The following is a 576716-nucleotide window of genomic DNA, read 5'->3' on the forward strand; positions in this document are numbered from 1 at the left end:
ATAAACTCTGTAATCGTTCCAATAAACTTAGTTAACATCCGATATCGAAACATCTCTCGTTTTGCTGGAATTATAATGTATGAAAATGCTTGGTTCTCTTCGAACCTCACTTGCTGGGATCCATCATTTAAATCACATTAACTTGTAAACAGAATAATTAAAGCAGGAATGTTCCATATATACGGAATTATGTAGGCTATTACATTACTAGCCCGAGGCTGCTAAAGAGATTGTAATTACCGTAGCTGCGGCAGCAAATGTATACACATAGATTACGTTGGCATATAGGCTAAACTGTTATACTTAGGCTACACGTATTGGCCTAACATGTTATAATTACATCACACATTACGACCTAAGTTAAAGCCAACCTATATATGACGCCTGCAGGACTTGCCATTGATCATAATGAAAACTGATTATGATTCTGCTGGTATTAAATATTTTAGTTTAGCTACATTTGTCATTTAAGTGTTGTATAAGCGGCTACGAAAAACCTGGTATATATAGTAACAGCGCATCAGAGCACTGGATGTGAAAAATCGCAAACTTGATGCTTCAAACGCCAGCATTGTGCAGTAGTTAACCTTCAAATACATTAAGCGTACCTGGCAAAGATATATATTTACTTTTGCACCTTAGATGCAGACAGCGATATTTACTTCCATAAAATGTTGCACGCAGAACAAACTATTTCACCGTACTCTATCACCCTTTAAGAGGAAACGCTACAACGTATAGGCTAAGTCACACTCAGAGCTAAATGCAAACGTCAGACACGGACACTGGTCAACTGGTAGGCCTTTATTAACCTTTATTCATAAAAATACGATATTTTTGACTGGCTGCAAGCACTTATATCTATGGATATATATTTCACCTTGGACTGTTTCATTTCTTGTTTCATTATGATTTGTTACCGTCTACTGGGAATCTGTGAGTGTTAAGCGATCTATCAAAGGCAAGTTTTGTTTTATTGCAATTTGAGGCCATAAGTTCATGATTAACGTATGTGATATCATGCAACGCGACCATCATTTAGTGAACAGGCCTACGTATATAGATGTTAAGGCGCGCCTGCTAACTCTATAGGCTATACAAATGCTTAATAAGTAGATTACTCCTACACACAATAACCATTACGTACTGAGCTTTATTTGTCACTCGTTTAGACTTACATATACATGCATATAAAAGTGTGATAGGCTTATATAAAGGCTAGCTTGTCCTCTTTATGCAGTTGAACAGATTTTTTTTTTTGAAGTTACGGAATGCCTAGATGCAAAATGGTGCTATATTTCTCAATTTTGGTTACAATTTTAGGTTACAATAATCCTTTAAAAAAGACCCATAATAATTTTCCAGAAGCAAAACTTGATTAAACTGAGAAAAGTTAAAAACTGTTAAACTGGATTTTATTTAGTTTTTCAACCATTTTGTGACAACTCGCTTAAAAAAAAATGGAAAAAAAACCTAACTAAAATCCACTAAAACATGCATGTTCAATAACACGAGCACATGTCATGTCTACGAGAGTAGGAGCCTACGCAGTTCGCTGCTTCTGGCAGCCACACCATCAGTGATATTTTTAGTGTCAAGTTTGGCCGAGATCCTTTTTGCCACAGACATCAACAGGAACGCCTCAAGATGTTTTTGTGTCATTGAACAAACAACCTACTGTATGTGGGTCATTTTTGTTCATACATAATCTCTCAGGACTTAGCTTCTGAGTGATATCCAAATAATCTAATAATATTTCATCTTTTTTTACTTCGTTTTCTGGAGGACGAGGTGCAGATTAATAATATCTGTATTCCAGCGACGTAGCCAGGAATTTGAAAGGGGGGGGGGCACTTTTTGCGATTGATATGGATTTTCAAAGTTGTAGGCACGACTATCTGAGCGGAGCGCCACCATCAGTTGGCGCGGAGCGTACAAGAAAATTTTTGGTTTTACAAACCCCTCAGATGGCCGGAAACGGCCCTTCCCGAGTGTTCACTCTGGTTCCCTGGCCTCTTGCTAACTTGAGACACCTCATTCAATATCACTTTTAAACCCAAAAAACAAATGAGTTAAAATAGTACGTAATTCAATACTACATAATATATTAAAAATTAGCAAGGTACATGTACAGAGTAGTCTTACGTTTCAACTTCTGATACTTATAGATACAAAGATAGGCCTGAAATGTCTTTGATATAACTATAGCCAGTAATTGTCTTTGATACAACTGTAGCTATTAAATGTTTAAGTTAGCCTAATAAGAGAAGGCGAGAGGTATCCGACGATTGCAATCTGATGCAAATTTCTCAACGGTTTTCTCAACTGAAATATTATCTGCGTAAACGGGTTCTTAACTACATGTTAAAAAACTGACAAGATCGGATCCTAGTCTTTTTTCGGCGGGTAGAGTGTTGAATGAAACGGCACGCGATAGAAATGACAGCCTAGATGACAGAAGAATAGGTCACCTAATTTAGCCATATTCTTGCTACGTTCATTTCGATAGTTTTTCCTGTATATAGACTCTTAAACTCGTCCAGCAAGCTTATCGATTTGAATTATGGGTGTTTAAAAAAAAAAGATAACTTGGCTAAAAAAATGTAGGCCCGGGCTTACAGTGCTACATACTGGCTACGCCCCTGATCATATGATATCATAATCAGCAGATTTTGTTTTCTTTTACATGTTCTTTTACATAATATATCAGAAAGACAAACATAGTGCTCTTTTACAATTTTTCCAGTAGGATGATTCTTGTTTATTGTCCAATGTCTGGACTTTAATACATTTGACGAACTTAACTGATGGACAATATAAACTTTCATATTTTGCCAGATATGCAGTGGCCCCTAAAAACAAATATCGTTATCGCAGTGTATTAGCAGTGTAATAATTATTACAGGAAGTGCGTATCACGTATACGATTGCTAGCTTAGCTTCATAACATGCTGTTCGTGCAACACCTTAGGACGACTCATAGAACGAACGTTGTCGACGTTGTTGTGCATACAGTTCGTGACATTCCATAGAGTGCGGTTAGGTAGGCAATATGTATTTTATTACACAGTGGCCAACTGTAGGCTTGTAATTGGCTATAAGCTAAAGTTAGCTAATTGCATCTGCCAAACTAAGTAAGTAGTTGAATCAGTAGGCGTAAATGTTACTACGATTACAATCGAGTTAACGGAGCTGACGAGTATTCAAGATCAAAAGAGCACTGACAAAATACCATGCTAAAAAACGACAGTTTAAAGAAAAATCGACACTGAAAGGGGGGAGCGGTCGCTCCCCCTGCTCCCACCCCCCCCCCCCCCGCCTGGCTACGTCCCTGCTGTATTCTCTGCCATGCATGCAATGCTATGTATATTTCAGAATGCATTGGTCACCGTACTTGTATATCTTGTCGTAACAATTTTAGGACGGACGGGTTGTCAATAGCACGTTCTTTTGCGTTTCTTACGAGCTAACAGACTATCTAACATGGTGATTCATGAGCTGAGTCCCACAGTTTATATCTGTACTCTATTAACTACTGTCAAAATGGGCTGTAATGTTTACCAGGCTCCCAGCCCACCGGCCCACCGGCCCACCGGCCACCGGGCATTGCCCAAATGCCCGTGTGGCCAGTTCGCCACTGCCTACGATAGACTATAAGTTAGGCCTTCATCTAGTAATTATAAAAGTATGGTAGGTTTACACACTGTCGTCTTCGCTTAAACATTGCCACGCGTGCACGTACAGGACCCTTCGTCTTTGAACTGTCATACTGGCATATTAGAGTGTTAGTTAGTTCACATCTAATGTAGGTGTGGTAGGCTTATACATGGTGTCATTTTCATTAGAACATTAATAATTAAGAGACCACGTAATGATAATAATAATAATAATCAGCAGTTATTTTTACGACGCTTAATCTACCACAAATGTGGGAGAAACCCGCAATTGCTTATGTATTAAAACTGACACGTCGGGTGGTTTCCAATTCAACATTTAAACTCAAATTTGGAATCTTTTTCAAGTTAGAAAGTCATTTCAGATGGGAAAACCGTAGATTGCTCTGGGATGAAAACCTCACCTCACTATGATCCGGCCTACTGCTTAAGGGGTACTACAAATCATGATGTGAAATCCACTAATCGCACCCTTAGCATTTGAAAACAACATTTGTACCGCTTTTATTAGCTGTGGATCAAATTAATCTTTCAGAAGTAAATTTTGTGTTTATGCCTATATAGCTTCGCCCCCCCCCCCCCGTGCAGTCCTTCCTTCCGTCAGCAAGGGTTGAGACACGTTATGGGCTTTCTCTTCTCTTAGCCTTAAAATTGACCTTCATTTTCAATCAAAATAAGTTTTCTTTTCAATCACCAAATGCACATGTCTTTTGTTTTGAGAGCAGAATCAATTATTCCATTAGATTGTTTAGGAGCCAAATGTCAACAAAAGAAGCAAAGATGTTTTTTCCGTATATTGTGTATTAATTAATATTTCTTGCGAAAAGGAAACAAGATGTGTTTTCTTTTTTGTTCTAACCTGTTTGCAAGTTTGTTTCCTTCATTTTCCATTTTTTGTTTTTAAAATATATTTTCCATAAAAGTGTAATAATAATAAAGTTAACAAACCACTTAATTTGTTGAATTATTGACATTGAATAAATAAACAAAGAAAGTCACCAAGAAAAACAAACAAAGAGAAAAGCAGAAAAACACAATGATGCTGTAGTACTGTGTTGGAATGTTTCTATCCTACACTTTATATAGCCTAGCCTATATATCGTTATTATGTGATATTTTCCACGCCACTATATGAACTAGAGATGAAGAAGAATCCCTTTCAGAAGTGATGATGTTTTGAAGCATCGTCATGATGAAAGAACATTTCAATAATTCTATAGAACTATTTATATTTGTAGTTTAATATATTATTTATTGCTTGATTGTATACGCCTTGGGGAAATAAGCAATTAAAGATTGATCGACGGAATAAGCAGCGTAAAGTGGCATCAGTTGGGAATTTTATTTTTCTTAAATACAAACGACCATTTAACAAGTCATCCATCAATTCGCACATTTTATATATTTTTTTAAGGAAATCTTATATACGTAAAGTCGGTCGTAAGGAAAGGGTTACCAGTGTTTCTGACAAGGGACTGAAAGAATGGAATACAGGCTTTAATTACTTAGTATAAATGCACGCACACACACGGACCGACACACACGCACACACACACACACATTTATATATATATATATATATATATATATATATACATATGTATATATATATATATTTATATATATATACACAATGGTAAAACGTCAGGCACTCTTACTTCTATTACTTTTACACATATCTTCAATGCTGCTAGGCAAACGATGGAAAGGATGTCAAAATTGTTTTGCCTAACATGTTTGGGGAAAAGGGTCTTAGTTTGTGACTGGAGGGTTGTACCTATATAGGTTAGTTAATTCAAAGTTGCAGAAGCGTTTAATATGGTTAATGGTAGATCATTTATAGCAATGAAATATAGACTTGTCGGGTTATTACATGAAAGTGAGAACTGCAGGTATACGTAGTATCTTCGTAGCATATAAAAACCCAGTTTGGACAATCTTCTATATATAAAGTATAGTTTCATGTCATGCTTCAATGCAATTGTATACTAACAGTATATATATGCATACGAGCAGTATGAATATCCGTGTACGGTGAAGTATAATATGAGAGGAGGAGTATTTTACATTGGAAAATTTTCCCAACTAGCTGGCAGATTTACTCAGCCTATACCCACTTTGCATATAACAACCGGGGCTAATGTTTTCTAGTTCACCGGCATGTATAGTAATTGTTACTACACGGCATGTATACGCCCACATATGGGGTTTATTTACGAGTTATTGTGAATAACGGGCTATAGATTTGAATGACGCTGCTGCATGACTAACAACAGTAAAATGAATGTTAATGTTTAAACTATGGGACGCCGAAAGAGTTCGCAACATGATGGTGCTAAGAAAATGAAAACTAAAAGCTGCATATATATGTCATGTACAAGTCAGTTTGCATGAATACACCACGTATCATGTATGGCTTCAGTAAAAGAAGTTTCTATATAGGCCTAGTTATTATATTCGTTTGCCTATTTTCCTTAATTGCTCTAATTATGGGCCACAAGTTTTCTCGGTTAACCATTCTTAGTAGTCTCCTCAATCTTTTAATTATCTTTCCACTGTATGTTCTACTCTCTTTGAATTAATATCTATCTCATATCAGTATTAATGTTCTCAATATATTATGTTTTAATCTTTGTAGTGCTTGATTGTAACGATTATGTTGATTGCTCGAAATTGACTTATAAGTCAATTTCGAGCAATCAAAATTATAATTCAATTGAAACTGAAAATAAATTGAACTGAATTGAATTAAATTAAATGGTCACGGTCTGGAGTGTTATAAATATAAATATATATTTATATATATATATATATATATATATATAAATATATATAATTAAAATTTATATATACATATATATATATATATATATATATATATATATATAATTGAACATATATAAATATATATGTTCAATTATATATATATATATATATATATGTATATATATATATATAGTTGAACATATATAATATATATAAATATATATATATATACATACATATATATATATATATATATATACACATTTCCTATACCTGAGAAAGATTAACGCGTAAAATAAGTTTGAAATCGAGAATGTTTGACAGGAAATACGCGCTATAGGTTCCGTGAACTATATATGTGGCTGTTCTTTAAAAAGGTTGCGAGAAAAATGATCAAATGCGGTTTTTCTTTTCTTCCAATTTTATTTCGAGAAACATTCGTATCGTTTCTGCTTATTAATGTGATCGATAGTAGTTAGTTTGCTCACTGTGAGAAGGCAGCGAATAATGTGACTGTATCAGGTAACGAGAGGGTGTCATCAGTTTATGGATTGCGGCAGATTATACGTGAATCAACTCATTTTGTGAGATCCGAAATTTGGTTATACGAATTAGAGTTCAATTTCAGATCGAAATGAAACTGATCTGACTATATACCCTACGGATAAAAAAAGACAAAAGAGCATTCGTATTTGCCAAAGAAGAAAAGGGGGATAAATATTGCCAATGCTGATAAATAAATTTAAATTTCCTTCTTAAAGCAATTGGTTGACTTTGGTGCATATTTATTTAGACGGTAAAATGTCAGGCTGTTGAGGTATGCTTAATATGGAAACCCGTATTTTTAAAACGGTGAGATATAGTTGCCTTACTTGAAAAAGCTGACTTTTTATTAGATAGGCTTGGCTAACTTCTTTGATCACTGAGTCTAGCCTAGTTGACATATACGAAACGGGACTAAATAACTAGTAGTTAACTATATTATTAACACCGTTGCATTAATACTTTAACTGAACATTAATCGAATGACACGACACAATCTATGCTGTTTTACTAGATGTATTTGGGTTACTATAGTTTGAAAGAAGTGATATTTGCAAGACTGAGGGAGCATCCACGTGCAGGATTCGATTTTTTTGTTTTTTTCAGTATCCATGATATTTATCATTTTTTTTTGTATTATTTTGTTTGTATCATGATATTGAATTCGGATGTATACTTAAAAAAATATGTCCGTTTGTATTTGTAAACTTAAAAGGTACTAAGCTGGTAAAGTTTGAAATAGAAAAACGCCACTAACGACTTCCACAGGATAAACCGAAACAGACCACACAAGATATAAAAGCCACTACAACATATGTCTTCAAGACAATATAAATATTGACTCTATTTGGTTTAATTGTCGACTAATCTCCGGCCGATTGATAAAGTTGTTTTTAAAAATTCTATCTGTGTTTGTTTCAATATAGAATAAGAGTCGCAATTGATTACAAGTACAGATTAAACAGATAGAAACCAAGTAGCCATATAGAGACTAATGAAACAAAGAAAACAGATCTGAAATACAGATTACTGAATGTAGATTACAAATACTTGTTATTGATTAAAAATAGAAAAATTGCCTACAAATAGTGATTATAAAAAGGTTTCTTTTGTTTTAAGTATACACCCGAATTCAGTATGATGCACGAATAACAACTATAAAATAAAATATAAATACATATCCTGGATACTGAAAAATTCAACTTATTACAAATGCTAAACTGGACTGATAAAAAAAAATTAAATGAAGCTTGATGATTCGAAGTTAATGTGCATCGTATGTAGACTGACATGGTTAATCGCAAAAGTACTTTTAATCATCAGTTATCTGCTCACTAGGCCTATGTAAGTAATGTAGTCCTGTATTCCCTGCATTATATATATATATATATATATATATATATATATATATATATATATATATATATACATGCAATAATGAACTCATATTTTAAAATATAAGTTATGGCTCATCAGAGACAATCGGTACTACAAATGTGAGCGTTGACTCAGAACTAACGAAGTTCTGTTATTGACAGGATGGATAATAGATTATAATATTAACAAAACTCTCTTATATCTCCTGTTTTATCAACTGTGGATCCAGTTTCACTTTTGGTTTTCTCATATCATATACATACATGTATTTCTACACTATACAGTAAGGTGAATATATACGTTGCGAGACAAAACTCGCATTGCCTCTCTTTTAGGCTGGTTTCGAGCTACACACGATTATGACCTATAGTGCTGGCTGGTGAAATATCGCTGGTTGTCTCATCCGCAGGTTCGCGTGTTGAAACAATAGAGTCATTGCCTTTGATGATTGTGTTGTGTAAGACTGTTCGCTTGTAAGCTGTGTACGAAATCTATGTAAAAATATCATTTTTCGGAAAACGTTCATTTTTGGGGGGAATGTGGACATTAATGACGGGTACATATGCCATGAACTATATGTATTCATGGTTTCTTTAGGATATGTAAACCTTTTCGCCAGCTTCAGGATAACATTTTACCAGCGATTGCAGATTTTATTTTCGCGATGGATGTTGTCTTACGCACAGATCAGGAAGATACAGCTTGAGTGGTTACATTGATACGTATTTTCTCATCGAGGTAATATATATATATATAGATATATTTTTCTGATATGTATTTAACATTTTATTACCCTTCAATGTATGAAATTATCAATTCTTTTGTTACATTGAATGTCATTGAGCTCAACAAAATCAACGTCAAGAGGAACGAGGCTATAAGACTAATAAAAAAAAAATTAAAAAAGAGAAAAAATGGATGGTGTATTAAATCGTTTTCTAAATCGTACGATCGTTTTATAAATCGTAAGACATGGGGTAAAAATAGTGTTCTATCACAACCCCGTCAAGTTAGGTACATGATGGGGGTAAGTATATGATACTTCTCAAGCATATATGGTGGAAGCAGTAGTGATTTTACAATAGCTTTAATCTTATCAGAACACTCCTATACAACATTTTCTTTCTGATACTTGAGCAAAATTTTACACGAATTTGAAGATATATACGTCAAATGCTCTACTCATGATTTGAACGGTGAACTGATTGTTTTACAAATATTGAAGCATGTCTATCATATTTTTTATTAATCAGAAGGTTGTATAAGATGACGTGCAATGATGCATTTTGAGGCATATTTAGGCCATATTTAGGCCGTATTTAATATAGGTCTACGCGCAAGCGTCTGCTTAAATAACTTTACTGTTACCCGTTGCTGCTTGATTAGTGCTGTTGAAAAAGGAAGATTTGTAACATTGATTTTGTTCTCACCGCTGCCTTGTATAAACTCAAACAAATGCTTATTAACACTTGCTATTTAATATGCTTTTTTTTTTGGAACAGTCTCAAAAAAAATCATGTTGTTCTTTTTCATACAAAATGTACACACATACACATAGGAGGATACACATCAAGATGAATCATTAAAAGCTATTTTACAAAACGAAATGTGAAATATTTCATTATTTTTCTTTCTTTATTTCTTTCTTCAGTATAAATGTGACTGTTACAGATAAACATCAATTATGACACATATGATATATGATTTGTGATATATGATTTATGATATATGATATATGATATATATATATATATATATATATATATATATATATATATATATATATGTACATATTTAGATGTAAGATTAGTATGTGCTTGCTCAAAACATGTTTATGTCATGTAGTCATTATTTTTATTTTTTTTTTTTTTACTGTCGTTACCACTGGCCTAACCTTACGAAATAAATCAAACGTACGTGCCTCCGCCAAAGAGAAGACATGACACAGAACAGCATCAAGGGATCAGTATATAGTCAATGTGAAACATGTGACCGTGAATGATGTTATCATTAGTAGCATGACTGCGTCAGAAAGCCATACTATCATTCTCACAATCAACTTGAAATGATTCGTGACGATTTGGGGGAATTAACTTGGGAAAATCAAAGTTTTTTTTTAAGCTCTTTAAAATCAATCCCTCAAGCTTTCACGATAAGTTGAACAATTCATATTTGATTAATCTGTCGCTCGTGGACAATGAACAGAAGTTTCGTAATTTACATGACGCGCTTGGTGTGCTCTGTCCGATATTTATATATATATATATATATATATATATATATATATATATATATATATATATACATGTATATCGGACATAGCAAATCACGTTGCGTGACTAAATGGTCTATAAAAGCCAATCATCGATGGATGAGTTGTCAAATATAAGGAACACGTATTGGGATGGATGAAGTATCGAATGACTGGAAATGTTTGTTTTCTATTTCGCCATCGTTTATTTGCTTTTGCTTTTAATGTGTCTGGTTTGAGAGAAAGCTGTTTGGTCATTGGATATCGATTTTGGGGTAAGACTACTATACAGTTTGAAGCCAAATCATCTCCGTAATAGCCCTATTTATTACTCCTGTTATTCTAATTTAAGTAAGTTTATATACAATTGTACATATAGTTTACATTGTCATATGTTTCATGAATCAAAGGATTGTATTTTTCTCGTATCAATCATGAAACGCCAAAGTTGTGATTTGTTGGGGATGGAAGGTTGTTGTATTATTTATTGTGCTTTTGCTTCTTTTTCTTGTATGTTTTTTGCTCAGTGAGTATTGTGCTTGTTAAGCCATCAAGGTTTCTTAGTTTACTTCTGTCCACTTTTATGTATAACTTATACTCTTGCTTACACTTTGTACTCTGCATATGATAAAACAAATGAATGTATGTATGTATATATGAATGTATGAATGTATGAATGTGTGAATGTATGAATGTGTGAATGTATGAATGTATGAATGTTTGAATCTATGAATGCATGAGTGTATGATGCATGAATGCATGAATGTATGAATATATGTATGAATGTATGTATGAATGTATGCATGTATGAATCTATGAATCTATGAATGTATGAATGTACGAATGCATAGATGTATGAACGCATGAATGTATGAATGTATGCATGTATGCATGTATGAATGTACGAATGCATGAATGCGTGAATGTATGAATGCATGAATGAACGAATGAACCCGCAAAATTTGCACCATGAGTGATGGAATGAGAATAATTTTCAAACCTTTGTAAATGATACCATACGTCACATCATAAGTATAACAGGATGTAAAACATCAGTGGATTAAGGAGTTACTATACCATGTACGCTAATACTCACCATTCACTCGATTTTAAACATCAAATATCTTAGGTAAGTTGATCGATATCAAATGATATCTTATTTTCACAGGCCTTGGTCACAATACATTGCCTCGGTCTAAAATTTATATGGTATACAAGTTGATGAAACCAATGGCTCAACCATCATTGTATTCGGGGAGGGGGAGGGGAGCGTTAGGCAACGATGCCATGTTGTCTGGGGAGGGGAGGGGTGGCCGCTTCCCTTTTAGAAATTTTGGTAGACTTTAAGGTGCTTGGATTCAAAATGGTGCTATAATTTGCAACTTCTTTGAAACAATGTTGAAAACTTGTCGACTGTGTTATGTTGTGCCTCATTAATATGTTATATTTTTAAGTACTGGGCTACGCTAGAATTGGTTTTGGTAATATTCTGTCTGCCAGTGGGGGCGGGTAAACCCTCTGACTTAATAGGGGGAGGGAGGGCTATTTTGCCCCCACCCCTCCACCCGCCACGTCTTTACATGGTTGCGCCTCCCACGAAGACACACATCACGAAGGGCTTAATTATCTTGTTCACTTATTCTGTTATTTCACTTCAGCAAGGAGAGTACCCAAAAAAAGCTGAAGTTTTGAAGGAAAAGTGTGTTTTTTCCCCCTCGCTATATTAATGTTTATCACTCCGAATCTCACATCAAGAGTGTTTCTACAATTTGTATATCTTCTTTCAAATTCCAGACTTTTAATCTACAATTGTAACTATATACGCCATTGGAGAATCGATGAAGACTGCGTAGCTTGATTTTCTTTTAGGTTTTATCTTACACGTGAATACTGTACCTGCAAGAGGCCGACGGATAACAAACGTCAGGTTCGCAGATATGCAATGCAAAGAAAGTATAATATTAGAACCCGAGGCAGCAATATTAAAATAAAACTGCAGAGGTATAAGATCAATTTGCAACTATCTAAAATATTCCTCCTTGGTGAGAAATATCGCCGACAGCAAACTTCAGAATGTAACATGACTGTTATTTTTTTTTTAAGTACTATAAGCAGAATACTTCAAAACGGATCCGCAAAAATATGTAACTGTGTTATGATGTAGGCCTATATACTGATTACTAAAATAATTACTGAATCTTATTACAATATATGTTTAAATGCATGAAACGACCGTGCCGAAAGAATAGTACCTCCAGTGCACAAAATCAGCATATATATAGGCCTATAAACCAGCAAAATATATAAAAGCAGCATGTAGAAGAAGTCAATGGCATATATTTGTCTCCATTTAAAATGTCAGAGAATTATTTGGTCATTGCATACGACTTTGCCGTCCCCGTTTCGTACCTACCCCCCCCCCACCCCCTGGCTACGTCACCGTCTTAATCCATCGGTAATAAAACACGTACATTATATTCTAAGCGAGACACTGATGGCAGGCGCGTAGCCAAGGGGGGGGGGGCGAAGGGGGCAGCCGCCCCCCCCCTTGAGCATATTTTTAAATTTTTTTTTTAATGTTTTTATGATATCGCTAGTATTTTCAAAAGAGAAAATGCTAAGATGCAACTTACAAGGCCTGGGAATTGCTATTTCCAGAGATCCGGGAGGCATTTTCAGCCAAAATTTTCTTATACGCTTCGCGCCAATCATGGTGGCGCTACGCTTAGATAGTTTGCAATGCCGAATCTACACTTTCGCCCCTCCCTTGGCAAATTCCTGGCTACGCGCCTGACTGATGGTATGTTTGTGTGGTACGAATCCATTGGTATAACGTTGCCCGCGCGTGAAGTTTTCAAATAGCTTTTAATTCAACGCGGCCCCGCAAGAAGATTTCCATTTTGAAGCAATAATTTTTCGCCAACCATAACTCAACAGAACACTGTAATATTTTGTAGGGGTGGGGTAATCGGGGGGGGGGACGACCCAATAAGAGTTTTTTTTTTTTGGTAAAAAGGGTCTATTTGTAAAACGGATGCACAACCAAACCTAACGGAGCAGAGGTTTTGCTATGTAACTTTGCAGTGCAAAATATCTGTAAAATGGTGCACAGGGAGGGACGAAGCGGTCGGGGTGAGGAAGGGAAGGGGATCATCACAGCAAACCATACATGCGCTGCGGTTAAAACTGTCTCTTGTGTGTGATGGTTTATAATTATATGCTTCCTTACTTGTGGTGGTGTGGGGGGGGGGGAGGGTATCCCTTCTACCAATCAAGAAAAGAAACTCATTTTGTAATGAGGTGAGCAACTCTTTAGTTTACCCCCCTGTCATATCAATGGCCTTCTATATCGAAGTATTACTGTCAAATGTTAAATGTCAGACGAAAAACAAACAAAAAACAAAATTGTCATGATATTTAACTTATTACGGCTCTTTTGCATATTACATTGGGTAAAATATCGGTAATTGTAGCTTCAATTATGATTATTTTCCTCATATGGACCTCAACATATAGCCGTAAACGTTACCACGTGCAGTGTGAAGTTAATCACTATACATTACCACATCGAACAATATCGTGAACCTTTACCTATATTTCCAACCTGTGTCTATGTATTTCTGTGTATTCGTGACCATACAGTTGTCAAAATATAGGTTTTGGAGACTGTTCGGAAATGCTCCAACCAAGATAAACAGTTTGCAGGCAATTTGCAAATGTCACCCCTATAGGCGGTTCTTTCATCTTATGGTGTAAATTCAGAGGCGTTGCGTGGGGGAAAGACTTGCAGATGTCATCCCCATAGTGTGTGCCTTTAATTGTAGGGTTTTAACTGACAGTAATTCTATAAGTATGAGCGCGAAATGTTCTCATATAACGGACAAAAAAAACTTCTAGTAGATTCCTTCATTATGATCTTTCTCCCCCTCTCCCTCCGCCCCTGTGATGACGTCACGTGAGAGACAAGCAGATTCTTTTTTAAAAGATTCCGAATATGTATACTTGTCATTATTTCTTAAGGAGTGGATCGCAGTAGGTGTTCTGTGATGTCATCACTGCAGGTGTTCTTCAAACGCTTTACTTCCCTGTAAAAAGATTCCTTTGAAATGTTTGTTTACATACATCATCATCGTCGTCATCGTCATCGTCGTCATCGTCATTGTCGTCGTCGGCGTCGTCGTCGTCGTCATCATCATCATCATCATCATCATCATCATCACCATCATCACCATCATCATCATCATCATCATCATCATCATCATCATCATCATCATCATCATCATCATCATCATCATCATCATCATCATCATCATCATCATCATCATCATCATCATCACCATCATCACCATCAGCACCATCATCATCATCATCATCATCATCATCATCATCATCATCATCATCACCATCATCACCATCATCATCATCATCATCATCATCATCATCATCATCATCATCATCATCATCATCATCATCATCATCATCATCATCATCATCATCATCATCATCATCATCATCATCATCATCATCACCATCATCACCATCAGCACCATCATCATCATCATCATCATCATCATCATCATCATCATCATCATCATCATCATCATCATCATCATCATCATCATCAGCGTCATCGTCATCGTCATCGTCATCATCGTCGTCGTCGTCGTCATCATCAAATAAAACATTAGCAGCAACATCTACATCTAACATCAGCAATAATAGCATGGTAACTTCAACATCGAAATTTAGCATAACCATAACCATCAACATTAGCAACATCACGATCAACCGTAGCAACATCATTATGAAACATTAACAACATCAACGTCAACATGAACCTTTTTCTGGATAGGAAAGATCTGTCACTGTAATACGTTTCATGTATCACTGCACCCTGATAATATCGCAATCGTTGACTGCCTTAGTTAATTACCATGTTTATCTACCGTGGTAACCTGTCGTGATTACCAAATTTCTATATACAAGTTTTTTTTAAAAGCAATGTTCCGTTCGAACACAATTATTTCTTCCCACGCAAAACTGTGCAATTTGCTGGTATATTTCCTCGCCTGAATATCAACTGACCTCGAGTCTTGAAACATAAATGAAAGTTCGCTAAAAATATATGGTTCTCTCCTGCGTAGTAATATGTGTTGATCGATAAGGTATATGAGTATTGCCATGTGATTAGAAAGGTAACGTGACTATTAAAGAAACGTCCCGCTGTGATGCATTAAAGTAACGAACTTATACCTTTTTTGTAGTTTTTTTTCATCATGCTCTTGCGTCACAAGAAACGGCATAATACCAACAATACAACTGGTTTAATTAGTAACAGACGGATGCAACATTTCCGATATCTCTGTTCCTTTCTTGTTAGACACGATTAATGACAGCAAACGAAAGGGCTTGAACAAGTTCAATGGCTCTTGTAAACATGCCTAAGTGTGCACTCAACTAATGGATCTAGCGAACATGTGAGATGACACAAATGGGTTATACATGCTCGAGATGGATTCTGCGTTAACCTTGTACTTAAATGACACATTAATCTGTATCAAGCAGGCATAACACGTATATGAAGCTTTGCTATTTCTATAAATTAAAAACTTAACAAAATACCGTTGGTCAATGACCCACTTTTTCGTAAATTAAGGATATTTTTACTCCTATTCTAAAGAGGCCTGGCGAGAGGGCGGGGATGGGGTAGTGGGGAATGGAAGCTCAGTCACTGCGATACAGTAGTAAGGACCGGGATCAAATAGAAAGCTCGGGAAAATACGGCGAGGGCCAGGGGGAATTATGGAATAGATAATAGTACAGTGTCATCGTTAACTAACTCATGAAGCAATGAAGATTATATAAAGAGGTCCAGATGACATAATTCTCCCCTGGTCCTGATCTTGCCTCTCGACGACTCTGATTCTACTCGATAAGTGAACCGATTAGCTAAATATCATATATGTATAGGGGCTTAGATGCTCCTCTCAGATTCTCTAAACGACGTGAAGGTATAACATTGTCAGAATCATTAAAGGCATTGAAGACTCTCCCCAAACCGCCTGCTGCCCTCTGAATAAAGTTAACTTTCCGTTGCTAACAAGTGAAGTTTTCTTCTTGTCGCTACAAAATGCAGACAGTAATGAAACGTGATACCTTGTTATCTTTATCTGGACCTGAGATCCAGCGCTGCTATGTACACTGTGTTGTGGGCATTGACCATATAGCTGCATGTATTGACTGTACACTAGTGTTTTACCGACGGTAGCAAGCTGTGTGTGTATTTTCTGGGCATTGATGGTGGTGTCTAACACTTCTGTCACACCTCATTCGGAACTAGGTCAGATTACCCGCATCAGACGTTACTTTGTGCGCGAGTCTTCATTCCCTTTAACGTGGTAACTTCAGTTCTGTCAAGGGATGGGGATTGATACAGCGGTCATTGTTGATATTTCATGTGTGGTATTTTTGTTATTTTCAACAGGGTATTTGTAAAAGTAAGTTACGTGCTTCGGGGGGGGGGGGTGGGGGAGGGGAGTAGCTGCGTTCCATTGAATACTGAATAATTCATATTAAGAAAGTATATGGATATATTTTTATCACCCTATATTACAGTATAAAACGTTTTCCGAACGTTCTAAAGAAGAAAACGTTGCTGTGACGTTGATGACGTAACTTATATTTGCGACGTTCTTCACATTGCAACACGTAATCTCGTGCTAAGAATATGTTAACTCGTTTTTTTTTCTCGAAAGATTGTGTATAGTTGTTTGCAAAATCGAAGAAAGTCGCATAAAACACGGGAAATATAACAACTTTCATTGATATTATGTGATCAGTTTTTAGATATCCTAAAAAAAACTTAAGAACCCACGTTTTTATTCTTCTTCCTTTTATCTGTCATTTGTAGAGCCAAAAGAAGACATCAAATTGCCTCATCTTCTTCCCTCATCTCCTTCCCCGGTGATGTAAACGGATTACAACTATTCTCTTGACGTACCTCAAGCAGCTCTCGCATCAATTTTGAGAAGAAATTGAAACTTGAATATGAGTCACGTACATCGATCAACTTACATTTTGATCAACTGCCAATACAGAAACAAGTCCAATGAACCACACCAACCACTGAGTGCAAGTCAGCTGGAAACTTAATACAAACCCTCGAAAACGATTCTTGAAAATAGAAAAAAAAATTGTTATAAGGCAATGTATCTCTCTTTAGTTTTTATTTTGGGTTTTGGTTTTGGAGGATTTTAGTCGGTAAATAACTTGATCTCTGGGAACGTTGTTCATCGCTGCGAAATAATTGACGACACCGAACATACGGAGAAGTTAGAGAATAGTTTCGTGGTACGATCTTAAGCTGACATGATACGTGGTGAAATCATTTTGATTTAGCAACTGTCTGATGTGGATGTTACAAGAAACGGATGATAGCAGACTATATTGCGGATTAAAATAGTAGCCTAAGCAAATATAGACAAGAAAATTACAACGATCTGACGGAAAAATTTTGACCACTACTATTTATCACCATCTTCATTTCTTCATGCGTGCTTGCGCGCTTTGTGTGCGTGTGTGATCATAGTCAAAATTTGGAAAAATGGAAAAGTGGAACCGCATTTCCTGAACTCAAGTTTGATGATAGTTGTTAGAATCGTATACGACCAAATGTTAGGAGAGATCAAAAGTTTTTTTAAGGAATCAACCTGAGGTTTTCTTTATAAGGAGGGTGCTTTTGACTAGAGGAATATAGCTGTATAGTTAAATATGTCTTCAAGTAGTTATGAGGAGGAGGACGAGACCATCTACGCACCGCTATGGACTGTAGTCTCGGTCAATGTGGTCCTCTGCGTTGTGACTGTCGTTGGCAATGCCATGGTGATAGCTGCATACATCAGAGACGAAAAGATACGGAAAACGGTAGCTTACACGCTGATTTTAAATCTGTCTATAACAGATCTTTTGGTAGGCTTATTTATTTTCCCTATAAACACTGTATGGTGGATACAAGATTCATGGATGTTGGGAGCGATCGTATGTAAACTATGGCTCGTTTTGGATTACTCCGTCCTGATGATGTCGACTTTTACTATCGTCTTCATCAGCTTGGATAGGTATTGGCTACTGACCAAAGGACTGGATTATCAGAGATTTCAGACATTTCGACAAGTCCTCGTGATTCTCTCGTTGGCATGGGTTACCACTTTACTGCTTTATCTTTCAATAGCGTTCTTATATCCAACCATCATCGGTAAAGTGAATTCTAAACCCGAGGAGTGCGAGCTGGAAGTGGTCGCATCGACATGGTTTAACTTCTTCGAATTGATTGTCCAATTTATCATTCCGTTTGCTGCCCTGCTTTTCCTGAATTATCAAGTTTATAGTAATATCCGAGAGCGAGCTAGAGGGATGGTGACCGTGAGATATGAAAGCTCAGTTTCTGATGCTTCGAATAACGTCTTGAAAGAGAGATGTCGCACCGTGAACGGAGATTCGAGTAACGGATCACAATCATACGCCTATGTAAACGAGAACATCGAACTGAAAGAGAAGGAACCAGAGTCGTCCAATTCCATCAGCTTTACTTCTGTGGAAAATGAAAACGTCAACAGTGTGACAACCAGCGACCATAGCGATGAAAAGGAGGAACATACCCATCCTCCTCCACCTCCTCCTCCACCTTCTCCTCCTCCGCCCAAGAGCGTGACCTATGCAGCTGTAGTGACCAATATTGATGGACCAAATGAAGTGGATTGCGCTCCGCCGGGCGTAAAAAGACAACCACCGGTAGTCATAGAGAGACGAAAATCACTATTAAAAAGAGAAAAGAGCGAATTTAGACGTCACCGTAAAGCAGCGATCACATTGGGTGTGCTTGTGGCTGTGTTTTGTGTATGTTGGTTGCCATATTACATATGTGCCGTTATCAGATCCTTCGATGAAGACTTAATGAATGACCGTGTTTGGGAAATCGTGTCTTACTTCCAGTGGTGTAATTCCACCATCAATCCATTCATATACGGATTTACAAATCTGCTCTTTCGAAGAAACTTCGTCAAATTTATGCACATCGACAAGTGCATTAATAGATCTCAATTGACTTTGGGGGGATCTTCGAATAATTAAATGTATACAGAACCAAAATCAAACAAAGAAAACCAAAAACAAAGAAAGAAAGAAACAAGAGGAAAGAAGGGGTGGGGGGGGGGCAAGACGCGAGATGTAATAAGATATGAGGGCGTTCCACATTTGGCATGGTATATGGATATCCTATAGAATGAATGCAACGGAATACAGAAGAAGAAGACGCCACCCCTACAAAACACCTTTGACCATTCTCTGGTTTATAACATTTATTCTCGGATAACATTATTTCTTTGTACTTCGGATATCGACTGTGGTTAAGGTTTCTTTGTTTCTTGGTCCGATCAGAGAAATATAGAACTCTAATTTGATGTTAACCGATGCGGAACGCTGGCGCTCGTAATGTATACGCGGAATATTGATTATGCCTTATTATGGAACTTTTATTTTTAGCAGGGAAGCAGGGGGGCACAGATGACGCCTTCTGCCCACACTTTTGTGGAATTGTTGAAACGTATACCACTTTCCATAACTTTGGAGTGCAGTTAGTGTTTTGCTTTTCAAAGCACACTTCTCAAGTACACTTTTGTTAATCACGAAAGGAATTCACTATTGTGGGAAGGTTTGGTTTGCCAGTTCAAATCAAAAGTCATTCGCCCCACTGTCCGTCGAAGTTCGTCACCTTCCACATCCCCCTTATTCGCCCCTCCCTCCGACCGTGCAAGTTACTGAGTTCTTTGCCTATATCCACGAATGGCTTAAACAAGCGATAAAAAAGTTACTTTCTTTACTTTTACTATGTATATTTTTCTACCTTTTCCCTCCTTTTCGGGTTAGTCCGCCATGCATCGAAGAAGATATAACAAAAACACTTTTGGGGATCTAAATAAACACTTGATGTTCTTTCTGGTGAATGTAATTTTTCAGTTAATGAAGTTATTAAAAAAATAAATATCTAGAATAATTAATTACGTAGTACGTTATCTGAACGATTGCAAGTCAAGGCCTGTAACAAGTCCTGATTGTATACCCGTCTGGGTTCCTCTCTTTTGAGCAGATGAAAACTCTAAGCTTAATTGGTATTCACTTTTAACGGTTGCATTATCATCGCCAGAAAAAAAATAATAATGGTATCTCATATTTAAACTAGAAAGAGATATCGAAGAGCACCATATTTCGTTCTGCCCTAGTTGAAATCTGAACTCAATCCCTTTGTCCCTAACTCGAAGTATATTCGATGAAATGTAACCAAGTTTGAAAGATTAAACAATCTTTTATTCCAGGAATTCGTCTGAAAAGTGCAGCATATTTCTTTCAAGAATCCACACTTCAAGTTCGTAGATAAGTCGAATCGTCTCGGGGGAACTGATCTCTCAAATCCTCAGCCATACTATCAAATTTAAAGATAAAAAATACTTCCATTAAAACGAAGTGCGTATAACATACAATAACAACTTTAGAGCAGTTGTTTATAAAAACGACTTGTAGTAAACAAGTTTACCAATGTCTACCGATTATTACTCCAAACATGATTCGAATTAATCGAGATTCCCTCCTAGTTGTATTACGCCACGAGTGGAAATTGTTATTGTTTTCGCAACATTTCGTGGCCCAGACAATTTTCATGTCACGTGGGGTGGGCGGGTGGGGGGTGGTACAAAAACCTTTGACAATTTAAGATGTTCGACGTATATTTCATTGAAAATACAATGAAACGAATAAAAGTGGATATTCGTCATGCATGTTCATATTGGCAGTACAAGTGTTTTAAGGCTTGACATGCAAGTAAAGTATTTAAAAGAAAAGCATATTCTAATTGGACGGAAGCTTGATGGTACCTCTACACTAAAAGATAATATAACGAAAAATTGAACGCATACATTGTATCTCGCAAATGGCGACAATTTCCATACTGTAATACACTCGATAACGTTTCATATATTTGTATAAAAGAGCTATTCTATATAATTTTACAGGTCGTACATTAATGTGCAAATATTAAATTTGAATTCTTTTGGGGACAAACATGAGTTCACACATGTTTGATGACATTTAATGAATGGTTGGATAATGTATATAGAACACGTTTTTATATTGAATATATAGAAGGCATTTTCCTTCCAGGTGGTTAGAGTGAGAGAAAAAAAATGCGAAGTTTAAATATTTTTTCACAATGATTTTATTACAAAGTTTTTTGACTTTTTATTATTTAAGTATATAGCCTAAGTTTTTACATTTTTATTTGTTTCGGGAGCTGAATAAATTTATCTTCAAATCTTTCATACATCAGAAAGGAATCGTTTTGTCTGTCGTTTTCTTTAAATCTGTTTGGATATTCTTTAAGATCTTCATCTTTAAAAAAATATATATGAATGGTTACCGGCTTTCCTCAATGTGCTACTTCATATGATGAAAAAATAATAATGTTAAAACAATGTAAGTACGCATCCATGGAATTAATTGCACATCTCATCCCAAACTTTGGTTGTGTCACCGCTGTAATGTTTTCTTCACTCCAACCGGCAGATTGCCTTACACACACACATCAAGTACAGCAGCCTCACGTTTTAGGTGCTGTTTGCGACACACCATTTTGAATCTTTGAATTTTATTGACTTCGTATGATATTTTTGATATTTTACTTTGCTATAATATGTCTGATAAGGTTTAAAATGGGTGGGATGTGCTTATAAATAACCAAGAATGTTTTTAATTACAATATGTGACCCTAAGACGTCGTCATTCAGGAACTTCAACGGACCATTTTCACGCATCCGGAAACAACCAATTCATGTTTGTAGTCTACCGGTCTAAAGTTCGGGTTAGAAGTACAGTATACTGTTCTGCATTGTAATGTACTGTGTTGTACTGCACTGCAATGGTATGCACTCTGCTATACTATAGCCTACTGCACTAACCTGCACTGCAATTTACTGCAATGTCTACTGTACTGTAATTTACGTACTACAATGTACTACAGCTTACTGTGCTGTAGGCCTATACTGATGTATGTGTACTGTACCGTACTGTGCCGTGCTTTGCCGTGATGAACTGTATTTTACTGTACTGTGTTGTATTGTACCGTGCTTTGCGTTGTATTGTATTGTGCTATGCTATATTGTATTGAACTACACTGCACTGTATTACATTACACTACATTGTATTGTATGGTATTTTAGTGTACCGTACGTTACTGTATTATGTTGTACTGTACTGTGTGGTGATGTGGTGTGCTGTCCCGTCACGCCCGTGCCGTATGCTGTGCTGTATGCTGTAATGTATTCTGTATTTTGTTCCGTATTTTATTCTGTATTTTGTCTGTGTTGTATTTTGTATTCTGTATTTTTTCTGCATTGTATTCTGTATTATATTCTGTATTGTATTCTGTATTGCATTACATTGTACAGTAACTGGACTGACCCATGCGCGGTTGTTGGTGGCACATGAAGTATACACGTATATATATATATATACCTAATGTTATACCCTTTTAAGATTGAAGCACCCATGTTGATTTGATGGCAAACCTCTTCGTCTCTGCTTCGGGAATGGTACTTCAGTCACCGCCACCCACACACTGGGAGCTTTTACCTGGCATTACTGAGGACAATTGAAGAGGTTGCATGGATGTTTTTCCCATCCCTTTACCGTTGCGTTCACAATTTTAACGCAGTTATCGGCAATTTCGTTTCGGCTAATATATTCTGAAGGGTTTCGCTATTGGCATATCTTATGGTTTAATTGGCCCCGCACAATATGAAACGCAGATGCGCAAGGCCAAGAAAGGTGTCGGGTGCCTCGGGGTAAACGTTAAACTGTATTATTTTCAATCCACTTCCTGAGAGAACCGATTATTTCTTCACAAGTGATTCTAACTCTTTTTAGCTACATTTGAATACCCAAAACGGTCAATTTTTGTAAATTGCGTTAACACGATGGTTTATTTACATCATAAAATTAATGAGATTATTCTTGTATTTACCATTCGTTACTTCGACGAAGATCATGATATGTAAATTTTGCAACCCCACGACCACCACTTTCAACATAGCGATATCGATTTGTTTTTATGAGAGGGACAACGGAACGTGCGACTATATTTGTGTCTATTGATTGGCTATTGTGCATATGAATATACATTTCCAGACAATCACCAACAAGTTTCGATCCCAAATATCAATAAGGAATTGTTCTTTTTTGTGACTTTAAGATTATATGCGAAGGAAGTGTGTTGTTTTGTTCATGGAAATGCACTTTCCATTGGATATACCCTTAAAATTTATGCCCAACGTCTAACGTCATTACCTAATGTTGGAAAATGCATATTCATAGTTGCAAAATAAAACGTCAGCCAGTTGGGACAATTTCCTAATGCTAAAACCTCTCCAAACTGTCATCCCATATCATGTTTCAAAGCACTCGTATTGACAGTACAAACAGTTCACTAACCTTTATTTGATAGAAACATGATATTCATACTGCTCATATACTGGCAATACAAGTGCTTTTGGGAAGCGGGTCATGAAAGTTCAATTTCGAGAAAAAAAATGTCCACACTGGGTGAAAAAGTTGCTGCAATCCTTCATGCTCTGGCTGCTGTTTTCTCGGCGCGTTTGTATTTGGTGGTGGGGACGATTGTGGGACTGTGGTGTGGACCGATCTCGTGGTTTAACGAAGCTTGATTGGTTTGATTGGTGGGGCTGGCGGACATACGCATATTTTGTTGAAGTACTATACCGTTAGGGAACTTCTGTAGGGATCAGCTTGAGATTACCATGCCATTTTGCCTTGAAGTGTTGGTTTTCGCTGCGCGCGTCAAAAAAAAAACAAAAAAAAAACACAAATACGTTGTGAGGAAAACACGTTTCTGTTACTATGAAACAGTTACAACGAATGGTGACGGCTCGAATAAAGAGCTGTACTACCCATGGTAAACTGAAGCCACCCCTCCCCCCTCCCCCCCCCCCCCCATCATGATGACGTACCGAGCCGCTCAGCAACGCTATAACTGTAACTATATCACAGCATGGTAAAATACGTTTATGAATAAACCAAAGCAACAGTTAAAACAAAAGACATAACCTGCTCAATTAAATCTACGGTGGTGTCCTTTTATAATTTATTGTAGCACAATTTACATTTGCATAGGTACATACGGGAGCACACGTTACTACAGTTAGAACATTATTACAAAATAAAAATAAAAGATATTAACAATTTTACATTCTGAACATATTTTTTTATCAGTCAAGTTAAAAATTACTGTTACTGAAACATTGGCTTCTAACAATTATTCTTAACAATAAAGAGCGAGAGAATAACAAGTAACCGGAAGTTAAAACGTAACCGGAAGTTAGAAACACATAAACGTTGGTCTGAATTTGGCATGTTAAAATATATACACTAAAGGAATTAACATAATGATAAATACAATTCCAAAAACTTCTCTGCCTAAAAAACGAATCTGAATCCGTTCAGGACGGTAAATAAAAATAATAACAAAACTATATCGTAAATGAGGCACGATTGTGTATTTGAAGATTGAGCACGGGTTCGGTGGGGTAGCCGGGGGTTGGGGGTGTTGGTGGTGCGGATTGTCCAGAGGGAACCTGCCCCCTCCACTCTATAAATCTTGGTTGTTCCCAATAACTCTCTCTTCCTCCTCTTCCTCCTCCTCCTCCTCCTCCTCCTCCTCCTCCTCCTCCTCCTCCTCCATTTATGCACCAAAACATTAAGACAGCCAATTGTAAGAAATCTTGTCTTTGCCCTTTGGGGTAGTTTTGTACATGCCATACATCGCATGCTCCCATTTGTGTTATTTCGCTCAACTGGTCTTTCAACAGTATATTCATGTCCCAACTTGTTGAGGAAGGCCTTTCAAACCATTATTTATTATGAAGTTTAGACTAAAACATGGGAACCAATGTGACTTGATAGGTGATGTCATAGCCTATCGTCACTGAAATCATATTTGTCATGCAGTCCCCGGCCCCGTACACAGGATTTTCTTATGGTACGTTGAGTTTATTGAAGATGTGCACGTTTGTTGTTGAACGCCGTTTACCCAAAGAATTACGACAGAAATTTAAGGAAGCAAAATATACGTTAACACGAACGCAATAGAAACGAAATCCATGCAAGTTCTTAATATAATACCTAACACGCAACCCTAGCTTTCTGTATTTTTCCTTTAATATGCAAGATGAAAACAACAAAGTTACCAAACCTTCTTTTTGACGTCTGAACCCAAATATTGAAAGTAAATCATCCAATTTCTTTTTGAAGTTACCCATCGAGATCCCCCTAATTTTGCTTGCGTGGCCAAAACGGAGAACTCCCTGAAGACCATGGTGATAATCCGACCAACAGAAAGCATGGGAAAGGGGTGAATAAATATAACATAGACGTGTACATTTCAATACTTGACTGTACTGTTTTGTGGGAAGAAAAAAATAAAATTATTTCCCTCTTTTCATGTTTTTGGTTTCCATGATCAAAGTTGGTTATTTCTCTAAACTTTTGGGGCATTCCTACAGCTAACTGACACCTTGGCACTGGGGGTCGTTTTTTGTTCCTGGAGGACGAATTTAAATTATAACCATAATCAAAACTGGGCACGAATGTCTGTTGGTTTACACCATTTGCTAGAAAATAAAACTTAAAATAAATATATATATATATATATTATATAATTGATATTGTAGTGAGTTGGAAAATCAAGAATAGTAAAAAAAACTTCCAGCCTCCACCGGGATTCGAACCCGGGCCTCCCGCTTTACATGCGGACACCCTAACCACTATGCTATGGACGCTGATTGTACGTCCAGAGGTTCGAAACCGGTCAGGAAGGTCGTAATTCCACTGTGGGCACCTAGAGAGTCCTTTAAGTCCTAGTTAGGAGATGTCCTATATCAAGTTACCCGGGACTATCATTGAGATATGTTCACTATAAGTCCATAGCTTGACATCTTATACTTCAGTCAGCATCGATTGCAAGACTAAAATAACAACAATATTCAAAATAACTTTCATGTGGTCAATGTATGTATGCGTGTATGTGTGTATGGATGTAATGTATTTTATATCCTCCTGCAAGCAGGAACTCGCGAAGAAGCCTCATTGGCTTATCAAAGCCGCAAGCTGACCGAAGTCAGTCTCTTAGATTCATATTTTGAACGTCCATGATTATGAATTGTCAATTGTCAACAGCTCTGTAACTGAGCGACATACATTAATCTTGGAAGTGACTCGAACTGGGGACCTTATGATTGGAAGGCACCGGCGTTAACCACTGAGCTAACACTCCTTGTATCCTAATTTGCATGCGGTAAATAATTTAAATATCGATTATTTTAAAAGTCAACAGCAACATGCTTATATTAGCAATAGTTTAAAACCGTTAGATATACCTTGAAATGTTTGGGTGTGCGTGTGTTGTATGCGTGCATTTGTATTGTATTCTGACTGAGGACTTGAACAATGGACTTCCAAGTCCTCAGACGTCGTTTCAAAAGAATCACCACGTCCTCGATAGATTTTTATTGTTCAGGGGTATTGTTCAGTCTGTGTGCGTGCGTGCGGGTGCGTGCATTCAAGATGGCGGCGGATGGGTGGATAGCAAGAAATGATCTTGAACTATAGCGACACTGCGGTTGGCATTAGTTACATCTATCAAATGACAGTTTGACAACGAGGAAGAGAAATGATTTAGCTTTCGGTTTCACACACAAAAGAAGGCGAAGAAGAAGACTATCGCAATACTTATCATCGACTTTGTAACCAAACACCTAAATAAGGGCCAGATATCATGTCTAGGCCATCGTCGGTCAAACTCAGTTCATATGATATGATATGTTTATGATTTTGTTTTCTGTAGTTGGCCTTGAAATCGATCTGACATCTTTGGTTATAGGGTTTACAGAGGTTAGACACGTGTCGTTTGCAAACAATTCAAATAATAACAGAACTTTTTTTTTCTTATTTTACTGATCACGTTTAGAAGGTTTTTTTTTTACATAATATCGATTCAACAAACTGTAATAACATTATTATATTGTTTTCACTTAATGAGATATATTATATCACACAATGGTTATGTACTCCATGCATCTGATATGTTCATGATTTGTTTTGTCGGTTTTGCGTTGAAATCGATCCAACATCTTTTTGATTATGGGTTTTATATGCAAGACACGTCATAATGGTTATTTAGTATCATCTCGTTTTATAAACCATTAAAGTAATAACATAAATGTTAGGAATTATTTAAAAAACATATCGATTTAACAAAATGTAATAATAATATTAATCATATATATCACATACCGTACACATTTTGTATAGAATGATTTTAACCGTAGGCCTTTACGGTAATATAAGCGTTTATGCATCACCACACAGTCCTAAAAAAAAACAGAAATTATTTAGCGTGTAGGAACTTTTTCGAGATATTCAATTCGAAAAAGGCCTTTGGCGGACTTTATCAAATGTGTCTCAAATTTGATAATGTCGTCGTCTGGGCCTCTGTGCGGGCCTATAGCTGTTGATGTGAGTCCGATATTTTATCATTTGCAAGAACTCCATTGAAGTTTAACTTGAGGCCTGTGTAATTAAAGTTTTATCATATGATCTTTCGCGTTATGTTATATGTAGGTTAGTATATATGATAACAGTATAAACTGTTCCTTCTTTATTATACTTTCTGCGCATGTTCAGTTAAGGGTGTACCGATCTACCAAATGTTCTCTTTCTTCTTGATATAATTACTGTTTACTAATTTGATTACTACTGAGTCATTACAGTGCTAATAAGCACTTGAAAGTTGCGAAATGAAAATTGTATGATAGAGAATAATATATGCTACATGAAATTGCACTGTGTTTAAGCCCTGAAGTACTTACATCATATAGTTCAGTAGAAGATTTACAATATAACGTCATCTGCGAAAAACTTCTCACATATTCAAGAACATGAAACAGGACAAATTACTCCACCATTTCACATATCAGCTCCTTAATCTCATACACGTATTATACCAATGAAATAATGTGGGTAAATATTACGATTTACTCATTTATATACCGAAGTACACAATTAGTGGCATCGAATGTCAGTGCTACCTCGCCATTTCTCTTAGAGAGTTTTTAGTTTTTAATATAGAGCTCTAATGAGGCTTTCAATACGCTTTACGTTTTAAATGTTACACAGGAGGGGGAGGGAGGGTGGAGGGGAGGGGAGGGCTAATTAGAGGGTGTGTATGGGAGGGACGAATATGAAAGGATCTGCATGTCTATAACTTAACAACGTTCATCCATATTCTTAAATGGAAATTAAATTTTTACTCAGTGGCGTCGACGACTGATTTGGGTGGGGAGGAGGGGGGGGGGGAAGGGAGTTAATTGGTGCTGACATATTTGCCTGACAAACCTAGTTGATTGTTTGAAGTATGAGGAGAGTGAACTCTTTTAGGCAATCCAAACTGGGTTATTTGTATTCTTGAAAACACTTGGTATTAATTACAACACCAATACGTCACATATGGATGTTATATCTTCCCCTGTGGTACGGTAAGGTTCTTGTATTCTGTTGGAAACATGATTATCGTCTTCGCTTTTCTCATCTCACTATATCTGGTCAGGTCATAACAGTTTTATTTCCAAGACAAGGTTTTCCACCAACTGAAACGGTAAATCGTCACGAAAACTTCAGAAGTGACATCCCCTGCGGCATAGTTACGAGTTGATTTATAACATTGTCGTGTCCACCCACCCCCCCCCCCCATCCCCCACCCTTCTCATCAAAATCAGATGAGAAAAAAAGCTGGATCTGTAATCGCATCTTTAAGTGTAATGTCATCTCGCTATAGCTTCTATAACGTCCTCCGAACTTGAATCATCTCACCTGGAAGTTGGTGCTAATTTGGCCACAGAAAGCGCCCGATGTCTTCGGTTTCAGACTGAAAATGGCTTTGAAAATAAGCCAGACGATATTTTACAGTTCGGACAACCTTTGGAACGGAACGCGCTGTTTTCGACACATCTATAGAGGGCAGCACAAAAATAAAAAGAAGAAGAAGAAGAAGAAGGAACATGATAATTGAATGAAATGTAATGAAAGCCACAAAAATTACTAATTTGAGTATTTGCTGTCGCTGTGGTAATACGCGAAAAAGGAGATTGCATTGTCAAGTAGAAGATTTTGCTCTATTTCCAATCGACATTGGGTGCTATGTGTAACGTGTGAGGAGATGAATGATAGGAATATAAACCCATCACAAATCGGTTGTGTTTCGCTTCTCGTATAGGTGCCTCTGTGGTGAATACGGTAAAAACAAATATAATGTCTGTGAGAAACCTGAAAATCTCGATAAGTTGTACCACGCGGTTGTGATCTTCGAAATATGTTGAGAGCAATAACGTCAGGTAGGGGTGGGGAGGGGACGAGGAGGGGAGAGGATGCGTATGTCACATCTCATTAACATCAAACATTTCAATACGAACCAGAATGACATTATATACCCCCTATAATAGTAAATGTTTAACAGCTAAAAGGGTCGCCGTCTCAAAATGTGTTTCAACTCAAATGTGCGATCGGTTCAAACAAGTTTCGTTCATACGTTGTGGGTCTGGAATATTTCGTGTTTGGCACTAAGTGGTGGCGCGCTTTACAAACTGATTCCGAATCTTCCAGATATTACGCTCATTAAAGCCGTTACACGACAAGCTTTACTAATTGTTCATTTTCAATGTTTCCCTCTTTTTCTTCGCTGTGCGTTTTGGTCTGTCTTGTTAATATTTCAATATTTCGGTATGATTGGTATAAATACACAAGTAATTTTGTGTGCAGGTGGAAAAGTTCCTCAATATCATATTCATTGCGTCGCCGAAAAACTGGAGAAAGATATTTAGAGTTGATATCCTTCCAGTAGAAACTAGAGAATTTTAATGGCGCTATAAGGATAATTAAAATCAAAGGTAGCACACAACTAACACTGACAAATACTTACTTGGAATGATAGATATGGCAGCACTCCATGACGTAAACATTATCTTTCTGTTTACCGATGACGTCATGACAGACACCACAGTATAGCTGCAGTTCACGGAGAAGTCCGTCAAACTTTTTGGCGTGATCTTGAGATAGAGTGCGCTCTTCAGAATTCATGTACAACTGGTAAAGAAACCAATGACATCTTAACACATGGATCTGTGTAAAAAGGAAAAGAAATATATTTAGCGCATGGATACCAATTAAACTTAACGGACCACGTAGGTAAACTCTTTTGAAGCTATGTTTTAAAAACAAAATGTTTTTGTTCAAATACGGTTAAAACATGTAGCCATTTCTTTGCTTTAAGTACCGGTCAGAAGCCACAGTACATTGCATACCGTTGTAACCAATGAGTCAAACCCCGATGGCTATGCGTAGGAATAGCCACCAACTAAAGGGCTGGATAGTTCAGTTGGAGTAGAGCACAATGGTTGTTATCCCGAGGTTCGAAACCCGAGGTTCGAAGCCCGAGGTTCGAATCACGTTCTGATCAAACATTTCTTTGCTCTTTTATATTTTGCAATTATTTTCACTTTTTTTTTTTTATCAATGCCCAGACCGAGTCAGCCTAAGTTTTTATCAATATTATTCTTTTATGAAGTTTGTTTATTTAAGTTATCATATGTTGCATTTAAAATGGGATGAAGTAGAAACCTATTTACCGGAGAATAGGCTAAACATATTCCAAACAGTCTTTGAGAACTGACACCAATATATAAAACACCAAACGTATTCCATGTGAAATGAGGCCATAAAAACGGTGACCTTCATTGACCTTCGTTTTATATTCATTTTCAAGTTTTCTTTTTTTCTTTTTTATCAGTCCTCTGATAAATTCATCAATATCTAACAATTTCATCGTAAACATGTAAAGACTTACCGACAGAAACAATTTTTTAAATATTTTCTCAGAATTTTCAGTTCGGGAGTTTGTAAATAATTTAAACAGCGTGATTGGTTGTTGCCATTGTGTTGAATAGGAAGCAAAATGACTAAAATGATTAAAAATTACTTTTTTCACCCGGCCTCCTCTTCATCTGACAATATTTTCAGAAAAAGAAGGTTTACAGAAATGAAATCCCGATCGGAACTTCAGTACTGCGAGGCAGATTGTTTCGTGAAGTAGATGGCGCTAGACTACTTTGATCCTGTCATTGAAACGACTTTACTCATTATTTATTTAATATGGTTTGATGCAATGACTACTAGTTGGGACAATGTTGTTTTCCTATACTGTACTTTCATATCCCGCTTCAAAGCACTGGGTACTGACAGTCTGGGCAGTATGAATTAATACGCTATTACATTTACATAACGGGTGCCGAACTGTTACTATACAGGTGCTTTGAACCAAGATATCAGAGGACAGTACATAGAGAGGTTATCAGCATTTGAAAATTATCACAACTGATGGGTACTGAAGTGAAATTGTTGTGTTAACGAGAGTCAGACGTATCTAAAACATAATATCTTCCTACAGTACACGGTAGATCGCTCATCAAACATTTAACCGAGATCATGCGCAGTATATATTCTCTTTCCAATGGACTCGTGATATCTCACGTGTCATGATCACATGGTTACAGTCTCCATGTAAGGACACTATAGGGGTGAGGGTGGAACAAGTTGTTTGGTTTTCTGGCATATGTTCTACCTTGGTTAAATGTTCTTTAAAACCCAATGTACAATATCTCACATTACTAGTATAGGCTCAGTTTGAGGGGAGCTGATATTTAGAAAGCTCATTAACTATGCATGCTTAGATAAATAGAAATACTTCTCGTCAGACAGTGGCAAAAGTCTTGTGCGATTCAATCGGGTCAAATTGCTACACGAAAACCCACAAATTTGTTGCTGCTCGTTTGATGTAAGGAACCGTATTTCTGTTTTTTTTTTCACTTTATAATAAATAAACAAAATCAAATAAAAAATCAACTTCTTGTTCTGCAAAACTGACCAAATTGACGGAAGATACTTTTTTTAACCAAATTATTATTTTTTCTTTAGGTTTTTAATCGATACTTAACCATAATGATACTAACTTTACTTCCGATACCAGAACCGACTTCCAATCCTCTTGCAGCTGCTTCGTTGGCCTGCGTGTAAAAGGGAATAATTAGGTTAAACTTCATTGGTATCATAAAACGGATGAGAAAAAGACTATACGGCCAACAGAATATCACTCTTCACTGAAAGGAAGAGACACTATAGAGGCTACCATACAGACAGCTGAATAGACAAACATGAATATGAAAATTCGAACCAACGAAAAATGAAACGGAAAATATGGGACTGGGAATATGGAACCCAATCTAGCATTCGTGGAATTTGGTCAATACTCTGACATGGTAATGACTTTTCATACTGAATGAGAATTAATAAAATATTTAACAAGATTTTTGTGTTCGATACGTAGATCGAAACCACATGACGCAGCATTTTAATCGTGAATATACAATTATTTATTTTTTTTGCTGAAAATTTCTGATGTATTTGGCAACAGCATACTTGGTGATTTCATCATCGCCATGGAGATTAAAAAACAATTATCGTGGAAATAGAACTATTGCATTTTGGAGAAATTTTATAATGTATCTGGCAACAGCATATTTCTTAATGTGAAGACCACCGACGCGACAGCGAACCTTGCGAATGTATCATTATTTGAAAGATATATTAGCAAGATTTATATAATCAATTAAATGTAAAAGATATAGAGATAGTCAAGTAGCTTTCAACTAACAGTTTGTAACATTTGTCTCTTCCATATAAATGTCACGAGAACTGCCACCGGAATAACATTCAAGGATACCATTCTCCTGCAGTGGCCCCGAGCAATCCCTTCTATATATATTAATCCGACGTCTTTTGGGAAGACAACTAGTTGTATCATTACAAACTTCGAATGATGACGATATCAGTTAAAAAGAGTGAACATATTTATACCTTTTCAAATTCACGTGAAGACATGAATATCTTGATCAATCCCATTAGGATATACAGCTGACACACGTGGTCTCCAATCTCTCCGGCTTGACTCCATGAGGCTTCGTACTTTGAATGCGCCTTCTGTATTAAAAAATGGAGGGTAGAACCCGGTAATAGAGAATGTGTAGTATGAAACAGATAATGTAACGTGACGCGACGTGAAAGGTTTACGTCTAAAAGCAATTGTTGTTTCACTTAAAGAGAACAGCCTACGCGTAAGACACTCAATACCTGTCATTATTCTTACACTAAGAGACAAGCCATTGAACGCACGGTAGGAGAGAAACCAAACCCTCGAAACGTTATTAAAGAAAATTAATTATATTCACCTAAAGATGTTTCATTATTCGGTTGCACGTACATAAAACTCTTTCATCTTAGCACATGGCGGGGGAGGTGTTTGGGGGGGGGGGGAGGTTCTTCATATGTAAAGATTTGGGCTCTTACTGAAGCCGCAATGATAAAAACTTGCTACGTTATTTTGTTTCACGTATACGAGATTTTTGTTGAACGGCCAACATGTAGAAGACAATATGTCTCTCGAGACCGTTAAACGTTAAATGCCGTGACGTTACGTGACAGAGAGCCTGTTCAGGTAGTCTGCTGACACTGACGTCTGTGCTAGATGTTTTAGTGCTTTCCCTTTTGTGATCACCCCCTCTACTTTGTGGCAGCCTAAGGAAATCGTATGCAGATGAAAATCCTAAAAGTGAAAGGGCGCTACTTCATCCAACCTGATTCGCTATGAATGTCGAACACATGATGATACTCTTTTTAAGAGAAGTTATAGTACGACAATTTTGGTCAAGAAGAAATATTATCACTTTACATTTGGGAGGGGGGGGGGGGGGTCGGAGGATTAATTTGTGAGTGTGAAGGGATATGGCAGGGTATGGTCGGCCTGGGTAGTCTCGGCAAGATTCTTTAGTAATGGCACGCAGTTTCCATGGTAATGGTAGTTTATAGATTCTCTAATTAGCCTGACGGACAGATCATTGACTCTTGACAGCAGAGCAGTACGGCTACGTTTGACAATATCGATGAGCGCCCCCACATTGCCAACGTCGCAGATTTCGTCACATAGAAGTACGGCATATTCATGCGCAGGTGGAAATCGGAACGTATATAATTATATAAATTATGTAAACCGTTCACGGCACATAGCAAAACATATATGTATATTGCCGAGCATGATGACATCAATAACTTCGTGGGAATAAAAAGGCGAAGTTTCTTGATGTTTGCAAATGAGAATTCATCATGTATTAATTAATAAATAAAAATATCTTGGGAGTCATTTGAACCCACCTCGACGTCTTTCCGGGAGCGATGAATATCTCCTAACGAGGCTAGACACCTAGCTTGCATTGCATAGTCCCTTTCCTCCATGGCTAATTTCATGGCGTCCTGAAAAAATATAAGTAAATGAAAATATAAGTTAAAAAAAAGATATAAAATATTTACAATTTTCTCAGTAAAGTCCCAGTAGGATTTAAATTACATAATATACATGCAGCTGGTTTCTGAAGAGAAACATGTTTGTATAACTCTTCACAAACATAAACATTTTATACGAAACGCACGTCGCAACATACGTTAGCGGTTTTGTGATCAAAACACTGACAAAGTTTAGTTTGCAACTGTAAAACACAAATCCGCGTATATCTAGTTCTCGAAGTTTGGAACTGTTGAATGGTGTACCCCAATGCGTATTTGTTGAATTCCGAATAGCGCCACCTAAACCATATTGGATTTCTGTACCTAAGCCATTTCACAGTCTGACAGTCGACATATTAAGTATATATATAAATGAAAATCGTAATGAGTTGGAAAATCAAGAACAGTGAAAAAACTTTCAGCCTCCACCGGGATTCGAACCACGGGTCTCCCGCTCTGTACGCGGACACCCTAACCACTAGGCTATGGACGCTGATTGTATGTCCAGAGGTTCGAAACCGGTAAGGAAGATCGTAATTCCACTGTAGGCGTTTGTCACCTATATCGAACAATACTAGTTCTGTTCAATACTATATATATATATATATATATATATATGTACGAATGTACGAATATATGTACGAATATATGTACGTATGTATGTGAATGTATGTATTTATTGGGTCTTGGGATGACGCATAGATTGCTAAAAGAGAGAAGATCGGTATAAGTCGGAAGTTATGTCAATTGAGTCAAGGTCAAATCAGGTCAAATAGGCCTTAGCGTGAAACTACCGAGTTATAGTATGTCTGTTTATATATATATATATATATATATATATATATATATATATATATATATATATATATATATATATATATATATATATATATATATATATATATAAACATATATATATATATATATATAAACATATATATATATATATATATATATATAAACATATATATATATATATAGCTAAATCCACGTCATGTTGCTTTAACACGTTAACATTAACAGCAGACAAGTAGATAACACAGACGTAAATCTGTCACGACAAGCACTTGGCTCAGTTAATGGAAAATGTCAATTTCCTTTCAAAGTAAACTACCTCTATGCAGTCGCTTTGGTTTTTCTTCCTCGAAATCGTGATTAATAATTGGAATCGTTAACAAGAGAGCGTTTATTGCAATAATAAAGAATCTTAAATTAACTAAACACCATGTATGTTGTCACGGTGGCTGGATCCACTGGCATATTGACATGAAATTGCGCAGACGATCACTCGAAACATTCACACGATCTCAAAACACATAAACGAGATTTAACATACCGGTAACACATACAAATACATTTGGTTACCATAGTGATTTCTCTACGTGTGTTACGCATGTTACCACGTCAACGCGCTTCCTGTAATTTCCGGATGGCTCGCAGCAAAGTATCAATTTTGTAGGTTAGACAGGGGTGGGGAAGGATGAAGGGGTAAGGAAGGATGAGGGGTGGGGAAGGTAGTAGGAAGGGATTAGAATGAGGTGAAAGAGGAGTAGAGTAGAAGGGGAGGGGTAGTGTGGGTGTATAGAGGTGGGTGAGATAATGGTGGGAAAATTGTGTTGCCCTGTAGAAGACCGTTTTGATCGCACAAGTTGCTTGCAAAATGTCAACTGGCCTTAATTAACATAGAAGTTACTTTTGTACAATTACACGTGACGAGCGATTCATTCCTATTGTTTCATTCATGGGGAAGGGGCCGGGTGGTGGGCGGGGTTCATCGAGGGGGAAGGTGGCTGCAGGGGACAACGCGTTTGGACGGAGGGTCAGCAGTAGCCTATTACATATCACGTGGTTCTTTAGGCTACTCTAAATTGGAGATGTTACTCTATAATGCCCTCCAGTATCTGCTCTTTTCCAATTCGCGCTAATATCGACAAATTACTACACATACAGCTCTGTTTTATTCATTGGGCGATTCATTTGGGAGTTCAGTAGGTTGCTTGATTCTTTCCAATGCTTGTGTATAGGCCTAGGCCTTTTTGTTTTTAAGGAAATTTCATTAAACCTCTTCGCGAAAAATGGGTATATTTCAATTTCCTATCTCAATTGTGAGGAGCTAGGGTAGAGGCCCAAGGGAGTGGGGGGGGGGGAGTTGGGAGAAAACGGGCGGGCTATGTATAGCTTCGAAATGAGACGGTTATACTCCACCAGCCGATCGTTCGTTACGTCACTGGTGTAACTGTATTTACAGGTGTAGAATCCTAAACAGACATCCGGGATGAATTTGTCCTAACGAAAAAGTTGTCTCTACGTCAATTTTGATAAACGTTCAGTTGTAGGATGCAACGCCACTAGAAAATGAGAGTAATTTGTTTTTAATAAAAAATGACGTAAAATATCACCTCATAAATTTCTCAGATTTATGAAGCTATTGAATTTGTGAGTTTAGTATATAGTTTACCCTTCATGGCTTCATGCGGTAATAAATACCTAACGTATTAGTTTCCATTACAAGGTTGTTCTCGATGCCGCAAACAGCAACATTAGAAGGGCTAATAAAAGTCAAACGCCTGCAGTTGGGGAAAAAGGCCAGCCCACGTTCAAGTTTCTATTTAATGCGATAGAATACAATTATTTACCTTATTTGAAAATTATCTCTCAACATGTGATCAATTATACACATTAAATGACCTTTAAAGCGGATTTTCGTAAGACTGATAGGACAGGTATATAGAACGTTTTTTTTTTACAGTGAACTAGTTATAATAGGCTATATAATAATATTAAATGATTATTGATCAAATAAATCATTAAGTTTATTATTATTATGATTATTGCAATTACCAATTATCCAATAACTCTGGTGTCAGCATTATGAATAATTGCATAGGGATTGTGTTTTTTACTAATATAGTTGGTTAGCATCATGTTTGATCTCTAGAGTATAAGGCAAATATGTCACCAAAACAGAACTAGTAGTATTGTTTGATACAGGTGACAAACGCCGACAGTGGAATTACGACCTTCCTTACCGGTTTCGAACCTCTGGACATACAATCAGCGTCAATAGCCTATAGTGGTTATAGGGTGTCCGCATATAAAGCGGGAGGCCCGTGTTCGAATCCTGTGGAGGCTGAAAGTTGCACTGTTCTGGATTTTCCAACTCACTACAATTTCAATTATATATATATTTATATAATTATGTAATTATATATATATATATTTATTCAATATTATTACTGTCATTATTATCATTTAAACTTACGCATTAGAATGATTCTTCAAGAAACTACGTCACGAATTATAAATGACCATAATTTGACGTTCTAGCACATTTTCTGGCTATATATCGATGACATCTAAGCACTTACATGTCATTAATATTGCTTAAAACTTAGCATGTTATAATTGTTTTAAAGTGCATGTTGGCATATGAGCATCACTGACCATTATTATACTTTCTAGCATATTTAAGGGGGCAGGGGTGTGGGGCAGTACTGATGACCTAAGGTTATCAACTGCGCATGACCGATGCGGATTCTAAACTTATTCATAGGCCTATAGTGTAAACGTTTTTTTCAGATTGGAAATGCAAAACTCAATCAGCGAATTTGAGGCTGGTTCGACAAAGGTAATATACTCGAGAGAGATATAACGTCCCGTCAGCGAATGATTTACCAAAAAAACCCGCTAAAACTACAAAGAGTAATCCTGATAGATAAAAAGTTTGGATTGCAAAGTGCTAAAATCGTGCTCCCCCGGCCAGAGGTGTTGATCAATCAAAAGGTAAGCCGACATTGTAGGAAATTTCAATATACACGAGTGACCTATGCAGTAGCCTAAAGCTATATTATATAGCCAGATTTAACCTGTAATTGACAGGGCAACTTGGATCAACAATGTAAGCCTAAGTTATAGCACAATGATTGTGTTTTTCTTGCTATCAAATATTGAAGCTGTGAAGTGCATGACCTCTGCTATAAGTATTAAACCAAACCAAACCAAATTATCATCTTTCCCTTATAGAGATCAGAGTGAAACCCAGGTCTGTTCAATACGGTGCATATGTTGTCCGCGCCATAAACAATGGGTCCTATAGAATTGTATGCAGAAAGGAGGGGAGGAGACGAGGGATGGGACAAGGGCAGGGGAGGGCAGGGGGAAGGGAGTGCAGGGGTGGGGAACAATAGCCTATACACAGCAGTGTGAAGTTCTCGGTGTAGAATTGAACGTGGTATCAAACGTGCGTAGAGATTTGCGAATCAGAATAAAAACAAGGAATGTCTATTTTGAGTCTAACATGCAACTTTATGTTTATTTCTTAGGTCTGTGCACTCTCCTAAAAGTATTGGTTGTAAGTGTAACTCAAAAAGTGAAAAAAAAAGGGGGGGGAGGCAAGCCCTTACGGTGGGTCTCAATCAGAGTAGCGGGAAAAGATCGATAAACAACGTTTTTCATGGAATCTGAAAGTAAATTTCATCATTGGCGCGAAGTGATATACGTATTCCAAGAATTCACAATTTGATGTGTGTGTGCTGTTGTTTAATTGCTAACATTCAATCAACGTGAAATCCATTGCGAGCAAATCTTCAGGGTACAGTTTAACCATCAAACCACCAGGGAGTATATATGGAATGATTGTTACGCCTTAGAAAGTTACGGGTCGTGGCTTGCCTGGGGAAATCACAATATAGTTCGCCAAGGAGAAAGCTTTAGAGACATTCGGGTGTTAGTTCATACGCTGCAGCTGTTCGGTTTAGGTCGCGGGATTTTTCCAGACGTCGGAAAATGTATCTACAGTTTTTGGGAGCTTGCCGACATCCATATATGTTCAAGCTAGCCTTCACGCGGCCTTTCTGAGAATCGATTCTGAAGGGTACATGAAAGGGGGGGGGGGGTCCTGTTAGTTCTCGAGTCATTCCTATTGGAATATCGTCGGGAGTTGTCCTAAAAGAATGCGGACCGCTGCTTTAATGTAGTCTCTTGTAAGAATATTAAATGCATCCGTCTAGAATTTGACTTTGAACCTCTAGCAAAGATTCGTCTCTGTATGAACGCATCTTCTTATTTATTGACAGCCACCATGGGCGGCGATCCGTATTTCCGAGTGGGGGGGATATGGCCTTGTTGACTATCTAATCTAATGTTGACTATCTAAGCGTAGCGCCACCATGGGTTGGCGCGAAGCGTACAAGAAAATTTTGGGATTAACAAACCCTCTAGATGGCCGGAAACGGCACTTCCCGAGGTTTCCAAGCGGCATATACCCAACTTTAAAATAGGGTCGTCCGAAATATCTCAAAATCAGGATCCAAAACACTTTTTTTTTAATTTCGGGTGTTATTTTGGGAAATTGCCCCTGTCAATCCTGTTTCAGGCGCTACGTTAGAATGTTCGAGAGCTCTTTTATATTATTCGATGAAGAAAATGGCCTCATGCAGGCTATTATAGGCCTATACACATGCAATACACAATTACACATAGTTACATTCTTAGGTACCGATTGCTAGGGCATCCAGGTGAAACGTGTATTAAGCATTACCCTGGTTACATGAGATTCTCAGCTGTTCGAGGGAACATGTATATGTGGGCCTACTATAGGGCCTAAATGAATACTATGAGGGTGCATATATGTACTATATCAATACCGTGGGCGCAATAATACATTTTGTTGTTATGGGGCCAATGAAGCCTACAGTCAACTATTCTTGCTTTATAAAGACGGTTAATTTGAAAAGATCGCACTGCGTTTATCGTAGGCGAGAAATGAAGCTAAAAAAAAGCCGTACATTCACGATGATGCATAATGTAGGCATGAAAATATTGGGGGGGATATGGTGTATTACATCCCCTCCACCCATTTTCATGGGGGGATATATCCCCCCTTCCCCCCCAGGATCGCCGCCCATGACAGCCACCTATATAGACATCAATCCCCCCACCCCATGCCACCCTCCCCACCCCATGCCACCTCCTCCCACAGACTTGGCCGTTCAAATAACACTACAAACCGATTACATGACAACTTGCCAAATTTGTCTCGCTCTCTTATTTTAGCATTAACCCTATTGTAATTCCATCCTTTCGTTTAAAACACACACTGATCATGTACCGTACACAAACGTTGAGATAAACCAACAGGTGCAATGTAGTCTATATACTATTATACACCCCAAAAGATCCAACTTCTTTCAAAAATTTGAAATCCACCAAAACCGGTATTCAATTTCATAAAAGCTGCAAAGAATTTAGTCTTCCTCAATATTTCCCCCAATTTTGATGATTATATTTCTTTCTTTCGATGCTGTCTGTGATCGTTAAAGTCTGTTGTAACTGAGTTTGTTTGTTCGCGGATACGTTGTGTCACTACTCCGATCTTTTTTTCAGTCTTTTAGTCTACCTGTGAGGATTTTCAATTTTCCGCTTCGACCGATAAAAATGAATGCAATTTAACGCCAAATTTATCGTCCAATTAAGAACAACTGCTGCTATAGGCTGGGAATAATCCTAATCGCACGTATACGACAGTTTCGGGCAGTGACAAAACCCCCTCGCGAATTTTAAAGCGGTGTATAAGAACTGACTATATTTTCCATTTAGCGTATAAAAAAAAAAACCGTAATGGGGATGGATAGTAACAGTCCCGTAATGAACACGTATATTACAAGCTAACTTTAATGTTTGAACGTTCTACCGTATGATGATGTGAAATCATGACGTAATCACCACGTATATGCAATCATGTACGTGGAAGCTGTTCATCTCTATCATACTACTTGCTCTAAGTACTACGTTTCCACATACATACAAGTCTAAACATCTTGCAACGTTTTACGATATCATGAGAAGGGGGAGGTTGGGGGGGGGGTCCCAATCTTCCCCACCACAAATAACTTCCACAGTACCGTAACTAGGATTTTCACGAAGGGGGATGGTGCCTCCACATGCGGCATTTTCAACCACCGTTTCATGGTTATACAAAGAGCAGTACCAAGTGGAAATGAATTTTGGCATCATTTGGCATCATTAACATATCAAAAGTCTTCTTTTCACTTCATAGTCTCCCTTTAAGAGACAAATTTGTCACTATATACGCAGCAAATTGGTTATGTACAAACGACTTGCTTTAACCATGGAGCTATTGCCGAAATATCGGTAATAGCTCCATGCTTTAACCCAAGGAGCTGGTGCTGGATGGATCGTGGTCGCCACTTTACGTTGTGGTTATTTTCTTCGCTTGATTACTTACAATTAAGACTGTAAGGGCACTTAATAGTCATATACTGGCAACAGAGGACGCCGTGTCATTATCGAGTCCGCACTGATGACGTCATACTAATCATCCGGGATGAATTTCAAAAATCCAACGATCATTGCATCTCTCGTTATCATTTGTCCTTTAAGTTTTAAAACGTAAGACGAAAATACTATCAGAAAATTAGTTAAATGGAGTGCTTTCTTTGAAAGGACCTTCCGGTAACCCCTCCCCCCCCCCCTTCCCACCGTCCACTACTTCTCCTCTGCTTCCGTTTGTTTGGGTTGGGGTTCCTTGGGCATATACATTAACATTAGTGTACCATGGGTATAAGGTCCCATCAGTTTATTATAATCTGTTTCCTCTCCATATTGGGTTACCGGTTGTGCTTGACTATCTTCGAAATGACAATTTACTATAGTCAAGCCAGTGATCAGGCTATTTCTGTGGGATTTCAAGTTCAGATCAGCATTGACTAATTTACCCAACTTAAAAAGTTTTTCTGGTGACAAACAATTTGAACATTATATTAAAGAGAAACATAGTTCCACACTGCTAGTTTGGAAATCTCATTTCCATAAGTTACCCCTTACTCGAAACGTATAACCTACTTTAACTGGCTAAACCTTCTTCAACTTCTCCAGGAAGTTGGATCACAGTAGAGGGTATGTGATGTCGTCTGAGCGAATGTTTCTTTATAAGCTTTAATTAGACTATTATAATCTTTTGTTGATTTATGCTCGAAAAATGATACATTTGGAATGTTTGCGCTTTCGTCAATATTTCCTTTGTAGTTAGTATTCATCAAAATGTACATATTTTGTAGAAATATTCTTTTACTGTCTGAATAAATCATTCACAAATTATTTAAAAAAAAAAAATCAGCTGAATTGTGCTGATAAAAATGATCCATTCCTCTGTTGCCAGATGCATTTAACAAAATATCACTAAATTCGATAAATTAATACATTCGCGATACAGAATGCTATGACGGTGCAGTCTTCGCCTAAAGTTTCAGAAAAAAATCTCAGCAATTTTGCTAAGCAATCCGTTTCGGCTACCAGAAAATCCTTTTAAGTCAACATAAATCAACTCATGAGCTGATCTATGAATAGACATGTACCTGTTCTTCTGCATAAGAGAGGAATTTCGCGTAACTAAATCCCTCGCCGTATACAACACGTCATATTTTTGACATCACGATATATGATATCATACTCCAAAAATATCTTTCTTTTTTCCTATAAAATTCTGTCGTCAGACATTTTACGTTACAAACAGCCTTTGTACTAGAAAATAACAGTATCGACAGCACAGTATGGGGCTGTACAGTCATCTAATTAAGTTACCAACAGCGAGCGGCGCAGCACGGAGGGGGAATATCTTTGTGTAAGCGAGGCAAGCTACGTCAGCGGTATAACTCGACGGGGGGTAAGTCCGACAAATAGAAGGTCTAAACCGCGATTACTAAGCCCGCCAAAAAAAAAAAAAAACCTCACATGGGTGCGATACGTTTACCGTGGTGACGAAAAATCCTCTAAGGATATTAGGTAAATCCCCAAATACACCGGGGAGACCCACCATGTCAAAATAACAAGGCAGAGCCAAATTTTCAGGGGAATTATGGACATTTCTTTTTCAAAAAGCGGGGTTCATCGTTTCTCTGAGTTTGTCGACTATTTATGCAGTTTATTGTTCAATGATACCTGAAAGTGACCTCATTTCTTTGGCGCGCTAGCTCACAAGTTGCCATGGTAACTAATAGCTAGAGCATGCTATACTGTATACTAGGTAAATATGGACAGCTCGGATGTTTTTCAACAAAGATGCTTTTAGGGGATATTAGTACTGTTTACTAGTCGCTTAAATTTCAGGTGTGACTCACTCACTTTTGAAGTGAAATTTCATTTTTTGTTTTACAGACAGGTGATCCTATTTCAGTTTTGTCGGTCAATGTAGGGTACTTTTCACATAAGGAAAATCAGCCTTACGGAAAAATAAAACCTAACAAACAAGGTTTTTGACTGCCCTCCCGGCCTAAAATTGACCTCATTCTCAGCCAAATCCTCATCGGTGTATTAGGGACTGTCTGAGTGAGATTATTATTAGAGCGTGGCTTTTCTATGGAACGCTGAAAGAAACTCACCAAATATTGATAAGACTACTATTTTTTTTCTCCAGAAATGTTCATACTGTAAACCTGATCATTGAGTGATGTATCACTGAATGTCATTGTTATTCAGTACATCAACGTTTTACAGCAAATTCAAACAACGGACAGATTTTTCAGAACATAAAAATATTTGATTACATCCCGTTGGCCGTTGGCCAAGAATCACGTGAATACGACTATTTACTGAATACAAATTATATTTTTTTATATTATTGAAGGTATCTTCAAGTACATCTACTTTCCTTAACAGAGGTTATGATTCCAACAGCCAGTGCCATACCTGTTCGATTGTATACAGGTATGGGTCATATTGCGAAACCAAGGCGACTAGTGCAGACGCAAACGCAGGTGTTGTACTTTAGAATGATGACCATTGACCCGGAAGTAGGTCAACGGGAGAAATTTTAGCAGATGAGACAGCGGTAGATGGGGTAGTGCATGATTTGCGAGGAGACATGTAAGTGTAGGGTGGAGTATATGAACGTATCATTATGTTTACATATATACGTGACGTACTATTGTTACAATGCAGGTCATACCTTTAGAGCTCTTAGACGTAATAAATTTCAAAACAGATCCATATTTCTGTCGAGCGTTTTTTTTGGGGGGGGGGGGTGGGGGTGGGGTGGGGCGTTCCATAATTTACAGGTTTAATGCTGGCGGAACGAATACTGCCAACATCATGTGCAGTCGTATGTGGCTACAAAAACTCGATCGAAATAAGGGGTAGGTATAGCGTATTATAGCGTTAAGGACAAAAGGGGAATAAAAGCCACGACCAGACATGTATCCTAGTATACTGTATACAAATATTGCATGTGCAAGTCTTTTACGAGTAATGCAGAAAGATCTTCCCCTGTTGGTCCACCCACCCCACCCACTCCACCCCACGTAAATTAGTGTGGCGATGATGGCGGAGAGAGGGTCGGAGCGACGGTTCCAAAACTTATTTGTCACACCTCCCCTGCAACGGCGGCCCCTCTACAACTCTACTGTATTGAAGGTATAATACCAAATCGAACATAACACATAGACCTATAAAATGCACCATTAGTCCTCGAAAAAAGGCGATACCACCTTTGGTTCGCCCCCCCACCCCCACCCCGCCCAAGCTAATTTTCAATTTGCCCTCGATAGGCACCTCGCTCTCCGTTAAGCCTTCGCATACCGCTGTGATGTTATATCAACATCAATTTGGGATAGACCACAACGGATCAACGGACTTCGACAAATAATATGTTCCTATATGTTTTCATTTTTTTTTTCCGTGACAAATCTCCCGTGGTTCTCGGATGACGTAAATTGCTTACGTACACTGATGACGTCATGATATAACACATAGTTTATGTCATATTTGTATTAATATCATTACAATTCGTTAAGTTGAAGAGGAAGACAGGTGCATGGTACGTATTGGTTCATAATTTGGACTACTATGAAATAAATATACATTCGATACGTATAAGGAGAATATTTTTTCCTCTTTTTTTTGTCCAATTCTTAGTATTCTTAAATGACATGTGGGAGAATAATATATAAATTTACATCAATAAGATCGAATTCCACACCCCTTTCGACAACTTTTCAATATTATTTCTTAAGGCTATATATATAATATACCTACTGCCAAAAGAACCGAACTACATATTATATTATGATGCATTACATCGCCTCTGGTGATGTGTTGAACGGATCCCGCCAGGATGGCAACATTTTATTGAAACCCATCTCGTCAACTGCTTCACGGGGACTTGCTTGAAGTACATATCAAGCAATCAAACCGAAATGTGAGATTGCAAAATCCTTAAGAGATTTGTAATATTTCAAGTTTAACAACTACTTACGAAATGTAAAAAACATAAACCGTAGACAAAACAAAAGGTTCGGAATACGAGGCCTTCGAGTACAGAATAAATAAATCATTGTCTCCAATCAATGTAACTTGGGAACACTTCTCACTTATTTACAATGTCGGCGTTCTCTTCATACTTATATATATAGGCCATAGGCTAACCTCAACTTGGAAGTCTTCCCCCAAGAAATTATTCACATTCTTTTAATGAAATATTTCCGCATTCCTTGATTCTCTTGAGTGGAAACCGATCGAAATTAAGGCTCCAACATACAACCTTTTTCTGTTCCTTTAGTTAAGTTTTCTCGCGGCAAGTTCGTACACAAGGGATATACCTTGCAAAAGAGACGTATATATAATTTAGGGAAACACGGGGGGGGGGGGGGGGGGAGTTAACTCCCATGAGGAGAAGAAAAACAAAACGCCTCCAGTTTTACAAACCAATGTGTGTTGTCCTCGGCGCAGTGGAAATTAATTTTAACATTTAACACCGCAGGTTACGTCCAATTACTAAATTTATTCAATTAGTCTGTCAGCCCCTTTCCAGGTTTCCTTTTTTTAAAAACTTTGTACGAGCTGCCTTTGTGATTGTATATGTATGTACTATACGTACAGTCTATAGCTTCTTTTGTGGGAGGGGGAGGGAGGGGGAAGGGCGGGGAGGTCCAGAAAATTTATAGAGGGTGCAGGCAGAGTACTTCTCGATGGTCGAACCGATTTTCTATTAAAAAAATATTTTCCTGACATTGTTTTTTGGGGAGAGAGGAGTGGCGTTGCGCCATTCATTCACATCACTTCAACTAAGGACAATATGGTGCTGTGGCCGAGTGGATAAAGGCAGTGGCATTTGAAGCAATGAGGCTTAGCAATCGGGGAGGTTCGGGGTTCAACCCCTGGCCGGATCATACTAAGGTGGGTTTTTTAATCCAAGAGCAATCTATGGTTTTCCCATCTGAAACGACTTTCTAAATTGAAGAAAAGATTCCAAATTTGAGTTAAAATGTTTATTTGGAAGCCACCTGACGTGAAAGTTGTAATCCATAAGCTCTTGAGGGCTTCTCTCACATTCGTAGTCCCATAAGCGTCGTAAAAAATAACTGCCTGATTATTGTTTGCTGTCAAAGTGTAGAATTACATGAAGACGCTAATATGTCGATATTTGTGTTGAAAAAGTAGAAACTAAATTAAATGTGTTGCTCTGGGAAGTTCATAACGCACTTAACTATCCCAGTCTGTATATATACGTGTTGTGCTCACAATATACAGTTGCCTTACAGGATACATTGGATATATATATGCCAATTTGAAATTTTATACGTATCCATCTGCTATAAGAATTGTTTAATTAATCACTGTTATAAGAATTTTTTAATTTGCACTGATGCACGGGCTTGCAATTTTTTTTATGGTTCAAAGACTCACACAGAAGCTTGCCAATTTCATGCCTACAACAGCATAGAGACTTTAATTCATATTAGGTTTCATTTTGATTCATAGGGAAAGATTTTCCGTAAGCGGTACAAAGACGTTGGCCTAGTTACGCGAAATTATGATACGACTTGTACCGTCCAGATACCATAATATTTTACCTGTCAAAATTTATTAAATAATGTTTGTGTTACGTTTCAATTGACGATGTTCTAATTAAGAAATCCTGATCGACGATTCTCGGTTACAAGTTTTTTTTCCTCGACTGACATTTTTCTTTAATTAATAAATCTGCATTATTTGAAATAAGCATGACAAAGTTTCTCCGAAATATTTTGTGAATGTTTTGCCCTCGTTGTTGCATTAATATGCATGACCTTTCAAGGAGAAGATGGACCCATTGCGACTGATTGATCCTTCATGGCTGGTGAGGAATTACTTAATTTTAATTTTTCCTAACTGGAATTTTCTTTTACCTGTCTCCTATCAATTCACGCACTATCCCATTTACCGCTATCTGGGGCGCCTCAACCATGCATGGCTGTATGACCCCAGCTGTTGACAACGTGCAAATTTTCTATAGAGTAACATTGCATTGAAGCTGTATATTTGCAAGCTGATAGCTACGGTGCATTCAATCACTTTATATTTTAAATGAATATATGTACAGTGTGAGAGGGGTGGACTTTGCAAATCCTCCTACAGATGAATGAGGTTTATCCGGTATATATAGGCTTATAACAAACGGGCGTTTACTTAGATACATGCTACCCCCCCCCCCCCCCCACACACACACACACCCTCACTCCTCCTCCTCTAGCATTGCCACAACAACTGTAGGTCCTCAGTTCCGATGACGGTATGTATTCGCCCAGCTGACTCGCTCAGAGTCTATCATATAGTATGTATGTATTTTAGATCCTACTGCAAGCAGGAACTCGCGAAGAAGCCTCATTGGCTTATCAAAGCCGTAAGCTGACCGAAGTCAGTCTCTTACATTGATATTTAACGTCCGTGAATTGTCAATTGTCAACAACTCTGTAACTGGACGACACACATTAATCTTGGAGTGACTCCAAGTAGGAAAAGTAGTAGGAAAGTATAATAGGAAAGACCTAGGCTTATATCTTACAGAGCAGCGGAGTACGTGCTTTCAGTGTATAGAAGGTATCAGAATATGCATAATTTACCCACTGACAAAGTCGACTGATCACCAGTAGAGGAGGGAGGAAGCCATACCATATGGAACAGTTGCGAGTTCTCGTCGTATGAAGATATAACAAAGTAGTGCAGTTCACCTAACGAACCCGGCATAAGTCTAACACAGTAGGGAGGAAGCGATACCTGATGGAACAGCGTAGTTTTCTCAGCGAAGGAACTTGGTCGCTAGGATTCACCGGGTTGACTAATTAGAAGATACCGTAATACGAATTGGGAGAGTGAAGAGGAAGGAGCTATACCATAAAGACCTGCGGAGTGTTGACATCTTAGAGAGGTCACAAAAGGTCACAAAAGAAGTAGGACTGGCAGCGCAGACTCGGAAGAATGTACAGTGTCCTCGTGACTACATAGGATTGTAATTCATGTTGTCCATTATCATATACTTGCATGCAGCTATATATGCAGCTATGCGCCAACGCAAGGCCAACAATTCTGCTGGTACGGAAGCGGCAGACGTCCACTGATAACGTAGCTGATACATCTACGGTGGCTCAGTAGTGTTTTTTATCCCATTGTATACGAAGCGTATACGTCATACGTGTACAGAGCTTATGGTATAAAAGTCATTTTTGTAAATAAGTAGCGTCACAATACCACCAGGAAGTCAGTTCTTCTCTGTGTTTACTTTTTGTTTAGTTGCCAGACACTACCACCAGCAAGGTAACTAAACGAAATAATGAATGTTACGTACGGTTGTGCTGTAGGGACAGGTGAGTTGTGAGCTTAGCGCGACACATCTTGACAAATTTGTATTTTTGTGTCAAGTAGACGACTTACGCAAACGTTACACCTTGGCGGCGAAAGCTATGAAATTATCGAGTTGCTGCCTTGTACAAAACTTGACAACACGTCCAAAATATTATTTTTGTCGAGTTGGCAAGTCAAATATCTTATTGTTGACGTATGGTCGTGTTACACTAACACAGTAATACGTCTGCAGCACGCAGGACTACCGTAGAATGACAAAAACAAAGAACACTATTATTCAAGCATTATGGGCACTGTGACTCAATTTCAAACTTCCTTATAGTTCGCGTTTACTAGTAATATCTATACCCATTTATCCCCGAAACATAATAAAATAGTTCTCTGCTGTTTTTTTTGGGGGGGGGGGGTGGGTGGGGCGTAGGGGTTTGGGTTGGAGCTATTAAATCAATCATCATAGGACAATGCTCTCTATCAGGTAGAAATGATGATGGTTTGAGTTTGATCCTCCTTTATTAAACATAAAATAATAAGACCAGCCATACCTCACAGTACTGTAAAGCCCTATCGAGCACCCGTTGTTTTCTGTTACCGTTGGCGAGCTTCAGGAGGACCGTGGCCCGTAATTGAGGGGACCACGGTTGGCCGAGACATCGAATCATCTCACTTGATCTGATGTAGAACTTCATCGCCTTATCGTAGTCCTTCAGCGTCAAGTAGACATCGCCATATATGACGTACGTCTCACATTCAAGGACTAAATTATCTGTCCCAGTGGCTTGCCGGAGAGCTCTTTCGGCCTGTTCTAGAGCGCCCTGAATTACAAAGGAAGATAAAATAATGAATTGGCATACATAACAGGAAGAGGAGGGGGAGGGAAAAAAATCATTCATCTAAGTATTAATTTTATGTTAGTATAAGTATTCATCGAATGTTCAATAACATTATCGTTTGTGATTTCACCCATTGTAAATATTTGCCATTCTGGCGTTCCATAGAAGCCTATACCATTGTATACAATGAAGTGATATTGGAAACGCAATCAATGGAACGTGAATGAGATGATATCTTGTAATCATCGCGAGTAATTTTGCGGTAAACCAACCTGCTCTCATCTCCGACCACAATCCATATACCCACGAGCTATTTTCTGAAAATTTCATCCTTTACAACTTTTGATTTATTACAACCACATTTTGTCAATCCAGGGAGGGTAGCTCCGGCTTTCGTCCAATTTCATAAAAAATAAAATAAAATAGTAATAATATTGGGGGGAAACTCGCAGATAGACTAAATGAAGAAAGTGCATGCGTCAACGATCGATTTGAAGTCTTCCGATTCCGGTTAAGCGATTGCAAGTTCAAGAAACTTTCAGGAATGATCTCTGAATGTCTTTGCTGAGCCGTATGGCGCTCGATATATTACAAAATCATCAACAACACACTGTCGCCAATATGCACTTCGATAAATGAAATATAACATCCACGAATGATGTTTACAATACACAAAACCATTCATATAGCTAAAAGTGTCATATGTGGTCACTCCTGTGCACTAGATTCTGGTAACCCCTCCCTCTCTCCCCCACATCCGACCATCTGCAAACTCTAAACGGGTGCCTGCAAATAAAACAATGGACCAGTTGGCAGTTATGTATACTTATGGACGCCTCGCCCGGTATGGTGGTAGTCCCATTGTCAGCACTAAACTTGAAAGCTGCCTGTTTTCCTCACTACATATAAGTCTGTATATAGTTAATAGTTTTTGATAGCTTTGACGTATACTGCAAAAAAAAGCTGGTTGGTAAACAAATCGTTTGTTGCGGTACTAAAATAAACGATATAAAGAAATTTAAATCATTGTAAAATTGTATTGTCATTTGTTGTGGTTATCGCATTTTGTTGTCAAAACAGATGCTTAAGATTCTTCTGAGAGCCCTGTAAACTTAGACCAATTACTACTCTAGGATGCCTTCAAAACAAACAATACCAAATCCTAGTGGCAAGTAAAACAATGGATCTTCCATAATCGATAGAAGCCACAATCAGCTGCTTTAACATGTTTAAGGCATTACCAAATTTGGTGAGCCTTTTTGGCACTTTTGGCGTTCTATGTGCGTGCCAAGATTCTCATCACGAATGCTCATAAGTTTACGTACATGACTGTACTGACTGACAATGCGATACTAGTAGAAAGGTGTTGAAAGTTGAGGTTCAAACTATTATTTCTAGAATATCGAACGGAATCTGTCAACTTGAGTTGATTTACATTCACAAAATTTATATTCGGTGGGGTGGATGTTTTACGACTTCCATCGCAAGAACACATTATTTTCCGCGCAACACACACTCCCAATACACATCATGGGCTGGTTGCTGTTGAAATTGCATTCGTAACACTAGCTGACTCCGGTAGCCAGCACCAATACATGCTATATTGAAATAAATGAAAACACCCACGTACTAGACGGATACTTAATCTTGGTTTATGGTGATAATTGTATGGTTCTTTCAACGGCTGGAAAGTGTGATACAATATTACAAAAGGTGGTTTGACTAAATTTGATTTCAACCGATCTATAACATCTGTACTGCCGGGGAGTGTATATGTTATCGTATAACGTAGGAGGTACTATACGATCATATTTCAGTTTGACATGAGCCCTTTGGCGCTAAGCACTATCAGGGAGCAGTAACCGACCTACATGTTCCCTGATACAGAATTACTTCTGGCGTTCCATAGTTCATTGCCATTACTATACGGTTGAGCCTGAGTTTTGGTGTAGGGGTCAAATAAGGGTTATCCATTAGAATCGATATGTAAGGGGGGGGGGGGAGTAGATGTTAGTATCACTGACAAGAATTAGACCTATAGTTATGTACGACAGACTATGATTAATGTTGAACTTACTCTTATACATATCACATAATGATGTAACTTCGAGATTGGTGTGATTGGTTCTTGGTTTTCCCGTCTTCATATCGAAAGATGAAGTAATATTCTGACATTTTTTATAATTTCTTGATAGAAATAGCAGCGTACTATATAGCTTAATTTAAGAAGCTAGTGGTTAGTTGTTTGCATTTACTCTGAGAATTATATTAGGTGCACACTTTTGTTTCCCCCTAAAATGACGTACACTTCTGAATTTCCATCATGGAATAAATTCAACTTAACAAACTTGTTGGAAAATCTCCTACGGTCTAGCATGCGACGCTTGACCGCCACATGGAGGGTTAACGCGCGTCTCTGCCTCTTTTCACTTAGTAAACGACTTTAGCAAGCAGCTCTGGCGTCACCATTTTAACTCCGCGTCGGGACGGCTGCTCACCGCTGTGAAGAAACCCATTTTACTCTGCGAACGGAAACTGAAATTGCCCATTTTCGCTGTCACGGGTTATTTCTGTGCCCTCTCACGCGATGTTATTTATAATTAAGTATTCCAAGTTTTGATACCCATATTATCGCTTCGATTCTCCTTATCTGTAGAGGCAACTTCTTTCTGATATCAAAGCGAAAGTGATTTTAACCGAAAAGTATAATAATTTAAAACCCATTACGTATTATCTCCATGATGTTTCGTTAGGGTAATTTGTATATACATTACCCGAAACTTGAAGTTTTGAAATATGTGCTCTTCTTTTATTAATCATACTTTCAATTTTGGTTGGGGTTGAGGTGGAGGGGAGGGGGGGGGGGTGTAACTTTATCAACGTAATCTCCCTTTAGATAAATACCGACACGAAACACAAATCAAATTTGGACAGGAGAAATGAGCCATCCCTTTATAACGCATATAAAAAAGAAATTGGTTTTAAGTGAAAATATGAACATGTTCAAGATGTACGGTGACATTTCAATGACATGTCCTAAGGAAGCATAAAGACAAGTTAAGAGTGTGACATAATCGTAGCAACAGGGCTAATCACAATTTTTCATTTTTTTTCATTTTTCATCCGGAATATATTATTACTTGGTTCTCTAATATAGGTCCATCAACATCAAGGACTTTAGATCTACAGGCACGAACAAGATACTGAGATGGGCTTCTTTTTTTTCTTTTTTCTTTTTATTATTGTCATGTTTAATGAGGGTAGTCCTGCTCAGTGCAGAAGCACTGCTTTCCAGAGGCGCCCTCAATATAGTGAAGACTAACAGTGTGGAGTATTTATAGCCTTGGCTACATGTGTCCGTTACTGGCATACACCTCGGTCCTTTACTGTAATTGGTTGGGAGTATAGTTGAGACCAGTATAGATCGCTGTTGTCCAACAGACTAAACATTTAGACATGAGTTATGATGTTAATCTAGTATAAGAGATAAAGTCAAGAGGGTTTCGTAACTATTTGTACGTCTAAGTAAAACAAAAAGGTTAACAAAAATCAAAGGTTACTGCCGAGGGCTTTAAAGATATACAACCGAAAAAGGAAACCCAATTCATATATATTGTAAATGCCTTTACGTGGGGAAATAGTTTATTTCACAGAGAATTCAAATTGGCCTCAAACTCGCAGGTACAAGCAGTGAGGGACACCAGATGGTTCTTCCCATCTCTTGTATTGTCTTCGGGATCACACTCCCCCTCCCTCCACCCCCCCCCGATCCCTCCACCGCATCAGACCGGTGTCAATCTCTTCAAGTCACTTATCCCAGTCTTAAATACAAACATCATCAATCAAAGTATTGCGAAAGTTTAAAATAAAATTCCGTTATACTGGAAAAAGAACGCAACATATATTTTTTTTTGGCGCACCACCGTTGCGCCATACAGTTTGCGACCCCGTCTGAATATTCATAGTTGGGGAGGGGAGTTCACCAAAAGTACAGAAGCTCACCTACCCTCACGGGTATAAGTTTAGAATCCCCCCCCCCCCCTTGGATATAATACCCATATCATGACGACATATATACACACACACACACGTACTGTCTCACCGATATGCGTGCTATGAGTATAACTCGATACACAGATACTTCAGACTTCAGTATTTCGAATCTCAAAATTCCTAATATTTTTTTCACCTGTAATGAGCACAAGAGGGACACTTCGGTACCCCAACATCTTGTCAATCCTCCACCCCCCCCCAAGTGAAAAATGTTAGAATTTACGTAGCCTATTTCGGAGAGGAGTGAGTATGCAGAAGAGGCAGGTACTAGAGGTCAGAAGTACATTCATGCACATTTTAAATAAGATAAGGATATTTGCATTTATTAACACCACTAAAAGGTCAATTAGAATCAGAGAGAAGTTAAGACATCTTACCTGGAAGTCACTAAACCCAAGGTGAGATTCGGCAAGCGCCAGGTGTATCCAGCCCAACAATTGTCCATCGTTGTCCTTTTGTGAAGTGTTCGATAATGCATGCTTGCCAAACGACAACGCCTTCTGAAACTCACCGCTGCGCGCATTTGATCGCGCAAGGTTCCAGTATGCTTCAGCCTTGTAGTCTTTACGGTCCAACATGTTTGCTGACGTCAATTGTTCGATGGCCAAGGTCGCGCAGTCCCTATACCTCCCCATACCAAATAATGCGCTGATTATATGTCTTATCATTATGAAGCGTATATTCCTGTCTTTAGTTCTATCTAACGTTTGTTTCCATAATTTGTTAGCTTTCTCCTCTTTGCACGCTTTGAATAACCTCAATCCTTCCTCAATATCCCTCTTTCCATTCGCTTGGCCCATCTTCGTCTTTTGTTATCCTGATTACGTCACAACTTGAATCTATAATACATGCATGCACACACAACAATTCACCCCCGTTTGTTTCTTTTTCCGAAAACAAAAAAACAACACTAATATCAGATTGCAACAGTTATAAACAATAGGACGGCTTGTGAGTCTTCCAACTTCCAACGAAGCACAGATCTTGACTTCGAAGTTATCAACAGTGTAAAAATATATTATAGGCTCAGCTACAGTAGTGATCTCACTATAAATCGAACTTTTTACCACACAAAAACGATGCTGTGGTATATATTGGTAGGTCATTTGTAATTCCTGTTTTTGTAGCCTTCAATATTTCAGTTTTTGGATCAGACCTCATTAGCTCTACCTCAAACTGTGAAAACCAACCCTCAAATAAATATTTCACCAAACGTCCCAGCAGTTTCTTCCGTGATTCCAGCCATTTAACGATGGAAAGTTATCAAGCCATGCTGCACGCATACAGGCTAATAAATCCTCATTCCAATGCAAATGTAGCTATTGTCACCAATGGAAGTTTCCCTACTTGCCTGGCAGATTTAGCGCAACTGGTATAGTCAATATTAAAACAAAACTTACGTCCACTACAGGTAACCGTTCTTGCACTTAAAGTAACATATCTTCTTCTTTCCTTCTACAAATTGAATGAAATCAATTCTCAACTACTGAGAAAATACACGGTCGCTAATAAAATCTCATTGCAGTATGATCATCCGAAATTATAAACGCTCAACCAAACAACATCGTCCGAGCTGGCCTTTCAATGCCGTCCACTAATATACATATACATATATCACCCGACGAGAGTCCCTGCGAAATTAGAAAGAAGATATACAAAGGGAGATGAATATTGATGACAGAAAAATTCTCTACAGCTTCTTACAACAATAATCGATGATTTGTAAATCGCCACTCGTTATATTTTAAGGACTATATACGGGGATACAATTAGCGCAATCCATCTATAGTTTCGGTAATGATCGAATGGATTTAGACAAAATAAAATCGACCATTAATCATTTCTTTACCATGCATGGTCTATACGATGAGAAGTGTAACGCTCAATCAATAAGACAGGAACGTAATTGCTGTATATATGTTCTGATTATTCCAAATTGACAGAGAAGGGGGGCAAAACCAGTGGTGATGGATGAAAGCCCTGACGAGTTTGAATCCGTTCTTCGAGAAATTCTTGTGGCTTCGTGATTGATGATGTCTGATTAAAATGAAACATTTGTGTTGTTTCTCAATCATCCTCGTGCGCGTCAAGTAATATAGTTCCTCTATAACTAAACACTTACATGGAAGCAAGAGTTATAGGCCTACGTATCGCAAGGAGCTGCCATTAAATCGGTAGCTCACAGCATTTAGTTCCGTGGCAGAAGTAATTGATGAAACCAGAATGCAAAAATGCATTGTGGTTTCGATGATGTAACATGAGCAGTTTTCTTCATGAATCTGACAAAATGTTTAGTGAGGGTGTACATGTTTACAAGGGTTCAAGATTTGAACTCTCATGACCCCTAATGCCTTTGCCCTCCACCAAACACAGTAGACTTCTTTATACAATGTGGAGGTCTGCCCATGATTCCCTTCTTGAGATATCGTGTTTACAAGGTTTTCACAATTCTACCCCTGGTGAGCCCAAATGACATTTGACCTCCACCAAAAACAATAGCCTTCTTGTACTTAATGTGGTACTTCTACACACTAACGATGAAGTTGGTCTGACTTCTTGAGATATCGCGTTTACAAGGTTTTCAAAATTTCACACCTGGTGACACCAAATGACGAAACCTAAAACATGAGTATATATATATATATATGTATATAGACATATATGTATAGATATATAGACATATATATATAGATATATATATATATTTATATATATATATATATATATATATATATATATATATATATATATATATATATATATATATATATATATATATGTATATATATATACTTCATTAAATTTACCATAACTTTATCTACATAGAAATGCCATCATGCTAGAAGGACCCGCCCAGTTTTGATAGAACTGGTTTGGCTTGAGAATGGCTACCCCCCCCCCCCTATTTTGGAATATTTCTGTTTTGTTTACTTCCTAGTTTCATCTCCCATCAAGTTTCATCATCCTTGAGACTTGAGTTTGTTGCTACTGGACATACAGGCAGGAGAAATACCTGTTTTATGACTCAGTCACACACAGCGAAGGACACACATAACCACTGACCCTCTGCATTTCACCTTCAACCAGGCTTTGGGTGACCCCGAATTCCACGAAATTTAGTCCTTATACAGAGAAAGTAACGAGCAAATGACGTAGTTTACTGTTATTGTAACTCGATGGGAATGAAGCCAGGGAGCGATTTCTCTTGTCTGACAAATTGCCAAGCCACAGATCCTGTTTGGCAATCGAAGTTACCCATCGGAAGTTCCACCCCTATAGCTATACCACCATGGATACCTTTTAAGAGAAGTCACATCATCTTAGCCAAAAGGCTGAGTAAACCAAGATGGATTTACATCAGCAGGCCATATGTACTATACTATATATATAGACCAGTTGCACATCGTGGCCTCTATAACCAATCAATCAATCATAATGTACTTGTGCAAGAAAAGTCGAAGAGTCTGGACACGAAATACCACCACTCTGAACCCCTCCCCCACTCCCTCCCCACCCCCACCAAATGAGATTGGTCATATGGTAGTGACTGTGTGGTTTTAGGTCAGGTGGAATATCGCGAAACCCTTCAAAAGGGAAAATATAGATACTGCTCGTGATTTTGCGTTAAAGAGTTTAATGAGCGATCAACAATGCGTTCGGTATATTCTGAAAAAGACTATATACTGCGCATGATATTACCAAAGGCTAAAATAATTTCTCTTCAATAACATATCAAAGTATCTAGGCCCTATATATATAGTTATACAAACACATTGGCACAATTGAGGCGTAATTAGCGTGTTAAAGCTTATAAATGTCATGATCATAAGAACGAAGAGAATACCACATTGTTCACTTACCTCTTGTCGTGTAAAAAATAATCATGCACGCTGCACTACATAATTACACCGTATTACACAGACTATAACCAATTGTACTATATACCCAGCTGGACATATCCAATAGCGAAAACTTACCTTATTTTTTGTTTTGCTCAACACTCCACTAAAATAAACAACGCACTAAAATATCCAAGAAATATCGGATTGGATTTCGTCGTCAGGTTAGACTTAGAACTTGTGTAACGAGCTTAATGATGTTATCTAGAAAATCTCCGCTTCAACTCCCTCCTCTTAACGAACCTGAAATTAGCGCCAATTAGCGGGTAAGTTGACAACCTCTCTCAAAATAAATAGCAGGAGTCTTTCGCGTTTTGAGATCATAACATAAGAAACTGGCCCAACGACACATGTGATGTAAATACTGATTTGAAATGGCTTTTCATTCCATGCTCGAAAAGTGTATGTATCGTGCATTTTTACTCCGAAAGCTATAGGAGTGTATATCCTTACACAAAGCAAATGGGAAGTCTACATAACTCGAGAGCAACTGAGCGTGAAAAGGGGAGAGGAATTGATGGGCTTTAGTCCAGTGAAGTGTTAGTCATCCTCAAAAGCTTGATTTGGTCACCCAAGACATTTTAGCTCTATCAACAAACTCGATGCATGATTCGAAAGCACAAAGCAAGACGATGACGCGGATGGCTCTTCTCAAACACAGGTAAAACCCGAAAAAGGGGTTTCTTGGTCGACTGATCACGCGAGCCGGTGTATCCTATGGAGTACAGCACAAGGACTGTATATGAGTAATTACCGAGCTCAGCTTGAATTAATTCATGGTTATCATCGCCTCCGCGATTTATCTGTCCGTTAAAAGCTCGAAGCTCAGTCTATACAGCGAGACGGTCTGCTAATTCCGCCGTTTGCTCAAAAGTGACCATCGGTACTGTACGGATTGACCATGCATAAATGCGCAATATATCAATCACCTGTGACTGAACTCACTGGCGACTTTATACGCAGACCTGTACAACACGAATCGTAATACGACTGAACCAGTTTCGGCGACTCTTGACAATGAATGGTTTGGGGGGACACATCATCGCTACCTACCGTCAATGAAATGAATGATCACTGTTATCATTACTAGCAAATGTTCAACGTCTATAAAAACGTGTTTTCAAACTTGACTGTCAAGTTCTCCAAATTCCAATAACTTTTTTTTTTAATTCCGCGCCATTTGAGATGCCCGGGGTGTTTTGATAGCAGTCATTTCAACGATATATAGGAATACCATCTGCAAACGCCATTGAATGCTGCGTTTAATCGTACTTTGACCTAAACTGATCCTTCTAATGATTAAGTTGACACATTTTTACGATGTCGTTTTCCAATCGTGCAAAAGCCAGGAGGTGCTACGGAGCAATGGATGCTCTCTGATATTAAGTATTGAAGCAGAGTCCCGTGTCCTATACCCTCAGTGTCTGACATCAAAGTGGCATATATTATAGATACGAGGCCCAGAACAAAGAAACTGTGATAAGGAGCCCATAAGAACTTTGACGAGTTTCTCTATAAGGCTCTAACGTAGTCAACGTATAGATAGATAGCGTAACAATTTAAATTCTATCCATATGTCTTCGCGAGTTCCTGCTTGCGGGAAGATCACATATACATACATACATACATACATACATGTCTTCTGTCACCTTTTTAGATGGTTTCGTTAACTTTATCCAATTGTATCATATTGTCTTATGTATCCTTAGCCTGTGCTAACGTTTCGACCGGTCTTTAGGAGTTTCATTGAATATATCTTTGTTTCCCTTTGGAAAGCCATTTGCTTTCAGTTGGCACTGTTTTCATTCAAACATCTTAGTAATAGCCCCCTCCCCCCTATCCAGCAAACAACATATAACCATAATAAGAATAAGGCGCGGGTCCAAGGGTGTGGGGGTACACACCCCCACGTTTTAGTCCCACCCCTCACAAAAAGGTTTTTATTTTCGGCTCAACGACCTAATGGCCACAGACCTCCTCTTTAAAGTTCTGGATAGCTCCCCCACCCCCACCCCGATTATTAACAAATATAGCTATACAACGTATTTTGGTGAATTACAGTCAGAATCGGGTTAAATGATATTTGAGCAAAATATGCATTCTTATACTTTAAATAACGAACATTTTATAACTGGTGGAAAATTTGGCCTCCTCCCCCACACCCCCCCCAAAAAAAAATATATAAATAAAATTAAAGACAAGGTGAAGAAAAGAGGACGAAGAAAGGGGAGACATTTCCTTAATCGCCTTAATCCTCCACACTCTTTCCCTCTTATTAATCCCCACCCTATGATATGGCGATACATATACCGCGAAACCTAACCTATATCATAATCTTGTTAACTCACGTCTTCATAAATTGTCGGAAGACATATTTCCATGTCGTTGAAAGCTCTTTGTAAACTGATCAACATTCTTCAAGCCATGTTCATGTTCGTATATGCATGTATATACATGTATAGATAAAATATTAACGTACCCGACATTCTTTCTCGATAAAGAAGTGTAATAGGCCATCTGTCATATTTATCAGTGAGTAATATGTATGATAAAATCCGATCCCGTCACCGACGCGAACGAAGGAGCGATTGGCCGCCCGAAGAACCTTTTTGAGATCCTCGCTTCCCTAAAATGGGAAATGGCTTGTTGCCGATCGACGGGGACAAACTATACACGATTTTCCAATGGAAGGATTATCAATATATGTTTTTTATGACAAGATAGGCGGTGCTTATGGCTCGCTAATGGGTATTCAATGAGAGGATACAATACTACTTACATATGATAGTGTAAAGAAGGGCTTAGTATACAGCTTCATTAGAAAGATTGTATTAGTTTGTCTATTAGGGGCTTGCATAAACAAGGGATTGGACTTCGGACTGATATTAATGACGATAACACTATATGAGTTATGACCGGCTTGTGAACAATATATAATCGTAAACGTTTATTTTCTTTGACTGCAGTTAGAACGGTACTAGCTAGTACACTAGTATTAGTGACGCTATAAGTGAAAGTAAATGACCACCCTCACCCCCCCCCCCCCCCTCCAAAGGGACAATGGCCTGGACTACATTGTCTTAGAAATGGATTTTACCACACTTCCCATGTCGTTGACGGTAGGGGCGGCAAGGTTTAGGTCCGAAACGTAATGTACCTTTGAACTATCGAACCTGACCTTCCCTGAGCGTGTACCTGGGGTTAGCACATCTCAATTGATCAATGCGTTGTTTTACTTCCAATTTTAAGAGAAACCTGTACCATGGCGGTGGGGGGGTTGAAGGCAGAAGGGAACGTTGGGGTGCCGTCAGAGGTATCGAGTCCTAGGTCGGGCCTCGAAATAATATATCCACCGTCCTCGGCATAGTTTTCGAAAACGTTCTCTGAACAGATGGACGACTATAACAGTATATATGCTCTGGTATTCAAACATTTTGCTTGGTGGTTCGTAGTTTCACTTTCTTCATCATGGCGACCCTCCCGTGGCGGATGTTGAGGCTTGGAGAGGGAGTTTGCACAGAGGAGCTATCCCCCCCTCCCCTTTGAGAAATTTTTTTATGAATAAGGATGTTAAGTTACGGGTGTAATGTTTTGCAACTTTTAATGCAATTTATCTGTTCAAGATTTTTCTAATATTTTTTCTATAATTATAGGCAATTTGTTTCGTTTGATTTCCTTGATTTTTTTGGCAACCTCTAATCCCCCCCAAAAAGAGGGGGAAGGGGGGGGGCTCGCGAGTATCGTGACCTCCACTTTCAATACCAGGGAACTAGGGCAACATTTACATTAACTCGCATATTCACCCACAGGGCTTGCACATCTGTGAATCATAAGCCGTCAGCTTGATTGACGGTCGGTTTCCATGGATACCACTCAAGAAACGTTCCACAACATCATTTACACAATGCTAATATGGATAATACCAATGTTGAGATTAGAGACTATACAAAGACCGACCCACGAAGGAGAAAGACCTTGGCCGTCTGGGAATTTCATACTTTTGGCGAGGAAATCAAAATAGTCTTCTAGAAGTTTCATTTCTTTCCATCACGAAACCCGATTAAATGAAGAATTGCTGGAATGATTAATGTTTCGATAGAGACAATTTTTTTATCATTTTTTTATATAAATATGTCAAACGATACTAGGGGGGGGGGGGTAGAGGGGGGATCCGTTGCTATCTTTTGTGTTTGAATGCGACTTAAAGTGCGACAGGGGTTATATGTGAAGGCGTATAACTCAACTTTGGTAAAGATATAGCTCTTTGTAGAACTCTTTTACGAAGCTCTTTCGGCGATGATTTTGGTGTCGTGAAGGCAAGTATATGGACATCATGTTTCAGTACACAATCGTGTAAGCGAACAGTTGCCGTGCTTAATTATTATATCACTTTTTTTTCTGGATTGGACTTAAAACTGAAGATATTTAGAGGAGACAGATATACGAGGGGAGTGAATCGTCCATATCTGACATTCATGACAGACGTACTAATAATGAATAACGCCCCCAATGGTATTCATATTCATAACATTTATGAAAACAATATATGTACGTCATAGGGTGGTAATTGCAAACGTCGCTGTTGAACTACACACGTTTTGAAAATTAGCTAGCATTGACCTGACCTCCGGTACAAGGCCCTCCGACACTGAGACGGGGAGGGGGTGGGGGAGGGAGGGCAGGTGACGTGGACCTTTCCCAAAAATTTCCACAGCAATGGTATTCACGTGGGAATGGCGCCGCCACAAGAGGTGATTGCACCAGCACTGGTCACAGGTCTGATTCCACCCCCTCCCCCTCCCCCGAACCCACCTGTACAGGCTGGTCACATGTCTGATTTCACCCCCTCCCCCTCCCGCCAACCCACATGTGCATGGTCACGGCAGATTTAACTACAAAGAGACATCCAACGACAGGAAATCTTATTTGATAATATACAACCCCACCCCCATCCAACCTCCTCCACCCCCTAACCATATATATGTATATATATTCATGAGAATTTTGGTGCTGATTCTGCTGGCATTAAAGCTACAATGGCAACTTACGCTAACGCCAGCATTCACTTGTATATGTTTACGGTACTTTACAAACGACCAAGTAGCAAACCAACAGTAAGGCCGAAAAGAGATTCCAATGTTAGTTAAGTCACAATATTCACATTCCCCCATATCAATGTATGCAGACACATTATTGTAAATTGTAACTACCGTAATACCATTATATTTCACTATAATGTTCCTCAAGGAGTTGGGACAACCAATATATGTTACACTGACCACTGATCAATATAAATAGATTTACCTTACTGACTGCACTTCTTTCTTACATCTTACACCTACCTGTAATATCGCTATCCGGTCGTCTGATATATAGGATCAAAAATAAGAATCCATAAATGTCTTCCCAAGAAAACTCACTGACTTCCGTCATTTCTCGAATGCTCTGTTGGGTACCATGCCAACTTTTAACCTCAACGTAATATGGAACAACTGGTTCTTTATATCACAATTCCGCCGGCAGAAAAAGATTGTTTTAATACCCCGAAGAATCCTTTTATGTCACTGTAAAACTAGGTTTAGAAGCTCATGTTTCCTGAACGAGAAAGGACCTCAAAATGTGCCGAGGACAGAGTGGCGAATATGTTTATAATATTTTCACACTATTCAGGCTTTCCCCCAAAAAAGAGGTTTAGTTAAACAAAACCCGATAGAAACTTGTCAACGTCATTTACTTCTCGCAAAACAAGAAACAAACTGTGATTAACCTGTCACGGTACGGGAGCCTACTTTATATACACTAGACCGGTTTCACAACACGGTCGGGCTCAGGTTTTTGTACAGAAGCCTTTAAGTACCTTCTATACAAAAAACCATGAAACGGAAGTGATAGAATTTTCTGTCTGTACCTTGTCGATTTTATTTATGAAATCCAGTGGCGTCGCCAGACATTTCAATCTTGGGGGCCACAGCACTTATTTAGGGGGCAAAATGTTTATAAGTGAATGCCGTCCTAGGGGAGTGGCCTAAGGGCAGGGGATTGTTTTGATGACTTAGGGTCCCTACATGCAATCTGGTGCTATATTTTGCAAATTGACGTAACTTTATGTTCAAGAATTTGTGGAAAGAAGTTTAACTGATGAACATGAAAAAGTGTTTGTTTGAATATTAACACTACAACTCTTATTTGTGGGTAGGGGGCACATTGAGGCACGATCTTTTGGGAGGGCACCCCCCTCCTCAGGCCCCCTGGCGACGCCACTGATGAAATCAAACATTGAAATCACTAGATTTTGTCATATTTGAAATATTTGGCACATTGTGCGAAACACAAAACGAACGTACAAATATATGTATTTCCCTTATGACAATTACAGAAGCAACAACAATATTTTTCGTTCGTTTCATCAGGGATGTGAGCACAAGTCCCTATCAGACTCTTTCGTGAAATAGGCGGCACATAGGTCACATTTCATTCATTGACAAAAAAAAAGTACCATTCAGCAGAGAAATTTTGAAATTTACCTTGTTAGATAAGATCCAACTTCACACTTTTTTGTAATAAACCTATTTAAGAGACGATCGGTGAAGAATATCATCAAAATATACAAATTTATAATTATTTTTTCACCTATTCAACTATGCTCAAGTCCAATACAGTTCTCATGCATTTTTTACCTATATAACCTTCGTAAGATCTATATAGAACGCTGTTAGTATGGTATTTCTTTATGCAACGTCTGGTACGATTTACCGAATTTGCTTCACTACGATAGTTTCTTCATCTATTTTATGGTTGTTATGATTATAAATTTATTCCCCACCTGTGTTACGCTACGTAATAGTGCGGAACTAAATTCAGTCAAATAGGCCACGCTACACTGGATTTTACAGTACGGTACCACCGTGTTATTAGTTGATATCTGACAGAATAGCAATTTCTTGTATGATAACCTATGAGAGCACTTTTGTATATATTTATAGTACACACATACATTATATATATATATATATATATACATACAGATATATATATATATATATATTATATGTATATATATATATATTTATAAATGTATAAATATATATATATATATTATATATTTATACATATAAAAATATATATATATATTTATTTATATATGTATAAATATTTATATATATATATATATATATATATATATATATATATGTATATATATATAGATATATATATATACATATATATATATATATATACATACAGATATATATATATATATATTATATGTATATATATATATATATTTATAAATGTATAAATATATATATATATATTATATTTATACATATAAAAATATATATATATATTTATTTATATATGTATAAATATTTATATATATATATATACATATATATATATATATATATATATATATATATATATGTATATATATATATATCTATATATATATACATATATATATATATATATATATATGTATCCGGTCTAATTTCTATACCGTCACCGCCATGATAACTAACCTATGAGAGTACTTATACGGTATTAATATAAGGTTTATAAATATAAATATATATATATATATTATATATATATATATTTATATATGTATAAATATGTAATATATATATATCCGGTCTGATTTCTATAACGTCACCGCCACGCCCCCCCCCCTCCCGATTTGTGCCACCATCATTTGCAACAATATAGTCACAGGACACCAATATTGTATCCCTCCTTGAGTTGCCCTTTCCCCTCCCCCTCCCCTCCACACAAGTTTTCAACTTAAAATTCTAAGTTACAGATCTTGGGTGGTTTTGGTGAGGGCTACAGATAATAGATGTCACTTACCTCGATCCGTAGGTTTGTAAAATCGACCGTTTCCCCGGACAAACGAAACTCTCTGGCGTATTCGTCAACTGACCTATTGACCTCTTATTCGATTGTGAGACGTTCTCGTTTGAGCACCGGCGGGCTCCGAACTTGGCATCATCCAATTAGTCACTGGAGGTCTCAGAGGCGAAGGTCGACTTTCGTCACTGACGTCACTAACTATAAATGTCTCAGTGACATAATTTGGACTGAGATGACAACGCCAATAAACTGTCACCTACTTTCGGCCCTGCTCGCTATTCTACGATCTTTGCTGCGCAAGCTATTTACTATCTCTAATGATGATCTAATGACTGGATCTTTACGACGGCTTGAAAATGTCACTTCGCCATACGTCTGTCGTTACAAGTGGACTGTGAAAGATTACATCTCCGCAACATACCAACATGTCAGTTTTGGTTTCAGATACGTAAGCATTCTCTGTTCTTTATGTATGACCCGTTAAAAGTGACGAAACTTTAGTACCTCACATGCTGCCAGAGGGACCAGCTCACATATAAGTCAGTTTTCGGTTGCACAATCACAAGGAAAGGCTGCCGACGTTGTTTATAATCAATGAGTGACGCGGAGACGACAGGATGGTGCGACGGAAAAAAGGGACGGGGTCGAGGGGGGGGGGGTTGGAAAGAGAGTGAGGATAGGGCGGAGAGAAGGGAGGGAATGGGAGCAGAAATTGGAATGAGATGACAGGGCAGAAATCGAAGATAGGGGAATAAAATTGCGAGAGGGGTAAACAAGGGGGCGATATGGGCTACAGGAAGCCAAAGGAAAGATTGAAAGAGAAGGAGAACAGAGGAGAGGGTGGAGATTAGGGACCAGCGACAGATGGAAAAGTAGGAGAAGAAAGGGAAGGAGAAAGGAGTTTGTGTGCAGGAAAGAGAAGCAGAAGAAGAGATGCTGGCACATGTTTGATTTGGGTGAGGGGGGGGGGGGTATCTGAGAGAAAGCAATGGCCAGCGGTGATGTCCCATGTCGCCAACACACCCCCCTCGGTGTTGGGGACACCGGGAAAAATAAAGCGAGAGGTGGTGAAGATGAGTAACGATGACGAAGAAGCGATACGGAAACACATGCAGAGTAAACGTGAACATGATAGAAGGCCTCGGATGGAGATGAACTGAAAAGATAGCAGGGTCAGAGGTCAGCGTTCTATAGAAAGTGGTGGCTCGCAGGTGTCCATCCGGTTTTCAACTGCGTGATGACTCGATCGGTAAAGCGATTGGTGGTCAGTATAACACGGCGGTAATCGTTACATCTGACTCAGTAACAGTTTGACTAGTGATGCAAAATTATGTCAAGTTAAACTTTGATTATTGTAGTTCGCGCATCGGAGACCCCTATCTGGTAAATAGGTAGAGTTAGCCTATCAGAGTTTGGACAGAATTTAAATGTTGGTATCCAAGTTAACAACAACAACAACATGGGTAGAAGGGGGTGGGGGGGGGGCTGAGTACAGATCATATTTGTGTCCTGGTTATAGATTGTCACCTTTGAAATATGATAAATATCTTGGTTGAACGTGCCTTTAACGTGAAATCAATGAACGAGTACCTCCTCGGTCCAAACCTTAGTATTGATGTTAATACAATTCGTAGACTTCTCTTACATGTATTACATATATGTCATGCACTTGTCAAATTTGCATTGTTTTGCCAAAAATACGTTAATTACAATAATATAATGCTACAGCCATCCTTTAACAGAAGCCATTTTTACGCTGCTTAATTGTAACGCCAAAACAAACAAACTCGAGTTCACAAGTTTTCCAGTTATGGATGGTTGATTGCGAGTTACTGTTCATCAAATTTAGGATGTCTTGTGAAAGTATTTCCTACAAGTTATAGGCCTATACATGTACCTTCAGCGCAGCTTGTACAGAGATAGTTATTTTCAACTGACAAATTGGCAAAGGGATATTAAGGAATCAACACAGTACCTTCGATGTCATTGACTTTGGCATAGTTAAGTTTAAGCTGTTGAGTACTCTTCATATTATAGAATTACACGCATGTCCTGAATGATGACGCTATGATTCTCATTGCACGTTTCCCTTTCATAACAAAGATGGAGGATTCGAAACAGAAAACTGCGTATATTGCCGAGTAAAGTTTCACTCTGTTGACGGATGTATATATACACGTGAGTCAATTCAGTTAACAATTTGGGCACGTTACAAGGGACAAGAACCGAACGATCATCTTTGCCTATTGAAGGTCCATATTGCAATTATTTGGTTTTGTTTAAGCATTCCATCGTCACTTATATTTATTTACATATCAGCAACTTGCGATTTGATGAAAGAGAGATTACTGTGATAGAATTATTGTTTATTCGGCGAACCTTTATTAACGAGTAATTAACCTTTTCGTAAAGTCGACAATTTTATAGGCATAAACATGTATTATTATGCATGTTAGTTCTGACCTGACTTATTTCCCCAAAGATCTGTTTTCAATTCATGTATGAAATATGGATTTTCCCCAAAAAAATATATGGGTCATGGTTCAAACAAGTGTTATATATATATATATATATATATATATATATATATATATATATATATATATATATATATCTTAGTATATTAGTATCTAGTATAGGCCTATACTGCTTTATTACACACGAATTCGGCTATCCGCTTACTATATGTATAAATAAACAACCCGCTATAGTGCCTTGCACACTGAATCATAATACATGGCTCTCATCGTAAGTCGGAAAGAAAGTGTCATTGCAACGAGTTATTGTTTAATTAAATCTATAATTACGCCGAAGAGTTTTAGGTTTACCTTCGTTAGTGCAAGTTATTCTTTCGAGTGCATCCTCTCTTTCGCTTTCAAAACACATCCTCCTTACCGCACAGTTTTAGAATTGAATTCAAACTTCTTTGTATATCGTGTTTTCCTCTTAAGTTCTGAGCCGAAAGCAAGCCGCACAAATTGCTCAAACTCAGATCTCTATTCTTTCAAGCACCAAGTGCTTAATGGAGTAGCTACATCTAAAAAAGACTCCTCGGGCAAACATTTTACTCATTCACGTCGTTTTAGTCGTAAAATTCAAGCAAACAAAAGAATCAGTCAGCGGAACCTCCTCTTCATCTCATGAGAGTCAATCATTTTCTTACAAGTAGTTTCCTTTTATCCAAATCGCTTGTGTTAGTGGGACCCTAAACTGTGGCCTCATATGATAGGAAATTAAGAGAAAAAAATCCAAAAAACTCCCCCAAAATCCCCATCAACAACAACAAAGAAACGAACAAAACAAAAAACAAACAAATACTAATTAGCAACCTTCATTATACGGATTTACTAATCACATTTAACCTACAAATCATCACAGGAAGGAAAACAAGGAAGAAAAAAAACTAGTTACATTACTACTGGCAAACCCACTGAGCTATTTTTATCATATGGTGGGCCTACCTACGGAATTATGGTGGGAAGTTAGATACGGCTTGAATCTTTAACAGTGGCGTAGACAGCCCTTTTCATCTGGGGCGGAGGTGAGTAGGTGCATGACCAGGTCAGGGAGATTTAATGTGAAATGTCCACTGTTGCTCTTGTGAGTGATATTCCCGGTCTAATTTTTTGGGAGGTGCAAGTGAGTGGGTTCTAACCCCTTTTCCCCACCCTTGCTGGTTACCCCATTGAATTTTTTATATGGATAGCCAACCACCAGCTGATCAATATTCGTACGGTACGGCTAAAGCATAAGGAAATGAATGGTAATCAGTTGCTTGGAAATGTATAGCCTATATCTCATCAACACACACACACACAACGAATGCTCGCTACGTAGGCTATGGTTCTGACGTTTCATAGTCTATCACGGTATGTACCGTTATATACAATTTAGCCTAATACAAGTTGTATGAGGTTAGAGCGGAAGCATATCGGTCAGCATATCGAAACTGCTAAATTACTAACTTGACTGAATCAAAGTAGTTGGAACAATGGGTGATGCAAGTAATGGTGAGATAAATGTTTCGGTTGTTTAGTCATATAATTCTGAAAGTGTCATATACGGATATTTGTGTTAGTTTTATTTCTAGTAAAACCCTTTTGTTATTGACTAAGTTAGTGTACTTACCAGTTGTGCGAAATATAATCTTTCCTCGTATTAGGCTTACTGTATTCTTTATTAAATTGAATTATGCGCGTTATGCTCGTAATGACATAACATTTTCGACTCAAAGTTGCCTGCTTCCTGCATTTAGGCCTATTTAACTGAGCTACAGACAAAGGTCATTTTGTCAGTGTTGGTCATTCCTTTTTAACAGTGTTATAGAGGACAAGCCTAACTTAGTGTACATACATAGGCCTATGACATTGTTAAATCTAAGCCTATACCAAACTGAATGCGAAAAGTTAATGTTGCCCTAGGCCTACAATACATATCCAGTAGCTGAGTAGTGTTTTTTCCTGAAATTTCCTAAACCACAAGTGGAATGTATGGACTGCAATGTAAAAAGTAAAAATGAATAGCTTACTGCAGAGTTTTAAACAATGTGGTCAACTACTTGTACTTAAACATTTGCAATCAGAAACGAGCTGCTTGTTTGTTGTAACCTTCATACGAAATGTAGATAAAATTGAATTTGTTTTGTGGGAAATACTTGTATAACATGTGTATGCCATTGTGTTCTGAAGCACTAATGTTAGTGTGATACTTGGCAGTACCTTAGGCCCTTAATTATTGCTGAGATGATGTGTAAATCCCACAAATTACTTTAATTCTTTATGTTTCTTATTTTATTTGGATTTTCCTTCTTTCGACTAATCTCTCAATGTTTGGGAAGGGGAACTGTTCATTGTCCAATTTGTTTGAAAGACACCTTGGCAAGGTTGTTCACATTTAATTTCAGTTTCCTTTCTGTAATACTTGGTGCCAATAGTTATGGAATTTTTCTTATATTTTGCTGGATGGTGGATATATCAATACTGTATTATGTAATTTTCTCACTCATAGAAGACTCATTATCTAGTGCATCCCTATTTTCCTTATTAAATGTATTTGTCATGAAGAAACTAATAAAGGAAATGGATTGTTAATTTCAAGTTTCTTGTCCATCAGTTTTACTTCAATGCTTAAAATTTTGGAAATTATCAAACTGCTCAAGTTTTCGTTTTTTGTGTGTCTTACCTACCAAATGATTCCCAGGCATTTACGAGTCACCAATTTAGACAGGGAATAGTTTATCCATCAGTGCATTGCAAAACAATACCTAGACCAAATGGTTAAATTGCTGTCCAATGATAAACAGTAGCAATTTCTTTTATACAGGATCTACAGTATATAACAAAGTTCACAAAATTACTAACTAAATAAAATAAAACTGTTAGCAAACTGCTTATCCACTAGAGAGCCTGTGTAATAGAATGTGTAAAACTCCAACTTACTTTTACACATAAAATCATTACCTGTTAAATAGACAATCAAATATAGTGAAGCAGTGAAGAAACCTGTTTTGGTCTTTGACAGTGAAAGAGGTATAAAAAGTTTGTTCATTTGCTATTTCGTTTAATTTTCCATATTTTTTTCCAGATTTGCCAACCCCTGAAAGCAATGCTTCTGGTGACATAATCAGTAATTCTGATGGCAGTTTGCAGAATAGCCCAAATAAATTACCTCCAGTAGGAGGAGGCATAGCGAACAGTGATACTGATGCTACTGATGGTGCGAATAAAGTACCTAGAGGAGAAGCAGACCATCCCGGTATGGATGATCACTATGAAGACATAGCCAAGCACAATGTGGTTGAGGTAGCAGGTAAGGTTATGTCCTGATAGGTGGGTACTAGGAAAGGTTATGTTCTGAAAAGTGGGAACTAGGTAAGGTTATGTTATGAAAAGTGGATTCTAGGTAAGGATGTTATGAAAAGTGGTGAGGTTATGTTCTGAAAAGTGGGTACTACTGTAGGTGGATTCTAGGTAAGGTTATGGTATGAAGAACTTGTGGGTACTAGGTAAGGACATTATGAAAAGTGGGTACTAGGTAAGGTTATGATATGAAGAGTGGGTACTAGATAAGGTTATGTTATGAAATGAAAAGTGGGTAATAGGTAAGGTTATGTTATGAAAAGTGGATACTAGGTAAGGTTATGTTATGAAAAGTGGGTACTAGATAAGGTTATTTCCTGAATAGTGGGTACCAGGTAAGGTTATGTTCTGAATAGTGGGTACTAGTTAAGGTTGTTCTGAAGTGGTTACTAAGTAAGGTTATGCTATGAAAAGTGGTTACTAGGTGAGGTTATGGTATGAAGAATGGGTACTAGGTAAGGATGTAATGAATTGAAAAGTGGGTACTAGGTAAGGTTATGTTATGAAAAGTGGATACTAGGTAAGGTTATGTTCTGAAAAGTGGGTACTAGGAAGGGTAATATGTTCTGAAAAGTGGGTACCAGGTAAGGTTATGCTCTGAAAAGTGGGTGCTAGGTTCCTTTGGTTGGTTGGTGTCTATCTTGGCGCAGACTGCTCTATATCCAGTTGACAGAGCGAAGTATAGGTGAGAATTAGTTGAGACTAGTGGAACACAAGTAGTTGCTACTCAGAGTTTCACGCGTTTGATCGATCATCAGACAACTCTGATGGAGTTGAATCGATAAAACACAAATATAAAAAAGATAAAACACAAATAGAAATACAATGAATCGAGTCTGTTGATATAATTATGGAAGGTTGTAAATTTAAATTCATAGAAATATTGGTCATTAAAATCTTGTAAATGCCTTCTTGTAGAAACAGAAAGTGACAAAGGAAAAATGAAACTCGGTCACTTCATCCTGTTTGTCAATTCGAGAAGCCCGAAGTTGACCACACCTTCATTAGAGATATTGACCATTATACAGTAAACTGTACAACTTCACTGAATCGACACAAGCATGAAGAGAAATAGAATGACTGAATCTGTCAGTATTACAAAAGGTTGTAAATTTGAATTGATTGAAATAAGCTTAGTTTTATATTGGTCATTAATTTCTTGAAAAATGCCATTTTGAAGAAATAGAGAGTCACATTGAAGGAAAAATGAAACTCGGTTACTTCATCCTGTTTGTCAATTCCAGTTAAGCAGGAAGTTGACTTTAATTCGATTAGTGAGGTAACGAATTATTGACGGCTGTGCAATGAACTGCAAATAAATTTCGGTGGTTTGTAAGATTCAGTAGAATACATGAAGGCAAAATGATGCAAACTGGTTGAAAATTTCACAACTTTGGTTACAAGTAAAGACAGACTAATAACTTCATAGTCTGCACTATTGAAAGCTGAGTTGACACTACAGTACTCACTTGAGTGGGAACTCATCTATCATTATTAATGAATTTTCACTCTTTTTGGAGGGAACTGTTTCATTGCACAGTGCGCTAATATTTGATTCACGTTTAGTCGAAGATGCCGGCAACAGGGTTTACCCGACACCGTGAAGGAAAAGACGTATTGACACAATGTTTGGTTAAAATACTACAAAGAGATCAAGCACATAATCTTTGGTGACACAGCTCCGAGGAGACAAGAACTAGACAGCATGTAAAAATTTAACAAGGGCTCTGAATGTGCAATACAGTAGATGCGTTTATGCATCGAAATGTACCACTCCATGTACACCACCAAACTTACCAGACCTAAATTTACGGCCTTCTCTTCCTAGAGGAGCCACCCAACGTAGCCTAAATTATTATGCAAATTATGTTATTAATATTCACTCTTATTGTATTGTTACTCTAGGTGTGGATACTTGTCTTTCCGCTAATGTCGTTTGCCTCTATTAAGGAACATGAATTAGTTTCATATTTTTGTTCTTACAGGTGATGACAGTGTTGGTAGGAAACTGGTCGTGTTCTACTGCTGCCGATTACCACCGAGTAACACTTACAGCCAAGAGAGACTCCTGGGGTATGAAGATTTAAAATCTAGGTTATGGGATCCATTGATAAAATAAAAACGACAGTATGAAATGTTTCCCCGAGATCATGGGAGCGGTATGCAAGAACTTAGAATACATAGACTCCTGATGTGCGACCTGATTAATTCACTTTGTCTTCGGCTTTGAGTACCACGTTGCTGTATGCCGCCATGTTGGAACGAAGCTAGCAGTAAAAGTAGATATAGTCATTGCCAACTTTGCAATCCGCGGTCCCCCTCACAATTTTGCAAGGTCGGTAAGAGTGACTCCATAGTTTTCGCTTTCGAGAAAACCAAAATATAAACAAACTTATACTGAGTTCTTGTCTAGCCAAGGTGTCTCTTTGAATACTGATCATGGACAACAGCCTGCAAATTGCTAACTTAAGGCTGATATGTTTTATAAACATGATAATCTACACTCATTAACCATCTTGTCTTCTTTTGGGAAGGGAAGTAGAGGTTCATAAATGTTGAATGATCCAAGAATGTGTACTGACTGTACATCTGTACTCAGGGGGGGTTGGAAGCTTCCAACAAGTGGGGGGATGTGGGGCACAACAACAGAGGGGCACTTTCTCATTCCACAACCACCATTCGTTATGCTATAAACCGATACACACCAGCCATATCACTTAAATATATGTGTTAGTATGCTATCAATACTATTATGGTGTGCTGCATGATTGAGTTTTTATTCATTGAAATTGTTAATTGTTAACCGTGCTACAAAAAGATATGGGAGGCCATTTTAAAATAGCATGTACAGACTAAAATAATTAAAATAAAATATTAAAATTAACAAAGGCTTAAGATATCCAAAAGACAGTTCTTCATCAAAGGGGCACATTTTATTTGCAGTACGACACATTTGCTATTTTGGAAAAAAGTGGGGGGCACATGCCCCCCCGTGTCCCCTGGCTCCTAACCCCCTGTCTGTACTGTCTTTCAAGTCTCAAATATATACTATACTACTAAAAATACCGTCAGAGTATCCCCTGCGATTATTTATGTTCCCTGGTACGAAAGGCTCACAAAAGTGTTACCACTGTGCAGACTTAGGCTTAATAATCATAATAATAATTTTGAGGATTTATAAAGTGCAGACATAACCACCGATAACAGTGCTCAAGGCACATCACAATATTACCCTGGTCGACGATAACCTGTCAAACACAGAGACAATCCCTCCACATGGCAGCAGCTAAACAGCGTCCAGCTGACAGTTTATCTCACAGGTCCCCTATAAACACCTGGGTGAAGGTAGGCAATGGAGATAAAGTGCCTTGCCCAAGGACACAACGCAATGTTCTGGCCAGGAATCGAACCTGCAATCCTTAGATCACAAGTCCACTGCCTTAACCACTTGACCACAGCACTCTCATATTGAGTGGGCAGTATAATTTTGCGGGTTTAAAAAGTTAGAAGTTTGGGTTTGCTGCTGTTCGTTTCATCACAGTACACAATGAAACTGCAGCTACAGAAGATTAAAAGAAGATGTTGGAGGGAGGACGGGGGAAGGGGGGAGGGGGGAGGCCGCCCTCTTCCTTCACATGTTTTGGATGTTTCTTTACCTGCATCAGATTTTACCAACTGAAGATGATCATATTTTGATCAGGCACTGAACAAACTATCTTTGATCCCTTTTTGCCGTCAGGTTTATGAAGTTCACTCTGGACCAGTACGTGGAGTCTGATTATTCCCTCGTGGTTTTCTGGTACGGTTTGACCAAACAAAACCGACCGTCTTTCAAATGGCTTGGTCAAGCTTACAATGAATTGGAGAGAAAGTAAGGTTACAATCGGTTTTCTTTAACTGTTTTTTCTATTTTTTTAGTAGTAAACCTTGCAGACACAGCGCAACTCTCAAGGAAAGTTTTGATTTACTTTATACTTGGTTATGTAAATCGATCTTAGAAGTAGTAGTAGTAAGTTTAGTCTGGTCTATCCGACATGCTCAGTGATTAACCTCCGCCACGTATCACGATCTTGCGCAAGGTTTATTGCTTCCTCAAAATTGTTGATGTCGAAATCGAAATCGATCTTACTGAGTAAAAAAACCTTCTACCACTTCAATTTTGATGTCGACAAAGGTCACAGTCTGAACAACTTGTAAACATGATAACTCCAAACCAGGATGAACTGTATATAAATTATCGGTTAGATCAACCTGGGGTGAGTGCAAATAACTCTGGTTTTCTGTGGAGGTCAAAAGGTCATTTGAGGTCATGAGAGTTCAAAGTAACAAAAACCTTGAAAACAAAGCTAAACTTTCTAAAATATAAAGTAAATAAATTTAATTTACCCAATTTGCTTTCTCTCCTAGGTACAAGAAGAATTTGAAGGCTCTGTATCTGGTTCATCCTTCAAACACAGTCAAAGTTCTTTGGGGTATCTTCAAACACATCGTGAGCGCAAAGTTTAGCCGTAAAGTCCATTACATCAGTTTCCTGGAAGAACTGAAGAGAGAGTTGAAGACGGACAGGATCGAGATCCCCACACCGGTGAAAGAGTGAGTCGGAGCACACACGATGGTTCACAAAGTGAGGGCGGGGAGGGGGCGGGGGTGATTGGTAGGTGAATTGGTAAGACGGAGGGGTAATACGGATGATGTGCTCATGAATATTTGAGTGCCGGGCAGATTGTGCGGTAGTGTGATCCATACCCTGGGAGAGAGATCTCATGGGTGGGGTACCCCCTCCCCACTGGACAAATTTTGCACATGAAGTATGCTTAGGTGGTGCTATTTTTCCTATTCTGTGCCATGTATTCTCCCAGATTTTGGTTATGGTAGCATTTGTTAAATTATCATCAAAAAAGTGCCGGGCGGAAATGTTTAAAATACTGTTTGTGCTGGGCGGCATTCAGAACTGCTGGGTGCAGCCTCCCAGTGTGAGCACATCCCTTGATGTGGGTACCTTTTAGAGCAGAGATGGGTGTCACAAGGAATATTTTCATGTTCTTTATAAGGGTTTCCTTGAATTAAATGTTTTGTAATGCTGCAATGAGTGAGTAAATATCTATTTGGAGTTAAGGTGTCGCAACAGAACTCAGAGGAGTTATTCCTGTAGGAAACATTGCCTGGCTAAAGAGTACTGAGATAGAAATTGATGGATTATTTTAATTGATGGGAGCAGATATTTGGTGACATGATGTTACTTTAGCAGAATTTGTAGGAAGAAGGTTAGTCGAAAAATACATCGATCGGATTTTCTTCACTGCAAAAAACCCTGATTTCATCACATTAGGGAGATAACTTCTGATTGGTTTATCGATGTTGCACCTCCATGCTAATTGGACGGTTCAGTCTGCTCGTGTGTTCAAAAGATACATAAAAGAAAATGAAGTTGTCTCCATTTCCTTGCAGTCATGATGACAGAGAACTACAAAGAAAGAACCAGACGTTTGAACCCAGTTCAACATTTTACACATCAGTAGTCCAAAGCAAGCCAACTCAGCAATTTGGAGTCTCTTTACAGTTGTAAGTAATGACATCTTGATTTAAACTTTTAACGCAAAGAAATGTTTCAGCAAGCTGTGTTATAATTTAGAAATTAACACCTTAGCAAATGTTTGCTGAAAATTGGTGAAAACTGATAGATTTATTGCTTTCTCTTTTGGTCTGGAAAAGTTACAATTTTTCAAACACATGACATTGGACTCAATGCCCATGTACTTTTGCAGTTCCACGATTCCTTTTGTGAAGTGACCAGATTGATTTCTCAGAACTCATTCGACAAAATTCATATAAACCTAAAAATTGGAAAAATACAAAATTAGATGAACTTGATCTCATTTTACATAATAAAGGTAACGACTTGGTATTGCTTAATTTTCATTTAAGACTGGACCGAAGTTGTTCTCGTTACGTTTGGTCAATCTGATTTTTAACGTAATTATGATGATAAAGCTCACAAACAATTTTTATTTATATCAGGCTATGAGCTTACACTAATCCCATATGAAGTCAAATTATAGTCAGTGAAATAAGTTGTACATTGGTACAAACCTTTCTGCTAATTGCAGAGTTATTACATAATTGTGGGAGATAAAAAACACTTTAAGTTGTTGGGGAACATTAATTGCTAGTCACATTGACTGAAAAAAACAAGACGTGATCTGTTTTATCTTCAAGGGATATTTTGATGAAATTTGAATTTATTGCAACACATATATACCATGCTGACATCCTCGGCCACTTACCGGCCGTCGACTTCCTGGAGAGAGGACGGGGTCTATCTAGTTAAAATAGTTTGAATCAATCCATATAAACCATGCTGACATCCCGGCCACTTGCTGGCCGTCGACTTCCTGGAGAAAAGGAAAGGGTCTATCTGGTCAAAATAGTTTGAATCAATCAATGATATCTAAAGGTTAATAGGAAAAAGATATTGTGATGGGGGTTTTCTACGAAACTGTAGAATATTTTTCTCTTACATAATTTTGTATCACATTTTCTGCCACTAAAATATTCCTTTTAGTAGTTGTACAGTTATTGTACCCCATACACCCCTTTACCTTGAACTTTCCGATCTCGTCTTTCTGTTCTCAAGTTTGAAAGACAACAACAACGGCGATCCCATTCCACGGGTAGTTCGAGAGACTGTGGACTTCTTGAAGAAAAATGGTGAGTGTGACTTGAGTCCTTGTATAGCCAGTGACACTTTAACACCCCCTCTGGTACCGTAAGGCAATGTGGTTTACTTTCTGGAATTGTTAGCTGCCCCAGTGTGGAAGTAACCAGAAATTTTTGGGATTCCTGAATTAAGTACTGATCATGACACTGTGAAATTTGGATAAAGCTCCAATAGTCAGCCTAAAAATGAAATGGGAGTTTTCTAGTCAGAGGTCAGCAGGTTTTTGAAGCAGACAGATTCATTCATGGTAGTGCCTTGAATAAAGTATCTCCAAGTATGTATTATGCAGTATGGAATATATATATATATATCAGCGTCCATAGCCTAGTGGTTAGTGTGTCCGCATATAAAGCGGGAGGCCCGGGTTCGAATCCCGGTGGAGGCTGGAAGTTTTTCACTGTTCTGGAATTTACAACTCTTTACGATCTCAATTCTATATATATATATATATATATATATATATATCACATATAATGGTGGCCAATATTCACAAAGAGTGCTCTATGCCAAGGCAGAGCTAGAATATCACATAATATACTTAACTAAAATACCACCATACTGCTACTCTGAGTTTCACAGGTACGGCTCGCGTACGGATCATCATCCAACTGAACTGATTGAATGGAACATATTGAAGCAATCCGACACACACCAACGCAAATCAGGATCATGCAATCTATGCATGGAAGAGAAGCTGGTTATAATACAACCGAAGGACAGATGCATCAACAAAAGAACAGAGCTGTTATCGCGCTGTCGCCATGGCAACCGTAAACACACGCCTGAAACCGAGATAGCCTGTGTTGATCAGTTCAGTTGCCTGATGATCGGTACGCGAGCCGTACCCGTGAAACTCCGAGTAGCAGGATGATGGTATTTTAGTTAAGTATATTATGTGATATATATATATATATATAGATATATATTTAGATTTAGATATATATACCTGAAACTTGCAGCAGCTGCAAAATCCCCTGCAACAAAGCTGAATCAATATCAAACAAATAGATGGGTTTTTTTTTTTGCCATAGACCAGCAGTGCCTAATGTGTGAAACTGAAGAACATTAACAAGTATTTCTGTATGCCCTATGCAGCATCCTTCTCTTCACACAGTTCCTAAGTCCCTTTTTTGATTTCCCTGATTCCAGTGATTTTAAGAACAATTTCCATTTTGATTATTTCTGATTTTTGTTCTTTGTAGCTTTGGATAAAGAGGGCATCTTCCGAAGGTGTCCGAAGGCGGAGACTGTGAAACAAGTACAAGATCTCTACAATTCAGGTAAAGTGGAGGTCCACTAAAATACCTGATGAAGTGTGCCTGGGTGGGATGTGGGCAGCAGGACTGATGTTAAAATCAGTCCTGCTACCCACATCCCACCAAGCACACTTCACCAGGGAACCTCAGACCAGGGAACAACCCTTAACATCAGTCCTGCTACCCACATCCCACCCAGGCACACTTCACCAGGGAACCTCAGACCAGGGAACAACCCTTAAAATCAGTCCTGTTGCCAACATCCCACCCAGGCACACTTCACCAGTGGCTTTAATTTGTTCTTTTTCTGATCGAGGTGCAATTCTTATGCCGTTTAATGATGTCGCTTCCATTTCTATTACTTATTATACATCTCTTTGTATCTCTCTCCAGGGAAAGAATTTGACTACAGTTTATATCCAGATATGCATATTCATGCTCTTATCCTCAAGACATTCTTCAGAGAACTTCCTGAACCTATCATGACCTATGACCTGTATGACATCATCATAAACATTCAAGGTAGGTAGAGTTTGAGATCCGTTTTGTGACTCCTCTCAGAAAACATTTTCTCTCTTCTGTTTTCTACTTTTTTCTACTTATTTATTGCTTTAGATCATTATTAAAGTCAGAATGGCGTGGGGTGTGGTGGGGGGAGTGTGTATCAGGGGGAGGGGTAAGGAGGGGGAATCTACCTACCATATCTTTATTAGGAGACCTGTTCATATTAGCATCTAACATGTAATAAAAGTACTTTGCTAGAATGTTTCACACAACTTTCATTTCAAATAATGAAGACCAAATTTTTTTTTTTTTTAAATGCTGACTTGAAATTTGCATGTGATAAGTAGCATAAATAAGTATCATAATAAAGAAAAAAAAGGTGAGGTGTTTAGCTACTTATCATTTAATGTTCCTCTGTTGATAAAACAGTTGAGACATATTCATCTTTAATCTCATAGGTTTGTTATATGATTAGCTTAAACTGTCACCCATCTACAAAACCCTTGCAGAAGAAGTGGTGTTTTATGGATAAACTTTGAAATCTTTTTTTTTTTCGTCTTCCAGAGTTGAAGGAACAACCTGATAGAGTACAAGCATGCAAGGAACTAGTGTGTCATAAGCTGCCAGTAGATAACTATTTGGTCTTACAACACGCAATGGAGCTGCTGTATCAAGTGAGCATGGATGGGGTTTTTATTTAAAGCTTTTTGCTGTTCTTTTAGAATTAAGTATCTGGCAACACAAATTTTGAATTGATATGTTGTTACGATCCGTCAGGACATGATCAATACTCTGTCAAATTATTTATATATATATATATATATATATATACATATATATGTATATATATATATATATATATATATATATATATATATATTTATATCCTGAAAACTCATACTTGGTATATAGATACATATAATGATCTCCAAGCTAGTGGAAAAGGTTGTTTTTTTTTTTTTTTGTGTGGGGGGGGGGGGATTCTCAACCGTAAATTCAGTGAATAATCAACAAACTTACCTGCAATAGTTTACATCCAAAAAAGGGTTGTTATTTTTGCATTCTGTGGAATTTTTTTCCTTTACAAGTAAATCCAACGACAAATATGATATCTTTATTTGCAAGGTCTCAGAAAACAGCGATGTGAACATGATGACATCCAAGAATCTAGCTATCGTCTTTGGTCCCAATCTGGTCTGGTCTCACGACACCACCGCCCTCCACACGTTGGCTTCGTTAGGCTCGGTGAACGCTTTCGCCGATACGCTGATCTCCGGCTACAAGGAGATCTTCACCAGAGAAGACCTCCACGAGCAGACCAGCCCAGAGGATGGAGTTAAGAAACCAGAGGCGGAATCCAGCGAACGGTTCAACCGAGACGGGCAAGGTGAGAACGGAGAGGAACGACCGGGAGACTACGAGAGGCAAGACGTGAGTGAAGAGGCAGTAGTGGCAGCAAATGGCGACAACTTGGTAGACTTTGGCAGTTAAAGGTACATCTGTAGAGGAAATTGTCATGCTTGATTTTACCCAGCAAACCTAGGTATGTGCCACCACACCTTCAAACAGACACCTATATCCAAAATGTATGTATGCTATATAAAAGTTTTTTTGTTTTTTTTGTGTGTCAAAAGACATTTTCATATACTCAAAAACAAACTCTACAGTTTTGGATATTATTCAGAAACTCACTCTTTTCATTAAAACTGATCTATACCTCAAAGTGTCAGTTGTGAATTGTCACTGAGCCATAGGCTGTCTGTTTAATTCTCAGGTACCAGAGGATGACAAAATGCCCAATTAGGTCGTGTGAGGGGGTTTGACGGGAGGGGTGGGGGGGTAAGGAGTACCCCAAGGGGTATGTCTTCTCTCTTGCAAATGAAGAAAAAACAATGTAATCTCATATAAAAGCAAAAAAAAAAGTGAGTTGTAACTGTTCATTGAAGATGTTCGCTTAGAAGCGGGTGGGCAGTCTTGATTCTCCTTGAGCGTGAGCCGTTACAAAGTGGTGCATACAAGATTTTGTTGGATTTACATTGGTACGATAATTTTTCTTTTTTTTTATGCGATAATTTGCACTCTGTATTCATTTTCTTCTCATTTTTTCTCTCTCTTATTTCCTTCCTTCTTTTTTCTACTTGAATTTTGAACTTGCAATAGTAAACTACATGTAGAGTATATTTGTTATATCTTAAAATCAAATTTAAATTTTAGGTGAGAATCAAACTAGATGCTGTCAACTCCACGTTGCCATAGCTTGCCAGAATTACTTCTTAGTGTTGTAAACAAATTTAGGAAAAAAAGAAAGAACTTCTGGTGAAAAGGTTTGTGAGGCATTTGTGGTGGGTTAAGGAGTTAACATTTACAAGTTCTTTAGATTTGTGTTTCAGCAATCGCATTAATAGTGCTTAGTCAATGTAAAAGAATGCCAATCACAATATGAAATTGCAGTCAATAATATTGACATTGCATGTACCCCTCCCCCACCCCTCCCCACCCCTCACCCCTCCCTCCGTTACAATCACCACCCTGTTGAATAGCCATGAAATATGATAATATAACTGTGGTTTTTGATGATATCTGTGGTTAGCTTATTCGCAGTCCTGATAAATTGTCGTGATATAGTCATTAATTTGTCAACATTCATACACAATAAGAAGAATCAACCCACAGTTTGGAAACTCAAATTACTTCAAAAAACAGCCATTGGTGAAAGAGAAACTGCTCGTTTTTTTTTAGAATTTACGCAAAGAGGGAAAACAAATTGTTACAAAATAGAGATCTGGCAATAACAAAAGTAGTGTTCAGGATTTGAAAATGCTATGTAAGTACGATATTGGAGGAACGTTACTGCGGGGTTAGGATTAAAGATTAAGGATATTATAGGGACTAGATTTATATTACATGCTAGAAACTGAAGAGTACTTGTAAAAGGAGATTGTTGAAATTATTATCAGAATCAGTTAATAGTGAATCAATAATTTTATCAGAAATGTAATATTTTTTGTTCTGGAGACAAGTTGTGGTAGGGTGGTATTAATGTTTTCTATATGTTTGCATTGCCAAATATTACAAAAGGATATAACAAAGGATATGACAAAAGAATATAACAAAAGAATATAACAAAAGAAAAATAAATAAGACCACTGAATGGTGGACTGTAATTATTGAAACAAATGATGATATCAACAAACCAAAGTTAAAGAAAACAAATTTAAATTTCGCTTCAAAAGCTACCCTGCTGGATCAGGTGGTCGTTAATTAAAAAATTTAGTCTATTTGTAGTTATTTATTATCTTTATCAAGTCTTTTTGTTGAATTTTTCTTGATTACTTTACATTTCATTTTCCCTGAGATTCAATTTCAAAAATTTAGTTCTCGTAAATTGTTCGAAAAGAAGAAGTGAAAAAGTAAAAAAAAGACTTTGAATTTAGAAATACTTTACATGTTTATGAAATGTTTTAATTTAATTACATAGGTTGATTACATTTCATGTAATTAGTTACAATTAGTTATCTTATTCTGTGGTCTCCATTCAAATGACGTCTGCATGCTTGCTTTGTTGTAATTCAGACTACAATTTTTTTTTAATTAAATCTCTCTTACTATACTTTCCTTTTTATTCTCAAATTCCTGTTATCCTCTGCTCTTTAAAAATTTTCCAAAATATTATTTTCATTCAGATTTTGGACATACTGAAACACAATGATGTAACTTCCTGATAACTTTCTGGAAAAACAAAAAACATGTGTTCAGATCACCATACACAGGGTGAGGGGGGGGAGGGGTGTCAACATAAGAGACACTAATATCACTAGGAGGTTTCCAAAGTTAAACACAATACTTTCATATCTATATATCTATGGCATATATAATGAATCTTATGGCACAGCTATTGTGTCATTCCACTCATTCAATACCAAATCAAGATATTTCTTGGCAGGTCATCTCTTGAATTTGGCTCATTTTTGGCATCATTTGTAGATATTAGTGAGGTAGGAAGGTCTGCACAAATTTGACCATCCTCTGGCTTTGTACTTTTTGAGGTACAGCTGTTCAAAGTTGAGCTGCTAGGCTTAAGCGTGACCACATCACAAATGTACCAACTTTGAGTCCACATAAAATTCTTGATAAAACATGCTACAGTCATAAAAAATGGCTCCCTAGGACAATGTTTAGGCCATAAATTTCACAAATGGAATCTACCAGATGGATTAGATTAGATTAGATAGATTAGAGGTACCGTTGTGGAGATAAATGTCCTCGAAAAATGGAACATTTCACACTGCCAGTTTTGCTGGGCCATTTTTGGTTGCATCTGACCAGTAAATGAAGACTGCTATAGGGACCAACCGTTCAGGTTCCTTATGGCCTACAGGGGTTATAAAGCAAGTGTCCTGCCAAGATATTCTGAAAATTGATTGATTCTGTAAGGAATGACTCTATTATCTCTCTTAGATGTTGGATGATTAGGGAGATGTGACTAGGCACTTCAGTTGGTAATAATCTACTTTTCTTGATGAATCAAGTTAGTATGTTTTATTTCAATTCCTTGAAGTTTAGTCACATGTGCACTGTGGCTCATCCTTAGTTAATATCTTCTCCTTTTCAGAGGATATTAATATTTACACTAGGTATATAGTTATTACATTAGTTTCAAACAAAAATCGTAACCATAATTGGCAATATACGTTTCCTAATGACACCTATATTTACGTAAACAAATTGGTATGAACGGAAGAAAACCCATATTGATTCCGTTCAAATTCCCATGACGTTTTGTATTAAACGTGTGCGTTATTTAATTCAGATATATATGACATTCATTGGGTATCATCATTCATTGTTAATAACGTCTCTTTTTCAGATAAATATGACACGCAGAGGTCATTATTATTATTACACTAGTTTAAAGAATATTCGACGCCATAATTGGCAATATACTTTTCTAATGACAGCTATATTTACGTAATAAATTGCTATGAACGGTAGAAAAACCTATATTGATTCAGTTCAGTTCCATGACGTTTATTAACGTGTGCGTTATTTTATTCAGTTAGATGTGACATTCAGTGGTTATCATCATTAAAGTATTTAAGTTTTTATCGATTTGATCAATTTAGCGTTTCTCGTTGATACTAAAATCACCCTTGCCCCCCCCCCCCTTCCCCCTAAAAAAATAATAATAGAAAAATCTAAGCTATTACTTTGATCAGTCAAGGTTCTTTCTCCAGTAGAGAAGAAAAAGTTGAAAGTGTTTGATAGTTTCCGAATTGCTCTTGACATGTGTTTAATGTTAAGTGTATGAACATTTAAGAATCGAATCAAATGATTCCACTTCTTGCAATCTCAATAACCTTTTTTGAAAATAAAAAAAAGTTTGGAGTGTTTCTTAATGTGATCACCCCCTCCCCCTCCCCCCTATATCAATCTAGATTTAATACAAGTTTTAATTTGGATTTATTGATGTCAAAAAATTCCCATATTATATTGTCCACAATAATGTATGTGTGTGTATGTATACATGATATTATTATCTATATTATATTATGATGTATTTGTGATTTCTTTTTCATTCATGTACTACCTTGAAATGATGCAAATTTTGGTCAGTTTACGAAATATTTTATGACGTGAAAGAGACTGAAAATGGAAATTGTAACCTTTCATAATATACCTAAAGAAGTTCCAAAATGTCATGATGGGGATAATGTCTGCGTGTGTGGTAAAATAGCAGTTATTTACTAAGTTTTGGCTTTTCCCATAGCTGATGTGGAATATAGCATAAAGTCCTACTTTGCATAAAAGAATCGGGCTTGATGGTTATAATAATTTATCATTGTGTGGTAGAAACGACGTACCAATTCGTATCGCCTACTTTGTAGGTAGCATACCACAATGAAAGGAGCATATACGTCCGCATGAAGGGGCTAGCCCGTGATGATTGTCAAGAAATAGCCTTAACTAGACCTAGTGAATTGACGTTCCTGTTATTTTGAATGTATAAACGTTATTTTGTTATGGTTGGATGTTGAAGAGGATAATGTAACTGCCGATGGATTAATGTGGTTTGATGGGGATTAAAGGAATTTAATTTAATTGAAATTTTAGACGTTTTTTTTGTGGCTGAAACAAGAAGCTTTCGCAACTAGAGCTGGTGCATTGGTCGTGAAGTACTGTGCTAAACTTTGTCATTCTTGTACATGAAAATCTTAAAGGTCACAGTTGGTAACTTTTGCGTGCATGATGGTCCAAGCTACCATGCGGTGGCGGGCATGCTATGCGATTTGAAAAACGTCTTTCTACGCTTAAGTGACATTGTAAAGCAACTAATTTAAGTGGGTAAGTTAATGGAGCAATTTAACTGTTCTAAGACACATAGATTCTTCTATGGAGTATATGCTATGTTCAGTAGGCCTACTTTCGTTTCCCAGCCATCTATGGAACGCCAATCGTGTCATATTGAGGCATTCGTGTGTATATATATATCTATATATACATAAGACTAAGCTTGGTTCTCCGCATGGTGATGGTTGGACTAGTAACTTTGGTCTAGGGAAAATTCGAACACGCTTAATATATATTTTTTTTTCGGTAATCGAAAAGTAAGAAGTTCCTTTAGTTGGTCGTAGAGTGATAATAAGTTCCTGTATTTTGCTGTGATGTGTGGTTTCTGAAATCGTCAGTATAAACTATTTCAATATGATAGACATGATTTGAAAGAAGAAAAAATGAAACGAAAATGACCAAACTCGAGAGAGTACTCGGAATTAAAATTTTCATTTGTGCCACATAATCTATATCAGTATTTGTTAACAAAATTCAGTGAATCAGGTATTTTACGTACGTATATATGTCTATATTCTAAACAGAAACATTTAACGGGATAATAGTACGTACAAAATTATTAAAGAATAACTTTAGGCACAACATGAACTTTGACATGTAGAATGTTTTCAAACATCCAGATCTTTTGTCCAGACTGTATTTCTCTACCACTTTCGATTTCTGAGAAATTACTCTTTAAACATCATCTGAGGTTCACCAGTACAAGTGGCTGGACTACTGAGTCTAACACAGACCCCATCAAGTCAGTTCCTCATACAGATGCAGCACTAAACTAAATATGAATAATATATATATATATATATATATATATATATATATATATATATCTATATATATATATATATATATCTACTATTAGTACTATTGTGTATTGATTACCGCCACACCATATTGTATTTAGAAAATAAAGTTAACAATAAAAGATATACACTATAGACCAAGAGTGATAACGTCTCCATCTCTTTTTTTTCCTGTTTTGTCTGAGACATTTTGTTGAAGTCTACAACGGTCTCGAAGGAGTCAAACATTTAATATCTACTTGCGGCCAACCCCTCCCCAGTCCCAATCACCCACCCCCCCCCCCCCTCTTCTAGAATTACGGTACTCGAGTTTGTCCGTGTGCTCGCTTTCTTTTCATCTGGGATGGGCAACCTACGGGCCACATGCCAGTGATTTTTTGCGGCATGTGAGATGTCTTAAGAAAAAAGTCTTCGGAATCAAAGATTTGAAATCCACAGCAGGTCGTTGGTTAGGTGCGGCCCAGTCAATTTTTCACTCCTTATATCTGACCCATTCATTCAAAGAGGTTTCCCACCCCTGTAACCCCTGTAATTTAGATGTTAACGCTAGAAGCTGTTAACCTAGCGTACTCTCTCGACGTGCGAAAGTGAATTACAGTTTTGGCTGACTCTTGAATTTGGACGTGAACAAGCGTGAAAGATGAAGGCAAGTACTTCAGATTTCGCACTTTCATCAATGATTCTATCGTTGCTAGGGACTTGTGATTGGGAAGGGTTGGGGGTGTAGAATCATAATTTTCCAATTAGGTGGATTCGTAAGCCGTATCGCAAGTTAGTAGAATTTAAGGTGCTAAGTCGAACACCGATTGGTCGTGTCCAGACAAGTTTGAAGTTAGTTTGTCAGCATATTCTACTTTATTATGGGTTGTACAAGGAGTTAGGAACAAGATTTCGGCTCATTTGTTAATTAGAATTCGAAAGCCTAGAATTAGAAATATTGGAAATAGCCTTATATTATTGACTCCGAAATCAGAAGTATCCTGTCAAGATTACGATCAGTTTAGTAAATTTTGTAATTTTTGTTGCATAGATCAAATTTTCGAAATGGTTTTGACCACCGATTTTCGAACTATAGAAGATTCGAGCCAATTATTGTGGTGAGACACCACCCCCCCCCCCCCCCCTCGTAGTTAGGTCCTTGAAATAATATACAGGCTACAACTATTTATGACTGCTGTAATTAGTGGCAGCAAACTGAAGTGACGTCATAAGTAAAACATTACGTAATTATATTTGTCATGAGTTATTGCAAAAGTTGATTTTCTTATCGAATGATAATAAACTGTAGAATTTTCGATGCTGATTGCAGAAAAAGTGACTATTCCCTATCGATGGCAGCAGACATAAATGACGTCACTTTCCTTTGTAAGAAAAACATTACTATTCATTTTTTGATTGAATGAGGATAAACTGTAGAAGGTTCGATACTGACGTCAGAAATTGTAGATTTCCTATCGGGGGCAGCAGACTGGCCAGCACTGGCAGTAGCTTCTGGCGAAGTAGCTTCCCGGTAATCCTTTATTTGAACTTCTCGAATTCTGGTTCCATGAATTCGATCTTGTATTGTATTCTGTGGAAACCAAATAAAAACTTATCGTTATGTAGGATTTAAAATATGAGCAAATCACATAACATCTCCCAGCAACTTAAAAGAATAGTCCAGGCCAATTTTTTTTGTAAGTTAAAGAGGAAAATAATCTAAGCATTCTGGTGAAATTTGTATACAATTCCTATGTACCGTTTTTGAGATATTGACAGTTGAAATTATCTGATATTCTACCAAACGTGAACTTGAAGCAAACAGGTGTGATGTCATAGTTGCACACTGACAAATAATGTTTTTTATTTTTCTTTATTTTTCAGTCTACTTATTTGACCTTGGATTGGATAGGGTTACTAGTTTGTCTAATAGGACGTTTATAAAATACCAATACCTATGGTACATTCACATCATGGATGCATCCAATTTTGGAGTATAAAATTAGACGTACATTTTCAAGGAAAACAAAACAAAACAAAACATCAGTTTGCAACAACGTCACACCTGTTTGCTCCAAGTCCACTATTGGTATGAAAGGTGGCAACTCCAACTGTCAACTTCTCAAAAAACGATGCGGGCGGGGGGGGGGGGGGGAGTGGGGGATGAGTAGTCTTGTGCGAAGATTTAGTAACTATAAGTCTGTTACTGTTTTCTCTGAAGTATACCTTCTGAGAATGTTGTGAGTGGAGATACACAGAAGTTTGATTAGGATGGTGAAGAGTAGGGGCTCAACAACTAGTTCGTATTGAAGTGGAGGAGGGGGGGGGCGGGTAAATGTTTGATCGTCCGGGTGGTGTGTTAGAGGAGAGAGTTGTCTAAATTCAGGTACTGTGCGCTATCCTCTTTGGAGAAGGGGGGGGGGGCTGAAGCCCCTCCCGTAGTGTACGTGGTACCCCCTGGTGAAGAGTGCCTTAGTTTCTTCAATTGCAGTCTGGTTTCATTAAGACAGAATTTAAAAGGTTTGGCAAGGGTTCTTTTATAGCCAAACTCAAAAAGCTGTTTTACACCTAAATATGCTAGAAAATCAGAGAAATGGTCACTTCTATACTGACAAACTTCAACGAGTTGGCCATTTTTTGGGGCCTCCATCCCCAAAACACATATTTCACTAAGACATGTCGTTGTCCATGTTAATCCTTCTCAATGTCTTGTGGTAATCGAAAGGATCAAACTCCTCAAGAATTTAAGTTTGGTATGTCTTTTCCAGTTATAGTCATGCATACTACGTTTGGAACTATTTACTTAATTCTTAGCATTTTTTTATTTATTTTTTATTTTATGTATATTTTTTTTCTACGTTTAGGGTTCTATTTATTATCGATTAATATTTAGGTTTTTTGTTACTACCTGTTTTTAGGTTTTACATTTGTAAAGCGCTTTGAGCAGCTTTGGTGATTATTCGCTCTCCACATATTACTTATTATTATTATTAGTCCATACAGGCTAAACTAAGACGTTTAAATACCGATGACTTTGAATTAAAAAAAAATAGAGCGTAAAATCACTACATTTGAATATAATAAGTGTCAATCTTCGCGTTGAAAATAGTGTAGCCTCGTATAAAACGATTTCAGATTCCACGATATTCTTACCTTGATATTAAGCCAGTGTAGGTCTTTTCGTGTCTCTGGGTCCAACACATAGACAATGGCAAACAGGGTCCCCCAGAGTGGGACAGAGACGATATGAAATACAGCCAAAATAAAAGGAGGCTCGCGGAAAGGTTTGCGAAATGTCAGAGCCCTGTAAACGAAAATACAAACAAACAAATATAGGAAAAATGAAAACAGAGATTCGAATGTCCCGAGTCTTATATTCAAATAGCATGACATGAATCTGGATCATTCATAAAAACAAATCTAATGTGATCTGATTCGGTGTTATTTCGTATAATGTCTGAATTTCTCAGAGAAAGCCCACCCCCCCAAAAAAAAGGGGGCAATGAAAGACGAAGTCGCAAAATGTCTTACAAAATATTACAAAATTTAAAATTAAAAGATGTTCTGTTCGATACAAACTACTAGGAGGATGTGGTTTTCCCCTAAAGATTCCGAAAAATTATCATCAACTTTAGCCACCAGGAAAATCCTTTATAAGTAATTATGTTTCATGTTTGAGGTGATTAAAATGCCATTGTTCTTCGTAATTTTTTGTTATTGGAGTGAGAAAGGAGACAATAAGTTGAAGACAAATCTTTCTGGAATAAAAACATTAGCAATTTATGTCATTCTTAGCTCAACCTTCATCTTACCTGAGGGTATAAGACTTCTTTTCCATACCTTTAACCGAGGCCTTAGTCCCATCCAGTAACATTAACAATAGATTATATAAATGACATAGCAAGTTATGTAATTACAGGGTCGTTGTATCCTACAAGTCGTAATTTTGACCGAAAAAAACTAGCGGAAGGGAAGCGGACCCTGAGGGGAGGGATGGGGGGGGGGGCGGTGGATGAAAACCCATACCTGTAGACAATCGGAAAGATGGAAACTAATAGTATTGCCAATGGATACAACATCATCGGTCGTACAAGCCTCTTGTACACCTCATATCGATGGTTCTCCGTCGGACGTTCCCGCCATATTGGTTTTAGAGTCAAGACAGTATAGACGACTTTCGCGTATAGTGCAAAGATAACCAGTATTATCACCAAATACTCGACGTAAAAACTAGATTGAAAATTTAAAATGACAGAATTGGTATAAACAAAGTCATAATTAACATAAAATATGTCATTCTCAAAAAAAGAGAAGAAAAAAAAGAAGGATTTTTAACTTACGGACAAAGAAATAACCCCGAAATCCTTTATAAGGACGGAAAATGGGTACGGGTGGGGTGTGAGGACGGTAAATGGGTACGGGTGGGGTGGGGTGTGAGGACGGTAAATGGGCACGAGTGGGTTGTGAGGACGGGAAATGGGCACGGGTGGGGTGTGAGGACGGGAAATGGGTACGGGTGGGGTGTGAGGACGGGATATGGGTACGAGTGGGGTGGGGTGTGATGGGGTGGTCCAGGTATCGGAAGTTTCAATAAACACTCATTTTGGACCTCTTTCAGTATGATTTAAAACGACTGAACCACTTAACCGGAAATGTTGTTGGTTTCTAGCTGGGGGACCGTAACGCTGTCGCAGGTATACGGTATCTGTTAACATCCATCACTGCTATACTATAGAGACCTATCATTTGAAGCTGAGTTGTTGAATGATCACAGGCGAACGCCTTCTAATAACATGTTAGACATTCAGGTGTTGGAAATAATCGGAAGGCGTCCTCACACCCTTCCAACCCACCTCAACTCCCCTCACTACTCCCTCGATTCCTGACCGTATAGTCACTGAATAGTAAACTGTGTGCTTGCAAGTTCTGGACAGGTCAAACAGTAATAAAAATGATAACTGTGGATTGCCATCACCGCGTACAACGTTGTCTGTTTTCATCAGTTAAATATAACCGTTACGAAAAATTAAATATAAAATGGAATATTTTAAACTGTTTTACTTACGCCCAAACTTTCCAGCGATGATCATTTATCCAACTGTACAATAGTAAAGACACAAATTGGTTATGAGAGAGAGACAGACAGACAGACAGACAGACAGACAGACAGACAGACAGACAGACAGACAGCAATAAAAATCACCGAATAATAAAAAAATCCCTACTGTAAATGTGCGTATAACGTAGTTTCTCATATTAAAATATCTCCAATAACATTACGTGTCAGATATCGCCACCCCCCCCACCCGAACCCCCCCCCCCCAAACAAAACAACAAGAGCAACGATAGCAAACAACATACAAAAAACAAGAACCAACTGTTTGAATCCCGGCTGTCAAGCATGAGGGGTCCCGATAGGAATGTGCTGGTATAGCTGTACCAAAAATGTACCAAAATCTATATATTTCATGTACTATATAAATTAACGAAGCGGTTATAATTTCTTACCACCACGTGATAGCTGGTCCGTATTTACCAAATACAAGAGGTATCATTGTCGCAACGGTTGACACTCCCCAACAGAGTACGTGATAAACGCTGGAACAGGAGTAGAAAGAAAAACTGGAAAGTAATTACAATTCTATCCGGGAAATTGTCCCGCCCTTATCTTCACCTGTATTCTTTCCTTTAGTCCTCCGCCTTCAAATCTGGACTTCCGTTTGGATAATTCCACCTTTGTTTCTATGGCTGTTGGTCATATTTTAATATCATACTTTTCAAGGACGAGATAATAGACATATCATGACGACCGATCATTAAACTCAACCAAACATCCTGAACGAAAAGTCTTGGAAATCGAGAAGATGAAGAAAAATTTCACTCTCCCCTTCCCCCCCTCTTTTTTCTTGATAAGTTGCAAATCCACTAAGCAAGCCAAGTCCTGTCTTCTTGGCTAATATAGCTAAATATATGCATTACACCATGAATGTAACATCAGTGGTCGACCGAGTACAAGGTAACAATATGGCGGGCCATCAGTCTCAAATCGTGGGGAATCGACATATCCTGATTAAAATCGACATATACTAATTTCCTTCGACTTATACCAGTTTGTAGCAGCTTAAATTGACTTCTACCGATTTAAATTGTCATATCATCGATTTAAACTGGTATATTTAAGACCGATGGCCGATAGGTACAATATACACATAGCTTACATCGGATGTAATTACCAACATATCGGGTACAATGAAGCAATAGTTCACATAAATTGTCGTACAGAGATCATATGTGGTAGCGCTACAATATGGTAGACATGTTGTGGAACGTATATCAGCAGCTGAAGGTTTTCATATCAAATAAGCGTTACAATTGATGAAAACAAGGATAAAATGCTGGGTTTTTATGGATATGCATTTACAGGAAAAGGAGCAGAGTACTCTCTCAGTTCTCTTAGAAGAAAGTAACTGTTTACCCTTCGATTTTCCGACTTGAATTCGGCCGGCGTAATGACATGACGTTTAGAAACAAGTTGACGGTCAAGCACAGCTGCCACATTAAGATTGTCCAAGCTGAATCAACAGCAACAAAAAATACATTAAATAAATAATAATGATAATAATATTAATCATAATCATAATCATCATAATCATAATAAAAAAGGAAGACATTAATACTGATAGTATAATTTAGAATGTCAAGAGTACAAATAGTGGAAGGTTTATATATCCTTTCAAACGTTGCCTTTGTCTTGATCTCTAAAGCCATGGACGTCGCCAGATATTTTGAAATTGGTGGAGAGGGCCCAGCAAAATGAGAGCAACATTTGGGGATGGGGCACACATTGTGGGTAGACCTATATATTGCAAGCGTGAATCGTAGGGTCATAGGGCCTCTGGTCGGAGGTCAAGAGGGGGGGGGGGAGAAACCACATGAAGCTTTGCGGCTTTTATCGTTTCCAGAACTTATATCAGCATCAAATCAGCAGAATTTGGAGATAGACGTACGTAATCTTTTTAATTTTAATTTTTTCAAAATATAGTCAACAGAAATCAACAAATTTTTGGGTGTGGGGGGGGGGGTGTTATGGCAAATTTCAAATGGCACCCAACATACTACTTGACAACGTTACAGACTAAAAGCAGAAATTCGCGCGGTTAACTTACAACATTGTTTAACTGGTTGCGGTTGTAGAATATAATTTCTCGCCATAAAATAAACACACAGAAAAAAAAAATAAAAAACCAGTGCTCCTTTGTTGCAAAGATGTTTCGTAAATGCTTACACTCTCAGTTAAGTTCTAAAAATGTTAGAATTCACTCTTGGAGAGTAACCATTGCGATAACTCTTTCAATCTAAGAGTGAATTTCACTCGTATTAATATAATGACTTCATGTCAAGGAAACTGTAAAACATCGTGATTGAGCAGTGGTGGTCAAACTTAAAAGACAAAGTGAATCTGACCGGAAGTGAATTATAGCTGGACATGTGCAACCATGCCATGCATTGAGCTGTATATGAAAGATACATACAATTGAACTGTAGGGACATCCCTTTCAATATGCACCATGTACCGTTGACACCGTCGCGGTCCTCCTGCAAAAATGAAATTAAGAATGCAAAATGTCCCTACCTTCTATAGTCTCTTAACATACACAATAATATCATGATATTGATTTTGTTTCAGAGTAAACATTGTTGGTTTTGCAGTGATTGAAGAAAAGAGTCCCCACCCCCTCCCTCCGCGCCCCCACATCCCCGTTTCTGCTCAGCACTCCCCTCTCCTGAAAGCTTTCTGCGCCACCAAGACCTTAGCTTGCCTCAAAAACTCGTTAATTATCACCGAGAGAACAAAACTAAGTCTTGCACACGATATTATAGAATCACGATGGCTAAATGGGAACATAGGGAAAAAGGTGTTCCCAAATCTCAAAAGTTTGACTTTATATCTCAAAATGTTGACTTTTTAATCTCATAATTTTGACTTTTTATCTCAACTGTTTTTCTTTCCTATGTCACCATTAAGCCACCGTAGAGAATACCTCAATATGACCAGATATTTGGGTTTTGTTTGTGTGAGTGTGTGTGAAATGAACTTCCATGAGCTGGAAAGTAAACGTCCGCCTGGGATTATGTTGACAAAGTCGAAACTATATGCCTATACTTTATAAATATCTTTTGGCTACAATCTCATTTAGGAACCCCGACACAGGTTTGAGATTAGAGGGTGTAGGGGAGGGGTGGGGGCAGGAGTCGAATCATTGGTCATCACTATTAAAAGTACACGGCATCAAGCCCGCCTGGAAATCATTGCTCTGAAAACTCTGAAAATTTGGCATCTAACCGCGGGCTTATGGGCTTAACATGTGTGACGAATAGACTACATGCTGAGCTCGATGTCGGGGCCTTGATCGTTAAACTGCTACTTAGAAATATAGTGCTTTGTACTTTATCAAATTTACAGCTTTCTTAAGTTATCTGACTATTCATCAAGTTTTCGTCAAAACTAATATCAATTTCTTATAATATAGTGAAGAATTGCCGAAATGCCAAATAATACATTATATATTAATTTATTTGAGATAGAGGGGTGGAGGGGGTGTAGTGGGATGGGGAGTGGTAGGTGGAGAGAGGGGGAATACTCCTATATACTAAGACACTTCAGTTTCACTGAATAACGTTGAACAGAGAAGGTAACAATTTTTGGGCAAATACACTATAAACTCTCTTATATATACGTATGGTTCATAATTACATATTTACCACAAGTAATATCGTTAGACTGTTGAAGAAACTACATATTGATATGTAGAGCAGTATCCGGTAATGTAGTCGCTTATATTTACGAAACAGACAAATCACCGTGATCAGGAAAATGCTGTAAAAATCAAAAGACAAAATATATAGTTTTAGCCTTTCTGGTTTATGTTCCGTTTACAGGCCCTTAGCCAGAGTTTGAAGTATTGGGGGGAACTAACGGTTGATTATGCCCGTCCTGTGGATGGGACTAAGATGAGTGGTCTAAGGTTGGGGTGGGAGTGGGGTGGGAGTGGGAGGTGGGTTATCCAATCCTCTTTAAGATTTTGTTTACATATGTGGGTTATAGCTGCAAATGTTTCTTCCGTTTCCATCATGTAATCATTTATTATAAAATATAAGCCATTGGGAATTCAGCAATATAATAAAAATGGGGTGAAGGGGATGGGGTTCAGTGGGGGTGGGGAGGCGTGTTGGTAAGGCACATGCCCTACTTCATCCCAATAAATGTTAATGACCTACAAAATGGCAGCTTACCTTCCGAGAAAGGAAGCAGCAGCACAAAGGATTCTTGCAATCAAAATGATGGTCTGGATAAAACAAAAACGTGCAAAAGCAAGAAGAAAATATTTGATGGGTCCTTCTTGAAAAGCTTCTCGATCATTTGATAAACTCATTTCAAAAAGGATATATTGAATACAATATTCTGGATTAATATGTATGGAAGAAAAAGGTAAGTATTGAGCTAACCCTTTTTCCTGGAAGTAGAGCACAGTGGATGGTCTTTGATATCATCATGAAAGAGAAGTTCTTCTAATTTAAAGCTTTATCTATCCTATTTTACCTTCTTTTTTTCTAAACTGATAAATTTTAGGTGAAATATTATTTTTCGCTCTATGAGTAAACCATGAAAAAAGAGAAAACCCTTGCAGCTCAATTACCCTGATGACGTCATTCACCAGATGCAAACCCCCTAAAATATCGTTTCGAATAGTCCATATCTTCACCATATAGAATGCTATAAGCGGAGTTGGTCTTGATATAACGACCATTAATGTTTGTTAATCTACCAAGTCCAGCCACCGGAATATCCCATAATGATATATATATATATATATATATATATATATGCATGATTTCTGACTTACGCATTCCTCTGGGCTATAAAACGATAGACAAGTCGCCTCAGCGGATGAATTCATCTGTATGCCCATGATTCAACTTCTGCGACTGTTACTGGTGAAGAGCATCACACTTGAATGAATGATAGTTTAACCCGAGGAAGATTAAAAGATGTTGTTGAATTATACAGTCAATGTGTACTCTCGACAATTACATGGGAAATATAATCCAGGGGCTTTCCCCAGGATCCACTCGGAATTACATACGGCTGAAATATACAGTGGGATGACCCAGCTGGACTCCCATCTCTCCCCTCCCCCACCCCCATGGGCTTATAGAGACCACCCGTATATCTGTCTCACTATTTTCTGTTCCCCCCACTCTTTTGAAATGGGGGACCGGGGTGGGGGAGGGGTATTTGACGCAACGATATTTTGTTGCCCCCGTTATCATAATAATAATAATATTTGATTTTTATATACCGCTTTACACCAGCGATAGGTTTCAAAGCGCTTTACAGACGTTATATTACCCCTGGTCAATGATAACCTGTCCCAGAGACAATCCATCCAGTCGGCAGCAGATATATACTGCGCCCAATGACAAGTTACCTTACAGGTACCCATTTAACCCCTGGGTGGAGAGGGGCAAGTGAGATAAAGCATCTTGCCCAAGGACACAACGTAATGAACTAGGCAGGAATCGAACCAGCAATCCTTGGATCACGAGTCCGACGCCTTAGCCAATTGGCCACCACGCTCTCGGTATCTCAAGCGGTCAGGTATTGGAACTGAATGAGGTATTGGGGAATTAATATCAATACATATATACTCGCTACGTGATGAAAGTCATAGGGAAGAAAACAGTTGCCGGAAATCTATCCGTGAATAGTATCCGTTGTGTGGTTTGCACGGTAGTGTTATTCCACTTACCTCGACAAAAATATCTGCACTGGTGTTTCCTTATTTAACAATTATATATCTCCCTCTGTATAGAATGTATATATGCACGTTACTTACATAGCCATGGAATGTGGTCAGGTGCATGTTACTACTATAAGAATGGCTTAATTTTGTCATCTTGCTCAAAGGCTATCGTAGTACATGGTATGTGTAGCCTATATAAGGAGGGGGTGTGGGAGGGGAAATGTCAATGTATCCGTCGAAGACGGCTGAAGTCGGGACCTACGAGGTGGTGAAATCCAACCCTCCCCTGCACCTCCTTCTTCTACATAGCAATATATTTTTCTCATTGTATCCTATTGTATATGAAGCCTGTTGCATAAATTGTTTATAGCCTGTTATATATATATATATATATATATATATATATATATATATATATATATATATATATATATATCTATATATATATCTATCTTTATATATATATATATTTATATATATATATATATATATATATATATATATATATATATATATAAATGAAAATCGTAATGAGTTGGAAAATCAAGAACAGTGAAAAAACTTTCAGCCTCCACCGGGATTCGAACCACGGGCCTATATATATTTATATATATATATATAAATATATGTATATATATATATATATATATATATATATATATTTATATATATATATATTTATATATATATATATATATATATATATATTTATATATATCCAGTTATCTATCTATCTATATATTCTGTATATGATATAATCTGTATAATGCTAGTTTAATCCCAGTTATTTCTATACATGTCGTACAGTCATGTCACTATAGCTTGCAAGCTGGTACAATCTTGTAAGTGACATCAGTAAAAAAATAAAATTCAAATAAGAAGACTACTGATATTCTACTTACCTGTACTTCTAAAACTTTTTGTAACTGGACCACGGTCTCAAAATCATGCACGTAGTATATGCCTATATCATTAAAATTCCGACGAACGTGAAAGATGTTTCACATATACGAAAGAAAATAATGCACGTAAACGAAGTGATCGGAAATGACTGTTGCTTTATATGCAAGGATTTCCATACACTATTATGACCAGCTAAGCCATTGCCTATCGTGCACAAGGATACCAATGAGAGCATCCGGGTTATTTCAAGTTAATCAGGTAGATAGTTCCGTCCTTTAACGCAGGAATCAAGAACTCTGCCCGGGGTAGCAATTCCTGCTTGCTAATGCTGACTTGTCAAAAAGCTGAGAACAACGGTTTTCAGCAAAAATTCATTATATATATACATATAAATTTATATCTGTTTTACCTCCATTATTTAATTATTGTATCTCACTCGAGATCCAGCCTTTCTCTAAATACAGCATAGTTGTTTTACAGTTTTCTGTTATTCCTATCTATTTTTCACCGTTTGTATCTAATTGATCCAGCTATATATGCTTCAAAATGGAGAGCAACTTTGAAACTTTGAAAACGCCTCGACGCCTTTCAGCTAAACTGGTTAGGTATAGGCATCACCTTTCCAACTAAAATAGTTTTAATTCCTGCTTCTCCTTGTCACTTTAAGTGATCATGCACTGAAGAAGAGCTAGTTTTGCTCGAAAGCTCTGCAAAATCCAAACATTGGCTGTTTTGCCTCCAATCATTTACTTAATTTAATTATTGTATCTCACTCGAGATCCAGCCTTTCTCTAATTCTACATAAATCTTATATATACATCTACATATAATATAACATATAAAACATTCACAGAATACAGACAAGATAATGAGCATGGTGAACACAAAGAGATAGATGTAAGGGATTAGTAGACAAGGGATGGAGAGAAGAAAGAAAGAAACAAACAGGGGAAGAGGAGAGGTAGGAGGTAAACAGTGGAGGGACAAAGACAGGATTAAGGGAAGGGGGTAGGGAATAAACTAGAGAAGGACAAAGACATAAAGGTGTGGAGAAAAAAGGGTGGAAGAGAGCTATGAGAAGAGGAGTGATAGGGGGGAGGGGGAAACAAGGGGAGATGGAGGGGGAAACAGAAGAAAATTTAGTCCTGTCCTTCCTGAATGTTGAGCCCATGGGGTTGAATGGTGCGAAGGCAAGCATCCACAGCCTCTCTCTGCTGATTCGTACTAGGTAAGGGCTGTTACCTAAGCATTCAATCCCCTGTAGAGACATGTCATTAATGGTATGGTTGGGAAGGTTAACGTGTTCCCCAACTGGGGTCACAGTCTTCATGGTGTTGACTGTGGATCTGTGACCATAGAATCGCTTCTTGAGGGTGGTTTTGGTTTCGCCAACATACTGGATGCCACAAACTCTACAAGAGATCAGGTATATGATATTAGTGGTTGTGCAAGTGATGTGACTCTTGGTCTTGTGTGTGAGTTGCATGCTGTGGTTATGGAATTGGATTCAACAAAGTGGAGGCTGCAGACGATGCATCTCGAAGTACGATCACATTTGAAAGCACCATGCTGAATGGGTGTAGGTCAAAGAAAACAGATTGAAGCACCGCGAAGAGTAAGTATAGGAAGGTGAGAGCTGATAGTCCTACTGTTTCAAATGCAGACTTAACATGTGTTACTTGTGGGAAGCATTGCGAGTCAAGGATTGGACTATTTAGTCATAAAAAAACTCATTAATCTCTGGTACTTAATCTGTGATTGGTGTTTTATTCAGAGGCATCATCGCCTCGATGGCCATATATATCTAATTATATAATTAAGTAATGATGTATAGATATATTTTTTGTTAAATAAACTATGATTTATATAAAATATAATTATTGGACTCTCAGTAGAATATACGAAACAAAAATAGAACAACGCATTTAGTAACGCCAAGATGGACAATCAATCGAAATTGAGGGCGGTGTAGGGATTGTGAATTAAGATATCTGAAATGCATATGCATATCCTGCTTTCTACCTGATACGCTCAACAACATGGCCGCCTCACTTCCTTTATTAATACATTCACGGAGCAGCTATAAACTATTTCCATTTGGCTGCAGTATGAAATTTAAAGTATAGAAAAATAATGAATGACTGAATCAAGTCTTTGACCACTACGAACGTTGGAAGGTGAGAAAGCGCTTGAGTGAATTTTTTTTTAATGAACTACGATGGCCTTTTAAGGGCAAAACTTGGCAAACTCACACCACCATCCTATGACAGTGGACGAACTCATCCGGTGGTATCGAAGTACAAAAATAAACAAATTTTAATTTCGGGCTAATAACTTGTCGATAAAAACCCTAATTTCGAGAAAAAAAATATCATACAAAGTGATAAAATTTGCATACGGATATAGATAATAAAATTGAATTGTGGTAACGAAGTAACGGGTAAAGAGGAAGAACTTTGATTAGCTTATCTAATGACATTTTTTTTTTGGAACATAACTTCACTTCAATTGTTTTTCTTAATAACTTAACTCTAAATAACTTTTCCTTTAACATAGTCGAAAAAGAGAAGGAAGACGAAATTTCGCAGGTGAACGTTTGAGATGCAAAATAGGAGAAGTGGAGGGCGCTATTCATTTGGATAGTAAATATGAACATTTTAGCAAGTGTGACTACCATTCTTCCCATATTCCATCTCTCACCCCATCAGGTCATACAATATGTTCTTGGTATAGTAGCGTAAAGGATGTTATTTTTGTACAGCTGTTTAATATTTATGATTTACCGTTCTCTAGTTTTTAACATAATAATTATGTAGTCTCTCTGTATATCTACATTCATAATAACACGATTCTCTGAGAGCAAAATATGTCTTCCTCTTTTGGGCAACGAACAATTTTGAAGTTACTTTATCTCTAGTAATCGATATCGGGATAGCCGCTATCGCGATGACCTATCCCGTAAGAGTGTCCGGATTCTATGCTACTTGCTGTCTCCCGCCGATAACCGCTGAAATTCGGTGATCCTGTGCTATTTGCCCCTCTGTTGTTTCGATTAAACCCTCGAAACGGTTCGGAAGGTAAAACCTGCACAAACCCTGTTACTTGAGGCTGCTCGTCGCTGGCGCCTCGTTCATGCGAGTAGCTCGCGTTAGAACGCGTTTCATGTTCCGATAGCGGAGCGGGATCGGACGCCCTGGAACTCGGCCGTATTTGTGATTCTTCTTCGTGTTGGAGGATATCGGGATAAAGTAGAGGGCGCCTGGCTCTACCTGTAGTCGTATCCGCTGAATAGACTGTACTTTCCTCTCTTCTTCCGTAGGGTTCCTTGGATTTTGCGTCAACTTTCCTTTTTTCATACGAACCCAAGCCCGAATCCTTGTTATTCTGAGCGGGACTGCCGTGTCGGTTGTCTTCCGGTCTGTATCCATTTTCTGAGTAAAACCATTCCCGATCAAACACCGCCCTCGGTATCGTCTGCGCGGCCTCGGTATTTTTGTCAACATCGGCTGCCATCGAAGGTGAACGATCTTCTTCGACAGGCTTTTTATCTGGACTTTTCCCCTTGCTGCTTTTTTTACTTTTTGAAGATTTCTTGGAACTTTTGGAACTCTTGGAACTCTTGTGACCATGTTTCTGTTTTTGCTTTGGTGATGGCGCTGTTGGGGAAACAGTCGTGTGGTAGTTTGGTATATTGCTCTTGGCTTGGTCGTACAAATGTGTTTGATAAGTCGGTTCTTGGTTTTCATATTCCCGCTCAGGTAACTGGTTACTGTAAAGATGTGGTGTGTTACCATTGGGAACGTTCGGTAAAGGTTGCTGTTGCAAAGGTGTAGGTTGATGTGGTTGTGCGAATTGTGTAGGCTGATGTGGTGTTGAAGCGGGTTGTTGCCATGGGATTGCTGTAGTGTATTCCGATTCATCCGGTGGAGTACCACTATTCGGTTTCTCTTCATCCTCCGTTGGTTCGTTTACTTCCCACGCATTTTTGGAAGATTTTCCTCCCATGATCAGTATGTTTTCTTTCAGGGCTCGTTGAAGGTCAACTGTAGATTATGTTTTCTGTTTTATTCCGCTGTTTCTGAGTCCAAGATATGAATTAAAATGACAAAACGTTGCTGAAGTTACAATGACGCAGACCGTTAGAAATTCCTGCTCATTGACTTTTAAATTTGCAGAATACCACTTGTAATTTTCTTTTTTACTTCTGTTGTAACCCTCTCTGTTCGTGTGGCTACTTCTTGCTCACTTCCTTTGAGAATATATCCATCAGTTATATATAAAGACTTTCTACGACTGTTGCACTCCTCATACCCAATAAGGTCAAAGTTCAATTTCTGGAGACGAAAGAAAGAAGGAATACCAAAATAACAATAAACATAATGAAAATAGGAGAATGACATGAAGCAAACATTGAATAAGTTTATGGTGGAGGGGGAGGGGTAGGGGAGGGGGAGGGGAGGAGGCTGGTGCTTTTCGCAACAGGGGGGAATGACTCTAAATACCTTCCCGCGGGCTAATGCCGCCACTGTCGGCTACGAAAATAGCACCACTGAACACTAGACTGGCTCCTGCCTGTTTATGTTGTGTAGTTCCTCTGATTTTAAAGACTACCTTTCGTCGTTTAATTGGGTGGGGAGGGGGGGGGTGGGGCAGAGGGCATCAGTTTATCAATGGAAAATAATAACAGACAAAGAATGTTCCATCGACTTCCAATTTGCGATACAACATGCTATTGCACAATGCACTTATCCAGATATATATATAGATATATATGTATGTATACATATATATGATATATATATTTATATCAATTATATATATATATATATATATATATATATAGATATATATATATATATAAATATAAATATACATTTGTATATACATATATATAAATATATATATATATATATATATAGGGCCTATATATATATAGGGCCTATATATATAGGGCCTATATATAGGGCCTATATATATAGGGCCTATATATATATATATATATATATATATATATAGGCAACCAGGATATTGACACAGTGTAGAGTGCTCTTAACATTTCCTTACGACACTATACATATTTGGACGTCTTGTTATCTCGATAATCTAACACAGACGTAAATATACTTCACATGAGCACTTAACATATGCTTACGAATCGACGCCCTATCAGTCTATCAAAACAACATAACATTGAACATTAAATATGGCATTTATGAAGTTGAAGTGGGGGGGGGGATGGTTTGAAGTTCCTACAATCTGGTTTAATCATCCTCGGCGTGTCCATTAAATACCAGGTATACTTGACAACAGTACTTGTGGTACGACTACAACAGACTTGTGGTACGGGGGTCCACAGAATAAAATTCCCGTTGGCATTAATGAGTGCGAGCATATTGCTGTATATTAGCTACTTAAAGCGAGTAAGATTCATCTTGTACTGTTATTTATATGATATCCAAAATGCGCAAAGTACGTGTACTAGATTCACGATGGTGAGTAAGCGTACAATGTAAATATGCTAGAATGTGAGTTATAGTATAGGGGAGGGGCGGGTAATTACGTTGCTGTCCAGGAGCAGGAACAGTTGTGGTAATTACAAGACTGCTTCGTTATTGTCTGAACTTTTCGAACAGAAGTTTAATTATACAAGCCAAGATCATCATCACATGAAGATAGGGTGTGGGTGGGGGACACAAATCAGCTACCGTGTGACAATAAAGATCGTACCTTATTTCCTACTTTGTCACGTTTCTGGTGTCACAATACCCCTCGAGGTACACTTTTGCATGGAAATTACCTTGTAATTAATGTTAATTGTGTCTACTTCTCGAAATCTATTGATTTATTTCTGATTCATTCCACTGTAGAAATAGTCCCATTGGGGTCGGGGGAGGTTGGGTGGGGGTGGGAGGAGGACTGCAGCCCCCAACAAATTTTTTTTGTTGTGAAAATTCGGGCAATATGCTGAGATTTTTTCGGGCTACTACTGAAAGAAATATAAATTGCAATGATTTAGCTAAAGGAAATCAATAATTTACAAAAAAACCCTTCTTGTCCGACTAATTCGCCATATCGTTAATAACACGGCAAATGATTGTATGTTATTGGCATGCGATGTAATAACCGATGAATGCTTATATATGATATGTACATTAACATGTGGGACGCGCGCGGAGCACGCGAACAATTTTGGTTCTATTTTTCGGGCAAGTCGTTACAGCCCCCCCCCCCCTCCAAATCATATTGGGCTCTTACACCTATGCTTGTACTTGCTACATTGTAATCTCGATTGTACTTGCGATATTGTACTCGTCACTAAAAATCTATACATAAAGACAGTCTCTGCAAATCTGCAACTGTTCTTTAATGTTGCTTCTATGCTGAATGAGAGAATTCTGAGCGATAAACTTGTTTAACCATCAGATGATTCATTAATGACCTCATTTCTTGCTCAAGTATCTTCTTTTCGAAATGTTTTTTGAGTTATCAATCGCCAGGTTTCTGCTTATGAAAATGGAGGTCAAACCTCACGTGGAATTAGAACCAATAAATTATACCATGCTGATAGTGACTTAACGAAGAAATATTAAAACGTGAACCTTTCAAAAGAATATGATAGCTCTTTTCCTGGTTCAAATTGCTTAAAGGCATTGAAGACTCGCCCCAACCCGCGTGCCGCCCTCTGAAAAAGTTAACTTTCCTTTGCGTGCAAGTGAAGTTTTTTTTCTTGCCGATACAAAATGAAGACATTAATGAAACGATACCTTGTTATCTTTTACCTAGACTTGAGATTTCTATCGTTGCTATGTACACTGTGTTGTGGGTATTGACCGTATTGACTGTACACTAGTGTCTAATTACCGACGGTAGCAAGCTTTGTGTGTATTTTCTGGGATCGATGGTGGTGTCTAACACTTCTGTTACACCTCATTCGAAACTAGGTCAGATTACCGGCATCAGACGTTTCTTAGTGCGCGAGTCTTCACTCCCTTTAACGACAAAGCAAACGTATTTTTTTTTTATCTGTAATCCTGTATATGCCATTATTAAATTATATATTTATCTACGGTTCAATGTGCATAGACCATTGTAGGGATTTGCAGAACGCTAACTCGTTATGCTTTTTTCTTCCCCCCTTGAAAATGACCATTGGTGTTGAACGTCACTGTAAGGGTGATGTAATGTTCAAATGACATTAAAAGAATATGTTTTGGCTGAGCTATAAGAATTTATAAGACAATGGATGAACATTAATTAATATTTCGCCGCCCTCCACCGAGGAGTCGACGTCATCATGAATTTAGAGAAATAAAGAGGCATTCCAGAAATTTAGGACAGTTTTAAAGGTGGGTTTCTTGGAAACGCAGCAAAGCTTTAGAAAGAAGACCGGCACCCTTTTGACCTTTGACCTATATCAAGACTAGAATTCTGCCTAAAGCTAAATCTGCTTCTTGTCATTAATGACTCACGCAGTACATATATTCGTTTATTTAAAGGATAACGGCCACGCGGCAGTTACCCGGATTACAAAAAAAAGCAGCTCTTCATGATAAAGTTGTTAGGTTAAATACTTTAGTTTGTAATCATAATCTTCTATCTCTATATAAATAGTACCGGTACTTTGTTCAGTAAAGTGAAATGCAATATTTGGATGAACTTTCAAGACTGTGTTCGTATTTGACATGACTCAGAAGTATACATTTGTTGATCTAACTAATAACTGGAGAGTATACTGGACTGTTAGAAAGAAAAATGGCAAATTACTGTAATTATAAGGAGCAGAATTTTTTAATTTATTTGTTTGTTCGTTCTTGTTTTGCTTTTGTCAAGCTTAATTGGCTGTCGTTAATTAATTAACGCCGAGAATACCCCCGGAGAGGACGTGACGTGACGTGACGTAAATATATATATATATATATATATATATATACATACATACATATATATATATATATATGCCAACGGCACAGGATGTTAACAAAATATGCTCTATATCACATAAATATTAAATGAAATCATGTTTCTCTAACTGAGAGAGTATAACACACCAATCGAGGCCCATTGCCATACAAATACCCCATATATACCCCCCCCCCCCCCCGCCCCCTTCTCTTCAGTCCCATAAATAAGTGAGGCGCCAGACAGCCTCTATACATATCAACAATGTTAAAAAAGTTCCTTATTTCCTTTAATGTATGCCTATACATATATATAGTATAATACAAAAGTAGTATAAATTAGAATAATACAAAGTAGTATAAAAGTACATATAAAGTAGTATAAAAAAAAATAATACAAATACAAATAGTATAATATAGTATAATACAAATAGTATAATACCCACAAAAAACCCCCCAAAAGCACAAGTATCATAATACTTTGACTACGTACCGTAACATACCGTTTCAATTTAACGAATCCTGTATGTAGTTTTGTGAACAGTAACAAATAAGTCAACCAGACTCTTTTTGCGGTAGTATATTTCGTCCGTGTATATAGGACGTTTCCTGTTCTGCCGTGTAATATGATTTCCTCAGATTATTGCTATCATTTATGTATGTAGGCCTGTATATCTTTTATATATGCATTCTATGCATGAAGTAATATGGACTTTGGACGCTTTTCTGAGCAAGTCTTCCCATAAAGTAAGCAGTATGTAGATAACACTCTTTGTTTTGAAGAGATACAATAAGAATAGTGATCAAAGGGATATCCCCCTATCGGCCTATCATCTATGACGTTGATACGTTGATACCTCCATACGTACGTATGCATATTAGGCGATAATGAGTCATGCACATCAAAACATTTTAATGATGCATTTATATATTCATACTATTTAAAATTCACTTTATAATTTGAAAAACAACTTAGTTATAGTTTTTGCTATAACAAAGTAAAATTGCGTTACTTTATTGCAAACTTTTAAGGGCTTCAATGCACAAAGGAAATTCTGTGTAAGCGATGAAATATTCAACGAACTCAAGTCAGTCAGTCGTCAACCTGAAAAGGGGAAGATGAGAGGGGGTGGCATTGATGTTCGGACGTACCCCCATCACCCCCCCCCCTCACCCCAAAGAAAAATATCACCAACATATTTCCATATTTATAGATTGTGATCGTAGTACAAATCACTTTAGATTTACTATAGGCCCTATATGTCGTGATCTTAGCCAAATGAAAGCCGAGGAGAGCAAAATATTTATAGTCACATGTCTGAATGAAATTTCTAATTATCAATAAATAAACATTCCCAGTGACATTGAGCAATAATAATCGTGCTTTACAGTATAGTTTCTCTCCTAGGACTATGAAAGACTGGAATACGCAATCCTTGGCCGTTAAGGAGAGCCCTAGTCTTGAGGTGTTTAAGACAAGATTGCTCACGCATTGTTACTAGCACTGCTGCGCTGAGTACCAACATCCTCGTTTTGATACCCGAGAGGGTTTTTAACGAGTACCTAACAGAAACAGAATATTGCTCTAATAAATTGGTTTAGTTCTAAAGTGAGAAATAACAATAATTAAGACAACACAACGTTTGTTTATTTGTTTGTTTTTGAAGTTAGATTCATAGTCATTGAACTGTTACACTGCAGCGTTATGAGGGGGGGGGGGCGCATAGAAAAAAAGATCGGTTGTACAATCTTTACCAGATGATGTTCAATGCTTCCAGTTGCGTTGTTGTTGCCCGTTATAATAGACCATGATCCTAATTAGGAAGAACATCTTGCGAGTAAATGAACAGGAACATTTAGTCTAACATCGCCGTTAATTCCTATAATAATTTAATTTGTCTTATGTTGTGTTATGACGTCACTATGACGTAGAATGTTGATATTTTCTTTCCATTCGGTGATTAGTTACTTTTTGCCGTCGCTGGAGATCGGAAACCGTCCGGCAAATTGAAGATCCACAAATAAGTTTAAGCAGTAGAACCCTGCCGTTGGAATATTAATCGTAATGTGTACCAGTTCTGTACCCGGCAGTGGGCCTTCATCCGTTGTAACGATGACCCAATCCCTGTACTTTTGAGCAGCAGTATCCGACATGTTGACGATATTCACTAAAATGTCACCACCGCGTGAGGTCAAAGGTCGTTGAAGGGTCATCAGGCCGTTACCATTCTTCAGCCGTATTGTATATCCTGCCATGTCGACGATGCTCAATTTGTAATCCTCGAATATTTGCCGTTTACCCCAATCATTATGATTTGCGAATGGTGAAGTAATCAATGGAACTTTTCCTTTGAATACTAACAGAAATGCCGCGTTTCTATGGTATCCGTCCTTCCCTCGTTCCTTGACGATTAAATGTTCCAGTAAATATTTCCCCGGTTTCGGCAGGAAGATATAACACGCGCGTTTTCCTGGGTACGTATCCTGATAAATACAATTTTTGATCTCTTTGGATTGCGACGAATAACTTGTTAATCTATACATGACATTTCCCCAAGTAGGACAAGCAAATTGCATCAAAAGACGGTTTTCGGTTGTTTCAATAGTCGGTTCGGAGTGACTTATGCATTGATACCCTAACGTAAAACTCTGTGGACTGTTTCCAAATGAGAACCCGTCTGGTATTAAGTTCGGAGAATTATTCTGTGTTCCCTTCCCGTGTATACAATAGGTGACCAATACACCGTAATCACCGTCACTCTCCTTGTCTGCTGGTAATGCAAACCCTGCCAATACTGAAAAGAGATATTTCCCTGGACCAGGGAGTTCATACCGAAACACCGCGGTAGTTCCCTCCCAAGATATCAAGACATGGCTAGCCGTTAGGACTTTCTTTTCGGGTAACTTTGAAACAATGACGTTAATCTTGACCAACCGCGGTATATCGATTCGTATTTCCCCGGTGTTATCAGGCGATGTAATGGTACCTTTATGATGAGATGAAAGTGTTGCGTCCGTCAACTGCATCATGAAGCCTTCATAGGGTTCATCTTCCCAGGCCTTTAAAGAGGTGAAGGGCTTCTCCAGAAGTTGATCCACGTGACCAATTTCTCCACTATGGCTGACAGGAAGGTGTGTATTAGTGAACGATTTCGGCTCACTGAGAAAGTCGTGTTCTTTCCAACGTTTCGAGAATTTAAGATCAGGACCTGTAGAAATTGTTTAACAAGAGAGAGAGAGAGAGGAGAAATTGTAGAGCATTATATAAACTATTTTCCGATTTCTATTTTCTTTGATGGGAGTACTCTATACGATTAAGCCCAAAAGGGTTTCTTAGTTTTACTTCCTTTCACATTTTTTACTTATTTGCAGTTATATTGTCTTGTTCACCTTGTTATACTGTGATATAACAAATAATAATCATAAACAAACCGGTTTGATACGAGTGTATCATGTCCTCTGCTTATTCCATCAGGAAGATTTTCCAAACTAGTGTAAAATCTTCAGGAGAAGGGTGGGGAGAGGGTGGGGGAGGGGGAGGGGAGCTTCACCACAAGTGTAGAGCTGTTATAGCACCGAATGTTAACTAAGTTAGCTAAAAGCAGTGCTTGCCTATACCGCCGTTCTCAGATAAGATCTGCCTTTGGAAAGGATTCAATGCTACTTTTGTACCAAATACAGATATATCACCAACACCGCGGTATAAATGGAGTATATCGTGTTGCTGTGACGGTGTTAGCAAACAAAAATGCGTCTTCTTCCATGTCACCGTGGTCGAAAACGTCATGTGTGACACGCACACATGTGTAGACTGATGGGGAGGAAATGTTAGCAATTTTAGCACCGTTTATTTTCTTCCAAGTCCGGATCAACTATTCTGACAGTGTGTTCAATCTTATCGCAAAGGATTAACTCTAGCTTATAGAGTATATTTCTGATAAAATATTAAGGAGGAAAGGGGTGGGGGGGGGGTTATTCTGTCACACCCGTATATATAGGAATGTGAATAATGTGATGCCGTGCGTTTGGTTGAAAACCCTTCAAATACTGGAATTTGTAGTGCAGCATGCAGAAAAGGTCTATTTTGTCGGGTATTTTGAAGTGATTTTTGTTATTTGCCCAGTCAAATGAAAGTCGCATGTCCCACTGCCGTTCGAAGTTGCCCCCCCCCCCCGCCTCAGAGTGAACCCTCTTCTGACGCTCTTTATTTCCTGTTTTATCTTACCTATGCCTCCAGATCCCCAGGTTGTGTCACATAAGAACGGCTTGCCTTCTATTGTTATCTTGTTCCACGCGTGTCCTGCATACTTATCAGTCCCGGCCACATATCCGTAACCTTTCGCCTTCCCGTGCATGACGTCACACGGAAGGTTTGCCTCCCTATGATAAATAAAAGAGGCTTATTTATATGAAAATGACTAACACTAGACTATTACGCATATATTCCTTAGAATGACAGTAATGTGACGAAGCGAAGAGAAATATCGTATAAAGCCCTTAAGCCACACCTTGTACACAGGTGGTCCGCAAATTAGAAACTCACTTCCTCCAGATTCCCTCACTCAGTTTTCACCTCCGCAGGCAATTTCCATTGCGGTAAACCTCGATGCCAAATATGCCCCCATACTACCCCAGGCACCGTGGTCAAGATTCCCAATGTTGACTATAGTCTAAGACCCCCTTCCCTCTCTTGTGATTCTATTAATGTTATTTACATTTTCTACTGTACTTTGCAAAGAGGGCAATTATGTTGGTGAAACAGGCTCCCGGTTCCGCTTACGTTTGAATAATCACAAAACATCTATTCGTGATCATTTTGAAGGATTCCCCGTTTCCGAACATTTCAATCTTTTCAAAATTCTTCTCAAAATTCACTTCAAAATTCTCTCAAAACCTAAAATGCATTTTAATTGCCTCGAACTTCAAATCCGCCACTGAACGTAAACGTAAAGAAATCGAGTGGATCTTTCGTATTAAGTCTCACATCACCGGCCTCAACAAAGACTCAACAAAGACCGGCCTCGACAAAGACCCCTTAACAACTTTCAGTTCTACAAACATATGTAATCCGTTCTTTGCTCCTTAATCCGCTTCTTGTATAGTCATGGTTTATTTGGTTCTAATTCCATCTATGCAACTTACACTTATCTAGCGTCATTCCTTCATTGTGTTACATTTTGTACTTTTCATTCCACTGCAAAGTATTACTGACGGAGGTCCCAGGGGACTGAAAATTCCAATATATTTTCTAAAACTTTACTCCTTATTTGTCAATTATATGTCATATATTATTTCTCAAAAGAAATTTCTTCAAAACGTCGTCTTTTATTTTATCAATGCCGAAATTTCATCCGTCTTTAGACTTACTTGCACATGAGTTGAAAAAGTGAGCTGTATCCTGCACATACTGCGGCTCCCTTTTTCAGGGCTTCCATAGGATCTGAACTCAGAGGAGTATTCCGATTAAAGAACACATCCACGTCATAAGCTATATTATCGCTGATCCATCGAACGATGGCTCTGTATTTCTGTAGGTCATTCGACGCTGGCTTGATAAGATATGTTACTAACTTGGATAAATCTGTCTTAATGTTCTTTGGTGCCTGGTGTGATAAAGAAATAAATGAATCAGATATTATGACAGGTTCTATTATACCGTTTATAGGGACTTACAGTCGGTCAGAAGACAGGTCGGGCCCGGGACGATTATATAAACCACCCCTCTCCCCTTTGTTTTCAGCTGGAGGAATAATTGATCCATCATCGCAACGCAAAATGCTATACAAAATGATCAAATTGATATACAAGTTCAAAGACGCGTCGTAGTAGTTTTCATTACGCAGGAACCATATTTAGGCCAATTTATGAAAGAACAGCGCCCTGACATATATGCTACGCTAAATAAGAACATTTAATTAGGCCTATGCTTATAAGTGAAGAGGGAGTTAGGAATTGACGGGCATGATATATGTGACATTTGATATAATAATTGTTACGGGTAGGCAGGACTCAAAGGTAATGATCTGAGAGCGTATAAAAGTTACGGTATTTAATAAAAGCGCTTATCATATGGGTGACATGTGTTAAAACCAGACGCCTTATAGAATTAGCAGTGACATTTTGTTTAAAAGAAGAACGCTGGGTTTGATAATCGACAGGGGAGGAGGGTGGGGAGGAGGGGAGGGGAGGAGGTCGGGGAGGGAGGGGAACGGACTTCTAATTATCTTATAGCTCAGCTAAGGCCACGATTAACGAACGATAAATTTCACACTGTACCTTTAGAGCGTGGTTGTCTATTTTTCGCATTACTCCCATGTCCGGGATAAGTTTCTTTTTGCCACTCCAAAACGTATCCTCAATTTTGATTGGTCGATCGAGACCCTCATAGATATGTGGTAATCCTTCCATTAATCCTTCAGTTGGATTTACAGCTGGTATGTCATAGTCGTGCCGCCATTTTGGTTGTGGAATGGAACACGTGAATGTGTTCTGGTTACTCCTGTTTCCCGGGGTGTTACTTTTGACATTACTCGGCTGGTTACTCCTGTTTCCCGGGGTGTTACTTTTGACATTACTCGGCTTAATTTGTTTCTGTTTCTGCGATACATTCTTTGAGGGCGATACTGAGAGTTTTTTAATATTTACTTTGTTTCCATCTGTTTGTTTCTTCTTTGCTTTCCTTTTCTCCTTTTCGGTCGTTTTATTTCTCTCATTTTCAATAAATTTAGACCTCTTTTTCTTCTCATCTGTCGCTTTTGTATTTCCTTGAAGATTGTTATTCTCGTCCAACTTTTTTTCTTCTGTGAATTTCAACAATTCGTCAGAGGATGGCGTTTCTCCTCTAAGATCGTCGATTAATATTATATCGCCCTCTATTTTAGAATGTTTCGAAATCCCATGAAGGGATGTGTCATTAACTTTTGTGCCATTCTTCGATAAACCGTCTTCGTAAATATCGCGATTATCATATTCTTTGATTCCTTGAATATTTCTCTGGAGCGATATATCGTGACGGTTACCGGTCTTATGGCCTTCATCATGAAGATTATCTGCCCACGCCTGTCGATGTTGGTTAGGTACTGTCGATGCATCCGAGACTGAAGAACTGCCACAACCCATTTTGGTAATGGTGGGATAATCTCCAGACTATAACTGTTGATGATAAAAATTTTGATAATAAGAGAAATAAAGTGAAGCCACGAAGGTATTACGGATGAATCTAAGCGTATATGATGTCTTTAAAGGCACAAAATTAATTTTGAAATGTTGTAGACCACTCTTATCAGTCCAGTTTGGTTTTCAATGACACTTTTAATTTATGAGAAATGAAGCTTTTGTTATCAGCTGAGGTTCGTCAGTTAAAACGACTGGACTATGTAGTATAATAATATACGGAACAGTAAAGGTCAGTTCCTTAGATGCAACACAAAACTCAATGTAAAAAATCACAAATTTTAAGGCCTGTTTATAATCTGTTTACAAATTTTTCAACGTTAGAAAATGGCATTTTCTACATGTTGACGTTATTTTATCTCAGTTCCACGACGGCGTTCGAAATTAATTTATATATCATGGCTTCCTGTTTCATTACTAGAATGAATAATTAATTATAAAAGACGTTAATTGCTTGTTGACGGAGTCACTGAAGTAACTTTGTCATGTTTCTAACAAACCCAAATTGATATGAAAAGTTATGACTCAGAATATCATCTTGCTAAAATATTATTTAGAATATATAAAAAAATTAAAAAAATAATTAGGTGATTTAGGCCATTGGAGTTACCAGTAAATGTCGTGAACGAGTTCGGCCATGCCATGCAATTGTTATATGAAAAATAAATATCGTATATAGCCTACGTGTATGGATTCGTTGGATAGGAACATAATTTAACAGTATATGGGCTGGTATCATTCGTTTTGAGTACGTGCGGAAATCTCGTTATTCAACGAGACGTTCAATCAGCGGGTGTGTTAACTCAAACTAGGCACTATTCAAATACAGCAAACTTGGCGGAAACACTCAGAGACTTGCAAATAGGAGTTGATAAATACGCGTTCTCCCCTAATTGTTTAGACTTGCGTACCCTGGAACTGTCGATAATCGGGAAGGGGTCGGTGATGGGAAGGAAGGGAGATGGAGAGGGAGAGGAAGGCGAAGGGGAGGGTACACTTGACGATAACATCGACTATATTACTTGACGATAACATCGACGAAGTTAATGGTACATGTCCATGTCTAAATTCCGTGTATATTGCAATCTAATTAAATTTTAGATATATTTTTATTTTTACTCCCTGTAATGACAGCCCCAGGCGATCAATACTAGTGAGATTTGAAATTAAAATTGACTATAGTGCCGTACGTGTTTTCCGTAAGTTATGGTTATAATTACCGACAGTCTAACAATTTTTGGGTGAGGAAAATCTACCAATGTTTGTCTGGGGAAGATTTGTAAGAAATAAGCCATATTTGCGAAATTTTTTTGTAGAATAATTCTTTCGGGCTGATACTGTATACGTATATGTAGAATTGTCGGGATTGCTCTCTCTGTATGATGTCAATTTGTGTATATATTAGCTTTGTTAACAACACCAATAATATATAACCACAGTCATACCAACCATCCAACAATCTTGTCAGCATGTCACCATGAAGGTTTAAGTTCAGTATCTCCGGGATACTCCAATATATATCGCGGTAAAGTTCATGAAGAGTTTATTTACACAAAACATACTTTGCTTCAAGTGTCGTTTACGACAAACAAAATCATATATGATGACCACGGATATAGGAAGTGTATTCTGCATGTATATATAAGAATGCATAACAAATTAGTTATGGATCGGCAGTAGAAAAACAAATACCCGAGTATTCCCCCCCCCCCCTCCTTCCCCAGCAACGAAGCACCCATGTTTGGTTCACAGCGTAAGTAACTTCCGTTTAGTGCATTAGTTTATAGGGTACATGGATTATACAGACAACATTGGGAAGGGAGATTGTTAGTTTCTTATATTTCGTTGAAATTTGTCATTGAAATTTTCCACAGGGGGGCAAGCAACTATATACTTCGGTGGAGGGGGATTTATCCCCCCAAACTAACTCCCGCCCCCTCCTCCACCTGGCACTGGCACACAGAATATTACAGAAAAAACCTAGTGTAGGCCCACAGTATAACGTGTACATGCATGTGCCGTACAACCTAAACAGTAGAAAATTCTTCAACATTATTTCAAAAGTTGCAAAATATTGTACAATTTAACATCTAAGCAACCCACCATTTTGCCAAAACTTTTCAAAGGGAGAGGGGTCCACCCATCTCCTCGCAACATTACATATTATTACACCCCCCCCCCCCACAACACCCCCCACCAGCCCTCTCTCTCGCGCCCATTGTAGTACAAATATGGTGCTTGCGCCCCTGGTTGTCCATATACATAAAACACTATGAAAAACACAGTGTATAGATACTTTATAATATTCGTATAGTATAGTGGTATATATTATTATATGCAATTATAAACAAAATAATTGTTAGATTCCGAAACGGGATAATCCAGGATGCGGATAACATAGATCCGGGTAATGCATATTTATGGGAGAGTATAATATACGATCAGATAAGACGAAGGCTTAGGAGATGCAGTCACTCATGCAACAGGGAAATGGATATTTTAAAAAACGGCACAATGTAATGCAAAATGACGTGGCGGTTGTGGACCGTTTTGGTGAGCGGCATGTGTCCGACAAGTAAATAAATTGAGATATTGGTTTAAGTGAAATGTCCTATCAATCTAATTTCACTGAAAATAATGACGCCAAAAAGAGAGTCTTCTAAATAGCCTATACCTTCTTTTCATCTTCCTTTTTGTCATTTCACATAGGCTATATACTAATGTGCACAAATGTCTGGGCGACGAAATGTTGAGATCTGAATATAGAAGCATCAATAATATACATCCTCCTTTCAAATTCATTCGATTTTCTTATTGTCCTATTTCGACCAATTATAATCTTATTTTTGACAAATGCTCCTAGATGTAAATTGGTACCATCGCCTATAAAACGACAAATGCTGCTTATATAAGTATACAAGTTAATGTTTATGTAGCAGTACTAGAGTAACTGTTCTGGACTGTCCAACAGCCTAATATACTTAATCAATCTGCGTGACCACAATTCAAGGAATAAATTAACACAATTAACAAACGGGATAATTTGTCTCGTATCGCATACATTAATGCTATGCAAAATCCTATGATACGTTTACAAGTGCTAAGATGAAGCATATAGCAGTTTTCACAGACAGATACGTTAGTAGTATTTTATAAGAGACAGAGTTCAGAGCCTTCAAATTTATGTAGAAAATTTGAACACCAATTTATTCCCTGAATTACATCACCTTCATAACGACAGAGATTTTGCTCTTTCCTCCACAAGCGGTTATCTCAGTTGATGATTTACCCCATAACAGGTACATATATGAGCGTCCCACACTGAGTGTATTGATTGTACGTGTCTTTGGTACAGTAATTTGCTGTTTCATTGTTGCGTTATAACCATTACTGTTTTCACTGGAAAAAAATAGAAACAATCATAGACAAACCTTAAGTATTCCAGTCAGAATACACAGACTATCCAGAAAAATAAAGCAGGGGTTGTAGCGTCATGATGGAATAAGTCCAGAAATAAGATCGACCGAGTTTCTGTTTGGTGAGTCCGCGATGCCTATTTGACAACTGGTATATAGCAGTAGTAGTTCCGCGACAATGGTTTTTGTATTGTCCTTGTGCACTGCGGTATAAGTCAATAGAATTATCGACTTTCTTTCAACATTTGTTCAGCGCATTGTCAGTACTTATAATTGTTTGCTGTAACTATGGTGACAACACGGAAGAGTGCGCGATGGGGATCACTTCATGGGTCTTTGGTCCCGGGACAAGCAAGTTATCGACGGATTATATTCACAGGATGGTGGTGTGAAAGGGCAAAGCTAAATTTGTCTCCCCATTTTAAGATTAGGCCTATGAGATAACCGTCCATGACACTATATAGGTTCTATACCTTATGCCTTACGCTGTAGTAAGCAATGAAAATGACAAGTAAAATGCACCACGCGTACGATACACATTCTACCGGGCCCAGGAATCAGGGCCGGTCGTTAATAGTTATAATATTAGATAGTCTTTCGTGACCTCTCCCCCCCCCCCAAAAAAAAAGTGATTTTTAATCTACAACTTGGAGATCTTTTTTTGCAGTCTAGAAAATGTTAAAGTATACACAACTAAAACCGCCAGTAAATACACCCCTCTATTAGGAGAGGGGCATGCACAACATTTGGCCGGCGACTGTACTGGTGGGACCCAAGGGATCTCAGGGGAGTAGATTCTCTCCTATTTTTTGTTTTATACAACGTACGGAAGTTTTACTCAAATAGTCAATCCCTGTATTCAAAGTATAGCTATTCAGCTATACCTTGTTCTATGCTTAATAGTATATGGTTATACTGATGTAAACCTGCGAATCATAACAGGGTCAGGGAGTGTTATGTGCTAAATATAATAAGTAGCTTGCTGATTATTAAATACCATGGCTTTTTATTGTTCTTTGCCAAGTTTGTGCCATCACCGCCGTTTCCTTCCCTGAAAATGTCTATACTGGGGTCGGGGAAGTGGTGGGGGCGGGGGGGGGGTCACCCACTGCACATTATTGGTAATTCATTTCATCCTCTTTGATGTCGATTTATGAAGAAAAGTAATGATACTAAATTAATAATGATGATGATGATGATGATGATGATGATGATGATTTGACTTTCTATAATATATTTGAGGTCAAACATATAGTACAAGATGACCTTTATAACTATATAGAAATCACGTTGAATCATCATTGTCAATTAACATTAACATTTCATAACCGTTCAGTAGATTGAAGAGGCAACAAAAGCAACAAAACGAAAACAAATCACGACTAAAATCAAACAGTAAAGAGCGAGAATATAAATCCGGCAAAATATCCCGTGAAAAACAAAAAAAACAAAAAAAAAACAGCATCCGTACCGCCTGTGGTTATACTTAGAAACGATGCCTATATAATCATTTTCCATATCACGCAAATGCAAGAGATAATTATATGCCTATTGTTCATTATCCAGTTTTTCCTTAAAGTGACTATATAGTATAGTTATATATCAGTGCGGGAGTATATACACGCGAGATACTTATTGTTAAATCGACTATTAGTATGCCCTCCGGCAAAATTGCCGTACTTAGACGCATGCATGCTTAGCGATTGGTTATTCATGTATAGAACAAAAGCTGCATAATTAGGAAGAACATAGGCCTATAGATGGCAACGGGTAATGAGTAAAATATAAAATAAAAATAAAAATATTTTTTGTTATATTTAATAATCATTATGTAAGAAGTCAATCCGTCGCTACAGAGCTTTAAGACACAACGAAGTTGAGAATATATAGATTTAAAAAAAGAAAGAGAGAAAAAACATCCAACTTTTTCATCCCTCCTTTATCTCCTAAAATGGTCATACACTCTTCTCCTAGCATTCTATCACATTGCACACACACACAAAAACACCCACATACACTGTGGCTTTTTACACAAATAGCTTTGAACTAAGACATTGGCTATATTTGTGTACTCATTCTGTACAACCGACTGTGACTATAACGAAAGGGATGCCGCGCTATTTTCAGACTTGTTGAAGAACAACATTGCTCTTAAAATAGTTATTCCCTTCGCGGTTTCATGCCGCCTGCGTTGCACTCCCCTTGTCCCACTATATTTGCTATAATTAACGATATACGCATGACGTCATCCTAACGGTATGTTTACTGTAGTGGAAGTATGACAGAAGCATATCAGACGCCCTCTAAAAGTTAAGAACCCATGCACGTGTTTCTCCCTTTGTTGTCGGGTTTTGATTTTATCGTCTTAGCACAGCCGTAAGCCTCTCGTTGATTGGTACGTCCTTCCATCACCCCCTTGGCGGAAGAAAAAAAATGTTTATTTACATATATTATATTTTAGAAATGAACTTGCACTAGATTATTATTGGGCTCAAGTTCACGAATTTTATCATTATATATGCTTCCGCTTGATCAATGTATTTATAAATGCTTTTATCTCGAGAGAGAAATAGCTGCCGTGAAACGATCACAAAGAAATCCGTGATTGCTTTGACTTATCCATCTTTTGTCTGCTCATAGAAAGGTATAATATTAGATCGTAATGTACTCTTCGCAGCCGATTCGACGATCGCAAATGATTGCATTAGCTGACCCAATCAGAGACGGGCTTTCAAGGCTGTGCGGATTTTCGTATTTTATTCGACAAACACGGTGGAAGTCATATTAGTGACCTACCAATAGTGTGATGATATACATTGAAGTACTACACCGACCGCAGATTAGTCCGCAGATAACCGGAAAGCTTCAATTCGGGACGGCGCCGTACCGTTACACACCGCATCGACTGAGAATTTCCATTTGATACTAGAATGCATGTTGAAGAGAATGAAGGACGTCGAGTATTATTCACAAAGGATTTCTGTTAAATTACCCTGTTTGTGCTTTTCGCCGTTTTTTACCCATTGATTAAGAAGGAAAATATTAATAGGCCTATACGAAGATGGTCAGAGACGGGGTGAAGGAACCAAAGGAGGGTGCGAAAGGAAATACTGGGCAATGTCGCCCCTTCGCTGTAGGATACACGACTGTCGTTGATGTGGAAGCAGATCCGAACAGTCTTGGCTCGGATAAATCGGATGGAGTTGGTGGTGTTCAATTTACCCCTATCGATGCACCGACTGCCTCGAATAATTCCGGCCAAAATGCCGGTAAGAAAACTTCCAGTTCTATTCCTGCTTGGAGTTATGCGAACTCGAATCAAAGTCACATGAAAGAACTTGAAAGGAAATATTCCGAACATGTCAGTAAAAGTCAGAGGCAAACTCAAGTTAAAATGAGTTTCCAAGGAAAAGTTTACAACTTTCTAGAGAGACCAAGCGGCTGGAAATGCTTCGCGTATCACTTTTTAGTGTAAGTACCTACCAAGTGCCTGGAAATTTGGGCTTTATACTTTGTTTACAATGAAAACTTGAATGGAGAAGTATATGGGATGATAACAAGGTTATCTTTCTTAGTCAGGCCATTAAAAAAATAGGTCAAGTAGGTCTTAAACAAATATGTTTATTTTCTCAAATATACAATTTCTATGATACCAAATAATATAACAATATAACACGGTTACGCAATTCGCCTACGTGTAAAAAGTGTGCAACTCTGAGAGATGTGCGTTTTGGAGGCGTACTTACGTTTTGGCCTCAAATTCAATTGGCCCGAAGTTATAGAGGGTCACGCATGAAGGCACGACAACAATATAACAATGCATTGTGGGACGGTTTTGCACACCAATTCGAGAATCGAGGTAGGCAAAGGAAATGGGTCAGTGATGAGGTGGTGTCGGGAGTTTAGGGATAACCGAGTGTCAAGTTGATGATTTTATTCTTGACCGTCTTTATCCACCAGGGTAACTGTTAATGTTTAAACATACATAAGCATAACTAGTCTAGGCCTAACTCAATGTTGCAAGGACTGTGCATGTTAGGTTGAGCTGTATAGGCTTGGACCTACAGTACAGAAGGCCCTGTAACACTAACAGTGTAAGTGTACCTTGTCGGGCACAAGTAAGTCGTGGACCTACTGTAGCCCTAACAAGCAAATTAAAGACCTAAACTCATTTGCATATCGGCTTAAATTAAGCTGTACCCGTCTTCTATTTCATCACGTGACATATCATTTTTGCAATTCCTCTAAAGTAGTAAAAAGTTACTGGTTAAGACTAAAAAAGAGTCGTAGTCAGTAAATCTAAGTAAATCTAACTAAGTGATGTCTAGCCATAGGCTACTTGCAGTAGCCTAGACTATACAGACCTTACACCTCATCAGAAATATGTCATCAGGCTAGGAAACCTTACTAGTTTTTGGAAGACAAGGAAGTTGTGGAAGTTTAAAAACTTGTTATTATAGAACTACTAAGTTAATTCACTCACTCTAGGGTTTTGTTCACTATATGAGAGGCTTCAGCTATTTCTCAAGCTCACCACCCTAGTAGAAGTAGTAGAAGATTGTGAGGAAATTTGATTCAGGTTTACAAAAACTTGAAAACAAAGTGTTTAATACTTTTGTCAGCTTTTCCAATGGTAGAAAAACTAGAGGTAATTGTCTTAAGTTTCCAGTAGATTAAATGTTAGTGAGAAATATTCTTTTCTCTTAGAGTTGTGAACAATTTGGAATGATGATATGCTTGAGTTGGTAGCTCTTTCTAAGTTTGGTAATGTCTTCAGAAAGCTTTAGACAGTTATTTTAAGAATTGCAATAGGTTTGGAGGTTTCTGTATGTAACCTCTTTTTTTAATAGCCCTCTTGATGGTGATCACTTTATGTCCCTCCAAATAAATTCTTTTAGAACTTTTAAACCAAACACTAACTTATAATATAAGTGTGCCAAATTAAGGTAAAATAAATACACTAAATGGAGAGGATACCGGTAATCATTTGAATGTGTTCCTTTTTTTAAATCTTTGATGTAAAGTAGGCTAGATTAATTACTACAATTTACCAAATTAAGACCAAATTTGCTATTATTTTCAATAGAGCAATTGGCAAAACAAACGCCTAGAGTGGAATTGCGACCTTCCATACCGGTTTCGAACCTCTGGAAATACAGTCAGCGTCCATGGCCTTTCCTCTCCTCCACCAACCCCCTCGCTACCCCACTCCATACTCTCAACTTTTTGCCCTTTGGCTCTTCCCTCCATAGGCTCTTATTTATCTCAACTGAATAACACCCACATAACTCTGAATTGGTATATGGTGACCCTGATGTGTCCATTCAGTTCAGCTGTGTGTGTAAAAAGTTCTTTTAGAAACTATTTTCTATGTTTTTAGAAATATGTTCTGTTGCCCTTTATTGTAGTAGGCCTACTGTCTGAAGTCTTGATATTATTCAGTATATGCAAGAATACTGAATTATACTTCCACAATAAATAAATTCAGTTCACTTAAACAGTTACAGTTGTGGTAGACTTATCTTAATGTTGCTGCAATAATTTTTTTTCTTTGCCCCGAGAAAATCAGTCAACACCAATTAAAAACATGCAGTAATTACTGTACAAATTTTTACAGAAGTTCATACTTTACAGTACCTGTATGTTGTATACAGTAGGACTTACTACCCAGGAGCATTGGCTAAATTTGCTAACTAGTCATTTTCTGAGAAGTGACTTAGTTATATATATTTACTGCATGGTTTTAAAATTATTTTATCATGGTAATTCATAAGTGTAATTAAAATGTGACAAAATGGCTGCTTTGTACACAGTATTGTGGTGCCAATGCTTTAACTGTAGGTAACACCTATGCTGTATTTATACATGTAGTCATGTAATGTCCATGATCCTACAAAATTGCTGTAAAATTTTAATGTGTCATAATTTACAAATTGGGAGTCGAGCACCGAAAAAGTCTTTTTAAGAGCAGGGTCAGTTCTAAGATGAAAGAAAATAAAGACAAATTTGAAGACAAACCAAGGACTTAGATATTTTAGTTATCGTTGTAACCTGCGACAGTTTTTAAGCCTCATGCTCAAAGGCTTCTGTACTTCTCAAAAAAAAGGTCTTTTTCTTTATTCTTAAATTATCCAAATACAAAAAAAGAAAATTCTATAATTTAAATTTTTTTGCACTATTTTCTTTAAGTTTTGCAAAAAATGTTATTCTAAAAGCTAAAGAGGAACGAACATTCACCATGAACCTCACCCCAAGGACATATTAACGTTGAAAATCTTGGGACAATCAAATGAAGAAATGGAGGATTCCATGCATTTCAGCTGAAAGACATTTTCTCCTCAAAATCTTCACATCGAATCGAATCGAATGAAAATGCTTTCTTTATGGAGAGAGAAGTCACTTTCAAGTTTATAATGAAGTTTACAGAACAGTTAAGACTGCATGATTTCTGGATTCTTCTCCCTTAAGAAATCGGTCAGGTTTTATTCATGCAGAGCAAAATAAAAGGATGAATTGGTTCAAGGCTAAGTCACTCAAAGATGTAACATTGATCTAAAAGGCACGTAAAGTAGTAGTTGTGGGTAGCCACACGTCATGGCTATAAAAACATTTAGTTATTAAAGCATTTGACGTAGTTTAAAACTGAAGTTTGCAAGGCTGTAACGTATATTCTTACATATAGACTATATACTGTACATAAATTTGTTAAGAGTTCTGCGAGGTAATGTCAAGCTACAGTATATTGGACTGACAGAGAGAGAGAGCTACAAATCATTAATTCTTAATTTACAGAAAAAATTATGGCCCAAACATTTAATTTATTTTTCACTTGTCAAACCTCTGCGGTCTACATTTGTTATGTTTTATACCGATGGCTTAAAGTAACAGATAGTTATAAATGCTTTCAGGTATCTTCTATTGCCGAGTATGTCACCACAGTATTGTAAGAAATTTCAAATGCAAAATGGGGGCAGCTTTTCTTGTGCATGTATGGCAAGCCATGTGGGACAAACACTGCATAATATATCAGCGTATTAATCGTAATTTATACGCGTATTAATTGGAATATATACACGTATATTATAAGCCAATCATATGGCCCAAAATATATCCGCGTATTAATTTGAATATATACACGTATTAATTCGAATATATATACATGTATTAAATAGAATACATATGGGGATTAAATCCAATATATGCACGGATTAATTAGAATATATACATGAAAACACATTTCCGCTCTTGCTGTGTACTAATACCAACGATAAATGTTTTGGCGGGCTTGCAAGATCGCTTCATAAAGCGAAACTTTACACATACATGTACAACACATATCTGAATTAATACGCATATATATTCAAATTAATACGCGGATATATTATGCGGTGTTTGTCCCACATGGCTTGCCATAATTTGTACGGTGTATGTGTGTATATACATTGACAACACACTAACAGTAAGGTATATTAAAACTCTGTACATCTGAAATCAGACATGTGCACAGTGCCAATAGAATAACGTATATAAATTGTATTTGACATTTTCATACTGCTATACATATATAGTATTACCTTCAAAATGTCACGATGTCTCACACAGAATCTTTAACAGTTTCAATCACTTTCATAATTGACAATGTTGACAGATCACATAAATAATTAATTAATTTGAGAGGAAATAGATTCTAGGAAAGAGATCTACTTTGTTTGAGTGGATGAATCTTGACGTCCTCTTCTTCTCATGCGAGCTGTAAACAGATTTGTGGAAGTACTGTTGCAGCACAGATTTTTCTTCTGCTGTTAGAAAAAGAGAATACGGCTTTAAATTGGGTTCGGCACTTTAAACATGTCTACATTAACGATTTGAATTCCTTTTCCTTCAACCATTGGTTATCGCCAGGCTATAAAATAAGCTACACGATACTGCACCCGTTGGCAGTAACAGTGGCAGTAAAATAGAAGAATTTATAGAGCAGATTTGATGAATTTTTGCTGGAAGCAATCAAGCTATCATTACTGTACCTACTGCACGATAGAGGTTAGTGTTTCGTTGTCAATAGTCAAAATGGAGAAAAGGAGGGGCTTGGTGAGTGGAGGGTGGGCAAGGGATGGGAGGGGGGGAGGAGGAGAGTGGAGCATGGGTCATGGAGAGGTAGGATGTGAAAGGAAAATATAAGTTAATAGTGAATTCAGAATAAGAAATACATGTATCTTTACATCTTAGAAAACTTTGTGACATTCTGATCATCTAGCTTTTCCAGGTGTATGCACACACTTGTATTACTCGAGTAAGTGCTCATACAGTAAATTTATATACTCATTCTCCTGTACATGCTCTCTGTACTCATATTTGGGACTTTGTACTGGTACCTGTACTAGTACTGGGTACTCAGGGAAAGCAAATTTATGTATTTATTCTCCTGTACATTTTGTCTGTACTCATATTTGGGACTTTGTAATGATACTAGTACTGGGTACCCAAAGTGCTTTGGTACTAGCACCTGTAGTCAGGGTTTTGTACTGTACTGTTGAACACCCATCTTTACTAAATAGGACTTGATGGTTTGGAAAATGTTTAAAAATAGAAAATACTGCATTTCAATGAAGTCATCATGTAACCAGTGCAACGATGTTATGTAGTTAATTAATTTCTAAAAAAAAACCTTTCATATTTTGTGAATAATAGGAGCATTATAGGAGCATAATAGGAGCACAGCGTTCGCGCCAGTGATCTTGGCGAAGTCTTCAGGGGGCTCCGGGGTTACCCATTAGGTCCCAATTAGAAAATTTCAGCATTTTAGTGCATTTTAGTGAATATGAAAGCTTACAAATTCCTATGTCACAGCGGTATGTGAACAAGAAAATAAGGGCACAAACAAGTAGTTGAATTTAATGCAGAGTATATTGTATCTTCCTTGGCTGGATATATGCTACTGAATACCAATGGATATGATATGATACACCTCGTATTACGCTTCCACCCGAAGGTGCTTCAGCAGACTAAGGAAATCCTTAGTCGGAAATTATTGAGGTTCCAAGTTTTTGTGCGTGGAAGGACACCGGCGAAACTCGCCTTCTCTTTTCGAATAGTGCCCTGAAGTAACGAGGCAGGGGTGTGTAGTCCTGCTCCCGGGACCGAAATTTAACGTCCCCTCCGAAGGACGTGAGTACCGCTTCCACGTGTAGCCACTTTCCTACCACGAGAAAGGAGCGGGGTGAAAATTGGTGTCAAAATACAAATGGTGAAAGTTGCATCTTATATACTCTTTTACAATGGATTACAAGAGGATGGGACAGGATGTTACTCTGTCTACATAAACAGTGGTTAAGCTAGTGTGAAGCTAACCACACATCCTGCTGAAGATTACATAATAAAAGGTGCACAAACAGGTGTAGGGTTTTGGTTGTAGAAAGTTACACTGGAGGTTACAGTGTGGATGATCTCTTGTGATAACAGTAAAATGCTCTCTGTTATACCTACATTACTATACAATAAAGAACAGATTTGAGAACATTTAAAGAGAGGTTTTAATGTCTGTGATATTGTTATTATTTATATATTTTTAAAAATATTTTATTATTACTAATATTTTTTTTGCAATGGGCTTTTTTGAACTTGTCATAAGACAACTTCTGGAGCGCTGACGCAAAAACATTGCCAGTTAATCTGGAAAAATGTAGATTTTTGAAAGCCTTACCTTTGTGATTTTCTTCTTTCATAATCTCACCTACTTTTTCCAAATTTTCTGTACAGTTTGTATCATGATGGAATGCCAATTGAGTTAATCCTTTGTCCCCAATATTTATCAACGTAATTTTTCAAAATGACCGCCAGATTTATAATTAGATATATATAGCCACTTACTAGATTTGGTAGAAAATATGATCTGTTAGAATGTAGGTCTAATAAATAACATTTGGATCTCTCTAAGTTTGGATATGATTAAACTAGTAATGTAATCAATTAAACCAAATTTTCCTTTTAGAACTCTAAAATTAGCCCAAAAGTACTCAAGCTATTTTATGCCAAAGGTCAAAGGTAATTACCATTTTTGTGTCGGGTTAAAGAGAAGAGCTCACATCTCTAGCAGCACGGCTGCTGTATGCAAGCTGTGTGTGTATTTTCTGGGATCGATGGTGGTGTCTAACACTTCTGTTACACCTCATTCGAAACTAGGTCAGATTACCGGCATCAGATGTTTCTTTGTGCGCGAGTCTTCATTGCCTTTAATGGTTTACTCTGTACTGAAAGTGAATGTTAATTGTTAAGAATTAAGTACTACTGTACCCCACAGTATATAGGAAGATTCATGCAACTGCTTTGGGTAGGCTGTAGTTGTGTCTATAGCCAAACAGTTTCAGTATATTTTCTCAAGATATTTTCCAAAGGACATATAAGAGACATAAATGCAACAACAAGTCAAAACTACAGTATGAAATGTTTCCCTAAAGGTTATGAGGGCGGTATGAAGAACTTAGCATGGATACATTCAGGATATGTGACCTGATTAATTATTCACTTTGGCTTCGGCTTTGAGTACAACGTTTCCGTACGCTGCTGTGTTGGATGTATCTAACCGTAACAGTAATAACCGACTTTGCGATCGGCGTTATAGCCCCTCACATGTTTGCAAGATCAGTAAGAGTGACTCCATAGTCTTCCCTTCGGGGAAACCAAAAAGAGATAATACAATAAGGTAATACAGATTGCAGTCACAGTTAAGAGAGTATACATTACAAACACTGGACTGCAGAAAATAGTACAAGATTACAGATAGCAGTACTGAAATGGTGGCACCAGCACTACAGTAAGTACTAGCATAGGCGTAGGAGGCGGGGGGCCCCCCCAGCCAAATATTTGTGTGAAAATTTGTGCAATATGCTGAGAATTTTTTGGACACCTACTTAAAGAAAAATAAGTTGCAATATGTTTTTCAATGGTTAAACGTATATTATTATTATCATTATTATTGTAACGACTTCCGCAATAATTCTAACCAATATGGAAGGGTAATAACACAGCAAATGATTGTGTTTTATTGGCATGCCATGTAATAACCGATGCATGCCTATATGATGTGCACATTAACATGTTGAAGCGCGTGAACAATTTTTGTTATATTTTTCGGCAAGTGTTTTTCGGCAAATCTGGGCTCCTACTCCTATGAGTACTAGCACAAAACTCAAAGTATATATATTATGCAATTTTCCAAAAATATTGCACAATATGGAGAGGTCGGTGGGAGTATAGTCTCGCACACAAAAATTGAGAAGAAAAGGTCGCTTGATCATAATCCACCTCTTCGTCGTACGTGTGCGACGCAAAAATTTGCTTATAAAATGATATTAATAAAGCAGAAAGAGAATTAACAGTACGTGAGATAAAGTACTGAATATTGGATATCCAATCTCTCAAGATTAACCTACTGATTGGAATATTGACCAGAGTGGGTTTCACGTTACAAGCCTGGAACAGATTTGTTTAACATTTCCTAGTTTTGCCTAATATAAACTTGTGCCTCCACATCGCTTCCAAACACAATTTGTAGTAACTGTTTCATAGCTGAAATTACCGTTTGATCCGAAACTTGATACCTTCAATATTTTACAGCAAACAAAAACTTACAAAAGTGTTGGTTGGCAGAATTTTGATGACTAGTTTATTCATGATCAGATTCAATTTGTTGTACTCCTGTTGAATTTAAAACAGATTATTGTACTGTGCATGCACTCTATTGCCCTTTTTTTTGGGGGGGGGGAGGGGCTCACAGTTTTTACATGTTTTCATCAAATATACATAAATTTTAACAATGGGAATGGCCTAATTCTTAAGAGATTGACAAATTAAATTCACTATAAACTAGATTCAGATGAAAATTTGATGCGATAGGGATCAAGTCAAATGGAACCAGTGACTGTATTTGGCCCCTTCTTTGGGGGGGGGGGCAGTGATCAAGGTTAAATTGAAAATCAAATTTGTAGCAACTCCTTCCCCAGGATGTTTTAAAGGAGATTTACAAGAAGAAAAAAAAGGTACTTAATAGGCAGTAATTTTGTGATTGCCTTTTATATTTCAAAGTCATTCTGAAGCTGTTTCAAGTAGTTTCATATTTATTTTCTTTTGCGAAGATTTAATGAAAAATTGTGACAGTTTTTCATACGATTCGGATGATAACCCGAATGACGTAAAATTTTAAGTACAGTTTTTTCTTATTAAGAAACAAAATTTTACTGCCAAGGATATATTTAGGAAACCCAATCTTTCCTACACTTAGCATCGAATGTATCGTTACAATGGTATGACAGTAAAGTGCCGATTGATCTGATGTGCATTTCCAAGAATAAAGCGCTTTTAACGAATTATCAGGCCCCTCCTAATTGTTTGAATGTGATCATGACACATGTAATTCTCAGAAATTAAATGTCAGACAAATTACCGAACTTCTGTTAAATACTTGCTGATGAGGTGAGGTCGAGGCAATTCCATTCCTAATTAAAAAAAGGATGGACTGCAGTACTTTGTGCGGTTTCTCTCAGGTCTGAAAGCCTTGGCGATGGGCCAGACGACGATGCACATGGGTGGAATCGTCGTGGAAACCAAAACAACGTCAATTAAGGTTTCCGTACCATTCTGTTTGAGTGTGAATGAAACGCGTGAAAAAACTTTACGATTAACTGTTGATCATTCGAGGGTGTCGTTCGCAATTGTTGGAACGTAAACACCGTACGCATGCATATTTAATATTCGGATCGACCGAGGTAATGTGCGTAGCGTTTCCGAAATTAGATATTTAATGTTTTGCATGTATGTATACCGAAGATAGGGATAAAGTAAGTTGGATTATGTTACAACATATTGTAAGCAAATAGTTGAAGAAGGTTGGTTGGTGGGAAGATTTCTTTTGTTTAGGATTCAGTTGATTACAGTATAGTGTGGTAAATGCTGTAAGGGGCAGCTGTCCTTTCAGATCCATATGGAATCTTTTGCTCTATAAACGGACCGTTGTCAGAGAATTAAATGCTGTTGGTTTTGCACAGGGAGAGTGCGGTTTTCACTCTCCGAAATTGCTGTGAGAGCACTGCACAATGTGGTGTGTTCAGATTAGCCACGTAAAGTAGGACTTCACAAAATTTCTTACGATGCTTGTTATTTGCTGGTGAAAAGTACGAGCCTTAATATTGACCAATCAAGTCGAATTTTATACCACTAGAGAGAAGAGTCAACAAAGTTTTCTTTGGCATAGGAAAGAAATTGGTTACCCAATCACACTCCCAGCAAGCACAATGTAAGCATTGAGAGATAGGGACATTTTGAAGACGTTCACTGCTTTCCGAAGTGGTTTTTACTTTTTCAGATTAAAAAGTACGGGGTTTAGTTCACACACATAATAAATAACCACACATCCTTGTAAAGAGGACAAAATATTCTTCAAATGACATAAGAAAGAATTTTCTGAGTGCTACACTTAGAAAGTTATGCAAAAAGTTAGCGCGAAATGTTCTTATTTTGTAGCGATATTTGCTGCGTAACTGGGTGTTTTTTCGCCAAGTTCCGCAAGGATTCCATATGGATATTTGCAAAGGATGTCTTATAACTGTGTTTACAGTACCTTTTATTTCACTAGTGGTGTAGTTTTTGGGATTTCTAAAAAAAAAAATTGGGAAAGAAATCGTGAATTGTATCCTTTTAAAGAAAATATGCAAAAGTTTAAACCCATAGAAGAAATTGCTTGAGGGGATGGGGTGGGATTTATCTCCCACTACTTCTCAAGGAATCTTGGGATGGTTGAGTGTGGGGGGGAGGGGGAGAGAGGGGTAGGGACAGTGGTGTAACAACTTGATACATGAAAATAATTAGGATAAAAGTATATTTAAGTGGAATTTATGTGAAGCTGACATTGCAATTGGTCATTAAGGGTTGAAAGACAATCTGTAATTTTTTATTCTTGATTACCCTAAGAATTTCATTATCTTACATTGCAAGCATTAAATGTACAGTTGCAAACTCGAATAATTTAATTCCTCACCATGTGCCTTTCTACCCTAAACTGTAAGTTTATTCTTAAGATTGATATTTGTTCAAAATCTAATGCTAAGAGGAACCGTATTGAAAGCTTCAATGAGGTCATCAAATGTCTGTCTTACAGACAGGACTTACGTTAAGACCTGTTTGCATGTCTAGGGTTGGAAAAGTGCAACTTGTTTGTACCATTTTAACTTGAAAACCGAATTAAATTGTAGAAAGCCATTATCCCAGGGATCATGACTGTGTGACTGATATTATCACATATGACACTTACACCATGATGCAAAAATATTCCAAATATTACCCGAATGTTTCATATTGCGTGTTGTTCATAAAATAAAGGTTAGGACATAAGTTAATAACAATGATAAACTGCAGGTAAAATCAAATGGATGTATTGAATGGCTGTGAGCTAGCACCCTGGTAATATATTGGCATGCTTCTAGCTTTCATATCAAAATATCAAAAGTTAATTTTTGGCCCTAAAAAGTCATCCATTAGGTATATATGGCGCTGGCTAATGCAAAACACGATCTGCATATGTGTGCATACAGTAATACTTAAAGTAAAGGCAGAAGAGCATGTGTTTTTAGGAATGTACGGTTGCTAACCAAACCCGCCGTAACCATTGTTTACCAACATGTGCGCATGTTTAATCAAACCCACGGAAATTTTGACAAAACGAAGGAAATTTCTGCATAGCCGAAATGTCTGGTAAAAGGGATTAATTTATCATTCAATAACTGGAAAGATGAGCACAGGCAAGAAATGTGATGTTTGCACAAATAATAGCTATAGAGCTTCTACCTCCAGCTCTCGTTATGTATGTCCATTCTAATTGCCATCCGAAACATGTTTAGCTCGAACGTAGTTTTAAGCCCATGATCGATCGTTGGCACCGTCGAAAAAAAACTGTCGTCCGGGGGTAAATGATTCACAAGGACGTTTACAAATGGAGCAAGCATCAACATTGGGCTCGTAGGAAATAGTAAAAGTTTGCAGTCACGAGATGACAGGTTTAATTGCATCCATTTTTGGCTCAGTGTTGTGGAAGAGAAGAGCAGAACAGAACAGAACTGAACAGAACAGATGAAAATGCAAACATTTTTTTTTCATATTGTGTACCCAGCAAACACAAAACGTTATCATAACATTTTTAAAAGAGCCTCTAAAATATGTTTTTATAACGTTAAATGTGGTGTTATAAAAACGTCGGCATAACGTTTTTATGAGATAATAATGTTAAAGTAATGTTATATTAATGTTTTAACAAGAAAATGTTTTGAAATAATAGCCTGAAAACGTTTTCATAACATATTTATTACACCACAAATAACGTTATCAAAACAAAAGACGAAACGTTTTAAAAACGTTTTTGTGTTTGCTGGGTAGGTGTGGAGTTGGAGGTCAACGGTTTGGCAACCAATATGTTAGAAAGTTAAGTGATGGTTTCTTCAAATAAATTAAATTACAGTGATGTTCCATGAATTTGTAGAAAACTGCATTAAGACCTCATCAACCATACAGTACAATACTTTCATGTGAGGTTTTCAGTACTTTATGAAACATCTTAATACATACAGTAATTGTAAATTAACTATGCAAGTACTGCACAATTACAGTGATGTTCAACAAATTCAGAACACTGCATTAATACCTCATTAACCATACAGTAGAATATGTTCAAGTGAGGTTTTCAGTACTTTATAAAACATCTGACTATGTACAGTAATTGTAAATTAACTATGCAAGTACTGTACAATTACAGTGATGTTCAACAAATTCAGAACACTGCATTAATACCTCATTAACCATACAGTACATTATGTTCATGTGAGGTTTTCATGACTTTATAAACCATCTAAAGACATATAGTAAATGTAAATGAATTTGCAAACTACATTTACGGTGATGGTCAACGAATTTAGAACACTGCATTAAGACCTCATTAACCTTACTGTATGTTCATGTGAGGTTTCAGTACTTTTTAAGGAATCTAAATATGTACAGTAATTTTAATGAATTATGAAATGTTAACCTCCATTTAAAGTAACCTTTATGGAAACTTAACAGTTTGAGGTTTTCAGTACTGTTTTATAAGACATAAATTTAATAATGTTCAGCAATTGCACAATTTTAAAAATTCCATTTCTGGTACATCAAAATAATTTACACGTCACTGCATCGATGTGATAAATAAATAATATTTTAAATTATTGTAATTTATTTAGCAATTGGTATTTGTACTTAACAAATATTAGTTCGTAGAAAAAGAAAAGAAAAACCTGGCTGCATTAGAATTTTAAAATGTCCATTTTCTAGGGTAATTTATTCAAATACATTTAAATTAAGTCATATCTTTTTCTGTTTCCTTGAAACTCTGCAGTTGTAACTCCAGTTGTTGTTGACATAGGTAATTTTCAAAACTTTTGAGTTCATGGTGCATTTGCTTCTCTTTTTAATGCAGCTCACAATTGAAAAATTAAATGATTTCATGTTTTAGCACATATTGTTGAAAATAAAATATGTAGATTGAGTATATAGAGCTTCTGATCACAGACATTGTCACGTTACTATTGCAAAACTACATATACTTCCTAGTTGAGAATGTCACCTTAGTCATTTTCAAATAATTCTTAGTTCAATTTCAAAGAAGCTGAAGACAGTGTAATGACCCATATTAAACACCTAAATCCTACGAAAAACCACCATACCCGACTCTTCCACACTAACCCCTCACCCTCCACACCCTCCCCCGATCCCCCCCCCCACACACACAAACACCCACACACACACAACAAAAGAAGACAACTTCCAATATAAAGACTTTTAATATTAATTGAAAACTGGCTTCAACCTACTATTTAGACACTAATGTTTAATTTCTTTGTCTTCCTACTCTCTGAGCTATTTGAATATCATGACCACTGTCACTAAGTATATGTTTTAATTCTCATCAATTAACCAGTATGCAAAGGCTGCCATATTTAATATGTTACATTTATCTGATATCAAGGGCTATGTGAATGGACAGACATCTAAATCCAAGCTGGGCATATATATGTATACAGTATTTTAATACAAAATAAAATAAAACTGTTAGCAAACTGCTTATTCACTAGACAGCCTGTGTAAGAGAATGTGTAAAAGTAAGTTGGCCTGACGTTTCAAACCTAGCAGGAACTTCTTCAACGGCTAAATGACAAGTATACAGTCAATGTTACTTATCAGGCCAACTTATTTTTACACAGTATTTAATACAAACACACTTGCATTCATGTCCTTCTGTTATACACTGTAAGCACTATATACTAATAATAACATGTGTGTATTTCCCTCATTATTGCTTCACATAACTCCACCCAGCACAGGACACGTCTCTCTCTCTCTCTCAATTCCCTGTCTCGTACTTGATTATATTACATCAGACTCTCTAAAGGTATGACATCACAGCTCTCGCACCATCCGCGATGACATCATACTAACGATCTAACTCTCTCAGGCAGCAGACAAATTATTCCTTTTTACTGTAATTAGATTTTCGAAACCGATCCCAATTGCAACTTTCTCCCTTGAGCTACAGTGACGTCGACTCCCCCCCCATCCCCCCTGCCCATCTCGTTTTGGTTTTTTGCTTTGTCTTCGTAGTGTGAAGTCCGATCTAACGGCCTTGTGATTTCATTCAATTACAGGGCAGTATGATGTCATTCGGGGACTGAACTAGCAAGCTGTATCTTACAACCGTTTGTTTTGCTTGCCAATTCTGCGCTAGTCAAATTAGAAGTTTGGTGCTTTTTTTGTCGTTGATATTTTTGGTTTAAATGTTAGCTTGTATGAGCTTTTCTTTGTCTTTAATTGTTTGATCCCGAAGGGAGACTTTGTGCAATGATTTGCAAATTAGATAGGGAGTGAATCAAGAGGGAGACATTCTAGCCATGCATCGATGCATGGATGACTGCTATACATATATACCTACTGTGCAGTGTACGTACAGTACGTGGTTCATATATAATTAGGCATTCGACCAGCTAGAAGTTTAATATACATGTATATAGTACCCTAGATAAAGAGTGTGGGTGGCTGAATCCCACCAGTGAAACTATTTATTATGTAGCCAGACAATGAATTGCATCATGTGCAAATGAATGTTTGGCTCAGATTTCAAGTTTAATGTACAGATCGAGGCCATCAAAGTATGATTCATCATTAATACATAGATGTTTCTAGAAATCGTTTGATTGAACGGGCCGGCACAGATATTTTGCAACGCGTACTGCTGCAGCCTCGGCAAATCAGACGACAATTACGACAGTTAATCGTAGCTGTTTATTTTCACTTGGAGAATTCACCTCGGCGAGTACAAAGAACCTGCCATTTTGCTATGTAAAGGTCGCAGCTCTCTTGAGGTCAACAGAGGTGGAAGTCTGAAAACCTCCTGAAAATGATACTCAATGTTCAGCAAACTTGATAGAACTTGCATTGTACCTATAGATGCACCTTTTTGAGTAATATTTAAAAAGAACCCTATTTTAGGTCTTGTGTGGAGGTCAACTGTCATTTGAGGTCAATATAGAGGTCAAAATCTGAAAACCTAACCACAATATAATTTCAAAAGCATAACATCAAGCAACTTTTTGCTTGCAGACCCATATCTTGTTGGGTTTCATAACATTGTTGCATTACTGTACATGAAGTAGAGCTCTGTAAGCTACACTGTAGTATTACTGTACATGAAGTAGAGCTCTGTAAGCTACACTGTAGTATTACCGTACATGCAATAGAGCTCTGTAAGCTACACTGTAGTATTACTGTACATGTGCAGTAGAGCTCTGTAATTAGCTACACTGTAGTATACTGTACATGCAGTAGAGCTCTGTTAGCTACACTGTAGTATTACCGTACATGCAGTAGAGCTCTGTAATTAGCTACACTGTAGTATTACTGTACATGCAATAGAGCTCTGTAAGCTACACTGTAGTATTACTGTACATGTGCAGTAGAGGTCTGTAATTAGCTACACTGTAGTATGTACATGCAGTAGAGCTCTGTAAGCTACACTGTAGTATTACTGTACATGCAGTAGAACTCTGTAAGCCACACTGTAGTATTACTGTACATGTGCAGTAGAGCTCTGTAAGCTACACTGTAGTATTACTGTACATGTGCAGTAGAGCTCTGTAAGCTACACTGTAGTATTACTGTACATGCAGTAGTGCTCTGTAAGCTACACTGTAGTATTACTGTACATGCACTAGGAGCTCTGTAAGCTACACTGTAGTATTACTGTACATGCAGTAGTGCTCTGTACGCTACTCTGTAGTATTACCGTACATGCAGTAGTGCTCTGTTAACTACACTTTAGTATTACCGTACATGCAGTAGAGCTCTGTTAGCTACACTGTAGTATTACCGTACATGCAGTAGAGCTCTGTAAGCTACACTGTAGTATTACTGTACATGCAGTAGAGCTCTGTTAGCTATACTGTAGTATTACTGTACATGCAGTAGAGCTCTGTTAGCTACACTGTAGCATTACCGTACATGCAGTAGAGCTCTGTAAGCTACACTGTAGTATTACTGTACATGCAGTAGAGCTCTGTAAGCTACACTGTAGTATTACTGTACATGCAGTAGAGCTCTGTACGCTACACTGTAGTATTACTGTACATGCAGTAGAGCTCTGTAAGCTCCACTGTAGTATTACTGTACATGCAGTAGAGCTCTGTTAGCTACACTGTAGTATTACTGTACATGCAGTAGAGCTCTGTTAGCTACGCTGTTGTATTACCGTACATGCAGTAGAGCTCTGTAAGCTACACTGTAGTATTACTGTACAAGCAGTAGAGCTCTGTAAGCTACACTATAGTATTACTTTACATACATGTTTGTTTGTTAGCTGTGACACATTTTCAGTTGAAGCTTAGTTTTTTTCTAATTCTAACCTCAAATGCTTAATTCATGCAACTGGATCATCCAACTGCGGGTTTTTAAATCTGTAGTGAAGTTAGAACTGTCCCAATGAGAAGCTTTCCAGTTTAAGGGTGGCCACTGACGTATAAAATGGAGGACACATCGACCACTCGACTAAACATGAACATGAGACAACAAACACATACGGTTCATGCCATCTTGCTTGTTGGAAACAGGTTATTCATGATTTGGACATTTCAGAAATGGACACAATAAAACAACGCTACAACGCTGCCTTTTTTTTAAATGAAAAATCCTCAAAGTTTCTGATTCTTGCAAAAAAACATTTTGGCCTGTTTTGCTATATATTCCTCATGCTCTTGAGCCTGGGTATTGTACTTCAAGGTCATTCAATTCAATACTGTGCAGATTTGAATGTCATATAAGCGATGTAAATAATATTTGCAAAGTACTGTGTCTGCTGCTGGTTTAATTCACTTTAAAGACTTGACTATAAAATGAATGTCAAAACAGTTAGTAAACGTAAGGCAAAATACCCTTCTGTGGGTGGGGACAAATGTGGAATTTCAAAGTTTGATAAATCGACCAATTTTTTAAGCAGTGCAACTGAAATTTTCATGGTACTCTAATCATGCAATGACGTGGTAAGTTTTAACAGCCATCGGTGATTTGACACGGAATGACCCTAATGCAAAATTGCATACTCGTACTCACTGCGATCATACTTAAAATGGTGTACTCATATACTCATAGGGCAATTGTACATAATTGTACTCATACTCATGCTGTTGTACTCATGCTGTTGATAATAGTCTGCGATCATTCTTAGAACATCATACTTATATACTCATAAAAATGGCAATTGCACATAATTGTACTCATTTGCTGTTGTACTCATACTGCTGTATAGTCTGCAATCAAACTTAGAACCGTGTACTCATACACTCATAACAATGGCAATTGTACTTAATTGTACTTTTACTAATGCTTCTGTACTCATGCTGTACTCATGTTGTACTCATGCTGTTGATTATATAGTCTGCGATCATTCTTAGAACATCATACTTATATACTCATAAAAATGGCAATTGTACATAATTGTACTCATACTCATGCTGTTGTACTCATTCTGCTGTTTAGTCTGCGATCATAGTTATACCGTGTACTCATATACTCATAACAATGGCAATTGTACATAATTGTACTCATACTCATGCTGTTGTACTAATACTGCTATACTGTAGTCTGCGATCATACGTAGAGCTGTGTACTCATATACTCATAACAATGGCAATTGTACTTAATTGTACTCATACTCATGCTGTTGTACTCATACTATATAGTCTGCTGCATTGTCATTGTATTGCAGTAATGATCTTCCATTAAAATACTACACATTTTAAATATTGCATTGATGGGTAACATATTACATATTGCAAAATTAACATGATTTAATTCTAGATTGGATACAATTGTAATATAATTATACCATGGATTGCCATTAATTACTACATTGTATTCATGTTACTGCACACATTCGCACATTGACACTTGATGCAGGCTAATCAACGTGTAAATCACCCTGGGGCTGAAGCCAAGATTATCCTCTTGAATATGTTTCGTGAGGAATGTGCTGCATTGCCTGTTAATACTTAGAGCTGTCATTCTTCATATGTTACGCAGTAATATATATACCAGCCCCTTTCCTCCCCCCACCCCCCTTTACATCAGGGGATTTGGCTACTTGATAAACACCACAGAGTTTCATGCAGCTATGATGAGAAGGAAATTGAAAGACAAGTTAAATATCTGTCAAGAGCTCAACTTTGATTATTTTGATATTGTCCGGGTATGATCATGTATGCACGTACTGAAAGAGTCTTGTCGATCGTTAGGAACGATCATATATATTAATTGATATTATATATATATTATTATAAATTTCCATATTGATAAATATTTGTAAATGTGTCTATGATACTTTAATAATTGTCTGAAATTTTAATTTTTTAATTTTCTTACCAAACCATGTGAAGAGGAAAGTCTCACCCCTTTATAGTGCATTTTTAATACTATTACAGATAGCGTTTGCTCTTGGCAACTGTTACCAAGCAACTAGAGAACAATAGCCATATGTTTGGATAGTTACAAATTGAACAAACTAACATTCTTGTAAATTCAGTCTTTCCACACTTTCACATGATATTTTTTTCTCATTGAAAAAAAGGTGGCTTTCTTCTTTGTGGTAGTGGACAGATAAGGACAATCATTAAAGTAGAGTGTAAGGAATCATCACCATAAATTTCCATATTGTGAAATATTAATAAATGTGTTTATGGTTCTATTTAAATATTTGTCTGAAATTTTAATTTTTACTTTTCCAAACCATGTGAAGATGAAATTCTCACTCCTTATTGCTTTCTTAAACTATCATAGATAGTGTTTGCTCTTGGCAACTGTTACTAAGCAACTAGAAAATAGCATAATGTTTGCATAGTTACCAATTGGGACAAACTAACAGTTTGTAAATTCAGTCTTTCCACACTTTTCACCTGATATTTTTTCATTAAAATAAAGTGGATTCCTTCAATAGTAGTTGTCGACAGATATGGAAAATCTTAAAGGTTTTCTACAATTTTTGGTATTAAAATTACTACTTATACTCTGACTGTGGTATTCACACTACTGTGAATATGTACATGTCTGTCTCCTGCTTGTTGGTACTACTATATGTCTACTGTGTGCAGGGGGGTAGGAGCCGGGCGGGGGGCACTGGGGGCACGTGCCCCCCACTTTTTTCCAAACTAGCAAATGTGCCCTACTGGCAAATAAAATGTGCCCCTTTGATGAAGAACTGTCTTTTGGATATCTTTAAAAGCCTTTGTTAATTTGAATATTTTATTTTAATTATTCACGTGCAACATAATAGCATTGATAGCATCCTAACACATCACATATATTTAAGTGATATGGCCGGTGTGTATCGGTTTATAGCATACGAGAGGTGGTTTGTAGATTGAGCCCCTCTGATGTTGTGCCCCCCCCACTTTGTTGGAAGCTTCCTACCCCCCTGACTGTGTGCAGTAGTTGTATGTCTGTTATTTCTCTAGATAACAATGTATTGCTTTAAGTTTCTCATGTACACCAGTAGCTGATAATTGTCAAATATATTGCTTCCTTCGATAGTTCGTAATGAAGACTACCATACTTGAAAAGATTAAATCAAACAGTTTTGTCAGTCTAATCTAACGAACGATGTCTAAATAATACGCCAGTGTAAATATTTCATGAAGAAAGCTCGTGCACAATCCCGTAAAATATCGATGTAGAAACGCTTAACTTTGGCTCTCCGGCACCAAATTAAAAAAAACGCGAAAACGAACAAATCCGTGGGATGTATATGATGACAGGTTGTTTTAACTGTAGTTGGATCATCAGTATATTTAATGAATTTATTTCATTGATTTAAATTTATTTAATTAATATTTATTTAATAAGCATTAGTACAATACTTTAGTATGAAGAGTAATTTACAATGAAATAGGTAATTTCTGACAACTTATGGAAACTTAACAAAACAAAATTTTCCTTGAAATGAATATATGTATCTTTTGAGCCTGCTGTCAGAACTGAAAAATTTAATGTTTTCATTTTGTGATGCAGTTTTGAGGTTTTCTGTCTTAAAAATTGGACCATGCAGTATACCTGAAAATACTAAGCTTCTGTGTAACAAATGCTGTTATGTAAAAATAAATCACAAAATATTTACAAGCCCCTTTCCCCTAGCATTTTGCTATGAAAGCAGTTGTTTTGACTGAATTGCAACGTGTGGGAAATTCCATCAAATTGGTGGCAATAATGTCGCTTTTTGTTCATCCTTTAGAAAAGTTTGAAGTTCTGCAGTGCTGCAGCCTGCATGAGATTGCTTAATATACTAAACAATGGGGAAAAAAAATAAAAAATAAAACCAGTCTTCATTGGTTGAACAAAAATATATTCCAGTGCAATATGTTGTGTTGACTATTTCTATCTATTTGTGACTGTTTTGAAAATGTTCATAAACTGGCCACAATGTAAGTCTATGTAGCTGAATCTTTCATTTTAAATTTTAAATTATGAATTTTCTTTTGAATTGAATCATAAAAGTACGTTCATCTCACTAAATATACACTACCTTTCAGCTGCCACAATTTGCCTTCTCCCCCCACCCCCCTTCTGCCCTCCCTCCCCCCTTAAAAAACAAAACGAGAAGAGGTATTAAATCATAGAAAATTACATGATAAATTTTCAAAATTAAGAGAGTACTGGATATATTAATTTTTACCACAACACTTGAGGGCATGTTATTGTTTGTAGGGTGTACTTGATCGTGATTGAATGTTAATTAAGTCTGACTTACCAGATGTTATAACCGGGGGCGGTGTTTCTGCGGGTGCCTGGTTCAAATATGTAAGGTAGAAACAAGGTTATTAATGAGAAGGTCAGGCGGTAGTAATTTACTATTGGTTAGTGTATTGGAAAGCATTAATTAGCACTGGTATATATACATCTATAAGCATAAATGTCACTGATCAAAGTGCAGAAACAGTTTGAACACCGACTGCCACTAAATTATAGAGTTGAGAACAGAACGAGTGATATTTTACTAAAAATGTGACAAGTTTCTTTCACCCCTTTTTGTTTTTAGCTGTAACCTATTGGTTATTCTTCCATTTAGCATTAATTTTAACCTGCCTTCAACTATATATGATTCTAGCTAGTTGTTATAGGTATAACCTATTCGTTATTGTTCCATTTTATAACCTGTGTAACCAAGGAGCGTAATTTTAATTTTCAAATGCATTTTAACTAGAATTTGTGTCGGAATAGTAAATCTTGCTGCTTGACTGTATTGGTGAACCAATCAATAATGCTTTCTCTTAATATTATGCACAATACTGAACTTGACTTTAACCTATTCGTACGTAAGTTCCATTAAGCATTAATAAATCACCTCTCTTACGAGCTATAGCCTAATTTTGATTTTCGATGCATTTAAACTAAAATGTGCCTAGTATAAAGCTTGCTGTGGAGAAATAGTAAATCTTGCTGTTTGACTGTATTAGTGGACCAATCAATAATGCTTTCTCTGAAAAACCTGCACAATTACTGAATTCCATGAACTTGATTTTAGCTTAGTTGTTATACTGTACTGTCATTATAATTGGAGGATGCTGTTAGGCAGAAGTTTAGCCTAAGTTATATATTTATGGTTCTTGAGAAAATGAACAAAATGAGTACAGTAATGTTTCTACAGCTGCTGATTTAGTTTGCATTTGTTGACTTTACTCACCATACAATACAGTATGCTAAATATCTGGAAGGCTCTTTCAAGGCTATATTGATGGGAAGATATCCGCTCCTTGGTGCAGGCCTTAATGTTAACTTTAATCCATTGTTTTTATTAAATTCTTATCACTCTTGATCTAAAACATTTATGTTTGAAATTTCATATTTAACAACGGAACACCCTTGAACAATGTACATTCAACAGCAGTTAGTACTGTTTGACTTGACAAATGTTCTACTATATACCAGCTGTATATTGAATTGTAAATATAATGCAAAGTCTTAATATGTTTTTTCCCATTGAGTATTGTGCATCTGAGGAACTGATATAATGTTCAGTTGAGCATAGACTACATATTCCAGTCACTTTTATTGATGAACCACTGAGCTGTTGAGACAGTCATTTCTCAATTTAAAGTAAAAGTGTTAAACTAGAAATTTATGCAACCTGGACTATGTAATATCAGTGTTATAATCTTATAACAGCTCTCTACAGCATATCAAAGTGAATTTTGTGCCTGCATTTTTGTCCTAAGTGAAGGTATTAAGCTGCTTTATAATCATATTGGCTTTTTTAAAATAAAAGTTGATACTGTAATTGCTATGAAAAGCCCACACCTGTGTAGGGTCATATTCACAGCTAATACCAGACATGAAAATTATTTCATATGACAAACAAATATTAAGACGGACAATATTTTAAATTGTCCTCATTACTTTAAAACGAAATTTTCTACATCAAATAAATATAGAAATTTGAGCAAAAAGTCTTGTAACAATTGTTACTTGAGTATTCTACTTAAATATCCGCAAATTGAAGGAACATTTTGACAATATATGAGACAAATAACTGTTATTGAAAGCTAGGACAAAAAATTAAAATAATTATTTCAAATCTAAATTCTCTATATGCAGTTTTAATTTTAACTAAATAACATACCAAAACCTCACAAACAAATATTTCAAATTTGTAATCTTGCCAATCACCTCTCCTGTGTTGTGGATGACATTATCTTAATGCGCCAATTGTTGTTTGGTTTTTTGCTGCATGACCACAAAAAAAAAGAAAAAAAAAGCAGAACTTGACACAATAATGGGGCTGAGAAATGAATTAGATTTCCGTGTTTGAAAAGGACACAGCTGATTAACAGAGACTGTAGATCAATTGTTTATTTCCATAATACTTAAAGTGTCATAGCTTATCTCAAAGGAAATCTATATTTATGTCTATAGCTCTGGGTACTATATACAAATGCTTTTGTCAATTGAAATGATGAGCAACTGACTTAAAAGCTGAAAATGAGTTTTATTGACTTTTTTTCTAATTGTGATCTTTGATGATTTTGAAAGGTTTTTTTTTCTAATAAAATTTTTTTTTCCTTTAGAAATATTTAAAAACACAAAGCTGTATTAATGATTTAGATGTATAGATGTAGACAAAAAAGAAGAAATTATAAAGAATATTTATGATATGAAATAATTTGGTGGATTGAGGCTGGTGGATGGTGATCATTTAAAAGTTTTGATGATATATATATGTCATTTGCATAAACATGAGTACATGGTTAAAGGTCTGCTGTATTATGACCCAAACTATAGCACGCTATCATGGAAAAGTTTCCTCAGATGACGTAATCGACCTGCCTTGGTCGTAAAATGACCTCTTTTTACCAATTAGTCTGCAACGCCTGCCATATATTTTTTCTTTGAATGAGGGTCTTTTTGTGAACGCTCATATATGATTAACTACACTGTAATCATGAACATATTTCCACACAGTGTTTACACAGAGAGCCTAATGGTGTTAAGAAGCTATGCAGGCTAGTTGTTGAGCCCAGATGTCGATTTACGACCCGTGGCAGGTCGATTACGTAATCGCAAAACTTTCCTAACTATAGCGTGCTGTAAATTGGAGCCAATAGAGCAGATCTTTAAGTTTTCAAGCTATCTCTCTCTCTCTCTAGCTCCCAGTCTATACATTTGAATGGATAATTTCAACTTGTGCCGATTCACATTTTGGAATTCACATTTTGAAGTTGTCATGATCTGTACGTCTGTCATTCAAGATACAGGTTGGAATTTAAGCCTCCGTAGTCTTCCGAGCCTCTGGGCACAAAAACTGTTGCTTTGAAGTTTGAACTGACACATAAAATATTATTTTTTTTCTGAACTACTTTCTAGAAATTAGGAATATCATCTACTACGCCCGTATCATAATCTGCTACTCACGGTTGCCTGATTTGATATCGATAAATGTTAGAGGCATTTTGAGAGGATGCATCCGATGTTTAACTCATCTTAGGGAACAGAAGTTATCATCTACTTAAAAATATATATAAATTGAACCTTCTATATTAATCATGATAATATTTGAATGTGTGAAAACTACCAACCGAAAACATATCTAGAAAAAGTGGTAAAATTAAGATATATATATGGTACAGCTACACTGTACTGCAATTGACATGCTTTAGCCCCTCGGAAGAAAGTACATTTTTATCTTTTCATATATTTACCTTTGAAAGTTTATTGCAATAAGTAGTGTGAATAAATTAGCGATCACTATCTTTAGTTCTTGCTTATTTTTAAAGCTATTACCATTTTGGAACAAATTATTTACAACTTAAGCTTTAGAACATGCTGTTCAGGTAGGAAATACTAGGGTACCCTGTCAACAGTTTGGGATGGGCAGATGTGTGGAAAGCTATTGCAACAGGCTCCATATTGGCGGTTGTGTGGACAGCCATGGCAACAGGCTCAGTTTCACCCAGACTGTAAGATATAGGGTAGGCAGGTAATTGGCTTTATAAACAAAAATTTCCCCAAAATTTGGAGCAGAAATAGATGCCCCTTATAAGAAATATGGTACCTTCTTTCCCCTCCCCCCCACCCCCAACTTCCCACACACTCATGCAAATCAATATTTCTTTGTACCCATTTTATAAAGTATGTAATTAGCAATAACTCCATCTCCAACCCCTCCCCTTCTCCCATTGCCTACCCAGAGTCTTTTGAAAAGTAGAGTCTAAAGGACCCAGATGGGGGTGTGAAATATTCACATGTTTGGGCATTGAACTGTTTGGTATGTTGCTTCCAAGTATGTCCTCATTTAATAAACCCCCGTTACCCCAGATAATGATGTAATTATGATAGAGAAATTTCAACACACAATTAAGTAGATTTCCATAATTGCAACTCCAGCAATCTTTATCTTCTTTAATTTTACAAAAGTAACCTCTTGTTATCCAAAGAAAACAATAAATTGCCAAATTGATTCCAACATGAAAAGAAAAACAAAACAGTTTATTTCTTTTCAGATATCATTAAAAGTACTCAATTTGTAATCATTTCACAAATATTGTTGTCCAGAAAGGTAGTATGACATTCAAGCCTGCCTAGAAAAACAGTGCTCCTCAAATTCACTTCAGCATCAATAATTTGTTACTCGATAGCATATATACTACCCCAAGTACTGCAATTAGGATTCATCCTTGAGCGCACATAATTAATTGACCAGCCACCATATGATTGTAAACACAAGTGCTCTAACAGCCAGCACTACTTTCCTGTGTGAAGACAAATTTGGCTTGACCACTGAAATAATACACTGTTTGTTTAATCATAAAGTTGTTCAGAAGAGCATCTAGTATGGCTATCATAACGAACTTCGGTAGATATTCAATCTCCCCTGTTTTTGGCCAAAACAGGGGACTGGCCATATAAACCTCCACTGAGAGTACCGTATTCTCTGCTCTCGTATTAAAGTGCTAATTTGTCTTTCATATGTTCGTGACTCATGTACGTTTATTGTTTTGTACAATTTTCTCCCAATCAATTTTTTTTCTCCCTCTTTTGCCGATGACCTTTATCGACACTTTTAATAGCCAGATTTCCAGTAATAAATGCCAAATAATACTGACAATATTTGATCTGTTAACATGTACTCTTATCAGAGTTTTATTGGCTGCTGTGATTGTTGGCACTGTTTGGTCATCTCTTCAGATTTTTTGCGTCGTCAAATAGTTTAAATTAAAAGTGTGTTCAAGCGGCTTCCTTGACAGCGGTCAAATCTTGCCTGTAGCGATAGGAAGTATATATTAGCCTCGGTATAGGGTCAAGATTTCCAGTTATCAACCAAGTAGAAGACTAGCGACAAATTTGTCACAGAAAGAGAAAATCATTTTTCCCAGGTTTGATTGAAGTTTAGCTGGAAAATATTAAAATTTGCATGGACTGCCTAACCAATGGGATTCATGATAGGAAAGGAAGAAAAGAAAAGAGATAAATATGAAAGAATAAATAACAAAATGAATTGAGGATCATTTGATCATCACAGAATGGAAAGTTTGAAAGAAAGAGTAGAATAAGAAGGGGGGGGTGGAAAAAAAGGGTTACAGGATAATATTACACCGTATGTAGAATCAGTTTTGCATTATTATGATTATACAGAATACAGAATAATAGTAAAATAATTGTTATTAAGTGGAAAACCAATCGTTATGTAGCAGCTAGGGACAAAGTAAATTAATGGAAACCAAAACGTTGGAACAATGAAGAATCATGATCCATGAAAGGAGAACAAAAGATGCAAAAATATTACAATCCTTTTAGTTAATTAATATAGATCCTGTTGAAAGTACAGATGGATAACATTTTGTTTTTCAGTAATATTTCAGCAAATTTATTTTGTCACAGAAAGTCTCAAAAGTTCTCAAAATTTGGTGTTTTTATGATATATAGAATGATCACATTTTATTAGGATTAGTATATATGTACATATATAGATATATTTATTGATATGTAGGATTATTCTAATTGGCAGGTTTCGGATATACTTTGAAGCAACAGTGGTAATTTTCTTCCAAGTACTGTAACTATAAATGCAACTATGTTGACATGCACTCATCAAAATACATATTTTGCTGTTACTAATATGTGATTTGAATTTTAATGTTACAGGGAAAAGAAACACCTTTTTTTTTCTACCACCATGTTTAAAAATGTCACTTGTAATAACATATATAATTTAAGTTAATTAATTGTATGGTATAATAATTGACAATGTGCAAAAGCTTTTAAAGCGTAGATTTATAAGAAGAGAGAAAAGCAGCTGGGCATGTTTAAGGCAATTTTTAACTAAGTATCTAATAATTATCTATAAAAATGCAAACAACATTGACAGTACTTACTTACAGTTATGTAGAGAGAACATAATGTATTTTAAAGCAGCATTCCAGGTATTTAATTTGTGCAACTTCAGAATCACAGTGCAACATATTTAGGATATCAAACAAGAATATTTTTTAATAAATTAATAAATAAATAATAAAATAAATAAATAATAAATTAGTAAATAATAAATGCTTCAAGAATTCAGGCAAACATGGAAACCATCAACTATGTGCTGTAGGAATATATGTGTCATAAGAATACTAACAACCTAACCACAAAAAAAAAAAAAAAAAAATGAGAAAAAAACGATATCTGCAATTTACATTGGGAAATCAAATAATAAATCCCATTTTAAAGATTGCGAACCTCTTGAATAGACTGACAGTTCCAATTTTTTTGTATGATAATTTAGCTCTGTCACTCGAGTTGAAATTAATTAAATCATATGTGAGTCCCTCTAAGGACCATCACTCTCATAAATATTGTTATAGGTGAGAGATGGAAATCAGTAATATTAGATTTGCTATGAATAAATTTGCATGGTAGAGTTTGTATTGGTTCCATTGGCGGGCTGTCACATTATCTTGTAAGAACGAGCCTGTACATACTTTTTGTATAAAAAATTGATCTTTCACAAAAAAGGCAGAGCTACAACAGCTGCATGTGTAAATTATAAAGCATACGAGAAGTATGTACACGTTTGCCAAGTAGGAAGCTGGTAATTGGACAGCAGCTCCCCTCCCTGTAAGTGTTTGTGTATAGACCAGGTGGGGGGGGGTGTATTACATACAGCTAGAGGAGAGCAGAGGGGTGCATATAGGGAGATATGAGATATAACATAGTATCTGAAATTATACAATATATTTATCATACGTATATGTACTAACTTCTCCATCCCATTTATAGTTACCCCCCACATCCCCCTCCCCCACCCCACTTTTTAGAGATACAGCTAAAAATTTGGCCACGTTATTGAATACAATGAATCATAAAGTTGTAGTACATGTTTGATAATTGTATGAAATTATTCCAGAACATTAAGCTCACTCATCTTTGGACAGTTTTGGCCCAGATTTTTCTTGCTATCTGTGCTGTTTCAAGCTTCTCTAGTTATATAAGCTACCCAAAATTGTAGACTCTCATATGGCTACATATCATTAAGGCTTTGCCAATTAAATTAGTCCTCTGCCCCTCCCCTGACTACCGCCCCTCCCCCTACTATGGCCCCTCCCCCGACTACCGTCCCTCTCCTCCCCTTACTCCCTTCCAGTCCCAGGAAATGTTTTACTATAAGATGTATGGTATAGTTGAGTTTACGTGGCCAAACCTAACGATTAGTTTGATGGTTCCGATCTACGCTATCTTGACTCACTTTTGTGATAATTATATCATAAACTATATATGTATTAATATTGGCTTAGCTATCATCTAACAACATCTAGAGGAATTTCCTCCACTACTGTATAGTAATTTTGAAAACATTTTCAGTAGCAGTTTTCGGTTTACTAAAGACTTTGGGGTAATATTCGATGACGACAGCTTTAAATGTGTGCTATCAGTTGCAATATCATTCCCAGCTGAGATGGAGCAAAAAGATAAAACTGTAGATCCCTGTAGATTTGACCCAAAACACCCCCTCTGGCTATGACTGGTTAATTAATTTAGAACACTGTCAGTGATAGCAATAAAAGGGCATTGTTACAGTTTTATAACTAGTTTTTAAGAGCTCTAGTTCATAGCTTCAAGGTCAGAATTGTGCCTTGGGGTGTGTATACACTTTACCAGGTGGGGATACAAATATCCATCGTTGATAATAGTTTTGTCAATCTTGCGTGGTCGACTTTTGAGAAAAGTACAAAAACAACTTTGAATTTTTGCATGCATGTCTCAATAGATTTGCCATTTATTGGGTTAGAATAATAGTAATGTATATACTAACGTGAAACTTGTCAATTATGTTCATCGTGGGGATTTAAGACTGAGTGGATCGTAATCCCTTTCATATACAGAATCATGCAGAGAAATGTGATTTCCCCACCCCCAACCCCCCTCCCTGTTTCTTCTTCAATTGTGTTCATACTGAATCAGAGCCTAGCTGTGGTAGAAAAACTGATCAAATTCCTAAATCTATGTGCTCTATATTTCATTTCTCTAAAATTTAATATCAGTCTTTGATTTATAAATCTGTCAGCATACAGTGAGGGAATGCTGAGATTGTGGGAATGATGTCAACATTGCAATGGAGAAGATAGTGAGGATACGTTCAATGTTAGCAGACGATTCAAGGCCATTTTAGCGGTGAGCAATACACATGAAAAGAAATATTTTAAAATAAACAAATTAATTATATGCATGTAAAAAAAACCCCAAAACAGTCAAATAGAAAAGAAAAACTGGTCAAATTGGGAAAACAAAAAGTCCAGAGAAAAATAAAGTGACTTTATTTCAAATTAAGGAATTAACAGTCGACTCCCTCAATTCTGGGTGAAAAGGGTTGTATGCTCTTTCTACAGTTGTTTGGCAAATAATAAAACTTTTTAAATTTTTGTTTCTTCAAACAGGGATATTAGTATTACACACATTTTCATTACTCTTTGACCACAATCGATCCACAGTAACTCGGACTGCATTTGCAGTCTTGATCGTCGTCGAACGATCTAAAAACAGACGAAAGGCTGCGTCGAGCTATTATCTGATCCGAACATCGAAGTAAAACCAAAGTGAAGAAAGAACAAGAATTGGGGGGAGGGGGGAGGAGAAACAGATATATGAAAGATCCTAAATTTTATCACCTTTTAAGAAATTTCTTAACAGCATATTTCTCTCCATCTTTCAATTGAGTGCATTTGTTGGCTCCTCTCAGATTGTAAATATCTTCAATATATTTCCGGTGATTCGGGAGACGTTATATATACTTTCTCCGTCGTAAAACACATCGATACGGAAACCCGAGGAATCGCTGGAAATTTTTCCGATATTTAGCTCGTGAGGTTTTCTTTTTCGCCGACTGATCATTCTTTCTTTTATTTATCTTTCTCTTTAATCCGTGAAGCACTGCAGCTCTTGTATTTTTCCCGTCATTTTAATGCATGGTGGCAATTGAAGGTGCCATTCTCACGGAAGTTATAGGTCTCCAAAAATTGAGCCATTTAAGACGCTTCCCGCAAAAAGCGCCCCCGGGCTCCCCGTTTAGTGGCACTCCGTCGAAATAAACTGTTTATCTGCCATGTGTGAGGTGATTTATTCTGAGTGAGATTGATCCTCGGTTTAAGGCAGGAATCACTCCCGCGGCGAAATTTATCGTTTCTAATGAAGTTACATGAGGAGGAACATTTAATACTTACTCATCTGTGAAGAATCCGAGAGTATAGGCCGCTTCATCTCTCTTGCCTTCTTGATTGCTAAGAGGGACGCGATAGGACGACGTCAGAGGCGGCGGTAGTGTCATTTTTTTCTCCCCCTAACCCAAGAAGAAAGTTTATTTAATAAAGGTGGGTGAAGAATTTTCAGGGGAGAATTTGACAGATTTTCATAGAATAGATATTACATATTGATATTAATACTCTGTGTGTGCTGTGGGGGGGGGGGGTGGGGGGGTTGGAGATGGGAGGCTGATGAAGCAATGTCTTTCCTTTTTAGAATACGACTAAAAAGAAAATAGATTGGAGCATGGGGATCGTTTCGGTTAAATGCCAACACCTGTTAGCGATATTTAAATCGATTTGTTAGTTTTGGAAAAAAAGGTGGGCACTTTTACTCTTTGATTTTCATTGCAGGCATTGATTTTGAAGGAGGCTTGTAAAGTGAAGTCTTTTTTTTTTCTTTTTCTTTCGAAGTCCAAAAGCAATAATCATTCAATATTGATGTAATACATAATGTTCTCTCTCATATTTAAGATGAGCCGCAGTATGTCAATTAACATTATTGTCATTGATTTGGAGAGGGTGTTTTTTTTAAGCATGTGGATTTGTTTGAAAGATCTATATCAAACCTTAAAGGTCACGTTCAGAAATGAAGAGCTCTGGGCAATATCTTTTAATTTGTGAACTGTCGCAGTGCCACCCAGCAGCGAAGTGCTGTGGTTACCCTTTTGATTTTCCTTTCCTCTTTTAGCCACTGATAGTAAACATTGCTTAATAGCTCAAAAGTAAGGATAAGATAAAAAAATTAACAACTGTTTTTCTAAGGGTAGTAACAGCTTTAGTATATGTTAATAGTTGAAAATGATAGTTTTATATCAGTCATTGTTAGCGATGTAGAGCTGATGGGGATTTGATAACTTGAAGAACTTAAGTGACTCCTGATGGAGATTTGATAACTTGAAGTACTTATGTGTCTCCTGATGGAGATTTGATAACTTGGAGGGATTTAAGTGACTCCTGATGGAGATTTGATAACATGAAGTACTTAAGTGACTCCTGATGGAGATTTGATACTTGAAGAACGTCAGTGACTCCTAATGGAGATTTGATAACTTGAAGCACTTAAGTGACCATTAGTGTCCCGCCAGTTTTTAGCTTCTTTATAGATCTTAAGTTTTCATTAATTATTTTTGGTATGTATACAGCGATCACCTTAACACAGCTTCCACTATCTAGTAAAAGGTTACCCATCTTATCAAGATATACATGTATATAAATATATATATATATATATATATATATACATATATATCTATCTCTATATATATATGTACATATATATCTATCTCTATATATATATATATATCTATATATATATATATATATATATATTAATGTCCACATCATTTATCTAATTTTAGAATTCCTTGCTTTAAGCTGTTTTTATTGTCATAAGAATTCAACAACAAGGCGTTAAGAGCCCTTGTATTATACCCTTCAACTGCACAGAGTAACATGGAATATAACCATTGGTGGGTGTCCTATATAATATGCAATTGATATTTCAAAGTTCTGTACTGAACTGTGTCAAAGTGGACAGCTTCTCATGTATGCCCTCTGGTGATCGACCTAGTAATTGGTCATTTGTTTTGATCCCGTCGCCATGGTGATATTCTAATATGCTCCCCGCCTTTGACTGACCACTTTTGAATTAATTTTATTTTCTTCGGTCTTGTTTGTTGAGATTTGTGGCCTGCTCGTGGCTGGGATCGAGGTTAATCCCAGGACGGAATCTTGTGCACTTAATTATGATCAGCATTGTTTAAATTCTCTAGTCTGGTGATCAAGTCCCAGCTCTGTTTTAGAACCAGTATAGGCTAGCTACATTAAAACACAAGGCTGTTTAGCCTTTCATATACACTGTTGGAGAAGACTAGCTACAATAAACACAAGGCTGATAAAGCCTGTCTGTTCATGCACTGTTGGAAAGGCTATCTATGTTAAAACCAGGGAGTTGTTATGGAACAACTCCCTGGTTAAAACACAAGTGTGTTTAGCCTTTCATTTACACTGTTGGAGAAGGCTAGCTACAATAAAACACAAGGCTGTTAAGCCTGTGCATTTCATACACTGTTGGAGAAGTCCATATAGGCTAGCTACAATAAAACACAAGGCTGTTAAGCCCGTGCGTTTCATACACTGTTGGAGAAGGCTAGCTACAATAAACACAAGGCTGTTTAGCCTTTCATACACTTTTGGAAAAGGCTAGCTACAATAAAAACAAGGCTGTTAAGCCTTTCATATACACTGTTGGAGAAGGCTACAGTAGCTACAATAAAACAAAAGGCTGTTTAGCCTTGCATATACACTGTTGGACGAGGATAGCTTCAATAAAAAAACAAGGCTGATTAGCCTTTCATACACTTTTGGAAAAATCTAGCTACAATAAAACACAAGGCTGTTAAGCCATGCGTTTCATACACTGTTGGAGAACGCTAGCTACAATAAAACACAAGGCAGCTGTTAAGCCTGTGTGTTTCATACACTGTTGGAGAAAGCTAGCTACGATAAAACACAAGGCTGTTTAGCCTTTCATACACTTTTGGAAAAGGGCAGCTACAATAAAACACAACATAACGGAAAGTTTTAGACCAAAACGCTCACAGCGAAAACTAAGATTTGCCTTTGCAGCAAGCACCTCTTTGCGGTTTTTCTGCTGACCTACTTTTCCCTGCTGCTCTGTGGACAATCACGCGACGGCGGAGAGCGTCAGGGACTGTTCCATTATACATTAGGGTGTTAATACCAATGTGATACTAGGCCGAACCCCACTACGACTTGTACTTGAATAATTCTATAGGCTACAGTATCACTAATACTGTTTTATACGCAGCTAGTATAGACATTACACTGTAAGGCTATATTGCGTGCTAAACAGTACAGAACTATAGTCTTTAGAACAAATACATAACCCACAAACTGTGGTTTGGTACGCTCCAACTTAGTCGTTTCATCGCGTGGTCAGAAACAGGTTCAAAAGGATACAGAAAATGTCACTTTGGAGGTATTATTTTCAACCGAAATTACAATTGAATGAATAAAGTCTTCTGAAAGTTACTGAGAAGCATTTTGAGTTAAATCTAACAATAACTCAATATATCACAATCAAACGACAACACTTCTTGAATGCACATTCACCAACGTGTGCTGAGTACAGTATTGTGACGTCATGTCGATTGAGAACAAAGGGAAACAGAAGGAATATCCCTGATTTCTTTTTAGTTTGCAATTTGGCGTAAGGTTCTCATTGGTCAATTTAGTTAAGAATCGGTAGAAAACGTGATGAATATTCATAGTTTAATTCACCGTTTGAACTGTGATTTTAGGACTTCGCAAACAAAAGTTACGGGGCAAAAATAGCCCACACAGTGCGGAAAAACTAGGGTTTTCAAGTGTACTCTCATTGAAAATATCCTAAAATCACTTTTTTAATTAAAAATTGGCGTAAGGTTACCAAAATATATATGGATTAAGGCATACACCACCAGAAAGCTAACACTTTAAAAGGATTGTCTGGTGGCCCAAAGAAGTTACCTTAAAAAATAGTAAATAATTTCCCAAACATGTTGTCAAAGTATGAGAACGCTAATGTTGCGTTTGACGGAGAAACGATTTTTTAATCGTTATGGATAGACAATTCAAATATGATTTGAACAGTACAATACGTGACGTCAGCTCTGCCATAGCAGATTGCGTCATAACCCACCCTCCGCACAGTACCTATACGGTAATCACAACAAAACAGCGTTTGTATACAGATAAATTTCTTCCATAATTTCCGGTGAAATTTCTTCAAAATTAGATATGTTTTCAAAAACTCCTTAAGCCGCCATGTACTTGAGCGGTGGTTCCGTGGTCTTTGAGTAACAGAAGGTAAATTTTAACAGCAGACTCTGAGTTGTTCAGGCTATACATCGCGCTATCCAGCGCCAACGCGAAAAATGTTCGCATGTAGGCTATACTCAAACGTTGACAATCGGACAGTTCTGCGAAGCCTAAGCTTCTCAGTGCTATATTCTGCTCTGACAACGATTCGATCAATTTCTTCAATAATTTCCGGTGAAATTTCTTATAAATTAGATATGATTTAAAAAACTCCTTAAGCCGCAATATATGTAGTAGATCGGTGGTTTCGTGGTCTTTGTGTAACACAAGATAAGTTTTAACAGCAGGCTCTTCGTTGTTTATACATCGCGGTATCCAGCTCCAGCGCGAAGAATGTCCGCGTGTATAGGCTGCACTAACGTTTACAATCGGACAGTTCTGCGATGACATCGATCCCGCCAAGTTTCATCTTTCGGTTTAACGAATACTTTACAAGTTTCCTTTTACTGTTAATTTGATCCGTGAATTTTATTTCAGCGATTTCGAAGAACAGTTAATGAACTGTGGTTTGAGTGTGAGTGTACTATGTGTAACGCTATACAAGTACACCAACTGAGCATCGTAGTATATACGTTCGCGAGTATGTACGTTATATATATGAGGCAATCCAATGTGCTTACACGTGAGTTAATTTGCTGCGGAATTGGGAGTGCTAACTTCAAGTCACCTGTTTTGCCTATCTGCAAGCACTACGTCAATCACCATATTGAAGCGTTCGAACAAACGGTACTTTTGGTGAGAAACTGGTGAATTTGAAAACCAGATTTCTACAAGAAGAAAATGTCGAATGGGGACAATTTTTACATGGTTAGAAAGAGAAAAATAATAATTACAAGGACAATGTATCAAAATCTTCCACCAGACAATTCCTTTAAGCTTTCAAAATGTGGATGGTCCAAAATGATTGACTTAATACACATGAAGATACAGGTCAAAACACACACAAAATGGCTCTTGCGCTACACAGTTAAGGACCCTCTCGGAGTGCCGTGAGCGCTATGTTCCGTTATGGGCTGTTTAGTCAGTGTGTTTCATACACTGTTGGAGAAGGCTGTACAGGCTAGCTACAACAAAACGCAAGGCTGTTAAGCCTGTGTGTTTAATACACTGTTGGAGAAGTCTAGCTACATTAAAACAAGGCTGTTAAGCCTGTGCGTTTCATACACCGTTGGAGAAGGCTAGCTACAATGAAACACAAGGCTGTTTAGCCTTTCATATACACTGTTGGAGGCTAGCTGCAGCAAAACACAAGGCTGTTAAGCCTGTGTGTTTCATACACTGTTGGAGAAAGCTAGCTAGGATAAAACACAAGGCTGTTTAGCCTTTCATACACTGTTGGAGAAGGCTAGCTACAATAAAACACAAGGCTGTTATAAAGCCTGTGCGTTTCATACACTAATGGAGAAGATGATCAAGCCTCAAGCAAGACTAATGGCTTGTACTTGTGACATGTCCAAGTTATCATGGTGCATTTATATATAAAGTCCTGTTTAATGTTAGGTTTAGCCCCTAATGACGTTCTGAAGATGATAGGGAGATTGGGATTGATGCATTATCGCCCAGACAGGCTAATTGTAAGCGACACTCCATTCTCGTCTGCTATTTAATACTCTTACTGTTCTGTGTGACGGGAACATTAAGCAGCATTTAAGAGAGGCCACTCATTGAGGGGACAAAGATAACAGTGCACCAAACAAAGGTGTGGAACAAGATAAAAATAAAGATGTTAGGGAATGATAAAAATAAACTTCAAGTACATTTCATTTTAGAACTTGTCAGCCAACCTTTGAAGGAAGAATGATGCTGAACACACACGTCTATCTATATTTTAGCTGTACAAGCTCTGCATTTAATCCTTGGCTTGCACTGTCTTAGAGTCTTGTCAGAAATTTTTGTTTATTATATTGTTAGTGTCCATGGCCGAGTCCGTTTATAGTGCGGTCCGCATATTAAGCGGGAGGCCCTGGTTCGAATTCTGGTGTCGGCTGGCAGTTTTTTCATTGTTCTGAAGTTTCTAACTCATTACCATTTCAAATATATACATATACACACCCACACACCTATGCCTATTCCACTCACACTAGTTGAATCACTGGCCGAGTGATATCTTAGATCTGTGATATAAAGGTCCAGGGTTGGATTCTAATACTGAATCTTCCACTGATGAGTCCCAAAAATTACGAAACCGGTCATGAAGTGGAATGATCCCTTGTGTTGATCTTGAATAATTTCATATCTGTCACATCAACATACCACATTTGACACATATCCCTTATTTATGCTTAGTGATGCTATGAGTAAATATTAATAAGATATGATAAATTTGTGTTTGTGATATGAAGAACAACTCAAATATGTGTGAAAATATTTTCTCAGTTTAGGAGACACTGTTTCTCGAAAGATGTCTGTAAATTTATCAATGTCTGATGTCCTAGTGCTTTGTGAAAAGTGTACATTGTTGATGATGAAACCAATTGCCACTATTAAGGTCCTGCTAAGAAGTTCAATATTTATTTGACGGACTCAAATGGACTCATTGGGGCCCTTTTCAGCTCTTTACTACTTTTACTTATTCGCAATTATTGACTGTTTTATTGCGCTCTCATCTCCCTTTTGACATTTGTCACATTTTGTTGGTGTAATTTGGGGATGTACTTATTCTTCGTTTATCTGCAAATTAGCCAGGCCCGGAAAGGGTCATTTCCGGCGATCTAGGGAGTATCTTTACTCAAAAAATTTCTGTACGCTACTCGCCTGTAATGTTTCTGACTTAGGTGGACATATCAAAGAAGAACATAACAAGTCTCTGACTTCAACGTATATATATAAAACGGGGTGGCGCTCCGCTTAGATAGTGTAGAAAGCGCCCCTACAAACCATTCTCGCCCCTCCTGACCAATACCCCTAGCTCCGCCACTGGTGACCTGCAATATATTTTTCTCATCAAACTAACCTTCACCAGCTCAAACTGACACGCATACGTACGTACAGTGAATTTTTCAATGTATCAGGAAAAGGGTCAAGATTTAACGGCCATAATTAGAGTTAAGGAAACTGTCTAGATATTTCCTGGTTTGGAAACTGGTAAGGGATACAAATTTGTCTCCAGCTGGTCTCACGGTTCATGAGTCGCTTTTCATTTCTTGATTAATCCTGGAAGGCTTTTACTTGGTATATACACAACAAAATATCTCGAGAAGATAGTAACCATTTTTACTACATAGTGGAAGCTGTGTTTAGGTGATAGCTGTGTGTATAAAAGTCAGTCAGTAGATCATCGGAGGTTTTAACGATTACTTAGGAAATAAAAGTCTCCTTAATTGAGGAGGTCACCAATATCAATTAACTAACACTTTTCCCAGAGGGATCGTCAATGGTGTGGCTCTGTCCATGCGGTCTGTTTTGAAGATGATAAAAAAAGAAATTATAAATAAAATAAAATTACACCTCATACGTCTTAAGGGATATCTGTCCAAGTTAATATTTTCAAATTAAAATTGTGCAGAGCCCTGCAGGTCACCAAACTTTTCTTATTTTTTTGTTTAATTTTTTAAAATGACTATATAGGACCATATATGTACTTTAACTTTCAAAGTTAAAATTTGCCTACTTTATTTGAAAACATAATTTAAAGTTAAATTAAGAATGCCTTGTTGTTCCTGTGTCTCTGTTTTCATTTTTTGGGGGGCAGGGAGCCGGGGTGTAGTAAATTCTGACACAGGAAAGTTGGTATTGATTATATTCTAATATATATTCTATATATTTTAAAAAGAGTAATAAAATGAAAAAAAAAAAATTAATAGGTAGAGAAAATCCTTGTTAGACTCACACTTGCCAATCAATTCATAAATACAGAATATGATGAAATCTTCCCAATTTGCTTTGAGTTTCACTTTATATATAATTGTTTTTGATAGCATAATGATAGTTTCTTGAGTGATATAAAGTTTGTAATTTCAACATTGTGTTTATAATATACAGTATGATATATACAATGCTGGATTATGTAGCAGTATAAGCAGGCAAGGCAGCCCTGGGCCTGCACTGGGTCGACCAAGCAACCCCAATGGTTTCATGGGCCACTGTGAAAGTTACTTCTTGTGTCATGTTGTACCTGCAAAAGTTAATTAATGGGGCCTGGAGAGGGGTGGGATTATGAGGGGCAAGCATATACAGTGCCCTAGTGCCACAAGAGGGTATTATAATCTGACACTAATTGACATAGGCACATATGTTCAAAATGTACGGTTAATAGCTGAATGAAGTCTTGGAGCTTGAAGAAAAACCCCTGCACTGGTAGGCCACACTGAAGGACAGACCTACAGAAACATAGGCGATCGAATAGCAGCTAATCATTGCTGTACCACTGGTGCCCCATCGGAGGACCTCCTATGGACCGCATTGAACGGTGTCATCCAGTCCGGGCAGAATCAGAATTTGCTGACTTGGATATGATATCAAAATTAAAATCCATTAGATAGTCCAGCCCTGCACACATTGGTCTTTCTTGCTTTCTTGCTTTCTCGAGATGCAAAGATCTTTAATATACGATTTGTATGTACACATGGCCTGGTATGTTATACTGCCAAGTCTTATTTCACTTTATTTCACTTTATTGAGAACCGCACATGAAGCTGACACGTTTTGTGTTTCCCCCCTGTCTTATAGTTTTCAAAGAAAAACCAGTCATAACAGGATTAAATTCTTCAAAGTTTAAAGCATTCATCAAGACTTGTGAAAGTTTTATTAAGCACACATGCCAACAATATTTGGAGTTGGTGAAGATTTAATTTTTTGAACTTTCTTTGCAAAACTTTCAGCAAAGAATTGCAATCGGATTAAAATTCTCCAGTTCAGTGTTTCTCTCCGATTAAGCGGGCGCCATCTTCAACAGGCTGCCGACATGGTATTGTCCGTAATTGTGCATTGACTCAACAATGTTTGGTAATATATAAACCACCCCTCCCCTCCCCTTCTCTCCCCTCCCCAACCTTATAGGCCTTACCGTTTTATATTAACACACAAATTTTGTTTGGTTTTGCTTACAAGTGGGTTTTTTACACAAAAATTGTTCTTTTTTTAGAAAATCTTCATCAATTGACCTGAATTTTGATCGAGTTATGTCTACAGGTTTTTTATCTTTGGTCTTCTAGATATATAAATATACTCAGCTGGATTTGATTAAAACTGATATAGACCAGCCGAAAATAAAGATAGTGAAATATTTGAGCTGCATGCATAAACAGACAAATGGAACTAGCTGTTAAATCTTATCAGTATCTCAAGATCTATGACTTTCTGCCGCCCTAATGTCACGGTTCTCGTGCAAGAGAGAGCGTTTGCTTAACCAGGCGTAGATTTCCAGCTGGTTTTCTTACTGTGTCCACCATGCTCCTTTGTAATGCGTCTTGTAGCCTTCGTTGAATTGATCTTAACTCTCCGTGTCACCTCGACGATCAGATCTAATACGCCACCGTGCACCCTATCATCTGTGAAATGATGAAGCAAAACGGGTCATATATCAATAAACATCGGTAAATAAATAATGTCGATAAATATAACTCTGTAGGATATAAGTGAAAGGTTATAGGCCAGCTGACCGAAAAAGAAAAGGAGCACAATACTATTAAGGAAAGCTAAGATAGCTTTCTGAGTTGACTTTGAGAAGACAGCGCAGCCATCAGGCTTGTTGTAGACTGCTATGACTTCAGCACACCATCGTTGAGTATCCTCCAATCTTTGCACTGGTTGCCTGTTGAATTCAGAATTAAGTTCAAAGTACTGCTCCTGGTGTATAAGTGCATTCATGGAATGGCACCCGCCTATTTGTCAGACGATCTGTCCTTCCAGGTCGATACTCGTTATACCTTGCTTTCTAGCAATACACTCACTCTCACTGTTCCCAGAACTATACTGAAAACCTATGGCGACCGTGCCTTTCCATCAGCCGGACCCAAGCTCTGGAATGGTCTGCCCATATCTGTGCAGAGTTCTCCCACTCTCAGTCCGTTCAAGTCTTGTTTGAAGACTCATATTTTCAAGTAGGCGTTCTATTAGGGTTGTACAGCGCTATTGAATACTCCGTAGATTTTAGCGCTTTGTAAGTTCATTTATTATTATTATTATTAAGACAAATTTCTTTTAAAATATATTCCATACGTATGTATATTTCATTCGTTCAAAAACAGTGTGAAATGCATACTGTGTATGTCTTTCATGGAAAAAAAGTTTTCATGAAAACAAATTTGGAGTAAAATTTTGCAATGGATCACAAAATTATTTAACTGGTATGAAATGCGTATCTGGCCAATGAAATATACAAAATATTCTATCAATCACATGAATTGTTTGATAGACTCACAGTCCTTTCTTTTTTATGAAAAAAAAAGCGTAACATGGTTGCTTAAATTTGTCAAAATGCAAATGTATGCTATTTTGAGAATTCATATTGGTTGGAAATTTGATCAAAATTGGAGATCAAACTAAAAAAAACACTGCTTTAAGGAAAACACCGTTATCAGATCTTTACCCTACATAGAGCCTTGAGAGGTTGTATCGAAAAAAGGTCTCATAAACTAAATTAATTTGGGATTTTTCCATTTTCGTGATGATATTTGAGAGATGAACTGGCCAGATATACAGTTTTCTCTCGAAAAACTCTCTATAAAAGTCAAGACATGTTTCAGCGTTCTAAAATAAAGGCCATGATGTGTTGCACGTCAATTTTATTAAAGTTCATTAAAAGTGGGAGACCTAACTTTTTTTGATAAAAATTTCAGTCTGACTAAAAATCTTTGTATTTTTCATCTCAGAATGTGCATAATACGGCATTTTCGAATTTTGCATATAGTATTAGGAGTAGGAGCATTTCTTAATCTAATATTCTGCTACCAAATCATCAAAAATATCTAAACAATATAGTTTTACAATTAAGATTGAGAGCAATCGTCTGTTGACTTTGCCAACTGTAGAGACCTGGTGTCCTGTATCTGTTAATCCCTCAATATCAAGAAATACAAGCGCAAATTCAATTTATATTTACCTTTTATGGCCCCTTTAAAAAAACGGGTTTCTCTTGATGCAAAGCTTGATAAAATGTGATAAATTACACAAAGTTTTAACATCTGTCAGGGTGGCAAGCAATATTTTGTGATCGAATGTGACCATATTTGACTTATTATCACAGTCGCTTGATCAAATGCAATCTACATTTCTAATAATACTCCAATATGTTCTTAAAAGTTGCTGTTGAACTGGCAACCGAACATGGTCATCGTCGTTTGGATGACGGTTTTTAACCACCTAAATAAATGTACAGTTTCATTTATGTATTGTGCACTTATAGTGTCTCCACTTTCTTCTTCTATATAAAATTAAGTAGCTGTTAATGTTTCGATTTTTCTTAATTTTGATGGACTCATATGTCATCAATTATTGGTTAAAATCCCTTAGGGATTATATATGTACGGTGCATTTTTCTTGACTATATAGGCCTATTTGAAATGGTTGAGTAAAGGGTTACTTTTGTTAGGATTCCAATTTTTTACTTTTTATATGATTATATTAAAGAGGTAAAAAAAGTAAAAAAAAAGGAATAAAAATGTGTCTTGGTGATCGACAAAATGTTACAGATCCACTCGTTTATAATTAGCCGCTCATTTTGGTAATTCTCTTCACAATTTGTGCAAACATCTACCAATGCGGTGTGTCTTCATATATCGCGATAGATTGCAATATTAGTTTCTGTAATTATCTACTCCGCTGGCTCGGTAAATATGCTGAAACGGTGGCAACCAAACAGGGACGTTGGGCTTAAAGCAGCTCATTTTTGCATTTTGGTGATTAATAGTTTTACCGAATATAATCTCATTAATTAATCCATAACTAAGTGATTTAGACACTCACTCTGATCTTTGCCACGAATTATGCCACAATTTTGCCACAAATTATGTTATTAATGAAAAAATGAAGGGGTGAGGAGGGAGGGGGAGGAAGGAGGGGGGGGGATTCATAGTGCATGAGTAACAAAAGTTGATAGGATTCTCCAAATTTTGGTTATAATATTAGTGTTTTACCTAATATCACTATGCAAAAATACATCTTTGGAAGTTTCAAAAGCTTTTGAAGCTTAAATTACCATTATTTCAAAGAATCAAAACAAATATTATAGCTTATAATGTTGATGTAGGATTGTAATCTTCAAATAGTATCCAAAAAATAGTAAACCACAGATCGACTAAGAACTATTTAAATGCAAGATAGTTGTAGATGTATAGTATTGATAATGTGTAGCCTATACATGAATATAAAACGAATATTCCTGTGGCATACAAATTTGACACAAAATATGGAAAAATAAATTTTTGCAGGTGACTTTAGTTGAGAAAAAAAATCCTAAAAAAGATCCTTTCTCAATATTTCTTTCCTTGATATGGTTGATTCAATAGAACCAATAATCAGGTTGGTTAAAAACCTCGGTTATTTCCTGAAGTGGATCACATTGTTGTATGTGATGGCATAATGATCTTCAAACCATAGTTTAACATATTTTCTAAACATAATCTTTCTAAGGTTGATTATATTCTTAACACCTGATACATTTAGAATGTTTGCTAGCAAGCTGTCAATGTTTACTATATTTGGAAGTTCCATCAGAATGGAGGTTTTTTTTGTGCAAATATTATTTTCTTTAGTGATTTTAGTGAAATACCTAAATATTCCACAAAAAAAAAATTTAAAAAAAGGGAATAATTTTCAGGTGGATTGCAATGATGACATCATTAATTCATTCATATATTCATTCATATCTTAGCTATACAAAATGCAATGAGAATGTGCTTTTGACCTAAAGATAGATTCGGTAGAAAATAATTGGCCAGCATTTTATCAAGCGATCAACTTTAAACCACCCCTAAAGAGCCAATGTTCTACAATTAGTAGACAGCAAATTTCACTCCCTGCAGCTCAGAGTTTCAGTTTCCAGCACTCTTCCGTTTTAAGGCTGAGCTATATATCATCTATTTCTGCAGATTCGTGACAACTTATTGGACAGCATATTGGGAGTCTTTACATCAATCTCTCCCTTGTCCAGTCGATCTAAAGTTATGACAAACAGGAGATATTTCAAACTGACGATAAAACATTCCCTTAATTTGTCCGCCGTCCATCTGGAAACCTAACCGTTAATCAGCTTATCAAACTGATTCCTTTTCTCGGCTATAATTAAGTTTGTGACAATTTAGAAAATTAGACTTGCTGATGGATACAAGTATCGTAGTACGGTCCTTATGCTTTTTTTGACGCCTTTTTGGGGAATCTTAGTTTGACCTTCTCATCCTAGACGAAGTCCGAGCGTTAGCGTAAGAAATGTTTTGGTCAAGAAAACTCAAAAAGAAAAGAAAAATAAGAAGGGGGGGGGGGAGGGATAATAGAGATTGGCCATAACTCAAGGATTATTTTTAAGAAATATTGATTTCCTTCAAGTTGCCGTAAATTAAAATATGCCATAAAGAAAAATATTTATTGGCTAAAAGCATAAAGTAACTTGAAGTGGTAAACTTGAATTCTTGTGGACCCAAACACTATCCAAACACTAACCATCAAACACTAGGTATCAAACAGTAACCATGAAGCACTAGCCATCAAATGCTTACCATCAAACACTAACCATCAAACACTCGTTACCATCAAACACTGGTTACCATCAAACACTAGTTACCATCAAACACTAGCCATCAAACACTAACCATCAAACACTAACCATCAAACACTAACCGTCAAACACAAGCCATCAACTGCCAGTATGTTACTACATACCAAGATTGAGTGTGATTAGGGTTACCATGATATTTCTGTGGTTGAAAAGTGGGACACTGTGTCGTGATGATGGTTCATGATTCCAAGAGATGCCACCAGTTCAGATTTAAACTCAAGTCTATTGCCAGTATATTGACTTGATTTCTTGCATTTTCAAACTTTCTAAAAACTATGTACTTTATAGTTAAATGATGCAAGTATTAAGAAATATTTTATGAAAGATCACTTCTCTTTCTCTTTTTTGACTCTTTGTTTTCAATAAGTTGAAGCATATATATATACATATATAGTTTGTGACCTAGAGTTGCAGTGTACATGCAGTGTACACACTTATTATAAACAATGAAGCAATTTGTGGAAGGTGTAGTAGGTGGTAAAATACATCATCACATATACAGTGCATATATAAGGCCTACACCTTACATAGTAATACTTGCTTCAGTTGCAAATTAGTTACGACATTCAGCAATATCGAATCTCTTAGCATTATTTCCAAGGATGGCTTCGTAAGGATTGTGCAAAATTACAACCGGGCGACATCATTAGATGCCGTTGTAAAGGTTTTGCTAAGTCTGAACTTACAAACATGTGCGATTAATATTTGCATAGTATTTAGGTCTTAACGACGTAATAGCTGAATTATAAACAAATCTAAAAGAGAAACTCCCGTCGTTTGGTTTAATGTCAGCTTGACATTTTTTGTTCATTGCTTGATTTGCTGGATATCTGCTGTGAAGTTGATCTTGCCTGTTTTGAATTGTGTCATTAAATTCATCGTTAATATGTAACAAATTAACACAATCGAATTTAAATCCCTTTAAGTTCATTGTCTCTAAATTATTGCTATATATTTAGGGATAACAATTATACACTACTGGACACGGGTGATCAGCACAACAAGCTAGCTACCACGAGTGAGTCATATTCAGGTATTACCGTTTGTCAGCAAACACCTTTAACTCGTTCTAAGCATCGCAAGCTTTTGTCAGACTTTTCAAAAGCAAAGTGATTGAAGGCTGACAAGAGAAAGAACCTTTTATCCCATTATAATTATTCTCTGGCACCTCAAACAAACAGTTTCGGGTAAAAACCAATGGTATCTTATCTTCCGTAGAGCAAATTAATTTTCGTTTCTCGTCCAGATTGCGAGACGCAATTACGGGGATGGGGAGGTCGGGGCTTTATGCTACGCAGTGATGGATTTAGAAGCCCAGAGAAGAGATTTGTGGACTTCTTTCTTCTTTTTTTTTGGTCGAGAAAATTGTAAAGTCACGGTAGACAGATGACACGGTGCCTATCACAAAGCACAAACATTGTAACTGGTGGATTAAAATAAATGTGTGACATCAGCGGGGGTAGAGAAATTTACGATCGGAATGGGTGGTTTATTAAGATGCTGCAGTCACGGAACGATGGTATACAGTATAGTTGGCTTATGAAAGAAAGGGGACAAGTAAAAGGTTTCTTGCCTTGCGACAAAAAAACAAAAAAAATGTTTCTTTCTCTACGGTAAATGTTGTCTTTTTCGGTGGGTGTAGCATAAATAGGAAACCTAGATCCAACTAGTTGATCATTTTTGTCATTTCAGACACCTGATTTCATTTGGAAGACGCAACAAATTAATAGGAGAAAATCGTTAATTAAGAAGTAATAATATTGAGTGTAGTTTTGTGACTCAAATATATGTCTCACTTGCAGGATACATAAAATGAGTTAAAAAAGCTGTCGGTATAATGAATTGATGTTTTACACATTTTCTTCCTCAGTTTTGCATGAAAATCCTAGCGATCAAGTCCACCTGATTTTGAATCGAGGTACTGCATTGCAAATGAAGTAATATGTAACTTTAAATTTGACTGATTTACGTAATAAGGTATCAATCTCTGTTTGACCATCTTGGTGTATTTGGCCCGGAAAGTTGCTTATTTAGCTTGGGAAATTTTATACTTGCATGGAATCGAAAATAGCATGTGTTTGGCCTAAAATCCATGTGTTTTTCTTTTGGAGATTTAATTTCCTAAAAAGAGAACACAAGGGGATATATACAAATCAGGCCTCGAATATCACAGTTTGAGCTGCACTTGCTAACAAAGTGTCAGTCAATCGAAAGATTTAAATTCACATAAATTTGCATAATTTTCATTCAATTAATACAAAAGCAACTATTAATATTAATACACTGGGGCTAAATTGGTTGTAAATGGCAAATGGCAAAAAGCTACTGGCATTTAGTCCATAAACTAATAGCCTGAATTTTGAGGCCTGTAAACACCAAAGAATTAATACAAATTTATCTATTTAGAATAAAGGCTTAAAAATGTCCTTGTTGGATAAAATCTGTAGTTAGATTTTCTCTGTAGTATTACTGTTTGTATATCCACTAAAATAAATGTGTTTTAAGCCCATAGCAAGCATTCACTTCCTTACAGGGAATAAATGACGCTGTTTTACAGGAGGATTCAATGTCAGTGCTATAGCGTCCAACAGTTTATTTTGACAAAGTACTTTTGGATTCCAAAGTGAATTTCTCTGCCAAACCATTAGTTGTCATCACCTTTTCTGCTCTGATCATTTTAGCCTTCTAATTAAAGTTGAAAGGTAGATTTTAATTAAAATTCTTGGAAATTAGCTGATAGCTTGAGACTAATGTGGTACAAATTAGCAACTTAAAAACTGTGCAGATATTAATGTCTCTGTAACGGACAGGCGTGAAGGTCTTCAATGGAAGAGTTCAGATCTGTGAAACACTGTATTGTGGCTGTTGTAGGTTACTAATCTACATGACATTGAAGGACAATATGGTGGATGATGAGTATTGTACGGTATACATAGCGTCCTTAATTTACTGCTAAATGACGTTATAGCTGTACTGGACCATACATGTTAAAAATTATACTTTGAAAATAATTGAAAAGAAAATTAAATGAAAACTATGACTTCTTCCTCTTAATTATGGCATGTTTTTGATATTAAATGACAATTATTTTGTTTTAGGTTTTTGCAGAGAATTATACGGTGGTCCCCAAGTTAGAGAAGTATGAGTTGTAGATGTACAGGTTGTTATCATACGACATCACAACAATTTTTTTTCTGGGGGGGGGGTGGGGGTTTGGACTTTATAGGTCTTGACGAGATTGTCAAATTGTCGAATAGTCGCTGCCTCTCACTGCTAGCTTGACAAAACATGTTCAAATTTGCAATATCTGTCGAGTTGAGAGTTACGTTACACCAGCGTTGCATTTTGATAGATCTGGCTTAAATTTGTGGCGAGTTGCTGTTCTTTACTTATCCACGACAAAACACAAAAAGTTTGTTGACGATGTAGTTATACTAAAATATGATATCTTGTCGAAAATAGTCAAATTATCAATATGCTGTGTTATATTGTACTGAACTTGCCAACATGTCAAAACCACAATATTGGATGACTTTTCAATTAAGTTACACTAAACAGAACAATTTACAAGTTTATCAAATCGTCATATATCAAATTATCGAGTTATCACGTTATATTCTAATGGGGTAGGTCTATACAGCTTGTTTAATCCCTTCAGAACCACCCGCATAATTTGAATTACATAATCACGGTTAATATAAACATGATGGGTAGGTTGTCTCTTCTTAACTATTCCAGTTATCTATTAAAAAGAAAATGATCGTCACATATCCGTCCACAAAAAAAAAAAAAAAAATGTGCGACGTCTCGCATGCATATATCGCCCTAGATTTACCAGGTTCATCCCCTTCAGGTAACTTGTAATTATGCTATAATTGACAATTTCATCAGAGTTGGAATTCAATATTCCATTTTAAATTGGAAGGGATATAATGATAATAATAATAATAATACACATTATAGAGTACCCTTCAATATGGAGCGGTAATTTTCTATTGCACGTATTAACTGAAAATTGAATTTTCCTGGATCTGCCGAAAAATGTTCTTTAATTTTCACCCTGCTACATTCTGAAGTCAAATTATTTTGATTTGATGGAGTGTCTAATGCCAGCCGAACTGAGTCGTTATTAGTTCGGTTTGTTAATGAAAATCCTTCCTGTGCGAACCGTACATCGCTCGGCATTCAACTCTTTCGAATATATATTCCAAGTTCGAAAGTTCAGTATGGTGTCAACGCTCTTTTTTCCATACATATGCATTGCCAGAGACAGGCGCGTAGCGAGAAATTTGCAAAGGGAGGGGCGAAACTGTAGGCAAACTATCAGAGTCATAGATAGGACATTGCAAACTATCTAATCGTAGCGCCACCATGAGTAGGTGCGAAGCGTACAAGAAAATTTTGGCTGAAAATGCCTCCCAGATCGCTGGAAATGGCACTTCCCAGGCCTTGTAAGTTGCATCTTAGCATTTTCTCTTTGAAATTACTAGCGATATCCTAAAACATAAAAAAAAAATATGCTCAATGGGGGGGCGGCTGCCCCCTTTGCCCCCCCCTTGGCTATGCGCCTGGCCAGAGACTATCCAAGTTGATCATTCGTATATATACCCTAGACTATAAAATTTTTTAAATGTTGTCTTTTGACAATGAATCTGTTTCTTTGTTTTAAGAATTGTACTAGATAAAATGTTTGGTGAAAAAACACCATGAAATCTGAGCGAGAATTTACTTTGAGAATGATTACTTCATTAATTAAACTTTTTAAGGAGTAGTGAGTGCATGCTCGTTAAACTTTCGATGGACTGTCACTATATGATTCACAGGTCTTGAATGCATGACAGTTCATATAGCTGGCCTGGATCACTTCAAATGGTCTACAACAACTGGGTTTTGAAGTCTAATGCATTGCTAGGAGAATCCATCCTCTGAATCTCTTCTCTGCTTTTGAAATAATATTACTTTAATTTCTTCTACTAGTAATGAACAATTTACCACCAAATTAGGACATATTAGTGTAAAAAATATTCAGTTTTGGAGTACGAATTCCCACAATTGCAAAGATAGGTTTCATTTGTGAGTATGTGTTTGGATCAGTGGCAATACCCAGAACAGTTGGCGCCCGGGGTGGATCCTTCCTTTGTCACCCCATGCAGGGGATGCAATCCAGGGGAGAGGGTTATAAGGGGTAGGGATGGTCTCCCTCAATCCCCATTGAGAAACTTTGTGAAAGTGGCTTAGATGCCAAATTGTGCTATCTTTGGCAAAGCTATGAACTGATTGTACTATCGATATGTGGCATGGCACCCCCTGACTGGTACATGTGGCCATCCCACCTCCCCCACCCCCCAGCCGCCTGCTTAGTACACCACTGGTCCGGGTCATTATAATTGCTGATTGAATGCTTCACGGATATCGACCATAGGGAAATGTAACATTGACAGAAAAAGCTTCTGTATCAAATGGGCATAATTCTCTACTGTAGTTACCCGGTTACCGTAAATTGATACTTCCTATGACGGGTTGGTATATATTTCAAGAAGAGAATGACAGATTGTGACCTTGAATGTACTTAAGTCATTTAACTCTGCAAATTGACTTTTTAAATTATTTTCTAAAATTTGATTCTTACTCAGCAGCAGTTATGGTTGATCTACATATCTTTTTCATTTGACCAAGTTTTTTTTTTGCAAAATTCATCAGAAGTTTTCAGTTTTAGTTCAGTGTCTTTTACGTTTGACATAATCTGCACTTTAATCGGAACTATTAATTCATCGAAATATATATAAATAACAGAATTAATATCCTTTCAGTATCATTTCAAAGGTTATCAACTGGGATTTGTTTCTCTTTAATTCCACCCAAAGTCTCTCGAAAGCCATTAAGAGAATTTATATATAAATTAGTCAGATTGCTTTGTGGTAACTTGAACTTCACATAAATTTAGATCCAAGGAATCGATACAATCGCACAAAATATATATAGCTTGTGTGTGACAAAGGCCGTGATAATTAACATGCATATATACAGTAGGCTGTAACTGTATCCTCTCAGTGTACATGATGATGTGCCATGCCTTTGCAAGAAAAGAAAAAAAGGGAGTTACATATTTAATGCTTGGGTTTCAAAACCTATGCATACTCCCCTCCCCCTCCTAGTGCCCCCCCCCAATTGAAATTACCATGTCCAAAAACTTAAAAAATGAGTAGACAGGGTGAGGTGCACACATCTCTTTGACTTAATTATTCAACTTTTTTCAGACTATTTTTCATTACATGCTAGTAAGTTTTTCTTACCATTCCATAAATATACCTCCAAAATTCTGCTAATTTGAATCTGATATATTATAAACTCTGGAAAGTAAGAAAACCGCAAAGCGTCTTGGAACTGCGCCTCCACCAGGCAGGCCCATAGCCAGAGTAACCAATTTGGGGTGGGGGGGGGGGAGACACATCAATGCAGGAGGATTGCCATTTTGGGAGGGGACTAAGGGCAGGGGATGCCTCCCTTTGGGAAAATTTTGCTTCAATCTCAGGGGGCTAAGATGCCAAATGATGCAAACTTTTTCATGTTTTTGACCTACATTTGTTTACCCATTTTCTGTTTGTATGTCTACAAACCTTACCTTACTTTCCTTTCCTTTATTGAGCTAAAAAAACAAAAAACAAAAACAAAACCAAAAAACAAAAGGAATTGGGTGGACACATGACCCCCTTCCCCCGTGGCTACGTGCCTGCTACCAGGATGACTGGGCTTCGGCTTTTGTCACCACATTTTGTGCCATCTTAAATATATGTGCCAGCCCACTCCCAAATGTCTGGTGACAAGACTACAATTATGGACCGTTAGGTCAGCCTCCAAATGAATTACAGTATGGCAGTAAAATGCATTTTGAAGTTTGAACATGTGTATGAGTGACCCAGGGCATAATTTGGATTAGGGCCCATTCGTCGCTTGTTGTTTCATTTTGGACTCTATGGTTCAACAATTGTAATAGGTTGGTGCAGGTTGTGGATTAATAATAATATAAATATTATGAATTCACTAAATTTAAATAGGTTAGTAGTGTGAAGTGTTGTTCTCAATAAAATTTGACAACGACAAAACAACGACTGTTTTAGATTTGTACTGATATACCGAACACCCCTACATTATAGTGGAATATTCCGACCAACCACTAGTGGAACATGATCCCATAATTTAGTGTTCTAATTTCGTGTAGCAATTCAGAAGCTTATATTAACTTGGGTCTCTCATGGGTTCCTTTGTACAAAAATTGCCAATTACATATTTGCACAAATTTTTGTGTGCGGCAATTTCAATATTTTCAAATATCATTTTGGAAATTGCAACACTGGATAAATTATTACCTGTGTGACCATTTTGTATGACTTAGCATATTTGTGAACAACACCATTTTTGTTTTTTGGAAGCATTGCAGTACATGCACTGTCTCTATAGGGTACCTTACTTGTGTTCTCGCTTCTCGGCCTTTTGGCTAAGGTCATGTGTAGTATCTGTTCCCTTTGGAGGGGAATGGTGATGCACACCCGACGTTGATCACACAGTCACAGTCCTGATGCAAGGGGACTGGGGTTGAGAGCGGATCAGTTGTTTGGTTTTCGTGCCCAGGTTCTTTCCTGGGCGACTTTTTCTTAAAAAGTACCTTACTTGTGTTAGCACATGTGGTAATTACATCTGTCTACAATATTCAGCAGACACGGTTACAAACATGTTGCTTTCGATATATCTACTGTCAAAAGCACTTAGAATAGATATAGGCTACATGGTAGGCGACATGCATTGCTGTCATTCACAGACATTTTTATTTGTTTGGTGATAAGCAGAGTTAATTGGCAAAGTTTCTGATAACTATATGAATATAGATTATCTCTTTGTTTTCTAATCAAACATGCAGTCATTTCAACAGTCATGTGACCTACTGCCCGATAGGGTATATGATATACTGTATGCATGGAAAGTATTGTGAAACTTTATATCAATCTTTAGAACCTGCAGAGCGAACGTTGAAAGACAGTTTAATTAGAATCGGAATAATGTTTTAATCTCCGTGCAGTTTGTGTATTATTCTCATCATGTGTAGGTATGTTTGTATCCACTGTTGTTGAAAGGTTGTTTGTGTTTAGGATACGTCCCCAGTGCCCCGGTCTTGGTATTTTATAAGATTGTGTTTTATGGCAATACCGGGTGGAGGCTTCGTCGAAGGGTATAGCTGCATGGTTTGTGATACATTGCCTGTGGTGTAAAATTCATAGCCAATTATAATCTGGAAATTAGTTTATCCAATCACTATAACTTTTAGATGAGTAAACTGATACCATTTGTTATATTGCTATAATTACAGTATAGCATATATAGTTTGGGGGGAGGGGGGGGAGGCGGGGGGAAGCAGAAGAAAGGCAGTCATGTCGTTCCTAAATGTAAACTGTGCAGAAGCTCAACATCAATTGACCCTTGACTTATAGCTGAATTTCCAGGGTCTGATTCAGAATGTTAACTTGGCCTAATTTCATAGTTTGAACTATTTATTAAATAAATTTGACCAGTCATATTGCCAACCACTGAGGTCTACCCTCGCTTTTGTCATTCCATTTTCGTCAGACAATTTAGCTTGAATTCTTCAAGCTGTATTCTATAGCAAATTTGCCTCCTTGGGGAATTAAGGTGTTTTAGACGAATTGATTCCTAAAATGACCCTAAAATGGATTTATCTGGAATTCCCCCACCCCCCCTCCCAAATCCTACAAACCTTGGCAAAATGCATTCCGGGGGAGAGATAGGACTGGATATATAATGCCTTGAACGTATACAGGTATTTTCAGTTCTGATTTTTAAGACAGCATTAAATTGCTTCGATATTTCAAAAGCACTTTGCGCAAGATCCTTCCCAAAGGAATTAAGCATTAAGATGGATCAAATAACATGACCATCAAATTCATCATCGGGCAGAAAAAACTGTTTGAGGCCTGTTCGAAGGGACGGCTCTCGATCTAGGGTTGTAACAATTTTTTTTTACTCTGTGCAGGTAAACTGTAAGAATATGTATCATCATGGCAGTTAAAGGTATTTCTGCTGTAGCATATTTCAGGGCCCACTAAAGGGAAATTTGTATCGATGTGCCTGTCATTTAGTCGTCAGCAGTACTCGTGGAAATATGTTACATGAAAGTGACAAGTGGTAAATATTTTAGCTCAAATTTTAATCTAGAAGTCAAAGAGAGAAATTTTTTTTTTTGGACCAAACTTTGTTATAAATTTATTTATACTGTAGTTTAAGCACTAAAGGTTTATTTGAAAAAAATTTCTTGTGAAGGTAGATTCTTTAAAGGTAAATTAAACAAAAATAAAAGGATTATTTCCAAACAATTTTGCAAACCATTGTTAACAATGCTATTAAATGTTTTTGACAAGTACCCTCATGGAGGTTAATGCTGGCCAATCACTAAATTATTCCCAAACATAGAGGCCTGTTAAAATAAGACAATTAAATGTGTCTGTGATGGAAGAGACTTTGACTAACGACTTTAATCACTAACAGGACATACTTTATTGTTCACATTTTGTTTAGCAGAAGGCACTGGATTATTTATCTAATTGAATAAGTAGTTCCTGTGTAGAAAACCTGCTATACATTGTAACAACACTTGTATAGCTCAGCAACTTGACCAGTTTGTGTAGCATTATAGCATATAATTTATTGTTCACATTATGTGTAGCAGAAGGCACTGGATTATTTATGTAATTGAATATTATTGTTCCTGTGAAGAAAACCAGCCTCTTTACAACACTTGTATAGCAACAACTTGACCATTCGGTACATCATTCTGCTAAACGATCCATGGATTATAAATTATTTCACGATACTTTAAGGATGGCAGTAAGCTGCTTATTGAAGTTAGAGCAACAGTGACCATTCTTGTATTGACTTTCTAGCATATTTTGGGTCAATACTGATTACCTTAAAGAGCTAGGAGTAAAGAGGGGTCTAAAGTTGGAACAGTCTAGCAGAAGTTCCTTCAGAGAAATTAACTCTGGAATCTTGAGTTATTAAAGAAAATACCTACTTTTGCAAATGAGTTGACTTTCAAAAGTTTAGAATTACAGTAGTAATTTCTTTCATGTATACTCTTTAAACACTGTTATTACTGTTTTTCACAAGGCTGCAAAAGGTATTGAGTAATATCAAACAGACGTTGCTAACGTAAATTAATGTGAAACCGTGCATGGGATGTTTTCTCTTCAAGTAAAAACCCTGTACACAAGTCTTTTGCCAGATGAAAGATTGTGTGATATGCATAGTTATATTTTTCCAAGGTGCAGTGAACACAGGTCGGGTTTTATATTTGCAAAAGGTGTGATTTATATGTTTGTATTTCTGCAATTGAATTAATAAATTAGCATACTGTACTGTAAACACCATGTACACCTTCTTTTGCCAAGATGATAGATTGTGTGATATGTACAGTGTTCTATTTTTGCAAGGTGTGAACACAGGTCGTGATTTATATTTGCAAGGTGTGATTTAGATGTTTGTATTTCTGCAATTGAATTAATAATGTAAACAATAATGTGAGGTTGCCTTTACTTAACTGAATGTTATTATGAATTTGGAAACTGTGTACAAATCATTGTCAATCGCACATCAGCCTGATTTACTGTACACATCTGCAGTTCTTGGAATTGGTCACACTTCATCAATTGCACTGTGGAAGGAATATCTATAAAGGCAATAAATTTATGGATTTGGCAAAGTTAGGTATACAAAATCATATACAGAAAAGAATAGATAAAAAAATTGTCTGAATTTGAATCATTTGCAAAACATAATCAGTAACAACGAAATTTGTTATTTCTGTCATCACCAGCCTTAAAATAGACATTTGTGTATTGTTGTTAGTATATGCACCAAAGTTTGGCTATTTTGAAATGATCTTTCATATAAAAAAATAAAAAAAACAGTATTGAAAATAAATTGTTGTTGTAATGCAGCTGGCATTTTTTACTGTAGTTGTTGCATTATGTTCAATGTCAAATAAAAGAAAATCCTTTTCTTGGAATACATGGATGTTTCTTTTGTTGGCCAAATTGTTTCTTACATACTAATAATATTATGTCATTCAAATAACGGTTATAGTAACTTGCAGTATTAGGCTCGCAAAAGAAACGGCCTGACCATTAAATCTGCTATAAAATTGCCATGGACCTCTTCAGTGATACGCATAGATAGAGAAAGCTGGTTATTAACAATAAAGAAAAAGTTTATATCCTAATGAAGCACCAAATGGTGACTCTAAAATTTCATGGCTTTTTCAGGAACTATATATATATATTGCAGCTTCTTTTCCTGCATATTATACCTTCCCCATTCATGTCATATATTTGATAAGTTTGTCCTATATCTAGTAAGTTTTTTTTTTACTTCATCCCTGTAATTTTGCTCTGAACTTACCCAGTAATAACTTTCATTTGAACGATTTATCAAGCTTCATCTCTCCCCTTGTATCACAGTTATATGTTATATGTGTAGTAAACATTTTGCAATTAAGTGAAACATTCTTTCGTACAAAAGCTGTTTCTTTTAATATGGCTGCATAGTTTTGACAGAACCATAAATTTCAAACTTTCATGTCTATGTAGTGTCCATTTTATTCCGGCGTTGAGCTGCCAATATTCCGTAAGCCACGAAAAGTCTGTAATTAATATGTACGGTACTTGTAACATACGGCTACATGGTATAATTACAGCGTTGCATACATGTACCATGCATTGTCATCGACATTTATGACTACAGATGAGCCATGCGGCTTTTAGAGGATTTGAACTGGACCGCAATTTCTCCAAAAACAAAAAGCGGTATGAAAACAATAAAACGGTTTGCTGTCTATAACTAGGAAGGGGTGGAGAATATTTACAATTGTACCACACACGCGTGTACTATACGCAGATCAATGCATTTAGGATGTCTGTAATATGGAAACGGCAACTCTTAAGTGTATATGGGGTATAAATACTCGTTAAGAAACAGTTATCATATATTGGTCCTAAATTTTACCAAGTGTTTCTTGTTATTTTAAAATAGTAACAATAGAAAACTTAATGGGTTATTTATTTGTATTATTTTTTATCATTTCATGGAATATATATATTCCATAAAATAATACAAAATAATACAAAGAAATTACCCATCACGTTTTCTATTGTTACTAGCAAACTTAATGGGTTATTAATTTGTATCAATTGATGGAATATATATGTAAACATATATATTCCATAAAATAATACAAAATAATACAAATAAATAGCCCATTAAATTTTCTATTGTGACTTTTGTGCTCATCATCTGGAATGGCCTGTATACCTGTCGCAACTTCTCTTGCCATATATTCCGACTCGCACACTTCGTTCCTCCAACAAACTGTATTTAACTGTTCCTAAACCACGCTTGAAGAACAATTTACCAGATCACATTCGAACATGCTATAAACTTTCTACTTTCAAAAGTCTACTTAAGACCCATTTTTTCACTTGTTCTTTTGTAAATTAATTTACCTTCTTTGTAAAGCACTTTGGGCAGTGACTTTTGTTTACTGATTTTGCGCTATTTAAGTCTCATTTATTATTATGATTATGATAGTTAAAAATAACAGGAAACAATTGGTAACTTACATTGGAGACACATTGTTGTAACATCATGCATACATACAATACAAATGTGCTCACGGCTGCCTCTCATACAAGTTTAAATTTATCTTGTGTGAGGCTGATGGGAAATGACATGATAGTTTTGTAATGTGATGTTCGTGATACAGGCACCCCGAGTGCTGGCACCCAGCATGTAACTCGTAAAACAATCGTTGGGCAGGAATGCCTATGAAAACATAGATCGACCCTGCAACATCCCGCTGCAACGGTAATAACTCGGGTTGGCAAAGAGAATTTCACGGACCATTAAGCTTAATTAGTTACGTTGTGATAATAAGGTCTGGTTACACATTGGTCTGATTGGCTTTATTATTTCGCTCACAGCTCTAGGTGAGCGATCTGGATAAAGCTGAGAAGAAGAAGAAGAAAGTGAAAAGGTTGATATTTTATTAACTTTGTCACACTTATAGATTTCAAGTTGATCTCTTTGAAATTGGTCCATAATATCACATGTCATGGCATTAAAAATTAAATTTTGACAGGATAGTATGCATTTCGTTTCATTGCCTTAGAGCCCAAATGTTCTCGGAATTTGTATTTCTAAGAGAGATAAAGTGTCACTTTATTTTTTCTTTCCGTCAAGTGAGGTAATAATTTTTGGCAGCCTGTTCCGAACAGCCGAGGGCACGGTCAGTGTAGCGTTAAAAAGAGCACTCCAGAGATTTAGGTAATTTTTGAAGATGACTTCAGGAATATCTTGAAATATAAAAAAGTAGCTAGAGATAGATAATATCAATCCTAGTATACAAACATGTTTCTTTTTCTCTCTGACTGTGACAGCTCAAGCTTTAAATTCTGCGGCCTAAATGTCTTCGGGGAATTATTTACCATTCAAATTTTGTGTAGCAAGTATTGAAGGCTGCAGAGCTGCTAAGGACATTCTCTTATAATATACTAAATGTTCCTTTGTACAAAAACTGCTATAAAGATCTTTGCACTTTTGTAGAAATTTGAAAATTTTGCATCAGCATTTTGCGACGTGATACCGGATAAATTATTCCCTGGTCATTCTTTTGAATGTTTTTTAAATTAATAATTGGTTTAGTTGACTCAAGCAGATGTACGCCTAGGAATGTGCCATAAAGAGACACAATACAGTACAGTGGGGATTTATTTCTTTATTTATTTCTTTATTTATTTCTTTATTTCTTTCTTTATTTATTTATTTCTTTATTTATATGTTTATTTAACATCAAAGGGTAAACTGGGTTAGCTTAAAGCTAATCTCCCCAGAGGCCCTGAAATAAAAAACCAAAGTAGAATAAAACTAAAAATAATCAAAATAAAACCAATAAGAATACAAGCGTGAATATTAAGATGGCAATGGAAAAGGAGAAAAATACATTTAAAATTGACAACGGCATAAAATGTAACATGGAACAATCTATGAAATGAAATTAAAGAGCGTAAGATATTGGTTAAAGTCCTGGATAAAATGTTTAAAAGTATTTAAGAAGTTGGTATTCTTACACTAGTCCTTTGATAACTCGTTCCACTCCTTAGCAGCAACATGCTACAGAGATGTATGATGATGGTGCTGCTCATTGATTTCTTCTTTTAATACTGTACATGTGTCAAAAGCTGCTCATTATGAACCGAGGGTAAGTCTGGGCATGCAGGTATAAACAAACGTACCGACTGGTAATTTAATTACGCTGGCGAGATCGATTCAGACGTCTGCTCGTGTCACACGACTGCTGTTCTACGAAATTTCTCGAGTATTAAACATGAATGTGAAGCCAGACTAAAGTTTGTATTAAACTTCGTAGATCTAGCAGTCGTACCGTAGATTTGTATATAAATATACATCCATCCAGCTGTCCCTTTTTCATCATCGTGCCCGGTTACAAATAAATTGGTACATTTTTGCCGAAGAAGATTCCTTCCCCCCACCCCCCGCTCCCCAGGCTTTAAGTTTTTAAGAAATATAAACATTTGTAGGTTGACTGGTGGAAATAACCTTGGATCTGCGACATTCGATTGGACAGAATGGAATACATTTCCTCGTTAAAGTTTGACATTCCTTAACGATGGTGGAAAGAGGTTGATTTATGCCACGGAGGAGTTTATCATCCTGTTGACTAATTCGCATCGCTTCACGAAGTAGGGAAAAGCCTCTGAGCTGCGCCTGAGAGTACATTAGGCATGCAAAGCCTACATTAAGCATCCTTGTATAGTTTTGTCAGCAAATTTTACGTAATAAGAGGAAAGACTTGTCCGCTCAATTTTGACTTTGAGAGATTGTCTGCATCTTTCTTGGTGGTAAAACAGTGTGTCAGCAGTGAGATGCATGTGTGCGCAAATGTCATACATATATATACCCTACGATCAGGGGGGTAGGAAGCTTCCAAAAAGTGTGGGGGGGGCACAATATCAGAAGGGCGCTTTCTCATTCCACAGCCACTACTCGTTATCCTATAAACCGATACACACCTGCCATATCACTTAAATATATATGATGTGTTAGCCTAGTATGCTATCAATACTATTTACTGAGATTGATTATTGTTAACCGTGCTACAAAAAGATATGGGATGCCATTTTAAAAATAGCATGTGCAGACTAAAAAATAAATAATGAAAATAAAATATTAAAATTAACAAAGATATCCAAAAGACAGCTGTTCTTCATTAAAGGGGCACATTTTATTTGCCAGTAGGGCACATTTGCTATTTAGGAAAAAAGTGGGGGTGGGCACGTGCCCCCAGTGCCCCCTGCATACGATGGAAGGTCTGTACCGGTATCCCTATGTGGCTTTGGAAGAGTCCATGCAACTGACTATTACAGGTCTTTGTTCCTTATGTATTGCATCTAATTATGTAGTTTAGGTGTGTTCCTCCTATCTGTAGTTTGGAACAGGCTATAAGTTTGTTGACCTTTCATCCGTGACCCAGCAGGTTGCATATATTTAAGTTTTCTGCCTTTTGAGAATAATTTTCCTTGCCTGCTTCTCCCAAAAGAACCCTAATTTAGGTCGGTAAAGTCAGTATTGCCATATTGCATCTCCCTTTCAGGACTACCAGAAATCATAAAACTAAGAATTCTGTTAATGTAAAAATAAAAGGAGTATTAATGTATTTATGCTATGCAGGTATTGATCTAAATTACCTAACTTTAACACAGAACTGGCACTGCTATTAAATATTTGGAGTTAAACTTCTATATATAACCATCAAAGGGAAGGCATGTATTATGAGATCTTTTGATCTTTTCAATAATTGCGAGAAAGAATACCAATAAAAAACTGGCAGGTAATATGTACTGGAATATACACAAAGTCTTGAACGTTGCTATGGATAAAAAATGTCTTTCTCTGCCGCTGGATTTAACACCTGCTCTTCCAAACTTCTGTATGTAATGTCCTGTTATCAGCTGTTAAGATGGTACAATGTACAAGATAGCAACATATGCCAATTATATCCATCTGGAATACCTAATTCTGAACTTTGGTCCAGAATTCTTCTTCATTCTCATCACTTTTAGTTCATGAGGCCGTCGATGGTACGTGACAAACACACACTTTGTCTCTCCCCCTAAATGTGATCAATCTTGTAAAATATCAAAATGTGCTCTTGTTCCCAGCTATAAAGCCAGGCGGGCAAGCTGTAAGAGCTGCCTCCAAGATGAGTACACGAAACGCAATCAAGTAGATTACTAGTGACCCAGCCGAATGTCCACGGGGTTCGGCTTAATGGTTCGTCCTCCCCAGATGACGTGCTTTTACCGGAAGCCAAAACTACAGAGTTTTGCAATAGCAAGGTCATTATCTAGTGTCAGTAAAATCGATGGGTCAGGTTAATAATATAGTTAGAGAAGAACCTGGAAGCACGACAACGTCTTAAGATAGTGTACAGTTTTTGTTGCAAAGTCCAGGAGTTAATTGAAGGGTGTTTGATACATTTAAACCCTTTTAAAATCTTGACCGTCAAATCATTGGATTATGAGTTTTTATCGCTAAATCGCATGGCCAGAAAGTGAGCAACTTCAATAGAAAAGACCTTACTTTCTAGCATGTTTTCAATTGGTTAAAATTGTTTCGGTATAGGTTGCTATGGTGATATTGTTTTGTAGAGTTTTTAGGGTTTGCATAGAGTTGCAGGATAACTTTCATGCTTGACTTAGGTATAGGTTGCTATGGTGATATGGTTTTGTAGAGTTTTAGTGGTCATCTAGATAGGGTTTGTATAGCGGTTGCAATGTAACTTTCGTTCTTGATTTAGGTATAGGTTGCTATGGTGATATGGTTTTATAGAGTATTAGTGGTCGTCATCTAGAACAGGGTCTGTATAGAGTTGCAGTATTATTTTAAAGCTTGGTTTGTAATACATTCTATTTCCAAATGATTCTGGATCGGGTCACCTCCATGCACAACTGTATTGTTAGATGACACTTGTTCACCCTCACCCCTACTGTGCTGCACCCATCCCAAGTGGGATCCCCAACCCCTGGCACCCATAGTCCTATTGCTATACTGTTCTATGTTTTTGACCCAGATTTCTAACAATAGTTTTAGTGAAAGGAGATGCTTATTGAAATGTTAAAGGAAAGGTTTAAGGGGGTTAGTGAAGGAGGTTGGTAAAACAAGGCTTCAGTGTGAATAGTTACCTATTCTGCAGAGATGAATTGTACCATGCATCCATGTACTTTCAGTTTCAAATAGCTTATGTTACTGGGATGTGTGCATACGGCAGTAAAAAATACTCTAAACTGAATTATATAATCATAAAAAGAGTTTCAGTTTAAGGTCTTTGAAAAATTTGTTTAAAAAACAAAAGAAGATGTACTGACCAGTCTACTATTCTTCATGGTTATATATTTGAATGGCATGTACATGAGTCTGGCTTGCCCTTATACAGTACAAGATCCCTGTTGGTTTTTGGTGGGTGACAAAAGGTCAGTTGAGGTCATGCACCAGAGCTCAAAATATGAAAATCGTTAAGGCCTTAAGATATCAAGAATCTGAACTTTAAAGTTTGTACATGCATGGGACATTGGCCAAATGCCGTACAACGATTAAGTCTACAGTGTCTGGTGAAGGTCATATCTGAGGAAAACTGCTCTAGTTCAAACTTTGGAACACCATGATTTATTTCTTTCTCACTAATTGGTATGCTCTGTGTGCTTTGACGATCCCCGCAATACTGCAGGGACCATTCTTTGAGGAGGAAAGCCGGAGCGATTTTAGCTAATTGGTCAAACTTGAGGCCCAGACAGATTGCCAACAAAGCTAGAGCTATCAATTCCCTCGATCCAATTAACATGCTGAACATGCATAAAGTCCAAACATGGGCAACATTTAAACTCAGTTTTAAGCTTGAACTTCTAACTATCTACGTCGGTCGGCATGGTTATTTTTTTTTAATCAGTGGGAAAACATTCAGTTATATAACGAACTTGACCGAGGGCCTCAATATATGGAAATAAAGAGAATTTTAATAGAACTTTCTGTATCATAGCCAGCTGTCAGAAACCATATGTAAGAATTATAAAACATTTTGGGGCCATTATTGCCAGGAATTGTCTGATAATGACCTTTTAGCCTCAGATTAGGAAATTTGGGTTGTATGGATGTGGTCATTTGTTGGCAAATTTTCAACAATTTACTATTTTTCCACGTTTGGAAAAACTTGAAGATAACGTACCCCACGCCTGCCTTCACGGTTGTTCATCAAGTCCCCCTAGGTGTATCTCAAGGTGGTGGCTTCTTTTGACAATTATCTCCAATCTGCTCTTTGAATAGGTTTGCTTTAAACGTGCCCAAATTTGGCCATCTGTTAATTAACTTGCACCACACTTTTTTAGGGCATTTGTATGCCTTATAGACCAAAAGTATGACTTTTTCTTCCCTGAAAGAATGAAGATTTTTTTTCATTAATTCTTTTGATTTGTAAAGTAATGGTTCGCTTTAAAAATGTCTCTGGAGTTTGATGAACCTTACAAGAGTCAGTTTGCTGTTGTGCATCTCTGTGATCACTACTGACTGTGTAGAGTCAAGAAATTTATTAATTAATTTTATTTATTTAAATCCCTCTGGAATAGATATGGGCCACTCCAATCTAGGGGTTGTTAGGTCAGCACATGCATGGACAGTTGACATAGGCTGTAAAGGCTAGTTGAATGATTTGGTCAAAATCCTGGTTACCATCAAAGAGTGGAAAATAGATGCGTGTCCATGATTTTATTTTAATATCGATCAATTCGATACAATTTATTGATAAAATCAAATTAATATATGGAGAGAAATACAGTTTGTAACGATAGATAATTATAACAATAGATGAAAGAAAATATGTATTTATGAGATTAAAAAAAAATTCATTTAATCACTGAAATGAACAGGTACGAGAAATTCATAAAATGTCCAAAATGTGGAATTAATAAACACTTAACCTAAGAAGAATGGGAGTTGTGGGGGAAGGGTGGGAGGGGTGGAACAAGGGGACGGGTAACGTTGGAAGTAAAAGCAGGTGTAGAATGTATCTATATGTACACGACAATAGGTCACAGTGACCCCTTGAGGCTGCCCAAGAATATTAGAAGAAGAGAAGATGGTGGGTTATACCTAGGATGCAGAGTGCATGGTAAAAATTGATGCTAAAAGCAGCTTTAATTGTTGATGGTGTACATATCTCTCCACCTCCACCCTACCTCTCCACCTTACAGCAATGTGCATGCATCGAAGGCAGAAATAATATCCTTCCGTGATTTATATATAAACTTTAATAACTTTTTAATTTCTCTCTTATAATCCTGCAGCTTTTCACTAGTGCTAATCTGCCTCATATTTAGTGTATTGTCAACCATTGAAGAGTACAACGTGGCTAGCTCCAAGATGTTGTACTACATGGTGAGTTTTAACATATGTACTACTTCACATGTAACCATAGCAACATGAACTTGCCAACTCATTTAAAAGAGTACAACGTGGCTAGCTCCAAGATGTTGTACTACATGGTGAGTTTTAACATATTCACTGCTCTACATGTAACCATGGCAACATGAATTTGCCAACTCATTTATTTAAAGTGTTTTCTTCTAATGGCAATATGTGACATTCAGAGAAAAGACTAAAAGAAAATTTCTCTCTTAATTCCGATTGAAAACCCTATCTGGAAATCTGGTTACTAAATTTAGATCAGTGGTCGTTTGAGGGTTACTTTTAAACTGATTTGGGTATAGGATCCAATTTTTGGCCTTTAACTGATGCGGATCACAACACAATGAAAATCATGTTACTATTAGAGCAATATGTAATTTCCAAATTAATTATGCAAAGCTGGGGTTTCTTTTATTTTTGGAGGCAATATTATACATTTTGAGGGAATTCATCAAGGCAAGTTCACACTGCATGAAAATCCCCATGTTGATATTTTGGATGTGAATATTTTGGGACTTGATTCTGCAAGATATGCACGTTTGGCCTGACAAGATGAGCGGATCGAAATATTGTCAATATAAAACAGACACTACATCACAGCCACACTTGGCTTGAATTTATAGTGAATTCCCCTCAAAAATATTCTGGGTATTGTGTTAAATTTGAAATGTAGGCTACCTCTTTTCATCAGGAAGTGTAAAGTGTTGAATTTAAGAATTCCTCAGCAAAACCATTTTTTTTTCCTATTGCCAAAATATCATCTCCCTCTGTGCATGAGAGAATGAATTTATTCATTATTAAGAAAACACTGGAATATTTTCAGAACTATATCTGTCTTGATATCAGCTGTCATTCATTTTTACTATTTTATTGCTTGATATGCCTAGAAATTTTTTGTAATTTAACCACTGAAAAAAAAAAAATTCATATGATCTTAAATTTGCAATTAAACTTTGCTTACAGGATGCCGGTTTCATCTAAATTGATGCAGAAAATGAATTTTTTCACCAAAGTTTTTTGAGTCAATTTCTTGTCACCAAATTTACTTCCTTTTAATGAAAGTCATCAATCAAACAGAAGCAAACTTCTTGCCTTGCCCTGGAACTTGTTTCCTCGGTTGAATGTTTTGGCAATTTTCACCAAGCTTGACATGAGTTACAGGTACATTTGTTCAAACTAAGAGACACCACCCACCCCCCCCCCAATGTTAATTAACAAGCACTGAGTAAAATATTAATAAATTCTGTTTGACTGCAAAATGAAGGCCAATAAATATCATTGTCATTGAAACACGAGAATGAATTTTATGTGAACCTTGATAATATAGCATTTAGTCATAATGACAAATTGGTCAGTTTAAGTTTTTGCTCATTGTTCATTTTTTTTCTCATTGTTCATCTTTTTTCCCAGCACTAAACAGTTTCTGCAATTTCTGCAAAGGATTGTTGGAATCTTTTCAATAATTTTCTTGATCTTATTTTATTTGTCAATATTTAAGATGTATTCATTTCGCTGAGTTTCATGGTTGGCCATCCTGACGCTATAGCTACTCATGCAGACCAACTTTTGCACTGTGCTATATGTGAAATACTGTAGTATATAATGTGTGCACCTTTGTTGCGAATATCAAGTTCTAAGTTTCAAACTAAAACAAAACTGTTAGCAGACTGCTTATCCACTAAAGAGCCTGTGTAAGAGAATGTGTAAAAGTGACGTTTCGATCCTAGCAGGATCTTCTTCAAAGGCCTCTGAAGAAGATCCTGCTAGGATCGAAACATCAGGCCCCCTTACTTTTACACAAGTTCTAAGTTCATCCAAGTTGACTTGTCCGGTTGGAAATTCCCTACCTGTTGATGTTCTCCATTTTAAGCCCATTCTAAATTTATAGGTTTTCTCATTGATTTCGGTAATTTTCAGTCGATAAAAATCCCAATGCATTGATAGCAATGTAGTTCAAAAAATTGTTTCTTCGTCAATTTTGAAATTAAATATTTGTAAATAAAGTATAATTGCTTTTAAGCTATTTTGTGCAAGTCCCTAACATAAATATTTGGAAAATTTGACTTGTGAAAAGACAAAAATGAGGAAAGAATGGAATATTTAAATACTAGCTCAGTATAAACATTCCTTGGAAGAAAGATAAAATAAAAAAAAACGAAAAGAGAGAGAGAGAAGAAATAATAATAAGAAAGGAATCATATCTTTGTTTTGTCAGATGCAATTAATTTTTTTTTAGAAATACATAGCTAAATTATGTGACTTTCCTATAATTTGAGTTCTATCTTGCTCAACCCACATTGCATGTTACTGTCTCATATTTCTGCATTATTAATTTTTTTATTTATTATTATTTTTATTTCATCAGGAGATATTCCTAGTGGTCTTCTTCAGCGTTGAATACTTGGTTAGACTTTGGTCGGCCGGCTGCAGACAACAGTACCAGGGTTTCTTGGGACGGTTCAAGTTTGGACGAAAAATAATTCTTATAATCGGTGAGTGGATTAAGTAGGGATTACTTTGGGATTAATTGAGATTTCAATCTGTGGATTAGTGAGGACAGAGAGTGTCATGTAGTAGAAGTTAGTAGTATAGACAGCTGCTAGTATTAGCAACAGTTGATATCTGATCAGATATGAGTGTGACATTTGGATTGGAATTTCTTCGTCTTTGAAAGAAGCCTCATGTCTTCAGTTAGTGGTACGTGGTGTAGACAGACTTATGAATGTCACCTACACAGGAATGGGTCGCCAAACCCACGGCTCACATACCGCCCGACTCGTCAGGGCCTGAATCAACTCCACTGTGGATAGGTGGAAATTCCGTGGCATTGTGCATGTGCCTAAATCATGGAGGTTGTTTCAAAGTAACTAAGTTCATTGCCCTCATGTGATTATAGGCATCATGGTTTCACGGGTATGTGTGAAGCAGTTTATGGGTCGAAGTGGCCTGATGTGAATCTTGGCTATGCCACCATGCCCTTCCCCTCATCATCCCTAACTTACTGCCCTAGGCAATTTAAAATGACTTTCTGGATCAGATCCTGTCCTTGGTGAACATTCAGCATTAAATTGATGCTGCAGTGTCAGCCCCCCCCCCCCCCCCCCACGTGCTCACGATCACCAAACAGGAAGTCAAGGTTTCTTTACTCTAGAGACGAAAAGGTGCTGCTACTAAATGCCTACCACTATGAATTTCAAATTTACCCACGTAACGAACAACCATGAATTCTTGGGTCAACACAGAGCTGCATGTGTTTACATTCCAATTTCACACCAAGCATGGGGGGGGGGTGTGTGATCCTTCCTGGCTCTTAGTCTATGGTGGGGATCAAATCACAGGGTCTGATCCTTGTTTACATTACAAAAGTCATCATCGAATTGCGGGGTTCAATACAGTGATCGTGGTATCATGTGAACAGGGCTTTATATGTTACAAGGGAAATGGGATTCAAACAAATACAATGTAAATCTTCAGGAGCCTTTTACAATAGTACAAAGTAATAATTTAGTACATGGTAACATGAATAAACATGAGCTCCACAGGAAAACATGTATTAATGTTTTGAGTTATTCAAGTTACTAAACTGTACATTCAATATGAACAAACTCTTTCCCTTTTTGCGAGGAAAGAAAAACCAATGAACAAAAAACCCAGTCTTAAGCTGAGGCCAGTTTTGTTGCATAAATGTGGCATTAGGTCATTGAGAAGAAAATAGAAAATATCTCCCAGGTCTTAATTCTTACTTACATAATTGGGAAGTAAAATCCTGTAAAGCTTTTCTAATATCAAAATCAGAGGAAGTGGTGGTTTCAGCATCTTACCCTTCCAAATATACTTGAAATACTGACCAAAAATTGGTCAGTTGTGGTAATTATAAATAAAACTTAGTCCTTTAGAGATATTTTAATCTATCCTTATTAATATTTTCTTTCCATTTTCTGGGGGGAAAAGGTTTACATGAATCATGTCAAACCCCCTTAAGAAGTTGCCCCCCTCTCTTATTTTACAATTTTAGCTTGCTTGTAGATGGGCTGAAACCTGAGTACGATTACACTGCATTATTGTCTATAAAGTAGTAACAGGATAGTTTGCTGTATATACAGTAGTTTACAACAAAATAGAGGATATTCCTTCATATTTTTATTGGTGGTTGAGGGGGGGGGGGGGAATGGGGGTGGTATGAAATCTACATGTAGGTAATGAGCAGATTTCTAGAGAACTTTCAGTTTGGTGTAATACATACAGGTACAGTATAACCAAATATCAGTGATTAATTGGTCAAAAATCATTTTGGTCAAGTCAAAATATAACATCATCGAGACACTTGTGGTTCAAAGGTTTGGCTTCCTGGATTTCATTATATATATTGTCAGACATATATGGAGTCTACTTTTCATGAAGAATGCTCCTTTAAGTCGAAAAGTTAAAAATCAAAACTACAGATGAAATGTTGTCTGAATGCAGACAGATGGAGTCTACTTTTCCTCAAGAATGCTCATTTAAATGTTTATATGCATGCAGACATACGGAGTCTACTCTTCATCAAGAATGCTCCTTTAAGTCAAAATTAAAAAATCAACACTACAGTATGAAATGTCTGTATGCAGACATATGTAGTCTACTTTTCATCAAGAATGCTCCTTTAAGTCGAAAAGTAAACAAGTGAAAAATATAGTTTGAAATGTTTTTGTTTTTTTCAATACGGCACACTGGTCTGTGTATTTAATGGCTTGCAATGTTTCCCACCGTAGGTTCGTAAGCTGAATTTCGCAAGGGTATAATTGTTACCATACATCATATACAAAGAGTTTCAATCATAGTTTATATAAGCATATTTAACGGAATGGATATCCACATCTAACCACAATGCAAAGAGATTGATATTTTTCTGTTCCATATACACTATTCTACGTGTAGTGTAGCATGCTACGGTAGTGTATAAGTTCCATATTGTTGAAAATATGACAATATGTAAATCATTTTTCAAATATGAAATGTATGAAATGTTTTGCCGAAAAGAAATGAGTGCAGTATATTGAAGAGCTTAGCATACATAGACTCCGGATGTGTGACCTGATTAATTCGCAGGTGTCATTGCAAGTGTCCTACCTGTACCGCGTCAGATTTTTTTTCACAGTGGTTCTACTCGTAAAAGCGAGAGGTTAGCATGTAATATATACATGTTTGAGTAGTCGATTGAGAACATGATTTCAGAAAACATCAAAAAAAAATCTGTTCCTAATACGTCATCTGCCGTGGAAGCAGTTGTTGTTTTCATTACAGATATATTTCCATTTCTTGCTGCTATGTAAAGCCAACTTATGTTACCCCTATTGACATAATGGTACTAACCAAAGCTTCAGGTATATGGACTATTGTCTAGGGGGTTAACAAATTCTGTATCAAAAGCAACATGTTTTAACAATTAAAAGACATGTCAAGTACATAATATCATCAACATTTGCAACTTTAATAGTACCAAGTACAATTCATTTGATAATTTTATTCAGCCTGTTGATTGCTTTCTCTAACACTAACAAACAGTGCAGATCCTACGCTTGTAGTAATTTATAGCAACCTTTTCGAGAAATGACAGTCTGCCTTCACTGGCCAAAGGACTTACTACTGGCAACGAAGTCTTTGGTTTTCAGTACAATGTTTCTGTATGCTAAAGTGTTAAACGAATTAATACCGTGCAATAGTAATTAGCAACTTTGTTATTCGTGTTATAGTCATTTCTGACTTTGCAATCCACTGTCACCCTCACAAATTTGCAAGGTCGGTAAAAGTGACTCCATTAAGTTTTCAACCCCTTTCCCAAAAAGGGGTAAAACTGTAACATTTGTCATCTGATCAGAGTGGCAAAATGCCAAGCAATTACTTAAGTGGAGTTGTGAGTGATATCAGTACTAGAATTGAATTTCAAAAATTCAATATATATACATATATTGAAATCGTAATGAGGTTCGAAACCAGTAAGAAAGGTCGTAATTAATATATTATATATATAAAGATATCACAACATGAATGTAATTCCAAGAAACTTGAAAAACCTTGACTGTTTTGCTCCAATAAATTGCAGTAATGTTTGGTAGCTGCTGTTAGCAATATCAGTCATCGCTGCAATTATTAAACGTTGTCTGGCAGATACTATGGCCAGTGGAGCATTCCTGTGAATGGTAACGTCTCGGTACGTAACATTTCCATGCTCTCAATTTAATTTAACCTGTTAAATCGATGAAATACTGTCCAGGGTCTGAATATTAGATCCTTGGAGTGTGATAAGATGTGTTGTACATGTGTATTTATGCTTCCCTAGGGCACCATATGTTATGAACGTTTCCAACATCCCTCCCTCGTTTTCCACCCCCATCCCCCCACCACCCCCCCCCCCCCATTTCAATCTAGTATGTCAATTACAGCTGTCTGGAGGCATTTCATTCTTGTGAATTCGTTAAGGTCGTTGAGATCCCGCTAATGGTTGGCTAATTCCCAGTCAAGTGTTCCCAGGCATATCTGCATGGAACAAACAGATACATAAATATAAAGAAAAGATTTTCGGCGGATTGATACATTTCAAATGATCTAATGTTGAAGGATGTGGGCTAGCATATGTCAGAAACAGTTAATGGATATATCACGTAGAAGATATGGAAAATATGAGAGCTGAACCTGTTTGCATGATGATGGTACAGATGACAATTAAACTTGAGATGTTTCAGATTTTTTTTAAATGTAAATTTTAAAAAGTAATTCCTCCTATTTCTGATTTCTGTTATCGTGCTGAGTGTTTCATGACATACACACAGTAATTGTTTCTATATATCAAGTTCCAACCACACAGTACAGACAGTATCATGCAGTACATCAAATCATGTCAAAAAACTGTCAAAAAATTAATTCCCATCTGTTGTAATTTATTTCTTTATTAAGCTTTGTTGTTGTTGCTCTTGTTGTTGTTGTTGTTAAGTTTGTCTTCATCTTTCATAATTTGACTTAAATTTAAATTGAATGTATGTCAGACGTTACGAAGTGTACCGTCAGCAGGATCGGGCATTAGAATATCGTAGAAGTAGTCACGGAAATAGATAAAGAAAAACCCTGTTTTGTAAGAAACAGTACTGTGTATGTGCCTAAATATGCAGAGCACTATTTGTGGCCTGCTATGGACAGATTTATTATCAAGGAAGACTCAAGCTGACAGCTTCCTCATGTGTGATTTAGTGGTAGTTTGTACTAATACTGTACTTGGTTATTTCAAACTTTGATAGCCCTAGATGATTGATGCACGGGAAAAGACGTCACAGGCACAACATGGTCACGCAAGCCTTTCCCCTCCTCTTTCTCGTTACGGGAAACAGAGGCGTACGTGCCGCCGATTCCAGCTTAATAAAGGCAAATATACAGACAGTTCTATAGACAAAGAAAGGGTAACTGCATGATGCGTAGATGAAGATTGGACAGATTGAGCAATTTCTCCTTAAGGTTTCATATTATGAATAAAAGAAAATGAAATGGGAAATGATGACCAAAAAATATATATTGAGCATAATAATGTTGTCTCATGTATCCATTGGGCAGTTTTATATTAAATTGCATCTATAGGTTGTGTGGTGTCCTAACAGCTTGCAGATCTGGGATATCTGATCTCAAAAGAGATGCAAAAAAGTAAAGAAAGCAAGCAACTATAATATATGTGAATTTGAAAAAAAGTATGAATGGTATCAATGACAGTCCCTTGGTATCAATGACAGTCCCCTGGTATCAATGACAGTCCCCTGGTATCAATGGCAGTCCCCTGGTATCAATGACACAGTGCCCTGGTATCCTTGGCAGTCCCCTGGTATCAATGACTGTCCCCTAACATCAATGACAACTCCCTGGTATCAATGATAGTCCCCTAAGATCAATGACAGTGCCCTGGTATCATGACAGTCCCCTGGTATCATTGGCAGTCCCTGGTGTCAATGACTGTCCCCTAACATCAATGACAACTCCCTGGTATCAATGATAGTCCCCTGGTATCAATGACACGGTCCCATGGTATCAATGACAGTCCCCTGGTATCGGTGACAACTCCCTGGTATCAATGACAGTCCCCTGGTATCAATGACAATTCCCTGGTATCAATGACAGTCCCCTGGTATCTATGACAGTCCCTGGTAGCAATGACAACTCCCTGGTATCAGTGACAGTTCCCTGGTATCAATGACAGTTCCCTGGTATCAATGACAGTCCCCTTGTATCAATGACAGTCCCCTAACATCAATGACAACTCCCTTGTATCAATGGCAGTCCCCTGGTATCAGTGACAGTCCCTTGTATCAGTGGCAGTCCCCTGGTATCAATGTCAGTCCCATGGTATCAATGACAGTCCCCTGGTATCAATGGCAGTCCCCTGGTATCAATGACAGTCCCCTGGTATCAATGACAGTCCCCTGGTATCAATGATAGTCCCTTGTATCAGTGGCACAGTCCCCTGGTATCAATGACAGTCCCCTTGTATCAATGACAGTCCCCTGGTATCAATGACAGTCCCCTGGTATCAATGACAGTCCCCTGGTATCAATGACAGTCCCCTGGTATCAATGACAGTCCCCTTGTATCAATGACAGTCCCTTGTACCAATGACAGTCCCCTTACATCAATGACAGTCCCCTAACATCAATGACAGTCCCCTAACATCAATGACTGTCCCCTTGTATCAATGGCACAGTCCCCTGGTATCAACCACTGAGTCCCCTGGTATCAATGATAGTCCCTGGTACCAATGACACAGTCCCTTGGTATCAGTGACAGTTCCCTAACATCAATGACAACTCCCTGGTGTCAATGATAGTCCCCTGGTATTGGTGGCAGTCTCTCGGCATCAATGACTGTCCGCTGGTATCAGCAACAGGCCTCTGGCATGGATTGCAAGCCATGATATCTATGCAAATGGAGCAAGCTTTTTTATACTGCTTTTGATAAAAAAAAAATAACATATTTATATACTTTGCCAACTAATGCGAAGAAATTGTGGATATGGAATTTTAATACAAAGTTCCAGAAAAAGAGCTGACATAATAAGCGATTTTGAAGATAGTGGAAGCTAATAATTGTGAATCAAATTGGTCATGCAGTTTCACCTCGACTTTGTATCATGCCTCACTCTCTATCCTCATGTGACCCACTTGAAACAATTTGATTTGCTCTATAATGTAATTATACAGACCCTAACGAAACCAGGTTGTCAGATGACACCATAACAACATGTTCTTTGAGTAAGTAAAAGTTGATTGCAGGCATCCATTGTGCCTGGTCTGCAATTATATAGTTCCGGATAGGTAGGGGATGACATTTGAAAAGTAAATATCAGGAACACAACCTTCTGATATCACTCGAGGAAGATATGTGTAAAATGTAAGTAAAACAAAGTTTCCGGGTAATTAACTAGTTCTGTCAAACTTTCGTTTGTTGTATGTAGGGTATTGTTCAGTTGTGTTAAAGTTTCTCATAAATTTAAACCTGTAATTTAGATGTGGCAACATCAACAAACTAATAATAATCATAAAAAAAAAAACAGACAACTTTTACTTAATATTGTATTTGCTGTGGGTCTTATTTCTGAAAGAAATGAAGATAAATAGCATTTATGGTTCAAAACTTGTAAGTCATATATAATAAAAAGGAGAATTAAAAAATAAACAAGTTGGGTTTTGTGTTGAGATCATTTAGCCAGACTAAACAAATGAGAACAAATTTGGTAAAGAGTAGTGTCTGGCTAATTAAGATTGCAACTTACTGTCCCAATAGCAGCTTTATAATGACTGAATCAATTAAGTATTTAAGTAATTAAGTAATGTCTATCAGGACATTGTCTGTCTATATGAACAACTGGATATATTAGTGAAAAAGTACCAGCCAACCATACATGTAATATTTGTGGGACCTCAGTTTACATAATTTTTATATCATAAATGAAAATTCTTGATCCAAAACATTATGACAGTCAATTAAACCTCAAATGAATATTCAATAGATTGTAATTTATGTGATTCCACAAATTTGGTCACCCATATGAGATTTTTTTTTTTTTTTACATCATTTTCATCACATTTTCATCATTTTATACTTAAAATAAATCAGAAATTGGTAAATGATTCTATAGCTGGACCGAAAACTGAAATTCATTGGTGATTGGTGATTGGTGATTTTAATATTGATTTTAATATTGAACCACTGTAGACGCTCATTTTATGGCTCTGTTTTCGGAGCCTGGATATACGACGTCCTGGAAGTCAACGGAAATACTTTGTAGAAGCATTTATATACGTTCACCACCTTACTTCCTTTACTCCCTTAGGGGTCATATGGTTTAATGTGGCCTAATTTTGTCTGGTGACATTTACCAATCATACCTGCTCATTCTGTTGTTTAGGGAGAAAATGGGGGGGGGGGGTTGGGAATAATCCATATGATTTCCACAAGGACCTGCTGTATGTAGTAGCTGTAAAAAATGGATAAATTGTTAAAGATTTTGAAAATGGGACAAGTGTTATAAAGCTGTTAGTTTCTTTCAGCTAGATTATAGTCTGGGAATATCTAGGTCTGAAATATGGCAGAATTTAATGAGATCGTTTAAATCGGTTCTCCTACAATAGTTACCTACTTTCAATGTTTAGCATTACTGGCGCCAACGATACTGTTTTACTACCTTACAAAATGTACTTTTGTAAGTTTTATGTACACAGTGCTACATACATAATGTCTTCATTATAGCATCAAAGCATATATCTTGACACCAAATTATTTTAGAGAAGTCTATTGCTATCACATGCATCACAAAAAGTCACCAAATTTACTATCTTTGCCATAGAAAGTGCTTCGAGGATGCTGTTTTGGCCCCCAAAAAGTGATGAAAACTTCCAGCACCTTTGTTAAGCAATGAACTTCAACCACCAAATTATCTCTTTGATTGATGCAGAATATTCCAGAAAGTGTAGCCAAATTAAAAAATGTCCTCGCAAAATAATGGAAAATTTAAGAATGACATGGATGGTGAGGGTCCTTACATTGTTTTAATTGTAAACAGTTTAACTTTAAACTTGCTTTAGTTTAAAGGAGCATTCAGTCATTAATTTTATTCACATATATAGGCTGATTTCTTAAATTAATTTGGAGCACATATCTTTAACTCTCTATGAATATAAACATATACAGTAGCTTAGTAAAAGAGTTACCACCACCAATGAACAATGCACAATATGTATTGTTCTTTAAGCGTGTATGCTTGTATTAGTCAAAACATGAGAGATTGAAGTAAAGTACGCAGACTACTTGCAAATATGTACAACATTAATATTTCAAAACATGCAGAGATACATACTTTATGTCTACTGTAGATATCGCTGTAGGTATCTAAGTACTGTAGTTATACTGTATATTATTATGTATGTATGTACTTGTATGTATTTGATATTATTATGCATTATTATGCATATTATGCATTATTACGCATATTATGATATTATTATGCATCAATTCAACACCTATGGAAATGGGATGACATTCACTTGCCCCTCGGCTTTCCGGTCGTATGTACTTTACCGTAATTAAACCACGCAATTTTAAATTATTAAGCTTTTTTAGATCTATCAAAATATTTCACTTTTAATAGAATAATGTAAAAATATAGTTTGTTAAAAAAATGTGAACTCATAAGAAGTAGTTTGTTCAAATCCCAGCATTTAAGGGACTTCATCTGAGCACTTGCATGGCTGAATTTGATCAATTGACCTTTTACGATCTCTGTTTTATAAACATTAAAGGTCTATGTTGGATGGATTAGAATCCAGTCACTTCACGTGCAGGCTTGTAAAGAAAAACATTTCAAAGACACAGACAAATAGACAAATGCCTGTCATTGTTTATAGTAATGTGTTGGTGTTTGATGTCCCTGGTCTTTCAAACTCTTGTTCCTTGGATCTGTTTTAATCACTGGGAAAGTTGAACACATCTACAGTAGCTATAAATCAAGTCAAAACGCTTTTGTCTTTGCCACTTTATGAAATATTTTTGTAACATATGAAACCACTGCACTTACGAATCAAATGACTATCGTAAAGGTCATCAAAATGTCATCTGGATTAATTCCTGGGCACCCTGTAATCTAGAAAGGTAAACAGTATGACCGCATAGCGATATCTGCGCAATATGTTACATGAGACTACATAGTAAACATGCGAGCACTGCAATTGCATCTAGGCACAAGATCTCCAGTTTATAAACCATGCATTGCTAAAGGGCACATAAACAGCAAATTAAAGATCTTGCAATCAAGTGGTCCCATGTATTTACAAGGTTTTCATTCTCTTGACCTCATATGACCTTTTACCCTCACAAAAAACAAACAAATTGACCTCATATGACCTTTGACCTTCACAAAAAACAAACAAATTGACCTCATATGACCTTTGACCTTCAAAAAAACAAAACAAATTGACCTCATATGACCTTTGACCTTGACAAAAAACAAACAAATTGACCTCATATGACCTTTGACCCTCATTAATAGTAAAACAGAAGGATCCCCCTGATTCTTACAGATGTATTAAGTTCATAATTGAACTTTTAAATTTTTTTGGATTACTTTATAAAATGTTTACAAGATTTCATATTTAGAAAGGTCATCAGAATAAATTGCCCTCAATTTACTAGAAATGTCGAACAATTTCTTTACTTACTGTACATGGTACTAACACTTGAAGAGTTCTATTTAACAATTTTGCTCGGAAACATTGTGCGTCATTGATCGAGTCATGCATTAAATATGTATAATTCAGCTTCCTTCATTGTTAGGGAAATCATTAAGAGATTTATCAGGATTATATATCACCATGACAGTAAGTTTGATAAACTTAAGCAACTTTTAGCTCTCTAAAGTTTGTTGCCAATGTCCTTTCTAAAAAACTGCTTGATGACTCATTTTTTTAATGCATGTATTGTGGGACATACAACTCTTTGTAACTCTCTGCCAAAGGATTAAGTTCTTCCCTGTGCTTACAGGTTTAAAAGGAGGGGGGGGGGGTTGGGGAGGGGGGACATGGTAAGAAAAAAATGTGAGGAGGTGAGAACACACTGTGTGTTAGTTCCAATCAAGTTGAATAGTAAAGTTCTGCTTGTTTAGACACTCGTCCAGGTTCGAAAGTTAAGAAAGACACATTGCAAATTAACAGAAAAATTACTCACAAAAAATCTCGACAGATTAAATATATTCTAGGTTTTGATCCGTTCCTAGTTGTGACCAATATGTTTTATAGGCCTACAGTTTTCCATTACTATCCTCTGCCTTGTGCTACAAGTGCAATAAAAGCCAGTGCAAAAATGCTATATGTCACCCATAACATTGGTCTCAAAATTTGCCACAATTTCCCGCTCAAACGCAAAGAATCTGGATTGCTTCAGATATATATACTCTGATATATTTATTGACATTACAAGTAAACTGTATATATTGGAAATGCACTGGCAGATTTAGCCACTAACATCTTCCCTGCATTTGGTTTAATTTCTTTTTTGCTTCTGTATATTTGGTAATTAATTTCATCCAGGTCTCCCTGTGATATATACTACCCCCCCCCCAAATCACCAATTTCCCATCATCTCCAAACTCCCTCGCATCTTCAGTTAAGTTCCAGCCATTAGCAGCGCTTTAGCCCAGGCACATACAGTACCTGAGAACCTTTTACTTTTTTTCCCCCCTCAACACACTAACATATAATCTATATACACTGTGACAACTGACTTTAACTCCCAGCATACAGCTGTTTTCCCCTAACGTTTTAATTTGTCAGGGACACCTTGCCGAGGGCAAGACTGATCGCGCTGGAATCGTATTTGCGATGAATTCTGTCGCAATCGCCCTCTGACTGCACGTGCATCGAGTTACATCATTTGGTCATATTGACGTCATACTGCCACTTAAATCGTCACAACTTTTGCTGCTGCGACATAATTCGAGGGAGAGGTTGATTTGAGGAATGGAGAATTCTTTTGGCAATCAAATTTTTCTGTCTCAGTATTCATTATTGCTCGTTGCGCATAATTTTGAGGCTCAGATGTAATTTGTAGATGATGCTTATTTCTTTATTATGTTTTTGTCTGTTTGTAAGTATTGGAATTAGCAGTCAATATAATCATTCTCAGCTCTTCAAAGGTTTCCACTGAAAAATGTGTGCACCTCCGAACAAAACCTTGTGAAGATTACAGCTATGATAATGTGGAGTTTGTAGAAATATGATATAATATTAACATTTCTGTATTATTTATTCTACTTATTTTATCTTTGTCACTGAATAGTTTAGCCTTCAATTTTTTTGTAGCAGCTTTGAAGACTCTTTACGTCGTTTTCGTATTGTTTCAGGTTTGATCCTGTGCAAAAAGCTACCTGTGGACTTGTATATTGACCGAGTAGCAAAGCATTTTGGGATGCAATACTGTTGTCTCTAAGTTTGTCATTTTTGGGGGGTGGGGAGTGGGTGGTGGGTTTGATGGAGAGGGGAGCATTTAATGTGATATATGTTTGAATGAATCATTCTCTGAAGTTTACTGAGATTGTACTACTACATGTAGGGACAAGCAGCGTGTCTCGTTATCATTGTTGTAATAATCAACATTAACAAAATGTTTTCTTTCAAGGTTGTATGAATTTATCGTCAGTCTCAAAGGACACAAGTCACAGCTAACGAGGTGTAAATGTACCATACATCAGTTAAATTTCAAATGACTTTAACACGCATTCAACGCACGTACACACAACGCACGTACACGCAACGCACGCACACCCACTGCACGCCGTCTAGCCATTCATGTACTGCAGTGATGTACATACATGCCTAACATATATCATTTTACAAAAATGATATAACAGATGCAAAGGAATTTTCCATTATTTCGTAGTTCAATGACTAAAGAGCAAAAGGCGGCATTGTAGCCGAGAATGCAATTATTGATTTCCTCGCTAATGATGGCCGTTATTAGTTACCTGGGACAGACACGGTCGGTCGGGAGCTGGAAAAAGAAAAAAAAGCACGACTAGCAATTTTCGGGCGAAATCACGACTATTGTCATCTATCACTCAGCAAACAAATCGCCTGGCATTTGACATTTAACTGTGTTAGTTTAGCGCCGGCCTCAAGGCTAGGAGATCACAGGTTTTTTTCTTCCTGTTTTATAAACCATTGAGTTAAAAATTGATTAAAAAAGTGGGTTCATCAACAGAGATTTTTGAGATGTCATATAAACTAGTGTGAGCCCGAAGCCGAACCAAAATTTTCACCGATCAATATTTATGACAGGTTTTCCGTCGGTAAACTCTGTCACCTGATTGCCTCTAGTACAATTATTGTATGAAATGAAGCATCAAAGTTTATAAGTTCTTTGGACGATGAATCAGTAGAGTTGTGTTTGTCTTTTTTGTAATGTTTTATTATGTCTCATTTTGGGGGGAGGGGGGCTAAAAATACAGAGAATAGAAACTGTTAGCAGTGCAGGGCACTAGCGGTATTTTGTTTTTGTAACATTGTACCTTTCTATGTAATAAATCTATTAACTAAGAGTATAACAGAGTAAAGTATAAAAAATAAAATATAGAATAAATATTATTATTTTTTTTTTTTTTTTTTTAAATGTAGGTTATATAAACTCATATCTGTCATATATATATATTGGTATGAATAATGATGTGCAGTTTAATAAAAACAGGAAAAGGGTGAAATTCTCGAGTGAAACTTAAACATTTTGTTTTTTTATTCAGCTATGTGCACAGCTGTTTTAATATATGTATTTTATAGCTATTTGCAGGTGAGAAAATTTAGCCTTTGAGGTGAGGCGGGATGTATATATTTATTTACATTTATGATAATATTTTTTGGCACTAACTGGGATGGAATTTTAATTTCTTTAAATACAGATACAGTATGTGTTGTTGAGCCAGTGGCGTAGCTAGAGTTTCAGGGGTTCTGGATTAAGAATGAATGTTCGGATCTCATCTGACCTTACTTTAACTGCACTTACTGATTAACACAAAGCCATAAATGTAATAAAAGATCCACAAAGTTGATTTGTCTTAAAGGTTACCCTTACATGACAGGAAGTTGTGTTCCGTTTGCTCAGAATGTCTGAACTAATTAATTACCTGAACCATCTATTGATATGCTTCTGTGTTGAGCAATCGATCTACGTATATACTTGTAGGAAAGAAGTTTGCAAGCAGTGGCCCTCTTCTTTATAGGTGTATGTAAACATGAATGTTAACCATCCTCCATAATCTCATTCTGAATATTTTAGCCTGCTACATGTTACTTTTAGTTTTCCTTTATATACAGTAAATAATTACGTTAGCCTCTGATGAAGATCCTGCTAGGATCGAAACGTCAGGCCAACTTACTTTTACACATTCTCTTACACAGGCTCTCTAGTGGATAAGCAGTTTGCTAACAGTTTTATTTTATTTTATTAAATAACTACGTATAAGGATGGCAAACTAACTCAAGTTCTGAAAAAATGTCTCAGAAATATTTGAATGGGGTCACTGGTTTGAATCACTGCAGGATTTGAAGTTCCCCTTCTAGCCAGAATTTCCTTCCAATATGCCCGTTTCCATTTTTTTTCTCAGACAATAAGGGATGAATTTTTCAAGAATGACATTGAAACAATTTTTATTCGTCTTGTGAAGATGAACGCACGCATACAATGTGTCTGATAAACACCAAGCCTGTATACAATCAGGAAGAAAAAACTAATCAGTATGCATAACTACACAGCTTTGTTTTTAATAATTTTCAGTGGGAAGGGATGAACGGAGATGAGTGTCTCCATGGTAACACATTCCAAAGTACTGTTATGTGAATGTGCAGACAGCAAGAGTAGGTTACAAATCCTCTGGAGAATGGTAAAATACCTGAAGCCTACCAGACTGTCTGATTAAATGAGAGTCTGCTTGTAACAGATATGTATATACTGATCCACATGAATTTCTCCAACTTCAGAATTTTCTAGAAAGTCAAAGCTATAATCTGAGAAAACTTTTAAATCTTACAACCACATTACTGTGGAGTCACAGCTAGTTACAAACACGAAGCAACTAATTAACTCCACTGGGTAATAAATTCACATGTATGAACTACACCCGAACTGCTTGATGGATATGTAGCAATTACATCTTTAAACAAAAAGATATTTTGAAAGTATATATCTATAGGAAATGCTAGTTGTTTTTGATGCAGTACATATGCATGTCATAAGAATGCACATATGATATTTATGGGTAAACTGTAGATCCATGTGAAGTCATTGTTTGAATGAAACGACTGGCAATAACAGGCTTTTCTGCAGCTTATCAGGGGGGTAGGAAGGTTCCAAACAGTGGGGGGAAGGGGTGCACAACATCAGAGGGGCTCTTTCTCATTCCACAACCACCACTTGTTACATGCCTTAAACCGATACACACCGGCCATATAACTAAAATATGATGTGTTAGTATGCTATCAATACTATTATGGTGAACATGACTCTATCAACCTACATCTGTACAGTAATAATATGCTAGTAGAATGAGCTGCAACATTGATTTTTTATTTATTGAGATTGTTTATTGTTAACCGTGCTACGAAAAGATATGGGATGCCATTATAAAAATAGCAATTAAAATAAAATATTAAACTTAACAAAGGCTTAAGATATCCAAAGGACAGTTCTTCATCAAAGGGGCACATTTTATTTGCCAGTAGGGGCACATTTGCTATTTTGGAAAAAAGTGGGGGGCACGTGCCCCCAGTGCCCCCCTGGTTCCTACCCCCTGCAGCTTATAATGAAGTACTGGTATTAAGTAGTGAGAACTCTGAGAAGAATAGAAGAATGAAGAGAAAGGAAAATCCAAGATAACTATTAATGATACTTTCATTCTAATCATGTTATCTAATATAGCATTGCGACATATCCTGTTTGTGTCTACAGTTGTAATAAAAGCAAAAAAAAACTCCTTTGGTTTAACGATCAGATGGCAATTGAATTCCTCATCTCAAGAATATAGCGCTCTTTACTCTGTCTAATCTGATCACGACTGTGTACGTTTGATGATGCACAGACCGAGCGATACCGATCACGCTGCTCGGATGTTTTCTCTGCGGACGACGTCTAAAACAAAAACTGTTTGTATAAGCGGGAATTTTAAAAGCACTTCAACTCGAGGTGAGCTAGGCTTTACGGGAGATAAATGGATTAACAGGCCAAACACTTCTGGCGATATTAACCATCAAAATGAGAGAGTCAAGACTGCGGTAAGAGTGCCCGGAGAAGCCCTGAAGTAGCAATTTAATTACGAAATAACAGCGAGTGAAACGTCGTTTGGGTCATGTTACATGCGTTTAATAGACAATCTCCGATATAGGTATGATGAGTATATTGAACTTCGGAGAAAGTCACTGCGGTACCTGGTATAGCCGGTGATCATCATTAAATGTGAAGACTACTTTAGCTGCATGTTTGCGACATGTGCACGTAGGATGCGACGTAAAAATGTCACTGCTTAGGTATATATATGGCAAAAGTAGCAAGCTTAGGGGGCTGCAGCCGCCTGCCCGGGCCAGGCAGAGTATTAGCTAGAACCATATTTTTTTTGTGCTAATTTCACAATGCTGCAGGTGAGCTGAGTTATCCCTATTGTTTTGACATTGATTCGTTCTTAACGAGCTAGATTAACTGCAGCTGCTACTGCAGCTTTTCAACAATTATTTGGCACGTTGACAAATTTTCTTGGGTTTTTAGGGCATCGTATGCAATGAGATATGTCGTAACTGTCCCTTCGCGCAGTACGTACATCTCCTCAGCTGATTTTTGTTACTGTTTACCTTGCTATTCAAAGTGCCTTGTCCGTTATACATATTCACAAGGATCCTGTAAGTGGGAGGAGTCTATCGAAGTCAATGATTCAAAATATGAAAATCAGAAAATGTCATATTTTTTGCACTTTTTGGGAATAGTTTGAGTTGAAACTTTACAGTTAGCTTAGTTTATGTCATTGGTATAGTATCCTAGTATTGGAAAATCTCGAGAATCAACGCAAATTGCTGCTTTAAACTGCAAAATTGCTGTGCAAAACAGTCCAATTGCTAAATGTACATTAGTGCAAGCTGTACATAGCATTTTTTTGTTCAGAGGAACCATGGTATTTGACTAAAATTTTAAAATTTGCGGCTTTCAAAATTACTACTATACACACACTTTCAACAGTAATTATTCACTCGTGTCCTGAATCCATATCTATGTAGTGGTTCCGGCTTATGTTAGCTACCATGCATGCATTGACTGAATGTAAAGTGATGTAATTAATATTCTTGCAAACATAGTGTGTGGGCGTATCATGTTTGCTACAAATATAATTTGCCTGGGAATTTATGAAGAGGACGAAAGTTTCCATGATATCTATTATGGTTCAACTATCCTGTCAAGATGTGCAATGCATTTATTTAAAATAAGGGAAACACAAACTTTATGCAGTGTAATCAACATTGACGGACACTCACAAAAGCGAAATAAAAAAAAACAGAAAAATAATTGGAAGAAGACAAAACAAAACATTATAAGACATGTCTGAAGAACAAAGGAAAAAAATATAGGCTTGATTTTGTTCCTTTAACCTGCCACCAGCTGTTTTCCTAAATATTCATTTCACAACTGAACTTTTATACTCTCCCGTGCATGCAGTTTGATCTTTTTGGTTTAATAAGACAATTTCCACCACTTACTGTTGGTAAAGACTCTATTAATATCTCCTCAACTGTTAGAAACCTTGGTGCATATTTTGACCAGACCATGTCACTTGAAAATCACGTTACTAATCTCTGTCGTTCTGCAAATTGGCAACTTAGGAAAATCAGTTTGATGAGGAATTACCTCGATAATAAGACTTGTGAGATACTGGTCCATGCGTTTGTGACATCAAAGCTTGATTTTCTTAATTCACTTTTATTTGGCCTTCCTGATTCGACCATCAAGAAACTCCAAAAGATCCAAAACACCGCTGCCCGTATTGTGAAAAGGAAAGGAAGAAAGTGTCGCACCACCCCACTTCTGAAGGAACTTCATTGGCTACCTATCAGCTACAGAATCCAGTATAAAATACTTCTTCTCACCTTCTGTGCTCATCATCTTGAACGGCCTGTGTACCTGTCACAACTTCTCAGGCCATATACTCCAACTCGCACACTTCGTTCCTCCAACAAACTGTTTTTAACTGTTCCAAAACCACGATTGAAGAACTATGGTTACAGAAGCTTCCAATACTCTGGGTCTTATCTCTGGAACAAGTTACCAGATCACATTCGAACATGCTATAAACTTTCTACTTTCAAAAGTCTACTTAAGACCCATTTTTTCACTTGTTCTTTTGTAAATTAATTTACTTTCTCTGTAAAGCGCTTTGAGCAGTAACTTTTGTTTACTGATTTGGCGCTATATAAGTCTCATTTATTATTATTATTATTATTAACAATCATGTTTTGTCAGGATTTCCCAGATGAAGTCAGAATTGTTTTTGAATGGCTTTTCAATCTTCATTGCCGATGTATATCTTATCGGGCACATTCGCCATTCACAGGGAGTCGCAGCTGTAGTCACATTTATACATAATCATACACAGTCGTTATCCGTTCGGTCCTTAAGAGATCGTACATCAAACGTATTAAAGTTTGTCAAAACTTGTCTGGATGATTTAAGGTGGCCGGTAAATTTTTCCTGTCATAAAAATATGCAAGGTCTACATTTTCTATCTTTACAGCTGCAGTACATGCATATATGTATGCATGTATGTATGTATGTATTTTAGATCCTCCTGCAAGCAGGAACTCGCGAAGAAGCCTCATTGGCTAATTATCAAAGCCGCAAGCTGACCGAAGTCAGTCTCTTAATTACATTCATATTTAACGTCCATGATTATGAATTGTCAATTGTCAACAACTGTGTAACTGGACAAAATACATTAATCTTTGAGTGACTCAATCTGGGGTCCTTATGATTGAAAGGCACAGGCGTTAACCACTGAGCTAACATCCCTATATAATCTAAATCTTGCAACAAAATTTTTTCGTGGAGAATTTATCGCAACCAGGCCAACAAAGTTCTATTAATGTAGATAAACATAATCAGTCTATGTTTCCCTCCAGGCTGTCTTCGTCAGGGAAATTTATGCTAATTTTCATGCATGACAATTAATTAAGTTCTCAGCTCCATGAATAATAAAACTCATAAGGAATATAACCTTTGCACATGTTGTACAATATTATAATAGATCATATTTTTTTGTGTGTATATTTTCTGGAATTACGACATTCCTTCCCGGTTTCTGCGAACCTCTGGACATACAATCAGCGTCCATAGCCTAGTGGTTAGGGTGTCCGCACATAAATCGGGAGGCCCGGTTCCGAATCCCAGTGGAGGCTAGAAGTTTTTTCACTGTTCTTGATTTTCCAACTCAGTACGATTTCAATGATGTATATATATATATATATATATATATATACGGTATATATAATTGAAATCGTAATCGTAATATATATATATATATATATATATAATTGAAATCGTATATATATATATATATATATTGTATATATATATATATATGAAATTTTAGTGAGTTGGAAAATCCAGAACAGTGATAAAACTTCCAGCCTTCACTGGGATTTATGTGCGGACACCCTAACCACTAGGCTATGGACGCTGATTGTATGTCCAGATCTTTTGAAGTCGGTAAGGAAGGTCGTAATTTCAATGTAGGAGTTGGTCACCTGATATAGCAAGCGGTATGACAGATATTTTATTAAATTAATAAAGATCAGCACACCAGAAAAATTCCACTTCACAATCGGTTTGGTCCATTTGGCACTCATCAGGCTAAGGTAGGAAATAACCCCGGACCTTTGTTTCACAGACCGAAGTCTGTACCACTCGACCACAGTGATTCTACTGGTGTGTGAATGCGTATAAACTGGCTTTGTATAACAGTCAAATAGGGACGTATTACACAAGTGTTATATATGCCATATTTATAAACAATTCCAGTACAGGAGAGGAAAAATTAGCTGATAGCTTAAGTGTTGGATATCTGTAATTTCAATAATATCATTTCAAGTACTTACTTATAGGACCATATTTTTTTTTATTTATTTATTTTTATTTATTTACTTATTTTTTTTTTGGTATAGTATTTCGCATATTCAATCTCTCCACCACCGCGGATTTAAAAATATGATATCAACTTTTCAAATTCTTGACGAATAAAAAACCTGACATTGTATTTGTAAAATAATTATATAGTAAACTTAATAAATATGTACATGACTTTCACTGTGATAGTTGTTTACCTTTCCAGCTTTTGAATCTGTTAACAAGATCATTGACCTTGCTCCCATGGTAACAGAGGAAGACATTAACCTTGACAACCAATCAGGGCTTCCCATGGGATGTCCAGTAAGAACAGGAGAGTGGAAAATTCCTTACAATACTGCCATGATTTTCTTTCTTCTTTGAGAGTGCATTTCTTTATCTTGTTGATGTCTTTATTTCAAATACGCTCACTACAAGGCTATTATCAGTAAGTTAGTATGTTTTATGAGCAAGAAACAATCTCCATATGCACTTCTTAAAAGCTGAAGTGAACTTTTCACCAAATTAATTGCTGCTGCTGCTGGAGCTTTGTTTAACCTGTGAGTCACGGTGACTTTGAATTACTCACTTTCGAAACTTCTCGATGAATTTATTTACTGTCAACATATATATATTTGGTTACATATATCTATCTGTATATATATATATATATATATATATATATATATATATATATATATATATATATATATAGATCTGAGTCAGTATTGTTTGTAAATTTACTGTACACTGTGTATATTACCGGGTAGCTATATATATGTACCTCCACAATTCTCTATTTTAAATATAGAACTTTGTTTTAAATAATGCCCCCATTTAACTGGAAATATGGCTGATATCTGCTGCCCAAACGGGTGTGGGTCTTTAGGAACGGTTTAATTTTTTTTTTTTTTGAGTCTTGTTGCCCCCAAATTCTGTCCAACTAATTAGAGAAAACAAATTAGGTAACTTGATGAACATCTGTGTCCACATGTCTTGGTCTGTTGTTTTATTATTGAAGGAGTTGGTGTGATTTAAGTGACATGTAAATGAATTGGCCCAATTACGTCGATACCAATGGTTTTGTAGGACTTGTGTAAATTGAATTTTACCAGGTCAACGTAACGTGACAGGCGAAAGCCATGATTAATTGACCCAAATACAAAACAGAGAATAGATGGCAAGTATTGTTAAGATAACAAAAATGGTTTATATAGATAAATATATATTTATCTATATATATACATATACATATGTTTTGCTGGCAAATAATAATTAAATTCAAACTCTATGGACACTTTAATTATTGCCTAGATAACTTCTTGAAATCTTAATGCATGTACAAAACAGCATTTATATGGGACTAACCTTTTCCCATGTATAAACTTGTTTATAAAACACAATGTACTGGCAGAATTAGATCTATAAACATCACAAAGGGTATAATTATTACAGTAAACATTAAATTAACTGGTGGTCATAAACGGCTGTGTTCTAGCATGATTGGATTGATCAGCTGTTTTCAGCTTTTAATGAGTCAGATTAAAGACCATGGAGCTTTCAGTTATATAACAACAGAGTATTTTATGCTTATGGCCAGTACTTTGTGTCCAGTTGGAACAAAGGTTTGTAGGTTAAGCATTATAATCTCAGTCTCAACTTCAAGTTTTCTTATATCTATATTTTTCTTTTGACCATTTTGCATGGTTTGAAAAAACACTCAAAAAAAAAGAAATTATCAGTATATTTTTAATAAAAATATAATAAAATAATTGTAATTCTAAAAAATTAGGAAGTAAGTTTGCCATAATACTGCAAAATGTAGCCTGCAGTGCTGAGCCTCTATAGCGACTTTTAATTAACGGAAAACCTTTTTTTTTTCCCAAAGGTCATAATTTACCTTAGTCGCTCCTGATGATAATTTACCCTTCAAATATCTTTTACAAAATATTTAAGAAATAATTAATTTAAATGAAATCTAAGAAACTTGGTATCATTAATGGAAAATTATTTGAATATTTTTACTTACATTCCCACCAGAGACTGGTACATGTTGCTCTTATGTAAAATGCTCTTATGTACACTACCTCCCCCCCCCCCCCTCAAGATCTCCCTAGACATTAATAAAGTATTTTTCTAATCAAGTAGTTTATTTATATTACTCATAAAACAATTTCACAGAAATGGCACACAGATAGTGCAAACACCAACCCAGAGGAATATAATATGGTAATTCATTTCAACATAATTACCGCTGACTATAGTGCAGTTATTTTAATGACATGCAAATGTAAGGCTTTAGCCTGAATGATAAACAGGTATTAACACCAAGAAGTTGCTTACACTGGAGGTCTTTCTATTAGCCCTTGATAAGTTTAGTCTCACCGCATTCTGTTAATACTGTGTATAGACCGTTAAAGGGTGTGAAGATTTGAGCAAAAATAAACGTCTAATACCGGTAATCTGACCTACTTTCGATTGAGGTGTAACAGAAGTGTTAGACACCACCATCGATCCCAGAAAATACACACACAACTTGCTACCGTCGGTAATTAGACACTGGTGCACAGTCAGTACATACAGCTGCGGTCAATACCCATAGCACAGTGTACAAACGATACAGCGATGGACATCTCAGGTCCAGCTAAAGATAACAAGGTATCACGTTCCATTACTGTCTGCATTTTGTAGCGACTGCACAAACAAAACGTCACTTGCAAGCAACAGAAAGTTAACTTTTTCAGATGGCTGCAGGCGGCTTAAGGCGAGTCTTCAGTGCCTTTAAGTTCCTAGCTCTATTATATGTTGTAATTCAATTTTCAAATTCAAATTGATTTCTTACGTGTTTGTACAAGATTAATACATAAATAACATTACAGTAGGAAGGTTAACATATGAAGGACACTAGAAAAACAGCAAGGCTGTTATCTCAGCTATAGTGACCAACTATATGTACATCTTTACACTTGTATTAAGCATCTCGGCCAGTTTGTATATTATTTTCGCCATGCATTCTGGATAAATTATTTCCTGATCATAAATATTTTTTGATGTGGCTTCCCTTAGTCTTACATGTTCATTTTGCATTATTATTATTATTATATAAATGGTTCAGTTTGGTGATACAACAGAGCTTGAAGACAGCTACCTGAGGCTACAGCTATACATTTGAGAACGCAGCTGTTAGAGATAGCTCGGGATAGCTAGATAGCATGAGACAGCTGAGTAATAAACAGCCAGGCTGTTGCTGCACACAACTTGTTCTCTGTCTACAAGAGTATAACAGAGATGGAGGTGCAACTGTACAGTACATATATACAGAAAACAAGATTACTTAAAGGTAACACACTAACAATACAACCTGATTAACCTAACAATAATATGAAGCAGAGCTGTAACAAAAGACACTTAACTGATCCACAAACTGCATTCCATCTTGGTCACAAAACATAATGCAAAATGGACATGCAACTGACTAAAGGATCAGGGAATAATTTATCCAGTAATTCATAGCAAAAATAATTTACAAACTGGGCCGAGTTGCTGAATAAAAGTGTAAAGATGTATATAGACGGTTTTTCTGAACTGAGTAACTAAATGTATTCAACGAGAGAAGGAGAAAAAAAAAAATCAGCGCCTTTGACGAAACTGCGACCTACACTTTGAAAACTAACTTGTTCCCAGTAGATGAAGGCCATGCATACAGTAATGGAACTGTACTATATGAAAAATATATATATTACTACATTAATTACCAAGTAAATGGACCACAATTTGTCAACCTTCAAACCGATCGGTGAAGGTTTGCATATCTTTAGAAAAAAATTAGAGGGTGTTAGTTCAGTTGATTGTTCAAGCATACTAATAGTGACTCGATCTTGTCAATAAACATGTTTAAAGAACACTTAGGTTAAAATAAATGTATACTTCCACTTCATGTTTTAACCTCCAATATCCCAAAGTATATATTCTGACCTTGCTATCTATAGCATTATAAGAGCAATTTGCTTTTAGACGAGCATTTCAATGCACTTTTTTTCGAGTGAACATGGTCGACAATTTTTTTCTCCACCAAACCCTACTGAGAAGTTGAGAAATCAAAATAAGATACGTTTGAGTACGATGCTTGAAATTAATCCTCCTAGATTTGTTTACCCACAGTGACCAAAGGAGATAAATTATTAAGGTTTAATTTAACAGGCGAATAATACATGAATTTTCTTCGAGCATCATATGATTACGACAAAATTAATAAATTAATCGATCAATCAGTGTGCCACATTTGTGTCACTAATTTGCCATGAAACATGACTATTTCATGAGCTGTACAATTATGACCTAGATAATAGTTTTATATTATCATGATCATTTTCTCAAAGCTTTACATGAACTTATTAAAATATTTATAAAAATGAAAAAACAAAAAAGCTGCCTCAGAGAATTAGGAGGAAAAATACACTTATCCCTAATAGTTTAATTTTATCATACATATGCTACAATCCCATAGGAACATATATCTATAAATAGGAATATATATATATCTATACATAGAAATATATATATATATATATATATGTAGAGTAGGTTGGCGTCTATCTTGGCGCAGAGTGCTCTATGTCCATTGGACAGAGCGGAATATATGTTGATACTAGATGAGACAAGTGGAACACTAGTAGTTGTAACTCGGAGTTTCACGCTTTGTAGCGATCTTCAGACAACTGATAGCTTCAAGTTATGCTCCATGAATATATAGAATCCTCGTCGGGATTACCGGGGATTATGCGGTTGTTGGTGTATTGTTCTGCCTGGGTATTCTCTTTCGCGTCCGTTCTGTTTGTGGGTTTGTAAGACTTTCTTCGGTGTTCGGCTGTTGGTGTATTCTCTTTTGCGTCCGATCTGTTGTTGGGGTTTTTTGCCTTCCTTCGGTGCTCGCTCCTTAGTTGTGTGTGGTTCTCTTGACGGTGTTTGGTGGTTGGACTGGAGTTGTTTATGTAGAACTTGTTTTCGTGGCGACACTTCGATATGAGCTCTGGGCGTTTGTTCAGGAGGGTCCGTTTGTCTGTGTTGATAATGATGAGTTTTTCAGTGAGACAGAGGTTGCACCGCTTCGACTCGTTGCTGTAGGCTTTGGCTCTGCTGGCGATCGACCAATTGATAGTGAATGGCTGGTTGTTCTGTTTCAGCTGCCAGATGTGCTTCGAGAGTTCCGTTGCGTTTTGGTGTTTTTCGTGGTTGAGCGACATCTTGTGGTTACCGTATCTGAGCTTGAAGGGGGGTTCTGTTAGGCCGATGTATGTCTTGCAGTTGTCGATGGTTTTCACTTCGGCCTTGTATATGATGTTAGATGCCTGGCAGTTTCCATTTAGTGGGCATGTGTCCTTTTTTCGGCAGTTGCAGGCTTCCTTTTCTTTCGATGTGTGGGTGGCTGCTATACGTTTGTTGTGTCCTTTGATGATGCTGGCGATGTTGGGCATGCAACTGTAACTGACTTTCACGGTGTTTCTGTTGAAAATCTTGTGTAGTTTCGATGTCTTCGGGAAGTGTTTGTTGATAAGTTTCAGGAATGTGCCTCCTATGTTCGTGGCCACGTTGCTGCTAAAAGGTGGGTTGAACCAGATGATGTTGCGCTTTCTGTTTCGGTTGTTCTTGGTAGGTTGGTGGGCGATGTATGAGAGACCCTCGGTGTAATTACTTGACTTGAGTGCTTCCTCGTAGGCTGGTGCGGCTTTCTTAAAGATCACCTCGTCGTGGGAGATGGCGGAGATACGTCTGCTGATTGAGGCTGGCAGGGACCTGATGATGTTTGGTGGGTGGTTGGAATTCCTGTGGATGTACACTGGGTGGTCGTTGGGCTTCCTGTAAGGGTAGTGTTTTCCGGTGTTGAGGTTGAATGTTACGTCGAGGAAGTTGGTGATCTTCAGGTTGCAATCGATGGTGATGTTGAGCCCCAGTTCTTTGAATAAGCTGATCATGTGTTTTCTTATCCGGTCTGCTTTACTTCCGTTGGTGTTTTTGAAGGCTGCTAGGCCGTCGTCCCTGTATAGCCCGATGTATTCCTTCCCATATTCTCTTGCTAGTGTGTTTAGGATGTAGAGTCCTACAAGCTCGCATACCTCGGCCCCATCGTAGCTGCCCATTGTGACATCAAAGAGGTCATTGTGTCCTTTCTTCATCCAGGGTGTGCCGTTGTCGAAAAGGAGTGACTTCCTGGAGTGCATTATGATTTGTACGTCTTGGTTGGAGATGTGGGTGTGATCCTTAGCCATGGTTAAGGCCTTTTCCAGTAGGCTTCTTGTTATGGAGGGGTAGAATTCAACGATGTCGAAGCTGATGAAGGTGTATTTCTCTTTGTCTTGAATGTTCTTGAACCATTCGATGACGGATGACGTGTTTCTCCATTGGTTAACATTCGTGGCGATTCTTATGGCGTTGTTTATTCTGTCTAGGATAGCCTTGCTGATGAGACCTGTTTCGCTCTTTGCCGGGTTGATGAGCCTGCATGGTAGGTTGTTCTCAAAGTTGTCCTTGTGGTCTTTCAGGGTGATGAAAGCTTGCTTGGTGGCCATCGATTCCATGCGGTTGTCGATCCCTAGTTTCTCGGCGATAGTTCTGGCTTCGGCGTTGATTCTGTTGACAGGAGCCATGGAGGTCGTCTGGTAGTTCTTTGTGATGTGTTGCCTGAGGAGTTTTTCGTGTAGTTGGGTGTCTATCTCGTACATGTTTCTGGTTTTGTCGGCCGGGATGAGCAGTTTGGTAGATTTCTTGATCCTGCTGACGTCTTTTCTGAGTTTGTCTTGGAATTGGTTGGTGACTTTTTTGAACTTCACGTTCTCGATCATACGGAGCAAGTCGTCCTCAAACAGCCTCAGTTCTTCGATCTGCGGTGGGCACTTCTTGCTTTTGAATCCGAAATTCTCCGTATGTGCAGGGTGGTGCTCGTCATCCTCCTCCTCATCTTCCTCGTTGTTGTTGCATGTTTTTAGGAAGAAGGAAGCTTTCCATCTCATACGTTTGATGACGTTTTCGACTTTTTCGATGAGTATCTTCTTGTAGGTGTTGGCAGTTGGTATAGGTATGTTCTTCATGGAGTAGTTAAAGCTGACTTGGTTCGGCTGTTCCATTGTTCCGTCTATTGCAGATAGGCGAGAGTGCTCGACTGACTGGTCAGGAGCGTAGGTAGAGTAGGTTGGCGTCTATCTTGGCGCAGAGTGCTCTATGTCCATTGGACAGAGCGGAATATATGTTGATACTAGATGAGACTAGTGGAACACTAGTAGTTGTAACTCGGAGTTTCACGCTTTGTAGCGATCTTCAGACAACTGATAGCTTCAAGTTATGCTCCATGAATATATAGAATCCTCGTCGGGATTACCGGGGATTATGCGGTTGTTGGTGTATTGTTCTGCCTGGGTATTCTCTTTCGCGTCCCTTCTGTTTGTGGGTTTGTAAGACTTTCTTCGGTGTTCGGCTGTTGGTGTATTCTCTTTTGCGTCCGATCTGTTGTTGGGGTTTTTTGCCTTCCTTCGGTGCTCGCTCCTTAGTTGTGTGTGGTTCTCTTGACGGTGTTTGGTGGTTGGACTGGAGTTGTTTATGTAGAACTTGTTTTCGTGGCGACACTTCGATATGAGCTCTGGGCGTTTGTTCAGGAGGGTCCGTTTGTCTGTGTTGATAATGATGAGTTTTTCAGTGAGACAGAGGTTGCACCGCTTCGACTCGTTGCTGTAGGCTTTGGCTCTGCTGGCGATCGACCAATTGATAGTGAATGGCTGGTTGTTCTGTTTCAGCTGCCAGATGTGCTTCGAGAGTTCCGTTGCGTTTTGGTGTTTTTCGTGGTTGAGCGACATCTTGTGGTTACCGTATCTGAGCTTGAAGGGGGGTTCTGTTAGGCCGATGTATGTCTTGCAGTTGTCGATGGTTTTCACTTCGGCCGTTGGTGTTTTTGAAGGCTGCTAGGCCGTCGTCCCTGTATAGCCCGATGTATTCCTTCCCATATTCTCTTGCTAGTGTGTTTAGGATGTAGAGTCCTACAAGCTCGCATACCTCGGCCCCATCGTAGCTGCCCATTGTGACATCAAAGAGGTCATTGTGTCCTTTCTTCATCCAGGGTGTGCCGTTGTCGAAAAGGAGTGACTTCCTGGAGTGCATTATGATTTGTACGTCTTGGTTGGAGATGTGGGTGTGATCCTTAGCCATGGTTAAGGACCTTAGCCATGGGAAGGACACAACAAACGTATAGCAGCCACCCACACATCGAAAGAAAAGGAAGCCTGCAACTGCCGAAAAAAGGACACATGCCCACTAAATGGAAACTGCCAGGCATCTAACATCATATACAAGGCCGAAGTGAAAACCATCGACAACTGCAAGACATACATCGGCCTAACAGAACCCCCCTTCAAGCTCAGATACGGTAACCACAAGATGTCGCTCAACCACGAAAAACACCAAAACGCAACGGAACTCTCGAAGCACATCTGGCAGCTGAAACAGAACAACCAGCCATTCACTATCAATTGGTCGATCGCCAGCAGAGCCAAAGCCTACAGCAACGAGTCGAAGCGGTGCAACCTCTGTCTCACTGAAAAACTCATCATTATCAACACAGACAAACGGACCCTCCTGAACAAACGCCCAGAGCTCATATCGAAGTGTCGCCACGAAAACAAGTTCTACATAAACAACTCCAGTCCAACCACCAAACACCGTCAAGAGAACCACACACAACTAAGGAGCGAGCACCGAAGGAAGGCAAAAAACCCCAACAACAGATCGGACGCAAAAGAGAATACACCAACAGCCGAACACCGAAGAAAGTCTTACAAACCCACAAACAGAACGGACGCGAAAGAGAATACCCAGGCAGAACAATACACCAACAACCGCATAATCCCCGGTAATCCCGACGAGGATTCTATATATTCATGGAGCATAACTTGAAGCTATCAGTTGTCTGAAGATCGCTACAAAGCGTGAAACTCCGAGTTACAACTACTAGTGTTCCACTAGTCTCATCTAGTATCAACATATATATATATATGTATATATATATATATATACAAAGCGGGAGGCCCGGGTTCGAATCCCGGTGGAGGCTGGATGTTTTTTCACTGTTCTGGATTTTCCTTCTCATTACGTTTTCATTTATTTATATATATATATATATATATATATATATAGGAATATATACATAGGAACATCTATATATATATATATATATTTATATATATAGGTTGAGACTATATTGGAACACTAGTAGTTGTTACTCAGAGTTTCACGCGTTGAGCGATGATCAGACAACTGGTATATATATATATATATATATATATATATATATATATATCTATATGAAACAGTTATGTGCAGGCACAAGCTTAGAATAAATCAAACATTACTTGTTTTACTTTGCAGTTTCCCTATCTCTCCCCCACATGGCATTCCTCTCCCTTCTCCCTTCCCTTTCCATATATATGTAACTTTAACTTCCATCAATTTCCCCTCCACTTCTTGAAGCAACATAAAAATGGCTTGTATACAGTACAGTACTATTACAGACATAATCATGTCATAAACAATGACGCAATCTGTTGAGTTGAGTCATAGTAATTAGCCATGTCTACAAATTAAAATATAAATATGGTAATATTTAAATGTAATATGGTAAATTGTTCTAGCTCCCATTAATGGTCAAAATTGTTATGATGGAGTGAAAAGTACAGCATTAAGACAAGTGGAGGAAAAACAAAATCTTTGGCATATAAATGTGGAGTGTTAGCTCAGTGGAGTGTTAGCTCAGTGGTTAATGCCGGTGCCTTTCAATCATAAGGTCCATGGTTCGAGTCACTTCAAGATTAATGTATTTCGTCCAGTTACAGAGTTGTTGACAATTCATAATCATGGACGTTAAATATGAATCTAAGAGACTGACTTCGGTCAGCTTGCGGCTTTGATAAGCCAATGATGGCTTCTTCGCGAGAGTTCGCGGATCTAATATACATACATAAATCGTACATGACTTCCTGTGTGTATCGTAAAGTACATATTCCTTCTTATTTTGATATGGTTCATATTTGTATACTTAAGAACATGAATATATAGATCTGTACATTTAATTACATTTTAAGGCCGTTAATCATTTATTTTCCAATCAGCTCAGAGATTAAATATTTTAACAGGAAGGGAAAAATATCCTAGCTGGCCCAATTGATGAAGCTCAGCATGTATCTATTAGATAAATCATTATCAGCTGTACGTTGCATGATTATTTATCTGCGCAGATAATGTATGGTTTTACAGCTATGCCCATCAGCTGTGTACAGCAGAGGTACCGTTCAGATTGTGTCGTTCTGTATAAATATACACCACCCACTGGTTTATATTGGTGCGTCGTTTATATATTTGTGCGCCGTCCCCAGATAAATTTTTCAATTCTCTGCCTGTATTGTGTTTTTATTTGGAAAGTTTTTGAAGTTTCACATGAATGCACACATACATTATATTACAGCTTGGTATGCAGGGTGGTGTCAAGTGCCCAGGGGAGTAAAGATGAGTCACATGCATGGTCCCCCTTCTGTAAAACATTTGAAATATACATGTTAAGAATATATGAAAATACATTATTCCTTAATAAAAAATATTCCCCTATTTTCTAAGCAGACAGTGAGCCCCCGATTGACCCTGGCTCCCAGACTGTAGCCCCCTGACGACTCCTGGATCCCAGACTGTAGCCCCTCCCCCCTCCCCTCCCTGGCAATTACTATCACATCTGACCTTATATTGAACATTACGTGTCAATTGAAGCACATAGGGTGTATGAATGCTGTAACCTTGAAGAAATCGTCACGAATACTTTATCCAGTCTTTATATTTTATGAAGCGTTTTTTATTTCAAATTTCATTATTCTCTGAAGCTGTTTATAAGTGTTTGCTTTCCTCTATTTTCTCACAGATTTAATAGTGGTGATAGCCTCCACGGCTGTGCTGTGTTTCGGTTCCCAGGGTCAGGTATTTGCCGCTTCTGCAATAAGGTTCGTACAAAATGACTTGTGACTATGGGAACGGTGAAAACAGGGTTCGAACACGAGAGATTCTCTAAATATAGGAACTGTACATTCCAGAAAAAAAATATATAGAGAAGAAACAAGAGAAATTCTGTAAATGTAGGAACTCTAGTACATTAAAAAAAAAAAAAATATAGAGAACAGGAAAAAATTGCTAGTCTGTTTTTATTATAATCTGCATTATTTTGAGATGATTGGTGATATGTTTTTATGATAAACTGCTAATATTTTGGGACTGGTGATATATAATTTCACTTGTTATAAATGTTGTAATTTAACTAAAAATCTTGCATGACAGCTGATGTTCCCTGACTATATAACACATGCCACTATGATTGCTTGTACATGTGATATGTAGAGCTATTATTAAGTAAGTGTGCTTTAGGCTTTTGACTTAAGCATCTTTCCCCAAAACAAATCTTCTTTTGGTTATGGAAGGCAACTCTCTTTAACTTGACAGTGATTCATGTTACTTGTCAGTGCCTGATGAAGAAATCCGGAACAAAACGGTATTGACATTAAAAGTCATTCTCTTGTATCATATAGTGATTTGTGGCGATCAGCATTCCACCATGTACTACTACTGCAGCTAGCCTCTGTATTACATATTTATATACAATATGACGTATAATTCCCAAAGGAACAGACGTTTGATGCTCTGAACATCCCAAAGCAAACAATTCCCGCCCGAAGACAGCACCATAAATAATCTCGGTTTGGTGATCATATAATTGTCATCAAAATACTTCCTCCTTACAGCATACAAATAATTTACAAAACATCATCATCATCATCATTATGAACAAACTGGCTGAATTAAGCATAAAGGATCGAGCACATTTTGAAACTCTGGCAAGTTTAGGATGTTAGAATATGGGGACAGTACTTGTATGATCTGTTACATTTACTTGAATGAAGGGGGAAGAGGGGGGGTAGGAGGTTGGTGGATAGGGAAAAGGGAAGGTGTGATGTGCCATTTGATGATGAGTCAACAATACATTTCATTCATATACTAACAGTATGAATCATACTGACATTATGTTGCATAATAGTGTTTTTGATAATTAGAATTTCAGCTTCCAGGTTTCTATAATATATATAGTGACATTGAACAAAAGTTAGAGGGTCTAATGGACTTTTCAATCTTAAGTAGGATCTTCCTCTGAGGTAAACTAAAAACAGTTTAAATAAACAAATGAGACCAGATGTGCATTAATTGGGAAACTGAGTAATGAATAGAACAGAAAAAAGTTTGTTGTTAAAACTGAGAAAAGTGACTAGTAGTGTCAGTGGTGACAGATGTGAATATATTACAATCTTTGGTTTTCTCAGTTTGTTTGTCCTACATTCCTTCTCCGTTGTTACTATTTGTTTATTATTTGTTGTGTTTTATTTTTTCATTTTCTGACGGGACCAGACTAGAAACGCTTGTACGCTTATTCTCTACCAATCACATGAGATCTCTGTATTTTTGGAAATCTATACCAGAGACAAAAATCACTTGTTACTATGTTTAAAAATCAGTAAACTTATCAAATGATATTATTATTTAGTATGTTTCATAATGAAATCCACATGAATTGATTTTCTGTATTGTGTAAATTATGGTAGAAATTAAACTTGAAACTTGAATTGTTTACAAACATAGTTAAAACTGCATTCACCTTAATACACATCCAGTAGTTACAATATTCTGTTATTGTTTCTTTCAACTATAATGTTTGTGTGTGTTGTTTGTATTAAACAAAAATATCAAGTATTAACCATATTTTGAAGCCTGGAGTTAAAGGCATTGAAGACTTGCCTCAAACCGCGTGCCGCGCTCTGAAAAAGTTAACTATCCGTTGCTTGTGAAGTTTTCTTCTTGTCACTACAAAATGCAGACAGTAATGAAACGTGATACCTTGTTATCTTTTATCTAGACCTGAGATGTCCATCGCTGCTATTTACACTGTGTTGTGGGTATTGACCGCAGCTGTATGTACTGACTGTACACTAGTGTCTCGTTACCGACGGTAGCAAGCTGTGTGTGTATTTTCTGGGATCGATGGTGGTGTCTAACACTTCTGTTACACCTCATTGAAACTAGGTCAGATTACCGGCATTAGACGTTTCTTTGTGCGCGAGTCTTCACACCCTTTAAACGTTTGGAAAGTACTTTGATACGATGGTGACTCTCTCTCCTTATCACACAGGGGTATACGATTCCTCCAGATTCTTCGCATGCTCCACGTAGACAGACAGGGAGGGACGTGGCGGCTCCTCGGATCGGTAGTTTTTATTCACAGACAGGTAAATGAACACAACTTTGAATTGTGTATAAAACATTATTTCAAAATGATTCATCATAGTATTTGTACATAGCTGAAATAGAGTATGATTTCTTTTTTAGGAAAATGTATACATGTATTTTAATAGATCCTCCTGCAAGCAGGAACTTGCGAAGAAGCCATCATTGACTTATCAAAGCCGCAAGCTGACCGAAGTCAGTCTCTTAGATTCATATTTAATGTCCATGATTATGAATTGTCAATTGTCAACAACTCGATCTGTAACTGGACAACATACATTAATCTTGGAGTGACTCGAACTCAGGACCTTATGATTGAAAGGCACCGGCGTTAACCACTGAGCTAACACTCCTAATGGGATGGGCATACAAAGAAAATATGAAAGATTGCAGTTCTGTGATTGCTGTAAAATGCCATATAGTTTCCTTTGTTGGGCATTTGAACTAGAAGTTAGTAACTAATTTGTTCAGATGATGTGCTTCAATATCTGTCGGGAGTTTTCCATCTCCCGTTTAAATGGGTTAAACAACATTGTATGAAATATTGAAAAACACCAGCTCATACACTGAGAGTTGACCTACATTGGTAAACCAACATTAAATTGTAAATACACCAGGCCTAATTAGGAGAGCTACAAGTACAATACGTCCCTTTGTGAACATTTTTTGACTATAAATATATATTATAATTGATATATTTAAAATTAGTAAGTATTTTTGTCTAGGGGCAGAATATTGGTTAAGTTCTTTAACCTCCAATTGAGAGTAGTATGTCTGCCTTAAAATCATTCAATTTTACCTATAATTTAAGGATCAATATTACACAACAAATGTCAATCAATCATTCAATTTTGCCTATAATTTAAGGATCAATATTAAACAACAAATGTCGATCAATCATTCAATTTCACCTTTAATTTAAGGATCAGTATTAAACAACAAATGTTGATCAATCATTCAATTTTGCCTATAATTTAAGGATCAATACTAAACAAAAAAAGGCCTTCAATCATTCAATTTTGCACTTAATTTAAGGATCAATATTAGACAACAAATGTCAATCAATCATTCAATTTTGCCTATAATTTATGGACCAATATTAAACAACATCAATCATTCAACTTCACCTATGATATATTGAAAATTACTAAAAGTATTTTATTTTTTATAAGTATTTTTGTCTAAGGTCAGAATATTGGTTCTGTAACCTGCAAATGAGAGTTGTATGTCTGCTTTAAAATCATTCAATTTCACCCATAATTTAAGGATCAATATTAAACAACAAATGTTGATCAATCATTCAATTTTGCCTATGATTTAAGGATCAATATTAAACAACATATATGTCTATCAATCATTCAATTTCACCTATAATTTAAGGATCAATATTAAACAACAAATGTTGATCAATCATTCAATTTTGCCTATGATTTAAGGATCAATATTAAACAACATATATGTCTATCAATCATTCAATTTCACCTATAATTTAAGGGTCAATATTAAACAACAAATGTCGATCAATCATTCAATTTTGCCTATAATTTTAAGGATCAGTATTAAACAACATACATGTCGATCAATCATTCAATTTCACCTGTAATTTAAGGATCAATATTAAACAACATATATGTCAATCAATCATTCAATTTCACCTATAATTTAAGGATCAGTATTAAACAACAAATATTGATCAATCATTCAACTTCACCTATGATTTAAGGATCAATATTAAACAACAAATGTCGATCAATCATTCAATTTTGCCTATAACTTAAGGACCAATATTATACAACATCAATCATTCAACTTCACCTATGATATATTGAAAATTACTAAAAGTATTTTATTTAATTTTAATTATTAAAAGTATTTTTGTCTAAGGGCAGAATATTGGTTCTGTAACCTGCAAATGAGAGTTGTATGTCTGCCTTAAAATCATTCAATTTCACCTATAATTTAAGGATCAATATTAAACAAGAAATATCAATCAATCATTCAATTTTGCCTATAATTTAAGGATCAATATTAAACAACATATATGTCTATCAATCATTCAATTTCACCTATAATTTAAGGGTCAATATTAAACAACAAATGTCGATCAATCATTCAATTTTGCCTATAATTTTAAGGATCAGTATTAAACAACATACATGTCGATCAATCATTCAATTTCACCTATAATTTAAGGATCAATATTAAACAACATATATGTCTATCAATCATTCAATTTTGCCTATAATTTTAAGGATCAGTATTAAACAACAAATGTTGATAAATCATTCAACTTCACCTATGATTTAAGGATCAATATTAAACAACAAATGTGGATCAATCATGCAATTTTGCCTATAACTTAAGGACCAATATTAAACAACATCAGTCATTCAATTTCACCTATGATTTAAGGACCAATATTAAACAAGAAATATCAATCAATCATTCAATTTGACCTATGTAAATTAAGGATCAATATATTAAACAACAAATATAAACTATTAAATAACATGCCAAAATTAATATTTATCACTCAGTCATTCGATTCTAACCGAAATTTCAATCGGAATTTTTTTAAGCATAATTACTTATGCCTCAATCTTGCATCACATGTTACACTTAAGTTGTGCTATTTTTTTTTTTTTCCACTTCAGCAATTTTTTTGTTATAATTTATTCCATATTAGAAACAAAATTTCTTTCCAATTTAAGTCCGTACATTAACAAATCATACAGGTTTTTAATTTTTTATATATATTTTTTTTGGTATTTTTAATGACTTTTTTCATCCCTTTTCCATTTTTGTCCACAGGAATTAATAACAACACTTTACATAGGATTCTTAGTGCTTATCTTCACTTCATACTTTGTATATCTAGCAGAAAAAGATTACATCGACAGCCTTGGCAAAGCAGGGAAATTTCAAACGTATGCAGATGCCCTCTGGTGGGGTGTGGTGAGTTTATATATATATATCAGTGTGGGAGCTAGGGGTATTGGTCAGGAGGGGTGAGAATGGTCTGTAGGGGCGCCATCGACACTATCAGAGCTATATACGGCTCTGGACACTATCTAAGCGGAGCGCCACCACTGGTTGGCGCGTAGCGTACAGAAATTTTTTGAGTAAAGAAACTCCCTAGATTGCCGAAAATGACCCTTTCCGGGCCTGGCTAATTTGCAGATAACTGAAGAATAAATAAATGTCATCGCCAAATTACACCAACAAAATGTGACAAATGTCAATAAGTAGATGAGAGAGCAATAAAAAAGTCAATAATCACGAATAAGTAAAAAGTGGTAAAGAGCTGAAAAGGGCGCCAGCAGTCCATTTGAGTCCGTCAGGGGGGGCATCCGCCCCCCTCCCCGGCTGTATGGACGCTCCGCCACTGATATATATATATGTTAATGTGTAACAGTAAGTTGGCCTGACGTCAGGCCAACTTACTTTTACACATCCTCTTACACAGGCTCTTTAGTGGATAAGCAGTTTGCTAACAGTATTATTATTGTTTTTGTTAGATATGTTAACACAGATTTTTAATTTAACTAATAATAATAATAATAATCAGCAGTTAGTTTTACGATGCATAAGCACGACCACAAATGTAAGAGAATATTCGCAGTGCTCATGGATTACAACTTACCCATTGGGCGGCTTCCAATTCAACATTTAACTCAAATTTGGAATTTGAAAGTCACTTCAGATGGGAAATCCATAGATTGCTCTTGGATGAAAAACCCACCTTAATTCTTATGACCTGGCCTGGAATCGAATCCCGAACCTCCCGATTGCTAAGCCTCATTGCTTCAAATGCCACCGCCTTTATCCACCGGGCCACAGCATCGGTTATTTGGTTATTTTGATTTATCATCATCCTTATATGATAACATTTCTCTGTCAGAACACCTCTTAAAATTATTTTCGTCATTCTCTGTGAATACGGGAGAAAATTTCAGGAAAAAATGTACACTTTTATGATTGTTTGATTACATTTACTAGACCATAGTACCAAAAAAAAAAGAATGTAGAATTAGGAGCAGATTTGTTCGTGCTTGTGTAATGGAATGTGTAACGAGGCTTTAACAAAGATATCCATTTGGCAATTTATTCGTTAATTTATGATGTTCGTGTAGCCCATAATGCAAGCACTCAATTGCCAGAGAAAGACCCTTGTTATTGTGACAGGCAATTCCATATAACTTTAGGCTGTTTCTCTGGGAAATTCACCTTATCTTCTGGTGAACTTTGACACATCTCCACGGCAGGCAAACATTCTTCCAGGCCTTCGTCCAAATTTCGACACATTTCTATATATCATGTGATTGGATTGTATCCCTTGGATATATATAACTTAACAATCACACATTTCTTCTATCCAACCAATATGTAACATCCCAGTTAAAGCAGAGCTCACACACTGTATTAAACTAAAAAGGAAAAGAGATGGGTTTTCTGATCGGGTTACGGATCGACACGAAGCGCTTATATATTTCACTGGCTCGTTTTCGAGGAAAAGTCGTTGGTTTAATCCATTAATGTTCAGCTTGGTTTCTCTCAAACTAGCCAAATCGACTCAAAAGTTTGCTATAAACTCTACGTGTCTCAACATTTTTGACCATGGCTGAGTTCTCACAGGGTTCAGGGAAGTGTCTTAAGATCCATTCATCAACCTGTCATACCCTTTCAAGAGTTGCTTTCGTTTTGAAAGGAGTTTGAAATCAACACAAACATTCATCAAAAATTGTTTCCCTTTTTTTTTTGGTCAACTTTTTCGTAACGATCTACAAGCATGATCGATTAATATATAATGTAGGACTCACGCCAAGTTGTCGTTAGGCATTAGACGGTAATGATGATGCATAGAGGCGTGACCGTCATTAACTCTTGGTCTGTATAGGACGGAGATAATATGTAGGCCGGTTACATATAGGCGTTATAAGATGATAGGCTCCTGGGGGACAACTGGGGTCAATTTGTAAGTGGACCCAGGAAAATTTGGGGTGAAGTTTTCAGTTTCATAATGTACCTTTAAAGTAAATGTGAAGATTGCAAAAACAAGAAAAAAAGAATGGGTGGGGGACTGGGTGACATAATTGTCCATAAGGTCACGACCTGACTATATAGATGGACTGACGGACGGATGCACGACGGACGGATGCACAGACAAAATATACGAACAAGACAGAAACTTAGAACATATTAACCTTATAATAAAATTCAACCTATTAGCAAAGGACCTTTGAAATCTACATCAATGTTGTGGATCATGCGAATAGTTATAGAGAGATATATACTGTATGTAAAGAGAATGAAATTAAACCCATAGGTCCAACCTTTCAGGTATTAAATACCAAAAGGTAGCTGTTACATTTGGAAAGAGCAGATTCATTTGTCGTTTGTGATGATCGAAATGTTTGGTCTTGCTTGACAACCACGGTGTAACTTCAAAGACTATTGATAAGGTCCATATAGTTTGCAATTTGAATGGTCCATTTGACATACATCAATCAAATCATATATATATCTCCTCATCTGTCATTTACCCTTTCTGTGACCTCAAATGATTAGGAGGAGCCATATTTGTTCGTCTTCTTTGTTGAGGTTCTTAATTAGGAATCAACTGTGACTGGAGAAAAACAAATGAAAAGTTGTTTCAGTTTATAATCATTCTTGATACAGCTGCATGTATTTGTATTGTGATTGTTATAACAGACCTGTCATTTGCACAGCACATAGTTTAGCATTTTGTATAGCATTTTGCATAGTATTTTGCATAGTATTTTGCACAGCACATTGTATAGCATTTTGAATAGCATTTTGCATAGTATTTTGCATAGCATTTTGCATAGTATTTTGTATAGTATTTTGTATAGCACATAGTATAGCATTTTGCATAGCATTTTGTATAGTATTTTACACAGCATTTTGCATAGTATTTTTTGATGTGATACTGAATATATTACTCCCTGCTGTACATGCACTTGTTCCTTTAATCTCTACTAAAAGTAATATATTAAAGTGAGTTTGAAGAGGATCCTATTGTTTTCTAATTAGTCTTAATTGTAATGATTATACTTGTATCTTTAACAAAAGATTTTTCTCATTTCCACATATATCCCTTTAATATGAGTATGTTGAATCATTATTCAATCTAAGAAATAATGGCATTTGTCAAAACTGTTTAACGAAACTATCCACACCAAAAAAAAAAACAATCTAGATGTGATTCGCTGTTTAAGTTGTTTTTGTTTTTCTTTTGTGACTTCAACTTTATAGCGATGGTGCATTCAATTGAAACTCATACACTTTAATGGAATAAAATGTTCAAGAAATGGATAGGAAATGTCATTCATGTTGACAGCTATAGGCTCAACCTGTATCCTCTGGCTATGTTAGGTGGATTTTAAAGAACCTTTTTTTTTTGGGGGGGGGGATTGATTCTGTTTGGGGAAAAATCTGGATAATTTATTTGATACAAAAATGTTTTGGCATAATTATGCATTTGATGTACATTTTGCTTGTCAAGTTTCATTTCAAATAATGTAATAAAAAATGTAATTTGAAAAATTTCCAATCTTCTTTCTGCATGACGATTTTGTTTAATTGAACTCAAAATGTAAAGATATTGTATACCGTAGAATCTTTACTCTTGGATGGATTTGTTGAATACTTGGTTAATTTATCACAATTATTGCAAAGTTGCTATGAACATGTTATACATAGATGAACAGGCAATGAACATGTCATATATGACATCATATACTGGCCTAGGATTATGTGATAGTGAATACAGGGAAAAATTTACTGTTCATATTTTGTGTAGCATTTTTTTTTTGGAAGGCTATGAAGTTTTATCTCTTATAAATTACTACTAATAATGGTTTCTGTGTACAAGAACTGAGGGACATGTACATCATTTGTACTTGTGTACTATAGCAACTTGCCCATGCATTTTGCATACCATTTTACTATGTGATACTGGATGAATTATGCTCTGGAATGTTGAATAGAATTGCCAGAAATTTAGAAGCAAACATAAACACGGTGGTGGCTGCTTTTATTACGCTAGATTTGGTAAAAAATATACCAAATCAAAAGTATAATACAATGAACTGGAAAAGAAGGACACCACTAGCTCTTTGCAGAGTGTTAATTACTCGTCTGATTAATGCTGAAATGTTCAATGTGTTTACAAGCTTTTGAATGTTACTGCTGTTGGATAAGTGAATGCATAGGTGTATGCGCATAGGATGCGTATCCATCCATGTATGTTCATCAATATACAAGAGCCAATTAACACAGCCACAGTAGTTTTGAAATTTGTGGTTGCTGTGAGATTTTGATTTGCTTTGTTTTGCTTCAAACCCATTGCTTGGCAGTGCCGTACATAAATGCCTCTGATGAGGGGTCATGCCGGATGGAGGAAAGTGCACTGATATGCCGTAGAGTCCGGCCTAATGCCGTACTGTACCACCTAATGCTGTACAGTCTGGCCTAATGTTGTACTGTCTGGCCTAATCCCGTACTGTCGGGCCTAATGTCGTACTGTCCCGGCTAATGCAATACTGTCAGGCCTAATGCTGTACGGTCCCAGCTTATGCCAATCTGTCCGGCCTAGTGCCGTACGGTCTGGCCTAATGCCAAACTGTCCGGCCTAATGTCGTACGGTCCAGCCTAATGCTGTACTGTCTGGCCTAATGCCGTACTGTCGGGCCTAATGTCGTACTGTCCCGGCTTATGCAATACTGTCTGGCCTAATGCTGTACGGTTCCAGCTTATGCCAATCTGTCCGGCCTAGTGCCGTACGGTCTGGCCTAATGCCATACTGTCCGGCCTAATGTCGTACGGTCCAGCCTAATGCCGTACGGTCCAGCCTAATGCTGTACTGTCCCGGCCAATGCCTTACTGTCTGGCCTAATGCTGTACTGTCCCGGCTAATGCAATACTGTCTGGCCTAATGCTGTACGGTCCCAGCTTATGCCAAACTGTCCGGCCTAATGCCGTATAATAATAATAATACGCAGTTCTTATAAAGCGCAAATACACACTTAAGTCTCAATGCGCTGGACTGGCCTAATGCCATACTGTCCGGCCTAATGCCATATCCGGGCTAATGCCGTACTGTCAGGCCTAATGAGGTACTGTCAGGTCACCCTAATGCATATACTTTAAATGTGATACCAACTGTGTAGCGAAAGTAATAACTTGATGGTAGCACAATACACTGAAACCTATACAGAGAATTACTCAGTTGTGGTCTATATATGTCAACTTTTGAATACTATACAATTGTCATAAACGTTATGGATATATCCACACAAACAGCCAATTCCCAAGCTGTTCAAACCATGCATTTATAAAGACCTTTAAACAGTTAAATAAATTCACTATGCTAGCTGCCATATACATCTGTCACATCAAGGTTACATCAACATATTAGTTTGCTTTTTCATTATTTTCTTTATATATTTTTCGCATTCCTTTGTTTACATCTTAATTATACAGGTAACCGTGACAACGGTGGGTTACGGGGACATGGCTCCGATGACGTGGCAGGGCAAGATGGTCGCATCCTGTTTTTCTATATTCGCAATATCCTTCTTCGCTTTACCAGCTGTAAGTATATATATAATATTAGTCTCAAAGATGAAATATAACAAGAAAAGTTCTTGTCTATCACATTTTAATCCCAAATGATTACAGTTTTACGATAATAATTATAATAATAATACGGTAGATTTAAATAGCGCCAAATCTGAAACAAGAAGTAGCCGTTCTAGGGGGCTTAACAAAACTTGTGAATCGCACGCAATCAAAAGAACGAGTACACTAAGCAAGTAGAATCCCAATTGTGTCACAATTTCAAGGACAAATCGACAATGTTAAACAAGATCATTATTGAAGGAATGGAAAATCTCTTGAAAGCTACGATATGCCATCGGAGAACGACTACCTCTACATCTTCCTCTTCAAATATTTACGAAATGTTTATAGTTCTGCCAGAATAAATGACAATCAAGCAAGCCAAATTTAGAGCCAAGATATAGGGAAGGAGGGTTGAGGGTGGGGGGGGTCAGTGGGTTCACCTATCAATATGTTCACCAATACATGTATTAAAGGGCGATATTTTTAGTTCATCACTGTGATGTTTTTTTTTTACACAACTTTTTTCCATATGTTATCTATTAAATACTTATGGACTGCATTGCCACGTATAATTGCCATGAGTCTCTAGTGGCGACATAATTTATCATTTTCTCTTCCAGGTCCCTATTTTTGCGATTCATTCATTGATCTGATGAATCATATTTCGTGGTATTCCGTTTCTGTTTAAATGCCACAAATATGCACTAAACGCTCTCTAATTGCATTTTACAAGTGTTCTGAGTGCCACATATGTTATCATTAAAGTCCAGGAATGTCTTTCCCCAAACGAAACTGCCATTATGTGGAAGATTTTTGGTGCTGTGTAAACTTGAGGGAAATAACGTATTGGGAAATACTGGGAACTGTATGAGAACCCTGGGGGTAATGTAAAGTTTGAACTTTTGTCTCCTATTAATCTACCACTTACTGTACATGTTTAACTTACGGTACTGCAGGTAAATCAGAGACCATGTACTAATGGAGTTTCCTGCTGCCTGCAAGGACGCAGTCGTGCAGGGGCAGCTGTATGACTGTGAAATTGTAGAAATGCTATAGAATTTCATATATATCTATATATATATATATATGTATATTAATATTTATAACACTCTACCATAGATACAGCTCACAGTCAATAACGTTATTGTCTTGACTACGTTATACTATCAAGATAAGCTTTATTCAGCTGTATAAAAAATAAGTCAAAATATAAATAATAAATAAATAAAATAGAAATAAGAAAAATAAATTCAAATTTAAGTAAAACCTGCTTTTTGTGCTGAATTTGGAATATTTTGGGATACTTTTGAATAATTAAGCTATAAATATCCAGGGTTGGCATTTTCCCGGGAAAAAACCTGTTTTTCCCACTAAGCGGTAAAAACCAGGTAAAAACCGGGAAAAACTGGTAAATACCGGTAAAAACCGCCTCCGTCTCGAAAACTAGTATTAATTGTCCGTAAAATGCAGGGTCATCAGTAGGCACGATATTGTTTCATGACAGGCATATTTTATTGAATATGGGAGTTTCTTAGCTTCATTTTGAGCTATTTTATCACATTCTTATTCTACTTTTTGTGGAAAAAAGAGTATTTTTCGTATTGCACATGTATAGTTATTCTGTCACGATCTCTTTAGCAGTATGCATTGCCTATTGCCCAAACCATTATAGGTCTACACTGGGACATTCACCCCTCCTAAATTCTTCAGGCCTATTATGTGGCATGAACAGCGGAGGATAGAACGCAGTGGCAAACCATGGCATCCAAAGCCTCAAAGGGACAAGGAACCATATAATAATATAATATTATGTGCTCAGACAGTTCATTCCATTCCATTAATACAGTAGGCAACAGTCTATTGAGGTGAACTTCAATCCAGGGGGCTCAATAGAAACTGCTTTGAAACTTTGTAAGGCACATGGGCCCAATTAAAGTATTAAACGCACAATGGCCCTATGGAGCCATTCACACAACCAAACTGTTTACCTTGATGCAAACATGGTCCAATTATTATACAACTTCATGCATGAGTGATTAAACACTTTGAGGTGGACAGGTGAGGTGATACTGGGCACTTCCTGTGTATAGGCTAACTGAAGAGGTAGGAGTATCAACAACACAAGTAACTGTTCCAATTGTTACTTATTCTCAAATTAGTTGATGTCACAACAGTCACTTAGTACAGTGCCTATAAGCAATATAAGCATAGTACAGTGCCTAGTGCGAAGTGTGAACAGAGTACAATTTATCGCAGACATGAAGTGATCGTTCTTGGATGTGAATCATCATTTGGATCTGAGCGGACTAATGTGGCATGTATAATATGACGAACCATAGCCCTAGGAGGCACCAACAGTTTGATACGAGTCCATTCTCTAGATAATGGAATTATGCATCTCGATAGGAAAATAAAGTTGGTTGATTTGAGCATCCAATATATTATTTATTTGAATTATTTATAATAGTCTAATCGGTAAACTCACAAGTTATAGATCATAGCTGTTCTTTGGATGTAACCCAACCCCCTACCATAAGATGCCATTTTCTTGTAGATTCTATGCTCCTCCACAAGTTCCACATGAGTTTTTAGGAATTCTATATAATTTGAGGTTTTTCCCGGTTTTTCCCAGTTTTTCCCACTTATAGGTGGGAAAAACCTCCCGGTAAAAACCGGTAAGAAACTTGTTTTTCCCGGGGCGGTAAAAACCGCCCGGTAAAAACCGGCCAACCCTGTAAATATCACAACCAGGAAACAATTTTTTGCATATACATGCATAATTGCCATTACGGTGTTGTCATAATGTTATCAAAGTGAAAATTCTATCATGTTTCTATAAAAAAGCAAAACAATAGTACAATAAATAAATAAATAAAGCTAGAGCTGTAATATATATATTATATTTTTTATATGCAATAAGTTACCACAGAAAAAAATATTTGCATGGAAACTGCATCAGCAATATGTGCCCCATAATTTGGGTCAATATTTTACCTTTTATTAAAACGTGACAGAGCAGATCAAAGATGTTCCATCACAAGAGGCACTTCCTTTATAATTGCTATAAAAGTAAAAAAAAAATAAAAACATGTCTAAAATTGCAATTTTGTTTTTTAAACATGTTAGAAAATTAAGGTCAACTTAGAAATATATGTCAAAATTGTTTGGTGTAACATGGACACCAAGAATGAAAGTTGAACATTAAAGTGTTAAGGTAACCGACTGACCAATATATAAATAAAAGAACCAATTTAAATTTTAACCTGTATATAATTTCACGGTCTGAGATGTGCTGGATCCAATGGGATTAGTATGACATAAATAGTAGACATGTTATTTGTGTGGACTCTAAAGTTATGCAAGCTTACACACCCAGGGGATATGTTGAGGAATATACACTAGAAATGAGTGTTAGCTCAGTGGTTAATGCCGGTGCCTTCCAATCATAAGGTCCCCAGTTCGAGTCTCTCCAAGATTAATGTATGTCGTCCAGTGACAGAGTTGTTGACAATTGACAATTCATAATCATGGACGTTAAAATATGAATCCAAGAGACTGACTTTGGTCAGCTTGCGGTTTTGATAAGCCAATGATGGCTTCTTCGTGAGTTCCTGCTTGCAGGAGGATCTAAAATACATCATACATACATACATACATACTTGTGCTCACACTATTGAGCCTTTACTATAAGCCAAAATTGTCAGTTGCAATACTTTCTGAAGAAGACATTTTATTTTTTCTTACTGCTGTTTTTTGGTTTTGTTTTTGTCAACAGGGCATTCTCGGGTCCGGATTTGCTCTCAAAGTTCAACATAAACAGAGACAGAAGCATTTCAGTCGTCAGATACCAGCTGCTGCTACATTGATTCAGGTATTACACATATGCAGGAATTAAAGGGATGTTTTGGTAGCTAAAGTTGAATGCTGCCATCTATTGCTGGAAATTTATTTTGTTTATAAAGCTTTATAGGTCAAAACGAAATGCTCAGCATTTTGTATGATGAATATACAAAGTTTCAAAATTTGTTGATATTTTGCATCTGGCAATTTTGTATGATGAAGATACAAAGTTTCATAATTTGATGATATTTTGCATCTGGCAGTTTTGTATGATGAAGATACAAAGTTTCATAATTTGTTGATATTTTGCATCTGGCAATTTTGTGTGATGAAGATACAAAGTTTCATAATTTGTTGATATTTTGCATCTGGCAATTTTGTGTGATGAAGATACAAAGTTTCATAATTTGTTGATATTTTGCTTCTGGCAATTTTGTGTGATGAAGATACAAAGTTTCATAATTTGATGATATTTTGCATCTGGCAATTTTGTATGATGAAGATACAAAGTTTCATAATTTGTTGATACTTTGCATCTGGCAATTTTGTGTGATGAAGATACAAAGTTTCATAATTTGTTGATATTTTGCATCTGGCAATTTTGTGTGATGAAGATACAAAGTTTCATAATTTGTTGATATTTTGCTTCTGGCAATTTTGTGTGATGAAGATACAAAGTTTCATAATTTGATGATATTTTGCATCTGGCAATTTTGTATGATGAAGATACAAAGTTTCATAATTTGTTGATATTTTGCATCTGGCAATTTTGTGTGATGAAGATACAAAGTTTCATAATTTGTTGATATTTTGCATCTGGCAATTTTGTATGATGAAGATACAAAGTTTCATAATTTTGTTGATATTTTGCACCTGGCAACTGCAGAGTGTAAGATGGCCCGGCCATCATAGCAATTGAAATGAAAATGAATATTGATTTTCTTTGTAGGACAAATTTAATACTTTTTTTTTCAATATAAGAGTTACATTTTGATGAAATTATAAATACAGGGAACATTGACAGTTGTTAAATCAAACATTCCAAAATGAATCACAGTTGAAGGATACATCAAGTAGATCAACTATCTATATAGTGTAGGATGACTTAGCCAGTAAATCAAACTAGGTTATATTTCAATAAAATCACTATTTGATGATAATAATGATAAGGGATATTTCAATCAACAATGTGGAATGTTTTCCTCTTTAAGACAATTTTTTACATTGTCGGCTACATCTGAATAACCCTTTAATAAAGAGCTTTTACAGAGTTCAAAATCCTGGATGCACAATTAGGAGAACTGAGTAATAAATGTGTTGTTATTACCCATCGCCTCCCACACTATTATTAAAAGAAAACCCATAAATGTTTAATGACAAACAGCAGAAATAGACTATGCCCGTTATTAATATAACTGTTTTTAGGTACATTTGGATACAGATAAATAAACAAACTGTTGTCATCAGTATAAGGGTCGTAGATTCATTTTATAGTTCAACCCTTTCATGCCCTCCCCCCCCCCCTCGCCACAGTAATGTTAAATTGTCTAATACACTGATGCTGCATATACAACAAATCTGATTATGAGATATCACAAGATATTACTTTTAATCAATTATTCAAATGAAATTATAGAAAATGACTTGTGTTATCAATTAACCTGTTCACCTGTTTAACCTTGACAATTCAAATGCTACTTTATGGTTATAAATCTTGAAACAGACAGAAGAATGTGGCTTATCTTTTATGGATTACTCACTAGATTATAATCTGTAAAATATTAATGCTCATCATCATCTCTCGAGATCTGTCTCCTCTCACAGATACAGAGAGAGATCTCAGATGACAGTTGCGTAGTTTATCTGCCCTTCCTGCTTGGTATCTGTCAATAAAAATAATATAATAGATACAACTTATATAGCGCCAAATCAGTAGACAAAAGTCATTGCTCAAGGCGCTTTACAAAGAAAGCAGATTAATTTACAAAAGAACAAGTGAAAAAAATGGATCTTACGTAAACTTTTGAAAGTGGAAAGTTTAGAGCATGTTTGAATGTGATCTTGTAACTTGTCAGGCATTCTTTTTTTAACTTGAAAGTTCTTCTGCCGAATCAAGTTATCTAATTTAGGGGATCTTTATACTGGATCCCCAAATACAGTCAATTGTTAGCCTTTAAATCAAACAGCTATTTGTGGTTTGCTAATGTCATGAAGCAAGCAAAGGATATTACTCAATATTAGACAGCAAATGATCAAATTAAATATACTTAAGACACAACTTATTTTACTTTTAATCAGTAAATATTTCTTTAGTTAATTTATCTGTTTATCTTAGTAGTAAGTAGTAAGTATCTTGCAGAAAGAACTTTGTGAATATTTGTGCTCATTAGTGGCATTGACTGGAATCTTTGGATGTTTATATATCTTTAATAAAGATCAACACATCAGCTAATATGGTTCACGACCGGTTTTCGTATGGGTGTGTGTGTATATATATATTTATATATCAGGCGTGAGCTTTTTCCGCAAATTCTTTTCTACCTACGAGAGACAAAAACTATTATCCTAACACACTATAGCATACGCAAACTGGAGCCTATACCGCAATTTTGGCCAAGTTCTGTGATTTTTTTTTACCCAAGGCTCATCCCTGATATATACACACATACATATATGGATGACCAACTTAGGTACATAGCAACATATGATTTTACTATGTACAGAGCAGGGTCTTAATTGCTCTTGCTGCAGATACATTCAATCCCCGCGAGGTCTTTAAACTCTATCGTAAGTTCTCCGACAGATGGTGAATATTAGGTCAAATGTTAATGCTCTAATATTAGCCTAAATTGTAATCATACGAAGCAAAAGATTAGTCATATCTTTCATGTTTAGATGGAGAATAGAGATCTAGCAAATAAGAGTAAAAGGGATGGATGACTGTGGGCCCGATATTAATCGGGATATACATGTATATAAAACTATACGTACAGTATATATATATATATATATATCACTAGGATTTCAGTTATATATAAATATGTATATACCCTGCACCGCAATTATGTTATCCACCACCCCCCCCTTCCACACCCCCTTCCGTTCGTGCCCCATCCTGCAATTCACACAAGTTAGACTGTTGATCAACCCCTAATTCCTGTTTAGTGTTTTACCCCTGGCAATCAGACCTGGTACAGAATGTCAAATGTGCACATGGATGAGATATGTCCCGATTATGTACAATTTAATACTTGTGATGCTCAAAACACCAGGTCCCAATTGGTGGGGGCTTCCAATGTAGACTCAGCCTAAGGCCTTGTTCACACTACTGTGAATCAGCAGGGAATGAGATCAGTAAAATTGGATCCCTTGCTCCAGATCAACTCCCCAAGTGCGACTTTGCAAACATTGATTCAAGATTGCCGGGAGGATTCAATGTAAATACGGCCTAACCATGTCTAGCCCACAGACCATTATAGGCTAGCTGGATCCTCAGTAGCACAACACAAAACTGACTAACAAAATATTAAAGAGATTTTGTGGACTTACGTAACATGTTTACAATTCATTACAAATTTAATTGGCAAGGACAGATGGAGTTGCATGTCATCCATGGATGAGGTTCAGTTTGTATGAAGTAGATAGAACACTTTTTGGTTGAGGTATTTTGATTATTGAATGAAACAATGGATTAGCATTAATATGTTTAGGTCTGGACTAGCTGAGAAGTGGCAATTACCATCATATATATAAACCTTGAATCAGCAGTTTAGCTACTTTTAACAGTGAATATTCTTGAACTTATAGAAGAATAATCGTTTTTTTCTTTGGAGTATAAGACCAACGCTTCAATATTGCCTAAAGTCATATCCTCTACTGGAATATTCCAGTGACAAAAGTTAAAAATGGTCTACTAAATTAACTGCAAGTTTTCTTGCCATGCCTGCAGTTTAAAAACTCTTATTCTTTCTTTTTCCAACTTTTTTTCCCAAAAAGAAATACACTTCAAAACTTACTGTAAAAATATAATTGTTATCAGGATAACACAGTAAGTGAATGATCACTATGGTAGTTTTATTATTATGATTGTGAAGATATATATATATTTTTTTCAATATAATCTACAGATCGTTTACTCTGATAAATCTCTCGTTTTAATTTCCATCAATTGTTAGTGTGCATGGAGATGTTTCGCCGCCGATCCTTCCTTCAAATACGAGGCCACATGGAAGATTCATCTGTCCCCTTGTTCAGACCCGTCGCCGGTCAACACCAACACAATGTCGTTTCTGTATTCCAATCTACCTTCCATCACCAAACCCACCACCCACCTCCTGAAACGGAGGAAAAGCTCCAAGCTCAGCCTGCGGGATGCCGTCTTCTCCACGACGCGGTTGGACCTCCGGGACGCCCCTCCCGAGGGCACAAACCATCAGACGTTGGCGGAGAGAGGTTCGGCGCCGGTCGGCGCTGTTGCCGATGTGTCTTTCTATATAGAGGAACCCACGGCAGGTTTGTACTATTACAGCACGGACCACGGTTGTTAACTTTTTAATGTTAATTATTTTCGAATTAATTCAGCATGAACTAGGATATGTTAACATATAGGTTATATTATAGTTTCGTAATATTATAGCAGTCCTACCAATAGTAACAACTCAACTTTTGTACGGTGAATTATTTTCTCGATTACATTATACTGTCAATAAAGCTCTTCATTTGTTATGGTTTGTAAACATGTTATTTCAAGTTACGAGAGTCTGGTTTACTTTCATGACGTTTGTGTTGCCTCTGGTGAGCTCACCTTTTGCTCTTCTCTCTGTATATTAGACTACAGACACCTCCCCAGCCTCCCCAGCCTCTTTAATTGATGTGTCACTGGCTATTTAAAAGACTATTTCAAATTCCTCAAACAATATAAATTTTACATAATTGTAAACATGTGTCTGATACAGAATTTCCCTTTTTGCATTGCAACTGTTTGCATCAGGTTCACATTTGCCACAAATTGTAAATGATAGAAACCTCTCCATTTATGCTGAGCAATTTGGTCAATAGCTATCAAGCCTTTAAATATTGGATGGATTATTTATGAATGCATGAAATGTTCACAAGAGTGTTTTAAAAGCATGGAAAAGGTGAGAAGTCACAATAACATAGCTACAACAGGTTTCCCCGAACTAAAATGTTGTGCACCAGCGGTAATTCTTTGGTTGAGATTTGTTTGAAAGTATTTACTGTCATCGCTGGGCAGGGGCACTTTTAATATAAAGTATCAGCCGCAGCCGAGACTGATCGGGTAATTCTACTGTCCCGGAAAATTGTGAAAAATATGTAGAAAGGTGAGTTAATTTGTTTGAGTTGCAATATCTTAATAATTACATAAAATTGATTACTAAACATAAATAACTGCTTAAAATGCCAATCAATGGCTTTTGCTCAAAGTTGAAATGATTTAAATAGCCTCCACAAAATAATGACACCATTGAGTCAGGTACGATGAAGGCACTTCATCGTTAAGAAGAGACCAGATATTAAAAATGATATTAAACCAGCTGAAATTGCCTCCTCCAACTCGCCCCCCCCCTCCCCTCCGCAAAGAAAAAAATAAAAAATAAAAAAAAAAAAAAAAATAAAGGAAAAAGAGAAAGAAAGAATGAACCAATGAAGGAACAAAAGAATGGTTAACTTTTAATAAACCTTTTTGTTCCTAATATTTAGGGGAAAAGATCAACTTTAAGGAAAATATTACGTATCACAAATCATCACATTAGCATGTATTTAACTGCATCACTGGACAAGTGCATATTAATCTCTGTCTTGAGTTGGTTCTTCAGGTAATATTACAAATTTGGAACCATTTCTCAAGAGTTAATTGTTTTTCTTCATCTATTTTCATTGTCAAATTTTATTGTTTTACCAATGATGGTCCTCTTCGGGAAATAATTTACTGTTCGAATTTTGCGTAGCAGTGTTGAAGGCTCTGATATTTCTCTTACAATATATCATGGTTCCCCATATTGGAAGAAGTGGCTATTCATACATCTTTACACTTAAATAGCAATTTGCCCATTTACAAAGCATAGCATTCTGAGATGTGATTTCTGATAAAAGTATTCCCTTCTGTAATATCGAGAGCGTGGTGGCCAATTGGCTAAGGGCGTCGAACTCGCGATCCAAGGATTGCTGGTTCGATTCATGCGTAGTTCATTGCATTGTGTCATTGGGCAAGATGCTTTATCTCACTTACCTCTCTCCAAATGGGTACCTGTGAGGTAACTTGTCATTGGGTGCAGTATATAACTGCTGCCGACTGGAGGGATTGTCTCTGGGACAGGTTACATTGACCAGGGGTAATATAACATCTGTAAAGCACTTTGAGACCTATCGCTGGTGTAAAGCGCTATATAAAAATCAAATATAATAAATATGATTATTATTATATATAGACTTGTTTCACTCAGACATCGTTCGAGACGGAAACGGACAAAATTAGTGCTTCCACAGTTTTTTAATTTTTTTAAAATTTTTTTACAATATAATCACATCTAGGAAAGGCAGTAACATCATCTACATTTGTTACTTTCCACAACATTTTTTTACATTTTTTGTTTAAGGACTAAAACAGCCTCAAAAGGGGGAGCACATGATGAATTACTTCTGAATGAAATAACCTGCCTCTATTTTGTTATTTACCAAAGTTCATGACCAACAGGAACCTCTCAACGTCATACATGCTAATACCTCATGTCAAACCGCGACTAATTTCCTGGCTTTTATAGAATACTGGTCATAAATGTCATTATGATGCTTCAAAAGGATTCATTTATGAGGCAAGTTTCAAAAGTTGCCTATTTTGGTCCCCTTCATCGTTAAAATTATTCTAAAGTAGACTTTTAGAGAAATACCAAGGGACGGTGAGATGATGAAGTGACTGTATGTTAAAGCCTAATTGTTGTTATTTTTAGTCCTAAAAAGTGGGCCCTAAACTGGACTTATTGTATGGCTAATTGAGGCTTCTGTGACATGGTCTTTCGTGAAAGGAAAACAAGTATTAAAAATATAGGAAGATGAATAGGTCATTTCAAAGGTCAACTGTGCTACTGTAAAAAGCAATCGATCTATCAATTCCGATCGTTGTATTACATTTCTTTATAGTCTTTAACCACCTTATATATATACTTTACACGTACTAGTCCTCCAACACTGCGTGGGGGTGGGCGGGGGGATGGAGGGAGGGGGGTGACGCTGCCATCAACTTTAACACTGTGATGATAGTATACATGGTTGTGTTACCATGCACCTCCAGTGACAATTTCAACACTGCACTGAACAATATTGATTACTAATTTTCTCAAACTGGCATGGATCAATGACTTATTTACATATTCTCTGTTATTATTTCTCCTGCCATCAAATTTAACATAGTGAGATTAAGTACATTTAACAATACATAAACAGTGGTTTAGCCAGCCAATTAGAAGTGGGGGCCGGTGGAGGGGGTAGGGGTGGGGCGCACAGCAAAATGAGAGCAACATTTAGGGGGGCACAGAATGCAAACTGGCGTTGGAGGTGCCAATGTGAGTCAGGTGTGCCTAGCCATGTTGTCCTTGGTCCAGGGGCTTTTCCTGAGGGCCCCTCGTGGCTTTGCGGTTTTCTTCATTTCCAGAAATTATATCAACTTCAAATCAGCAGAACTTTTTTGAGTTAAAGATTTAAGTAAAATATACGATCAGTAGAAGTCACAAAGTTGTGTATCATGCCTTTTATATCTATCATATTTATTGGGACATGACACCTGGGGGGAGGGCAGGTATGTCCCCCACCCCTCATGCCACACTCCCCCTCATCCCGTGGTGTGGACATAATTAACTCAGTATTCCTACCTACTTTGCGAGACTAAAATATGAAAATATTGTTATAGTGATCTTCTTCTTTGCTCCACAGTTCATCCTAAGAGGATTAGGAGGTTTCCAGATGGGTCAGTATCCTCCGATGGGGGCCCCACGTACCACCGAATAGGGGATTATTTGGATAATGAGGAGAGCGATACATGCAGTCTTGCCTACGTGCCTGAAACCATTACAACGTAAGATTAACAACAAAAATATGAAGAAAGAAAAGAAAAGGAAACGAAACAAAACAAAACAAAACACCAAATTGTTTCAAACTATTTGTTGATTTTTAAATTTGTTTTGGGATATATGTATCCTATACATGTACAGGCCCGACAAAGTAAGAAATAAATGATTGAAAACAGTATAAAGTGTGTCAGAGGATTGAATTAGGGAGGGTTTAAATTCCTTTCTATTAGGCATTAATGTTCAAGCTCCATTTTTTCGTCGAAAATATGTGGTAAAAATATCGCGAGTGTTCTCACAGACAAGAAGGCAAGAAATGAGAGGATTTTGACACTTTTTAAAAAGATACATTGAACCTGAAAGGAAACTTTCACTTTGTCACTAATGAAAGGAGGATTTAGAAGTGTTTCACTACCCTCCATTTCTTTGTTCATTATGTAGAGGTAGTATTGCATTCTGGCAGATTCAAGATTTCTCAGAATTACTACCGAAATGAGGTGTGCGGCATTTGAAAGTATTTTGAAAGTACAAATTTATGAAAGGCATGCGTACATGCTAAATTTATCTAGGGTGTATCTCTGCGTGATCAGCTTATGTTTCTAGCTAACTTTGGAAGAGTCAGTTGTGCACATAGTTTTCGTTTGTCCATTTCAGTGAAAAATATCATTTATTGTGAAAAAATTTCATTTTTCATCTAAACACTTTTAATTTATACATAAGTATTGGTTTAACTTGGGAGTCCCATGGGTACACCGGGTTAGGATACCAACAGACTTATGAATTATTGTTCTTTTTAGATCAAAAATTTGAAATGATATATAACGCCATGGAGTGAATATTCAAGCTCAACCCCCAAAATGTAAATCGATTTGTGCCTCTTTCTTGTCAGAGAGGATCATTAACTGAATCGAGGGATCACTTGGGATTCATAGTGATTATTTCTTGCACTAATGTACCAACAGGGTGTGATTAGGTTAAGTGGCTGTTAAAACAAGCAACCTCATCTTGGGCCAGGGGCTTAGAGGGTATTACCCAAAGAAGATTGAACTCGTAGCTTTCTGAGTATGAGATGCAAACCTCTTAAATGAAGTGACATGTACTTTGTGGAGAAAAAAAAAACATGTTCTAGCTCGTGATATGATATTTTTTAGCACAGTATTTGTTACTCACTATATATAAATTGTACTGAAATTACAATATTACAGGTTATGTGTCTGTTCCTACCAGACAAGGATCATGTAGTGTCCTGGAATTCAACCATTTCTTTGCTAACCGACCCTAATTTCACCTTGATCTTCTTGGTGACCCCCCTCCCCCCAATTTGGCAGGTGTTGTGGGCTGTGAAGGGGTCTTTGGGAGGAGAAGGTATTTCACTTCCCTTTGAGAACTTTTCATATGATTAGAGAGGAAGGACTTTGTTTTGCAAAATGGCTGTTATATTTTGCAAATTTTAAAGTTATCTCTTTGAAAGTATTTTGCCACTTCTTTTTTCACAAATATCATCAATTTTTTAACTTTTTAAAAAATTTTCTTGGCGACCCTACAAGATATTTTGGCAACCCGAGGTTTGAATACCAGGGATGTATCTAATCCATCCTTAATCCCTTTCTTTATGTTCTTTCTCCTTGCAGATTAACAGACACTCATAAATTTGCCATTCGGGCGATCAGAAAAATTAGATATCTCGTAGCCAAAAGGAAATTCCAGGTGAGGTTTTGCATTGTTTGAAGGTTTTTTTTTTTTTCATCTCTTTTATTGACTCATTTGAAATTTATACAAATAGACATGATAATTTTGTGAGTTCTTTATTATTACAATACAACTCAATCATTGCCTAACAATTTATTGTTTTCTTATCTTTAAATGTTTGAAGCTGTTGGGAGTGTGTTCGAGGATGACAGGATAAGATCAAGTTAAAAGTTGTTTGTTCTATAATACCTTTATACCAATTAAATAATGTTTGCTGTTCTTCTTTCTCTCACAATTGCCAGAGAAAAAGATTGTCAGTTTGTCGGTCAAGATACTGTTCAGATCTACTCAGGCTATATTTACTGTGTTAGGAGGGAACATCTGTATGTTTACCCCACTCACAGTGTGTTGTTTTTGTTCCGTCGAGGTTATATTAAAGGTTAAAGGTTTCATAAGAGGATGTTACAGCAAAGTGAGACCACTAACCTCAAATTGCTGGGCCCCCCTGTCTAAGTGCTCGGTACTTAAATGTAAAACTATTCAATCTCTCTCTCTCTCTTTCTGAACCTACTTGTAGCAAGCAAGGAAACCTTACGATGTGAGAGATGTTATAGAGCAATATTCTCAGGGTCACTTGAACATGATGGTTAGAATAAAAGAGTTACAGAGGAGACTGGATCAAACGTTAGGCAAACCGGGAGCTCATCATCATAACTCAGGTCAGTATTGAATTATATCTGTCTGTCTGTCGGTCTGTCTTGCTGGTAAAGTAGAGCAGGAGTCTGGATTATGCACTCAGTATTAAACTCATGCCGCAAAAGTGTCCATTAGCTTTAGGTTGCATCCAAAAACCCACCGTTTGTACTGAACAGCAGGTTTTTCCAGTCGTAGCTGAGTGATAAGTCCCATCTTGTCGCACCTTAGTTGAGCTGCCTATTCGTCTATTATGCAACTCTTCACACAGCTAGTACTTAGCCAAATCACTATCAGATCAAGGCAGACATGGCAATGTGTGAACAAATCAACTCTTCAAAACTAACCAGTCTGTTTGCAGGAGAGATAAGTTTCAGTATTGTTGAGGTCAAGAGAGCTGAAAAATGCAACCTATGGTTAATGGACTAATTCTTGTCATGCTAAAGAAAACTCTCCCAGTGTCTAGTCTCACACAGGACCAGGGAATGTAAATTGACTGTTCAAAATATTTTGCAGTAGTTTTGGCAGCACTGAATTTGATCTCTTATAAAAGGCAATGGTTCCTGTACAAAAAAAATGCAAGTGCTGAACATTTTTGGACTTTTATAGCATTTTGCATAGCATTTTGCTATACTGGATAAATTTTTCCCTGAGTCAGTCTGCAAATCTTACCATTGGTCACTTTCTTTAGGCATAAACTTTCCTGAACAAAAATCCAGCAGCAACCGCATTTTCCACCCGAAAGATAGCATATTGGCCAATGGTTCATTGCACAATAATATTGCATTTAATGTCTTGTTGAGGTAGATAGCTATGAAGGTTATAGTTAGTGCTTGTTGAAGTTTGAACATATCTGGCAGTTATTTGTCTTTTCCTTTTATCAATAGGGATCAATCATGCATGATGGTCAAGCCTGCTTTATATAGAAAAACAGTCTACACCAAATTCACTTGAACGTTTATAATTTGTTACTGATAGTATAAACTACCCCAAGGCATTGTTCACATTTGAGAACGCAAGGGCGATTATCGATATTAAGTCCGCGAGGAGGATCAACTAGTTAAGAAGAAAAAAAGGAAGACGCGTTCACATTTTAGATTGAGTGAGTTATGTATTAAGTCCGCTTGCGAGATTAATATACTGCGCAGGCGTGAAAAGGTCATGTCAGCTGTTTACAATTTCACTGTGATTTGCCATTGCCATATGTGCTTGTACTAGTACGCACTTCTCCGTACACCACTTCACCACAACGTTCAATCATCGCACATAAACAGTATACTGTATTCAAACCACTTTGTACCATTACCACTAAATGTTAACCGAGATTAGAATTTCTTCCAAACACTTCAATATGGATGAGTGAACGATCTTGCTAGTCAGTGTTTTACTTCTGATGTCGATTTTGATGCGAACCCAATATCGAAGGCACTTAATGTTAGGTAGACTAATGTAACTTCATTATAGGCTAGGCCAGACGTAATGATTTAAGCCTTTTACTAACTGCCATAGCAACCAAACCCAAAATCATATGTTTTGAAATAACATAAAATTACAGATTTTGGCCTCTTCAAAAATCTGTGAGTTTGGCGTATAATGAATTGAAGTTTATTAGATTTGAGTGGACTGTCGTTTAGTTTGTTTGCTTCTCACAACCTTTACGGTAGCTTTTCAGCAGTATTGGTAGAATCGGTTAAAAGAACAATGAAACGGTTCATGTAGTATAGCGTCGTTGGGTACAAACAAACACACATATTTACTGCAAGTTCAAAATACCCGCCAAACTGCAACTGGATAGAGCAGATATTATATAACTTAACAGGAAATCTGGGGTCGCTATTAAGTCTGCGACCGTTCACATTACATTTATTAAGAAAGCAATCGAGATTGCAGAAAACCAAATTTCCTGTGTGAATACAAATTAGGCCTGACCACTTGAAAAAGTTCTACACTGCGTGTAAAAACATGAATTTGTGCAGATTAGCATTCAGTATCGCTAGCATTACAAACTCGGGTAGATATACATCTCCCCTGTTTTTGGCCAAAAAGTGGGGTCTCGGGTGGTATTTGTTATAGGCAGGGAAGATCGTAATGTACGTAGTGATTACCTAGCTTTATACACATTCCCTTTTTGTTTCTTCCAACAGACAGAAGGAAACACACTCTATTTGCAAGAATGAACACGGTGGAGGAGAGGGTAAGTAACCCCTAAGGAAATCAAATGCATCCCAAAGCATGTCTCCCACCCCCCCCATCCCCCCACCCACCACCAAAATATGAGAAAGGAAGAAAAAGTAAACAGGACAAACTATAGACTCCTCCTGTTAAGGCCCGGTCACACTACAGCGATATTTTATCGGAATACGGTCTGATTTATCCGATTTTAGGCAGAACAGTGAGGTTTGTGGTAGTGAATGTAATGAACGCAGTGGAATATTCGAATACCTACTCCAAATCTGAGGGGTTCTGGAACGGACTACATTCTGAAGTGACGTCACATCGAAAAACGATAAAAATCGTAAGAGAAATCGGATAGCTATCCGATAAAAGGAAACGGAGTCAATATCAAAAGTTAGGAGAGGGCTATTCCACATCGGAATGGTTCAACAGATAGCAAATCAGGTCCTTTATCACTGTGGCTAGAAGACCCGAACGAAAAATTGGCAGTTTCGATTCCTCCGGGAAAATCGGATAGTATTCCGATAAAAAATCGGTATAGTGTGACTGGGCCTTTATGAAACTTCTTTGACCCCAATAAATAGTTTGAAGTGAAGGTATGCTGTCAGTTTTGATGAAAATAATTTTTTCAATTTTTTATTTTTTTTCTTAGGGGTTTTCATTGTGAATTTTTGCATTCTCCCCAATTGCAAAAATCATGTCTATAACAACAGAAAACTGAACCGTAAAAAATGGACATATATAGCTATAAAGATATTGAAAGAGCAGAGGAGTTATAAAGTTATAGATTCTGTTACTTTGGCATAAAAAATACATTACACATTTTCACAAATTTGAAGTGAATAAAATGAGCATTCCTTGATCAACATTGACACTATGCTTTCAAAGGTCCTTACTTTGAAATTGAACACTGATATGGACCTACTGTAAGGCAAGTACATAATGGCGGGGGCTCGACAGGGAACCATGGCCACTGATAATTTTCGTGGCATGATTACCACTTGCAGCACATTCAATACCCTGCATCTCTGAAAATTGGTCTAACTTCTGTCCACCCCCCCCTTTCAAGGAATTTGCCAAGTGAGGGGCGAACCTGTAGGCAAACTATTAGAGCCATAGATTCGGCACTGGAAACTATCTAAGCGTAGCGCCACCATAAGTTGGGGCAAGCGTAAAAGAAATTTTGGCCGAAAATGCCTCCCAGATCGCTGGAAATGGCACACCCTAGGCCTTGTAAGTTGCATCTAAGCATTTTCTATTTTGAAATTACTAGCGATATCATAAAAAAATATGCTCTTATAGCCACAAAAAAAAACTATGCCACCAAATATTGGGGGGGATATTAGATACTATATCCCCCCACCTAAAATATTGGGGGGGGACATGTCCCCCCGTCCCACCCATGATCGCCGCCCATGCCTGCAAGTATGACAAGCTTAGCATAAATAGCAAGGGATGGTAAAATGTGGCAAGAGAAAAAGCCAGTCTTGCTAGCTGTCAGGGATGAAGTATTCCATTTGCATTAAGGAATTATTGTATTGTTACTTTAAAGAAGAACGATAGTGACAGAAAAAAAATCTCTCATTTTCATATATAATGTAGTTTATATGTTACCAAGCAACATATTTTTTTAATTTTCCAAATAGCACACCGGAAAGTCATAAAAAAGGGAATTTAAACATCGTTTTTTCGCCTCCGTAATTTAGGAATTTTCAAACACTGCAACGACCTTGAACAGCCCTCAGGTCAGTGAATGACGTCACTGTGATGATCTTTTCTGTTGTGAACTGTTCAGTACGGAGCTGTGCGTGCATTTCGTGTCAGCATAACTGTTATTTTCCGGCGTAATGTTCAAGACATAAATAGATAATGAATATCATAGTGTTTCTTGATTTCTTCACCACGTGTTTACAAGTTTTTTTTTACGAAATTTGGGGCGATTTCGCAACGATTTCCCAATATCTGAAGAGGTAACTCGCAAGCTGACCCAAAGTAACGTAAATCTCAAGATCACGTTTTTGGCGGGTTTTATACAGAGTGATGTATGAATGTGCTCACTTACCAGTCAAACTGGCACAATAACAATAGTGATGATAGTCTCAAACGTAGATTAGTATAACATCCGAAAGAAAATCCAAAGTTCTAAACAAAGTAGATTCGCTTGTATGCACTAGGCCTACTGTAAAACATAAACGTTCCTTGTTCCGTGCGTCATTAAATCCAACAGAAAGGTTTCATTGAGCTTGAAATACAACCGCATTTGAACTCAATCGAGAAGTTAGTCTAGCTCGAACAATTTTCTCACTACATGCAATGCCTATTGCGTTTATTCACATGCATGCCTCGTGGTTTGGGCTTCAGGAGGAATCGTATTCTAGCCCAACTTCACGTAGGTCCGCAAACGGTACTTTCACACTGTGCAAACATAAGTGACAGTGTGCGCTACCGTAAGTAATACTTACACGATGTTTTGTTTCGCTCGAGCATACACACATTTCCTATTCGTATTACATTTAAAGTGGTTTGGAGGGTATGAACACATCTCTGCCCCAAAAAACTCTGCCTTAGCGACGTCCATGCCCCAATTGAAATTTGCACGTGGATTCTCTCCTCACATAGTCATTAGGTTGTTCACGTCTGACATGTCTTCCAGTTCCAACACTTACTGTTGCATTTATCTGGATATATATAAATAATGCGGCATAAAAGCATCAATCTTTCAAACTTTTATTACTTTAGTGACCTTGCCACACGCAAATTTCAATTGGGCCCGAGAATCATCTTCTGTGAAGTGGGCAGAACAAACTTTCACATTCTTGCCATGAGAAACTCCTGGTGCGATGAAGTCTTTCCTGGTTCTCCTCACAAATCGTATCCAGAGTTTCCGATATCTCTCACTACTTTTCCCGCTTGGAAAATTGAAAAAAACTTATTGTAGAGTCCACATTCGTTCTGTTGCATCCCCCTAAAACGCAATTTCTTGGATTTTGCTAGTGGTTTACGTTGTTTGTCGAGTCCAATATAGAGTAGGTTGCAACTAAACTTACACACTAAGTGCACACTGTTGAAGTACACTCACGTTGTTATCATCATAATGACGTCACATGTCACTGTAGATCACGTGATCATCATATCGCTGTTCGCGAAAAGCCCAATTTTTGTTTAAAAAATCAACGAGTTTAGGAATTTTTTTTAAGCCTTTCCCAACATCGGATTGACTTGAATTTTCACATGTGTAAAATGGAAACCAACTAGAATACTCTTGAATAAAATCGTATTTTTTCGACAATGGTGAAAAATCACTATCGTTCATCTTTAAATTCGTAGAAGTGTTCTCATTTTCTCTCTTCCCTCCTCTCAGACAAAAGTGATGGACGCCAAGTTGGATCACTGTACAAGAATGCTTCACATCTTAGTCGAGCAAACATCTCCGAAAGTGTCTCAAACATTACCAACCCCACCTTCGTACACTGCCGTACCTCAACCGAGTTCACGGGCAGCCACTCCATCTGAGGCCAGTACAATTGAGGCAGAGTTGTAGTAAGACATGAACCATTAACAAAAGTCAGTTTGGAGTGTTAGCTCAGTGGTTTATAATGCCGGTGCCTTTCAATCATAAGGTCCCCGGTTCGAGTCACTCCAAGATTAATGTATGTCGTCCAGTTACAGAGTTGTTGACAATTGACAATTCATAATCATGGACATTAAATATGAATGTAAGAGACTGACTTTGGTCAGCTTGCGGCTTTGATAAGCCAATGATGGCTTCTTCGCAAGATCCTGCTTGCAGGAGGATCTATAATACATACATACATTCATACATACATACTTTGTGGTGGATACATGTGCTACAATTTGTGGAGATAAATTGAGAAGAAATCTGCAGGGATCATGACATGGATCAACCCCCCCTTCATACCATACTAGGGGGCATGGGATGGTCATGAATGTTGAATATAGATGTGAGTCTCACAATTTGTAAAAGTAACCTTCATCAGGATTTGCTGGTCATGTTTTACTCAGGGGTTCCTTGTGATCCTGGTATCCTGGAAGCGCTGATAGAAATTGATAGAAGTTGGTTTTTTAAGAGAATTAAGGAATCTGTAGAGAACCCCGTTTGAAAATGCCCCTTTATACCACTGTCATCACAGCTTACCTGCCTCGGGCATTTTAATAGGCCCTCGCAGTAGATTGCGGGAATTTTGAGCTGTGTAAGTGACTTTTCCATGCTCGTTTCCTTTGCTAGGCTTGGCAAATTGATTAGAACGCATAGGCTCTAACGTTCCAGACTAATTTTAGACCTCGAAAGGTGAAGAAGTGGGCATTGGTGAAAAAATGACAGCAGTCTTACTAGAGTGTGGAATTTCAAATGCTTGCACCCACTGGGTCAATCAAATTATGGAAGAGGGTTAATGGTATACTGCAATACATATGAAATTAAGTGTCTTAAACGGTGTTGGAGAGAGAAGAAACTCACAACTGGGGATCAAGGGTATGTGCACTTCCATACTATTTCAATCGGTCTTACAATGCTCAAGGTATCATGTATTGGTCAAAGAGGATGAAGAACAAACATATTTCAAAAATTTCATTGAAACAGTCATATGATTTAAAAATGACAATAGCCAAGAAATAAATTGACTTTATTCCATAAAATGTTAATTAATTAATGAACTGCTTGATCAGAGTCAAAATTTTTGGTAGAGACAAAAGGCTTAGAGTTAATTTCTTTCGAGACCAGTAGACCAATATCAAAGCTTGTTTATTTAGGTTTTAGGCAAAAGTATACCTTGGATTAAAACCACATGTTATGTAGGTGGTACAGTTAAGAATACCCCACCAGATTTTTGGGCTGGACTTGACGTACCAGCTGACAAATTGACAAATTTAAAGCTGCTATTCCTGAAGTGGCTGGGGAGAGAGCGCCCCCCAGGTGACATCAGCATCGTAAAGAGTTGATTTGACAGAAACTTGAGATTTTGATGGAGATGTTGTTCATCCTAAGAGAGGTTTGCCTAGATCAGTTGTTTCTTTGTGATAGCTGCCGGAGGTGACAATCTGCCAATTTATTTGCTGTTTGTGACAGAGTTAAAATGCAATCGTCTTTTGAAATTTGCTTTCTGATGCAAAACAGAAGTAATAAGCACTGACTTTTCAGATGCTCTATAGTCTCCCCCAAGATATGTCAGTTTTGTTCCCAGATCGGATCCCCTGGGGTAAGGTTTGTTTACATAAAAGAGTACCAATTTTGACAATCCACTTGGTCAGACTCAGAGGGTTTATCCGTACATTACAAGTTCAACTTGGTTTGCCAGGAAAAAAACAGAGCAATTTTTCCGAGTATCACATGATCTATGAAGTAACCTAAGATGTCTTCCTTATCTTACTCTAGGGGATGTCCACACAATAAATTCACACGGGTAAGTGTGACTTCTGCTCGAGTAACATAATGAAGACAGCTTTGGCTACTTCGTTGATCACAAGGTAGTACTCGTACTGCCATCAATTTTTTTTCCCCGGGTATAAACCAAGCGACGGCTGACCAGGTCGAACATGTACTGTACATTAAAACACTTGATATAACTATATGCGGGAGGTAACAAAGGTGCACTGGTATTTAACCTTTAAAAAGGTTAGTTTTGAAACCACTTTAGTGAGTAGCAGGTATTATTAAAGTAGTATTTTTGTTAATATTTCCATTAGATTTTGAGTCTCCCAGATTTTGGAACCTACTCCATTTTTATTATTTCTTTAAGAAATCAGGACATTTGTCAGTTAGCATTATTTACATTTCACAGTAATGTGTACATTTTACAACCAGAATTTGAAAAGTACTGTAGCTAATTGATTGTTAATTATAAAGAAAATCAGTCTACAACAGCATTTTAAGAGCATGATATCATATACAACTAAACATGAAAGGCATGTATCATTCAAGCATTTTGTTTTTGCTGCAGTATAGAAATCTTCACAAGCATTCATTAAAAGAAATTAAAAAAAAAAGACTTTCAGTGGGTACATGGCAATCTGTATAAGTATCAAGTCTAAAACATGATAACTATTATAGTCATGTTTGTGGAGTCAATTTTTGGTGTTTGCATATTCATATTCATGATCTTGATATATATATATATATATATATATACATACATATATATATATATGTATGTATGTATGTGTGTATATATATATATATATACCCAGGTTCTAATCTTGGTGGAGGCTGGATTTTCCAACTCACTACAACTGCAATTATATATAAATTCATTTGCCTTTGTCATTTACCTCCATTTCATTTAACAGTCTGTTCAAAGTATCTCTTTAGATATCTGGCTTTAGGAATCACAAATGACTTCAAGTTGGTTTGCATCATGTTTGATCTCTAGAGTAAGGCAAATATGTCACCAAAAACAGAACTAGTATTGTTCAATACAGGTGACAAAAGCCTACAGTGGAATTACGACCTTACTTTACCGGTTTCGATCCTCTGGACATACAATCAGCGTCCATAGCCTAGTGGTTAGGGTGTCCGCATATAAAGCAGGTGGCCCGGGTTCGAATCCCGGTGGAGGCTTGAAGTTTTTTCACTGTTCTGGATTTTCCAACTCACTACAATTCCAATTATATATATTTATATATTTAAATATATCAAACCCCACTAAATCTTTAATTTTTCTAGGAAACCTATATTAACCTTACTATGGTAGCATGTCATATTGCATATGCCACTTGGGTATTGAACACCGAGCTAGTCAAGAGACTGAGTATCGAAGAAATATCTTATTATTAAACACAATAACCAGAACCAAAAATCTACTTCCCAATTATATTACCGGGATGACGTTTTGTCTTGGCCCCATGTAGTCCATGACTAGTAATGGAAGCTTGGAGTTGATGCACTTTAATACCACAGTGCCTCAAATATGTCGCAATGATGACTTTTCTATTTGCGGATCTGTCAAATTTTAACCTAAAGATTTCTAGCTTTAAAGTATTTACTGATATAGTCATCGAGTTTCAGATCATAATTTAGGGATATCACTGTTGTCATAAGAAAAGGTTTGTAACAATTGTAGATGTACTCTGAAGAATGTATTACAAACTTTATTTAAAAGTAAGTGATTCAGGATCTTGAATAACCACACCACATGTTACTTTCCATGGGACGTGTAATGATAAATGGTTTTCAGACACTGTAGCACAACATGCTATCATGTAGGAGGAGAGCAGAGGCCAAAAAAAATCGACAAAATTATGTGTTTTATTGCCCAGATTGAAATAAAATTGGGAGGAAATGTGAATTCATTTGATAGAAACAGATGAGGTTGCTAGTTTAGTGACAATACTGCATACTGCATCTGTACAGGCTGTATTTGTGCAGGCTGTTCCTACGTGCGCAGGCTGTAACTTACATGTGCACTAGGCTTTTCCTACATGCGCAGGCTCTATGTGCACACTAGGCTGTACCTATGTGCGCAGGCTGTAACCTACAATTGTGCAGGCTGTAACTTACGTCCGCAGGCTGTAACTTACATGTGCACTAGGCTTTTCCTACATGCGCAGGCTCTATGTGCACACTAGGCTGTACCTATGTGCGCAGGCTGTAACCTACAATTGTGCAGGCTGTAACTTACGTCCACAGGCTGTAACTTACATGCGCACTAGGCTGTACCTACATGCGCATGCTCTATGTGTGCCCTAGGCTGTACCTATGTGAGCAGGCTGTAACCTACAATTGTGCAGGCTGTAACTTACGTTCGCAGGCTGTACATTTATAGTAGAACAGTTAAAGGATGTTTTAAGCTCCTTTTTTGAGTTTGGTCGGGAGAAAGTTTTCCAAACATTTGAGTATTTCTTAAAATAAGACTGCAATTAATCGAACAAAGACATACTATTAGATTTTGTTTGCATTGACTAACTGTAATTGAACTATTAATCAATAAATATGATTCAATTCCTCAGCATTTCATTGGCTGGACACTTTTCATTATTAGTGTTAAACACTTGTTCATGCAACTTTGAAAATGAACATGCATTCTACTTTGAGTTGCTTTGTTATTGGTTTGTACTATGGACTAGCATTGAAATATAGATCAATTGCGAGGGTAAAAGCAGATTTAGTTTATTTTCTTTGAGGAATGAGATTATCTTAGCCCAGTCAGGTAACACCTTTGTACTGCTCTATGCACTGTCATGTCAAAGTTGAGAGATTGAAGGACTTAGTGCTTAAAAATAGTTACACCTTTACAAACTTAACATGCTAGGTTGTGACTAAGTTTAAAATCAGAGGGTTGATTGATTGTCAAAGGGGGAGGGGCTTAGCTGAAGCTCTATAAACCATAATCATATTTTAATAGTCGGACAAGCTATTATTCCGAACATAACAATGCTTTGCACCTTACTTCAATAATGTGCTCATTTGTATGAGAGAATTCGAATGTTTGCAAATTAAGAAATGAGTCCTTGTGATATTGTGGTTATTTAAGCCATATTTTTTTTTACTTGTCTATGTATTAAAAAATATCTGGCTAGTTTTATTTTGAGATGATGGATACTGGATTGTCAGGGTTAAATATGGAACATATATAAGTCCGATTACTAGAAGAATGTAGGAGGGATATGGAGTGAGTGATGAGTGAATGAAATAGGAGGGAGATGAGGAGTGTTAGCTCAGTGGTTAACGCCGGTGCCTTTCAATCATAAGGTCCCCGGTTCCAGTCACTCCAAGATTTAATGTATGTCGTCCAGTAACAGAGTTGTTGACAATTCATCATCATGGACGTTAAAAAGGAATCTAAGAGACTGACTTCGGTCAGCTTGCGGCTTTGATAAGCCAATGATGGCTTCTTCGCGAGTTCCTGCTTGCATGAGGATCTAAAATACATACATACATCTGTGATAAAGTGGCCGATGTGCTGGAGTGCTTCTTGCAAGGAGATTGAGACTGGCTTATGGTGACTACCATAGAGAAATAAAAGATATGAATGACATTGCAAATGAATATTAGATACTGAGATACACTGAAGGTATAGCGAGATCCTGGGTCACATTTTGTTTTTGTTATCTGACACAAATTGAGATAAAAAGTTGTCGCACTTTTCAATTGGGGGGGGGGGGTTAGCTCTTACATCGGCTGGTATGAGAATGATCTAGTCTATAGTTTTTATTACTGTCTTCCTGTCTGACTTTAATTAATGAATGTAAAAGATATGTTAAAACATGCCAAAGAAATTAGCGAGATAGTCGGACACGTTCATCATCATTCTTGGTGAGAACCGAGCAAGTATTTATTGTGCTAGTAGCGGGCCTACGTACGAGTGACTTCCAGACTTAAATATAAACAGTAACAGTATTTATATATCAATTGTGTGCTGCTGAGCATGACTCGTTGATAGAATTGGGAGGGGAAAAAAGGGCACTTTTACTATAATGGTGTGATGTTGTGTGATGGTGGCTGTTTTCAGTTATTAATAACAACTTAAAACTTCGAGCTATATCTTTTTAGAATAAATTGGCAGAAAGCAATTGGGTCGTGCTCTTTGTATAGCATTATAATATTTTATTTTTATTGATTTGTCATTTTACGTTAAATAGTTGTCATAATATCACCAATGGTTTTGTTCATGCAAGATACTATATCATTCAATGGGTAAAGATACTAAGTCATAAAAATGCATTAAAAACCAATAGATGGACATAAACAGTTTAGTTCTAATGAACTTAGCATTAAAAGCATTGAAGTCTCGCCCCAAACCGCGTGCCGCCCTCTGAAAAAAAATTAACTATCCGTTGCTTGCAAGTGAAGTTGTTTCTTGTCGCTACAAAATGCAGACAGTAATGAAACGTGATACCTTGTTATCTTTTATCTGGACCTGAGATGTCCATCGCTGCTATGTACACTGTGTTGTGGGTATTGACCGCAGCTGTATGTATTGACTGTACACTAGTGTCTAATTACCGACGGTAGCAAGTTGTGTGTGTATTTTCTGGGACCGATGGATGTTACACCTCATTCGAAACTAGGTCAGATTACCGGCATAAGACGTTTCTTTGTGGGCGAGTCTTCAATGCCTTTAAGTGTTTTTGTCTTGTTCTCTAGCTCACAGGCATTTTATCGCTAAATAATTATCCACCAAGCGGATAAATATTGAAATCGATAGACATAAACTCTATTCCACCTGACGAATATTATAAAATGCATGCATCTTGTATGACCCTGCCCTCATCATTCCTCTCCCCTTCCCCTCCCCCCCCCTTATCCCCATACCCATTCCTCCACAGCCTGGAAAATGCTGAAGGGTTCAAACTTGGGACAATCCAATGAAAATCAAACTGAGGAAAGATTGCCAAATATTGGCTCAAACTCAGTGAATGTGAAATTTGGTGTTGATTAAAGATGACTTATGACCTGTCAGAGTTTTGTTTGCTAAGAATGGGAAGAAACATAAAACAAAAGTGAATTAGAAACAAAATTTGTCAGAAATGGTCAGAAGAACCGTGAATAATGTGCTTCTAGAGATTTTTTTTTATAGATGCATGGGTCCTCTTATGATTAGAAATTCTGTAACATAGCGATCTGATATTGGGGGGGGGGTGGGGGTGGTGGAGAAGGTTGGTTTGTTTTCTATTGACTCTGCATATGTTAATTTAAATATTTATTTATTTATTGACCTCTTTATTTACAGGAAAATCTTGAATTATTCCCAAAGTGAAAGGACGATATTTGTAGTATTTGTGTATATATCACAAATTCTGCGTATTTGTATGCATATTAATTCTTCATTATGATACTATAGTCTGTGTGATATATACCAGTGGGTATCATACATTATGCTGGTGTTTTTATATTTTAGTAATATTAATCTTTAAACGCTTATTCTACCAGATGCTATCAATATCTTTACCTTTTTTTCCCTTGTTTTTTTTTCAATATTTATTTCAGATAAAATACAGAAATATTTACTCTATTCTTTCACAAGAGGTTTTACCAAGAGAGAAACATCTCATTTTGAGTAGTTTCAAGTAAATTTACAAGAAAAGTGCAATTTTGTATTGTTTTCAATTATGTGCATTCAAAATAAATACACTTAGAATAATGAAACCAAATAATCCACTGTTTGGCGTACATTCATTTTCTTCTTTACGTTGCAAGTATAGTGTCACCAACATCAATGTCTGTTCAAATGATCTAAAGAACATTGGAAGATTTTTCTTAAATAACAAAAAGAAGGCCGGTCATATTTCCAATGATTGATCGCCTGTTATTTCCAGTTCATGTTCGTTTACAACAGTCATTTGGTACAGTAAAATGATATATTATGTGGTTACCAATTATGTTGCAGTGTTAGAGAGTTTTCTGTGAACAAATACATTTCGGGGTGTTACTAAAACGAATGACAATTGCGTTACACATAACGAATGACAATATGTTGTACACACTAAAAAATTGCGTTGACTAAAACGAATGACAGTAATGACAGCACAGACATTTGCTTCAACCGGATATCACAGTTCAGATTTCGTGGGTATCTAGATCTAGTAAAGTACGGACAAGATAAAAACGCACCTTATAGTAAGCGAAATTGTAAGTCTGATTTAAAAAAAAAATTAACGTCATTTTTCCGATATTAATTGTTAGAAACTAACAATAATATAATCTTGAAACGGATATATTTCTATATAAATCTACAGAGGTAAAAAGCACAGCACTCAAGCGTATTCTCACACACAAACTTTCCCTGTGATTTCTATCCGTAAATTACACCAAAACCCTGGAACCACGTAACATATGTTACAAAATCGCATATGCGATTTTCCTCAAATCATTTTTGCGCAGAAAACCAATAACCGCATTTACTCCACTCCGTTAATCATTCTATCTCCACTCAACACTGTCCTTCGTTGTCATTCGTTGTCATTCGCTGTCATTCGCTGTCATTCGCTGTCATTCGCTGTCATTCGCAAATGATAATTAACCCTGTACAAAGTCAATTGTCATTCGGTCATTCGCTGTCATTCGCTTTAGTTTGTCCCACATTTCGTACTATTCCACCATGTGCAGGTGTGGCAGTAATGAGTGTCCGTGCGTCTTACGAACACTCATTACTAGGATATAGTGTCCGCTTTGCGTGAATAGTGTCTTACGGACACTTTCTCTTGCTTTCTGTAATGCCACCGTGGAGAGTGTCCGGGTTCTCTTTAAAGAGCTTTAACATGGTTCTGTTGAGTGAAGCGGAAGATGTGAAGTTCACACTCCCCATCCCTACCCTTAGTCTTAATTATATTCCTGATTTATAGTGTAAATATGTACAATTGACGTCTAAACATGTATCTCTCTTGTTTGTGTGTGAGGGGAGATGTCCTTAGATCTCTACATCATGTACTGCCGTTATCAATTCGTGTGATACTGTTCTTTGTACAGTTTACAGTTACACCCGAAACATGACCAAGGTATCTCAAAAAAAGACAAATTTTGTAAGAAGAATTTTAGCAGCTATACGGGCACGTATTTCTATGAGCTATGCTGCAAAGTGTGCCATTCTATCGTCATAAAGTATATAGATTAAGGATACGTTTTAAGAAAAAGTCACCCAGGAAAGAACCTGTGCACGAAAACCAAACTGAAAAAACCGAACGACTGATCCGCTCTCAAACCCCTGTCCCAATGCTTCGGGACTGTGACCGTGTGATCATCGCCGGGTGTGCATCACCATTCCCCTCGAAAGGGAACAGATACTACACATGATTTTAGCCAAAAGACCGAGAAGCGATTAAGGATTGTCCCCCCCCCCCGGTGAAACCTTTATACAAGTTGTACTATGGTGATGACTTTACTTTAAAGAAGAACTAAATATGCGCAAGTTTTTTGGACTTCCCTTCGTTTCATATCCCTCATCAGAATGAATACCGTCGTGAACCTGAAAGCTATTTTAACTCAAAAGTTCAGTTTGAGTGCTGGAATACTCACAGCGAAAACAAAATCCTGACGTACACATCTGAAAAATAAAACATTGTCGGTAAACATCAACCACTTTAGTTATACATTGTTTTGATTCTTCAGCTTGAAGTAAAGGTTGCAATCAATGACATACCAGTAAAAATATCTAACGTGTTTTGGACAAATACTGTAAGAGGTTGTTACGTGTTGACCATAACCTGCGGTGTCAATCGACTTTACGGTACTGTAATGGTAGCCTTTCATTATTCATCAGAATGTCAATCCCTAGACTTGCAGAAATAATACAATGGCCACCAGAACTCAGTGGCTTTGTGTCAATATAAATATTTGATCACTGACGTGCACAACAGCAGGTCGACTGCATACTTCGAAAGGTTGAAAACCCCTTTCGTTCAATTTTATTCAAATGATCGCTTTTCAAAGTAAACTATTTTGCAAGATATACGAAGGAGTTTCATTAACTGTTTTACTCTATGTATTGTATGGATTAATATAGGTAACCCTATAATAGTACAGCAGTGTTTAAATTTGAACCTGTATTACACGGAACGCATGTAATAATGATCACCTTTGTGGGGTGGGGTGAGGTAATAGGATTGGTATGGCGTTGGGGTTGTTCCCTAGAACATGTTATGCCATTTCCGTAACGTATCTTTGTCGAATTAATTATGGTTCCTGGAGATCCCGTGATCCTGTTGCAGTTAAATTCCTTTTGCATGGCTAACAATAAAGGATGTCCTTAAAATTGAGTTGAGATCACCCAGTTTATCAGGAGAGCTGTTACAATGAACCTAGAATAGAAAATCAACGCTTTCATGAAAATGATGGCGCTAGTTTAAAACACATTTTTCTATAGAAAATAATTTTATGTCTCTTAAAAGCATCCATACATTCAAATTTAGGAGAATGACGCCTCATCAGGCCATGTTTTCAGTGGACGGTGGATTCACACATGCCTACCGCAAAGGGAGATAGGCAGGGATTCACGCACGCCACCTCGACCTTTCACCGACCGACCCTCTTCGCATCCTCCCGGGTCCTTTAGCGACATCAAGAGAGATATGACACGGGATCCTAGGCTACAAAGAGTGCCATACACCACTGGAGCGTTATGAACTATAGTATGCCTTCAACCCTAGTACGATTTAAACGACCAGCAGAGCAAGAGTCTTTCATCTGCCCCTTATACCACTGGCCACCACGTCAGCTAGTAAAATCTATGTTTGAAATGAATATACTAAGTGTAGTATTATTATTATTCGTGACCATAAGCTAGGTTTTGCACACTTATAACTGTCACTAATCTGCTAGTCGCATCGGCGACCAGTTGTTGTTTGAGCTAGGAGAGCTTCGTTGGTACTGAATATGCATTACAGAGCGTTCCCTCATTGGCTTGTTTAAATCAAGGGGCACGGCGTAACAGAATACATTAATGTAATCTGTCTTTAGCGGATAAAGTTTTTCATACTTTCGATCATTAATTCTTAACTAATGAACGTTTTTGGCTAAATTAGCTTGGTGAAAACTCATTTTCATGGTCCGCCAGATAAGCAAACTAAACGAATAAGCATTTTTTGAAACAGGTTTATGTATTTCCTTTTTCGTTTCGCACAGAATGACTTAAAATGATATTGTTAGAACGCTCCTACAAAAACGTTGATTGAACATTTTTTTTAAAGTATGGTTTAAAACCTAACTTCCAAATACACATGGAACGTTTTCAATAAAACGATTAAAAATCAGGCCTAAAATGCACTCTTATATAATTATACAAGAACACCCACTCAATGGTTGTGTTTTTCATACATGTAATGGAATATCCCTGAATATGTTCTAGCTTTCTATGATCACGTTAATGATAAAATTACGTTGCGGTTCAACTGTTTCCACTTAATGTTGAAAAACGTCATTGTCCCGTTTAAGTATAATAATAACTAACATTTAACTAAACATCGATTTAAAATGTATTTAAAAAAAATCTATAACCTCATTGAATATATTTCCCGCTTTTACCACTTTCGCTTTTACCACATCAATCAAATATGTGCAATTGACACTGGCTGTAATTGACATTGCAATTAATAGCAGAAATGTTTGACCCCGGCCGATCTACAAATTTGGTGCCAATGTTGAGACGCCCTGGTCATTATTGTCTGCGACTGCTCCTGTTAAATATCAAAAGAAATGAGAAAAGTCACGTCACAAAGCTTTTACAATCAAGCTAACGTATAAACTTTAAAGAAACCGTTACAAATATTCTACAAAATCAAGTAATCGGTCAAATGAACTTATTAAGTTTTATTCACAGCCATAGGCGTAGGATGAGGGGGGGGGGTGGTCGTTTTTTTTGGGGGGGGGGATTTTGGTTATATTTTCCGGGCAAGTCGTTACACCCCCCAATCAAATTGGGCTCCTACGCCTACGTTCACAACATAATTATACAAGAACAGTCAAGTACACCTATATACATTTATTATCTGTGAAAAAAAAGCATAGTGACCAAACTGGTATATAATAATGCTTTGTTAAACCAGTACATTTGAGGCCACATATCAGAGCAATTTAGAAATGTCAAAATTGTACAGTTTCCCACTACATGTCGTGTTTAAGTTGCAGTTGGGAGCAGTATTTTAGGTGCTCAATAAATTGAATTTGCTATTGATTATTCTTAACGTTTTTTATACTTGCTTACATCCGTTGTAATATTTGAAACAGAATATTGTGTAAGTCATGTGCTGTACAACACGTTTGTATGCTTGAAAGGGAAAACATGAATCTTCCTTTGGTTAACCTACCTTCATTTGCTATTCCCCTTTCTTTATTTAAGTTCGGAAGTATCGGGTAACTGTAAACGCATGTTGGTGTGGTAGCTATACTCTTCTTATATCAGATATAAAAATATATAACTAACAAAACTAAGTGGATTCATTTCGGTTCCAGTAACATACATAATACCTAGAATACAGTTACCTTTCCAAGTAGACAATCTCGCAGCACTAATCACGCATTATAGAATGAGGTTGCAGTTATAGGGGGCTGCAATATCTTACATGCCACTTTCATGCATCTGTTCTCGTACTTGAATCACAAAGTGCTGTACAAGTCATGAGCACAATACACTGTTAGTTCAAAAGTACTGCTGACGGAAGCAAAAGCTTGATTAGATTCACTTATTTCTCATTGTATATTTAAGTTTCGAAATATAAGTTAATTATAATCACATCTTATTGTCGTAAAGATAATTAGGACACTCTTCTTTTGTCCATAACTAACAAAAATATGTGGATTTATTTGGGTTACCTTGCAAGTAGACAATCTCCGGCAGCGTTTTGAGCCAAAATTGACAGTGTTGTTGCCGTAATTTCCGTTTATTGTTGAAACGAATGTCAAGTTCCTTGTACTCCTCGGATACAGGGACGAAACGAGGCCATTCCGGAATACTACCGGGCAGACGAATGGGGCCGTTGGGATCCCTTTAATAACAAAAGAAAAATACTACATCATCACTATCGTTCTCAATCCTAGAAAACTTCACATCAGAAAAGATATGTAATATATATCCAGGCGCGGATGTAGTAGGAGTCAGGGTTTACACCCAACCTCAACCCTTTCAACTCCCCCCCCCTCCCACCAAAAAAAGAAGAAGTTATCAACACATTGCGTTTAGACATAGTTTATAGGATAGGTATGCTTCAGAAGGCACAATTTGACTTCTAAACTATATTTTTGCTTCTACAGGAGAACCACAATACCCCCTAACCACAATACCCCCCATACGGGAGTCTGCTTAAACGACCACTGATCCCCTTCTTTCTAAAATCCAAGATTCGCCCTTGATAGCTTCACCAATATCACGACTAATGCCATACTTCATAGTGAAGGGTCACTACTTAACTGTTAATCCGGCCTTACTGTTGTACTATTTGATTGATATTAATTGCACTTTTAACACATTTGTAGGACCACAAAATCTCACAGGAGCAGTTGACATTTACAACCATTCCTCGCAGACATAGTAACACGTGTTCAGCTTACCCCGATTTAGCAAAGTTTGTCCACATTCGTATGACGTAGAAAGCAATCTTCACCTCATCGTACACTGGGACGTAGAAGGGATCGTCAAAGAATGGTAATCCAAACACAAACTGAAGTTCCTCAAAATGAGAAGCGCGTAGCCAAGTAACGTTCCATAGAGATCGAATGGGCTCATGAGTCATGTGATACATGTAAACTGTACTCCCTGCAGTTGCTGCATTTCTAGCCAATAAGGACGTCCCGCATTTGTAGGAGGTATCACTGAGTGCATCTTCCAAAGCCCCAACGTAGTTGTCTTCTTGGTCGATACCGCTGGCGTAGACTGCCTCAAGTAAATCGGAGACTAAAGGATCGTTGAAACCAGTCGTTATGAATGTGAAGAAATCTTTACTCACGAATGGTCTCTCTTCCGGAAGTCCAGTAAAGAGATAAGTGCGAAAGGTGCCCTCATCTTTATTTGTCCCAAGAAGAATGTCAATGTTGCTGTATGCGCCTTCTTCGATTAACGTGTTGACATCATCGGTAAAAAATTCACCATCATTGGTTGCAATCCACACTGTTGGACCAAGTAGAAACAATTCATCGACCTGTTCGGCAAGAGAAATCGAAATTTAAAACATATCCAAAGTAGTATACCACGATACTAGATGAGCGATCCCTATAAATTGACATATTAGTGAACGTTATATCTATTACCTGTTACCGAGAGTATATAGTGTCAGATCGGAATGAAATTTCAAACCATAATCCCGAAACGTGTCTCATAATATCCACATGCTTAATTGTTATATGATCACTTAAATTGCATGGGTTAAACTTTGCATCCTCGTGCCAAGGTATGTATTTACTACTATAGATTATTTGCTCTCTACAAAGAAGGCATGACGTACCCAATACGTTTGGGTAATTGTATAAAGATATGTATGTTGAAATATTATTAAGTGTGTTATTTGGCTCGCAACGTAATTTTCCGTCTGTGGCAATACTGAATACAAGATAATGGGTCTCAGAAGAACCATCTGTTTCAAGTAGATTCAAAATAACACATTTATTGCAGCGTCTAAAGGTGACTCAATTATGTTAGCTAGGTCACCATTCTCTGTTGTTCATATGTACTTTTACTGCGTTCACAATTACGTGAATAGTCATAATGTTCAACTGATTTCCACCTCCCTGGTTCACCGACCTCATCTGGAAAGCAACATGCTGCCCTACAATGTACCTTGCTATGGATTTCTAGAAGTTCCTCAACCGTCAACTTCGTTCGAAAACAATCAGCAAGGCCACTAGTATCTCCTGGTACAGAAGGAGTACATCCTCCAATGTCAGCAGCTAGGAATGCAATATCTCTAGATTGATCTGGAGTGAGGACATTTGCCCAATTTGCATACGGAGGGCCACTCTAAAAGAAGACAGTAGGTTTATGGAAATCATATGGAAATTATTTGCGGATACCAAGAAGGAAATTATAAAAGAAATCGAATGATCGATAAGCATCGTGATTTCAAACGACATGATAACTGAAGACTAATGTTACTTGACAGAACGTATTGTTTTTTCCTCAGTGTCGGTGATGATAGTTCTTGTATTCATACATAGGTTTGAACTCAATGCTCAAAGATAAGTACTCATCATTCACCATAACACATATATTTGGAATAAACGCGTTGTCCCGCATATGCCACAAATAGTTGTTTGCTAATGAATTTTCTCCTAGTAAATTTTCGAGCTTGTTTTTTTCCTTCAGTTACAAGTTATGAAGTCAGTTGTATTGTACAACACGGCCTATTATTGGAACGGACACTTTCATATTAATATACCTTGCAGAGCTTTCTACGACTATTATTTAAATTAAGTTTCGTATTAATTTGCCGAGGATTTGGATAGAAATGTCGAAAAAGACCTCTCTATCTTATCCAACATCTGACACGAACGTTACACATAACATTAAGGAAACACTGATGGTTATGCATTGAACACAATGTAAGAAGTGACATTATCTTACCTGTAATATGACACGCTGAAAATATTGTCGGCTTTCCTCGGATAGCAAATGCCAGCTTATGCATGCGGACCCAGCACTTTCCCCAAATACAGTCACCTTCTGTGGATCCCCACCAAACGCTAAATGTAAAAAGATACACGCAAAGGTCGTTTACAGATTGGCGATGAATACTGGGTACGTTATGTACAAGCATCTGTGACATTTATTTTGGTTTTTGTATAGAAGACAAGAATGTACCACATCGTACCGTCAATATTCTCGTTTACCCACTTTAGTGCAAGACGTTGATCAGTCAATCCCAAATTAGCTGGAATGGCATCATCTCCTGTTTTGAGAAGGAATAAAAAGGTAAAAATACGGAATAATTGCCAATAGAAAACCGTTCAATTTGAAAGTTAACTCTAAGTTTCTTGTGATTGCATCTTGCTCAGCAATGTTTGTTTGACTTAAATGTACGTAAAACTAGCAATAGAAACCGTACAATTTTAACGTTAATTTTAAGTTTCTTGTAATTGCAACATAGAATACATTCTGCAAAACAAATTATCGAAAAACAACTAATAAAGTTAAGAAATGCTTTCTCAAAAGCAGATGTAGCCAAACAAAAAAGGAAAAAGAAAGAAGATAAACCTGGATAAAATATTATGTTTAGCTTGTTTCAAGTGTAATGACCACAGATGTGGCACTTATTGAAATCTTGAAGCGACTTCTTACATTGATGAAAAACATATCTCATAAACAATTATACCGGTCAATAGAATTTACTGCTTGATACGAAGCGCGTCACAACGTCAAACATATCGCAAAATCTTGAAACAATCATTCACCATTATGTTAATAGTGAAATGAAAATGCCATTTTGCATATCTGAATGTTAACAACGAGATATCTCTAATTCAAGGTATTAATTCGACAAGTCGAAGTAAAATTAAGAATACAAACTATCCCAAAACGTTAATTTATTGAATTTTGTCGTTATAATGGTGCCATGGAACTATCAATTGTATTTGAAATGAATATTATTTGTTTTTTGTTATTCCAATTGAAGAAAATCTGTTTGTACAGTTTATTTCATTTTACACTTACCTGTTGAAAAGAATCCAAATATGTTTAGTCTGTAATTTATCGTTACTAGAATCACATCTCCAAGAAATACCAACGGAAGTGGGTTGTATGGAAAGTCGGATCCACTTCCAAGTACAAAGCTTCCTCCGTGGATGAAAACCATTACTGCTGCATTCGGGGACTAGGAAAGAAAGAGAAATGAATGATAAAATATGTAACGAGCAACTTTTTCAATTTGTTTGACTGACAATTGCTACTTTTCTTACATAAGTTTTGTACTTAAACAGGACTTCGTTATTTGAGTCTATGGATAACTAGTCCCTTCCGTTTCAGTGAAATCGCATTATAGGCTACAAGACTAAAGAGCGGATGGTTTCCTGACGGTGTTTCTTCTTTAATAGCATTGAAGACTCGCCCAAAACCGGGTGCGGCCATCTGAAAAAGTTAACTTTCTGTTGCTTGCAAGTGAAGTTTTGTTCGTGTCGCTACAAAATGCAGACAGTAATGAAACGTGATACCTTGTTATCTGTAGCTGTACCTGAGATTTCCATCGCTGTATCGTTTATTCACTCTGCTATATGGGTATTGACCGCAGTTGTATGTACTGACTGTACACTAGTATCTAATTACCGATGGTAGCAAGCTGTGTGTTTGTATTTTGTGGGATCGATGGTGGTATCTAACACTTCTGTTACACCTCATTCGAAACTAGGTCAGATTACCGGCATTAGACGTTTCCCTTTACGCGAGTCTTCACACCCTTTAAGAGGTACTGTACCAAAAGATGCGACAATGTTCTCTATATGTAAGCAGAAACTCGTGGTATTATTAGCAAACTGAGGCAAGCCATTGTCGTAAAATGTGTATGCCATGGGGGAGCATTTTGAACGGAGAGTTCAAAATGTCAATGAGGGAACTGTAGCACCAAAGAGTCAACTACAATATTTGCTGCGTGTGGTTATAACTTTGCGTTAATCTGAATAATTAAGTATATTGTATATACACATAATTGGATACCCCTTAATGTAACCAAGAAATCCATATATAAATGCTACTAATTAGTCAATTATTAATTAATAACTCCAACAGAGAAGACATTTCGCACACTTGATAGCCAGTCACGGTCACATTTGCAGACCTTCAAATTCATGTGGGCTTGTTTTCATCGCTACTGATGAGACTTTGGTGAAATACGGTAACAAAATAAGGAAACTTCATCTTCCTTATCTTTCAATTAATAAGCTGAACATGATTGTGACAAGTTTTTAAACGTTCAAAATTTGCAGCAGCTATAATTATCAGTAGTGAAGGATCATAGTATAACTTACAGCGTCTCGAGGTGCAAACACATTTAGATACAGACAGTCCTCGGAAAAGTTATTTGTACCGTACAGATGTTTGTAGAAAGATTGGTAGATTTGAGGGCATGAAGGAGGGATTTCCGTGGCGTTAATCACACCTTCCCATGGGTCCATTGCCTCAGCCGGTCGAAAGCGCCTATCGTTGATGGGAGGTTTAGCAAATGGTATCCCACGGTAACTGTAAACATCTCCACTCTCCTGCAGAAATTTGCTGGAAAATGTATCGGTCTCCCCTTGAACCTGACCTACGTTTGTGGATACCACAGGTGCTCTGTCCGCAAGTGACTGAAGAAACGTCACACACGTCAAAATGGTTACTGCTGTCAACCAACTCATTGTACTGATTTGATATAGCGTCGATTTATCAGATTATCTTTTCAGTTGTTATAACTGTGAAATAAAGATATTAAAAGGAAAGCAACTATACATGCAACAATGAACATCTTTCATTGACAATTGGATCTTACTTGGACATGTTCAGAGTAAAATGTTTGGTGAGAAATGCAATAAATAAACTCACATGGCACCTGTTGAGAGACAATAGTTCTATTTAAATGGCTTCGTCAGAATATGGCATTACTGTACAAGATGGCAAAAGGTAATGGAATATACATGGAAACGGAACGTAAGGAAATCGTATAGGCCTACTATCCTATCGAATATGTCTCTGCATAAACTATTTGAAATCAAGAAACTATATAGAGTACCCATCACATCTTTAAAGGTAATGTATTAAGTAAACATGTGTGGCTTTTAGTGTAAACAGCAATTCAATGTGTAGTAGCAAGTTTGTAAGATCTCTGATCTCTTAATACGACAATGATATAGTCAGCTATAACACAATCCGTTGTTTTCAACAATCTCAAAATAAAATACAAATACAAAAATAAAACGAAACAAAACTAAACCAGATGAATCGAAAGGTAAAACACCAATCAAGAGAGAGGGAAACTTCAAACCTTAGTTATTATAGTAACAACGGTGGGATATGTACCTGTCCCAATAAAATTACTAAATTGCCAGCTGGTAACGATGGTGCAATACGAATATCATTAGGCAATAACTACTCGGCAAAGTTAACGATGAAACGTGCGTACTTCCAGGCAATTGCGACAAGCTTAATGCTCGCTGTTTTCACCCAGTAGTTACTTGTAAATTTTGTGTAAATCGGCTGGTTTTCACAAGTTTTGACTTTGAATGGGAATGAAATGGTTGAACGAGTTAAGCCTGACCTGCACACGGCTGGCCATAGATTGTACATTTATATGTATATATGTAAGATTTCGAAAACACGATTACTATGTTGAAATTTCGACATACGTTATGTCTCCAAGTTGCAACTATTTTTTATGGAGCCCACGTGCCGGTTGATAAAGGCTATGAATATTGAATATTTACCTCAAAGTTGCGACCGTTTTCTCTCCAAGTTATTGCCAAGTTCCTTTCTGGGTTACTACACCCAACCTACGATTTAAGCAGGCACGTCCAACGTATGCCACAAGGCTATTTCAATTGCCTTATACAACAGTTTTGTTCTCTCTTTTACATGGACTATGACGTATCCAATGTCAATTTAAGAAACAATGACCAGTGTATTACCTGACACCTTTTGTGTATGTTAGAGAGTGGAGAAGGTGAACCCTGAAGGGTAAATATAACAATGGTGTAGGAATAAAGGAGTTTTAACAAAGACTTGAAAAGAATAGAAGTAAACGCGTTACAAAGTTAGAATGGTGTGAAATCGTTATTTACCGCTTTTTTTGAATACCCCGTGATAGTGGTATGAGAAATCGCAAACTTGAAAATAATTATAAATAAACTTATGGACATAACTGTATGGCAAGTGATCGTTGAATATTCTGAAATACCTAGTACTATATCTTGTATTTAGCTTTATATGTATTTTATCCACGCACATTTGATTCTCAGGTAGAAACATCGTAGACTTTCATGGATGTTTTCCATTTTGCACCACGTTTGTTTTCTATTTATTCTGCATATGTGAATTTAAATATTGATTGATTTATTTACTTAATTATTTGTTTTCAGGAAAATATTGAATTATTCCCAAAGTGAAAAGGACGATATTTGTGTATATATCACAAATTCTGCTGATTTGTATACATATTAATTCTTCATGATGATACTATAGTCTGTGTGATATATTCCAGTGGTTATCATATATTATGCTGGTGTTTCTATATTTTAGTAATATTAAACTTTAAACGCTTATTCTACCACATGCTATCAATATCTTTACCCTTTTTCCCTTGTTTTTTATTGTTTTATTCTTTCACAAGAGGTTTAACCAAGAGAGAAACATCTCATTTTGAGTAGTTTCTAATAAATTTACAAGAAAAGTGCAATTTTGTATTGTTTTTTAATTATGTGCATTCACAATAAATACACTTAGAATAATGAAACCAAATAATTCACTGTTTGACGTACATTCATTTTCTTCTTTACGTTGCAAGTATAGTGTCACCAACATCAATGTTTGTTCAAATTATCTAAAGAACATTTGAAGATACTTCTTAAATAACAAAAAGGTCGGTCATATTTCCAATGATTGATCGCCTTCCCATTGTTATTCCCAGTTCATGTTCGTTTACAAAAGTCATTTGGTACAGTAAAATGATATACAATGTGGTTACCAATTATGTTGCAGTGTTAGATAGTTTTCTGTGTACAAATACATTTCGTACTATTCCACCATGTGCAGGTGTGGCAGTTATGAGTGTCCGTGCGTCTTACAGACACTCATTACTAGGATATAGTGTCCGCTTTGCGTGAATAGTGTCTTACTGACACTTTCCCTTGCTTTCTATAACGCCACCGTGGAAAGTGTCCGGGTTCTCTTTAAAGAGCTTTAACATGGTTCTGTTGAGTGAAGCGGAGGATGTGATGTTCACACTCCCCATCCCTCCCCTTAGTCTTAATTATATACCTGATTTATAGTGTAAATATGTACAATTGACGTCTAAACATGTATCTCTCTTGCTTGTGTGTGAGGGGAGATGTCCTTAGATCTCTACATCATGTACTGCCGTTATCAATTCGTGTGATACTGTTCTTTGTACAGTTTACAGTTACACCCGAAACATGACCAAGGTATCAAAAAAAAGACAAATTTTGTAAGAAGAATTTTAGCAGCTATACGGGCACGTATTTCTATGAGCTATGCTGCAAAGTGTGCCATTCTATCGTCATAAAGTATATAGATTAAGGATACGTTTTCAGAAAAAGTCATACTTAACATGATTTTAGCCAAAAGGCCGAGAAGCGATTAAGGATTGGAGCGTTATGAATTATAGTATGCCTTCAACCCTAGTACGATTTAAACGACCAGCAGAGCAAGAGTCTTTTATCTGCCCCTTATACCACTGGCCACCACGTCAGCCAGTAAAATCTATGTTTGAATGAATTTACTAAGTGTAGTATTATTATTATTCGTGACCATAAGCTAGGTTTTGCACACTTATTACTGTCACTAATCTGCTAGTCGCATCGGTGACCAGCTGTTCTTCGAGCAAGGAGAGCTTCGTTGGTACTGAATATGCATTACAATGCGTTCCCTCGTTGGCTTGTTTACATCAAAGGGCACGGCGTAATAGAATACATTAATGAAATCTGTCTTTAGCGGATAAAGTTTTTCATACTTTCGATCATTCATTCTTAATTAATGAACGTTTTTGGCTAAATTAGCTTGGTGAAAACTCATTTTCATGGTCCTTCAGATAAGCAAACTAAACGAATAAGCATTTTTTGAAACAGTTTAATGTATTTCCTTTTTCATAACGCATAGAATCACTTTAAATGATATTGTTAGAACGCTCTAAAAAAAAACGTTGATTGAACAATTTTTTTAATAGTATGATTTAAAACCTAAATTCCAAATACACATAGGCTACATGAACAATGAACATTTATTGTGAAACTGTCCTTTTATTTTCAATTCAAGTATTCCGTGCACTTAGATTTTAAGAGTATGACATCAAAGCTTTTCAACTGTTTCCACTTAATGTTGAAAACGTCATTGTCCCGTTTAAGTATATTAATAACTACCATTTAACTAAACATCGATTGAAAATGTATTTAAAAAAAAACTATTACCTCATTGAATATATTCCCCGTAGCGATATATAGTTTCGCTTTTACCACTTCAATCAAATATATGCAATTGACACTGGCTGTAATTGACTTTGGCAATTAATAGCAGAAATGTTTGACCCCGGCCGAAAAAAAAACTATGAAGCTTTCAACGATGGTGCCAAATTATTGATCTACAAATTTGGTGCCAATGTTGAGACGCCCTGGTCATTTTGGTCTGCAACTGCTCCTGTTAAATATGAAAAGAAATGAGAAAAGTCACGTAAAGCTTTTAAATCAAGCTAACGTATAAACTTTAAAGAAACCGTTACAAATATTCTACAAAATCAAGCAATCGGTCAAATGAACATATTAAGTGTTATTCACAACCATAGGCGTAGGATGAGGGGGGGGGATTTTTTTTGGGGGGGGGGGTGGCGGATTTGGTTATATTTTTCGGGCAAGTCGTTACACCCCCCCCCCAACAAATCAAATTGGGCTCTTACGCCTATGTTCACAACATAATTATACAATAACAGTCAAGTACACCGATACATTTATTATCTTTGAAAAGCGCATAGTGACCAAACTGGTATATAATAATGCTTTGTTAAACCAGTACATTGAGGCCACATATCAGAGCAATTTAGAAATGTCAAAATTGTACAGTTTCCCACCACATGTCGTGTTTAAGTTGCAGTTGGGAGCAATATTTTAGGTGCTCAATAAATTGAATTTGCTATTGTTTATTCTTAACGCTTTGTTTAATTGATTACATCCGTTGTAATATTTGAAACAGAATATTGTGTAACTCATACGTTGTACAGCACATTCGTATGCTTAAAAAGTAAAACATAAATCTTGGTTTGGTTAACCTACCTTCATTTGCTATTCCCCTTCCTTTATTTCAGTTCGGAAAGTATTGGTTAATTGTAAACGCATGTTGGTGTGGTAGCTACTCTTCGTATATATCACATATATAACTTACAAAACTAAGTGGATTCATTTCGGTTCCAGTGACATACATAATACCTAGAATACAGTTACCTTTCCAAGTAAACAATCTCTGGCAGCATTAACAACGCATTATAGAATGAAGTTGCAGTAATCAGGCGCGTAGCCAGGAATTTGCCAAGGGAGGGGCGAAAATGTAGGCAAACTATCAGAGCCGTAGATTCGGCATTGCAAACTATCTAAGCGTCGCATGATTGGCGCGAAGCGTACAAGAAAATTGTGGCTGAAAATGCCTCCCAGATCGCTGGAAATGACACTTCCCAGGCCTCGTAAGTTGCATCTTAGCATTTTCTCTTTTGAAATTACAAGCGATATCATAAAAACATTAATAAAATGTTTTAAAAATATGCTCAAGGGGGGGGGGGAGGCGGCTGCCCCTTCGCCCCCTTGGCTGCGCGCCTGGCAGTAATAGGGGATGCAGTATCTTACTATCCACTTACTATTTAGAGAATTGTAACGGTATTTTTTGCCCTTCATCTACTGCTTATATTTACCTACATCTGTTGTCGTACTTGAAACACAAAGTGCTGTACAAGTCATGAGGCACAAGCCACTGTTAGTTCAAAAGTACTGCTGACGGAAGCAAAAACTTTATTAGATTTAACCTATTTCTCATTGTATATTTAAGTTTCGAAATATAAGTTAATTGTAATCACATCTTATTGTCGTTAAGATAATTAGGACACTCTTCTTTTGTACATAACTAACAAAAATATGTGGATTTATTTGGGTTACCTTGCAAGTAGACAATCTCCGGCAGCGTTTTGAGCCAAAATTGACAGTGTTGTTGTCGTAATTTCCGTTTATTGTTGAAACGAATGTCAAGTTCCTTGTACTCCTCGGAAACAGGGACGAAACGAGGCCATTCCGGAATACTACCTGGCAGACGAATCGGGCCGTTGGGATCCCTTTAATAACAAAGGAAAATACTACACCACTATCGTTCTCAATCCTAGAAAACTTCACATCAGCAAAGATATGCAACATATATCCTGGCGCGGATGTAGTAGGAGTCAGGGTCTACACCCAACCTCAACCTTTCACCCCCCCCCTCCCACCAAAAAAAGAAGATAGGATAAGTATGCTTCAGAAGGCACAATATGACTTCTAAATTAAATTTTTGCTTCTACAGGAGAACCACAATACCCCCTATACGGGAGTCTGCTTAAACGACCACTGATCCCCTTCTTTCTAAAATCCAAGATTCGCTCTTGATAACTTCACCAATTACACGACTAATGCCATACTTCATAGTGAAGGGTCACTACTTAACTGTTAATCCTGCCTTACTGTTGTACTATTTGATTGATATTAATTGCACTTTTAACACATTTGTAGGACCACAAAATCTCACAGGAGCAGTTGACATTTACAACCATTCCTTGCAGACATAGTAACACGTGCTCAGCTTACCCCGATTTAGCAAAGTTTGCCCACATTCGTATGACGTAGAAAGCAATCTTCACCTCATCGTACACTGGGACGTAGAAGGGATCGTCAAAGAATGGTAATCCAAACACAAACTGAAGTTCCTCAAAATGAGAAGCGCGTAGCCAAGTTGCGTTCCATAGAGATCGAATGGGCTCGTGAGTCATGTGATACATGTAAACTGTACTCCCTGCAGTTGCTGCATTTCTAGCCAATAAGGACGTCCCACATTTGTAGGAGGTATCACTGAGTGCATCTTCCAAAGCCCCAACGTAGTTGTCTTCTTGGTCGATACCGCTAGCGTAGACTGCCTCAAGTAAATCGGAGACTAAAGGATCGTTGAAACCAGTCGTTATGAATGTGAAGAAATCTTTACTCACGAATGGTCTCTCTTCCGGAAGTCCAGTAACAAAATAAGTGCAAAAGGTGCCCTCATCTTTATTTGTCCCAAGAAGAATGTCAATGTTGCTGTATGCCCCTTCTTCGATTAACTTGTTGACATCATCGGTAAAGAATTCACCATCATTGGTTGCAATCCACACTGTTGGACCAAGTGGAAACAATTCATCGACCTGTTTGGCAAAGAGAAATCGAAATTTAAAACATGTTCTCCAAAGTAGTATACCACAATGCTAGATGAGCGATTCCTATCATTTGACATATTAGTGAACGTTATATCCATCCGGAATGAAATTTCAAAACCATAATCCCGAAACATGTCTCATAATATCCACATGCTAAATTGTTATGATCTTTTAAATGGTATGGGTTAAATTTTGCATCCCCGTGCCAAGGTATTTGCTACTATAGATTTTTGCTCTCTACAAAGAAGGTATGACGTACCGAATACGTTTGGGTAAATGTATACTCCTATAGATATGTATGTTGCAATATTACTAAGTGTTGTTATTTGGCTCGCAACGTAATTGTCCGTCTCTGGCAAAACTGAATGAAAGAAAATGGGTCTCCGAAGAACCATCTGTTTCAAGTAGATTTCAAAATAACACATTTATTGCAGCGTCTAAAGGTGACTCAATATGTACTGTTAGTGCTTTCATAAACACGTGAGTAGTCATAACCACTGTTCAACTAACTAATTCCACCTCCCTGGTTCACCGACCTCATCTGGAAAGCAACATGCTGCCCTACAATGTACCTTGCTATGGATTTCTAGAAGTTCCTCAACGGTCAACTTCGTTCGAAAACAATCAGCAAGGCCACTAGTATCTCCTGGTACAGAAGGAGTACATCCTCCAATGTCAGCAGCTAGGAATGCAATATCTCTAGATTGCTCTGGAGTGAGGACATTTGCCCAATTTGCATACGGAGGGCCACTCTAAAAGAAGACAGTAGGTTTATGGAAATTATATGTAAATTATTTGCGGATACCAAGAAGGAAATTATAAAAGAAATTGAATGATCGAGAAGCATCGTGATTTCAAACGACATGATAACTGAAGACTAATGTTACTTGACAGAACGTATTGTTTTTTCCTCAGTGTCGGTGATGATAGTTCTTGTATTCATACATAGGTTTGAACTCAATGCTCAAAGATAAGTACTCATCATTCACCATAACACATATATTTGGAATAAACGCGTTGTCCCGCATATGCCACAAATAGTTGTTTGTTAATGAATTTTCTCCTAGTAAATTTTCGAGCTTGTGTTTTTTCTTCAGTTACAAGTTGAAGAAGTCAGTTGTATTGTACAACACGGCCTATTATTGGCACGGACACTTTCATATTAATACACCTTGCAGAGCTTTTTCTACGACTATTATATGAATTAATACGCCTTTTAGAAGTGACTGTTCCATTTTGTGTTTCGTATTAATATGCCGAGGATTTGGATAGAGATGTCGAAAAAGACCTCTCTATCTTATCCAACATCTGACACGAACGTTACACATAACATTAAGGAAACACTGATGGTTATGCATTGAACACAATGTAAAGTAGTGACATTTTCTTACCTGTAATATGACACGCTGAAAATATTGTCGGCTTTCCTCGGAGAGCAAATGCCAGCTTATGCATGCGGACCCAGCACTTTCCCCAAATACGGTCACCTTCTGTGGATCCCCACCAAAGGCTAAATGTAAAAAAGATGTAATACACGCAAAAGGGAATTTAATATTTAACGTATGTTTTTGTATAGTAAACGAGACATGTTTACAAAAGGTGTGTTTAGATCCCGCATAGCGATAAGGTAAATATACCGGTATAGCTGTTCTAGGGATAAAGGGGTAAAAGTTGAATGTTTACAGTCTTGTACGAGGCTAAAGCCTCCTCACACTCCTGGTCATTGGTAACTTGGTCACACCCACACACTAAAGTGTCCACAATTCAATCAATCTTTGCGCACAACAGTGCACCACATCCACGTGTCCCCAGGGGACTTCCCATAGGGTGCAACCACAAACCGGCACATGCAACTATATTTACATGTTACCTCGCAAGTCCCCATATATACACCTGGGGTGAAGAGAGGCAATGGAGATAAAGTGCCTTGCCCAAGGACACAACGCAATGATCTGGCCAGGAATCGAACCTGCAATCCTTAGATCACAAGTCCACTGCCTTAACCACCAGACCATATCGCCCCCATGATCATATGATAGCAAAGGTCATTTACATATTGGCGATGAATACTGGGTACGTTTTGTACAAGCATCTGTGACATTTATTTTTGTTAAGACAAGAATGTACCAAATCGTACCTTCAATATTCTCGTTTACCCACTTTAGTGCAAGACGTTGATCAGTCAATCCCAAATTAGCTGGAATAGCATCATCTCCTGTTTTGAGAAGGAATAATAAGGTAAAAATACGGAAAAATTGTATTAAAAATTAAAAAAAATTGCCCAAAAGAAATATATCAACTACAACCACAATGTTAGTACTTCTTCTGCATATGAGAAGAAATTAAACTGAAATGTACGGAAAACTAGCAATAGAAACCGTACAATTTTAATTTTGGTTTTAAGTTTCTTGTAATTGCAACATAGAGTACATTCTGCAAAACGAATTATCGAAAAAACTAATAAAGTTCAGAAATGCTTGCTCAAAAGCAGATGAAGCCAAACAAAAAAGGAAAATGAAAGAAGATGAACCTGGATAACATATTATGTTTAGCTTGTTTCAAGTGTAATAACACCAATGTGGCACTTATTGAAATCTTGAAGAGACATCTTACATTGATGAAAAACATATCTCATAAACAATTACACTGGTCTAGAATGTACTGCTTGATACGAAGCGCGTCACACCGTCAAGCATATCGCAAAATCTAGGTTTGAAACAGTCATTCACAATAATGTTAAATTAAGAATAAAAACTATGCCAAAACGTTAATTTATTGAATATTGTCGTTAATGATGCCTTTAAACTATCAATTGTATTTTAAATGAATATTATTTGTCTTTTGTGATTTCAATTGAAGGAAAATTGTTTGTACAGTTTATTTCATTTTACACTTACCTGTTGAAAAGAATCCAAATATGTTGAGTCTGTAATTTATCGTTACTAGAATCACATCTCCAAGAAATACCAACGGAAGTGGGTTGTATGGAAAGTCGGATCCACTGCCAAGTGTAAAGCTGCCTCCGTGGATGAAAACCATTACTGCTGCATTCGGGGACTAGGAAAGAAAGAGAAATGAATGATAAAATATGTAACGAGCAACTTTTTCAATTTGTATGACTGACAATTGCTACTTTTCTTACATAAGTTTTGTACTTAAACAGGACTTCGTTATTTGAGTCTATGGATAATTAGTCCCTTCCGTTTCAGTGAAATCGCACTATAGGCTACAAGACCAAAGAGCGGATGGTTTCCTGGCGGTGTTTCTTCTTTAAAAGCATTGAAGACTCGCCCCAAACCGCGTGCGGCCATCTGAAAAAGTTAACTTTCTGTTGCTTGCAAGTGACGTTTTGTTCGTGTCGCTACAAAATGCAGACAGTAATGAAACGTGATACCTTGTTATCTTTAGCTGTACCTGGGATGTCCATCGCTGTATCGTTTATACACTGTGCTATATGGGTATTGACCGCAGCTGTATGTACTGACTGTACACTAGTGTCTAATTACCGATGGTAGCAATCTGTGTGTGTGTATTTTGTGGGATCGATGGTGGTACCTAACACTTCTGTTACACCTCATTCGAAACTAGGTCAGATTACCGGCATTAGTCGTTTCCTTTTACGCGAGTCTTCACACCCTTTAAGAGTTACTGTACCAAAAGATGCGACAATGTTTTCTATATGCAAGCAGAAACTCGTTGTATTATTAGCAAACTGAGGCAAGCCATTGTTGTAAAATGTATATCTGGGTACATATGTAATGATGCCAGTATTTTGAAGCAATTTGAACGGAGAGTTCAAAATGTCAATGAGGGAACTGTAGCACCAAAGAATAAACTACAATATTTGCTGCGTGTGGTTATAACTTTGCGTCAATCTGAATAATTAAGTATATTGTATACACACATACTTGGATACCCTTTAATGTAACCAAGAAATCATATGTAAATTCTACTAATTAGTCAATTATTAATTAATAACTCCAACAGAGAAAACATTTCGCACACTTGATAGCCAGTCACGGTCACATTTGCAGACCTTCAAATTCATGTGGGCTTGTTTTCATCGCTACTGATGAGACTTTGGGGAAATACGGTAACAAAATAAGGAAACTTCATCTTCCTTATCTTTCAATGAATAATCCGAACATGATTGTGACAAGTTTTAAACCGTGCAAAAATTGCAGCAGCTATAATTATCAGTAGGGAAGGATGATAGTATAACTTACAGCGTCTCGAGGTACAAACACATTTAGGTACAGACAGTCCTCGGAAAAGTTATTTGTACCGTACAGATGTTTGTAGAAAGATTGGTAGTTTTGAGGGCATGAAGGAGGGATTTCCGTGGCGTTAATCACACCTTCCCATGGGTCCATTGCCTCAGCCGGTCGAAAGCGCCTTTCGTTGATGGGAGGCTTAGCAAATGGTATCCCACGGTAACTGTAAACATCTCCACTCTCCTGCAGAAATTTGCTGGAAAATGTATCGGTGTCTCCTTGAATCTGACCTACGTTTGTGGATACCACAGGTGCTCTGTCCGCAAGTGACTGAAGAAACGTCACACACGTCACAATGGTTACTGCTGTCAACCAACTCATTGTTCTGATTTGATATTGCGTCGATTTATCAGAATATCTCTTCAGTTGTTATACCTGTGAAAAAAAGATATTAAAAGGAAAGCAACTATACATGCAACAATGAACATCTTTCATTGACAATTGGATCTTACTTGGACATGTTCAGAGTAAAATATTTGGTGAGAAATACAATAAATAAACACATATGGCACCTGTAAAGAGACAATAGTTTTATTTAAATGGCTTCGTCAGAATATGGCGTTACTGTACAAGGTGGCAAAAGGTAATAGAATATACATGGAAACGGAACGTAAGGAAATAGTATAGGCCTACTATCCTATCAAATATGTCTCTGCATGAATTATTTGAAATCAAGAAACTATATAGAGTACCCATCACATCTTTAAAGGTAGTGTGTTAAATATACATGAGTGCCTTTTAGGGTAAACATCAATTCAATGTATAGTAGTAAGTTTGTAAGATCTGTGATCTCTTAATACGACAATGATATAGTCAGCTATAACACAATCCGTTGTTTTCAACAATCTCAAAATAAAATACAAATACAAAAAGAAAACGCAACAAAACTAAACCAGAAATGAATCGAAAAGGTAAGACACCAATCAAGAGAGAGGGAAACTCCAGGCCTTAGTTATTATAGTAACAACGGTGGGATATGTACCTGTCCCAATAAAATAACTAAATTGCCAGCTAGTAACGATGGTGCAATACGAATATCATTAGGCAATAACTACTCGGCAAAGTTAACGATGAAACGTGCGTACTTCCAGGCAATTGCGACAAGCATAATGCTCGCTGTTGTCACCCAGTAGTTACTTGTAAATTTTGTGTAAATCGGCTGGTTTTCACAAGTTTTGACTATGAATGAAATGGTTGAACGGGTTAAGCCTGACCTGCACACGGCTGGCCATAGAGTGTACATTTATATGTATATATGTAAGATTTCGAAAACACGATTACTATGTTGAAATTTCGATATACGTTATGTCTCGAAGTTGCAACTATTTTATTGAGTCCAAGTGCCGGTTGATAAAGGCTATGAATATTTACCTCAAAGTTGCGACCGTTTTCTTTCCAAGTTTTTACCAATTTCCTTTCTGGGCCACCACATCCAACCTAAGATTTAAACTGGCACGTCCAACGTATACGCCACGAGGTTATTTCAAATGCCGTATACAACAGTTTTGTTTTTCGTCTAGATAGACTATGACGTATCCAATGTCAATTTAAGAAACAATGACCAGTGTATTACCAGACATCTTTTGTGCATGGTAGGGAGTGGAGAAGGTGAACCTTGAAGGGTAAATATAACAATGGTGTAGGAATAAAGGAGTTTTAGCAAAGACTTGAATATATAGAAGTAAACGCGTTACAAAGTCAGAATGGTGTGAAATCGTTTTGACCCTTTTGTTCAATAACCCGTGATAGTGGTATGAGAAATCGCAAACTTGAAAATAATTATAAATTAACTTATGGACATAACTGTATGGCAAGTGACGGTTGAATATTCTGAAATACCTAGTACTATATCTTGCATTTAGCTTTATATGTATTTTATCCACGCACATTTGATTCTCAGGTAGAAACATTGTAGACTTTTCATGGATGTTTTCCATTTTGCACCACGTGCCCTCAAGATTGCATTGCAATATGTTCTCAATGAATTCAGTGGAAAGTGATAGCATTTCCAGAGGGGATTGGATTGTTTCTGATTTTATTTAAGACTCGCCCCTGACTGAAAATTAACTTTCCGTTGCTTGCAAGTGAAGTTTTCTTCTTGTCGCTACAAAATGCAGACAGTAATGAAACGTGATACCTTGTTATCTTTTATCTAGACCTGAGATGTCCGTCGCTGCTATGTACACTGTGTTGTGGGTATTGACCGCAGCTGTATTGACTGTACACTAGTGTCTAATTACAAACGGTAGCAAGCTGTGTGTGTATTTTCTGGGATCGATGGTGGTGTCTAACACTTCTGTTACACCTTATTCGAAAATAGGTCACATTACCGGCATAAAGACGTTTCTTTGTGCGCGAGTCTTCACACCCTTTAAGTGTTCTTGTCTTGTTCTCTAGCTCACAGGCATTTTATAGCTCAATAATTATCCACCTAGTGGGTAAAGATTGAAATCGATAGACATAAACTCAATTCCACCTGACGAATATTATATAATGCACGGATCTTGTATGACCCTGTCCTCATCATATTCCAACCCCACCGACCCCCACCCCCCTCCGCCTATGCCCTTCTCTCCACACCCTGGAAAATGCTGAAGGATTCAAACTAGGGACAATCCAATGAAAATCAAACTGAAGGAAAGATCGCTTAATATAGGCTCAAACCCAGTGCATGTGAAATTTAATGTTGACTAAAGATGACTTTTGACCTGTCAGAGTTTTGTTTGCTAAGAATGAGAAGAAACATAAAACCCAAGTGAATTAAAAATAAATAGTCAGAAATAGACAGAAGAACCGTGTATAATGTAATAAGACGCTCTGCTAGTGATATTTGGGGGTGGGGGGGGGGGGAGGTGGAGGTTTTTTGTTTTCTATTGATTCTGCATATGTGAATTTAAATATTGATTGATTGATTGATTTACTTACTTATTTGTTTTCAGGAAAATATTGAATTATTCCCAAAGTGAAAAGGACGATATTTGTAGTATTTGTGTATATATCACAAATTCTGCTGATTTGTATACATATTAATTCTTCATTGTGATATATTCCAGTGGGTATCATACATTATGCTGGTGTTTTTATATTTTAGTAATATTAAACTTTAAAAGCTTATTCTACCAGATGCTATCAATATCTTTACCTTTTTTTCCCTTGTTTTTTTTTCAATATTTATTTCAGATAAAATACAGAAATATTTACTCTATTCTTTCACAAGAGGTTTTACCAAGAGAGAAACATCTCATTTTGAGTAGTTTCAAGTAAATTTACAAGAAAAGTGCAATTTTGTATTGTTTTCAATTATGTGCATTCAAAATAAATACACTTAGAATAATGAAACCAAATAATCCAATAGCACTTTTTTCAATGGTAAGAGAGCAGAGGAACCTGTCTGTTCAAAACAATCTGTTGCATGAGTGCATTTTACATCCAATTATTTCCAAATTTGAAGGTGTTGTATCAAACAAATAATGAATGGTTTCCATTCGTGCAATAGTGCAAATATTTCATTCGTTGAAAGATGTAATTGTTCCATTCAACTCTGCTGCGCCTCGTTGAATGGAACAAATTACATAGATCTTTCAAATCATGAAATATTTTCACTATTGCACTCATAACCATTCATTATTTGTATATTATTCCACCATGTGTAGGTGTGGCAGTTATGAGTGTCCGTGCGTCATACAGACACTCATTACTAGGATATAGTGTCCGCTTTGCGTGAATAGTGTCTTACGGACACTTTCCCTTGCTTTCTATAACGCCACCGTGGAAAGTGTCCGGGTTCTCTTTAAAGAGCTTTAACATGGTTCTGTTGAGTGAAGCGGAGGATGTGATGTTCACACTCCCCATCCCTCCCCTTAGTCTTAATTATATACCTGATTTATAGTGTAAATATGTACAATTGACGTCTAAACATGTATCTTTTTTTGTTTGTGGGTGGGGGGGGGGGAGGGAGATGTCCACAGATCTCTACATCATTTACTGCCGTTATCAATTCGTGTGATACTGTTCCTTGTACAGCTGTTTACAGTTTCACCCAAACCATGACCAAGGTATCTCAAAAAAAGACAAATTTTGTAAGAAGAATTTTAGCAGCTACACAGGCACGTATTTCTATGAGCTATGCTGCAAAGTGTGCCATTCTATCGTCTTAAAGTATATAGATTAAGGATGGTTCCCCCCACGGTGAAAAGTTCATGCATGCTGAAAGTTACGCACTTACAAGCAAAAAAGACATGCAATAAGATGACATTCAAGGAAGTGTTTGGCAAAGCCACAATGTGTTGAGGAAACCGTGAAGTCTTTGTCACCTATACCTCGACTTTCTTTAAATTCACCTCGTTTCGTCTCGAAGCCTTTTTATTCTGTCGAACCTACTCATCAAAGCGTCGGAAAGAAGAACCGATGTGGACCTCCGTTCTTTTAATTTCCGCATTAAATATCTAATTTACAGTAGCCCTTTGTCAATAAAACAGTCACTCCCTGCATTGTGTACTGGACTTTCCCTATGTGAAACTGTAGGAGACTGCATACAGGTGAAAGTTGCTGATGTTCGTCGCAGTGATCATTCGTAAAAGTACTGAGTGACGTAACCTTCGAGACATCACAGAAATGTACTGTACAAAACTCTGACGTCCAGCTTGAAGTAAAGGTTGCAATCAATGAAATACCAGTGAAAATATCTAACGTGTTTTGGACAAATACTGTAAGAGGTCGTTACGTGTTGACCATAACCTGCGGTGCCAATCGACTTTACAGTACTGTAATGGTAGCGTTTCATTATTCATCAGAATGTCAATCCCTAGACTTGCAGAAATAATACAATAGCCACCAGAACTCAAAGGCTTTGTGTCAATATAAATATTTGATCACTGACGCGCACAACAGCAGGTCGACTGCATACTTCGAAAGGTTGAAAAACCCTTTGTTCAATTTTATTCAAATGATCGCCTTTCAAAGTAAACTATTTTGCAAGATATACGAAGGATTTTCATTAACTGTTTTACTCTATGTATTGTGTGGATTAATATAGGTAACCCTATAAAAGTACAGCAGTGTTTGAATTTGAACCTGTATTACACGTAACGCATGTAATAATGATCACCTTTGTGGGGTGGGGTGAGGTAATAGGATTGGTATGGCGTTGGGGTTGTTCCCTAGAACATGTTATGCCATTTCCGTAACGTATCTTTGTCGAATTAATTATGGTTCCTGGAGATCCCGTGATCCTGTTGCAGTTAAATTCCTTTTGCATGGCTAACAATAAAGGATGTCCTTAAAATTGAGTTGAGATCACCCAGTTTATCAGGAGAGCTGTTACAATGAACCTAGGATAGAAATGTAACGCTTGTTTAAAACACATTTTTTTATAGAAAATAATTTTATGTCTCTTAAAAGCATCCATACATTCAAATTTAGGAGAATGACGCCTCATCAGGCCATGTTTTCAGTGGACGGTGGATTCACACATGCCTACCGCAAAGGGAGATAGGCAGGGATTCACGCACGCCACCTCGACCTTTCACGACCGACCCTCTTCGCATCCTCCCGGGTCCTTTAGCGACATCAAGAGAGATATGACACGGGATCCTAGGCTACAAAGAGTGCCATACACCACTGGAGCGTTATGAACTATAGTATGCCTTCAACCCTAGTACGATTTAAACGACCAGCAGAGCAAGAGTCTTTCATCTGCCCCTTATACCACTGGCCACCACGTCAGCTAGTAAAATCTATGTTTGAAATGAATATACTAAGTGTAGTATTATTATTATTCGTGACCATAAGCTAGGTTTTGCACACTTATAACTGTCACTAATCTGCTAGTCGCATCGGCGACCAGTTGTTGTTTGAGCTAGGAGAGCTTCGTTGGTACTGAATATGCATTACAGAGCGTTCCCTCATTGGCTTGTTTAAATCAAGGGGCACGGCATAACAGAATACATTAATGTAATCTGTCTTTAGCGGATAAAGTTTTTCATACTTTCGATCATTAATTCTTAACTAATGAACGTTTTTGGCTAAATTAGCTTGGTGAAAACTCATTTTCATGGTCAGCCAGATAAGCAAACTAAACGAATAAGCATGTATTGAAACAGGTTTATGTATTTCCTTTTTCGTTTCGCACAGAATGACTTAAAATGATATTGTTAGAACGCTCCTACAAAAACGTTGATTGAACATTTTTTTTAAAGTATGTTTTAAAACCTAACTTCCAAATACACATGGAACGTTTTCAATAAAACGATTAAAAATCAGGCCTAAAATGCACTCTTATATAATTATACAAGAACACCCACTCAATGGTTGTGTTTTTCATACATGTAATGGAATATCCCTGAATATGTTCTAGCTTTCTATGATCACGTTAATGATAAAATTACGTTGCGGTTCAACTGTTTCCACTTAATGTTGAAAAACGTCATTGTCCCGTTTAAGTATAATATTAACTAACATTTAACTAAACATCGATTTGAAATGTATTTAAAGAATTCAATAACCTCATTGAATATATTTCCGTAGCGATATATCGTTTCGCTTTTACCACATCAATCAAGTATATGCAATTGACACTGGCTGTAATTGACATTGGCAATTAATAGCAGAAATGTTTGATCCCGGCCGATCTACAAATTTGGTGCCAATGTTGAGACGCCCTGGTCATTATTGTCTGCGACTGCTCCTGTTAAATATCAAAAGAAATGAGAAAAGTCACGTCACAAAGCTTTTACAATCAAGCTAACGTATAAACTTTAAAGAAACCGTTACAAATATTCTACAAAATCAAGCAATCGGTCAAATGAACTTATTAAGTTTTATTCACAGCCATAGGCGTAGGATGAGGGGGGGGGGGGGGGAGAGGGCGTTTTTTTTTGGGGGGGGGATTTTGGTTATATTTTCCGGGCAAGTCGTTACACCCCCCAATCAAATTGGGCTCCTACGCCTATGTTCACAACATAATTATACAAAAACAGTCAAGTACACCGATATACATTTATTATCTGTGAAAAAAGCATAGTGACCAAACTGGCATATAATAATGCTTTGTTAAACCAATACGTTTGAGGCCACATATCAGAGCAATTTAGAAATGTCAAAATTGTACAGTTTCCCACCACATGTCGTGTTTAAGTTGCAGTTGGGAGCAGTATTTTAGGTGCTCAATCAATTGAATTTGCTATTGATTATTCTTAACGTTTTTTTATACTTGCTTACAACCGTTGTAATATTTGAAACAGAATATTGTGTAACTCATGTGCTGTACAACACGTTTGTATGCTTGAAAGGGAAAACATGAATTTTCCTTTGGTTAACCTACCTTCATTTGCTATTCCTCTTTCTTTATTTAAGTTCGGAAGTATCTGGTAACTGTAAACGCATGTTGGCGTGGTAGCTATACTCTTCTTATATCAGATATAAAAATATATAACTAACAAAACTAAGTGGATTCATTTCGGTTCCAGTAACATACATAATACCTAGAAGACAGTTACCTTTCCAAGTAGACAATCTCGCAGCACTAATCACGCATTATATAATGAAGTTGCAGTTATAGGGGCTGCAATATCGTACATGCCACTTTCATGCATCTGTTCTCCGTACTTGAATCACAAAGTGCTGTACAAGTCATGAGCACAATACACTGTTAGTTCAAAAGTACTGCTGACGGAAGCAAAAGCTTGATTAGATTCACTTATTTCTCATTGTATATTTAAGTTTCGAAATATAAGTTAATTGCAATCACATCTTATTGTCGTAAAGATAATTAGGACACTCTTCTTTTGTCCATAACTAACAAAAATATGTGGATTTATTTGGGTTACCTTGCAAGTAGACAATCTCCGGCAGCGTTTTGAGCCAAAATTGACAGTGTTGTTGTCGTAATTTCCGTTTATTGTTGAAACGAATGTCAAGTTCCTTGTACTCCTCGGAAACAGGGACGAAACGAGGCCATTCCGGAATACTACCGGGCAGACGAATGGGGCCGTTGGGATCCCTTTAATAACAAAAGAAAAATACTACATCATCACTATCGTTCTCAATCCTAGAAAACTTCACATCAGCAAAGATATGTAATATATATCCAGGCGCGGATGTAGATTATTTTATTTTTTGCTTCTACAGGAGAACCACAATACCCCCTATACGGGAGTCTGCTTAAACGACCACTGATCCCCTTCTTTCTAAAATCCAAGATTCGCCGTTGATAACTTCACCAATATCACGACTAATGCCATACTTCATAGTGAAGGGTCACTACTTAACTGTTAATCCGGCCTTACTGTTGTACTATTTGATTGATATTAATTGCACTTTTAACACATTTGTAGGACCACAAAATCTCACAGGAGCAGTTGACATTTACAACCATTCCTTGCAGACATAGTAACACGTGTTCAGCTTACCCCGATTTAGCAAAGTTTGTCCACATTCGAATGACGTAGAAAGCAATCTTCACCTCATCATACACTGGGACGTAGAAGGGATCGTCAAAGAATGGTAATCCAAACACAAACTGGAGTTCCTCAAAATGAGAAGCGCGTAGCCAAGTTGCGTTCCATAGAGATCGAATGGGCTCATGAGTCATGTGATACATGTAAACTGTACTCCCTGCAGTTGCTGCATTTCTAGCCAATAAGGACGTCCCACATTTGTAGGAGGTATCACTGAGTGCATCTTCCAAAGCCCCAACGTAGTTGTCTTCTTGGTCGATACCGCTAGCGTAGACTGCCTCAAGTAAATCGGAGACTAAAGGATCGTTGAAACCAGTCGTTATGAATGTGAAGAAATCTTTACTCACGAATGGTCTCTCTTCCGGAAGTCCAGTAACAAAATAAGTGCAAAAGGTGCCCTCATCTTTATTTGTCCCAAGAAGAATGTCAATGTTGCTGTATGCCCCTTCTTCGATTAACGTGTTGACATCATCGGTAAAGAATTCACCATCATTGGTTGCAATCCACACTGTTGGACCAAGTGGAAACAATTCATCGACCTGTTTGGCAAAGAGAAATCGAAATTTAACACATGTTCTCCAAAGTAGTATACCACGATGCTAGATGAGCGATTCCTATAATTTGACATATTAGTGAACGTTATATCCATCCGGAATGAAATTTCAAAACCATAATCCCGAAACATGTCTCATAATATCCACATTCTAAATTGATAGGATCACTTAAATGGTATGGGTTAAATTTTGCATCCTCGTGCCAAGGTATTTGCTACTATAGATTTTTGCTCTCTACAAAGAAGGCATGACGTACCGAATACGTTTGGGTAAATGTATACTCCTATAGATATGTATGTTGCAATATTACTAAGTGTTGTTATTTGGCTCGCAACGTAATTGTCCGTCTCTGGCAAAACTGAATGAAAGAAAATGGGTCTCCGAAGAACCATCTGTTTCAAGTAGATTTCAAAATAACACATTTATTGCAGCGTATAAAGGTGACTGAATATAATTACTTTTAGTACTTTCATAAACACGTGAGTAGTCATAACCACTGTTCAACTAACTAATTCCACCTCCCTGGTTCATCGACCTCATCTGGAAAGCAACATGCTGCCCTACAATGTACCTTGCTATGGATTTCTAGAAGTTCCTCAACGGTCAACTTCGTTCGAAAACAATCAGCAAGGCCACTAGTATCTCCTGGTACAGAAGGAGTACATCCTCCAATGTCAGCAGCTAGGAATGCAATATCTCTAGATTGCTCTGGAGTGAGGACATTTGCCCAATTTGCATACGGAGGGCCACTCTAAAAGAAGACAGTAGGTTTATGGAAATCATATGTAAATTATTTGCGATACAAAGAAGGAAATTATAAAAGAAATTGAATGATCGATAAGCATCGTGATTTCAAACGATATGATAACTGAAGACTAATGTTACTTGACAGAACGTATTGTTTTTTCATCAGTGTCGGTGATGATAGTTCTTGTATTCATACATAGGTTTGAACTCAATGCTCAAAGATAAGTACTCATCATTCACCATAACACATATATTTGGAATAAACGCGTTGTCCCGCATATGCCACAAATAGTTGTTTGCTAATGAATTTTCTCCTAGTAAATTTTAGAGCTTGTTTTTTTCCTTCAGTTACAAGTTGAGAAGTCAGTTGTATTGTACAACACGGCCTATTATTGGCACGGACACTTTCATATTAATGCACCTTTCAATTGAATTAATACGCCTTTCAGATGTGACTGTTCCATTTTGTGTTTCGTATTAATATGCTGAGGATTTGGTTAGAGATGTCGAGAAGGACCTCTCTATCTTATCCAACATTTGACACGAACGTTACACATAACATTAAGGAAACACTGATGGTTATGCATTGAACACAATGTAAAGTAGTGACATTTTCTTACCTGTAATATGACACGCTGAAAATATTGTCGGCTTTCCTCGGAGAGCAAATGCCAGCTTATGCATGCAGACCCAGCACTTTCCCCAAATACAGTCACCTTCTGTGGATCCCCACCAAACGCTAAATGTAAAAAAGATGTAATACACGCAAAAGGGAATTTAATATTTAACTTATGTTTTTGTATAGGTGTGTTTAGATCCCGCACAGCGATAAGGTAAACATAGCGGTATAGCTGTTCTAGGGGGAAAGGGGTAAAAGTTGAATGTTTACAGTTTTGTACGAGGCTAAAGCCTCCTCACACTCCTGGTCATTGGTAACTTGTCACACCCACACACTAAAGTGTGCACAATTCAATCAATCTTTGCGCACAACAGTGCACCACATCCACGTGTCCCCAGGGGACTTCCCATAGGGTGCAACCACAAACCGGCACATGCAACTATATTTACATGTTACCTCGCAAAGTCCCCATATATACACCTTGGTGAAGAGAGGCAATGGAGATAAAGTGCCTTGCCCAAGGACACAACGCAATGATCTGGCCAGGGCTCGAACCTGCAATCCTTAGATCACAAGTCCACTGCCTTAACCACCAGACCATATCGCCCCCATGATCATATGATAGCAAAGGTCATTTACAGATTGGAGATGAATACTGGGTACGTTTTGTACAAGCATCTGTGACATTTATTTTTGTTTTAGTATAGAAGACAAGAATGTACCAAATCGTACCTTCAATATTCTCGTTTACCCACTTTAGTGCAAGACGTTGATCAGTCAATCCCAAATTAGCTGGAATGGCATCATCTCCTGTTTTGAGAAGGAATAAAAAGGTAAAGATACGGAAAAATTGTATTAAAAATTAAAAAAAATTGCCCAAAAGAAATATATCAACTACAACCACAATGTTAGTACTTCTTCTGCATATGAGAAGAAATTAAACTTAAATGTACGGAAAACTAGCAATAGAAACCGTACAATTTTAATTTTGGTTTTAAGTTTCTTGTGATTGCAACATAGAATACAATCTGCAAAACGAATTATCGAAAAAACTAATAAAGTTCAGAAATGCTTGCTCAAAAGCAGATGAAGCCAAACAAAAAAAAAGGAAAATGAAAGAAGATGAACCTGGATAACATATTATGTTTAGCTTGTTTCAAGTGTAATGACCACAGATGTGGCACTTATTGAAATCTTGAAGAGACATCTTACATTAATGAAAAACATATCTCATAAACAATTATACCGGTCTATAGAATCTACTGCTTGATACGAAGCGCGTCACAACGTCAAACATATCGCAAAATCCAGGTTTGAAACAGTCATTCACAATAATGTTAAATTAAGAATAAAAACTATGCCAAAACGTTAATTTATTGAATATTGTCGTTAATGATGCCTTTGAACTATCAATTGTATTTTAAATGAATATTATTTGTCTTTTGTGATTCCAGTTGAAGGAAAATTGTTTGTACAGTTTATTTCATTTTACACTTACCTGTTGAGAAGAATCCAAATATGTTGAGTCTGTAATTTATCGTTACTAGAATCACATCTCCAAGAAATACCAACGGAAGTGGGTTGTATGGAAAGTCGGATCCACTGCCAAGTGTAAAGCTTCCTCCGTGGATGAAAACCATTACTGCTGCATTCGGGGACTGCGAAACAAAGAGAAATGAATGATAAAATAACGAGCAACTTTTTCAACTTGTATGACTGACAATTATCAAACTGAGGCAAGCCATTGTCGTAACATGTATATGGGTACATTAGTAATGATGCCAGTCATTGGAGCATTTTGAACGGAGAGTTCAAAATGTCAATGAGGGAAGTATATCACCAAGGAATTAACTAAATTCTACATATTTGCTGCGTATGGTTATAACTATGCGTCAATCTGAAAAATTAAGTATATTTTATATACACATATTTGGATATCCCCTTAATGTAACCAAGAAATCATATATAGTTGCAACTATATAACGGCTTCCTTATCTTTCAATGAATAATCCGAACATGATTGTGACAAGTTTTAAACCGTGCAAAATTTGCAGCAGCTATAATTATTAGTAGTGAAGGATGATAGTATAACTTACAGCGTCTCGAGGTACAAACACATTGAGGTACAGACAGTCCTCGGAAAAGTTATTTGTACCGTACAGATGTTTGTAGAAAATTTGGTAGTTTTGAGGGCATGAAGGAGGGATTTCCGTGGCGTTAATCACACCTTCCCATGGGTCCATTGCCTCAGCGGGTCGAAAGCGCCTTTCGTTGATGGGAGGTTTAGCAAATGGTATCCCACGGTAGCTGTAAACATCTCCACTGCCCTGCAGAAATTTGCTGGAAAATGTATCGGTCTCCCCTTGAACCTGACCTACGTTTGTGGATACCACAGGTGCTCTGTCCGCAAGTGACTGAAGAAACGTCACACACGTCAAAATGGTTACTGCTGTCAACCAACTCATTGTTCTGATTTGATATTGCGTCGATTTATCAGAATTATCTTTTCAGTTGTTATACCTGTGAAATAAAGATATTAAAAGGAAAGGAACTATACATGCAACAATGAACATCTTTCATTGACAATTGGATCTTACTTGGACATGTTCAGAGTAAAATATTTGGTGAGAAATACAATAAATAAACACATATGGCACCTGTAGAGAGACAATAGTTTTATTTAAATGGCTTCGTCAGAATATGGCGTTACTGTACAAGGTGGCAAAAGGTAATAGAATATACATGGAAACGGAACGTAAGGAAATAGTATAGGCCTACTATCCTATCAAATATGTCTCTGCATGAACTATTTGAAATCAAGAAACTATATAGAATATACCCATCACATCTTTAAAGGTAGTGTGTTAAATATACATGAGTGGCTTTTAGGGTAAACATCAATTCAATGTGTAGTAGTAAGTTTGTAAGATCTGTGATCTCTTAATACGACAATGATATAGTCAGCTATAACACAATCCGTCGTTGTCTCCAATCTCAAAATAAAATACAAATACAAAAACAAAACGAAACGAAACAAAACAAAATTAAAGCAGAAATGAATCGAAAAGGTAAAACACCAATCAAGAGAGAGGGAAACTCCAGGCCTTAGTTATTATAGTAACAACGGTGGGATATATAACTGTCCCAATCAAATTACTAAACTGCTGATAACGATGGTGCAATACGAATAGCATTATGCAATAACTACTAGGCAAAGTTAACGATCAAACGTGTGTACTTCCAGGCAATTGCGACAGGCTTAATGCCCACAGTTTTCACCCAGTAGTTACTGTAATCTTTGTGTGAATCGGCTGGTTTTCACCTAAAGTTTTGACTTTGAATGGGAATGGAATGGTTGAACGAGTTAAGCCTAACCTGTACACTATTGGCCATAGAGTGAAATTTATATGTAAGTAAGATTTCGAAAACACGATTATTATGTAGAAATTTCGATATACGTAATGTCTCGAAGTTGTAACTATTTTATTGAGTCCAAGTGCCGGTTGATAAAGGCTACCAATATTGAATATTTACCTCACAGTTGCAACCTTTTTCTCTCTCCAAGTTCTTGCCAATTTCCTTTCTGGGCCACCACATCCAACCTAAGATTTAAACAGGCACGTCCAACGTATGCCACAAGGCTATTTCAATTGCCTTATACAACAGTTTTGTTTTTTCTTCTAGATGGACTATATATGACGTATCCAATGTCAATTAAATAAACGTGGCCAGTGTATTACCTGACACCTTTTGTTCATGGTAGAGAGTGTAGAAGGTGAACCTTGAGGGGTAAATATAACAATGGTGTAGGAATAAAGGAGTTTTAGCAAAGACTTGAAAAGAATAGAAGTAAATGCGTTACAAAGTCAGAATGGTGTGAAATCGTTTTGACCCTTTTGTTCAATAACCCGTGATAGTGGTATGAGAAATCGCAAACTGGAAATTATTATAAATAGATTTATGGACCTAACTGAGTGCAAGTGACGGTTGAATATTCTGAAGAATAACCAGTACTAGATACCTTGCATTTAACTTTATATGTATTTTAATCCACGCACATTTGATTCTCCGGTAGAAACATCGTAGACTTTTCATGGATGTTTTCCATTTTGCACCACGTGCACTCAAGATTGTATTGCAATATGTTCTCTATGAATTCAGTGGATAGTGATAGCATTTCCACCGGGGATTGGATTGTTTCTGATTTTATTTAAGACTCGCCCCTGACTGAAAAAGTTAACTTTCCGTTGCTTGCAAGTGAAGTTTTCTTCTTAATTGTCGCTACAAAATGCAGACAGTAATGAAACGTGATACCTTGTTATCTTTTATCTAGACCTGAGATGTCCTTCGCTGCTATGTACACTGTGTTGTGGGCGTTGACCTAGCTGTATGTATTGACTGTACACTAGTGTCTAATTACCGCCGGTAGCAAGCTGTGTGTGTATTTCTGGGATCGATGGTGGTGTCTAACACTTCTGTTACACCTCATTCGAAACTAGGTCAGATTATCGGCATGAGACGTTTCTTTGTGCGCGAGTCTTCACACCCTGTAATACAAAAATGAAAGAATGTACCGGCCCCGGAAGAAAACAAATATTACCATATAGCCCTGAATTTGAAATAAAAAGTAAGGTCAAAGGTGAATGGAACGAGGCAGATTAAAAAGATTAAACAAATCCAAAACAAAAAACATAACCTGGCGCTTAAATCCAGTCTTTCACTTAATTTCTATGGGAATAACTAGCCGAGGTAAAAGCTTAATATATCCAATTAGTTTCATTTTAATCGCACGAAATACAGCCCCTAGGATTAACCATTAAACCCTGCCCTTCTAGGTTTTCGACTTAAACAAATTTGCGACTTTGTTGTATTTTAATTTGATTACACCAGGCGTAGCCAGCTAGGGGAATGTGTGTCACACAGCAAAATGTAGTAATAGAAGAATGTACTGTTATATGTGGGATTCTTTGATACGCCATCTCATTCTTCTAACTTGTGCTTTTCTTAAAGTAGTAAAGTCTACATTTGTAATTGTCCTTTCTCTGTCTAATACTATCAGTTATGATTCTCATTGGGTAAGATGTTCTTAGAGGAGATACTGATAAAACAACAAGCGTTTGTCTATTTCACTTGATTGTTTACTTCGATCCGTTCTTCAGTCTCAATATCCCCGTCAACCTTGTCCACATCGTCACCAGAACTGCAGAATCGGATGGCCCTAGTACTTGCTCCCACGTACTTGTTATGAATAACGTACGTTACACTTCCAAGGACCCCTATGTATCGATAAACGTCTGTATAGAAATCGTTGTGATACCCCAACACTCTAACTTTTAAACTTAGCCAGATATAACAGAAAGAATATAGACAGATGCAATAAATCGACTTGTCCAACGATTTAAATGTCAATGGTGCCTAAAATTTGCTTCTTGAATGAGAACACAGATTGCAGGCTAAAATGACGTAATGTCCCAAGGGCAGGACCAGACTGACAATGGTTCTCACGCAGGGACATGTGAACAGGTTTATTTTGAAAATATGATCGTGTCTGGTTGTATAACTGATAAATCTGTTCCAGACTAACGGAATGCTACGGTTCACGAAGTTTGAAAAGAAATAGCAAATACCGTTAATATTGGAGGTCCCTATCGTGATCATATTGTTTACTTAAAATTCCAGCACTCCCACATGGTAAATATGTTCATTCAAGACTGTTGAGACTTTTAATCTACATGCAGTTTATGGGTTAACTAAACTGAAACTGAGCAATATTGCCGGCAAACACACTTGTTATTTTGTCAAAATCACCTGTACATAATGGTATAAATTTTTACAAGTGACTAATTATTAAACATTGGACACTGAGCAAGGTTTCGAGGAACGGTTGTAAGGCACGGAGGGGCTGGGTGGGGGGGGGGGGGGGCGTTAAGCTTTTATGAAACTTTATGAACATTAACTAATTAATTTTCACCACAGCAATTCTGTGTTTTACGCAAAACATCGTTACAGATTAGGTTAAGACATCCCTTAATGTTTTATTATAGTTGATATGTAACTTTTGTATCGACAATTCTTCTGGAAGGGAGGTAAGAAGGAAGGAAGAAAGGAAGGGAGATATGGAGGGTGGGGGAGGGGGCGAGGCATGTAGTAAGGAAAGATGGAGTCAGGGTGTGAGGGTTAGAGGAACTGATGGTTTTCGCTGTTTTCGAAAAACGTACAGTTCAGGTAAGTTTGCTTTCAATAACACCAAAAAGACCTGAGTCAACAATAATTCATATATTTCTTTTATCCAAATTTCGTGAACCGTGCATCGATACAATTATTTACATGGGTTAATATATATATATGTATATATATATATATATATATATATATATATATATATATATATATATATATATTATTTACATGAGTTAATATATATATATATATATATATATATATATATACTTGATGATTATATATACATATATATATACTTGATAATATATATATATATACTTGATTATATATATATATATACTTGATATATATATATATATATAAATATATATATATATATATATATATATATATATATATATATATACATATATATATATATATATATATATGTATATATATATATATATATATATTAACCCATGTAAATAATTGTATCGATGCACGGTTCACGAAATTTGGATAAAAGAAATATATGAATTATTGTTGGTATATATATATATATATATATACATATATATAATGGTAAGTAATTCGTGTTGGGCTGCACATGAGAAGTATCATGATTCTGTATTATATTGCACACACTAACGTATACGTCAGAATCATCAAGTAACTGTTACCGTTCAAATTAATTAGCAGAACAAACCGCACATCAAGCGTCTTCCCAAAAACTGTACGAAGGTAAGAATTTCTTGGTTTTACTACATATCAGTTATAAGGCAATGCATAATGCACATTATGATATTAGCGACAGCTTCAGTTTATACGATAGAGGTCTTGTGCTGCTTTTGCGATTGCTGATTTTGTTTCATTATGACCTTGTGGTACCACTACTACTCCTACTTCTACTACTCCTACTTATACTACTCCTACTTCTACTACTCCTACTTCTACTACTCCTACTACTCCTACTACTCCTACTATACTCCTACTATACTGCTACTATACTCCTACTACTCCTACTGCTCCTACTACTCCTACTACTCCTACTACTCCTACTACTCCTACTACTCCTACTACTCCTACTACTCCTACTACTCCTACTACTCCTACTACTACTCCTACTACTCCTACTACTACTCCTACTACTACTCCTACTACTCCTACTACTCCTACTACTCCTACTACTCCCCCTACTCCTCCTACTACTCCTACTACGCTTACTACTCCTACTCCCCCTACTCCTCCTACTCCTTCTACTCCTACTACTCCTACTACTCCTCCTACTACTCCTCCTACTACTCCTCCTACTACTCCTACTACTCCTACTACTCCTACTACTCCCCCTACTCCTCCTACTACTCCTACTACGCTTACTACTCCTACTCCCCCTACTCCTCCTACTCCTACTACTCCTACTACTCCTACTACTCCTACTACTCCCCCTACTCCTCCTACTACTCCTACTACGCTTACTACTCCTACTCCCCCTACTCCTCCTACTCCCCCTACTCCTACTACTCCTCCTACTACTACTCCTACTACTCCTCCTACTACTCCTACTACTCCTACTACTCCTACTACTCCCCCTACTCCTCCTACTACTCCTACTACGCTTACTACTCCTACTCCCCCTACTCCTCCTACTCCTACTACTCCTACTACTCCTACTACTCCTACTACTCCCCCTACTCCTCCTACTACTCCTACTACGCTTACTACTCCTACTCCCCCTACTCCTCCTACTCCCCCTACTCCTCCTACTCCTACTACTCCTACTACTCCTACTACTCCTACTATTCCTCCTATTTCTCCTACTCCTCCTACTACTCCTTCTACTCCTACTCCTCCTACTACTCCTACTCCTCCTACTCCTCCTACTCCTACTACTCCTACTACTCCTACTACTCCTACTACTGTTACTACTCCTCCTACTACTCCTCCTACTACTCCTACTACTACTCCTCCTACTACTCCTACTATTCCTCCTACTATTCCTCCTACTTCTCCTGCTACTCCTACTACTCCTACTACTCCTACTACTCCTACTACTCCTACTCCTACTACTACTCCTACTACTCCTACTACTCCTACTACTCCTACTACTAATACTACTACTACTACTTCTACTACTTCTATAACTACTACTACTACCACTATTACGACTACTACTGTTAAACTACTACTACTACTACCACTACTACTACCACTACTACCACCACTACTACCACCACTACTACTACTAATACTATCATTACTACTACTTCAGCTACTAATGCTACAACTATACTACTTCTAATGCTTCTACTGCTAATGCTACTACTACTTCTACTTAACTACTAATAATACTTCTACAACTACAACTTCATGGCCTATATGTAGTGGATTATGAATCATAACATGAAAAGTGAAGAGCGCTATCCGATTTTGCAGCGACCGGCACCTCGCATGCCTGACAACAAAGGTGGTGGGGAGGGGGGGGGGGCGGGGAAGGAGGGAATAGTGATATACAGACTCGGGCCGTGGTCACTTGTAGGGCAGAGGATATATCGAATAGCGAATAGAAATTTATGGTACAAGATGGGTAACTTTGCAGGTAGTTTTTTTGCTACACAACCCCCCCCCCCTACTCCCTCACCACCTCTTCCCCTTAAAATCACTCGTATGTTTCCACTGCATTTCGAAGTTCGTCATCACTTTGATCCTCCAGTTAATACACCACAACGCCTGACGTAATACATCAAATACAATGATGCACATACCCCAGGCATACCCTACAACGTCACAAAATCAAACTCCAGTGTATGATTTCAAAGGTGGGGGAATTCTAGCACCTCCACAACATATTTAGGTGGGGGAGGGTGGGGGCATTTTAGTATAGTGACAGTGGTAGATTCAGTATTTGATCAAAGTAGAAGGGGGGGGGGGGGTTGCTGAACATGACTCCTATGTAGAGCAGTCTGAAAGTTTTCCCCGATTGACGGTGGAGGTGAAGTAAATGACTCCCTCCCGTGCCTGGCCCCACTTTGGTCACCCCACTGTATGAAAGGAACCTTTTTGGAAATGCTATTTTTTTCGTGCATCTTACGAGCATTTTGAGGTCAGGGTTTGCGCAAAGTGGAAAACTTGTTATCAAATCGAACGTTCTACTTTACTTATTTCTAAATAAGCCTTTGTACTTATACTATAATTGCTCATATTTGTTCTTTTCAAGTCTTTACATGTGAATTAGCGAAGCGAACGTAAGTCGTCTATTGCCGTTTTCAAATACCATAACTTATTTTCGGTGAATATCCAAAACGAAACTGGATAATGCAAAGAAGGTTAGCCTCGGGACACACTTTACAATTAAAATAGCTATAAGGTGTCTGCAGTTAGGAACGGTGGCCCAGAAGCGACTTTGGAAACATTTTAAACACATACGTTTGGTGCGAGAAGATCAAACTCATAACATTTCTAGTTAGTCAGTAGATAGTCAGAAGTAAAAATATTATAATTTGGGAGAAAAAAAAGTTCGAAGTTTGACATAAAAATCAAACATTTCGGCATAACTATTTTCATCTTTATAAAATATTTATGTTATTCAAATGGCGATTTCTGACCACCGTAGTTGTTTTCACTGTTTTTTTGTTCCCTCTTTTGTTACTTTTCTTAGTTTTTTGTTTGTGCATCTTACATTTGACTTGTTTCTTTGACATTGTTGGTAAAGATGGAAAGGCGTCAGCTTTATACATTGCGAGTCTTGTAGCAAGAATTAAATATGTGTAGCGTTATACCAAACTTTTCAATCTAACCGTTCGGTTGAGTTATAAAGTGAATTACCACACGCATCACTTTCTACATTCTTCAATCTCTTTTATTCGAAAGGTTTAACAATGGAAAGATACTCTCAAAACTTTCAAATCAAAACGATGAGCTGGCTGTCAGCGTTAACCATCCTGGCGTGTGTGACGATTAGTCAGTCACGTGTGGTATCCACAAACTTAGGTCAAGTTGAAGGCGAGACGGAGGTATTTTTCAGCAAGTTTCTGAAGCAGAGTGGAAATGTTGATAGTTACCGTGGGATACCTTTTGCTAAACCACCCATCGGCGAAAGACGTTTTCAACCGGCTGATGCGATTGACCCTTGGGAAGGTGTCATCAGCGCCAGAAGTATTCCTCCCTCTTGCCCTCAGATACTCCAACCTTACTACGAACATCTGTACTCTACACTTAACTTTTCCGAGGATTGTCTGTACCTTAATGTGTTCGTACCTACAGAAGCAGTGAGTTGTTTTATCTTCATTTCACATATAGAGCTACAATTTGCAACAACTACATATCCCAGCCCCCTCGCCACACCCCCAATGAAAATGATACATGACTGTTGAAAAGATAATAAGGTTATGTAAAATTGTTATATCTCACTTTAGTCAACCACTAAATCAATTAGAAACAGGCATACACTTCAATTGTTTGCAAATGACAATGATACTGTCACTCACACGTTACATTGAATTTCCGAAATTAACATATTTTACTCTATACCGGTACTGGATGAAAACAAAAACAGTTTTCAAAGCCTTGATATTAGTCGCAGATATACAATCGTAACTAACATGATAATTTTCTTAGTCTGATTTAGTGGTATCCAACTATTAACTATTACATTACATTGTCAGATATATAGTTAATACCCTACGCGAAAGGTAGAATTAAATATTTTTTTCCGGGACAAGAGGCAAATCATGCAACATTTTGTACCCAGTTCTAGCTTGCGGATGTACATTTTTTTAACTCTCCTCCCAAATGCACTAAAAGCTGGTAGAAATGAGACAAAACAGTTCATGGTGTCTTATAGACGAAAATTGCTTGCCTCAAGTTTGTAAAGTTACTGCAGGGATAACGGCTAAGTAATGTTGTACCAGAATTAATGTAGCCAGTACATACGTTTCATAAGATGTGCAGACAAAATGCATTCTTTGTAAATGTGCGATATCACTAAAAGAAACGATCACCTTCAATCTATAGTCATAAACCAAATTGGCCCGTTGACCTCCTCGAAGATTATACACATTATGAGGTTCACAGCACGTATTAATATTATTCCGACGTCTGCCATCTTCAATCAGCTGGTTAGCAGAACGACGAGACCATTTGGTTAAGTTGTCAATCCAACGTATATGCGGACGGCCTGGATTGCGTTTGCAGCCGTACGGTAAGCCATACAGTACAGACGCAGTTAGACCTTCACACCTCACATCGTGTCCGCACCACTTTGCTTTACGTCGAAGAACATATTCAGAAGAGAACAACCAACGTCATGCAATCTTTGTGTTCAACTCATCATTTGACACGTAATCGTTCCAAGTTAGGCCTAGCTAACGGCGCCATATTTCTCTGTCCAACGCATCAAGGCGATGCATGTCAGCCACTTTCATGGTCCAAGTGCATAGCCATAAGTTAGACGTGATGCCACCAAAGCCTTAGTCACTATTCCATGTATAAAGATTAAAAAGTCCAAACATGTCCTATTAACTTTCAATAACGGTCATAACATTGAGAAGCTACTCATGGTGTAACATATCATACGTTTTGTCGGTTCTCTTTGTTTCGAAGCCACCGAATGCAACAGTAATGGTTTTCATCCACGGAGGAGGTTTCACAGTTGGTAGTGGATCCGACTTTCCATACAACCCACTTCCGTTGGTATTTCTTGGAGATGTGATTCTAGTAACGCTAAATTACAGACTTAACATATTTGGATTCCTTTCAACGGGTAAGTGTAAAAGAAGTACAACCAATTTCTTTAATTTGCATTAACAGAATTATCAAGTCATTTACAACAGTAACCTGTGCAATTTATAATTTCATTGACGTATTGATTGTTGTAATATTGGCCGTTTTTAGAATGAGAAAAGACCCCAAAGCTCCGTACGACACGAAACGACAAAATGGGTTAAGAACTATGTGTAACTATGTGAGACCGTTAGAACTTCAAGCAATAAGATAAGATAGGATGCGATTAACAAAAGTTGATACAACTTCAACTTTCCTTTAGACAAAATGTGTCGCAGATGCCAATTAGAATTATCATGCTATGGACAGTTGAAGCACTAACTATTTCTCTCCCATTTATTCTCTTGTTGTTGTTGTGTATGCAGAACCGACAGCATATAAAAAATCATCTTAACAATCACTAATTTAATGCCGAACCTGCGTGCAATGTTCGAGTAGTTGCCGACCGAAGAATGACTTATTTGGACTAAAATCTGCTTTTTTTCTTCTTCACCTTCTTTTGCTTTTTCTTTTGCTTCAATATAAGGATTTACTTATAGCGATCTGCTGTGTCTACGTTTGGCCATTGTATATCACAAAGCGATACCAACTGGTTCGATTTCATCCAAGGTCTTCGACACACCTTGTACCGTTGACGACGCTATGCCTTGCTATGTCGTTTTCCGTAGCTTTGTCCTATATTCTAGTTTACCTTGATTGTTAGTTGCATAAAAAGTAAAAACACATATTCCCGCCATAGTATACCATGTGCGACGTTGCATAGGTTTATCAGATGTTGTGTCAACACAGTTTTCTCATCGTGTCGTATGGTATCGTGTCGTATCGCATTTTGTGCTTTTTTTTACTTATTTAAAATTAGAATTTGACGATTAAACTTGGTTTATTTCTACTCAACACAGGAGATGAGATTATCCCACCTAATCAGGCATTAACAGACCAACGTCTCGCACTAAAATGGGTTAACGAGAATATTGAAGGTACGATCATGTAACTACTGATGATTGGAAAAGTCGTTTTCTGCCAAGAAGACTAAGAAATCTAAATACGTCGCAAAATATCATTAAAGTTTAAGTTCAGTCTTATCATAAAAAAACTTTGAATATAGTCAATGTAGATTGACAAATCACTCAAAAGTAGAATCACAATGTTATTAGATAAAGAAAGAGCCAAACAAAAAAAAAACATATCATATTATGATGGCATTACTCTAGAAGCAGATCTCAATAGATTCAAGTTCGTTCAAAGGTTTTGTGACTGTTGACTTTTATCAGTCTTTATCCACATTAATATAGAACATTTGGTATCATTTTGGATAACCTAGAACTTTGTTAAACGTTTTCAAAGGGGAGAGAGGAGGTGGGGATGGGGTAGAGCAGGTCCAAAAGGGACGTTCACTCACCTGATCGAATTATACAATAAACAACGAAAGGTCCATACAAATTGGTAAATATTCATGCCAATTCTGTGCTTACATCTTATTGTTAAGTTCAATTAACCACTAGATACCGGCCGAATCGATTAAAGTAAGTAAGTAATCAATACATACTTCTAGCATGTAACATTAATTAACTTTCACTATTTCTATTTGTCTGTGTTATATGTATGACCAAGCATGGCTTTTATTGTTTTTACGCCTACATGCGATGTAGAAAAAATCACTTTATTTGAGCAGTGTAGCAGGTTTCTGCCACTTTAGACGCATTTTAGACACTCGTATTGTCCAAGTTATGACAAACGACGTTTGTGTAGTTCAGTCGTGTATTTCAAATAAGTTTATGGTTTTACACATAAGCTGATGCAACTTTTTGTGTTGTCAAGGCACGTTACCTATAAGTAAACCCTCTGTTAACATATATGATTCACTACGCACATACCTATGACTGTATGTGATTATTCATAACCAATTAATGTCATTCTGTACTTAGCTTTTGGTGGGGATCCACAGAAGGTGACCGTATTTGGGGAGAGTGCTGGGTCTGTAAGCATAAACTGGCATTTGCTATCGGAGGAAAGTCGACAATATTTTCAACGTGTCATTTTACAGGTAAGAGGGTGCAATAATTCACACAAAGATCGCTTTCACTATTCCTAAAAGGAGCTTATTTTAAGGAATAAAGATCCATAAAATCCGAAAGTTATTTCCGTGTCAGCTGTTTCGTCAGATAGAGAGGTGCCGGGACGTCCTATTTGCGACAAAAACCTAACAGATACCTATAACACTGAAAACAGCATTTCAATGCGTCATGTAACGTAGGGTCGTAGCTAGACTTCTTTTTTAAGGGGTCCATTGCTTTTTGGAAGGGGTAGGAAGACCTAAATAAATATTTGGTGTGCCTATAGGCATCTAGTCCACCCATCCTCGTGACTGAGCCACTGTATGGATTTGTGCTTGCTTATAATAGGTGCGTTGAGCAATGCACTGACGTTGAATGTCACTGGTGGAAAACCAGACGAGCTCGAAATATTTCAAGAAGATTATATATTGGCCAACTTGCTATATGTGCAAGATGTGTTCTTAAGCCACATCCTACGAAAAAAGCTGAGTTTGTGGTTGCTGTTGCTATTGCTTTTGGTCGATGTAAATGGTGCATAATGCCATAAAACATTTCTTTCCTCATTTTACTTTGCGCTATGTTTGGAGAAGTAGGAAGTATACCATGACCGGCACTATTTGATGTACAACCAGCAACTACTGTAAAGTAGCAATTGTCGTTACCATTGTCATCAATTGAGAACAAATTCAAAGTGCCGGGACCATCTTTAGACGTACTTTGAAGTTCGAACTTTCACAGCATTTGAAATGGTGATGATGTTAATCTTCAATTTAATTCTCTAATTTCCCCTCTTGGGTTCACAAATGTTTTCCGTTACCCTTTTGCCGTCTTTCAGAGTGGTACAGTGAATGATCCTTGGGCAGCCGTCCTGTCCCCCGAGGAATCAAGAGATGTTGCAATCCTTGCTGCAGAAATGGGTGAATGTAATCTTACTGAGATAAATGATTCCAGTATTATCGCTGATTGTCTTCGAGCGAAAACCGTTGAGGAACTTATTGAAATCCATAGAAAGGTACGGTTTTAAATTATGCTAGTTTTCAGGATGAGATGAGCTTACTACTGTAGTTGTGACGCCCATAGCGTCGAACAAATGGCAAGCAACATTACTACTGATTTGTTGGTCAACTTGCTACAAGTACAAATTGATATTTAATGGAATAATGCTATTTATTTTCTTCTTTCGTCTTCTTTTTGTTTCGCCAGCTTAGTATCATAACAGATGCTCAAAGCGTAAAAAGAGTTAATATTCAAAGCTGATCATTCTTAACACTCTGGAACTATGGATATACACTGCAATCAAATATCATATCCGGGTAGGCCTACATATGTGCCGATATTATATTAAACTGTACCCAATACCATTAAAGAGATCGTGCAGCAATTAATTACCTAAAATAGATAAACAGGCATGTTCCTGGCATGTTTTTTCTTTTTGAATAACACCACTGGGTTGAGTACGGCGATTTGAATATTGGTTTCAAATCATGGGTTGTTGTAATCTTTAGCAGGTAATCTGCTTATTAGCTTGATACGAAACATTAAAATAATCATTGACTTGCCAGGTAATCTTCACAGGATTTACAATATACATTATTTTTTATTTTAGTCTTAGTTAAAACTGGATACATGTTTGAACTTTTTCGTTAAGGTTTGCGAGATCAGTTCTCAGTCAATTGCATGAAAAATATTATTGTATATAATTACCGATAGAACTGTTCCTTTGTAATCCTCACTTAAAGTTAAGAAGTGTCAGGAATGTTCTCAAGTAAAGAGCGATAACGAGTGTTAGCCAAACTACCTGTCAATACTACAAGGCTGGTTAAGGAAATACATTGCAGATAAAGCAGTTAGAGAGTCAAATGTTAAGGAGCTTGTGTGATTGAGGAAGGGAGTGGAATTAAGAAGGAAAAGACAAGTGAGTGTGGATGGATGTACAAGAGGTGCTGTGCGAAGTCAGCGTATTAGAGGTAAGGAGTTTTTGGTGTTAGGTTCACTCCCTCCTTTCTTCAATGTTGGGACCATGAGGAATAGCAGTAAGGCTTCGTATCAACAAGGCGAACGCTATCGTTCATCACCAGGGGCGTAGCCAGGTGTTTGGTATGTGTGTGGGGGAGGGGCAAAGTAAAATTTCTGTCCCCATTCTCAGGCGCATAGCGGTGGATCGCCGTCCTGGGGTTAGGAGCTAATAATCTTCATTTCAACACTCTCTCCAAAGACTACCCACCCATCATCCCTTCGTCGGCCCCATCCCCCAGGTTCAAATTCATTTTTTTGCTCATCGCGTCCCCAAAAAAGTTCTGAAGGGGGCACTCTGCTCCCCCCCCCCCCCCCTTCGGCTTGCTACGCCACCCGCTCATCACGAAGAGCATACGTAGGCGTCCGTACGCAAAATCACGAGAGCTTCTACTTTCGTGTGTAAGAATTACATATACAACATCTTTGATGGTACTTAACTTGTGATTTCTCTTGCTAAACAGATCGATGAAGTTTTTCAAGGGAGACTCGTTTGGCTTGCAAGTAATGATGGTAAATTCTTTACCGACGACGTTGACACATTGATTGAAGAAGGAGCATACAGCAACATTGACATTCTTCTTGGAACAAACAAAGACGAGGGCACTTTTTAAAATTATTTTATAACTGGACGTCTTGAACAGAGACCATTCGTGAGTAAAGATTTCTTCACAATCTTAACTACTGGTTCCAACGATCCTTTAATCTCCGATTTACTTGAGGCAGTCTACGCTAGCGGCATCGACCAAGAAGACAACTACGTTGGGGCTTTCGAAGATGCACTTGGTGACGTCTCCTTCAAATGTGGGACGTCCTTACTGGCTAGAAATGCAGCAACTGCCGGGAGCACAGTTTACATGTATCACATGACTCATGAGCCCATTCGATCTCTATGGAACGTTACTTGGCTACGCGCTTCTCATTTTGAGGAAATCCAGTTTGTGTTTGGATTACCATTCTTTGGCGATCCATTCTACGTCCCAGTGTATGATGAGGTGAAGATTGCTTTCTACGTCATACGAATGTGGACAAACTTTGCTAAATCGGGGTAAGCTGAACACGTGTTACTATGTCTGCAAGGAACCGTAGTGAATTTCATAAAGATTCGTATAAACTGCTCCTGATGAGATGAGCACGACATTTTGTGGTCCTACAAATGTGTTAAAAGTGCAATATATATTACTCAAATAGTACAACAGCAATGCCGGATTAATAGTTTAGTGGTTACCTTCAGTATGATGAATGGCATTATACGTTATATTGATTATGTTATCAAGAGCGAATCCAGGATTTAAGATAGGAGGGCATCATGTCCTTGGTTGATAAAGCAGCATGCCGTATAGCGGGTATGGTGGTCCTCCTGTAGCACCAAAAATATATTTTAGAAGTCAAATTGTGCATTCTGAAGCATATGTATCCCATTAACTATGTCTTAACGCAATGTTTCCTTTTCTTGTGGGAAGTTGAAAGGATTGGGGTTGGGTGTTAACCCTCACTCCAACTACATCCGCGCCTGGATATATGTTACATACCTTTTCTGATATAAAGTTTTCTAGGACTGAGAACGATAGTGATGATGTAGTATTTTCCTTTGTTATTAAAGGGATCCCAACGGCCCCATTCGTCTGCCAGGTAGTATTCCGGAATGGCCTCGTTTCGTCCCTGATTCCGAGGAGTACAAGGAGCTTGACATTCGTTTCAACAATAAACGGAAATTCCGACAACCATACTGTACATTTTGGCTCAAAACGCTGCCGGAGATTATCTACTTGCAAGGTAACCCAAATAAATCCACTTATCTTTGTTTAGTTATGGAAAAAAGAAGAGTGTCCTAACTATCTTTACGTCAAAGAGTCTCCTATAACTGCACCAACATTCTATAATTCGTTGTTAGTGTTTAAATAGGGTTTGAATCGATTCATCGACGTGCATAGAACTATAGCTGTGTGTGTGGGGGGGGGGGTGGGGGTACTAAATTTCCCTCGCCCTATTTCGGTAGGGACTTTTAATCGACGAATTTTAGACGGAACAAACATGATGGAAATATGGGTGCGGTCGTGGGTCCGTTAGATGCAACACCCATGTAGTTTTACACGTCGAATGGTGCTTTCATTCTTAGGCTAAACGCAAGGCTGTGTTAGTAGGCATTACTGAATACTAATTGAGGTTTATTTCTTGACAGGATAATGAATTTAACCAGTCATCGCGTTTGTGAGATTTTAGTACGCTGTAATGAACACTATTCTTTCGCATAGTTTGTCGAATATCTGTAGTGGTTGCTTTATAGTTTACAAGTTAGCTCGATTGTTAAAACTTCTTTTTATTTGATATTTAACAGGAGCAGCGGTTGCTGCCGCAGATAACCAAGACTTGTCGACTGTGACACCTGTGTAGATCATCAATTACGAAACAAGGATGAAATCTGCGTTCTACATCTTCGGGTGTGTCCATTTTTTTAATCGATGCCATCAGCTTCGATTGTATAGGAATTGCAGATTTTGCCACGTGGTTTTGCGCCTTCTTGTGTTGCTCACATATGAATATAACAGTATAGTTCGCATCCTCCAATTACATGAAAACATGCTCAGTATGAACGTAGTCGCACATTTGGAACAAATACAATCCAGTTGTCTTGACTATTTCATTAAGTGGCAACTTTTTTTATTGCTACCCATTTTCCCTACTTACCTGTGCTTCAATACGCTATGATGGTTACCTTTGCATAGCTACTACGATTTCGTTCGAAGAATGGTTAACTGTTACGGAGTACGGGTCAACCATTCTATTAAGTGGTAATGTTTGCCCGTAGAATTCGTTGTACTAATGTAGTCAATAAACAAATAGTTCAGAATTATAATGATTTAACTGTTACAAAAACCATTCTTAGTCCCTTAAAATGCCTTAATATATATTTTAATTCATTAGTAAGTAAATTTGTGTACCTTGTTTGGTCAGTTTGTTGCGTACGGGACTCTTACGCTCGAAGGTTCACCCCGCCCTGTTTATTTAGTGGAACGGTCCCACAAAAAAAACGAACAGAATTGAAAGTCTTGATTGGCTTGTAACTAAAATACAATGGGCAAAACCAGTTAATAATAACGGTTTATTGATATTGCAGTTTCTACGGAGTTGCCAACTTCTGGACCTCCTGGAGCGCTAGCCATAGTGCAGAGCAAAGAAAGAATATGCGTTGGATAGGTCTTGCGCAAGTATGATATCGAGCTATCGTTACTTTCATGAAAGAAAGGTTTGGTGGCTCAATTCACAGGAACATGTAATTTCCTTGGCGGTTGTATGTACACTACCATGGACCTGTCTGATGAACCATTTGAAAAATAAATTTACAATATTTATCGTACAAAAGTACAATAAGATGAAGGCAATCATCCAAAAGCCAGCATCAGCAATCATATGTCCATGAAACCTTGGATCCTTGTCATGACAGGAAGGTGGTGTAAAATAAACATTATGTACACATGTAATGTATATACGTAATTGTATAGCGCACTACGCACGTTGCATATGTGCGCTTAACAGACGATCTATAATATACAATACAATATAACAGTATAAACTAATAAATGTATAGTAGGTAAAGTTCATCGTGTTAAGTTTCTTATGAAAGATTGATGATTCGTGCCGTGCTGTCAGGTCTATAAATCTATTGGTTATAATTTCCAGTGTGCGAGTTCTTATGCTGCTATGCCTGTGTTTTCAACTGAGGGGTCAACCACGACCAGTTCACACCTTTCTGACTACAGAAAACACTAACGCATTTACATCTATCTATTCAAGTCTTTGTTAAAATTCCTTTTGTCACTAATAAATTATTATATTGACAAAGGTCACCAACTCAACAAGGTAATATAATGAGCATTGTTTTCTAATTCAGTTGATATAGGATAGGTGAGGTCAAGTGTATCTTACAGAAGATACAAAACTGTTGGAAAAGGCAAGTGAAATATATTTGTGTAATACGTTGCTAGTGCCTGTTTAAATCGTAAGTTGAGTGTGGTGGCACAGAAAGACAATTGGTAATAACATTTGAGAGGAACTGTCGCAACTTTGAGGTAAATATTCTATTATATGTCTAACCTATATAAGCCAGCACGTGAACTTCAAAAAAATGATTGCAACTTTGACAAATAACATATTTCCAACTTTCAACATGAAAGACGTGTCTTCAAATCTTACATCATTGCATATGAATATGGCACTCGATAGCCATTAGTATACAGGTTAGGCTTAACACGGGCAACCATTCCATTCTATTTATCGTCTAAACTTGTGAAAACCAGCCGATTCACACAAAGATTACAGTAACTGGGTGAAAACAGTGAGCATGAAGCTTTGTCGTAATGGCCTGAAAGTACTCACGTTTCATCGTGCAGTTTGTCGATAAGTTATTGCCTAAAAAAAAATTCATATTGCCACCATCGTTTTCAGCAGTTTAGTCATTTTATTGGGACAGTTTCATATCCCATCGTTGTTACTCTGATAACTAAGGGTTGGGGTTATTCTCTCTCTCTCTTTTGATTGGTGTCTTACCTTTTCGTTTCATTTCATTTCTGGTTTTGGTTTGTTTCATTATATATATATATATTTTAAATTGTATCAAGTTTCACTTTTTGTTTTGAGATGGTTGGCAACGATGGATTGCGTAATAGCTTACTATATGATTGTAGTATTAAGGGATGAAAACAGTGAGCATTAAGCTTTGTCGTAATGGCCTGGAAGTACTCACGTTTAATCGTGCAGTTTGTTGCGTAAGTTATTGCCTAAAATGAAATTCATATTGCCACCATCGTTTTCAGCAGTTTAGTCATTTTATTGGGACAGTTTCATATCCCATCGTTGTTACTATGATAACTAAGGGTTGGGGTTATTCTCTCTCTCCCTCTCTCTCTTTTGATTGGTGTCTTACCTTTTCGTTTCATTTCATTTCTGGTTTTGGTTTGTTTCATAATATATATATAAATATTTTAAATTGTATCAAGTTTCACTTTTTGTTTTGAGATGGTTGGCAACGATGGATTGCGTAATAGCTTACTATATGATTGTAGTATTAAGGGATGAAAACAGTGAGCATTAAGCTTTGTCGTAATGGCCTGAAAGTACTCACGTTTGATCGTGAAGTTTGTCGATAAGTTATTGCCTAAAAAAAAAATCATATTGCCACCATCGTTTTCAGCAGTTTAGTCATTTTAATGGGACAGTTTCATATCCCATCGTTGTTACTCTGATAACTAAGGGTTGGGGTTATTCTCTCTCTCTCTCTTGATTGGTGTCTTACCTTTTCGTTTCATTTCATTTCTGGTTTTGGTTTGTTTCATTATATATATATATTTTAAATTGTATCAAGTTTCACTTTTTGTTTTGAGATGGTTGGCAACGATGGATTGCGTAATAGCTTACTATATCATTGTAGTATTAAGGGATCAGAGATCTTACAAACTTGCTACCACACATTGAACTGAAGTTTACTCTAAAAGCCACTCATGTATATACTTGAAACATTTATCTTTAAAGATCAGTTTATGACTGAGTTTGATGTGATGGGTAAACTATATAGTTGGTAGAGTTTATGTAGTTCATGCAGAGACATATTCGATTGGATACTAGGCCTATACTATTACCTTACGTTCCGTTTTCCTGTATATTCCATTTCCTATAGCCATCTTGTACAGTAGTGTCAGATTCTGACGAAGCATTTTAAATAAAATTATTGTCTCTCAACAGGTGCCATGTGAGTAAAATTATTGCATTTGTCAAACAACCCAAAAAAAACCCGATTTCATTTTATGTCCAATAATGAGGCTGGCATTCAACAAGAAATGACCAATTAGCATGCTGACTTTAGGATGTTCATGCTTTCGGGGACAAAGTTTGAGTGCGATACAATGGTTGATATACAAAGTTGGAATCCTTTATTTTATTTTAATGTTTTCATTCGAACGCCAGAAGCGTTCTGCAGATTTTCTTCCATGACTCGTTGCTTTCTACATGTGATGTGATATTTATCGATTGCATTCCACGATAACTGTTTACAGTACCTTTTATCAAAGTCTTGAGGTTTTTAGACTGATTGGGGTCAGTTTTTGGTTTCAGCTTTATAGTTTTCGTTGTACGCTTTTTCCAAATTAGCCATAGCCATATTTATGATATTGAAATTAATTATAAAGAAAACTAGGTTAATTAGTACATTTTCTTCCCCCAAAGTTAAGCAATCAAGCCCTCTTCCACCGCCAATGAGACTAAAAGATGAGAAAAGAGATAAAAATGATTATATAATGATCGTTGCTGTAGTAGAGACTACTGTAGAAGTAAAGTTTTTCTACTCTTCGGTGTAACTATGCAGTTTCTTACATGTTAAAATGCACATACAAAAAGGGTAGTATTCCTGTGTTAATATATTGGTTTGCTTCAAAATCGTACTAAGGTAAGAACTAACAAAGGTGTGCTTTTGTATGGCATGATATATGGGATGGTATGATCAGGACAATGGGTGAGATCTTTTGGCCCCTTTTATAAAGGCAATTAAAAGTAATATTCCTGTGGTCAGCGAAACCTGCGGTTTATTAGAGAGGACGAGGTCAAGTTCTTTGTACTCCTTTGAATTTGGACAACACTGAGGTCATTCTGGAATATCTTTTGGTAAGCCAATAGAGAGGCGTTTTTTTCATAGCATAATTTAAAAGAAAAAGACAGTGGGCTGCATTTCAGTACGATCAGTTTGATATTTTCTACTAATTCCCTGAAAATTTAAACAACCAGACAGCTAAACTGCAGTGTGGTTTCGATGATGCTACATGCATAATCAAATATGAATGTGACACACTAAGCTGTATCATATAGCCAGGATGAACAACATACTTCAAAGAAATTCAATGAAAAGCAATGAGATATGACAAACAATATTTGCATTGGCAGCTGATATCCGAGGTGGACACTTTTCTTGTATTCAGCATACAGATTGATCTCTATACCAAAGATAACAGGCTTCTTCTCAGGCTTCGACAATTTTTTTTTTTTAAAGTACTCGCTATTTGGGGACCGTGACTAAAAATATACTCGCGAAAACGCAAAATTCACTCGCCACTATGATTGAAGTCCAAGTCTCCAAAGTACAGATCTACAATATTAATACTTTCTGAGTGGGAACAAAGGTTAGGCACTTGGGCAGATACATGGTGCTACGTAATTGCACATTGGAAAATTATGTTTCTGTGCAGTATCAAATTTAACTTTTGTCCAACACCAAAAGTAAGTGCTGAACAAAGTAAAACATGTCGCAATATCATAAATATGCAGCTAGGCCTATTGTAGGTCTCAAACAATTAAAACGAAAATATCTGCGAAAATACATACGAAGATAGTGTAGTGATTATCACTCTTTTGCATAATGGACTTGCCCACATCCTTGCTTAATCAGCAGTACTCTTCTCGCTATGCATCTTCCAGCGTGACACCACTTGCATGTAAGATTTGATACCGGAGAGATGTACTAATCATCAGCCTTTTTAATGACTACATATCAACGCTATATTCAGCAGTAGCTGGAGCGTAATTAGTGGAGATTTTATACAGTCAAGGCATCATCATTCATCTCTTCATATTCGAGCCTACATCTCGCAATTATCTATTAAAAGTCCGCGACTACGAGCAGTTGTATTCATCGTCGCCGCGAGCTACATAGCCGTTACATTACTGTATACGCAGCGGTAGCGAGCAAGTCAGACCCTAGCATATTTACAGTTATTACTACTAGCGAGCAATTATTACGTTTCGGACAAGTAACCGAATTATTATATAAATAAACATTTATCAGTTAGGAAGAGCAGTGAGTTACTACGAAGGACGGGCCTAGATTAAGTGTCAGTCTGAATGGAGGCTCCATTACGTGAGCCTCTGTTACATTAGGGCTCCTTTATTTCTAGGCAAATACTATACAGTAGCTAGGTGTGCGTAAGTCCTAAGCCTATTCAGTGCCTCACTGCTACTTTGAACACTGCTAATAAGTCGATTAACGCGACTTCATACATTTTCCCAATTATTTACCTCAACTGGTGTTCAGTGAAATCGGTGCCAAAATTATTAGTAGGAATAACAACAAACTTGTCTCAAAACTCCTTGAATTGTTGTATATTTTGCGAATTACGACAGATGGCATGTAGGAAATGCCTTAAGAAATAATTTAGGAGATGTTTGGCCAGCTTATAAATTGGGATTATGAGTATTACAGTATGTACGTCCCTTACCAACACAGCACAAAGAAAAAAACGTCTGCTCTTGTGAAATGAACATCACATTTGTCGCACTATTTCCATGAAAGGATATAATATTTGAAATATATGAAAGGATATAATAACGTTTCAAGTACAAATGGTTAAGTGATGTTACTTTTTCGTTGTTTTTACATATTAATATCTTCCAACAACGCCAATGCGGGAATGGATCTCGGAGCATATTTCCTGTTAGTTTTGAGTGGTCGCAAAAACGTGACTTGACAAGGACACAAGCAGGATAAGGGTTGTTTAGAGTTGCGTTTTAGATAGTGTCCAGAATACCACAATCAAGGGAGCTTTTGCTTTCGACAATTTTCAAATCTAGATATCTAACATTCATATAAGAGTATTTGAAATATTCGTGGAATTATAGTTTGAATTGGCTACAAAAGCATACTTTCTTGTGAAATAAAGAATTGTAATTAGGAATTCAGAAGAAAAGCCTCGAGATCAAACATCTGCTATTAAATGATTTGAGCTTATTCTTCATGAAGTTATTTTACAAAAAAGTTTTAACTGTCGGTTGGACTTTTATTCTGTCATATTGTTAGTTTTTATTTCATATTACCCACAAAGAATTCACATTCTGTCAGTGATAAAGGACACCACGTTACAGCTGAAAGAAGAAGTAAAATGAGTGAACGGCATTTTGAAGACTCGTCTCTCGCTGAGAACTATGAGAAATATCGTTTGCAGTATACCGACCTCGGAATCGAGGATAACGCATTAACGTTTTTGAGAGAGGAGTTGAAAGAGGTAGATATATTTGATTCTCATCATCTGGTATAGAACCATTGTTTTATCCCTATACTATTAGAAGATATTCTAATTAGAGGATTTGGTGATATGTTTTATGAATAATGATTAAGATGAACTAAATATTGTCACACCCTTCTTTATACAGGGATGCATGTACTTAAGGAGGATAACCGGCGAAATAGAATCTCGTTGAAGCAAAACTGTTGCCCTTTCACTCCACTGCGATTAATTTAATTCTTCAATAGTAATCCATAGCAGTTTAAACTTTACAATACATTCCCGTGTGTCGTCTGCTCATTGCATATCCACCCGATACACATAGAGAACACAGTTACTACTGTAAATCTTAAAGTTTTGTACCACAGTAAAAACTGGATCGTGCTCTAAATCGGTAGCATGTGCTATTAGGATTACAGTACGAACTGGGATATGTGTAGTTCTAACAAAAACAGTTGTTGGGATTTGTTGAAATTACAAATATCCTTAGTTTTTACTGTAAACGTAACAGCACATGCTACCGATTTATCAGATTTGTCAGCACAATCCAGTTATTACTGCGTGACAAAACTTTAAGATATACAGTAGTTACTGTAATCTCTGTGTGAATCGTCTGGCATATCAAGTTTTTTGTAAGACCCAACTTTAGCACCAGTCGTTTAATACTAAAGGCTCAAATTTCCTTTTGCCGACGAAAGTTGACGCGATAGTGGTTATTCTGTGCTGATTTCAAGTACCATTAAAGTCATAAATTGATCGCTCGTATAATATAAAGAGGAGCCATGAAGGGTTTGTACATATTTGGATTTAAGAAAGTAATGTTTTTGTAGTATTGGTTGCAATATGTTGTTCTATACAGAGAGATATCATACAATTTTCATTTAATTTCATCTTTTAATTTGTTTTATAACAACATTCAGATGATAATATAAAGCACATATAAATTAACACCAATACAAAGATTTGTGAAAGGAAGTGCCCTAAAAATCCTTAGTGGCTTTACGAGTAAAGCACTCCCTATAGCTAAACAATGAAAATGTACAAAAATATATGTCTCTTAACAAGAAAGAAACAAAAAAAAAACAAGAGGGAAAAAAAGAGACAAAAAATGACCCTGTCCCTGACCCCACTCAAACTATTTTGCTTTTGCTAGTAAATGTGATCAGCCGTTTTCTCTTTCATGTGAGATTAACCTGTATATTTGATGGCAACAACCGCTTCAAAAGCGTTGCCCATTGTCAGCTAGTGTTCATAGTATGAAAGGGAATGCTCATGAAATGTGAACTAAACAAATAACATTAACGAGTTCATCAAAAGTTTGAAATTGAATCGATAAGCTTAAGTTCTTAAAACAAAACTAAGTAAGACAACCCTGGTTACAAAGAGAGGCTCAGTAATGCAGAATATGCAATGCCGTGGATTAAAACTTGATGTTCTTGGTGATGTGAACATTGAACTCATTCCCAAAGTACGTGTTGATTTTGCAGCATATATATATATATACATACAGCGTATTATGAATGTTAGCATATTCTACGGTAGCGGCGACTTTTACCTGCTACTTCCGAAACTAGATATATTTATGGGGTGAAATTCAATCGCGGAAGCTGGTCACTTTGAAACTTGTTTCAAACCATACTGAAATTTACAAACAAATCACGCATAGTTCAATTTCCCTTACATTGTGTAAACGTAATTGTAACTATTTTAAACATAGCTTACAAACATAATTATGTAGTACCAGTGCATCCAACAGGGTGAGTACCCGTACAAGTACAGAATTCCCCATTGGTATGAGTACGAGAACTTGTACTAGATACTTACTTTTCAAAATGGCCGAGTGCGATTACACATCCTGACGTTCATGAGGGCGAGAATAAGTACATTTAAGTACAATTATGATACATCATACGATTACCAGTACGGATTCACTACAAGACTTAGTCTCCATGCAAATGAATAAATGGAAATGTTCTGAAGCAGCAAATGAAAAACTATTGCCCACGTCGTATAGTGCAGGTTTTGCTGCTTCCAAATAATCATCAACGCTGTGTCATTGCACAGTTTTGCGTTGTATTTCATGTAGAAATTTCTCACTTTGCAGGATCCACAGTCCCTTGCAGTGGATGTCGGCTGTGGTACTGGACAATTCACAGTGCTCCTTGCGCCACGTTTCTCAAAAGTGATCGGAGTTGATTGTAGCTCCGCTCAGATCTCTGTAGCCAAGCAAAAAGCCATAGAGGGAAATCTTGAATACAGGTATCAGGTTAAGGATAGAGAAAACGACGACACGTTATGTGTGACAGTATACATGTTTGAAAGTAACATGTCAACATAGCATCCTCTTGCATCAACTCTGTAGTATATATAATTGACAATGTATCTTCCATGTAGAAGAATTTGGATGCAACACGTTATGTGTGACAGTACATGTTTGAAAGTAACACAACGTAACATCCTCCTGCATCAACTGTGTAGTATACTTGTACCTTCCATTTAGAAGAATTTGGCTGTAGTTTATTAAAATTCCGCCGAAATTAGTCGAAGTCATAGCACATTAAATGATCCTTTCCTTTTTTAAATCTAGCAGTTGTCCAGTTTACTGTCAGATGAATTGGATTACACACATGTTAGATGATATGATTAACAACTTAACTGCAATTTCATCAGTGGTATTGACAGAACATGGCGTTTTTTGTTTTGTTTGTTTGCAATTACTTGGTAAAGTATCAAAATAAAGAAAGAACAATTCAACTAATCCTTCCAACACTTTCGAAGCTATGATTCCTGCCTTGCAATTAACATTTACATATCTAATCACTTTTAATTGCTTTCTATGTTATTACTATTATTTGTCTTCTACCTTTTCTTCTAATATCACATTTAACATATCTTGTAATCTTTTGTTGAAATAAGGGAAGGTGTCGCAGAGCATTTGCCTTTTCTTGGAGATAATTCGGTGGATTTAGTGACGACAATGGGAGCAATGCAATACTTCGATGCACCACAGTTCTTAGCAGAAGTTCATCGGGTTCTAAAACCTAGAGGTTGTCTTATGATAGGTATTTTTGACGTCACCAATTTAAGTCTCCATGCAGACACAGAGGGGAAAAACTCAACGGTAAACGAGAGATGCACGTCGCTCTGTCGCGAGGTATGTATTTCATAATAAGTTTTTAAACAAAGTATATGCTATTCTAACTTTTTAGAAATTTACATTCGCCAAAGTAGTAATGTTAAAGAAAGTCTGGATATCCTAAAGTTGGAAGCAAAGAGACAAAATATGCACGCACTACGTTAAATATCACTACTTTAAATAATCAGTTTTGATGTGGTGACATATTATTTCCGTGCTCTGGATCAATAATAACTTAATCAATATCGGATCACTGAGTAAAACATCAGTACCATCAGCCAAGGTGTGTTAGATCTTGTGTTACTTTATCGCTCATTCTACCCAATGTACATGGCCTGATCGAAGAAGAGACAACCGTTAATCAGAATAAACTAAAGTGTTTTATAACACCGTAACACAGGTTAGACCTTTCACCAGATACTACTGTGGAAACATTACTAACAGACGAATTCATTACTCAAAGGCTGTGTCAAGTAGTAATGGTTAGGAGTCTAAACAACTGGTCCTATTTGTCCAGTAAGTTTAACGGTGGTTCAAATTGCAGATTTGAAGCGCTTTGCAATACAGTGTCAGCCACATTCAGATAATTTTTGTGGACGCTGTTATTGGTGTGACCTTTAGAGTATTCTCTGCTTGTAAGTCCTTCTCGGTATAGCAACTGGTCATAAATGTAATACATGTTAAATATCATAAAAACCATCAGTTTTAACTAATTAACGAGTACTCACCTTTACCAGTTTTATCCATGAGCATCGGTGGTCATTCCTCTTATTGTTTTGCATTACATCTGTCACGATGTGTATGTGCGTGCGTTGTTTTATCTGTTTACTTTTCATTAGATCGCTACCGTGTCTCCAGAAAACTAGCATTTTATGAAATCACAGTAAAGGTTATAAACGTTCAGCCGATACTCATAGCTAGTACAGTTACTACTTGTTCCACCTGTAACACATGTTACCGTGTTACGAACACAAAGCAGTAATTACTGCACGGTTGTGTGACAAGAACAGTAGTAACACGTGTTACAGGTGGCACCAGTAGTAAATGTACAACATTTTCTGCGGGTAAACAGAGGTGGTTAGGGCAGCGGTATTATACAGTAGCATATACAAATTTAATATTTCAAGTAACATTTTGATTAGTCTATAAGTTCTCCAAGGCGGTAATTTTGTTCTATATAGTCTCTCCTTTTTACTGCCTACCCCTAAATACGGAGTATAGTTTCAATTGTCCAGAACCATTCCTGTTGAGCTTTATTGAAGTGAAAGGGACAGAAGTTCCCCCACCTCCCCTCCCCACGAGATGGCACTGTCCATCCCACCACCCCGCTTTAACCAATGGCACTGGTCAATGTGGTTATGACACGTCTTTAAATCAGCAATGGTTTCTTATACCAGTGAATTAGTTTGAATTCTAACAACTAAATTAATTTCTATATTTCTGAAGAAAGTACACATTGCCTATCCTATTTTCTCTGTAGTTATTTTAGATGATAAAATCAGCGATGTTTTTTTCCACAATCATCTTAGTTGATTAGATGGAATCTTATTTGGATCATTGCATACAGGTTTATGCTTTGTTCATATGCTTCAAACCTATAAACAACCGCGAAAATATGAGATTGCACCAAAGACATAAGAATTAAAATGATTATGTTACTATGATGATACCGGACATGTTTTATGATTTTGTCCTATTACAGATAGTGAACGTTTCCATTCAGCAATTAGGAGAAAATGCCCAGAAGATGTTCTATACCGTAGACCATCCGTCTCCTGACTATCCTGAATTTCAAAGGTGCTTTTGACCGATAAGTTAATTTTTTTCATCAATGAATTTCAAAGGTGCTTTTGACCGATTAGTTCATTTTTCCATCAATGAATTGCAGCACGCCAGTATCAAAAGTTTGGTTTAATATCATCTGTATTGCCTTCACATTTTCACAGCTTAAACTTGCTGATAATACCAAAGAGTAGTGGCGTCGAGAGGCAGTGGGACCCCTGTCTCCGGGCCCTTCTCTTTGAATCTTCATTTTTCTTGTAGCAGATTATTTATCCCACTCTTTCACGGACACCTAATGAAGCCCGGGTTTCTTGGATTGTGTACCCCCGACTTCCACTCTGATCCGTTTTCTCTCTCTCTCTTTCGCCAGGCCATACTCTATAGTACTTTCATTGAGCTTCTGATTCTTACAATTATTTCAAAACAATGTTAAAGTGTTTAAGCTGCAAACATCTTTTGCGTTGCAATAACTGTACAGTGTTATCTTGCAACGACAAAGAAAAAAAAAGCTACTTTGAAAACACAATCTTTATTCTTTAGTACACATGTATCAAGGCATCACTTTTGCAATCGAAAAGGAATAAACTTAGTATTAAATTTATACGAAGGAAACTCTAGTATGCATTAGACTACACCGCAAATAGCCGCCCCTCATAAGGACCAGTGAAACATTTGCAAACATAACTTCTTACAGTATCAGCCAGGATTATTCAATTATGTATGTGACATCGTTTGGTCAAAGTTCCAACCCAATGCAAATTGCAGCTGTATCGTTAACAGTTAGGAATCTGAAGTTAACTCTTTTTTTTTGCATAGCGCCTCCATAAGTGCAAAACTTTTCACAATCAAATGATCTAAGACATAATACTCTACCCAATGAAAGTACCATGAAGAGAATAACCGTAACGAAGTGTGGGGTGTGATGCGAGAACAAACAAAATTATATTTCTTCTCTGGAGTTGTATTCCTCTCTGCAAAAAAATGTCTATCAAGTAAAACTGGGTGGGTCTCTGCTGACGATTTTGAAATTTGGTTCGGAATATATTTCAGTGTATTTGCGTGACTTTTCTATTATCTTGCAGCGACATATTGAACTTGCAAAGAAATAAGTATTTTTTTTTTTACATTTTTACTATCTATTTTGTGTTAACGCACTAACATAAACAAGTAAAATTGATAATAAAATCAGTTATTTAGATTAATTTAAACATTAATTTAACTTTGAGTGTTAAAATACAGCAATAGTTCATATCAAGAGAAGTGTAAGACTCCAATTTATGCAAATTTAAAGATTTATACAGATCAAGTGAAAAACATTTAGTATATATTATGCATAACATCACATTATTATTCCGCAATACACTCATCCAAATAAAGTGAATAAACTGCAAATTATACTTCTCCATGGAACAAACCATGACACTAGGGACTGGATTACTAAAACTATTCCTGCTACAGATGTGCTTGTCATCTGGTATGGTATACAATAAACTAAACTAGACCAAATATAAATGGAAAAATCTGAAAATATTCACTGTGTTAACAATTTACCCATCTTTATACTACTGTAATTGACTAAGCTTAGGACACTGATTAGTAGATATCCATTTATATATTTGGAAACTGATCTTACGTCATCATGTAGACGAGACATTTTCACGATCAGATTATGACGTAATCGCAGTTCCATTTGTCAATTTGAGGAGATTAAGCTTGTTTTGTCGTCCCTCTTCAGCATTTATCTTGAGCAGTTCTATAAATTTTCAAATCATGATCAAACCACGATGGTTTTTATCATTAATACTAAGTGTTCATCTTTTTAGCAGGAATGAGTAACTTGTACAGTTTTGTGCAGATCGAATGAAACGCTCATTAACTTAGTTAAGAAGTATATAGTGACGTCATCAGTCGAACATTATAATTAAATTTTAAAAGGTTATAAAGGAGACGGAAGAGTCTTATATCTTTCTATCGTTTCAATTCCCAAGACAATATGATAGTTACCTATACCGACAGATATACGATGCAACGTGTACATTTATATTTTGTCTTTAATTGTTCTGTTTCATCAATATCTCAGTTTCAGCAAAAGAGCCTTGAAACACTTTAATGGGGTCCATGAATTTGAGGGTTTTATGAAATCATTTGGCGGGTTGAGAACATATCTCCAGGAAAATCCAAACAGCACCATGATAAATGACTACAAAGAAAGGTGAGTTGATATAGACAACGAATATTTATGAAAAACATTGTAATACTTAGACTGTAAGATAAATTCAATTGTTAAACTGGTATGGCGATTATTAAATGCATAGAGTGAGAGTAGGGAAAAGTATCGTATTAAATACAATTGTTGGTCTTCACTGCTTTGTTTTATTTTTGTATTGTCTTAACTGGGAATGGGTCTGCCGTTTACTTTTAATTCTTGTACGTGCCCAGTTGAATATCATTCTTTTCTTTAGTTTGATTTTTAATCAATAATTAAGGGATAATTATAGTACGATTAAGCTACAAGTTTGATGTTTAGACAAATATTTCTTACACTAATAATAATAGTCATTATAAAGACCAATAAACAGACACACGAATAGACTTGTTTCGCTATATGTTGTTTGTTTCATTCTGACAAAATCATATATATCTGTCTATCAACAGATTGACAGAAATATTGGGGGCGGTGTTCTCATCCCCTAAAACCACACCTCTGGCGTATGCAATGGATCTCAAAATGTCCATGTACCGCAAGCCTTGAACAAGACGCAATTTAAATTACGACTAGCATGATTTCCACGCACGCATGAACTCGGAAAAAGTACAAATTCAGCCAAAAAAAATGATATTTGTAATTATAAATCATTAATAAATACTCAATTTGTCCACATGACAATAATTATAGAATGCACTCCACCAGGATGATCAATGAAGAGTTTGTGAAGAATATAACTAGTCAGGTATAACATCATTTATATATTAGGTAAGCTTTATGGAGAACTGGTTGCGTGCCTACTAAAGTAGCTAGCCAATTAAATATTTTAATGGCTCACCGAATTTGATGATGCTTTGGAGTCATCATCATGTTTATCTCATTTTTACTTTTAATCAGCAGTTTATTTGTTCACATCAGTAAAAGTATCATTTAATAACATCCACACGAAACATGAGCCCGTTTAGAACACCATAGACGCACTGAACATTATCGAATCTAGTTTAACCAAGAAAAAAAAACAAAAAAACTTATGATTATGAAGTCTATTGAACTTCATACCTTAATTTGCGCCAAACGACAGTCTTTATTCTAATCATGTTCTGATCTACTAAGCTGTTGTTTATTCATATAGTACAACATCTGTTAGTAATCGTTTATGGCCATGATGAGAACGTAAATTTGTCTGTCATGTCACCGTATGTACATGGCTAGATCAGTTTGTACTGTAAGTAAGAGACAACCGTTTATTCAGTATAAACTGAAGTGTGGTATAGAACACCTTAACAAATGTTAGACCTGCTTCTAGATGCTACTGTAGAAAAATTACTAACAGACGAATTCATTACTCAAAGGCTGTTTTAGATAATGACTGGTTAGGAGTCTAAACAACTGTCCGTATTTTTGACTAGTAGGTATACCTTGTAAAGATGGTTCAAATTGCAGATTTTAAATGCCTTGCATTAAAATGTCATCCACTTTCTGTTACAGTTGGAACGAAATTATTTGGAAATGGAAAAAACAATGGGGTCCTCGGTCTGAATGTAAAACACAGCTGTGTGTATGTGTCTTCTATCCATGACAAACGTCATAGTCTCGGGATTTTAATTGGTATAATGTTTATTTATCTAGCATCGCAGGGTAATATAATTATCTTTAACTACGCGTGTATGGTGTCAGCATGTTGTCCCCTCCCCTCCCTCCCCCTCCCTCCACTCCCTCCTCCTCCCTCCACTCTCCTCCCTCCCCCTCTCCCTCCCTTCCCCTTCCTATTGATCCAGTGATAACGCTTGATCTGTATATGTGCGTATGGTGCCAGCGTTTGATTTACACCTGGTGGTTTGATCCACCATCAATGTATGATTAAAGTTACCGTTCACATTGTCAATTTGGTGTCATCGGGTTTCGTTGATTCAATATAACCAGTGAGTAATTATTTGAAACAGACGTTTAAATTGATGTTGTCGATAATTTGTATAACGATTCTGTGCTATCGGTGCCTTGTATGGATAATAAAGTCTTGGACAAAGAACTTTATGACATAGCGCATGAAATTGACTGTCATTGTTGACACTAAGTTACACTAATTATAGGAGACATTCACAAATTAAAATGACTGATTAATTATGATGACGTCAGCTGAAGATGCCTTACAAACACTGTCCAAAGTTGCATAGTCATTGTTAAATACACTGAGAATAAAATGAAATATTTTTGACAACTTCGACGGTACAAAATATAACGCTGGGATCTGTATCAATGGCGACGTTCTTCATGATCTAGGTTAAATATTGTTGAAATATATATTTCGTTATCCAAAAAAAAAGGGGGGGGGGAGTGTTTGCATGAATGGAAAACTACGTGGTTACCCAAGAATATTTTATTCATATTGATGAAGTGGGGTATTCTCATATCATCGACTTCAATACCTCTTATGAGAGTACAGCTTTCATGAAATAGAAACAAACGCTTACAAAGTGGGGAAGGGGAGGGGCCTAGGCATCACTGGTTGTCCATAGACAACATAAACACCAAAATAATGATATAATCAACCGGTAAAGCTTAATTGCTGTTTGTTTGTTTTTCCATCTGATTTATTTTAGTTTGAAGTACTATTTGGCTTTGTTTTTAACCAAAATTTTTAACTAACGACACATGATTGGTTTTCATGACTGATTATAATTAAGTTATAAGTAGAGTTTTAATTTCGCACCATACCGTCGACAACGATCATATTGAAAATAATGAAATTGTTACAGGTATGAACGAAATTTTGTTTACTTCCCATATGTCTTCATAATCGTGATATCTTCTTCTGAAAAATGTTAATTTGACAAGAGACACGATTAGATATTATAAGATGGTTATAGAATATCTCGCTATGACAGAGTATATCTTTAACATGAAATTGTCATGACACGTTTTCCTAGCGGGAACCTTGCTGTTTTATTCATCTTGTTTTTGATTTTATATTCATTTTGTTTATAATTTTCTTATTGGTGTTATATTCCCTTTTTTTTTCTTTTCCTTTCTTTGTGATGTTACATTCGTTTTTCAATTTTTTTTTGCTGATGTTATATTCATTTTGTTTTTCTTTTTATTTCTGATGTTATACTCATTTAATTTTAATTTTAAACGTACCAAAATTTTGAGTGATGAACTTTCCTGTTAATTACATTCTGTATGGCACATATATAGAATAAAAAGAGCATCACAAATATTATAACATTATTCATTAAAGACAGATGACATGAAATTAATTACTATTGGTGAAAGGTGAGAAATAGAAAATATTAATCACAATTAATTATATATATATTACACTGGCGGTGTGATTAACGAATATGTTTCATCAAACACCCATTCACTGACCGCACATTCTTGATAATACTGAATGAAACAAAAATTAACCTACATTTGCGCGAAATTTAGATCATTGCCCCCCTTAATCGTGTCGCCGCATGATCACGGTTTAAATAAATACCCACATCTCTGTCATTGTGTTACATTTTGTACTTTTCATTCGACTGCCAAATTTGCTGAGAATGAATATATTGAATAAATATATATATATATATATATATACATGTAATATAACGAAAATCCACGTTTACTCCAAAGAAAATATTAGTAGTCTAGAGAACACCAGAGAAGTAAGATAAGACTCATAATTGACCTATAAGGACTAAGGTTTTAGAAAATATATTGGAATTTTCGGTCCCCCTGGGACCTTCATCTATATATATATATATATATATATATTTCTATATATATTTCTATATATATATATATATAAATATATATATATATATATATATAGAGATATGAGAAAACATATGAAAAAATACAGTATATGAGAAAACATTAACTTTTTATAAAAACCGAACTTTTTAAATGTGGTAAATCAGAGAAGAATGGAATTAGAGTAGGCGGTTATATTTCTTGAGTTATGCATTTCAAAGTAACTTGTGCGGCTTACAATGTATAATTGCAAACTAATTAACAGTTTCTATATATCTTAAATAGTCAAGTCACTGTGATTTTCTATGTGTAACAAAATGCAAATTTAAACTAGAAAATACAGCCGAATTACTGGACTTAACAAATGGCACTTTGTTGTACGCCTCCATTTTTGCCGCTATGAGTATTGCCCAACGACAAGCTATGATGATCAATTTAGATGTTACCATGTAACTACAGAACATTCTATAGAACTGAATAATAATTATAAATAACAAAAAGTCGCTTCGGTGAAATGCCTTTCGGCATATCTGCGTTTTGTTAAAAATCCTCTCCGTAAAGGCAATCACTGCAGGAGAATCTTGGTTGGTTTCATTCTGAACATCAATCAGTAAGCCTAGATCATGCTACCGTCAGAAAAAGGATTTGCAGCTTAGTCAAATCTATAGGGAAAGAAAAAAAAGAAGGAAGACCTACGTTCCATTCGTCCAACAATCGTTGCATAATTAAAAGCAAAATTCGACTATTAGGCTATCAGTTTCATAAAAATGCCAACCTTCATTTCAGTTCGTATCATTATGCAAAATTGATAAAATAGCAATATCAGTATTGTTTCTAAATTGTGGAAGCTTCAGCATTCCTATGGAAGGGTATAAACACACCTTGCTTCAAGGGGTAATGATTATCTACGCCTGTCAATCACATGACCAGAGCAGAACAGGACTATAACTAACTCTCAAGTATGTATGTGTGTGTTTGTGTGTCGGGGGGGGGGGGGAGGGGAGGGGAGGGCGTTATCTTGGAAATCTTTGTCTCTCTAATTCTATCACTCTTTATGTTCTGCATGGTATAAGTATAAACTAACAGGAAAAATGTAACTGTCTCTAACTATAATTGCAACCGAGCTGTTAAAAAAGTTACACCATTGTTTGACTTCACTGAGAAAACATAGTGAGAGACAAATTGGGTTTAACTTTCCGTTGCTATGGTAAAATTATAAACATTTCCAAACATGGATTATAACAGCTCTCCAAACAGAGAGTGATTTGAATCCATCTCCTAGAAATCCATCTTTAACACATCTCTGATTTAAGGTTTTGTTTTTTGTTTTTCTGAAACGTACTTTAATATAGGCTCTGTGTACACCACTATTACATTCGGTAACCCACAGTTGAATATGACACCGTTTTTGCACGATGCAATTTTCTAACAAATTATCGAACGAATTAACCTTCGATAAAACTCAAAGTGTTCCAGGCGGCTTCTTTCCTTTTCTTTCCACCCTTTCTATTTGGCAAAGGTCAAGTCTACAAAAAATACAGCCCCACTTCAACGAGAGTGGCACTAATAAGCTTGATCAAACAAATTTCTGCCCAGGGGAAACAGAATATCATCCCCTTTAAAAACAGCGCGATTTGTAATATGCGTTAGACATATATAGAAGCCCAGTGATAAATCACAGTATACGTATGTGTGTTGTGTCGGGCGTACGCTATAAACTAAAATGCGACCCAACATATAGCTAAGCATTTTTCGTACAGCGCTGTTTATGGTTTTTCTGAAACGTGAGAGTTTGAAGAAAGATGATAAAGGTGATGTGTCGACTCTGTACACCTTTAAGTGAGGAAACTCGTTAGAATTGTGATCTGATCTATAATGACCTCCGTGGACTACTTAAGATAACGTCCGTGAATACCAAACATGGAGGTATTGGTGACGACCAGAGTGGCTAAGGTCGCATCAGATTCATCGGATATTTTCCAGGCTCAAGTCAACTAATGAACATGGCGTGATCAGTTTGTAATGTGAATAAGAGACAGCCGTTTATCAGTATTGAAACTGAAGTGTGTTAGTACACCGTAACACATGTCACACATGTCTGCAGATGCTACTGTACACTCAATGTACATGGCTTGAACAGTTTGTACTGTGAATAAGAGACAACTATTAATTAGTATAAACTGAAGTGTGTTATAACACCGTAACACATGTTAGAACTGTCAGCAGATGCTACTGTTCGCCCAATGTACATGGCTTGAACAGTTTGTACTGTGGATAAGAGACAGCCGTTAAGTAGTATACACTGGAGTGTGTTATTACACCGTAACACATGTTACACATGTCAGCAGATGCTACTGTACACTCAATGTACATGGCTTGAACAGTTTGTACTGTGAATGAGAGACAACCGTTAAACAGTATAAACTGGAGTGTGTTTTTACACCGTAACACATGTTAGACCTGTCAGCAGATGCTAACTTGGAGATATTACTAACAGAAGAATTCATTACTCAAAGGCTGTTTCAACTAATGAGTGTTTTCCACACTGCAATTGTCATCCACTGTATGTTAAAATGTGGACGAAAATATTGGCGAAACCTTTAGAGTAGTCTGGTTAACCCAGTGAATTATGATATGTATAGGATTGTGTGTTTAGTATTTATGTTTGTAAGTCCTTCCCAGTAGTAACTGGTCATAAATGTAACACATGTTTAAACTTAAAACACACATAAGCTTAAACTGATTAACGGGTACTCACCTATACCAGTTTTAACTGATGAAGCCATTAGAATCGGCTGCTCGGGTCGAGTTATAGACTATAGAGTCATTGTTTTATCTACATGGGAAAGAACCTGAAATATTTTTCTTTCAATTCAACTATACCAATATCTTTTCATAATTTAGTGACTCAAATCCTTTTTCTTAAATATTTATCTAGGTCATTATGTTTCAAATGTAATTGAATCATTAATAAACGAATGAACGTTCTAATTAACGAACGTTCATTTGATAAACATCCACTGAAAGGTTTGCTTTTAAAGACCGCCAAAAAAACCCTAGTTTGTTATAAATGTAAAAAGTCCCTTATTTTCGTAATGAAAATGAGCCCATATGTTGCCTATTTAAGGAGTGACCTATTAATGAGAAATTAGAAAACTCTAGTTGAAAAGTTAAATACCCGTTAAATACTAATTAATGAGTGTTAATTTTTTATTACATGCAAAATGTGGAATGGTACAGAATACATCAACGGTCCATTTCGCCGGGACGTTTGGAGTTGATTTTGCGGTTTTCTTTTTTTTTTTCTTCAAATCGAAGTAACCTACGATGTCGGTGCTTCCTCCCTTCCACCTCTCCAGATTGAAACGCCTCCCGCCGCCTCTGTCTGATCATAAGAGGATCCCTTAATTCATTTTGAGAAATGTTATTGTGTTTAATGGGTGAAAGGGTTTACGAAATTACTGGAATCACAGCTGGAAGCTGGTTTGGTATTTTCAGCTTCTTTCATTAGATATGATCTTCATATACAAACGACGATACAGCATCAGAATTGTATTGCAAAGCTAATAGGCTTCGATTGGGCATACATTCTTGACATATCTGTGTACTGCTTAAAACATGTGTACAGTGGTGCCTTGGAACCTTTCCTGATATTGATGAATACCTGAACAACCTATGAAATGTCTAATTATTTCTTCTTTAATAAGAAGTCAATCATTTAAAAACAGAGAGGAGATAATCTGGCTTATTTATACTATTGTCACCTAAGAAATTAGCTATCATCACAACAACAATGAAGTATTTCAAACGCATAATAAACTCTTTTAACATCCTCTTTCGTTTATTAAAATCCACCATTCTTCTATGGCACTTTCAATTTCGACACTTCCTTACTATGATACAGACACACGTAGGCATCTCCTTGCTTTTCTTTCTCAACATTCCGTACCATGAAAATCACAACAACTGGATCCCACCGATAATTAATCTACGAGTCCAGCACATATTTTCATTTTGCAATGGTTAAACTGTCTCCATAAGACGTGAATTATCGAGCACGACATTTCTGTGTGTGAGTATGTATTTGTGTGTGTGTGGCTCTGAAAATTAACGGTGACTGGTTAAATTAAAAAAAAAGAGTATATTTCGTGGATTTCTTTGATATGAGATATTCGTCTAATTTGGGCAGAGGAGATTACACAATTGAGTGGAGAGCATCCAAGCGACAGGGCAAGTTCAACGACTTGGGACGTTCGGTACGTTATCCACACTGAGATAACCGAACAGAGATAGAAAGAGATAGTGGTGGAGTGAGAGAAAGAGAGGCAGAGAGGAAAAGGGAGCGAATAGAAAACACCTCATGGCTCCATCATCGAAGATGCAATCGGGACCGACAAGAAGGTCTCCAGTACCAAGCCATCACGCTGTACGATTTATGATGGTAGGACAGGCTGGAGTAGGAAAGTCTGGTGAGTATCCTTTAAGGTGATAATATTTAAAAAAAAAAAAAATCAGTACTTTTATACCTAACGAAAAAAAAAAGTGTTGAAATGTTATATAATAAATACTGATGGAATTGACTCACTTGTCACCACACTATTTTTCGTTTACTCATTGTATACAGCCTCTAGGCCAGGGGTTCCCTAACCGGGGTGCATGAACCCCAGTAGGGGCGTGCATCCATCCCAGGGGGTTCATGAGGCATTTCTGAAAGTCAAAACTAGAGTACTTTTTGTGGAATTAAAATCTGATATATCATATAATTTAGTAATATACAAAAGTCGTATCTATTGACAAACTCTTTTCGCGTTCCATACGCATATGTTGCCATAGTGGTACCGTACCGTGCATGTGATAACTAACTGAATTAAGAAATATTTGTTATCTCTTTTTTCATTATAATATTACACTATGAACTTGATCTTTCACGAAGCACTGCTATGCGTATTATAGTATAATAATGACTCAGATCGAGTCTCGAAAAGTTGGGGATTCGTGGACAACTCTGACATCCACAGGGAGTTCGTGGGGGGGGGGATAAAGTTAGGGAAACCCTGCTCCAAGCGCTATACTCTGTGTTATTCGTGTTATACTTTACATGTTGAACGTTAACAGAGTGGACACTGAAACCAATGTCGTCATTAAGTTATGCCAAGATCTTCAATGGTTTGAATGTAGAAAATAAACAGTGTAATAAGTATATAAAAAAAACCACCATATAAACAAAATTTTGAGCAGTTGTGGCTCGATGATGTCTCATAACTCGACTTGATCAAGTCTATAGACATAGTGTGTACAAAGGATGATTAAATCTGTGATACCTCCCAACTACAATGAAACATTTCTTAGCTGTTTTGGGACGTTGATTTATCACTGTTATCTTTGTCACGAAGATGATAATTATGAGCTTGGATTTGAGTCTTCTCTGAGGAATTGATAGATCGTATTTTCGTCGCCCGGACACATATCCTAGCAGTATTAATCTGATGTACAAACTCACAAACGTTTTACAAATATTCGTAAAGTTTCGTATCGAATAACTGCATGACCAAAATACAACAGAAGAACACTAGATAACTGTTTTAAGTAATGGTTGTCATTTCTCCTTTCAAAACAGTTTCGAATTAACCGTGTATACCGGTGTTCCATGTGTTATTACTTTAATGTGTATAATGTAGGCTCGAACACTGTAAGTGTCTTGTTTGGTATCCTAACCAGTTACATACTTAGCAGAAAAATCTCCTGTTTCTGATATTTAATACAGGCTTTGTATATTAAATTTGAATTATATATTATGAAAGTTTCTTAGCCGCTGCCTTTGGGACTATTTTTTTTATGGGGGGGGGGGGATTCTTATTTTGAAAATTATACGATGTTATTAATTAATAGAATAAATTAGTAATATACATTTATATCCCAATGTATCTGTGTAATAATAAATACGGCATTGCTAATACAGAACACTCTTCATTACTCTCGAGTATAGGTCTCCGCTGTGTCTATATTTTATGAATATTAATGTCGGAAATGCAAGACTATTTTGTTAAAGTAAAACTTAGTTAATAGCATCGTATGGTGTTTTACATTGGCAACTCATTAACAAATGTTACATTTTATCGGAAATCAAGAAACAGCAAATATTTTCTTTTCCATCAATTTTCTTAGAATGAGTCAACGCTTTTTTTTTGATACTTTACACAAGTCTCACATTTTACAATACTTTCCAAGAAGCCTAAAAATGATATCAATTTGTTAACCGTTTGTAATTTAATATCGCCAAAACAAAAAGAAGCTAAGAAACACTTAAACTAGGCTAAGCCGGTATTCATATGGCAAATGTAGCTAGAAATTATGTTTTAAGTATATAATGATGTTAGATGTTATTATCATTAATGGCGTCTTACAGCCGTTTTGTGTATGTGTGTATATGCAAATATGTGTGTGTGGGTGGAATTATTATACTTTGGTTTCTTGTTCAAATCCGTTAACATGAAAATCCTCATAATACACTTTTTTTGTTTTGTTTTATCATACCATGGAAACATGTTAATACCTATAAGAGATTTATGCCTTTAAAATTATTCCGCTCTTGCACGCAAACAGATTATGATTTCCCACACAAAGATTAACATGAATACAACGCTGACGTCAGATTCAGCGGTGTGACACGTCATAGTACTATAATACCAAATGCAAGAGGAAATTTGCGGCCTTCACAGACTTTGAAATTAATGCGAAATGACAATTTTTTTTTTATTGTTTATGGACGGTCTGTTGCGTATAGAAGTACATTGGTATTGAACAGATGAATCGTGGTGGGGGTGGCAAATTATGGCGGGGGTAGATGGGGTTGGGATTGGGATAAAAATTGAGTCAGGACAACCAACAATTCGATCTGAACTAATTACATGGACAATTTATGATCAGTGTTTGATTGAAAGTCACAGAACCCAAGGCTTCGACAAGTGAGGCATTGTTCTGGTCTGGGCTCGTAAAACTGTTTCCGTAATCCAATTGCATGCACGTATATTGTCAATGTTTATGTCGTATAAATAACGCATAGGCTAATATACACGCATATTTACCCAACCTTGTGACGTCAGGGGTTCTTAAGGCACCCACCATAATGATATGCATCATGCAGTCACTGCTGTTGTTTCTCGAGTCAGGAACCAATGCGTGATTGTACTCGGGAGGGGGATGTTGGTGGCTGGGCTTGGGGGCGGGAGGGGAGGGTGGTTTAGTATTGTCTTCCTAAGCCTCAAAACCTTATCAATGCCAAACATTGTGGCTGTATAATGTTGGTAACACAACGTGATATTACTTAGTAATATTACGTAATATTGTAACACATGTGAGGAGATAATCAAGATAAGGTATACCTTGAAACCTCCTTTTTTATCATTACTTGACCTTCAAATGTGTCGCTATCATCTTAACACGACTACCTACATCTTATCATCGGTAAACGTGCTCTGAAAGGGATTCTCATTTGTGAGATGACTCGCCCTTGGAAGGTTATGCTTAGGTTATGAAGTTTCCAAAATGATATAGAAGCAGCAGCCATGCATGAAAACCTTAAGCGCGGTATATATAGTGTCAAGCGAGATTAATCCCATGCGCGTTGGCGTTATCTATTAACACTCAAAGCTTCACAAGGTTATCATTCCGAGATCTAGATCAAAACTTAAAGGAGTCACGAACCTAATCATCAAATTTAATTGTGTGACAGAGTTTATAAGGATATGACCAACTTCCCCACACAGCTAAAGAAACTTCTTGGTCCGTTTTGGTGAGATTTTTTTACGTTAAAGAATGATTTAAATGAAGGCGTAATTTTAATCTTAAGAATAAGAAAAAACTGTCTAAATACAGACAACTGTGTGTCCTTCACATCATACTTTAATGCTTTATATCTTTTTTTCCCCTTGTATTTCATGACAAACCCTTTCAAACGTCTTTTGCGTAATTTTATCAGCCATGTTGCAATTTGGACTGGAATAACACACTGCTCACTGCTGGTGAGCGAATACAAACTCCGATTTCTGTATAGTCAGCCGATACATATAGAGAACACAGTTACTACTGTAAATCTTATAGTTTTGTACCACAGTTAAAACTGGATCGTGCTATAATTAGGTAGCATGTGCTATTAGGATTACAGTAAGAACTGGGGATATGTGTAATTCCAACAAATGAGTTGTTTGGGATTTGTTGGAATTACAAATATCCTCAGTTCTTACTGTAAACCTAATAGCACATGCTACCGATTTATCAGATTTGTCAGCATGACCCAGTACTTACTGTGGTACAAAACTTTAGATTTACAGTAGTTACTGTAATCTCTGTGTGAATCGGCTGGTATAGTTGTAATCATATATTTTATCATTATATATGATCGTAGCATTGGAAGAAGATCATCAAAAAGACACTAAAAGTGAAATAAAATGTATCAAGGAAAATGACTCGAAACTTTCCAAATACTAAATAAAAATACAAAACACGAATGTAAGTTAAAATTAATGAAAAAAAAAGTGTTTAACAAAATCATGTTAGGTAGAACAATTACATTAGTGCACTGTACATACCTGAGGCTACATCTATACGTTGTAAAGAGTTGATGAAGGCATAGAGTTCTTATTAACATCCTTGTCATATTTACGAATTGAATGGGCATACCAGACTAAATCGATAGGCCACTTAAAGGGTTTGACCCGTGTCAAATCATGTGACACAAAGGTTCTATGTAATTAGTATGACTAATTGGTATATTCTCTATATCGCTTCCATAGATGAGTAGCCACTCCAACGGTGTATTAAACTGCAGGGGCATGTCACCGAGATTTTGTTTTCGGAGAAATAAGTTTGGTTAGATACAGTATAGCATATTATATATTAATGCTGAAGTTTTACGTATCTTCTTGATACGAAAATCGAACTTTAAGCCTCGCATATGAAAATGGAAGGCCTAATAAATGACTCGTCCCATTTAGACTATTTTCCTTGAAATAATATATCATTATTATCGTATTGTTCTTCAACCGCGCTAATGACAGCCATCATTCGGTCGTTGCAATATCATACAATCTTATTTTATCATGAAATGAAAAATTTAAACTTTGAAACACAAAGCTCATTCTCTTTAACGAATTATTCTTTGGATTCGTTTCATGAAAACAGGCAATTAACAACAAACAAATCTTAAGAAGTAATCGTCGAAAATTTCCGCTCTATATTTTGCTGCATGGTGATCGGCCGTGGTATGGACATTAGCTAAATAATCACTCATTAGCCAAAATATGAAAAAAGAGTTGAAAACAAGCTCATGGCCGCTTGAGCTCGTTATTCAAGCCCAAGGTGATAAATATACCAGAACGTAAGAAAAACTCTCAACATCTGCTCTCATTTTCAATACTTATTCAGGGTTGCTGTATGTGTTACTACATATTATTGTTACTATATGTGTTATAATAATTATAATTATTATTGTAATTTATATATATAAATATACAAGCATGTGTTTTAGTCTTGTTTTTAAGCATTGTATGGTTTCTTTTGATTCTGTTTTCTACCTTCGTTCTTGAAAATGCTATGCATTGAAAGTGTTTGCCTAGAATCATTGAGTGTATATGCCTTGTGTAAAAAAACCAAGCTTTGTCTTGTACATTTTTACGCAACCCAGAGCGCAACTTTTATCTTTCCTGGTTGAGCTGTGGCATTGGTGTCACTAGCTCGCGTATACTCTCAGGTACATCTTTAAATTATAGCATTCTGTAATAATGATACGTTGGCTTATACTGTGCAAAGTTGCCGTTGCAGGAAGCAACACATCAACAAAGTCCGTTACTTTTCCGTTAGCGGTTAAATTATGTAGACTGTATACTGCAGCTGTTTACTTAATACACTGATTCAGTTAGTCCCATTAATTGCTTATTCACATAAACATTTAGATTATCCGCTCTTAGCCGGATATTTGCCTGGAAATGAATGTTCTGTCGTCAGTTAACGTTAAGCTCAGTTCAAGGCCAAACTTTGTTTAAAACCTCTACTTTTTTCTTTCTGATTCCTTAGTCTAACCCTTCTGGTGAATGAATTTATGCAGTTGCTTTGCCGTATATTACGAATTTCCTTGCTATCGTTGACAGTTTCTGAGGGGAAATGAACCTCTTTCAATCTTGCATACTATAACGCGACTACTGTAGTAGGTCAAATGGCGATATCGGACTCTGAAAGGTAGCCAGTATGAACCGTGTGTGAAATATGTCCAGGGAAATTATAGATAAGAAAGATATTCATCAATTCTTATTTCAGTCTTTTGAGGAAATCTGGGATTGCCTAAGTCTTTAATTATTCCAACTTTATCAAACTCTTGAAGAATCTGCCAATGCTAGCTGAAGGTCAACAACCTGGAAATATAGGATTAAAAATTGAGGCACGAGGCTTTGGTTATTAAGATCCTAGAAGACAATAAAAACAGTATTGCTCTTAGCGAGAGAATAAAAAAAAATATACTAAAGCAAAGTAAAATAACAGTCAATAAAAACATGGCTTAAAAATGGTCTACAATATACCAACCTGGATTGTTTAATGTTGGTCAATTTGGAAACTTTATATTTAATATGTTTATGTGTTGTGTCATCACAATTTTCATTCTCTTTATATATGTGCTCAGGTGTAATCATGTGATTAAATCAAAGGATTTATGAACTTAAAGCTGCCTCTCAACATTAGATGATATAGATAACAACCATGGACACTATTCACCCTTACCACTCCCCGATAATCAATCTTTCTATCAGTTCCAAAAGAGATAAATCTTAGATTTGTGGTGAAACAAAGCATGTTGAAGGATACATTTCCTCAACTTCTGACGACATAGCGCCAGAAAGAGGTATAATGTTTTACATTTATTTATTTTTTACATTTATATTAGATTCCAAACACACATTGTTCGCGATGACTGTAGTAGTTAACCACCGTATGCTTATTACATTTATACTTATGATAATACTTTCGTTGTGGTAAGTTAGTTTTTGCAAAGTTTCCAGTTTTTATACCGATGACAATGTACGTTAATGAATAAAGTAAAGCAAAAATTCTCCTAACGTGGCTTTGTTGAATCTAGCCAGACTTGCTCACACGTCTTCCCTCTTTGTTTGAAATGAACATCAAATCATATTATATATTTATAAAGTAGAAAATAATTTTCTTTTGGATACCGGTGATATGGTCGAGGTAAATGAACCAGATGTTTTTAATGTCACATGTAAGAGCTATGATCATAAAAAAGACAACCATTCATATTACTCTTTTCAATGCGGCAATAATAATATTAGAGCATTGAATAAACTAATATATGGATTTAAACAGTTGAATGAAACGATGTCTATGCCTTATAGGCTATAGTTATATTAACAATACTCCGCACGATCTAAGTAACTTTTTGCAGTGAAGTAATGGAAAGCAACGTGCATTTATATTCATATTTATTATAAGAAAAGATAAACCTTGCGGTTGCCCATGAACCCCTCCCCCTAATAAACAAACAAACAAATTGAATTTAAATACAATATATTCAGTTTTGCTGCAAACCATTCCAACTAACACAAATGATACATTAATCCATAAAGTTTAATATAAAAGTAGTCACCGTTCTGTGCTTTATATTTGTATGGGAATAAGATCGTTAACTTCTTTAGGGCCCAGTTTCGTGTAGGCACATCTTCAAGCTCTTCGAATGTATAGTAACAAGCTTCCACTTAAGGACGCCATGGCGAAATTCTGGTTGCCATGGCGATCGATAATTTGGCGATGTCATTCGAGCTGTGAATCGTGAGTAACGTAAAGTGTCGATTGGAGGAATTTTCTTTGCAAGTTATTAAGTGTTGTCAGTAAATCATGCCAGTTGTACAACACAGTAATATAAGATGTTATAAGAAAGGGAGAACACTCCAGGGACGATACAGATGTCCGTTTGGTTAATGATATGGTGCAAATCATATTTCTGTCGCCATTTTCACATCGAAGTTACTGGAATAATGCGTCATTCAACTTGTGTCATTAAAACAACATTGGTAACTGAGAGTCCTCCCAAGGTATATTCCATGGAAATGAGTAATTCAAAGTCGTCAGGGAGAAATAAAAGTTCCTTGTTTTTTCTTTGTTTTTGTAACCGCGAAGCCATGTTGTAGGTACTTGTAGTTGCAATTTGGAGACTATTATATAACCTGATTAAAAAAAATGATTCTAAAAGTGGCGTCTCAGGGTGTACTTTAATTGATCAATTTACTGTAATTTGATTTGTTTGTGAATGACTTATCACTGCGATAATGTCCGATTGTTTAAAGTTATAAGTTGGGTATTGTTGTTATAACGACTGATTACAATGATAGTTAATGAATGAACGAAGTCAATTTCTCTAGGTTTATAAACATTATTAACGTTATTTATAAGGCACGCCAAGATGTGATTAAACATTGGTATGTCTTACATCCAAATTGTTAACACATGAGATACCTTTATGTTAAAATATTATAAACTGTACAACCTCTTGACTTGCTGTTGATTTCACATTCGAGCTAGTCGTGCCTTTAGAGTTGGTAAACTATACTTAAAATGTATCGCAACCATTTCTGTTTATTGCATTTTATTGTAAATGTGTAATGTGTTGTGTTGTGTTGTTCCACGTGGGGAGGGAGATGAGGTTCGGGAGAGGCCCCCGATACTCGATGGCTCGTACATGTCCATGTCTTGTAACACATGTTTCACATGTTACGAACACAAAGTAGTAATTACTTATGCACGGTTGTGGGACATGAACAGTAGTTGCTGTACCAACCATTCAGTGCAAGTTATTAATATGCGATTCTAAAATGAAGTCGTATCTAGTCGTTTTATGCTATAAGTAGGCCTATGGATAAACCCGAACATGGCCTTTCTTCGTTCTCGGCAAGACGAATTGGCGTAATTTAAAGAGAGGTGTGAACTGGAATCAAGCGGTACCGTACCTCCTTACTTCAAACACACAGCTAGTACATTAACTACTGGTGCCACTTGTAACACGTGTTACCACAGTTCATATCCCACAACCGTTCATAAGTAATTACTACTTTGTGTTCGTAACACGGTGACTTGTGTTACAGGTGACATCAGTAGTTACTGTACTAGCTATGAGTATCGGCTGGGAGAAGACAGATTTGGTTATGAAATATTAGTTCGCAATAATTCCAGTAAAGGACCTAGTACCAAGACGTATCCGTTTTTCAACCACAAATCTTCGAGAATGACCATCATTCATATGCAGACGGCCAGTTTATGTGCGCAGAAAGTCTTAAGATATTAAAAGGAAAAACAAGCGGAAGCTCTCTCGCTAGAATGACTTAACAATATCATCGGTCAAGGACGAGAATTCTATACTACTAGTTAATGCTAATCCCCGTTTTCATTGTAAAGAAACCAACGAAAAAATCGTTAATAGGAAACACCTGTTATTAATAGAAATCGATTACATGTTATGAACACGAATAAAGTTTTCAATGTTGTTTAACATCTACAAGTCCACCTGGTAAATAATAACAACATTCACTGCTATTTCTTTTGGTACATCGGTGTTTTTAAAGCGCAAAGCATTTGGCGGTCACATATGCTATACCAATATCCTATAACTGAGCATTTCTATAGTCAAGCCAAAAATAATATGGTTATCTTTAATTTGCAAGTGATCATTTGTTAACACAAAATACTACTAAACGTTGAAAATAACCGTCATATACTGTTGAGATGTAGTTTATAATTAATCAAACAGTGAGCTAAGGTGGAAAACAACTAAATAGATTCCACATATAGATATTGTAATTGTATTAACTTTCATTAAAATGTCTTTTGCGATACCCATTACCGTATAATTGGACGCATACGTGCTCCGTATATAACGACTTCATTGCTGTCGCGAGGACTATGGGATGTTTTTTTGTTTTAATATAATGAGTTCCTTGTGTATTGCTGATAATCCATGAGTTTTTCACCTTAAAAGTGCATATAACATTTCCTTCACCTTTTTTTATCTCTTGGATGGAATCCCCTGAGCAGATTTCAACTTTCCCCTTGGTTTAATCATACTCAGACGGTTTCTCCCCCAAAACCATTAAAAGTCCCAAGTTACCCAGCTAACGAAGACTGTCTAATTATGAAGGCAAATTTCACTAATCATTGTCAGCGAATTGTCTTGGGTAATTGCAGGTTAAAGAGGCTGTCCTCATGACTTGCCAATCGAAAAAGTAACATGCAAGGACAACGTGTGGTAAGCACGTATGTGTGACTTAGACGGGAAACTAATGACCAATTTGAATCTTTATCAAATGACTGTCACGTTCATAACGAAAATATCGAAATTGTTTACCCAGAAGCGACACAATTGAAATCTTTCGCATGAGACCTTGTAGAGGTATTTCGAATCTCGACGTCATTTCATTTCTTTTCTAAAGAAAATGCAAATAACCTCAAGCATATCACGCAGCTAGCATAAAGATCAATTGAAAACTTATATTGGAAAGGTGATTAAATTTTGTTTATATTTGTAGAAAGTCAATAGCAGAAAAAAACAATAAGAATTTGGAAAAATCATTGTTAACTATTATTTCATAGATACTCAACATGATTGTGTATAGTTCATGAAATCTATAAACGTATTGTGTTGGATGTTCATGTGGTATAGAGGATTTGAAGCCATATGATGCGAGTCATCATTCTGTGGCATTAATTAAAACTTAAATTAATGAAATGAAATGCTCTACTACACAGACTCAAAACAGAGTAAACAGAATGATTGGGTATTAAAGTCCATGTTTTGTCACTTGTTTTGTAATTATCCATGGTCTATTGGCAATGTTTCGCGAGTCCAGACCTTTTTGTTTGCACACTCCTTGCAAAAGAGTTACAGTCTGTAGAAAGGTCAGAAGGGTAACTCTTAAGAATCGTCCGATTCATCTTCAGTAGACCTACCGCATTTAATGTGTAACATGTCACTGTTAACACTCGACGTCTCGATTTCCATATAGTCATGTCATCTAAATGATATTTCACAATGTGTCTCTGTAAACGATTCCAGACACGGAAACAACTTTGAACAAAAAACAGGAAACATTTTACACTATCAGAAGGTATAAGAATCTTTATGACATATATAACATCTGATTGGTAAATAGTTCATACAACATGTTTTTTATATCATTATGTCGAGTCTACTAACAGACGTTACAGAACGACATGATACAGCCGATGCTCATAGCTGGTACAGCAACTACTATTCATGTCCCACAACCGTGCATCAATAATTACTACTTTGAGTTCGGTAACAAGGTAACATGTGTTGCAGATGGCACTGTAACAACTGCAGAGGTGTTAACTTGTTCCCATGAAAGACAAAGAACTGCGCGACTGTACAAGGTGTCAATGAAGATGAGAATGCCTACGAGATGAAGTGAAGGAGATACGGTGCCGCTTGATTCCAGTTCACGCCTCTCTTTAAATTACGCCAATTCGTCATGCCGAGAACGAAGAGAGGCCATGTTAGGGTGTAACCATAGGTCTACTTATAGCATAAAACGACTAGATACGACTTCCTTTTAGAATCGCCTTTTAAAGAACTCGCACTCAATGGTTGGTAAAGCAAGTACTGTTCATGTACCACAACCGTGCACCAGTAATCACAACTTTGTGTTCGTAACACGGTAACTCATGCTACAGGACATGAACTGTAGTATTTGTACCAGCTATGAGGATCGAGTGCATGATAAGGGCACATTTTACGTGGTATATTTCAGTGCAGGTATAAAACTGTTAATATGTAACAAAATAATTACTCCGGCGACGACCTAGGCCTCAAACGTGTGTTCATTGTTTGTTGACGTAATACTTTGTTAGTCCAAGGTTAGTTATACTTACTTTTTGTAATTTATGCAAAGGTATAGTATACGCTGATGAATTAAGGGCGAAGTTTATTATATCAATAACAAGGTACAATGTTGTGTATTCTGAAGGAAGAGCCATGGCCTCAACATCAACATCATAATCATTTAGCTAGCTATACTGCGGTACAGTGTCAGTTTCATGTCCATGACCGAATTATACTCGTCTCATGCCAGGAACGATGTTGCATATTTCCACTAACGAACAATATAATATTACAATCAGGTCATTCTTGAAATTAAACACTAGTTACCCACGAAGAAAACTTATAGCGAATTTAAGTTGTCCCTATTTCATCCGATATGATTATTTCGCACACTGCTAATGAAAATGTTTAATCCTGTAGTCAAATCTAATAGGAAATACCAGTATGAACCAGTATAGATAAAGTACAAAACGTGTTTATAAGGCAATATTTTACATCGGCGTGAGATAGCAAAGGTCATTGGACTAAAAGTAAACATCGAAAAGCGTGAACGATAGAATAAATATTGCAAAAGAGGGATTGTTTGACAAGATCAAAGGAGACCAAAATAAAACTCTACTTTTCGGTTTCCTTTGATTGAAATCGTAAATATTCAGACAAGAACCATATGCCATAAACGTCGAAAAGCATTAAACTGATAACTTAGCTGAATTATAGAAAGAAAAGGGGAAGTCCCTTTTCAAGTACAATCATTTCTACATCTTTGTCGGTTTAATTTTGTTCTTCATTTTGATGCTTAGTAGTCACAGGAAAGTCAACATTCACAGATACAAACAGATGGCATTTATATATCTACTTTGATAAATGTTTAGGAAACGTGTTAATTATTAAGTGTAATCCTCTGATGTCTTTATTTAGTTTTTCGTTCCTATGACTTTCTTATCTGTTACGTACGAAATTTTCATTTGAATTATGTTGTTTACATTGTGTCAGAATGAAGAGTAAACCATTAAGGGGGCGATAGAACGCGAATTGCAATAATACGATTAAGTTTCTTCACTTGGTTTTTTTAATTAATGGAAAAAATATATTGCGTACCTGACCAGAACCAACACATATGTCACATACACATTTCGGTTGTCAGGGCAAGTAACAGGATACTTTGAGCAAAGAAAAAATGCTGCGCCGTGATCTTATACCTGTCATCACATATAATTGCACAATCTGGATTCATCTTACATATTATACATAAATATTCATATCAGTAATAAATTATCGTAACCGAGAAAACAAAAATGTCAAACCGAGGCAGGACCAACTAAATTGTTTTCCTTTGGCTGAGTTTTATAGTGTCAGAGTTTGTAAAATAATAGTTCTCATCTTATTTTATTTCTATGAAAATGCTAAACAATTTTTTTGCAGTGCCATCTAACTAGCCAATTGTATATCTCAATATGTGCTATCTCTCTCCACCTCTCTCTCTCTCGCTCTCTCTTGAATAAGAGTCTACATTGCTGGTACTTTAAATGTGTCTTCTTCCGTTACGTCCTTGCTTAATAATGAGCCACTTAATGGTACTATAGTTAAAGGTGATTGTGAATTATGCACGTGCACAAGAGAGCGTGTGCTTTCCACACCTTAAGTGTTATAAGCGTCATATGGTTTATGTTATCGTTCTTAGAGATACTTGACGGCTGTATCTCTATCAGAAAATTGCAATCTCAAAGATCAGTAATATTCGAATCAGAGCGATGCTTTGCAGCATTGGTTTGCCTAATTAGCGAGACATGTTGTGTAAATATAATCAGTGATAGTGCAAACAATCATACCTGATCAAATCAGCTCATGTTGTTTATGTTTCAACGAAGAAATATCTTATCTGCAGTCCTACAAAATCTATTAATATAAACGTTAACAGAAGCAGTGAAAGACTGTTTGACAAGATAATTAATGTAGTGTAGTAATCAAAATATTGTAATCTAAATATTCGCCCATCCTCATATTTTTTACTTACAGAATATCAAAAATAAAAAAAATCACAACGCCTTTAATAGTTTTGGTACTTCTGCTGGTGTAACGTATCAAACATATATTTGTATTTTATGTCACTTTGAAGTTGAGATGTGCTCTAATGAAGGTTGAGGCCAATAGCGGGGGCAGTAATTACGGCTTCCGACCCTTTCAGTGTATATTATGGTTGTGTCTTACGGAGACAATTCGTCACGTTTGTCGTAATATTTGAGCACGTATTAAGTAGTTCAACCAGAAAGGTATCATTCTGTATTTGGTGAACAGATGTGTATTGTTGTGTCACAATTGACTTTCATGTCCTTGGCATGAAAGTGTATCGCATACTAATGTATATTCGTACATAGGCAAGCTCTATTCATTACAAATGAAGTGATAGAACCTTATTATAACTTTTAAATGGTGTGTCCTCATTGACACAATTTGAACTCTTCTCTTTCACTGAAATTCACTTTTCACGCCTTATAATCCTATTTATAAAATATGCAATTCTAAATGTGTGATCCAACAGATTTAATCTTAAATGCTTTGCTCTACAGTTGACCAAGAATGTATATTTCATATTTTGTAAGTGTGAAGGTGGCCCTGGCTTTCTACATTATAGTACTTAGTTGTAAGATCTTCTACATCTACGTTTTGTCATTTTCATTACACATCGAGATTGTAATGAACCCTTTACTCTGTCTGAAATTATCAGTATTGAGATCATTTTTACTTTTTTAAGGTTTATAATCAAAGTTGTCTAAGGGCGTTAGTCTAACTTGAGAACATTGTATCGGAAGTAGTTTTAATGGTGTCGTCTTTCAAACTTTAAAAATCCCAGATATTAAGGAGGACAAAAATACATAATCGAATCACCCAGGTGAATAATACTGAACATGTCAATAGAACATGTTACATATTTCATCATTATTGCCAGCATTGTTGCCAAATACATGACAATTGAATGATTTGTCTTTTAGCGGATTGATCATTGATGATTCCAGCCAGATCCTCCATATTTAGGTCATCGCGAACCGGTATACTAAAGGAAATAGTGAAATCATTACGAATTACAGATGCAGCTAAAAATGTCGAAAAGTTCTCATATCTTTTGATTTAATATTGAACGTATTCTCAACGTACATATACTCTCTTTGGAATATCCTTACTCCTGCTTATTGTTGTTAGGAGAGCCCAGCTTTGGTTGAAGTGGAATGTATTGGGGTTTTGATCTACAACGGATAACTTCAATAAGTCGATCACTCAGTCATTAAGGTTTTAAAACGGTGATAAAAATTCCATTCACCGTTTAATCATGTCAGAGATGCAAAATAAACCTTTGGCTATTAACATATTTTAAATTTTTTAATTCATATAATGTAATGCAGTGAATACATCCCTGGTTATATCACATCATCATCTCCACTACAATCGCATAAATTCCCCCCCCCCCCCCACCCTCTCCTCTGCTTGCTTAATGGAAAATCACAAATAAGTTATCCTATACTCTAGTATATAGCCAACTTACATAGCAGTGACCATCAAAATGGCCGCCAATCGAAACCGTCTTCATGGGATGTATTTATGTCGGGTTGTAAATATTTGTTTTGTGTGAGCTTTCCTTTTTGAAAATAATCCTATTTCCTGACGACAAGAATCTAATAATTAAGCAAATCCTTGCTTCTATGGGCTGATTTAAGAGAAACTATTTCCTTTAGTTTCATCACATATTAACTGAATTGGCTTATCTGTAAATACAATAAGACAGAGTGCAGAAAACAGAAAGATTTTCAAGTCGTGGATTCGAAGGAGGACTGTTATAATTCTACTAAAAGAAATTGCCAATTACTTTGGCAGTCAAAGACGTACATTCGGTGTATTACAGATTTCATAGGTAAAAAAAAAGAAAACACATCATGTGTTTCATTATCTTAGCAATATGACCAACACAATATGAAACTTTAAAATATGTTCTCCTAACATTTGCATGAAAGTCTCTCATCTTTCGTAATCTCCATCTCCGCATCTATTGGAACTTCATTGTCTGTATACGCAAGGTTGACCAAACTACACTATTACGAAGTATATATTAAAAGAAATACAGACTTGGCGATATAAATGCTCCCTTTCGAACATTATGATATGCTTATATTAACCTACAAATCCATGTTTATTTCATCATCGATCGATAAGGCTACACATTTGTCTACCATAGTATATCGGGATGACCTTGTCTTCTCTCATTTTGAGCGCATCTTTAATGACTGCTTGTGGTTGGCCTCTGTCGCCCCTCGAGTGTATATTTCTTATCCACTTTAGATGCACTAATTGACGACAATATATCACAAATTGAAAATCCCAGGAGATCCCTAGGGTAAAACACGAACCAATTGATAAAATTCTGTCTAAATATTCAATGTTTTTAGAAGGCATCGTTCCGTAAGTTTGCTGGTTGAAGGACATGTGTGTGTCTCTGTGTGTGTGTGTTATGTACTGTGCCATCATCTTGGCTTATATAGCAGCCATCTTTTTTTGATATACAACTTCTCAGAAACAGTTAAGAGAAAATATTGTTTCGTTTGAGGGATTATAAATGAGTATAAATGTTGTGTCAAGGGGCTGTCATGTTGTAAATATGTGATGTAATAATGTCAATAAGATCTGACACTTTTTAATTTGTCTTTTTTTTTTTCCTTATTTTAAAAGTAGAAAGTGAACAATGTTAAAACTGAAATCAATGTCATTAGGTCACGTTAAGGGGTTCAATATTTTAGATTCAGCATTTATAAAACTCGTATCCATATTCGGTTAATAAACTATGCAATAAATAATGACAAAACATAATAAATTGAAGCACATGTGACCCAATGTTGTCATATTAAGACTTGATCAAGTCTCAGTCCTTCGTGTTAAGGAACATTAAATCTGTGATATCTCTCAAATGAAATAAGATTTGTCCTAGTTGTTTAGAGAAGTTGTGCACATGAGAGTTATCTCTATCACATAGACCAATCATGATGGTTGGGTTTGTGTCTCCTTTAAGGTAAACAATCACTACAGTACTTTAGCCAGTTTTTTTTTCTCGTGCCAAAGTCTGTAGAAATACAAGAGTAAACCAATACGATAACTTTCCTTGTCACGATCAGTCGTGTTAGATATGATGTTATCAAAGTTCGATTATAATTGCAAATGACAACTTGTTTGTGGTAAGCAGGATTGCACTGTACTATTGTGTCCGGGGTCAGTCAACATATCTGTGGAGATATCTGGTGATGTAGGTATAGTCATGAAATAACAAGCTAAAGTTAGTATTTATTACTGAATTAGAATCTTTGTCTGTATGCTTTACATAGCAATTGCACAAATAACGTTCTTATGTAGGCTTTTGTCGTTACCAGTCGTCAGTCTTTATACGACAATACAGAGATACCACAAGCGGAAGAGGAGTATTTATCTCTTCTTCCCTGTTCACTAGTGGAGTCGTCTGACGTACTAGCTCATACCTTCAGAACAATGCGCTTTACACGTACATCGTCTTGTATTTAACCGGCAACAGTATACGTCATCAGCGAAATTGTTCACAATTCTTCATATCTCTTACGTATGAGCATCCTACCTAATTAATACAGACACAACAACAAGCCAATAATGTATCCAATTCGTGTCAAAGACAAAACTTTTGTATTACGTTCAAAGCACTTGGTATATGATGATCACAAAACATGTCTGGTAACCATCACTTTCCGCGTTTTCATTAACTTTTGATTGTCCGGGGGAATTTGAAGCAAGTGTGTCCAATTACACAGGGAGGTGTAATATTCATCCATTCTTATTGTTATTATCATCTTTTCCTATTTTTTGCTTTTATTAGAAATTTGTAGCTGTTTATGTTTTTAGAGGTTATTTATACAGGGCTGTCACGAATGAATTACAATGTTGAGATGCCTCAGCCTTGTAAAATATGATATTGTATAGAAAAACATTTTGATACACTTAAAGTAACTATAAAAAAAAAACGGTATACCCAAGTCTTAAAGCATCAAGCATTGCCAATCAGAAGTAGAGCGAAATGTAGGTATACCATACCCCAAAGAGTAGTGCACGGAAAGATTAAACATGGTCGGAAAATAGTTCTAAAGTAAGTTACTGTAGTGATTTGTTCTTGGCATTTTCTGAGTCATCATTATTCTCTTTGATGCTTGGATGTTGAGGAGGATGCAACTATAGTGATGGTCTAATAAATCTGGCGAATTGCAGGTGATTCAAATGATTTTAGAAAATCCTGTGTGGAGCAAGAAATATTCTGCAGCAGCAAGAGCCGAAATGCTAACCTTTGAGCTCTCCTAGCTCAAATGTTAACGGTCATTGTGGCAAAAGTTGAATGTGATGTGATAACCCAAGCCATCAGCTATCATATGGTGGGTAGGAAATGTCAGCTGAAAACTTCTATCTGTGCTCGAGCGGCCTTGGAAAGTGACGAGTTAAGTGTGTTAGTCAATGGGAATAATTATATGTGGTACGACACCAGTAGATGAGGAAGTTAAGATTATGGAACGGCGCATGACTCGAAAGCAAATGTGATTCATGTGTCTGTTAACGAGTAACGACCGCAAGTATCAATAACATAACGGATTATAAGGCAATACCGGTATACATTGTGTGTAATTTAAACGGTCGGCCTGGAGATAAGAAACATAATACTGCAGAAGACTTTTGCTTTGAAAGATAAGTTAACTTTTTTTTTAAATCGACGACCGCTAAATTAAATAGACGAAGAATTCTGAAAAAAGAAGCTAAATAAAGCTCTTGTTTGTTAACTGTTTCTAGTCTAACATTGTTACTTGCCGTGAATATTTATAATACTGTCTATAGATATATTTCTTGTATAATATATATGACAAATCTAAGTCAAGAGAGCTGTTTTATAAACGTGAGGCGAGCAAACCGCATTTCAATATCGACAGCCGTGGGGAATCTGTCATTACCGCACATATCACTCTTATCTTTTTTAAAGGTTTCCATCAATCATAAATCGTTCATTATCCAGCGAAGATACACTGAGATTAGAATGGGCGTGGGACTGTGGGTGCTTACAATAAATTACACCTACATACTTCAAAGCATTAACTCAAGTTTATATTTGGACATAAATCAATGTGCTTACGTCGTAATCGTGTCTTGCAAAAATAACTTTAACTCACCGTATGTGTTCATGTATGTACTTTGTATTAAATAATTCAACAGGAAGGTATCAGTCTGTACTTGGTGAACAGATGTGTATTGTTCTGTCACAATTGGTCAAAATGACTTTCATGTCCTTGGCATGAAACTACAAACTGAATCGCACACTAATGTATATTCGTACATAGGCCAGCTCTATTCATTAAAAATGAAGTCTGTGATAGAACCTTATTATAACTTGTAAATGGTGTGTTCTCATTAACAAATTTGTTCACTTTTGAACCCTTCACATTGGCTGATATTGTTAAGTATTGCGATAATTTTACTTTTGTAAAGTCTAAAGGTGTTATCTCAGAGACTAAATCTCATTTTGCTCTACATTAGTTAACCACGATTGTATATTGCAGCTCTAGCTTTTGTTCCCTACATAATATTTAGCTATAAGAATTCCTTCTTGGTTTTGTCGTCTCATATCGTGATGTTAATGACAAATATTTCATACTCTAAAATCATGAAATATGAAAAGAGGATACATGCGTAATGGGACTTATTGTTATAATTACTATAATTGTGTTACTAATTTAAAATACTATTTACAAAATGTGTATTAACTCCAAATAAACATAAAGGCATTCTCTAATCACAAAATCTCCACACTCCTTTTCAATTTTAAATATCAATTAGAAAATGAGATCATCCATGGTTGTAATAACGATACATGATGTACAAATGTGTAATATTAGTTGCAATGGTAAAGACTTTAATGATCAGCAACGGTACCTTTGATTCATTCACTTGTTTTTGCCATTAATCTTATGAAATAGATCGTAAGGAAACTTGCTCTGATAACAATAAAATGAAGAATAATGTCGTAAAACATTTGTGTAGATTATTTAAAAAGCCAGAACGCTTCTTCACATATTTTGCTATTCTGCCTATGACATGAACTATGAAGCTGAAATAGGTCGTAAAGTATTCCATAGCTATAGCAATGAAAAATGGTGGATGATGCAATATTTAAAATTTTATAAATGCATAATAACACTCTGCAGCATCGTCGCCATCTTTCACTATTCTAACTTTGTCATCACATATCTCTAAATGTAAAAAATACATGAGTTAAGAATGTTTTACTTATTGGATGTTAACACACTTAAAACGTAATAACATCCCTAAACTTTTTCAATGCTCAGTCTTTTTTATTACATAAATCATATAAAATAGTTTAACCGGAAATGAAAACCATACATTAAAGTTATTTAAAACAAGCAAATTACAATTAACCTGTCTTTCACATATCCGTAATTGGTAAAGATTTTCAAACTTGTCCATTATTTCATATTTAGTATCGTACTCCGGAAAAGAGACTTCTAAGAATTTTGGATTAATGTCTGGATAAAAACGCCTACATTCTAAAGCCTGATAATAGAGAAGAAGATTTCGAAAAAGACATGCAGTTACATAGATGAAGGCTATAAATATGTTATCTTTATTACCCAATATAATATCGCTTCTTGAATTATAGACTTTATTGTCATATCAGCGGAAAGGAGGCGTTCTCATCGCCTGTCCAACTGAAATTTGAAAATAAAAGAAAGATATAATGCCGCCATGGACAATGAAGTATTTTCGAAAAAACACTTTCTGTTTATTTGTCACGATACACCAAGATCCCTTCGGCAATTTATCTTATATTACTTGCTTATTTGAAGTTTAAATTAAACAAATGTCAAGCTTGATAAATACAACGGCTCTATTTCAGATTGGTTACAAACAAAACTTATATTATCGGCAACGTATAGTAATATTGATCTGCTCAGTGGTTGAATAAACATTATGTTATTAGTTATACCGCAATTCTTGTCGACTATAACTATTACCGTTGGGGACTTACAACAGCTGTTTTCTCAATAATTTCTATGTTCAAGGGCGTAGGAACCGGGGGCTGGGGGGGGGGGGGGCGCCAGCCCCCCCCCCAGTGAAAAATATGGGGGGGGCGGAAGTATCGTTCCGCCCCCCCCCCCCCGCTCCGCAAGTCCGAAAACCCCTTTTTCATTTCCAAATGAGAAAAAAATCTCATATGAAGCACCAAATTGCATCTAAGGCCAGGTGAAAATGCAAAATTCTTTACAAAATGGAGTAGGTGTTGAAGTGTGCTATATTGCACCAAATTGCATCTGAGGCCACCTGGAAATGCAAAAAAATTCCAAAGGGGAGGGGGACACCCCCTCCCCTTTGACCCCTCCCCCAGGCCGGCCATCAGTCTTCAGCCCCCCCACTCAAAAGTATCTTCCTACGCCACTGTTAAATTTCAAGTTGTTTCTCTCTCTTTGTCTCTCCCCTTCCTATTTATTGTGTTATTGCATCAAATGTTTAACTCAAAAATCAGAAGAGAGTAGGAAGACGCTATATGTCTCTTCCTTGGTACTCTATTTTCTTAAAATTTCAAACATCGAATACATAAGACAATCAAACCTCACATTCGTCTTGAATTGCAATATAAGATACCTGATGCTGATTGTCTTGATTCAAAACGAAAATAGCTTGAGGTTATATTCCTTTCACAGGAAAGCATCTTAGGAAGACAAGGATTTTAGGTGTGCTTGGTTTAAGTGAAGTCGAGGAAAGCAATATATAGTTAGTTTCCCTGCTTATACCTGTCGTTGTAACTTGGTTCATCTATTTTTACAAATAACTCAACATAAACATCTCCGAGGGTTGTCGTTTTATCCTACATTCTGGAAAAGTAATATTCTTTCACCGAGGGAATTTCTTAACAAACGAATGTACATGACACATGAGCCAAGTGGATTAGACGGATTGAATTACATGTAAGATGAAACAAAATCGAACATTTCCTCCTAAGAGGGAATATACATTCAGTTTATGTATGTTTGATTAGATAAACAAGTAACGTTTGATGACGAAATGTTGGTAATATAAGCAACATGCAAATGATTAACTAGCATTGAATAGTCATTTCTGGAGACAATTTACAACATTTTTATACTTAGTAATAAACAAATATAATACACACATCATCTTGTATAAATTAAAAAATAAATTAAAATTTACGTTACCGTTCCTATTCGAATTAAACCATGGCATGTGATGCAAATATATATATGAAATTTCATAAGGGATCTTGGTATAGAATAATATCTACAAAAAATTCCACTGTTTACCACGAAATCTGATTTCACTTGCTTGAATACAGTACAGGACTATATGTCTTGAACAATGTATGTAAGAAAACCAAGTTCCCAACAATGTATGAAATTAAACTCACCCCTATACCCCGACCCCTTTACCACTGAACTCGGAATTAACGTTATCCCAAAACTTACAATTGTTTAATTCACCTTGTTATGTGTAGTCTGTGACATCTCGAGAATACCATACCGTAATGAAAACGCTTCGAAACGAACAAATGTACCATTATTAATTCCTGTGATTTGTTTCCTATATTTGTTTTGCATATCGTTCTCGAAATAATTGTTGTAGCATAAAAGAAAATTCACGTGAAATTAACTAGTTGAAGAACCGTATTAAAACATATGTACTAACTTTTTACACCCTAATGGAAACAATTAGTATGCACTCTTCACCCAATTAATATGTGCAATTTATAGATGTTATGTTCTCTGTGACGCCAATACAGACAAACCATCCCTATATCCCTATAACTAGAGACTGGAAAAAAATCTTCGATAAAATTAGGTTCATAAACAAGCTATATGACTGAATGAAAAGAAATTGTATTTACATATTGCTTTTCATCATTCATTTAAACATATTGATAACAATAACCATCAGAATATGTTGTTTAGATTCGTAAGTTACCGTAGGGTTGCCAGTAGCGTTAGTGCTTTGGAATGTCAAATACGGTCATGATCAATCTTCACATTTCTAAGTACGGTTGCTGGGAAATATATGTTGAATAATTATTCGGCAGAGTGTTCGTACAAAAAAACGCAAAGCAAATTATTTCGAGATAAATTAAGATTGTATAATGAAGTAACTAGGCTAATCACGTTAAAGTAATTTGTTCGATGCTTGGAAATAAGGAAAATAAAATATCAAGGCAAAGAGTATATCTTCCTTCTATGCTTTTCTTTTCATACATGAAACGTGGCAAGGAATCGCTAGGTTATTTGGCTCTCTGGTTAAAAGGTGCGGCGCAATATGAACAGCTTTTCGATAGTTAGCTTTATGTTATGATTTGGGGTTCATATTTTGCCGGTCAAGTGCTAACAATTATATAATATATTTACCTGGTGGTTTTACTATTCCGTCCTGACTCGTTCAATCGAGATACACGAGTTGCATGTTGTAGGCTGCTAATCTGTTTCATTTAGATGGACACGGTACTGTTACAAACAGAACCAGGTTACCTTTTAATTAACACATGTCCAAGTGCTAACCTATACCCATATTCGTTACAACAATCTCTCTATTTAGGTTGTTTACTGTGCATCAAACTCTTACTGCAATAGAACGATCGATAATTAAGGATTCGTATCGTCTCACAGACTTTGCACTTTAATTATCTAGCCTTTCTCTTTAGAAAATATTTCCAAACCCTCAAGTAGTTGTGAACAGTCAATTGATCCAGATTTTTGTGAGGGCAATGTCTTACCGTCAGTGATCCTTGCGGATTGAAGATATCCTTATTTCGGTTTACGCTGAAACATCAATAATCGCCAAAGGGCAATTTATACATTATAGTCAATATATAATGGACAAGTACTACTTTCAAAGACATTCTCGCATACAAAAATAGTATTTGATTTCACAATATAGCAAGCAAATTAACTTTTTTTTTTCTTTCGGAAGAAAAATAACATCGAAATAAATCCGTAATACTGTTTATCCTGTAATGAGCTGGTCATGAGATGGTATATTGCATTTGTTGATTTGGCTTAATGTATAATTATTTTTAAAGGATAAACAATATCACCCATGATCATCTCAAGCTTACCTGTGCATGGTGGAAATCTGTCTCATTAATATGAACGTCTACAAAAGATTTGGGTCTCCAAAAGCATCTGTGGAAGAACAAAAATAAGGCTATACAAAACACTGGTAATACCTGTCCTACTATATGGATGCGAGACCTGGAAAATTAATAAGGGGCATGAAAAGAAAAGCGATATATTTCACAACAAATGCCTCAGGAGAGTGATAAGATTGCAAGAACGGGTCAGCACAAAGGAACTGCTAAAGAGAGCAAAAATGGGACCACTAAGCATCGAAATTAAGAAAAGAAGATGGAAATTCATTGGGCATATATTGCGCCAAAACCTAAACAATGACAACAACATTAGCATGACTTGGGCACCAGAGGGCAGGAGAATGAGAGGGCGACCAAAAACAACATGGCGCAGGACAGTAGACAAAGGGAGAGAGAGAGAGGGCTGGCTGGCGATCCTGGAATGAGGCCAGAAATGCAGCTGCCGACCGAGATGAATGGGGACGCTCTGTGGAAGCCTTATTTGCCTCTAGGCAAGAAGTAGACAGATGAGATGAATATGAACATTAATGTGACTAATGATGATGGTTGGATTATACTTTTCCTTCAGTATGTACTTTCAGTATATGAAACAATATGTACTGCATTTCCAATAAATATGCATTCAATCGGTAGTAAGTTTCAACAACATATTTTACACTAACTATTCAACATCCTCTTAGAACAAACCCGTGGAAGGAGAATACATTTCGGATTGCATTTTCTTGCTCGTTTCCTTCCTTCGCAGTATGGCAATGTGAATCCACAATTGAATGTTGACGAACTGGTGTTGAAAACCATGTTGAAATCATAAAGGTTTTAGTTTTCGTTAATAATTACTGGTTAGCACGATATCTTACGCATCGAAAATCTAGCAGTGAATATTTAATTGCCAGCTCAAATATCTCTGAGTGGTATGAAGACTAGCCTAATGAATTCAAAATTACTACGAACCAATGCTGTGAAACCCCCATTTGAAGGTTGACGAACGATGTATAAAACCAAAACTGATGCATTTTGCAATTTTACACCTAATTTTGTATAACTACCAATGTTTTGCTATCATATGCAAGTTTTTAGTAATAAGAAAGGTTTAGGGGAAATGATATATACGGAATACGTAATAATAAAGAAGGCTTCCAAAGCCCTGTTAATTTGTGGGATACATGTTATATATGAAATAATTAAGCTCACAACGAGGGGACAACATCTTCATTTACCCTTCATAATGGGTTTAAAACCACAAGAAATGTGGAAGGGGGGGGGGGAAGAAAGAAATTGGTGTTTGCATAAGAAGACATGCCCACCCTATCCCCACCGTAAGCGATATCCACGTTGACAGTACACAACAATGTAGATGCCTTGCTTTTCATTGGTCGTTTCATAGTTACATTTTAATTGCTTCGCGCTTCGAGTCTTCTTTGAGCTTAATATGTATCATCTTGCTGTAATCATAAAGAATTTAGTTTTCGTAAATAATATCCTGGTAGGCAAGATATCTTACGTATGAAATAATTGGCAGTGAATATTTAATTGCCAGTTCAATTGCCAGTTATCAGTAGTACTGAGACTAGCCTAATGAATTCAAAATTTCCACGAATCAATGCTAACTCTCCTCGGAAATTACAGGTTGTATCAAGGGAGGATGTAGGTGTAATTTGTGCGACAGAGCATAACGAAACAACTGATCGAAATTCTCCTGAAACTGCCGAAAGGAATCTATACTTTCGGCACCTTCCCCCCCCCCCCCCACCTTACTTCACGAGAAACCGTATACCTACCGTCTTTCAAGACACTACAGGTTAATGCAACTGTGACATTGAATAGCCTCGGAAACCCTGGAAATGTCTTTTCTGCAGAACGTACCTTGCGGTACCTCTTTGGTGCCTGGACGTATATTATCTAAACCATGAATCGACAAAGTCAAGGTTAAAGCAAAATTATAGCTTTCCGGGGCAGACAATTTTCCTATTATAGGTGACATTTAAAAACATCTTTACAAAGTGTGTGTATGAGGATCTTATAAATAATGTTATACTTTGTTTCTACAGCAAGAAAGAATAATGACGAAGATTTTATCTAACCGTTAAATGGTTGGCTCATTTGAAAAAAAGTCATGAAGGAAGGATAGATTGATTAGCTTTACTTTTGACTATCTTTGTCTTCTGTATTGAGGAAAACTATTCCTTCGCCAGGTAGAAATTATAACAAACCAAAAGAAGAAAATATGACTAGAAAATAACGCTCAACATAACGTTGGTATAGTTTTGAATTAGTGATACTAGTTTTCAATAACGGAAGTCAACCACGACTTTTACGACGATGTTACCAAACATAAACAGAAATATTCAATTGCTAAAGCAACAGCAAGAAAACTAAGCGTCTTTTCTTAAACACTTATCGGAGATTTTCCGTTACCAAAATGGACAAATTTCTCTCTCCCCCTCTGTATGTGATTTTTTTATGGGGTGGGTGGAGCTTAAGAGAGGGGGTGGGGGTTGAAATTGATACACGAACAATAGTTATAATACGAAATAACGTAATACACAAAAATAGGACTAAGAAAAGTCAAAAGTTATTGGAGAAGTAATTAGTGAGAAATTGTTCATATTAATTTATTTTAACTTCAAGATACCTAGCAAATGTGCCAGGAAGCATTTCTCGGCAAAGAATATTGAAGCAAGCAAGGAAACACAATTAATCGACAGCTGTACCTTTCCGAAATGCATCGGATAAATGACGATTAGGCCATATAGTTATCCCTATTTCAAACCTTGCTTCAGGATTAACATGGTAGCCAATATCTTTATATATTTTACATACTCTAAGACCTGCAGGGTATGCCACTCAAAGAAGCCTTCTCGGAGTACAAAAGAATATTTAAAAAAATGAAAAATGAAAACACCAAATGTGTTTTATTGTAGCTACTAGATTTTCTGCAGACTTTGACACAGTGGATCATGAAATATAACCATCTCACTTGGAAACAGATTTAATAGCAATTTCCTTCATGCTGCGACCCCCCCCCCCCCCCGCCACACACACATCCCTCCCCTCTTCTCCCACGTTTGTAGAACTCACTTCCAGTAGATATTAGGTCTTAAAACTCATCTTGCTCACATTGTTATTAGATTTCTATGTCATCACCTGTTGAGCGAATTGAGCAACGTTTGTTGGATTCTGCGCAATACAAGACAAATGATAACAATAATCTTTCCTCTTGTTGCACGAAGTCGTCAAAAACCTAGCAAGCGTCTGTTTATTAATATTTTGCCTAATAACGAATGAGCGAGGACGAGAGACCAAACTTTTCCAGGAAACCTTAAGATTATTATCACCCAGTCCTGCAAAACAACTCTGTAAGGTTTCTGTTTTCGAGTATTAATGGAATCGATCCAGGTGTGGTGAAAGATAAAACTTTAAGGACTGACTAGAAAGAACAGAAGAAAAAAGGGTTGGAGTAAATAAAACGTTGTGAGCAAAGATGGATTACCTTGAGTTTCACTTTTATGATTTATCTGGATGTTATCATTCCTACTCAAAGATCGTTACCCGCATATAACGTTAAACAGTGTAACACAGTGTTTATGGTTTTGTTAAAGAATGTAAAATTCCGAGAACTGTAAAAACATCACTTTTCTTGCGTCTATAGTTGTTTTCTTGAAACCATTTTATAGCTGCTATCAAGATGGCAGCACCCCCCCCCCCCCCCGGTGATAAAACGTCAATAAGAACTGCATTTTAATTAATCAACCACAATTGTTTACGTTTGACAAGCCAGAGGAATCTTTCTGAAAAAGACATGTTGCGTTTTTTTTTTAATCACTTGAAAGGGCTGTTAAAAGATTCTTAATCTTGGGTGCATTGATCTATATCTATATATTAATATTCAAGTGTGGGTGACACGTGTACTTTCAACCACCTAGAATGAGTCAGCAAGGATAATATGTACAAACAATGATGGTTGGTGCTTCTGTGATCTTTCCTTCAAAAGATTATGTATTAATAATTATGCTCAGTCTATACATCTACAGTTTATTCATTGGAAATAGGTAAGCCTCTCGTGTGTTTTAACTTAAGATAATAATATTCTCGTCATTCGTGCACAACTTAATTATAAAAGGTTGTCTCGGGTATACTTGCAAATCTCCCCCCCCCCCCTCCCCCCTCGTAGATTTACGTTAAGAGCATATTCAGATCTCTTGAGGACTCATAGGGGAAACATCGTGAAGTATATAAGGGCACTCAGCTCGGACAGGTAGTGCTAGATTATATTTCATTTTTTTTCTGAATTGGGCATCTAAAAGATAAAGCAGACAGATTTAAAGGTAAATGTTAAGTCTTGTACAAGGGACGATTTCCATTATCATGTTATAAAGAATCATTTTGTTGTAACATTATTCTTCAATATCGAAAGAGGAAAACCTAATACGTATCCTGATAAAATTTGAGTTCAATTCCTAGTTTATAGCCAATAAAAGACATTGATAGTTGGAAATGTCAAAGTTTTCATTTATTTTGAAAACATTATTGCAAAACTTTTGAAAAATGTTAAACATTATTTTCTCCATTTCTGTTTTATCTTCTACAGCCTTGGTCGTTCGTTTCCTTACTCATCGATTTATTGGCGACTATGATCCAAATCTAGGTAAGATCCAGACAAATTTCAGAAGTATTCTTTTCTGAAAAAAATATATATACTGTGCAGAAATGTATGTGTTAAGAATAATAATAATCATCACAATAATAATCATGTCAAACATAAAGACAATCCCTACACGCGGCAGCAGCTAAACATCGCCCAGCCGACAATTAATCTCACAGGTCCCCATTTATACACCTGCGTGAAGAGAGGCAATGGAGATAAAGTGCCTGGACCAAGAACACAACGTAATAATCTGGCCAGGACTCGAACCTGCAAACCTTGGATCACAAGTCCACTGCCTTAGCCACTTGACTACAACGCTCTTACAATATCTTATAAGAAAGTTGCACCGTCAAAAAATTCCCATATAACTTTTGAAACAATACCTAAAGTGAACCCGATGAAAGAATATCAAATGAGTAAACCCGATGTAGTAAGTTATATCAGTTCACATATACACATATACACATTGATTTAATAACCTTAACCTTGTTGAAATGTGAGAATTTAACTTATGTCTGCAGCACGTTCACATTTTATTGTGTTTATATATGTCGTAAATGAGAATTTCAATGCTGTTCACGTGGTTATGCATGAAAAAAACGAATTGTTTATTTTCCAAGGTTGAAGGGAGTGAGGGTTATTGCTTCTTCCAAGATAGAAATTGAAACTGAAATTAAAAATTAAAATTAAAATTAAAATAAAAAATCGAAATTATAATTGAAATAATTGTTTTAAATTGAAAGTAATGCTGGCCCAAAGTACTGGGCCAATGTTTCGTGTGATCTAATATGTGAACTTTGAACTCAGTCTATCGTGATTAGCCCGTATAGGTTTACTTAGCCTTCATGTATGTGATTTGGGTTTGGTTTTGGGTTTGACCATTTAATAGATGGATTTAAACCGAAAATGGCATATCAGCATGCAATAAGATGGAGAACGATCCCCCGCTCTAAGTATACCTGATATGTAATTAGGTTGTAGCCTAACCTTCGTTATGAGTTTTCTCAAGGTTTTCAGTAAATTCTTGTGACCCTGTTTAGTGGAACAACTTAACTTACACTTTTATTTTACTCGAGTTTATCAATTCCTGTGACCCTGTATAGTGCAACAACTTAAAGTACACTTTTATTTTCTTGGATTTATAGGAATGACGTTGAGATGCTTATGGCAAAAGCAGTCAGTTTTTGAGTTTTTTGGTATTATGAAAGACGCTTTCATTTAACTCAGATGAAAGAAGGTGTACCGACTTGTAAACTAACTGTGATCAATCCTCCAAGAGTAACAAACCAAAACACATCTTTACCAATCATACTATTGTAGTTGTGAAACCGCCTAACATTTGTGTCGGAAAGATGCATTATAGCTTTTCGTTATAGCATTTAGCTTGCCAACTTATTTCATGCAATCTTCCCTGTTGGAGGATTCTGGTAGTTGTTCCGGTGGACCGGTCCCATCTTCTGATTTCTTCTGCTCTAAAATGAACTGCAAGAGTGACTTTGCTCAAACATATTCAGTGTATTTCGCCGAATGTATTTACTGCTATATATTCGGCAGTGCTTTTTGGTATCTACCGTAACATGTCTCCCAAGGTCCTTATATCGATAAATCCTAGCTTTAACACTGTCATATACCTCTGCTGTTACCAAACTGATTTTTAATATGTTTATTTCATTTAGTTTAACGGTCTTATTATGTCTGACTGTTCATAAGATAAATGTTTAATACTGGAAAATATATCATTTACAAGAGTCCCCGATTTCCAACATTGCGCATGTTCAAAGTCTAAATGTACTAGATGATACTAACAAAGCACCTCCTCGTCATCACCATACCGTCAGTGTCACAAGATTGACGAAATTACACTCTAACAAATTATGAAATCTGGGAGAATCAGATGTTATTTGGAGAGAAAAAACCCTTAAGTTCTTGTCGATATAAATAGGATGGAACACCAACCACATAACAAACTGAAAAGAGAAATTTAAGAACAATGGTTCGTGTTATATTTCTCATTACGAGATGTACTCTCAAAATTCAGAAATGTGATACTCGACGTGTATGGGTTTTTAACACTCGAACTTGTCCGCGAAAACACTGCGCATGCTCCATTTGAGGCTGGAAAAGGTGTATTACTTTCCCGCTAAGAATGTTTATATTCAGCATTAAACTGATGTTTGCGACCATACATTGCAGGTCGTACGGCATGATCAAACTTTGGTTTCCCTTGGGGAGAAAAAATACAACAACAACTGGAAATCTCATTATGACGTCATGTCGAAGAAATTGTCACTTGTTTTAGCGGTATTGTTACGTACTGGTGTACGGTATTTCAGAAAAAGTACACTAACCTTCAAAAGACGTTCACGGTGCTGTCACCTTGGGAGAATATCATTTACCAGATTGTCGTTGCCAATGTAACACAACAAAACAAGAACTGATACAACCACAATTTCCAGACGGCGAGAAAGCACTTTGTTATCTCTTCGCCTAGTAGGCTACATATTTGTTTCAGGCATTTACAAGATGTAAACTTGAGAATCTCGATGAAGCGATTTAACAGATAAAAGAAAAGATGTCAGTATGAAATAACAAAATCTCACTTTTAAATGTGAATAACCATCGGCGTGTTTAAAACTTGCTATCTCTTGCATTAGCTGCAAAGAAAACATTTTAATTATAGCCACCCTGGAATGAACAACTCCCTGATATATATATATATATATATATATATATATATATATATATATATATATATATTCATATCTGATATTTTAAACAGTGCGTGAGTTACTTATCAAGATTATTTATCACGAATGTATGCCGTGCAGTAAAGAAGAATATGTAATGTTTTTTTTTTGGAGGCTGCAGCCGAGATTCGTTATTATATAAACTTATATTAAGTTTATCCCATGAGACACATAAACCTCCTAAACTAAATTTAGACAAGTTTGCCGATAAAGTTGAAGGACAGTGTGTTATTAAACGCAGGCAATCCAAATTTATCACACGTTCAACGTATAGGTATAAGTATATATATTGAAGCTAATGTATACCACTCTAACGTTGATTTAAACCGATTCTTCTCTTTTCAATCTAAGTTTGCCTATAAAGTTAAAGGACAGTGTGTTATTAAACGTAAACAATCCAACTTTATCACACGTTCAACGTATAGGTAAGTATCATATATTTAAGCCAATGTGTCACTCTATATCGTTGATTTCAACCGATTCTTTTGTTTTCAATCACAATATTCTTCACCAGGTGATTCTAGTCCTTAAAAGTTTGTTTTTTTCCTCTCTTTTTTTTCTTTTCAATTCCTTCTTCCTCATCATAGCCTGAACTACTGGTTAAATTTCGCATTATATAATAAATCTTCAATTGTTATAAGAATAAGGACAAGGAGATGATAAAGGCCTCTCCATCTCCATATGTTATCTTTGACATTATACAAGGGAGACACATTTAACAAATAAACTTGAGTGAATATCCTATCTTTCTCTTTTCGTGGTTTGCTCTCAAGCATGTTATGCGTTCTTGTAGTCCCTGCATACGGTACCTACTTAAGTGACGTTCCTTGCCCACTTAACCGATAACATCAGAAATTAGATTACAGAAAGAATAACTGAAGTTTAATTGCTTGTCAATTGTTGAGTGGAAGGCTAAGTATGCTAATATCGTTCGTTTTACGAGGAAAAATATTTAACCAATTTACCAAAGCCATCTCGAACATAGATCGAGATGTGATGAGAAAGTTTTGTAACATTATACTTAAAAACTATTTAGCTTGTATAAGCTAAGAATGCAATTATTCGAAATGAGGTGTTTGTCGTATATCAAGTAAACCGTAATTACTGAGGGGGAAATTGTCCCCTATCTTCCCTATAAAGCCTATTTTGAAAGTTTCTCGAGGGTCTTCAAGTGACATGTGGATTTCCATATCTATTTATTTTTGTTTCCTGACACGTTAAGAAAGGTAATGGTGCCAGTTGAAATCAAGTTAAGTGTCCTAAGGCGATGATGAATTTGTGTCGATATTTTGGATTTTGGAGGGCAGTGGAGTTGAGAGGAAGAGAGAAGGGATGAGAGGAGGAGGGGGAGATAAAAATAAAGATATTTCGAAGAAAAGAGGGGAAAAGGGAGCGGAATGGAGTCGAATAATATCATCAAAATATTTATCATTTGTTTTGAAAAGAGATAAAGGAGCGATATAGAGGACGAAATGAATTGAGAGGACAGCCGGAGTTTTACTAAAATAGTTTCTTCGTAAATGACAGAATGTTATTTTTATTTGCCAAGAAACACTGTTCTACTACATATTTACACTGTTCATGTTAACTTGAATCGTTTAACATTAACGAATATTGTTAATGATGAAGAAAATTCTATATTTCAGTTTCCAAAATCATCAATACGTTACTTTTGCCTTATGGCAGTTCATATCATAATTGTTACCACACAACTGAAAATACTAAATTAAAGTAAATTAAAGTAAATAAAGGCCCGGTCACACTATACCGATTTTTTATCGGAATACTATCCGATTTTCCCGGAGGAATCGAAACAGCCTGTTTTCCGTTCGGGTCTTCTAGCCACAGTGATAAAGGACCTGATTTGCTATCTGTTGAGCCATTCCGATGTGGAATAGCCCTCTCCTAACTATTGATATTGACTCCGTTTCCTTTTATCGGATAGCTATCCGATTTCTCTTCCGATTTTTATCGTTTTTCGGTGTGACGTCACTTCAGAATGTAGTCAGTCCTAGAACCCCTCAGATTTGAAGTAGGTATTCGAATATTCCACTGCATTCATTACATTCACTATCACAAACCTCACTCTTCGGCCTAAAATCGGAAAAATCGGACCGTATTCCGATAAAAGATCGCTGTAGTGTGACCGGGCCTTACAGCCATATATGTGATTTAAACCTTCAGAACTATCAATTGAAATTCAATTCGGTTTCAGACTCAGGATTGTGTGTTTTCAAGTAAAAAAACGCTATAGATATTAACAACGATTTTGTGACACACCGTATATATATATATATATATATTAGAAAGAAACGCATAGAGAATTTATCAATCGAACTTCCGTGAAATATCAGATTTTGTATTAAGTCCGCATTGGTACTATAATATTCTAACATATATAGTTGCCTGTACTCGTCCTTTCCTTAAATGAATTTGTACTCATACATTTTGGACATCTATTATGAAGGTGAAAAAGTGCAAGACTGAGTACTCGCGTTCGCATTTATTTTAAAAAATATGAGTCATCCAATAATGGTGATATACATGAAGATAAACATATAATTACAAACCCTTTTATTATGTTTTTCATGACCTATCTCCTAAAATATCAGCAACATATAAAAGTTCAAAACATTTTGTTTTGTTTCACTTTAACTCCCACCCGAGCAGCAATATCAGATTCTTACATCCTGTGTATGACATAACAAAAAAAATCCCTAAGCAAATCCCTTCAATCCTCTAAATCTCTTTTCTCTTCAAATATTTATTTTATCTTTTTTTTGGCAAAACAAGGTTACATCTCATTTTGCGCATCGCGTCTTAAATATCATGATAAGAATAAATAAGTCTTACCAGAAGGGATCAAATACCACCACATATTCCGTAACACCATGTTTAGTTTAGTTTCTCTTAGTGTTTGTATTAAACCCATGGAAGGATTCTCGTTAAGTCATATATTGCACCCTGAAGGTTTACTTAGAAAACAGAGATGAACATATTAAAGGGTTGGATTGAATGCATAAGGAATGAACTTGTTTTGTCCCGTTTTGTTTTCTTTCATAGTTCCTTAATATATTTTGTTACTTGATACTGTAATGGCAAAATCAAGATTTCTAGGCATTTTCAGAAAAAAAAAACCCAGAGACAAATAATGCAGAAGTTTCACTATATTTAGCTACAATTTAACAATTTTATAAACCAATCCGATTAAAGATTTAGTTTCTATGACGATAACATATTAGCGGCAGGCAATTGTGACCTATTTTTTTTTCTTTTCTTTTTTTTAGTTTTTCGAAACGTTGAGAATTATGACTTAAAAGTTGAGCTGGAGTGTCTACTGAAAGGGACATTCAAGTTCAAAGCAGTGTTAAGTCTATACTGATATGTTCACCAGATATATATTAACATTGAAGAAACTCTGGGATAGTGTTCCATGTTATTTGCTTTTTTTCATTAAATAAAATTGAAAAATACAATATGTTTACAAACAAGTATTGTTCTAGCTACATGGCATTTATATTCTCTTACTTTTTGTGTATTTTTTTGTGGGGGATGTTAACGTATAGGCCTATCTATAAAAAAAAATAAAAAAAAGGAAAAAACACTTGTCGAAAATCACTTTGCAGTTTGTTGATAGATTGAAATATTATTCTCATTCTGATAGCTACGTATTAGCTACGTATAGCTACTAAATTCTGTTAGTAGATTTCATCTTATTACGAGTTAGATTTTAAATTTTTCAAGTATTTAGTTCAAGCATCAGTGTTGCCCTTAAATATGTGGAGAATCACCGAAAATGGTCACCCATGGTCAAATTTCAACTAGCGTTTTTTCCCCACTCTATAGATGTATAGTTATCTACACTGAGACATAATATGGTCTCATATCTTAACAATGCTCAAGTTAAGTTTCAATTCAGAAGTTAATTTTGGGACATCGGAACCATCGGAAACCAGAGGTCATTGTCTTAAAATCCAAAAGTCACAAAGTAGGATTAATATTCGGCATAATTCTTTTTGCTAATAGGGTTGTGGATCAGAGGAACGGTTTGCCTGAGAAAGTTGTACTTGCAAGTAGTATGAATGGGTTTAAGAATGCTTTGGGCGAGCACTTTAAGCATTGTCAAGGGCGGCGGAACCGGGGGGGCACAGGGGGCACGTGCCCCCCCCCCCCACTTTTCCTCAGGTTAAAAATGTGCCCTTTCTCTAGATAAAAATTGAGGTGTCTCAAGTTAGCAATTAGAGGCCAGGGAACCCAGAATGAACACTCGGGAAGGGCTGTTTCCGGCCATCTGAGGGGTTTGTAAAACCCAAAAGTTTCTTGTACGCTCCGCGCCAACCGATGGTGGCGCTCCGCTCAGATAGTCGTGCACACAACTTTGCAAATCCTGGCTACGTCCCTGACTTTTAATGAATTTCTGTCAAACTCAAAGCTAATTCGAATGGCAAAAATTTGTTAAGATATTAACTCTAATAAATAAAAAAAATAAAGAAATCAACTCTAATTCGGAAGATTCCTACATTAGCAACTAGTATGATTTCACCTCATTTTGTCTCAAAAGAAAACTTGTTCCTTGTTTCCCAATTATTTGCTCGTTGGATATTGCAGTGCTATATGCATATTTTCCTTGAAGATAATACAATAAGAGTTATAAAGGGTACTTAATATAAGGCTGCATCAGTCCAATCGAATTTCTGCAAAGTGCCCTTTGATGTCGGTGCCCCCCCCCCCCCAAGACTAAAAGTGCTTCCGCCGCCCTTGAGCATTGTAATCGGGTCTGAGTGTTTGTGTCTTCAGTTTTTTCTCTCTCTCATATAGGGTCCTTGATGGGGACTTGAGTGGCCCTCCTGATCCTTTTTTTTGTACCAAATCTTAACTAAACTAAAGTAAAGTAAAGTACTTCCGATAACTTCTACCAATTTGTAGCGAGCTTGAAAGTTTGCACCAAACGTGATGATTTTTCCTTTATTTGGTTGTTTTGTTAGACAAGCTCACCAAACCTGCCGAGTCTAACTAACCAAAAATACAACTATAATCCACAAAGAGACCGCCTAGATTACTTACCTACTGACGTTAATGCGCCATGAATTAATTATTTCTTTTTAGTTGTAAATATATCATTGCCAACTCACTTTGTTTGGTCATATTTTGTTACATGGGAAGCGCAAATTGATTTTTTGTTTGTTTTTAAAAAGCCTATACTTTCAGTCTTATTTTTCATAATTTAAAAATGCACATGGTATGAATTTGTTATAATTTTGATCTAAATTCTTGTCAGTGGGATTTTAGGATAAAGGAACCTCCAACTTTTGTATAGGAATTCAGTTAACAGAATCAGAGACAAGTGTTATATAAATACACGCTGTTTACATCACCAATGTTGGCATCATGCCAGACGGATAACATACTTGATCAAGTCCATATTTGACAAACGCAACAACTAAATCACGATTGATTTCAATTTTAAGTGCTCGAAAAGACATTTGAACTTTAAAACTGTGGAAAACTCACCTTTAAATCACTGTCTCGTGTTTATCATTAGCAGTCGTATGTTGTTCTTTTAAGTCAACGTATACTTGTCGTTATGTTTACCAATTCAGGGATTCAAAATAAATTCCGTAACCTGTCGACAAAAAAAAAAAAAGCAAACAGACAAATAACCACCGTAATAGGAGAAAAGTCTTTTAACGCCTCTCACTGAGGACACACTTGACTTCCCGTGTTAGCAATATCTCAAAAGTTGCCAAGTTTGTTTCATGCTTTGAGACCTGACCTTTATTTTATGGTGTAACACTGACAAGTGTTACGTTATAACTGAACTGTGCCAGCAGTAAAAAGAAAAGTTCTCAATACCGTTGTTAAATCGATTATTTACATTTCAATGCTTTTGTGCTTAATTATAAATGAAACTTGGTGCAATCATTTATATCTTTAATTTATGGGATAGTCCAAAGGAAGATAATGTCATACTGTATTGAAGAGAAAAATATTCCTCACAGTTGGTTAAAAACGTTTATTCAATATATTTGAGGTATAGGTGATTGAATGTAACCTATTTGACTGGCCCCCATGACGTTGATCACGCTTGGTGCTCTGTAATGACATCCGGGTACTATGTATCCATCAAAAGCTTAATTTAAGGTATTTTAATGTTTTTGTTGATGTTTACATGAAATGTCATATATTTGGGTTGTCTGCTTCTAGATATGAATGTTCTCTGTAGTAAGAACTTCATAAAAAGTGCAAATCTTTTATATAAGTTGCAATATTCCCTTCACAAATCATGATTGGAATATCATAACGAAAACAAAAACAGAGAAGTTTTGTCCTGGTGACATAATTTTCACTGCCGTTGCCATACAAAGACATTTTCAGAGTATCAACAACTTCTTCACCGAAAATAAAAAATGCTGTGAAGATATGGTTTTGAGCTAAACAAGAAGAACATTTGTTCTGCAAAGTTCAAGAAATTCAATAAAACGTTTATAATAGGTCACTTCTACCCTCTTTCCTTTTGCCATGATTTACCTTTGGTGGCCCATGATCGGGGCCCTGGGCTCGGGCCCATCTGAACTAATAATAAATCCGTCCCAATATGTAGGTTAGATACGTGCGAGCGATAAGTTCCATTTTAAATTGCATGGACGTGTAACAATGTTCCTCAACATTATCTTTGTATACATACTACTTTATCTATATATGAAACGTAGATTTGTGATCGAATTTGGACATTTCAGTATTAATAAATTCATCGCAGAACCACATCTGCACCTTATGAACCCAAGATATACACATTTCACGAGAGAACATCACATTTTAAATCAACTTTCGATGAAAAATGAGTTGGATGAATCAATATTCGATGAAGTATCCCCCCAACATGTCCGGCAAAAAAGTTTGGCGTGTTTGGGTTTAGTGGTCACAAATTTGCATAATTGATAGATTTGAGGTCCGGATACCTTAGGCAATGTTTCATTAAAGAGAAACTTGATTCAATCAGTGTAATAATTTGGAACATTTTTCAGAACCCGGTGAAGGATATTTGAGTAAACAATACACATCTTGTCAAAACAGTTCGCATTCGGAAGGATGTTAACATTTTGACGGTTTTTGTCAAGCGCAGTCAAGGGCGTAGGAACCGGGGGGCTGGGGGGGGCCAGTAAAAAATGTGGAGGGGCGGAAGTATCATTCCCCCCCCCCCCGCTTCGCAAGTCAGAAAACCCCTTTTTCATTTCCAAATGAGAAAAAAATCTCATTTGGAGCACCAAATTGCATCTAAGGCCAGGTGAAAATACAAAATTAAGTTTACAAAATGGAATGGGTGTTGAAGTGTGCTATATTGCACCAAATTGCATCTGAGGCCACCTGGAAATGCAAAAAATTCCCTCCCCTTAGACCCATCCCCCAGGCCGGCCATCAGTCTTCAGCCCCCCCCCCCACTCAAAAGTACCTTCCTACGCCACTGAGCGCAGTGCACTGTGAACCTTTCAAAATCAAAAGATTTATAGTTGAGCTTACATCATCAAACAGTCATTTGTTTTGCGATGAAGAAATATTTTGCAAACTCAATGAAAACTGAAACCAAATCCAGCTGAGACACTGTATTTAACCTTAACGTTCTCGTATTCTTTTGAACTAAAAAATTGTTCTTATTTCATTTTACTCCTCATAACAAGAAATCCCTATGTAGGGTAGTATGAAATCCAAACTACGATATACTTTTTTTTCCCCCTAAAGGTTTTATAGTTAACATATAATCAATTTCATTGGATGATGGTTAGCAAGTTTTTAATCCAGAATGGATGAAACAGTTTCTTTGTGTGTGCGCTTGTTTTTGCATTGTCTGAGAATTTAAATGAACCTGTTCTCAGATGTCACATGAAAAGAATTCTCAGAAAATTTCTATTGTTGTTTCTATTGTCAATGTTAGGGTTATGGATTCGAAGTGTGGAAAAGAAAACAAAATGGGTTCCTCGGCCTGATTGTGAAGTGTATTTGGTTGGCTCTTTACCTAACCTAAGAAAAGCTCTCTTAATACGTGATTTTCAACCAGTGGCTGTTAATGAACAAGTGATAAATGATTTCATTAAAGTCTCAATACGTGTTTGCCGATGAATTTTGGAAAACAAACTTCCGAAGCAGATTCAATGTTTCTTATTCTGAATGCACTCTGACCAGGTGGGTTTAATGGAGAAAAGCTGTCGCAATCAAAAGAAAGAAATCTATTCTTTCTGTTGTCCTTATGGCGCGAACGATTTACCGTAAAATCACTGCGACTGCCCATTTCAGCATGTTCATTACACAAATGTAACTAAATATATATCTATATATCGTCCACTTTTTTACCCAATTTCACGGAGGAAAAGTCTGAAAATACCTGTTTATTCCTTGCAATGCAAGGAAATGACACAATTTCGCAAGCTATATCGGTAAGACCGAAAGAAAGATACTATTCAAGACTAGTAATGGACCTAACACGGGCTAGCCACGAAATTGAAAGTAAGTCCTAGGCCTAACTGTCGTAAACAAAACAGAGATATTTGATTGGCGTATAACCTGTTGGGCGGGGCTTGAATATTTTGCTTGAAGTTTCTAGGATCTACGGACTCGTTAAAAATCTGGCGAATATTTATTCAGCTCAAAAATGTTTAACGACAGATAACAAATAATGATTATTAACATGAAAATCGAAATATTATTTGTTATTTTCACTGAGCTTGTATGACAGTAAGCTGGAAAGATCGAAGTTAATATTTGGCAAACATATACATTGAGACTTTAGGTTTATCAACATTTCATCTCTAAGATGCTTCTTTGTTTTTTCATTTAGTTCATTTAGTTCATTAATCATATGTCGTGATGTTCCTTGAGATTGGATCGTGATATCAATGTCTGTCTTTTACTGTACTCTGAATGGAACTTTCATCAGAAAGCAATTTGTTTGTCTGCTGTTCGATAAATGATTTGTTTGCCAGCGTGGACAAGGAGAACGATTTTTGTAAGGAACATAAACAACGGTGCTTACGTAGACAGGACGTCATTAAACTTTGCCCTGTTATGTTCATGCTTATGCCAAACTCCTCCTGGTCACATAATTGTTTTGATTTTGTCGCTTCCGCCAGGGTTGACTTTGAAATGAGCCTTGACGATAGTATATAAACAAAGCAAACCAAAAAAAAAAAAAAACCATTATAGAATCCATGACAAGGTATATCATATCAACTCAGTTTTAGTTCGGTGTTCATTACAATTAATTCTGAAGGGTAAAAATGCCATCAATTTGTCAATAATGTGACGGATTTATTGAGGTTATAATTCACAACCTTTCTTCGTAGTGTTCATATCTCTCTGCGATAGATCATGCTTTAAAAGATAAATCGAGAATCAGGGAGTTTTATTAGCTATATGTAGACATAAATAGCTTGTCTGTTTACGAGAATCACCCCCAAAAAATAGGAAACTTTACACGGGGAGTTGACTTTTCGTGATCAACAGTTTCCTTTCCTATTTTCATTTCTTTGCTTCTTCGTGACTTTTGCCTCAAAGAGTTATCATGTGAGACTATACACATATTAGATTTTATTACAGTCACGAAATTAAGTGACTTTCATAATAAGACACTGGAAACGATCCGCCGCACTCTATTTGTTTTACGCCACACTCTAAATGGTAAAGTAAAGCAATAATGTTTTACTGATAAACAACATTTAACTCATCAACTCGAAAAAAACTTCATTTATACAAGCACTGCGGAGCCAATTCATTATAGTCGGTTTTTATAGTAATGAGGCCTCTAATGTCGTAATTTGTCCTGCATGACACTCTCCGGGACACTGACATAAATGTTTTGAAGAAAACTCAAGGCCACTTTTATCATTAACAGATTTTCTCTTTATGATTCTATTGTTTTTATTTCTATAATGAAATATAAAGAAAATCGCTATCGGAAATATCCTAAGTATATGACAAACACCAATTAGTTACGAAGCAAGTTAATACGTTTCTTAAATATTTGCTTATTTGACATTGTTTCTATAGTGCAATAATCTTTGTTAACCGTATAATAAATTGACTGCCTAACCAGTTTGGAATGACTGTACATTGTATCTATATATGTGAACACAAATATCCTTCTGTGATATTTTCTTTATAAATAACATTTTCGTAAGCGCCTAAAAGTTCGCAATAAATTAGCCGACAATCACTGTTTTATTTTTGAGCGCGAAAAGCAAAGTGACTTTTGTAAAAATGTAATTTACAGATATTTTAATAATTCAGTGCATCATAATCGAAGCGGCACATGCAAAATGCAGAGTTCAGTTTGAGTGAGCTGAGCTGAGCAGAGCAGAGCTGAGAATGAAATAAAATTATCACCCTACAAAGTATTTCTTAAATCCTTTACAGAATATACAAATAGTCGGTTTATCATCAATTGAAAAGAGAGATGGCTTGACGATCTCTTTTGTTTTTATTTTGGGCATAATTTCATGACTTTACATAATATATGTATCACCCCCCCCCCCCCCCCTTCCAACACACACACACACACATATATATGATGTGGTGATGTTAAGTACATGAATGATCCAAGCGTTTTCTCTCAGGAATGTGGAATTGTAGAGACTTGTCTTAAGCTCTATATGTTCTTCTGTGGCAGATACTATGTCTCATATATGCTCAGTGTTCGGCAATGGAGGAACAGAGAAACATGGTTTTACTGCATTTGCGTACCGAACACATGTGATCTTTCTCTTTCCTGTTTACCTTTTCTCAGATACTACAATACTACAAGATGTTCTTCCGTGAACTCACGTTATTAAATTTAGTTAGTATGCTTAAATGTCAGGAGTCACTTGAGCGCAAAGATTCACGAATGATGAACACCGATACTACTCTTTAGGCCTCTCGATTTTTGTGAAACTCAATTTCAGCAATTTTAATAACATCACACGTTATAAATGGCTATAAAATGCGCTTTCGCCCAGTTTTGTTGTTGAACTAATTATAAGACTGAATATTTGGTTAAAAATGTGAGAAGTCAAGTGTTTGGTGGTATTTGGTGGTCTTACATTCTGGTTTACATGATTAATCACTCCTGGAACGATCAAAACGATTACATGGCATCAATAGTCATCAGTCACATGCTTATTATTAGCATGTGTGTATCCACACAGTGAACTTATGAAGCGACTACACGACACCAATTACTAGTCAGTATTTACTATGAGCAGGTTTGTTCACTTGACCTACATGCAATGAAAATCTATGTCATCGTTGCACGTCCGAATTCACTGTGAGGATAAAACATAAACTTAAAGTAAAAAAGACTGAATGTTGTCGAGATATATAGTCAGCATTCACTGTAAGCATGGATACACACATTAAGAAATGAACGACTATATGGTATTAATAATATAGTCAACATTCACTGTGAGCACACAAACACACGTGAAGAAATGAACGACTACATGACACCAATACTATAGTCACCATTCACTATAAATATATAAACTCACTTGCCCTAATGAAACGATTAAATAGCAACAATAGAATACATTCGGTATATTGAACGTAAGCATGACACATACAACTAATGAAAGACTAAAGAAATTAAAAACTGTTCTTCATTAACTATGAACTTGATGTGCTTGAATTCATAGAAGAAAGAGGTTTTCGAGACCAGTTATCTGTATCCAATTTATATATCCTTATATTTTTCCCTTTTATTTTGTAGAATCCGTTTACACTCACCAAACGCGTGTTGATGACCAAACCGTTTACATAACAATCCTTGACACTGCTGGGGATTTGGTAAGAAATAGCTTTAGAGTAAAGAATATTAATCATATAAAAATAGTTTGTAGACGTGTATTTTCCAATGTAGCTATGTGAATTCTTAAAATTGAAACTATTCTCATTTCCGGAATCTGAGAATTTGAAGATTGATGTTGTGAAAATCTGCAATCTTTTAATTCCAATAAGCTATTTGCGTGGATTTAATGGTATGGACGAAGAACATCCGGCCAGAATAAGTTGGGAATTTTGGGAATAATTTGTTATATAACGGTAAATTATTATGATATTATTGTTATATTATTATTTCGTTTATTGTTGTTGAAATTGTCATTAGAGAATATATATCTATATCAGGGAAACAGTAAATTCTTCAGTGACATGTCGTTGTTCGTTTTCTTTATTTTCTTTTATTGTATTTCTATTTTCTTGATAACACAGATATTTTAAATTGTATAAGTTATAAAGAAATAACTGCTCTGCTTACATTGTATATTACCCAATATTGTACAAGTTGAAGATCGTCTTCTCATATTACACCTAATATCTGCACTTGTATAAAATAATGAGAAAATAGCTATACCATCAGTATAATAGTGTACTAATAACATAGCTAAGAGCAACACCTTACGCAAACTTATGAATAATTTATCTCATTTGTTGGACAGATCCAACAAGGCTCTCTCTCTCCATCTCTCTACACCCCCCCCCCTTCTCTCTCCCTCCACATATCACTACACCACCTGTCTCTCTCTCCACCCTCCTTTTTCTCTCCCTCCACATATCTCTACACCTCCCTGTCTCTCTCTCTCCACCCACCCCCTCCCTTCTTTCTCCCTCCAAATATCTCTCCACCTCCCTGTCTCTCTCTCTCCACCCACCCCCTCCTTTCTCTCTCCCTCCACATATCTCTACAGCTCCCTGTCTCTCTCTCTCCACCCTACCCCATTTCTCTCTCCCTCCACATATCACTACACCACCCTGTCTCTCTCTCTCTCCACCCCCTCCTTTCTCTCTCCCTCCACATATCTCTCCACCTCACTGTCTCTCTCTCTCTCTCTGCCTATCTGTCTTTCTTTAGTTTGCGAATTTTAAGTTAACCTTCCAAAATGTCTTCAAGTGTCATATGTTCAAGATTGTGTATTATCTCGTGGTATGTTAGCTGTGGTATAAAACACTTTTTAACTTGTAGCATTCGTTGTTATCGTCAACTTAGAGTTTTCATTTTCAAGAACGTTATGGATGCATTACCGTATTGTTTCATTCGATAATTCCCCGGCCACAATTCACCTCAGACGGTTAACTTTGCGACTCCCCCAACCCGCTTCTCTTCAGGCACGTATCTATCTCTTAGAGTGATAGTAACTTAGAACTACAATATTTCTCTTTCTTATATTTCCAATAGGACGAGAACAATCCTCTTCGGTTGGAGCAGTTCAAGACATCGGACGCATTCCTATACGTCTTTTCCGTGACTGATCGTAAAAGTTTTGATTATCTCAAGACGCGCGTTACTTGTCATTCATCTGTTAAAAGAGAAGGCGAAAAGTCACCACCGATTCTGCTCATCGGCAATAAGAAAGATCTTTGCCATCTCCGAGCGGTGTCGACGAAGGAGGGTGAGACATTCGCGACAGAGATCGGAGCTTTGTATATGGAGTTATCAGCTAGCGAGAACGTGCGAGATATCGAAGACGCATTCCATTGTTTATATCGTGAATATAACCGCGCAGAAAAACGAGAGAAAGTGAAAAGATTATCAGCTCGGTTACAGCTGAGGCAAACAATCAAAAATTTCACCGATAAGCATCTGTATCACAGAAGCAGAACCCATACTTTGTAATAAATGAAAGACTGCGAAGCTGTGTAGGTATGATTGTGGGGAGAACTGGGGGTGGAGAGGGGGGGGGGGTCGAGGAGGCATATGGAAAGCGGAGTGGAATGAGGATGGGTTTGTTTAAGTGTGCTACGAGTGTGCTCAAAGTGAACCATAATATGGTACATAACAATAAAATTAATACCGTAAACGTTTTAATAGTAAATTAAATTTGAAAACAATCTTAAATATATGTTCTAAGCGAGTCCACTTCGCACTAAAAACATGCACTAATTTAATATTAATTTCTGTGATGCTCTTTGTACCACATTACGTGGTAGGCAATAAGCCTATACCGCTGACGAATCACACAAAAAGAACTTTGTAATGAAATGAGGACACATTACCTGTGATATCGTCTTTGAGTGGAGGATCAAATTAAGTATCAAGCATGAAGCAAAAAGCAAATAATACGTAACATGTCGTGATATACAATAACGATTGTAATGACGATCAGCAATGACAAATACAAATATTTTCAGGTGGGATTTTGGTAATAATAATGAACAATCTTAGGAAGTAGTAGTAGGCCTATACTGTCTTAACAATAACTACAGCAGTCCATACGTTACTTGTAGTGAGTACGCACGTGTGCCGTACGTGTACCGCACGTGTACCGCACGTGTTCCGCACGTGTACCGCTCGTGTACACGTATTATGTCATAGTTACCTGTACTCGTACTCGAGTTTCCAGTAGTGTATACGTACTTGTACCAGACGATCCCATTGGTGTTCTACTTATACCCGACGTACTCATGCTTTTTGTACTCGTTCCCAAAAAATCTGCGACGGATTTATTGTCGTCAGAGAAATCCTTCAAAAGGGTAAAGAAGACACATGGACAAAGTTTGATATTAGTTCTATCATCTTTGGAACGTCATAAACAAGCTGTGTTATGTCAGAATCAAATTGCAGTGAAAATAGGTGCATTTTTTTTAATCAATATCTGGCGACACATGAACTCTAGACTAGCAGCTGTACAGGTAATCATTTATCTTCATATCAGAAATACATTTAAACTCTTGGCTTAACATTTGTACAAAGAGGTGATATTGCTCTCGCTAAAAAATATGCTAGACAAAGTTTAATATGGTCACACACAACATCAGTATTTTATACTTCTCAAGCTATTCTATGATTTGAACCATTGAAATTTGACATTTCTCAATGTCTGCACGAAATAATATGAAGTGCTCACGATTATAAAGAAGTTTTAATCACTTTTTAACAATTTCAGCACTCTTTTAGTTTAAGTGTTATACTCATTGACTTTGCGTAGGATCCTTTCTCAAATGCATGCCTTGATAAAGGGGCTAAATGTGAAAGAAGGGAGCTAAAACTTGCATAATATTAGCTAAAATTGATATTCTCGAGTGTTGACCGCTCTTATGCTTCCCATAGTGTGTTTGCATCACAAAAATTAAACTGTAGACGTTGGAAATATTCACGACAATTCATATTTTATTGTAAAATATTCATAAAGCCACGTGTCTGTTTATAATTGCAACATCATTTGGATGGTGTATTCAGCTTCAATAGTGCCGAAAAAAATCGTTTAACTTTTTACAACAAATTGTGGTGCTATGTCATGACTTTTATTTTTAATTCTCCATTTTACTGCAAGCAAATAGAATTGAAATTATGTCAAATTTAATATAAATTCGTCAGTCAGTATTTTTTCCCGACTTCCCTTATAGTATAATATTTCATACACATAACCTTAAGAAATATTGAAAGGCATTTACGGACATTTTTGTTTGCTAACTTTTTGCTAATAATCGTCACGCTCTTTACACCGTGACAAATTTCGCTGATAAATGTTTTTGTAAGTTTACTTTAAAAATTTTGAATATTTTGGAATCCACAGAATATGTTCCATTTTGGTACTGCAATTTGTTACTTTCCTGTTTTACATTAACTCGAAAGTCCTAATTAGCATCTCAATAACATGTTTTCAGTTAGTGACTCAATATACAATCTACGTCCATCCTTTTGTATTTAACCAATAGACAGAATTGTAACCATTACTCTTGCTTAATGGATGTTTTTTTCCGTGAAAGCGTTGTTTATGGTCAAACTGCGGTAGCCACTCTGAATACCACTAAATTATCGCTACATACTGGCATCAGCGGTAAGCGATACTTATTGTTATATATAAATATGCAATTTGGGGTAGAGGGCGCACTTTCACTTAGGTATTACTCTCTCTGGTTTTGCAATCTAAGCGCACACTCCCTCACTGTCCGATGGAAGTGACTTACGTATGTTCAGTAGAGTCTTCAACAAGACTAGTGGAAGCGGAAAAACAGAAACCATAAATAATATTTTTTAAGAAAGTTTGAAAATCATGCGTTGGTATTTCAGAACTCACTTTTACGAGTTTTCAATCTATACGTTCAAGTTACATAATTAACAACATACATTTTTTGGAAAAAAAATTCTTCTGAGATAATTTAATGATTTAACTGATATGCTTATGTAACTATGTCTTTATCTGGTTTTTAAGTTTTATCACCATGATAAGCAATGTGTTCTTTCATATTGTAAACAACTATATGTATTATTGTGTAAAATATCGTAATATATAGCTATACATCAGCTGGTCTGTATGTAAGTTGCACCATTATAATGAAATTCTTGTCATTATTATCACATCGCTCCCAGAGGGAAGATGAGTATTGTAGTACCTTTCCCAGTTGAGCTATATCCAGCTATGCTATTTGCCATAACAACAGTTGCCATGGTAATGGTTAATTTTCCGTGAAGCTACTCTCTTGGGATCACCCATTGTGGGTTAGCCCGGGGGGACTGGAAGTCCATGACTGAGGGAGGTGTGTATGTATGTGTGTATGTATGTGTGCGTCATGGTGTGTGTGTCCAATGTTGAGTCAAAAACTCCTACTTAAAGGCGGTGCCGATTTTCTTCATACTTGGTGGGAAGGTCCCCAGGGGTGAACCCTCGTGTCTCGTACACCCCTTCCCGGAACCCAACGTTAAATGTCAGGGTTCAAGGTCAAATTTAGTTAAAATCATTTTTCTGTTGTATCTCTAACTCCGAGGGGAAATATTGAATGGACATGGAACCTTCATCAAAATATGGGAACCGAGGTCGAAGGTCATGTGGTTAAAGGTCTGCAAGACACAAGGGTTCACCCTGGGGTACCTTCCCACCAACTTTAAAGAATCCTTAACAGGTATAATAGAAATGTCAAGTACTATCAACATATGTAGTTGCCATGGTAACGGAGGTCAAAGGTCACGTAATCTCAAGGTCAAATGCATATTTTTAGTGCAGTTTTGCTGGCATTGAGATATGCAACTCCGTGGATTGCCCTCTTGATTCTTACTTGTTTTACATATAGCTGATCACGGTATATTACATGTTTAAGAAGTAACGATCCGGTGGCTAACGTTGGATACTGAAAACTTGCTAGGCCGATATCTTCCTTTTCAAAATTATATCCTTTAAAACATTTTTTTGTATCGCGATTTTTTTGGGGGTGAGGGTAAATTGGCGATATCTTGTAAATGCATACATTTTACAAGAGCATCATGAATGATGTCATCATGCCAATTAAACCTAATTGGCTTTCCCTTCCCTTCGTCTGTATTATTTATATTTCCAAACCACAGAGGACAAATCATATTTCTGAAAACAATTATTTTTGTGAAAGTCTGAAAAGAAAAAAAATAACCAGAACATTGAGAGGTAACACAAGATTCCAAATGTATCACATTTATGTATAAATTAGTCAGAAAATTAGATTAGGAAGGTCAAGATTTTGAAGATTCTTTTGCCATGATAAAATGAAAGTCGGTTTGCTGTGTTCCAGTAGCCTACGCGTCCAGATCTTTGAGATAGAAGGTGTCGATGTTGAGCACAGTAATCCCCGATCCATCACCCATATCTCACTGCGGGGATTCTTGTCTCACGCATGGACCTCTCAAACACCTGAAGAACCCTTCAACCCTCGAGACTTTTAAGCTATATCATTAGATTATATCTTAAACATCATAGTCGCATAGTGCAAGATTCTTAGCGGGACAGAAATCTTTCTCGGGGCCGAGTTCGGCCCAACGGCTGCCTCTTGAGAACCCCTGTTGAATACTATCATGGTTTTATTCATGTAACATTGAAATTTAGAGAGATATATGAGGGAGTAGCAAAGTTACCGGTTCTACATTTCTACCGAGACACAAGAACAACATAATGAACATACGTCGAACTGAAAATCACAATACGAAACGTGTCACGTTTTACTACGTCAATTTAAATCTCAGTTAAAAAGAAAGAAAAAAAAAGCATAAAGTATAAATCAGTCTATATCCATCGCTCGATATTTTTCCTTCGCATTAACGATACTTAATATATTCGTTTTGAACGTACTAAGTGTCACGTAGTCTTTAGGTAATTGACTTCAGTTTGGTAATATCGATTTCGATATATTGTCCTCATAAAAGGTTTTTTTTCTGTCTACCGTTACCAATCATATTTATCTGCCTATCGTATCTTGTTTTTAAACTTCCGACCGTATTGCTCTTTCATCTTTAGTAAGCCCATTTTAATAAAAGCAGTCGATTTTCATTATGTGCATTTAAGTATGCCGACTTGTCGAGAGCGATCTGTTTGCAAAAGTCAGGCGAATATGATAATTGAGAGAAAACACTCTATGTTAATTTTTGCAGTGTAACATAATAATTCGAAGCCGATAACATGGCGGACACTTCTTCTTTTTCTTCATCATATGCGTTCATCGTAATAGTCTACCTGGTGCCAGCAATGTGTGCTGCCGTAAGAGGAGGTAAGTCCACTAATTGTGTAATATAAACGATAATAAATAATGATAATCAGTAATATAAATGAAACATAAATGAAACACGAGTAACAACGCTGTGACGTTTTTTTTTAGTCATTTAAAAAGGAAAATTATTACAGAGATTGAGTTTGTATGATTTAAAAAGAAAACAAGTAAAAAATTACTAGATGTTTTTTTTTTTAATTGAAAAGGAGAGTCAAAATGAGTAGAGGGAAAGGAAAAATTTGAATCAATTAAACAAGAATCTGTAACTTTTCTAGATTAAGAGGTTCCATTCACAGCTATTACGATTTGAAAAAATTATATTTGAAAAAGGACATAGCTTCATAATTATATAGGCTAACTAAAAAATTCAATGGGGAGGGGGGGGGGGGAGAGATAATCGGAGGGTGTTGTCATATCTGCATAATGCGCGTGAACTATTCTGTTTATGGTTCTCAAAAGATTCTGTAACGCGCTGTTAGTGACATATAAAAAAGGACCTCGTCTTCAATAACTACGAGAAGTCTTGTGGGTATAAGTCCAATATATTCAATTTCGGAGGCTTGAATACAGTTTTACTGACGCTCAAAGATTGGGTATTGACCAGACGCGTGTTAACTTTCCCATGGGGAACGGTGGACAATATTTCCTTGCCAAAGTGTACTAGTTGTCAATTATTTTTTTTAAATATACGTTAGCTCGAATATGTCACACTATATAGGCTATGTGTGAAGGGAATTCTTCAGGTAGTTTGCTCAGATGTTTCAGTCAGAGATTTCTCAAAGGAATTCCTCAGTGGTTTCAGAGACTGCAGCTTGTCCAGCGTCGCAAAACTAGATAGGGACCGATATATATGATAGCGCCCTCTGTTGATTTAGAGCATGTCTGAAGATCCCAGTTATCGTAAGGCTACTTTTAACTGGAGTAGGAAGACAGGCGTAGTTCTATTTTGTTTTCATAAACAGTAATAAGAGTGGTCACAAGAAATACTCATGACTAGTACTACTCGAGTAATGAGAACTTATCGAGCACTTCACCTGTTGTACAAACGATGCATACTAATTTCCTGCATACAGCTGTATAGTTTGTGACCATATACATCATACGATTGATTCGATGACGATATTCAATGAGCCAAAACAATGAAATTTTCAGGTGTTTTTTTTTATTTTCCTTTATAGCTGACACAATAGGAGTTGGAGTCAGAGTGCAGTCGCTTCCCACCGATCGTCCTCGGCATTACGCATGTACTTCCTCTGCGTGTAAAATCACCACGAACGTAACAGAGAAGACGCACGTAACGGTAGAAGACGCAACAGGTCAAGATAAGTCAAATACTATTATTAAATCGAAGTTATCGGCTGGCAACGGATTTGGTTGGTGGCCGTCTTACAGAACTTCGCCGTCTAAAACTACCGATGTTACAAGACTCCCGGAACTATTCTCAAATCTTACAGAAATTACCGATTATTTATCACACGTTTTGGATAGCTTGAATCAGACAACGACAGATCTTAAATCAACATTAACACAGATTGATAAAGAAACGAACGTAACAAGAAACTGACACTTAAGTTATGAAATATATTATTCACCATTACAAAGAAACATATCATTGATGTTTAAGCGCACGAGTGTACAATGGCGGTTACTAAAGAACAACTCACCAAATTGCAATTGTCTGTTGCTTCATATGCAGCACATGTGAACAGAGATAACTGGTTATGTATCATATTTTCTACATACCTTAGATAAAAAAAGATTGTTCTAAATTCAACACTGGAAGTGATGAAAAAAGGCAGAGAACTTCGTAAAAATTGAAACGGAAATGTAAAGTTATGAAACATATAATTGTCATTTCAAGACACTATAACTGATCATTACGCTTAGAAATATTTGACATTTCTTGAAAAGGTTTTTTTTTTTGCAGCTGTGTTTTTTATTTACTGAAATAAAAGTAATTCAGCGTTCATTGGCACTGCTCATCATTGTCTAAGTGCCTTAATTGACAATGATAATCTTTAATTGAGCGTAATATAACTCGACAGTCTTGAAATCAGTCAGTTCTATTTTTATCGACATGTATTGTAGCCTACCGAACATTAATGACAGAACATTAATTTTCTAAGCTGTGCTGAATGATGCTGCAACTATAAAGATCCGCTTCCTCTCGAAAGAGAGAAAAAAACATACAAAAATAAATAATTGTATCTATAGGCTATGAGCATTAATTCAAGCTGCTGCGTTTTTGCTTTCTTTTCTGTTACTTTATTGCTCAAATTTATCGACACAGCTTGCCAGCCGCAAGTCAAACAGAACGACATCGGAATTTATTACGGGCAAACAGACAGACAAAGCAATATGTTTTGATATAAAATATCATATATGGTTTCTACAAATATCGATTTTGGATATTAAAAGAAAGGAAAGCTGATAAATAGCTCACATTTAATGAGTTTGCATGCTGCAAGCTATATATGAATAGCGTCCTCTACTTTATTTTGGTAAACATTCTGCTATGCATAGCGCATGCAGGACTTGATTTCTAAAGCATTCCTAAAAATAATATAAAATGATTTATAAAAAGTTCCTGCGAGCGAGTCATCATCGACTTACTTGCAAGACACGTTCAGTTTCAGTTTACTTTGTGTTAACCTGAGGCTCCGGTATAAAGAATTAGAAAGAAGATTGATTTTGAAATATCTGGCTTTTCGTTTAATACACTGCCCTGCAATCTTCGAGTGTTCCGCGTAACGACGATCGCGTTGAGTGATCATTCGGGTAGTGGGGGCGGTCTTTACGATGACTGCTTACAAAGTTGCGAAGCAGACGTATAATTAATTGTCGCACTCTCTCCTCATCCCGGGACCGTCATTTAATGTAACTACGTCCCCAACCACTTCTAGAACCGAGTGAATGATTCAACTGAACAGCACTGAAGTGTAGCGATGGCGAAGCTAGTTCAAGAACAGAAACAACCCCACCCCCCCAACCACCTTCATAGGAGACGGCTTCAATGACCCAGCTTAAATAGTCATTCACATATTGATTATTGGAAGAACCACGAATTGCCGAAGAGGTAGTATTGACAGTATACAAACGCGCATAATAAATGAAGGACTAATACCTAGTCGGGTTTAGCGTGGTAATGTCTTCTTCAACAGTTAAACCACTAATATGCTGCCAGACATCTTCCTGATTTTTTTTTTTTTTTAAACATTGCTTTCCGAGGTTTTCGTCCTTCCTTTAAGACAAAGGAAGTGTGATTCTCTCCAACCACCCATTCACCAACCTAATATTATGCAATATATATAACAACATGGAACGTACCATGCAAAACTTGCGCGTTTAACAACAAAACATTGTAAGGAAAGAAAGTAAATATATCAACAAAATATATTAAAGTTAATAACGATATTATTTACTCAAATATTTTAATGTCGAAAAAAGCTACTATCGTAAAGAATTATTTGCTGGTTATGTTAATGCCTTAACCTACAAAGTTTGAAATTACCATAATTTCACGTTTACTTTTCATTATTATATGAGATGGAAAATGTCAGATATGTTGCATTCAGACTAGGTTGTCAAACAAGGGTATTTAATACCAACATCATGGTCTCGATCGATACTCTCAGTTTCAAAGCTTTCAGATGGGATCGTTGCAAACAATCTAGAAAAGGTATCATGAAAAATACCATTCATAGATATGATTTCCATCTTAGACGGACATCTAACGGAACTTCTCACGGTTTGTTGAATACAAACATCACCGTCAAATCGTTGAATTTGGCAAAGATTTTCTTTAATGATCTCACAGTACCCTGTATTCCAATCCAGGAGTGAACCACAACCCCAATCGAATCTTTCAGGGTAGCTGGTAGCTGTAAAATCTGAACCTGTGACGTCATCAAAGTCTGTACCGAGTTCCTCGTCTGTCTCACATGTTACGTTAGGTGATACACGCATAGTCATGGTGTCCTCTCGGATGCTTATAGTGACCCTATCGTCGTCTTCTTGGAAGGTCGCACCTGTTAAGCATATTTTATCGTTAGTCGTCGACGGTGACGGTAACCGGTTTCTTGCGTCCGTCACTTCTGCATGAACGAGTAATCCAGACTGCCCATTACTTTGGTAAGGGACAGTTACAAGCAAACTACGGTAGGTTGTTTGCAACTGGCTTCTTAGATCACATGGCAGATAGTCCAAATCCAATTCTTCAAGAGTTCCGTAAGCTAAAAATACTTCCCCGTACAGGGACTCATCGTATTGGGCAGATTTTAATGATCGTGCAAGAGACAGATTGACATCTGTAAGGTAAACAAAATCGGAAAATAAATCTACCAACAGGGGCATCGTGGGTCAAATCGGTTCCAGGTGACAATAATTATCACCGTGACACCGTTTGGTCTAACCCACCCTACCCCCACCCTCCACTTATCCCCCTTTACATCGGAAAGGAAAAATAAACAGGACAACGAAATTGAGAATAGATATGTAGCGAATATTTTAATTAGTAAAATAACGACATGTATTAAATATTTTACTTAAACAATTCGGAACTGTAGAAAAATAGATAAATAGGAATGGAACCAGACAAGGGTTGGGCAACTAGACCTAAGTTAATTTGATCGAGCTTCAGTCAATATATTGAGGTCACTGGTTCCACTCCTGTGTACCCACCAATTTCAATACTTTACAAACTTTCTTAATTATTCACCATGTGATTTTCTGTTATTCAATGTTTTAATACATAATTGAAAAGTAATCTCACGTTTCCCACATTGCTGGTCGTCTTCAGTTCGTTTGGTAATCACTGCTTGAAGAGAATCACGTAGCCCAAGAAATCGCCCGTTAGTTCCCTTTACATGAAACCGTCTGAGATTTGGTAACAATGTCGATGAGGTAGGCACAACTTCTACATACAACAAAATTAATGCCAACATTCTTGTCAAACTAACGAGGCTCCCTACCGACTTTCGAGTAATTGCCATCATTTTCACTTCTAAGATCTAAAATTAAAAAACGTTTTGACAGTCATTGAGCCTACTAAAGCAGCCTTACCTTTGCTATTCTGTTCTAGGTCTATATACAGCCGTCTTACTCCAGCTAACGAATCAACTTTGTAGTGCGGTACTTACAGACAGACAGATTCGCGCAACTAGAAATTTATAATTTTGCAATAAAGAAACAACCTCGTAGCGTGTCTTACACTGATATGCAGGTCTACATGTATCAGTGTCTGAGGAAATTGTCTTTCTTCAAATTACTATAGCTGCCTGATTGTCGTGAAAGACTAGTTATCACGAATAACAATCTTTTAATATCATATTTATTATGCTTGCATACGTTTTATGTATTGAATTCTCGATGGTAGCAGAGTTATTTGTCCACGAACCTTGCTGACCTCAAGAAATAATGTGTATTTTTACAAATCAGCCAGCAAACTCGATTAAGATACTATATTAGGAATTTATTAGGCATGTACAATTAATAAAGTTGCCCTCGAGAAAGTATCATTGCAAAAAGATAAAAAATAAATAAATTTAATCATTCCTGTTCAGCTAAGTAATACACCAGGAAATAACCCATTAGGTGCATGTAGACACAAATTTACAATTTAAAAAACTTAAGGAAAATGGAAAAAGACGTAGGTCAGAGTAAAGCACAAACAAGTGCTCCCAAAAATCATGAAAGGGCATTTTTATGTAACTTTCAGTCACATTCTATGCATGACATATCCAAAACGTTTAGCTCACATAGTATAACTATAGGTATCTAACATATATTCCAGGAGAAAGAACGAAAAGTTCAGTTTATGAATATTACTTGGTATTTTTCATTCATCAATAGACGTAGCCATATATTATCAATCATGGTTGAATATCTTAATCCGGGGTTGTTCTCGCTCTGGCTCGACCAGTTTTAGTATTAACTTAGTCAAAGATATTACCGAACTAACAATTATATTTTGGAGGTAAATAAGTCGACATCATTTCATTCTATGTAAAATATTCTCATTGACAATTCCAAAGGGTAAACCCTACACAGGGTTAGAACATGACACGAGCAATACTTTACCTTGTCTGATTATAGTAAGGCTTCTCCCGATGAAGCATTATTTAAATCAAAGCACAATAGCAGAGGCCAGTTCATGTTTTCCTATAGTTTCAAGTTAAAAATTTATTATAAACTTTCCTTTTTGTTCTCATTATAACGTTGACTTTTATAAAAGAAAGGCTTATTAAATTTTCTTTTTCTTCAGTATCCTTCCGTTTCTTTAGTCGGTGATACTTTGGTCTCTAATATTACATCTCTGAAAGAATTATATCGGTCGCATTTTTTCGAAAGTATAGTTAGATTTGGGAAGCGAAATTTCATTCACAGATTTCAAAGGAATTAAAGATGATGAAGTAAAATTAAGTTTGCCAGTCGTATTTAATGGCGTCTTGGTAGTGGTAGTGCGCGTATAACATTGCAAAATGAGGTAGTAATTTATCTTCTATGATATATGTAATAGGTTATGTACCATTCGGTAGTCATACGTTTATCACACTTTTAACTTTTAACATTACCGACTTTGTTAATGTCGGATTAACTTGGTTTATATTTACCCTTTTCAATGTTACACTGCAGCATTGGCTTTACATTTAGTACAATGTTGGAATGAAAGGTGTACACAAAACTAATGAATGCAACAACAGGTGATTAAGTCGTAACAGAGTCCGTTGCTGCGAAACTACTTAAAGCAATGATTGGTTTAGGCGCAAACTTAAGTTTGATATTTCGCAGACCAATAAAAGCACTGTTATAAACTCATGCAGTTTGCCTACATCACTTTTACTTATTATTTTTTTTTAAATAATTAAGGATCTGAGGCTCATCAATTACAGTGACTGGGCTACTTAGACTAACAGACAGATTACTGAGTCAGTCCCTCAGACGACACATGAAACTCAAACCGTGCATCAGTAATTACTACTTTGTGTTCGTAACACGGTAACATGTGTTACTGATGGCACTGTAACAACTGCAAAGCTGTTAACCGGTTCCCACGTAAGACAAAGAACTGCGTGACTGGACGAGGAGTCTATGGAGATGAGAATGCCTACGAGATGAAGTAAATGAGGTACGGTATCGCTTGATTCCAGTTCACACCTCATTATATAATATAACGAAAATACACGTTTACTCCAAAAGAAAATATTATTAGAGAAAACCAGAGAAATAAGATATGACTCATAATTGACAAATAAGGAATAAAGTTTTTGAAAATATATTGGAATTTTCGGTCCCCTTGGAACCTTCGTCAGCAATACTTGGCAGTCGAATGGAAAGTACAAATTGTAACACAATGAAGGTCTGACGCTAGAGAAGTGCAAGTTGCATAGATGGAATTAGAACCAAATAAACCATGACTATACAGGCAGCGGATTAAGGAGAAAACAACGGATTACATATGTTTGTAGAACTGATAGTTGTTAAGGGGTGTCAAGTCTTTGTGGAGGCCGGTGATGTGAGACTTAATACGAAAGATCCAATCGATTTCTTTACGTTTACGTTCAGTAGCGGATTTGAGGTTCGAGGCAATTAAAATACATTTCAGGTTTTTGAGGGAATGACTATGAAGATTGAAATGTTCGGAAACGGGGAATCCTGCAAAATTATCATGAATAGATTTGTTGTGATTATTAAAACGTAAGCGGAACCGGGAGCCTGTTTTACCTACATAATTGCCCTCTTTGCAAAGTACACAGTAGAAAATGTAAATATCATTAATAGAATCACAAGAGAGGGAATGGGATCTTAGACTGTAGTCTACATTGGGAATTTTTACCTCGATACCTGGGGTAATATGGGGGCATATTTGGCGTCGAGGTTTACCGCAACTTAAATTGCCTGCGCGGGTGGAAACTGAGTGAGGAAGTCTGGAGGAGGTGAATACAAATCTAGCAAAATGCTAACGAAATGCTAGCATGGGAGGGGGGATACCTTAAACGATCCTCTGACAGACTGATCGTCTTGGAATACAGCAAATTCCTGTTTGATAGAGCTCATAAAGGATTTGATGAGGGGGTTGTAACTGGTAACAAACGGAATGCGTGTGTTAGGACTGTTAGACTTGTATTTTCATAAGTCCTCACGGCTCAACTTGTCGGCCTTGGATATAATAATATACTAGTCTTTCAGGCAGTCTTGTGTTGCGCTCTAAAAGGAAGAACAATATATTTCATTATCACTATCACCATCACCACCACCATCACCATTTTCATGCTCATTTTCATAATGATGATCACACTGTTTATTTGTTATTGATGAGGTATGCGTTGCTTAATCGGATTTAAATTTCCTCCCTCCAAATCATTCTTCTGATCAATATGTTGCTAACAAGTCAAATATAAACAATTTTAACGATATTATTTACTTTAATAGTTTAATGTCGAAGAGAGTTAACATAGTAAAGAATTCGTTAATGGTAATGGTAATGTCTAACCTACGAAGTTTGATTTTACAAATAATTTCACATTTACTTTTTATTATCTTTATTTTTTTATTTAACGACGTAAAAAACCAACGAAAGAAATCATTAAAAGAGATGGAAAAGTCAGATATGTTGCAATCAGACTAGCTTGTCAAACAAGGGTATTTAATACCAACATCATGTTCTCGATCGATACTCTCAGTTTCAAAGCTTTCAGATGGGATCGTTGCAAACAATCTAGAAAAAGTATCATGAAAAACACCATTCATAGATATGATTTCCATCGTAGACGGACATCTAACGGAACTTCTTACGGTTTTGTGAATACAAACATCACCGTCAAATCGTTGAATTTGGCAAAGATTTTCTTGAATGATCTTACAGTACCCTGTATCCCAATCCAGGAGTGAACCACAACTCCAATCGAATCTTTCTGGGTAACTGGTAGCTGTAAAATTTGCACCTGTGATTTCATCGAAGTCTGCACCGAGTTCCTCGTCTGTTTCACATGTTACGTTAGGTGATACACGCATAGTCATGGTGTCTTCTCCGATGCTTATAGTGACCCTATCGTCGCGTTCTTGGAAGGTCGCACCTGTTAAGCATAACTTCTCGTTAGTCGTCGACGGTGACGGTAACCGGTATATTGCGTCCGTCACTTCTGCAATAATGAGTAATCCAGACTGCCCATTACTTTGGTAAGGGATACCAACAAGCAAACTACGGTAGGTTGTTTGCAACTGGCTTCTTAGATCACATGGCAGATAGTCCAAATCCAATTCTTCAAGAATTCCGTAATTTATAAATACTTCACCGTAAAGGGACTCATCGTTTTGTGCAGAGTTTAATGATTGTGCAAGAGACAGATCGACATCTGTAAGATAAAAAAGAAAATAGGAAAATGAAAATATCAAACTTAGGGGCATCATGAACCAAATTGGTTTCGTGTGACAATAATTATCACCGTGACAGTGTCCAAACCCACCCCCCCCCCGATCCAGGAATTCCCCTAAACTGGAGAAAACAATCAAAACAACGAAATTGAGAACATATATATATATATAGCGATAATTCCTTTGCAACTAAACAAGGGATGGGCAACTAGGCCTTTGTTAGTTTGATCGAGCTTAAGGCTAATATTTTAAGGTCACTGGTTTTACTCCTGTGTACATTCAAAATCCATTTCTAACAAACTATCTAAATTATTCCCCATGTGAATTTCTGTGTTTCAATGTTTCAGTACATAATCGAAAAGTAATCTCACGTTTTCCACATTGCTGGTCGTCTTCAATTCGTTTGGTAATCACTGCTTGAAGAGAAACACGTGGACCAAGAAATCGCCCGTTAGTTCCCTTTATACGAGACCGTCTGAGATTTGGTAACAATGTCGATGAGGCAGGCACAACTTCTACATACAACAAAATTAATACCAACATTCTTGTCAAACTAACGAAGCTCCCTACCGACTTTCGAGTAATTGCCATCATTTTCAATTCTAAGATCTAAAACAAAAAGTTTTGACAGTTATCGATCGTCCTAAAGCAGCCTTAACTTTGATATTCTGTTTTAGGGCTATATACGGCCGTCTTATTCCAGCTAACGAATCAACTTTGTAGTCCGGTACTTACAGACAGACAGTTTCGCGTAACTAGAAAGTTATAATTTTGCAATAAAGAAACAACCTTGTAGCGTTTCTTTCACTGATATGCCGGCCTACATGCATCAGTGTCTAAGGACATTGTCTGTCTTCAAATGACTATACCTGTCTGATTGTCGTGAAATTTATCACGAATAATTATCTTTAAATATCACATCTATAATGCCCGTATACATTTTATGTATTGAATTTTCGTTCGTAGCAGAGGTATATTGTCCAAAAACTTTGCTGACCTCCAGTGATAACGTGTATTTTTACAAATTAAAAACTTTAATGAATTCGATGAGTTCGATTTAGCCAGCAAGTCTCGATTAACAAACTCTATTAGGAATTTATTAAGCATGTACAATTGATAAAGCTGCGCTCGAGAAAATATCATTGCAAAAAAATAAAAAAATAAAAATTTAATCATTCCTGTTCAGCTAATTAATACACCAGGAAATAACCAATACGTGCATGCAGACATACATATATAATTAAAAAACTTAAGGCAAATGGGAAAAAACGTATGTAACACGAAAGCACAAACCAGTTTTCCCAAATTTCATGAAAGGGCATTTCTATGTAACTTTTAGTCACAATTCATGCATGACATATCCAATACGTTTAGCCCACAAGGTATAAATATAGATATGTAAGATATGTTCCAGGAGAAAGAAAGTAGGTTTCAGTTGATGAATATTACTTGTTATTTTTCTTTCATCAATAGACTTAGCCATATATCATCAATCATGTTCGGAAATCTTATATCCGGGGCTATTCTCGCTCTGGCTCGACAAATTTTAGTATTAACTTAGTCAAAGGTATTACCGAACTTACAATTATATTTTGGAGGTAAATAAGTCGACATCATTTCATTCTAGTCTCATTGACAATTCCAAAGGCTAAACCCTACACAGGGTTAGATCATGACACGAGCAATAATTTACCTTGTCTAATTAGTAAGGCCTTTCCTGATGAAGCATTGTTTAAATCAAAGCACAATAGCAGAGGCCAGTTCATGTTTTCCTATAGTTTCAAGTTAATTACCTATTATAAACTTTCCTTTTTGTTCTCATTTTAACGTTGACTTTTATATAAAAAAAAAGGCTTATTAAAATTTCTTTTTCTTCAGTATCCTTCCGTTTCTATAGTAGGTGATCATTTGGTCTCTAATATTGCATCTCTGAAAGAATTATAACGGCCGCATTTTCTTCGGAAATATAGTTATGATTTGGAAAGCGAAATTTCATTCAAAGATTTCAAAGGAATTAAAGGTGACGAAGTGATATTCATTTTGCCAGTCGTGATTAATGGCGTCTTAGGTAGGCCTATTGATAGTACGCCTATAACATTGCAACACGAAGTACTAATTTATCTTCTATGATATATGTAATAGGTTATGTACCATTCGGTAGTCATATGTTTATCACACTTTGAACATTTTACAGGACCGTCCCACCTTGTTAGTGTCGGATTAACTTGGTTGATATTGACCCTTTTCAATATTACTCTGCAGAATTGGCTTTACATTTAGTACAATGTTGGAATGAAAGGTGTACACAAAACTAATGAATGCAACAACAGGTGATTAAGTCGTAACAAAGTCCGTTGCTAAGAAACTACTTAAAGCAATGATTGGTTTAGGCGTAAAATTAAGTTTGATATTTTGCAGACCAATAAAAGCACTGTTATCAACACATGCAGTTTGCCTATATATATCACTTTTACTTAATTTTTAAAAAATAATCATCCTTTAACGGATTTGAGGCTCATTAAATACAATGACTGGGCTACTTAGACTAACAGACAGATTGCTGAGTCAGTTCCTCAGACGACACATAAGACTCAAACCTGTCTGCTCAAGAATCTCAAGAAACAATACGCAGCGCGTGCATGCTTTTACACTATCATCGTGTACATAAACATTATCATCGCCGTGCCTGTATTGAATGCAGTACCGTCGTGTAGTCTTATATTAATATTATCATTATTGTGTACTATGCTGTGGACAAGGTTACATGGACTGACCTGTTTAAATCAATTGTATCTCAATGTGTGCGTAGTTAAGTCATAGATATATCCATGGTTTAAACTATTGAACAACGGACGACTTTAATTTGGCATTTTCAACTCAGTCCTAACCTTAAATACAGTTATTAGGAAAATCGTCTATCTTCGACTATTTTTAAATAAACTCTTTGTCATAAAACAGCAGATACGCATAACTGGTACAACCACAATTGTTCGTGTCCCACAACCGTACATCAGTAATTACTACTTTGTGTTCTTAACACGGTAACATTTGTTACAGATGGCACTGTAACAATGCAAAGCTGTTAACTTGTTTCCATGTAAGACAAACAACTGCGCGACTGGACGAGGAGTCTACGGAGATGAGAATGCCTACGAGATGAAGTAAATGAGCTACGGTATCGCTTGATTCCAGTTCACACCTTATTAAATAATATAACGAAAATACACGTTTACTCCAAAAGAAAATATGATTAGAGAAAATCAGAGAAATAAGATATGACTCATAGTTGACATATTAGGAATAAAGTTTTAGAAAATATATTGGAATTTTCGGTCCCCCTGGAACCTTCGTCAGCAATACTTGGCAGTAGAATTGAAAGTACAAAATGTAACACAATGAAAGTCTGACGCTAGAGAAGTGTAAGTTGCATAGATGAAATTAGAACGAAATATACCATGACTATACAGGCAGCGGATTAAGGAGCAAACAATGGATTACATATGTTTGTAGAACTAATAGTTGTTAAGGGGTTCCAAGTCTTTGTGGAGGCCGGTGATGTGAGACTTAATACGAAAGATCCACTCGATTTCTTTACGGTTACGTTCAGTAGCGGATATGAGGTTCGAGGCAATCAAAATACATTTTAGGTTTTTGAGGGAATGACTATGAAGATTGAAATGTTCGGAAACGGGGAATCCTGCAAAATTATCACGAATAGATTTGTTGTGATTATTAAAACGTAAGCGGAACCGGGAGCCTGTTTCACCTACATAATTGCCCTATTTGCAAAGTACACAGTAGAAAAATGTAAATATTAATAATAGAATCACAAGAGAGGGAATGGGGTCTTAGACTATAGTCAACATTGGGAATTTTTACCTCGATACCTGGGGTAATATGGGGGCATATTTGGCGTCGAGGTTTACCGCAACGGAAATTGCCTGCGCGGGTGGAAACTGAGTGAGGAAGTCTGGAGGAAGTGAATACAAATCTAGCAAAATGCTAACGAAATGCTAGCATGGGGGGGGGGGGGGCCTTAAACGATCCTCCGACAGACTGATCGTCTTGGTAAACAGCAAATTCCTGTTTGATAGAGCTTATAAAGGATTTGATGAGGGGGTTGTAATTGGTAACAAACGGAATGCCTGTGTTAGGAGATTTAGACTTGTATTTTCATAAGTCCTCACGGCTCAACTTGTCGGCCTTGGATATAATAATATACTAGTCTTTCAGGCAGTCTTGTGTTGCGCTCTAAAAGGAAGAACAATATATTTCATTATCACTATCACCATCACCATCACCACCACCACCACCGCCATCATCATAATGATGATCACACTGTTTATTTGTTATTGATGAGGTAAGCGTTGCTTAATCGGATTTAAATTTCCGCCCTCCAAATCATTCTTCTGATCAATATGTTGCTAACAGTAACAAGTCAAATATAAAAAATTGTAACGATATTATTTACTTTAATAGTTAAATGTCGAAGAAAGTTAACATAGTAAAAAATTCGTTAATGGTAATAGTAATGTCTAACCTACGAAGGTTGATTTTACAAATAATTTCACATTTACTTTTTATTATCTTTATTTTTTTATTTAACGACATAAAAAATCCACGAAAGAAATCATTAAAAGTGATGAAAAAGTCAGCAATGTTGTTATCAGACTAGGTTGTCAAACAAGGGTATTTAATACCAACATCATGGTCTCGATCGATACTCTCAGTTTCAAAACTTTCAGATGGGATCGTTGCAAACAATCTAGAAAAAGTATCATGAAAAACACCATTCATTGATATGATTTCCATCTTAGACGGACATCTAACGGAACTTCTCACGGTTTTGTGAATACAAACATCACCGTCAAATCGTTGAATTTGGCAAAGATTTTCTTGAATGATCTTACAGTACCCTGTATCCCAATCCAGGAGTGAACCACAACCCCAATCGAATCTTTCAGGGTAACTGGTAGCTGTAAAATTTGCACCTGTGACTGCATCAAAGTCTGCATCGAGTTCCTTGTCTGTCTCACAGGTTACGTTAGGTGATACACGCATAGTCATGGTGTCCTCTCGGATGCTTATAGTGACCCTATCGTCGTCTTCTTGGAAGGTCGCACCTGTTAAGCGTAACTTATCGTTAGTCCTCGACGGTGACGGTAACCGGTTTCTTGCGTCCGTTACTTCTGCAAGAACGAGCAATCCAGGCTGCCCATTACTTTGGTAAGGGATAGCAACAAGCAAATTACGGTAGGTTGTTTGCAACTGGCTTCTTAGATCACATGGCAGATAGTCCAAATCCATGTCTTCAAAAGTTCCGTAATTTACATATACTTCACCGTAAAGGGACTCATCGTATTGAGCAGATTTTAATGATTGTGCAAGAGACAGATCGACATCTGTAAGTTAAAAAGAAAATAGTAAAATAAAAATATCAAACATCGAGAACCAAATCGGTTTCGGGTGACAATAATTATCACCGTGACACTATCTCCTCAACCCCCCCCCCCCCCAGGAATCCCCCTTACACTGGGAGAAAACAATCAAAACAACGAAATTGAGAACATATATATACAGCGATAATTTCTTTGGCAACCAAACAAGGGCTGGGCAACTAGGCCTACATTAGTTTTATCGAGCTTAAGGCTAATTTATGTGTACACACAAATTCCATTGCCAACAAACTATCTTAATAATTCACCATATGAATTTCTGTTATTCAATGTTTTAATACATTATCGAAAGTTAGCTCACGTTTTCCACATTGCTGGTCGTCTTCAGTTCGTTTGTTAATCACTGCTTGAAGAGAATCACGTGGACCAAGAAATCGCCCGGAAGTTCCCTTTATACGAAACCGTCTGAGATTTGGTAACAATGTCGATGAGGTAGGCACAACTTCTACATACAACAGAGTTAATGCCAACATTCTTGTCAACATAACGAAGCTCCCTACCGACTTTCGAGTAATTGCCATCATTTACAAAACTAAGATTCAAAACAAAAAGTTTTGTCAGTCATTTAGCGTCGTAAAGCAGCCTTAACTATGCTACTCTGTTAAAGGGTTATATACGGCCGTCTAATTCCAGCTTACGAATCAACTTTGAAGTACGTTACTGAAAGACAAACAGTTTTCGCGTAACAGGAGCGCTTATACACTGATATGCAGGCCTACATGTATCAGTGTATAAGGAATTGTCTTTCTTCAATTGGCTATTGCTGCTCGATTGTCGTGAAATTTATCATGAATAATTATCTTTTAATATCATATCTTGTATGCCCGCATATACGTTTTATGCATTGAATTTCCGTTCGTAGTAGAGTTATTTGTCCAAAAACCTTGCTAACCTCAAGTAATTAGGTGTAGTTTTCAAATTAGAATGAGTTCAATGACTTGCGTTTTGCCAAGCAAACTCGATTAACAAAATCTATTAGGATTTATTATGCTTTTACAATTATTAAGTTGCGCTCGAGAAAGTATCATTGTAAAAAGATAAAACATAAGTAACTTAAATTATTCCTGTTCAGCTAATTAATACACCAGGAAATTAACCATCCACTGCATGTTGACAAGCATATACAATTACAAAGCTTAATACGAATACAAAAAGACGTAGGTCAGAGTAAAGCACAAATAAGTTTTGACAAATACCATGAAAGGCCATTTTTATTTAACTTTCAGACACATTCTATGCATGACATATCCAAAACGTTTAGCCAACAAGGTATTAATAAAGGTATCTAACATATATCCTAGGAGAAAGAATGAAAGTTTCAGTTGATGAATATTACTTTGTATTTTTCATTCATCAATAGACTTAGCCATATATCATCAATCATGGTTGAAAATCTTAATCCGGGCTGTTCTCGCTCTGGCTCGACCAGTTTTAGTATTAACTTTTATTTTTTGCAGAGATGCCGATTTCGTCGACGATATAACCGAACTAATATTTATATCTTGGAGGAAAAGTAAGTCGAAATAATTTGTAAAATAGTATATAATTGACAATTCCAAAGACTAAACAACCATACACACAGTTAGAACATGACACGAGCGATACATTACCTTGTCTAGTAAGAGTAAGACTTCTCCCGATAAGGCACCATTTAAATCAAAGCACAATAGCAGAGACCAGTCTATGCTATCCTTTAGTTTCAAGTTAATAACCTAGTACAAACTTTATTTTACTTTTTTTTCTCATTAGTACGTTGACTTGTTTTAATAGAAATGCTTATTAATTATATTTAATTTTTCTTCAGTATCCTTCAGTTTCCATTGAAAGTGATCACTTGGTCTCTAATATTACATCTTTGAAAGAATTATATCGGTCGCATTTTTTCGGAAGTATAGTTAGATTTGGAAAGCGAAATTTCATTCACAGATTTCAAAGGAATTTAAGGTGATTGAGTAATATTAATTTTGCCAGTCGTATTTAATGGCGTCTTACGTAGGCCTATTGATAGTGCGCGTATAACATTGCAAAATGGAGTAGTAATTTATCTTCTATGACATACACTTCAGAATTGGCTTTACATTTAGTACAATGTTGGAATGAAAGGTGTACGCAAACTAATAAATTCAATAACAGGTGATTATGTCGTAACAAAGTCCGTTGCTGAGGAACCATTTATAGCAATGATTTAGGCGTAAAATTAAGTTTGATATTTTGCAGACCAATAAAAAAGCACTGCTATCAATCCATGGAGTATGCCTATATCATTTTTTTTAAATAAGCATCCTTTTAAGGATCTGAGGCTCATCAATTACAATGACTGGGCTACTTAGACTAACAGACAGATCATTGAGTCAGTTCCTCAGACGACACACAACACTCAAACCTGTCTTCTCAAGAATCTCAAGAAACAATACGCAGCGCGTGCATGCTTTTACACTATCATCGTGTACATAAACATTATCATCGCCGTGCCTGTATTGGATGCAGTGCCGTCGTGTAGTATTATATTAATATTATCATTATTGTGTACTATGCTGTGGACAAGGTTACATGGACTGACCTATTTAAATCAATTGTATTTCGATGTGTGCGTAGTTAAGTCATGGATATATCCATGGTTTAAACTACTGAACAACGGACGATTTTAATATGACTTTTTCAACTCAGTTCTAACCTAAAAATACAGTTATTAGGAAAATCTTCTTCTTCTATTATTATTTTTTTTTTTCATTTAACAACGTAAAAAACCCAAGAAAGAAATCAATAAAAGAGATGGAAAAAGTCAGATATGTTGCAATCAGACTAGGTTGTCAAACAAGGGTATTTAATACCAACATCATGGTCTCGATCGATACTCTCACTTTCAAAACTTTCAGATGGGATCGTTGCCAACAATCTAGAAAAAGTATCATGAAAAACACCATTCATAGATATGATTTCCATCGTAGACGGACATCTAACGGAACTTCTTACGGTTTCGTGAATACAAACATCACCGTCAAATCGTTGAATTTGGCAAAGATTTTCGTTAATGACCTTACAGTACCCTGTATCCCAATCCAGGAGTGAACCACAACCCCAATCGAATCTTTCAGGGTAACTGGTAGCTGTAAAATTTGTACCTGTGACTTCATCAAAGTCTGCACCGAGTTTCTCGTCTGTTTCACATGTTACGTTAGGTGATACACGCATAGTCATGGTGTCCTCTCCGATGCTTATAGTGACCCTATCGTCGTCTTCTTGGAAGGTCGCACCTGTTAAACATAGCTTATCGTTAGTCCTCGACGGTGACGGCAACCGGTATCTTGCGTCCGTTACTTCTGCAAGAACGAGTAATCCAGACTGCCCGTTACTTTGGTAAGGTACAGCAACAAGCAAACTACGGTAGGTTGTTTGCAGCTGGCTCCTTAGATCACATTGCAGAAATTCCAAATCCATATCTTCAAAATTTACATAGTTTACCAAAACTTCTCCGTACAGGGACTCATCGTATTTGGCAGATTTTAATGATCGTGCAAGAGACAGATTGACATCTGTAAGATAAAAAAAAATAGTAAAATAAAAATATCAAACAGGGGGCACCGTGAGCCAAATCGATTTCGGGTGACTTTAATTATCACCGTGACACCGTCTCCTCATCCCTCCCCCCCCCCAGGAATCCCCTGCAAGGGGAAAACAATCAGAACAACGAAATTGAGAAAAGATCTATATATATCGGTAATTTTCGGGGCAACCAAGCAATTAGGGCTGGGCAACTACTTTGATTTGATCGAGCTTAAGGCTAATATTATGAAGTCACTCTTTCCATTCCTTTGTACACAAAAATTCTATTGCTAACGAAATTTCTTAATTATTCCCCATGTGAATTTCTGTTATTCAATGTTTGAATACATAATCGAAAAGTAATCTCACGTTTTCCACATTGCTGGTCGTCTTCAGTTCGTTTGTTAATCACTGCTTGAAGAGAATCACGTGGACCAAGAAATCGCCCGGTAGTTCCTTTTATACGAAACCGTCTGAGATTTGGTAACAATGTCGATGAGGTAGGCACAACTTCTACATACAACAGAATTAATGCCAACATTTTTGTCAAACTAACGAAGCTCCCTACCGACTTTCGAGTAATTGCCATCATTTTCAATTCAAAATTTTCTTAAATGTTTAGACAGTCATTGAGCTTCCCGAAGCAGCCTTAACTATGCTATTCTGTTTTAGGGCTACATATGGCCGTCTTATTCCAGCTAACGAATCAACATTGAGTCCTTACAGATAAACAGTTTCGCGTAACTAGAAAGTTATAATTTTGCAATAAAGAAACAACCGTGTAGCGTTTCTTAGACTAATATGCAGGCCTACATGTATCAGTGTCTAAAGATTTGTCTTTCTTCAAATGACTATAACTGCCTGAATAATTAACTAATAATATCATATCTATAACGCCCGCATACGTTTTATGCATTGAATTTTCGTTCGTAGTAGAAGTATTTGTCCAAAAACCTTGCTACCTCAAGTTTAAAACTCAAAAACTATAATGATTTCGATGACTTCCGTTTAGCCAGCAAACTCGATTAACAAAATCTTTCGGGAATTATTTAACAATAAATCAAGCGAAGTAGGTTTTTTATTACATTTTGGATGTTGAAGGTATAGCGTTTTGGTAAACCCTGTGTAAATAAAGCTAATTGACTTACTAATAAAAATCCATGCATGACATACGCCGCAAAGTAACCCAGCAAAGTTAATACAAATATTTTACATATATTCCAGGAGAAGGAATGAATTTGTATCGTTTTCCTCTTCTCAGTTAGATGTAACCATATCATCATCATCATCAATCATGGTTGAAAATTTTCTCGATCTTGCTCGACGAGTCTTGGTCTTAAGTTTGCTATCTGTAGCGATTATGCCAATTTCGTCAACGGTGCTGCCGAATCTCCGACGGTATCGTACCACATCGACCAACGGACGGCTTCTTGTTCCACGCGATGCTCTGCAAACCGCGATTAGTGATCGCATAGACAGCGACTTCGAATGTGGAAATGGTGAGTTTTATTGCTGATTTCGTTTGCAGTTACTATATTGGGACCACAGATGTTGGACAGGTATATATATATATATATATATATATATATATATATATATATATATATATATATATATATATATATATATTTAAACCTGTACACCTTCGCCCTACCGAGCACAGTAATCTTAGACGGTACATGGTCGTTAGGAGCATATTCATAATTAATTACTCTGTGCTGGGAGGGATTCCTAAAATGCAAGAATAATTTGTTTGCACGAGCAAGTCGATGAACGTTATTAGGCCTAGTCGTATATCGCATGCAAAATGTGACGCCCCATTTATCATTTCTGGTTTTTTGGTCCAATGTATTACAACCTGCAACAGAAAAGCACAACCAGATGAAGTCCCCGGATGGATCCCGCTCCTTAATCTGAAGCATACCAACACTTTAAATTAGACCTATAATTGGATCTGAATACAATATTGTGCTAAAAAATACTTTGAAAGGTTGAAAGATGAGATTGAAGTGGATGTGTAAAGGTGGGGGTGGGAAGGGAAGGTATACCTCTCACACTCCCCTGGATCCTCACCTGCTAATTACATTTGATATCTCTTCTCCTAATTTTATGGCTGTATAAAACAGACGTCAGCCTGTCACTTCCAGAGTCCCTACCATCGGCAGATTACGACCAATCTCATTACGGGGAAATATTCGTCGCCTATGGAACTTTCGAAGAACTGGATTTGGACTACCTACCGTGTGATTTGAAAGACCGGTTAGAAACGAGCTACCAAAGTTTGTATTTTGCCATCCCTTACCTGAGCAATGGACATTCGGGATTACTCATACTTGCGGAGATGTCAGATACAAAGAACCGTTTAACGCCACCGTTAGTGACGAACGATAAGTATCGTTTTATCGTAGATACCATCGACGAAGACGGAGAGAGTGTAACGTTACGTGTAGGTGAGGACAGCTTGACGCTAGAGGTATCCAAGAACGTTTCTTGTCAAACAGACGAGAACGTTGGAGACGATTTCGATCAAGTTATCGGGGAAAGTCTGGACAATACCTGCTATCCAGAAAGATTTGATTGGGGATGTGGTTCAATCCTGGGTTGGGATATAGGTTATTGTAAGGCCATAAAAGAAAATCTGTGTGAGATTCAGCGATATAATGGTGACGTCTGCATGCATGCTACTACCAGTCGTTCCGTCAGGTGTCCATCTACGTTGATAGTCACATCTATGAATGGTGTTTTTCGTGAAATTCTTCCTGGATTATTTGATACACTCCCATCGGAAAGTCTTGAGGCAGAATGGGTTGATCGATACCACGGTGCTGGTATTAAGTACCCTTGTCTGTCACAAGAGAAATGATGGAGACCCAAATGGGGAGTTTTATATTCGACCTAATGAAACAAGTTAACCTAAAGTCATTCAATATGTATTGCAAAAAAAAAAGGGTAAACAGCTTAATATGTTTTTGTTGCCTATAACCAAATAATATCACTTCTTAAAAGAGAGCTTAATTAATTCATGTATTTACATTACGAAATTACGATCTCACACTCTGGTAAGGCCTCGGTGTATGCCGAGAGGAATGGGAGGTGGTGAGATGATGGGAACATGGGTAACGTTGAATTCTAGGGTACTATATTGGTCATGTAGTTAAGACAGTTTTCATTATTTAGAACGAACCACATTGTTGTGGTGGTGGCCTCGAGAAAGAGATGGTGTTTGGTAGAAGAAATGATCTCCAGAGTACAGACTGATGGGGAAAGTATTTACTTGAGTTTCTGGTGGCATTATATAATATATTAGTCTATATCAGTCCGCCCGAATGTTCTACTCCAGGAAAAGTGACAGAAAGGAGTAGGAGAATATCGTTTTGGTTATGTGGAAGAGCATGAATGGAAGTACATGTGGTTCAAAAATTGGGTTTAATTGAGGCAGTTTTATACCCCTTTAGGCCACCCGGGAGCAGAGTACGAAAATTGTTTACTACTGAGTGAAGAGGTTTGTTTACAAGTGACGTAAACGTCACGCTATGATAGCAAAAACTCTACATGGTCATGATACAAAAATTTCGGTAAGGCCATATTTGGCCAACTTATAAGCTATCCAGTGATGGGTAGCGTTTAGCTAGTGAGAACTTTCTATCTAGACTTCAAGACCACATTACTTTTGTGATTAAGTGTGTAAGTCAAAGTAAGTTTAATGGGAGTATGCTGCCTTCTTTGCTGAGACGCACAGACTGTTTTACATGTCAGTGTCACAAACACGAAGGCTGTAATATGGAATACACAGATATTTGTAGTTCTTATTTTCATTCGATTTCTCCATTTTGTAATTGTTCCCTCTTGAAATGTTACGTATAGCGCAATATAGTGAAACCTTGTTGCACTGTTTGTTTTGTATAATGGAGTAACAAGCCTACCATAAGAAATAGTACTCAAAATAAGATGGCTATTGGTTAACCGAGGACTATTCCTCCGATTCGTCAACATAGGTAAAGGTTGTGTACAGGTGATCTATAGTGAGGGGGCTTCCCTTTGCAAGAAGGGCCACCGAAATTAATAAATAATTGAACATATTAACCAGACTCGCTATTATCCCTTCAAGCAGGCGGTAACAAGTTCCCCTTACACTTTACCATTTTTTAACCGGTAAAAAGGCAGATCTGTTTGTAAAATTTCCGATATATTGCGTTCAGAAATACACCACCTTTTAATATTAGAGATAGAAAAGAACTTCGTTCATTAAAGAATCTTGTTCTAGTCGCTAAGCATGAGAAGCAGAGCCTTTTAATTAGAGTTTCCTCACGGTAATAAAACGTTCAATAAGGGTTGAAAGCCAATTTAATTTAATTACCAAGCTTTGGCTTTACAACATCCCATGACATGACATGCCCGAAGTGGTTTTCCAACGTGAATTTGGAAATAAGAATACAAACTGTTAGTTTACGAATCCTACTTGGCATCTTTCTTTCATTACAAGAATTAACTAATAAAGCATCATAATGGTCGACACTTGTAAATCCTATTTATCGTTTACCATCTGGAACGAAGTATCTTGGTCTAAGTTTGCTGTCAGTATGGAGAAGGGGTAATGGCGATTCCGTCACCAGTATTTCCGAAACTTCGACGATATCGTTTCTCATCGACTATTGGAAGGTTTAATCCTCCACATGAAATACTGCAAACCTTTATCTATGGTTAATATGAAGATTCCTGAACAAGCAACTCCCTTTTTAGCTTCTAAAAGTTGCTCATGCGTCGGACAGGAAAGGAAGAAAACTTATTTTCCTTATAGCTTTTGTTGTTCATATATGTGTATCCCCATCCAACGTTGATATTATACTTCAACACTTCCCCAGTGAATATATTTGAATGATCGATAGAGCGGTTCGCTATTCAAATTAAACAATTGTAAGAAAAGATACATAGGAATCTCAACACACGTTATATTCCATGTAATTGATGGATTAATAGAACAGACTATACAGTACAACAGACTTTTAATTTGAACGATATTAAACAGAATACAGTTTGTTGTTTCGAAGGCTTTTGGGTGGGGTGGGAATGATGCCTTCCAGTTAAATATAGTTAATCTACAGTTTGTAAACTGAGCAGCCCGGAACAACGGGTTAGCAGTCCACAGCTCTACCCATTTCACATATACATATTGGGCGACTTCATAACTGTGCGAGGGTCATAAGGTCGGTCCACGCGCCACAGTGGAGTACACAGGATTTCAAAGGTAGGGGCTTCAACATTTTCCCACGACTGATTACGGTAGGAGCTGAACATTAAGTTGTGGAGGTACCAGAGGGGGATGAAGGAACTCGTGAAGGATTGGGGCTGCACTGGGGTCAGTTAAGCCGACTCTTAGTGTAGGGTGTCTGGAGGACTTCGCCCAGAAAAAATCTTCAAATGGTGCATGTAGATTATAATTTAGGTCTATATAAGTAGCTCTAAACGCAGGCTTTGCGCTAATAAATAATAATAAACCCCAAAATCCCCCGCCCCCCGACTGATTAAGTTAGTCATCTGAATTCTTAACCAGATGCAAGTGAACTTTTGAGGGAAGGTCAGAGTCGAATGGGGAATTTATAATAAAGGTGATGCTGCCTTGCGGTTAGTGAGGCCGTCGCTTATGTAGGGAGGCGGGTTGACGGTTCTTCCCCAGAACAGTGGTGCATTCTGATACATATTTAGACTCCAAACGTAGAAGTAGTCCAATTTCTCCCGGCTGAATGCAAACCCCACTGATTGAACCATTACGCCTAGACTGGTGGGTAGGATGGGGGTGGTGTTGGTATGCTACTTAACATAGATTTAGCACTGCAATGATGGACACTGCGGATGATGTCATAACGGTTCAGGTACTGGTGTATTTGATATACACTGATTCATGAAAACATTATACGTCGTATCGTGTATAGGCCTGTACCTCTATATTGTATATGTTTAAGGCTCCTCCTTACTATATAGGTAATTCCAATCTGCGATCTATCAAAGAATTCATACAGCTGATTTAACATTGTCTTGGCCTACGATCCAATCTTTTTAACATACCGAGATCTATTAGTTTGGTTCTTGGACTAACTTAGACTAATGGTATTTGTCATTTGTGCCTTGATTTAAATAATGTTTTTTTCGGGAGAAGCCTTATCTTTATTCGACAATGTCCTTTATTGCTCTTGTCATGTTCTAACTCTGTGTAGGGTTTAGCCTTTGGAATTGTCAATTATAGACTAGTTTACAAGTACTTTGAAATTATTTCGACTTATTTTCCTCCAAGATATATTATTAATTCGGACATATATTGAACTAATTCGGCATCTCTGCTAGGAGCAAATTTAATATTAAAACTCTTCAAGCGAGACGGGAACAGCCCCGGATTTAAAACTGTCTGCGAGTCTAGATAGCACAGTCATTGTAATTGATGAGCCTCAGCTCCTAAAAAGGATAAGTATTATAAAGATAAAAACAGGAATAAAAGTGGTATAAGCATGCATACTGCATGGATTGATAGCAATGCAAAATATCAAACGTAAGTTTGCGCCTAAATCAATCATTGCACTAAATAGTTCCTCAGCAATAGCACAGCAATAGTTCCTCAGCAAAATAGTTCCTCAGCATTGTTACGGCTTAATCACCTTTGGTTGCATTTATTAGTTTGCGTACACCTTTCATTCCAACATTTTACTAAATGTAAAGCCAATTCTGCAGTGTGACATTGAAAAAGGGCAATTTAAACCAAATTATCCAACATTTACAAAGTGCGTTCTGCTAATACACATATGACTACCGAATGGTACAAATATTACATATATCATAGAAGATAAATTACTACCTCATTTTGCAATGTTATACGCGCACTATCACCTACGTATAACACGCCATTAGATACGACTGGCAAATTGAAATATCACTTTTTTCCTCTTTAATTCCTTTGAAATATGTGAATGAAATTTCGCTCTCCAAATATAATTATATACTTAATACACAATGCGACCGAAATAATTCTTTTCAGAGATGTAATATTAGAGACCAAATGATCACGTATTATAGAAACGGAAGGATACAGTATACAAAATAAATTAATAAATCTTTTTATTAGAAAATGTCAACGTTAGAATGAGAACAAAAAAGTAAAGTTTATAATAGGTTGTTAACTTGAAACTATAGGATAGTATAGACTGGTCTTTGCTATTGTGCTTTGCATTAAATGTTACTTCATTGAAGGAGCAGTCTTAATTTCATTAGACAAGGTAATTTATTGCTATTGTCACGTTCTAACTCTGTCGATGGTTGTTTAGTCTTTTATGTCAATTATAGTCAATTATAGACTATTTTACAAATTATTTGAAATTATTTCGACTTATTTTCCTCCAAGATATAGCCTAAATATTAATTCGGTAATATCGTTGACGAAATCGACATCTCTGCAAAATGCAAAGTTAAAACTAAAACTGGTCAAGTCAGTGCGAGAACAGTCCCGGATTTAAGATTATCGAACATGATTGATGATATATGGCTAAGTCTATTGATGAATGAAAAAATACAAAGTAAAATATTCATCAACTAAACTTTCATTCTTTCTCCTGGAACATAAGTTAGATATCTTTATTTACATTTTGGGCTAAATGTTTTGGATATATCATGCATAGAATGTGACTGAAGGTTACATAAAAATGCCCTTTCATGGTATTTGGAAAAACTTGTTTGTGCTTTCCTGTAACATACGTCTTTTTCCATTCGACTAACGCTTTGTAATAGTACATGTATGTCTACATACACCTAAGGCGTTATTTCCTGGTGTATTAATTAGCTGAGCAGGAATAATTTAATTGACTTATTTTTACAATGATACTTTCTCGAGCGCAACTTAATTACTTTTACATGCTTAATAAATTCTAATAGAGTTTGTTTATCGAGTTTGCTTGGCTAAACGCAAGTTATCAAAATCTTTCTAGTTGTTATTTGAAAAGTACACTTAATTACTTGAGGTTAGCAAGGTTTTTGGACAAATGACTTTACTACCAACGTAAATTCAATACATAAAACGTATGCGGGCAAAATAGATATGATATTAAAAGATAATTACTCGTGACAAATTTCACGACAATCGAGCAGCAATAGCCATTTGAAGAAAGACAATTTCCTCAGACACTGAAACATGTAGACAGGGACGTAGCTAAGGCCTGATGATTGGGGGGGGGTGTAGTGGCTGAAATTCCAACTGGATGGGTTTTGGAGCCAGAAAATTCTGACTGCTGCCTTGTACCCCCCCCCTACCCCCGCACTAATCGTCAATGATACGGTCAGTGTCAGAAAGACACCCCATCTTTCGCGACTGCACTTATGTTCCAAACTTTTTTCGATACATTTGTACCTTATGGGGCAAAGTTTTTGCTTATGTTGATGGCACTTTTAAGCTTCCATAGATTAGCATTGGTGTTTTAATTGTATACCATAGAGACAATATATATCCCAACGACGTAGCCAGGAGTTTGAAAGAGGGAACACCTTTTGCGATTGTTATAGGGGAGGGGTCTAAGGGGAGGGGGTGTCCCCCTCCCCTTTGAGATATTTTTGAACAATTGAAGGTCCTTAGATGCGATCTGGTGCAATTTGTTGCCAGTTTCATCATTATCATATGATATCATATTATCAGCAGATTTTGTTTTCCTGTTTGAATTCTTTTACATGTTCTTTTACATAATATATCAGAAATACATTTGACGAACTTAACTGATGGACAATATAAACTTTCATATTTTGTAAGACAGCCAGATGTGCAGTGGCCTAAAAACAAATATCGTTATCGCCGTGTATTAGCAGTGTAATAACAACAGTTTTTAAACATATTTTTCGACACTGAAAGGGGGGAGCAGTCGCTCCCCTGCTCCCCCTGGCTACGTCCCTGTATATCCTGAACTTACTTGAAGCAAGCGAACAGGGTCGACCCACCCAATAGCAAAATTAATACATAAATTATCCGAATTGAAGCTGGCGAACGTTGTATTTTTTTTTTAGAGTATTCAAAATCATACGAAGTTTTGTATGGTGGAGTATAAGGATCGCGAGATACAATTTCTCAATGTGACGAGGAAAACGTGGTAAATATGACTGATTAAACGTCAATTTTGATCGAAAATTTTATGTCACTCACAATTTACAAGAACATATGAAAATAAAAGTGCGACAGTCAGAAAAATTAGAGTGCGACAGTCGGAAATTCCGAATTGAAGCTGGCGACAGTCGGAAATTCCGACAGTCGGAAATTCCGACTGTCGCACTCAAATTTTCCAACTATCGTAATTTTTACCAAGATTGGGGGGGTGAGACACCCCCCCACACCCCCCCTCTAGCGACGTCCCTGCATGTAGACCTGCATATCAGTGTAAGTAACGCTACGATGTTGTTTCTTTATTGCAAAATTATAACTTTCCAGTTACGCGAAATTGTCTGTCTGTAAGTACCGTACTGCAAATTGATTCGATAGCTGGAATAAGACGGACGTATATAACCCTTAAACTGAATAGCATAGTTAAGGCTGCTTTACGACGCTCAATGACTGTCAAAACTCTTTTCTTTTTTTTAATCTTAGAACTGAAAAATGATGGCAATTACTCGAAAGTCGGTAGGGAGCTTCGTTATTTTGACAAGAATGCTGGTATTAATTATGTTGTATGTAGCAGTTGTGTCTACCTCATCGACATTGTTACCAAAGGGGTCTAAGGGGAGGGGGTGTCCCCCTCCCCTTTGGAATTTTTTGTATTTCCAGGTGGCCTCAGATGCAATTTGGTGCAATATAGCACACTTCAACACCCACTCCATTTTGTAAACTTAATTTTGTATTTTCACCTGGCCTTAGATGCAATTTGGTGCTCCAAATGAGATTTTTTTTCTCATTTGGAAATGAAAAAGGGGTTTTCTGACTTGCGGAGCGGGGGGGGGGGGCGGAATGATACTTCCGCCCCTCCACATTTTTCACTGGGGGGGCTGGCGCCCCCCCCAGCCCCCCCGGTTCCTACGCCCTTGGTTTCGTATAAAGGGAACTTCCGGGCGATTTCTTGGGCTACGTGATTCTCTTCAAGCAGTGATTAACAAACGAACTGAATACGACCAGCAATGTGGAAAACGTAAGATTACTTTTCGATAATGTATTAAAACATTGAATAACATAAATTCACATGGTGAATAATTAAGATAGTTTTTTGGCAATGGAATTTGTGTGTACACATATATTAGCCTTAAGCTCGATCAAACTTACATAGGCCTAGTTGCCCAGCTCTTGTTTGGTTGCCAAAGAAATTATCGCTGTATGTATATGTTCTCAATTTCGTTGTTTTGATTGTTTTTTCCCAGTGTAGGGGATTCCTGGAGGGGGGGGGTGAGGAGATAGTGTCACGGTGATAATTATTGTCACCCGAACCCGATTTGGTTCACGATGCCCCTGTTGATAGTTTTATTTTACTACTTTCTTTTTTAACTTACAGAAGTCGATCTGTCTCTTGCACAATCATTAAAATCTGCCCAATACGATGAGTCCCTATACGGGGAAGTATTTGTAAATTACGGAACTGTTGAAGATATGGATTTGGACTATCTGCCATGTGATCTAAGAAGCCAGTTGCAAACAACCTACCGTAGTTTGCTTGTTGCTATCCCTTTCCAAAGTAATGGGCATTCTGGAATACTCGTTCTTGCAGAAGTGACGGACGCAATATACCGGTTACCGTCACCGTCGACGACTAACGATAAGCTATTCTTAACAGGTGCGACCTTCCAAGAAGACGACGATAGGGTCACTGTAAGCATCGGAGAAGACACCATGACTATGCGTGTATCACCTTACGTAACCTGCAGTGAGACAGACGAGGAAATCGATGCAGACTTTGATGAAGTCACCGGTGCAAATTTTACAGGTACAAGTTACCCTGAAAGATTCGATTGGGGTTGTGGTTCACTCCTGGATTGGGATACAGGGTACTGTAAGATCATTAAAGGAAATCTTTGCCAAATTCAACGATTCGACGGTGATGTTTGTATCCACGAAACCGTGAGAAGTTCCGTTAGATGTCCGTCTAAGATGAAAGTCATATCAATGAATGGTGTTTTTCGTAATACTTTTTCTAGATTGTTTGCAACGATCCCATCTGAAAGCTTTGAAACTGAAAGTATCGATCGAGACCATGATGTTGGCATTAAATTCCCCTTGTTTGACGACCTAGTCTGATCACAACATAGCTGACTTTTTCAATCTCTTTTAATGATTTCTTTCTTGGACTTTTTACGTCGTTAAATGAAAAAAATAATGATAATTAAAAGTAACTTAAAATTATTTGTAAAATCAAACTTCGTAGGTTAGACATTACCATTACCACTAACGAATTATTTACTATGTTAACTTTCTTCGACATTAAACTACTTAAGTAAATGATATCGTTATTAACTTTTACATTTGACTTGTTAACAACATATTGATTAGAAGAATTATTTGGAGGGCAGAAATTTAAGTCCGATTAAGCAACGCAAACCTCATCAATTAAAAATAAACATCATTATGAAAATGAACATGAAAATGGTGGTGATGATGGTGATGGTGATGGTGATAGTGATAATGGAATATATTGTTCTTCCTCTTAGAGCGCACACAAGACTGCCTGAAAGACTACTTCTGTTTTGAGAATTGGCCGAATTGATGCAACTAATTTGCAACAAACACTACCTCCAAATTCATGGCACCGCAATGGGTACCAAATGTGGCACCGTCTTTTGCCAACATCTTAATGGGAAACCTCGAGAAAGAATTTCTATCTCGACAAAACTTGAAACCACATACGTGGTTACGTTTCATTGACGTATCTTCATGATATGGACTCATGGCGAGGCAAATCTAAAACTCTTCATTGATGACAAACTCGTTTCATCACACTATCAAATTTACTGCAGATTTTGCTGGACATGGCGTTTACTTCCTGGACACCACTGTGACCCTACAAAATGGTTCACTATCATAAGACAATTGCTTTTACAATTAACTTACAAACAATGGGCCACCCGAACACATTTGAATTACGTCTACACTATCGTTGGCCACGTACTTGGCCTTTGCATTTGTCTTTTGATTATCCCAAATAAATGTGTATTATGGGTTGAGATTCTTGAAGATATTGACAATTATTTGCATCACAAATGTATTCGTTTCATCAAAAGGTTTTAAAAAGTTTAAAACAGTATTTTGCGTCCTTTTCTATAATTTTTCTCAACCTCACTGACTCCACTATGCCATAACGACATACATAACTAGCCTATCTATTTAAATCTTACTTCAAATGGTGGCATAAAAGTCGAAAACTTTGCAACTTTCAACTTTGTTTTTCTCCAAAATATTTTTCGTTGGGGTCCCAATAAACCTGGCCCATAATATGAATATTTAAGCACTACGAACGTCATTGACTAATAGGCCTACGTAATACAACACTATGCTTGATTTGTGTACAGTCTATATGCCAGTTGTACCAGGGAGTTCCATAACATCTCCCTGGTTGTACCAACGCAAAGTTTTGAATCTATTTTTAGCAACGGCTTATAACTAAACCTGCATCTCTGTTTGGTTGAATTCAAACTAGGGGGTTTGGGGGAACTGTAGGCGATTAATTTTAACTATGGAATTTGTCGTGGACACTTTTCTCATTATCTGCAAATATCCTTAATCACTCGCCAATTAACGTTGTTGGCAGGGAAAAACTTGGCTAATATCTTAGTGTGCTGTTTTGTGATTGATACATGTAAAACAATCGATGAACATGTCAAAAAAGTAAAAAATGGCGACCAAACGCAAAATGCTGCTTTAAGATTATATTTTATTTTATTTTTACTCGTAGTCGTTATAACTTGTTTTATGAAGTATTGAAACCAAACTTTGGTTGAAAGGTACAGTTCTGAATGTTTTATGTTAATTTTCTGAAATCAATCTCTCTCGTGACCTGTAGGACCATAGGAAAGCAGAGGTGATGAATAATTGAAAGAATTTTAGTTAGAGAAGTCTATCAACTATAACTAAAAAGAAAGAGGACGGGATTGTTGCTGGCTTTAAAGCTTTATAGAATTACCGATTATACGTTGATTTGTTATAATTGTTCTATGTAAGGTTTTGCAGGGTAGTATTGCTTACCTTGTTGATTCTGTCCACCATTATGAACCCAGGCCGGGGCTGAGGCTTGAGGGTAAGCATTCGCTCAAGTCCCCCGGAACTCGTACCAGATATGGTGATCGGTCTTTTGCTGCTATTGCTCCACGTCTTTATAATAATCTTCCTTCTGATTCGCTTTCCACCATCGATGAATGCATTTAAGGCTCATCTTAAGACTGACTATTTTTTCCTTATTTCAATTCGGATTTTCTATTTGTACTGTTGTTGTAAAGCAGTGGTTTCCAAAGTGGTCCCTGTGTTGGGAAGTCTCATTGGGGTGCTACAGGGTACACGGGGATAAGGGAGCGTTGGGACTGATTTGGGGGTGCCTGGTAATTATGACACGTCACTGCAGCGATTTAGGGCACAATAAGGCATCTGGGGGGTTTGGGAACAAAATAAATACATTTTGTGATCCAATTGTGATCCAAAGTTATCCAAAAGTGGTATTAGAAATTCAATAACTCCACTCCCTAGGTCCAATTTCTTTCGCGTTTGGATTATATTGTGGCAGAGACATCTCTTGTAATTTATAAGCGCATAGCGCGACCATTTTAGCCTGTCATTTGGGGTACTCCCTGAGCTGATTACTGATTGCAAATTCGAGGGGAGGGGTGGGGGAGGGGCATTGGGACAGTTCAAGATTGTCGAAAGGGGCGGTCGTCTAAACAAGTTTGAGAACCACTGCTGTAAAACGCTTCGAGCCTTTGGGAAAGGCGCTATATAAATATGTTTATTTATGGGCTTCTTCTGATTTAGCTAATTAAGTGTGTTTTCTTCTATTCCATTCGGAGACATAGTTTCGCGAGTAAAAGCTTGGGACTAAACTAGTGTATATAAAGCTTCATGTCTTACGTAAAAGTGTGGTCGTACAATAGTTCTTGTTTTTGCGAAAGATTTTTGTTTGCTGCTATCAATCATTCCTTTCACCTCTAGAACTAGGCAACAGTTATATCAGTCCAGAATTAGCATCGAGCGAACTAAAAATGAAAATTTTGTTAAAAAGCATCCATCTTCCAATGTTAAGTGCTATCAAAACCCCGCCCCTCTCTCCCCCCCCCCCCCCAAAAAAAGAAACCCATCTAAAATAATGGCCTCTCGTGTTTGAAAAATTGGTATAGTGCCTTCTTTGAAGCATTTGCCCGAATGGGCTGCTTTACCGTAATTTTCTAATTTGACACACATCAATGTCCGGAAATGGTATCAGTTTATGGTCACCATTCTCAGAAAATTAGATCTGTAAACTTGTGGCAATTTACCACATACAATAAAGTTTGGAGCTACAATTATTATAATTTATTGTCAGTGAACGAATAGTTACATTTGCCCCTTATGATACTAGGTTTTGGGTATCACAACTCTTGGTATATATATGACTTTAAACTCCTACACCAGTCCTCCCTCCCCCACCAACCCCACCTCAACCCACTCCCCAAAGGGATTGCTCTGTAATTCATATTTTCACTAAACATGTAATCACTTGTATACTGTTTCCTCTTTCATTTCTTGTGTCCGTTCTGTAGTTTATTATTGTATTTACTTCTTATTCAAAAAAAGATGGAAAAAAGAAAGAAGATGGAATCATGCTATTCAGTCGACATATATTCCAGTTCAAATATGAACAAGTTTTAAGCGATCTTAAGCCCATCTTCTAGTTCTCAAGTTCTAACCTTGCTCAGATTTCCTTTATGATATGCTACTATAGCGTAATATCTTTTTGCATGTACAGTTGTGAAGGAGTTGTATTTGTTCATTCATTTATTGATTTATCGAGTTTGTTTACGTGGTTGTATAAATATTGTGATGTAACCACATGAGGGTCAGAAGTCCTGTCACACTATAATATGATAGGTGTTTTGTCGATTATGGACAAAATGCCAATTTAATTTGGTAAATTGTCGATTTCATGTATGTCAAGCACTGGAATTATGGTTTAGTTTTTAATGGAAGCAGAATTTATTGAAAATTTAAGGGGATGGTGCATATGTTGAGGGACCATAATGGCTACACTTGCTAGCTGCGCCTTATTTAAATGTCAATTCGTCGTAGTTTTATAACTAGTAAGTTATTTGTCTTTCAGTAATGCGTTCTTACTAATTTTCAAAATAATCTTTCTCATGTTCAGACCACCATGACAGTTTTGACTACCATGGTTAATATTTTAAGCAACGTCATTTGTTAAAATTCGCATTTTCAACATTTTGTATGTATCATAAGACAATTGTTTGTACAATTAACTTACAAACAGTGGGCCACCCTAACACGTTTGAATTATATATTTCACTATCGTTGGCCACGTATTTGGCCTTTGCATTCGTCTTAAGATTATCCCAAATAAATGTGTATTATGGGTTGAGATTTTTGAAGATATTGACAAATATTTGCATCACAAATTTATTCGTTTCATCAACAGTTTTTAAGAAGTTTAAGATTATATTTTATTTTATATTTACTCGTAGTCGTTATAACTTGTTTTATGAAGTATTGAAACCAAACTTTAGTAGAAAGGTAGAGTTCTGAATGATTTATGTTAGTTTCTGAAATCAATCTGTCTCGTGATCTAGAGGGCATGTGATCTTTATTTTAGTCATTCGGGTAGTTTCACATCCTGACAATAGGAAGCCAGAGGTGATAAATAATTGAAAGAATTTTAGTTAGAGAAGTCTATCTAGTATAACTAGAGAGAAAGAGGAAAGGATTGTTGCTGGTTAAAGCTTTGTAGAATTACCGATTATACGTTGATTTGTTATAATTTTTTATATAAAGTTTTGCAGGGTGGTATTGCTTACCTTGTTGATTCTGTCCACCATTATGAACCCAGACCAGGGCTGGGTCTGAGGGTAAGCGTTTCCTCAAATCCTCCAGAGCTCCTACCAGATATGGTGATCGGTCTCTTGCTGCTATTGCTCCACGTCTTTATAATAATCTTCCTTCTGATTCACTTTCCACCATCGATGAATGCATTAAAGGCTCATCTTAAGACTTATTATTTTTCTTTATTTTAATTCTGATTTTCTATTTGTACTGTTGCTGTAAAGCAGTGGTTTCCAAATTGGTCGCTGTCGGGGGGGGGGGGGGGCGTTGGGAAGTCTCATGGGGGTGCCACAGGGTACGGTGAGTACGAGGCGTTGGCACTAATTGGGGGTCCCTGGTGATTACGACACATCACTGTAGCAATTTAGGGCTCAATAAGGCATCCAGAGGGTCTGGGAACCAAACTAAATAAATTTTGTGACCCAAAATTATCCAAAAAAGGTATGAGGAATTCAATAACTCCACTCCTAAGGTCCAATTTCTCTCGCGTTTGGATTATATTGTAGCAGAGACATCTATTGTAACTTATTAGCGCATAGCGCCACCAATTTAGCCTGTCATTTGGGGTATTCCCTGAGCTGATTACTGATTGCGAAGTCGAGGGGATGGTTGGGGGAGGGGAAATTGGGACAGTTCAAGATGGTTGAAGGGGAGGTCGTCTACAAAAGTTTGAGAACAACTGCTTTAAAGCGCTTGCCTTTGGGAAAGGTGCTTTATAAATATGGTTATGTATGTTTGTATATGTATTGATGGGCTTCTTCTGATTTAGCTAATTTAGTGTGTTTTCTTCCGTTCCATTCGGAGACAGTCTCGCGAGTATAAGCTTAGGAATATTAAAGTGTATGTAAAGCTTCATGTCTTAGGTGAAGGTGTTGTTGTACAATAGTTGTTTGATACATTTTTCGAAAGATTTTTTTTTTTTGCTGCTATCAATCATTCCTTTCACTTCTAGAACTAGGCAACCGCTATTATCAGTTCAGCAATAGCATCGAGCGAACTAAAAATGAGGACATTGTAAAAAGCCTCTCTCTTCCAATGTTAAGTGCTATCAAAATCCCCGCCCCTCTCCCTCCTCTAAAATCCCCATCTGAAATAATGGCCATTAGTGTTTGAAAAATTGGTAAAGTGCCTTCTCCCGTTGAAGCATTTGCCCGTATTTTTCTAATTTGACACTTATCAATGACCATCAATGAAATGGTATCAGTTCATGGTCACCATTCTCAGAAAATTAGATTTGTAAACTTGTAACAATTTACCACATACAATAGAGTTTGGAGCTACAATTATTATAATTTATTGTCAGTGAACAAGAAGTTACATTTGCTCTTTGGGATACTAAGTTTTGGGTCCGTATCACAATTATTGGTAGATATGACTTTAAACTCCTACAGCAGCCACCCCCCCCCCCAACCCACTCCCCAAAAGGATTGCTCTGTAATTCATATTTTCAATAAACATATATATACTCAATTGTAAACTGTTTCCTCTTTCATTTCTTGTGTCCGTTCTATAGTTTATTATTGTATTTACTTCTTACTCAGAATAGATGGAAAAAAAGAGGAAAGATGGAGTCATTGTATTCAGTCGACAGTATATCCTAATTCACAATTTTAAGCGATCTTCAGCCCATCTTACTCATACAGTGGATAAACAGTGGAGGGACAAAGAGATGATTAAGGGAAGGGGCTAGGGAAAAAACTGGATAAGGACAAAACAGAAAGGTGTGGTCCCTCCACTGTTTATCTCCTACCTCTCCTCTTCTCCTGTTGGTTTCTTTTGTCTTCTCTCCATCCCTTCTCTACTAATCCCCTTACATCTATCTCTTTGTGTTCACCATGCTCATTAAACCTGTCTGTATTATGTGCGTGTGTTTGTACCTTCTGTTACTGTTACTAGTCATTTGGCCTCTGAAGAAGATCCTGCTAGGATTGAAACGTCAGGCCAACTTACTTTTACACATTCTCTTACACAGGTTTTCTAGTGGATAAGCAGTTTGATAACAGTTTTATTTCATTTTCATTTAGTATTTGCAGTACTACGCATAGTTTCCTTTCTCAAACTTTAGAGACCTACCATTATGTCTGTTTTTTAAACATAAAAAAAAGATTAATTTTAGTTTCCTAAGTTGTCTGATCTTCATGAAGTAAACCTTAAGCAAGATGGACATATGTCGTTAGCCTCTTGACCTAATGTGACCTTCACACATTTAAAGGATGATCGCCGGAACAAAATTAAGTTGCTGGCTGTGCAGATTTTATTACTACACCACCTTTGAGTTTTGAGAAAGACCTTTCAAAATCTTAAATCAAAAGTGACTGACACTACTTAGTCCAAAACACAGAAGATTAGGCCAGTTCCTCAGGTGCAAAATCAAGTTTAATGGCCTCAAATAACATGTTTATATTGTATTACAAATCTGTAAAGAGAAAAATGGTGTTGAAGCTATATAGTGGTGCTCTCTGGCGTTCACGTAAAGGTATTTTGGCTGAGTTATATATAACTAATTAAACAATGGATTAATATGTTATCCTGCAGGAAGGAGCCAAAATTATCATATATTTACCATTGAAGGAACCATCATTATTGGTTCGGAATCATAATCCTACTGATACTAGAAGTGAAGCTCTTCAACAAGCGAATTATCTTCTTCTGTTAGGAACTGCAGTCTGTTTGTCTGCTCGCAACATTGTCCAATTCCATTTCATAACGTTAATGACTTAGATAGGGAAAAGTTTGTCTCACAAGTGAAGCATTGTATGCTTCAAAATATGACTAAAGTTAGAATCACTCATTAACAGGTCTTGCAACAGTAAAGATCATGCAGATTTAGACAACGTTTGAGAAATTTAACATTTTATGACCTTTATTTGTTTGCAGAACATGCAGTTTAACCGTCTAAAACTGCAAACAAAGATAATGTATGACTAAAAGTCAATTAGAAATTCGCTTACTGTCTCAGAGACTTCGTGAGCCCCCAATCCCCACTATGTGCTAAAAGGAAACTTTTTTTCTCTCTACATAACGAGTTGAGTGCCAAAAATGGAATGTACTGTTCTTGATTCTTTGTAAACTTCTTGCTAATATTGTGTTGGTGTGAGAGTAAAATAACGTTTTATGTGTTCATAAGTCGAGGCCAAATTGTAAAAAATCCAATGCCCAACGACCTGATGCTTCAAGCACAAGTAGTTTATCGCATATTCTATGTCTGCAATTAAACAGTTAATGTAAAACACCAAAGTTCACGTGATTGAGTATCATCCTTGTTTTTTCATATTTGTATTTGTTATTATTTTTTCTACTTTTTCAATGACGGCTAATAATTTTTATAACCTAGCTTCAATTATACAACTTTATTTTCGTTAACTTTAATTTTTAATATATTTTAGACACTTAGTTCAACTTTTAATTTTAAATATTGCTCTTCTCTATTCATTGAAGTAAATTTAAAAACAGGTGTTTAACGATTTTAAGTATTCTCGTTATTAAATTCCTCATTGTGCAGTATGTGACGTTGATTTTGCTACATTTTCGATTTAAAATTCTAGAAAATTCCCTAGTTAAATGTTTTACTTGACTAGAATAATTACGAATAGTATCAATCTATAGATATCTGTGGCTTAGAATATTACGAATAGGATTATTCTATGAATATCTGTGGCTTAGAATACTTAAAAATAGGATTAATCTATAGATATCTGTGGCTTAAAAAACTTACGAAAAGTATCAATCTATAGATATCTGTGGCTTAGAATACTTACAAATAGGATTATTCTATAGATATCTGTGGCTTAGAATACTTACGAATAGGATTATTCTATAGATATCTGTGGCTTAGAATACTTACGTATAAGATCAATCTATGAATATCTGTGGCTGAGAATAGTATAAAGTATCACTATCTGTGGATTAGCAAATTAACGAATATATTAATCTATGAATATCTGTCGCTTAGAATGCTTACGAATATGATTAATCTATAGATATCTGTGACTTAGAATACTTACGTATATCATTAATCTATGAATATCTGTGGATTAGAATATTAACGAATAGGATAAAGATATAGATATATGTGGCTTAGAATACTTACGAATAGGATTAATCTATGAATATTTCTAGCTCAGAATACTTCCAAATAGGATTAATCTGTAGATATCTGTGGCTTAGAATATTTATGAATAGGATTAAATCTATAGATATCTGTGGCTTAGAACACTTACGTATAAGATCAATCTATGAATATCTGTGTCTGAGAATGGTATAAAGTATCAGTATCAGACTAGCAGATTAACGAATATATTAATCTATGAATATCTGTGGCTTAGAATACTTACGAATAGTATCAATCTATAGATATCTGTGGCTACGAATACTTAAAAATAGGATTAATCTATAGATATCTGTGGCTTAAATTCTTAAAGATAGGAATAATCTATAGATATCTGTGGCTTAAATTCTTAAAGATAGGAATAATCTATAGATATCTGTGGCTTAGAATACTTAAAAATAGGATTAATCTATAGATATCTGTGGCTTAAAATACTTACGAATAGTATCAATCTATAGATATCTGTGGCTTAGAATACTTACGAATGGGATTAATCTATGAATATCTGTGGCATAGAATACTTAAAAATAGGATTAATCTATAGATATCTGTGGCTTAAATTCTTACAAATAGTATCAATCTATAGATATCTGTGGCTTAGAATACTTAAAAATAGGAATAATCTATAGATATCTGTGGCTTAGAATACTAACGAATAGGATTAATCTATAGATATCTGTGGCTTAAAATACTTACGACTAGTATCAATCTATAGATATCTGTGGCTTAGAATACTTAAATATAGTATCAATCTTCAGATATCTGTGGCTGAGAATTTTACGAATAGGATTATTCTATGAATATCTGTGGCTTAGAATACTTAAAAATAGGATTAATCTATAGATATCTGTGGCTTAAAAAACTTACGAATAGTATCAATCTATAGATATCTGTGGCTTAGAATACTTAAAGATAGGATTATTCTATAGATATCTGTGGCTTAGAATACTTACGAATAGGATTAATCTATAGATATCTGTGGCTGAGAATATTATAAAGTATCACTATCTGTGGATTAGCAAATTAACGAATACATTAATCTATGAATATCTGTGGCTTAGAATACTTACGAATATGATTAATCTATAGATGTCTGTGACTTAGATACTTGCGTATATCATTAATCTATGAATATCTGTGGATTAGAATATTAACGAATATGATAAATCTATAGATATCTGTGGCTTAGAATACTTACGAATAGGATTAATTTATGAATATCTCTAGCTCAGAATACTTATAAATAGGATTAATCTATAGATATCTGTAGCTTAAAATATTTACGAATAGGATTAATCTATAGATATCTGTGGCTTAGAATACTTACGTATAAATTCAATCTGTGAATATATGTGGCTGAGAATAGTATAAAGTATCACTATCTGTGGATTAGCAAATTAACGAATATATTCATCTATGAATATCTGTGGCTTAGAATATTTACGAATATGATTTATCTATAGATATCTGTAGCTTAGAATACTTAAGAATAGGATTAATCTATGAATATCTGTGGCTGAGAAAATTAACGAATAGTATAAAGATATCCCTATCAGTGGATTAGCAAATTAACGAATATGTTAATCTATGAATATCTGTGACATAGAATACTTACGAATATGATTGATCTATAGATATCTGTAACTTCAAATACTTACGTATCGGATTAATCTATAGATATCTGCGGCTTAGAATATTTACGAATAGGATTAATCTATAGATATCTGTGGCTTAGAATACTTTAAGAATAGCATTAATCTATAAATATCTGTGGCTTAAAATACTTACGAATATGATTAATGTATAGATATCTGTGGCTTAGAATACTTACGTTTATCATTAATCTATGAATACCTGTGGATTAGAATATTAACGAATAGGATAAAGATATCACTATCTGTGGATTAGCATATTAACGAATATGATTAATCTATGAATTATGTGGCTTAGAATATTACGAATATGATTATTTTATGAATGTTTGTGGCTTAGACTACTTACGAATATAAAAATCTATGAATATATGTGGCTTAGAATATTTACGAATAGGATTACTCTATGAATATCTGTGGCTTAAAATATTTACGAATAGGATTAATCTATGAATATCTGTGGCTTAGAATATTACGAATAGGATTAATATTTTAATATCTGTGGCTTAGAATACTTAAGAATAGGATTAATCTATGAATATCTGTGGATTAGCAAATTAACGAATATATTAATCTATGAATATCTGTGGCATAGAATATGTACGAATATGATTAATCTATGAATATCTGTGGCTTAGAATATTTACGAATAGGATTAATCTATGAATATCTCTAGCTCAGAATACTTACAAATAGGATTAATCTATAGATATCTGTGGCGTAGAATATTTTACGAAAAGGATTAATTCATAGATATCTGTGGCTTAGAATACTTACGTATAAGATCAATCTATGAATATCTTTGGCTGAGAATAGTATAAAGTATCACTATCTGACTAACAAATTAACGAATATATTAATCTATGAATATCTGTGGCTTATAATATTTACGAATATGATTAATCTATGAATAGCTGTGGCTTAGAATACTTACGAATAGAATTAATCTATGAATATTTGTGGCTTGGTATATTTACGAATATGATTAACCTATAGTTATCTGTGGCTTAGAATATTTACGAATATGATTAACCTATAGATATCTGTGGCTGAGAATACTTATGAATTGAAATCTATGAATATCTGTCGCTTGGAAAATTAACGAATAGGATTACTCTATGAATATCTGTGGCTTAAAATATTTACGAATAGGATTAATCTATGAATATCTGTGGCTTAGAATATTACGAATAGGATTAATATTTTAATATCTGTGGCTTAGAATACTTACGAAGAGGATTAATCTATGAATATATATGGCTAAGAATTTTAACGAATAGGATTATTCTATGAATATCTGTGGCTTAGAATATTTACGAATAGGATTTATCTATGAATATATGTGGCTTAGAATATTTACGATAATCTATGAATATCTGTGACTTAGAATACATAAGTATAGGATTAATCTATTGATATCTGTTGCTTAAAATACTTACGAATTGTATCAATCTATAGATATCTGTGGCTAAGAATACTTAAAAAATTGGATTAATCTATAGATATCTGTGGCTTAAATTCTTAAAAATAGGAATAATCTATAGATATCTGTGGCTTAGAATACTTAAAAATAGGATTAATCTATTGATATCTGTGACTTGAAATACTTACAAATAATATCAATCTATAGATATCTGTGGCTTAGAATACTTAAAAATAGGAATAATCTATAGATATCTCTGGGGCAGAATACTTACGAATAGGACTAATCTATAGATATCTGTGGCTTAAAATACTTACGACTAGTATCAATCTATAGATATCTATGGCTTAGAATACTTAAATATAGTATCAATCTACAGATATCTGTGGCTTAGAATATTACGAATAGGATTATTCTTTGAATATCTGTGGCTTAGAATACTTAAAAATAGGATTAATCTATAGATATAGATATTAAAAGGATTTATCTATGAATATATGTGGCTTAGAATATTTACGATAATCTATGAATATCTGTGGCTTAGAATACTTACGAATATGATTAATCTATCGATATCTGTGACTTAGAATACTTACGAATAGAATTAATCTATGAATATTTGTGGCTTGGTATATTTACGAATAGGATTAATCTATGAATATCTGTGGCTTAGAATACTTACCAATAGGATTAATCTATAGGTTTCTGTGGCTTAGAATACTTACGAATAGGATTAATCTATGAATATCTGTGGCTTAGAATATTTACGAATAGGATTAATCTATGAATATCTGTGGATTAGAATACTTACGAATAGGATTAATCTATGAATATCTGTGGCTTAGAATACTTGCAATAATCTATAAATTGCTGTTGCTTACAATACTTACGAATAAGATTCATCTATGAATATCTGCGGCTTACAATACTTACGATAATCTGTGGATAGAATACTTACGGATTAATCTATGAATATCTGTGGCTTAGACCATTAACGAATTGGATGGCTTTATGAATATCTGTGGCCTAGAATATTTACGAATATGATTAATCTATGAATATATATGTGGCTTAGAATATTTACGATATGATTAACCTATATATATCTGTGGCTTAGAATACTTACGAATTGGAAATTATCTATAGGTAAACATGGCTTAGAATATTAACGCATTGGTTTTACATATGAATATCTGTGGCTTAGAATATTTACGAATAGGATTAATCTATGAATATCTGTGGCTTAGAATGTTTACGAATAGGATTAAACTATGAACATTTTTGGCTTAGAATACTTACGAATATGATTAATCTATGAATATCTGTGGCTTAGAATACTAACAAATAGGATTAATCTATTAATATCTGTGGCTTAGAATACTTACGAATTGGAAATTATCTATAGATAAACGTGGCTTAGAATACTAACGCATTGGTTTGACATATGAATATCTGTGGCTTGGAATACTTACGAATAGGATTAATCTATTAATATATGTGGCTTAGAATATTTGCGAATAGGATTAATCTAATAATATCTGCATCTCAACATACTTACAAATGGGATCAAACCATGTATACCTGTGGCTTAGAATATTTATGGATGGGATTAATATATGAATATCTGTGGCTTAGAATACTTGCAATTAGGATTAAACTGTAAATATCTGTGGCTTAGAATACTTACGAATTGGATTAATCTATAAATATCTGTGACTTAGAATATATCCATGAATATCTGTGGCCTACGACTTTAGCATATAACATTTATCTATGAATATATGTGGCCAAGATGTCTAACATAACAGCTATATCTCTGAATATCTGTGGGCTACAATAACATATAACTACTGCCTTAACATATAGGAAATTCTGTGGCCTACAACACTAACATAACAGCTGTATCTAGGAATATCTGTGGCCTACAACACTAACATGACAGATACATTTAAGAATGGATGTGGCCTACAACACTCACATAATAAATGAATATATATGTGGCTAACAACATTAACATATAAGATGTATCTATGAATATATGTGGCCTACAGCACTAACGTAACAGATATTTATATGAATATCTGCGGCCTACAACAAGAACATAGAAGATGTACCTTTGAACATCTATATCTGTGGCCTACATCACTAATATACCAGCTATATCTCTGAATATATGTGGCCTACAACAGTAACATATAACTACAATAATAACATATAAGATATATCTAGGAATATCTGTGGCCTACAACACTAATATGACAGATATATCTCTGAATATCTGTGGCCTACTACATTACCATTTCAGATATAGCTATGAATATCTGTGGCCTACAACACTAACATTACAGATGTATCTATGAATATCCTTGGCCTACTACACTCACTTAACAGATATTTTTGAATATATGTGGCCTACAACAACATATAATCTAGGAATATCTGTGGCCTACAACACTAACATTACAGATGTATCTATGCATATCTGTGGCCTACTATACATTACCATATCAGATATATATCTAGGAATATCTGTGGCCTACAACACTAACATAACAGATGTATCTATGCATATCTGTGGCCTACTATACATTACCATATCAGATATATATCTAGGAATATCTGTGGCCTACTACATTACCATATCAGATATGTATATGAATATATGTGGCCTACAACACTCACTTAACAGATATATCTTTGAATATATGTGGCCTACAACAACATATAACTATACATCAATAACATATGGGATATATCAAGGAATATATGTGGCCTACAACTCTTACATATACAGACTAACAGCTGAATCTAAGAATATATGTGGCCTACAACACTAACATGACAGATATATTTATGAATATATGTGGCCTACAACATTGCCATATCAGATGTATGATTATGTGTGGCATCCAGCACAAACATAACAGATATAACTATGAATATATACGCAACAACAACAAAAACATTAAATTAAGCATTTATTTTTAACATAAATAGAAGCAACGTGTGACAAGCCTAAAAGAATATTGTGGGTAAGTAGATAACTTACTGTTTATTTATATCGCCGAAAAGTTCACATAGCAAATTAAAGTTTTATTTTCAGGATCGGTTGTAGCTGGTGTAACCGGTTCCAGAAAGCTTCGGTATTGTCTCTTTGGCGATAACGTCAATACCGCATCGGGAATGGAAACGAGTGCGTTTGTGCATATAAATACACGGGCCTTTCGTGAGCTTACGTTCGCAATTATTTAGTTATTGATGCACAAGTGCATCAAATGCACACGTTTTAAATTATATCTAACCCATACTTTAGGGGTAGAAAAGGTGTGGCTGGAATGCAGAGGTTATGTAATATGTGGTTGAACAAATTAAAAACAAACGATCTGATGTCCGAGTTTGAAGTGATTGAAATAAAGAAACTATGGCATCCTTTCCGTTTCATTTTGTTCATTTCATTTATTTCGTATATACAAAAGAACAAGTGGTATAGTATAAACAGGGCACAAGAAAAAAATCGAGCGAGCGACCAAAAAATAAGGAATAACAAAGAAAGACGGTAACAATTAAGAGTAGAGAAAAATTAACAACCTTACAACTACACCAGCTATCATATATAGCATGAATATTCATTGTATAATTATATGTATTCCTATAAAATTGTTCGCGGGTAACTTCTCCTGGTGTTAGTAAGACGATCCGAAACATTTAGTATAGAAAAAGTGTACTCACGGTTTTTCTTCCTCATCTGTTCCCTTCCTTCCCCTCGGACCCCTTACTGTCCCTAGATACTTACCACGGGCCGGCGAAGTAAAAGATCAGTCGGACACCACGATTGACAGATAGAATCCGACACAACTTAAAATTGGAAATAAAGATATCCCTTGTAATTATCCAAGGCAAGGGTATTCAAAATGGCGCCGTTTGATGATTGTGTTCGTTACGGCATATGGGTAGTTCCGTTATGATTTCAATCACTCTGAAAACGCAAGAAATCGATCACGTATTCAGTTCTGAAAAAGACGTGTATTTTGTTCCGAAAATCTTTTATTTAGTTCCTTTACGAACTGCAGCCTCCGAGAACGTCCGAAAATCCTTATTTAGTTCCGAATCCTTATTAAGTTCCAAGAATCCTGTGTTAAGTTCCAAAAATCATGTATTTAGTTCCAAAAATCATGTATTTCGAATCCAATCAGCCACCGAGAACGCAAGAAAATCATGTTTTTAGTTCCAAATTACGATAATGTGGGTATCGAAAATAAATTTTTAATTGCGAGTTATTCCGGTTTTATTATCTGCCAATGATAAGACATATAATATTGTTCCATTGGAAACCGCGATAAGAAACATTTGTCTTTAAATTTATTGGTACTAATATAAAGGTTATTCAGTACCAAACCTGTTGAGCAGATAATCAATTCCGAAATGTGCAAATGAAGTTACTATTAATGTCACCCACGGTAGAACCTGTGCAAACAGACAACTTGTTCCACTTTCAACCCCAGTCCCATTGAAGGTATAGTGGTTAGGTTGTCGTCCGCTCATAAAGTTATATACTGAAAGCCCACAGCTGTACACAGACACGCCTGCGTGTGTAGGCCTATACAGTGCATCGATAGATCAGATAAAACCAGTCTTTTATCTTTCCGTATGGGAGTATAGCTGCTAATTTGAATAACAATATAGCAGATAAATTCCTGCATACTTTGATGAATAGCTGATGGAACGCACAAGCTGGTAATGACATTGTGATTATCTGAATCAAGGAGTTATACTAACCCTGCCTGATCTAGCCTAGATGCGCTTAATCCGACCCCTGAAGAAAAGGAGAAATTGGCCTTTTTTTAACAGACTGAACGAAAACACAAGTTCCGCCGTCAAAGAAAAGAGGACAAAAGAAGAAAGAAAAACATTATAATTTGGTTACGTGTATATTCACGAATAGATTGTGAGCGGAAACCAATCCTACATTACCGTATCAGTCCGAATAACTCCATATTTTATTCATCTCGTATCATAGCGGAGTTTTATATCCTGAAATTCTTGCACAGATTTATTATCTTATTGATTTCATTTCATTTAATTTCATTTATTTTTTTCTATCACAACATAAGTATGACATATAACATAGGAGGAGATAAGAAACAAAACTTGTGAAAGGAAGTGTACTTAAAAACCCTATAGGGCTTGTCGGGTAGTGACACTCTCTGAAATAATACAGAACTTTACAATTTGAAAAGAGAACCCAAAAAAAACAGAACCACCCCTTCCTCTCCCGTCCCTAACCTACCCCCTCCCCTCCCTCCACTCCCTCCCCAGTTATAATAAGTGCATGCAATAATTGAGTAGTAGATAAAACATTTTGCAGTTCTAGTACATGTTGATGAAGTGCTTTTATAGGCTTTCAACTAAAGAAGGCATTGCCTTTAAAGTGAAAGGTAGGGGATTCCAAGGTGTGATGGCCCGATGATGTAAGTTATTTTAAGAGACACGTGTTTTGACAATGCCTTGGGTGCAGGTAATCAGCTTGCCTAATATTGTGAGTGTGGATGTTTGAGTTTTGTGTAAAGAAGGCATTTAGAGTATTTGGTAGCATTTCGTGTAATGAACGATAAACAAAACTGAGGACATTTAGACTGAACAGATCAGTGAGCTTCAGTAAATTCATAGACTTACCCGTGTATATTCTCATAATTCATACGATTATTGACTAATGTTTTTTTTTTTTATTGTGGATGTTTCCATTTAAAAAGAGAACGATTGAGATTTATCATTTGTACAATTGTGGAGTACCAAATTTGCTTTTTCTTTGTCATTCATGCAAATTTGTGACTAGACTGTGTGGTTACTGGTCTGTTTCATCATAAAAAAAACATATCAATTTTACTGTATCTTGGTCCCAAAGGTTTGCGACAAACAGCCCTAATCATTAATTGATGATCTCACCAGCCCTGATGACTGGCAGGGTACATAATAATAATATTTGTGCAGGTTGATATCATTCCTCTATACGTGTGTGTGTCTGCCGTGAAGGTCTTACAGGCTTATTTGCAGTGCCAGATTACCCGATGAGAAGATAAGGCGAAGACCAAAGCGACCGGAATTAGCAAGATCTTGGGATTTTCAACCCTAGATATCGCTAGATATTGTTAGATATCCATACAGTACAGTGTCCTTGAGATTTCTTGGGATTTTTCGGGGCCTGATCTTGGGAAATTGCAAAATCGGGAGTGGCCACACTCCATGTACGTCAGTGCACGACCTCTGGACGTCACTAATATACCCGATCACTTGTTATCGATGAAATGGTGTGTTGCCGGATTTTGTCAAGGTCTTGGTACTACGGGCGAAGAGGGGTGGGCGTATAGTTGTGGGGCGCGTGTTATAATGCAGACGGGAACAATCTTAAGAAGTGATGGGTTAGTCCGCCCCCTCTCCCCCCCCCCCTCCATGATACGTCCTTGGCTCTACTACACTATATTCACAGGAGATGTGCTCAATTCTGCAATCGCATGCGGAATTTATTTTAGATTCATTGTACGAGTTACGGTACTAGGTTTGGGGTAACAATTAGTATTCGACATACATTAATCTTGGAGTGACTCGAACTCGGGACCTTATGATTGAAAGTGATTATGATTGAAAATATGATTGAAAATATGATTGATGAATGATTGAAAATAGCCTTATGATTGAAAATAGCCATCAATGTTGCTTTTGCTTGGACGTACCATCGTCGAATTCGTCGCAGAACTGTCATGATGTTGCAGCTCATGATGTTGCGTCCCATTGTAATGATGTCGCATCGTCGTTTATTATGTCTGTTTACACGATTCGCCGTATACATGACAGCAAGCTTTAGACTAAGATACTTCGTGCCAGATGGTAAACGGTATACAGGATTTACAAGTGTCGACCATTATGATGCTTTATTAGTTCATTCTTGTAATGAAAGGAAGATGCCAAGTAGGATTCATAAACTAATAGTTTGTATTCTTATTTCCCAATTCACGTTGGAGAACCACTTCGGACATGTCATATCATGGGAAGTTGTAAAGCCAAAGCTAGATAATAAAATTAAATTGGCTTTCAACCCTCATTAATTTAAACGTTTTATTACCGTCTGGAAAGTATATTCAAAATGGCTCTACTTCTCATGCTTAGCGACTAGAACAAGAAAATTTAATTGCCGGGGGTTCTTTTCTATCTCTAATATTAAAAAAGTGATGTATTTCTGAACGCAATACATTGGAAATTTGACAAAATGGTCTGTCTGTTTACCGGTTAAAAACTCGTAAAGTGTAAGCAGAACTTGTCACCGCCTGCTTGAAGGGATAATAGCGAGTCTGGTAAATATTAAAAACGCAAAGAACCAGCACCATATTTAAGGTAATTCACTACTATAACGAAAGTAATAATAATAAGTTACATGTGGATCACAGTTGCAAACAAAAAACCCCACAAAAACAGCGTATTTCGGTGTCGTTAACGCCACAAATTTCTTGCAAAGGTAAGCCCCTCACTAGATCCGCCTTGATTACCCTTTAACTGAGTTGACAAATCTGGGGTCAGGAATAGTCTTAGGTTAAACAATAACCATATTACTTTGAGTAATATTTTTCATGGAAGGTTTGCTTTTCCATTATACAAAACCAACAAGGTTTCGCAATGTTGCACTATACGTAACACTTCAAGAGGGAACAATTATAAAATGGAGAAATCGAATGAAAATAACAACTACAGATATCTGTGTATTGCATATTATAGACTTTATGTTTGTGACACTAAACATGTAAAGCAGTCTGTGCGTCTCATATTGTGATCCCAGCATATATACTAAGTAAGGTAATGTTACTCCGCATGGATATGCCTTACTTCCACCAACACCTATTCCTTCTCGAGGCCACCACCATAACAATGTAGTTCGTTTTAAATAATAAAAACTGTCTTAAATATACGTGACCAATATAGTACCCTAGAACTCATCGCCTCCCATACCTCCCGGCATACACCAAGGCTTTGCCAGAGTATGAGTTCGCAATTTCGTAATGAAAATACATGCATGAATTAATTAAGCTCTCTTTTAAGAGGTGATATTATTGGGTTATATGCAACAACAAAAAGCATATTGAACTGTATACCTTTATTTGCAATACATGTTGAATGACGATATAATGAAATTGTAGGCTAACTACTTTCATTAGGTCTAAGATAAAACTCCCATTTGGGTCTCCCTCATTTCTATTGTGACAGACAAGGGTACTTGATACCAGCACCGTGGTATCGATCAACCCATTCCGCCTCAAAACTTTCCGATGGGAGTGTATCAAATAATCCAGGAAGAATTTCACGAAAAACACCATTCATAGATGTGATTTTCAACGTAGATGGACACCTGACGGAACTACTGGTAGTAGCATGCATGCAGACGTCACCATTATATCGTTGAATCTCACACAGATTTTCTTTGATGGCCTTACAATAACCTATATCCCAACCTAGGACTGAACCACATCCCCAATCAAATCTTTCTGGATAGCAGGTACTGGCCAGACTTTCACCGGTAACTTGATCGAAATCGTCTCCAACCCCCTCTTCTGTTTGACAAGAACCTTTTTTGGATACCTCTAGCGTCAAGCTGTCCTCGCCTACACGTAACGTTACACTCTCCCCGTCTTCGTCGATGGTATCTACGATAAATCGATACTTATCGTTCGTCAATAACGGTGAGCTTAACCGGTTCTTTGTATCTGTCATCTCCGTTAGTACGAGTAAACCTGAATGTCCATTACTCCGGTAAGGGATGGCAACATACAAAATTTGGGAGGTCGTTTCTAACCGGTCTTTCAAATCACACGGTAGGTAGTCCAAATCCAGTTCTTCCAAAGTTCCATAGGCGACGAATATTTCCCCGTAAAGAGATTGGTCGTAATCTGCTGATGGTAGGGACTCCGGAAGTGACAGGCTGACGTCTGTTTTATACAGCCATAAAATTAGGAGAAGAGAGATCAAAATAATGTAATTAGCAAGTGAGGATCCAGAGGTGTTTGAGGGGAATACACCCCATGGTTATATGACAATTAGACTTATGACGTCACATCACAATTGTATACTATGCTTCGGAACGGGAGGGGGACGAGGGGGCGGGGCAATCCAACCGGGTGATTTTATCTGGTTGTGTCTTCTGTTGCAGATTGTAATATATTGCACCCAAACCCAGAAATGACATATGGGCGTACCACTCTGCATCCGTGTATACGACTAGGCCTAATAACTTACATCAAAAACATTATTCTTGCACTTTTGGAAGCTACTATATACCCGCACAGAGTAATTAACTATGAATATATGTTCTTATAAGGACCATTTACAGCCCAAGATTTCTGTGTTCTGGTAGGGCGTAAGTGTACAGATTTTAATATATATAGCTGTCACACATCCTTTGTCCCAACAGTAACCGAAATACAAAATGGAACAATTAAACTCACCATTTCCACATTCGACGTCGCTGTCTATGCGATCGTTAATCGCGGTTTGCAGAGCATCGCGTGGAACAAGAAACCGTCCGCTTGTCGACGACATACGATACCGTCGTAGATTCGGCAGCACCGTTGACGAAATTGGCATAATCGCTACAGATAGCAAAGTTAAGACCAAGAATTGTCGAGTAAGAGTGAGAAAAGCCACGGTTTTCATATTTTCGACCATGATTGACGACGATAATGATGATGAAGATGATGACGATATGGTGACATCTAATGGTGAAGAGGAAAATGGAACAAATCCATTCCTTCTCCTGGAATATATGTAAAATATTTGTATTAAGTTGCGGGTTAGTTTGGGGCAAATGTCCTTCATGGTTTGTAATTAAAAGGCAATTATCTGTATTTACGCAGGATTCACTTAAAGGCTAGCTTAACGTTGAAGGTTAGTTTGGGGCGAATGTCCTGCATGGATTGTCATAAAAAGTCCTTTATCTTTATTTACTCAGGGTTCACCAAAAGGCTAGCTTAACGTTGAAGGTTAGTTTGGGGCGAGTGTCCTGCATGGATTGTCATAAAAAGTTCATTATCTTTATTTACACAGAGTTCACCAAAAGGCTAGCTTCAACATCCAAATTGAAATTAAAAATGCCCTAATTAATTTAACGAGTTACCACGTAATATACTTCCTAATATATAGATAGATAGAAAGATATATAGACAAAGAGAACGATATATAGATTCAACATCCAAAGTGAAATTAAAAATGCCCTAATGAGTTTAACGAGTTACAACGTTATATACTTCCTAATATATAGATAGATAGACAGACAGACAGACAGACAGACAGACAGACAGACAGACAGACAGACAGATAGATAGATAGACAGACAGATAGATAGATAGATAGATAAAATACTTTTCAGATTAAATTTCTTCTCATGCGATTTTGGATTTTCTTTTGTTTTGGCTATAAACTGACTGACGGTTTTGGTACTTGCGAATAAACTATATTCTAATTGCTTATTCATGGTTATTTGCACTTAATAGTTCACTGCTGGTTGACTTAATTAGCAGAACCAGCATAATTATGTTTTTTCCCCTTTGTAGCAATAAAAGATTCAAACCTTCTTTAAAGAAGTACCAATTGGTACGACTCTCTACGCGGAAGTTCAAATGAATTACTAATGGAGCTAGTTTGTTGGGCTAATCAAAATGCAATGTACTCATAACATTTTCAAGCGCGACTGTAAAAAATAACCTTTCCATTTACAGTATCTTTCAAATCAAGTCTATATAATTAATTCAATTTTCTTGTGCGATACTTGATAATATTTCAACTGTCCTGTGCAATTCAATAGTTTCCTATAGGCTCACTCTGAGCCTGAAGAAAAATTCATGAACCAACGTACGTAGATTTTGGTAATTATTTGAAAACAACAGTCGGTCTATGTTTACACCGTTATCTATTGTAATAGTGCGATATGTTTATCCTTATCATTACATATTCATATTATTTTCTTAGATCATATAGGCCTACCTCGGTATACCTTTCCTATATGTGGTGTGAATGGATTTAGTTGTTATTATTATAAAGCCATTGTACATTCCCTACCAACAACAAAAAGATAGAATTTTAGCTGAATAAGTCATTACCATGATACTCACTATCATGTTCAGAGATGAACAACTAACGGATCAAAGCCCCTGTGTGTTTGTATCGTGGGTTATATGGGTAAGAATTAGGTTTAGTGATCACCATATAGAATATTAACCCTGATCCATAACCAGGCACGAATCTAGGGTTGTGGTGTGTACGTTTCCGTGTTGTCCCCATTTTTTGGCATAAGTAAGGCTCTAAACGTTTTTTTCTGGGGAGGACCTCATAACCCTTCCCTTCGTGGAACTCGGATTCAACCTCACTCAGGGTCATGCCTTCCTTTTCTTAAAATCCTGAATCCGCCCATGCTAACCGTAAACACATATAATTACAATTTTAAAAATACTGAACAGGGTGTACTTTTCATGTGGAATTAACACTATTATATCATCCTCCCTTTCCCATCCATGCCCTTCACCTTTCTCCTACCTCTTCAATAACCTTCCCTTCCTCTCCCCTCTCCCCTATCCCCTCTCAATCCATACCCATTCCATTGTCTGCTGGCTGAGTGGGCAAAACGGGTTCAATTGCCAACCGATGGCGCTATTCGTAAACGTTAAATCTGTTGTATCAAATGTTGTCTTCACGGCGAAATTGTACGGAGGTGAATTTAAAGTTGACAACCCATGTGAAAAAGGGGTAAACTTCATTAGCGGGATGGACCCTCCACCGTCGATTGAAAATGTTATGCAAGCAACAAATGCCTTGTACCATGATCCAGATGTGTCACGGAAGGAGGCAGCGTCCAAATGGCTGCAAGAATTCCAGCAATCGGTTTGTATCGCTTCCAATCGAGCCCTCTATCCGCCCTTGTTTTCGAAGTATCCACACATGAAACATATGTTAGGCTAGCGTTAAAAAGTGTAGGTTTAACTGCAGTATGGTACTGGCCTAAACTAAAGCCTAAGCTTTGCCGTGGCCATGCAAGGGTTTACTCTAGGAGTAGGACTACTTTCAGTTGACACTGTCGACACAGCCCTACGACTCGGCAAACAATATAACAGTGCAAATGGAAACGGAGGATATTAAACAGAAGAGAAGAGGTACAAACTACTGTAGTGTACTGTATTGGCCTAGGCCTATTTAGCACTGGTCATACATTTTTACGTAGGCCTAGGCTAGAGGCCTAATGTATGTAAAGCCAAAGGCTATACCTGACACTGAAGTATTGCAGTGGAATTGCCGTCAACTATAAAGAGTTCAACCCCCTATCATTATATTGGAAACACAATATTTTTGTTTAAATTAGAGGCTAGACAAATCCAATGTCAATCTGCTGGTTGCCTCCTAATTCCAACAGTCAGTTACCAGACCTAACGTTTGAAAAGCCTACCAGCTTAGCAACACTCTCATTGGGAGAATACTGTGTAACATGACAATGTGTATAAATTAGAAATGATTGCTGATTGTAGCTTTTTTAGCCAAAACTTTCTTCGCTCATTTCTTGATTATATATATTTAACAATCCAAAACTTGTAATGTTTGTTTTGGTTGATTGATTCAGGTGTACGCATGGCAGATCTCGGATCAGCTGCTTCAAATGAAACAAAACCTGGAATCTTGTTACATTGCAGCCCAGACCATGAGGACTAAGGTAAGTACAAAATTACGTTTAGGAATTTTAAAAAAATCCTTGACAAATCTTGTTGCTCATTGTTTCCTAGAAATGTTGTGATTTGCAGTGCATTGAAGTTTTCCCAACTCTTGAAAGGCATTGAAAACTCGCCCCAAACCGTGCGCGGCCATCTGTTAAAGTTAACTTTCTGTTGCTTGCAAGTGACATTTTGTTCGTGTCGCTACAAAATGCAGACAGTAATGAAACGTGATATCTTAATTGTTATCTTTACCTGCCCCTGAGATGTCCATCGCTGTATCCTTTGTATACTGTGCTGTGGGTATTGACCGCAGCTGTATGTACTGACTGTACACTAGTGTCTAATTACCGACCGTAGCAAGCTGTGTATGTATTTTCTGGGATCGGTGGTGGTGTTCACCACTTCTATTACACCTCATTCGAAACTAGGTCAAGTTACCGGCATTAGACGTTTCCAAGGATACCAATTATTGGTATATTAAACAGTTTTTTATTACAACCTTTGAGGAAAATTTCCTCACTGGGACATTCAGCCATCTTGTGTGTTCCTTAGCAATGTAGCAAAGCAATGTCTGAGAACAATTTGGAGAGTAAAGACCTCTAGGAAAGTACTTTTTGAAAACTTCTAGCAATTATTAGCGTGCTATAATTTGGGGCCTATACTGACTACCTTTAAAGTGAGTATTCCAGAGGTTTAGCTTCGAAACAGCCGAACATCTATAGCAACCAGTGCTTACACTCAGTTTTTTTTTATCTTGGACTGTAACATTTCTAAAAAATTTGTCGAGAGCCACCCTTTAACTTTCAACTTAGACAGTCATGACAATGACCATTTTTCTTATTTTCCCTCCCCCCCCCCCCCCCCGTTCAGATCCAGTACAGCTTCCACGAACTCCCGGCAGACTCCCACTCATCTCTCCGTGACTCGATCATCAGTCACATCGAAACCATGACGGATCCACAGTTTCAGATCACAAACACTCAACTCTGCCTCGCTCTAGCAGATCTAGCACTTCAAATGGTCACCTGGAAAAAGTCAGCAGAGTTCATCATCCAAAAGTGAGTACTTTTCTTGGCCTTAAACATTCTTTCCTTTTTGTTTTCCCTGTTACTCTGTCTAACAGTCAGTGTTACTATGTAGGGTTGCATTGAATTTCAAATCTGGCTGAATTCAAGAGTTACAGTAAAAGCTTTCAGTTTTATGCATGTGTGTTCATATACTTTTGATTTCTAGTAGGATGAAAACATTGACCTACAGATGTTCCCAATGTTTTTTTTTGTTTTTTTTTCTATTATATATATATATATATATATATTTTTTTTTTTTATATAATTCTAGAGGGTTTTTTTATTTATTTATTTTATATTTTTTATATATATTTTTTTTAAATATAATTGTAGATTCAGTAACAATGCAGCCAGTATACCATCTCTCCTGGAACATTGACCTACAGATGTTCCCAATGTTTTTTTTTTAGTTATATTTATTATTTTTTTATTATGGTATAATTTTAGATTCAGTAACAATGCAGCCAGTATACCAGCTCTCCTGGAAATCCTCACCGTTCTTCCGGAAGAGGTCCACAGCAAGCATCTCAGACTGGGTATGAACAGGAGAGAAGAATTCACACAGGAACTCCGCACTGCAGGGTCCACCATTATAGCTCTCTTGGTATTTTATTCGTTTATTTTGCATGTATCCATCGTTTTCATCCAGATAGTTATTAATGCAAAACTCAGAGGAATTGTTAGAAATGAGGCCAAGGGTTGTTTCAGTTCAAAAACAGAACCAAATCACAAATCTTTGGGATAGACAATGCCGACAAGGCTTCCATATATTTCGGAGTGTCCTAGTTGTTGGGAGCAGTGATATCTCAAAATGGGGGTAATTTCTGATACCGGTACAAGCAGACAACATAAATGGTATTCGCTCATGGCGTGTACCCTGTGATAGGTGTGGTACAAGTCACTTTTCTAAACATTAATTGGGCTACAGCATCACTGACAGTCTAGATTTTTAATTTTTAACGATGAGAGAATCTACAATACAGGACCGAAGACAAAACCTCAAATTTGAAGTTACAGACAAAGTGAAATGCATCCAGACCAGCTGAAATTATTGCCAGCCACAAAATTTTCATAATAATTGTAGGATGATTGATGCAGAATGGAACACGAAACTAATATTGATATGAAGAGCATGCAAACGAGATTATAAAATATATTTATGGTTATTAGTTTCAGTGAGAATATGCTGGTGGCAGCAGGATATTTCTTTCTTTCTCTTGAGGGGGAGGGGAGGGGGTGTAGTGGTAATATGAGGTGGCTCATATTTTTTTTGTGGAAAATTCACAGATTAATAAAGATGATCTTTGACCTGACATCATACTTTGATCTGTCATTCTATGTGATACATTTTTTTACCAGAGGCTTCACTAACCCCTTCACCTTGTTAAGGTTTAATATTTTGATCCTTTTTTCCTCCCCTGCTGCGGCAGACGGCTTGCACAGATAACTACGGCAACGACGAGAGATTAATTGGAAAGGTCTTCAAGTGCCTAGGCAGCTGGTTCTCTCTGGGGATAATGCCGAGTGATCCCATCGCACAGAGCAAACTAATACCACTGTTATTTCAGTGTCTGGTAAGCAGTTTTTTTTTTATCATATTATATCTTCAAATGCCTAGGCAGTTGGTTCTACCTTCGGCATCATGCCAAGTGAGCCCATCTCACAGAGCAAACTTATACCTAGCGCTGTTATTTCAGTGTCTGGTAAGCAGTTTTGTTTTTATGATTATTATTATTATTTATGGTCACAAAAGGGTTGTTCCACATTTTAGCATTTTGCATAACAAGAGCTCTGGTGGACCCAGTATCTGATTGAAATAGGCGAATTTTGATATGTGTCATGTAAGTATCATGGATTGATACTTTGCTCGTTTCTAACTGGCCCGTCATATCAACATGACTTTATTGTTAATAATTGAACGATGCAAGGTTAATATTCATCAGTTTTGTTGCAAGTTCGGTGTCCGCAGTCGAGATTGTGTACGTTACCACAACATCGTGAGAATTACTCTAATGGTCATCGAGGGATGTGCTCAGGAATATTTGAGTGCCGGGCAGATTGTGCGGTAGTGTGATCCACACCCTGGGAGAGGGATCTCATGGGTGGGGTACCCCTTCCCCACTGGACAAATTTTGAACATGAAGTATACTTAGGTGGTGCTATTTTTCCTATTCTGTGCCATATGTTCTCCCAAATTTTGGTTATGGTAAAATTTGTTAAATTGTCATTAAAAAAGTGCCGGGCGGAAATGTTTAAAATACTGTTTGTGCTGGGCGGCATTCAGAACTGCTGGGCACAGCCGCCTGGTGCCGCCCAATGTGCGCACATCACTGGTCATGAAAGTCCAAAAAGACTTGTAGAATCCTGACTAAGCGCAAGAAGGGCAACGTTCTGATAGGAGAATTATCAGTAATGTTAATAAGTATGATATCAGTCTAACTAAGTTGCAAGACGAAATTTAAAAGGTTGAACAGATGATGTTTCCCCAGGTGAAATTCTGAAATTATTCACACTTTATTATAGAGGGGGCAATTCCGCAATGGTAGCCATAAAATTTCTCTTCAGTTATTTTTCCAGATCCGTTTTTACCCTAATCTGCAAGACCGTTTCAGATATTGCTACCTCACCTGTATCCTGTTTTCTCTTCCTGCCATGAACATGTTTCAGTTTGAAGAACCGGTTTCATTATTTACTGGTCGTTTGATGCACAAACTTTCGTCTAGTGATTGCAATCGTTAAATCCCCTCTCTCTTTTCTGTTTCTAGAGTAAACACGATGCACCATCTATGCTACACGAAGCAGCTTCCGATTGCCTATGCGCTGCCCTCTATGGAATGGAGGTATGGTTTCTACACTCGCAAGTCATCAACACCCCTCATCAAAACTTTGCCCCTTATAAGAAGCTATGGAATTCTCAAAGCAGATGCTTTACTCGACAGTTAAAATTTTCTCTCGCCAAAAATCAAATTTGCTTCCAGAGAAAGCGTTTTGGTAGATAGTTGTGACAATGTGCATTGATTGTTCATTCAAATTGCCTCCAGTGGCAGCACAAATGCCCCACAGGTGAATCATTTCTGTAAAAATTATTAGAGACAATACTTATGCCAACCCACCCCCCACCCTCCCTATACCCCACTCTTTCACATTGCTTTACTATGTGGAATGTTTCCTTATTCAATTTTCTGTTTAGTGGAATACTTAGAGAAGCATTTTCTCCTTTGTTACTAGAAGTCTTTGTGAACAACTCAAACACCTCTCTTACATAAGTCATTTTGAGTGTAATGTGTGATTAACTATGTGGTTAGCCATGGTGTAACCTTCTAGGGTGTTGTTTGAGCATTGTGGTTAGCCATGGTGGAACCATGTTAGGGTGCTGTTTGAGCATTGTGGTTAGCCATGGTGTAATTATGTTAGGGTGCTGTTTGAGCATTGTGGTTAGCCATGGTGTAACCATGTTGGGGTGCTGTTTGAGCATTGTGCTTAGCCATGGTGTAACCATCTTAGAGTGCTGTTTGAGCATTGTGCTTAGCCATGGTGTAACCATCTTAGGGTGCTGTTTGAGCATTGTGGTGAGCCATGGTGTAACCATGTTAGGGTGCTGTTTGAGCATTGTGGTTAGCCATGGTGTAACCATGTTAGGGTGCTGTTTGAGCATTGTGGTAAGCCATGGTGTAACCATGTTGGGGTGCTGTTTGAGCATTGTGGTTAGCCATGGTGTAACCATGTTAGGGTGCTGTATGAGCATTGTGATTAGCCATGGTGTAACCATGTTAGGGTGCTATTTGAGCATTGTGGTTAGCCATGGTGTAACCATGTTAGGGTGCTGTTTGAGCATTGTGGTTAGCCATGGTGTAACCATGTTAGGGTGCTGTATGAGCATTGTGGTTAGACATGGTGTAATCATGTTAGGGTGCTGTTTGAGCATTGTGGTTAGCCATGGTGTAACCATGTTAGGGTGCTGTATGAGCATTGTGGTTAGACATGGTGTAACCATGTTAGGGTGCTGTATGAGCATTGTGGTTAGACATGGTGTAACCATGTTAGGGTGCTGTATGAGCATTGTGGTTAGCCATGGTGTAACCATGTTAGGGTGCTGTTTGAGCATTCTCTGATTTCTCTTGCAGGACGTCGAAGATCACATGTCACTGGCTACAACGTTATTTCATGGAATAATGGAGCTGCCACAGGCGTATCACATGACAGTCGCTGAGGATGATGTGGACAAGTAAGTTTTCATTTTCGACTGTTTTTGGGGGGTCATTTTAAGGACATTTTCTGACCTTTCCAAATATCGGACAATCTTGTACGTTTGCATCGGTTATCTTTGCTTTATCCCTTATTGTTTAACCGATTGGTAAGTTTCTTTCAAAGCAGTTTAGTGACCAGAACATATGAGAGATTCCCCAAGGCCTGTGGAGGAATAACTGTTGTAAATCACCCCAAATGGTGCGTACAAACAACTATGCTAGAATAAGAATACCAGAATGGACTCACACCACATGGTGCAACAAGTACCAGAATGGACTCACTCCACATGGAGCAACGAGTATCAGAATGGACTCACCACATGGTGCAACGAGTATCAGAATGGACTCACACCACATGGTACATTTGCAATTTTACATTGCGCTCTTATCATGATAACATGATCATTGCGCCTGAATCAACTTGGGCCCATGTATGGTCATGTAACAATGCCATGCCGTACTATTATTGGAGTTATATATTTTCTTTATTTTTTATATAATATTTTCAAATCCTGATCATTCTGACTGTATATGTCTTCCTTTTCAAGGTGTGTAAACTACTGTCGAATATTCACAGAATTAGCTGAGGCCTGTCTGGAGGCCATGGTCAGTACGCCTGGAGAGGTAAGCGACTCATCTCAAAGACTTTTATATAACAATAGATCGAAGCCAAAAAGCCATCCACGCTCTCCTTTGGGTCGCAAGCCATCATTTGTCAAAACGGCATTATTCAAAATGTCAAAGCTTGAAGTTTGTAGAAAAATTCGGGACAGAACTTGCTTTGCCCTTTCGATACGGCTGGTGCAATCTCAAACCTATCAGTTTATTCTCTCATGTGTCAAACCTTTGAAGTTTAAAGTTAATATGTTTTCAGTGGATAATGTGTATTGATGTCATGATATGTGGTTAACTGTCTGCTATCTTATAAACAGTGTACATGTATATGCAATAGTTGCAGGGTGATGTAAATACCATGCCATCTTAGGCTCAAAACTGATCGCCAAATTTGTGCAAATCATGTTAGTATATAAAGTCTGAATGTCTCTCTATTCCATGACGTTCTCAAATCTTTTTGCCATCTTTGTACCCTGTATGGACAGTTAGGAACTGTTCATGGACCCCAGAGATGGAGTATTGCTTGTGACTTCAGCCCCCCTCCCAAACTGTTGAGGCTGGTGTCAGCCTAAATGTCCAAGATGTAACTTTTAGACTTGTTCGGACTGCCTTAATGGCGAACATCGGTCTTAACAAATGTTGATGTGCCCCTTTTGCTGTCACATACTCCTTTCCTTTGTCACTAACTCCCTTTGCCCTCAAGGAACCCCACAAATTTTCATGAAGCCCCTTAGGGGTCTCCACGGATACCCAGTTTGAGACAGATGCCCATTCGATAAGGATGTTTCCTTTTCAATAATTTTTGTTTTGTGTGTGTTCTTCTCACAGAATTTAGGAGATCTACGTATTTTGGACGCACTGGTCGCCTGCATAAGCGGTCCGTACAGGGAGCTAGCCGACATCACTTTTAACTTTTGGTATCGGCTGTCGGAGGTCATCTATAAGAAGGACGTTAGAATCATCAACGAACACTTCAGGCCGTACGTCCAAAGACTGGTGCAAGCGCTGTGTGTTCACTGCCAAATGGAATCAGATCATGTGAGTCACTTTTGCGATCTGAAACGTGAAGACGGTTTCATATATTTGGGGGTTTTCCTTTGCAAAGAACAAAATTGGGTCCCTGTTTTCATTTGTGGACATTACCAAGCATGATAAGAGGGGTGGGGTGGGGATCAGGCAAGGCTACAGCCCTGGGACACCTGGGTATATCAGGCAGCCCAGAAAATATTGGGGGGGGGGGGAAATATGGGATAATGAACAGTTCATTCTCATTTTCATTATATACTTCTAAAGTAAAGTGAAAACTGAAAACAAAATGGGACCCAGTGACATAATTGTCCCTGGGTCTCTCAATGCCTAAGGTCATTACTATCGTGCTTGTGTTTTTTTAAGGGTTGGTACTTGTGCAATACAGTAAATCCTAAATTAAGAAGGAGCTGGAACCTCTCTGGATATGAAATACTCCAGATAAATGTATTGGTAGTTTGCAATCATAATCCCTCCCTCCCTAAAAGGTGGCGTAGGGAACTTCAGATCTTTTCTTTTCTTCGACTGCAGATAAAGGCCCCCTTACCCCTTCTCCTCCCACTTGAACATGCCATCTTTTAAAGAATGAAGTGCCTTACAATAAAAGTACATGTTTACCTAAAAAATTGGGAAAGTGAAACAGCAAATCCTGTTTACACAGCTTGAAAAGGATCCCTCCCATTAATTTGTACCCCCATTTCCACAAAATTTGGACAGAGAAATTCATTTCATATTCTATGTTTGCCTGCTTAATTATATTTTGTTTCTTCAATTCTTCTTTCTCTATTTCTTACGAATGACACACAGGAAGGTATCCCGGATGCCTCTGATGACTTTGGTGACTTCAGAGCAAGAGTGACCGAACTGATCAAGGATGTGGTCTTTATCGTGGGTTCTACTTCAAGTTTTAGCCAGGTGAGTTTTCCCTGCCATCAATAATTTGTCATGTTTGAATTCTTTGGCAACATTCGAATTAATGTCAAAGAGTCGAACCCTGAATTCTGACTTAAACGATAATAAAAAAAATTAAAAATTTATGACAGTCAGTTATTATATATTTTCATCTTTCTTATTTTTCTATAGATCTTTCAGAATATTACAAATCAACAGACCCCAGCCTGGGAGGTGACGGAGGCTTCATTATTCATAATGGCAGCGGTCTCTAGGAATGTTCTGCCGTAAGAAAGATAATCTCTGTTTTGTTCCATTCCAGTTTGTTTGCTCACTTTTCTTTCTTTCTCTCTTGCTTGGAAGGTGGAGGAGGGGAGGGGAGATTGGGTAATTTATCATTTCTTTAATATGTTGAAATATTTTATCAAGTTGTCCAAAATGTCATTAAACCAGTATGAAATCCATGAAGTTGTTTTCTATGACGTATTCGGACTCTATATAACTTCAAAACTGTATATACGTGAGAAATCTTCCAAGTATTTCAGTACGGAAAGACACATTTTCGGTAGAGAGTGGGCTCAAAATCAGGGGGTAAAAACAAAGTTCCTGGTTTATGAGTAGATTTAGTGTTGAGCAAAATGGCTAAAAAGAAGTAAAGAGGGACGTATTCAAGCATGTCAACGTTCTCACGCATACTTCTCTGAAAATAATTGTCTGTACAGTCGAAGGAGCACTAAATCCAAAGCAAATGTGGAAAGTGATGAGCTTTAAATGAGTACACAGCTTTAAATATGAGAACTCTTGTACTAGTTGGCACCTACAATAGATCTCGGAAATACTCCAAGCATGATTAAAAATCTGTTGGTGAAGGAGAACGGTCAAGCTTACCTATGGAAACACAGTCCCCATAGTTCATTCGAGCATTAATAATTTTTTACGTGATAGCATAAAGTACCCCAAGTACTGCCATTAGGAATCATTCTTGAGTGCACCTAATTAATTGACCAGCCACCAAATGATTATAAACACAAGTGCTATAATTGCCCGCACTTATTTCCTGCGTGAAGACAAATTTGGCTTGACCACTGAAATAGTACACTGTCACTGTGTTTAATCATGAATTTGTGCAGCCAAGCATTCAGTATGGCTAGCATATACACCAACTCGGGTAGATGTTTTGGGCCAAAAAATGGGGATGCGGTATTTTGTTATAGGCAGGGAAGATCGCATTGGAGCTGATTGAAATCGGCACATTACAATTCTTTTCATGCTCTTTTGCAGAGACGAAAATATCGTTGTTCCCATGGTGATGCAGGCTATCATCAACACGCCGGAAACGTCACACGTGGCCGTACGCTACACCAGTTTGCGCATGGTAGGAGAGCTGTCCGAATGGCTGCACAAGCACCCTGATTATATCGGTGAGGTTCAAAACCCTGACTGAATTTCATTCCATTATGCGACAATTGTAAGGTCCACGGCTGCAGTGTCATCACTCAGTGCATTTTTTGACAAGTTACTCCCTTCTCTGTTGCGAATACACACTGCCGCAAACGGGCAATGGACATCGCTAAGAGAAACCATCAAGCCTGTATTTTTCATCGATAAACCTCTAATCAGCCATATAAATTGGGTCTAAGTGTTTTTGTTTCTTGTGTTTTTTTTCCGAAAGATCCTGCGTTAAACCTTTTAACGGCTGGACTGAAACATCAGGATTTGGCATCAGTATCGGCTACTTCCATCCAGAAGATTTGTGAAGAATGCAGAGACCTCATGCATAATCATTTTGAGGGCCTCATGAATATTACAAGAGCCGTAGACGGATTCAAGTTATCTTCAGAGGCAGCCGTCGGCTTGGTGCAAGGTAAAGATGTGGGGCCTCCCATCCTCATCTCCCCTCCCCCACCACCACCCCACCCCTTTCTAAACATGTATTTACTTGTGGCCCTCTAATAGCTCTGTATATGTCTCTCACTTCATTAATCATTTAGCTCATTTGGGGGGATTTTGTTTACCCAATTGGAAGGCCACTTCTGATGGGGAACCACGGATTGCATGTGGGTGAAGAACCCACCTTATTTTAAGCTATACAGATCAAAAACCCACAAATATCAGTGTTTTGTTATGCATGGAGAGAGAAGTCGAGCTACAATATGAAATCAGCTCCCATAAGCCAGGTCTTTAGTAGTACTTAGACAGCATTTGGAGCGATTGCTGTTTTTGTCTGTCTAAAACTAAAACTGCTCCTTCAATGTCTTTTTGACATATATAGATGGGTGAACAGCCTATATGTCTGAAATTTTTTGAAATGATTAATCATACATTTATCATATCCTTTAATGAGGACATGTAATAGATTTGTTTGTTTTTTTACCCCTTGTGTACTTGTTTCTTGTTTAGGTGCTGCTTTGGTTTTATCAAGGCTTCCAGCAGAGAAAATCCCAGAAGGGTTGAAAGAACTGTCAGCTTGCCAAATAACTCCTTTGTCACAGGTGAGAAACCAATTACAATGGAAGTACAGTATGCTCTACCCTGACTGTGGTTAGTTTTTTTCTTTTCTACAGCACTCTGCTGTATGTGTGTATGTAAGCAGCAATCTGTGTGGGTAATTTTAATGTGTCGAGCACTCTGTTATATATATGTGTGTTCGTATGTGTACAGCACTCTATTGTATGTATGGGTGTGTTCGTTTGTATAAAGCACTCTGTTGTGTGTATGCATTTGTTTGTATGTGTACAGCACTCTGTTGTGTGTATGCATTTGTTTGTATGTGTACAGCACTCTGTTGTATGTATGCATTTGTTTGTATGTGTACAGCACTCTGTTGTATGTATGCATTTGTTTGTATGTGTACAGCACTCTGTTGTATGGTTGTTTGTTCGTATGTGTACAGTACTCTGTTGTATGTATTTGTGTGCATGTATACAGCACTCTGTTATATGTATTTGTTTTGTTTGTATGCATACAGCACTCTGTTGTATGGTTGTGTTTGTTCGTATGTGTACAGTACTCTGTTGTATGTATTTGTGTGTATGTATACAGCACTCTGTTATATGTATTTGTTTTGTTTGTATGCATACAGCACTCTGTTGTATGGTTGTGTTTGTTCGTATGTGTACAGCACTCTGTTGTAAGTATTTGTGTGTATGTATACAGCACTCTGTTATATGTATTTGTTTTGTTTGTATGCATACAGCACTCTGTTGTATGGTTGTGTTTGTTCGTATGTGTACAGTACTCTGTTGTATGTATTTGTGTGTATGTAAACAGCACTCTGTTATATATATTCATGTATTTGAATGTATAGATCACTCTGTTATATATGTATTTGTGTGTTTGAATGTATAGAGCACTCTGTTATATGTATTTGAGTGTTTTAACCAGAGAAAAGAAAGCCTCTAATATTCTCTTGTGAGCAAAAAGGGGAAAAAATTGGCAATGTACTTGTATAACAGCGAGGGTCAGTTACATGACTGCGTATGGGTTTTTGGAAGAGTTATAGGGACAAAAGTTTGCCGTTTTTTATTCATTTGAGGTCTTTCTTTGCTCCGATATAGATTCTGAAACAAGACGGGATTGAGGACAAAGAGAATAAGAAAACGTCAGATCCAACGGTTTGGCTGGATAGACTTGCTGCAATATTTAGGTAAGTATTTTCAGTTGTAAAATATAATATTTATGTTTAAGTTTTGTGCCAAATATGGTTTCAGTAGTTATAGCAGTGATGTCAATTTTTTTTTTGTGGCTAAAATGTGCAAAATAAAGCAGCTGAGTAGTCATTTGTGAAAGTAGGAAAGAAGGGTGAAATAAGAAGTGAGATAATCCTGTTGCTGAACGTAGCAATGTGTACTTCAGGCATGGGCCCTTTTTCTGCGAATTGGCGGAATTTCCGTGATTTCTTTTCTACCTCGGGAACAAAAACTATTATCCTAACACACTGTAGCATATGCAAACTGGAGCCTATACCGCAATTTTTGCAAAGTTTCATGATTTTTTTGAATCCAGGCTCATCCCTGGAACTTTGAACAATGTCATATATAAGCCAAAGATGATGATTTAGGTCTGTGTCTCCCTTTCAGACGTGAAGGTCATAGGTCAATACGGGGCAAGCATTGATATGGCTTTTAACGACATGGATCTTATACCCTCCATGGTTTGTTGCTGATGGAAGCCCATAGCCATCTTTCCCAAACTATTTCCCTGGGGTGCCCATGTCGTGATATCCTTGGGCCAGCCGTGACCCCCGTAAATTTCTTTACGGCCTAAAATCACCCGATATGTACTCCCCGGTGATGGACGATTTTAACTGCAAGTTGACTCCATCAGTAGATCACAATTAATGGCACATTGTCTGAAAGTTTAATTTTAATAAAAAAAAATGGTTTCTCAAACGCACATTCATCAAACTTGGGGAAGCAAATCACTGTGTCACAGGAAGTTTATCGTCACACCCCCATCTGAAACATTGTTCTCGCATCATGTTCAGTATTTTCCCACACCCAGGATCCCGACAGACCGAGGCATATCTGGGCTTGCATCGTCTTATGTTCACCCCGCGTGGTTAGTTTAGTGGTATTTTAAACATGGAATACGATCGTATCAAAAGAGACGTGTATATTTATTTATTTTTTTCCCCGTCCCGTCAGGTACACCACTCTGTCGGTGTCGAACGGGCAACCGCACCCCTGCGCCGCCTTACTGCAGAGTATATGGCCTGTCCTATCTGATATTCTGACTAAGTACCAGACGGACATCCGAATCGTAGAAAGATGGTGCCGCTGTTTGAGGTTTGCCATCAGGACGATCAGCAAGAGCTCAAACTCTCTCTTATCGCCGCTCGTCCTTCAGGTGAGGTCCGCAGATGGAGGTTTTCGATTACCTTCTCGTTCCAGTAATTAGTCGACACTTCGATCGATAGGCTGTGCACCAATTTTGTAGATAAGCTAAAGGCTCTCTTTCGGTACTCATCACATGGTGACTTGTGTCTCAATGTCTGTCACTCACTAAAACTTGTATTTTTAGGAGAATTACTTCATGCTCCAGAAAACGTGCAATCATTTGATAAATTGGAGCTAATCTAGGGGAAATTTGTTTGATGGTCTTCAGAGATGAACAAGTTTCTGTTCGGACGACCAATATCAGCTTTGGTGGTGGTCCGATGTTTACATCAACTCCAGACTGAATTTGTAACTTAATACCCCCAAATAAGTAGATAAAGTAAAATAAGATAAGAAATTGGTTTAACCCTCCATCACTTCAGAGATACTGGAAATTAAACAAAAAGAGTGGCAGGCCGCATTTTACCCACCCCGATGGGGAGTTTTACTGACCCAAAGCTGGTGTTCGAGCCACCAAACCTACACATCAAACTACAGTACATGTATTGTCCATTCTTTGTTTGATTTTTCTTTAGTTTCATTTTTTTGGACAACTAAATTTGCAGTTTAGACAACAAAATCAAAGGTTGTCCCAAGGTGACAACCAGGAGAGGCCCTTAAAGTTTTGCCCCGTAATCATTCAAATTACATAATTATTGTGCTAAGTCTCCGATATGTCAATTAAATTAAACAACTGTCCTAAATGTGTTATAGGTTTAGGGTAATTATTTCATATCTGCTATAAATATAAATCTATACAGAATTTCTTGATGTCTTTAAGCATATATGCAGTAAGACTTTTTGAAACAAACTAAATGGCAAAAATAAACTTTGTACAAAAAGTGTAAATTCTGTGAGCCAGTCTTGGGGTTGAGGGGTAACTGTTGCATTGCTGGTACAAATAACTGGCTTGAAGAGTGACGAGTAAGCACGAACCGTGGAAATATTCATGACTCTTTTCGATTGTCGTCAACAGATGGTGAGTATCTACGAGAATCAGAAGCATTCCTGTTTTCTCTACCTTGGAAGTATACTAGTGGACGAGTACGGGAAGGACCCCACCTGTAAGACAGGTCTCCTAGAAATGTTGAAGGTAAAGCACCGTAATGGTCTTCTTTTCTTTTTTTTTTGCTTTTTCTTTTTTTATAGCGCTTTATACCAGCGATAGGTCTCAAAGCGCTTTACATACGTTATATTACCCCTGGTCAATGATAACCTGTCCCAGAGACAATCCCTCCAGTCGGCAGCAGTTATATACTGCGCTCAATGACAAGTTACCTCACAGGTACCCATTTAACCCATGGGTGGAGAGAGGCATGTGAGATAAAGCATCTTGCCCAAGGACACCACGTAATGAACTAGGCAGGAATCGAACCAGCAATCATTGGATCACGAGTCTGACGCCTTAGCCAATTGGCCACCACGGTCTCTCTCTTTTATTCTGAGAAACTTGCAAAGCCTTTAGGACCAAAATCCTCATCATAGGGATCGAAACGTCTGTTCCTCTAACTTTACCTACGTGGGCTCTTTGCAGTAGATAAGCAGATTTTGAAGAGAGTTTCTCTTCCCCTCTTTCCACAAAACTTTCCATGACAATGGTTTATGCCCCCAAGGTTGGTTATCCCGACATGACCAGTGGTGCCTGTAGGGTGTGGACATGGTACTTGTGAATTCTCAGGATGTTTGTCAAATTTCGTCTTTGGCATCTTCATTTTGGCTATCAGAGTGAAATGCTTGGCAGCTAGGGTTTTATATAAACCATTTGGGTGCTCCAAATTGGTGAGCTTTTTAACCTGTTTAACCCCAATACAGAAAATGGGCAAATCACAATAGAGAACATGGATTGTATTGTGCTTTGCAGAAACATTTGATCTTTCCACCTCTCATTGCTTCTCGTGCCACTCTGTGGGACTCGCAGACGGTTTTCAAGTCATTTCTCTTTTTCTCTAATGACCAAATATGGTAATCTCTAGGTTACGACAAATTCTATACAAAAGGAAATTAGTTACTGAAACCTTCAAGGATGTGATGAGCTGGATAAACCTGTTTTAATTTAAAAAGAAACCTGACCATGTGTGTCCTTGTTTTTGGTTTCTTTTCTCATTGCCATGGCATCGTTTTGAAGGTTTTTCATTGACCGGCTCAGATCCTGCTTTAAAAATTCATGTGGTTTGGATTCTTACAATCACTTTTAGAGAGGTCAGTTGATGGGAAAAGTTGGTCTTCAGTTGTTACTGGTATTTCTTTTTTCTCATGGAAGAACACTTAGAGTGACATGAGGATCAACTTCCCACACATTAGTTGATGTATTGATTCTTGGTGGTTATGTTCATAACCTCTACCGGCAGAAATATTGCAAAAAGCCTTATGTTTTTGGGCTACTGCCAAATGGCAAACTCCACTTGCAATAAGCCAGTAGATAAGCCTGAATTTCGAGGCCTATGTTGTCTTTATAGTGTATCAAAGGACTAAACAAGTCAGCCGAAGGGGATAGATGTGGGAAGTTGAAGTAAACTTTAGAAATGCTTCGATTTCCGGTGGATGCCTAAGGGTCGAAATCCACAGCTTTTTTTTTCAAAAAGATATCTTGAAATGTTGGAATACAATCTCTCTTCTTTTTTCTTTTTTTTGTCGTTCTCTCTACTTGCACAGGCTTTCATCACACCCACCTATAAAGTGTTGGAAGAAGATAACGGACTACGAAACCATCCAGACACAGTAGATGATTTCTTTAGGTTGTGCATTAGGTAAGAGCTGCGAGCATCTCAAGCATAGCCATCCAGACACAGTAGATGATTTCTTTAGGTTGTGCATTAGGTAAGAGCTGCGAGCATTTCAAGCATACCCATCCAGACACAGTAGATGATTTCTTTAGGTTGTGCATTAGGTAAGAGCTGCAAGCATTCCAAGCATACCCATCCAGACACAGTAGATGATTTCTCTAGATTGTGCTTTAGGTAAGAGCTGCGAGCATTTCAAGCATACCCATCCAGTCACAGTAGATGATTTCTTTAGGTTGTGCATTAGGTAAGAGCTGCAAGCATTCCAAGCATACCCATCCAGACACAGTAGATGATTTCTTAAGGGTTGTGCATTAGGTAAGAGCTGCGAGCATTTCAAGCATACCCATCCAGACACAGTAGATGATTTCTCTAGATTGTGCTTTAGGTAAGAGCTGCGAGCATTTCAAGCATACCCATCCAGTCACAGTAGATGATTTCTTTAGGTTGTGCATTAGGTAAGAGCTGCAAGCATTCCAAGCATACCCATCCAGACACAGTAGATGATTTCTTAAGGGTTGTGCATTAGGTAAGAGCTGCAAGCATTTCAAGCATACCCATCCAGACACAGTAGATGATTTCTTTAGGTTGTGCATTAGGTAAGAGCTGCGAGCATTTCAAGCATAATTCCATTTGTTGTTAATCATACTTGGATGAAACCTCTACACACCAGGGGTGGGCATTAAATGGGTTTTTTTTCCATCTTCTTTTGTCCTTAATTTTTTGGGGGGGGGGGGGGAGGAAGGGGAGAGCATGATCTGTTCACCTGTCGTATGGTAGATGATTAAACCAATCTGAAAACTACCGTTGGATTTCAAAACAACCAAAACTTGTCGTTGCGATGACAATTAATATACAAATATACTGAGTTTGGGCAAATTACAAGGTCTAGGTACTGAAAGTAAAGGTTTAAAAGCACAGATCCCTGTCTGTATCATCAAACGCATGAATATATTTTCGCATCCCTTTTCTGTGTGTGTCATAACTTGAGTGATGCTATCAACATAAAATATAAAACCCGTTGGAAAAAAATGAGTGCTGACTCTAGAGATGATTCAGTTTGGTTCTGATTTTACGTAGATTTTTGCAGAGATGTCCGTTGGAGTTCCTGCAGTGCGACATCTTCCCGTCCATCGTCCAGTGTGGGATGGCCGGATTAAAAGTGGACCATAGGGACGCCAACGGGTCCGTCGCCAAGTTCTTCATAGAATTTGTCAAGTGCGGCAACGAAAACTGGGTAAGCGAGGAGGAGTCTTTTGATGACGTTCTCAAATTTTTGCCGAGAAAGTTATTGTTTAGAACAGGATTCCTAGTAGTGATCTACAGGGTTTAACCCTGTGCTATACAAATTGAGGCTATCCCTGATCTCAGGGTTTAACCCAGTGCTATACAAACTGAGGCTATCCCTGATCTCAGGGTTTAACCCTGTGCTATGCAAACTGAGGCTATCCCTCATCTTAGTCGGTGGGCAATTCCTGCATTGCCATTTTCAGGTCTGGATTTATTGGTTCAAATCCTGTTCCCGTGAAATGTTAATTGTCGTTTTATTTTTTATTTATAATTTCCCAGTCATTATTCCACTGTTCATTTTACTCTCTTTAGACTTTATTTATATTTTCTACCTTTACTTAGTCATGTGTTCACCTGTAAGACTGAATGTTGGCTTACCCTGTCAAGTACAACTAGGTTCACATGTATGGCCCCACTTCTCAGATTTGTGGCTTCTCAAATTCAGATTAAATAGCTGCCACTGCTGTGATAGTAGTGGGTTCACCTCATGTATTCACCTCTCACATTCATACGTTCACCTGTTTGAAATCATTGGTTCACTTGTCCCTGTTTTATACAGTCACATCTTCAATTTATCATGGACTTGACAAGTCAGATTTAAATAGCTTCCACTGCTGTGATAGTAGTGGGTTCACCTCATAATGTATTCACCTCTCACATTCATTAGTTCGACCTGTTTGAGCCATCAGTTCACCTGCCAGATTTAATACAGTCATCTGTTCAACCCATCATGGGGTCCACAAGTCAGATTTTTAAAGTGTCAGTTTCCTTCTAGGCAATCTCTTCTTTTTCATGTTACCCTGAACTGTCATTGCAAAAGTTTCCATGAGTTCTCCTGTCAGTTTTTAATGAGTTACCTTGCTTGATTCAGTTTTAATGTTCAGTGCTGCCACCTCTCCCTCCCCTTTCCAATTTTTTAGTCAAAATGTCAGAAAATTGCCACCTCAGTCATGCTTACCTCAGATCAGATGCAACAGTCTTCTTCCTTTTTTTGTCCCCCGCACATTCAGGAATCCTCCGAGTTTGACAGTCGGAAAGCGTGCGTCCAGAGAATCTTGGAAGGCAACGGAGAGAAGATGGTGAAAGGAATATTAGACGCTTGCGTCTTCCACCTGCCAACTTACATGGTTCCAGACCACGGAGAGGTCCTCTTTGAACTCTTAAAATTCAGCCGAGAGGTAAGACCGTAACAGAACAGCAGGAGGGTAGAACATGGCAGTTTGACCGCGCTTGCACTGAATTTTGCATTTTATTATAATAAATAGGATTCTGCACTGTTGGAGTGACAATTTTAAAAAATAATGGCATTTTGAAAGGCACGTTGTATTCAATTACATTGAAACCATGCATATCCAGCACGTCCAGCCAAAGAATGAGAAAATAAGGTCCACAATCTTTCACGACCTGAGATCAGAGCGAAGTTCCTCGAGAAGTCTTGTGAAATCTTTGAAGAGAACCTCCAAAAAAAAAGAGAGACGTTTGCATCTTGTTAAAATGGAGACTTGGTTTTTCACTGGATTAGAGATGAATTCTGAGGTTTTGATAAACTTAACATAAATATGAGGAAGTTTTTGTTCATCTTCAAAAGATCAATCTGTCGTGCATAATACTTTATGTATTAAATATTGCTCTTGCACGATGATTACGAACCCCCTGGATCTTTGTTTTATTTAAACTTTGCATCACACTTTCAGTCCCTGCTGGCGTGGCTGGAAACGGCTCTCCGCGAGCTCCCAGTGTCGACAGGCGGAACGTTAGGCGCCACCGTAGAGCAGATGGCAGCGTTCCACAGCTCGGTGTCCACCGCACAACAGGACATCAACGTCACATACGCTCTGCGAGACTTCACCAGGCTCTTCAGGTAGCCGACGTCTCCCTCGCATGCTGACAGATTATGACGGGCGCCAAACTGACACAGGGTGGGTTTACTACGGAGGGAGGCCGCGAAGAGAGCCGCGAACGATCGAATGCGAGACTACATCCGACAAATGACCAAGGACAACCATCTGCATGAACAAGGTTTCAAGTAGGAATTGTTAAGTTTATAAATGTTTGATTCCCCATGCATGTTGGCTGGCACATCGGCCAATTTGGGTAACCACCCCCTTCCCCCCCCCCCCCCCTGGTTGAGATCCCCAAGTTTTCTCATGCAGCATTTATTTGCAGGGTGAGAATATTGAGCCCTTTTATGTAATCTGTTTCTGAGACTCAAAGAAATTGATGTGGTGTCAAAGCAACTGAGGATGGACCGAACTGACACACAGCAGGCACAGACTTGGCAAAAATCAATTATTTTGATCCGTGTGAAAGTGGTCGGTTCTATGACCCTCTTGCGATGATATACTGATCACCCTGTTTTGCCTTGCACTCTTGGAGGACATGGTGGGATGTTTAAGCCTACTTGCCACTTGACCATTGATTCAATTTTTGTTTTGAAGAAGAGAGCCTTAATAGTGACAATCAAATTGATTATATGACATTTTGTGAGCTGTTGGACCTAAGCAATAGACGACAAAGGTTTACTTTTAATGTACGTTTTAATTTTGGCAGGGCTGTGCACACTGACAAGTTTAATAAAAACAGAGTTTTTTGGTTGTATTTATTTACAAAACCCCACCACCCTCCTCTCCCCCACCTTAAAACTCAAACACCACCTTTACAAGTAGTTGGGTTCTGTGTTAATAACCATTTTACTCTCAACATCAGATTCATTGAAATAATTAGTGAAAATGCTCTGTGAACGATTTTGCGGACATCTACTTTCGACCTAATCCTGCAGTTTTAACTGTCAGTCTACCGAAGTAGACCTCTCGAGAACATTAAATATTTTCGACACAATCTGATTACACAAAGTAGAAAGGCGTGTGCATATTCAATGAAAAATTGTGGTTGATTCCATGTGAGGTATTTCTTTGAAAAGTATTGTAAAGTTCCTTAAATTTTGCTTTAACATTGTTAACAATCGCCAACATACATAACGGTTTCTCTATGGCAGTGTATTTGAGATAATGAGAGCAAACTAGTCCATCTGTTTTGACCTGGAATAGAAATGACAACCTGATAGTATGCGGTATTTTTAGTCTTTTTTGGTTTTAGTCCCCATTGCAAATTTAGAGAAATATGCACATTTTTTTGTGTATTACATCAATTTTTATTGACCGTCCTTCAAGAAACAGGAATCAAACATTTTTTGTTTTTAAATCATGGAGTAGACGCATTAGTAAGGAGACTAATTATTTTAAATTGTAGAAAGAATTTTGTAAAAGAAAATCATGGGTGATACCAAAAAAAAAGAAAAAACCCAGATAAGTGATATCATTTTACGTTTCACATATCTCATTTTTTAACCCGAAAAAAAGAATCCTGATTTTTTTTTTTTTCACTTTTATTGGTACCTGAAATAGATACAACTGCAATTTATCTCTCAACTGTGGCATAATAACATGAAAATATTGAATTGGCTAAAAAATTAGATATCTGAGGCCAAAAGTGATGTGGACCTTGAAATTTTTTTCACCAGTGTTTTGCTACGAAGGTACCTCTTGTCATCTCTCGAAACTTATACAAGGTACACCATGTTTTGTCATGAATATGTGATGTTGTTAGAAACATTTGAATTGGTTTGTTCTTTTTTTCTTTTTGTATGCAAATAGTTCTCTTAATTTGATCACTTTAGGATCAGCAATGTATGAAATGTTAGATGTGCATAATACAAAATGCCATCACTCAGTCGGTACAATAAGCAAATACCTTTTTTCCTGCCACTTTCACATCACACTTCAATCCTATGGTATTGACAGTATGAACAGTTTCAGAGCTTTATCTAAATAGGAACAGGATGTTCATACTGTCACTGTCCCATGTCAATGGCATGGGGGGGGGGGGGTGAGGGGAGGCCTGGGGTTGAGGGGAGGCCTGGGGGAGGCATCATATATCTCGAAGATCATGTTGATTTTCACAAACCTTTTGCGAAAAGGAGGGTGATACCGCCAGGGATAGCCAGTATGTATGTACTTAGATTTTACCGTCTCCTTTAGTATGTGTTACCTCAATGAGGCATATAGTTTAACCAAATTTAATGCTCCTTATAATGTGGGGAAATATTCGAATAGATTAGAACAACCATCAGGCAAAATAATTCTGGGAAACTTTGGACAAGTTTCATCTTGGCTGAAATACAGGAAACTTTGAACGAATTTTTTTTTTTTTTTTTTCGTCGGGGGATGAATGGATAGATGGATGGATGGACCTAACTCGGAAAAGGGTGAGAGGTGATATTGCGCAGGGTATGTTTGAAACCTTGTTGACTGGTTGGCTGTCAGAGGCAAGGCAAGCCCTACAAATGAGAATAAAAGTATTATTGGTTACATCGATTTACTTCTTTTGCAGATGTTACACGTTTTGTTTTGCATGGATTTTATGCTAATTATCATGAATACTCATTTTACGAGTAGATGGCTGATGTTCAATAGATACGTTTTATTTATGATTTTTTTTTTTAACTTGTGTGTGTGGAATGTGTAATAAGTCCTGCCCTTTACCCCCCATCCACCCACCCCCACCACCACCCCCCTATACATCGACTACTTTCTGGTGAGTTTATTGTTTTATTTTACTCATAAGAATTGTTTCTTCTCTTAATTTCACAATTTTTTAATGTATCATGACCTAAGTCAGTTCCATGTTGCTTTGCTGTAAACTTTGAAAACCACGTTTTTTGTAAATGAAAAATCATTGTAAGCTGCTTGATAAGAATGTACATGTGATATAAATTGAAGAGACGAAGTGGAGTAACAAAAATATCAAGTCTTGCCTTGGCTTTTCTTTTCTTCTATGTTTCACCTAAGGCATTACTGGAAGACCTCTTCTCTCCTCTCCCCCCCCCATCCCTGCTATGGGGAAGGGAACCTTGGAAATAATTTTTGTCAATCTATGAGGCAGGGAAATAGTTCCGTTTTCCCATTCCCAACACATACATGTTATTAGGCACCTACGGATAGACAACTGCCGTGCTATATACCGAGGAGAGCTCAGGAATTGATTTGGAGCAAGTATTCGATGCTTCCGTGATGTACCCCTATGTATACCCTTAGTATAACCCTTATACCAGGGTTTCACCAACTTTACCCTCCCCACCACGAACCCCCTTTGGATGTTACAGTTTTCCACGAACCCCCAACTTTTCGAGACACGATCTGAGTCATTATTATACAATAATACGTATAACGGTTCCTTCGTAAAAGATCCAAGTTCATAGTGTAATATTGTAGAGTTTGTCGATAGGTACGACTTAAGTACATTACTAAATTATATGATATATCAGATTTTAGTTCAACAAAAAGTACTCTAGTGTTTACTTTCAGAGACGTCTCACGAAGCCCCTGGGATGGACTCACGCACCCCTTAGGGGTTCATGCACCCAAGTTAGGGAACCCCTGCCTTATACCCTTAGTTATACCCTTCGTTGTACCTTAGCATACGGGGTGTATAGGCACTAATAACAAGTCACTCATGTCCTATGGGTCAGGGACATAGGCGTAGGAGGCGGGGGGTGGCTGCAGCCCCCAACCAACATTTTTTGTGAAAATTCGGGCAATATGCTGAGAATTTTTTCGGGCACCTACTGAAAGAAGAATAATTTTCAATGTGTTTTTCAAATTTTGTGGTGAAAATTTGGCAATATGCTGAGAATTTTTCGGGCACCTACTGAAAGAAGAATAATTTGCAATGTGTTTTTTAATTTTTTTGGTGAAAATTCGGGCAATATGCTGAGAATTTTTCGGGCACCTACTGAAAGTAGAATAATTTGCAAGGTGTTTTTCAATGGTTAAACTTATATTATTATTATCATTATTGTTGTAACGACTTCCCCAATAATTATAACCAATATGGAAGGGTAATAACACGGAAAATGATTGTACGTTATTGGCATGTGATGTAATAACCGATGAATGCCTGTATGATATGCACATTAACATGTTGAACGCGCGCGGAGCGCACGAAATATTTTGGTTATATTTTTCGGACAAGTCGTTACAGCCCCCCCCCCCCCCCCAAATCAAATTAGGCTCCTACGCCTTTGGTCAGGGATTGTCCTCTTTTGCCACAAAAAATACCCAATTATGACTATACAAGCTTCAAATTCTAAAGGCCATTTTTCTTCACCTATGGTCCGATTTTACCGAAAATCCTACACTTTAAATCGCGAGAAAATCGATGATTATCTACTGACGGTAAATTCTTTCAAATAACCTTTTCAATTTTGGGATTCGAATGTAATCGGGTTTTGACTTTTTTTTTCGTTTTTCTTTTTTTTTTTTACAATGGACCCAATCAAGTGAATACATGATCTTGTTTTCCACTGGCGATTACATTTCGCTTGTTTGTCTCCGAGTAAATCGAAAAATTGAAGGAATGATATATTCAAGAGAAGAAAAAGAAAGAAAAAACGGTAGACCTATTTAGTTCCGGTGAATTTGATAACAGTGGTGGAATTATTTACTAATTTGACAAGCTTGTGAAGTAGTTGTTTTGTCTTTTTCATAGTCCTTCGCCTGATCGAAGAATGAGTATTGTAAACTGGAAATGAGTTCGCCTGATGGAGATTACCTACAAAACGCATTAAAGCCTTTACACAAGCCTAATTGCAAAAATCTAGTAACTATAGAATTCCTACAAATTATCGAAGCAAAACCGTCGGCTCGGCGGCATAGCGAAATAAGACCCGACGGTGTCATAGTTTAACTAGGCCTACAGCACAAATTTGTAACAACTGATATTTTGCACAACGATGTCGTTAATACGGAAGTAGCAAAAGCCCGACCCCGGGGCGCGATTTTTTTTTTTCCAAACAGGTTTGCAATTACGGAGGTTCAGCCAATCAGATTGCTCGTGACGTCAGCATCAATAATGACCATCGCTTGTATGTTGGAAGACAAACACTGAATCAGAGGAGTGATAAGGTCGATATGGGTCTTAAACATGTCAAAACATGACTGAGTTCATTGACGTCACTAAAACATGGTGAACAGATTAATGTTTGTATTGATTGATTATTGATTGACCTGTGACACTTAGTTAAGTCTACTAACGGGGTTTCCTTTCAACACCCTCAATTTACTTTAAATGCTTGTATCACATGTTAACATTACTTATGATACATACGCTACATTCCACTGGGTTAGTGTTTATGTTATCCGTAAGCCGTTCATTTGAAACCGGAATTCATTTAATTCGTTGGATTGTGTTCACCAAAATCAACGCGAGTTCACGAGTCTTGAATGAATATACGCAAAACATGACTGCAGCAATAGTTTGAATCGGTACAGTACGTGAGTGAATAGCGCGACTATACTAGGACACTAGTTTCTTGTCTAAAACTTGGAAAATGGTCTGCGAATAATCAAGGCTTAATTTACACAACTTTTCTGTTGGAAGATATGTTTCTCCATTGGGGTAAGTCATATATAGAGGAAACTATTGAATAAACACCGTAAATATAGGACGAGTTTATATTCGTTGCAACGAATGGATGCAGATATTTAACCTCGAAGTGAAGGTTTCTATGGTGATGACGTAACTTTTCCGACCAATCATGAGCGACTATTTACACATAATTGCAAACCTGTTTGGGAAAATAAAATTCGCGGCCGGGGCACGGAGAGGCCCTTTCCCTCCCACCGGCAGACTTCGTTGTTGAATGATTGGTTGTTTCGCGCGCACGCGTTGTAGACAACCGTTGTGGCCCAATGGGTTGCAATACGCATAAAAAGGTATAAGCAAGACTTTTGAGATGAAATGAACCACAAAAAGTTATTGTTTATTTTTGTTCATTATATAATGAGCATATATATACATATATTATATTACAAATTGTGCAGAAACAACATAAATTAACATTTGGGAAACCGCACGACGGAATGTCTACCTTTGTGTCTATAAGCGACAGTAGTAAATTTTGTGCGGATTCCACATCGTACAGACCAAAACTTCATCATCATCAGATGTTTGAATGAATTAGGCTTTAACCTGTAGTTAGGCCTATGGAGAGTATTCATTTCATCCTGCGTCTATGGTGAACATGTTACTTCTGTACATACTCGTAATCTATAGCTTGCGTACTCGTTATGGGTCGTGCATTAAGTATGGTATGGTTAAAACAAATTTCTGAGTGGGACGATTTAGTTTGATCAAATAATTGTGCTCTACTTTTTGAGAAACACTAGCCTAGGGAATTTATTTTTCATATTCTTCCTGGAAAGAAAACATCTCACGTCAAAATGGCTGTTCTGTTTGCTAATATAAACAGATTCTTCTCGTACGAGGCATCGTGGCACATTTAATACGGGAGTGGCCTAATGTCGCTCCAATATCATTATGTGCGATTTGATTTCTTCTTTTTGTAGCCTGTAGGTCCACCAAAGACTCCGTATGGTACTATGTGGAACCGTAACGAATGTTTCAACGAGTTTCGCTATGTTCCAAGAAATAACAACATCATTGTCAGCCTTCCAACTTGTATTCCAATGCCACAGTTTGGTATACTTACAAAAGTACACTCACTGTCAATATACTCGGGCTCAGCAATCAAAACGGCTGAACTGTACCGTTAACTTCACACATCACATGACGTCACTTCCTCAATAGCAACAGTGAAAAGAATAGAGAAGCACTACTATAGATTTACGTGCCCTCCAGCAACATCTTCAAAAGTTTACAAATTTATCAGCAATAAGGCTTCATAATTTTTGGTGCTCTGATGTTGGTGTGAAACTAATAGTTTTACGCTGTCGCCAAAGAAACCCGTAATGATGTCATAGTGAAGTACGTGTTGCTCTTCATAATAATAGTGACATTTTTTCTTAATGAGTATATAGCAAACTGCTTCACTCATAAATATAACTGCTGTGTCGAAGCCTTGAAGACGCCATATATCATGCACGATAAGTTTGTTTGGGAATATAGTCAGCAAACAGCTCTATACTTGTGGAGAGTAATTAACTTATGATAGCTTTCATCGGTTTAATGTCTTCTTCAGTGATAACTTCCGATTCAGGAAGCAAAATATTCCCATTCCAAAGGTCACTTAATCCTGTGAAACTGATGGATCTTTCCCTGGGTTTCGGTGGATTTGAATCAAGGTCTATTTTCGGATAACTGTTACTTTGTCCTCTTCTTTTCTTACCGAGAAATTTCGGTGACAAATTTCCAGGTGTTTTCTTTCTACATTTGAAGTCGTTATAAAGAGTCAGAAATGCTTTTTGGACATCTTCGTGCGATTCTCTGACTGAGAGTTCCAAGAATGAACATTTAAGCGCTTCTGATAAAGTCTGCGCTTCGTTCCTACCAACGATTCGATCATACTTCAAGTCCGTCTTATTGCCAATAATCAAAACGACTGGTTCGTAAGAACAGTTTCTTTTGGCGCGACAACAGAGAAATGTGAGTCGCATAACTTCTTCGAAGCTGCATCTGTCCGTGATAGAGTAAACGATGATGAAAGCGTCTGCCCATTTCAACTTTTCTTCGCTGTACTCCTCCTACAAAATGGTTGAGATAAAGATGAGGGGGGAAACGTTAAAGGATGACTATATGCATCAAATTCATTTCGGTGTGTTATAAACTCTTTAAGAAACCACTGCTGTATAACTTGACAGGTCATAATCTATATGCAACTTTTACTGTATTGAGAAATGATCTCAGTAGCATTAGGGAAAGTAACCAATACTTTTGAAAACGTTTGGAAAATGTACACACAGTCACACACACACACACACGTACCGACATCATCATAATTTTTTTTTCTTAATGCCACTCGCCGCAGTGATCTAGTTAATCACCTTTTCACTAAATAATAGTTATCAAAACATTTTGGCAAGGTTTCCTATAAAGAAAAGACAAGACAAGTTAGAGCTCTGATTCCTTGTGATAAATCACTAATTTGGCGTCTGGTAATTATTTATAACCACCAAGCCGGGTGTGCAATGGTCTCACCTGACCAGCTGTGTCCAGAATTTCAAATTCCACAGGATAATCTTGACCATTCTCATCTGAAGGTGGCAATACTCTGTGTTTGTAGATCATTTCTGTTGAATCAAGAAACATTACGATAAATGTATATAGTTTCGCAGATGAGTGAAAAGTGATGCTCGCTAGATTTCAACTTTTTTGTGGTTGTTGCCCCGACTGACTTTTGTAGTGGCATAAACTTTTATCGACCGGCTAAGGAAGGATACACAACGTTAACGTTGCACGCGACTCATATGTAAGGGAGTATATATGGTGTTTCCCTTAGAAGAAAAGAAAGTTTAGACGTCAAAATGGGGCATTCTGGGGCATTTATAGACTATATATAAAAGATGTCTGAAATTAGGTCTAAACGTAAGGTTGTGCTAATAAATACTTTGAATTGTGACGAATACTGGAGGTGGGGACCATACGGCCCCACCCCCCCTCCCCACCACTAAAATAATACCATGGAAGTGAAATCACCACAACAAATGGTTAAAATGCATGTAGAACAGCAAGCCAAATTTCCCGTATACGTGGGCAGAATCCCTATCCGTGAATTACAACTGAACCACAGTTAGTTACAGCAGGGAGCAGCTCCCTGGTTACAGGAATATACATCTAGATATATGTTACCTCTCATTTAACGGTCATTTTTCAACCACGAGCTTTGTGATATCTCTCGCAATATCAATTTTAAAGTTCATTTTGACTTACCTAGTGTTGGATCATACTCCCAAATGAAACGTTTGGTTACAAATCTAACAGTCAGAGCTGAGGAAGAAAATGGAAACGATACTTAAAAAGCTACAGAAATTGGCGGCCTACCGGTATTGAATTGTGAAATATTTTCCACGTATATATATATATATATATATATATATATATATATATATATATATATATATATATATATATATATATATATATTGAAATTGTAGTGAGTTGGAAAATCAAGAACAGTGAAAAAACCTTCCAGCCTCCACCGGGATTCGAACCCTTACCACTAGGCTATGGACGCTGATTGTATGTCCAGAGGTTCGAAACCGGTAAAGAAGGTCGTAATTCCACTGTAGGCGTTTGTCACCTGTATCGAACAATACTAGTTCTGATTTGGTGACATATTTTGCCTTTCTCTAGAGACCAAACATGATGCTAACCAACTCGAAATCATTTGTGATTCCTAAAGCAGGATCTCGAAAGAAATACTTTGAACAGACATTGTTGTATGTATTTGTATTTTAAATCCTCCTACAAGCAGGAACTCGCGAAGAAGCCTCATTGGCTTATCAAAGCCGCAAGCTGACCGAAGTCACTCTCTTACCTTCAAATTTAACGTCCATGATTATGAATTGTCAATTGTCAACAACTCTGTAACTGGACGACGGACATTAATCTTGGGGTGACTCGAACCGGGTCTATTTGCCTTAGGATACCCCCCCCCCCGCCCCCATAAACAAACATGCACCACGATAACAATCAAATGACATGCCGTAAGCAAGTATATGTATATGACGTAGGCGGATGTATAACCCCCGCCAATATAATTAACACCCTCTTCAGGGGGTGGATCCAGGAATTAAGAAAAGGGGATGACCCTATGGTCGTTGAAGGAGACGAGAATGGCGCATGCTGAGGCATATTTATAGGTCGGTCTAAATAAGTAGGTTTACACGCAAGTTGTGTTACAGCTACTTTTAATTATTTTGTTTTTTGAGGTTGAAAAGGGGGTTTGTACACCCCCCTCTCCCCGCCCAGCCCTCACACGAATGTGGATAAAAGCATGAATTGAATTACAGTCCGTGCAATAAGCACAGTTGTAGAATTTTTTCAATTTAACTTCAGAGACAGTAAAAAGACAAAGAAAACTCTAGCTTATGAAGACCCAATGAAAGTGCCGTTTATTTTGGTTTTCCCCTTTAATAAAAATGATAGAGAGTATTATGTAATAACGGATAACTCCTCGCGTCACATGTTAATTAATACGTAAAATGCTCTTCAAGCTTCGTGTATGAATTGAACCCTTAAAAGCCCCAATATACGACTGATTATTTTACCTCTTATGACGTGTAATATCAGTCAATTTAAGGTAGTTTTAGTCGCGTACGTATCCGCATTAACTTAAAGGTCATCAGAATTAGCTGCCTCGAATTTTTACATGCTTGAAATTGCCAAAAGTATATTTTGTTTTTATTCAATGCTTTTCCTCGAGGACTATTAGTGTAACTGACTAAATTTACTATATAGTATGCATCTGTCTTGCACTCTTCTGTGATGAGAAAAATGCTCTGAGATTGGCAGTAGAATGTAGTGTTAAAAATTTGAGCATGACTGACCATTATTTAAACTTTCTAGCATAATTAAACTTTCTAGCATATTTTGAGCTTTGGATATGTTGTCCTCATGCTCCTTTCATTCCCTATGCTGTAAGTATATAGAAATACATCAGGGTAATTGGTATACGTATACCTAAGTGTTTGCATGGGGATCCCTCTGTGAATAGTCAATGACTGTAATAGGATTGTGGTTTACCTTACATACTTTAAGGACTTTCATCGATTCATTTATGAGATCATTATTTTAAGCGCATCGAGTTGACTCTGTATATGACGCTACTCCAGTTTAGTGGTACAATATGGAGCTATTAACTCACCCCAGCACAACACACACAATGAATGTAGACCTATAGGACAATATTGTCAGTATAGCTAATAAGATCTACATACTCAACACACGTCAGCTAATTCTTATGGCAGCAATTATCGATTTTGCGGAGATTAAAACTGCATTAGCCCGGCTATACTAGTGTCGTGTCATATAATCGTGTTGCTTCTAGATTCTTTATTGCGGGTCATCAACTTTCTGGGATAAACAGAAAGGATATATACACAAGAGTCTTCCTGGAATAGTCTATACTAACGTGTTGCAAAAGTGCGTATGCGTACACTGGACCATTGACTTTTGATATCAGGTTTAAGAAACAGTATACGTTTGAAATTGCACAGTGCAAAATGGTATATACCTCAACTTCATTAATGACCTAATTTAGCTACTATCTTAGCAAGATCAAATCAATTTTGACAGAGCTTCATAATAACCTTCCTTTAGGCCTTGCGAAGTGGTCAGTTTTCCGGGTTATTTTGTTGTTGAAATTTCATACTATCAGCATCACAATCTCATATCTAAGTCCCAAGTTTGTTTTCGGGTAAGGCTCATTGTCTAACTTGCTGAAACTCCCTCGGGTAAAAACAGTTCACACGAGACAATTCCATTCATAATCTTTTCTTTTTACTCTCCCACCCGCTCCCACCCCATTCCCGTGAGAACCCATTCGTCAAACACCGATTCCCCCCCCCCCCCCTACACCATCTATTACTAGTAGAACATGTACGAGACTATTATATCTAAGTTCTTTATAGTGTTCCAAGTTAGGCAAAATGACCAACTATATACTACTAAATAAACTAAACTAAATTCTACGTATATGTATAGCCTACAAATTAAAGCTCAACACATTCAAAAAGTGCTGTTGTACTTTTCAACCCTCCGTCCAGTAGAGGCTCTCTTGTTGATATTCTGGACAGTTTTATATATAAAGTTTATTTGAGCGCTGTTTTATATGATACTCATGTGTATTAATTACTTTTGGCATGTAACGGAGATAACTCTACATATTTTTTAACGATATTTCCTACTCAATTACCACGGAAAGGGAGTTACAATATAGACCTTGTGACAAGCGCAGAGGAACCTTGTGACATGCGCAGAGGAAACCTTGTGACATGCGCAGAGGAATGTAACTTCCTCTTGATGTCAAAAGATACCTTAGGCAGAACTTAAGTGTTAATACGTCACAGACGAACGATAACAACGTTGAGTGCATGTGATGCTTCTAACACTATTCCGCTTTTAAAGATACCGTATACACCTTAAAAATATGGTTCAATGTCTAGAACGCTCCTTTAAGGCTAACTCGATAATGACACAGTCACCTCCTCGGTCCAGACCTAATTTTTTAATAAGTTTTAATAACTCGATGTCAGAAAAAAAGGTTTACTAATTTCTCACAATTTATAAAAGTAGAAATATAAAACCTGGCCAATAGAATATTAAAATTGTATTTAAAATATTTTGAAGGATCTGTACCGTAACATATCATTGTAATTTATTTCGTTAAACAGCCTTTATATATCATACAGTCATACCCTAATGGCCATCAGTCAAAATTAAATAAATTGTCACTCGAGCCTGCCCGACCTGGCGGAGTTCCGACGCCCCTTGCAACATAATGTCATATTATCCCGTATCCTGTCGAAACGGACAAAATAACTCTTTTCCGGTAAACTCTGAATTAATCAGACAACATTGAAAATTAACATCTAAATCAACTTAGCTACATGCTTGGCAAAGTAAGTAAACAATTTTCTCAGTATACAAGCCTATAACCGTTATTTCGATCTGCGGTGATAGTTGTATGAATGACAACAACAAAATAAAGTAAAAATACATAAAAAAAAATTAAAAAAACTTTAAAAAAAACTCACCAGTTTTACCAACGGACGCTTGTCCCAGTACAATCACCTTGAAAGTTTTTCCGACACCGCCATTAAACCTAGCCCCGAGCGACAGGGATGATTTTCTCCTCTGTACCGATGACGATGATGTTGTTGTTGTTGACACAGAATCTGGTTTACTATTTACAGGTGGCGAATTCATACTCATCTTTAACGTGGGAGACATTGCTGATAATCTTTATAAATATTTAGTACCTCCTCTGCAAGAAAATAAAAGGATAGGTATACAATACTATCAATGATGACGGGAACACGATTTATGTTCGACACAAAACGAGAACAAAGTCTTCGTTTTTTTACTATCCCCTGCTTCTTTGATTATGACTCTTTTCCTCTCTCCGTCTGAATTATGCTAATTCTTGATCTAGCTTTGAGAGGCTTCACAGGGGCAACGACAAAATTCAAATCTTTACGAACCGAATGCTCAGTGCTCTGAAAAAGAAGTGTATTATGTGCTACAGACAAGTTGTTTAATATATATATATATATATATATATATATATATATATATATATATATATATATATATATACATATACATATATATATATATACATATATATATATATATATATATATATATATATATATATATATATATATATCTATATATATATATATATATATATATATATGTAGAGAGAGAGAGAGAAAAAGATTTTGGATGATACGACGGAACAGGACATTGATGACCTTTGCGATGTTTCTGTGATTAAAACATGAGGCCTCTTGGCAACGTAAACATGACCACTACTTTTCCATTCTCGTTGATTTGAGTTGAGATAAGATAAACCGTACCTGGCAAGTCGAATTCCCAAGACCGTATGCTGCACCTGGCATTTGGGGTATAGCGAGAACTTACTTCTATAGAAGTATATAACTCCACGATTTATCTCCAAATTACAACGGCTGTCTATTAGAGTTTTCTTGATCTCCCGCAAGGTACTAGAAGTCCACTTGAAAATCAAAGTTTGAAATGTGCAATGATGATAACGCAGGAATTAACGAACTCCCGGAACAGCATATACCAAAATGATAGCCTGTATATCGAGAATGATCTTCTACTTGTATAGTTTTATAAACACGACAGCTGAGAAATGTACACCGAATGATCCAACGAGAGAACTGGTAGTTCGATAGCCGATTATTATTATTATTTCTATTTTGTTTGTTATCAACGGTCACATAATATGTAAACTGCAAACCTTGACCGTAAATGTTGAATATGATGGCATGATTGACGTAAATATTCCACTGTCAGAAACGGTAAAGAAGTTTACGATAAGAATGAGTATCACGTATCATTATAAATCATATGAGTTATATATCAAAATCAATATCCGAGAAGAGTTGTTGTCCCGACCACAAGATGAACGAAAATGCAAACTTACTCCGAACCAAATACAATATACTTTAAATCACCGAAGAGCATAAACTTGAATGAGAAAGACCCGCCGTGCGCGTGCAGCGTCTATGTCGATAATGTAGACATTGTGTACACACTGTTTTCTATATATATGCTATGCTTGGCAGAGCCGAAGGAGGTTAACAAGTTGAGTCGCATTAAAAATGACATCGACGGTAAATAATCTATCAGGCTCGTTAACAACCGAATAGCGCCAGTACGGATCACAAGCCAGTGATGTTGTTACGCAACTGTTAAAAGACAAAGCAGAGTTAATTACTTTTCAAACCGGCCAATTATCAGGTTATGGTCGCTATAGTGCTGTACGTTATCTCGATGTGTGCGTGCTATCCAATAGTAAATACAACTTTGCATTGTCACTAAGTAGCAGAGATCGATAATATAAACTAAAGCCCTATAATGATCCAGTAGGCCTATCTCGGAGTCTCCAAATTCCTGACGTCACAACGAGATTCATTAACATAACAATTTAATTTGACATTTTTAGTGATGGAGTCTTTATTAGTTCTATAGTTTGCTTCTTATATTTGTTATTTGTTTTATTTTAATTATTATGAAGCGTCCGAGAGGGATGTTTTTTTTTATTTATTTATTTATTTATTTATTTATTTATTTATTTATTTATTTATTTATTTATTTATTTATTTATTTATTTATTTATTTATTTATTTATTTATTTATTTATTTATTTATTTATTTATTTATTTATTTATTTATTTATTTATTTATTTATTTATTTATTTATTTATTTATTTATTTATTTATTTATTTATTTATTTATTTATTTATTTATTTATTTATTTATTTATTTATTTATTTATTTATTTATTTATTTATTTATTTATTTATTTATTTATTTATTTATTTATTTATTTATTTATTTATTTATTTATTTATTTATTTATTTATTTATTTATTTATTTATTTATTTATTTATTTATTTATTTATTTATTTATTTATTTATTTATTTATTTATTTATTTATTTATTTATTTATTTATTTATTTATTTATTTATTTATTTATTTATTTATTTATTTATTTATTTATTTATTTATTTATTTATTTATTTATTTATTTATTTATTTATTTATTTATTTATTTATTGTGAATAACTTCTCCCCCAACAAATATATATGTACATTGACATTTGAATTTTCCCACTATAACTTTGTCCACGGAAGGCACCGTTGCTAGTGTGACCTCTGTGACCTCGCAACCAAAAAATGATAAAGAAATATCTTCCATTCTTTTTCTCTCTTTTCTGTTTTGCTTAATCTGCTTATTTTTTATTTTATTTTTTTTTTCATTAGCAAAATTTCAACCTCAATTTCCATCTGCCTTAGCTGAAAATCATGCCAAGCAACACGTGAGACTTTCCTCAATGTCCCTCATCATTATCATAGATCGTTCTTTTGGTTGGTAAATGATTGAAAACAAAACAAAAAAACAAAAATTAGAACCAAGAAAACCGTCACAGGAATTCAGAACTCCCATTGAGTCATTACAATTTATGATTACAGGTTATACGCATGTTGGGTTCTTTCTTTTTTCCCCCTTTCGAAAGCCGTATGACGGCTACCAAGCAACAAACCATCCTACTTCATCTCCGATGCGCCCAGAGATTATGAATAAATAACTCATTCAAACGTTTCAGGCCAAAGATTTTGTGCTTCGAAGCTATGTCGTGGGATGCATACATACACACACGCACCCACGTATATATATGTATATGTATATATGTATATATATATATATATATATATATATATATATATATATATATATATATATATATATATATATATATATATATATATATATATATATATATATATAATTGAAATCGTATAGAGAGTTGAAAAATCCAGAACAGTGAAAAAACCTTCCAGCCTCCACCGAGATTCGAACCCGGGCCTCTACATATATATATTCCCTTATTTTAATGTACATTTTTTTTTTTAAAATGCACGTTAAATATACTTAATTTTTCGATTAACTGTCAATGTCTTCATTTCATTTCTCACCCCGTGACTGTCAGTGTAAGGTCAGATTTTGTTCTTTGATAACATATTTGATAAGACATTACCCATCTTGACTCATCTCAAACGCGAAATCATTTCCTATCCTCATCACGTTCTTCCACTTCTGAATCCGGAAGATGAGACATATGACGTCAGTTCATTCATAGGTCTACACTTGGGAACATATTGGAATTTGCGGGCAATTTTGCTGTGTTTTGAAAGTCAACGTTTTGTAATATAATTCACAACAATATTTATGTAAACATTATCATGTGAAAAATGGAAAGAGATGACATTGACAACATCTCCACTTGTGCTGTTGTTTTTTCTTTTTCTTCTTTCTAAATATACGCCATTTCCGAAATGATTTAAAGTTTAGCATACGCAAATGTAAATTATGGGAAATATTTGTTACATTTTTATTTGAAAGTATCAATTATGTTTCCCTTCTTTTAAATCAATTTTTTTCTCCTTTGTGGTTTTCTCATTGCGAAGGAGTGGGATGGATGGAGGAGGTGGAATTTTTTATCCGCTTTCGCGACAGCTTTGAAGCACGCTCTATGGTTGGAGATGGCTTCTGGAATCCCACTAAAAGGCATTTGCATGTATGAAAACATTATTAATCATGAATTATAATTACCACAAAATGTATAAAAAAAGAGTAAAAAACAATATTAAAATAAAAAAGTTAGAAGAGCAATTTTCATCATCTTTCGGCTTCGTTATTTTATTTTTGCAAAAACCGTTGAAGCGAAATCAACGCGTTGGATTTATTTCCGATATTTTTTCTTTACAGCACTATATCCTCTAAAATATCAATATATTTATAAATTAAAATATATATATATTACTATAATATCATTCAAATTGTGAATCCAGCCATGAATTTCGTATAAAATTGCTTTATTACTATAGAAATGAGACAAAATATGTGTATACTCTGCCTACTGCATTATACACCGGCGAAATATTCCATCACGATCAAAATCAACGTGAACAACAAGAAATAAGAATGAATGTATAATTTCGATTTTCCATCTAATAATCCTTTGCCTTTGACCAAGAAAACCGACCGATAAATTTCACGCGTTATTCAAAGCGACAGAGACCACGAGAAAAAAAAAACACGATTTTTTTTTTTTAAATGTTCACACCAAAGATCGGGTGATAAAATTCACAAGATATGGAAAATATTGCTTCAGTCGGGGGTTTGACCTCAGAAGGAACTGGTTTTTCACAGCTCTTTGAACTCCGTTCACCCTTGTTCTGTGACGTAATGTAATTGGAGTTGAAACATTGTTACTACTTACTCGAAAACATCCCACCCTGAAATGAAACCAGAAAACGACTGGCACTTGGTTAAAGATACAGCAGCTTATAAACACCGCGCTGTGTAATTTTCTTACCACGATGGAAGTCACGTTTCTAAACCCACAATCTAGCAATCTTTGGTGCTTTAAAAACATTTTTCCTAAAGGTATCGACAGTCAATCGACGTGCCTAAAAGCAAAACGGTCTTACAAACAACTTTTCCCCTGACACGTGGACAAATAGTAATGGTGAGTTTAAAAAAGAAATAAATAACAAAATAAAAGAAAAAAGGCCTACGGAAGATTTCCACAATAAAGTAAGTATACGACAATAAACGATTTTTTTTTTTATTCTGGTTTACCAAAGAGAAGTCTTTGCCCTGGTTCCATTAACCCGGGCAGTTGAAACGACGACACAATTGTTTAGAGAAAAAATACTACTTTTGTTTTGTTTAATAAGCGAACAAACAGTGGGTAAATATATACACGCGCGGGATAATTGAGCTTAGGGAATTATTTTCAGCGTTATATGAATACATGGACTGTTAAGGTTCAGTGTAATAAAATTTAAAAAAAAGGGGGGGGAGACTTTTCCCGTCAATATTTGCATAGGAAGGAGAAGATGAAGAGAATGCAAGTTATTGGAAAGAGAAGATGAAACAGGATATATGAAGAGGTAGACATCCAGAGTGGACTGTGGCACACTGATTAGGAACTCTGATACTGTTGCTATGTGTGTATGTATATGTACTTTAGTATCCTCCTGCAAGCAGGAACTCGCGAAGAAGCCATCATTGGCTTATCAAAGCCGCAAGCTGACCGAAGTCAGTCTCTTAGATTCATATTTAATGTCCATGGTTATGAATTGTCTATTGTCAACAACTCTGTAACTGGACGACATACATTAATCTTGGAGTGACTCGAACTGACCTTATGATTGAAAGGCACCGGCGTTAACCACTGACCTAACACTCCCTGGTTCTTCTATATAACTTTGGTGATTCTATATAGCGTATTTGATACCGTAGGTCAGTCCGGTAGCTGCACTGACTTCCGTTACCACCCCCCCCCCCCAAAACACACACACACAACCCGCCTACGCCAATAAGAGCAACGAGTGTGTCAACACTCGTTACTGATATTCCATTGGTATTTTTGCATGTAGTTTGCATCCGCAGGTGCCAATTAACTCTGGTTAATCCCATCGTCTGAGGTCAGAGGTCAAACTATTCAGCAATATAGCCTACTTAACCATTTGTCGGTTTGACCAACTGCTTCCAACTGTTGTAAGATTCTATCTTCAATTGTTTTTTATTCTACATGCTCTTAATTTTCGTACCGTGTGAGTCTAATTTATTCGGCAATTTTTGTGAAATTAATTTTTTTATTCTGAATGAGCTACACTCTGTGCAACTCGAACGGGAATACATACATACAACTATACTGTACAAATGACGTTACACTCTTACTGCCTGCCTGTATGATTATCACCGTTAATGTGTGTAGCATACGAAATGTCAGCCGACGTATTAAAGACCAATAAAAAATTATTAAAAAAGGAATAGTACAGTCAGATCGTGTCAAATCTTTAAGATAATTAATAGAGATTAATCAAGGTAAATAATACAGATAAATTGGTGATAGGTAAAAGATTGCTTCTTAAAAGATTGTACGATGTTTTCAATTATATATATATATTCATTTGCATTTGTCGTTTAACTCCATTTCATTAACATAAAGTCTGTTGAAAGTATCTCTTTCGAGATCCGGCTTTAGGAATCACAAATGATTTCGAGTTGGTTAGCATCATGTTTGATCTTTCGAGTAAGGCAAATATGTCACCAAAACAGAAGTAGTATTGTTCGATACAGGTGACAAACGCCTACAATGGAATTATGACCTTCCTGACCGGTTTCGAACCGCTGGACATACAGTGGTTAGGGTGTCCGCGTATACAGCGGGAGACCCGGGTTCGAATCCCGGTGGAGGCTGGAAGTTTTTTCCACGGTTCTGGATTTTCCAACTCACTACGATTTCAATTATATATATATAGAGAGAGAGATAGATATATTGTGTGTTTATTTATATTGTGTGTGCATTTGTGTCACCTCTTTCGTAGAGCTTTATCAATTTTAAGCAATAAGCCTGAAATTTAATTAATTGTCATATGAACTAGATACATTATTTACAACCACAGTAGTGACCCCAATAACGTAACGTGATTATATCAATCATTATATTATACATCCCGAAACGGTATAGTTAGAAATTCACTATAAAATTCACCAGATTGCTTAGAATTTGTTCCTCGTTCTTTATTCCTGCTGGAAATATCCTTTCAGCAAATCAGCAGTAGCTTCGTCTCGATCGTTTGGATTTTAATCACGTGGTAACGTCACGTGGTTTCTTTTGTAATATTCTAGTTGATTGAACGGTAAGATAGAATTACCCCAAAACACCACGAAAATAGCTGCCTTTAATCCTGTAGGATTAGACGTCTCTATGTTGTAAATGTTTCTTATGGCTTCAGACTTAGCGGGCTCTAATTCCAAAGGCGAGGTAAGCTTGAAATATATGTTGATTCCCTCGGAGTGTATACTTAAAGAGATATACACTTCATGGAAAATCCCTTTCCTACATATAACAAATACCTGTAATACCAGCCGCACGGATAAACTGAAGATATTTGTTTTTAGGTTCTATTTTTCGTTTAGATTTTAAAATTGTTAATGTATGACGTTAGTTTCACAGGGAATGAGCGAAAGTGATTCCAAAGAGACACAGTCATCTAAGTCAGTCAGTCTGTCCGTCAGTCAGTCTGTCAGCCTGTCAGTCTGTTAGTCAGTCTGCCAGTCAGTCAGTCTGTCAGTATGTCAGTCTGTCATTCTGTCTGTCAGTCAGTCTGCCAGTGTGTCGTGTCTGTCTGTCAGTCTGTCAGTCAGTCAGATAGTCAGTCTGTCAGTCGGTCAGTATGTCAATTGGTCAGTCGGTCAGTCAGTCGGTCAGTCAGTCAGTCGGTTAGTCAGTCGGTCTGTCTGTCAGTCGGTCAGTCTATCTGTCTGTCAGTCGGTCAGTCGGTTAGTCAGCCAGTCAGTCATTCTGTCAGTCGGCCAGTCTATCTGTCGGTTAGTCAGTCAGTCAGTCTGTCTGTCAGTCGGTCAGTCTATCTGTCTGTCAGTCGGTCGGTCAGTCGGTCAGTCAGTGACTTAGGACCTTTAAGTTGTAGTTGTTGAAATGTTATGTTGGTATTGGACTTTCTCTGTTTTCAGAAAGTGCATCAGACGATATTAAAGCGGGTTTCATTTCTTTAGTAAACTAATTGTCTCAATGAGACACTTAAGTGGACATGGCAGTAAAATGCTTATACCTTGAGTACGGGTGACTAGAGGCCCAACCGCGTTTGCTTCCCCACCCCCCCCCCTCCCTCCATTGGCAGACAGAATGTTGCACAAATTCCTATATAGTACAATACATACATGTATAACATGTATATGCGGTACAACCTAACCAGTCGAAAATTCTTGAACATCGCTTCAAAACTTGCAAAATATAGCACCATTTTGCATCTTCGGACCCACTATTTTACTAAAATAGGTCAGGTGCCACCCATCCCTTCCCTACCAAACCCTCCCCTGAACGACTTAACATCTTAGACAACCCCCCCCCCCCCCTCCCTATAAACCCATTAAAAAAACTCTCCCTATGCGATATTAAACAGCTGAGTGTGGCGATAAAATACAGCTTGAGCACGGATGACCATGATACTTTAACTGAGTACCGTGTTTTGAGCGCCAAAACGTATGGATTATGATTATGACGTCAGCGAACTTACGAATTATGATACTGTTGTCGTCAGCTGTGTCGTGGGATTTGAAAACGAAAATGGAATTTGGGTGTGTCATAATGAAACCGTGCATAGATTCATCAATCACCGTACTCGCCTATAGGATCATGTTAACATAAAAGAAACCAAACATGAGTGGACACAAAGGCGTGTAGGTGTTTATTCCTGTTTTGGGAAACACTCATTTAATCCGTTCGCAGGGGTCGCCAATGGAGAGTATAGCCATGAGGCGAGTGAGCAGGGGGCCAAGCAACCTCGAAGCTGTATCAAACATGGATCACGAACCATATTTTCCATGGTCGTATTGTTCCAATTAGTTTCAATATGACTAATTGTTGTGTGGTGTCGATCTCAAAATAATGTGAGAATGACAAAAATCATCCGTACATTGTTATTGGCGGAAAATCTCCTACTAACATTTAATTCATTCGTTTAAAATAATGACACTTGATTCCATTCTACATTATATGTATTCCTTGTTTTCTCTTAACGATTTTCAAGCACAAAAACCCGGTAAAGTCAAGTGGTCTATTTTTTTGACCAACAACATATATAACAGCCAACTTCAATCAGTATGCACGGGCAAATCAAATTAGTATTCATGTAAGCAATCCAGAAGTATGGAAATAGCTGTTGTAAATCCTGAAGGATTAGAGTTCTCTATATCGTAAATGTTTCTAATACGGCTTCAGACTTAGTGGACTCTAATTCCAAAGCCGAGAGAGCTATAAATAAATTTGGTTCATTCTGTATATTTTAAAGAGATAACCCAGATATTTCGGCCAGGCTCAAAAATACATGCATGGTAAAGAGAGGAATTACTCTGAAATTTCATTTTGCAGCAATTTAATGAGTATACGTGTGAGGAAAATCTCCACCAGTAATCCTAACGCCACCCCCTCCCCCTCCCCTTCTTCCTTAGGGGTGCCTTACTATTTTTGTTCATCAGTTCAGTTCAGTTCAGTTCAGTTCAGTTCAGTTCAGTTAATATATTTCGCATTTACATAGACATACAAAACAGTGCAGTAATAGTATATACAGGATACCAGAAAAAACATAAAATATTTATCAAAGCTAGTAACCCTTAGAAAAAGAAAGAAAATAACATAACAAAGTAAGAAAGAAAAACAAAATGTACAAAACAAAATTGACAATAATATCAATCACGGTACTTGAAGGTTAGATAACTCTTTAGTTTACACTTAAATGAAGCAAATGATTTCGAATGTCTAATACCAGTTGGGAGATTATTCCATATTTTATAACAGTAATTGTTTAGCAGAAAATGTCCATGTTTAGAGCGGTGTCTAGTGACAGAGAATAGGACATTTGTTCTTGTGGCGTTCGGGATATTTTCATGAGAAGAAGGTTGGTATAGTTTCTAGAAAGTGGCAACCTAACACGCCAAAAATTATTCTTTATATCGTTGACAACGCTAAAGCAAACTAAATTAAACAGTATATAGGAATGATATAAGGAAAAATATAGCAGAATATAGCAAACTATACGGGATTGTACCCTCCAATCAAAATTCCCTTTCATATTCGGACAATTGACCAAATTTATATAGAGTATTACTCCAAATAAGAATGCAATTAATCACCCTAATACATTCTCCATTACTTTATTGTTTCACACCAAATGATAATGGCGGAGATTTACAAGGAATTTGATCAAATCCTAATCATTTCGTAAAATTTCGTCGCCCAGACGTATTTCATAATTTTCAGACTTTTCGAATTTTACTTCAACATTTCGAGGGAAGAAAATTAATTTGATCCGTTTAACAAGTTTATGATATATATATTGTTACTGGATATTAGTGAGCATATCCATCTAGCAGAAATGAAAAAAAATTAATGATCAAACTAAACGATACGTTATATATGGAAACAGTCACGTGTATGTTGTATCCGCCAGAAGTTAGGCCTTATACATAACCGTGGAAAAATAAGACTACAGAAAAGTAATGGGAGGTACGTTAGGATATGATATATTATGTCAAGTTGATGGCTGGATGCCGGGGAACGTGACGTGGATAATCTAAACTGGCGTGGAGGAGGACCCAAAATACGATACGAAAAAACAGGGTAAAGTCGTGATTTATCCATAGAAACGGATCCTTCCGGTGAGGGGGGGGGGGGGGAGAGAGAAGAAAATATTTTGATGAAAAAACCCAGTGAACTATACTGATGGTGTTTTGGATTTTGCTTTCAAGAAAGGGAGTAATATTTTGCTTGGGGAACTTCTGTTAGTAGAATATAGTAGCCAGTGAGATTTTTAAGTAAAAGCCACAGTGACTAGGAGGGAAATAAGCGTGGTGGCCAATTGGCTAAGGCGTCGGATTCGTGATCCAAGGATTGCTGGTTCGATTCCTGCCTAGTTCATTACGTTGTGTCCTTGGGCAAGATGCTTTATCTCACTTGCCTCTCTCCACCCAGGGGTTAAATCGGTACCTGTGAGGTAACTTGTCATTGGGCGCAGTATATAACTGCTGCCGACTGGAGGGATTGTCTCTGGGACAGGTTATCATTGACCAGGGGTAATATAACGTCTGTAAAGCGCTTTAAGACCTATCGCCGGTATAAAGCGCTATATAAAAAGCAAATATTATTATTATATTGTTATTACTGAAGCCGGATGAGAGCGGGGGGGGGGGGGTGGGGGGTATGAATGAGTGTAAATGGGGGGCGGTCGGGGGACTCAACTATGTAGCCATTTGGATGTGATGAGGAGTTCCACGCAGAGAGGTGTGGGTATATTGACTAATGGACATTAACTTAAATAATGTGGGAAAGTAGGAATGAAGAAAGCATTGATAACTGGGTCTTTTGGAGATTATTTAACTACAAACCGTTATTTGTATCGCTGATGAAGGGAAGGGGAGGGGTGGGGTGGGGGAGTTGAACCAGTTGACCAAAAATAAGTTGTATGTTATGTTGGAGGTTTCACAGATACAAAAGGACTGTTGTATCGTCTGATATATTCAAATTAAACTCAGAGCTCTGCTTTAAAATACTTTTATATTCGACGGTACTAGATACAGTAGATGAACACGACAACAAAAAACTTAAAAAGTAAGTGTTCCAGTTCTCTTCACATCCACAGCTGGTTTCTGTTTTCATATTCCCAAGGGTGCATGAGGCTGACTGGAATTATCCACTAAGAAACCAAGAAAGAAAGAAGCTGTAGTTCTCTATGCAATTGTGTTTACATTTGGACAGGTTTAACCCTATTAATTAGCCATGAAGTCTTTTTATAGGATCATTATACACATGGTTGAAACAAATTTTATGGAATGATAAGCTAGCTCTCAAAAGAAGATAAGCATCCGAATTTCAATTGACTCGGGAGTGCATTGAAAGAGTTAATTCTTTGAGATTTTTCCCCGAGATAAATCTATTCGAAGAAAAATCCCATTCTGCTTCAGAAATCACTCAAGGTGTATTTTATAATTTTTTTATATCTTGTGTGGAGAGAAGGTGATTAAAATTAGCATATTACATCAAAAGATGCTAGAATACGTAATAAGGTATCAGCCTTTCAACATCACTAAAAGTGGTTTGCTTGAGGGGGAGGGGGGGAGGGGGAGGTTAAAAGTCATTAGCATACTCTACCCAAATCTGTTAGAATTCATACGTAGTATTATAGTCACGCATTTTCAGATTTAACACGAAACATGTTACTGTCACTTTCACACGAAAATGTTGATCCTTTATTGCTCTTTATTTCATATTCAATTAACCAACTAATTTATGAACGTGCCTTTGTTTGATCTGTAGCAAGCTAATTTCCTTTATCACTCGGTTTAAGTTTGGCAAAATTCCAGAAATCGATGACGCAACTGGACAAGCGTCATCAAACACCTTAGGATCATTGCTTTATGCAAATTCCTCCGAGCCACCCCCCCCCCCCAATGAAAAAAGAATATCTCATTTATTCGACTGATTGATAATCACGCAATATCAGGCTATTTACCCAGTAGTCACGATGTTATCCATTCTAGAATTTCTCGTGTACTTCGTATGCAAAATACGACGGCTGACCCGTTGGTTCATCACAAGGTAAACAAATATGTCCTACAGTTTATATTGTCATACTATTCCGTTTGCCTTATTCGGGTTCATTACAAGTTGAAAGTAAAATTTAAACGTACTAGACTTTCTATGTAACTTATGATGCGTAAAACTTAATATCTTTGACACTTCTTTTTTTTTATATATAAGAAAACAAGTGTAAAACATATAAGTATAAGTATAAATATATATAAACACACACACACACATATATATATATATATATTTAAATATATTTATTCATTTATATATATATATACATACATATATATATATATATATATATATATATATATATCTTGATTGCTCATGTAGGTATAGATCTATTACCAGACACAACGTACAGAAATTAAGCCTCTTGTTTGCACTTGTAACATGTCCAAAATTGTCTTCTACACATTGAATCTTATTTGATCATATACCAAAATAGCATATTTGCTAGTGTAGAGTGCATGTGACTCTTTCAAGTTTGTGTACAGCTAACTGCATGGATAATGAGTTTGAAATGTTCTGCTCATCGATAGAATCTAAAAAAAGGCATTTGACTCTGATTATATCTGATTTTAAGAAGATTGGAGTTAGGCTGTAATAAAAAAGGTTACTCACCCTAAATACATCTTCTTCTTCTTGCAGGTGTAGCAATGCTGCATTGTTATAGAATTGAATACCTTATGTGTTTGATGAAGATCGCCGATGTGAGACTCTTTTGTACGATCGAGGAACAAGATCACAGTTTAAACCCAAATTTAGTTTGTTTACTACACTCAGACAGCTATTCAAATCCAAGTTGGATGTTTATTGCCCTTTATTTTCTTTCTTTCTTCTCCTCTTCCTTCTTTTTTCTTTGTGTACAGGTGTGTAAGTTCAACACTCAGTTATATCGTGTGGAAATCTTTACACTGTTGCCGAGGTTCCACTTTGGAAGTATTTTCAAAGAAACAAAACGATGCCCTGATAGAAAATGAAGAACAGACAATACTAAAAAAGAAGCGACACGGCTATTGTATATCAATAACAATAGTCGCCAGTATATATAAACAGCCTTGAATTAAAGCCGTTTTCTTGTGAAAGGACTGAGTTGTTTGCAACTACCGGATTTTATAGGACAATAGATGGATGGATTTATCAAGACCAGTCCCCAAGGACAAGGATTATACCAAAAGAGGAGTCACTCTATAGCGGTCGATGGAAGCCTCAATAGCGGTCATTATCAACAACGGATTCTTTGAGTTTGGCATCCTTCCTTAGTAACCAAACCATACATCTCAAATTAATTTGTTAACTATTCAAGCACGTTACTACAAAATATTGAGTTAGTTTGATTGTCCTGAATGGAGGTTTTAAATAAAATTTAAAAAAAGATGAATTCGTACATCCCTCCCTCACCCCACCCCATTCCCCATCATCCTCTGGAAAAATTTCTTAACTAATATCACGTATAAATTGGCATAAAAGACAATTATTTGTCGAAAAAGATAATAGTTGACAGGAAGCTTAGAAATTATCAGCATATACATAGATGTGTATAGATGATATATCCTGTTATCTGGGTTCAAATTGTCATCATCTAATTTTTGTATTATCATTATTACTATTATTATTATTATTATTATTGTCATCTTAATGAGGGTAGTCCTGCTCAGTGCAGAAGCACTGCTTTCCAGAGGAGCCCTCGAATCTAATGCAGGCGCGGCGGAGCCGTGAGGGGTGGGGAAAGATTCCCACCGTTTGTGAAAAAAACCTCAAATTGCCCCTTTCCTGAAATAACCCCCCTCCCCCCTTGGTTTTGTAAAAAGGTATCCTATATATTCTATTTGTAGTTAAAAACATGCCCTAGAATTTTGCTTTCAATTTTCATAAAATTGTCCCACTGCACTTGGACGTTTTCCGTCTCCCCCCTCCCCACCCACACACTTTTCCATTCCAGAGTGTCGCTCCTCTCGATCAAGTGGCGTCCAATAAGTCGGTGTAGCAATATATTTCGTCCCCCTGTACAATCCAGGATAAAACTGTCCTAGGGAGAATAGGACATTATGTACCACTTAACAGTGACCGGGGAGACGAAATATACTGCGCACAACGGCAAATAAATAGCCTGACTTCCGGAATTTCGAGTTTCTGTAATTGGTAAATGAAAGAACCCATTCCCCATCAGATACAGCAAAGTTCATTATTGTGATAGGAAATATAGCGGGCGTAGAAGCTTTCGTGAACTCGTGCTGTGGTCGAAAAATAGTATGCCACATATATGTGAGTTGTTATCTGTTAACTTGGCAGATTGGTCAAGAAATAAGTCATTTCTGGGGAGAATTGAACTTTACTATAACACAAGCCCTTTGCTCACAAGTCCTCTAGCTACCAGGATTTTTAAATCATTGGCCCCACATCTCCCAGCCTCCTCCCAGTTTACTAAGGCTCATCAAGAGAGGATTTTAGATTATATTTCTATTCGGCCAGGATACCTGAGAAGGAGGTCCTTATAATAACTGAATCGAGGGTTTAGGGTGTGTTCATCTCCGTTCCCGTGTTATCACTTTAACCTATACATAGCTAAACATTCTCAGGGGTTTTTCGTGAATTTTAAGCTGACCAGTTTCCTGTTGAGCAAATCACAACAAATCTCTAAGGTATGTGTATATTACTACCGTACATGACATTTCTGCAACTCCTTCACTTTGCACGCATCACTTCAACTGAAAAGACTTCGTTGTCAACCATATACTTAAAAGGATTAAAGTGTCGAATCTACAACAAACTTTTTGAAAAGGAAAAGGAAAACACTATTTTCTGTTCATCTTCCAATCACTGATTTTCTTTAGAACCTCGAGCTTAGCTTTTCGTGTTCGTTTATACTACTGTCTTTGAAGATAACAAAAGGTTAGAGGTAAATGCATTATCTATTGTGTGATTACATAGAACTTGTCAGACACCGCTTGTCTGCGACGCCTTGTAGTCTTTAATCCAAACGCAATTTTGGAGAGGGGAAAAGGGAACGGCCACCAAATTATAGGGTTATAGGTAAAGTAGTTAACACAGAGCATTAAACAGCCCGGGAGATGTCGAAACCTAATAAAGGTCAGACGGAAGAAAGACACACAAAAAAAGAAGCAGTTGTATTATGAAACTAAGATTCTTCTCTTTGCAACAAATGGAACCAATTTATTTTGTGTTTTATTCTTATTTTACTCACTGTTATTTAAATGTTTATATGTTTTAATTTCTGATTTCTTTAAAGTCTCAATGTGTGTTTTTGCCAAATTTTAAATTCGACATTTCCAGCTTTCTGCCCTAAAAGCACAATGAAAATAACACCGTTCTATGCAATTTTATAATTATTAATAATCATTATCTTTATTGAGTTATCTGCCGTTAAACATCTTGAGCTGAATCAAATTCGCCAGATTTTTAAACGAGTCCGTAGATTCTACAAACTTCATTCAAAATTTGCAAGACCCACCCAACAGATCATGCACCAATCAAATCTCTCTGTTTCGTTTACGACTGTTAGGCCTGTGTGCTAGCATGTGTTAGGTCCATTCTCTTGAATAGTATATATCTTTCTTTCGACGTTCTCTATGTAGCATGGGAAATTGTGTCATGTCCTTCCATTGCAAGGAATAAACAGGTGTTTTCAGACGTTTCTGACGTGAAATTGGGTCAAAACAGTGGACGATACGAGTATAAATAGGGTACAATTTTGTGTAATGAACATGCTGATATGGGCGGTCGCAGTGATTTTGCGGTAAATCGTTCGCGCCAGAAGGGCAACAGAAAATTAGTTTCCAAGTTCTTTAGATTGCGACAGCTTTTCACCAATAAACCCACCTGGTCATAGTGTATTTAGAATGAGATATATTAAATCTGCTTCGGAAGTTCGTTTTCCAAAAATCATCAACAAACACACATTGAGACTTGAATTGTAAATTAAGTTTGTGGGCCTCATGAAAGATTAGCATTTTTTGTTTGTATCGCTAAATGACTTTTACCCTTGAAAGTTGAAAATAAACTAACTACACATCATTCCCTTTTTTTCAACTTTATACAAAACATTAAAGGTAGGTACTTACACATGCTTGCGTGTAGACCTACTTAAAGACAAGTATGTGACAAAATGTACAGTAACTAATTGACGGTTAGACTTGTATCTGGGGGACCCCCTTACGACCCCTACAGTGAGGGTCGGCTTCAGTTACTCCATGACAACCCTCACATTGTATCCTGGACCAGGCCCATGACTTTCAGTTGGTGTTTTATAATTTGGAAACATGTTTTTTTTTCTATTTAAAAGATGTCCACGTGAGTCAGACTTAAATAGCTGTGATGTAATATTTCGAGAGGTATTTTAATTACATCAGTGAAATAAATGAGACAAGAGAAAGTTGCCTATTTTGGCTACCTGAATTAGGATGCCCATACCCACTTCCCCCCCCCCCCCCCCCGCTTGTCGATCTCACCCAAAATTCAGCAACAGCACAACCTTGCGTGTAGACCTAATTATATAGAGCGCAAACTATATAGGGCGCAAAGTATAGAAGGCCCGACCCAAGAGTGGGTCGCGAAAATTCTTCTGTGGGTCGCGGGATATTCCGGACGTCTGAACACGTATCCATAGTTTTAACATGCATGCTGACAAAGATCGTTTCAGATGTTATTTGTTTTTAAATCAAGTCCATATAGTCCCAGCAAGCTTCCAAGCATACTGAGCCTCGATTCTGACAGACGAGGCTCTGGTGGGTCCTAGCTTAGTCCACACGGAAGACCATGAGTGATGGGCAAAACAAAACTTTTAGTTATTGAAATAGAATGATAAAAATTACATTTTTTTTTATTATCTCACATCGGGACGGTCGTTATCAAAATGGGGCCAATGTGGGTGTTTTTATATCTTACTGTTTCCCTTTTAATCTTTGACGCCTTTAATACCCCTTTAACACATAAAAGCCTGTAATTGTGGATGTAATGAGTTTGACTGGGCTTAAAGTCAACATATGTTAAATATTCTTTCATCATGAGTTTACACCACTGGAATAATTGCTTATCAAGCTGGTGATTAAAGAAATGTGTCCCCTTAGGCTGGTCAAAAGACGATTAATAAGACAGGACACATTCTTTAATGTTTCTTCTTCTGCCTCTTCTTCTTCTTCATATTCTTCTTCTGTTTTTTCCTCATCTTCTGCTTCTCCTTCTAGTTCCACAAAGAGAGACATGGTTTAAGTGATTTGTAACCTTTTTTTGACTCGTATGTTTAACTGAGGAAACCTTACTAAGGATCTCCACTATTGTAGCATTTAAAGATTTAATCGAACCTTTAAACGAAACCTTAAAAATATTCCTTCAAAGTGGTTGGAAGGACGCACGGAAAGAAGAAATAAGATCCTCTCCCTTAGGAGTGATTTCACGATTCAATTATCATTTAATTGACCCAGTCTTATTGTATGCATTGTTCCTCACATACAGATTTTTTTCTTCCTTTTTTTAGTTTGAAAAGAATTGTCACTGTTGCAAAGCATCTTTAAAAAATAACGAAGAAGAAGAAGGAAAAGGGGAACATTGCATTTAAATCAACCAATATTGAAACAGATAATAGGTTACAACTGTATTCCATGCTTTTTAGAATTGCCAAGAAAGCAAAACCTAATGAGATTTTCTTCTGATGTATACATTATATATAGCGCCTTTAAAGAGGAACGTGTTGAATCAGCGAGAGCTTCTTCCCTTTATACGAATATTGTGCAGGATAGGCGGCGCTATATATGGTCCCGGTTAGTATACTATTGGTAATGCTGTTGGCATTATAAACAAGGAAACCTGTCAGCATGAGATGTCGTTGGTTGGAGCCCTGGTCGGTTAAACCAAGGTGGCATTTTCTCGACCTGCAGGAGCATGTAATCCAATCGTGTGGCCGGTAAACACCCTACCCCTTCCTTTTCAAACCACAAACAAAAATAAAGCAGATATTGCAAAATATTGCGTGTAGACCTACCGGTTAGTTGTGGCCTAAATATGGCTCGGAATGCAACATTTCACGTCGGATATTTCATTTCTTTCTGGGGTATGACCTCCTGACAATCACAACATCGTTGTCGGCTTCAACGAATCCAGGGCCATATCCCCATCTTTTCTAAATTTCTGTATCCGTCCCTAATTACATGCAATAGTAGCTTCTTGGTGTCGCACTGGTAACAAGGCCTTTCATGCAAGTAGGTATACCATATCATCGAATGCCATGGAAACAAATTAATGAAAATAAATTAGTCAAAAGCTCTTGTACAATTATATATGTCAGCTAAAACAGAACACAGGGGCGGATTGGGGATTTAAAAAGAGTATGTGGAGTATACAGTCCATGGGGTCATTGAAGCCGAATCCCATGTGGGGGGGGGGGGGCGTGGGGGAGGCCTGGGGTGAATACTGACCGATAGTTTATTCTGAGGTATAATTATTCTCTAAATTAGATCTATAATATAGGATCTACACGCAAGGCTTTGTTAATTTTTATTTGTTGTGGGGTTGCAGAAGGTAAGGGTTGGGTGGGGGGGGGGGAGGCGTGAAGTGAATACTGACCGTTAGTGTATTCTGAGGTATAATTAGTCTATAAATTAGATCTATAATATATGATATACACGCAAGGCGTGGTTCATTTTTATTTGTTGTGGGGTTGAAGAGGGCACGGATGGGGGGGGGGGGTTCCCCTCCCATGGATGTACATGGTAGCGATTTCAGGACTTACCTTAGGTGCCCAAGAATCGAACAGTTCATCATTGAAACAATCTGGTTTTGTACAATGGTATACCGTATATACTGTTGTCATTGTGCATCAGATTTAGTGCAAACCATTGAGTGTAGTCCATGACAGAAAGATAAGACCTATGCTAATACTTAACTGCAGTATTAATGATGTAAACATTATGCTATTAATTTTGTTGTTGTTATTGAGATTGAGAGTAGAATCCTTTCAATATTATTACAGTCAGGCTTCTTTCATACATTTTAATATAACATAAATTATATGATGGATTTTTTATATTTTGATGGCCGGTAACAGCCTCGCTCGTGCACGGAGTCCACGTGGACGAAGGCCTATTAAATTTGAACTGCATTGACGTTAAACACGCTATTTATGGTTTCATTGAAAATGACAGAAAAAAATCCTTTCAATATATATATCATCAAGATTTTCTTAATAAACTCTAATACAGCCTAAATTTTGGATTTTTGTGAACATTATGCTATTAATTTTGTTGTTGATGTTGTTGTTGAGAATGAGAGGAGAATCCTTTCAATATTACAATCAGGCTTCTTTTATACATTTTAATATAACATAAATTATATGATGGATTTTTTTTAATTTGATAGCCGGTAACAGCCTCGTGCACGGAGTCCATGCACGTAGACGAAGGCCTATTAAATTTGAACTGCATTGACGTAAAACACGCTATTTGTGGTTTCATTGAGAATGACAGAAAAAAATCCTTTCAATATAAATATATCATCAAGATTTTCTTAATAAACTCTAATACAGCCTAAATTTTGGATTTTTTTTTTGTTAATTTGGTCGTAACAAAAAGAAAAAAAAAACTTTTCATCAGAAACAATGATGTCATTCCGGGTATTATTCTTAACGAAGTAGCTTGCATGAGAAATTCTCACGTGGCTTAGCCAAACGCGAACATACAAAACGACGCTTGTTCAGTTTCAAGGTTAACTGAACGATACATTCGTTAGAGACCGCGGATTTGGTGACAATTTAATAAAAGGCATGTAAACCAGCCTAAAAAACTTACGCCATGTTACACAATTTTACGAAATGTAACCTGCACTGTTATATAATATCTACAGATTATGATAAGACCGTATGCACGGGCTTATGTCGTGTCCTAACTAGAAGGGAATATCTTTTATAACTGTTTATAACTTTAAGTTTCGTCTCAGAAAAGCCGGGAACAAAATTGGGTCAACCAGGCTCCCTAACATGATTGGAAGAATTCCTTTCACTGACTTCTTTATGATTTCGTTATTAAATATGATTTTGTTATAAAATAAATCCCACAAAAAAAATATGAACCGTATAGAAGTAAAGGAACCTTGAAACAGGGAGTTGCCATAACTTTGAAAGTTTACTTCGATCTTCGGAGGGAAAACAACATTCTACATTTGGCTAAAACCTCCTCATAATGTAACAAGACCACTGTAAGTTTGCATTATGTAAATTTTAAAGTTTATCAGAAGTTTTCCCATGTCGCTCTGCTATGCTCCTCCTTTTCTTCCCGAAGGCATTTATTTTTTTTTGGTCGACGCTCAGCCGCATGTGTCTACGTAAAACGGATGTGTTTTTCATGCTGAGATCCCCGGATATCGCTCTGCAATGCATACGGCCTCCCCAGGGCCGTCTTAAGAGATCACCGGGCCCTGGGCCCGGCAATGGAGCGGGGCCCCTCAATCAAGTGAGTTCGAAAAAAAGTTGCGTGAAAAATTGACATCCTTGACAATCGCTCAAGCATAGACATGCCTGCATTTACCACCCCTCCCCGCTATGTCGCGCATAAAGGATAAAACTTTAGCAAAATAACATACGTGATATATCTAAAAGCTGAAATACATTATAGAAGAGTAATCTTCCAATATTTAATGTCAAACTCTCAAGTGTTTCACCAACTCTCGTCACAAGTTGTCAAGTATCGAATTCAATCAGGCATAATGGCCTGTTCAATAAGTTTTCCTCCCAGATTAGGACATGGGGTTACTACGATTGCGGGTCCCCTGACATCGCGGGGCCCTGGGCCAGGGCCCAGTGGGCCCATGCGTTAAGACGGCCCTGGGCCTCCCTCTCGTCCTGAGATACCTAAACAGAAATATCCGAAGAGGAAATCTGGGGGTAGGGGAGGGGGCAAAAAACTTCGAATTGCAGTGGAATATGTGAGTCTCTAATGATGAGGAATCAAACCGCAAAAAATCGAAAACGTTCTGACAAATTGGGTCATGTGTGAATTGGCTTTGTCACCAATTCCAGTATCTTGAATGTCTTCAGTACAACAAACAAGCAGGTAGTAATGTTTTAATAACTAAGGATTATAATTTTTCACTTTCATGCCAGCACCGCCAATGAGTTGGCATTGGGAGACAGGCAGAATTTTTTAATGCTGTGACCATGCTCTTAGTTGTTTATTTTAATATTTTGTATATGAAATTTGATGATAATTTGCAGTTTATATGGTCATCTACTGAAATGTTGTGTATATCGCGTATTTTCATCTTCATCGTCACTTGAGGTTAGGTATAGAGGGAGCTGTTTTATTTATTTTTTATCAATGAGCCCTCCCCATGTTGAGTTTAGGAGATGTTGTGACCACCGACGAGTAAACGAGTAAACTTGTCTTTCCAATGGAAGATGTATTAAACTCTAGACTTCTACTGACTAAAACTTTCTTATACGTCTATTCCGCCAATTCTGCTGATATAAAGCTCATATAACAGGTGCGTATCCAGGGGGGGGGGGCGTTGGGGGCGCGCGCCCCCCGGGTAAGGAAAAGAGGAGAGAAAAAAAGAGAAGAAAAAAAGGGAAACGGGGGGGGGGGAAGAAAAGGAGGAGAGAAAGGAAGGGAAAAGAAAAAGAAAAACGAGAGAAAAAGGAGAAAATGAGGGAGTAGAAGATAGCCAAGACCTCGGGAAGAGAAAGAGGAACAGTCATAGTTAAAGCGCTGATCCCTATTATATACACAGGGTAGCCAGTGACAGATCAAGGATTACGGAGGGGGTGTGCGCCTCACCCTACTCCTTACACCGACAACTCCATTTTTGACGTTTCCATTTTTCCTCTCTCACTAATGTATCTATATAAATACTATATATGGTCTATCATGACGCGTATGTCTGTATGGACGCCTTAAACAATTGAACAAATTGTAGTACAATTGTGCTATATGGAACCAACTGTGGCTGGTCTCTAACTCGACCGAGTCGTCGGGGAACATGACGCATTTCGGGAAAGGGGCGACCGCCCCCCCCCCGAGCAAATTTTCTTTACGACATCGCTAGTAATTTCAAAATAGACAATGCTTAGATGCAACTTACAAGGCCTGGGAAGTGTCATTTCCAGCGATCTGGGAGGCATTTTCGGCCAAAATTTTTCTTGTTCGCTTCGCGCCAACTTATGGTGGCGCTTCGCTTAGATAGTTTGCCTACAGGCTTCGCCCTTCCTTGGCAATTACTCGCTACACGCCTGTTCGAATTTGTAAAGCAAAGAGCAGATATAACATCATATCAGTGAGCATTGAAATGCATGTTCCACGATGAACAGCCTCAAAAAACTGTCAATGTGTGTAGTCAAACGCGTAGGAGCCCAATTGGATTTGGGGCTGTAACGACTTGCCCGAAAAAGAGCCGAAATTTTTAGCGCGCGAAGCGCGCGTTCAACATATCGATGCCAATATCATCGGTCATTACATTGCATGGCATCTTGTACCTTACGGTCCGTGAAAGTTGCACAGTATACCGCCGGATGCTAATGTAAACAACCAAATGTCTTATGTAGATGGAGAAAAACCATACAGATCCATTTATGTCAAAACTCTCTTTTACAAAGGTAATGTCGGCCAAGCTTACAACTTTATTTTAATTGCCAAGGAGATCATTTTTAAGCTATTCATTGCTATTTATTTTTCTTTCAGTAGGTGCCCGAAAAAAATTTGGTTGCGGGGGGGGGGGGGGCTGCAGCCCCCGCCTTCTACGGGACCTACGCCTATGTGTGTAGTGTTCGGTTTCGATATACCTGATATCGGAAATATCTGCTATTTTTCATTTCCTTCAACCAAGTTTTATAATAGCCATTATAAGAGGTTTTAATATTTCTACACCAATAAATTAACTGTGTCGGAATTTTCGAAAATTTCCTGACCAACAGTTTTTCTATATTGGTTGTCCATAGATTGAATTTTGTGCAACATTATGGGTATGTTTTGAAGTGATTTAAGCCCATGAAATATTGGGCTTAAAACCTTGAAAAGTGGGGCTGTCAGATATTGTGGGTCGTGACGTAGAATCACCTACAAAAGCAATGATCCATAGGACATGCAATGAGGTCGAACATGATGAGTGACTGGTGAAAATCTTCAAAAAGGTTATGGATGGAAAAAAACTTTGGGGAAATACTTGGTTCTCAGGCAAAAGTGTACATCTGGTTGGTCATTTTCAAGCCCGAGAAGTGCCATTTCCGGTGATCTGGGGGGTATCAAAACCAGAAATTTTCTTGTACGCTCCGCGCCAACCGATGGTGGCGCTCCGCTTAGATGGTAATTCGCGCCCCCCGGGTTAGAAAATCTTGGATACGCACCTGTATAAGATCTGGAAAAGATGAACTTGGACTGGAGCTTTTTCAGGTGGATTCGGCCCGGGCCTTCAACCCACCAACTTACCAAGGGCCCAATGGTAAACAATATCTATTGAGGTGTATATAAATGATTCCCTAGCCTGATTAAATTCAGTTCTTAGCCTTTAAAACTATATTTTCCTTTACTTTTCACGTTTTCCTCTTTATTATAATTTCATAATCTTCTCTTTTTTCAATTATAATAGGTGTTCGTGGCAATCCATCTCTACTAAATTACATTCTATTTTTTATTAGTGGCTACTACTTATATTTCTATTAACTTGTAATTATATCTGTAAATGATCGGGCCTCGAGTGATTGAAACTCTCGCCTCCCTACTCTACTCTCAAATAATAAAAGTTTAGGTAATAACCAACATATCCCTGAACCTGCCTGGGGACCGCTTATCTCAGTCACCAAAGACGTAGACGATCTGGAAGTAACTCACTAAAATAGCAATTTATGGTAAATCTGATGGTTGCACACAAAGCTAAGAAACCACCACCATCACCACCTCACCTTACATTACAGATGATTCAAACTTAAGGTGGCCATATTTTCGTGACTGAAATCGGGGACATTTATTGCGTGACTGATATGGGGGAGGGGTTTAAGGGAAGGGGCTGTCCCCCTCCCCCCTTTGGAAATTTTTAAGTGCCTAAGGTGCTTAGATGTAAAATGGTGATACTTTGAAGCACTTTTAAATCAATTCTATTTTCAAATATGTAGCTTTTACTTAAATGAAATCCACCTACTTTACGTGGTTCTTTGAGAGCTTATGATTTTCTCATACTCAGACTATAAGTGTCGTTGTGTCGCCGTAGTTGCCATTTATACGGTCGAAAGAGTGCTAGGCTAGATCGATCTAGCATATTTTTAACAGTGTTTACACTGGCCCACTGAAATACTGGTTATAAGTTCCGTTCTGCGACTGCACACTTGACTAAATTTTGTTTTTACAGTTATTTTACTAATAATGTGGGATATTTTCGAAATTCCTGAACATTTTGACGAATCGGGGACATTTTCGGGGACACTTGTTCATCGGGGACAGCACACTGTAATCGGGGACTGTCCCCGAAAATCGGGGACGTCTGGTCACCTAATTCAAACTATATGTGCTCCTCTTTGTTTACAAACAGTTATGATCTTAGTGTACACGACAGTCAAAGTGGTAGTATCTTATGTCTATGCTTTCACAAAATTCTCGTGGAACTAGTCTAAACACAATTTAATCTCCCAAAAAGAAGTACATCGTTTGAGAAGACTGGGTAACTATTATAAAATCTAGGCCTAGACTGTATGGTTAAGATTCAAAGAAACCACGAGAGAGTTGTGATCGCATGTTACCGTGGAATGTGTGATATGATAATTTCTGAAATATGTCTAAGGTTGGCCAGGGCCAATGCTCGCACTAACTTGTCCAATATGCCAAATTCAAACTCAATTGCCTGTCCTAGGCTAGCAAGGCCCACGTCGAACTGCAACTAAGTATAGTCAGTATTGCGAAGTTCGGCATACTGCGAAGTTCGGACACCCTAAGAAATACACGATTTCACCATGAAAACCGACAGGAAGAGCCAAATTTCACCAAAAAGTACGAAGCTACAGTTATTTTCTCTCAAAAATGACCCATGTGCAAGAAATTACTTACATATTTGTCAATAAAATGACGAAGATCTATGAAGTCTGTTATAATTACTAAAAGAGCAACTGCGCCACCAATTTTATCACCAACGCCGCACTGTGGGTTGCGTGTCCGAACTTTGGCCGTGTATCGTACTATAACAAAATTCTGCCACCATATCAAGGATATTTTCAGGTGATTTATACCAGAAGATTTAGTTTTGGGGTGTTTTAAGTCTTAAGTGTCCGAACTTCGAAGTCACCATGCTACTATATGTAAGGGTTACTTGTAAAGTTATACTACATGTCTAAGTTTGGACAAGAGCTATTTTCATTCACAATGATAAGGGCAACAACAAAATCGTATTCAATATATTTGCACATGAAAAATTAAGTCATAAAAGTTATAACTTCATTCAAAACAATTCCTTTTGTACATGCCAGGTTACTTGGATGTCAAACACAGTTGGACTGAACTGGCCAGATAAACCAGTAGGTTTTCTTGGGTATACCTCTGACTTCAAAAGATGCTTTAATTATCGCATAAACCGTATAAATATTTGGGAATATTATCAGATTATATATTTTCATTAGGAGCCATAGCAAAAGATGCTATGGCTGAAGAGGATCTGGGAGATGGCCTTGCAGCTATAAATGTCGATCAGCTCAGTCGAGATGTGAATGCCCTCGTCCAAGCAGCGGCCGATATAAATCCACCATTTGAGAGTGACAATCCGGAGGATTCTACTTGTCAGGTACAGTAGTAAGCTAGACAAGCTTGTAGCAGATAAATCTAGGGTACTTAGGCTAGGTTTAAAGCCACCACAAAGATAACTGGCCAAGCCTTTACCCAGTGTTTAGAGTCTAAGCCTCGGGTGTTGTGTCGGTATTAGGTCAGATAAAAAGTAAAAGATAATAAGTTTGAAGAATTTTGAAAATATTTTATTTTCTGGTACATTACTTTGCTATTGTAATGTCATGGTTACACATCTAGATTTCTGAACGGCATACTAATTATATCATTCCAAATTTCATATTTTAGACATTGAATTCTGGCAAGGACGATGGAATGTCGCAACTGTACTTTGGTACGTCCTACGTACAGTCTTCTTCGACAGAGGATGGTCAAACCGTCAGCGAGAGCCACCGGTCATCAAAGCATTTCAACAACTCGGACAAACTAATGCAACAATTGAACAAAGGTAGCTTTAGTTTTTTTCTGGTAAAAGTACCCCCTTTCATGATGACTGGTGTTTCATTTGGTGAGATGCCTTTTTTTTTGGTGGGAGGCGGGTTAGCGAGTGTGAAATTATGAAGCAATACTACATCTGCTGCACAGACCTACCGTTTGTCAACCTGCTTGATTCAAATTGAATAATACTTTGTCCTTTTAACCCTCTAGGAACAGTGTACATCATTCCTAGCCAGTACCCTTCAAACAGTGCATCAAACTCTTACTTGCAACAAGGCAGCAATCAGACTCCACATTTTCAGCCAATCTTGCCCGCTACTTTGGCACCATCCGCCCACCATTCTGGGACAAATGCTACACCCCCTGAACTTCCTGAAGAGAGTGCGACTACCCTGGGTGCTTCGACCCCCGAACTGACATCAGATGTCGCGTACGGTTCGTCCGAGAGAAACGGCCAATACTGCGGTCCATCTGTGTCCCATTCAGCTTCGGGGATTGTTGGGTATGAAATCTGTTTGGCTGCTGTCTTCAATGGCTGCATTATCCGGGGAAAGCATTCTTTGATGGTATGGTCAAAAAATGGGTAAAAGATAGATAGGGCCCATAAAATCAGATCTGCTCTTTAGTCCTCCAAACATCTTTTCCAGTAGTGATGATGTAAGTCTAATTTTTGAAATGTTTACATAATGTAAACATAATGTAGTTATGGACATCGAGGACGAATTTGAAGTGACATAAACAGAAATCTATTTAAGTTCCAGGCCTAGGCCATACCATAAAAACATGTTACATTGATGAAACTACTGTACATGTGAGATATGGCATTATTGGACTTAAAGGATGGTTAACTTGCTAATTAATGGAGTACTCAAGTGATTGTAACCAAAAATATCTCTTGTTCTTGTGTAATCAAATTACAAGATATGTTTATACAGAATTGATGAAATGCCCTTTGATAGTTTTTCACCAGTTTACTCCATTGAGAAGTCAAATAATTCTTTCCTACCTCCTCTCTCGCAGTAGTACCGATATAGATGTCTCTAGCTTTCCGTCCAACGTCGGCCTAAACATAACAGAAGTGGAGGAGCAAGGACCCGACCAAAACTCCATCCGTGGCCAGGTCCAGTGCGACGATCAACGGCATAGGATGGCGTCCTCCAACCCACACACCCAGTTGGACATCCAGGTGCCATCGAACAGCCAATCGCAACTCTTGAACACTCTGACCAGCCAGTCGACTCAAAACCTCCTCAGCCAGCTGGCCCTGTTCTCGCCGGGAAATCAAGAGGGCGGCAACCTGGTCCACCAGCAGTCCAGTCATCTTCAGTCGTTGCTCTCGCCTCATTCCCAGTCGGTCCTCTTGCCGTACCTGCTGAGGACCATGGCCTCCCCCGGGGGGCAACTGAATAGTAATGCCCTGGATCTGAACCTCCTGACAGACTCCACTCCAAGCTGTAGTCAAACTCAGGAGGTGAACTCCGACCTGAACTTGCCGCCACATACATCTCAGGAGATCGGTGGTTTCCACGACCACCAGGAGATGCAGCATCCCGACCTCACGGAGAGTCGAAATAACTCCCGAGCCCTTCAGAGTTACAAGTCCCTGAAACACCCCCAGGTGCTCGGCCTCGACCTCCCTGTCCAGGGAACCTCCGCGATGGAGACAGACCCAGAGCTGTCTACAATAGCGCCCTCTATCATTACCAGCTCCATTCACAGCCTCTGTCTTCCTGCGTCGGGCGTCAACAGCAACGCTCTGAACTCTGGGAGTCTCTCGTCCGGGTTGAACTGCCACATGAATGTCCTCGCCTCGTCCTTGGTTCAAAATGGTTTGCAGCTCTCCAATATGATTCCTTCTGTCGGTCAGTCTCATATATTCCATCTTGTATTTAATTTGTAATCAGCACTACCTAAAGGCCATAGGTTGACATGCAGTGTCCTCAAAAGTTTTTGTTGATCTGTGACATATCAAGCCTATATAGTCAACCTTTAACACTTACGCAGGCTTTTAAAGTTTAGTAGATAACTAATTCAGTTTGTCAAAAAATATATATATGTATCCTTACATAAGTGTTGCTCATGAATTGGTTGCTAATGAATTGGTCGGGACTCTCCCTCCCTTTGTATTTTCAAGAGACAACTTAAAACATTTCTGTTTGATTCCTAGTTTTCATTTTTGTCTTGGTTTCCTTTGTCTTTTACCTACTTTGTGAAGCGCTTCCTCCGTTTGTATTTTCAAGAGACAACTTAATACATTTCTGTTTGATTCCTATTTTTTTTTCCCCCCCCTTGGTTTCCTTTGTCTCTTTCCTACTTTATAAAGCGCTTTGAAACGTTGTATTAAGCGCTATATAAATGTAATTTATTATTATTATGATTGTTTTGTGGTTTACTCATCTCATTCTAATCTGGACATTTCTCTTGGTCGATTCTTTAGCTAGGAGTGCAGGCAACGCACCGAACGATGTCGATCTCCAAAGCCTGGCAATGCACCTTTCCGAAATCAGGAATAACGAAGCCAGGATCTCCGAGTACCAGGTCGAAACTCAGGACGCCACCAATCAAGAATATTGTAAGATATGTTTGATCGTGTTATGATCGTGTTATCGGTGATTTTTTATTATGTCGTTAAACATGCAAGACAGTGGCGGAGCGTCCATACAGTCAGAGGGGGGCGGATGCCCCCCCCCTGACGGACTCAAATGGACTGCTGACGCCCTTTTCAGCTTTTTACCACTTTTTACTTAATCGCGATTATTGACTTTTTTATGGCGCTCTCAAATACCTATTGACATGTGTCACATTTTGTTGGTGTAATTTTCTGACAAAATGGCTATGACACCTATTTATTCTTCGTGTATCTGCAAATAAGCAAGGCCCGGAAAGGGTCATTTCCAGCAACCTGTGGTAGCGCTCCTCTTAGATAGTGTCGGAAGCGCCCCTACAGACCATTCTCGCCCCCCCGCCCACCAATACCCCTAGCTCCGCCACTGATGCAAGATATGCATCTGTTAGCAGAGACAAATTGCTCGCAGCCTAAGCTCTGTGCCAACCGGCTATCCAACGAACAGTTATTCTTACATTTTTGGATTTGGTTAACCATTTGGAAAACCATACCAGATGGATTAAAGACTATGGATTGGGTGAATTTTGAATTAGGTTTGTCTATTTGGAAGACCTTTTTGCATTAGGTTAACCACCTGGAATACCATTGTAATTATGTATCCAACTGTTGATATCCACACAGCCAACAGAAGATGCACTGGACAACAATTCAAGAAATTTCAAAAAATAGCTGGTATGCTTTCTTTAATAGGGTAATTAAGAAGGTTTAGTATTTGCTTACGTGACACACTTTTGAAAGGACATTGTTTAACAGGAAGAAACCTTTGATTTCCAAATTTCTGTGGGAAGGTTGATAACAATGCCTAATTGGAGGACATTGTAACAGGAAGAAACCTTTGTTTTCCAAATTTCTGTGGGAAGGTTGAACTTGTGAAGGACAATAATGCAGAGATAACAATGCCTAATTGGAGGACATTGTAACAGGAAGAAACCCTTTGATTTCCATATTTCGTGGAAAAGAATAACAGTTTAATGACAATATTGCAGAGAGAATAATGCCTAAATTGGAGGACATTGTAACAGGAAGAAAACTTTGGTTTCCATGTTGGTGTGTGAAAGTTTAACTTTGCTATTTTTCTGGCATTGCTAGCTCAAGTTTGTGATTTTATACCCGAAATGAACTTGGGAAGCAAACAGTAACCTTTTCTTATTTTTTTATTTTTCTTTGTCGCTTTGATAGAAACTTGGATGAGTAGAAGGATTGGCACAAACTAAATTTTGATGCAATGCTATCAGTCTAAACTGTAGTTCCATTAAGCTTTGAATGTTTGAGAAATGACCCTATGAAAAACTGGGGTTCACTAAGTAGTTTAACTATCCAACTGTTGACATCCACACAGCCAACAGAAGATACAGTGGACAACAATTAGTTCAAGAAATTTCAAAAAATAGATGGTATGCTTTCTTTAATAGGGTAATTAAGTAGGTCTAGTATTTGCTTACATGACACACTTTTGAAAGGACAATGTACAAGGCATAGGCGTAGGAGGCTGGGGGGCTAATTTATTGTAAAAATTTGGGCAATATACTGAGAATTTTTTGGGCACCTACTGAAAGTAATATAATTTGCAATGTGTTTTTCTATGGTTAAACTGATACTATTATGGTCATTATTATTGTAAGAACTTGCCAAATAATTCTAACCAATATGGAAGAGTAATAACACGGAAAATGATTGTATGTTATTGGCATGCGATGTAATAACTGATGAATGCCTAATAAGATATGCAAATAAACATGCTGAGTGCGCGCGTAGAGCGTGCAAAAAATTTTGGTTATACTTTTCGGGCAAGTTGTTACAGCCCCCGCAAATCAAATAAGGCTCCTACGCCTATGGTAACAGGAAGAAACCTTTGATCTCCAAATTTCTGTGGGAAAGATTAACTTTCGAAGGACAATAATGCAGAGATAACAATGCCTAATTGGAGGACATTGCAACAGGAAGAAACCTTTGATTTCCATATTTCGTGGAAAAGAAAAACATTTTAATGACAATATTGCAGAGAGAATAATGCCTAATTGGAGGACATTGTAACAGGAAGAAAACTTTGGTTTCCATATTTTTGTGTGAAAGTTTAACTTTGCTAATTTTCTTGACAAGTTCAAGTTTGTGATTTTATACCCAAAATGAACTTGGAGGCAAACAGTAACCTTTTCTTATTTTTTTATTTTTCTTTGTCGCTTTGATAGAAATTTGGATTAGTAGAAGGATGGCACAAACTAAATTCTGATGTAATGCTATCAGTCTAAACTGTATTTCCATTAAGCTTTGAATGTTTGAGAAATGACCCTATGAAAAACTGGGGTTCACTAAGTAAATGGACTGAAGTACATAGTCTAATAACAGACCCATTAGGTCAGTTTGTCAGGTGCAACAAAAAGCTAGTGCAGAAAACATAAGACTTTTATGGTCTCAAACAGCATGTTTACAATGTATTATTACAATGTGGTTTATTTCACAGAAAATGTTTTACGTTAAGTTATTAGATTTCACAAAACGCTGGATTAACAGAAACTTTTAAGGTCTGCACTTAGGAAACAACAATCAACAATCATCATCATCATCATCATCATCATCACTACCATCATCATCACTATCATCATCATCATCACCATCATCATCATCATCATCATCATCATCATCATCATCATCATCATCATCATCATCATCATCATCATCATCATCATCATCATCATCATCATCATCATCATCATCATCATCATCATCATCATCATCATCATCATCATCATCATCATCATCATCATCATCATCATCATCATCACCATCATCATCACCACCACCACCACCACCACCACCACCACCACCATCATCTTCATCATCATCATCACCATCACCATCATCATCATCATCATCATCATCATCATCATCATCATCATCATCATCATCATCATCATCATCATCATCATCATCATCATCATCATCATCATCATCATCATCACCACCACCACCACCACCACCACCATCATCATCATCATCATCATCATCATCATCATCATCATCATCATCATCATCATCATCATCATCATCATCATCATCATCATCATCACCATCATCATCATCACCACCACCACCACCACCACCACCACCACCACCACCACCACCACCATCATCTTCATCATCATCATCACCATCACCATCATCATCATCATCATCATCATCATCATCATCATCATCATCATCATCATCATCATCATCATCATCATCATCATCATCATCAGTTCATCACCATCATCATCATCGTCATCATAATAATCATCATCACCACCACTACCATCATCAGTTTTCCTGTACAAAAACATTCCAGAGTCTGAGGTGACGTTCCATCTGAGGCACTGTACCTTCAGTCATCCATTACAGAAGTTTGACAAACTTTGGACGTCACATGTGAATTTTTCCTCTCTGCAGATTGTGTGCAGTGTGATGAATCTATGCCTCAAGCTTGCCCACAGCACGGTCCACCAAGGATCATCACAGATAACCCGATCCAGAAGAGGGCCCAGATTACTCTTCCATCTTGCCTGTATCTGAAGAAGTCCAAGGTCTCAAAGAAATTCTTTGGTAAATGTATTTTTTTTCCGATTTTTCTTATCATTTCTGAATCCAGTAAGTACATCCCACTTACAACAGTTTTGTTTATTAATGTTTTCTTTATTTCAGGAAAGTAAGGTGGTGGTGGGGGGGGGGGGGTTGCCCTGTTTTGTTAAACTGGTCAGTTTTTTCTTCATAAAATGAAATTCAAAAATGATGGAACTGCAAAGATATTAAGAAAGACATACATCATTGCTATTTATTGCAACCTTCTAGATTTCAGATGTTGGCATGTTGATCGTTTCAGCTTAATTTGTTTACATGGTGATAATAATAAGGTAACACTATCTGAGTATGAAACAAGACTGAAAACTCGTAAGAATCAACGAAAACTTTGAAAGCCAAAATGTTGTAATCACATTGATGTTTGTCAATTTCAAACTATTGTTGAAGTGTCACTCACTTACTTACCCATTTTTTTCTGTGTTTCGTCTTGTTTTGCTTTCTGTTTTTGTTTTTTTTTGTTTTTTTGGGTGGGGGGCCGGAAATCCAGATGTTGTTTTGCAGTTACATGAGAAAAAGGTGTCAAACATTTATACTGAATATAAAGTATAAGGAAGTAAAAACAAAAAACAAACGAGTAAGTCGGTAACCAAATGTTTAAGTCCTTGCCGAAGGAAACCCAAGAAAGGGCCTATGCAATACTGATGCTGTGTGTAGATGTGTGTATGTGAAAGGTCATTCAATGTCAGCTTAGGTCACTGAAAGTCTCAAACCATGTCAAGATGATATTAAACCACTAATGTCACAAAGAGTAAAAGCTTGGATGATCTACATACTTGCCCAGTATAAGGACCCTATTTGAAATTGGTGGAGGTCAAAAGGTCATTCCATGTTAACTTAGGTCACTGAAAGTCTCAAAACCATATAAAGATGATAACCATAAATGTCACAAAGAGTAAAAGCAGCCTGGGATGTTCATCTTTAGTCGACATGCAGGTCTTCAGGCTGATGCCTCGAGTCAAAAATGGTTAAAAAATGTGTAACACAAGACTTCTTTTTTGACAGATTGGCCAAAAAAAATGTCCACCATCATTTTGTCTAGTATATATGCATTTTTTGATATAATTTTGGGAAAAAGTTTTTCATTAATCTGTAATGGCTTTTGTACCTTTTACTATCCATCCCTACTACAGGTGTCTGGGCTAAAGAGATTTTGAAGGTTGGGTGTAGGTTCGGCCCCCTGGAGGGAACTTGCCTGAAGAAGCTTCCACCCGAAGTAGACAGTCTCTCTCCTCTGCTCTGGAAGGTCAGTGATTATCGACTTTTGTCGCATCCGTCGATTTCATTCGCCGTCTCTCCTTGTTGACATAAATGATGGAAAGTTGATGGGGGATATGATAAAAGGGAATTTGAAATGAGCAAAAATTTAAGCCATTTTTGGCTACAAGAGTGCCCTCAGGAGTAGTAGTCCTGTGCTCTTCCAACTGACCTCTCTAGCCCCTTAGTTGAAGACGATCCCTTTAATAGCCATTTCTATGCTAAGAGGGCCAGTCAAATGCCACGGTACCTTGTATACCGGGGGAACCAGGGAATCACAGCCCGATCTCATCCGATACGACCCAGAAAGCTGCAGGGAAATGATAACCCACAGACTTCTTTATGTCCTTGTCGTATTTATTATGTAGTGCAATGGTTGAATTATACAATCAGTTTCCGAAGAATAGTGGAATAATACCAGGGATCACAAGGATAAAGAGCGAGGGCATTGATAGGCCTATTTATGGATAATAAGATTAATATGAATATTGATAAGGCAGATTAGAACAATACAATAGATAGATAGTTGATTGCAGAGACTACTAAGAAAGTTTCAAGAAAATAAAAAGTTTAAAAAAAAAATATTGTGGAATAGAAGTCCTGGAGAACAAGGATGTACAACCAAAAAAGACAAAGAGATAACTGAAGACAATATGCCGGCAAAGGAGGCCCCCACTTGGAGAATGAAACAAGAAATGTTTGGTATAATTATATCATAGCATTCAATCTTTGTAACAAAGTTTTCAAAAAGCCCCAAATAAATTGAGTTGATTGTAATCCACAAATTGGTGATTGATGCATAGCAATCTCTTAAAGTTGATGAACTAGAACTTATGCAAATGAATTATGCAAATTATACATCTAATGTTGAACTTTGACTGATTTCCTTAAACCAGCTGTTAAAAATCTCTCACATGATCGGTTAATCTGATTGGTAGAGGGTGAACATGTGACGACAAGGGTGGAAACTTTCCAGCAAATATGTTCTCTGTAGGAGAGATTCAAGAGCTCTCTTCCTCCCTCTGTACGTTAAAATAAAAGCATCGTTGAATCGACCATTCGCTTCGGTGAGCCCTCGGTTTTGTGCTTGCCTCTCATCAGACATCGATTAAATTTTTTTATTCATTTTTTACTCATTATATTTCATTATTTTCATTTTTTTCATTCTTTCATTCATTTTTCATTTTTTTTTTCATTTTCATTATTTTTTTTTCATTTTCATATATTCATTTTTGTTCATGATCTATTTTTTATTCAACTTTATCCTTACAGATATTCCAAAACAGCAAAGTCAAGCATTACCTCTGCGTGAAAGACGAAGATGTATCCAACTGGATGATGTATGTGAAGCGAGCGCGCAAGCTGGAAGAGCAGAATCTAGCCGCTCATCAGATCAACGGAAATATCTATTTCACTTCCAAACGGGACATCCAGGTCGGAGAAGAACTCCTCCTCTGGTACAACAAGGACTATGCGAAGATGTGTGGTAAGGAAAATGGCTTTAAATGTTAAATTTGGGAGCCCATGGCGATTGAACTTGAAAATGGAAGAAAAGAGAAAAACACGGTTTCATATCTTGAGTTGTTGCAATCGTTAAATCTAACTTAGAAATAACTGAAATAATCAATAAAATTCCTCAAAATTGACATCAGGAGAAAAGAAAGATTAGCTGTCCCCACTTCATTTTTCTTTCCTGTTGTAACAACTAATTTTAATGGAGAAAAAAAATTAACAGCAAGTATCAATGTGTTTTTCATAAGGTGTATCAGGGAATTCACATAATGTACAGTGTAATTGACAGAACATTGAGAGGAAGGAGTAAACCAAAATTTTGAGAGGGTTGGGTTCCCTATTGCAGAAATGCACCAAAAGTAAAAATCTGTCAAAATGTTGAAGATTAATTGAATACAGAAAACAAGTGGTGCCTGACTTGTGTTGTTTATACCAGAAAAGCAATTTTAGCAAATATAATCTTCCAATATATAGTCTTCCAATCTTTTTTTTTTAATTCATGATATTGTATTTCATTTTTTTATATATGTTTTTTTATATATATTTTTTTATATACAAGACAATATAGTCTTCCAATCATTTTTTTAATTCATGATATTGTATTTCGTTTTTTTATATATATATTAAATTTAAATGTCTTTTGTCGTGAGTCGAGGTGTGGCTAAGTCAAATGAAACATTTTATCGATCCATCTTTGCAGGGGCCACTCGGATCCCCGAGGACAGCTTCAAGTGCAATCTCTGCGGCCGTCAGTTCAGCTATCGCCAAGAGTTGGACGGCCACATACAGTACCGACATCCGAGCCCGTCGGAGAGGAACTTCATCTGCAAAATTTGCAGCAAGGCCTTCAAGACATCGACGAAGCTGAAAGTCCATTCGTTTAAGCACTCCGGAGATAAACCCTTCCCATGCAAAGTTTGCCAGAAGTCGTTCACCGACAACAGTAACCTGAGACGACATGCTCGAATTCATTCCGGTGAGTCTTAAAGGGATGATTGAGGGTGCAACATTTATTTTGACATTTAAGGTTGAGGAATGACCCTTTATACACCTCGTGGGATGTCAATTAAAGTCTCGATATGTGTTTGCTGATGAATTTCGGAAAAAAAAATCTGTAGCAGATTCAATGTTTCTTATTCTAAATGCACTCTGACCAGCTGGGTTTAATTGAAAAAAGCTGTCGAAATCGAAAGAAAGAAATTTATTTTCTGTTGCCCTTACGTTGCGAACGATTTACCATAAAATCACTGCGACCGCCCATATCAGTATGTTCATTACACATATGTTACCTATAGTACTCGTATCGTCCACTTTTTTTACCCAATTCCACGGAGTTAAAGTCCGAAAACACCTGTTTATTCGTTGCAATGGAAAGAAATGACACAATTTTGCAAGCTACATCAGTAAGACCAAAAGAAAGATACTATTCAAGAGAAAAATTCTAACACAGGCTAGCCAAGAAATTGAAAATAGTCCTATAGGCCTAACGGTCGTAAACAAAACAGAGATATTTGAATTTTATTCAGCTCAAAATGTTTAACGAGAGATAACTCAATAAAAAAATAATTCACATTGCATATAACAGTGTCATTTTCACTGAGCTTTTAGGGCAGTAAGCTGGAAAGGTTGAAATTTAAATTTTGGTAAACACACATTGAGACTTTAAAGTGGCTGGTCTACTCAGTCTAACACACTAGATCAGTTCCTCAGATGGAACAAGACTCAATGGGAAGACATACAAGTTTTATAGCTTCAAATGATGTGTTTACAATGTTTTACACATTTTTCGAGGAAAAGATTTGTTGTTAAATGTGATCCAATGGTGCTCTGTTGTTTATATGAAGGTAAAAGTTGCTACATCTCTGGAATACCCCGAATATGATTACAAAATGATAATGCTAAATACTGATGGCAAGCCATTGTTTTTGCAATTTTAATAACCTAACCCCAAAAAATGTTCTTTAAAGATAATATATATCTTGAAAAAACTAGAATAGCTGTTAGTAGATGCATTACTAGCATTCATGCTTCGTTTTGTTTCTATTTATTGTTTTCCTTGGATTATAAGCGATCCAAACCAAAAGTTGGACTACTTCCAACCTTTCACTGAGTTCTAGTTAATTAGAGAGAGCTAAGTCAGTTAGATCAAGTTAGGCCAACGTAATATCAGCCACAAGGCAGTTATTTTATGATGCTCACCAGTTACCTAAGCCAGGTGGCGTGGGGATGGGGGTGGGGGGGGTGAAGGGGAAAGGGGACTTCAACCCTGGGACCTGGAATCAATCACGGGCCTGTCAAAATATTGAATAGAGAAAAGTTGTCTTACAGAAATATGAAGATTTACAAAAAAAGGGTCGGATGACCTAATCAACTCTCATGTACTTCTGCAGGCGAGAAGAAGTTTGAATGCGGTGTGTGCGGCATGCTGTTCAGGCAGAAGGCGCACTTGGTCACGCACACGGTGACACATACAGGGGAGAAGAAGCTGAAGTGTCAGTATTGTGGGAAGACATATGGAAGGAAGGCAGACCTTTGGCAACATTTGATGTTTCATTCTCAGGAGAAAAAGGTAATTTGGTGGAAAAAAGAATTAATATCGTGAGAACATTTACGTCATGAAATATGAACATCTTTAAGCACACCACACACTGCCTGCCTGATCATGACCCCACTCATCTCCACAATTGTGACCTAGTTTTTGATTGTCTAGAACACCCGTGGACTTACAACCGACCCCATCGTAGATTGTCATCGTATTATGATTGTAGATTGTCATCGTATTATGATCGTAGATAATCATCGTATTATTATCGTAGATTATCATTCTATTACATGTATATGATCGTAGATTATCATTGTATTATTATCCTACATGATTGTAGATTATCATCTTATTATTATTGTATATGATTGTAGATTATCATCGTATATGATCGTAGATTATCGTATTATTATCGTATATGATCGCAGATTATCATCGTATATGATCGTAGATTATCATCGTATTATCATCGTAGATTATCAATGTATTATTATCCAATATGATCGTAGATTATCATCATATTATTATCAAATATGATTATCATCAGATTATTATCGTAAATTATCACCGTATTATTATCGTAGATCATCATCGTATTATTATCGTAGATTATCACTGTATTATCATCGTATTATTATTGTAGATTATCATCGCATTATTATCCCTATGTGAGCTTCAGCTCACACGCAGCCCTCATCACATCATCTTTCATTGTCTTTCGTTACAGCACACCTGTAGTGTCTGCTCGCGTTCGTTTCTTCGGAGTCAGCATTTGAAGAACCACATGGTGACCCACACCAAAGAGAGGAACTACAGTTGCAGTTACTGCAAGAAGACCTACCAGACTACGACCCACTTACAAAGACACGAGAACAGCTGCAGTAAAAGATACAACACTCTCGCTAGAGTCACACAGGGTTGACATTATTGAAGGTGTGGATCTTGTGTGGTGAGGTGCTTGGTACATCACCGTGTAACTTCCTTAGTAGAAAACCCATTAAATTTTGACATGCTCGCCACATGTGACACCAATATCAGAAAAAGAAACAGTCACAATCTTGCCAGAGTAACACAGAGCAGACAGTGGTCTATGAAATGATGGTCTAACAGGCTGATGCAACAAATCTAGAGAAAAGCTGGAACAAGACTTTGATAATGACATCATTAAGATCTAATAATGATGTCATCATCAGGTTATCCAGGTCAATGATGGACGGATGATGACATCATTAAGATCTAATAATGATGTCATCATCGGTTATCCAGGTTAAAGATGGATGGATGATGACATCATAAAGATCTAAGAATGATGACATCATCGGTTATCCAGGTTAAAGATGGATGGATGATGACATCATAAAGATCTAAGAATGATGACATCATCGGGTTATCCAGGTCAGTGATGGACGGATGATGACATCATTAAGATCTCAGAATGATGTCATCATCGGGTTATCCAGGTCAATGATGGATGGATGATGACATCATAAAGATCTCAGAATGATGTCATCATCAGGTTATCCAGGTCAGTGATGGATGGATGATGACATCATAAAGATCTCAGAATGATGTCATCATCAGGTTATCCAGGTCAGTGATGGATGGATGATGACATCATAAAGATCTCAGAATGATGTCATCATCAGGTTATCCAGGTCAGTGATGGATGGATGATGACATCATAAAGATCTCAGAATGATGTCATCATCAGGTTATCCAGGTCAGTGATGGATGGATGATGACATCATTAAGATCTCAGAATGATGTCATCATCGAGTTATCGAGTTCAATTATTGAGGGATGACATCATAAAGTTCTAAGAATGATGTCATCATCTTGTTATCTAGGTCAAAGATGGAGGAATGATGACATCATAAAGATCTAATAATGATGTCATCATAGGGTTATCCATATTTCTGATGGACGTATGATGACATCATTAAGATCTCAGAATGATGTCATCATCGGGTTAACCACGTTTCTGATGGGCGGATGATGACACAAAGCTTGACATTCGTGAAGTTGTTTTTCTTTTGTTTTTTCATTAAAGACTTTTTACTGAGTTTTTCTTTAAGCAAACAAAAGTAGGAACTAGTTGAAAAGCTTACAAGACTTTTGTTTTGTTTTGAAATTTAAGTAAAATGACCTCGCTTGTCTCTTGTAGTTTCCTTTATGTTATTATCTATTTCAAGAGTTGAACAAAAATAGGACACTTATGTTTCAGTTCCTAGATCTGGATTAGCTGGATAAAGTGAATGTAGCCTGGGGAATGGAATAACAGGGATGCAGTAAAATGTTTTCATCTGCAAAGCAGAGCTTTTGACACTCTGAAACGATGGATGGTTTCACAGAGGCAGATAAATGGCAAACTGGATGTTTATAGTTGAAAACATTCTGCTGGAGGCTGTTTTGTAACTCTGTCTTCAACAGCAAGAGTCTAGAGGCTAGGCATGTGTATGTATGGATGTATTTTAGATCCTCCTGCAAGCAGGAACTCGCGAAGAAGCCATCATTGGCTTATCAAAGCCGCAAGCTGACCCAAGTCAGTCTCTTAGATTCATATTTAACGTCCATGATTATGAATTGTCATTTGTCGACAACTCTGTAACTGGACGACATACATTAATCTTGGAGTGACTAGGAACTCACGACCTTATGATTGAAAGGCACCGGCGTTAACCACTGAGCCAACACTCGTTAGAGTGCGTCTTAAGAAATTTCATTGACAAAGACAAATGAAAGATAAATGATAAAAACCAAATGTTCAACAAGTTTGTGTATAAACTGATGAAAGTTTTAATATTTTGTAAACAATTGACTACATTAATACATCTCCTTTTTTTAAATATTTTTGTCTCTTCAAACCACTTGAAGGAAGAGTTGTGCTATGTTACATTATATTTCTTTGTAAGAAATAAATTAAGTCAATAAAAACAAAGTTCAATACACACTTTACATTATTGTTTGCCTTGTTTTGCAGTTGGTACTTTATACGAGTCATTCAAAAAATTCGAAAATTGGGCTCACACTCGGCCAGGTTCATATCTCTTAGGTTAAGAGCTTTTTGAAGATCAAGAAAAGCCCAAAAGATGTTTCAAGGTTCCCTATCTCGGCATGAGAGGTTGTCCGTCGTTTTCATTTACCAGGTCCCTAGAATCATTGCTACTGACATTTACCAGGTCCCTAGAGTCATTGCTACCGATCAAACCGTGTTTACTTCTCTCGTGAACGATGAGGTACTTGAAGCTCCTGAAAGATTTCGTGCAACATTTACACTGGAATGTCTTTCGGACTGTATGTATCCGCTCGTGGCGGTTTCTGTCCCCAGACTGGGTGAACCCTTTCGAACAGATTCGACATTTGTAGGGCTTCACGCCAGTGTGAATTCTCTCGTGCTGTTCACGGTGGCCGTGAGATTTGAATGATTTTATGCAATACAGGCACTGGTAAGCCTTGTAGTCTGTGTGGGTAGCTTCGTGCGTCCTCTTCAGTTCGTGGCAACTGAAGGTGGCGCGACAGTAACGACAGATGGCAGCTTTCTTCCTGTTTGGACAGTTTTGATCCTGGTTACTAATCTTGTGATGAGCTGAGACTTGTGGCAAGTCTGAAAACTGGTCCCTAGTGTTAACCACATGGTAATTTCTAGTGTAGACACCACCTGCAAGTGAAATATAATGACAAAACAGAGTTCCATGTCAATGAAAAAAAACTGTTGAAAAGAAAGTCCAATTTTCTCTGCAAACTCATCTTTGAAGCTCTCTGACTAGGGTCAAGAGTAAAGGTGTAAATCCCCTCCCACAATTATGTCACCAACTCCCCCCCTATTTGTCACACTTCAGGTCTTCATTTTTCGTTTCACATATTGTAAACGTGAGAAAACGCTATTCTTTATCACATACTTTCCCAGTTTCCTAGGGCCCACATTGACCCCAGGACTATCCCCCTCCCCCCCCCTTGTCAAAAAATCAAAACCATTCCTTTTGCTTTCTACTTTCTGCCTGGTTTTTTCTGTAACTTTGTTTGTATCCAGGGGGTGGGTACAGAGTATCTCCACCCTCCCCCTCCCTCCCCATGCACCTTCCTTCAAGTACACCCCATTACACTTAAAATTCTATCTGTGTAAAAGCATTATTACTAAGACTAGATTATCTTATTTTACTGTACATCTAGTTGGACAGAAAAAAAACAAATTTATTTGTTAATTTCTTTTTATTTTAATAACATAAAGACATCTTATTTAACAGCTGGTAATTATTTCTTAATGTGCCAATTCTTCTTAAAAGGAAGAGATTTAAAACAAAAATTCTTTCACAGATTAGATATTAATGGAGTGACTCCCTGAAGTCACTGAATTGACGAAAGTGTAGGAACTTTATCACTAATCAATAAAATAATGTTGTGGCTCTACCTGTATGATAAGCAGTATGTAGCTTGAAACATGACTCTATACCATTACTTATTAATTTTTAGATATTGCTCATAACTTTCAAGACACAAAGAATGATTGCACGTCTGTTTCAAAAAAAAAAAAAATAATAAGATATATGAATGCTTAAAGGATATATAACAATTCTTGAAAACAGAAAAATCTCTAAAATGTGAACGGTCATTTACATAAACATAGCACTAAAACGTGTATATGTATGTACGTATTTTAGATCCTCCGGCAAGCTGGAACTCTGCCTCATTGGCTTATCAAAGCCGCAAGCTGACCGAAGTCAGTCTCATACATTCATATTTAACGTCCATGATTATGAATTGTCAATAACTCTGTAACTGGACGACATACATTAAAGGGTGTGAAGACTCGCGCAAAAAGAAACGTCTAATGCTGGTAATTTGACCTAGTTTCGAATGAGGTGTAACAGAAGTGTTAAACACCCCCATCGATCCCAGAAAAAAACCACACACAGCTTGCTACCGTCGGTAATTAGACACTAGTGTACATACCCACATCACAGTGTACAAACCATACAGCGAATGACATCTCAGGTCCAGCTAAAGATAACAATTAAGGTATCACGTTTCATTACTGTCTGCATTTTGTAGCGACACAAACAAAACGTCACTTGCAAGCAACGGAAAGTTAACTTTTTCAGATGGCCGCACGCGGTTTGGGGCGAGTCTTCAATGCCTTTAATCTGGGAGTGACTCGAACCGGGGACCTTGTGATTGAAAGGCACCGGCAAAACAAACAAAGAAACATTACCCCAACATGTGGCATACAAAATGACTTAAAGATGCCCTTTGATATAGCTACATTTGGTCCATATATGTTTGCTACAAGTCATTCAAAGACAGTGTGGGCTATACATTGGTTAAATGTGTGTCTTCATACACAATTGTTACATTGGTTCATTTGTGTTTTGCATCAGCAGGGATGCAATCTACCTTCTTGGTACTAGGTGGGTGGGTGGATATCTTTGATGGTAAGTCATCCAGGGGAGGGCCTACCCTTCCCCTTTGGAGAAAGGTTGGTAAAATGGAGGATGCTTAGATACAAAATGGTGCTATAATATTGACAACATTAGATATATATATTTTTTTTGGCGCATATCAATCTTTCCCAAGAGTCTCGTGTTCTCAAATTGGTTCATTTGTTTGTCTGTCCGTGTACCATTTAATCACATGCACTGTAGCCAGAGCCAACTTTTTACCATAATGCCAGCCCAGGGCCAGGGTCCCAAATCTATGGGACACTATGAGAGGCTTCAGTCAAACCCTTCCAGTAAAAGGTTAAAAAAAAATCTGTTATGGTTTCATGTTACATTCCTGATTACATTGTACAGCATCACGAAATTGTATACATCAAACTTTGAGTCTTTAAAGGCCGAGAATCTTTACAATGCTTCTCACTGTGCACATAGACAGTATACTAAACACATGTCAACTGCCCACCAAACTGTATTAAAAATTTAGACACAGTTCCTGGATGTTAATGAATGCCTCTGTTGTTTTAATTCCAGTTGGGGCCACAAAATTTAGGTACAGCCCAGCCATGCCCCTCACCCCCCCAAGTGAGTCGACCGGGCGGCCCTGGCCGTCGCTATCATATCTGCTCGTTTGGATGTACTATGCGGGCATGTCTCTTCATATTACTGGGATCGTTGAAAGATTTGTGACAGATCCTGCAACTATACGGCTTTTCTCCCGTGTGGATTCGCTCGTGACGAAGTCGTCCTCCGTGAGCGAGCAGTTTGCCGCAGAACCTGCACTGTTTTGCTTTGCGTTGGACACTTCCGGAATGTGTCTCTAAGTGCGATTCGACTTCGGACGGCATGGGGAAACCGACGCCGCAAATGTGACAACAGTAGAGACTATCTACGACAGTTCCCACTTCTTCGGTGACACGAGCCAGAGGCTCGGAAGTTTGCGCCGTTTGGATATGAAGTTCCTGATTGTTCGTAAAATTCTTTTGACGGGTCTCCTCTGTGAAAGTTGCATTGTAGCCGAGCGATGGTCTGTTCACGGCAGTGGTTAATTGCTCGGCAACTCCGGGATATCTTGACTGGTGTTCGAGGCCAGCATCTGCAGAGAGAACACCAGTCAAGAACATCGTGAGTCTACACATGTACCACGCAGACCATCTATGTGAATTTTATTTTACCACTACCCCCATACCCCCCCCCCCCAAAAAAAATAACCTCATCTCCCTTCAAGAATACAGTCTATTTGCAATATATTATTCAGTGTGTTGTGTTCTTTACAATCCATTAGGTCACTCTCTAGTATTCACCCACCCCCCCCCCCTATCCCACACACTCCAACTCACATGAGATTTTATCTGACAATGTCCAAAAGTATAAAATTTGTCACCATTAATAGCAGTGACACAAGTAAGTATAATTAGATCAGCCATCATGTTTCTGGATTAGTGGGCATATATATTTGGGCCTGCTGACACAAAACATAACACAAAACAAAACATATTAATATTTCTCCAATGTATTAACAGTTTTGACCTAAATATACACTGTAGACTATACAAACTTTAAGAGTAAAAATAATCATCTAAGTAGAATAGAAAAATCCAGAAAATAAAACTTTAAAAAGTTTCATTTCCTAAAAGTACGCTAACAATATGAGATGATCAAGAATAAAATTTGAGTGAAACAATGACATACTGGTGTAGATCGTACCATTAAATTACTCCGAGAAAACTGTTCCCTTTTGTTTTTCGTAAGCGATATCATCAACAAGTCTTATGACCCATCTGAATAATGAATACAATATTTCCGTCTTTATTCAAATCTATACGTCTAAGTAGCTGAGGTGAGACTTAAACGTTTGGCATCCATCTTCCTACATTTATTATTCACTGCATTTTTAATAACTTTAAAGGAGTGTCCTGTAGTGCAATTAGGAAAGTCTTTCTCAGCCTGGGCCAGGATCGCCTTGAACTTGACGTTATCCTTCAGGGCGCCTTTCATTTTGATGCTCGAACCGCAGATGGTACGTCCGCCGCAATAGTTGGTGGAGGCTAGCTCGTGGCTCTCGAAGCACAGCGACATCAGTTTCAACACGTAATCCTTTCCGGTAAGACTCTTCGAGAATATGGACTGTAGATCAGTCTTCTTGACCGCTAACCGACAGTTCTCATTGCCGATGGTCGCGGAACCGTCCAAGTTGTTGAAACAGATCGGTCCGTTGGAGACCTTCTGCGAACTCTCGCCGGAGGTGTTTGCCTTCATGATCGCGTTCGTAAATCTTCCGACGGAGTGTTCTAAATTGGCGACCCTTCCCAAGAGGCCGCACTCCACCTGGTCTACTTTCGAGGTCAGATCCGCTATGGCCGAGAGAAGCGAACACTGGAATTCCTTCATCTGCTGACCGACCTGCAGAGTTTCCGACGGACGAGAGACGGCGTCGAGCGGTCTCGGCGATCGATGGAGAACGGGTACGGAACATACCGAAGAGCTGGCCGCAGAGAGAGACGGTACCGAGACGACCGTCAATTCTGTGACGGGCAGTGAACTTCCTGACGTCCCTGTTGTGTAGAAATAAAAGGTTATTATAATCGTTATGATATTCTTGACATTCTTCAATTGATAAAAGATACACCCATTGGTTTTTATCTTTATCTCAACCCCTCCCCCCACCCCCCCCCCTCTAATTTCTATGATGCCAGTCCAACAGTCTGTTTATTTATTTTGGGAGTCAACCATCCAACTCTCTTCTATCCTATTTCCTGGTAAAAATTTTGCCCCATAATCAGGTGTTTTTTGTTGTTCTTCTTCTCTTTTAAACCAACCATCAAACTTTATTGTATGCCTCCCTCATCACGATTTCTCGTGGACAACGTTGATAGCAATTCGACCGTTGCATAATCGGCATCACGTCATTATATCTATTTCATCTGCCAGGCAATGCATATAAAGCTTGTACATTATAATACCTTGCCTCTCCACACGCAATGCTTTCAAATCATTTGCCTGCTTTTAAAGAACTTCCCTGCTACCCACCATTTTGCTCCAATTAATCTTATGTCCTAGTTTCTCCAATGCACATTAATTTTCGCTCTCCATTCTCACTTCCCCCATCTCCCCTCTCCCTTCCTTTTTTTCTCCCAATTTGGAGATCACACACCTCTTGAGAGTGGTGCTTAGACATAATTACATCATGCAAACTCACATGAAGTGGCTGGAGGCGATGGTAAGGACGAAGATGCTGTTGTGCAAAACCTTTTCTGAGAGAGATCATCATCAGAGCTGGAATCATCTCTATCAGGGTTGTGGTTCCTTTTAGCCCCTGGGAAAACAAATACACCAAAAGGTATCACCATGGATGGATATTTTTCTTTTAATACTTTTAACACATATTTTGCTACAAACAAAATTATTCTTTCTTTGAACAAAGTAATTATAAAATCCCTATTGACATTTTGAGATTGCTTATAAGTCTAAAACAGGAAAATATCAAACCAATATTATTAATTTACGTCTTATATGTTGTTTACAATTTTTAATGTTTTGAGCTCTTGTTATCAACCAATTTCCATTGTATTTTATATGATTGGCTTTAAAAATATATCTATCTATCTAAGGTTAGCTGCTGAGCTTAAGAAACTATCACACAATTTTGACTTTTTGGCACACCAGACAAAAGTTTATTATACAAAAGATATATGAAATACAGGATGTGTTAACCCCCAGTGAAATGTGTAACCTTCAAAGGGGAAGCTTGCAAAAGACCTTTTAAGACATCTTTCTGCCTTTCACTACCAAATGAGAGTTTAACTTGAGTGTACTTTATAAAGTTGATTTGATACTCAACATTCTAATGTGATTTGACTGGCAATCTCGAAAATTGGATTAGTCCAAGGTAAATGTTATGAACTTTGAACAATGATTGAATTAATTATTTTCTTTGGTAATCCAAATCAAGTTGGGATAATAGTCATGTGAGCACACAGTTGTAACGAGTCCATGCACTTTTGAGCCCAAGCTGAGTCACCAGTAATTTTTGTTATTCAAGTCACTATTATTGAATGAAAAAGTTCACAAACTAGTTTGAAAAAAAAAAAACACTTCCATTTAAGATTCAGAATTTTAAAGTAACTCACCTTAATAGCAAAGTTTCAGCAGAGATACGACGCAAATAAATGCCCCCAAAGAAAAATTTAAAAAAATAAAAATCACACGTAAATATATGTCGCGGAACTTCTTGGCACTGATGGCTGACGATTGGAATGAGATAAAAAAAAAAACGCGACTGTAGCAAAGCAGCTAAACGTTAGTGTAAGTCATCACAAGTAATGACTTCATCCACTCGTTTCCTCAAAAAATGAAAAGGCTCGAGAAAATATTTGTGACCCTTTCCTCGTAAAAGTTTGTACGTGACTTGATTCAACGACTCAACATAAGTCAGGAAGAAATTACTGGTTGTGACTCGACATGGACCTCAAACTAAGGTAACTCGTTACAACTCTCTGCCGGCTGTTTTCTGCTTCCTAATTTCTTGGTACCGGATCCCACCCCTCCCCGCCTAGGAATAGATGCATGTATGCTATTTGTGAACATTTTCTAAAGTGATAAACCGATCTGTTTTACCAACAAAATAAAACTTTGCTGACAACTTTGACTTGCTTATAGGATCAAGGATGGGAGGAACTTTTCTCGGAGAGAACAATCATTTAACGACCACCGTTCCCAGTCTGTTGCTGTTTATGGCTTACAGTTACTGCTTTACCTCTTTGTGATACAACTTGAATTTAATTACTGTCAGAAATGTCTAAATGTCGAAAGTCTTCTTAAATATGTGACCCGTGCTGCATGCCTTAGTATAACAACGACTACGACAGAATTCTTACTTTAATTACAGCCCTATCGTCTGAAGTTAATCAGATGTTGTTTGACCTTTAAATTTGTCATGACAATTTCCAGCCCCTGAAAACTATTCTTAAGGGACAAAAAAAGTCTGGGAGTTTTTAAAAATAATGTATTAAAGGGCTTGTGAAAAGAAGAAGAAAGTTTCTTAAACATTTGACATAAACCCAGTGTTGACAGAATGCTATTGTTATGCAAAACTAGGTATGTAATCAAGTAATTTTAATCAAGATTAACCTCCGACTTGGAGATAAGCGGGGGTGCTTATTGCGTCAGTGGAGAAGAGGATGAAGAAAGAACGACTGTCTGGTGTGTTGTCAATGTGTGACATCATCAATCATTGCGCATTGTATAACTCAAAATAAAATGAAATAAAATGAATAGGGCCTACGTTCCAATACTTTATTAACCCCAGTACTAACAGAACATGCTATCAAGATCGGAGTTTGTATCAATGTGTTTCTTTTTACTTGCTCTGTATTTAGATATTTTAAAACCTTTCCCTATTTTTCCCATCCCTTTAGGCAAGGCTGTTACCCCCAGACAGACAGACAGACAGACAGACAGACAGACAGACAGATAGATAGATAGATAGATAGAGAGGAACATGGAGCAGGATAGATAGAGAGGAACAGGAGCATGGATAGATAGAGAGGAACATGGATAGATAGAGAGGAACATGGATAGATAGAGCATGGATAGAGCATGGATAGATGCTCTGAGATAGATGCTCTGAGATAGATGCTCTGAGATAGATGCTCTGATGCTCTGCTCTGATGATAGAGCATGGATAGATGCAGACAGACAGACAGACAGACAGACAGACAGATAGATAGAGAGGAACATGGAGCAGGATAGATAGAGAGGAACAGGAGCATGGATAGATAGAGAGGAACATGGATAGATAGAGAGGAACATGGATAGATAGAGCATGGATAGAGCATGGATAGATAGAGAGGAACATGGATAGATAGAGAGGAACAGGAGCATGTGTAAAACAAAGGAAATGAATCTCACTTGAAGAACTAGTCTTTGGTACTTCTTCATGACCATGAGTGACTTGATGGAAAATTGGTTGTTCTGAAAAAAAAACACAATTTTATAATGTTTACAAACCTTGACGTTACATAAAATTAAAGACATGCACACACACATATACACACACACACATACATCACCAGCGGAGTTCAGTAAATCAAAATGCCTGCCCTTCCATCACCCATCGTACCTCACAACCCCTCTTTCCCCCTCCCTGGCCACATGAAATCGAATAGTTAAATTACAGTTAAATCTCAAAGAGGCATGGAATTGTTCAGAAGATGTTCACAGCTTCAAAACGCTGACACTACCATTAACGAATCGTATCACTTACCATGAGAATCATCCAAGTTTGTGCCTGTTCTCTGACTGTTTGACGCTTGAGGATATACCCCTGCTTCTGAACACATAAAAACCGAAGAAAATGAAGGGAAAAAAATGAAGAGATAAAAAAGAAAACCACGATACACAGCTTATCATGTGATGAAACAGCCGTACTGTTATAGGTTTAAATGTCACAGGCCTTGCCATTTTAATCCCAGTCAAATCTAACAACAGCAAACAAGTTTCACAATTTGCACTTTAGAAATATACTTCTGATATGGAAACTACAAAGGAATCTTTGTAACAGTGTACCACCTGCCTTCTTATGGTATACAAGGGAATGCATCAGTCTTATCACATGAAGCTGTTTGCCCTACTTGTTCCCTCACAGTGTGCCATGGCCCACACACTTTGTAATTCCAAATGTGGATATATTGTTCATATTAAAATACCAATTTCATGTTTGTCACAGCAATCCCCGACAGCTCCTAGAATCCTTGCAATGCTGGAGTCATTGTCACATGGTGGGGGGGGGGGGGCTTGTCCCACACACATTTCATAATATCAAACATGGAAATATATATATTAATCATAGTGATATCACAAAATTGGAATGTTTCTCCCAGGTGAACCAACAACCTTCTGTGCTGAAGGGAACAGATCTGTAATTCTTGTTTCTCCCACTTCTCCCACTTGTCTCTTCTCCCAATTTGCAATTACAATATTAAGTTGGATGGCATTTTGCAAAGGGCAATCAGAACGGATATACTCATCACAGTGTCCCGATCTACCTTCTTTGCTCTTTGAAGGGAACCCTGGATTTCTTGCAACTTAGAGTTGCCATTCCTGTTTCTCTAGGTTTACCATTTGTGCCAGGATTGTCACAATTTTTTTCCAAAACAAAGATAAAACTTTGAAGGTATTTGTGACTAAAAACAGTACACAAGCAGTACGCATCATTTATACACGACCATTTTGGAAGCATGATATTATCGTTTTTCAACCCACAATTATGATTGATGGCCAGATATTAGCTCCACGGGCTTGTTGGAAAAAGCAACGTAGCCCTCTTTTAATATCCTAAATTTTCTTCAAAGGGTAGGAGGGGTGCAGTGCCCCTACCCCTTACCCTCCTCCCCTACCTTCCCTGGCCCCCTCTTTCAACAAACAAATAAGGTAAGCCCTACATTTGGCAATCATTTTCTGTAAATGTTAACATGGCTAGAATTGACATAGGAAAATGGAATGTTTGTACATACATACATACACACATACATACAAACATACATACATATTAGACACTTATATAGCGCTGCTACATCAAGATCGTAGCGCTTTGGCAGTGCACCACAATCACGTGTCCCCTGGGGGACTTCCCATAGGGTGCAGCCACAAACCGGCGCACGCAACTATATTTACAAGTTACCTCACAAGTCCCCATTTTTTTATACACCTGGGTGAAGAGAGGCAATGGAGATAAAGTGCCTTGCCCAAGGACACAACGCAATGATCTGGCCAGGGCTCGAACCTGTAATCCTTGGATCATCAGTCCACTGCCTTAACCACTTGACCACAATGCCCCCTTAGCAGTTATCCGGCCTACCTTCCGTGCCGTACAACGGGATCCTTGAATCTTGCCAGCCGGAGCTACTGGTCCCGGCTTTCTCCAGGAAGTCGGACTCCTTCTCTGAGATTGTTGCCACAGGATGTGTGGTTTCTTCCTCATCCATCGGAGCGGATACTGAAAATATGCCAGAAATAAATATCTTACCATTAGAAAGTTTGGCTTCTTTTGTTAATGACTGCAACTTTCTTTTTTCGTTTTTTTCTTTTTTCCATTTTTTTCTTTTTTTTTTATGTAATGAATTAACTACTTCAAATTTATGTGAAATATACGCAATATACTTTTTAGTAATGAACTAAAAGCTGACTTTCTTGCCAAATCACAGATGACCTTTCATGGGTTATAAGTGAACAAATCCTGCGGTTGATCCATGAACTGATCGGTAAGTACAACTTCTTACCAAAACAAAACATATTTTATTAGAATTTTATATTTCAAGCAATACTTTTTTTAGTTTAGCCGGCAATAAACTGTGTATTTTTGAATGTGTCATCTCCAGTAAGAGAGCAACTATTACTGAGTCTAAAATCAATTAATATTTTGCTGTTAACAGAAAAGATCATCTCAAGTCTATTAAAGGATGAATTCAGGTAGAATATTTGTCTTGATATGTCAAAGTATCATGGCAGTCAAGGTTTCGATTATGAGTGATTAAAAACCATATGCACCATCAATCCTATTGTTGCCAGGTTGAGTCGACGGCTCTGTCCGACTTCCAGGGGTCGACTCTTGGACCTGAAATGAATCTTCCTGGATCGAGTCATGTGGCTCGTCTTTGATGTTCACAGATACTCCTGAAGGAGTGAAAAACAAATGGAAGTTAAAAAAGAAAAAGAAAATTAATATGTGATATTAACATAAATATGGAAACAGATGGCAGCAAACATGAAGAGTAGGTTTCAGGTAATCAGAAGCAGCTACAGTACCACAACTGCAGTTTACGTTTTAAACTGAAGAAAAAACAATTTGACATCAGCTTTTTTATAATTTTAGCATTTTTTTCCCCTTCCAACACAGGAATAATAAAGAGGTACACAGTATGTTGGGACTTGTTTGGGAGGAAGAACAAGAATAAAGAGAAGACCATTTCAAAGAAAGAATGGAACAGATAACAGTAGAGAAAATGTTTAAGAAATAAATAGGAGTTAGAAACTTTTCGAAGGCTGGGAAAAAATATACTGGAAATGAAAGGTGTAGCAGATGGGGGCGGGGAGGGTGAAGGGAGAGAAAAGAAAATGGTGAGAAATTGACTATTTGAGGATACAAAATATGACAACAGAATGAACAAAGAATTGATGATGGGAGAGAAATCACAGATAGTCAAAGGCTGCGCAAAGTTATTGGGATTACCTGCTGTGATGATTTCCTCCTGCTCGACCCTTGACCTGGCTTCCTGTTCGACGGCTCGACGGGCTGAAGGCATTTCCTCGTCCTCTATATAATCTCCATCGGGACTACTAAAAGAGTAACCGGTGATGTAGACGACACCTAAAGAATGTATTAAGAAACGAAGATATATGTTCTTTTGTTATTCGGGTTAGCAATACTTATAAATTATCTGAGTTACCATGGTAACAAACGCTTCAGTGAGCTAATTTTTCTTTCTCCTTTTTTGATCTTTTCCAATTTTGGTTTCTGACTAGTACACCGGCAAAGCAATGGCTGTATTAGGATCACCACCGAGAAGGACTTTAGGCCGTCCAAAATATATGAGGCCGTGCAAAGTTTTCTCAAGTTTTCAGTACAGAGTACACAAATATACAGAGTTACAGAAATGAGACAACCATGTCATTATTGTTTTTTTGGTTTGGTTTCGGATTCCATAATTTTACCAATCAAATCTCATATTGACTAACTAAACATCTTGCATTTTACCCTTCGATACCTCAAAAATGCAAAGTTTCTAAGGGGGCATTGCCCCTTAACTCCACCAAGGGCCCCTCAGATGGGCCCCTTGACCCCCGGAGTGAGGGGCGATCGCTTTGCGATCGCAATGATGCCTCAGGCATTGTGTTGCCCCAAAATAGGTTGGACAACCAAATTAAAAATTTGGACACCCACATCTACCATTTCTGCCTCAACCAATCCCAACAAGTAAGGCTGGATAGGCTATTTAGTAGAGCACAGACACTGTAATCCTGAGTTTAATCATTTGGAATTCTGTTAATATACCCTAAATTTTATTTTCCCCCTTTCCAAGTTTACTGATAGAATATCCCTGTCAGTTTTCCTTTGTTCAATTACCTTTTTTTCTCCAATTTGTGTCGAAAACTTCATCAGAGGATATATTTGCTAGGTAAATATCAACTTGGTGAAGTTTCAACTGCAAAAAAATTCTGAATGAATTGGAAACATGAATTAGTGGTAACAAAAAATATTATCTTATGAAAATATTTGAGAACCTGGATGTCTCCATGGTAGCCTTACATTTTGAGTCATATTTGATACGTTTGGTGAAACATTTTCAGGTAATTTTGTCATTCCATCCGATGAAAAATCGCTGCTAAAATGGATATTTTACTCACCCGATCCCTGAACTGAGAAGGATACTTTTTCTCTTGGCATCAGTTTTAGATCCAAGCTCTGCTGAAAGATGGTTCCATGGACCAGGGTGCAGAGTAATTGTTCTGTATCCTTTGTCTTCAAAACCACTTGAGAGTACTTGCTTCCCACGTCTGGAAACGAAACAGAATACTTTTTCAATCATTTTTCCACAGACCAAAATAATATTTCTACAAACGAGTTGCATTTTGATGAAATTCTACCTACAGAGAACATTGATAGCTTTAAGCAAATTTTCTACCCTTTTTATACCTTACATTATCGATTTATATAATTTGTATTTCATGTTTGTATGTATTTTACTGTAAAGCGCCTTAGAGCAATTTCTGATTGGATAAGGCGCAATAGAAATTTTGTATAATAATAATAATAAGCAAACATTTTGACTGTTTCAGGTTTTAAAGATCAATCAACAGGATTGGCCTAAGAAAGTTTTAACTAAAACTAAGAAAAGATCTGTATATAGACGAAAACACAGACCACCAACTGTGATAAACTTCCAGGAGCAGTTTAAGGCGTCCGTAATATAAAGTTAAGTGCAGTCTATCATATCTTGAGTAAGGCACAAGAAACTCTTTAATATAATAAGGGATTGTCTGCTACCAGAATTTACCTTCATCTCTTACAATACAATTATTGACATCTTGATCATTTTGCCATAAGTAATACAAATGTATACAAATATCAACATTTCAGACAAACCTCATTGCTACAGTGCCTTGCATTAACAAGCTGGTATGATAATAAACCAACAGGCTACAGTAATAATCTATTAATTGTGCAAGTCATGGAGAAAACTAATTAAAAGATATATATACATCGAAGCTCTGTGCAACAATAGGTAGGTGTTCTAGATAACTATTTCTTACCATCATGGTCTGGTCGGCTGTCAAGAGCAGCCAACGAGAGGTGAACTTCTTCATCCAAGACACAAGAGTACATCTGACCCGGTCCTATAGCAAGACCTGGAGTGAGATAAGGGTAAGATGTTAACGGTTCGTGCAAGTTACAGAATCATTCAAATTGTTGTTTATGCAGCAACCGCCACCCCATGGAGAGATGAGAGGAACTTTTAGAGGACTTTAAAGGAAGCAACGAAGTGACGTGCAGACAACTGCCTTGCATAGTCAAAAGGTGAAAGGCAAAGAATACTATTGAAACAGAACAAATACTGTACATAATCTTCATAGTTTAACAGTCAAACACCCCTCTATCAAAAGATGGACTATTTACAGTAATTGAGTTTCTTGATTTATAGCCTCAAATATTAAGTATTTGGTAGTACTCAGAGACAAGGGGGAAAAAAAAGTCTTACCCCAAATCATGATGAATCTACAGTTGTTGAGACTTCAGTTCAAATCTTTAGGAAGAGAATCACTTGGAAAATGATAAGGTAAGTGTATCTTGTTCCCTGGATGGTACCAGTACAATAGTAAAATGATATCCTGTTCTGGGGAAAACATGTACAAAGAACATAACCAAATTGTGGGAGAAGTGAAACTATGACAAGAAGGTAGAGGAAGTTAAGAAATTAAAACAGGCAGTTGTATTACTGTATTATAAATAAAATAAGATGATCGAAACATTGAGATAGCCAAGTGGCTGCAACCAAATTTAATCTGTAAGTCAGATGGAGAAATATTCATTCCAAGTGAGAAAAAAACATAGAGCAATGACCTAATACTGAGAACAGCTTTAATGACAACTTAACAATTTCTGCTCTGATTCCTGATCTTCTTTCTCATTGAACTATTAGTGTGTCACTCATAGTTAGTTCTACTGGATTCTTATATGAGATGCACACAATACAAACACGAAACTGTCATATTTGGAACAGTTGTGGATTTTAGAATGGAATAGTCTGATTTAATGACTGGAATGCAAGTTAAAGTTAACATGTCTGGCTTCTAAAAAATCTAAGAAGTTACAAATGACCTAACTTTAGGCCTACTAATAATTAGTTATATATTAGCGATATATACAAATAGGCCTATAGCAACTGCAACAAAGCTTTAGTCTTAACAGAAATGAATAGATGGCTTTCAAGTTAGGCTATTCTTCTTCATCCTCTTCTTGGATGCAAAAAAAAAAGAAAGAGGATTAAATTAGTGTTTGCTCAAGTCAAGATAGGCCTACAACTAACAACTTATTAGTATTTTGCACAACGTTCAGGTATGTACCTGTTCTGCGAAACACAGAGAGCGCCATCATACTATAGTTGCTGCCAGCGTATACAATTATATGCCTAAGCCTATTTACCGATACTAATATAGTAATAATAGCAATAGGCTAATACCAAAAGTTACTAATCACAACTTGCATTCGTAAACAAAAATAATGATAATAAATCCAAGGTTATAACTCACCTAGCTTATGACCATAGTAATCATTGCAACTTATCACAATCTACAGTATGAATAATGAACGGTTTAGTAACGGCGTTCCCGTCTAAAAGTGGAAAGAAATTTGGATGTTTTCAGTACCTTCAGAAAACACTCTACCGCAAAAACATAAACATTATGGAACGCCAAATAGAATAGTGTAATGTTGGCAATTGACGCAAATACTAAATAGTTCGCGGTCTATTCAGTGACAAAATTAAAGGAGCTTTGAGAAGAAGAAAAAAGAGCATCGGTTGATGGTATAAAAAACTCATCTAAAGACTGTCTTGCTCCACTTGCATCAGTATTACAGCACAAAGTTTTATCAAAGTGGTGAATGTTATTGGTAATTAGTTGCAACACCGTCAGAGAAATGCGCAAAGGTGATCATCAGTTTAGCAAACCTAGCAAATTTTCGTCATTTTTTAGCACCCTAAATCCCTTTTGTTTTACCCAGACTCAATATCGGGGACGTTTTTGTATAGAGACTACAAGTACACATTCATCTCTGTGTCTTCACAATCCATGCATCCGCAGGGGCTTACGGATTAACTTACTTGGGGTGTGGCAAGGATTAGTTGGGCACCTAAAGCAAGCGAAACAAGCAATTGTTAGATCATACTAGCGCAGCGAGATCCCACATCTTCTTGATGATATTGATCCTGTCATGTGCAATGTGCTGTGTGCATCGTTTTGTTTTTTTTTAAATCTGGGGCCATCAGGTAATTCTGGAGCCTGGGGTCGTCCCTTCTCAAACCCCTGGCGTTACGTCGTTGACTATAGAGTAGACTGCTTGTGTGTTAACGTAAATGCGATGGTGTTAGTTGTCGAAGTACCATTGGACTGTAGAGAAGTAACACGTGTAGCTATCATTTCGATCTCGGAACCAGGTTGTCAAGGCTCCTGGTAAAAGGGATCATCGCTAGATATTTGGAAGCGTGAGCACCCCAAAACGAGATCAACTTTTAGGGGGAACAGAAAGCAGGTGACGTAAGTTTGCTTCACAGGTGCCAGTGAGAGTGCGGAGTGAGATGCAATCTTGATGTGGATCCCTGGCAGGATTTCATAGGTGGGTTGGGAGAGGGGTGCATATTCAAAATTTCCTCCGACTGATTTAGGTACATATAGGCCTGAACCTTTATGGAGGACCAGAAGTGACCCCGGGATATTATAAAGTAGGGGGTACTGCCCTGGGGTCGTTGAAGGCGAATCCCATGTTAGCTCGAGGGTCTAGGGGTCCTTCTCCACGAAAAAATAGATGTGAAATGATGCATTCTGAGGCAAATTCAGACTATAAATTAGGTCTAATTAGTAGCTATATAATTAGTGAAAAGGGTAAGAAGACTGAGGAGTTTGATAGTTGCATCAATAATGACACAGAAAGCATTTGCAGGTCTATGCGGTTTTTAACACGAAATTATCATACTTTACAGGGCTGTAGAGAATATGTTTGCAGTATGTTGAATCTAGGGCCGGAATGTCTAGGATCCAGTACATTTGTTGTACTGTAAGTGAAACTCAGTCGGAGATTGGTTTCAACATTCTCGGCATCAGGTTTCGTTATCAACGACGCCTTATACAGGCATTTTAATAAATCTTGAAATCCAATGCATACTTATCTCATGTTTCAAAACTCTAGTTCAAATAGAAGTTTTTCAGCATCTAGAGCATATTTAAAATTGACACCACCAAGCTGCACAACAACCTGCATTATTGAATAATAAGAGAAAAATATTCTTTAAATTAAAGCGGGCTTCAGCATATCAAAACTTGAATTTTGCCTTAAAGATGGTAAGTATATACGAAAGGTAATTCTCTCTCCATGTTTTTTATTTTTATCGGGTATGATATATAACAATAAGTATTTCTAAATATAGGTAATATGTAATATATATGTTTACAGACCGGCCTTATGGGTGATTGTTGCAAGTGGTCGATTTCCGTCCCTTGAAGAATATGTATAGTTAGATAGGGATTTCTCAGGCTGCTTCTGAATAATTAAGGACAGAAAACTGGAGGTTAGACTTACATAATTTTTTAAAAGCCATTACTAGTGGGCCAAACTTGCAAATCGTATATATTCTTAAAGGAATATTTCGATGGCTGCAGTTGATTGTTTAATAAAAATGCTGGAAAATTTTGTCTGCATCTTTAGGTAAAGAGCCTCATCCCCATTACATCCCTATGACGAAGGTATAATTTTTTTTTTTTCATTTATTCACTCAGGCAAAATAGGTTACTGTCTATTAAACTATCTTGAGTTTAGTGCGATATATTGTGATATTGTTTATCAAGTTACAGTGTTACTTCTTGTATATATATATATATATATATATATATATATATATATATATATATATATATATATATATATATATATATATATATATATATATATATATATATATATATGGATGAATGGATAGATGGATGAATCGGGGTTTGTAAAATAGCGTATATACAGAGATAATTACAAAACGGATACATATATCTGTCTCCCTAATGTTATGACACTCTTTACTTAGATCTAAGCTCTGTTCAACCTCACGTGCCAGCAGAGGAACATCGTTCAACACAAGACAAAGTGGGTATGTTCCACTTGTTGTTCGATGTCATATATTTGATAAACGAACATAGATTTTATCTCACCTTGTAAAAAAGCCATATGGAGACATTCATTTTTTTAGACGAACAACCCAAGATTATGCATTATGTTTCACCACCGCAACATTTAAATTGTATATCTCATTCGCCGTCGATTCACTAAAATATACCCACTTTTGGAAATGATGGGGTCTGAGCACGTCTGACATGCACAAGCGCTGAAACCGACGCATTATGTCAATTCGTTTTCGCATCGCATTTCCGCTATTGATTTAACGTAACTAGTCAATGCGTTGCATGTCCACGATATACGTGTGGTTCCAGGCCAGGTTGCAGGCGAAAGATATTAGAAATTAGACTGATTGACACTGATGAAAACACTTGTCAGCAGTTGTTGTTTTAAAGATAATCCAAGAATGGTAAGACGTAGTCTAAAATTTGTTTTTCTTATGATGACGATGAGTTCACCTGTTGGAACTTGGAAGTATCTAAATATAAGTTTGGTTGTATCCCCTTCCCCTATCCCTTCGTCTATGACTCTGACTGTAGAGTAGAGTAGCATAGGTCTAAGAGCATAGGCTTGTGTGTCAATAGCCTAGGTATCACACAAGCCTATGCTCAGTCCTAAGCGTTTTCAGTGCCATTCCGCCATAGGAACGTACCGCCATAGCTGGATTCAATCCATTCCGCCATGTCGTCAACTCTCCTGGTTTTACCGGGAGACTCCCAGTTTTTACCTGAATCTCGATCCCGGTTTCATATTCTATTCTCCCGGTTTTTTAATTGTTTCATCACTTGCGACATTTCTGAAAAATACTGAAAGAGATGGTTTAACTTTCCATGATAGGTACAGTATCTGATTAGTTCTTGTTTATGGATTGCAAAATCAGACTTTAAATGTATGTGTTGAAAATACTATACTAGGCCTTGGTCTTCATTTGTTTTTATTCAATATTTTTCTAGAGACTGACTTCCAGTTTCATGGCCTAGCCTAACTCAAGTCTAAATTAAGTAGCTTAGTCCTACTACTAGGGTGCGTCGGCATAAGCAAAAAAAACTTCCGGTATACCCGATGACGAATACCGGTGTGCTGTATTCTGTGCCTCCCCTAATACTGTTGATCAAATTTGACTTTTTTTACTCATTCTTTGACCAATTCAGACAGTCACGTAAACACTAATGGCCTTGTAGAAATGACCTAAATGTTGCCACTGGTGTTAGAACTTGTTTTTATTTTCCTTTAGATGAGTCGAAGGAGAAGAACAGGAAAATCAGAGGAGGAGAGAGCTGTCGATGCCTGTCTTAAAGGAGAAGACACTGAAGGGTTCCGATTGGGATTCATAGATGAGTTCATAGGTACAATTTTTAATTTTTTTCATCTTTGTGAAGCATTTACAATTATTTGAAAGATGCACAGAACAGCAGATGTCACATATCATCGGTTTGAACTTTCCTAGATAGTTGAGCATGGGAGAAGTTATCTATGCTGGTGACAGATTGCAAGAAAACGAATTTTAATTCATCATGACATGTATTACTGTACTTTTGATTCCTTGCCAATTTGGAACAACTACAACTGTAGGAGTGACAGCTCAGTGGTAAGCGCATGTGCATTCTTTTACCAGGTACGTAATATATTTTGACTAAAAAAAATTTAAAAATGTAAATTGTTAGCAAAACTAGTACTAGTGTATGTGCTTGAAAAGCTACACAAGTGCCAGCATTTGGCATCTGAGCACCTTCAAAAATTTCACCACCTCCCCCAGGACGGCGTACCCGGCACTCAGCAAAAACCTGGGCACATCCCTGCATACATATATACAACTTCAGTCTGTGGCAAAGACAAGTAGTTCTGCTAGAGTGGCCCAAGGGTACTACATTTATTTATATGCAAGAACCTTCAAAAGTTGTGGCTTGGTAAAGTCACCAATAAATGATGTGAACAGGTTTTGTTTGCTTTAGTATAGGAATTGTAGTCTGTATATTACGATAAGCCTCCTTTAAAACAAAACAAAAATAGCAATGATGTACAATGGCTGCTGTGCTTAGGCTTTCCTGTCACATATAAACTAATGAATTGATATCAATATGATTTGCATTAAGTCTGGGAAAATGGAAGAAAAATATGGGTTTTCTGTGCAGTAATCATCAGTGGTAGTCAAAAACCTCACTATTCTCCCCTTTATATATATCTGAATCAGTTATATCAAGCTCATAATGGCCAATATTTAGGATGTTTCCTTTGATGTTTTTTCCTATATTTACAGCCCGGCACCTAGGATTACTGCCGAAGAGTACTGTAGAGTATTTATAGAACTTTGTAGATTACACCTCTTACTGTATACTAGCAATGCTTCAAATATATTACAGGCAAAAAAAATCATAAACCCCAAATTGCTAAACAATCTCTGAACACTTGACTTCTGAGCACTGAATTAAAGAATTATTTTCCATGAAATGTGAAATCCTGTGGCCTACTTTAATGAGTAAGACTTACACATTGAACCCATATGTAAACTTTGCATTCAGTTGGTTGCGATGCCAACAAGTCCCTGTTCCTAGGAGAAAGAATTATAGTCTAGTGCAGGGTTTCCCTAACTTTACCCGCCCCCTCCCACAAACCCCTGTGGATGTCAGAGTTGTCCACGAACCCCCAACTTTTGGAGACACAATCTGATTCATTATTAATACGCATAACAGTGCTTCGTAAAAGATCAAGTTCATAGTATAATATTGTAGAGTTTGTCGATAGGTACGACTTTTGTACATTACTAAATTATATCTATGATATATCAGATTTTAGTTCAACAAAAAGTACTCTAGTTTTGAATTTCAGAATCGTCTCAGGAACCCCCTTGGATATGGACTCACGCACACCATGGGGGTTCATGCACCCCAGTTAGGGAACCCCTGGTCTAGTGTGTTGGAACTCATACTGTACATGTGCAAAAAGTAATCATCACACTGACTTTGCTAAAATTGTGCAGTATTGATGTCGGCCTTGGATACATGTATCACTTAAAACGTACACCTTATGACCAGGATATACCACAAAATACAGTTGGAACACAAAACAGAACACATACTGTATGTCAAAGCATGGATGTTGACACCTTTTACGGCAAGAAATCACAATCAGTACTGGCATTCTGGTTAGTCTTGGCTTCCAAGCATCATTTTTTTTTCTCATTTCTTTACCCAGGCTCCGGTGTCTTTTGTGAGAAACGATTCAAGAAGGGAGACTTTCTTTTGGAATATAGAGGAGAACTAATTTCTCAAGAAGAAGGGGAACATAGAGAAGCCAATTATCCAGAAGAAGTAGGAAGTTTCCTTTATTTCTTTTGTCATAATGGGAAAACAAAATGGTGAGTTGTAAATTTATACTAGTTATTTAACTTGTTTTACATTTAAATTGTATTAGGACAATATTGAAGTCTACTCATTGTAGACAGTATTGTAATTGAAAGTTGTTCATCTGCATACTCAGTTAAAAAAAAAAAATTTTTCACTAGCATACAGACACATGTATACAAACCAGTGTTGTAGCTACGTAGGTCGGACTTGGCCAGCACTAACGTTTGCTGACCGGTACTCCAAGTAAAAAGATCTAATACCGACTGTCCCTCGAACTTCTGATCGACCGGTACAAAATTCAGTAAATAGTGTCACAAATGACTGTTAAAGAAATCACTCTCACTCAAAACTGATTTGATCTTTGGAAAAATAATAAAAATAACGATAGCAGAAGGTCACTGTGCTGTTCGAATGCAACTATAAACAAACTGAATAACTGAATATCTCTACTCAGTACGTTACAGTAGCTCTATCTTGAATACAAATTACGCGAACGTGTGTGTGGCATACAATTGTTGTATTACTCGAATCGCTCTGTCGACGTCTTCTGATTTTACACACTTTGTCAATGAGACATCGCCATTGACTTAACTACATGTGAGAACTCAGAATATTTTGTGGCAGTTCTATAATGTTCAACCTACTGTACACTAGTGTGGAACTAAAAACAGGTTATGTTACAAATATAGATTGAATTGATACCCTCAAAATAGAGGAAATGTCATTACCCATCACCTCGGCAGACTGAATGCAAAAGAAAACAATGTTGAGACCTTGCAATTAATCGATCAACTTATCAAGGACTTATCCTAGATTGATCAAAAAGGATTGAAGTGTTTGCAAAACATCTGTTTCTTCTACAGGCAAAATGATTCTCTGTTGTAGAGGTTATCACTTAATATTCAACTGACAATATGATAATCGGTTATTACCGATTAGCTCATGTGACAATCTGGCCGATTACCGATAATTGCATCATTTTAGTGAGACTGGCCTAATATATGATTAAGTGTTATGCATGATTACCAACTTCTAGGCCAAAACAATCAAAGATGCAATGAACAACTTACACTAAAGCAAATAAAGAACACTGTAATACATACATGGGGCGCTGTATGTTCATAACGATGAGTCGCAATATTGCAATCCCACCACAACACAGTAAATGGCAGTGCTGTACAGACAACAGAAGGGGGAAAATAGTAGCCATTGGCTACAAAATGAAAAAAAAAGTTAGGCCAGCTTTTACAAAGTATTATAGCCATGATCAGTATTGCAACTCCAACGTAAATAAAGTGAAAAGTAGATCGAACGGTTATAAAATTTTCGTAATTTCGTAATATGTTATCGAAATATATAATCTGATATGAAAAATAAAACAATACCGAACATTTGCTTCAAGTTTTCCATGATTACCATCTGCGAGGGAATACTTTGATGGAACGTTGTTTCAAACGATTAAACACAGTAAGTCAATGGCGCTTCTCCATTGACTTAACTACATGTGAAAGAAATCACAGACTTAAGTCCCATTGACTTTGTCGCACGTGTCGCTGGATATTAAACTTGCTTTAGTGGGTTGCGGGAGTTCAGGTACTGAAAGGGGTTATATTAGCATGTATGGTACATGCGGTCAGGGGAAAAAATTGTGTTAATATGGGTAAAAAAAATGCGTAAGTGTGTTTGCCTAATCACAAAATACTGTAATGCAGTAGAACTACTGAGAACATTACGGCGTCCCCCTAAGCTTATTGCGGGTATACTGTATGATGTTAACTGCCAAAACTGGATAGTATATGGAAGAGCATTAGTACAATCTCCCATGAGGGACTTGCGATACCGTTACCTTCCCCTGCTTTCAGTAGCATTGAATGGAATGATCTACATTCTTTTCCCGTTGTGGTTGTGGTGAATCAAAAGAGCGGAAAAATACAATCCTTTATGTGGGGAACGTAATAATTGGTTCCGCATAATCGGTAGCGCATTGGATTTTGCCAATGCCGATTATTTACAGATTGTCTGATAATCGGCCCGATGCCGATTATGTAACCGATTATCAGTCGAACACTAGTTTAATATCACATACAGCATGTGCTGGTTTTGTAGGCTAACTTACCTGCTGTATATGGTACATATCATACAGGATTAGTTGGAATACCACATACTGTTTAATTTACAAATAATCCAGTCTTACTAATATTCTTAGCAATGCCAAGGACACTGTTCCCTCGGGGGGGGGGGGGATCCTACAAAGGTTTTGATCTTTGACCTATTCTCAAAAACCATCTTGTCACACCAACTTCAGTTATCATTTCAGGTTTCTGTCAAGATTAGCAGTAATACTAAAAGCATAATCCTATCAAATGTGTATTCACTGTTTTGACATCTAATAGATCTCAGGGCACATTTGATCTGTCATGTTTGTAAAATAATTGAGTGACATAACTTAAAGGAGAAGCAGAGAGGGAAAGGTTTTCATATTTTACAACTCTGTGTGAATATAGATCATGTTTAAAGTACTCTCCAATAATGAGATAGGTGTGACACCTTGACAAAGTTACAACAAAATTTGTTCACAGCAGGCGGTACCTATTCAGTTGAACTTGACAGGTACAATTATGTTCTACAAAGCTCTAATTTCAGCATCCAGTTCCATTATCTTGTCTCATAATATCGCCATTGTGGATTTTCATGAACTCAGGAGCAGAGATGCCTTAAATAATCTTAACTGACCCATTATTTTTTTTCCATTTTTGAAGCATCGATGCTACAGATTCGTGTGGAAATGGAAGGATGGTTAACGATGGTACAAACATGGCAAACTGCAAGATGAGGATTGTTTCTTTGGAAGGAGTGCCAAAACTGTGCCTCTTTGCATTGAAAGATATAGAAAAGGGAAGCGAGCTGAGGTGTGACTATGGCGTCAGTGATCTACCATGGAGGAAGAGGGTATGTTGTTGGTACATTTGTTTTAGACATGAGAACCGTAAACGGTACAATCTTACACTTGGAAATTTCTAACACAAATCACATATATAGAGTTTGTGATCATTTGATATATTTGGGAGACAGTAATATATTGCACTAATGCTGTAGAAACTTGCTCTATGTAGATACACTTTGGTTGGCTACATTAGGGAGACGAACAGTATAATCAAACTGATTTTTAAGAAACTTTTCTTGCAAAACCTAGTTGCTATATTGGTAAAGTTGTTGATTTTGCTAAAAAATGATACCTGATTTCACTTCTAAGTGGAACAATGCTTACACTTGGAATTTTCTCTATTTAACACAAATAATATATATGTATGTGATAAATAGATATATATAGGAGACACTGAATATATGTTGTACTAATGCTATACAACTCAGCTATATACACTTTGGTTGGCTACATTAGGGAGATTTAGAATTATACTGACTTTAAGAATGTTACCTGCATTATAACCCAGTTGCTATTTTAGAAAAAAAATTGAATTAGATAGAAAATGATACTTCTATTGAAGATATAGAGATACTTTAAAATGAAACATTGTGATGAAAACTTGTGCACTGATGTAAACATACATTTTGAATTTAAACTGTATTAATAATATAGTGATAAGAATATATGCAATTAACTAATGTGTACATTATTTCATGTTGCATAACAAATCAATAAAATCTCTGTAGGGTAGATCTGCACTATTTGGTATTGGTGTATTAAAATACTAAGTTGTTATCTGACAAATTTGACCAGAATTTACTATACCATTAAACTCTGCATCTCATTCCAGGAGCAGATACAGATGGAAACAAACAAAGTTCCACAAGAATCTTCCTCAGAACAGTCGGTATGTATGAAATATCTTTTTACTAAGGGTTTTTTTTCAGAGTATAGAAGATTTTAATGAAATGTAAGCATGTTACATTTTAAAGACCATCAATCAGTTTGACCAGTGCCAGTAAGCCTCTTTGAAAAACCATGGCTTCTATGGTAAGAAGACAATAGTTGATTAATGATTAATAAACGTATGACCAGCTGAGGAGGTGGGATATCAAAATAAGGTTGCTTAACTGTGCTCTTGCTATTATAAGTTCTAGGTAAGGTATCTGGCCAGATTGTCCAACCTGGACTGTGCCGTCTGACTGTGCATCCTACAGTACACACACACTTCCATAAGGCACAATTGGTAGACATGCAATCAGACCAATAATATTGAGATGTTTATATATTAGGGAGACATAGAATCAAACTGATTTATTGTTTGTGTTGGGTTGTGTGTGGGTGTGTTGGCCAGTTTGTAAACATGATATCTCAGTAACTTAAACATGGACAGATACCATGATTTGTACAGTATATGAATGCCATATATTGCACAAAATAAGCCTTTTAGTTTGAGGTCAAAGGTCTGTGGGGTCAGTGAATATTGATAAAAAAAAAATGATATTTTCAAGAAGGGAAAATTAAACAAAATTATATTTGGTATGGGAGGTAATTGTAAGCATCATGCCTTACATAAATTCCTTTAGAGTTGTGACATGTTATGTGAATGGGAGTTAACTGTACTGTTTGAACCTTTAATGTGTTGGTGCGTTATGACTTAAAACTTTTGTTTTGTTTACTTTCGTCTTTTCTATTTGTATCAAGGTATGTTATGTCTAACCTTTAATGGTTTAGCAGTAGTAAATTACTGTTGACGTTCTCATTGTGATAAATATGGATAAGCAATCAAACATTGGGATGACATGTCTCTTAAGAACACTTGATCCATTAAATATCCTAATGTTTTTCAGGAAAAAGCCAAGAACCTTACACATTACCCTGAAGAAAATAGGGACAGTAGTGAGGTCTTCCAACAGCTGTCTGAAGCATCTACTTCAAAGACTATTAACAAAGAGGCAAACATCATTGCTGGTGAATCGAAACAACCACCAAGGTACAAGAAACCTTCAAGAAAGTGTCCATTTTGTGGGAAGTATTACCAAGAAAAACTAACCAGACACATCAAGCTTGTCCACAAGGATGAAGAACAGGTTAAAAGGGCCCTTGAACTACCCCAAAGGAAAAGGGAGAAAACTTTTGCCTTGATGAGGAAAGAAGGAATCTTACAAGCCAACCAATTACAGATGAAAGTCGACAACCCAAAATATGAAGTGGAAAGGAGGACTGCCACTGAAAACCCTTTGGTCATCTGTGGCTTGTGTAAGGGGTTTTATTCCACTAGATTCTTCTTTAGACACAAGGCCATTTGTCAAGGAGATAGCTGTTTGCAGGCAAGTCCAGTCCCTGTATCCTTGATGACACCTGAGTTAAGAGTGAATCAGAATATCTCTGAAGTGGAAAGAAGGACTGCCACGAAAACCCCTTTGGGGTTTATTACTGAGGAACATGAAAATGAAAACTCGAGCCGCGAAAGTGACAAAGCGCAAAGAAGGTCTCATGCCAAAAAAGGGAAGCAAAAGAGGATGCTAAAACTGCCACAACACAAAAGGCTGATGTCATTAAGGTGTGCAACTCGGGAACGTGTGTCAGGTAGTTGTGAGTCAGATGATAGGGACAGTAGTGAGGTCTTTGAAAAGCTATCTTCTTCAAAGACTGTTAACAAAGAGGCAAATGGCATTGCTGGAAATTCGAAACAACCACCAAGGTTCAAGAAACCTACAAGAAAGTGTCCCTTTTGTGGGATCTATTGCAAAAAAAAACTAACAAGACACCTCAAGCTTGTCCATAAGGATGAAGAACAGGTTAAAAGGGCCCTTGAACTACCCAAACAGGAAATGGAGGAAACTTTTGCCTTGATTAGGAAAGAAGAAATCCTACATGCCAACAAATTACTGATGAAAGTCGACAACCCAAAATATGAAGTGGAAAAGAGGACTGCCACGAAAACTTCTTTGGGGTTTATTACTGAGGATCATGAAAATGAATACTCTAGCTGCAAAAGTGACAAAACACAAAGAAGGTCTCATGCCAAAAAAGGGAAGCGAAAGACGATGCTAAAACTGCCACAACACAAAAGGCTGTTGTCATTAAGGTGTACTACTCGGGAACGTGTGTCAGGTAGTTGTGGGTCAGATGGTAGGGACAGTAGTGAGGTCTTCCAACATCTCTCTGAAGCATCTTCTTCAAAGACTGTTAACAAAGAGGCAAACGGCATTGCTGGAAATTCGAAACAACCACCAAGGTACAAGAAACCTTCAAGAAAGTGTCCATTTTGTGGGAAGTATTACAAAGAAAAACTAACTAGACACATCAAGCTTGTCCATAAGGATGAAGAACAAGTTAAAAGGGCCCTTGAACTACCCAAACAGGAAATGGAGGAAACTTTTGCCTTGATGAGGAAAGAAGGAATCTTACATGCCAACCAATTACAGATGAAAGTCGACAACCCAAAATATGAAGTGGAAAGGAGGGTTGCCACTGAAAACCCTTTGGTCATCTGTGGCTTGTGTAAGGGGTTTTATTCCACTAGATTCTTCACAAGACACAAGGCCATTTGTCAAGGAGATAGCTGTTTGCAAGCATGTTCAGTCCCTGTATCCTTGGTCACGCCTGAGTGTAGACTGAATCGGAATATCTCTGAATTTCAGCGTGACATACTCCATCGATTCAGAGAGGATGAAGTCAGTGAAGTCTGTCGCAGTGATCCTGTTATTGTTGACATAGGAAAGAGATTGTGGGATGCAAGCAGAAACAAAGAGGATATCAAGAAGACCGAAGTTCGAAAATGTGTCATGTCCGATATGAGGCGGCTGGCTTCTTTGTACCGGTGCTTCAAAGAGCAACACGAGATACATGGCACAGGACCCCTGGAAAGAGGTACTGCAAGAGACATGTTTCAGAGCGGAAACTTTTACTGTTTGACAGAGGCAATTTCATCATATTCAGGAGAAGGTAATGAACTCAAGCCAGGCCTGAAGATTGGACTCTTCTACTTGTTGAAGAAATCTTGTAAAATAGTAAAGGCCACCCATTTGGTTGAAGGACAAAACGCATCTGCAGAAGAGATAGACCAGTTTGTTGCCATTTTGGAACTAAACCACAATTATTTATTTGGTGATGCAAAACACCAAATAGACCAAAGCAGGAAAGCCAATCTCAGAAATCCAGCAGCCTTACCCCTCGAGGAAGATGTTAAGAAGCTGCAGAACTACATATCAACAGTGATAACCACCATGATGGAAAATGATGTCATTGTTTGGGACTCATACAACTTTAAGAAGTTACGAGACGTGGTGGTAGCAAGGCTTACTTTATTTAATGCAAAACATTGTGGTGAACCCTGTAGGCTGTCCATTGAAGAATGGAAGGAGGCCATGGCAGATGCATGGATTGACGAGACACAAGCTGATGCAATTTCTGATCCAATTGAGGAACACATGCTCACAAAGTTGAAAGTCACTTACCAGACAGTCAGAGGAAACAACCGTCTTGTTCCTGTCCTTTTCCCAGATGATTGCATACAGGCAATTGAGGTTCTGACAAGCTCGGCAGCAAGGTCTTCAGCAGGTGTGTTGGCGAGCAATGGATATGTGTTTCCTCGCATCCAATCATCACCTAATCATGTCATGGGTTGGCATGCACTTAGTGGCATTTGTCACGATGCAGAGGTGTCGAGCAAAACCAGACTGACTGCTACAAGAAACCGACATCACATCAGTACTTTATATGCATCAATGGATGTACCGGCGTCTGAACGAGCGTCGTACCTTAAACATATGGGATACTCGACCGACGTCAGCGAGAATATAGACGAAGCACCACCTGCTGTTAAGGAAGTCGTTGAGGTTGGGCAGCCACAACAGATTGATGCAGGTTTGAATAATCTATAATTTAATTACTATTAATGTCGTCACTTGTAGTGTTTGCATGGGTTATCCGGGTACCTACCTGAATCCTACGCAAAGTGTGATATTTTTTGTTTTTGTTTTGCAAACTGACGGTTAGGCAGATTTCTCATTGACTTAGTGTGGTGTTAGGCTACCATGTGGTCGAAGAAACAGCAATAACAATAGTATTCCATGGATATTTTTATAACTGCCTCACAATTTTAGCTAATAAACAGATGGCTAGGCTAGATTACCCCATTGACTTAGTCTGGTGTTAGGCAACCATGTGGTCAATTGAACAGCAATAATGAAATTATTCCATGGATATCTTATAACTGCGTCACAATTTCAGTGAGTAAACAGATGGTTAGTCTTAGCTAGATTTCTCATTGACTTAGTGTGGTGTTAGGCTACCATGTGGAAGAAATTGAAAGAATTCTCACAATTATTATTTATTCATTCCTTTATTTCATAGAAGGGAAAGCTGACAAGGAATTTTACGAGATGTTAATGGATTATAGACGGGATAACTAAGAAATAATAATCGCAAGTGGCTTTTTACATTATTCATCTAATCATTATTCCAAATGCGATCAAATTTAGCGAATCGCACAATCTAGCGGCTAATGCGAACCCTTGGCCTGCATAATAGATAGTAGTAGTAACAACTGTTTAAGAGCTAAATTTGATACTTATATGGTCTGATCCAATAGACGTGGAGAGCAAGCATAAGCATCGGCAGCAGTGTGATGTTAGTAGTGATAATAATTATATGAAGTTATTAACAAGTTAATGAATGAAACAAAAACAAATAGAAATTATTGAGGAAGGTTTTATACCTTATCTTACAAACATGTACGTATTTGAACATGAAAACATTGTCAGTAAAGAATATAATTCATTTATTATAGCATCCAATATGAAATTTCTTGAAAATCGTGATACACGAGGGTAAACAATTTTTTTGTCCGGGTACCCGGATACCCGATGGGTAATGGCTCTCGGGTACCCGGTTCCCGATTGTTGGACCTGTGTAAACACTATAGTCATTTGTATCCTCAGTATCAATGAAAAGTCATTGAAGTTTTATAAATTACAACCGATCCATTACAGATTGTCTTCGGTCTATATAAGCTTGACTTTCATTACAGTTGTCAAATTTTTATTGTCGTTCGTGTATTACGATTATTATTATTACCGATGTGTTAATATTTGATATCATTGGTAGGTCATGATGACTGCTTACTAGAGACCAGGAACCAGGCAGTGGATGACGCTGATCCGGACGTCTCAGGTATGATACATATTACACTGTCACCATATTACAAGCAGGGGGGTAGGGAGCTTCCAAAAAGTGGGGGGCACAACATCAGAGGGGCACTTTCTCATTCCACAACCACCACTCGTTATGCTATAAACCGATACACACCGGCTGTATCGCTTAAATATATATGATGTGTAAGTATGCTATCAATACTATTATGGTGCACGTGAATAATTTAAAAAAAATTATAAATTAACAAAGGCTTAAGATTTCCAAAAGACAGTTCTTCATCAAAGGGGCACATTTTATTTGCCAGTAGGGCACATTTGTTATTTTGGTAAACAAGTGGGGTGGGGGGGGGGCACGTTCCCCCGGTACCCCCTCCCCTTCCCTTGCTCCTACCCCCCTGACTTACAAGCAACACTATATTAAGACAATGACATCAGACATACCATCGGTGGAAGTTTTCAAACTTAAAGACAAAAATGAAGACAGATGTTACGTCATCTAATATTATACACAAAGTGCTGAGGAGAAACTTTCATATTACACAACAAGTGTTGAACTCTCATGGAGACAGACATCCTATATCAGGTTCGTATATAGTAGTTTTACTTAAATATTGTATCAGAAATGTTGTGTATAATCACAGAATCTACAGGTCTCTAACTCTTTTTAGGAGTATGGAAGAAACGCGCACTATTGACACTGCCATGAAATAGATGGTGTCGTAGAAATTGTGAGGTCTAGTTAATAATGTTAGCATAGATGTGAAAAGAAGAATACCATACTTTCTATTTACCAGTTTTGTGGTATGTGTGTTGTACCGTGCAGTTAAGGTTCTATACAAAATTTGGAGATAAAATGTCAACATTTTGAGATAAGTAGTCAAAATTTGGAGATTTTAGGACATTTATTATTTTGTTTTACTATGTCCCTATTAATCCAATGAATAGTTAAGGATTTGCCTGCTCTAATGTTTGTAATTTTATTTATTTTATTTCACAGGGCCTAGTGCTGTTGAGCATCATGAAGTCAACGAGTGTGACAAAGGCACAGGTACAGAAATTTTGCTCCAGCCCCCTCATGGGAGGATCTTTAGCTTAGCGTAGAACTTTGAAGAATGCTTCCGACTAAATGGTCCACACATCAAATCTCGATTATCATAAACCTTCACGTCTTTGGTTATTTTACCTTCCTTGGCCCTTGATTTCATGTCTTTGACAGCCAGCTTATCCAGTATATTGTTTCAGCAATTAAATGATAACGTGACCCTTTTGCATATGACCTTCTTCAAAACTTTCATGAGTAGTGCAAAGTAAATGTTATATTTTTGTAGTACTTAATGTAATGTGATGTTAAACTGTAAAGTGTCACATTTGATTCTTGAACCAAACAGAAAATCCTGATAGAACGGCGTACTTTGCAGCGAAACCATTAATTTAAAAAAATATTGTTATGCTCAATTCAATATAAAGGCTTTCCGTATGATCCATTAGCAGTAGTCTGCACATCTTTGTGACCTTGAACTAACTTACCGTTACATTTGGTGATCATTATTTCTGTGTGATTTGGACGCAAATGTTTTGATTCAAACGTTATAATTGTGAGGGTTCAACCTTTTTTGTGACCTGTGTGAGTGTAAAGTTTGAAATGCCTTCAAAGAAACTTTACTTGATCTTTGAAGCAATGAGGCTTAGCAATTGGGAGGTTCCGGGTTCAGTACCTGACCGGGTCCTAGTAAGGTGGGCTTTTCATCGACGAGCAATCTACGGTTTTCCCATCTGAATTGACCTCTCGAAACTTCAAAAGATTCCAAATTTGAGTTAAACTGTTGAATTGGAAGCCACCGGACATGTAAGTTGTAATGCTTAAGACCTTGTGGGTTTGTCCCACATTTGTGGTCGCTTAAGCGCTGTAAAAATAACTGCTGATTATGATTATGATAACTTTATATTTCATGCAGCTAAGAAAAGGAAGTGTTCAGAAGAAGTGAAAGCAGGACAGGAAAAAAAGAGTGAGTATAGATATATGGTATGAAGATGGGAAAGAATGGCATGTAGTGTTGTAAGGAACACAACTGTTTCCAACCCAGGCTTGCTTTTGTGCGTACTGTAACTAAATTCATCTTATAGATATGCAAAGCAAACATGTATAAAGTAGTAACATCCCTGAATGCCTAGTAATATGCGTGAAATTATAGATTTTACAACAGTTCCTAATTGACAAAACAGTATCCAGCAGTTGTTACCTTTTACAACCACGCATTTTTGCTAGTAGGAAGATCCAAGGTGCACTTTCATGGTCGGTAGAATTGTATGAAACATACATTTATCTTGCAACTTATACCATGAATGGAAGCCTTCCAAATGTTTTATTTCAGTATTAATACATTACAGGGGTGTTGACAGATACACACAGATCAAATTGAATGTGATTGACTGTTTGACATATTAACTGGATAGGAACTGGAAATTATGAAGAATTTGACCAATCCCATTTGGTGGAATGTATAAACCTTTGGGAGGAGTTAAGATGGCATCTCTGTGGCTTCAAAAACTTCACTATACTTTGTCTCCTATCCAGTTAGTGTATTGATCAATGGATTGTTTCAACCAAAACATTCATTCAGTTTCAACCTTAGCTCTTCATGGTTCCTCACTAGATCCACTTGAACAAACTGCTTCCAGAGTTTTTTTCTCAGTTAAAGGCATTCTCTCAGCTAGGAAATTTTTAGAGGGCGGGCCAATTTCATAGGTTTCGATGGTACACCGTTACTCCACTTTCTGACTTGCTCATGTGATAAGGTATTTGTAATATACTACCACATTCTTTCCTATCCAATTCCTGTTAGGTCTGATAAAGTAGGTTGTATAAGGTTTTACATGTATATTTTTTTATTGCAGCACGAACATACACCAAGTGGACAGAAAGCGACACAAAATTAGTGAAGGAACATTTTCACAGTATAATCACTGACCATACAGCAAAGACAATTCCAAGTAAGTGTTACAGTAGGTGTTAGACGATGGGTTACAAAACTAAAATTGAATTTCATGGCATACATAGTTGAACTTGCATCATTTATGTCCTTCGTATAAAAATATAGGTCTAAATGAGGCTGCCAGCATGCAAATGAGTTATTATCATGCCATTAGACGCCGAATGCGTCCCACGCAAATTATTTCTACTAGATACTTCTTTAATTATTTGGAAAGGTAACAAGACAAGAACTTCCTTTGTCTGGAAGAGTTTGGCAAATACAGATGAGAACACTTTAAAAGCTACATAAATAATTTTTCTTAATCTGTATTTTTTTTCTTTATACTTCCACAGATAAAACTGAAGTCGAGGGATTTATGAAAGTGACGAAACTTTCACGCCCATACCCTTGGCAGACTGTACGGACTAAGGTGATGAATGAGAGAGAGAAGTGGAAGAAGAGATTCACTGGAAGAATGCAAGCAATGATTGAAGGCCAATTACTTTAATTGCTTCAATCAGCTTATTCTTTTCTTTAGCCATTGTAAAGTAATTGTAACATTAAGATATAATTTTTGTTTTATTTTTTTATTCTCAATGTAGTGTTAGTTTGCCAGTGGAAAAGGGCAGAGACGTGTTTTTTTTGTTGTTGATTTGTTCTGCTCTTTTCACTATGATTATAGGAAAGCATTGTAATCATTCTTTTGTGTTGTTTGTTCTAAACATATTAACCTCTGAAAGAATCAAGTACCCTGAAGCAATAGTATGTCTCGAACAAACAACAAAAGAATGATTACAATGCTTTCCTATAATATATTTGCAAGTTGTGTGCAGCTCTAAAGTTGCTATATCATGCTGCGATTCAGCATTAGGAAGGGGTTTTGATGCCATTTTTTTTACCAAAGTAAGAGCTGTTAGAGCTGTTAAGGTGTTATACTTTAATTATAATATAAAGTTCTAACACCGAACAAATTTCAGGGTTGTAGCTTTTTCTCAATATTAATTTATGAAGTTGTTAAGTTGCTCCAATGTTGGAAAAATCTTATTATTTTTCTGGAAGAGATATAGTACCACCCTGAAAAGAAAAATCCTCAAAGTTTGGCATTGAAAAAAAAAAAAAAACGTTTCTGCCTGTTTTGATGTTCCACATGTTTTTAGCCTGGGTATTGTACTTCAAGGTCATTGGCACAGTGAAAAGAAGGACTACTACAGTCAGGATAACCTGACTGTAGTAGTCCTTCTTTTCATTGCACCATCGATTCAATTTCTTGGCAGGATAAACCAGCAACTCTGACAGAATCAAGCCCTCGCGGGATTAATTACTGTAAAACTGACAGAGTAGGCTACGGACAAACAAGAGTTCGCCGTAGTTAAATCGTTAACTGAACTGAAGCTATCGACAAGACTCGACAACCTTCACAAACCACCGAAAACTACGGAAGCGCTGAAAACCATAGTTAGGTGAATTAAATTAAATCAATAATAAAAGTGTTCCGAAACCCAAACTGTACAACGAAACATCCACCCCACCAATGGGGACTAAGTTCCCATTCACACAACAACAACCCACTCACTCAATCATCATAACCCTCTGCCGGAAAGATAACAACAACTTTCGTTACCGGTCTACGATACTCCTTGTCAACAGTTTTGACCTTAACATTCCTGATCCTACCATCTGATCCAGGATACACATGGACTACTCGTCCAAGGGTCCACTTCCCTCGAACTGCATTCGGATCAGACAACATAACCACATCGTCTACACGAACATTTCTCTTCTCTACATTCCACTTGCGCCTCGGAACAAGCAGAGCAAAAACGTCACAAATCCAGATCTTCCAGAACGAGTCTATTATCTTCTGGACGAACTCAACTCTGTGTCTTGGATTCGGAGTCTCCCGGAACGGCCCTTGTGGAACTGCGGTGGATGCGAGTCCAAGCAGCATGTCGTTCGGTGACAGGTAGTTTCCATCGTCTTGATCATTCGGCATCCTGCCTATTGGACGTTGATTCACAAGATTGGCCACCTCTGTCAGGCATGTGAGCAGCTCAAATGGTGTAAGAACCTGATCTCCAATCGCCTTGCGCAGTGCGAACTTGCAAATCTTCACCAAAGACTCTGCGCATTCGTTCTGATGGGTAGCTGAGGGAGTGACAAACTTCCAGTCCATTCCTTTTGCTGCACAGAATTCCCTCAGTTCGTCCTCACTCCATCCCTGGACCATAAGACGTAGTTCTTTCTCAGCACCGATGAACTGAGTACCGTTGTCGCTGTAGATGACCGCTGGTTGACCTCTGATCGCAAGAAATCTGCGTAGGACTTGCAAAAACTCCATCGTTGAACAATCAACGGCAACATCTAAATGTACGGCGCGAGTGTTCATACACGTGAATATCACCCCGTAGTGTTTCGTAGTTTTGTTCCTTCCCACTCGAACATGGTACGGGCCGAAGTAATCGCAGGCGGTGAAATGGAATGGAGGTGTAAACGGAGCCACTCGATGAGAAGGAAGGTCAGCCATTAACTGCGTCTCAACTTTGTGCTCTGCCTTCCTGCATATAACGCATCTGAACTTGACGGTTTTGACGATCCTCTGAACCTCCAAGATCCAGTAATTTTGTCTCACCATGGCGGAAGTGCTGGCCACCCCACCATGACCTCCCTTCTCATGAAGGTATCGAACAATCAGCTTGGCGATTTGACACTGATGAGGTAGAAGCACCGGATGTCTCTGCTCGTAGGACACCACGTCTCCACCGGCTCTTCCACCAACTCTGATGATCCCCTCATCGATGTACGGACTGAGCGTTGCAAACTCTCCCTTCTTCAGTCTGTCGTGTAAAGGCTTCTGTGCCTTTCGTACCCAGAAACTCTCAGCATCTTCCAGCTCCTTTGGTAGGATTGCCTGCTTTCTGGAAGTGGCTCATCTTCATTTGGCGTCTTGTTACATTTAGCCTTCAGATTCCTCACGAACCTCTGGACGTAGGCAGTAACTCGAGTCAGCTTAGTCCATTTCGAGTACTTCTCAGAGTCAATGCAGTCTGCATCCACTTCAACCATGGCCACTTGGTGGTCTCTGCGTTGTTCTCTGTCTTCAGTGTTCCCCTCTGTTGTTATGTCTGTTTCTGGCCACATCTCAACCGGCGAGTAGAGGAATTAAGGTCCAGTTCTCCATCTCTCCATCAGTTTCGTCGGCTCGATGCCTGTAGACAGATCGTCTGCAGGATTGGAATCACCTGGTACGGGATTAATTGGTAAGAGAACTCATCCTCCCGTTGATTCCATACTGTCCCAAGCACCTTCACGTTTGATTGGTTCTCTACCATTCGGATCTCCTTGTTGGCTTCGGATGTCTTCCCCCTTAGTGCTGCATTTGACATCCATTCTTTGACTTTGAAACCTCTACCAGACAGAACCTCATCGATGTCTTGTGTCAGGAGAGACGCTTCATCTTCTGTCATCACCGACGTACAGATGTCGTCCATGTATATATCTTGCTCTATCACCCGGGAGGCTTGAGGGTGATCTTTCTTTCCTTCTTCTGCAGTACGTTTCAGAGCAATCTGGGCCATTGCTGGAGCCGGTTTGTCTCCGAAAGTGACAACTGTTTTCATAAACACATCTGGTTCCTTGTCGGTCTGCATATCTCTCCATAGGAATCGATGCACGTGCTGATCGATTTCAGGAATCAGGACCCGATGATACATCTTTGATATGTCACCATAGACTCCCACTGGTCTTTCCCGGAAGCGGACCAGGACTCCAAACAGATCCCTCAGAAGATCCGGACCTTTCATCCAATAGTCGTTGAGACTGTGTCCTTGGAAGACTGAGGAAGAGTTGAAAACAATCCTCAACGGGGTGCTCTTCTTTTCGGGCCTGATGATGGCATGATGACCGATGTAGTGAACTGGGCCATCATACAGCTTCATCTCTTCTGGCGTTAGCTGTCTGGCAAAGTTCAGGTCCAACATCTCTTTCATTTGCTGCTTATATGCATTTGCGTTGTCTTCGTCTTTTGCCAGATTCTTCTCCGTATGGAACAGCATTCTCTCAGCCTGGCTCTTGTTATCTGGGAGCTCGTTCAGATCTCTTTTCCAAGGATAGGATACCATCCATTGACTTCCCACCTTCTTGCAGGACTTCTTTATCACTTCGTACTCCTCAGTTTCTACCTTTGTCATTTTGGTTGGGTTACACTGACATCCTGGAGCCTCCACACCCATTGCTTCTGTACTCCAGAACTCTGACAACTCAGTTACGGCAGCTTGGACATGTAGGACTCTGTGGGTCAATCGTGAGGGTGTGTTAGCGGCACCAAATACCACCCAGCCAAGAGGTGACTTCCGAGCTGCACAACTCACCCCTTGTCGTGTCTCTCCGATATGCATCTTTGGATGATCGATGCCCACAAGCAAGTCCACTGGGCCTCCACCTCTATGCAGCTCATGTACATCCAAGCCGAGTTGTTTTGCCTCCTCTGTCAGTGAAGCCTCTGTTACCTCGTCGCTGATGCAAGGTAGTCCTATGGCCGAAACAGTGTACCTTTGCTGACTGTCCATGGAACGGATAGGAACCTTGTACACTTTCGTCGTTACTTCTTCCTGCTCACCACCGACCTTTGTGATGGACACGGAGATATTGCGTCCCGTCAACTTCAGCTCATCAGCAACAGACTGTCGGATGATACTGATCTGTGACCCAGTGTCAAGAAGAATGTTGCCCTCTCTGTTTCGTTGTTGACTGCCAACGAACTCTGCCTTCACAACCGGTAGTAGGGCATCTTGGCCTTCGATGAACGCTATGTTCGATCCCACAGCGTTATCCCGTGCCTCGTCGTGGAGGAGTGAGTGGTGATAGTACCTGCACTGAACACCACCTCTTGACTCACTGCACTGCTTCTTCTCCTTGCATGTGGTCATCCGATGGTCCCTTCCTGCCTTCTTCAGGCAGCTGAAGCAGATGTGGTTCTCCATTGCCAGCTTCAATCGGTTTGGTTGAGCCATGGCAATGAACTTCTTGTATTGGTCTGTCCAATGGTCGCTGGACTCACATAGCCAACATCTGTAAAACGGCCTCTGTTGCGTTTGTGCATCTCCCTTGATTGATAGATGATGCACCTTTCCTTTATCAGCTGTCTCACTCCTTACTGGCGCTATGGCCCTCAACCTGGATTTCATCTCTCCTGTCATCCAGTTGATTAGGAGACTCAGTGAGGCAGGCTTCTTTTCTTGCTCGAGGTGTCTGAACCAAACCTTTCTGTCATCACTGCCCATCTTCCTCTCTATCAGAGCCAACATCTGGCTATTGTCCATGTCTTGCGGCCGCTTGACCTCCTTCAGTGTGTTGTAGCTCCTTTGGATCAGGTGCACCAAATCACAGAAGCGTGCATCTTCGCCGTTTCTCAATGCCTTGAAAGAGTTGACATCATGAACAATGGCATCAGCTATAAAGCGAGTGTCCCCATAGACGGAGTCTAGGTATTCAAGCACTGCATCAAAGTCCTGACCAATACCTCTAATCATCTCCAAGGGCTTCCCACTCAGGCAGGTGCGTAGGAGGCTTATTCTGTCTCTCTGGGTATACCTCCCTTCAATCATGTGCAGGAAATCTCCTCGGAAGCTGTGGTACTCTGGGACGTCACCGCCAAACCTTGGCATCTTTGGCTTCTCCATTTTAAAACTGCATGGTCTACCAGTAGGACTAGGCGTAGGTTGACTTTCTGTAGAGACATTGATGGAGTCATCCTCTTCCTTCTCAACATCTAGGACATCTTCAGGTACATCAGCCTGTGATGGACTCTCTGGCTGTTTGCAGTAATCCTTGATCTTCATCTTCAAGAATTCCTCTTGGCATTTGTCCAGCCAGACATCTTGTTTCGCAAAGAGATCATCGTCTTTAATGGTCGCTGTGTAATCTTCATGTACCTTGGTCATGTCTGTGTAGGCCTTTCGGAAACCATGAATGCATCATCAACTTCGGTGCAGGAGCGACTTTCATCTAGCTGAAAATTCAGAGCCTTCTCTTTTCTCGTGAAGTTCGCCTTAGCCGTTCGTCGTTTGATCTTTAAGTCCTCCATGACAGATTATGTCCCTCTTTCCAAGTCCCAGGTCAGCAATCAGAAATTGAATCGATGGCGCAGTGAAAAGAAGGACTACTACAGTCTGGATATCCTGACTGTAGTAGTCCTACTTTTCATTGCGCCATCGATTCAATTTTTTGGCAGGATAAACCAGCAACTCGTGACAGAATCAAGCCCTCACAGGATTAATTACTGTAAAACTGACAGAGTAGGCTACGGACAAACAAGAGTTCGCCGTAGTTAAATCGTTAACTGAACTGAAGCTATCGACAAGACTCGACAACCTTCACAAACCACCGAAAACTACGGAAGCGCTGAAAACCATAGTTAGGTGAATTAAATTAAATCAATATTAAAAGTGTTCCAAAACCCAAACTGTACAACGAAACAGTCATTCAATTCAATACTGTGCAGATTTCTTTTGATTTTTCTGTACAAACAGGGTGGTACTATATCTCTTCCAGAAAAAATAATCATATCTTTTCAACAATTCGTTTTGAGTTATTGGCTGTCAAATATATACTTAATTCTTTTTATCATTTATCAGTCCAAAGTGTTCAAGACATAACTTGCCAATAACACTATTGCAATAGGCATTTGCCAGTTTTAAGTTGCAAAGGTGTGTCATAGTTTGTAGCCAGTAGATATAGTGTCTATATTTTATCATTTATTCTTTTTATCATTTATACTTTATTCTTTATACCTTATACTTTAAGTCCAAGAAGAAGAGGTCCACAGAAAGGATGGATAAGCAATGAGTTGATATTGCTTGAATCCCATTTATTCATTTCTTAGGGACATTGTGAAGGAGTATTAACATGTTATTCCCAAGAGAAATTCAGATACAGTTTTGTTTGAATCAGCACTGTGTTATATTTCTCAATGTAGTGTTAGTATGCCAGCAGTGGAGAAGAAGCAGAAATGTGTTCATTGTCGTTTGATTCATTGCTGTTTATTTTCTGTATATGTTCGTATATATGTTTATGACAGAGCGTGGTGGCCAATAGGCTAAGGCGTCGGACTCGTGATCCAAGGATTGCTGGTTCGATTCTTGCCTAGTTCATTACGTTGTGTCCTTGGGCAAGATGCTTTATCTCACTTGCCTCTCTCCACCCAGGGGTTCAATGGGTACCTGTGAGGTAACTTGTCATTGGGCGCAGTATATAACTGCTGCCGACTGGAGGGATTGTCTCTGGGACAGGTTATCATTGACCAGGGGTAGTATAACGTCTGTAAAGCGCTTTGAGACCTATCGTTGGTATAAAGCGCTATATAAAAAGCAAATATTATTATTAAATATATTATTCTAATACTAATCTTGATTTTAACCTTTTACTCAACTTGTGTCATCTTCATTATTGACCAATCGGTCAGAACTCCATTTGTCGTAAGTAACTTTCATATGTAATTGTTTCAGTATATGCTTTATTCCATAGTGTTTCATAAGTTTCACATTAGACCATTATTTTATTTTTAATTCTATACAATTTAGTTCGCAAAGTGGAGAAAACCGATACTTCAGATGAACATTAGATGGAGCTTACTCACACTTTTGCTGAAGCTACAGCTCTAACTGTAATACTGATTCTTCTGATACTTCAGATGAACTTAGGGGAGGCTTACTCATTATTTAAAGTGATTTTGGTTTGTTTTTACATTCTGTCCAACCACTTTTGCTAATTAGCTACAGCTCTAAACGTAATACTGATTGCATTTGCTATTATTTTTTAGTGAATATTCTGTCTTTTACCCGGATGATTTTATCCAAGAATCTTTGTACTTTCAGTCAAAAGAGTTCAAACAAAACTTGTCGATAAGAGCGTTTGTAAAAGGTATTTGCTTATTTAGTAATAATTGAACAAAAACAAATGGAATGTAAACTGCCTTAGACATTCAAGTAATTATCTTATCAGTGATGACTCAAACATGAGAGTAATCTGATATTGCAACAATAAAGAGACATAATCCTTACCCATGTGTGTGTAAATGCTAGTAAATAAGTTCGCTAACTTTTGTTTGTGGAAACTTGAGGCTCGTTTGGATATGCACCAACACTGATGATTGAGGATGGTCGGTTTTGAGTTCAAATCGTCAAAGCCCCTGATAAATCAATATTAGAACAAATGTGACCGTTCTATGGAATAACAATATGCTAGCAAAGTCCTGTTACTGTTCAGTAGTTGATAAGCATCATAATTTGCATTGCATCTAATTCACCGATTGACTAGTCACAATAAAAAAAAAAAGGCAAATCTAATACATGTAGCTAAACTTCAAGAATGTGATCAAGCAATTTAGATTCCCGGTTCCGCTTACTTTTTAATAATCACAAAAATCTATTCGCGATAAATTTTGCAGGATTCCTCGTTTCCGAACAGTTCAATCTTCATAGTCATTCTCTCATAAACCTAAAATGTTTTTTTAATTGCCTCGAACTTCAAATCCGCTACGTAAATGGATCTTTCGTATTAAGTCTCACATCACCGGCCTCCACGAAGACTTGGGACCCCTTAACAACTATTAGTTCTACAATCAGGGGGGTAGGAGCCAGGGGGACATGTTGCCCACCCCCCCCCCACTTTTTTTCGTCAAAATAGCAAATGTGCCCTACTGGCAAATGTAATGTGCCCTTTGATGAAGAACTGTCTGTCTTTTGGATATCTTAAGCCTTCGTTAATTTTAATATTTTATTTTAATTATTTATTTTTAGTCTGTACATGCTATTTTCAAAATGGCGTCCCATATCTTTTTTGTAGCACGCTTAACAATAATCATTCTCAATAAATAGTATTGATAGCATTTAATAACACATCATATATATTTGAGTGGTATGGCCGGTGGGTATCAGTTTATAGCATAACGAGTGGTGGGTTTGGAATGAGAAAGTGCCTCTGTTATATTGTACCCCCCCCCCCCCACTTTTTGGAAGCTTCCTATCCCCCTGCCTACAATTATATGTAATCCGTTCTTTGCTCCTTAATCCGCTTCATGTATAATCATGGTTTATTTGGTCCTATTTCCATCAATGTAACTTACACTTATCTAGCGTCATACTTTCATTGTGTTACATTTTGTACTTTTCATTCGACTGCCAAGTATTGCTGACGAAGGTTCCAATATATTCTCTAAAACTGTACTCGTTATTTGTCAATTATGAGTCATATCTTATTTCTCTGGTTTCTCTAATAATATTTTATATATATATATATATATAGGAATAACGGAAAAACTGTTAAACAACTATGCATTTAGAGTAAGGCTGGATCTCGAGTGAGATACAATAATTAAAATAGGTAAGTGTTTGGAAGTAAAACAGCCAATGTTCGGTTTTTGCAGAGCTTTCGAGCAAAACTAGCTCTCCTTCAGTGCATGATCACCGATATATATATATATATATATATATATATATATATATGTATATATATATATATATATATATATATATATATATATATATATATATATATATATATATATGTATGTATATATATATATATATATATATATATATGTATGTATGTATATATATATATATATATATATATGTATGTATATATATATATATATATACATATACATATATATATATATATATATATATTACCGCTAAATAAAATACTCTATACCAGCAGTAATTGCCTTTTTCTTGAAACTTATTTTGAGTGCCTTCTTGAAATATCTGAAAAAGCTTCGTCAAAATGCCAGTCAACGGTTTTAACCATGTGATATTGGAAATGTTATCAACAGTATTTATACAAGGAAAGCGTTTGTTCTTTTCTATGCACTGTGGCAACACGGTATTTCTCATTCTCTAGGAAGATATACGCTTTATAATAAGCGACGTAGCAGATATGGAAGAGGTGAGTAACTTATTAAACTTAATTCTAATTTTTGGTATTCTCCATTGATTAAAAAAATTAAAACAAAATACTTAGAAATTCGTTTGAACCTTTCTCTATTTGTATTATTTTTATATACATTATATATATATATATATATATATATATATTGGAAAAAATTGCAAAGTTTGCAAGTTTTTCACTAGAATTCTCAGTGCTACGCAGAACATTGCCTATATATATATATATATATATATATATATATATATAAATGAAAAACGTAATTATATATATATATATATATTTATATATATATATATATATATATATATATATATATATATATATGATAGAAATATGATAGAATATTATAGAAATCGTAATGAGTTGGAAAATCAAGAACAGTGAAAAAAACTTCCAGCCTCCACTGGGATTCGAACCCGGGCCTCCCGCTTTATATGCGGACATATATCAATATAATACATAAACTAACAATTCACCAAAATGAATATACTCATATGAATGACAGGTTGGGAGAGAATGATGGCTTGGTAAAATTCAAATGTCACTTTTTCGCAACCTGTAAATCAGATTAAGTATATCCTTAGGTGGAGCATTGTTTTGCATTTTTCCGGATTACTTTAAAAAATATAAAACCTTTGAACTGTCCTTTTAATTAACTTACACAAAATAATGTAGTATAATGCTGCCTTTGCTATGCGTGTAAATTATAGGTGATAGCTTGGTGGTATAGGCCAAAACAATGAACTAAATTCCTGTCTTCTTCACACAGATGTATTAAACGACTGAAAGCGTAGACAACGCATTACTGTTTTTTTTTTAAATATCGTGCATATTTGAAGACAATGGAAGGTTTGAAAGGTTCTTGGATGATGAAAATCCCTCGCGTTGTTCTATTATTGGCTGTTTTGACGACCTCATCACATGGAATGGACTCGCTCGACCAACGCCCACGTAAGTAAACGGAAAGTAGACTTCACGAAGAAAACCTAAACTAAACCTAATTATGTGATTTTGAATATCGAATGGCATAAAAAATAAAATGGGATGAAAATCTACCAAAATAACGAATGGCATAAATTATATAATGGTATAAAATCTACCAAAATATCGTCACTTTAAGTTTGTGTGCTTCGCAACCAATGTTTGAATGTTTCCCTCTTTTATAAACATGCACATCACAGCATACAGAACATACAACACACACAGCGCATAAACAACACACACCGCGGCACACTAATCCACAACACACATACCCGCAGCTTTGCCCTATTTTTAAACTGGCAAGATCAAGTGATCACTTGTAAATATTTCGACAGTATATATTACCTGACCAAAATTTAACCATGATCAAACATAACGTTGTGATGTATTGGCCTACTAAGTGACTCGTTATACTCTTTTCTTTTTACGCAATATCGTTATAACCATACGATTATAAACAGTCTCTATGTAAGGGGACTTGTTGGTCGAGAGTGGATCAAATTCAAGTTTGGCTTTCATTCACATGCCCTTTATATCCTAGATGACTTTTCTCGTAATAATAGTATCTTCTAATCTCAAGATTTCTGGGTTTTTCTATCACAAACAAACATTGTCCTAGGTCACGCAGTTTGACTAATTACACGATAGCTTAAACTTGCTTGAAATGACCTCGGGCAAGTGATTGCCAAATTAACCATGGATGCACTTGAGGCTATATTAAGAAAATATATACTAAATGCAGCTTAATTGTCTTCTTTCAAGAGAACGGGGTTTTTTTTTAATGAAAAAGAAAAGAAGGGAACGGTTTTAGTGTTAGGCATTAAATTCTAATATAGACTTACTCAATTTTTATCCAATTTATAAGTGCATATATAATCGATATTTTGGCAAATACCATTTGATATAAATTATGTAACACATAGATTTGAATCATAAAATCTTATGCTCTTAGCGTCATTGAAAATGCAGTTTTTGAGAAAAAAAATCATTTAACAAAAAACAAGCAACGTGTTTTTGACAAATGATAAGTGGGATCTATACTGATATATCACAAGATTTATCATCACATGAATTAAAACCTGCTAAAAGGTAAGAACTTGTGCTAACTGTTTCTCACTTATACTTCTCTTATTATCCACAAAATCTAATGAATCTTTAATGTTGCATTGGGCCTATCTCAAGAGCATAATACCGTGGTGTTAAATTGCTTTTAGGTTATTAAATACTCTAATGGTTTTTAGATTATGATATTGCTGTAATGAAAGTTAATAGAACGTGCATATAACTATGACGTAGCCGACTGGTGACTCTATTAGTGGTTCTCATGAATAATTATGTATGATGTGGTTTTAAAAATATTGAAAGTCGATTGTTCGAAGGCAGAAGAAGAATTATCTAAATTTATCTCACTACACATTTTATAAGGATGTTTTTTTTTCTCCTTTTTTTTCGTGATGCTTTGACAATTAAAGTAAAAGACAATAAAAGGGGAAAACAAGTCAGCTCAACATTTTTTTTAACCATTCATCATATTAACTTCTTTTATCCCTTCCAGACTTTAATTGGACTGGCGAATATAACGATTTATTTAACCTTACAATTTGTCCTATATACCGTTGTGGCGGTCACAACAGAAGCCTTGAAGAGCCATATCATCTCTGCAAATGTGACGATGACTGTCTGTTTTATCATGATTGCTGTTGGGGATATAATGGAAATTCCGTGACGCCGTCTCTTCATACTGCTTCAAATACAAAGGAAACCGACCAGTGCGCAATCGCATACCGCGCTAACGTTGGCACAACCGCCCCGGATGAGTGGAGCACCACAGCTGCGGGATATCGAATGGTCAGTACTTGTCCACCCGATGTACAGAATAGAACGCTTGTTCAACATTGTCAGGATACAGGTGACGTCATTAACACACCACTGGACGTATGGCAAGGATACGCAGATCATCTGCCGGTGCAAGATGATAATACTGGGAAGACGTATAAAAACGTTCATTGCGCATTTTGTAACTTTGTCAGATTTGAAGATATGCGCTTTTGGCAGTTAACCCTATCGATATTTTGTGATCGCAACCAACCACCTTTAAGATGTGGTAACTTCTTCTTTGAACCCATGAAATGTAACGACATGGCAGCCGTACCAAGAGGCTGTATCCACGTAGATGTTGAGTCGTGCCCGGAAACAGCCAATCTAACCATTAAGAATCTATGTGACTCCTACTTAGCTCCTTATGAGTTAAGCGGGCTCATTTTCCGGAACCCGCACTGTGCATTGTGTAATACGCACGGCCCCTTTCCTCCCTCTATCTCGTATTGCCCTTCCCTTGTTGTTCCAGTCAGTTGTTCGTCGAGAGGATTACCTCACACTATTCCGTTTAATTTCTCTTCATTTGGAAATCAGGCATTGCACAAACCGGTTATAGTCTGTGCTACTGGATTGACGTACAACGAAACAACAATGAGCTGCGAATTGTCTGAGAGTGATTTTGATAGATTTATTTGTGACAGATCTAATAACAACAACAATGGTGCAATGATTGAGATGGTTATCGGTAACGAAGATCGAAGTAGAACTACATCGGATGTAGAGGGCATCATTCTGACAATAAACAACACCTTTTTAACCTCCTCTCCTCGACTACAAACAGGCATCGTCTCTTGTGTTAAGGATAAGGACAACGCCATTATCACGTGTTCATCTACGTCCCCTAATATATCTCAATTTGAAAATAATCTGGAACCTTTTATTAAGGAACTGCAACGAAGTGGAGGAATCGATGTAATACGTGCCGAGTTATTCATTGTGTGTACCTCCTCATTTACATTGACTTCAAAGGGTTGCACAAAGCTTGGCATATTCGAAAACTCTGACGTCACACTGGCCTCAAAAGATCGCGACTATTACGTAACAACTTTATCTGAAAATAGAATCTATACTAACGCTGAAGTTTTACGAAAATATTCAAGTTTTCGAACTTCAGACGAAACGGAAGATGATTTGCAATTTAACCTGCATATATCGATTTGTGAGTCATCTACGGAAGATCTGTTGTGCCCGTATACTTTTCTTTTGCAAGACGAATTCTCAGTTGCAAATGGCGAATTAATTCGGAAATCAAGAACAGAAATTTCCATATCGCAAAGGGAATATCTTTTGTCATCTGATGACCAGGTCAAAGTTTGTTTAGACCGGTTATCCGAACCCTCCCCTCAAGACGATCTATTTCTTCTTTTAATATTTATCATCTTCACAACTCTTTCCCTCCTTGGCCTTGTCTTGACCTTTGTAAACTACTGCTTTTTGAAAGAACTTCGAAATCTCCCAGGCAAGTTAACAATGAACTTCATCGTTGCAACGTTTCTCGCGCAACTGCTACTCCTCGTTTCACCAGCAAACGAGGTCATGTGTACACTCGTTGCTATATTTGGTCATTTCATATGGCTATCCACCTTTATTTGGACAACCGTTATCGCTTTCAACGTAACTCAAACATTCAGCGGTACGTCGTCACTCCTCGTTGACGCATCTGTGACGTCACATCTAATTTTAAGAAATACCGTAATAGGGTGGATTTCTCCCGCTATGTTTGTAGGTATTTGCTTCGTTTTCCAAAGATCTGCAATTTTGGAAGAAAGGTTCGACTACGGTAAGGGCGAAACTTGCTGGCTAACTCCACCATTGGCCAACTTTCTATTGTTTGGAATTCCCGCCATTCTCTGCTTGACTTGCAACATCATTTTCTACGTGACGACCGTTCGTGGCATAAGGGATACAAAACGAACTTCACTTGTGGCTACCCAAACTGATGAGTCGACATTGGTTAAAGAAGAAATCGTTCTATTCTTGAAGGTAAGATATATATATATATATATATATATATATATATATATATATATATATATATATATATATGTAAATATAAATATTTAATCCCAAGTGCTTATGATGTTTTTGTTGTTGTTGAAAGATATTAAAATATGATATGAAATCTAATGGTTAAAACTCAGAATATCCCTCATAATGTTATCATTGACCTGCATGGGTCATTAAATTACAAATACAACCAGAAAATACGGTTATTGGTAAAAAAAAAGAGAGAATATTTCACATCCAACAAATCCTTATGTTTCTTTATATCCATAGATCTCAGTGCTGATGGGTCTATCGTGGATTTGGGGCATTCTCTATGGATGTTTTCCACAAGTGACAGCCTTTCTTTACATCCATACATTTTTAAATCCTTCGATTGGTGTTTTCGTTTTCTTAATATACGTTTGTAATAGAAGAGTCATATCAATGTGGAAGGTCAAACTCGGCAAACGGAACTCTAAGCGCGCTACGAGCCAGGACGCTAGCAAGCAAAACATCGGTATCGTTAAAACTGCTTCCACAAGTCTCTCAAAAGGAAGTAGTAAAGATGGTAATTTTGTGTTAGATGAAACGAAGTTGTAGTAATTAATTATTGGTGTTAATTGCACAAAAGATGGCTAGGATAGGTACAGGGGGTGGATGAGAAGGGTGAGAGGATGGCAGTGGTACGGGTGTGGGGTGTGTGTGGGGAGGGGAGGGGCTTGCGACGAGGACTACGGGGGAGGTTAGCGAAGGTTTGATCTACAAAACATGAAATTGAAATTTGTCTGGAGCCATATACTATGGACTAACCGTACAAGAGTACAGAAAAAGAAACGTCTTAATTGCCGTGTTAATTACAGTAATGGAGTGAAGGCTTTGCCCGATATGACGTCATTTTTACTCTCCCACAAAAGACACACAAATCGTAATTTCTAACACACTCAGAAAATTTGGTGGGGAAAAATAACTCAGAATGATTCATTTGTAGAAGTTTTAAATGTTATCATTCTAATCACTCATATTGCGTTATTGTACCTACCAAATGTAATGAGTGTATAATATAAAACTGGGATGGGGTGGGGGTGGGGTGGGGATGGGTGAACTACAAATGCCCTTTTGTAGTACGGAATTAGTACGCAGAAGACTCAGTTATGCGGAAACTTAATTTTGTTCCCTCAAATCAAAGTCCTCGTCGTCTACCCTTCCAAAGTCGTCCCACCTTTCCTCGTCCTCCCCCGAATTAGTTCTTCCTTCGCCGCTTCTAAGACAACTTCTCTGGGATCTGATGTGCTATCGAGATTATCATGTTCGCACTATCGATGCGGTGGACGCATCACCCCACGACACCGGTTCTGCTTACCAACAGATGCATGTGACTCACTGATCGAGAACTTATTTATTCTCACTATAGCCCAGTAGTTCCAAGCCTTGCGAGTTAGACGGGGGGAAAGGCTTTCTGTGTGTTATAAGTATTCTTTACGACGTATTTATATGATGGTTCCTTTCAAACCTAATTATATAGCCTATATATCATTTTATTCATTGATGTTGACTTAATGTAGCTTATATGTATGCCTAGTGGCGTCGCCAGACATTTCAATCTCGGGCGGTACATGGGGAGGCCCAGCACAATCACAGGGGAGAACAATCCTTATTTGTGAATGCCGTCCTGGGGGAGGGTTCTTAGGGGAGGGGTGATTTTTTTTTATATTAATTAATGGTCCTTAGACGCAATCCGGGTCTAAATTTTGCAAGTTGAAGTAATTTTATGTTCAAGAATTTTCGCGCTTATTCTGTCCGATATTTATATTTTTAATTGAGGCAGATAAAGTTTTTGTGTGAGTATTTTTTGTTAACACTACAAATAGCATCTGTGGGGGTGGTGGGCACCTGGGGGCACGATTTTTGTCTGGGAAGGCACGTGACCCTTCCCCCGCCCCCAGGCCACACCTTGGCGACGCCATGTGTATGCCAATATTTACAGTTTTATACACAAAACTCAACGAAAGAGAAAAAATAATTCGTAAGTACCAACGAATTTTATTCAACATTTCAAACATTGTAAGTATGTAATAAAAAAAACAAAAAATAATTTTATCCACGTTTAAGAATTACCGTTGGAAAGTTTATTTATACATATATGTAAAAGTGTTTGATATGTGATCTTGAAATAAAACTAAATAAACTCGGAATATATAATTTAAAGATGATATTACATAAATTATACCGCCTTTTGTTGTTAATGTACAACTACGTGTTTGCAACACATATACGTTTTCTCCTGATCAGAGCGTCCGACCGACGGTATAACTTCCTTCTTCCCAGCATACAGTTCACGCAGCAATCATGAAATCCATGGCACACAATTTTTATGAAACTTTTGGGCCAATACTAATCACGAGCCTTAGGTAGAAAGAAAGACCCATGGCCTGCAGGGCCTAACATATTATCCATTGCCTGTGTAGTTCTGTACGCGATTGCTCCAATATTTCAAGTCGCAACGGTCTAAAAATGTAATGATATCAATTTTAGATCATGAAAGCAAATAACTGATGAATATTCAACGAAAATGCAAGATGCACAACTTGCGACAATGATCACACAGTGGCATAAAATCACCTTTGAAAGCAAGTTGATGAACGCATAAAGGGTGTGAACACTCGCGCAAAAAGAATCGTCTCATGCCGGTAATCTGACCTAGTTTCAAATGAGGTGTAACAGAAGTGTTCGACACCACCCTCGATCCCAGATCATACACACACAGCTTGCTACCGTCGGTAATTAGACACTAGTGTACAATCAAAAACTACAGCTACGGTCAATACCCACAACACAGTGTACATAGCAGCGATGCACATCTCAGGTCTATATAGATAAAAGATAACAAGGTATCACGTTTCATTACTGTCTGCATTTTGTAGTGACAAGAAAAAAACTTCACTTGCAAGCAAGGGAAAGTTAACTTTTTCAAAGGGTGGCACGCGGTTTAATGGGGCGAGTCTTCAATGCCTTTAAGTAACCGGGGGAGCACTCTTCGTTTCAGTAAAGGGGTGAAGGTCCCCACACCTTCCCCACCCCTCCCCTCCCCCTCCGCCCTGGCTATATTACTGCAGCTTCATGATTATTGTAATCATTTCAAAGATACTTGAGCACATTCTTTGGGTATCATGATATAAGGATAGGAAGAAAAAAAACATTCACTAGGTTCTCTTTATGCCTCATTGCCTTATGGTAAGGGCCCAAATCTCTACATAACGCACACTGTTGTGCTACAGGCATCCTTATCCACTGGTTGTTCCCTTACCTCTGTTGCAGAGGATTTCAACACAAGGGAGTGTATGGGTTCATACCGCAAAAGAACATCGGTATAAGTTCTCAGCGTACAAAATCTCACAAGAGGTTTTGAAAAAGCATAACAGATTCCACGGCGTGAGACATAATCACCATTCATTATCACTGTTATTGTGCTATAGGGTCTGTAGAGGGTTGCAGTCAAGAATGGTGTGTTAATTCAATCTTGTCTTCCAACATGATACTATCTGTGCCTCTTTTCGCTTTGATAACACCCCTGTCCGATAGGGTTGTGGACATTGTTCTCGTGTCTCCTTTACCTGTATCGCTAGGAGTGAAATAAGTTTTCTTGGATTTAGCCTTCCACATTGAGTATACTCTTCCGTTACATACGTACACCAAGAAGACAAATACCCCCTGTAAAGGATTCACGAAGGTATGGATGAACAAGAATGCGGTCACGCGTGGAAAGAATCCAGAGAGGAACGCCCAGATCCAAGATAAACCAATCAGAATTGAAATCTGTTGATGAATATGTAGAGAGTAAAAAACAACAACAAAGTGTTCAGCGTTTAACTTTATTAAAATGTTACATGCTGAACTGTCTAAACTTGAACTATTGTAATGGTCTTTACTTGATCAAACCAAAACACATTCGACAGGTTATAGTTTTCTTCCCCGAGTATAGACATAGCATATGACACAGTCATCTACTTGATTGTAGTTGACATCTGTTACGGCAGAGAAACAGAAGATCAAAATGGTTATTTAAAATGATAAAAAAAATGCAATTATTATGACCCTAGTACATGATGGTGCTCACAGTCCATAGTATCTAGTTCATAGTTGTATTCGCAACGTAGGTATAACGCACTGTTACGAAAACATGTACACGGACGAATTGTGTTGGAGTTTTGCATCAATGTGGTATTGTGCGCTAGCCGTAAGGTTTGGACATGCGGTTTTGACAAAAGAATTGCTTTTTTTTTTGTGGTTTCCCGAAAGGGAAATCTATTGAGTCACTCTTACACCGACCTTGCAAATTTTTCTGAGGCGACCGCTGATCGCAAAGTCCGCTATGAATATTACGCGGATCGTTAATTACTATTCATTCATACTTAGTAAAGATTCCTAAATCCTATTGGTCCATTCAGGTCAGCTGACCGTGGTTAATCCTGTGAGTAACGCACGGTAAAATTACCGGCGGATGAATACAATTGATACCATGTTACCATGTTTTGTCGTCTGCCCTGATGAGCTATCGAAATACATCAAAAACACAAAATGGCTAATATAACGTTTAATTAAAACTTCGATTTGCTCACTTTAGACGAGGTAGACACTCAGGAAAACAATGGAAAATTTGCAAACCTGGTTGAGAAAGACTTAATTCACAGAAACGATCTTGTTCAAAAGTCTTGCAAGATGCCATCAGAAGTAAAGGACGCAAAAACATGGATCCGCACTCGAGTCTAGGCCAAAGTGTAGGCTGCACAGCTGTAGCCTCCAACAATGACATTAACGTTACTGCTGCTGTTAGGGCTGAAACGTCTAACATGCCCAAACTGTTTTCCAAATGTTCTTTCCAAAGTCCTGTGAATGTTTACTTCCAAAATTCATAGTTATATCCGTATTAAAACACCAAACAGTTGTGGATGCTTTGAGTTTAAATATATCCAGTATCTGTCCGTAATTAAATGTTCGCAAGGCCGTTATGTTGCTCATAGTGTTATAAATTTAAAGTTAAACGACCGCAGTGCCAAGCACTGTGTAGTGTGTACGTTCAAGTGAGTGTACGTGATCAATACAAGGCCTACTATGTTACAGTATGACTGTATACCATACGTACGTGTTTGTCCCTAGAATGGTTGCTATGGGAACCAGAAGCTGTGGGGTATTGATATGATGAAGCCAACTAGTAATTGTTTGTAGTTCCTTGTTATTGAGACCTTTCAAAAATAGTTTTATGGCCGCAATATTGCCAAACATTAGTTAAAATGTTATTATGGTTCATCTTTTATGAATGACAGCCTTTCAAAGACGTTTCCTTTATAATATTCACTATCGTTCAGTATTACTTTATAATTGCACATGTACATTATTGTTATGCTGGTTGTTAATCGTTAAGTCGACTTACGGGGCATCACTTTAATAAATCTTCGGTTATACGTAACCAAATATGTTTTGTTTTATGATTTTTCCCCCACAGAAATGGTAGTGTATGAATGAACGGGGTTAATCAACGGTCTAGCGTGCGTTACTCACATGATTAATGCACTCCGGGTGTTAATGCTATCGCTGGATGCACTCGGGCTCCGCCCTCGTGCATCGCTTGCATTATCCCCCGATCGTGCATTAATCCTGTGAGTAACGCACGCTAGACCGTTGATTAACCCCTTATTAATTACTATTTAATTACTTTTACAGCTAGTTAATTACTACAGCTAATTAACAGCTAATTAACAGCTAATTAACAGCTAATTAACAGCTAGTTAATTACTACAGCTAGTTACTTTTACAGCTAGTTAATTACTATTACAGCTAGATTCGTCCAACACGGCCGCATACAGAAACGTTGTAACCAAGTCAAAGCCGAAGCCAAAATAAATTAATCAGGTCACATATCCGGAGTCTATGCATGCTTAGTTCTTCAATACCGTCCTCACTTTACCTTTCGGTAGTTTGATTTTGATATTCAGTGACGTTGTCACAATAAGTGTGTCTACGTTTGTTTGTGATAATCAGTAAGTGTGTTGTTGAACAGATGCTGTGATTATTGCAATGTAACAAGTTCATAAAGGATTTATGGAACGCCAAACTAGAAGTGACCGGCAATAATAAGTTCTCTACTGTATGGTAACCTGCATAAACATAAATGATGGTGATATAAAATATAACTCACCTTGATGAATAGAAGAAGTTGTTCCTTCATAATGTTAGATGTTGACATGTTCTTCGCCATTTTAGTATGTTGTTTTGCTTTTCGTATGCCATGAACCGTCACAAGATACATAATAAAGTTACAACACAAACAGAAAGCTGCAGGTATTCCAAACAGCAAGAAATTCGCTAGGCTAGGTCTAAGCCAACAGCTCCCTTCTTCACCGTAGGAAAATTTTCCCTCCAAATTAGTCGACTTTTGTAGAATCAAACAACTGATTACGAAAGCTGCTGGTAACAACCAACCAATTAACATATACGTCAATAGTTGTTTCTTGACACTTGTACCATGTCTGGTAAGTGATGACGTTCCAAATGTTCGTGTGACGTCATAAGCAATGATCGTCATCCACAGAAACGCTGCTAACCACAGAAAATGGCCCACAGTTGAAATGAGGGTGCACAAGACAATGTTTGCTGGTGATACGTAAGAAGGTATGAGTACCAGTTGCGCGAAAAACAAAGCAACGACGAAATTCATCGTGATCATCCCGGGTAGGTTCCTAAGGGATTTGAATATGCAATAGTTGACGAAGGTTAGAAATAGACCAATCAGAGATAGGCTAGTAAATATGATGAATATAACTAAAAGGAATAAATTATAACCAGGGGGCTTGGTTTCAATTATCCAACGAGAACAGACCTTTAACTGTCCGTTTGACAGGATCAAATAGTCACTGACTGGAATTTCATCCTCGAAAAACTGAGATTGTAGAGAGCCGTTAGTGGAAACAGAATAATCTTCTGACAAAAATACAGAGAACGGACACAGGAGATCCTCTCTTGAGATTTGATGGAGGGAAATGTTAAACCAGCTCTCTTCATTGAAGCTTTCGAAGTTATCAGACGAGAAATATTGAAATATGACTAACGCCCTCACATCCGAGTAGACTCGGTTTTGTGAATGAATGATGGCATAGTCCGTCTTTTCGAACATGTACAGAGTAACATCGGATGTATTGAAAACATTGAGGAATGTGTAACTCGAAGGAGCAGACACTACCGTCCCCATTGCTGTACATTCCGCTGTAATATCTAACCGTAAAACTCGAATTCCGTATGTCCAAAAATAATCTCGAATCACCTTCGAAGTAATTCTGGAGTTATTTTGGATCGATGACATTTCTGCCGCAATCGTAGCACATGGCATGAGAACCGTCGTATTGTCGGCATCTGGGTCAAGATCACAAGGATATTCGTGTAAGGACATTACATAGAAATATAATGTAAGCACTGGATGATATGAATTAGCACTAAAATTTAGAAACATCTGAGAGGCATTCAGATCGACAGGCTGTATGTCAAGAAAGACTAAAAAAGGATAGTTTTCCGGCTCTAAGCAGTGCTCTGTGGTCACCACTGTGACATTTTCTGATAATTCACAAACCTCCGAACTCTCATTGTACGTCAATCCTATAGCACAGAAAGTAACAGTTGTTTCGTTGTGAGCTTCTTCGGTGAAGGAAAAATCAAACGGAATACTCTGAGGGAGTCTACCACTAGACCCTGCAGGATCACTAGCTTGTAAATCAGGGCAGTAGTCTTCTTCGTCCTGTTCGAAGTAAGACTGATTGTTACATAATAGACAATGTGGATTTCTATAGACGGTTCCGTTAACTTCAACTGGTGCCAGGTACGACTCACATAATTCTGTCCTCGTTTGGTCAGTATTTGCAGAACTTGGACAGGAGTCTATATCCACTTGTACACAACTCCTCAAATTGGACGTATCTTCAGAATACACCGCTTGAAATGCGAGATCGTCGCATTCATCCGGGGATCGGGTGACGTCACAATTTTCATCGACGAGTAATTGCCAAAATCGCATTTGACTGTACGTCACTGCATTACAACGTGCACAGTGCACATTTTTGTAAGTCTTCTGGGTTCCTGAAGCAAAGACAGGTAGATGATCAACGTACTGATTCCAAGAATCAAGGCGCATGCTCAAAACATCACGTGAGTCGTGACATTTTTGGATAAGTTGGTCATTTTGTACTCCGGGAAGACATTCACTGATCATGTAGAAACCTAATATTAACTTCTCAACGTCCAAACGAAATTGAAAATTTTGAAATGTTGTTGCTATGCACTTCAGTCCATCTTGCTTTATACTATCAGTAGTGGGTGACTTCGAGAAGAAATCACCGTTTCCATGCCAACAGCAATCTTCATATTCAATACAAGAGTCATCACATTTGCATAAATTATAATTAGGACTTGGACATCGGAGTGGTTGACAAGTGGTGATGTTGACATCGTCGGCTAGTGTTATATTCAAAACCAGTTCTGTTAGTAAAGAATAAAAATAATGATAAACAAACGTTGTTTACATATTAATTAAATTATTTTGATTGTTTATAAAAACTTAAAACTAGGCTGTATGTATGGGAAGGGGTTCAGGGAGATACAAGCCCAGGTCAGTTAGAGGGCCCGAAGAAAACATTTGCAGAAGCTCAATGAAAGAAATATTTCATAAAGAATAGTGTATTCTCAAAAGGAGGTCACTGTTACAAATTGGGCCTCAGCACAACCTGATAGTGGTAGTCGTTACAATGTATATGAAATAATCTATTCTAGGTTAGCTTTTTTTACGGTAGCCTATAAGGTACATTAATTAACTAGATATTGAATTACTAGGTCGGGTTTTATGTCGGATGTTTGTCTTTTTATCTCGAAATTTCAACATTTTTACCGCAGTATTATGTCGACCTTGAGAAAAAGCTACAAATTTCAAGTTGAAAAATCGAGTTTTCAGGAACGACTTCATCTCCAATTTTTTTTTTTTTTTAAATATTTTTTTTATTGTTTCTTGTGTCACCGTATCCTTTGTAATAAAAGCCACCCAGGAAGGAAGACAAAAGGGGACAAACATGACATCACCATTGTTTCACTACTACTGAACCCATCATAAGGTAATGACGGTTCTTGTCAAAATTCATACACAAATATTTGGTCTTTAACATCTTCTTGTTTTCTCATAGCTCCCTTATCCATGTTAATACCGCCATAACTATATATAAAAATCACAACTATCTTTCATACCACGCTGGGAAAAAAAAGAAGATATTTGCATTCGGATATAGTTATGAGTGTAGCATTTATATATAATTAGGGTTGATAAAAACAATTTTATTTGGATTGTATTATCCCTCAACATCTTAACATATCACATACCATTTGGAGGAAATTCCATCGTCAGTGATTGGTCTATCAACGAAATAGTCAGAATAACGACCGATGCTAAGGTTATCAAACGATAGCACGTAAGCCGCGACCCTCTGGAAATTCTTGACAATGGAGCCATGTTTGAAACAGATCTTGCGTAAGCCTTGCTATTCAGCCTTGTCTAAAGTGATTCTTCTTGTGCTGTGATAGTAGAAATAATAATCATTATTATGTGCATTAATTAGGTGCAAAATGGTTGAACAGTTACTTTTGACATGAGTTTGGCCAGTTTGACCTATGCGGGTGGGGGTGAGGGAGAGGGGAGGGGTGCGGGGTTCAAGCTGCTCTCTTCAAATACCAAAAAAAAAAAACGATTGTATAAACGATTCAGAGCAGTGTATTTATTATAAGTAGAGAGATGGGATTAAACCCTTTACTTGCGTAGTTTACAATGTGTGTAGTCAATGTAGTGAAGCGTACACTGTAGTCACAATTCGCGTTATGGTTAACTCCAATAATGGGCGGATCTAGGATTTTCAAAAGGGAGATATCCCAGTATGTGTTCTCGATCCATTCTATCATACACCCTTATATCTCTTTCGAAACACTAGATTCATTGCATTAAATCCAACTTAACATCTACATCGTACCCGATTTCTTGTTTATAATAATATTACAGTTTCTTACATATTGCCCTATTACGAATATATATATATATAATATATATATATATATATATATAATATATATGCACATATGTATAGACAGATATAGATATAGATAGATATAGATAGAACCAACAACTTGATCCATAGGCTTGTTCGACCTCCAAAGTTGCATATAAGGAGGGGAGTTTTAAAGGAATTTTATAAGTGCAGTCTATTGGGTATTTGAACAAACTCCATAATTTTTCATCGCCACAGTCTTAGTTCGGGGATTTTTTCTCCTATGATTCAGGAGAAGTGAATTTTTGAACCTCACGCCAACTTAATATAATATGTATATTTAGCGGAGAACGATGAGCGACGGTGACGTCATCGCGGCACTTCGTTTCTGGGGCTGCAGGGTCACTATCATGAGCAAGCAACACTGTAGCGAGGAAAGTTAAACATTTTGAAAGTAAAAAACTGCGATTTAAATTTCCGGTGAAGTTGCAAGTTAGCAACTTTTTGGAGAGTTTAAACATTCCAGAATTCCATAACTAGTTCTCCTTCGTAATATGATGTTCGGAAATTTGTTATTAGCTTAGAGTGAGATCTGATCGATTCTGACCAATGTGCCGCACTGACGTCAACTCTCGACGTAAGTCAGTGTTTGATTCGAATTTTCTGGCAGGACGGGCCAACATTTCAAGCACTCTATCACAGAAACTAAAATTTATCACAGGGCAAGGCCTAGGGCGATACAAAGACAGAAATGATATGACCGGAAGGAATGGATCCCATTTTTTCACTAAAAGATTCTGTTAATCCCAATATGTCATTCTGAGCTGATAATCTGAACCAGCACGTCATTTGCCTTTTGTAAGTATTTTGCACAGAGCAATTTGGATATGCTACAATGAAGTAGATTGTAAATATATTAGGCAACTTGCAACTGCGGGTTTTCCTGTCTAAATCTTATTTCTACCATGGAAGTCTTCCGAACATCTCTATCATAACTTCCAAGAATATCCAATTGACCGCGGGTTAACGTTACACACAGGTGTGTCCATTCAGATTGAACTAAAGGATATAGCCCGTAGTTTTATAAATTGGATTATACGCTCACCCAGCAGAAATATATATAGGTTTCATCGACCAATTGAGATCGAGTGGTTTGTTTGTCTGTAAATGGCACATAACATAAGGGTATGCAGTCACACCATGATAGATATAGTGATATAGTTGATAAAGTATAACGTTAACCTAGAACACTTTGTAAGCAAGTTGTGAATTCATAACTTGGCTATGCCGTTGAGGGCGGGGAGGGGTGGGAGGGGGTAAGGTGTAGAAAACGGTGGAACTGATATCTTATCCAAACGAGTTCTATAGAGAAAGACCATTGTTTGCGAAACTGTTCATTACTAAACCCTATATGATACCGGAGGGCAAAATGCGGCCCGTCGGTAAGGTCCGCTTGCAGCCCTTAGCGAGTTCTCTGCAGCCATGGTGAGATTCTTAAGACCCTGCCAATACGACCAGTATATATGACCTTATTCCGACTAGGAATTATGAAAGAGCTATATGAGGTCCAGAAACTTTTTTTTTAATAACCGTGCATAATGATAAATCGTTCAGTTATTGAGAAGTGTAGGCGCTGATTTGGCAATCACATATTACATAATTTAGACAGAATGACACATATGCATTAATAACTGAATGCCAATTGCAAACTTTGTACACAATTATGTGTAATAAGGCAAATGGGGAACTAATAATTTTTAGAAAGAAAAAAAGGGGCCAACAGATAACCTTTTCCACTATAAATCGTTTTCAGCTTGGTAAACGTAAATATTTTAATTAATGATGCTGATGAAATCCTCAACATTTGGTTGCACTGAATATACTTTCGATAGTTAAGTTACACCATTTGAAGAGTTAGCCGTTACTGGATTGGTTAACTGTTGCCTAGTATATGTAAGGCCCATACACATATTACATAAACAGCCTATGTGAACACGTTTTAGAAACTTACGAAGAGCTTTATGTTCACCGGCCCTGCCCAACAATTGAAGATGAAACTTCTCGTCACTTACTTACCAACTCACTCAAAATAGGCCACTGTTCATCGCTCTCCCTCAGATAGACCTGTGTTTTAGAAGCACTGATTTGCACAACCACTGCAACTTTAAAATATGCCAACCCCTTTCACTGTAAAGATTAAAACACCATTCATTTTAATTCCGAAAGTGATAGTTAATAGCTCACACTAACGCATATAGCTTTCGGGAACGATAAAGCCGTACTGAACGTGATTGAATAAAGCGGTACAATGGAATCGTTTATGCGAAATCTTGTTCAACCCATCGCTTGAGTGATTACTAACAACACTATGGTGACGTAACGTGTGCTATTTGGGCTACTTAACGCTATAGTCACAATATACTGTGCAAGAGAAGGCAGGCTATAAACGGGAGGCCCGGGTTCGAATCCCGGGGGAGGCTGCCAATTTTTCATATGCCGGTAATAAATAGAAATAATACCGGCAATAAATGGAATTAATACCGGCATTTATATATGATTAATACGGCATTAAATAATATAAATACCGGCTTTAAATAGACCATCTTTGTTTAGTTGGCACTGCAACTTTAGTTGCGCTACAGTGTAATATACAATGTTATTAACAAGTATCCAGCTCTTGTGTCAGGCGTGAACCTTCCCCCGTTCATCCAGAGACACTGGTGCGACCATTGAAGTAAAAACAGTTTTACCTCCATGGTGCGACATTGTACTCGTCTTCATTCAGGAGATGCAAATTTGGGCCGACGTTCTGTCTGCCCAATGGGTTTAGCTCCTGTTACTCTTTTTGTTCTTTTCAATCTGTTCCGTTCTATTATGTCTTCTCTGTTATATTTTATGGTTTGAACAATCTTAGTGTGAATAAAACAAACAAACAACCAAAAAGAGTCTTCCAAGCTTTGCATAGCGTAATGCTCTTCGAAGATTAACAAACCGGTTCAAAGCATTGCGAACTGGTACTGAAACATCGGATTGTGTGGGATTGGGAGTCAACATTTGTCAATAACCTACAAGTATCGTTCGCTTCTCGACGAAATTCACGCAGATATGATGTATTTTGTCTATCATGCGTGCCATTGCGTTGTACTTTGCTTGGCTACACAGGGGGTAGTATAAGCTTCCAAAAAGTGGGGGGGGGGCACAACATAAGAGGCTCCTACCCCCTGTTTCTACGTACAGCAGAAATAACTGCGCTGCTTTCATGCTACAGCAAGAGGGATTAACACAAGCTCAGAGCAACAGCTTCAAAAATCGCTAATGTGATTGGTCTATTTAATTCCGGTATTACTTCTATTTAATGCCGGTATTAATTATATTTAATACCGGTATGTGAAGGCTACATGGTGATTGGCTGAGAATTAATGCCGGTATTGAATTGAATTATTACGGTAATAAGTTTAGTTCATACGGACATTATATCAGCAGTTATTTGCCGTATGGCCTACCATATTCGTCACTTGTAAACAAACCTCTTCACTCAACAGTAAACAATTTTCGTACGCTGCTCCTGGGAGGCCTAAAGGGGTCTAAAATTGCCTCAATTGACCCAATTTTTACACCACATGTACTTCCATTCATGCTCTTCAACATGCAAGCCACACAAAATCACATCCTGATTGATAACGTATCCGAAAAAAAGAAGTTTTCTTACTGCATTTTGGCACTTTTCCTGAAGGAGAACACTCGGGTGGATTGATATAGAATCTAATAGGAGTATGCCACCATATACCTGTTACGGAATTTGAAACCCTGCAGAAGTTTTACGAAAATATGCACTGTGCACGTTGTAATGACGTGGTGTACAGACAAATGCGTTATTTTTCATCAGCGGTGCGGGAAATTGTGACGTCATCAAATCCCCGGATGAATACGATGATCTCGAATTTCGAGTGGCGTATTTGGAAGATTGCCATGATCTCTTTAACGTCGACTTGGATTACATGCAGAAATGAGATCGTGGAATCGTAATCTAGCAAAGATTAAAAAATTAAATGATGTATTGTAACACATGTTTATATGATTAATTAGATCTAATATTAGGTCTACACTCAAGGCTGTGCCAATAGCTATAATTTTATTTTCTCGTGGGGTTTGCAAATTGGGAGTGGTATGGATACCCCTCCCTTTGCATCTGTCCGAGTGAGGGGGTAATTAGTTTGACAAAACACATGCAACGGGCTCACATGGATGAAGACAAAATTGTACTATAATTATGGTAACAAGCAGGCTGGCCTAAAGAGTCGAATCGAAGCACGGAGATAGGGTTCAATGATTCCATTATACACAGATAGAATAGAGTCATCCGGTGCCTACCTTGATTATTTTAAGTCACGTGGCTGTCTGTTTTGCCTTCGACCTGATAAATCGATGGATGACGCATGGATATGCATGAAAGATGTATGTATAGGCTATCACATATCATTAGTAAGTTCCCGATTTGTATAGTACTCGAGTCCTCAGTCTCGAGTACAATTTTACTGTAATCCTACTCATGGCATTGTATAGTCGTACTCGTATACTCAGCAAAAAACAGCAAAAGACAAGTATACTTGTTATTCTAGTGAAATATTATACTTTTAATTGTAAACAGAAAAAACAAACAAATTCCATCTGTTTTGGGGTTGCTTGACTTTTTGAAAGGTTACTTTAGCTTACAGAAATGCATATTTAGATATAATATAAAAACGGATTGGGACCAATATTGGGAGCCTTGGGTAAACTTATAGGGGATTAACATTGAACATTACTAAAAGATATACTTTCCCATTGCATGGGATTATATGTATTTGAATTATTTTTTTGTTTACAAAGCAAGATGATACATGTTGATTGCCGTTTTTGTTTGTACTAAAATGAGAGTTGAATCAAAAAATTTAAAAAAGTATACTTGTACTTTAGGAAAAGTCGCCCAGGAAAGAACCTGGGCACGAAAACCAAACTACCGAACTACTGATCCGCTCTCAACCCCAGTCCCCTTGCATCGGGGCTGTGACTGTGTGATCATCGTCACTTTCGTCAGGTGTGCATCACCATTCCCCTCGAAAGGGAACAGATAACACACATGATCTTAGCCAAAAGTTATGTGTACTCGTATTTATGGCTTGTAGTCGTAATCGACACCTTGTACTCGTACTTGTGACTTCGTAGTCGCACTCGTACTCAGCAAAAACAAACAAAAGTTATGTGTACTCGTATTCATGACTTGTAGTCGTACTCGAGACCTTGTATACTAGTACTAACGGCGTGTATAGCTGTACTCGTAATCAATACATTGTAGTCGTACTTGTGACTTCCTAGTCGCACTCGTACTCAGCAAAACAAAAGTTATGTGTACTCGTATTCATGACTTGTAGTCGTACGCGAGACATTGTACTAGTAATAATGGCGTGTATATAGCTGTACTCGTATTCGATACCTTGTACTCGTACTTGTGACAGCGTAGTCGCACTCGTACTCAGCAAAAACAAACAAAAGTTATGTGTTCTCGTACTCATGACTTGTATTCGCACTCAGCATACTGTACTCACACTACTAGTCTGTAATGGTAACTTTACAATGTTATCCAAGTATTATTACCTTTTGCTGTTATCTTTTCCAAGTTATTGTTTTCTTGGCTCACTGAAACCAGGGAGTTGCCATAACAACTCCCTGCTGAAACTTGGTTCGTATAGCGCTATGGTTATTTGGGTTGGAGCCTGTTTTGCCTTAACACTGTGTGTTTTATCAGCTCTGGCTTCCTTATATTTTCTTTTCTTTTCATCTTCAAGTTTTTTTCATTGTATCTTTTGCTCTCTGTGGGTTTTTTTTACACGGGTCTTCTTCTAATATTCTCCATCATTTGTTTTTAAATTTATTTACTCTTTGTTCTACTTTGTATTTATTGATAATTCTTTATTTATTTTGATCGGTATATGAGAAATATGGGAAACATCGTGAAAATGTTATATCAGATAAAAAAAGAAACTTTAATTAATACGTTCGTATACCTATACAGTGAATTACCTTTCTGTTTTTGTGTTAGTTTTTACGTCAACACTCCTGAACAAATTTTCTGAACTTCTCAGGGTCGTCGATTTCAAGTAAATTGATATCGTTGGCGATTCCGTTTTCAGGCTGGCAAAGTTAACTTGAAAATACCAGTCGGTGCATGATATGGTAAGAAGAAAAAAAATACATGAAATATTAAAAAAAAAAAAAAGCATAGTTATTGGCTGCTTTGGTTTAACACCTACCAATACATATCAACAACCTCAAATAAAACGTTTTGACGTCAACGTAACTAATTGTTGTTAAGAATCATTCATGCATTGAAGTCACTCACTATGAGGGGTTACTGCAGTTGTAGTGGGTATAGCCTGTCTACGTACCTGAAGTATACAGTTTACATGTATAACGTTTGGTTTTCTCTTGCCCATTTTGTAATATAATGTGACCAGCTTTACTGTATATAAGTGTGACAGTCAACCTTTCCAACTGTTCGGTAAGTGTTTAACCCCAAAATATATGTGTCGTTTTCAAATGTTTGATGGTTCAAATTGTGTAGCTATTTTGAAGCTTGTTCTTATACAGTATCTATATACACTATAGCACGTGAGCTATAACCAAACGGTTGAACCTATAGTATAACGCCTAACGCTATAACCATTTTTTCTTCAGCAATTTGTCTCGTCAGTCAAACTTAATTATTGTAAACAGTAACGGTGAAAGAGGGTTCCACATGTGGTAGGGTGAAGGGGGGGGGGGGTCATATTTCGACGGGCAGTGAGACAAATCATTCAAAACTGACCAACTAAAATGGATAAAGTGTGATTCCTTACCACAAATATATTCAGTATTTGGCCACTTTTAAGAAGGCCTAGCTACATCTTTATTTCTGAAGTATGACAACTTACCCAACGTTAGGCACTGCAGTAGTACCACAGTTGTCATGTTAAGACTTATGTATGCAGGAAGCATTAAACCATTTAGTGTTCATGGTGTCGAAGTTCTCTTAGGGTGATTAGAGGCTGGAGTTCAATTCGTATACCAGTCCTCTATTATAACGGTGACAGGAGACGGTAACAGGAGTGTTATATGCTAGCAAACACAAAACGTTATTGTTATCATAACATTTTTAAAAGAGCCTCTAAAATATGTTTTTAACGTTAAATGTGGTGTTCTAAACACGTCGGCATAACGTTTTTATGAGATATTAACGTTATATTCATGTTATATTAATGTTTTAACGAAAAATGTTTTGAAATAATAGCCTGAAAACTTTTTCGTGACATATTTATTACACCACAAATAACGTTATCAAAACAAAAGACGAAACGTTTTAATAACGTTTTAAAAACATTTTTGTGTTTGCTTATAGCTCAGTGGTTAACGCCGGTGCCTTCCAATCGTTAGGTCCCCAGTTCGAGTCACTCCAAGATTAATGTATGTCGTCCAGTTACAGAGTTGTTGACAATTGACAATTCATAATCATGGGCGTTAAATATGAATCTAAGAGACTGACTTCGGTCAGCTTGCGGCATTGATAAGCCAATGAGGCCTGCGAGTTCCTGTTTGCAGGAGGATCTAAAATACAAACAATCTAATACATACATTATGATACATACAAACCCAACTATCATTTCGAACTTATATGACAGATTTGGTTATGAAGAACATCTCCCTCCCCCACCCCCACCCCCCAACCGTCGAGCAGCTAACCGTTTGGGAGATTCTTGTTTAAAAGTCGTGCCTGCATGGGAGCTGTCATTTGGTAAATATTGAGAATCTGAAACCTTTCTTTAACGTTCACTTTGTCTTTCGTTTCATGTTGCAAAAGTTAAAATTTAAATAGTGTTGACACTAAAACCTATACAGGTCATGTTAAGAGCTCTAATATTTTAGATTCAGAATTTGAGGGAAAAAAACATCCCTTCATTAGCAATCAAAGCGCAATCCTTACTCCTCGTTATAAGTATTTCATGTGAATTATAGCTTTTAACTGTTGATTATTTTTTCGTCTTTTTCATATCGAATCATTATATAAATATGCATGTTTGTTCTTCATTAATATCATCCGCAACTTTCCCATTCAAATCACTCATCCATAAAATAGCAATAACATTAATAATGGTCATCACTTTCGCATGGCTAGCTAGCACTCGTGTTTCTATGTAAACGTTGTCAACTAATGAGTAAGAAAACCTTTAAAAAAAAACTTTAGAAATTTACTACTTTAGATCATCGATATGCTAGACAACCAAACCTGTTACGACTTTGTTCCTTTGGCGATCAAAGCGATCTAAATCCTCGTTATAATTATTACATGTGAATTATAGCTTTTAACTCTTGATTATTTTTTTCTTCCTTATCATATCGAATGATTACAGAATATTAACAGTAAATAAGCATTGTAATAAATAAAAGGACAATATTAAACAATGAGTGACGTGTGGCTCGATGACGTCATATTTAGACTTGATCAAGTCTCCGTCCTTGTGTTTGAAGGAACAATAAACCTGTGGTATCTCCAAATGGAATCAGATATTATCTTAGCTGTTTGGGAAAGTTGTCTCTATATCACAAAGACTTACAATGATTGTTGGTTTTGTATATCTCTTTTAAAAGATGATGACTGGCGTTGTATCTCTTTTTGAAGATTACATTATTTAACATTTCTTAAATTTAAAAATAGAATAAAGACGTCATTTTATGACGTCATTTGTCATAAAATTACTGCAACTCATGCCTCGAGCACAAAATTAATGTAGCATAAGTTTGGGCCATTAAAAATAATTGACTTTTTTGTATTGAAACACGAATGCTATCTAGCCATGCGAAAGTGATGACCATTAATGGATTAATCGTTATTGCAATTTTTATGGATGAATGCTTTGAAAGGGAAGGGCGTCGCTGATATTAATGAAGAACAAACATGCATATCGTATATATAATGATTCGACATGGTAAAGAAGAAAAAAAATAATCAAGAGTTAAAAGCTCTAATTCACATGTAATATATATACTTATAACAAGGATTTAGTTCTGCTTTGATTGCCAAATTAACAAAGTCGTAACAGATTTGGTCGTCTAGTACATATATCAATGTTAATCAGTAAAAAAAAAATTAGTAAATCTGGCCTGAGAGGATAAGTGATTTAAGGAGAAGTAGTGCTACAAAGCAGACCAGTGAATGCAGGTTTTCTTTCTCATCAGTTGAAACTCAGATGGTATCACAAAGAACTACTAAAATCCGCTGCAGTTCTCTACCGTGGTGAATTGTAACTTTTTACCTTATTCTAGCCAAGGTATGTAAACCATAAACATAAATAATTTTACTATATAATCTAATACAGAATTTCTTTGTCGTTTCTTTTGAATGTAATGTTGTTAATGTTATCACATTCCTATGAATTAATGTAATGCATTATGCAGGGTGAGGGTATCTTTTAGAGATTGGAATTCATTTACAATTTGTGCTATAAAAGAACTTACATTTCGGCCCAACCACACCCCTATCCCACTCCACTGGAATTGGTAGGGTTGGTGTACATTAGTGGGGGGGGGGGTACCATCAGATAACTCGATACCAGAGGATGGAGTCACATTTTTGGAAGAGGAGTAAAACGGAATGTGTGTATGTGTGTGTGTGTCTGCATGTGTGTCAGCCAAATTGTGTCTAACGAGCTCTTCTAAGCCCGTAAGGCTGATGGACTTCATCAGATGTAGTGCCACCGTAACTTCTGATGTCATAGATCAAATTTCAGAGGTCAAACTTGAGGCGAAACACCAAAACCATTCAAGTACACTATCGGGTTAGCTACAGTTCTGTTAACAGGGATGCTGGTCGGACGCAATAGTACTTTGCATCGAAAGGAAAGGCACGATGTCTTTCCATATCTCTTAGGAACAGGCGCGTAGCCAAGGGGGGGGGGCGAAGGGGGCAACCGCCCCTCCCTCCCCCCTTGAGCAAATTTTGTGTATATGTTTTTATGATATCGCTAGTAATTTCAAAATAGAAAATGCTTAGATGCAACTTACAAGGCCTGGGAAGTGCCATATCCAGCGATCTGGGAGGCATTTTCGGCCAACATTTTCTGGTACGCTTCGCGCCAACTCATATTGGCGCTACGGTTAGATAGATTCCAGTGCCGATTCTACGGTTCTAATAGTTTGCCTACAGGTTCGCCCCTTGGCAAATTCCTCGCTACGCGCTAGGCCTGCTTAGGAAGCGATAAGCAAATCACGAATGTGTAGATGGCTACCCCATGCTTTGGACTTGATCCTCTTTGTTTAAGATCTTCCTACCAAATAATAGAGGCGCTTTACCCCTTATAGTACCACGTGACCATTACAGTTCACTATAAGAAGTGAGAGGTATTTTCACCCGGTATTTTATGCAGGTGAATGGCGCACGATTACCTCAACCGCTCCAATTCACAGACCGACTCCGCGAAATAAAAATCCTGCTATTCGCGATTTAGCGGTAAACATTCCGATATAACCTGCATTGATCGTGAAAATATTTCTCTGGTATAATGTATGCGCGCTGACTGCCCGGCAAAACGACATTTAGCAAGTCTGAAGATAGCTCGCCGCTTCCACTAGATAATGATGCGCGCATGCATCCAATCATGTTCCGGAATGTTGTAAGGTTTACAGGGAGCTGTGACCCCAAAAGACATGCACCAATTATTTCTAAGAGTAAAAGAAGGTGGTAATTGAGTAGGAATTTATAAGACTATATCAAAGTCTCGTTGTATACATTACAATGATTCTCATTTCTACTTTCTCATCTCAGGAAGACTAGCCCTTGATCAGCTAATCCAACTTATTAAACAAACTAACACGTGATGGCTCCATTTTCAAGAATTGCCACCAGAGGGCCGCGGCTTACGTGCTACCGTTTGATAACCTTAGCATCGGTCGTTATTCTGACTATTTCCTTGATAGACCAATCACTGACGATGGAATTTCCTCCAAATAGTATGTGATATGTTAAAGACGTTGTTGGTTAATACAGTCCAAATAAAGTTGTTGTTATCAACCCTAATTATTTATCAATGTTACACTCATAACTCTACTCGAATGCAATATCTTTTTTTTCAGCGTGATATAAAGTAAAAGATAGTTGTGATTTATATATATATATACAAATATATATATATATATATATATATATATACATATACATATATATATATATATATATATATATATATATATCAAATATTTCTTTCCTTGAGCACCTCCAAAATTGTTCTTCGGGCCCTCTAACTACCTGGGCTTGTTTCTCCCTGACCCCCTTCCGATACATACGGCCCAGCCACCGCTTACGACACTACTTAGTACATATACCATAGACCGAAATACAGCTTGTTATAGGCCTAGCTTATGCTATCTTTGCATGTGAAAAATGGCGCTATAATTTGTTGTTGTTCTTTTAATGGTGGGGCTAATCAGTCTCAAGTTTGTATAAACAATCAAAATAGTTTAATGAATATGTAAACAACGTTTGTTTTTTTTAAATTATTTTTATTCTTTACTAACAGAACTTGGTTCGAATGTAACAGTAGCCGAGGATGTCAACACCACCATTTGTCAACAACTCCTATGTCCAAGTTCGCCATAACGTTTTTTAACTTGTATTAAGCATATATACGTTTGGAACTATTTACTTCATTCTTAACATTTTATTATTAAATTTATTTATTTTATTTTTTACTAGAGATCTATTTATTATCGTTTAGTATTGGGTGTAATTTATTACTATCTGTTTTAGGCTTTACAATAATTGTCTTACTGTACTATAGTTTCTCATACTTTATTTAAACATTGACTATGATATAATCTATTTTACTATTTACATACTTCTGAATTTGTTTTGGACTATATGCGTTTTGGGTTTTTTTTTTAATATTTTTTTTTTTATTATCGTTTAGTACGGGTGTTTTTTATATTGTTGCTTTAGGCTTTTACATGTTATGCCTTATTGGTTCTATATATTTAATATTTAGGTTTTTGTTACTATTTGTTTTTAGGTTTAGCATTTGTAAAGCGCTTTGAGCAGCTTTGCTGATTATGCGCTATATAAATATTACTTATTGTTATTATTATTACCTGATGATGGGTTCAGTAGTATATAGTGTAACAATGGTGACGTCATGTTTGTCCCTTTTTCTTCCTTCCTGGGTGGCTTTTCTTACGAAGGATACGGTGACACAAGAAACAAATAATTTAAAAAATATATAAAATTAAAGATGAAGTCGTTCCTGAATCGTCGAGTTTTCAACTTGTAATTTGTAGCTTTTTCTCAAGGTCGACATAATACTGTCGCAAAATGTTGGGAATTTCGACATAAAAAGACAAACATACGACATAAAACTCGGCGTAGTAATTCAATATCTAGTTAATGTACTTTATAGGCTACCGTAAAAAAAAGCTAACCTAGAATAGATTATTTCATATACATTTTAACGACTACCACCATCAGGTTGTGCCGAGGCCCAATTTGTAACAGTGACCTTCTTTTGAGTATACACTATTCTTTATCAAATATTTATTTCCTTGAGTTCATGCA

The 576716-nt window shown here is 37.1% G+C and overlaps 23 protein-coding genes, 2 long non-coding RNA genes, 1 other non-coding gene and 2 pseudogenes across 45 annotated transcripts in view; 13 read left to right on the top strand and 15 right to left on the bottom strand.

Annotated features, from left to right (window-relative positions):
- Window positions 1-490: 490 nt before the first annotated feature.
- Window positions 491-22008, top strand: LOC139965210 (muscarinic acetylcholine receptor M5-like). Of its 4 annotated transcripts, none has more exons than XM_071967387.1 (2): window positions 491-796; window positions 17522-22008. In XM_071967387.1, exon 2 carries the CDS (start codon window positions 18382-18384, stop codon window positions 19738-19740), a length of 1359 nt encoding a protein of 452 aa, XP_071823488.1. In that variant the 5' UTR covers window positions 491-796; window positions 17522-18381; the 3' UTR covers window positions 19741-22008. The 4 variants fall into 4 exon arrangements, with proteins under 4 accessions (XP_071823488.1, XP_071823492.1, XP_071823470.1 ...); XM_071967391.1 differs by lacking the exon at window positions 491-796 and adding an exon at window positions 870-961; XM_071967369.1 differs by lacking the exon at window positions 491-796 and adding an exon at window positions 8614-9098.
- Window positions 22009-24795: 2787 nt separating this feature from the next.
- On the bottom strand, window positions 24796-64347 carry LOC139965232 (43 kDa receptor-associated protein of the synapse-like). Of its 2 annotated transcripts, none has more exons than XM_071967402.1 (8): window positions 63931-64347; window positions 55067-56320; window positions 50349-50618; window positions 35044-35142; window positions 33694-33816; window positions 32790-32843; window positions 30704-30903; window positions 24796-29736 (listed from the first exon to the last, which is right to left on the bottom strand). In XM_071967402.1, the coding sequence occupies exons 2-8, from the start codon at window positions 55487-55489 to the stop codon at window positions 29649-29651; spliced, it is 1257 nt and encodes a 418-aa protein (XP_071823503.1). In that variant the 5' UTR covers window positions 55490-56320; window positions 63931-64347; the 3' UTR covers window positions 24796-29648. The 2 variants fall into 2 exon arrangements, with proteins under 2 accessions (XP_071823503.1, XP_071823512.1); XM_071967411.1 differs by lacking the exon at window positions 63931-64347 and adding an exon at window positions 61068-61320.
- Window positions 26439-26510, bottom strand: Trnay-gua (transfer RNA tyrosine (anticodon GUA)). Its single transcript has one exon. It is a non-coding gene; the product is annotated as a tRNA-Tyr (tRNA).
- Window positions 64348-70296: 5949 nt separating the features above from the next.
- LOC139965245 (rho GTPase-activating protein 8-like) lies at window positions 70297-83277 on the top strand. Its single transcript, XM_071967419.1, has 11 exons — window positions 70297-70452; window positions 72026-72250; window positions 74286-74373; window positions 76040-76171; window positions 76708-76893; window positions 77749-77862; window positions 78935-79008; window positions 80221-80298; window positions 80668-80796; window positions 81343-81452; window positions 81904-83277. The coding sequence occupies exons 1-11, from the start codon at window positions 70434-70436 to the stop codon at window positions 82267-82269; spliced, it is 1521 nt and encodes a 506-aa protein (XP_071823520.1). The 5' UTR covers window positions 70297-70433; the 3' UTR covers window positions 82270-83277.
- A 5881-nt stretch (window positions 83278-89158) lies between these two features.
- LOC139965254 (uncharacterized) lies at window positions 89159-99791 on the bottom strand. Of its 2 annotated transcripts, none has more exons than XM_071967437.1 (11): window positions 99613-99791; window positions 97811-97898; window positions 97200-97252; window positions 96669-96783; window positions 95438-95501; window positions 94381-94477; window positions 93414-93503; window positions 92971-93003; window positions 91932-92135; window positions 91059-91209; window positions 89159-89496 (listed from the first exon to the last, which is right to left on the bottom strand). In XM_071967437.1, the coding sequence occupies exons 2-11, from the start codon at window positions 97874-97876 to the stop codon at window positions 89311-89313; spliced, it is 1059 nt and encodes a 352-aa protein (XP_071823538.1). In that variant the 5' UTR covers window positions 97877-97898; window positions 99613-99791; the 3' UTR covers window positions 89159-89310. The 2 variants fall into 2 exon arrangements, with proteins under 2 accessions (XP_071823538.1, XP_071823531.1); XM_071967430.1 differs by having other exon boundaries at window positions 97811-97916.
- Window positions 99792-101366: 1575 nt separating this feature from the next.
- On the bottom strand, window positions 101367-118366 carry LOC139965265 (kyphoscoliosis peptidase-like). Of its 2 annotated transcripts, none has more exons than XM_071967456.1 (6): window positions 118116-118366; window positions 113788-114663; window positions 112879-113114; window positions 111737-111891; window positions 108015-110720; window positions 101367-103947 (listed from the first exon to the last, which is right to left on the bottom strand). In XM_071967456.1, the coding sequence occupies exons 2-5, from the start codon at window positions 114628-114630 to the stop codon at window positions 109477-109479; spliced, it is 2478 nt and encodes an 825-aa protein (XP_071823557.1). In that variant the 5' UTR covers window positions 114631-114663; window positions 118116-118366; the 3' UTR covers window positions 101367-103947; window positions 108015-109476. The 2 variants fall into 2 exon arrangements, with proteins under 2 accessions (XP_071823557.1, XP_071823551.1); XM_071967450.1 differs by having other exon boundaries at window positions 108005-110720.
- A 2363-nt stretch (window positions 118367-120729) lies between these two features.
- LOC139965276 (potassium voltage-gated channel subfamily KQT member 1-like) lies at window positions 120730-256398 on the top strand. Its single transcript, XM_071967469.1, has 14 exons — window positions 120730-121571; window positions 185054-185144; window positions 187540-187666; window positions 218305-218383; window positions 220612-220708; window positions 223518-223661; window positions 229212-229322; window positions 233128-233223; window positions 237368-237704; window positions 241140-241281; window positions 242905-242980; window positions 243540-243681; window positions 245800-245849; window positions 249192-256398. Exons 1-14 carry the CDS (start codon window positions 121162-121164, stop codon window positions 249369-249371), a joined length of 2082 nt encoding a protein of 693 aa, XP_071823570.1. The 5' UTR covers window positions 120730-121161; the 3' UTR covers window positions 249372-256398.
- On the bottom strand, window positions 226085-233234 carry LOC139965292 (uncharacterized). The gene is made up of 4 exons (XR_011792215.1): window positions 233097-233234; window positions 232347-232413; window positions 230299-230383; window positions 226085-226332 (listed from the first exon to the last, which is right to left on the bottom strand). It is a non-coding gene; the product is annotated as an uncharacterized lncRNA (long non-coding RNA).
- Window positions 256399-260810: 4412 nt separating the features above from the next.
- On the bottom strand, window positions 260811-268767 carry LOC139965304 (acetylcholinesterase-like). The gene is made up of 9 exons (XM_071967523.1): window positions 268653-268767; window positions 267222-267644; window positions 265915-266074; window positions 265076-265153; window positions 264829-264947; window positions 264046-264225; window positions 262824-263410; window positions 262089-262261; window positions 260811-260953 (listed from the first exon to the last, which is right to left on the bottom strand). The coding sequence occupies exons 2-9, from the start codon at window positions 267588-267590 to the stop codon at window positions 260898-260900; spliced, it is 1722 nt and encodes a 573-aa protein (XP_071823624.1). The 5' UTR covers window positions 267591-267644; window positions 268653-268767; the 3' UTR covers window positions 260811-260897.
- Window positions 268768-271013: 2246 nt separating this feature from the next.
- LOC139965309 (acetylcholinesterase-like) lies at window positions 271014-280104 on the bottom strand. The gene is made up of 9 exons (XM_071967537.1): window positions 280015-280104; window positions 278596-279018; window positions 277267-277426; window positions 276507-276584; window positions 275761-275879; window positions 274942-275121; window positions 273771-274357; window positions 273093-273265; window positions 271014-271593 (listed from the first exon to the last, which is right to left on the bottom strand). The coding sequence occupies exons 2-9, from the start codon at window positions 278962-278964 to the stop codon at window positions 271538-271540; spliced, it is 1722 nt and encodes a 573-aa protein (XP_071823638.1). The 5' UTR covers window positions 278965-279018; window positions 280015-280104; the 3' UTR covers window positions 271014-271537.
- Window positions 280105-284962: 4858 nt separating this feature from the next.
- Window positions 284963-292768, bottom strand: LOC139965295 (acetylcholinesterase-like). The gene is made up of 9 exons (XM_071967511.1): window positions 292554-292768; window positions 291116-291539; window positions 290518-290677; window positions 289752-289829; window positions 289021-289139; window positions 288225-288404; window positions 287052-287638; window positions 286470-286642; window positions 284963-285328 (listed from the first exon to the last, which is right to left on the bottom strand). The coding sequence occupies exons 2-9, from the start codon at window positions 291482-291484 to the stop codon at window positions 285273-285275; spliced, it is 1722 nt and encodes a 573-aa protein (XP_071823612.1). The 5' UTR covers window positions 291485-291539; window positions 292554-292768; the 3' UTR covers window positions 284963-285272.
- Window positions 292769-295769: 3001 nt separating this feature from the next.
- Window positions 295770-310765, top strand: LOC139965321 (acetylcholinesterase-like; annotated as a pseudogene).
- On the top strand, window positions 307455-323379 carry LOC139965313 (putative methyltransferase DDB_G0268948). Its single transcript, XM_071967551.1, has 7 exons — window positions 307455-307470; window positions 313891-314070; window positions 316175-316329; window positions 316987-317224; window positions 318909-319003; window positions 321069-321200; window positions 321644-323379. The coding sequence occupies exons 2-7, from the start codon at window positions 313948-313950 to the stop codon at window positions 321738-321740; spliced, it is 840 nt and encodes a 279-aa protein (XP_071823652.1). The 5' UTR covers window positions 307455-307470; window positions 313891-313947; the 3' UTR covers window positions 321741-323379.
- A 5506-nt stretch (window positions 323380-328885) lies between these two features.
- LOC139965328 (ras-related and estrogen-regulated growth inhibitor-like) lies at window positions 328886-382157 on the top strand. The gene is made up of 5 exons (XM_071967574.1): window positions 328886-329401; window positions 357618-357674; window positions 372156-372232; window positions 373620-378892; window positions 380071-382157. Exons 1-4 carry the CDS (start codon window positions 329293-329295, stop codon window positions 374055-374057), a joined length of 681 nt encoding a protein of 226 aa, XP_071823675.1. The 5' UTR covers window positions 328886-329292; the 3' UTR covers window positions 374058-378892; window positions 380071-382157.
- A 4820-nt stretch (window positions 382158-386977) lies between these two features.
- Window positions 386978-389109, bottom strand: LOC139974616 (uncharacterized). Its single transcript, XM_071982261.1, has 2 exons — window positions 388636-389109; window positions 386978-388245 (listed from the first exon to the last, which is right to left on the bottom strand). The coding sequence occupies exons 1-2, from the start codon at window positions 388856-388858 to the stop codon at window positions 387515-387517; spliced, it is 954 nt and encodes a 317-aa protein (XP_071838362.1). The 5' UTR covers window positions 388859-389109; the 3' UTR covers window positions 386978-387514.
- A 3805-nt stretch (window positions 389110-392914) lies between these two features.
- On the bottom strand, window positions 392915-397237 carry LOC139975279 (uncharacterized). Its single transcript, XM_071983474.1, has 3 exons — window positions 396843-397237; window positions 394022-394165; window positions 392915-393666 (listed from the first exon to the last, which is right to left on the bottom strand). Exons 1-3 carry the CDS (start codon window positions 397156-397158, stop codon window positions 392936-392938), a joined length of 1191 nt encoding a protein of 396 aa, XP_071839575.1. The 5' UTR covers window positions 397159-397237; the 3' UTR covers window positions 392915-392935.
- A 1131-nt stretch (window positions 397238-398368) lies between these two features.
- On the top strand, window positions 398369-401335 carry LOC139976520 (uncharacterized). The gene is made up of 2 exons (XM_071985638.1): window positions 398369-398762; window positions 399390-401335. The coding sequence occupies exons 1-2, from the start codon at window positions 398558-398560 to the stop codon at window positions 400124-400126; spliced, it is 942 nt and encodes a 313-aa protein (XP_071841739.1). The 5' UTR covers window positions 398369-398557; the 3' UTR covers window positions 400127-401335.
- A 25809-nt stretch (window positions 401336-427144) lies between these two features.
- On the bottom strand, window positions 427145-430233 carry LOC139975924 (uncharacterized). Its single transcript, XM_071984601.1, has 2 exons — window positions 429941-430233; window positions 427145-429424 (listed from the first exon to the last, which is right to left on the bottom strand). The coding sequence occupies exons 1-2, from the start codon at window positions 430158-430160 to the stop codon at window positions 428694-428696; spliced, it is 951 nt and encodes a 316-aa protein (XP_071840702.1). The 5' UTR covers window positions 430161-430233; the 3' UTR covers window positions 427145-428693.
- Window positions 430234-432160: 1927 nt separating this feature from the next.
- Window positions 432161-454784, top strand: LOC139965347 (transportin-3-like). 2 transcript variants are annotated; one of them, XM_071967608.1, is made up of 21 exons: window positions 432161-432368; window positions 433099-433188; window positions 434060-434247; window positions 434704-434860; window positions 435687-435830; window positions 437022-437096; window positions 438381-438481; window positions 439052-439127; window positions 439947-440156; window positions 440952-441059; window positions 441228-441322; window positions 442317-442456; window positions 442708-442899; window positions 443436-443527; window positions 444593-444681; window positions 445682-445883; window positions 446889-447005; window positions 448565-448659; window positions 449773-449929; window positions 450993-451160; window positions 451677-454784. In XM_071967608.1, the coding sequence occupies exons 1-21, from the start codon at window positions 432252-432254 to the stop codon at window positions 451845-451847; spliced, it is 2784 nt and encodes a 927-aa protein (XP_071823709.1). In that variant the 5' UTR covers window positions 432161-432251; the 3' UTR covers window positions 451848-454784. The 2 variants fall into 2 exon arrangements, with proteins under 2 accessions (XP_071823709.1, XP_071823720.1); XM_071967619.1 differs by lacking the exons at window positions 432161-432368; window positions 433099-433188; window positions 434060-434247; window positions 434704-434860; window positions 435687-435830 and adding an exon at window positions 435943-435959.
- A 3436-nt stretch (window positions 454785-458220) lies between these two features.
- Window positions 458221-478124, bottom strand: LOC139965388 (ras-related and estrogen-regulated growth inhibitor-like). Of its 3 annotated transcripts, none has more exons than XM_071967718.1 (5): window positions 477850-478124; window positions 464535-464764; window positions 460708-460764; window positions 459976-460067; window positions 458221-459521 (listed from the first exon to the last, which is right to left on the bottom strand). In XM_071967718.1, the coding sequence occupies exons 2-5, from the start codon at window positions 464728-464730 to the stop codon at window positions 458979-458981; spliced, it is 888 nt and encodes a 295-aa protein (XP_071823819.1). In that variant the 5' UTR covers window positions 464731-464764; window positions 477850-478124; the 3' UTR covers window positions 458221-458978. The 3 variants fall into 3 exon arrangements, with proteins under 3 accessions (XP_071823819.1, XP_071823828.1, XP_071823811.1); XM_071967727.1 differs by lacking the exon at window positions 477850-478124 and adding an exon at window positions 465956-466228; XM_071967710.1 differs by lacking the exon at window positions 477850-478124 and adding an exon at window positions 465363-465675.
- LOC139965405 (uncharacterized) lies at window positions 475486-548467 on the top strand. Its single transcript, XR_011792235.1, has 2 exons — window positions 475486-475692; window positions 546548-548467. It is a non-coding gene; the product is annotated as an uncharacterized lncRNA (long non-coding RNA).
- On the top strand, window positions 489748-504043 carry LOC139965348 (uncharacterized). Of its 2 annotated transcripts, none has more exons than XM_071967643.1 (12): window positions 489748-489879; window positions 490829-490989; window positions 491277-491436; window positions 491637-491928; window positions 492450-493288; window positions 493864-493998; window positions 497479-497631; window positions 498798-498910; window positions 500194-500407; window positions 501134-501409; window positions 502824-503002; window positions 503703-504043. In XM_071967643.1, the coding sequence occupies exons 2-12, from the start codon at window positions 490849-490851 to the stop codon at window positions 503895-503897; spliced, it is 2697 nt and encodes an 898-aa protein (XP_071823744.1). In that variant the 5' UTR covers window positions 489748-489879; window positions 490829-490848; the 3' UTR covers window positions 503898-504043. The 2 variants fall into 2 exon arrangements, with proteins under 2 accessions (XP_071823744.1, XP_071823736.1); XM_071967635.1 differs by having other exon boundaries at window positions 489749-489879; window positions 492447-493288; window positions 503703-504039.
- Window positions 505925-521377, bottom strand: LOC139965359 (uncharacterized). 6 transcript variants are annotated; one of them, XM_071967663.1, is made up of 11 exons: window positions 521215-521376; window positions 520164-520293; window positions 519718-519813; window positions 518812-518961; window positions 517637-517774; window positions 516955-517080; window positions 516266-516403; window positions 514673-514738; window positions 514318-514380; window positions 511607-511723; window positions 510234-510962 (listed from the first exon to the last, which is right to left on the bottom strand). In XM_071967663.1, the coding sequence occupies exons 2-11, from the start codon at window positions 520171-520173 to the stop codon at window positions 510235-510237; spliced, it is 1632 nt and encodes a 543-aa protein (XP_071823764.1). In that variant the 5' UTR covers window positions 520174-520293; window positions 521215-521376; the 3' UTR covers window position 510234. The 6 variants fall into 6 exon arrangements, with proteins under 6 accessions (XP_071823787.1, XP_071823779.1, XP_071823797.1 ...); XM_071967655.1 differs by having other exon boundaries at window positions 520164-520298; XM_071967686.1 differs by lacking the exons at window positions 510234-510962; window positions 511607-511723 and adding an exon at window positions 505925-506627 and having other exon boundaries at window positions 514315-514380; window positions 520164-520298; window positions 521215-521360.
- On the top strand, window positions 524118-540095 carry LOC139965336 (uncharacterized). Of its 2 annotated transcripts, XM_071967586.1 has the most exons (11): window positions 524119-524252; window positions 525078-525189; window positions 527036-527198; window positions 529947-530136; window positions 530964-531020; window positions 531964-534985; window positions 536228-536293; window positions 537272-537322; window positions 538230-538280; window positions 539170-539265; window positions 539600-540095. In XM_071967586.1, exons 1-11 carry the CDS (start codon window positions 524205-524207, stop codon window positions 539752-539754), a joined length of 4011 nt encoding a protein of 1336 aa, XP_071823687.1. In that variant the 5' UTR covers window positions 524119-524204; the 3' UTR covers window positions 539755-540095. The 2 variants fall into 2 exon arrangements, with proteins under 2 accessions (XP_071823694.1, XP_071823687.1); XM_071967593.1 differs by lacking the exons at window positions 536228-536293; window positions 537272-537322 and having other exon boundaries at window positions 524118-524252.
- On the bottom strand, window positions 540232-546552 carry LOC139971775 (uncharacterized; annotated as a pseudogene).
- Window positions 548468-548982: 515 nt separating the features above from the next.
- Window positions 548983-554939, top strand: LOC139965426 (uncharacterized). The gene is made up of 4 exons (XM_071967759.1): window positions 548983-549191; window positions 549964-550145; window positions 551731-554036; window positions 554331-554939. Exons 2-4 carry the CDS (start codon window positions 550037-550039, stop codon window positions 554637-554639), a joined length of 2724 nt encoding a protein of 907 aa, XP_071823860.1. The 5' UTR covers window positions 548983-549191; window positions 549964-550036; the 3' UTR covers window positions 554640-554939.
- Window positions 554940-556059: 1120 nt separating this feature from the next.
- On the bottom strand, window positions 556060-566437 carry LOC139965411 (uncharacterized). Of its 2 annotated transcripts, none has more exons than XM_071967752.1 (4): window positions 566188-566437; window positions 563448-563639; window positions 560233-562559; window positions 556060-557852 (listed from the first exon to the last, which is right to left on the bottom strand). In XM_071967752.1, the coding sequence occupies exons 2-4, from the start codon at window positions 563575-563577 to the stop codon at window positions 557532-557534; spliced, it is 2778 nt and encodes a 925-aa protein (XP_071823853.1). In that variant the 5' UTR covers window positions 563578-563639; window positions 566188-566437; the 3' UTR covers window positions 556060-557531. The 2 variants fall into 2 exon arrangements, with proteins under 2 accessions (XP_071823853.1, XP_071823844.1); XM_071967743.1 differs by having other exon boundaries at window positions 566180-566437.
- Window positions 566438-570486: 4049 nt separating this feature from the next.
- The window catches only part of LOC139965435 (uncharacterized), an 11672-nt gene continuing 5442 nt past the window's right edge, over window positions 570487-576716 (top strand). The window contains exons 1-5 of one of the 3 annotated variants that reach the window (XM_071967777.1): window positions 570487-570641; window positions 571798-571910; window positions 573353-573444; window positions 574938-575122; window positions 575689-575757. In XM_071967777.1, coding sequence (XP_071823878.1) covers window positions 574990-575122; window positions 575689-575757 — 202 coding nt within the window. In that variant the 5' untranslated portion in view covers window positions 570487-570641; window positions 571798-571910; window positions 573353-573444; window positions 574938-574989. The remainder of the gene's footprint in view (window positions 570642-571797; window positions 571911-573352; window positions 573445-574937; window positions 575123-575688; window positions 575758-576716) is intronic. The other 2 variants (XM_071967767.1, XM_071967784.1) reach the window with 2 other exon arrangements.

This window comes from Apostichopus japonicus, chromosome 1, assembly GCF_037975245.1.
Source record: "Apostichopus japonicus isolate 1M-3 chromosome 1, ASM3797524v1, whole genome shotgun sequence".
Classification (NCBI taxonomy): Eukaryota; Metazoa; Echinodermata; class Holothuroidea; order Aspidochirotida; family Stichopodidae; genus Apostichopus; species Apostichopus japonicus.

Excerpts from the sequence above, each read along its gene's own strand:
- LOC139965309 (XM_071967537.1), bottom strand. The coding sequence starts at position 278,964 with ATGAGTTGGTTGACAGCAGTAACCATTGTGACGTGTGTGACGTTTCTT. Across the intron at positions 275,880-276,506 it reads GGTAAACGAGAATATTGAAG|CCTTTGGTGGGGATCCACAG; the intron begins GTACGATTTGGT and ends TTTTACATTTAG. Across the intron at positions 274,358-274,941 it reads TTCTAGAAATCCATAGCAAG|GTCGATGAATTGTTTCCACT; the intron begins GTACATTGTAGG and ends TTTGCCAAACAG.
- LOC139965276 (XM_071967469.1), top strand. The coding sequence starts at position 121,162 with ATGGTCAGAGACGGGGTGAAGGAACCAAAGGAGGGTGCGAAAGGAAAT. Across the intron at positions 220,709-223,517 it reads TAGTTTTTATTCACAGACAG|GAATTAATAACAACACTTTA; the intron begins GTAAATGAACAC and ends TTTTGTCCACAG. Across the intron at positions 245,850-249,191 it reads TGAACACGGTGGAGGAGAGG|ACAAAAGTGATGGACGCCAA; the intron begins GTAAGTAACCCC and ends CCCTCCTCTCAG.
- LOC139974616 (XM_071982261.1), bottom strand. The coding sequence starts at position 388,858 with ATGATGGCAATTACTCGAAAGTCGGTAGGGAGCTTCGTTAGTTTGACA. Across the intron at positions 388,246-388,635 it reads CGACCAGCAATGTGGAAAAC|ATGTCGATCTGTCTCTTGCA; the intron begins GTGAGATTACTT and ends TTTATCTTACAG.
- LOC139975279 (XM_071983474.1), bottom strand. The coding sequence starts at position 397,158 with ATGGATTTGGAATTTCTGCAATGTGATCTAAGGAGCCAGCTGCAAACA. Across the intron at positions 394,166-396,842 it reads AGACTTTGATGAAGTCACAG|AAGTTGTGCCTACCTCATCG; the intron begins GTACAAATTTTA and ends TGTTGTATGTAG. Across the intron at positions 393,667-394,021 it reads CGACCAGCAATGTGGAAAAC|ATGTCGATCTGTCTCTTGCA; the intron begins GTGAGCTAACTT and ends TTTAACTTACAG.
- LOC139965328 (XM_071967574.1), top strand. The coding sequence starts at position 329,293 with ATGGCTCCATCATCGAAGATGCAATCGGGACCGACAAGAAGGTCTCCA. Across the intron at positions 329,402-357,617 it reads GGCTGGAGTAGGAAAGTCTG|CCTTGGTCGTTCGTTTCCTT; the intron begins GTGAGTATCCTT and ends TATCTTCTACAG. Across the intron at positions 357,675-372,155 it reads CGACTATGATCCAAATCTAG|AATCCGTTTACACTCACCAA; the intron begins GTAAGATCCAGA and ends TTTATTTTGTAG.
- LOC139965411 (XM_071967752.1), bottom strand. The coding sequence starts at position 563,577 with ATGGCTCCATTGTCAAGAATTTCCAGAGGGTCGCGGCTTACGTGCTAT. Across the intron at positions 562,560-563,447 it reads GATGGAATTTCCTCCAAATG|AACTGGTTTTGAATATAACA; the intron begins GTATGTGATATG and ends CTTTACTAACAG. Across the intron at positions 557,853-560,232 it reads AACTTCTTCTATTCATCAAG|ATTTCAATTCTGATTGGTTT; the intron begins GTGAGTTATATT and ends ATTCATCAACAG.
- LOC139965265 (XM_071967456.1), bottom strand. The coding sequence starts at position 114,630 with ATGGGTTGTGGCAGTTCTTCAGTCTCGGATGCATCGACAGTACCTAAC. Across the intron at positions 113,115-113,787 it reads TAGACAACCACGCTCTAAAG|GCACCAAAGAACATTAAGAC; the intron begins GTACAGTGTGAA and ends TTATCACACCAG. Across the intron at positions 111,892-112,878 it reads CTTTTTCAACTCATGTGCAA|GGAGGCAAACCTTCCGTGTG; the intron begins GTAAGTCTAAAG and ends TATTTATCATAG.
- LOC139965336 (XM_071967586.1), top strand. The coding sequence starts at position 524,205 with ATGAAAACACTTGTCAGCAGTTGTTGTTTTAAAGATAATCCAAGAATG. Across the intron at positions 524,253-525,077 it reads TTAAAGATAATCCAAGAATG|ATGAGTCGAAGGAGAAGAAC; the intron begins GTAAGACGTAGT and ends ATTTTCCTTTAG. Across the intron at positions 530,137-530,963 it reads ATCTACCATGGAGGAAGAGG|GAGCAGATACAGATGGAAAC; the intron begins GTATGTTGTTGG and ends ATCTCATTCCAG.
- LOC139965245 (XM_071967419.1), top strand. Across the intron at positions 74,374-76,039 it reads AGCCAAGAGAGACTCCTGGG|GTTTATGAAGTTCACTCTGG; the intron begins GTATGAAGATTT and ends TTTTGCCGTCAG. Across the intron at positions 80,797-81,342 it reads CATCATCATAAACATTCAAG|AGTTGAAGGAACAACCTGAT; the intron begins GTAGGTAGAGTT and ends TTCGTCTTCCAG.
- LOC139965254 (XM_071967437.1), bottom strand. The coding sequence starts at position 97,876 with ATGGGCATACAGATGAATTCATCCGCTGAGGCGACTTGTCTATCGTTT. Across the intron at positions 93,504-94,380 it reads TCAAGTCGGAAAATCGAAGG|CGTTTATCACGTACTCTGTT; the intron begins GTAAACAGTTAC and ends CTCCTGTTCCAG. Across the intron at positions 89,497-91,058 it reads TACACTGGCTTAATATCAAG|AATACAATACAAGATCGAAT; the intron begins GTAAGAATATCG and ends TGGTTTCCACAG.
- LOC139965388 (XM_071967718.1), bottom strand. The coding sequence starts at position 464,730 with ATGTCTCCCACGTTAAAGATGAGTATGAATTCGCCACCTGTAAATAGT. Across the intron at positions 460,068-460,707 it reads GGAGTATGATCCAACACTAG|AAATGATCTACAAACACAGA; the intron begins GTAAGTCAAAAT and ends TTGATTCAACAG. Across the intron at positions 459,522-459,975 it reads TTCTGGACACAGCTGGTCAG|GAGGAGTACAGCGAAGAAAA; the intron begins GTGAGACCATTG and ends ACCATTTTGTAG.
- LOC139975924 (XM_071984601.1), bottom strand. The coding sequence starts at position 430,160 with ATGGTCGAAAATATGAAAACCGTGGCTTTTCTCACTCTTACTCGACAA. Across the intron at positions 429,425-429,940 it reads CGACGTCGAATGTGGAAATG|ACGTCAGCCTGTCACTTCCG; the intron begins GTGAGTTTAATT and ends TGTATAAAACAG.
- LOC139965295 (XM_071967511.1), bottom strand. The coding sequence starts at position 291,484 with ATGAGTTGGTTGACAGCAGTAACCATTTTGACGTGTGTGACGTTTCTT. Across the intron at positions 289,830-290,517 it reads ATTTGGATTCTTCTCAACAG|GAGATGATGCCATTCCAGCT; the intron begins GTAAGTGTAAAA and ends TTCTCAAAACAG. Across the intron at positions 286,643-287,051 it reads ACAAACTTTGCTAAATCGGG|GGATCCCAACGGCCCCATTC; the intron begins GTAAGCTGAACA and ends TTGTTATTAAAG.
- LOC139965304 (XM_071967523.1), bottom strand. The coding sequence starts at position 267,590 with ATGAGTTGGTTGACAGCAGTAACCATTTTGACGTGTGTGACGTTTCTT. Across the intron at positions 264,226-264,828 it reads TTCAGCGTGTCATATTACAG|AGTGGCCCTCCGTATGCAAA; the intron begins GTAAGATAATGT and ends GTCTTCTTTTAG. Across the intron at positions 260,954-262,088 it reads GGAGATTGTCTACTTGCAAG|GAGCAGTCGCAGACAATAAT; the intron begins GTAACCCAAATA and ends GATATTTAACAG.
- LOC139965348 (XM_071967635.1), top strand. The coding sequence starts at position 490,849 with ATGGCTGAAGAGGATCTGGGAGATGGCCTTGCAGCTATAAATGTCGAT. Across the intron at positions 493,289-493,863 it reads CAATATGATTCCTTCTGTCG|CTAGGAGTGCAGGCAACGCA; the intron begins GTCAGTCTCATA and ends TCGATTCTTTAG. Across the intron at positions 503,003-503,702 it reads TTCATTCTCAGGAGAAAAAG|CACACCTGTAGTGTCTGCTC; the intron begins GTAATTTGGTGG and ends CTTTCGTTACAG.
- LOC139965232 (XM_071967402.1), bottom strand. The coding sequence starts at position 55,489 with ATGGGCCAAGCGAATGGAAAGAGGGATATTGAGGAAGGATTGAGGTTA. Across the intron at positions 50,619-55,066 it reads TTGGGTTTAGTGACTTCCAG|GGCGCTCTAGAACAGGCCGA; the intron begins GTAAGATGTCTT and ends TTTGTAATTCAG. Across the intron at positions 35,143-50,348 it reads GGGCTTTACAGTACTGTGAG|GACGCCATGAAATTAGCCAT; the intron begins GTATGGCTGGTC and ends ATATTTTTTCAG.
- LOC139965210 (XM_071967387.1), top strand. The coding sequence starts at position 18,382 with ATGTCTTCAAGTAGTTATGAGGAGGAGGACGAGACCATCTACGCACCG.
- LOC139965313 (XM_071967551.1), top strand. The coding sequence starts at position 313,948 with ATGAGTGAACGGCATTTTGAAGACTCGTCTCTCGCTGAGAACTATGAG. Across the intron at positions 317,225-318,908 it reads GCACGTCGCTCTGTCGCGAG|ATAGTGAACGTTTCCATTCA; the intron begins GTATGTATTTCA and ends GTCCTATTACAG. Across the intron at positions 321,201-321,643 it reads ATAAATGACTACAAAGAAAG|ATTGACAGAAATATTGGGGG; the intron begins GTGAGTTGATAT and ends GTCTATCAACAG.
- LOC139976520 (XM_071985638.1), top strand. The coding sequence starts at position 398,558 with ATGGTTGAAAATTTTCTCGATCTTGCTCGACGAGTCTTGGTCTTAAGT. Across the intron at positions 398,763-399,389 it reads CGACTTCGAATGTGGAAATG|ACGTCAGCCTGTCACTTCCA; the intron begins GTGAGTTTTATT and ends TGTATAAAACAG.
- LOC139965359 (XM_071967663.1), bottom strand. Across the intron at positions 514,739-516,265 it reads CCCGTTGTACGGCACGGAAG|AAGCAGGGGTATATCCTCAA; the intron begins GTAGGCCGGATA and ends TTATGTGTTCAG. Across the intron at positions 514,381-514,672 it reads AAACTTGGATGATTCTCATG|AACAACCAATTTTCCATCAA; the intron begins GTAAGTGATACG and ends TTTTTTTTTCAG.
- LOC139965426 (XM_071967759.1), top strand. The coding sequence starts at position 550,037 with ATGGAAGGTTTGAAAGGTTCTTGGATGATGAAAATCCCTCGCGTTGTT. Across the intron at positions 550,146-551,730 it reads CTCGCTCGACCAACGCCCAC|ACTTTAATTGGACTGGCGAA; the intron begins GTAAGTAAACGG and ends TATCCCTTCCAG. Across the intron at positions 554,037-554,330 it reads AAATCGTTCTATTCTTGAAG|ATCTCAGTGCTGATGGGTCT; the intron begins GTAAGATATATA and ends TTATATCCATAG.
- LOC139965347 (XM_071967608.1), top strand. The coding sequence starts at position 432,252 with ATGGACCCTCCACCGTCGATTGAAAATGTTATGCAAGCAACAAATGCC. Across the intron at positions 445,884-446,888 it reads TATCGCCGCTCGTCCTTCAG|ATGGTGAGTATCTACGAGAA; the intron begins GTGAGGTCCGCA and ends TGTCGTCAACAG. Across the intron at positions 451,161-451,676 it reads TCTTAAAATTCAGCCGAGAG|TCCCTGCTGGCGTGGCTGGA; the intron begins GTAAGACCGTAA and ends TCACACTTTCAG.